This window comes from Eleutherodactylus coqui, chromosome 3 (assembly GCF_035609145.1).
Source record: "Eleutherodactylus coqui strain aEleCoq1 chromosome 3, aEleCoq1.hap1, whole genome shotgun sequence".
Lineage (NCBI taxonomy): Eukaryota > Metazoa > Chordata > Amphibia > Anura > Eleutherodactylidae > Eleutherodactylus > Eleutherodactylus coqui.
In genome coordinates this window covers 139,887,365-140,383,039 of record NC_089839.1, presented here as the reverse complement: position 1 = coordinate 140,383,039, position 495,675 = coordinate 139,887,365, and the positions used below count along the sequence as shown (strand labels likewise).

The window sequence follows — 495,675 nt, the reverse complement described above, 5'->3', positions numbered from 1 at the left end:
TTTGCGCTAGAATTGAATAATCGAGTTGGGACCCATTAGCTTTTTCTATTTATGACACAATCAGTGCTTGTGCCAAATTTCAAGTTTCTATGACATTGGGAAGTGAGAGAATTAGATTACGTACGTAAAATTTGGAAGCTAATTCTTTTGCGCTTAAAATTGAATAATCGAGTTGGGACCCATTAGCTTTTCCTATTTATGACATAGTCAATGCTTGTGCCAAATTTCATGTTTCTATGACATCGGGAAGTGAGACATTTAGATTCCGTACATAAAATTTGGACGCAAGTTCTTTTGCGCTAGAATTGAATAATCGAGTTAGGACCCCTTTACTTTTCCTATTTTGGAGATAATCTATGCTTGTGCCAAATTTTAAGTTTCTACGACATCTGGAAGTTGGAGAATTAGTAGCGAGTCAGTCAGTGAGTGAGTCAGTGAGGGCTTTCGTCTTTATATATATATAGATAGATGCATTTTTGTGTGTATATATGTGCGTATATGTATATGCACACATATGTATACATATATATATGGAGAGCTTTTTGGATGAAAGTAGTGAGTTTAAATTTAATTTTGTTTTTGCCCGGCAACCAGTGCACTGAGCGGCACAGGGGAGAGGAGTCCGAGTAGCTGCCGGACAGGAAGATGAGCCTGGCTGCCGCATTCAGGATGGATTGGAGGGGGTAGAGTCTGGAGCAGGGAAGGCCCAACGGCAGCGGGTTGCAATAATCGAGGTGAGAGTGGATGAGGGCAACAGTGACCTTTTTTAGTGTGTCCACAGTGAGGAAAGGACGGATTCTTGCAATGTTCTTCAGGTGCAGCTAACATGTTCGGGCCACAGATTGGATGTGGGGGGTAAAGGAGGGATCAGAGTCGAATATGACCCCAAGGCAGCGGGCGTGCTATCTGGGAGTTATGGTGACATCTTTGCATCTTTTCTCCAAAACATCACCGACTGTCTGCTGTCTCTAACAAAATGTCCTCTCTCTACCTAAAACTGAACCTCTCAAAAACTGATCTACTGGTGTCTCCACCCTCTACAAACCAACCTCATCCTGACGTCTCCATCTCAGTGTGTGGCACCACCATAACTCCCAGACAGCATGCCCACTGTGTTGGGGTGATGCTCGACTCTGATCTCTCCTTTACCCCCCCCCCCCCCCACATCCTATCTCTGGCCTAAACATGCCACCTGCACCTCAAGAATCCACCATTTTCTCACTGTGGACATGCTAAAAATGCCAGTGGTCAATTACTACTGGGGCTACTATGGGGGTCAATATTACTACTGGAGCCACTTTGAGGGGGGGGGGGGGACACTGTTTCTACTGGGGCCACAATTACTACTGGTACTACTCTGGCAGTCACTGTTACTACTGGGGCCACTATAAGGGAGTCACTATTACCAGTGGGTCCACTAAGGGGGTCACTCACTATTGAGACCACAATGGGGGACCTTATCACTACTGGGGTCACTATGTGGGCCTCTCTTATTATTGGAGCCACTCTGATTACTGTGGTCACTTACTACAGGGGCCACTATTGAAATCACTCTTATTATTGGAGCCACTCTGATTATTGTAGTCACTTACTACTGAGGTCACTATGGATGTCACTATTACTACTGCAGTCACCATGGGGGTCACTATTACTATACTGTCTTACAATTACAATAAGCCCTTTCAAAGGCACCCATAAGGCTGATGTGAAATCTGTAAAGTACGTAAGGAAGCTGATATGGACTGCAGGGATAGAGTATTCCTATAAGGCTAAGAAGGGGCTGCAAACTCCAGCCTGGGGGTAAATTTCAATAAAATGGGGCATTACATTTAATGGTAAAAAGTGAGGCTTGTGGGAGTGGTGGCACATAATGCAGAGTGACATCAGTACATGCAGTCTGAGAAGAATCTAATGCCCCTTTATATGTATTCATATTTTATTGCTCAGTTTCTCTGAAGTAACCACAACTTCATAAAATTTTCCATGTGAACAAAAAGGTAAACACCCGCAGATTTTAATGGACTTAGAAAGAGGGTAGGAAGGATCCAATCCCTGGATGTCCTTATTGACAAAAATGTCCAAGAAGTTTAGGAAATACTAAAATGGAGATTCGCAAAGCACAATCGTTAACAGCGCCTAGAAGAAAGAATAATAGGAAGCATACAAAGAGACCATAACAGATTAACACAGAACTTACATACATGCTAAAAAGATATATGTGAAAAATTTGGCTATCAAATGGAAAGGTGTGGGGGGGGGGGGGGGGATATCTATACAAGAATATAAACCAGTCTGCAGAAACTGAAGGGCAAGTGTCAGAAAAGCTAATAATGAACTGAAGCAATGAGAATAAGTCCCTGAATCAGCGATCTTTCAAAAGTAAGTTAGCATAATATGCAATATTGTTACACTCAATAACAGCCACCAGGCCCTCTTGAACTATTTTATAGAGTTCCTCTAGATATAGGAATTGCCCCCTTGTTACAGTCACAGTTATTGGTATACATACATGATGGGAGAGATCTCTGTACTGACCCTTGATATATTATAAATAGTTATTAGAGCGCCCCTTTGTTGCAGTCACAGTCCTGGGTATAAATAGATGATGAGAGAGATCTCTATACCAACCCCTGATATATCTATGTATAGTTATTAGAGCGCCACCTAGTTACAGTCCTGGGTATAATAGATGCTGGGAGAGATCTCTGTACTGTAGATAGATAGATAGATAGATAGATAGATAGATAGATAGATAGACAGTTATTAGAGTGCCCCCTTGTTACAGTCCTGGGTATAATAGATGATCGGGGAGATCTCTGTATTGTCCCATGATATATTGTATAGTTATTATGCCTTTTTAATAAAATTAAATTATCCCAATTTTCATAACCTCTCTGGGTATTGTAGTCCATCTATTCCGGTTATTACTTTAGTTGCCCACCTTTGTACCCGCTCAAGCTTTGATATGTCCTTCTTGAGTCCCAGAACCCAAAATTGTCCACAATATTCCATGTGTGGTCTGACCAGTGACTTGTGAAGATGAAGAATAATGTTCTGATCATGTGCCCCTAGACCTCTTTTGATGAATCCCATGATCTTATTTGCCTTGACAGCAGTTGCCTGACACTGGTGGCTCCATGTATCTTCCCTACCCATGTGCATAACATTACATTTATCAGTGTAAGGCCTTTCACCCACTAGCGTTATTTTTTAACGCTGTGATATCGCTGCGTTTTTTTCAATGGGACTTTCTAATGTTAAAAACCAAATCGCACAAAAATCGCAAGTTTGTGCTTTTGTGATTTTTGTGTGATGCGATTTTAACATTAGAAAGTCTAATTAAAAAAAAAAAAAGGAAGCGATATTGCAGCATTAAAAAAGAACACTAGTGGGCAGAAGCCCTTAAATATCATTTGCCACTATTCTGCCCCCAACTTATCTGGATCCATGGTCTATTTTATGTTATAATTTCTCTGTTTTAGAAATGTCTTGTACAGTATTCTTTATTGCATTTTTTCAATTCAATTTTTATTATTTTACATTTTTAGCTAAATTTAAGACTTGTGATGCCCTTTGGCAGCTTCTGGTGCCTTTGGGATGCCTCCACCCTCTCGTCAAGATTGGATGGACATGCCGAGGGATTCTGGGCTGTTGCGCACTCTCAAGGCACTGGACAGCAAGCGCATCCGTGTTAAGAAGCTGCCGCCCTCAGGTCCTGATATTTCAATCATAAGCAGTACTTCTCGGTAGTGCTGTTGGCTCTTGCTGACAGTAACTATCAACTTATAATTGTGGATATCGGGGCCTACATTTTCAGGACTTCCACAATGGGTCAGCGACTTATGGTGGACCACTTGTTCCTGCCGGACCATCTTCTTGGCTCTTCAGGTCTACCTGCCCCATTCATCATTGCATAAAACCATTTGGCAAAATTAATACACGTTTCATATATTTATAAAATTTTGCTAATTATTAACTAATACCTCATTATCTCTTTGCGCACCACCCAAAATCTGTCCTAAAAAGAAAATCAAAAATATGTTGGACACTTGTGACTGAGCTGTTAACAGCTGTCAGGCACAGCAGTCCAATACTGCCGCCCTACTGTTTGCATGTGCACTACTGCTTTCAAACATTGTGGGAAACTAAATGGGAGCACACTGTATGAAAGCAACATGATAGCAGCATCAGCTATGTGCTGACATATCTATGTATATTGTCAGTAAACATACAGTGGCTTATAACAAGGCTAATGTATGATAACTGCTACAAAAGTTTACATTTTGACAATAGCTAAACTGTATACATGCCCCTGCTTATCATGCTATCTTTTTTCCTTAGGGTGCTCTCCGTAAGGAGAAAAGATAGTGTTCCTGACTCCCGTCCGAGGACTCTCACTAGCAAAGCCAGACTCCTTCTGTACACTGATAAAAGGGCAAACACCTTGAAACAGCCGTCTGTGTATGGATTCTGTCTTGGTTTTCAATCCCCAGTCATTGTGACAAAGCGAGTATAAAGAGTCTAATATTAACTTGCAGAAAAGTTGCCTTCCACTAGGTGGCACTGCAGAGGCATTGTACCATTTCCCTTATTTGCATATTACCCAGAGGAGCATGAATGGCCTCCTCATGCACTTCTTCTAGGTGCTTTCCCTAAGGCTAAAAGATTCCTGACTCCCATCACAGGCCTCTTGCTAGCCAAGCCAGAAACCTACTGCAAACTGATGAGAGGCAAACACCCTGAAACAGTTGTCTGCATATGGATTCTGGCTTGGCATTCAATTCACAGTCATTGTTACAAGGCTTGTATAAAGAGTCTAACATTGACTTGCAGAAATGCTGCCTTCCAATAGGTGGCGTTGCAGGAGGCATTGTTTCATCTCCCTTATTTGCCTTTTTGCCATGTCACATGAATAAAGTATTACAACACAGCTTGCTGAACTAAAATATTGTTATCAATCATAATCAAATTAAACATTAATTTCATCTTTTTTCATTAAAAAGTGCACAAAAAGGAAACCAAGGTAACAGAAAAAATTACCTTTACAGGTCCCTCAAGTAATGTTTAGTTGCTCTAGCCTTTGGCTTCTGTTTATTATACTAGGGCCAGGCTGGATGGGGTCACTATAGAAGGGGCTATCGTGAGGGGTCATAATAGCAGTCATGCCTATGAAACTGACTATAGGCTCTATCTGATGAAGGCTGAGACCCATGGCCAGTTTCATAGGGCATGTACCGATCATTCTGATATTTGAGAGGTGGCGGAGACGCAGGAAAACTTTCAGCTGCAGCTTGTAGATGCCTTCTATAACTTCTTTGCAATTCAGGCTAAAAAACTTTCAACGGGTGGTAGACAGGTCTCAAACAGCGTCGCAATTGCTGCCTGCATAGTGTGGACTTTGTGACATGGTAACTCCAGGAAACAATGGATCAAAATGCGGTAGTACACATCTGCCCAGTCCTTCTTTCTCCTGAATTGCAAGTAGGCTATGACATTTTGGTCTACTTGCAATCCAGGATTGGGAGTTGCAGCTGGCTCTCGCCGCCTTGCCGCAGCAAAGTGTGGCAATTTGCGCAGAAGTAGATGGCTGCACACGATCCTCCATAAGTTCCTGGGCCACAGGAGTGATGTTGCGCAGGGAGAGTGTGCCTGTATGGGCGGTTTCCTCGCCTTCCTCAATATACTCATTTGGGAAGTTATCAGATGACTTAATAGAAGAAAAAACAGACTGTAATCAAACAAGTTTTTAGGTTTGGGGTCACGTGAAATGCAAATCTCGCGGAATGTCTGCAGCGGAAAACATTCCCCATAGAGAGAAGAAAGTCCGCAGCGGAAATGCCGCCAAAATTGACGTGTTGTGGATTTGAATTCTGCGCCACATTTCAGTTCCACTCAGCTTTTTGCAAATCTCATACACTTTGCGGCTTAGTCTCAGTTTTAAAAATACATGCAGAATTTGCATGCAGAGGGGCCACACGGAAATTCCGCAGCATTTCCTCCCCATCTCATCCTAGCCTTAGAGTGTTTGCTGTATTAGCAAAGTCCTACTTAGGTGACAGATATAATTCTCTAAAGTTATTAAACACAGGTAAATATCAGTTTGCTCTTCATGGAGGTGGCTGTAAAGTGCAATTGGTCTTTGCAATTTGCCACAGATTGTAGGCCATTTACAAGTTTCTGTAGTAATTTATAGGACACATGAAGGTCCATGATGGCCCAACCTACTTTATCTTGTTCCACACAGTTTTCATTATTTTTCCACAGCAAAAGGCAAACTATACCAATGCAACATTTCAAAAGTGATACAATATATAACTATTGGCCAAATGTCACCCTTTTCTTAGCCAAATTATGGCACATAATAATCAATGAAGTAGAGTTTCCAAATGACAATCAAAACCCAGAAAAAAAATGCAAATATGCAAAACACTTATGGGGCCGTATCTACCACCCTTCTGAAAAAGTGCAGGAGTTGGTTGCATTTGTAGGGCCTTTTAGAGAAGCGCGCGGCGCCACTCCTTGATTGGGAGCCAACTTTGCGCCAGTACTGGTCCCTCGCTGTCCGCCAACTGGCCTTGACATCAGTCACTATATTACTCAGTAGATACAATAACATAAAAAAGGAAAGTTCTCTACGACCAAAAAACAAAAATCCGTGCAGGCAGTAAGAACACTGTAAGCAGTGCTATTTAAAAAAAATGCTTTACAGTCGATACAGCAGTTTAGCACAAGGCCAGCCCCAAGTAATCTGTATACAGGGGCATTGAACATGTGTTCGTTTAAATTTAATTGCACACAACTCCTAGAAGCACAGTGAAAAAATAAAGCTGACTTCAACAGAAAGTGTCATATAGAGTGACAGATTAGGCATCTAAAACAATTTTTTGCATTGCAATGTCCTTGCTCGGAGTCATAACTTGCTAAAGATGTTCAGAGACAAACATGGCAAAAGAAATAAAAGAAAAAAATACTCTCAGAATTGCTTGCGCTGCTGTAGAGAAGAAGTGTCTCACCTATCCTCTAAAACAGCCTGTGCCACATGCTCTATTTTTGTGCACAATTTGTGCAGCAAAGGTCCCATGGAAGGAGCACAAATGCACACTCAATGCGCATGCAAATGTGCAATACGCTGGGAAAAAAGGAACACATCTGGACCTCATTAGGCTAAATAACCTTATAAAGAACGGTGTGGGGGTAGTAGCGGGGTGCCGCACGGATATGAACAGGCCCTGTGTGCGCAAAAAAGTACAGTGCAATATGCTGATACGTGTGCAAAGTTACCTCACTTGCTGTGCAAATGCGTTGTGCTGAATCGTGCACAGTTGCGCATACGCTCTTGTGAGGGAGCCCTTACATTCTCGCCCAGACCAAGCATTCTCATTTTATATACCAACCTTTTGTGCAGCACAGTATCAAACACTTAGGAAAAGTCTAAATACACAAGATCCAATGACTCTCCCCACTCCAGTCTAGAACTTGCCTCCTCGTAGAAGCTAATCAGATGGGTCAGGAACGATCTCTGACAAACCCACACTGATACGGAGTTATACAACTATTTTCCTTAAGGTTCGACCTTTTATGTGGCATAGTATCAAACGCTTTGAGATATACAAGATCTAATGACTCTTCTTGGTCCATTCTACAACAGTGACCCCTCATAAGCCCATGCTGATATGGAGTTAAACACTATTTTCATTGAGGCAAGGTTAGTATTTTAGAAACCCTTCAAACATTAGAAACCCACAATAGAAGTTAAACTTACCGGCCTGTAGTTTCCAGGGTCACTTTTTCATCCCTTTTTGTATATCGGCACCAGAATTCCTGAGGGCCAATCCAGTGGAACAGACACTGTCACTATAGAGTCCTTAAATATAAGAGACAATGGTCTATCTATAACATTACTTAGTTCCCTAAGAATATGGGGGTGTATGCCATCCGGATCCAGCGATTTTTAGATTTAAATTTTTTCAAATCTGTAAAACTGCTAGACAAGTGCACATAGTTTGAACTGACTCTTGGTGGGGATTACACATGCAGTTTTCGTGGCAACTTTTTGAGCCACACACAGAAGTTCAGGCTTTATTCCCATTTGCTCTGGAGGCTCAGTTCAGAGCATTCAGCACATATCTGGCATGAAGTCCCGGACCAAATTGTGCAGAATGTTGCATCATTTCATGCAGGAAAATTCCAGCCAGTCAATCGAGTCTGTCTGGCACCGCTCTTGGCCGACATGTGCTGTATCTGGCAGCTGAGGTATTTTCGTTGTTTGTCTCAGAAGAGTGAGCCGAACAATGGAAATACAAGCGCAGGTGTGAAAGCATGCTTACATTAAAAAAGTATCAGTCTTTTCTTCATACTTTTTGGATTTAATTCTGGTTTTGACTAGAAAAACCTACAACAGAAACTGCATATGTGATTCCAGTCTGATAGGTTTTTTATTCCTCTTGAGTTTTCGGAAAGGGATTCATAATTGTCAGCAGAACGAAGAGACAAAGACTTGTTTATGTGCTTTACTATTAGTCAATGGCTCACCTACAGCTGTCTGTCAGGCAGATTCCTTCCACCACCCTTCCCATATAATGTCTGGTCAGGCTTAATCCATGCAAGATTGACTGGAACAGCTGATTCGGGGAAGGGCGGGTGAACAGCACTTCTTCCCCCTTTGTCGCCCCAAAGGCCAGAGCAGCTGTCAAGAGGTGGAGGCAGGTGTCTCAAGTTAGTAGGGAGCATAGTTCAGAAAGTAGTGATTGTATGAGGTGAAAGCTGTACAGATCTCCCACTGCAAATAGCAGAGCTTCAGTGCTCCTCCACCTCCTCTTCTCCTCCTCCTTCCCTCCCTCTTTGTCCCTTCCAGGCATACGCATGGCCAAAGGGGTTTCTCTAATCAAGCCACCTGTCTCCCTTACCTCCCCCACCCCCCATGCTACCCCCCTCCTCTCCAGCCCAGCTGTCCCATGCATAGGCACATTCAGACTAACCTCATTCTCCTCTCTCTCCAGTTTTTCCTAGCAGGCATTGCACTACTAGTGACATTTCAGGTGACTTCTTTCTTGCTTTTACCCATATGTCCCCAGCCTTTAGCTTTTTCCTATTGCTTTGTAGCATCCCTTTCTGCTAACTCGCTATCCTGTCTATCCGCAAAAGTGGACTCCACACCAAGAGTTGTTGCTCACAGAGTGGGCTCTGACAGAAGCATGTTTGGCGTCTACTGTATGGAATATCCCTATCCAGTTGTGCAGGTAAGACTTCTCTATTAGACTTCACATGCTTATATAGAATGGAATAATAGCCATTTTAATTTTCAGGAGGCAGTTAATTACTAAAAAAAACTGATTTGTATTTTAGCTTTTTAGTACTTCTAAATCTGACTATTTTCGACCCATGGCAGCTTATATAGTGTGTTTGTAACATTCTCTCTTGGCTATTATAAAGTATTCATGTTGTTTTTGTCATTTAAGAATGCAATAATCGTGCTTGTATAACTTTACATACACCTACGGTGTTTGTTTATAACTTGTATATAACTACAATGATTAATCTTGACTCTGAAGGTGTTTTTAAGGATTAGTACCGTCCCAGCACCTACTCAGCACAGGTACTGCCGCATCATCAGTTTTATCAAGTGATTTCCTTCTACTTTGAAGAATTAGATTGTAGACTTTTATGCAGAGTTCATTCTTCAGATAATGTTTAAAAAACATCTACATTACAATTATTTGAGTGTGTTTTATATTAATAGAACAAATATTGATTGATTGTACCTTCTGCGAGATGTCAGTGACAGATCTAATGGTAACTCAACCCCACAGAATGTCTTGGGGAATGGGATACAGTGCAGTATAGCTATGTTTTTAGCAGACTGACCTTGAAAACTGTTGCCGTCTGTAAGGAAGAGCACTTAGGCCCCCCGTCCGGCTTATACAGATATCACACTCATAAACATGCAATTTTTTAATTTTTTTTTGTCATTGCGATGTGTTTTGCGAGAAAAACGTATCACATCACATGCAACTTTCATGCACATGAAAATCACATGCTTCAATAGCAAAAGTAGAAATAACACACCACAGGCATTTACATGTTAGTCAATTTTTTGGGAGGGGAAATTGCTGAAAGTTAGGGCATACTGCGTTTTTTTTGTTTTTTTTAAAGCCATTGAAAACGATAGGTTCTCTTCACGTGCAATTTCTGTGTATCTCATAACGCACAGAAATTTCTCATGAAACTTGCCCGTGCAAATACTCCCTTAAAGGTTCAACCTTCAGTTCTATTTCTTTCTACATAATTGAAAATAATAGCAATCAGTATGAAATCCATATTTAGCAAATACATGCACACTTTCTCCAATATAACACTTTTGTGGGAATTGTGGGGGGAAAAAGGAGTTGCTTTCAAATTGTAGGCACTGCTTTACAAAGGATCTACCTAGCGTAGCTCTATGCTTTATTCTGGGAAACGTGGAATTCTTCAATAGCTGTATCACATTTCTCTTGTAAGTTCATATACCACTTGTGATATGCAAGTATTAGTATATGTGTCCCGTTGTGTATCGTCCCTTCATGCTAAAGGGTAGCTGAATCATTCAGCACCAGACCACATTTTGCTGTTATCGTATCCTTTAGATCAAGGGCAGAAACAAAGTGCCCCTCTCCGAAGGTGAGCGGAGCCGGGAGGTGGAAGGCATGAGCCCCTCCGGGCCAGGTATGCAGCGCATGTTTAGGGTGGCCTGGGCCACTCCTAAAACTCAAACTGCTAGAAGGGGTTACATTCATGATTGCACTCGCTCACTAGCTACATTCTGTCGCTCTGCATCTTAGGCCCAATGCACATGGCCGGATTTGCATTGCAGAACCTGGAGCAGGCATCCACCTCCGAATTCTGCAGCAAATACCGGCCATAGCATGCACTGTAAAAGCAGGTTTCCATGCCCATGAGCGGAAACTAATTGCAATTTTCTGCTCGCGGGGAGAGAATAGCAGCATGCTCTATTTTGAGCCAGAATCTGTGCGGACGGCTTCCACTGAAATCAATGGAAGCTGTCAGGCTAGCGGCCCTTCCGCAACCATCATTGCACAAAGGCCATGGGATCTGTGTCATCGCCTAGTGACGACTCGGTCACATTTGTACTGCACATGTGCAACGGCCGGCACATCAGCCAGGCACCGAGCTAGATTACTCTGCGGGATTCCACATGCGGAATCCGACCCAGTCGTGTGCATGCGCCCTTAGTGTTATGTTGCATAGCAGAGCTTCTTTACTCTTCCACCCACCCGGCTCTGGCACTCACTGTACTGCAAGCACTGGAGCTGGGTGGGGGAAGAAGTGAATAAGCTCTACTATGCAACATCACACAGAGCTTCAGAGGACAGTCAATGTGTCAATGAGTGCATTCATGAATTTAACCCCTTCCAGCTGCCAGACTATTAGGAGCAGGCCAGACTTCCCTATGGAGGCTCTATACAAAAGGGACACAAAGGGGTTCTTTTACTATTTGGGCCTACAGAGGAGGGCAATATTTTTGGTGGGGCGACAGAGGTGCTTCTATTACTTGGGGGGGGGGGGTCTTATTACTGCGTGGGACAACAGAAGGATTTTTATTACTGCGTGGGGCCATAAAGGGGATTTTATTACTAAGTAGGGGTCCCACTTATTGAAACAACCCTAATTCAAAAAAGTTGGGATGCTGTGTAAAATGTAAATGAATGTAAAGAAAATTACTGGACACAGTATTCCAGATGAGGTCTGACCGAGGAAGAGTAGAGGGGGATAATTGCCTCACATGGTCTAGACTCCACGCTTCACTTAATACATCTTCTCTGGGCCAACCCTCATTTAAAATGGAAAACTGTTCTGTGGTCAGATGAATAAAAATTTGAATTTTGTTTTTGATAAACGACGGATGCTGTGTTCTGCGGACTCGAGGGCAGGGAACATCCTACTTGTTATCAGTGCACAGATCAAAAGCCTACATGGCTGATGATATAACATAGTATGTAAGGCTGAGAAAAGACATCTGTCTATCCAGCGGAGCATATTACCCCCCAATGTTGATCCAGAGGAAGGCAAAAAAAAAACAACAATGCGGTAGAAGCCAATTTTCCACATTTAAGGGAAAAACATTCCTTCCCAACTCCCGAATTATCCCCAGATCACTGACCCTCCTGAAGTAATTAGTGATTATAACATATAATATTGTAACACTCATTCAGACCCCACTTCTACTCTTTTTATGGTGAATCATTAGTACCTATGGCATTAGCAGCTTACACATGCTGAAAGGCACCATGAATTCATATAGAGGTTGCACAACAACATATGCTCCATCCAGACAACATCTCTTTCAGGGAAGAACTTGCAATTCAGCAAGACAATGCGTAACCACATACTACATCCATCACAACAGCATGGCTTCCAGTAGAAGTGTCTGGGAGCTGAACCGCTTGCAGTCTGGACCTCTCACCAATAGCAAACATTTGGTGCATTAGGAAATAAAAAATCCAGCAAAGATGACCGGGGACTGTCAAGCAGCTGGAATCCTACATCAGACAAGATTGGGACAACATTCCTCTCCCAAACATCCGGCAATTGGCTCCTCATTTACCGGACATTTTACAGACTGTTGTACAAAGAGGGGATGCTTCAAAACGGTAGACATGGCCCTGGCCCAACGTTTTTGACGTGTTCCTGCCATCAAATTCTAAATGAGTTAAAGGGGTTGTCCCGCGGCAGCAAGTGGGGTTAAACACTTCTGTATGGTCATATTAATGCACTTTGTAATATACATCGTGCATTAAATATTGGCCATACAGAAGTTATATACTTACCCCCTCCCGGTGCTGGCATCCCCGTCTTCGCATAGCTCCGCCTCCGTCACGTGGTGCCGATCAGCCAATGAGGTGGCTGTAATAGGCAGTGGAGCGCAGACTGGAGAAGAACATCCACGGTGCACCATGGGAGAAGACCCGCGGTGCACCGTGGGAGAAGACCAGCGGCGCCATCTTTGAAAGAAGAATCTTCAAAGCTGCAGAACAGGGATCCAGGTAAGCGAAGTTTGTTTTTTTAATAACAAATGGATGCAGTTTTACTGTCTACTAAGGTGGGGTCTGTGTAAAAAAAAAATTTTAGGTTTCGGCGCAGGACAACCCCTTAAAGTTTTAAAATGAAATGGAAAATGTCTCACTTTCACCTTCTGATACGTTTTATGTTCTATAATAAATACAGTATGGTTAGATGAGATTTCCAAATCATTACATTTTTCTAATTTACATCTTACAAAGTATCCGAACTTGATTGGAATTTTGGTTGTAAGTGGGACCACAACAGGGACATTATTGCTATGGGGGGGGTACTGAAATGTGATTAGGGGTTGCAGCAGGAGCCTCAGTGGTAGTCTGCTTATACCTAACTTGCTTACAAGGCAACAAAGGCCTAACATTATGTCTACCCTAGCATGAAACATAAATCTATATCTTAAATAATGTAAAATGAACTAACAGGAATACAAGTAATGTAAAAGCTCAAGGTTTCTGTGAGTTCAAGCGTCCAACAAATTTCATAAAGAATGGTTAGATTCTGTAATGTATTTATATGTGAGGTTAGTATGATAGTTTCTGTAACTAGTAGTATAAGCGTACGCCTCTAGTCTGCAGCACAAGAATCGCCCAATTAGAATATACTACAATTCTCAGCTATCCCTGCAGCCCCTCCGATGTGGTACACCACAAACCATGGCGTCCTCAGTGAAAAGGCTGTCACTTTCAACTATTAAATAGACATAGGGAGGTACCCATGGTGTATGCACAGCCAATCCAAAGTAGAGGTCAGAACTCAATGAAGTGCTCCACAAATAGTAATGATTAGAGTCCTTGATGGATGGATTCATGTACCTATTCAAGTGCTACTACAGGGACGCCAATTATTACCGAGGGTTCTCTTGTAATGCATAGGTCAGTGTGCCAATCGCAGCCCTTCAGAAGAGAGCATCAGATATAACTGGTTATTCGCATCACAGAGCTTTTACTGCGAACGCCCATAGCAAACAAGTGCTTGCAGCTAGATAGTTGAGATAGCTTCCCCCATTTGGGGAGCAGGCTCATTGTTTCAAATATCAGACTTATAAAAATATAATTTAACTATCAATTTGATTTAAATTGTTGGCACCGAATTAACACTTAGAAGTGGCATTCTATAAACCAGGTACATATATTCAACCCAGTAAGTTTAAAGATGTTGAAATGTTGTACTCATAATACATATCCTACATTTGGGATTCTTACATACTGAAAATATAGGGGTTGTTGCACTATTAAACCTAGTTCCCATAGTTTATAATATAGATATAGATAAATACTACCACCAGGGATGATATGGTCATCCATTCGTCTCTATGGGTGCAATGGATGGAGTCTAGCAGTAACTATATATACCCTATTATTCATGATGATGGGTACATAGATGTATATCATTACTATCACTCTAAAAGGGTGTAGTTATAAGAAGGCTGACTATAAAAAGCCTTTGTTAAGGCGAATCAGACTTTTGAAGTCTATAAAACCACCTGGCCTCCTCCTGTAGAAGGTGTCTATCCAAGTTGCATCTACATGGTCCCAATTTTAATTGGCATAATCCCCAGAATCTGAGGCAATTGCCATTACCACCATGGTAATCTCTGTCATGTCTTGCTACTGATTTGTCATTATTTGTTCGCATAGGACTGAGACATTTGGATATACAGGTGACTATTACTAAGTGGGACCAAAGAGGGGATCACTATAATTAACCCCTTCATGACATGGCCTATTTTGGCGTTGAGGACCAAGCGATTTTTTGGTATTTTTCCATCTCCATTTTTCAAAAGCCATAACTTTTTTATTTTTCCGTGGACGCGGCCGTATAAGGGCTTGTTTTTTGCGTGGCGAACTGTAGTTTTTATCGATGCCAATTTTGGGTACATAGACTATATTGTAAAATTTTTTTTTTTTTTTTAATGATAGCAGAGAGAGAAAACGCATCAATTCTGCCATAGATTTTTTTATTATTTTTTTACACCGTTAATCATGCAGCATAAATGAGACTTTCCATTTTTTCTGCAGACCGGTACGGTTACAACGATAACAAAATTCTAACATTTTTTTTAGGTTTTCCCACTTTTCTGCAATAAAAACCCTTTTTTTTGGAAATCTTTTTTCTATTCTAAATTGCTGCATTCAAAGTCACGTAACTTTTTTATTTTTTGATGTACAGAGCTCTATGAGGGCTTATTTTTTGCGAGACGAGCTGTAGATTTTATTGGTACCATTTTGGCGTACATACGACTTTTTTGATCACTTTTATTGCGTTTTTAGCGAGGCAAAATGCTAAAAATGAGCATTTTGCCTCAGTTTTTTAGCTTTTTTTTTAGCGTTTTTTTCGGTGCACAGTCAAAAGCATGTGCAACTTATTGTACGCATCGTTACGGACGCGACAATACCAAATATGTGGGGTTTTATTTTTTTTTTACCTTTTTTTATGCTAATCTGAGAAAAAGCATAACAAATGGGTTTTTTACTCTTTTTTTTTTACATTTTTTTAAATTCATTTTTTAAATCTTTCTTTTTTTTACACTGTTTGTGTCCCTCTGAGGGACTTTAATCACTGCCCTGATGATCGCTGGTATAAGGCATGGCAGAGCTACTGCTCTCCCATGCCTTATCGCTCATACAGCGATCTCAGGCATAGGCAATACAGGACGCCAGTGTCTGGCGTCCTGTTGCCATGGTGACAGGCCGGGCCCTCGCGATGACATTGCGAGTTCCGGCCGGAGACACAGAGGGAGCCACGCTCCCGCTGTGAACTCTTTCCCTGCCGCGATCTACTTAGATCGCGGCAGGGAAGGGGTTAGCAGTGGCGGGCGCATCTCTGATGTCCCCCCGCTGCTGCAGCGAGACGCCGGCTGTGCCTGACAGCCGGCTCCCGCTGCGGGATAGCGCTGGATCACATATGATCCAGCGCTATCTCCAGGACGTAAGTTTACGCCCTGTTGCGGGAAGTACCCCGCTCCCAGGACGTAAACTTACGCCCTGCAGCAGGAATGGGTTAAGTGGGACCACAGCAGGGACATTATTACAATGTGGAGAGGGGGTTACTAAAAGTTGATTAGGGATTGCAACAGAAGGATGAGGAGACGCGCAGAGGCAAGTTATGGCTGTTAGAACTCTCAATTGCGGTCTTATGCCCAGACAGAAGAGAACTGATACAGGAGGTTTACAGGTTCTGTATGGTATCCTGCGGTATATATCGATCCTTATTTGCTGTAACTGAGCCTCTAGATCAGTGAAACTCATAGGCTGTAGAAGTTGGTGTCCCAGATGGTCCCATTCATGTTCTGTTGGTGATAAATCTGGTGACTGGGCAGCCATGGAAGTGTGACAATGTTGTGGGGACATTCCTGTGACCTCCTTGTGTGTGTGGCCGAGCATTATCCTGCTGCCTCTTGGAAGCTGCCATGAGAAGAACACATGTGGCTGCAGGATGTCCTGAAATATTGCTGAGCTTCCAAATAATTTCACATATAATAAAAGTATCTACTAAAACTTGTCAGGCCCTCTTTATATATACAATTTCTGTGGTCAATTGATAGTGTAGCCACCATCAAGCCACAATATATGGCATCACTAGCTTTTCAAGATCAATTCCATTATCAAATACTTAAATTGCCTTCACACAATTCAGTTTTACATATAGAATTGCAATCTATTGTCTAGTACCGTGTTTCCCCCCAAAATAAGACCCTGTTTTATATAAATTTTTGCCCCAAAAGACACACAGGGTCTTTTTTTCGGGGGGTGTCTTATACTCACCTAGCAGGCGCTGCTTGGGTCCCTCCTGCTCTGCTATGGCAGGCTTCTGTGTAGTCCTCAATGCTGACAGCGCATCTCTTGCTGGTGACGATGCTTGAAAACCCTGCCTCCATCAAGCGATTGCTCTGATTGGCTGAGGCATTGTTCCTGAACCAATCAAAGCTGGCGCTCGATGAACCAATCACAGCCATTCAATTATGTCATTCAATGTGCTGCAGCTATGCCTTTTTTTCGGGGTAGGGCTTAGATTTCCAGCCCCCCCCCCCCCCATTTTATTCCCCAAAATCAGGGTAGGGCTTATTATTGGGGTAGGTTCTATTTTCGGGGAAAGCCCTGACTGACTCACTCACTCGCCACTAATTCTCTAACTCCCGATGTCGTACAAATGTGAAATTAGGCACAACCATTTTTTAGGTCCTAAATAGGAAAAGTAAAGCAGTTGCAGCTTGATTATTCAAAGCTAATTGCAAAATTAAGTGACCCCCTCCCCCAATGTACGAGTAATGTAACTAATAACACATATCTGTACCACAGAAACATGAAATTTGACACGACCATTGTTATTTTTATATTAAATATTTTTTATTTGGATTTTCATCACTTTTCTTATTTAAGAAAAACAGAAATAAACACAACAAAAGTGTTTCAACATCCCCCATCCCTTGAGTCTCTCTTGTGTATCCAATATATAGATCCTCCAGCATCCTGAGTAAACAGCGGGAAAATTAGTCCATGAAATTTTCCATCCTTTCAGATTATCTCTTTAACTTTGTCCCTTTTGACAACAGTCTGTTGTGCTTTCAATGAGCTCAACCCACAGTTCAGTGAATGCTGTACTTTACCCATCACCCCGACACGTACTACAGCTTTATATCACAATACAATGTAGAACTACAATAGCAAATGTTATAAACAGTCAACTACATACATTTAGATACATGCTTTATGATTATTTCATGAGTCACTTCTTTGCTCTCTCTTGTGAGTAGGCTATACCCTACATATCGTTTCGCTTGCACACTCAGTTTACCTAATATGCAAGTTCAGTTGTGCCAAGCCAAATGCATCCAACCATTTGGACCATATCTTAACGCCCATTTAGACACAACAATTATCACTCAAAATGCGCTCAAAAGCCATCTTTTGAGTGATAATCTTTGTCTAAACATGCGGCCATTGCGCATTTTTCGTGCACTATTCGCTCATTGCTAACTTTTAGCAAGCTAAAAATCAGCGATGAGACTTATCAGTACCATGCGCTGAGTTCTCAGCGGGACACCACTGATAGTATTGTTTCAGCCAGTATCCCGCTCCGAGAACACAGCAGAAGTATGCCGAAAACAGAGCTTCTGCTGTCTTCTGCATACCCCGCTCGGAGTGCTCAGCTGTATACCAATGGTGTGCTCTCAATTTTCTTGCGATATACAAGAGTTTCGCTACCACTAGTTGTTCATAATCCTCCACTGGTATATCACTTATACATCCTAGGATACATACTAATGATGTAAACTCCAGATTTATTGTATATACAGTGTTAATCAGAGAGTAGACCTCACTCCAGTATCAATTAAATTTCAGACAACGCTGCACCATATTTATCCCGCTACTTGAGTTTTACAGTGAACACATAAAGGGCTATTCCTTACCCCTATATCATGCAAAAAGGCTGTATGTATCAAATATATTTGTGACAGTCTATGTAATTCGCTTAGGGACAACTTAGGGGTCATCTGCAAGATTTCATCCCAATGTGAGTCCTCTCTGTGGAACAATATCAGCCTCCCATTTATTCTTAATCGAGGATTAATTCTGTAGGTTTAAATATCCTTGTATATAATTGTATAACTGCAATATCTTCCCTGCTGTGGTAGATGCCGTACCTATAACATCAGCCAATATAAAATTTGTAGTCTTCATTTCCCTAGAGCTCCCCTCTGCCTGGTATGTGTGTCTCAACTGCAAGTACCTATAAAACTGTGTGCGGTAAATCAGAATCACTTTGTAGTTGATTGCATGTCTTTATCACTTCCCCTGACAGTATCTGAGAGATACGTTTAATACCCCTATTCTTCCAATATTCAAAATCTTTCAGCTTGTTTAATTTTGTCAGCCTGGAGGTGTCCCAGATAAAGGTATATTGCGTACAACCTTCAATACCTGCAATACTTCTAGCTTTTCACCAAATCTTATGCATGAGGGACAGTGTGGGAGACTGTTGGGCATTACACTTAAACCTCTGCATCTGCAATGCCTCAAATAAATGCATTTTGTCAAAGTATTCCTTTAATATTGAAGGCTGGCATCCTGTGTTTCTTTCATCTCCCACCCTCTAAAATGTTGCATCAGGAGGATAAGTGTGTTATTGGGTTAGGCAGAGCCAATCCATCCTTCTGCTTTAAGGCTCATTTACACACGATTATTGCTCAAAATTCGCTCAAATGATGTCTTTTGAGCGATAATCGTTGCTTGTAAATGCTACCATCGTTTGCTTTTCTGCTGAGCGATGATTTTTAGTTCAGCATAAAAACCATTGTTCGGCCGGCCAGCTGATAGCAGGGATCGCATGCTGTGATTCTCCAAGGCAGCGCTGATAACATTGTTTAAGCTGCTGTCCCACTGGAGAACAATGGAGCTCTATGCAGATAACAGGCCACCTGCTGTTATCTGCATACAGCAATGGGAGGCTCTTTTGCGTGCAAATGAAGCTACTAAGCTACTAATGGACACTAGTGCCTATTAGTAGTTTATGCAAAATGATCACTCAAAACTGTCATTTCAAGCTGTCTTTTGAACGAATTTTGAGCGATCATCTTTCTGTGTAAATGGGGCTTTAGAGTTGCAAAGTGTTTCTAATTTAATGCGTGCACTTTTTTCCACACAAGACCATTCTTTAGGTCGTAAATAAGAAAAGTAAAGGGGTCACAACTTGATTAGTCAATTGTAAGCGCAAAAGTAAGTGCACCCCTATGTAATGTACCTAATCTAATTCTCTAACTTCCCGGTGTCATACAGACATGAAATTTGGCACGGCCATTCTTTAGGTCCTAATTAGGAAATGCAAAGAAGTCACAACTTGATTATCCAAAGCTAAGTGCAAAAGTAAGTGTGTATTGTAACTAATAACACACATCTGTACTGCACAAACATGATATTTGACACGACCATTCTTTCGATCGTAAATAGAAAAAGTAAAGGGGTCCTAACTTGATTATTTAATCCTAAGTGCAAAAGTCAGTGACCCCTTATGTTATGTACCAAATCTAATTTTCTAACTTCCCGGTGTCAAACAAACTTGAAATTTGGTACAACCGTTCTTTAGGTTGTAAATAGGAAAAGTAAAGAGGTCACAACTTGATTATTTAATTCTAAGTGCAAAAGTAAGTGACCCCCCCCTCCTCTCCCTATGTTATGTACCTAATCTAATTCTCTAACTTCCTGGTGTCATACAAACTTGAAATTTGAGACAACCATTCTTTAGGTTGTAAATAGAAAAAGTAATGGGGCCACAACTTGATAGGTTGCAACTTAATCATTCAATTCTAAGCGTGAAAGTAAGTGACCCCTATGTAATGTAACTAATAATACACATCTGTACTGCACAAACGTGAAATTTGCCATGACCATCCTTTATGTCCTAAATAGGAAAAGTAAAGGGATTGCAACTTCAATTCTAAGCGTGAAAAAATTTGCGAAAATAAGTGATTAATAAGAGTTCTCTTAGAAACCATATAGCCTAGGGAAATGATTTGTATACTGAGGAGAATCTACTTCACCTCTATGTGTATATACTGAGGAGAATTTACCTCACCTCTATGTGTATATACTGAGGAGAATCTACCTCACCTCTATGTGTATATACTGAGGAGAATCTACCTCACCTCTATGTGTATATACTGAGGAGAATCTACCTCACCTCTGTATGTTTATACTGAGAAGAATCTACCTCACCTCTATGTGTATATACTGAGGAGAATCTACCTCACCTCTATGCGTATATACTGAGGAAAACCTAACTCACCCCTATGGGTATATACTGAGGAGAATCTACCTCACCCCTTTGGGTATATACTTAGGAGAATCTACCTCACCCCTATGAGTATATACTTAGGAGAATCTACCTCACCCCTATGAGTATATACTTAGGAGAATCTATCTCACCCCTATGCGTATATACTGAGGAGAATCTACCTCACCTCTATGTGTATATACTGAGGAGAACCTACTTCACCTCTATGTGTATATACTGAGGAGAATCTAACTGACCTCTGTGTATATACTGAAAGGCTGTAAAGCACATTTGGAAGCGGCCATGGACTGCATGGATGGAGCATGCCTTTAAGGCTAAGAATAGCTGCAACCTCCTGTTTGGGGGTAAATTTGAATAAAAAGGGGTGTTACATTTAAGGGTAAAACATGAGGAGAGTGGAAGGGGTGGCATATTCTGCAGAGGGGCAGCACTACATGCAGTCGGAGGAGAATCTAACGCTCCTCTGTGTATACATATTTTATTCCTCTGTTCCTCTGAAGTAACCACAACTTCATAAAATTTTCCGTGCAAACAGGTAAACACCTGTACCAAATTACCTCAGATAAAGCCGGATATATCAGCTAGTTAATAATATAGGGTGATTCAAATCAGGGCTAACCTGAATATCTTCTAAACAAAAAGAGATAAAAGTAGAAAACTTTGTAGAGCACTTACTGTGGATATAAAAAGTCTACACACCTCTGTTGAAATGCCAGGTTTTTGACATGTTAAAAAACCCGACAAAGATGAATCATTTCAGAATTATTTCCACCATTGCAGATGCAATTACATTAAAAAATCAAACTGAAATCTTTTAGGGTGGAAAAAAAAAAAACTAAAATAATGCGGTTGCATAAAAATATTTATGCACTAAAACTAATATTTTGAAGTACTCATCATGTTAAAAAGTGAAATTCCTCTTCATCTTCAACTTTTTAGCAGAGACCAGAAGGTTTTGTGCCAAAATAGACTGATATTTAGAACTATTTATAATTCCCTTCCCCTTGACTAAAGCCCCAGTTCCAGCAACAGAACAGCCCCCCACATAATGCTGTTTACACCATCTTTACCACCGGTCTGGTGGTCTTTTGGTTATGCGCAATGTTGACTTTGCATGAAACATACCTTCTGGAATTCTGACTACCAAGTTCCCCCTCAGTCTCATCAGATATAACTAGTTCTCCACAGACTTTTGGCAGACGTGATGGAGGTTTTGGTAAAACATGGCCGGGCTTGGATTTTCCTCTTTGTTACAAAAAGGCTTCCATCTTGTCCCCCTCCCCCACAGCCGAGACATATGAAGAACTCTGGAGATGGTTGTCACATGCATTACACAACCAGTACTTTCCAGAAACTCCTGCAGCTCCTTTAACTCCTTAACGCTACAGGACGTACAGTTATATCCTGCAGGTTCGGAGTGTGTATGGTGGGTGATCGGAGGTCAAACCAGCTCCATACAATTTGGGTGCCACTTGTTTCTTACAGCTAACACATGCCCGCAACAGCTCCGATTAGTCGCGATGTTATTAATTAAGAAAAAATGTAATAAAAGTTACAAAAAAAAAAACCTTTCGCAAAAATACTTATTTGGTATTGCTGCGTGTGTAAAATTCCAATCTATCAAAGTAACGTATTTTTCTGATCTATCAAAGTAATGCATTACTTATCCCGCATGGTGAACATCGTCAGAAAAAATAAAATAAGCAACCCCACAATTGTGCTTTTTTGGTCAACCCGTCTAAAAATAAAATGGAATAAAAAACGATCAAAAAGTCGTATGTACTCCAAAATGGTGCCAATCGAAACTACAGGATGTCTTGCAAAAAATTAGCTCTCACGCAACTATGTTGACGGGGGAAAAAATTATAGCTGTCAGAAGATGACAGCAGAATATAATTTTAAAAAAATTAAATATCTTTGAAAAAAAAAAAGAGTACAACAAAAAAAACCCTATATTAATTTGGCATTGTAGTAATTGTATTGACCCAAACAAAAAAGTTATCAGGTTATTTCTGCTGCATTGTGTACGTCATAGAGACAAGACGTACCCAAAGATGGAAAACTCCTTTTTTTTCCATTTCACTCCATTTTTTAAATGTTTTTCATTACATTATATGGTACATTATATAGTACCATTAAAAAATACAACTCGTCCCTCATTTTAAAAAAAAGGGCGCGCCCTTATGGGGTTAATGTTGCTGTCGACCTCTTGGCCACCTCCTGGAACAACCTGCTTTCTGGTCTCTTCATCAATTTTTGAGGGACATCCAGTTCTTGGTAATGTCACTGTTGTGCCATATTTAATCTACTTGATGACTGTTTTCACTATGTTCCATGGTACATGTAATGCCTTGGAGAGGTTTTGGCCCCCTTCTCCTTTCTGATACCTGTCAAGAATCAGACCCCTGTGATGTGTTGTAAGATCTTTATGGACCATGGCATTTGCTGAAAGACGCAAGTAAGAAAATATCAGGAGAATCCCACTAGAACAGCTGGACTTTATATGGGGTAAATTAGAATTGCTGTAAATAATGGCAGTGGAGTTCTGACTACATTTAACATGAAATTAAATGTGATTGGCTAATTCTGAACACAATGACATCCCCAAATAACGGGGGTATTCACACTTATGCAGCCACCTTAAAATATTTCAATTTGTTTTTCAATGGTGGAAATAAAAAAATCCAACAAAGATGAATCAAAATTTTAAAAAACCATGGCATTTTAACAGGGATGTGTAGACTTTTTATATCCGCTGTAGCTATGTGGCAGAAAAGTTTTTGGCGCTATGGTGGTGCCTGCTTGTTATCTTGGTGGCAGCCATCTTGGAAGGAAGACTCTTCAATGAAAAGGGGATCATGGGATACATGATTTAAAGGTGGAATTTCATCAGAAATTGATAGGTGCAGAAATGTGTTTCAATACCTACAACCAATTTTGAGTTATGGATGATGTCATGTTGAGTATTAATAAAGTTATGTTTAATTATATGATACAGAAAACATTAAAAACATGTCTTGTCAGGCACCAGAAGATGCCTTTAACAATCCAGGACAGAACTGAGATCATCCTGAAGGTTGATAACAGAAATTCACGTGACGTAGATGAGGCTTTCAATCGAGAACACTTAGGAATACAGCCAGTGAGTGTACAAAATGTAAAAAAAAACACATTCAGAAGTTCAGGGAACTCTCCAGTATCAGTGGTTTTGCTTATTAACCTCCCACTTAACAAAAACGTTTGCCTCATCACTAAAGATAGAACTTGTTCATCTTGTTCACACTTTTTTAATACCCACTGAAAAAATTCCAAGCATCTGTCAGTCATCTTCACACAACTTCTGTTACAGCTGCAGTTTGTATGCTACCACTTGTGTGTCTTGAGGATCCTTACAACAGCTGGTTAACTCATACAATGCTCCAATGCTAGTCTCCCGGTGCTTCTCAGTGGACTCTTTGTGAAAACAGGTAGCACAGCTGTTGACACCATTGGAAACACTACTTGTCCCACCAGTTGGCCACCTCACGTGAACCACTCCTTCTGAACATCAGAATGACCTCAATTATGTCTTGGATTCCTAACTACATCTTCACTCGTTGGTATCTAGCGCTGAAATACAGGGCGCATGCACCAATGCTAGGTACATGGGTTAGGTTGACAAAGTGGCACCAGCCTGGATCCATTTCTGAGTTGAGGCTGGTGTGCCTTTGCAGTGTTGTGACCAAAACACTGTGAAAATATTCCCTCTCTGAGGAGGGGCCACGGGACCCTTATGTTCTGGCTTGGGATTTTGCTTGTGAAAACTTGTAACTAGATGGTCAGCATTAACATCAGCAGCAGGGACCCAAGTCCTCTCTTCAGGACCATACCTTTGCCAATGTGACAAATGATAGAATGAATTCCTGACTTAATGTAAATCAACTATTTAACAGACCTCAAAATGAAGGTTGTCGTCCACCATAATCTAAGTAAAAGGAGGTTCCCCGTGAACTACACTCTCATAATATTTAATTAGAGATTTATGAAAGGCATCATAGATCTTAAATGAATTGGAAATCTCCAAGGAAGGATTAATGACCTTTCTTTATCTTATACAGACCAATGAAACATGGACTCAATTTGAAAGATGGTAATTTATGCTTAATATTTTTGGTGGACATCCAAACTAATTCCCCAACTTGGAAAATAGAACCGTCAAAACAATTTCTATCTGCCATACTTTTGTAGCACAGCACTGACCATCTAAGATTTTTCTGTACTTCTTCCCAAACTCTCAAAATACGGGATGAAAACGCATTAATCCAGAAATTCTGACACAAAATTGGAGAATGAACCAAAAAATGAATATCTGTAATTGCAAAAAAAAACTCCTATACCAGTTGATTCCAGGGACCTATTGTTCAGGGCAAACTACTAAACCAAATACCATGACCAGTCTTCCTGACTGCTCGAATCAAAACACTGCGAATACTGTTCAAGACTGGTTACAACTTTCAGTCTGCCCATTGGTCTCAGGATGATATGCCGAGGAAAAAGACAGCTGGTTTCCTAAACAACTGCACCATGAATGCTAGAATTTTGACACAAACTGAACCCTTCAGTCAGAGACAATGTTAGAATGTAATCTGACAATATGAGTAATGAACAATTTAGCCAAGGTTTTAGCATTGGGAAGACTGGGCAGAGCAGTTAAATGACACTTTTTGCTAAATCTATCCACTACCACCCAAACAATAGTATTCCCTTTGTAAGTAAGTAAATCAATGATAAAGTCCATGGGAAAGTGGGTCTATGTTTTCTCAGGTAAAGGTAACTTTAACAATTTCCCAGATGGAAAATTCTTAGGAGATTTGGCTCTAGTGCTAACATCATAGACAATAACAGAACTGTAAATATCATGTCTCATGGTGGGCCACCAGAAGGCTCTTGCTATCAGTGTCCATGTGTTGTTAATCCCCAGATGTCCTGCCAGAACAGAATTGTGCATTTTGGATAAATGCAGGAGGACAAAGAGCTTCCCATTCAGGGAGACCCAACAGAGCCAGATCGTTATGAGCCTGCTCCTCTAGATTCAACAAAAGGGTTCGCACAACTCCTTTGGGAGAAAGGGGCGCAAGTGGTTCATTAGAAATAATAGGAACAAAACTGCTAGACAAGGTGTTGGCTTTGATGTTTTTTGCTATTGTGGTGAAATATAAAAACAAAATCAAAGTGGGGAAAAAATAAAGACCAAGCAGCCTGTCTAGGATTAAATTTCTTAGCACATTCCAGATACACCAAATTTTTTGTGATTTGTAAACAGCCACCTTGTGTTAGACCTCCTCCAAAAAGTGATACCATTCTTCAAACACCCATTTAATTGCTGTCCCCAATATTATAATTGTGTTTTGCAGAGAATTTTCTTAAAAAGAAGGTACAAAGTACCCTTGATAAAACCGTTCTAACTCCTATCTTCGACATTTCTACCTCCACCACAGGTGGCTTAGAAGTATCTGGTTTTGTTAGTATTGGAGCAGATGAAAAACATTTTAGGTGAGTTTAAAGAGCAAAAGACATACCAGTTTTGTTCGAGCTCTGTAGTATCGGAAGCGATCTTTCTACATCTGATTGTGATACCTCGGACACTGAATGTAGTAATAATAAGGGAGTACATTTGTATTCTTCTAATGCATGCTATAGAGGTAAATGAGGTAACAGACACTGTAGGGGTAAAAGATGGGAGGGTCCACAGACAAATACATCAAATATAAGGTGAGATCAGCCCATTGCTTTGTCAGGTGAGTGGCGCAATCTTCTTCATCTTCTTTGGTTCCTTCAAAGGATACCAACACTTACCATCTCAGAGACCGTGAAAAAGGACAGAAAACGTAAATTCTATTGTTAATTTACCAGTTATTAATCTGTACTCTAGGTCTCTTAATGCTTCTTAGATGTCTGTATTGAGAAAGGTCTTTCATTTATGCCAAACACTAGATTCGATAGTTTTATATGGATCAAGGATTTGAACCTTTTTTGTCAGCGGTTGAAAAGGCACAAGTTCTTAAAAATAATAGATCAGAAAAAATTAATGGAATATAATATCTTTATGGAAGATATGAATAATATAAGAACTGTTATGGGCTTGCTTGTAGAAAATGAATGCCCACTTGCACAAAGCCTGTTCACAGACTTAAAATTGAACAGTACGAGGATGCCTCTGATCTTTGTTTTAACCAGTATAGATATCTTTTTAGGGATTATGACTAAGGAGATCGAAGGATTATCCTTAAGTATGGATTGTAATGATAGATCTAACCTATCAAGGGCTTAAAAGCATGCCTTGATAGATTTAGAGAGATGATTCTGTAGTGGCCCAGTACATGCTTTCCTGCCCCCCTCCATAAATGTCATACATGTAATATAATGTCTTGATGCACTGTGCTAAAATGTCTTGTCATTCTGTTGTGTTTTGCACAGCTGCAGCGTTTGTTGGGTTAATGTCTGCAAACTATGAGCTAACTGTCTGCAAAAGTAACAATTTGTGTCTTGTCACGTGATATGAGTGAGGCTATAAATGTGAGTGATTGAGAGCTGGAAAAGAGTTCCATCTTGAGTACTATCTTAAGTCACATCTGGAGGCACAACACAGAGGCGCATGGGGGCACCTTCAGTCCTCATGTGTTGAAGATGGAAGAAAAGGAGAGGTTTCTCATGTGTGAGAATCTACATGAATTGTAAGTGAGCCCCAGAGAGAGAGAGTGAGGACAAGAGCAGTTGTGAGCAAGTGCGCTTCGAGGCCCAGTGCAGAGGTACTCAATTGTTTGCTTTACACACCCGCATGTTCTGAAGTCTGGGACCGCCTGGTGGAGGTACTCTACAGTCATTGTTAACAGTCAAGCGTCGGGAAGTCTGAATCCCACTGAGTGGATGTATGCGTCTTTATTTGGTCACACACAGGTTGATCTGAAGTCTGGGTCACCGTGTGGAGGTATTATTGTCAAATTTATTGAATTTGTCTGCACTATCTCTTTTTCAAAGTGTGCCTTGTATTGCTGAAGTTTTCCAGTAAAGTTATTTCCAGGCCCTGACCGTTCCTGGGGACCTGAGGTACTTAAACTGTCTGTGGCTAGTTTATTTTTTCCTGGCGATGGTCATCCTGTTTATTGGGGTTTCTGGAAGAGGCCCAGTGCTGCCCTGGCTTTGGCTATGTGTGTCCCTCTGGGAGAGAGCGTGGTAAGTGCCGCCGTGTAAAGCCAGCATTTTGTCCTCCCAGTTCCTCGGCGTATGTCATGTGTCCGGGGTTACCTTACGGCACGCTGCAATTCTATTATTATAAAATCATCTGATAAGGGTGGGAACATTGTCCTAATCGATCATGATGCCTATCATAGTAACCTAGTAGTAACATAGTATGTTAGGCTGAAAGAAGACAACGTCCATCTAGTTCAGCCTGTTTCCACCCCACCCCCCTTGTTGATTCCAGAGAAAGGCAAAAAAAAAACAATAAGGGAGAAACCAATTTAGCCCATTTGGGGGACAAAATTCCTTCCCGACCCTATAATGGCAGTCAGAATAATCCCTGGATCAACGTTTGAAAGTACCTACCTGACTCCAAGACTCGAATCAACAACCCCGCTAGTTATTTAATGTCTATATCCTGCAATATCATAGCACTCTAAAAAGATGTCTAGTCCCCTCTTAAACTCCTCTCTCGATTTCGCCATCACGACGTCCTCAGGCAGAGAATTCCATAGTCTCACTACTCTTACAGTAAAGAACCCCCTTCTGTGTTGGTGATGAAACCCTCTTTCCTCTAGACATAGAGGATGCCCTCTTGTTACTGTCGTAGTCCTGGGTATAGACAGATCATGGGAGAGAGCCTTGTATTGTCCCCTAATGTATTTATACATAGTTATTTGGTCGCCCATTAAACATCTTTTTTCAGGGTGAATAATCCCAATTTTGATATCCTGTCTTGCCCTTCTCTAAACCCCCTCAAGCACTGCAATGTCTTTCCTGAGCACCGTTGTCCAGAACTGTATACAATATTCCATGTGAGGCCTGACAAGTGCCTTACATAGTGTAAGAATAATGTTCTTGTCCCCCACCCTATACCTCTTTTAACCCCTTAGTGACAGCCCCATAGCGTTTTTACGTTTTAGCAAAGTGGGCATTAATCCTAGAGGACGTAAAAACATGCATTCTCTGAGGATTAAAGGCCCGTGGGCTGTGGATGTGGCGACTCCATGCTGTCATGTTACCGGAGGTAGTCGGCACCATGGAGCTGTCAGAAGCCGGCAGCTGAGATTACTCACCCCGGTCCTAAGCAATACCCTACAGTGATCTGGTCCTCCAGGACCTGACGCCGGTCTTCTGCACATGCGCGCGCCAGGCGTCATTACATCCGATGCATGCGCAGAATGCATGGAGCCCTGGGAAATTTGAAATCTACTGGCTCCCAGCACATGAAGGTAGCTGGGAGGCAGGAGATGTCACCAGAGACCTTGCTGAGCAGTCCCCGGGCCTATGATCGGTTATCCAATGGATAACAGCGATCACGGAAAAGTTTTTAAAAACGTTTTAAAAAGTTAGTTTCAGCTGCCCTCATGGATCAGATCCATGGGGGCAGCTGAAAATACTCACCCCAGTCCTCCATGATGTCCCCCGGTGATCAGGACCTACTGTAGGCTCTCTTTGCTGTGGTCTTCGCGGGGATCAAGGAATCCCCTGCCATAGTTCTCACAGCTGTGGCCGAAGTCCGGGATGTACTCCCTATATTTTGAATGGTGCTGGCGCTGCTGCCGCCAGCCCCTTTGAAAGCAATGAGCTATATCGCAGAGTTTCCTCTGTGCCGCGAGGCACTCTCTCTGACATTGCTAGAAAAAAATATCGCCAGTGGGTATGCACCCTTAGGCCTGTCTCATACGACCGCATAGGAATTACGGATTCCGCATGCATCTGATCCGCAGTAATACGCGGATCAATCAATTGCATTGGATTACACAATTCCACTCACATTAGCGGGTTAGAATTACGTAATCCACTTGCAGAAAACAGATTGCAGTATGCTCTATTTTACCTCGGATATCCGCAACATAGAGCCCATTGTGTTCCATAGTCGCGGATATACCCGCAGCCCATATGCAACTACATTGTGTACTGCCTGTGGGTACCCTTATCATCGCTAAGCGACGGTGCGGGAAATACAAACAAAAAAAGCTGTGCTGCGCATGACCCCCTGTGTGAGTACGCAGTTATGCATAGTACATTACGTGGCAAGCGGATTCCACATACGGCCGTGTGAAACCCGGCATTACTCGGATCGCTACCTGTAATACGCCATTTACTAAAAAGCCCCGGGAATGCTGCCTTCCTGCAGTTCCAGGTACAGCTTGTTGAGCACCTTCTGTGTGAAACCGCCACACCTCAGCAAGTGTACGAAGGCTGACAGAACACCATTTTTCACACCCTATCCATGCCACTGAGGTCAGGAAATGCCCCCAAAAAAGCATGGGAGGAAGAGGGATACCTGGTTTTAGTGCCCCATGTGCCCATTCCAAACGGGCCTCCATAATTACCCCTGTCTTCGGACATTATTGCATTATTACTTTTATCTAAGATTTGGGGAATGCCAAAAAGGGGAGGGAGGGGAGGAAGGGATTATTTTTAGGGAGTCAATTTTTTTTCCGCAGAAGTTAGCAACGGGGGCCTGGAATTTATTCAGTTGTGCCCTGAAATCCAACGGGTGTTCCCTCTATTATGGGCCTAGCCATGTGTCCTGTAAGTAGATTAGGGCCACAATGGGTATGTTTCTGAACACGGAACAAACAGGGGAGTCCATTTTGTGGTGCAAGTCTTCATTCCTATGTATGCTGTACAAAAAAAGCTGTTTTTAAAATAACACAATGATGAATTGATGAATTCGTTAAGGGGTCTAGTTTTCGAAATAGGGTAATTTATGAGGGTTCTCCATTGTTTTGGCCACTCAAGGGCTCCACAAGTGTGCAATGGGGCCTGAAACAACTTCAAGCAAAATGTCTGTTCTGAAAGCCATCAGCTGCTCCTCTCGGTTTGGGCATACAGACATAATATTAGGGCCACAATGGGTATGACTCTGAACACAGGACAGACAAGGGTATCCATTTTGGGGTGTAAATCCTCTTTTTCATGTGCACTATTGAGGAAAAACATGGCTATAAAATGATGTATTTGCAAAAATATGGAATTTTATTTTTTCTCCTCTAAATTGCATTAATTCCTGGAAAAAAACTGTGGGGTAAAAATACTCCTGACATCCCTCAATGAATATATTAAGAGGTGTCGTTTTTAAAATGGGGTCATTTGTGGGGGTATCTATCATTCTGACAGCCTTTGCAATCTTGACTTGGTGTAGGAAAACAAAGTGTTCCTCAAAATGTTAATAATTAATGTTAAATTTGTACGTCTCTTAAAAAAACGAAAGTTTTTCAAATGTGCATCCAGAATAAAGTAAACAGATGGATATATTTATCTTATCAAAAATGTGTACAGTAGGTTTGCACATATTTGAGATATTGCAATTGAAAGAGTGAAAAGATGATAATTTTTTCAAAATTTTCCCAATTTTGGCGCTTAGAATTTATGTATATATTTTTTTTAAATTGGTCTATGTTTACCACCTAAATGAAGTACAATATGTGACAAAAAACCAATGTCAGAATCACTTGGATATGCAAAACATTTACGGAGTTATTCTATGTTAAAGTGTCACATATCAGATTTCCAAAATTTTGCCTGGTTACTAAGGCGCAAACAGGCTTTGTCACTAAGGGGTTAATGTACCACAAGACCTTATTTGCTTTTGCAGCCGCTGACTGGCATTGTTTGCTCCAGTTATATCTATAGTCAACTAGTACCAACAGGTCTTTTTCCATATCACTTTTTCCTAGCAGTACCCCATTTAGTGTATATTGTGACATTCATTTCTCCTGCCCATGTACATAACCTTACATTTATCAATATTGAACTTCATTTGCCATTTTCTGCCCAAACTCCCAGATTATCTAGGTCCATTTGTAGCCGTACATTGTCCTCCTTTGTATTAATTATCTTGTATAATTTCATATAGTCTGCAAATATCAAAATTCTACCCTTGGCACCCCACTAGCAACGGTGGCCCAATCAGAGATCGAACCATTTATTACCACCCTCTGCTTTCTATCTTCGAGCTAGTTATTTACCCAGCTACACGCATTTTCGCATAAACCGAGCTTTCATATTTTATATAACAACCTATTATGTAGCACGGTGTCAAATGATTTAGAAAAATACAGATATACGAGATCAATAAACTCTCCCAGGTCCAGCTTAGAACTTACTTCATTGTAGAAGTTGATCAAATTGGTCTGACATGATCGACCCCTCATGAACCCATGCTGATGAGGGGTTATACCGTTGTTTTCCTTGAGGTATTCTAGAATGGCGTTTCTCAGAAACCCCATAAATACTTTTCCAATTATTGAAGTGAGATTTACCAGCCTGTAGTTACCAGGCGCTCTTTTTTAGATCCTTTTTGTATATTGGAACCACATTGGCAATACGCCAATCCAGTGGTACAACCCCGGTCTCAATAGAGTCCCTAAATATAAGAAATAGAGGTCTATCTTAGTTCCCTTAGAACTCTTGGGTGTATACCATCTGGGCCTGGTGATTTGTCGACTTTAATCTTCTTTAGCCAGCTCTGCACTACCTCCTGCATTAGGCACGTGATATTCAGCAGGGGGTTCATTTTTCATGATTCTGTCCGGTTTGTTAGGTAATAATAAGTCCAGAGTGGTCATCCCTCTAGTTGGCTCCCACACAAGTTGGGTAAGGTAGTTATCTTTAATTGTTCTCAAGAACTTATCACCCTTGGGAGATATGCAGGTTTCATCTTCCTATATTATATCAGAATAATTAAAGTCTCCCATAATAATTGTTTCATTGCGGTTTGACACCTTTTCTATTTGACTTAATAATAAGTGTTCAGTTTCTTCTGTATTTTTTTTTGGTGGCCTATAGAGAACCCCTATCAGGATTTTGTTATTTTTCCCTTCTTGTATTTCTACACAAAGAGATTCCACGTGTTCACCTCCTTCACCTATATCTTCTCGTATCCTCGGCATTAAGTCTCTTTTGAAGAGATTGTAGCCCTGTAAATTCACCTCCCAATCGCACTTATCAAGCCATGTTTCCGTTATTCCTATTATGTCATACTTTTCTTCAGATATTCTCACTTCAAGCTCACCCACTTTAATGATAAGACTTCTTGTAGACGTATTGTGTAAGAGGTAAATTGTATTACACATAATGGGAATATATACGTAGACCACATTTAACGAGAGTTTAACCTTGCATGCACGTGACAGCATGGACTTATTGGATAAACTGGATGTTGTCGTCTTGAGTGATAGTGTTTTGTTTGCCAGCATTGACATAGAATACAGCTTTATTCCACACTTGGCAGGCCTGAGAGCTGTTAAATATTTTTTGAGAACAAGGGGAACACCGATTTACAGACATAATGACGTTGTCTTGACATTATTAACCATAGCATTACATCATACTGCAATCGGGCAGGCAGTCTATGAAGCCATGCCATGAGTATGATAGGCATTCTGCCAGGACAGCCCCGGGACCCTGGAACATCGTTCGTGGGATTTAAATGCTGCTGTCAGAGTTGACAGTGGCATTTAAAGGGTTAACAGCTCCGATCAGCCACGTGGCTTATCAAAGCTGTTGCCGCCGGGTGTCAGCTGTAGGAAACAGCAGGCGACTGCGTTGTATGATGGGAGATCGCTGTGCTACAGAATAAATTGGCGCTATACAAATAACAAGATTTTATTTTATTTTATTGCAGTAGCTGTAAGGCCTACAGCTTTTTACGAATCACTAAAACAATTAACATCTCTACTGCAGGTCAAACCTTTTTTTATTCAAGACTTCTGGAATTGTTGGAGTAATGGTTTAATCTATCTTTGTCAATGCACTTGCCCCTCCATCATATTGGCAAAACTACCCATTAGGAGAAGGATATGTGTACATATGGGAGACCTCAATAATTCCAGGAATAAACCTGTCGTGACATATTCACATGGATTTACAGATTGCACATGGCAATAAGGAGACAATATCCTTTGGTTATTTCCTATAGTAGATCTGATGTTTATTTTCTTCTTTACTTCCTGCTGTTCCTATAGAAATTTAATTTTCCACTATTCTCCATTGGCAGGTAATTCTGCATTGGTAAATCATTGTGATTGTACTTTTTGTTATTGGTCACCTGGTTTTGTCATGTTTTGCTGGACTTTTTATCCTATATTTGTGAATATTTTATAAAAAAGGGTGGTAGTCAACATTTATTATATAATGCACATATCTGCACATTTAATAGCACTAATATTGAGCATTGTTATCAGGTTAAGTAGTGGCCTGTTTACAGATGATCTATACATACGTGACCACGTCAGCACCGTACTAGTTGATCCTCATATGCAATCTGTTCATTTTTGGGTGTATCAGAGCTTCATAGGAGGTTGGAGCACGGGGCCGCCCTTTTCAAGTGATTACTCCCTAAGATATACATAGATACAGGATTATCAAATGTAGGGATTTACAGGGCGAGCCTAGTAAAGTTATCCGTTCTATACGACCTCCTACCTCAGATTCTTACTAATATTTTTTGGGGGTATACAGCTTCATGGTGACTTTTTTTTTACCTTTTATGAGGTATTAATAAAGGTTATGTTTTAATTATTTTCTATTCCTTGATCCTCTTTCTGTGATAGTTATATTGGTTTGGATCTTCTTGACTTGTACTCAGTGATATGTGTGTCATCAGAAATAATAGGAATAAAACTCCTAAACAAGGTATCAGCTTTGATGTTTTTGCTACTGATATGGTACATAACAGCAAGATCAAAGTGGGAGAAAAATAATGTCCAACGGGTTTGTCTAGGATTGAGTCTCTTAGCAGATTCCAGATATACCACATTTTTGTGATCTGTAAGAACAGTCACCTCGTGTTGCGCCCCTCCAACAAGTGATGCCGTCCTTCAAACATCCATTTAATAGCTAGAAGCTCTCTGTCCACAATATCATAATTCTGTTTGGCTGGGAATAATCTTCGAAAAGAAGGCACAAAACGTAACTTAGTGAAATTGTAAGTACCCTGAGATAAAACAGCTCCAACGCCTATCTAAGACGTGTCTACCTCCAACACAGACTGCTTAGAAGTACTGGAGCAGAAGAAAAGCATTTTTCAGGATTTTAACCCCTTCCCGCTCCAGGACGTACATTTACATCCTGGAGCGTCGGGGTATGTATGCAGAGAGGTCACGGGGCGACCTCTCTGCATACAGCGCAGGTGTCAGCTGTTTACTACAGCTGACACCCTCGAGCAATAGCCACGATCGTCCGTTCGGCCGATCGCCGCTATTAACCCCTTAAATGCCGCTGTTAATTCTGACAGCGGCATTTAAAGCCCCTGAACGCTGTTCGGGGGTCCCATACGCACCCCCCCCCCCTGGCGGTGAGATCGGGGGAGCCGTGCAGGTATCATGGCTGCCGGGGGCCTTCTGAAAGGCCCCAGGGCTGCCTTGTAAAACTGCCTATCAAGCCATCCCTGTGGGGTGGCTTAATAGGCTGCCTGTGAGAATGCAGTATGACGTAATGCTATAGCATTACGTCATACTGCATGAGCGATCAAAGTATCACATATTGTAGTCCCCCAGGGGGACTTAAAAGTAAAGTGAAAAAAAAAGCAATAAAGCTCTTAATTGTAAAAAAAAAAAAGTAATAAAAGTTTAAATCACCCCCCTTTTGCCATATCTATAATTAAAAAGTCTAAATAATAAAATAAAAATACATATTTGGTATCGCCACGTCCATAAAAGTCAGATCTATCAAATAGCACATTACTTACCCCACATGGTGAACATCGTCCGAAAAAAGAAAAAAAAATGCCAGAAATGCACTTTTTCGGTCACCCTGTCTCCCAAAAAAAACGCAATAAAAGCGATCAAAAAGTTGTACATATTCCGAACATTCCGCAAAAAATGAGCCATCGCTGAACTACTTCGAAGGAAAAATAAAAAAGTTATTGCGCGCACAAGATGACCGCAGAAAATAATTGAAAAAAATTAAATGTCTTTGAAAAAAAAAAAGAGTAGTATAGTAGAAAAAAAAACTATACAAGTTTGGTATCATAGCAATCGTACCAACCCATAGAATAAATTTATCATGTCATTATTGGTGCAGTTTGAAACAAGACGCACTGAAAGATGGCGGAATGTTGTTTTTATTTTTCATTTTACTCCACTTTTTTTTTAAGTTTTTCAGTAAATTATATGGAACATTAAATAGCACCATTGAAAAATGCAACTCGTCCCGCAAAAAACAAGCCCTCATACAGCGACGTCGATGGATAAATAAAGGAGTTATGATTTTGTAAGGGGGGAGGAAAAAACGAAAATGGAAAAAAAAAGGCTGCGTCATGAAGCGGTTAAAAGCCTTTACAACTTCTGGAAAAGTCCTTTCCAGGTCTGGTCAGTTAAAGGGAACTTGTCACATCCCAACTGCAACATAAACTGTTATGGTGATGTATTCTTGGGTGATGTACTTTTTATACTCGCCTACTCCCAGTGCTACTACATTCTAGCACTGTCACCCGTTGAAGTTGGTACGTGGCACAAAAATCTAATTCATTTCCACATAGACTTGCATAAGAGAGTGTAAGCACAGAACTCTGAAAAGAGTCAGATTTTCATGCCACACCCCGACTTCACCGAATGACAGCATTGGATCGCCAGAGTGGGTGAGTATAAAAAAATAGATCACTTGGCTCCCTGTCATGTCCCCTAAGAATACCATAACTTTGTTTATGGTGCTGTAGGAATGCCACAGATTTCCTTCAACGGTTTTACTATCTCTGAAAATCCTCATATGAACTTTTTGTAATAGTTGGTGAATTCTAAAAATCTTTGAAAAGTTTTTTCCTGACTGCATCCAATCAAGAATGGCGCGAACTTTAGCTGGTTCCCTTTTGAAACCGAATAGAGTTATGACTGGGCAAGAAAAGAGATCTTCTGGAAAGCGAAAAGACATTTCTTTCTCTCAGCAAACAAGTTATTTTCCCAAAGTGCTTGCAAAGCCTGTTGGATATGAGAAACATGAGAGGTGAAATCTGAGGGGGGTATGAGGATATCCTCCAGATATACCAGCATAAAACATCCAATAAACTCTCGAAGTACCTCATTGTTAAAAGCCTGAAACACTGCAGGCGAATTAGTCAAACTGAAAGGCATTACCAGATTTTCAAAATAACCCTCTGGGGTATTAAATGCTGTTTTCCACTCATCCCCCTTCCCTGATTCGTATCAGATTATACTCCCCACACAAATCTAATTTAGAGAAACAGCTAGCTCCAGTCAGCTGGTTAAAAAGGTCAGGGATCAGTGGCAACAGATAAGGATTATGTTTAGTGATCTTATTAAGTTCTCTAAAACCAAGGCAAGGCCGCGATCCCCATCTTTTTTCTTCCCAAAAAAGAATCCGCAACTAAATGTGAATAGGAAGGAAATATGCCACTTTTTTGAGACTATTGGAAATATATACATTCAAGGCCTGTCTCTTAGGTCCAGGCAAGTTGTACATGTGACTTTTACGTACTTTGCATTGGGAATAAGATCAGTGACACAAACACCTGGCCTACGCCGGAATTTAATAATATTTCAGCAGCGAGAATTAGCCATGAAGATGACATCCAAACAGTTTGTGGGCCCAAAAGGGGTCCCTCTAACCTCCAGGCCAGTTAGTTTTCTGAGTGAATATTACGCACAGGACAATTCTGTACAAAAAGGTCCGTCCTGCCACAGTAAAAATGACGACCCTTTGTCAGACGTCTCACCCTGCACTTTTTTTTTCCTTTTTTAGATAACGCAACCAACTGCATAGGCTCATCAGAGGCTGACCCTACCGTAAGGCCCATTTAGACACAACCAAAGTGAGCATGCGAGACTAGTGAGTGTGTGTGGCTGTCATATCTGTACTGTGTCATTTAGTGTGACTGCGGATTAGAGACTTTAGATTCAGGGACTTTGGAAGAGTCACTTGTATTTAATTACTGTTTGTTTGAATTTTTGCATGTACTACTTTCATCTGTGCGGTCCCCATTTAGAATGTGGTCCATGACTGAATGTCATCCAGTGTACATCTTGTGCCATGAACAGCCGATCGTGGGTGTATACTGCTGTATGAGATGTGAGCATGGTGAACATTTGGAAACCCAGCTCCTGGATCTTAAAAAGGAGCTTGTAACACTGTGACCCATTGACAATATGGAAAGGAGTTTGCTGAGCAGGCACTCGCTGGGGTAGATGTCGGGGTGGATGGTAGTTTGGGAGAGCAGGATGATCAGTCAGCTGGCTGAGGTCTTTTTCCACATCCCTTTTCCCTAGCAGTACCCTATTTAGTGTAGATCAGTGACATCTGTTTCTCCTGCCCATGTGCATAACTTTACATTTAGCATTGTTGAACTTCATATGTAATTTTTCTACCCAAGCTCCCAGTTTATCTACGGTCCGTGTGTAGCCACACATTGTTTTCCGTTGTATTAATTATGTTGAATAATTTCAGATCGTGTTTCAAATATTGATATTTTACTGTGCAGTCCCTCTATCAGGTCATTGTAAAATATATTGAACAGAATGGGACCTAACGTAATACTGAACCCTGTGGCACCCCGCTAGCAGCGTTAGCCCAAGCAGAGTACACACCATTATTACGATTCTCTGCTTTCTATGTCTGAGCCAGTTCTTTACCCAGATACACATGTTTTCACCCAGACCGAGCTGTCTCATTTTATATATCAACCTATTATGCGGCACGATGTCAAATGCTTTAGAAAAATCCAGATATACGAGATCAATAGACTCTCCCAGGTCCAGCCTAGAACTAACTTCATTGTAGAAGCTGATCAAATTGATCTGACGTGATCGATTCCTCATGAACCCGTGCTGATGAGGAGTTATTCCATTGTTCTCCTTGAGGTATTCCAGGATGGCATCTCCCAGAAACCCCTAGAATATTTTTCCAATTATTGAAGTGAGAATTACCGGCCTGTAGTCACCAGGCTCTCTTCTTGACCCCTTTTGTATATTGGAACAACATTGGCAATGTGCCAATCCAGAGGTACAACACCGGTCTAAATAGAGTCCCTAAATTTAAGAAATAGCGATCCATCTATGACGTCACTTGGTTCCCATAGAACCCTTGGATGTATTCCATCTGGGCCAAGTGATGTGTTAGTCTTTTTTAGCCAGCTCTGCACTTTCTCCTGCGTTAGGTAGGTGATATTTAGTGGGGGGGGGGGGGTTCATTTTATCCTCTTGCATTTCGTGTGACATTGTGTGATTGTGCAGTAAAATAACTATATTTGCAGATGACGCAAAACTGTGTAAAGAAATTAACACAAAAGAGGAGAGAATATGGTTGTACAAGGATCTGGATAAGTTGGGGACTTGGGCAGAAAAGTGGCAAATGAGGCTTAACACTGATAAATGTAAATTCATGCACATGGGCAGGGAAATACATGTCACCATCACACACTAAATGGGAAACCCCTGGAGAACACTGACATGGAAAAGGACTTGGGTTTTTTATCACTATAAACTTAACTGGAGCAACCAGTATCAGGTAGCTGCTGCCAAGGCAAATAGTATGATGGAGTGCATCATAAGGGGTCTAGGGGCATATGATCATTGTTCAGACCACACATGGAATATTGTGTACAGTTTTAGGCACCGGTACTCAAGAAGGACATATCAGAGCTCTATTTATACCCAGAACTGTAACTGTAACAAGGGGGCGCCCTCTGTCTAGAGGAAAGAAGGTTTCTACACTGACATAGAAGGGGGTTCTTACTACTGTAAGTGCAGTGAGACTATAGAACTCTCTGCCTGAGTAAGTGGTGATGGTGAATAATGTAATATAGAGTAATTGGGGTCTGGACGCCTTCCTTGAGCGTTACCATATTACATGTTATATCACTGATCAATCAGAAGGGTCGTTGATCCAGGGATTATTCCGATTGACTGAATAGGGAAAATTGGCTTCTACCTCATTAGGTCTTTTTTTCCTTACTCTGGATCGACATTGGGGGGTAATAGGCTGAACGGGATGGATATATGTATTTTTTTCTGACTTATGTCAATGTGGCAAGAGATGGCGAGCATTTACATGTAAATTTTGAAGTACTGGCAGAATCAAATCTTCCCTCGAGACAGCTGACTTGTGGGACTCAGAAGAGTATGGAGCTATTAATTGTGGTGGGAAGGTCTATTGGGGGTTGAGGTGGATGGAGAAAGATAAAGTTCTTCATGTTGAGATTTAGGCCCCCTGCATATGGGCGGAAATTCTGCATCGGGATTTCTCACAGAATTTCCGCCCGTGCCCGCTGCCATAGGATTTCATTAGATAACGCAATCTTAGGCAGAAGGCCGCGATTTGTCTGCGTGAAAACACACGCGGAAAACAAATCGCGGCATGTTCTATTTCTGTCAGTGGTGACAGACCGGCTGCTCTCTGTGCATGCACCGGCTGGCCGGCAGCTGGCGCATAGCGGAAAATGAAGACCCCGGGAGCAGGTAAGCCACAGGGCTGTGCAGGGGCACAGGACCGCATCCCACTGCAAGAATTCTCGCAGCGGGATCTGACCTGGCCATCTGCAGGCGGCCTTAGAAAGCAGAAAGAGAAGGAGGATGTAGCTGATTGACAGTCTTAAAGGGGTTGTCCCGCGAAAGCAAGTGGGTCTATACACTTCCGTATGGCCATATTAATGCACTTTGTAATGTACATTGTGCATTAATTATGAGCCATACAGAAGTTATAAGAAATTTTTCACTTACCTGCTCCGTTGCTAGCGTCCTCGTTTCCATGGAGCCGCCTAATTTTCAGCGTCTAAGCTCCAAATTAGACGCGCTTGCGCAGTCCGGGTCTTCTTCTTTTCTCAATGGGGCTCCGTGTAGCTCCGTGTAGCTCCGCCCCGTCACATGCCGATTCCAGCCAATCAGGAGGCTGGAATCGGCAATGGACCGCACAGAAGCAGTGCGGTCCACCGAGGGAGAAGATCCCGGCGGCCATCTTCAACCGGTAAGTAAGAAGTCACCGGAGCCCGGGGATTCAGGTAAGCGCTGTGCGTTTTTTTAAGTCCCTGCATCGGGGTTGTCTCGCGCCGAACGGGGGGGGGGGGGGGGGGTGAAAAAAAACAAACCCGTTTCGGCGCGGGACAACCCCTTTAAGACGCTGGATAACAGGGAGGTAATATCTGGGTTTAGAGAGGTAGATTTGAGCATCATTAGCATAAAGGTGGTATTGGAGGCTATGGGATCCTATAAACTGTCTTAAGCCAAAGGTGTAAATAAATAAGATAATAGAATAGGAATACCAACTCACCAGCTATTATTGTGACTTTTTATTTATTTTTTCAATTCTGGTACACAGATCTTTAACTGAATAGTGAATATCAAAAACAAGCAAGCGTTTCAGCTCTTCATGATAATAAAACATGCTAAATTTATTGTAGAAATATTAAAATCTGCAGAAAGATCACAGAGATCCCATCACTAACACTGACTTCATGCTATATCTAAAGATGCTTCATAGCAGCAGAAATTAGATGGATTCACGGTGGATTTTTATGGGAGTGTCAGGGACTCCCCAGCTTTCTTTCAGAACTTTATGAATGATGTATTCAGAGATTTTCTGGCCCAATTTGTAGTAATTTACTTTGATGATTTTTTTTTTGTCTCGCTTTGACCCTGGGAGAATCTGGTCACCTTAAGTTTCCAAAATAGGGTCACTTAAGGTGGTCTATTTTTATTCATCCCAGAGTCTTTGGAATTGCCGGAGAGAGCTTTGTAAACCACCAATTAGACCTGAAATGCACATTTTGGTCTTGCAGGCAGGGGTCTCTCTCTGTCACCTGAAAGCTGCTATTCAGTTACCATTGCAGCCTTGATGGGCTTAAAAAGATATCTGTAAATGTATGAAGTTTTGCAGTATATAGTAAATGCAAACATACAAGTGCTAGTTCATGTTCCCTAATGGAACGAAAAAAATAAGAATAGTTTTTTCTTAAATATTAATACTTTAAAAAAAAGTTTTTTTAACTTTTTAAAAGTGGCTGCATTAAAAAAAGTAAAAATATATTTAAAAAATTGGTATTGCCACTTAATATATTCAAATATTGCATTATATATGCTGTATGTTAACCGCTGCTAGAGAAATAAATACACAGTACCAGAATTGCACTTTTTTGTCACCTCATGTCCAAGTAAAAAGGTTAAGAAAATAGTGATTGAAAAGTTGACTGTACCCCAGTATGATACTAATAAAAACTATAGGTTGCCTCACACACACCACTACATTAATAGAAAAATAAAAATGTTAATTGAGTTAAAAGATGGCAGGAAAAAGTAATTTTTTTTTTTAAGAAAAAGGGCCAGCAGTGAGGGGGCCAGCAGCCTCTACAAGGGGCTAGCAGCCGCTACAAGGGGCCAGCAGTGAGGGGGCCAACAATGAGGGGGCTAGCAATCGCTACAAGGGGCCAGCAGTGAGGGGGCAAAGAATCACAACAAAGGGACCAGCAGTGATCATTTTCTTGCTCCAGAAGGTGCTGTCTCCACTCCCTCCATCCCCACCTTGATACAGACTGTTGGAGGTGTGAAAGTATAATGTATGTATTTATATATGCGTATGTGTATTTATGTATGTCTGTACAGTGTACAGTATATGTGTAGTGTGTCTGTCCACAATAGCAGATTGTTATGTAGGCAGTTTGGGCAGCTACCAAGGGTCCAAGGCTCCTGGGGGCTTATGGCTTCCCAAATCACTAGATTCCAGTGGTTTCAAATAAATGGCTGGCTGGTCTCACAGGTGACATGGGAGTCATGTGTTCTTCCGAGGGGAGTCTACAGCGTCAAATCAGCTGCTAGGTGCTGCCCAGGTAATGGTCCTTCCCCTCTCTGAGCACCACCCAGAGTCGGCCTTCCCTCTAGATTTGGGCCGCGGTGGTGAAAAAATATATATTGCAGTGTGCAACAGTATATAACAGGGGGCTTGTGGGCCTCCTTAGCTAAGGAACCTGGTCATAATTATGGGATTAACATAAAGGAAAAAAGGAAATGCATTCAAAAGCAAAAGAAATTTAAAAAAGGCAAGTAATGAGCAAAGCCTTAGCACCACAGTATAGAAAGTAAACTTTCATAAAATTTGCTACTGAACATAAAATGTAACAGATTTATGAAACTGTTCAAAATGGAAACTGTTTTCGTTGCCCATAGCAACCAATCCCAGTGCGGATGTCATTTCTCATGTTGCTCTGACAAAATTAAAGGAACATTGTGACTAGTTGCTACGGGCAATAAAGTGTATATTTATCATTGCATTCCCAGCATGCTCAGAGTTTGGCAAACATAGAAACAAGGTCTGGAGAGAGTCAGAACACAGCCAGCCCGAGAGGGAGGGATAGTGCCGACAGCAGTCACTGCCCAGTGCTACAATCCTGCTTTCTTTGCTTTTCACACTCTGAGCGTGCTCGGAATGCAATGATAAACATGGATAGTATCTTTTAGGCAGTGTCATAAATGTACCCAAATGTATTTCAAGAAAGTATGTAAATTGCAAATGGAGGAATTAGGTTTTATTTATGCATAAATATCAATTAAAATAAAACAAAGCTTAAAATGTAGTATTTAGATCACTTAATACAGCACCTCTGATGTAGAGGGAACAACATGTTGTCCTTGAAAATACAGATTTGGGTCTTCTTTTTGCTTCCATTCTGTTGGATTTCCATTTTCCTTTTACATTAATCCATTAAGGACCAGGCACTGTAAATTTACGGTGGCTGGTCCTGGGCTTAAAGCACCCCGAATAGTAAAATTACGGTGGTGCTTTAAGCCCCCTGGCTCTGCAATCAATCAGAGCCAGGATCGGGTTATCAGCTGTTAGCGACAGCTGATAACCTGGAGCAGAAGGCAGGAGGGGTATTTAACCTTTTCTGCTTTCTGCTTCCCCGATACACAGTGCTGGGAAAGTGAAAGTGAAAATGCACTTTCACTACGGGAGCCGGAGGGGGGGGGGGGGGGCTGGGGTGTCATTTGACCTCCCGGGATTCCCTGCTACTGCAGAGCTGGAGGGTCAAACTAGACCCTGGCAGCTCTGCAAGTGACTAATGTCACTGCAGGGGTTGCTTTCCCTTGTAACTAGGGCTCCTATGGATGGGGAAAGTGTCAAAGAAAAAAAAAATGTTAATGTCCCCCAGCGGTCTTATATGACGTCATGGGGGATATAGATAGTAAAAAACACAATTACATAAGTAAGTAAAATAAAATTCCAGAATAAAACAATACATACATAAGAAAGAAAGAAAATAACCCAAAACCGACAACAACCAAAAACGTTGCTATAAGCACCCTGTAAACTAAAACCATATATATTATATACCAAAACGTCCGAAACAAATAGAGAAACCCATTCCCATACTTTTATTTTAGTGTAAATATAAAAATAATTTTTAAAAAAACTATAAATGTTCAAAAAATCTTTTTTTTTAGCTTTTTACCCCCAATAAAACTAAAAAAAACTGAAAAAAGTCAGTGAAAAAGATATTAAAAAAATAGCCCTATTTGTCATGGGAAAAAAAATGCAGCAAAAATAATTTTGATAGCTAAAAGAAAAAAATAGAGCAGTAAAACCGCCACATGGGTAAAATCCCTAAAAAGTGTCTGGTCCTTGGGGTACAAAACAACCTAGTCCTTTAAGGGGAAAACAGAATGGAAGAAAACTGAATCCTTTCTGTTTTCTTTTTGTTTTGAAACCCCATTGAAATTTTTCATTTTACTTCAGTTTTTCTCCTCCAAAAACGGAACAGAGAGACGCAAACCCTGAACTGACCCCAAGATCGGTCTCACGCGACCGGATAAACAAGTGTCTAATAAAACCACTGGAAAGAAGTGGATCCAAACAGTTTTATATAAATTTCTGTTTGGCTAACGAATATCCTGAAATTGCACTGATATATGAATTCACAGGAATGAAGGCAAACTGGGGTGAAATTTCGAAAATTGTCATTTTTAGGCGGATAGTTTTTAGAAGTGTACTGGGGACCAACATGTAGAATGAAAATGAACAAAAGATTCAGATATTCATGTTTTATTGACTGAAAAATACAAAAAATAAACTTTATTGTTCCTTGTACTGGAGCAGACATGCAGTTTAAAGCATTTTATTTCAAACATAGAAGGTCTTAGCAAAGAAGCAAGCTTTGTTACCCTGGTTCTGAAGTTTTTAGCAATATCCCATACAGTATCTACCTCTTGTGTGCAACATGACTCAAACAAATGAAGGGACACCTTGTGAAATTTGGGGAGTCCCTATTATTTGGATAATTTCCAGGCACCATTTTTTTCGTTTGCAAAGGCCAAAACATAAGAAGCCACCAAAATGACTTGTGACTGTAGTGGCAGGTTTACTTAAAGGGGTTGTCTCGCGAAATCAAGTGGGGTTATACACTTCTGTATGGCCATATTAATGCACTTTGTAATATACATTGTGCATTAAATATGAGCCATACAGAAGTTATTCACTTACCTTCCCTGCGCTGGCGTCCCCGTCTCCATGGGGGCGGAGCCAGAACGCCGCTCGTGCCAGACTGAGCCGAAGGCAGAAGACCCTTCTGTGCAAGCGCGTCTAATCGGGCGATAAGACGCTGAAGTTAGACGGAGCCATGGAGACGGGGACGCCAGCGCCGGAGGGGGTAAGTATATAACTTCTGTATGGCTCATATTTAATGCACGATGTATATTACAAAGTGCATTAATATGGCCATACAGAAGTGCTTAACCCCACTTGCTTCCGCGGGACAACCCCTTTAACTAAAGGACCAAATGTGGCAACCATGGAAAACATCAAGCATATTCAGCAGGAAACGTTTATTCTCTGCATTTAACCCCTTCAAGACCAAGTCTGTTTATGCCTTAATGACCAGGCCAAATTGTAGAAATCTGGCATATGTCACTTTAACAGGCAACAAGGTTTTACATGTACAGGTCATCCCGATGTAGATTTTTTTTTGGTCAGATATTGTACTTTATTTAGGTGGTAAAAGCAGACTGATACAATTTGTGTTTCTTTATTAAAAATGCCAAGATTGAGGACAATTTTAGTAAATTGTGTTTTTGTTTTTTTTCAGCTGCAGTATTTCAAATATATACATACATACTGTACTACTTTTTTAACACAAATGGTGTGGATTTTAACACAGATTTTGCTGTGGCTCCACACCAAAATCTGCTGTCCAAAAAATGCTACGGTTTTTGGTGCGGATCCACTATATGTGAACATATGCTTATAAAATTAAAGGGGTTGTCTCGCGGCAACAAGTGGGGTTAAGCACTTCTGTATGGCCATATTAATGCACTTTGTAATATACATCGTGCATTAAATATTGGCCATACAGAAGTTATTTACTTACCTACAGGGGGTCTCCCCCCCCACCTGTGTTGGCGTCCCCGTCTCCCTGGCGCCGACCGAATCCTTCTCCTGGCTCGATTAGACGCGCTTGCGCAGTCTGTCTATGCGCAGACGACCTGTGCGGCGCGAGCACGCTGGAGCGGCCCCTTCAACGGGACAGAAGAGGCAGACTGCGCAAGTGCGTCTAATCGAGCCAGGAGAAGGATTTGGTCGGCGCCAGGGAGACGGGGACGCCAGCACGGGGGGGGGGGGGGGGGACCCCGACCCCCTGTAGGTAAGTAAATAACTTCTGTATGGCCAATATTTAATGCACGATGTATATTACAAAGTGCATGTATATGGCCATGCAGAAGTGTTTAACTTTACTTTTTATTTTGCGGGACAACCCCTTTAATCTTTTTCTTTATTAACTATTTAAAAATGAATGTTGCACTATACAATCATGTAACTAAATAATATAGGTGACTGTAATGGAAGGGGGTTCATTTCGGGTTAACCCTTTCCAGTCCTGTCTTGGACCTCGTCCGACCCTTAGATTTCCTTGCATAGCTCCGCTGTCCGACAAGATCCGGCACATATATGCAGTGTGCCAGGCAGCACTCCACTGTATGAGGCTCTCCGGCACAACTACATACTGTTAGCAGTCTCTGCGCTGTTAGGTTGGCGCGGTGCTAGAATACATTCTCAGCAGTTTATTTTCTTAGTGCTATAAAATCTCACACTGCTGATTCAAAATTTTAAGAGGGAAAAATGGAGAGAGTTAGTGCTGAGGATATTCAAAGGTGTGTTATGGAGAAGAATGATGGTGAAGGGGATTTCAGCGATGAAGGTGATCCTAAAGAGGATGTTACTGTACGCAGTGAAAATACTTCCAGTGATGCTGAAAGTAGTGCTGAAAAAACGTGGCGATAATTTGCTACCTGTTATAGGTAGCTTGAAGGAATATTGTGATGGTAATCTTATACAGTTTCCATACACAGTGACACAACAGGCCTTCACCCTTCCACAAAGCGTTCGCTCAAAAACAGAGAGAGAATATTTCTAGCTGTTTTTCGACAATTAACTTTTTGGTGAAATTATGGCTGCAACAAATCTTGATGCAGTCAAAAAAATCCAAAAGGTGACTCCATTACCAGAATATTCAATGTGGCGCTCCTGAAAGGATGTTATGCCAGAAGAAATGAAGGCATTCTTTGGTGTCATAATGAAACCTCTATTAGTGGACTATTTTACTGACGAATGGCTAGACTAAACCCCACTCTTCAAAGATGTTTTCTCCTGCCTTTGTTTTCTACAAATATTTTGGATGCTGTGTTTAGTTTCTCCTGACTGACACTGGGCAAGATAGGGGGCAAGGTGAAGAATGTCTGTTATTACATCTACAAGAAATGCAAAGAACTGTATGTTCCTGGAAAAAATGTGGCTACAGATGGGAGCATAGTAGGCTTCAACGGAAGGGTTCACATCCAATGCTACAACCCAAAGAAGCCTACAAGGTAGGACCTATGAATTTTTTGCCTGTATGATTCAGAAAATGGATATATATTAGAGATGAGCGAGCATACTCGCTAAGGACAATTACTCGATCGAGCATTGTCCTTAGCGAGTACCTGCCTGCTTGGAAAAAAAGGTTCGGCTGCCGGCGCGGGTGAGAGGTGAGTTGCGGGGGGGAGAGGGAGAGAGAGAAAGATCTCCCCTCCGTTCCTCCCCGCTCTACCCCGCCGCTCCCCGCCCGCCGCCGAACCTTTCCTTCCGAGCAGGCAGGTACTCACTAAAGGCAATGCTCGATTGAGTAATTGCCCTTAGCGAGTATGCTCGCTCATCTGTAATATATATTTCCTATTATGACAAGATCACCACAGAAAGACTTATTCCAACCTGATTTTCCATTTACATCTCTGAGTGTGGTTCATTTGGCACAAGGCTTGCAAAACCAACAAGTGGTACAGGCCATCACATCTTCACAGACAGGTTCTACACAAGCCCTCAATGTGCTTGTGAATTGCATGACATGAAACTGCATATTACAGGAATAATTATGGCTTCTAGGAAGGATTGTCCCAGTGAACTGAAAAGGGAAAAGAAATCTACAGGAATTTCAAGTATGAATGCGACAAGAAAATGATGTGCCTTTCCTTCCAGGACAAGAGGATAATGGCAATGCTGAGTACATTCTGTAACCCACAAACACAGTTGGTCACTGGTTATTGGAAGAAACAGCCAGTTCAAATTCAAAACCCCACCATTATTTTCGACTACACAAAGTGTGTGGAAGGTGTGGACAGATCAGTACTGTGTATGCGACAGTTTTACCAGAAGATCCTAGAAATGATGGGAAAAAAATTATACTGGCTAATGGAAGTTACCCTTGTGTATAGCTACATCCTTACTCCACAGATAAGGACAGGGGCCAAAATATGCTGACCCACCTTTTGTACCAAAAAAACTCTCATTACTCAGCTTGTGGGCAATGTGAGGAACACAAATATGAGAAAGAAGGGAAGACCATCAACTTCGGATGCAAAAAAAATCCATAAAGATTTGTATGGTTTGTAGCAGAAGGAAGGAGAGAAACCAGTTTCTACTGTGAGACATGCAGTAGGAAGCCTGGACTTCATCCTGGAGAGTGCGTCAAAAGGTACCACACACTCAATAATTCTAAACCACAATAAATGGAAACTCTTTTATTTTTCAAAAAATAGTTAAGAAAAACATCATTTAAGTTCATTTTTATGTATTATGGCCTGGAAATCCTACTGACAGTTTGTTATTATAGATACTTGCTAACAAGGAAGGAAAAAAAATACACGGACTCTTAAGCCTTATTTACATGACCGTATATACGCAGCTATTGTAGATACGTCCAAAAATCGTGACCATCTGAAGCATTGAATTCCAATGTATTCATTGAGATAAGCGTTTTTTAGGCTTGTAAAAAATTGTGTCGGGAAAAATAGGATATCGACAACAGAAAACAGCAACCGATTTTATATGGTGTATGAAAAGATAGGTATTGCCCTAACTTTTGAAGAGGTATGCTGGAGGCTCCCATAGACTTCTAAAAGAAAAATGTCAAATGTCACTACCCAACCTCGGACATACCCAAAACCTTTAGGATTGTCAGCAGAATTCTGGTAAGTTGCCACCTCAGTACCAGCAATTCAATGATGCCTGCAGCAAGAAAAGATCCGAACTACTCCCTCATCGGCCATATGATTGTCCAATAGAATTGTCTGGAACAACCATTCCTTTTGGGTGAAATTACAGTCAGACTGAAAGGACCAACCAGACTCTTGAACAATACCTCTGCTGTTTCATTTCCTACCTCTAGGATGATTGGATGGACTACTTGTCAACAGCAGAATTTCCCTGTAATAACTCTAAACATCGTCCAACTCTGGTCTACATCTGGTGCTCATTACTGACCTTCCGGTGAATACTATCACTCCTACGGTTGCTCACAGGCTAACTATGTTACTGGAAACCCAGGAGAAGCTAAAAGAGATGTCACGTGAAGCTCAGGAATGTTATAAAGGGGCATTGAATAGACATTGCAAAGCTGCCCCTACCTTCCTGGTCGGTGATCAGGTTTCACTATCAACCAGAAACCTGAGGATGCATTTGCCCTCTCCCAAATTGGGCTAAAAGTTTATGGGGCCTTTATGGTTGCTGCGAAGGTTGGTCAGATTGCTTTCCGCTTGGAACTCTCTGAAGATACATGCTGTGTTTCATGTGGTGCTGCGAAAACCATTAGTTGATAACACCCTTCCAGGAAGAAGCCAGCCACCTCCTCCACCAGTGAGGGTCCAAAGGAAAGAACGGTTTGTAGTGGAAACAAATTTTAGACTCAGAATGCACAGAGGTAAACTGTAATATCTTGTATAGTGAAAGGGGTATGGGCTGGAAGAAAATTCTTAGGAGTCAGACCAGAATGTTCATGCTCCAAGGCTCACGGGGAAGTTCCACGGGAGGTGTCCAGGAAAACTCCAGTTTGGGAACCAAAAAAGACTTTGTGAAACTTCTGCTTTTATTACATTTTGTGCTCAAACACCGGATAACATCGGATGTTATCCTGTGTTTGAGCACAATATGTAATAAAGCAGAAGTTACACAACAAGTCTTTTTTGGTTCCTGAACTGAATTTTTTTCGTCCAGATAGCCACCTTGACCGGATGGCTAAGGATAAAAGACTTGTGATTATTTCTGCAAAAAAAGAATAAGGGAACAGAAGATCAACATTGAAGGTGGGACTCTATATATACTTGGTCCAGGAAAACTCTCTGGGATGTCCGGAGGCAATTCTAGAAGGAGGGGGCTACTGCTGAGGTATTCAAGCACTCTGGATAGCTCCTCTGTTGAATCCTGTCCTTGTTCCCTGCTATGTTCTACAGTTGTGATTAGAACCTGAACATTTCCTGTGTTTCTGTGTCCCCAGTCCTAGAGACTCCTCAGATGCTGCCTCCTGGGATGGAAGATGAACAAGGCCATATCCTCTAACATGAAGCGACTGAGATTGGTCACTGTTCCACTTTCAGGCTCATCTTCATAATCATCATATTCTGGTATATTCAGACAACTTACCCACTGTTTTATCTGTCAAAAAGCAGGAAGACACCAAAAGCTGTCGGACAGCCAGTAACTGCAAAGTACTGATGCGATAGGCAGAAAAATATGTACTGGGAAACTCGTCCATTCATGCTAGGGGAGTCCAAAATATCAAGCAGACTCTTGCAGCCACAAGAGCCTGTATGTTAGAGAGTGGGGCCTCAATTTACACAGATAGTGAGAAGAATGCAGAAGCCAATACAAGATGCCGTGGTTATATAGGAGAATGCCAAAGTCAAACCTCTACCACACTCAGCAGCTCAAGTATGGTTCTCTCTAGCATGGATGCTATCTAGGGCAACTATTGAAAATTTCCACCCACAATAGATCTGTTTTCCCTGAGGGGGATTCTACATCCACATCCTCACACACTGCATCTCACAGCCTGAAAGCTGAATGCACAAATCTGAGAGAATTTGGTTCCCCTAATAAATCACTATGTTGGCTGAAGGTAGACCTTCTACAATCAAAGTGTGCAACAGAGTGTGGGGTCACTTCGGAACAGCTTTTCTCCGGAATCTCTTACCGCTATCTTGCAAGTCTGACAAAATGGCTTGAAAAAAAAAAACCTTGAAGCTGTATACACTCAAAGTGCAATTTACAGCCATCAAAGTGTAGTTACAGGGGAAGGTATCTAACCATCATATGGTTGGAACTTTAAGAGCTCTGAAAAACAGTTCCTGCCTTTCAGAGGAGGGGTCCATTCTGTAAGAAATGTCACCACTATGGCTAAACTTAGTGTTGCGAAGATTCGACCTTTAAGTGTAGTGATTTCTCCCTCTCTTATCTTAAGTAACATCTCTAAAGAAATGCCCATCGGAAGTGTTACCTCTTAGGCCTCATGTCCACGGGGAAAATCAGGCCCGCCGTGGATTCTCCATGCAGAATCCCGCAGCGGGTCCCTCCTTTCCCGCGGACAGGAGGATAAAAAGAAGATTAAACTTACCTGTCCGGATGCTGCGGATCTTCCCTCCGTCGCGGCCGGATCTTCTTTCTTCGGCCCGGTGGATGTGCTCGGCATGCCGGCAGCGTCCCGTGCGTTTGCGCCGGGTACTCCATTTTTTTTTCTAACTCCTGCTCTCCCGCGCCGGAGAGCAGAAATTCGGGTATGGGTGTTCCGCGGATCCAGACGGCTTCCATAGGCTTCAATAGAAGCTTGCGGGAGCCGTCCCCACGGGAGACTCGCACTAAAAATGGAGCATGCTGCGGATGTTTTCCCGCAGACGCAATGCGCGCCTCGGGGGAAAATGACATCCGCAGGTATTTAACTACCTGCGGGTGTCCAATGCATCCCTATGGGTCGTGGATCACGCAGCAGGAAAAACGCTGCGGATTTTAAATCACATTTTAGCCATGGACATGAGGCCTTAAGAGCTCTCTTATTTGTTATTAGGGCGAGCTTCTGAATATGAGGCCACAAATATGAAGATTTTAAACATGACCTTACTTCGTTGGCTCCTGTTTCCCTGGGCGCTACAGGTAAAGTTTGCCAAAAGTCTCCAACTAAGAGAACCGTAAAACTCCCCATTAAGCCATCATTTGCCTTTATATCTTTCAGCGTTCTACTGAGCGCTTCAACTCTACCTATATGAGCCATTGTGCATTTATCACATACTATTAGCTTAGTCTCTTTCAGCACCTGCACCATATTACTCTGCTTTGATATGTTGCATAGAGATGTCTCTACATGCATCAGATTTAAGGGTAGCTTAAAAGCAGAATGAGCTGTCTTACCTCTGTTCAGTAATATGTCAGCAATGCCAAAAGAGGCGACAGCCAAGGCTAGCCCACGATCTTTCCATATTCTGGCTAGTAGTAGATGTAGGACAAATGTTTTGCCAATACCTCCAAGAGCAAGCAGGAAAAATATTTGACCAGTGCCATTCTCAATACCTTCTTAGATCTGGTTGTAAACTTGAGACTGTTCTTCAGTTAACAAACTTTCGTTATTAGACACTACTTGTGCCAAGAAAATTGTGTTGGAACTGATCTCTCTAAGGTAATCTCTCTTTTGCTAGACTGTATCACATCTTGTACGTTGGGGTAAGCCTTAGTGTTCTAACTAGAGATGAGCGAGCACCAAAATGCTCAAGTGCTCGTTACTCGAGTCAAACTTTCAGTGATGCTCGAGAGTTCGTTTCGAGTAATGAACCCCATTGAAGTCAATGGGCGACTCGAGCATTTTTGTATATTGCCGATGCTCGCTAAGGTTTTCATTTGTGAAAACCGGGGAAATTCAAGAAAGTGATGGGAACGACACAGAAACGGATAGGGCAGGCGAGGGGCTACATGTTGGGCTGCATCTCAAGTTCCCAGGTCCCACTATTAAGCCACAATAGCGGCAAGAGCGTTCCCCCCCCCCCCCCCGCACTGTCAGCATAAAGATCGTTCTCCTCTGCCACAGCTGTGGCAGAGAAGAACGATGTTAGCCCATTGAATTCAATGGAGCCGGCAATACAGCCGGCTCCATTGAAAGCAATGCGCTGCGGGCGATCGCGGGATGAATTTTCGGGAAGGGCTTAAATATATAAGCCCTTCCCTGCAATTCATCCAGAAATGTGTAAAAATAAAAAAAATATACTCACCTTGTCCCGGCAGAACAATGTTAGCCCATTGAATTCAATGGAGCCGGCAATACACCGGGCCGAAGACCAATCAGATTGGTCCCTACGCTGAGCCAATGAGAGGCAGCAGTCACTCACCCATTCATGAATTCATGAATGGGTGTGTGAGTGAGATCTGCCTCTGATTGGTCAGGCTGTGACCAATTAGAGGCAGCTCATTCAGCAGTGCTGAATACTACTCACAGCTGTTCAGAGTTCAGGAGGACTGCCGCCGGCCACGCTCAACTCCGTCTGCCGGGGCCAGGTGAGTATATATATTTTTTTTATTTTTACACATTTCTGGATGAATTGCAGGGAAGGGCTTATATATTTAAGCTCTTCCCGACAATTCATCCCGCGATCGCCGGCAGCCCATTGCTTTCAATGGAGCCGGCTGTATTGCCGGCTCCATTGAATTGAATGGGCTAACATCGTTCTGCCGGGACAAGGTGAGTATATATTTTTTTTATTTTTACACATTTCTGGATGAATTGCAGGGAAGGGCTTATATATTTAAGCCCTTCCCGACAATTCATCCCGCGATCGCCCGCAATTCATCCGTCTGTATTGCATTGAATTCAATGGTCAGTGCTCGTTTAATCGAGACGAGCACCGCGTGGTGCTCGTCTCGAGTAACGAGCATCTCGAGCACCCTAATACTCGAACGAGCATCAAGCTCGGACGAGTATGCTTGCTCATCTCTAGTTCTAACTATTGTCCTCCCAAAGTCAACAGTGCCTCTTCAGTAAAAATCAGGCGTTTATTATAGATTTAATTAATAATGTAGTGAACATTTATGATGCTTTATGTCCTCCGACATACTATCCTTGGATTTTCCCCAAAGACCTAAAGCGTCTGATAATTGACAAAATATCAACAATACTGAGAAAGGTTCCTGCAGTTCGAATGAAGAATCGCAAAGAGAAGCTTCTTCCATAGTAGCATTCCAGTGCTTGTCATCCTCTAGTAAGCCTAGAGTCTTACAGACTGATTGATATGTCTGGTAAACAATACCATTAACAGTCTTCAAATTCAAGAATGACGTTGAACCTCTAATTTCGTGAAGTAGAAGACAAAGATAATGGCACTCAACTTTATTAGGGTGGATGGTGTACATTCTACCCAAACCTTGGTCTCTTTTTACTTCTGCCCAACTATCGACGTAATTTCCATATTTTCTCCTCTCAAATCTGTTACTATTCCACACATTAGTGGGAAGGAACTTCCACATTAGGGCTTCTGCCCATGAGTGGATATTTGCTGCAGAATCCGTGGCGGGCGCCTGCACTGCGGATCTGCAGCACATAGCACGCTATGGGAAAAATCGATTCTTCCTGCACAATTGCGGCTTGCGCAAGCATAGGAAAAAAATGCAGCATGCTCCATTTTTGTGTGGAATCGGCACTGACTGCTTCTGCTAAAGTCAATGAAAGCCTTCGGAAATGTGATTGCGAAAAGGCCTCATATTCCACGTCATCGTTGGGCAATGACACAGGAAAAGCAGGAGTTTAAGAAAAAAAATCTGTACTGCGCATGTCCGACGACTCGCCGTGCGGACCATCCGCAGTACAAAAGAAAAAGAAAGCAAGAAGGTACGCGTGGACGTTGCTGCTGGCAGAGACTGATTCTGCTGCAGAATTCCGCTTGCGGAGTCCGGCTATGCAGTGTGCAGAAGGCCTAAAGAAGAGTTTTTGCTAAGTCATCTGTTTTTCATAAGTCATAAAATGCTAAGTGTAGTTTTCTGAGGGCTGTTAACCTTCTATAACAAAGTATTGTTGTCATTTGTATTAAAATTGATATGCTGGTCGTGTATCTAATACACAGCAAGGTGACTGGGTCTGTTCCACTGGATTGGCGCATAGCCAATGTGGTATCGATATTCAAGTAGGCGTCAAAAAGTGAACCTGGAAACTACGGGCCGGTAAGTCTAACTTCTATTGTGGGTAAAATGTTTGAAGGGTTTCTAAGAGATGCTATCCTGGAGGACCTCAAAGAAAATAGCTGTATAACTCCATATTAGCACGTGTTTATGAGAGATCGCTCCTGTCAAACCAACCTGATCAGCTACTACAAAGAGGTAAGTTTTAGACTGGATTGGGGAGAGTCATTGGACCTTGTGTATCTGGGCTTTTCCTAAGCGTTAACATAAAAGGTTGGTATATAAAATGAGAATGCTAGGTCTGGGTGAGAATGTGTGTAAGTGGGTAAGGGGTCAGTGATAGGAAGCAGAGGGTGGTTATAAATGGTACATACTCTGATTGGGTCACTGTTACTAGTGGGGTACCACAGGGGAAAGTATTGGAGAGGTCACTGTTACTAGTGGGGTACCACAGGGGGATGTATTGGAGAGGTCACTGTTACTAGTGGAGTACCACAGGGGTCAGTATTAGAGGGGTCACCGTTACTAGTGAAGTACCACAGGGGTTGGTTCTGGGCCCTATTAATTTTTAATATATTTATTAATGACCTAGTAGAAGGACTGTGCAAATATCAATATTCGCAGATGATACAAAACTATGCAAAGAAATCAACACAAGAGAAGATGCAAGGCAGTTGCAAGAGGATCTGGATAAATTGGGGGCAGAAAAGTGGCAAATGAGGTTTAACACTGATAAATGTAGGGTTCTGCACATGGGCAGGGAAATACATGTCACCATTACACAATAAATGGGAAACCACTGGGTACTCTAATAAATATGTATAGATATATCAGGGGTCAGTACAGAGATCTCTCCCATCATCTATTTATGCCCAGGACTGTAACAAAGGGGCACTCTAGTAACTATGTATACATATATTAGGGGACAATACAGAGATCTCTCCCATCATCTATTTATGCCCAGGACTGTAACAAGGGGCGCTGTAATAACGGTGTATAAATATATCAGGGGACAATACAGAGATCTCTCTTGTCATCTATTTATACCCAGGACTGTAACAAGGGGGCACTCTAATAACTATGTATAGATATATCAGGGGTCCGTAGAGATCTCTCCCATCATCTATTATACCCAGGACTGTAACAAGGGGACATTCTAATAACTATTGTGAGCAAGCGGAGTTCACTTGCCTGCGGATCGCCTACCTTTTAGACCAGAATGGCAACCACATGTGCAGGAACGCTCATAAGATGTGAATTCTCTTTATCTGGTGCCCGCCAGCCTTTATTCAGCATCACAGCATATCACAAACAGTCCATATATCATTCTTTAGTACCCCACCTGGGTGTGATTTTAGGGTTGTCATCCCTGTCAAACTCAAGGCCTTATCTGGACCTCACTGGACCCCAGCATGTAGCCTTCACAGCTCTGCTAAGCTGTCACTTTCCCCTTTGCTTCTGGTAGGAACTGACTTTTATGTAACTAATTCCTGCTACACCCATCAGGTGTTAACCCTCTCTTTTCCTTTTTCAGGTATCAGACTGCCTATTTAGCACCCTCTATAGGCCATTCTGATACTGCCTTACTACGCTATGTATAGATATATCAGAGGTCAGTACAGAGATCTCTCCCATCATCTAGTTATACCCAGGACTGTGACTGTAACAATGGGGCACTCTCTGCGTCTAAATCAGTGTTTCCCAACTCCAGTCCTCATGGAGCCCCAACAGGTCATGTTTTCAGGATCTCCTTTAGTAAGAAAACCTGTGGCAATGTCCGAGGCACTGACGATAATTACATCATCTGTGCAACACTGAAGAAATCCTGAAAACATGACCTGTCGATATAAAAGGGGATCTTTACTGTAAGAGCAGTGAGACTATAGAACTCTCTCCTACAAGAAAGGCCTGTATGCATTTCTTGAACGATACAATATTATATGTTCTAATCATTAATAACTTCAAAAGGGTCAGTGATCCGGGGACTATTCCAACTGCTATATTGGAGTCGGGAAGGGATTTTTTTCCCTAAAATTGAGAAAAATTGTCTTCTACCTCATTGTTTTTTTTCTCTTGCCTTCCTCTGCATCAACATTGGGTGGCAATAGGCTGAACTGGATGGACATATGTCTTATTTTGAATGAATTCATTGACTGAATGGCTGAGCACTGTGACCAACCACAGGCAGCGCTCAGCTGTCATTCAATGAATGACTAAGCCATGCCTGTGATTGGCTGAGCGCTCAGCCAATCAGACCCAGCACTTTCTGGAGGCAGGGATTTTTATATCCCCGGCCAGTAGAAAGTGCTTCAGAGCAGTGTCTGGGACCAAGCGAAAAGATGCACCGGAAGGTGGTGTGTGTGTGTGTGTGTGTGTGTATACACATATATAATATAATATATATGTATATATATATGTGTGTATGTATGTGTATATATGTATATATATATATACATACACATGTGTGTGTATATATATAATTTTTTTATTTATTTTTTATAGCAGTTAGGGATGATTTTCAGGGAAGGGCTTATATTTCAAGCCATTCCGCTGAAAATCACTGCGGGGTTGCCTGCATCTCATTGCTTTCAATGGGGCGGCTGCAGTAGCGCTGGCCCCATTGAAAGCAATGGACACGGAGCTTCGGTCACGTGCATTTTACACATGCGTGGAGCAGGGTTTTTTTGCGCGCGTAGGTGCGCAAAAAACACTTGTCTGAGCTCTATAGGTGCGAGCTGCGCATAATAACATTGTGTGAACAGACTATTTTGCGCAAATGTAAAAGAAAGCACGGAGCTTCGGTCACGTGCATTTTGCACATGCGTGCAGAGCATTTTTTTTTTGGCGCGCAAAATAACACTGTTGTCTGACTGAGGCCAAAGGAGCAACTTTATCACACTGGGTAATATCAACAGAATAACCATCCTCACCATAACAGAAAAGTAGAGGATGCTGTAAGACATCGTACAAACGGTGCAATTCACAGAGAACCTGTTATCATTGCTTTGTAACACAATAACGGCTGTCCAGCTATGACCAGAGCCACTTCACTTGCTGTAGGTGCATTAAAGCTTCCTTTATGAGCATTGGCTGGTTTTCTATCGGCATAATAACAACTGCAAACTTCTCACAATTGTCAGGTATTCTCTCTAGAGTCGTTTTTAAGTCCTTTATGTACGGGTTCTTATTGTGCAGCATTGCTTGCAACTGTTTAACCAAATTGTGTTTCACACCAGGCAAATTGCTGCTTCTCAAGCTTGCTTCTCGTTCATCTTTACCAATGAAATAAATCTGTAGAAATTGAGGTTTTTGTTGGGGCAAAGGCAGCAGACTACCAGCTTAGTAGGTTTTCTGCCCACTTTCAAAGTGCAAGGGCAGGTGTACATTTTCTACAATTTGCTTGGCTCTTGTCATGTGAAAGCAACTATTGTAGTTTCTAATACAGTCTAAAAAAAGGCGTGTGCTCCAGATGAAGACCCATAATTAAGCTATAGAGCAGTTCAGACAAAGGCTCAAAAGTCGGAATTTGCACCTTACCACCACTGCAACCCATACCAGGAGCTCCTTCTTTCCACTTGGCGGCATTACAATATATACATTTATGAGTCATAGTTACCAGAGCATCAATCATAATCCATGTCAGAATCTTACAACATTCCGAACAAAGCTTTTACCTTCCATGGAAGTGATTGCCTTTCTGATCCTCCTATTGGATTATTTCTGTCATATCTATTAACAGCTGCACTGTGAATTTGGGGGTTATTCAGCAAACATTTAACTGGTGACGTTCTATGGATCTCGGGTTTATTTTCTTGGTATTTAACTGCTGCAGTTATATGAACCTCGAGGTTATTCTGCTGATAATTAGCTGCAGCAGCTCTATGAATCTTGGGCATATATTCTTGGTAATTAGCTGCTCCAGCTCTATGAACCTCAGGGTTAGGCCTTTTTCACAGGAGCGTATGTCGGCCGCCGTTTTCACGGCCGGCCCATATACGGTACCATCTGAGCTGTCTTTTCCCTTCCCCTTACCGACTCTCTGCCTCTCTTCTCCCCTCTGGCTGTTTGCACTGAAAGGGGGCGGAGCTCTTAGCAAGGGGAGTGGGTAGGACGGGGCAGGAGCTAGCTAAACTCCCTTACACCTCCCTTCTACAGCAGCTCCCATGGGAGTCTATGGGAGTTGTCGCCGTATTCCGTCTGAAAGATAGTTCCTGAACTATCTCTTCTGGACAGTGTAATAAAGCCCAACCGGAATGTGCACCGTATGTCCTATCTTTGCCGGCCACTTTTATGCTGCGGGAATACGCCCATTAGAACTGATGCATTGTAAACCAATGCATCAGATGGGCAGCATATATCGTCCGGCTGTGATATACAATCGTGTGACTGAAGTCTTATTGTGTTGAAAACACTGTGCAACAAATTTCCATAACCGAAAGTAATTGATATTTTTCTGTAGAATTAAAACGTGATGATTACACTGGTAAAACCGAATAATATCTAGCACATCTCTTTTTCAAGCTATTTAACCCCTTAGCAACCCAGCTTTTTTTCGTTTAAAAAAATTGTCACTCCTTTATTTATCCATCGATCTAACTGCATGAGGGCTTGTTTTTTGTGGGATGAGTTGCATTTTTCAATGGTTCTATTTAATGTACCATATAATGTACTGAAAAACTTTTCTGTTCAAAAGTATTTTATTCCGTATTTTCATAATAAAAACATACATTTGTCAAAAGTGTGTACAATTAAAACAACATAAATTAGTGCCGAAAAATGTAAGTAAAAGTATTTTCACAACAAGAATTCGGGTATGTTTTCATTTTTCCCCCTTAGAATGTACTGAAAAACTTTTTTAAAGTTCTAAGTGGTGTAAAATGAAAAAAAAATGACATTCTGCCATCTTTCGGTGCTTCTTGTTTCTACGGCGCACAAACTGCAAGAAAAATGACATAACTTTATTCCATGGGTCGGTACGGTTACTATGATGCCAAACTTATGTATTTTTTTCTGCTGTACTACTTTTTAAAAATTATTTTCTGCCGCCGCCTTCTGCGTGCAATAACCTTTTAATTTTTCCATCAAGATAGTTGTGCAAGGGCTCAATCATTGCAGGACATCCTGTAGTTTGCGTTAGTACCATTTTGGAATACATACAACTTTTTGATTGCTTTTTTTTTGCATTTTTTCTTGGAGACAGGATGTCCAAAAAAGCACATTTCTGTCGTTTAAATTTTTTTTTTTTTGGACAACGTTCACCGCACAGAGTAAATAATGCATTACTTTGATAGCTTGGACTTCTACGGACGCAGCGATACCAAACATGTATTTTTGTTTTATGATTTTGATTCTTTTATTTAGTCTAACCAATGACCTGTAAAAACACAGTTCATTAATTACAACTTACTGGTGGATGATCCGCAGCATTTACGCCACGTGGAAACATACCCTATATGTTACATAAATCTACCCTTATAGTGTTCAGTCTGCGCAACTATTTTGCAATCACTGTTACACACTGCGCGCTATCACTTTTGTTCTCTTTATTAAGCAAGGTTAATGGCGAGCCTACAGGATTAACTGTATAGGCATATTTCCAAAAAATAGAATACAACGGTAATTGGATTACATTATTCCCCATAATTGGAAAACCTTGCATGGCAGAAAAAAAACGGATATTATATTTGAATTCAGCACACTAAAGTTAGTATGAGCCGCCTATCTGCTTATCAGTTACAAAAATTGTGTTGCGCAGTGTAATTAGCTGCAGCAACTCTATGAACCTTGGGTTAATTTTCTTGATGTTTAGCTGCTCCAGCTCTATGACCCTCTGTCTTCTTTCAAATGAGCGGATATCGGCCGGCTGTTTTCACGGCCAGCTGATATACACTATGTTGGGGGCGAAAAAACTTGTGAATGGGCGCACAAATTAAACCCTTGTGTGCCCATTCATATGGCCTGGTGAGACCGGCGCAAATGTGCTGACCTCACCAGGCCATTTCCCCTACCCTTACACGTGCAGGCTCACCTCACTTCCTCTCCGTTCATTCTGTGCAATGGGAGTGGGCGGAGACGGAGCTAAGCGCTGGTCCACCCCACCTCCTTTCATTGATGGCTATGGACAAGGTGAGGGGAAGAGAGTGGGTGGTTAGCTCCACCCATGTCCCGCCCCTTGTCTATAGCCATCAATGGGAGGAGGCGGAGGGGAAACTGTGCTTAGCTCTGCCCCCTCCCATTGCACAGAACGAATGGGGAGGAAGAGAGGGGAGCCTGCAAGGGGGGGGAGGAGAATAGAGGGAGGGAATTTAGTAGCCACACTGCTAAATTCCCTCCCGCCTACGGCCGTTGCCATGGGCTCCCATAGGAGCCCATGCAGCGGCCGACATATTTCGGCCTAAAACATAGTTCCAGGACTATGTTTTGGGTCCGACGTAAAAACGCCCCGCGCTATATTGGCCTGGCGGGGCGTTTTTATGTCCCACAAATATGCCCATGTGATCTGATGCATTGGAATCCAATACATCAGATCAACGGCCAGCCGATGTGCGCTCATGTGAAAGAAGCTTCTGGGTCACTCTTTTGATAATTAGCTGCAGCAGCTCTATGAATCTGGGGTTTATTTTCTTAGTATTTAGCTGCAGCAGCTCTATAAATCTGGGGTTTATTTTCTTAGTATTTAGCTGCTGCAGCTCTATAATCCTGTGGATTCGTTTGTTGGTAAGCTGCAGCACGGTGAACTTCCCTGTTTCTTTTTGTGCACTCAGTAGCGGCTTCGTTCATCTGTCTTCTTCTGAACGTATCAGTAAATCCAGCTCAGCATTTTTTAGCAGTTTTCCTAGAATTAGAAGTACTTTCAAGCTGAGAAATGGGGAGTGTGTTCGGCAGCTTCATAAGGCAGGTAAATCTAAAAAATGTCCGTTTTACTTCTTCACAAGATCATTCAGTCTATTTACAGGATACCCTTCAACACCGAACTTTCCATACAACTCTCCATTGTGATAGACTTCAAACTCTGACCTAAATATTTGCCCGGCTGCTATTCATTCGCACAAACCACTATAAGTGTGAGATCCGACATATCAGCAGAATAGTCGCAGGACTGTTATAATTATTCCCATCACTATTCTGAGATAAAATGGCGGAATCAGCCCAGTGATTCACCACGAGCTCCACTATCTCCTCACGCACCTCTCTGGCCAGGATTTGAGTATTGTACAAAGTATAGGATATTGCAATAGACAGGCAAGCACCATCACCAATAATAGGTACGGCGGTATGAGGCACCATTGTGCCGTTTATGTTTAAAACTTCAACAACCATTGTAGATGAAATATGTGAAAGCTGTCTAAAATAAAATCTGGTAGTGAAGGTGCAACGCTCTAAGGGCGGCTTCAGACAACCGTATATAGACCAGTTTTTCACGCCCAACCGATATACGGTGTCCCTCTCTGCAGGGGGAAGAGGCTGGAAGAGTCGGGAGCAGTACACTGACTCCTGCCCCTCGCCACTATTTACAATGGGAGGGGCGGGAAGGGGGTGGAGCTAAGTTCCCAACTTAGCTCCGCCCCTGTCCCACCCCCTCTCATTGCAAATAGAGACAGGGCGTGAAAACCCGGCCGATATACGGTCATCTAAAAAGGCCCTAAGCTAGTTGAAAGCTAAAGGTCCAAGATGTGATGGTGGAAGCACTTCTTTTTTTATGTAAAAACATAGAGAACCAGCAAGTTAATACGCTGAAGCACCTCTTTCCTTCCTGTCTCCCTGTCACATACAGCGTTTATTCCAGAAGAACTGACGAAGGGGTTCGGCCCCAGAAATGCGTTTTCACTTGCTGGTTTATCTTTGTTACTCACTAAAATAAAATCTCTTTGTTGCCCGTAACAACCAATCACAGCACAGCTTTTATTTTGCATCAGCAGTATGAGAAATTAAAGCTGCCTTGTGATTGGTTGCTATACAACTGAGGTAAAATGAAAGCTGTGCTGTGATTGGTTGCTATGGGCAGCAAAAACAGCTTTTCTTTTAGGCAGCTTTCATAATAGTGTGGTGCCGGCCTACTCCTTCATGCCCACCCTGTATTATCAGTCACACAAACGTAGGGAAATAGGATTTTGTTTGTTACTCCACTACAGTCTTCTCCTCATTCTGAAATGGCTGATAACAGGGAGCAATAGATACCATTTAACAGAGGAGATATTGGAACTTGTGGTGAATCACTGGGCTGATTCCAGCATTTTATCTCCTGATAGTGATTGGAATAAATATAACAGTCCTGCTGACTATACTGCTGATTTGTCGGACCTCACACTTAGGGCTTATTTAGACGACCGTATATCGGCTCGGTTTTCACGCCGAGCCGATATACGGTGTCTTTGTCTGCAGGGGGGGAGGATGGAAGAGCCAGGAGCAGGAACTGAGCTCCCGCCCCCTCTCCACCCCTTACCACTATTTGCAATAGGAGGGGGCAAGACAGGGGCGGAGCTAAGTATTTGTCGCTTAGCTCCGCCCCTCCCCTACCATTGCAAATAGTGGCAAGGGGCGGGAGCTCAGTTCCTGCTCCTGGCTCTTCCATCCCCCCCCCCCCCCCCTGCAGACAAGGACACTGTATATCAGCTCAGCGTGAAAACCCAGCCGCTATACGGTCGTCTAAATAAGCCCTAATAGTGGTTGTGCGAATTAGTAGCAGCCGGGCAAAGAGTTAGGTCAGAGTTTTCAACCATCGGGAAAATGTGTGTTTAATTATTTGTTCAATAGATTACTTTTGCCAAGTTTCAAGTTCCTAGGTCGTTAGATCTTGTTCTCCCATACAAACTTTGACCCCTTTTCACCCGCTTGGGAGTTTTTTAAATTCAACCCCTTTCTTAGTGGATCTCTATATTCTACTAAGAAGCAACTGCCCGTATTTCATGTTTCTACCCCCAGTAGTTGCGGCAGGCCACCCTCTGCACATGGTGTCAGGCGCGGATGAGGAGTGTCTGACTTGTCACAGGCAGCAGTATATTAGGGCCGGTCATTTCACCGTGTATGAAGAGCACTACGTACGAGGTGAATGGAGTCAATGAAAGTACATGGATTTTCATTGATCCATTCACAAATATTCATTGTGTGTCATATGTGTGGAGAAAAGAACGCAGCATGTTCTATTTTGCATGTATTACATGTGATAGAGCCCATTGTTCTCTGTGGGCGTGTAATCAATGCTGTACATACACAATTACATTGTGTATGGGTGGTGTTTATAAGCGCCATTGTGATGTGACAGAGGGGGAAATTTAAACAAAAACAGAAACCAGAAGACTGCACAGGACAGCGTGCGTGAGATACTGACTGTGTGAGATATGCTGTCAGCCGCTGTACAACATCGCTGCCATAGGCTGGCTCACTGCAGACTCCAAAGCAGTAAAACGCTGCGTGACTCACGCAGCATTTACCGCATACAGTGATGTAAGCCCCCCGTGGTGTGGATTCATCTGCTGAATAGGCCCTGGTGGGCCAGTCTCAGCCTGGAAGGCTGATGGAAGGTAATTATTTTTGACAATTCCTGCTGTCCAGGCCTGAAAATATCCCAGGACCCTGTATCCACCGCTGCCCGCAGCCACCGCTACGCCTTTTGAAAAAAATATACGTGGTGAAGTTGGGATTGGCATTGCCAAGTGCTGCGCTTGGGATTGGATATTTTGTGTTCCCCTCCCGCAGCCACAGCACCTGCATCATTAGGACCCACTATGATGCTGCAGCCAATCACAGACCTCAGTATTTGAGCTTTGAGGTCTGTGATTGGCTACAGCAGCCTGTGACATCCTATAAAGAGGCTGACTGCAGCTTGGCAGCTCAGACTCAGTGCGGAGAGTGGAGCTGGTGGTGAGGCGAGCGTATGGCCTGCTATTATTTTTAAACATGATGAACAAGACATTAAAAAGCATAATATTTTGGACAACCCTTTAAAAACTAAATCTGACAGCGCTGCGTTGCGCGGTGTGAACGGCTCTGAGGTGCGTTTTGTGGCTGATGCTTTGCTGGGTTTCTAGCTCTCTAGCATTTTGGGCTGTCTACAGGAGGACTTGTCTGTCTCTCTTCGCCCCGGTGATGGTAGACCGTACAGCCCGGCTCCCATACTTTCCTTAGCTTCCATACAAATGTATCTGTTTTTGCCATGTGTAATGGGAGATGTATCCGTTCAGGAGAGGAAGGGGGAGGGGAGAGGAAGAGCCAGGAGAGAGCTGGGAGCAGGTCGGGGAGGGGGAGGGAGGAGTGCTGATAAATTGCCCCTGGTGTCAGAAGGAGGAGCCTGATCCAGAGAGAGAAAGGGAGCGAAGAAAGCTGGGAAGGAAGGAAGGAAGGAGTCGGGCGCAAGGACAGCGAGCATTTGTTCTGGATCACCGCGATCTCCCCCCGCAGCGAGGCGCTCCGACCCCCCGACCCGGCGCTGCAGCTGCCGCTCCTCTCTGCTGGTTTATGGAGAAGAATAAGATGGTCTCGCAGGTACGCCGCAGTCCGTGCCCATATTGGGGCATTCGCTATCGATCAGCCCCCTCCCTCCCTTCTCCCGTTCTTTTGTTTCTGGCCGTAATTGATCCCATGTGCGGCGGCGGCCGAGCGCTCCGGCTCCCCCATCTTGTCTTTGTGCGTTAGTCCGTCTTTAACGATGCGCAGAACTGCGCGCTCGGGATCTGCGGCGCCATGGAGCGGCGGTGCCGTGAAGCCTGTGTTCTCCCTGCTGAGTGATGGACTTGTGGGGAATGCTGGATGATGATGATGGAGTGATTTGCTGCAGGTCTCACCGGGGGCCGGGGCATTCCCTGGGTGTTGGGGTGGCAGGGGGCATTCCCCGGGTCTTGCGGAGTATTGAGGCAGCAGGGGGCATTCCCCGAGTATTGAAGGGACAGGGGGCATTCCCTGGGTATTGCGGATTATTGGGGTTGCAGGGGGGCATTCCCCGAGTATTACAGATTATTGGGGCGGCAGTGGGCATTCCCCGGGTATTGTGAATTATTGGATGGCAGGGGGCATTCCCCGGGTATTACGGATCATTGGGGTGGCAGGGGGCATTCCCTGGGTATTGCGGATTATTGGGGTGGCAGGGGGCATTCCCCGGGTATGGCGCAGTCCCGGTGTGTCCTGCTGGCTTGTGATGTCCACCCTGGGAGTTGCTGCAGTGTGAAGGTTACGGTGGAGCGCCGGCTGTAGTGTTCTGCTCGGCACGTTTGTGGGTGGGGGCGCCCAGGATTCCCCTATTACTCGGCGGCTGCTGCAGAGGGGAGGGGGGGTTATGTACTGAAGCCTCTCCAGGTTCGCGCTGACGTCTCGCAGTGTTGGTGCAGTCAGTTCGGGCTACGTGACCTCATACACACGGCCGCTTCTGCGGTTAGGCCGCCCGTGTGCGGCATCTGACGCAGCGGGCGAGGGTTGTGACTGCGGTACCGATGGGCCGCAGGTACTGGCCGCCGCGGCTGTGATTCCCGCAGCGCCGGCCCGACTCTCGCCTTTTATGGGTTTGCTGGCTGTGCGCCGCCTGCCGCTGCCCGCACTACGGAGTACCCGAGCCGTTACTACTGTGTGGGCGGGCGGCGACGGGAAGCAGGACCGGCCGGTGGCCCGCGAGCCGCTCTGCTCGGCCGCCTGAGGACGGGCTGGGGCGTCCGTAGAGACTCTCTGCTCACACAATGAGTCTGCAGCTCCCCCGTCCATCAAACGTTTCCTCTGGGGGGTAAGGCCCATTTCCACTTAACGATTGTTGCCCAAAATTCGTTCGCAAGTCGTCGCTGGCGCTTCAGCCGGCATAAAAGCATCGCTGGCCGTCTGTCAGTGGAAACGCTCCCCGCTCACATAGGTGACGTCTGTCCGTGGAAACGCTGTGCGCCAGCGCCGACTACCTTAAAGGTGACATCGGCGCTCATGCAGTCGTTTACCTGTCGGCCCGTGTAAAAGGGCCATTAGTTCTCGTTCGGCCCTCGCAGACCGCGCCATTGTGCAAATAAAGATTATTTTTGGGTGGAAAGGTAACAAATGGCAACCAGACGAACGTCCGATTTACAGGCGCCGTACAACTAGCTGAATAGAAAGCGGGGAGGAGGTGGGCCGGCCGTGGACAGGCTGGTGGGCCGGCCGTGGGGAGGAGGGTGGGCCAGTCGCGGTGGAGGGATGGCTTGGCGGTGGGTTTAATCTTTTATTCGAACAGCCACAATTGTTCAGTGTAGACGCTCGCCTTGCGAAGAATATCCGCTGGCGGTCATCGCTGCTCGTGTGCGCGTTCCAACTTCTTGTGTAAAATAGAATATAGGGTTCCTTCACTCTCGTGGCGTTTTTACCCAAGTTGCGCTGCCGTACGTTTGAGCGCCTGTAATAGGTGTGTTGCGCACTAGCGTGGGTCATGTGGTATAAGACGCACGTGACACACAACAAATGTACTTCCGTGTGATTGGCCCGTGAGCGCGACAACAGCTGCTCGTTTTTTAATGGTATGTTTGTGTTTTGGGGTAGTTTGTGTTTAAGGGCCTGTTCGCATCTGCTGTATTTACGCCTGCGTGCGTTCTGTTTTGATGTTGCACTTGTAAACCCGCCATTTTTCTTTGATTGTGATGCGTTTTGCAAGAAAAAATCTATTGCCGTATACGCGATTCTAATGTGAAATACATCCCGTGTTCCAGTAGTTAAAATGGCGCAATGCATTTTTTTTTCCAACGTGAAAATGGAACAAATAGCCGTCTACCGCACTTTCTTCGGTATAAAGAGGAAACTCAAATGGAACGGAAGCGAACGGACAGCAATTTTTATTTTATTTTTTGGTTGATGTGCTAGCTGGCGTACTGTGCACATGCGCAGTGTGGAGAATGCCGCACCGACGGTGACGCAGATCCACGGCGGTTTCGAAGTTGACATTTGACTGCAGGGGAAGCTGTCCGTGTGAGTCTCGCACAAACTTAGAGCATGCTGCAATTCTTGCGCGAGTGGAAATCGCAAGTGATTTCCGCTCGTGTGCGTGCAAGAATCACTTCACATTGCATACTATGGACGGACATTGCTGCGGAATCCGCCCATGTGCATTGGGCCTAAAATTGAATGGAGACGGAATTGAGACCAAATGCTTGAACTCGATTGTGACTGGGCCCTAAACTTGTATGAAAGGGAAGCGGTCATCCCCTTTAAGCAAGTTATGGGGCTGAGGAGTCCAGGCGTGTCTTTGGCGTGTGTCCACACCTGCGTTCCATCTTCTCATCTGTTCTGTTAGTTCAGTTTCTCTGATCCAAAAACTGATCATTTTGTATTTTTCCAGTTGACTTCAGTGGGCTCTAAAAAGGCAACTTGTTCCAGTTGCCTCAGGTTTCCCTCCAACAGAAGTAGTGCTGCAGACTGCTGCGCTACTTGTTGAAAGCTTTCCTTTTTTTTTTTTTCTGAACACATTGTAATCAATAGGGAGGGAAAAGGGAATCCTTTGTTCAATTTTGGATCAAAGTCAAAACGGAATGGGCAGCCTGACCGCAGGTGTGAACAAGCCCTTCTACTTGCCTCACTTGGTCCGGTGCTCTGTCCGTAAATTGGGCTACTCTCCACCGTCGGCATGCTCGCTATTTTCTATGGGTGTACACTGCTCCTGCATATATGCGTCAGATACAGTCTTAGCGCCAGTTTCAAGGCCGACGGCGAGGAAATAAGGAGTCTGGTAAGGGTGAAACTGTCGCGTCCCCACAGCTTTTTCATTTTGGTTTTCATGCTAGCCCGCTGCCACAATCTAGAGGTAGGTGCCCCCCTCTGAAGTCCCAGCGGTGCATGAAAATCTGACCACCTCCAGTCTAAAGTCTGATTTGGTATTGGTGCACTATGTCCCCACTGGAAGTATGGGTGGAGACATGGGTTGGGTGACCACAGTGACAGGGGAACACCTAGGTTACGCCCCAGTAGCATGTTAGATGTCCCCGCTGCAGCGTGACAGCTGTAACCTGCTCCTATGTTACGCCCCAGTAGCATCGTACATGTCCCGGCTGCAGTGAAGGGCTGTACTGACAGCTGAAACCTGCTCCATATGTCCTTGCTCTGGTGCTGTGCGGCAATGGTGAGGATGGGACTGTCAGTTGGAAGCTGCCCTGGCAATGTGCTGGGCGGCTATGCCGAGGAGCGTACTTGCGCTGGCTGCATATTGCCAGCACTGGAGAGGAGTGGACTGCCAGCTGGAAGGTGCTGTGCTGGTGGCAGCGGACGGCTGATAGGGGGAGATGGCAGTGGAGCCTGACAGCATTGGAGGGCTGCGGAGCACAGTGACAGCTGGGCCACCTGATCGGGGGGGAACTGGAGCGGACATGCCAGTCTGGCCGCCAGATGTCTGAGTTTGTCAGGGGAATGGGCGGTGAGATGTGTGCAGGCAATCTGCATACTGACGGGGGACGAGAGCGGACATGTTTGGCTCCCAGATGTGTCAACTTGTCAGGGGGATGGCAGGTGAGACCTGTGCAGCCAATCCACACATCTGGAAGCGTGACCTGTCACTAAGCCCAGCCAACCCATGTCTCCACCCTTACATCCTGTGGAGACATAATGTACCAATCTGCTTTTCATGCACCGTTGGAGCGGATGAGTATAAAAAGTACATCACCCGTCTCCGTCACCGTCACGTCCCTTAAGGGCATCATAACTTAGTTTCTGGGTCTGTGGGGATATGACGCAGCTGTCCTTCAAGCCCAAAACCTTACTTTATGGTGCTTATAGGTGATGCCGGGTGCTTGGTAAGACAGGGGTCCCACAGCATTTAGACACAACCTTATGTTGGTGGGCAGCTGCTATAGCTCTACAACTGCGGCCCTGCTGACTCCAAACGTCTGTTCCCCTGTAAAAGATTGTCAGATCAAAGAGCTGTGACTGTCACGTGGGTGGTCCCTACTGCTGTTGGTCATTGGTGGCAGCGCTCTGCATGACACATGGATCCTGAAACCATGAGCCCATATGAGTGGATAGGAGGGAACTGCCACTGCTTGGGGCAGCCCCGTTGAATGAGGACATGATGGATCCTGTCTGAGTGAACATTGGGAAACCGCATTTAGTCTGCCTGTGGGATTACATGTGTACGTGAGATAACGTGTCAGTGTTCACATATATTCCATATACGGTATCCTTGAGATGCTGCAATGTTCTAACGGAATAAAGTACAAAAACAACTCCTGTTTACGAAATTGTCTTATTTAGTGGCATTACCAACTATCCGCTGGGCTAAACAGAGAAGAAAGCAAATGCACTATAGCAACTGTGTTCCCGTGGCTGTGCCAGCACTAGCAGTAGGCACAGCCCACACTTGCCAAGATTGGTGTCTAGCCAGAGGCGTAACTTGAAGCTCCTGGGCCCTGATGCAAAGCTTGTAACAGGGCACCAAACTATAATGCTTTACTTATAGTACTGGGCTCCCTATATGGAGGAGAGAGGCCTTATGGGCCCTCTAAGGCTCCTCGGCCCGGGTGCAACCGCATCCCCTGCATCCTCTATAGTTACGCCCCTGTGTCTAGCGCCACTTGAAACGACTCACTCTAAAATGATTAAAGTGCATGCTTTTTTAATTTGGTGTTTTGCACAATCATTAAAGATGGTTTTGGTTTCTGTTTACAATTTGATGTCAAATTTTTTAAGTAAATTTGTCAAGCATTAGGACCTGACTCTTTTTGCACTGTTTATCCCCAAAACTGGTATAAACTGCTCAGTAAACATGGGCATTGAGTCCCAGTACAGATGTGGCTTGCTGCCCATTTCTCTAGTAGGAAGTGAACATGTGGGTGCTTGCATGTGTCCTGGATATCAGGTAGAGGAATGCGATATTAGTGCAGTACTGGGCCGCGCTCACACACGTCTGTAAAAACGCCGCGTAATCAATAGTGTATAACGCACCCCATCACTGCAATGAGTGATGAGGTCTCTAAGACGCACTAAAATAGTACTAACAGCCATAGAAAATCACGAAACCCTATTAAAATCAGTAGAGGCATCTTGTAGCGTTTAGCTTAAAAATGGGGAATAAAAGATGTCCGGGTTACCGAGCGGCGGATCGGGGCGATCGCCTCCTGATAGCCTATCCTGACCACAGATCATCAATGGTATATTTGGCTGGAAAACCCCTTTTAATGAATGCATGCTTCACCAAGAGTAACGCAATCACTGCTCGTCTTGCTGTCACTTGTCTGCAGAAAGCTTGTTTTCCCCTATATGGTCACATTTAGTAGTCGTTTTGCTGTGTGGTTATTTGTTAAAGGAGCTGTCCAAGGTTAGAGAACGTGGATGCTTTCTTCTAAACACAGCGCCATTTTTGTTCATCAGGTTGTCCATAGGGCAGCTTGGCTCCATTGAAGTGAATGGGAGCTGAACTGCAATACCAGATACGACCCACAGACGGGGGTAGCACTCTCTTGAAGTAGCCAGGTCTTTCTAACACTGGACAACCCCTTTAAATTGAAAGGCTCAGGGAATCCCTTTAATGTGCGTCGCATCAGCAATTACCAGCTTCTGCAGTCTGGATGGCTCCTGGAACCATCTGCACAGACGCCCCTGTGAGTCTTTATTCTGAGACTTTGTGGCATTTCAGAACAAATATACTTTGGCGCTGAGTCAAGGGGGTGGGCTTAGCTGAACATCTGATGCGGAGTGGTGGCTGCTCCCCCGATACATAAGCTGGAAAAAGAGCCTTCGGCCTTCCCGCTGCTGTAAGAGGACTGCTGGACTCAAAGTCAGACTTCAAAGTGTATTCAGATTGCTGCAGCGTTTCATAATAAAACACGGTGGCAACGGGCATCCCTGTCTCGTAGCCTTGCTAGCCGTGTTGGTTGGACAGTATGAATTATCATTCAGTCACTGGTATTTTCACTCAACTATCTTTCATATTCCTATTATCCAGCGAGAATCTGAGCAATTGGCCGTGTAAAAGGACCCCCAGTGCAGTGTAGCAGGTTACTGCTTGTGAGGGGTGGTTGCACAACGCTGAAGACACATTGAGCACTGTGGGTCCTCTGACTTTTCAGCCTACTTTAACCCTTTTTTTTTTTTTTCATTTTTGGGCATTTTGTACCTTCATCATCCAGGACAACTTTCACACTTGACATTTACAGATAAATCATTAGTTGCAAAATAAAAATATTACACCCATAGCCATATATTTTCTGAAAGTAGACCCCTTGTACACTTCAAATCTGCCACTTAGCACTTTATACAGGGGCGCCTTTTATGCTATTTGGCATCAAAGTGTCATTTTCCTTAAATGTTTTTTTGGTGACTAAGTGGGAAAGTAGATGGACAACTTTTATAGGATGTATTGTGGCAGGTTCATATACAAATTGGCCTAGGTTAAATGCAGATGGCTTCATAAAATTACCCGAACTGGAAAGACGAAAACCTGGGCTGAAGCTGGAAACTTCTGTAACCTATAAAGTACATGAACTATACACCCTAAACCCTGTATATCTCTTGACAACGGACATGCAGTTTCAGTTGTCTTGATGGGCTGTTATGTCCACTTACATGTAACATATTTACAATCTTCTATTTTTTTGCCTAAAAGATACATTTGCACATAAAACTCTTATCAACTTACTGATAGAAGACCAAAATCAATAGTCTATTAAAGCCAAATAACAGTGTCAGCAGCACCAGAAAAACCCAAATGCAACAGCCAGATAAGAGTCCAAACCGCACTCCCACAGAAGTCCACGTAATGTAGAATAAAATCCTGGCAGCATGTAGAGGTGCTATATAAAATGTACTCTTTATTCTCGCATCACACAGACGGCAACGTTTCGGCCGTGAGGTCTTTCTCAAACTTGAGGAAGGCCTCATGGCTGAAACGTTGCTGGCTCCGTGTGATGGGGAATAAAGTGTACATTTTATATATACCTCTACATGCTGCCAGGATTTTATTCTACATTAGTCTATTAAAGCCAAGGTTCTTGAACACAAGATCACAAAACCTTACCTGCAACCTAGCCTGAGACATAGCAATTTAAAGCAAAAATGTCTCGTATGTCCTTCTCTAATCACTTGGCAATGCCGGAGATACGTCCTGGGCAGGAAAAGGGTTATATTGGTATTGTGTCTCATATGACTAGGATATACTATTACTTTTTATGATTTTTTGGGACTGCACCCTGGGACACCCACTAACTGAATGTAGTTGTTTCAGTCGTGGAGGGCTAAAGTTAAGCTCCACTATAACCGTGTTCCCCAACTCCAGTCCTCACGGACCCCCCCAGCAAAGCAGGTCATGTTTTCAGGATTTCCTTAGTATTGCCCAAGGTATGTAAGTATTGTTGGTGCCTCAGACATTGCCATAGGTGTTCTTACTATAGGATATCCTGAAAACATGACCTGTGGGTGGTCCCTGAGAACTGGAGCTATGGAAACACTGCGCTAGAAGTCGCCCCCTATCCAGAGAAGGGAATAACAATCTGGTGACTGGTGTTTCCAAACGTCCCCAGTGAATGCACTAGTGGTCACTGATGTTCACTATTGCTCCGTGTTTGAGAGGGGCTGCTGCAGAGTGCTGAACGCTTAAACTTGCTAATTTACATGTGTGAGCACAGGGGTCAGTTCAGGGTTTGTGTCTCTGCTCAGTGTTTTTTTTTTTTTTTTTTTTAAACCATTTTATATTATATCATTTTCTCTCCAAAAATAGATCCGTTTTTTCAACTTGATTTCAATAGGGTTTCAAAAAAAGTTTGCTTCCGTTCCATTAGGTTTCAGTTTTGTTTAGTTTTTTTTACAGGAAAATAGTGCAGTCTGCCACATTTTGTCATCTAAAAAAAACCAACCTGATGGAATGGAAGCAAACTGGAGCCTTTCCATTTTTTTTTTTTTTTTTTTTTTTTTTTGGTAAAGGGGTTGCTTAACCAAGTTGGACCCTTTTGCATTTTATGGTGTAAGGGTCGTCTCGCACGTTTCTGACAGACTTCTGTTTTGGTTCTAAAACAAGTGGACTGAGAAGAAATAAGAAATATAAAGGATTTTTATATCACTTGATGGGGTGCGAATGACCGTTTGTTATACGGCCCGCTGGTCACCTGCTAAATGGGCAAACGCATCTTGCAGGCAGACGACAATACTCTATGGGGATCTCCTAATAGTCTGAGCCTGTATGACGGCCACACAGATGTGAACCGGTGCAAGGGCTCTTCGGCCGCTTTCGCACAAGCGTTTCACTGCATTTACTACATATTTTGGGCAGTAACAACGCAGGCACAACACGCTGATGTCAGTATTCTCCCCTCCGGGTGACATAGTCAGCAGTGTTAGGCCTCATGTCCACGGGGAAAATCAGATCCGCTGCAGATTCTACATGTAGAATCTGCAGCGGGTCCCTCCTGCCCCGCGGACATGAGCGCCGAAAATAAGAATTTAAAAGTATTTACCATCCGGCGCGGGCGGAGAAGATCAGCTGTTCCTCACGGCCGGATCTTCATTTTCGGCCGGCGGAGGAATTCCTGACGCCGGCGGCACGTCGCCGGCACGTCGCCGACGTGCCGCGCGCATGCGCCGGGCACATCCGCCGAGCCGAAGCAAGGAAGATGCGGCCGTGAGGAACAGCTGATCTTCTCCGCCCGCGCCGGATGGTAAATACTTTAAATTCCTATTTTAGGTCTCCCGCGGATCCGGACGGCTTCCATAGGCTTCAATAGAAGCCCGCGGGAGCCGTCCCCGCGGGAGACCCGCACGAAAATGGAGCATGGTCCGGATTTTTCCATGCTCCATTTTTTTTTTAAATCCCTTTTATTGACGATCCGCGGGTATTTATCTACCCGCGGGTGGTCAATGCATCCCTATGGGATGCGGATCCGCACGCGGGAGATCCGCTGCGGATCCTAAATCATATTTTGCCCGTGGACATGAGCCCTTAGGCCTCATGTCCACGGCTAAAATCAGGCCCATTGCGGATATGTAACACGGATTTCTCCTGCGGATGCAGTGCGGATCAGCTAAAAATTGTATTTTATTGCATGCAAATGCGTTTTTTTTTCACACACGTATGTATGCGGATGCAATTTTTATGCTGGAGGTGTTTTGCCCACTTTACCCCACCTCCTAGTACTTTCCCCACCTCCCAGCCTTGAAATCCGCAGTGGATCTCCCGCACCAATTTAATTCACATTTAAGATCCGCAGCGGATCTCCCGCACCCATAGAGATCAATGGGGGCCATCTGGAGCGTGGTCCACATTTAAATAGAGCATGTCGCGGTTTGTTTTTTTTTCGCACCTGAAATTTTAAAATACCTATCGCGGCTATTTACCCGCGGGTGGCCAATGCATTCCTATAGGAAATTTTACATGCGGATCACGCGCACGGGTCATTTGCTGCGGATTTTAAACTTTATTTTCCCTGTGGACATGAGGCCTTAGTTTCTTAAAGAGTGTCACACGTTTTTAACGCTCTCCATTCATTTCAATGGGTGATGCAGGATGCCATAATCTCGCTGCGACGCTGTAAATAGAACCGTGTTTGTTTTAGCATTATAAACTGAGAAGCCCCATTGAAATGAATGGAGGCCTGGTGCAGTATTTTTCGGGGCTCTTCGTTTAGTTGGTGTCTTGGAGAGATCAACCGTTGCTATTTATCTGCACACCGGCATTTGACTTGTCTGTACTGTTTGTTGCCAGCTTCCGTTGGGAGAAACTGCTCTTTGCTACTTTGCGATGTCCAGAAGTATCAACCATTCAACCACCGGTGGACACTTCTTGTTATAAACTCCCCCCACAGTAAGAGGGAATGATGTACAAACACATAGCTGGTTATGATGGGGATCTTGTAGGAGAGGCTCCAGTCACATCTATGAAAACTAGGGAAATGGTGTAGAATGAACAGTTTGGTAGTCCTGTAGGAAAAAGTATGCAAATTGCTTTCTTCCTTCTAGAGCAAGTCTCTAGTGCTGCATAGGTACCTACCATGTCAGTCAATGGCCTGCTAATGCTCTAGCTATTGTTCCCACCATTCATGGTCTATTGATGTAAGATTTGACTGACTGCTATGGCGGGCGCTCTAATTAACATATTCCAAATGTAAGAGCCAAAACAGGGGCGAGTACGAACGAGAAGTTGTCAATGGGGCTGCAAAGCTATGAGGACATGACTGGCCATCCTTTTTAAAAGGGAACATGTTGCTGCTTGTGCTGCAGGGCGCGAAGTATAGTGCCCTCCGGGTAACGGGCACTTGCACTGATCTGTTTAGTGGCTTGCAGGGCTCTACTGGAGTCCAAGCTCATGATGTCCTTCCATGTAAAGATGCTTTTACACCAAATGATTGACTGCTGGCAGTTCGCTCATCGTTGGCGCAATCACTCGCTAAATCGTTCAGTTCCCATTCGCTGTATAAGCTAATACCGATCATCCAGTCATTCTCATTCAAACCTTGTGATTGGCCAACAATTTTCATGCTTGCATGAAATGGATCAATAAATGAGTCCTTGTTTGCTCGCTGGCTGTTTACACTGAGCGATAATCGCTTATACTATTTTTTTAGCTTTAATTGTTGTGTGTTAATATCCTTGGGTGCTGCGGTCTCCATCGGTGTCTCTGGCGGCTGCTGAGTAGTATTGGCACTGCACATCCGTCCAGAAGGATTGGAGGAGGATGGGGGTGATGCTGAGAACACTCAGTGCATCAGACTCGTTAAGAATGGGGAAGGAATAGATAATGCAGAGGAAGCTCACGTGCTGCCGAGGTTCAAGGTGATCCTGTAATCCACACTTGTCAGCCGGGCGGCTTCTGCTATATTACACTGCAGCGATGCACCGCATTTATATTGCTAGCTAATTTTAAAAAATCCTAAATTTTGTTTAACCTTTTACTGGTTCTGCTTGTGACGTGCTTAAAATCTAAATGAAATAAATTGTTCTACAGCCCGGAGGTGACCGTGTGAGAGCTGTACCCATCACCCTTGCACTATACTCATAAGTCATGTCCTCACAGCACCATAAATTAAGTTGGCCTGCATTGAAATGAACGATTATTTATTTTAAAGACCATCATTACATCTAAATACAGCATGAGGGGATCCACTATTTACTATCTACTCCTCCCTGCAAAATGACCCCCACCCCCACAGGTCACAAAGCACATCTAGAACGGTCAGTGGGTACCTGCTGTCCATTGTGTGAATGGCCCATGAAGCTGCTGTAGAGCATATCTCTAAATGCGGTTAAAAGCAGATCAGGAAAGATGGCTGCAGCTATAGTCTTGTACAGACAAGATAGCCGGCCCCCATAGTCATGCACAAACAGAAACCTTCCACCTGGCTTTAATAAATGAAGAAAAACATATAGTATGGTATAAGCTATGCAGCAGCACATCCCCTAAACTCTCTCGACAAGTGCAGCAGGAATGGCCATTCCCAGCTTTGCAGGAACTCCTCCTGCACTAGAACTTCAGGGAGGAGAGGCCAAGGTCCTCCCAGACCTCCTGGGTAGGAATGTGGTTTTGGCATTCTGCACAGTGCTAGGCTGTGAGCAGGAGAGCATGATGGTTTTCATTTTTTGGACTATCCAGCTATCTTGCATAACAAGTGTACACGTTTATATGTAATGTGCATGATTGTTTCCTCTTATTCCATCATGGAGCAGGATAATAGAATGGCAGATTATGCTGTGAGAACCTAGAGGGATCTGGCGGGCTTCTGTCTGCCCTCCAGCACTTTTTGCATACAAAATAGTTCAGCATGCTGCTACATTGTGGCGGTGAGTCCAAAGGGAGCCCAACGCTCAATGGAGAGTAATGGCGTCTGATCACTGATGGTTTTTCTAATGCTTATGTGGTTTTTGCAGGCATAAAACTCTTGAAAATTGCAGCTATTTGGCACTAATGTGCATGGGATTACTTGCTATCAATGTGAGATTAAATTAGTAACCTCGTGTGTGTCACATTAAAGGGAACTTGTTGGCCGTTCTCCCACAACCTCTAAAGAACTACATAGAAGAATTATAGATGCAGGATTTTACGTATACGCTTGTGTGAACCGGCGCTTACTATGAAAGCATATGTAAAATCTGCATTGTATGCGAATGCCTGCGGTCTGGTGGGCAGGACCAGACAGTCTTCTGGCCACAATTTTTGGCCAAAATACACTCTTCCTATATTCACTTAGGGCTTTCATGAGTATTTTGACCCCACAGTCTTTTTTTCAGGAGTTAATGCAATTTAGAGGAGGAAAAATAAAGTTTTATATTTTTGCAAATATGTCATTTTAAAGACAGGATTTTTTTTTATAGAGCACATGAAAATGAGGATTTAGGCTCCAAAATGGAAACCTTTGTGTTCAGAAACATACCAATTATAGCCCTAATCTTATGTCTCTATGAAAAACGGAGCCTTAAAGTAGAGGAGCAGCCGGTGGCTTTCAGAACAGACATTTTGCTTGAAGGTGATTTAGGCCCGATGGCGCACTTGTAGAGCCCTTGAATGGCCAAAACGACAGAGAACCTCTACAGATGGCCCAATTTTGAAAACGAGACCCCTTAATGAATTCATCTAGGGGTATACTGTATATGTTGACCTCCGTTTTTGAATAAATCTCAACAAAGTAGAAGGGAAAAAATACTATTTAATTTTTTTGGCAATTATGTCATTTTAAACAGTTTGTTTGTACAGAATACTTAACCATGAAAAACTTGCACCTCAAAATGGCTCCCCCTGTTTGTCCCGTGGTCAGAAACATACCCATTGTGGCTCTGGAGGGAGTAATCTTTGGATTTCAGGGCGCAACTGAACAAAATTCCAGGCCCACGGGCAGAAAAAAAATTGACTCCCTGGGACTTCTTGTAAATTGGGTATTACAGGGAGCGGTCTGAATAACGCCGGGTTCACATGGCCGTATGTGGAATCAGCTTGTGGAGGCCTGCTGTGGATCTCAGCTGTGAGCCCGGGCCGTAGCTCTGCGCATAACTGCGTACTCTCACAGCATTCATGCGCAGTACAAATTTTTTTTATTTTTTTTAAATTTCCTGCACCGTCAGCCTGTACACAATGGAAATACATATGGGCTGTGGCTATATCTGCGACCATAGATCTAATCCGTATGGGGAGAGTAAACTTTCTTTTTTTTTTTTTTAAACTTTTATGTGATCTGTTATCCATTGGATTACGGCAATTGCGTGACAGTTTAGTGTAAATGCGTGCAAGTGGTAGACTGTCACTAGGTTCATGCTGCTTCCAACTTATCGTACAGTGTAAGAGGGCCCTACATTGTAAATCTGCGATTGTGAAGAAAAAAGCATCACTATATACGATTTTCACACATGATGATCGAATAGTTAAAATAGAAAAAAACGCACTGCACTTGCATGAAAATCAGGTTGGCATGTGACCGACGCCATTTTTGTTCTCCATTGGAAATGGGTGATAGAAAAACCGCAGCATGCCCTAATTTTGCGTGGTTTTGTCAGTTGCACCATCACTGTGACAGAATCACTTGTGCATTACCCCATTAAAAGGCAATTCTTTTCATGTGTGCTTTCCATGCATCTCGCACACGTGAAAACCTCCCATGTAAATGCAGCCTGTGAATCTGATTTTTTTTTCTTTCTATGCTGGTTGTAAGTGAGCGACAAACAAGAAGTAAACTTTGGCTTTGCATTTAGGTGTAAAGATTATCACGCATTTTCCTTTTAAAAAATTTTGCATGATCGTCCCATACAAAGGGCCCTTGAGGGCTTGTTCACACTTGCTTATATCTCAGTTCTGGACTTCCGATTTCCATTTTTGAAGCAGAGCAATTGAAGTAAAGCTGATCAGTTTTTTGCAAACCTATTGAAATCAATAGGGAAACAATGGATTTACTGTGCGCTATTTGTTCCAGTAAAAAAAAACTGAAGCAAATGAAAGTCCTCTTTTTTTTGTTTGTTTTTAAACCCATTGAAATCAATTGGGGAAAAACTGGTCTATTTTTTTTAAGTAATTGAAGTAAAACTGAAAAATCTGAACAGCGAAATTGAAATCCAGAACTGAGATAAGTGTGAACAAGCTGTAAGCCACCAACACATAGCTGCAGCGCTTGTATTGTGGACACCTTGTTGAACTTGCGGGGTCTTCTGCCAACAAATGTACACTGATGGCCTCCTTGAAGGCACCAGGGTGCGGCTGAAGGCCTAAGTAATGGAGCCACTCTTTGGAATGTGCCAATCCCCTCAATAGCCCCCCCTTCCCCTGACATCTTGTGCATGTGACTTCACTCTTCTTTCTCTTCACGGTGCACCAAGGTAAACCCTACAAGGCTTCGTATATGCGTAGCGCCTGCGTCGGGCCATGCGAGTGTATGACCAGACTGGAGAAGTAGAGGGAGAGCGAAGGAGCTTGTGTAGAATTACATTGCTGCTAGAACTGATGATGATGATGGTGGGGGGAAACCTCAATTAAGGGGGATGGGCATGTTCTAAGGAATGACTTGGTGACTAGGGCGGTCTTCAGACTTGTGGTCTGGTGACTCCAAAGATGTCAATGAAGGTAAACTTTCTGACCAATTCAGCTGACTTTTATAATGCATGCTGCAAGTGCCTGAGTGACATGCGGGAGGCTTAGTATGCCGAAACTAGACAGGTTCCTTCTAGACTATTGTGCATGGTAAGAGTCGTAGACTCGGTTACCCCGCTGGACCTCTTCATGCATCTTCATTGGGCCCTGCACCTAAATAAAAGGTCTAGTCTTTGAATTTGTGACTATAGAGGCTGCAGAAGTGAGATGTTTTGGGAAGATACTGAGAAGTTGGCGGCGTTCTTGGCAGATGGAGAAGAAAAGTTATGAGAACATTTCCACCCGTTGTAGTCACTGGATTTATAAAGACTGTCACCTCTGCAACATGTCTGTTACAATCCTTGTATAAGGGTTTGTTCGCATCACCATTAGGGGATTCAGGTTTACTGCTCAGTTAAACCACTTCCCCCCCCCCCCCCCCCAATTCACTATAATGGGGGTCTGTTCTATTTCCAGCGGGCAATCTGACATTTTTCTGGGAATATATAGTATGACATACCGCTGCTTGGAGTGCAAATCTGGCCTGTCTTCTACAAGAAATCAGGGACTGAGGCTCTGAACGGACCCTTGGGGCTGGCTCACACGAGCGTAATTTTACCATACATTACGTGGTGAATGGCGTCTACGAAAGTACATTAATTTTCATTGACCCACTCGCACTAGCTGTTTTTAATTGCATAAAAAAACAACTGCAGCATGTGCTATGTTACTGCGTATTTCGCACGTACGGCCCTATTCTCTATAGGTTGTGTATTAAATGCCGTACATATGCAATACATTATGTGCAGCATTTAATATGTAATGCTAAAACGGCAGGGAATAACAAAAACCAAAGACTAGTCAAACTGCGCATGATGGCATACGTGAGAGACTGCCCTACGCCATGATAGCCGGCCCATAGCGGTAAAATGCTTATAGTTGTGTGAGCCCTTCCTTACCTGTGAGATACTTCTGGCTCCTCTGTACTTGGAACAAACACCTTTTGGCTCGTTCATTCCTTATTCGCTAATGTGAAAAACTGAACAATAAGTTAACAATTTATTTTTATACGAAAAGTGAATTATTCTCATTTGTCATTCAGGTCTCTCGCGTTTAGACCGAATGGTTATCGTTCACTTGTTTTCTCTAAAAGCCCCCCGACTGGTGTAGCGCTGTAGGAATGGCGCAATGCACCAGATGATTTCCTTGTGAATACAAGTATTTACTGGAGTCTCAGGAAACGGATCCTTTGTATTGCGCCGGCGTCTGTTCCGTGCGGTCTGCGTGTAACTGGGGGTATCTGTATCCCGCATGATTGTTGTGTAAAGCAGAACTAGCTGCAGCGCACCACGGAGGGGTCATAGTGTACATTGGCTGGTGGGATTTGCTGTCCGCAGAGTGTCGTGATTAAGCTTCTGGACGGAATAATCCCATCATGTCGTTTATGGGATCTGGTTTAAGCTTTAGTTTTGCAGTCTAATCGCAGATGAGATGGATTATCAGGATGATCTGCTTGTGTTGGATTTTGTGGGCTATAGTACTAAGGAGCGCTGCCTGCTCTTACAGAGGGCTGCCTGCTCTTACAGAGGGCTGCCTGCTCAGTGTTTCCTGCCCCACAAATACAAACTTTTCAGGCAATAAAAAACTTTCCCAAACCTACCTTGGATACCACTTTGTATATTAAAACCTTTAACCTTTATCCATCATTGTAATGTGATGAACCTCCATTAAAGGTTTTCAGAGTTTAGAAAAAAAACCTGATTTATACAAATTCCATAAATGGGGTCTAAGAAGTAAGGAATAATCGCCCATGTCAAATAAAAGTCCAGTTTTTACAATGAGCTGTTGGTAAAGGGGGAAACCAGTAAGACCATATCGTCCACATGGTGGCCACCATCTTGGATTCAAATTCTGTTTTTCTAATGGCAAGGTAAAATATTAATGTCTGAAATAGAAAAATAAGACGTTTTACGATCAATGTACATATTCTAATTTTGTAAGGAAAATAATTGCAATAGGCAGCACAGAGCCCTGCAACTAATATCACTTTATCTGCCTGTGTGCAGGAGGCCTTGCAGCTTATGGAAACCTTTTTTTTTCCACTTTTGGCTGCACTTTCTACAAACGTTTTGCATGTCCTAGAGACAAGTTAAAGGTATCTATCAGTGGCAGTCCTGCTGAGGAGACCCCTGCTGATTGCTAGAAGGAGGGGGCTGCAGTGCTTTCTATAGACCTCTATACAGGCCGTCTTCTGCTACTGAGGCTGTCAAAGCTGCAAAGACAGTCGAGGATGCAAAGTGTGCAGATGAACGCTGCAGCCCCCTTGTTCTAGCAATGAGCGGGACCCTCACTGATCAATACTTGTCAAGTTTAAAATTTAGATAGACCTCTGACCCCTGGGGTATAATGTCAAGGCTCTTTCCATAAACTCCTATTCATGAATGCTCAGAGCCGCCCCCAACTATTGGACGTCTCCAATTTTTCAGTAAAAAAATCTTTTTCTGTAATTGCCATTTTGAATAAGCAAATGGGGTCATGGCACAGTTTTTTATTTTTTTTTTATCCATTGGGTGGAAGGCCTCTAACAGGCTTTTTTTATAGCGTTTAGTGGGCGTTTTTAATGCCAGCTAAACTCTGCTCTAAACCTCCATTTCTCAGACGTGCGTTTTAGCGCAGTATTTATAATCCACAGTAAAATGAACGCTGTATGTTCTGTTGGGCGTTGCATTGCCCATTGAAATAAATGGGGCGCATTAAAGACTTTTTACACGCCATTATTAATGCTGCTTACTATACCACCGGGGGGGGGGGGGGGGATGGTGACGTCAGCGCGTGCTTTGCCCGTAAAGCAGTAAAAACGCAGGCAAGCTCTTGTGTGAGCGGCCTAAGACTCTATTTGGGAGTTTGTCTTAAAAATGTTTAACAGGTGATGCCCCAAAGGTGGAGACTGGCTTCCATATACGCAAACGTTCTGAGAGACGCTACATTCGCCTTTGTAGTTCTGACTGTTAATGACTTTTAGATGGCCTTCATTACAGCTTGTGGCTACTTCCATACAGGCGAGTGTAATATCTGGCCATGAAACCTGACATTGCGCTCATGGACGTGCGATGTCCCTGCGGATGTGAGGCGTTTTTGTGTCAAACGCCTCTTATCACTCCAGTACAGTTGCAATGCTCTAACGTGACTGAAATGTGTTTTCCGTCCAAACCGAAAACAATGGGAGAGGCTTTTCAAGGGAGCACCTAAAGATAAGAAATCACAATATATCCCCCACCCCCACTGCGATGCTGGAAAAAACGGCTCAAGTTTGACGCCAATAAAAAGAATAAGGTTCATATTTGTGCGTCTCGCATCGCACAAATCTCACGTAATTTTCACGGCCGCATGAAAGCGGCCTTAGGTTATGTTTACATGTGGCAGAAACTCTGCAGCAAAATCTGTAGCATTTCTGCAAAAGATATCAATATCCACACCATCCGCCACTTCTGCGCAATCTGACCAGTGGCACTGCGCTCACAGGAGACCGCAGGGTCCTGGTAAAGGAAGCGCTGAGAGCAGACTTTGGGGGTTAGTGTGGTAGCTTCTTAAATCTGCACTGATGGTACCCCAATAGTTGTTAGCTTGCTGTGTGGTATTTTTTTTTTGTGTGTGGTTTCAATAAGATTAGTTTTTGTAACCATTGTAAGTAAACTCATTTTCTTTTTAGCTTTTACAAAATGTCGTTAATTCGTAAAATGATAAAATGTACAAATTTTATTCCGAGATTGCCCCTTCATTGAAGTCATCACTGGCCTCCACTGCTGGTGGGACTAACAGCACAACCCTTATCTGGGCTATAAATGCCTTAAAAGGATTGTCTGACTGTGGCTGAGGGGTCTGGATGACGGGTAAAACCTCTTGTGAGAAGCCCTTTTAAGATGCGGCGACCCCCCATGTTTACCGTTTTGGATAACTTGACATTTTTGTATTTAATTAATCAATGTTTACACTTATTAGCCGTAACATTAAAACCAATGATAGGTGACGCGCGTAACATTGATTCTTGATGTAATCGAGTTGGATACATTGGGCAGCAAGTAAACCGTTGGTGTGGAAGCATGAAAAAATGGTGATCCTTTTTTAAAGGATCTGCAAACTGGCATCTCTTGTGGGATGTTTCCAGTGTGTGTTGGGTGGTGTCCACCAAAGACCAACTAGAGAACTGGTGAGTGAAGCTTGATGTCTGGGGACAGAAGGCTAGGCATCTAGTCTGATGCCATGGTTGTAGTTGCTGAAGAACAACCTGTCTGAACACAAGCCCTACAGTGGGACCCTTGCATCTACCGTGGCGCAATGAAAGAAGGAAGCCTGGTCTAAATCACTGTCATTTACATGGACGTTTTGACCAAATAACCCCTTCCAATTATAGATCAATAGTAGTGCTTTCTTTCAGCAAGATAACTTGTGGGGAATAAGACCTTCAGGAGCATAAGCATGTAAGGGGTTCAAATTCTTCAGGTCTTGTTCCCATCAAGCATCTTTGGGATGTGCAATTAATACCCGACTGATTCACAGAAGCTCCGGCCAACAACATTAGGCCAGTCTCACAGGCGTTTGAAAAAGCAGTTCCAAATGCTGTAAAATGCTGCGTTTTTACAAACGCACCTCAGCATTGCAATGGGTGATGATGTGTGTTAAAAAGCACTGCAACACACTAAAATAGAATTTAGACAGTGCTAAAATACTCAGCTGAGAAGCCCTATTGAAATCAATGGAGGCTCAGTACAGCGGTTTTAGCAAGTGCTTCAAAAGCCCGCTAAAATGCTGTTATAAACTCCTGTGAGTGCGGCCTTAAGGCGTAACTAACTTTTCAGACAACATCAGCTTAACTAATAGGCTGTGTCTCAACGTTAATCTTGCAATATACTTTCATTAGTTTTTTTTTTTTTTACCACCTCTGCAATCCACTGATGGTTTAGGCATTTCCCTAGCAACTGGGACAATTCTTCTCTTTGCTCTGGCGGAGGGCCTGCCTTCACAGGCTCAGCTACTTTGCACTTGCACAGCTCTCCGACCTGCAGTCAGTGTGTACACAATCTCTGCCTCTCCTAACCTGCTATGTGCACTGCACTTTGTAGGCATTATCTCCAATTTGCTGTGGCTAAACTGGCACGTTTCTTACTGGATTGATCTTCGCTCATTTACTAGGTTTTATGTGCTCTGCATGGTTACAGTAGAATTTGTCTGAAAAGTTAGTATGCTTTAAAGGATCCGCTAACTTATTGGTGCCAGATGACACAGGATACCTTTAGAAGTCATGTGAAGCTCATGCCTTGACAGATCAGAGTGTTTTGGTAGCACAAGGGGACCTAAGCCGTTCTAGGCAGATGGTTCTAATATGACTGACCGTGTATGCTTGCCTTCAACCAGTTTTCCTCCAGATCTTTTGTATGTTAGTGCATATACTTAAGCATATTCATAAATATCCGCCAATTGCAAATGTCTGCTTTCGAATTGGATTTTACGCTGTGCTCTTAAATGTGAACTGTGGACACTGAGATCGCCTTTCTAGCTTTGTTTAATTCCCTTCGTTCTGAAATATTGATGTGCCTGCTAAAGGATTTATGAAGGAAAGGGAGGGCGGTTATAGTTTCAGTTTGTCATGTGCAATACGAGAATAAAAACTAGTTTCCAAGTAGCCATGTGGCTAGTATCTTATCTAATACTTTATTCAGGGCATTGTACAAGTGAAGATGGGTTTACGTACATAATATGAAGCAAAGTATGATAAATAAAACTAAATAAATTATCTACTTGGGAGAGAGCGCCCCTTGAAGGCTTACAGTTGACACTGCAAGGGTAGAAGTTGCGGGTTTTCAGGGTACTTAGGAGGAGGGGTTGTAACCTTTTTATTCGAAGAACTTATTTTGAACGCCTATTAAATGTGCCCTAATCATGTTATGCACTATGAAATGTGTGGACCCCAATAGACAGCTCAAAAATAAGGGAACAGCTGAGCATCACTGTAGAACCCTGAGGGCTTTTTAATAAGATCTGGTTGCACCATTAGTCCTGCTCATCCCAAGATGGCACATCCATACATGCGATCCTAAGGTGCTTTGAGGAGTCTCAAAAGCATGGTGCAGGATGAGCAGATAACAGGACATGGGCCATAGAAGGGCATAAATCTAGTATCCTGCATGGTATCTGCTCCTTTGTGCAAGGAGAGATTGCAAGAACCCTCCAAATTGATCTCCAGTGGGCTACTGGTTAGCATGTTTCTGACAACTGTCAATCCATGAGGCCCCAATGTCCTGGAGAGACCTGTGCTCACAGCCCAGCACTATGGAGATTGATTGACATTCGCCAGGGAACACCAGAATTGGCAGCTCTGCAATTGGTGCCCTCTTCTGACAAATGAGCAGTCTCTCTGAGCACACTTGACAGACGGGAGTCTGAAACAGTAGCATGACTGGTTTGGTGTCGTTGGTCTGTGGAGGCATAATCTTGGAGGGTCACAGAAGCCTCCATGATGGTCAACGGTACCCTGACAGCTTGGCTCTGAGGGTCTCTTCCCAGTCCTTTTTTTTTTTTTTGTCTTACACTCACAGGGTTGTGGGGAATTCCCATGTAAAATTCCGTTTCATACCAGCGCAAGTTGGGATAAATCAAAATAGATTTGTTACACACACTTCAAACACTTACCACATCACCATACTTGTCTTACCTGCCAGTTTCATCAATTATGTATTTTGTCAGTTATGAGGTCAAAAATTTCTCAAACTACAAAACTCTTTCCTGAAACTGTTAAGAAACCTTTTATACAGGCCATAAGAATATTCGGCTTTCTTTCTGAAGTGGCTCATTTCCAAATGTAACTTGAAATTTTTGTTCCAGTTTTACTGGAAAACATGTTAAATCTACATCTTACAAAGATGCCTTGCAGATCTTAATTCACCACAGAAACATCTGGTGGTATGATCAAATTAGAGTTTTCTGTTACCTTCAAAAAATTGGGCCCCCTGTATTTCTTGAACCCATGACCTGATGTATCTGAAAATTGAGTTTCCACACTCCCATGTATTCTAGTAACTAACAAACGAGCAAACCTTCATAAAAATCTGAGATGGCCAAGAATTACCACATGGGTAACTTTTGTCCTGGAATGACTCCATCTGAATACAACAACTTTTTGGTTGGTTCGTATTCAGTCTGTAAAAAACTATGGACAGCACAGAGATGGGAGAAACTCCTGTGTGAGCCTTCGGACACAAGGAGCTATGTCGCTACAAGTCTGCAAACTTCAGTACAATCTATAATAGCTGAGCCTCTAGTCTTCGTAAAATTACTAACTGCGTTAACGGAAGGCCACAATGTGGTGCTACAGCTGCCTACAACTACTTGGTATAATAGTTAGCAGAACTACTTAGAAATTCTACTGCTTAACAACTTTAACTTTGATCTCTTCACAGGGTAACCAGGAGCCAACAGCCACTCCTGAGACAATGGTTCAACCTTTTGCTGCTATTCCCTTCCCGCCACCACCGCAGAATGGTCTGTCCACAGAATACGGCAGTCAGCATGCACAAGAGTATGCCGCGTCTTCTACTGACCATGGACTTCCACTTTATGGAGGGGGGCAAGGTCATGCAGAGCATAATGCCCCCGCTACAAGCACGGCGAATACATCCAGTACGGTGCGTGTTCTGTTCCACTCTATTGCACAACTTTATACGCTACTAACTCCATTCTTGCTACGTAGTTTTCCCTACCGCTTTATTACCGTTAATTTCTTTGTGCTTTTGTCATTTATTTACCAATTTATCCACCCTACCCCACCTGTTCCCGCCACAATTTTAATCTTCCTTTCTCATGTGTTGTGTAAAGTGGCTGTCAGATGTTGCAGAAGAAATCCTTCGTCCTTTGCCGCACAGTGACAGCTTTTTTTCTGTGACCGTTCTAAAGTGTGCAGTAACTCCCAACACTTACATCTAGTCTGTCTCCTGCATTGGACATTGTGCCACTGACTGGGCGAGAGCTGGTGCATGCAATGTGCATTATCTAGCCCTGGAGCCTGGTGGACAGTGGCACGCTCTCTCCTAGGGCAGTGACCAGTCTAGTCAGTGAGACTCTTCCCTATATACTTGGAGATGCACTTTAACACGTTTGAAGACACAGTTGCTTCATGGAGGTTTGGAGTTTGTATGAAGGGGCATCGGGAGTTAATACAGCTCCATACAGTGAGGGTGACAGCTGTTAACCCTTAAAGAGGTGAGGAAAAAACAAACGGGGGAAGAAGGGGCTGTGTCCTTGAGGGGTAAAACAGTGTTTCACATGAAATTCCGAAATCATTGAACACTATATATCTCAACCTATGCTGCCATTAAATAGTTTAGCATATGGCAGTTTGGCATTAAAGTGGTTTCCTAGCTCTTAGAGGGGTCCTGTATCTAAAATATATATATACTTTCCTATTCTTTGCATTCTGCTTCCTGCACTAGTGATGTAGCGCTCACTGTCTGTCTAGCAGGGAATGCCGAATCTACGGCAGCCTGCTTTTGCTTGTAGACCCGGGTTATTTCTGCAGCTGCGCATGCGCGGTGTCTATATAAACACTAGCGGCAAGACACTGCACATGCGCCTGCACGATAAAGCAGGCTGCCGAGGATTTGGCATTCACTGCCCTGCGGGAAGCAAACTGTAGCGATTGGATGCTACATAAGAGGAAGAAGAGGATCTGGCCAGCTTGCGGTGAGGTGACCTGGGGGACTGGAGAAGCCAGGAGAAGATCGGGTAAGAAGACTGGGGAGGAATAGGTTTCTTTTTTTGGCAGAACCCCTTTAAACTGATTGCATATTGGGGTATGCTATCCCTTTCTGATTGGTGGGTCTCTGCAGTCGAAAGTCATATGCTAGAAAGTGACAGCATGTTAATTTTGATATGGCATAACTTTGAGATGGGGCAATCCCTTGAAACTTCTATATTTTCAATTTTTATTCAGTTCTAGTAAATATTAAATTGGAATGGTCAGTGCTAAAGAGAAACTTGGATAGCTCTCCCTTTGGCAGACTAGCGATGTCCATGGTAACCTTGAAGCGCTAATGTTGCTACCATCGATTTGTTGAACAACCATTTGAGATCGCCACCCATCTGCATAGTAGTGTGTCTAGAGCGATTATATTTAAAAAAAGAAAAGAACTATAATCTTGGACAGTTATGAAGAATCTCCTAATATTTTTGGTTATGCTCTGCTCTGCATTTCCCCCACCGGCAGACTCGGACCTCTGCTTTTGATGTGGTGTTTGCAGGTTGTGGCATCACGTACATAATCGTAGAGCTCAGCGATCAAGCGCTGGGCTCTGACTGTCTACAGCAGGCTGTGATGTCCCATACAAAGGCTGCTGCAGCTTATCGCTGAGCACTGCTTGGCTGCAGCAGCCTGTGACTGTGTTGCTAAATGTAGCTTAGCTCTTGGTTTGTCTTTCTTTTTCTTTTCATGCTAGCAGACAGATGGAGCTCAGTCAGAAGCGCAGCAGCCACAAACGCAAAGCAATGACAACACCGAGACAAAACCAACCCCAAAAAGACTTCATGTCTCCAACATACCGTTTCGTTTTCGAGACCCTGATCTACGTCAAATGTTTGGGGTAAGTAATCGGTATAATACTGCTACTAAAGTGATTAGAGAGCTTTGCATTAGTCAAATACTTCTAAACCTTGTACTTTAACCCCTTAAGGACTAGGCAGTTTTTTTTTTTTAACCTAAAGGACCAGACACTTTTTAGGGTTTTTACCCAAGTGGTGGTTTTACTGCCCTATTTTTTACTCCTTCAGGTACCAAAATTAATTTTGCTTCACCCCCCCCCCCCCCTTCAGCCCCCCAAGTCATATAGGCCTATATTTTTACATCTTTCTTCACTGACTTTTTTTTTGCTTTTATTGGGGGTAAATGTTTTTTTTTAATTAGTACATTTACGCTAGAATAAAGCAAGGGAATGGGTTTCTCATTTTGCTTTGGCCGTTTTAATATATACCATCTATAGTTTTGAATTACAGGGCGCATGCAGCGACTGGTTTGGTTTCACACTTTTCCACTGTAGTTGGGGCATCCATGGGAGCTGCAGTTACAGGCAAAAACTTCCACCAGTAGTGACAATAGTCACTGGCAGAGCTGATCAGGGTCTGCTAGGACCCTGGAGCTCTGCTGTAACAGGGGGACCAGACTGTCACATGCTCACTGGCTGACGTAGTGGAAGTAACACTTTCACTTCTCCCTTCTCCTTCGGGTTCTCAGCTGAGGACCCGACCTGACCTGCTTTAATCCTGCGCAGAATTAAAGCCCAGAATGGAGCGCCATAAATTTACAGTGCTTGGTCCTTGGGGGGTAAAATTGTGATGTTTTAAAGGTGAAAAACTTATTTAATCCTGTTTTGTTTTCTGCAGCAATTTGGCAAAATTCTTGATGTAGAAATAATTTTTAACGAAAGAGGCTCAAAGGTAAGTTAAAACGAATTTCAGTTGTTTCAACTTGAATAGATCAGATGCTAAATTTATTGTGTTGTAAATATTCTCAGATACTCCAAATATTTATTTATCTTTTTCCTCCTTTCATGTGTTTGCATCTAAGCCCTCTTGCTACTAAACCACCATTTAAAAATACAAAAACCAGTAGTTTAGATTTTGCTGTGTATAAAAACCACAGAGTAACACAAATAATAAAGCAGAGCAAGCTATTCCCCACTACCCAAACTTAACATTTCTGGGTGTTTTTTCCTTTTACATCCTACTTTCCCTTCACCAGATTCAGTTCTTTATGTAAACTGGGACAGGATGCAGGCAAAGTGATAGAAAAAATACTGAACATTATGTAGGTTACATCTGGTTAAACAATTGTAACCTAATCTATTTCTTTCCACATCTGGTTCAGTTTAACACATTTCGCATTCATAATGCTATTCCCGTTTTCCTGTTGGAATTGTGTCAGGAGTACAAATGTAATACGTGGCAGTATAATCTGTTCCATGTTCTGAGACTGAAACGTAGAAAGCTAAAATATGAATGTTCCTTGTGCACACAGTTACAATCGAAAATCTTCAACCCCCATTGCAAACTAGGATGTTTTGCCAAATTTACAAACTTTCAGCTGTTTGCAAAAAATCAAAACAAGAAGAATTTTTAATTAGCTCAAAACTAATGACAAATGGTTTCTCTAAATTCAACACTGACACTTAATGACTACTGCAGTTTTACAATTCAACCCCCAGAATAGGATCCCTCAGAGGACGTATTTGCAAAATCGGGTGGTGTCTCAAGCAGACTTGATGAAACTAATCAAGGCCTTCATTAGTTGTATCAGGCATGCTTGAGATGAAACACATTAAATACCTGGACAGGCTAGTGCTTTAACTGAGACACTTGACTGCATGTTGGCCATATTTCTAAGTCAAGAGTGGTCCAAAAAGTTAAAACCACTTTCTGGTTTCAGAACAAAGCTTTTCTGGACCTGGGCGTGCATATTTATTTACTCTTCAGCTCAGTACTAGCAACCAGTCGGGTTGAATCAGAAAACCCAAACAACCAATCAGGTTGCTGGAATTGCTCCATAGTACTGAGCTGAAGAGTAAAAGGCTAATATCTGTAGTTCTTCTCTGCCTTCTCTCCAATCTGTTAATTTCAGTCCTTTGTCCATTCATGATAGCTGCAGTAATTTTCTAACTACCTAACGTGCACTACTGATTAGTCAGTGCTAATCACTTGAGCAACTCTGGCCAATAAGAGCATGTATGGTGCATTGGTGATCTAAAACTACTAATGCTGCGTGGATGATTAAGTAACTTGAAGTTTGCGTTGGCTGTCTTGGACAGCCTGTGAAAGCTACGGATCAGAGTGATGAAGAACTATGGGAAATATACCCCCTTCGGTTCCAGGATAGATTTGTCTTAAATCAGTGTCTCTCTAAGAGAACATATCATTGCCTTGCATCAGCAAGGAAGGAGATGCAGAAAGCTAACACAAGCACTGAATGTTCCTAGAAATACAATGGGAAGCCTAGTTCACAAGTTCAAATTTAAGGGAACCGTGGCAACACTACCTGTATATAGCAGAAAGAGGAAGCTGTTACCGGCTGTCACCAGATTCTTGAGGAGGCAGGTGGCCAAAAACCCCTAAGTGACTCTGCTACATCAAATCTTGCTGCAGGTCTTTTCAGAGGTTTCCATTTGTACTGTAAAATGCACACTAAATGCTGAAGATCTTCATGTCTGAATTAAAAACACCTACTGACCCAGAATGCTCAAACATGCTGAAAAAAGATACAAAGAAGCTGCAGAATTTGGGGGGTTTTGTGGTTTTATGGCACAATGAAATAAAACAAACTTTTTGAGCCCATAGGATCAATTGTATGACTGGAGAAAGAGGAATAAGGCCTATGTAGGAAAGACCTCTCCTACAGTGAAGCATGGTGATAGGTCAGTGATGCTCTGGGGTTGCTTTGCTTCCCCTGGCAATAAATGCCTCTTATCCTCTTCCAATCAGGTATTGGTAAATCCTAAATAAAGATTGGATGTCGTTAGACCCTCTAAAAAAAAAACCAAAAAACCCCTGAAAGATTCTGGAGTAACTGTCAGTTGGCTGACTTGAACTCCAAACCCAAGAATAGTGGTGAACTGAAGCAATTGCCCAAACTAGTGTCTGGCTATACAGCATGTTTACAGCAGGTCATAATAAAATGGTGCTCTAGTAAGGATCCATGCCACGAAGGGGACGAGCAATTCTAAAACAGCGGTCATTAAAAGTTTTTTTTTTTTTTTTCTTTTTCTTTTTTTGTTCAATTTAGCCGTGTTAAGCTACTTAGTTTTGCAAACTGCTGAAAGTTAATTTGACAAGTCCTAATTTTGGAATTGGGGTGGAATAATTTTGATTTCAATTGAAAACTAGAATGGTGGAGCTGGAAGGGACCTCCAGAGTCATCTGGCCCAACCCCCTGCTCTGGGGGCTAGCTTTTTGCTCATATAATAGCTGAGATTACTAATTACTGGGTGCACATTGCTTCTCTCAGTTGGCATAAGATAATGGGCATTAAGACACCTTCCAGAAAATAAGTTAAAATGTTCTTGAGTGGTTTTAATCTGCAGTTTTTAATAAAGAACGCCATCCTCACTAGACCTGACAGATTAGATGTTTTATGTCTAGATTATCCTAAATCTTGCACATTAATCCCACACGTTTTACTCGAAGCAGTAAAGTTTAACCTTTTCTCTAAACTACAAACTTATCTTTGCTTTAAAGCCTTGCCATTTCTTTGTAAATTGCTGCTAATCATGCTTTTGTCCTTAGTAGGAAGCCTATACATAATTTACATTTCTGATTTAGATATCTATAGGGTACAGATGTAGCTAAATGTAATGTATTTTAATGCAACAAAAGCCATTGTAAAGCAAATGAAGCTATAAAACTGGCAGTTAGAATGCATTAAAGGTCAAGTTAAACTTTGCTACATCTGTATGTGTGCATCTTCTGCATATACATGTTTAGATGCTGTGCTCACACCTAACAGCTAGTAACTGCCATGCATTCCTCTGCTGACCAGTTACTTGGAGTTCAGCAGTCAACCCAGAAAATTGCACTGTGTAGAATTGAGAGGTTTGTTTATTTGTAACCGTGAATTGCAGATTCAGCTAAACAGTTTCAAAAGATATCGCAAGCAAGCTGCCTGGTCTGTGGTGTGCGTGGTTTTATTTTTCCGTCTACGGATTGAGCCATCTCCTCGCTGCATTTTTGGCCTTCATTTAAAGTTTGCGCTGGAAAAAAACCACCCGACTTCTGTCTAATGCACAGGTCATGAGCTGTTCAATAGCATTTTTTTATGTCTTAAGGAATACTGAGATGCTATTATGGCCTATGGGAGATGGATGCCAATTCCAGGTGTCGGTCACCCATAGGTTGTAATTTTATCCAGATAATGCATGAGAAGCCACTGAAAAGCTCCTAATGTGTGCTTATGGATCCTACTATGTGTAGTTGCCCCCCCCTCCATCTGCTATATACTAACACTTACTGGCCAGGAGGAGGATGCCCTATTTTCTCATCAGCCTGAGTGATGGACCCCTATAGACACATTTGGTCTACCTTGGGACCCTCCTGGTGTACATGCTAAACAAAAAGTGCAAGCTGCTCACGGTGCTTTATTTTTTTTTTTAATTTATTTTAACATGTCTCAAAACTCTATGCCAGATCAGTAAATATGCTAATTGATGACTACATGTGTTCTTTTATAGTAATCGTCTGTACAGGTAATTATGTCTTCCATTATTGGATGCCTACAGCCAACTTCTTGACTCATTTACAATTTGTTAACCTTACAGGTTGTTAATATTTTTATATATTTTTTTTAAGTGAAATCGCTGATATTTGCATTACTAGGCTTGTTTCTAATAATAGCTACTTCAGTTACTTTTATACACCCCTCCCCTGTCCAAGTGAAGTTTTGTTTGCGAAATCTTTTGAAATGGATATAAGTGATTTTGTACAATTTTGTGCTTGTGTTTTTTGTTTTTTTTTTGCTTTTTTTTTTTTTTATAACATTTTGTATTCTGAACAGTCCTTAGGAAGCGGAAAATCCTTCTCGGTTATAAATTAACATTTACAGTTTCATGGTAAATTTTTACTTTTTCAGACAGGGCAAATATATGCCTCTTCCAATCTTTTTCTTTCTACCCTTTTTCTGATTTATATTTTGTACCTTTTTTTTCTTTTATTGGCCTTAAAAGTCTGATTCACAATCATGTTTTTAGCTGACTTGGCAATGACAATGGTGTTTTGGTTATAAACCAACAAGTAATACTGCAATGATATAACATGCATCCCACGAGTTCAAGTACAATTCCCGATAACTAATTTCAAAACTATGCCATATATACTTTTTACTGCATGTAATGGGGATGCAGAGAAACTACCAGTTAATTTTTTAGTGCATTACCGGTGTTCGTAATTTTTTTTTTTTTACACATTGTTGTTCCATGTGTTATGGTTAAACCTTTAAGAGCAAGTGACATTACTTATTAATTGCGTGTCTCTTACAACTTGCTTATCGCACATAGTGTTATGCAGATAAGCCTTAACTTACCAAAGGCTCATTTTACAGCACTGCCTAGAGTGACTGTGCTTGTGCATTGGGCAGACCTGGTTCTCTGGAAACTCTTCATACATTAACTTGTACTTATAAGGAAAGGGAAAAAAGGGTCTTGGGTTTTGTTTTTTTGTTTTTTTGAATTTAGTAAAAACAGTTTAAAATTTTTGGGCATTAATTTTGTTTCTGAAGACTTGTAACCAATGTTTCCAGAAACTGGTTGAATTCAATGGGTTTATCTGTATGTCTAGTTGCCATCTTATCATTTGCATGATAAGTGTACCTAAAAGCCTGTTGAGAATACTCCGAAATTCTGTTGGATGAGGTTTTTGAAGAGGAGGCAGAGTGCTTAAACTAGTTCATTAATGAAGGGGGTACAACATTGCTCTATTTCCTGTTCAGTTTCCCTTCCCCTCACCCCCCCCCCCTTCCTTTCATATATGAGAGTTTGACAAGAAAATTTAAAGAGAAAAAGCTATAGAGGATTGAGCAGAAAATTACTAGAGTACCTAATATTACACATAATAGCAAAGTAGGTATTTAAAATAAATGAATAATTAAAACCTCGTTTGTTGTTTTCTCAAACAAGATCCAGCAATGGAGGCCATCTTGCCAGATGCCCCTAAATTCATATTCAGAAAGGCTAAAGCGATAGGTAACTGTGGCCACTACTATCAAATTGTACCACTTGGTAATTAGTTTTTCTGCTCCTCTTCACTGGATTTGTAACATGTGGCAGATTTTCTAGTTGCACATGTAGAATGAGAAAGCATATACAACTAGTGACCAACCTAACAAAATATCACCACTAATTACCTGCCGATCTAAGGGACTTATGTATTGTATTCTCTGTAGCTGTGGCAATTGTGCGCTGCGCTACAAGGCTGCAATATGAAACTAAGTCAACATTTCCCAATTTGTTTTGGGAGGGGGGGGGGCATCCCTTCTCAAAGCATTTTGTGGTAGGTCGTTAAGGTGTAAAGGCCCATTTAAACGGGACGAGTGTTGGGCATGGTTTGCCAGACATTCGTGCCGTATAATTGGGTCTTTACATTCTTTGGATTAATAGTGAACCCTGAGGGTTGGAGGAAAGGAGATTATAATAATGTCTAAGGCAGAAACCAGATCATTATATCATTTAGATAACTTAGCCCCTTGAGGTTTTAAGGGGGTTGCCCAGTTGGTGGACAACACTTCTGCAATAGCTCCAACTGCCCTAAAAATAACAGAGCGGTACTTGGTCATCCTCTGCTGCGAGGATCTGACTATGTTGCCATGCCATCCTTCCATTGATTGTTGCAGAAGATATCAGCAGAAGTCAACTTAGTGCTGCAGCCAATCAGAGGCTGCAGTGTCTGTTTTGAACCCCTGGCAGCATAGCGCCCAAGATGTGAACACTGATGTCTGGAGAGCAGGCGGTGACGCTGCAGCCTCTGATTTACTGCAGGGGTCAGGTGACCTCCACTAATGTTGTCTTCCACAACAATCTCAAGGGGTGTGATAACCTCACAGGAGGGGTAAGTAGTAATCTGCTTCTTTTAAGGCAATTGAAGCTATAACAGAAATGTTGTCCAGTAACCAGACAACCAGTTTAAATTTAACGTTTTGCCTCTTGCCTATAAGTCTTTGTCTTTGCCTATACGTTATTAACCCCTTCCCGCTACAGGATGTAAATGTACATCCTGGCAGAGATGTGCTTGCCGCAACAGGACATACATTTACGGCCTGGGGATAGTGCGAGATCATAAGAGATCCCGCTTTATCTGGCAGCAGCCGGCTGTCACTGATAGCCGGGCTCCCGCTGCAACAGCGGGGGTGCATCAAAGCAAGCGACTCCTCCCCCATTGGTAACCCCTTCCCTGCTGTGATGTCATCTGACTCTCGCGATGAAAACGCAGAGCCCGACGTGTTGCCATGGCAACAGGATGCCAGATACAGGCGTCCTGCATTGCTATTGCCTATGATCACTGTAACAAGCAATAAGGCATTGCAGGACAGCACTATCATAGTAATCATTTGTGCTTTGTCTCATATTGGCATAAACCTTTTTTAAATAAAAATCCCACATATTTGGTATTATCATTTCCTTAACGATGTGTACAATAAATTGAACACTCTTTTTATCCTGCATGGCAAAAAAGGGTAAAAAAAAAATAAATGCCCCTAAAAAAACATGCAAAATGCTTATTTTTTTCATTTTGTCTCACAATTAAAGTAATCAATAAAGCCGTATGTACCCCAAAATGGGACCAATAAAAACTACAGCTTAACTCTCAAAAAATAAGCCCTCACAGAGCTCTTTCCATGGAAAAATAAAGTTCTAGAGCTTGGAATGCAATGATAAAGAAAAAATAATAATTTCCAAAAAAAGGGGGGTTTTATTGCGGAAAAGTGGAAAAACCTAAAATCTACTGCAGAATTGATGCATTCTCTTCCTGCTTTCATAAAAAAATCAAAAGTATTACAATATAGTCTGTGTACCCAAAAAATGGCACCAATAAAAGCTACAGTTTACCACGCAAAAAACAAGCCCTTATATGGCCGCGTCGACGGAAAAATAGTTATAACTTTTGAAAAATGGAGATGAAAAGCTGCCAAAAATCGTTGCGTCCTTATGCCCAAAATAGGCCATGTCCATAAGGGGTTAAAAAATAAAAAATAAATTCAATTGCTGCCAGACTATATGGATTTCGATGTGACCCTGGTATTTTACCGTGGTGCTGGCAACTCGAGCTACTTAAAGAGTAGAATGGTGGTTGTTTTTTTAGAGACAAGGTAGTTTTGTATAGTTGGTATGAAAAATGTATAGATGGATTTGCAATTAAGTCCAAGTGACTCGTTAGTATAAATACCTACGTGCGTTGTATACATGAGAGCCTATAAAAGGAGCTACAAACCGGCACTGGACCATCTCACTGATGGAAAAGACATTTCCAAAACATGTCAATAGACTGACCCATTGAGGGGATCACACCTGGAGTGCAACATTGCACAGAAGCTTCCCACTGTTTGACACTAGGGGGCGCTAGTAACCAGAGACACCTATCAACCTGGACTTCAAGCTTTATTCAACTTGACCGGAGTAACGGGACTTTGGAATAGGAGCACTCGGGATGTTGAATATCGTACACACCTGCATCACCAACACAGCGCCAATGCCAGGAGCGATCGCCAGCAACAGTGGAGGTTGGAAGCAACTAGGTATTTTTTATACTGAAACGCTTAACAGCATTGTCTGTCAGGGAATACTCGCAGCAGCACTCGTATCTACTAGATCTGTACAGGGATTCACGTATTAACGGTCTGGACTAACTGTCTAGTGGATGAATATAGTGAAGCCGCTCTTGGCTTTGGCTACTGCTGGCTGCGATGTACAAGCTGGGATTCTTGTCTCACCATGTGAAGGAAATACCTCATGTAATGTAAGTGTGAAAAGTTTGTATCGAGGTTTAAAAGGACGGGTCGGCTATTGTGAATATTTTTATTTTTATTTTTCTAGTAAAACACTTGTATTTTCCAAAAACACCCAAAAATTGTGGAACATTTTTTTGTTAGTAGTCTGCTTCATGCGATTCCTCACAAATGAATTAACTGGTGGTGTGACCCTGTCGGTTTGAGCCAGTCAAACAGAATCGATTGCAGCGTTTAACCCCTAGAATCCTCCAGTCAGTTTTCCAGGGTCCCAAATGGTCGCCACTCGCCACCCCACCTCCTGCAATGAGACAAGGTACCCTTCAGTTACCATTGCATGCCTGGGACCTTCTGCAGGCACCCATGACTGCCATGCTTGTGGAGTGGCTTGATGCACTTGCAATCTTATGAAAGGCAGTCTTAAGTCTCCTGTAAGGACCAAAATAAGTGAGATGTTTTAAAAATGATAGATAAAAGAGCAAAAAAGAGTTATCTGTTCGTCCATAAGTCCAATCTATCAAAGTAGCGCCTTTATCCTGCATGGTGAATGTTGTCAGGAGGGAAAAAACACAATTCTGGCCTTTTTTTGTAATAGTCTCATACATACTCCCAAATGCTACCACTAGACACTACAGAACGTCCCACAAACAGTTATGGTAGCAGAATTTTTTTTTTTAAAGGTTTTCAATTTAGTACAGCAAAAAACTATATCAATTTAGAATTGTACTAACCCATATATAATACAGCACAGTGTGTGCTGTAAAAACAAGACCGCCACCCCCAAAAATGGAAGAAAAAATAATAATTTTTTTAACTTAAAAGTTCTTTAGTACAGTATATTTAGTGCACTAAATAGTATTGAAAAATTACAACCCTCCCTTCAAAAAGCAAGGGTGGTTGGGGTATTAAGGTCTGGACTGTCTTCACAAATTGAAAACCTAAGTCATTTTCAACCATTTGATTTACTAGTTTACTTTGGGTTATCGTCCTGTAGCATCTCCAGTTCCCTTTACATTCTCCTTTTAGTGTTGCTGTCGGTAAAGGTCCTTTCACACAGGACAGCGATTGGTGTAATCGTTTGAAAAGGCTAATTCAAACAATAGTTCAGTGTGTGCAAATAAGGAAGATGAAACCATACCTCTGCAGCGCCATCTATTGGTGACACTGCAGAGGTATTGTTCCATCTTCCTTACTTGCATAATACCCAGAGTAGCATGCATGGCCTTATAAGCCTCCTAGGTGCTCTTCTCCAGGATAAACAATACTCAACATTACTCAAAAGCAATAACGGTCTGCTGGCCAAGGGTCTGTTTAGCCCTGCACACATCAGTTCATACAGGCAGATATCATTGGATCGCTCAGATGAGAACTGAGCAAGCTATTTAAACTGAACGCTTGGTGAACAAGCCAGCTGTTTTTAGGCCCGTCTAAAATAAACGAAAATTGAACGATCGGTCCTCTTGCTGGCTGTGGTTACACTGAGTAATTACCGTTTATTTTTGCTCGTTTTAATGACTTTTTTAATGATCGTTCCGCGTGAAAGGGCCTTAACATTGTACCAAACTTGTTTCATTGTTCCCTGAATGATCACCAGGCGCCCTAGCACCCCAAACTAGAGCGCTCCCTCCACTGGGCTGCATAGTTGGGATGTGTTTTGGTGTGCAATGTGTGTGTGTGTTTTTTTTTTTGTTTTTTTTTAATTTTTAATTTTGCGCATTTGTTCTAAAAGTTGTAATTTTTGTCTCCTCTGTCTGTAGACCATTGTCCCAGCAGCTTAGTGGAGCATCCCGATGGTCTGGTGAACGTCAGGCAGGCTGCACTTTATTTTTCTTAGTAACTTTCCTTGTATTCCACGAATGACATTTTTCGTTTTTGTAATTGTGCACACAAGATTTTTACTATTTTGAGATTTTTGTTGTCTGCTGCAAGTATTTTGCCTTTAGGTTTTCTTTAACAAGCATCCTTGGAGCGACCTTATAAGAATGTACTCCTAGGGAGAGTAGGGACAGGCTCCAGCACAATACGGTCTCCTTTGGACAATTTCCTGTATTCCACCACCAGGGGGCGTATAGATGTTCAGATTTCTTATGCCTACTCTCACGCTTGGTATTTTGTTCACACGGATTTCACTCATTGACAGGGTAAATTCCACATGCGGATCCTTCCAAAAGCCACAGCAGTTGATTTTTAAAGGCAGATTTCGCAGTGGCTTAGTACCCTTATGGCTCACTGTCTCAGCTGTATGCATAACACGGCGTTGCGTATTAAACGCCACATATGCAGTGTATTGTGTATGTATAGCATGCAGTACACAACCCATAAATAATAGAGCTGTATGCGTGTAACACACAGTAAAATACACAAGCATTTTTTCCTGCATGTATTATACGCAATGTGTATATATGCAAATGTGACTGGATCAGTGAGAATCAATACACTTTAATTGACTCCGTTCACAACTGATTACACGTGCGGACAGAATACTCTGCGTATTTATGTTTGTGTGCATGAGCCCTTAGGCTGAGTTCATGCTAGTGGGGTTTTTCTTTAGTGGATCTTCTTACAAACCATGTAAAATGTAAGTGAAATGGATGAAGGCTGCGTTCAATTTTTCCCCTATTATTGACATTGACTGCAATGTAAAAATCTATTTTTGGTTCCGTTTTTTTTTCCCCGACTGGAATGAGGACCGCCGCAGTCTTGTTCCTGTGTGAGGAAGACAACTATGAATGGAGATGGAAAGCCGAGAAACTGAAGGTTGTCTATGTCTATGGGCAGAAAGACGTATGCTTTCAGTTTCTGATGTTCACCATGGAAAGCAAAAAGCGTGGCTGTGGCATGGTCTTTACTCTGTTGCTATGGACTTTGTTCTTTATCCTTAAGAATAATGTTGGCAAGCTGTCTTCTGCCCTCCTGAGGAAGGTTTCCAACTCCTGGTCCTCAGCGTATAACCGGCTCACGCTGCCTGCACCTTGCATTACTAGGAGCGACAAATACCCAGCAGCAACGTGCGGACGTTGTATGTTGTCCACTGGCTCCAGTCTTCAGTCTCGGGGTCAGAGTAAGAAATCGTTAAAACAAGTTGATAAAGGTCTTCCCTCCATTGGCCTTTCAGGGGACTTTCAATGAAGAGGTACAACTGAACCATTCTTTGTATGTAACGACTTGTAAACTTTTGTGTCTTCATAAACGGAGTGAGGCATTATGGTTTTGTCATTGGCTCTTTACACTCAGTGATTAGCGTTCTGCTTTCACTTGATCCAATATATATATATATATATATATATATATATATATATATATATATATATATATATATATATAATATATATAAATTTTTTTTTACAATATTGTGCTTAAATGTGAAAAGTTTGTTCTAGATCTGTAGCTTGAATAAGGACACTATTACACGGCACCACCAGTGAGCGTGTGATGGCGCCCTGACATAGGCGCAGAAATCCTGTTGGTTCACTTAATTTTCTTGCAACTGTGAAAAAGGTGATCCATTTAAATGGCTTCCAGACCTTCACATTGACACTATACATGTTATGACTATATATCACGGCACAAGCTCTTATATATGTAGCTGCAGTGTGACCACAGGAAGAAATTGCTTTTTTGTGCGCTTTAAAAGCAAACAAACAAAAAACAAACTGCAGCGCTGGCTCTATTTCAGAAGAAGCGCTTGGTAAAGGTGATGTGTTACTGTATTTCTTGTTTGTTTGTTTGCCTATTCACCAATATTATTGCCTTAAATATTTGAGTGAAACTACATCCTGTTCAGCTATGTGGAATCAGATTTAAAAATGGCCACTTTTTTTCCCCCCTTTTTTTCCTTTCCCCTTCTGTTTTCCCTGGAGGTATATTCACTGTCACTGCCCCCTCACATTGCATGTGTCTGAAGAGCATCAACATGACAGATTAGCGCTGTGTTTTCTGGTCTTTCACCGTTGCCAAGTTTTAAAACAAGTTTTGATGTTCTGTGTTAAGTTTTTTGTTTTTGTTATTTTTTTTAATTCTGGCTCTTTGGCGGCTGATGTTTTCTTATGCCCCTTACTCCTTTTCACCTCTCCTGTTCCTTCTTTTCTTCCCCCTTCCCTTCTCTAATGATTTGCATGTATGTCTCCCCTTTGCACGCAGGGTTTTGGTTTTGTAACTTTTGAAACTAGCGCGGATGCTGACCGGGCCCGGGAGAAATTGCACAGCACGGTGATTGAGGGGCGAAAAATCGAGGTGCATGTCTTTACCTGAACCTGAAAGATTGCTCAATGCCAGCCGCTGCACCCCATTCTATCCTTCCCTTCTTACACTTGTCTGTCTTGCAGTTCTTGTCCCTGATTATCGTTAATTGCTTGGCTCCTGTTTAGCTTGTGTATAAGCTTGTGTAACTTCCTAATTTGTACACTCTGCTTTCATCCATTCTGTTTTCCAAAACTCCTCCATAAAAATACTTCCTTACTTTAAATGGTCTGCTACCTTGTATCGTTACACCAATACTGTCTTTATACTAGTTACAGGACAAATAGATTTAGTATATCCTGCTGTTTTAATTTGAATATGACCTTCCCTCTCCCCATATGAATGACCTTGAATGTGGTTTATCACGGAGCACCAGATCTGCTGTAAATTCCGCAGCTCAGTCAGCGCCATCTTGTTTGATCACACAGTCAAGAATAGAGACTGGTTGTCATACGTTATTTTCAGAGTCTGCAGTATGTTTCTGAGAAAGTCGCACTGCATACGGATGGTGTACGTATTCAGTTGTCATGCCTGTTCCAGGCTGTGAGAATAAGCCCCAAGTATAAACTGGTCTTTGCTCTTCTTTTTCTTTTTTTTGTATTTCCCTTCATTTTGGAATTATTTAGAGCGGTAGCTTAAAGGGGTTTCCTGCTGCCCATGATAAAACGTTTTCACCCATCCTGGCCCTCCAATCTCCATTACTGCACCTCCGTTCTCCCTGCCAAAACTGTTTTACAGGCTGTAGTCAGCACCTGAGGTCTGATGGACTGCAGCAGCCTGTGGCGTACTGTTCACAAGCAGCTGAGTCACTCGGCAGGGTGAACAGATGTGGCGTTGGAGTTTCAGAGACCTGGCACAAGTATAGGTGGTTCAGTGCTGCCAGAGACTGACTACTGATCCTCAAAGGATACAAAATAAACAAGGATCGGCCAGTGTGATCAGGCAGTCGTTCATATATGGATGGCCTGTTTACTGTGAATGGAAGTGGACGGCTTGAGCAATTCCCTGGACCTCCATTCACGGAGCGTTCATCAGAGATTGGACAGCTGTCAGGCACAACTGATCTACGTAACAGCAACAACTTAAGGGAAAATGTTCTCTTACCTTTTAAAAAAAAATAAAAAATTAAATGTCTATATATCTCCAGCTGACAAGTGTAGGCACGGCAGTTGGATGCCTCTTTTTGATGTATTTGAGGGATTGGTTAAAGTATACAGTTGCATTTTGTATCTTGGTCTGAAAAGAAAAATGTGGGGTAAACTTAGCTGAATATCACTTGGCCTTCTCCACTTCTGTATTTCCTTAATTGCTCTTTTTTTTTTTTTTCTCTATAAGGGGCTTTTCCAAGAAGTATATCCATCAGGCCTTGTTCACACGGGTGACACTGCATCGCCGCGAGAAAATCGCAGCGATATAGCATCGCTGGTCCGTGCGACATCATTGCATCTTCTTGCAGCAATACCGCAATTTTGTAGCCTCACGTGCGAGGATTTTCGGGGGAGGCTTGAAATATAAACCTTGCCCTGAAAATAAGCAGTAGCTGAAGAGGGGGGGAAAAAAAACCATACATCACCTTAGACAGCCCGGCCGCATCTTCTCCCTGGGTCCCGGCACTAATCTTCTTCTGTTCTGGCCATTCGACGAGTGTTGGCTGTGATTGGCTAAGCGTCAGCCTATCACAGCCTGCCCTTCCAGAAGGCAGGCATTTTTCAATCCCCAGGCAAGAACAGAAGATGATCATCAGTGCCGGGATCCGGGGAGAAGACGAGACCGGGCTGTCAGCGCGTCTAAGGTAATGTATGTGTATTTTATATCTTTTCCCTGCAGCTAGGGCTTAGTTAAGGCTTTGACAGTAGGATTTCCTACTGTCAAAGTTGCACCACACGAAAACCACGTTTTTGTGCTACGCAACAGAGGAAGGCTCTATAGGGAAACAATAAATAGGGCATGAGGTTTTGCTTTCTATAGCCCTTATCTGTAGTACTTCTGTTCCTCCTCTGTTTGGAGAGGACACAGTAAGTTCCACAGACCCAATGTATGACACCTGATTGGGTATCCCCTACCCCTAATTACCTGTAGTACTTCTGCACCTCCTGTTTCTAGAAGTCCTTCCTATAGATTTACTTTGAATCCACTCCTGGTTTTGCTTCAGAACTGCCAGGTTGAAGTATTTTTATTAAAATAAGAATCTGCTGTGCTTGCAAACTGTCAAGCAAGGTCCCCTTCTGAAGATCACGCAGACACTTGGATCTGACTGTCCTCTCAGTGCTGCACATGCTCAGACTATCGGAGAGCGTGCACTCTGCATAGACAGTGTCGGAGCGGTCTTCGGAGGGGGACACTGCTAGATCCAGGGAGCGGGAAAGTATAAAAGAGGATGCAGGGAAAAGTAAAATTCACTATTCTGTTATTAAAAACATAGACAGATGGTTGGCAGACCCCCGGCTCCATAGAAAACGTGTTTTGGACTGTTCAGTCCTTAGTTATGGCATAATATGAAACGAGGAACTAATCAAATATTGGGCAGTTAAAATGACCATTTGCTCCTTGCAGGTTTGAATGATAAAGTAGGATGCAGTATCATATAAATGTATGCAAACTGCTTCTGTAGTATAAGGCAGGGAGACCGTCTTACGAAGTTTTGTTTTTATCAGGATAGCAGATTGTACTTTTCCCTGGATCCTCCTGTTCTCAGCCAGTGCTTTATCCAGCATCCATGGATTTTAGAGAGATTTAGGCCTCATGTCCATGAGGAAATTCGGGCCCGCACGGAGTCCCCATGCAGAATCCTGCAGCGGGTCCCTCCTGCCCTGCAGGCATGAGACCAGAAAATCAGATATACGTACCTGTCCGGACGCTGCGGATCTGCCCACCGTCGCGACTGGATCTTTCTTTTACCCGGCACTATGCACATAATTTTTTTGCTTTTGAACTCCTGCTTTCCCACAGTCCCCGTGGCACAGCACAAATACAGCTGTAAGTGTGCCATGGGACTGGACAGCTTCAATGGAAGCCATGGGAGCCCCGCACAAAATGGAGCATGCTGCGGTTCCTTTCCCGCACGTGTGATCCGTGTGCCAGGGAAAATTGACATCCACAGGTATTTAATTACCTGCGGGTGTCTAATGATTCCCTATGGGCGTGGATCACACGTACAGGACACCGGTGCGGATTTAATAATTCTCTTTTGCCCGTGGACATTGGCCCTTAGGTATTTTTATGAAAGCAAAAACCTCACCCGGCTTCCCATTGTGTCCCCTAAAGCAGAAGCAGCTTCGTCCCCACTGCACCATAAAACTAAGGGTGCCTTCACACTTGGCATATCTGCTGCACGCTTTCTGCAGCTTAAACCCTGCAGCAAATCTACAGTGGCCAAATTTCTACCTGACTGTAGCGGATCTGCTGCAGGTTTTCATGTTTGTTATTGGGGGGTTGGGTTAAGAGTTAGTTTCCTGCAGCTTTTGGTAGTATTTCCAATTAAAATAAATCAATTATGCAATTTCTTAAAGGGGTATTCCCTTTTCATCAAATATTTGTACGTTATTCAACTTTCAGATAAGCTTTCTGTATTCTTAATTAGTTTTCAAAACCTTTGCTTGCTCTTATTCACTAGGAACCTTCATGGTTTCCATTATAACATTAATACAGTTACAAGGGTATATTTTCATGTGTGTTCTGCCCTGTATTCAGGGTGCGGTATCCAAATACAGCGGCCAAAATTGTCGGTAAGATTAAGTTAGACATCATAAAGTAGAGTGTACAGTATTGTAACCATTTTGTTACAGCATATTGACAATTAAAACCGTGGACCTCATTTATTAGATGGACACGGTAAATGACTTTACCAGGAGATACGTGCAATTAAATAATGGTATAAATAAAAGTGGATTCTGACCAATTACTGCTGAGTGATTCCAAGGGAGAACACTGGCGCACAGAAAATAGATAAGTGACTTGTGCAAATATCACATCCAACCTCGCTTCTGAATGCTTTGTTATGAGCATTATATAGAGCCTCGTGTGGTGCAGAGTGTAAGCTCTCGCCTACGACCTGAAGGTTGCACGTTCAATCCCCGCTTGATTCAGGTAGCCGGCTCAAGGTTGACTCAGCCTTCCATCCTTTCAAGGTCGGTAAAATGGCAACCCGGCTTGGTGGGGGGTAATAAATAATAATTACCTGAAAGCGCTGCGGAATAAGGTGGCGCTATACAAATACCAAGGTTTATTTATTATATAAGCCCACCAGATGGCAGATGCAGAACTGTTGCCCTGCTCAGGATTTGCTGTTAATGTACATTTAGAAAATAAATTTGATTGCAATTATAGCTACACGTCTATTGTCAAGCGAGTTAAAATCTGAGCAAACCTTTGGAATCTGCACCCAAAATGCTGTAAGAAACCACATTTTGTCCAGCAAAATAACCCCCTTTTTGGTAAGCAATTTACCAGTTCAGTTATTAAAGATTTGAGCTATGCAGATATTACATGACTCTACAAACACAATGCTAGAATCCTAGGGGATCAAAATTACTGCAAACAGCAAGCAGAGTTTTTGAAAACTACAGAACGGATACAGAGCTTGGAATGGTTTCGTGAGACCTTCTCTATAAGCAAAAAAATTACATTTTATTTTCTGCAACAAATTTACTGGAACAAATAGAAAACGTGGATATTGCTTTAATCTCCTAGTAAGGTTAAACTGGTTTTTCATAGGATATGCCATAAATGTCTGATAGCTGCGGGTTCCACCTCTGGGTTTTGCACTTCTCTCAAACAAGCTTCCTCCACCCAGCTCACATCGGCTTCCTGCGGTGGTTGGGATTACAGAAACGGGTTGTTCAGGCTTTCCATAAAAGTGAAGTTGTATGAACAATGTAGCGCAGCAAGCTACACTATTTCCATAACTTCTCTTTTGTGTGTGTTATGGAAAGTGCTTAGAACAGCCAATCTGGATGTTTCTGTAACCCTGGTGCCTAAATGCAGGCCACTTTTCTTATCTCAGTCCTGATTGACTGAGGTGGGAATACCGCTAAACAGCTGATGGCTAAGAACTAGGCCTAGGGTGATCGTCTGACTTTGCCAGGAGATGCAGTGGCCACTCGCGAAAATGTACTATTAGAGTATGGCAGAAGCTCCACCAAAATAGGAGTTTTAACTGCGGTGCTGGCTCATAGAGGGGAGTCCCAAATGGGGAACCCCATTCTGACATTTGTAAGCCTTTTATTAGGACATATGAGCAGGGGTTGTACTCCTCGCAGCCCCTCGTAACTTTCTCAAGAACGTGTTGTAAAGAGATCTGATCACCCCATACCTTTCCACTTGTCTTTGTCCCCGCTTTGTATGTCGTCATACTGTTATATTCAAGAGTGCTTTTTTTTAATCTGCATGCTACTATAAATGTCGCCTTTTGCCTTGACTCTTATGCCGATTTTTATAAGGTGTGAGGGCTTGTGTGTGAACTTCATCTGAGAGTGTGGACATGTTAATAACGTACTGTTAAATGTGACATTGACTCCCCACCCACTCATCTCGCATTTCCTTACCGGACTGATGGATGTCTGCTCTACACATCAACACTTTTTTAAGATTTCAGCAGTCACAAGCTTAGAGATTGTCACCATCTTTTTGCACCCCTCTCAGAGCAGCATCATAGTGACAGGCAGCTGATTATAGTGATGTCTGCTGCCTGGATCTGTGCAGGAGTTTGGGAGAAATCTTTGCATTTTAGTAGTAGCAGCAGCCAGACCAGCAGGACTACAGGAAGTCCTCGATATTCATGAGCTGCAGCTAGTACCTACTGCACCCTTAACCCCTTAGTGACCAAGCCTGTTTGCGCCTTAATGACCAGGCCAAATTTTGCAAATCTGACATGTGTCACTTTAACATGGAAAAACACCAGAAAGGTTTTGCATATCCAAGCGATTCTGACATTGTTTTTTCGCCACATGTTGTGCTTCATTTAGGCGGAAAAAATAGACCGATAGAAATTGTGTTTATTTATTAAAAGCGCCAAAATTGGGAAAATTTTGAAAAAATCGTCATTTTTTCACATTTCCAACTGCAATATCTTAAATATGTGCAAACATAATATAGAAATTTTTGCTAAGATTTATATTTCCACCCGTTTACTTTATTTTGGGCGCACATTGGAAAAACTTTCGTTTTTTTTTAACTATTTAGGAGACGTACAAATTTAACATTACTTTTTAGCATTTTGAGGAACACTTTGTTTTCCTATACCAAGCCGAGATTGGAAAGGCTCATGAGTGTCAGAATAATAGATACCCCCCCAAATGACCTCATTTTAAAAACTACACCCCTTAATGTATTCACTGAGAGGTGTCATGAGTATTTTGACCCCACAGTTTTTTTTCAGGAATTAATTCAATTTAGAGGAGAAAAAGTAAAATTTCATATTTTTGCAAATCTGTCATTTTAAAGACATATTTTTTTCCTATAGTTTACATGAAAATCAGGATTTACACCCCAAAATGGATACCCCTATTTCTCCCGTGTTCAGAAATATACCCATTGTGGCCCTATTGTTATATCTGAGTCCACAACGGGGCCCAAAATGAAAGGAGTAGTCAGTGTCTTTCAAAACAGAAATTTTGCTTGAAGTCCTTTTAGGCCCCATAGCACACATGTAGAGTTCTTGAGCGCCCAAAACCATAGAAAACCCCCACAAATGACCCCATTTTGAAAACTAGACCCCTTAAGGAATTTATCTAGGGGTGTACTGCATATTTTGACCCCACAGTTTTTGCATGAATTCAAATCAAGCAAAAGGAAAAAATTGTGATTTTCGTTTTTTCGGCAATTCTGTCATTTTAAAAACAGCTTTTTTTGTACAGCACACATATGAAGGAAGACTTGCACCCAAAAATGGATACCCCTGTTTGTCCCGTGTTCAGAGACATACCCATTGTGGCCCTAATCTTATGTCTGGATACACAACGGAGCCCAAAATGAAAGGAGCGACCGGTGGCTTTCGGAACACAAATTTTGCTTGAAGTCCTTTTAGGCCCCATTGCCCACTTGTAGAGTTCTTGAGCGCCCAAAACCATAGAGAACCCCCACAAATGACCCCATTTTGAAAACTAGACTCCTTAACGAATTTATCTAGGGGTGTACTGCGCATTTTGACCCCACAGTTTTTGAATAAATTCAAGCAAAGCAAAAGGAAAAAATTTGGATTTTTGTTTTTTTGGCAATTTTGTCATTTTAAAAACAGCTTTTTTTGTACAGCACACATATGAAGGAAGACTTACACCCCAAAATGGATACCCCTGTTTGTGCTGTTTTCAGAAATATACCCATTGTGGCCCTAATCTTATGTCCGCATGCACAACGGGGCCCAAAATAAAAGGAGTAATCGGTGGCTTTCAGAACATAGATTTTGCTTGAAGTCCTTTTAGGCCCCATTGCCCACTTGTAGAGTTCTTGAGCGCCCAAAACCATATAGAACCCCCACAAATGACCCCATTTTGAAAACTAGACCCCTTAACGAATTTATCTAGGGATGTACTGCATATTTTGACCCCACAGTTTTTGAATAAATTCAAGCAAAGCAAAAGGAAAAAAATAGGATTTTCATTTTTTGGGCTATTGTGTCAATTTAAAAACAGTTTTTTTTGTACAGCACACATATAAATGAAGGCTTTCACCCCAAAATGGATACCCCTGTTTGTCCCGTGTTCAGAAACATACCCATTGTGGCCCTAATAGACTTACAGGACCCATGGCTAGGCCTACAATAAAAAAGGAATACCCGTTGGATTTCAGGGTACCACTGAATAAATTTCAGGCCCCATTGCCCACTTATCGAGCCATTGAGCGGCCAAAACTATAAAGAACCCCCTCAAATGACCCCATTTTGAAAACTAGACCCCTTAACGAATTCATCTAGGGGTGTACTGCGTATTTTGACCCCACAGTATTTGAATGAATCTAAGCAAAGCAGAAGGAAAAAGTTACGATTTTCAATTTTTTTGGCAATTTTTTCAATTTAAAAACAGTTTTTTTGTACAGTGTACATAGGAATGAAGACGTTCACCCCAAAATGGATACCCCCGTTTGTCCCGAGTTCAGAAACATACCCATTGTGGCCCTAATCTACTTACAGGACGCATGGCAAGGCCTATAAAGGACGGAACACCCGTTGGATTTTAGGGCACAACTGAATACATTCCAGGCCCCATTGCTTATTTGTACAGAATAAAGATTGACTCCCTAAAAATTCCCCCCCTCCCCCTCCACGCCCTTTTTGGCGTTCGCAAATCTTAGATAAAAGTAAAAATGTGAACTGTGTAGTATTTCCGAAGACAGGGGTAATTACGGAGGCTGGTTGGAATGGGCCCATGGGGCAATAAAACCGGGTATCCCCCCCCCCCCCTCTCATGCTTTTTGGGGGTATTTCATGACCTCAGTGGCGGGTATGGGGTGTAAAAAGTGGCGTTCCGTGAGTCTCCGTAAGCTTGATGAGGTGCGGCGGTCTCACACAGAAGGCGCTCAACAAGGTGCTCCTGGAACTGCAGGAAAGCGAGCGTTCCCGGGGCTTCTTGTAAAATACGTATCACAGGTAGCTGTCTGAATAACGCCGGGCTCACGCGGGTGCAGGCGGAATCCGCTTGCGGAGGCCCACAGCGGATCCCATCTGTGAGCCCGGCTGTGACCCTGCGTACGGCTGCGTAATGTACTGCGCATAACTGCCTACTCACACAGGCGGTCATGCACAGTACACCTTTGTTTGTATTTCCCGCACCGTCGCTTAGCGATGACACGGGTACCCGCAGCCCGTATACAAGGTAGTTGCGTATGGGCAGCGGGTATATCCGCGACCATGGAGCACAATGGGCTCTATGTTGCCGATTCCGCAGTAAAATAGAACCTGCTGCGTTCTCTTTTCTGCGAGTGGATTACGCAATTCTGACCCGCTAATGTGAGCGGAATTGTGTAATCCAGTGCGATTGATCTGCGTATTACCACGGATCAGACGCATGCGGAATCCGTCATTCCTATCCGGTCATGTGAGACCGGCCTAAGGTAGATCGCTACCTTTTTATCACGTGACCGGGGACCGCTCAACGAGGCCACCCGTCACTGCTCCAGACTCTCGGTGACTGTTGGTCGCTGGGAGCAAGGAGATTTTAAGTTTCCTGGGCTCCCTGACTCTTGCGCATGTGTCCGGCTTTTTGCCGGCAATCGCATGTGCAGAATCCTGGAAGGTCCACGGAGGAAGATCGCGTCGGGATTCAAATACGCAGGCCTCCGGTAAAAAGATTCATCTCCTCTCACCGATCGCATCAGTGAGGGGAGATGAAACTTCAAATTTTTTTTTTTACTTTTACGTGATCGCCATTATTGGATAATGGCGAACACGTGACCAGGAACCGCTCACCGCGGACCCCCATTAAATCTCCATGCTCTTGGCTACGTTTTGTAGCCAGGAGCAGGGAGAATTTAAATTATCCTGGCAATCCACAGCTTTTGCGCATGCGCCCGCCATTTTGGCGACGGGCGCGTGTGCAGAAGCTGTGGTAAGGTCCGCGGATAAATCTGGGGGCCTTAGGTACGTACTTTCATCCTCCCTCACGGATATGATCCATGAGGGGAGATGAAACATACGCTTTTTAAACGTTTAAAAACTTTTTTTTACTTTTTTTTTTTTTACTTTTTTACACTTTTTTTTCACTTTACATGATCACTGTCATCCATTGGATGACAGTGATCATGTCCCTGGTATAATCTCTCTGCTCCTAGCTACACATGGCAGCCAGAAGCAGAGGGATTTTAAATTCCCCGGGGCTCGAGCCCGTCTGTGCACGCGCCCGATGTCAATCATCGGGCGCGCATGCGCAGACGGGGATTCGGGTCCCGGGACATCGGGACACCGCTGAGGACTGGGGGTGAGTATTTTCACCTCCCCTCATGGATCCGATCCATGAGGGGAGGTGAAACTGACTTTTTTAAAACTTTTTTTTAACTTTTTCGCGATCGCCGCTAACCATTGGATAACGGCGATCGCGGTACCGGGGACCGCTCACCGCAGTCCCCGCTGACATCTCCTGCCTCCCGGCTACCTACAGGAGCCGGGAGCCAGGAGATTTTAAATCTCCCGCGCCGCCGGGCCTTCTGCGCATGCGGCTGACGTAATGCCGCCTGGCGCGCATGCGCAGAAGACCGGCTTCGGGCCCCGGAGCGGCAGGAGAGCGGGGAGCAGCGTGCAGGACCTGGGTGAGTAATTTCAGCTGCTCCGATGGATCCGATCCATCAGAGCAGCTGAATCTTTAACTTTTATGTACTTTTATTTACTTTTTTTGCGATCGGCGCTATACATTGCATAGCGCCGATCGCAATGCCGGGGGGGGCTCCGAACAGCCCGGGATGACAGCTCCATGCTGTCAGCTACCTGCGGACACCGACAGCATGGAGCTGTCACGTCCACAGCCCGAGGGGCACTATTCTCTGCAGGAAGCATGTTTTTACGTCCTCAGAGAATAGAGCCCACTTCGGGAGGACGTAAAAACACTATGGGCTGGTCGTTAAGGGGTTAAGTCACTAACTTCTGTCTGCCTATTCGGTGCACAGAGAAACTGCTGTCAATCATTGGCTGGAGGGTGTAGTGGGTGTGGCCAGCCTGCAGCTCATGAATATGCAGTATGCTGTGTGGCTGCTACTAATGCAAGTATCTCCTAAAATACTGCAAATGTACATACTGTACAGTGGACACTTCCCAGTAATGGGTGTGACACACTGCCTTCTGCCACTCAGAGCTGCAAAGACCTGGTGACATATTCCCATTAAATCAAGTTTACACTGTCAATAGTGGAAGTAGTTTGCACACTAAAAATAGTGATGGAGCTTTAAATTTAGCCTTCAAATACAATAAAATATTAAGTTACATATTTTATCAGCATCCAATGTGAACTGCAAAAAAAACGTAATCTTCAGGTAAGAAAATTGTACTATGAGTCAAATATTCATGCCTTTTGTGCTGCTTTATATCCCCTTATAAAATCTCTGTGTAATAGTTGGCGTCCTGTTCTGAGTACAGTCTATGCAGTGGAGGTGGTGCCGCTGTCAATGGACTACTGGGACAACGGTCTGCCAATAGCTGGAGTTAGACCTGATACAGGCCTGATTGGGATAGCTGGCACAATATAACAGCGTTCTTCCCACTAACTGGGACTGATATGAAAGCCTGTTATGTTGTATAATGTCCAAAAAAAGTCTCCAAGTAGGGTTCAAGCTGTGCAAGATTGAAACTAAAAGGGATACTACAATTTATATAGAAAAACCTATTCCCCCTCAGTCGTGTCTTAAAAGCGTAGCTAACGCTTCAGATGACTTCAGAATAAGCTGTGGCGTGTACATGAGCAATAACACAATCTGTCCATTATGACTTGTTCGCATTTATTCCCATTTCCCCTTTGCAGGCTGTATCTGATTTTTCAGTTCTCTCAGAATTGGTGAGAGGAGCCTCCTGTTATTTCTTTTATTGACTTTGTACAAAGAACTGCAGATTCTGCTTCTTAAGGCTACATTCACACAGACAAGCGCGATATCTGGCCGAGATGCTTCCCATGCCAATGCAAGGTGGTTATCATTTTTTTTTTTCCCCGAAATTCAAAAGCACCTTGTCTTATGTGGAAAAGCAATTCCACGCAAACTATTCTGGATTCCGCAGCCAATACCGCTCGTAGCATGCTATGGAAAAGGGATTTATTAATGCCCACGAGCAGAAACCAATTGGTTTCCACTCGCAGATGTAAAAATCGCAGCATGCTCCATCTTTGACTTCAATGGAAGCCATCCACGCAGAATAGAAGCAAAGGAAGCCGCCCTCCTGCAATTGATATTGCAGAAAGATCGCAGATTCCACGTTATCGCTAGGCGGTGACACGGAAAAAGCAGGAGTGTTAATAAATAAGTAAATATATATATATATATATATATATATATATATATATATATATATAGCTGTACTGCACATGTCCGATCGCCAGCCGTGCGGACCATCCAAAGTACAGATTGAAGAAAAAAAAAAAAAGCAGGTATGTGCTGACGCCACTGCTGCCAGGGCCGGATTCCGCATGCAGAATCCAACCCATCCGTGTGCATGAGGCCTAAAGCTAAAAATCATAACATTGGTTGTCTGAGTGATGTGAAGACTTCATTTGGGTCCCTGATGGTATAAAATAAGCAGCTGATACACTCCTGTACCTACTCATTGTCTGCTGTGGACTCTGGTCTCCCTGCTGATATCCTCTTTTCAGGCTGCAGTCAGCCTGACCCATTTACAATCAACCATCACTGAGCACAGTCATTGGCTGCAGCAGCATGTTTACAGGATGTCACAGGCAGCTTGTATGTAAACAGTGAAGACTGGAGCCAGTGGAGGGGGATGAGCATCAGCTGACTTGTTTTATAGCATGGGGGTCCAGTAAGAGGCCTTTACATAACTCAGACAACCCCTTTAATGTATGATCATTAAATAGAAATACCATAGATGTGCAATATTGAGGTATAATTTTTAGTATTGGTGTCAAATGGACATAACTTGAACCAGAAAAATGTTGCACATTTACCTAAAATGAAAAGTAGAAGTGCCCTTTATTGTGGGAATGTATGTATTAGTGTGGTCCTGCCCTCCAGTTCCCAGCTCAGAGGTGACCATGCAAGTTTGATTCTTGATGCAGCTCCTTTGTGAATGTATTGCTATCCTGAACAGGCACTGTCATTTCAATAGCATAGGTGGAGATGAAAAACTTTGTAATATGTAAGGACTCTTTTACACGAGACCTTGTCAGATGCAGATGCCCAACAGGTTGTCCCAGCAATAACCTTCCTGTGCTCTTAGGCAGCAATGAGCATTGCTCAGTGAGTGTAGGTGTAGCTCCTTGCAGCCCACCCTCCTCCATTCACGGTAAGCAGGCAGTTCATAAGTGATCGATTGCCTGTTTACATGGGCTGATCCGCCCAGTTTTCTGCGTGCAAAAACTGAACGTCGAACGAAAATTTGTTCACTTCTCCTTAGTCATTCAGTCGGGGTTGCATTTACACGGAGCGATAATTAGTTTAGATTTTCACATCCAGCAGGAACAATTTATTGTCCTGTGTGAAAGGGCCATAAGAAGAATGCCTCCTCCACTTATGAGCCATTTCTTCCACACTGATCATTCACTCTGAAATGCTGCTAAAATCCATCTTAAGAAGGATCAGCTCACTGAAGGATCTGGTTAAGTGCTGCCCATATAAGTCTGGAGGGGAGGAGGAAGCGGCTGTGTGGTGAGTGAGCAAGGCGAAGAGCAACACACATGTTGCTGCTGAAGGCTCCGGTTTTGACTCTCCACAGTCCTGGATTCACCTCTCCACTTCTCAGTACTGCTGTACATTTCCTCCATGCTGCTGCTTCTTGGGGTGTAGTAGAGCAGGATCTCCTCTTTGTGGGGGGCATCTCCGCCTACTAACTTGGAAAACTCACACCGTTGGAACATAGAGAGGGGTAAACTGGTGAGAAATTCCATATGTCAATTAGCCAGAAATGGCGTTGCTCCTCATGTACTTGCACAACAGCTTCTTCTGAAGTCGCCTGAAATGACAGGTACCCTTTAAAGATCCTGCCTGTTCTCTAGAACAGTGTTCCATTTTGTTCCTAAAGTACCTCCAACAGGTCATGTTTTCAGAATTGTATTAGTGTTTCACAGATGATGTAACTTTCAGTACCTCAGAAATTGCTACAGTAGTTCTTTATAGGATTCATTAAAATGATGACCTGTTGATGGTACTTGAGGATTGGAATTGAGAATACGTTTCTAGAAGAGCTGGACAGCACATTGCACATTCCCTGCACTGCATATGTCCAATAACCTTGGAGTCAGACTGCTCCATCAAATCTGATAGTTCTCAAGTGGGTCCATGACACCAAGAATGCCCATTTGGTAAGGATTTATCAATACCTTCAGTAGTTAGTTTAAATTAATGGCAACAGTAAAATTTGTCATTACACCCTAGGCATGTCATTAAAGAGGATCTATTGGATGAAATGGGATCCCCCTTTGAGAAAAAATCAGTAGCTCCTTGACAACTATATTCCCAAATGCATGCAATTTAATGTAAAAATAAAACCTTCATAACAGCCACATGCCCAGACTGCAAATGACCAACTGCCCACAGGAGTTGGATCTGAACTTCCTGTTCAGGTGTTCCCAGCATTCCCTGTCAAATAAAACCCCTCCGTACATATGGCACCATCCAGTCTCGTGAGTTCTGCTCACCACAGCACAGTGGCCCTGGGAATAAGCTGATTAGAGGGGATCTGCTCAGGATCCCTTCCAATCGATGACCTTGAAAAGTCCTGGAATACACCTCTATTTTAATTGCATAGATTCGTTAATTTATCTCATGAGAACCTTATGTTGGGTGATGGGTCCTCAAGCCTATAGGATATATAGGGTTGCCAACCATCCATAAATTCCTAGACTGTTCATAATTAATTACAATCTGTACAAGTTCCACCAGCTTAAAAAAAACAAACAATTTCTGAATGGACACTGGAAAATAATTCCCTACAATGAACATTTTACAATTCGCAGTTATTATAGTTTTACAATGTGAAAAAAAACAAACATTTGGAGGTCTAGGATTTTTGAGATGTGTTATCTCAAAAAATTGATTTTCACCCTCCTTTTTAAAGTATCCAAATTTTATATACTGGATAACTGTTGTGTTCAATTACATACCAAATGCTAAATCTCCAGCTCTATACTGGACTAGCCCCCAGCCACCACCCCACATCATGTTTGTGGTTTGTAACTACAGAGTTAACTGCCAATGTTGATCCATATAGAAGTCCCAACTAAGCTCCCCCCCCCCCTTTTTCTTTTTGTCTGTCCAAAAAGAAATCTTGGTTTTTTTTGCTTATAACCAATCAAGTCGTATATGAGATGGTTTTAGGCCGCCTGCACACGAGCGGAAATCCCTCCGCGGGATTTCCTGCAGGATTTCCGCCGCTGAAAGTTTGCATAGGAGTGCATTAAAATACGCACTCCCATGCAGACGGCCGTGGTTTGGCCGCGCGAAATCTCGCGCGGCAAACAAACCGCGGCATGTCCTAATTTTCTGCGGGGCACGCACTCACCCGGCCGTCGGCTCCGGTCTGCGCATGCGCCGGCTGCGCGGCAGCCGGCACATGAAAGAGCCGGGGCCGCCAGGCGCGGGTGAGTACGCGCTCGTCCCTGCAGGCTCTCGGGTCGGATCGCGCGGCGAGAATTCTCGCTGCCGGATCCGACCCGCTCGTCTGCAGGCGGCCATAAAGAGGCACTCTGGGCTTCCCCCCCCCCCCCCCCAAGAACCCGCCACTGTATCTCTGACCTCTGTGAATACTACAGTACTGTAACTATTCCCCTCCAGAGTGTTCTGCTCTTTTCTTTTGACCTCTGTCACATACCCAGTACGCTGACAGCTGTCCTGCAGATCTATGATAACTGTCATAAGGCAAAACTTTATTGCCAATAGCAACCAATCACAAGCAGCTTTCATTTTCCAAAGCAGAATACAAAATCTAGATATATAATATATTAGTTAGGTTGGTTATTAAACGCCATTTGAGTTGGACCTTATATCTTTCATATATATAAATGGTTTAGTTTACTGTAACACATTCTAGCCCATTATCCAAGCAGGTACAACTTTTCCACTAGTTTTTGAAGACTTGCCATTAAATCACTCTTCTGGTAGGTTACGAGCACACAGTAATCCTTTTGATTTGTATGCATATATAACACTGGTTGACAAGATGTTTAGATATCTGTATCCAGGGAAACTAGATACAAAGTAAAACTGCTTTCAATGTTAAAACTGAATAATGGCATTGATCGTTCTGGAATATAGCCATTTCTAACAAGTATTACCTTTAGCAAGAAAGGATGTCCAAGTATCTTAATAAAAAGAATATATACAAATGACACTTTGACTCATTTGTTTTAAGGCAAGTTAAGGTTGCAAGCCCCAAGGTAGAATCACATTGTGCACACTCGTATTGCCTAGACATACACACATTCTAGAAGTATTTCCTATCTAAATGTACACACACTATCCGACTTACTGATTGTTTGCATGTGTGGTGACTATAAACTAAATGTACCCCTGCATTGCCAGTGCATGCTGTTGCGGGTTGAATGGCTTTCTGCATGAAAGTGTTTTGCATGTCAAATATTAAATTATGGTTATCCTAACTATCTCTTTCCCTTTCCACTTATGGAATTTGTACTAGGTCAACAATGCAACTGCTCGTGTGATGACCAATAAAAAAACTGTGACTCCTTATGGAAATGGTGAGATTTTCCAGTTTTCTAAGATCTAAAGAATGTCATATGCCACCCTACACATATGGAAGCTGCGCTATAATGGTATACAGCATTTCTAATACTGAGGAGGTAAAATGAAAGCTGTTACTGGTCGCTTTGGGCAACAAAGGCAGATTTTCTTTTTAGCCAGCTTTCATGAGTGTGGTGCCAGGATCAGAGGTGGGCTACTTTTCTGTGACCCACCCTGTATGATGTGTGCACTTACAGGGTTATTACAAATGATCTTCCTGATTTGAAACACTGATAACTGCCATTTATTGACACTCAGATGCAGAAATCTGATATCAATGGAAACAAACTGTTATGTTGCACAACATCAAAAATGGTTTTCACATCAGAGACTTCCAGTGGCAGACCCCTGTCAGATGGAGCCTGTAGTCAAGTTCCTGCCATACACTTAGCGTATGACTATTGACTGATGGCCTCTATGATGGGTACTTGCAGATTGTGCATGGTGAGTGGCAAGGGTGACATGTAGACTTCCTCAGAGGGAAAAATCACAAGGCGCACAGTCCGGGGAATGTGGAGACCATGGAAGGGGTTTACTATTGCCGTTACCTGCATGGCCTATCCATCCGTTTTGGTAGTCACTGATTTGAGCTGACTTCTGACTTGTCCTGCTGGAAGATAAAACCTGGGGTTTCCCATTCTCACTGCAGCAGATGTCAGATCTGTAGCGTCCAGGTACAAAATACCTGTGCTTGTTTTCCTCCTAGAAAAGGGGCGGTAAACTTTCCTACAGGTTATAGTGCAGAATACATTCACCTTGGGGGTGTCACACATACACGTCACGTAGGTAGGTGGGTTCTCCCTTCCCCAGAGCCTGAAGTTAAGTCTAACTGTGCTTGAAAGTTGGAAGGTGTCTTCATCACTAAAGACTCCATGAAACCATCAGTTTCCATTAGAATTTGCACACTTGCAAAGCGTCTCCTCACTTAGTCTAGTTTCACAACCGGTAACCATCTCTAGGGATAACGCCGTAAATGTTTGCACAGAGTCTTCCACACAGTTGGTTACAAAGCAATCTAACCATTTAGTCATGTCTGACTCTTGGTGACTCTGTAGGCAAACATTTTCCATGCTGCCCTGTCAAGCAGTCAGCTACAGGATTTCCCAATTCTCTGCTTGCTCTGAAGTGGAATTTCTGAGCATTTTGGAGCACGCCTGCAGGTTTCACACACTTAGTCTTTCTGCTGTCAAGTAACCAGTTTCACTTCACTCCTTTTAATTTTTTTTAAAATTGGAGTACCAGTTGCAAATTGTGCGCCTGCTGGGTGGATCTTAACAAAATGTTGAAAATGACGTTGCATACTTAGAGTAGATGTGAAAATAAAGGACACCACTCTCTTGTCCTCATTTGTAGCCATTTTGCACCTAGTGAGGGCTGTGGTAGAGTAAAACTTCTTTAGCAAAACTAATAAGATTGCCCTTGTTGCCCATAACAACTAGTCAGATGCTGCTTTCACTTTACCTCAACCGCTTGAGAAAGGAAAGCTGTGCTGATTGTCCTTGTTGCCCACAGACCGTTTTGCTAAATGAAAATTTTTGAGTTTATTTCCATTGATGTCAAATTGATATAGCCGTGTCATTTAAATGGGAGTTATGAGCGGTTCAAATCGCGAGGAAAACTTGTAAATTAAGAATAATAAAACCTTTCAAAATGTTGCATAATTCTGAGAATCTGGATCTAGTACGAGATGATTCCTCATGGATTGTCTGCTACAATGTTACGACAACTATGTAGCCAGTAAACTATGCTGCTCAAGCAGGAAGACTCTACCTGTTGGTTTTTAGACTCTCTTCACATTATAGTAGCCAGACCAAAAAAAAACTCTAATGGAGAGATATCCATCCTGGTAGCTCTTCTCTGAACTTGCTCCAGTTTGTCGATTATTTTTTTTAAATTGGGGTGCCCAGAACTGGACACAGTATTCCAGATGAGGTCTGGCCAAGGAAGAGTAGAGGGGGATAATTACCTCTGTGATCTAGACTCTATTCTTCTCTGAATACATCTCAGAATTGTGTTTTTCTTTTTGGCTGCTGCATCACACTGCTGTCGCATGTTCTGTGATCTATCAGTATACCCAAGTGTTTTTCACATGTGCTGCTGCTTAGCCCAATTCCTCCCATTCTGTATGTGCTTATATTTATTTTTCTTGCCCAGATGTAGGAATTTGCATTTCTTCTTGTTAAATACCATTCTATTATTCGCCGCCCACTGTTCCAATAGAGACGTAACCTTGCATTTCTGGCAGGTGAAGTTTGGCTTTTCCTCTGGTAGATCAGCTCGCCATATGGCTCCCCTTCCTTTTCATGTTGATGTCCACTTCTAAACGTCTAAGTCAAGAATTAACTTGGTACTATCTTATAGGTTATATAAGTGTAAAACTTCGCACCCCATGCAGTACACGGTTTGGCGATGTTATCCGAGCAGTTATGCTTGGCTAAACCCAGCAATCGTCCCACTCAAAGCGACTGTCCACTCTTCCCAGAATGCACTGTGAATAAGCAAATTCCTTGGAGCTCCAATCGTTTGTCTGAACAAGAGTTATTACACACTTAACCCAGAGGATAGGGGATAAGTCTTTAGTGAGGACAACCTCTTTAAATTCATGCTGTTTTTCACTGCATGGGGTTTAATAAACCCTATTAATGTGCACTGAACTGTCATTGACATTTGTGCAACTTAAAAGACAAATGGTCTAGGACTTAAGGCCCATTTACACTGGACGAATGTCTGGCAAATAATGCCCGACACTCGTCCCTGAATGTACTGGCTACCGTGCTGGAGGAATGTGTACCATGCTACACAGGAGCGAGTACCGCTGGCTTGCTCATAGAGCGGCCAGCAGGGGGCCTGGCCAGCTGGAGGAGATTTCTGTCCTCACTCTCCCCCGCCCCTCTCCATTCACTTTAGCAGCAGCCGTTCAGAACTGAACAGCTGCAGTTTACACCGAAAAATCATAGTTCAGAATATAAATGATGATCATGCAATATAAACAGCAGCTATCCAGTACTGAACGGCTGCTGCTAAAAGAATGGAGTGGGGCGGTGAGAGAAATCTCCTCCAGCCGTCCTGGGCCGCTTCTGGCCACTCTGAGCGAGACCGCTTTTTAACAGTACTGGAACAAGTATATGTGGGGGCGAGTGTCGGGCATCATTTGCCCGATGGGCGTCCAGTGAAAATGGGCCTTTAGTGTGGCATACTTTCAGACATCCAAAAAAAAAACCTGAAAAGTCATTGATCTTATTTTATTTTTTTTTCTAGGTTGGAAGCTGAGTCCTGTAGTCGGGGCAGTGTACGGGCCTGAACTATATGCTGGTAAATCTCCACTACTTCTATTGACATGAAGTACAAAACTTGTATAAAATGTGTGACATTTAAAGTTTTAAGACCGTGTAAAACTAAATATGATATCTTCTGGTCCTTCAAAGATATTTATATGGACTGTTTGCTTTAGGCTGGATACACACTGGTATAGGACGTGCCATGAGTTTTTGTAAACCCTGTCGGTCTGTATGAAAACGCATCTGTGTGTCTATTATGAGATTTTCTTGACCTTTTTTATTGGGGTCTGTAAGACAAAACCTAATTGGGTAGAAAAACACAGTACCGATAGTAGCTACCGTGTTTCCCCTGAAAATGCGACACTGTCTTATATTTTTTTGCCAAAAGAGGCACAGTGTCTTATATTTGGGGGGTGTCTTACCTTGCAGACGGCGTTTCGGTCCCTTGTCTCCGTTGCTGCTGCAGGCTTCCGTGTCCTCCGGCACACTGACAGAGCAGTTCTTCCTGGTAGTGGGGCTTGAATACCCTGCCTCCCGCAAGCTAATCCTCTGATTGCTTAATTGAGCGCCACGTCAGCCAATGAGAGCCTGCGCTCGATTAAGCAATGACCGCCATTCATTGAATGACATTGAATGGCTGTGATTGGTTAATCGAGCGTCGGCTTTCATTGGCTGGCGCCGCGCTTGATTAACCAATCAGAGCATTAGCTTGCTGGAAGCTGGGTATTCAAGCCCCACTATCAGGAAGAACCGCTTTGTTGGTGTGCCGGAGGACATGGAAGCCTGCAGCAGCGCCGCAGTCCAGCGCGAGGGACCTGAATTCCGCCTCTTAGGTAAGGATTTCTTTTTTTTTTTTTTTTTTTTAATATGTAGTGCAGCGGGACTTATTTTCAGGGGAGGGCTTCTCTGGGAAACACTGTATATTGTCATTTTTATTCTGTATATTTGCCAACTGCAAATACAAAACTTAACTGAATGATTTGTACCTATGGAAGTGCAGTGTAGTAGCAAATTTCTGTCATGGGGTTTCTTTTGAAGGCGTAGGGTTTCAGGTTTTTTTTTTGGATGGAGGTTTGTGGCACTTGCTTAATAGACTGTACGATATTGTATATTCAATCACACAATTGCATGCAATCACTAGTTCACCGGCAGAAGAAGAAAAAATTTACAAAGTTGCAGCTGGAAAGATTATAAAAACACCATATAATTACTTTAAGGCTATAAAAAACAACATTGTCAACTTTGTACATGTGTAGTAACCATTAATACCAGACTTAACACACTACGTTGGGTTATGGTTTGTTAAAAATGTCCTAAGCGCATAGCTGGCTTTTTCCATATCAGGGCTAAAACAAATGACAGGGTAGGGGGCTCACAACATCCCTGTATTGGGTGCACCGTGTGATGTCTGGGTTCTGCATGCTGGCAGCTGCAGGGCTGTATGGACTATTCTGTGAGGAGCGCAGTGGGGGATATGGAGCATTACATAGTAACATTACATGCAAGGCTGAAAGACATATATACGTCCATTGAGTTCAGCCTATTGTCCTATAATGATCTGGAACAGGGTTGTCACACTCAAATACACAGTGGGCCAAAATTAAAAACTTGGACATAGTCACAGGCCAACCTTGATATTTATTGAGAAAATTGTACAGTTGAAGTTTTTCCTTCTCAACCGATAGAATGATGAACCTTTTCATATGGAAACAAATGTAATTTTGGCTTAAACATTGATCCTGGAACAGGCTAACAATAATTTCCTTCATTGAAAATTCAACCATTCAAGTCCATGCTTTGGAGTAGCAAGGAAAAGTGCAGTAAGAGCATTTATTCAAGCTCAGTTTGCTACACTCTGATCTACTCTGCACATTGGTCATAGCCAGAACCTGGCATCTCTTCCTGGATGCTAGTTCATCAGTGTCTGGGGTCAAGCTCTGAGCAGAGGACATCCCCAGGATTGAGTGAAGGAGTTCATCAGTGAGACTCCCATGTGATTTATCTTCATCAAGGAGAATAGTTGCTTACACAGCTATGTGCTGCCGAACATGGAGAGCATTTGAGCAGCTTGGGTACAGCTGGCGGATTGTGTCAGGGATGCAACGTGGAAACTCTGCAACGTCATGCTTTGAACTCCAGTGTAGCGACACGCTGAAGCTAATTGGCTCCATTTGGAGGTCAGTTGGGGGCGCTTTCCAAATTACTAAGCAGTTGAAACCTGCATTTCTGGGCATCAGTCGGCAAATCTCCAGTTAAACGCTTCACTAAATGCTTCAATTGATGCTTAATTAGCAATAGTGCTCTCATACCAGACCATCCTTTTTGGAGCACCTTCCAGGGATTTGCAATAAGCTGCATTCTGGTTGGAGGAGATGTTGATAGGCAGTTTGAACATGAAGTGGTCAGGTACAGCTCTGGGTTAAGGTTCGCTTCAGTAATTTCTGCTGAGTTGAGTTCATTGGTTTGGTCAGTTTTGTTTGCAGCCAAACTACGAAATGTGCGTGTAGAAAGCACGCTTTTGAAAGTCCGTTGTGTACATGTAGCCTTTGCATGGCCTGAAATGCTGATCTTTTGTTATTGGGTACATTCATTTTTGCACTTATATGAATGCCATAGCTAACCAAATCCTGCCAATCTTGCAGTCAATGATTCCCTTGTGAGCCAGTTAGGGTTGCCCGTGATTTATCCTGAATAGGTCAAGTTTAGCATATGTTCGTCCATAGCACCCTGTGTGCCTCTACCAGAATTCCTCCATGAGTAACGATGATGGTATTACCATTTGTCCTATATTGGCAGCTTTCTTGTACTCCTTGAAGTGCGTCATGTAAATGTCGTTTTCTTCTCTGCTTTCCTTGGTTATGGATGAAGGAGCCTTTCCTCTGTGATTTCTATGTTTGGTGTTGACCAACGATCATGTGAACTCCTTCGGCCGTGGCTGCTTTGTATCAATGCTGATGAAGCTGGCCTGAAGCTTTCCTATCTGCTGTATAATCTTAGTTCCAGGAAATAGAACAGATTCTGTTTCCAGAGCAGACTTGGATGGAAAGCGTAATTCTTTTGCTCATGTAGCATGATTTGAAGAGGGTAAATATCTTTGAGACTCTGCCAGTACTGCAACTTGCAGCCGCCTGTGAGTCAAGATGTGATCTAAAATACATTCGTAAAAATTAGTATTTGGTGTTCTCTAGCATGCTACTGATTAAATGGTAGACCTGTTCTCTAACTTTACATGTCGCCATGTACACAGATTTGACCACTTGGTATTGTTTTGAAAAGCTTTATTGTAGCTGTGGACAGGCCTCAATATTTCTTTAGATAGCTGCTGCTGTTCAATCACCATTGATATGAGGGGTTCTGGAGGAGATGGTAAAGTGGATCTTGGACTTAGTTTACAACACAGACCACAGAATTCATCTTTAACCCCTTAGGGACCGTCCTATAGTGTTTTTATGTCCTGCAGCTGCAGGACATATATGGAGAGAGGTTGCAGCGCAGCCGATTGGGGCTGTTAACCCTTTAAATGCTGCTGTCCATTCAGATAGCTGCATTTAAATCCCCCTGAACCGATCTACGGCGATAAGATTGCGGGGAGCCTTGTGGGTGTCATGGCAGCTGGGGGCAGCCTTGACAGTATACCTATCAAGCCATTCCCGTGGGGTGGCTTGATAGACTGCCAGTCAGATTATAGTATGATGTAATGCTATGGCATTACATCATACTGCAGGAGCGATCAAAGCATCGCATGTTGTGGTCACCTAGGAGGACTAAAAGGACACATAAAAATAAGAACCATAAAGTTTTACTAATTAAAAAAAAGTAGTAAAAGTGAAGAAAAAAACCCTTTTGCCATATTTACCATAAAAGAATCTAAATGATAAAACAAAAATACATATTTGGTATCGCTGTGTCCGTAAAAGTGTGAGCTATCAAAGCAATGCATTATTTACTCCGCACAGTGAACTTCGTCCGAAAAAAAAAAAAAAAAATCATAAATAAAGAATGCTTGCGCTCACGGGAACACAGAAACAGTGACTAAATTGATTAAATATATAATCAATTTATTTTAATACACAATATACTGAGCTACGCGTTTCTGCGACTATTCTGTCGCCTTTTTCATGCTCAAGTGACACAAGTTAATACAGACTATTTATACATGATTTTAAAAGGAATGGCTTACCAGCCCATGTGCAATAGACGGTGCACGCTGTTCTCTGAATGAATTGGGCAGAGATTCCGCTACCTGGGAGGGTCAGGTTGACGTGATTACCTCACTCTTTGACTCGCTACATGCGTGTCAATTTTTTTCTTAAATGAAACTTTATCTTTACTTGTCAACAGTTTCGACAGTAATTGCCTTTCACGATCTATTTGCTAGCGGGATACTACCCGACATAGCAGTTTATATCTTCATATCATTATATAGTTTATATATTACCACGATCTAGTTAGAATACATTGATTATATATTTAATCAATTTAGTCACTGTTTCTGTGTTCCCGTGAGCACAAGCATTGTTTTTCCTTTTTATTTTGTCATTGATTGTATAACGAGCCCCCATAATTTTGGGTGGGTACTCGTATATTTGCTGTGCGGCTCGCCACGGATAAGGGACTCAGCTCTATATTTCTACACGCGATCCAGGATCATGGTGCCGGTGAGACTTGGGCATTAGTCTAGCCTCACCTGAGCACCCGGTGAGTGTTTCTTTTCATTTCACCACAACTGATTGCTGCTAATTTTTATTCTTGCCGCTCTCCTCTCACTTAATTCCCCATAAAGAATGATGGAAAAGTGCTTTTTTTTTTTTGGTCACCCTGTGTCCAAGAAAAGAAAAATTAAATAAAAAGCGATCAAAAAGTCCTATTTATTCAACAGTACCAATGGAAACTACAGGATGTACCTCACAAAATAAGCCCTCACAAAACTATGTCGACAGAAAAATAAAGTTATTGTGCACAGAAGGTAAAGACAAAATTAAAAAAAAACTAAAATAAAAAAATACAAGTAGCACAGCAAATAAAACGACTAAGTTTTGTATCGTAGTAATCATACTAACCCATAGAATAAAGTTATGTAATTTTTGTTTCAGTTTGTGCGCCGTAGAAACAATACACACCAAAAGACGACGGAATGGTTTTTTTTGTTTGTTTTTTTTGTGTTTTTTTTTTTACAACGTGATACGCATAAATGGAGGGAATGAAAGTCAATGGACTTTCATTCTTCCATGCACACCAGTGTGTGGACATAGTGGTTTACATACGGAAAAGAAAAATAAATCGCAGCATGCATTATTTCTCTTCGTATGGTACGGGGCACTTTTATGGGCTCCATATCATAACGCAGTATTTCAATATATCCCTGCTCTGAACAGAAATTTATTGAAGGGAGGAAAAAAAAAATCACACTGCGCATGTCCGTGACGTTGGATTCCCGGACATGCGAAGTACATACCCGTCCCATATGTGGTCTCTGCCGGCAGAGCGAGAGAGCGGTGTATGTGTAAAATGCTGCAGGAGCCCTGTGCTGTTTTACGCATACGCCTGTAGACCTAAACACATACTCGCTCACTATCCTTGAAACGCTTCAGTAATCTCTCTTCTTACACATTATGGAAACTTGTTTTACCAAATAATACTGCATTGTTAATTTTTACTTTAAACATTTTTGGCATTTCCTGGAGTGTTCACTGTCAACATTCTTACAATTATCACGTAGCCTTTTTTAGCATAGCCCTTCCTTGGGATCACAGAAGTAGCACCTTCTCTCCAGTGTAAAAAATTGGTGAGATTCTATTGGTATGAGGAGCAACAACGTTTTCTATAGACAGAGTAATGTTGTACCGCAGCCCCTTTTTTGACCACCTACTAATTTTCCAGAACCAAAACGTCAGCTAGATCAGCAAGGAAGACTTATCTTCTGATTTTCCTTTTAGTCAATTTCCAGTCAGGATTTTCCCCCCAAAAAGAACTGCATACAACGTATCTCCAGCTGCGTCAATGTGAGTGGCCATCTCCTTGCTCTTGTTACACGTGTAGGTGCACCATCTGATCAGGAGTATCGACACCTCTTTTTGTGTTTCTGTAATGAAGAATTCTTTCTGGTTTGCAAGAGTCTGCCACAGTAACATCTTAGGTGAGGTGCATTATGGCAAGAAGCTCAACACTCCTTCCTGCTTTATGCACATAGGACACTAAGGAGTGGTCTCTCATGAAACTGAAAAGGACTTTACTGCCCTGTTAGCTAGCAAGAAATTCCTTTAGTTATGAAAGTCTTGTTTTGACACACTGTGCCAACCAGTGGTCAACAAGTTCTATGGATGTAAAGAAAATGGCGATGGTAATGTTTCGATGGGTGCTGAAGTACCCTATTGCCAGTTCATTCACCTCCTTGACTACAGTATTTGCTCATCTCATGTTGCTTTCTTTCCCCAAGTAGGGCAAACCTTTCAGTGGGTAAATGTAGCTGGAGTCACATATCCAGATCTTTATTCCATATTTTGCTGGCTTAGAACTCCTGTATTGGCGAAAGCAACAGCAACCTCTGAATTGGACTAATTGCACATCAGTAGTCAGATTCACACCTGGAAGGTAATACTTTAGAAGATTGTGTTTTATCTGGTCTCACATTTCACGAGATGCAAATTTGGCTGTAGCCGTTTGAAGACTTCTTGGTGACTTGTCATCAATTCGCAAAAAAAAAAATCAATGGGTGTTCAAATCCTCCCTCTACTCATTGTAGCACAGAAAGTTGGTGGACCGTATTTCTTTCTCAGAACACAACTGTTTGATTGGACTGCAGATCACTGTAGGTCACTTGAAAAGCAATTTCTCAAAGCTCAAATTTCTACTGAACCACATTTTTGCCACTTTAATGATGAATTTATTTCTTTATAAATTTTCTCTGCTTCCAAATTGGTGTCCTCCACAATCTTTACAATAATATCACTTGTGATGTACAAATTAAAAGCGGGCACTGGATTCGCCACTGTATTCAAAGGTGGCAGCTTTACCACGTTATTTGTGACTTGATATTGTGTCTTCTCATTTTGTATGGTGCTGGTGGTTTTCTTCTCCACTGAAAGCCATCTTTCCCTTCATAGCAGGAATTCTCAGTAGCCAGCGGTGCAGCGCTGTTATCTTCCAAATCATTAGCCATATTTTCAGCACTTTGCACAACTTGGATTTCACTCGCAACACTTGTGTGATCCTCTTCACTGTCATTTGTCTCGGGTTCGACTTAATTGAACTGTATGTCACTGTCGTCGTCTGCAAGCTAACAAGTTATTTCTATGTAACTCGTTTTTTTTCCTGACATGCCGAAACACCAGGAGCAAGCGAAAAATTATGAACACTCCACTCACTCATGCTCCGACTGCTACTGGCTGGTAACAGGTGTTCGACATAGCTCTCACAATTGTGGTGGCTTTATAATCCGGAGTGCATTGCCCTCTGACACACAAAATGAAACGTATCCCGGCAATGTAAGGAGCTGTAAGACCTGCTCACATGTACTAACCACGGACAGGATACGGATCCCCAACACACAGCAGGACTATAAGATCCCTGGGACATTCACATGTTCCACGTCTGATGTTGTGTACCTGATCCTGTGCAGTAAATGTCCAGTGGGGACCTTTTATGTTGGAGAAAAAGGACAAAAACTGAAAGCGAGGATGAGGTCTCACCACCACACAATTAAAGAGAGAAAGACAGAATTACCTGTGGCTGAGCACTTTTCTAGTCACGGACACAACATGGAACACATGAAAGTCACCATATTAAAATGCAATTTCAAATCACAAAGCCATAGCAGAATTTGGGAGTACAAATTCATAACAACTTTTGGTACTTTCAACAGAGGCCTAAATTCTTCAAGAGGATTCATGCGTGACTAGAAAGTATGAGAAATCTATAGGAGAGATAACGCTCTGGCCTGGTGACCCCCCCCCCCCCCTCCTCCCCCTAGCACTAAGCTAGGGACCATAAAACCTTCACATCTTTATCAGTGGACTATTAAAGTATTTATTTCTCTATTCATCCTCTTCTGGTATGCATTTTTTAAGTACAAATTAATTGCATATTGTTGTATGTATTTATATATGTAAAATATATAGTGTGTGTGTGTGTGTGTGTGTGTGTGTGTGTGTGTGATTTCATTATGCCTGAGGAAAGACACTGTAGGTTCGAAAGATCGCTATAACGTATTTTTATTTGCCATTAAAAGGTATCATATCTATAAGATTTCTTTGTTCTCAGCAAGAGAAACCATCACATTTTAACATAACGGGCATAGACTCTCCTCTGTATGCTCCTGCTGTGTTCTGCACCACCGTTTTGTCTTCAACTGCTTGGTTTATTTTCGGGCTGCAATTTACAGGACTTTATTGGCTGCAGCCCCTGTCATCTCCCGTACACAGGCTTGGGCAGTCCTGTAAAAGTGACGTCAGAGGGGAGACTCGAAGCACAGAGAGGGCAGTATATGCAAATAGGTGCAAATAGAAAAACGTCCTTTATTCCTCCAAGATGACAGAAGACTGCAATGTTTCAACTCCTAGGAGTCTCTTTCAAGCATATCCATAAGAACAATTAACATACATTTATAGTAAAAGAAACAACTCACAAAATAAGTAGCAACTAAGTCACTCCCTTCGTGACCATACCATTCCACAGGCGTGCTTATGTCATGTTGGATAATGGTGTAATCCTGCAGGTGATCGATAACTTCAGTCTGGTAACCATTCCCAGGTCCATGAGGTTCCAATAAACAATTTGCCCAGGTGTTTGGGCAACTCCTCATGGAAGCACCCTCATGCCCGAGATCCCGTGTGAAATCACTCGGGGTATCCTGGCTGTGTGCTAGGGCAGGGCATAGCGTGCATGCACGCGTGAGATCCACTATGAAACCATGCGAGCACCTAGCTGGATAACCGTTGCGCATGCGTAAATACTCTTAACCCCCAAATGTTAGCGGTCTACCATAAAGGTAAATGTGGGGATTTCTCCCAAAAGTGACTTCACTGCAGCCCCAGTCAATCCCCGCCATAATGCTAGTCCCATCCCGTCAAGGAGAATCTAGCCCCACCGGGGTGCATCGTTCATGCGCAGAACCTATAACTCCAAGACACAGCACGCAAGCACAAGAACCAGTACCTGATCCAAAATAAAACTATATTTTATATCCAGATCCCACCGTAATCGCTCATGTATCATCTATGACACTTTTCATAGGGAACTATACGTTTCTTACCTGTATAGCCCATGGCACAGGCAGTGTTCACGTCTGGAGATCTCGGTGTGAGCGCCTCAATCCTGCCCCCACTGCTGGTGTGATGGTCTGGAGGGTTCATTGCATAAGATTGTCCCTCGTACCACTACTAGGGGACTATGATGTGCTGGACATACTGCAGCCACATGTGTTCCTCTCATGGTGGCTTCCAAGAGGCAGCAGGATAATGCTTGGCTGCACACAAGGGTATCGCTGGACTCCTCTGCTCTCCTGACATGTCTATTTTTAGTAATCATTTGTATTTTCTGTCCCATTAATTCTGGAGCATCTTTTGTTACCACTTTGCACTGTCGTAACGTAACATATATATTTTGTAAGGCGAAAAGATGTGTTCAGTCTGTCCTACAATGTTGATCCAGAGTAAGACCACCCCCCAGATGAGCTAGAGGCCAGTTTTTCCTTATTTTAGGGGGAAAAAACTTGTCAACTGTATTTCTTGCAATCTCAGTAAAGCCCTGTTTTAACCCTTTCCAATCCACTGTCTGACATCTGAAGACATTCTGATCGAAGGCTGTACAGCTCCGAAGTCGGAAGACGTCCGGCAGGGTGTTCTTACTGTATATTACTGGTTGCTCTGTTGTCGGAGGGCCTCTCCAGCATATCACATACCGGAGTACTGGCTCTAGCCAGCAGATGGCGCCATTGTATAATGGCAGAAAGAGAGCCCCCTGGGAAACCCTGAATCTAAAATTGGATTGCAAAGGGTTAACCCTTCTGAAGTAAGCTGGCAACCATAACATGTAATATTGTTTCACTCAGACATTCTGGCCCCCGCTTTTAAGTTGTTTTAGTAAATTCGAGAGTTGAGATTGGATTATCTTGCCCCAGTATCAGAATGTGCAACCTCATCTCTTGGGACCTTTTTGCAGAGACTATTAATGAACTAGTGAATAAATGTCATTGTTGGATCGTGCTCTCTGTTTATACAGGCAGATACATTGTTGGCTTGTTCAAATGATAAATCGTTTAGAATTGTTCTGTTTTTGACATTCCCTGTATAAGTGACTGAGAAGGACTGAACAAGCGCTTTTTAAACCAAATAAGTGAATGAACCACTGATTTTTATGGCTGCATAAAATGATGAGCAAAAAGCAAATGCTTGTCATTTGGCTCACGTTTAGACTAAACAATGTGTCATTTGCTTTCACTCATTTGAACAATTTTATTTTTTAAGATAATGGTTCTGTCTAAAAACGCCCTATAGGCCTTATGCACATGGCTGTGAGGGGCTCCGCAATTGGAATACCGCAGTGGATTCCGTCACGGCAGCGCGCCCACCCCCAAAAGACCCCATACTTACCTCCGGGTCCACTGCGCGAAGTCCCGCATGATGGACCGTCACGCATGCGCAGTACAGTGCCAGCGGTGTCACATGACCCCCAGGAGCGTCATATGACAGGGCTGGCGGTGGTCAGGGCGCGTATTCACAATGTACTTCCACTGTGCTACGGCGAAAGTATAGCGTTACGGGTGGCTTCCATTGACTACAATGGAAGCCTTCCGCACGTATACCCGCGGCAAATAGGACATGCCGCGGGTAATTTCACGCTGTGGAATTCCGCAGCGTGTACATTAAGCTATTAGGTTCAATAGAACCGAATAGCTGTGGTGAAACGCCACGGATTTCCACCGCATTTAACGCGGCTGAAATCCAGCCGTGTGCATTAAGCCTTAGGGAGAGAATGTGACATTGTGCCATGTGCAGACCTCAAAACTTTTTCTTATGTCACTAAATACACAGGTTTTCGTTTGATTACAGTGCTACAGACAAGCATTGCACATTAATACTGTAAAAGGGCAATTCACTATCTATGTAGAGGAAGTACCAGAACCAAGCTTACTAGATAGATATGGTACCTAGACAAGGCTTACTGCTTCAATACAGCTCCAGGTCCAAGCTTACTGTGTGGATACAGTTTAAAAACTCATATAAATGTGGTTTTTGACATTTAAAGTTGTGCACATAAGCTCAGATTTGAAAATGTCAGCATTGTGCTATGATAGAAAGCTAATTCTTCACAGGATAGGGCATCGATTCCAGATCTACGGGGTCCAACTGCCGGGACACCAATTGAGCCCGATGACAAGGCTCCGACACATTCTGCAGTGAGGGCAGTCACAGATGCACACCTGCTTTGTGCACAGAATGGGGGATAACGTTTATGATTGTTGGTGGTCTAACTACCAGGAACCCCACTGATCGTGGGAATGGGCGTCTGATCTGTTCCCAAGCGAATGGAGGGGAGATGGATGACTGTTGAAAGTGTTTTTGGTTTTTTTTTATCGGACTTTTTGAATAGGTTTAGTAAAAAGTGTGAAATACATAGGATTTATTTCCTTAAACTTAGACGGTGACATGTAAAATGAAGAAAAATTGCCCAAAATTCTAAAATGTTTAACTTAAAAAAATGATTTATGAAATAGGTCATTTTCTAATTGCACATTACTTTTAATGGTGTTGAATCATACTAATATATATATATTTTTTTCTTTTAATCCTTTAAGCTGCACCTGGACTACAAGCTGATGTCTCTTTAGCAACTGAGGCAGGTGTCCCCCTCCCTGGACCTCGAGGGGTTAACACATACATTCCATTGATCAGTAAGTAGACCTGGAATTGGCCCTTCTCTAACTTCTAACCCAAAATGGTTGGCCATTACTCTTGATACGCGTTTTGGATTGGAAAAGAGGAGACACAGCTGACTTTATTATACAAACTTTTTAGTACACTTAAGACCTGGACATGTAACTGTTCATAAAGAGTTAATTTAGTAGGGCACAGAGTGGGTTTCAGAGGCATATGCATTGTGAATATGGTGGGCACAAGAATTTCTTCATTCTCTACTATGCAACTGTTAAATTCACCTGCTAAAACAAGGCATAAAGAGGCAAGCAAACCCTTAAATGAACCCTGGTGACATATTATGAATTGTAGAGGGAATTGATCATCTTAGAATTTCCATTAAAGGAGATGTCCCGCGCCGAAACGGGTTTTTTTTTTTTTTAAACCCCCCCCCCGTTCGGCGCGAGACAACCCCGATGCAGGGGTTAAAAAAACCACCCGCACAGCGCTTACCTGAATCCCGGCGCTCCGGTGACTTCTCTACTCACCGCTGAAGATGGCCTCTTCCTCCGTGGACCGCAGCTCTTCTGTGCGGTCCACTGCCGATTCCAGCCTCCTGATTGGCTGGAATCGGCACGTGACGGGGCGGAGCTACACGGAGCTACACGGAGCCCCATAGAGAACAGCAGAAGACCCGGACTGCGCAAGCGCGGCTAATTTGGCCATCGGAGGCCAAAAATTAGTCGGCACCATGGAGACCAGGACGCTAGCAACGGAGCAGGTAAGTAAAAAACTTTTTATAACTTCTGTATGGCTCATAATTAATGCACAATGTATATTACAAAGTGCATTATTATGGCCATACAGAAGTGTATAGACCCACTTGCTGCCGCGGGACATCTCCTTTAAGGATCATGTACCCTAACATACATATAGCACATGGCAACTTTTGTCCTACTCATTGGACTAGTCTTGTCAAAGTGAGTACCTCTCTAGTTAATAGGGTGTACTGTCCCTAATGGGACCTGCCTGGGCAGTTTAATGTGGGGGTGCCAATATATAAAGTTCTTGTTTCAAGAATGTCCCTGCATGACCGGAGCAGAGTTTACGCATGTTGTCCATTACTCTATTCACTTCAATAGGAGCGCCAGAGATGGCAGAGCGTTTGTATATGGCAGTTTCTGGCACTCCCATTGAAATGAATGAAGCGGCAGAATGCATATGCAGCCCTTCACATAGGGAGCTTTGTGGCCTCTGTTCTGATCAGCAGGGGTCCTGGCAGTTGAAACTCTACTGATCATAGTTATCACCATCCTGTAGGAAGGGGGATAACGTTATAACTTGTCATAACCTCTAAGTGAAAATGCACGAAAGGGGTTGGTAAGTGTATATGGCTGTGAGGGGGGAAGTGGGGAGTTTTAGAGTGCTGTATCAGAAAATGAGAGCAACTACTATAAGGAATTAGGTACCCATTTTAGATTAAATCATAACTATGGATTTATTCCCCTTTAACTATCCCAAATAGTGTAAAGTATTTACTGTACATAAATGGCTTTTTATCACTAAACCTCCAGGTAACACCCCCCCCCCCCCCATAATTACCCTAAACAACTAAGTTCAATTATAAGAACATAATTTTTATGGCCTATCCTCAGGCTAGGTCATCAGTATTGGAATGGGGGAATCTAAAACCCCTGCTGATTGGCTGTTTGCTGGAGCTAGCACAGCTTCATTCACGTGAAGGGGCGGAGCTTGCAGTATTCTACCACAGCCTGTATACTGTGTACAGAGCTGTGTTGACCCTGGCACACTGCTTTTTAGTAAAGAGGGGGTGCTTTGCATTGGACTTTCAGTGATTTGATATGGATTTCTCCTGAATATAGGTAATCCATATTATAGTCTCTTAAAACCCCTCTTAAAATCTTCGCACCTTTACCCCCACCAAATATTTGTGAAAAACTATAATAATTTTTATTTGTAGAGCGCCAACTTATTCCGCAGCATTTAAATTGTTACATAGAACTTGGAATATCCCACAATTTGTGCATCCTTTTTATTTCAAAATACAATAGATTCCTCCACAAAGCTGCTTGAAAATAGTCAGATTAAAAAGTATTTAAGAAAAAAAATCCACAACGTTAAAGAAATGACCTGATTGCTTGCACCAGTCTGGTCTGAACATCTAAATTGTAAGATTCCCACCATGGCACAGGGTCAGGGCTGAAAGCCTTCGCTACAGCCAGGTCTACTAGAGGATATCAGTCTGCCAGAAGGAGGAGACCAAGCCAGGAGGAAGAGTCATCCAGTTACACATACCTCTGGATTTAAAGGGCGGTAATCAGAAAGCCCGTGTACGGAGTACTGAGAGGGGTGGAGGTAACAGGATGAGAAATAGAGACCGGTGATTACTGACTGAAGTCCTTATGGCATTCCTCTGCCTAGGTAGAGAAGAAAACCTCTGTTTGCAGTTCAATGGATGAAGTGGATAGCCAGGAGTTTGCATCAGTTCTTGTCTTAATAGCAGAGGAGAGGCGGAAGGAGAATCTGATCCATGCTGTGGAGCAGAATAATCACGCAGTGTGATAGGGCCAGGCTTTTATAGCAAGTACAATCAAGACAGGAGGCAGGAACTAAGTAACTGAGATCAGCAAATACGGCTGAGAGGCATGCATGGAACTGTCCACAGGCTGGATAGCGCAGCAGTGAGAGCCACTGGCTGGAGTACAAGAGCCCCTGGATTCGAGTCCTGACACTTATCTAGAATCAGTTGGTCACTCAGGTAACTGCTATGTTAACAGCTTTTTTTTACTCATCAGCCTCCTGAGTCTCAGAAGCTCATGAGATGGAGCACTTCCGTGCTTATGTGCGTTGCAGTCAATATCTGCTGCTGAGAAGTGGAAAAGCTGGGTTAGCTGAACTGCTGTGACTTGCATTATAGGCATAAAGTATAGCACACGACTTTTCAGGGGACTGACTGCTGTAATCAAGCTTTTCCACTGCTCGAGTCAGTGCAGCCTCAATGCACAGTGGGAGAGCTGGGGTAACTTTTTACTTCTACATTGTGGCATTCCATTTTTCTGTTTCATCATGGAAGCAGAAAACCTGAATACCAGCCAGGAACAGATCAGTGATATTACAGACATGAATGGCGTCCACCGGACTCTGTTGACTATAGTGGGGTTTGTCTGGTTTTGTGATGCCTCCTGGCATTTTACCAGACTGCATGTAGATTTTTTTTTTCTGCCAGAGGCTTCTAATGCAGCCGTGAACATTCTCCCTGTGACCTGTAAGGCTATGTTGTCGGCCATTCCAGATCCTTTAGTCTTGGGACGATCTAGGAGGGCCAAACGTATCCCAGGTTCCCACAGGGAAAGAGGTCACAAGCAAGAGTTGCTGTAGAGGTCACTAAAAGCCTAACTTTTTTGGGGGGGGGGGGGGGGGGGTATATGTAATATTTTAGAAGGATGGGGAATTATGACTAGAGAATTACTTGCTCTAGTGGACCTGGTTGTAGGCATTTTTCCGCAGTCTCCCTACTGGATCCGCCCTGGTTACAAAAGCTGCTGCCTGCGCACTTTCCCTCGAGTAAGTGAGAAGCAGATTGTACAAGTAAAAGTGCTTGAACACAACTAGTGTGGTGAGACTTAGAACTGCAAAATCTCATGACCATTTTCCTCCCTGATAGTGTGTTTGGGGGACAATCTCTAATCAAGTGTAAGCTACATTAACCTCTTCCTGCCAGCTGTATAGCTATATATGCCTTTGACAGCTGACACCCACCTGCAACTCTGACAGTAGCGTTTAAATGTCCTGACTGACCCCGTTGCATCAAGATGTTATGGCAGCCTGGGACCTACTGAAAGTCCCTAGGGCTTCCATGATTATTTGCCTAAGATAAGTCTTTAATAGACAGCCTGTTAAAACAAAACTTTTTCCAGTTGTTGCATCAAAAGATTTTAAAAAAATGGAATGTAAAAATTTTATCACTGCAGCCATAAAGTGATACTCTTGGAAAGAAAAATATGCAATGTCAGAATTTAATAAAAAGCTATCAAAAAGTCATATGTGCCCCAAATCTACCAATAAATACAGGTCAGGTTGTAAAAAAGAGCTCTCACACAGCCCTATTGACTGTAAAAACTTATGGTGATCAGAAGATGGTGACAGAAAGCAATTTAAAAAAAAAAAGGATTTTGTTTTTTTTTAATAAACTTGGTATCTCTATTTGTACCGACCCACAGAATAAAGAACATGCCATTTTACTACACCATGAACATGTTAGGGCTCACTCACAACATATTTTCACTGCGTGCTACGCGGCAAAAACGCATATGGCATGCACATTCTCTGCAGATTTTATACACCTACAGACTAGAATGGTGTGAATTGTGCACCAAAATAGGACATGCTGCATTTTCTTCACGGGTGGAAATCAAGAAAGAAAAGTAGGGCTGAATGTCTTAAATGTAAATCTATGGGCCTCTAGCACTATGTATTACGTCTGCATAATATGATCGTGTGAGTGAGCCCTTAAAAACAGCCCACGCCCTCAAACAATGATGTCATTTTACACTACTTTAAAAGTCCAGGTACTCTTAACAAATTTCCATTTAGAGCACTCTTCCTTCATTTGCTGTTTACGACTCCTTCTGGCAGCTGAAGACCGCCCCATGTAGCGCTATAAGGGCCGTCTTCAGCTGCCGAAATAGGCTAAAAATGTCCAACTGAGCAGGAGTGCTCTAGAGTGAAAATGCGCAGGTACTTCTCTTTTTTAAGTTTTCCAATACATTATATGGTGCTTTAAATGGAAACCATTGACAAATGCAGCTCGTCTTGTAAGAAACGAGCCCTCAAGAGAAGAGGGTAGATATGTCACCAGAAAAATAGTTTATTTCTTTTGAAAGGGGAAATGCCAGAACTGCAGCATGTGACCTGGACATAGGAGCACCATAATCCTTGGTCACTAAAGGGTTAATGTAGCAGTTGGGAGTTGATAACTATTTAATAATCTGCTACCGTACATAAGGAGAATGCAGGAGTGACCGCTTCCTCTGATATAACAAGGTTACTTTGGTTTCATTTGTCTCATCTTTGTGTTCCTTTTTCTCTATCCTTCATTCTTCTTTTCTTCTGCAGTTCCTGGTTTTCCCTACCCTACGGCGGCGGCAGCCACCACGGCAGCAGCCTTTAGAGGGGCACACTTAAGGGGACGTGGGAGGACTGTTTATGGGGCTGTGCGAGCAGTACCACCTACTGCCATCCCAACCTACCCTGGGTAAGTGGAAGGCTTAAATTTCAGAGGGATAACTGAGGAAGAAAGAACCATAAGATGGACTAGGAATATAGCGTAGATGCCAGACAGCTTTGGGTAGTAGTGCTGTCCTTGTCATGGATAGAGCAATGTTTAGAGGGAATCTGTCAGCGACCATAAACTAAGCTGTGGTACTTATAGTTTAGGTGAAGGGGAGCGGTCTCTCATACTCGCCCAGTTCTCCATTCCTGTGGTATTCCCCCGGTGAAGTCGGCACACTTGCAGAAGGTTGATTCTTTTCAGGAGGCTGTGCACCTCCCATTCATCTCTATGAGAGGCGCACGCAGCATCACCTAAATAAGCACCGTAACTTAGTTTTTGGTGGTTGTAGTTGATGACTGGTTCTGTGTAAAGAAATGGCTTCAATAAATCTTTACTATTTTAGATTAAAGTGCAGAAGACTTATTTTAGAGATTTTTCACATACAATGTGATTATGTGATAGAGCAAAAGTACAACCGTAAAGAATCCTCACACCTTACTTAGTATACGGAAGGCTGCTGTCAGATGGAAGCGAGGAGAGTTTGCGGACAGAATATTTACAGATGATACAAGTGATGAATGGCCCTAAGATTAGTGTATATCTAGATGGAAGGGCAGGACCGGGTTGTGGGGGCGGGGAGGAGGCTCTATATAAAGCTTGTCAATAACTGCACTTCTGTTTGTGTGACCAGTCATAGCTGACACGCATGAATTGTGGCCTCATACATAATAACTGGGTGAGCAAATTTGAATGATGTATGAATAACCGTAGTCATAGACCTTCATTCACAGCATCTTTCTCAAAGAAAAAAAAGTTAAGTGATGTTAAAGCTTTTTAGAAATGAACTTTTTGCATGATTTTACACATTACAAATACTGCATTGATTTAAAGGGGTTAGCCACTCTATACTGAATATAACGAATTGTCCTGCATGATGATTAAGTGAAGGTTCTGACACTGTCCTTATTGAATATTAGCACCATTCTTCTGCACTCGTGAAGCTATGCCATGGCTATATGTGACCCTTCCAGTAGTCTCGTCCACTGGGATGGAGGAGGCTGAGTGATGTGGGCGGCTTCACACGTGCAGGCATTTGGTAAAGGTCGTGTCTGTGACATCGCAACCTCCATGCCAAGGCAATTATATGCATTAGAGTAATGCACCCATTCTATACGTCTAACAAGTTTGCTGTGAACGGTTTTCCGATTTATTTAGTTTGTTTTGTAGGACAAGAACTATCCACAGGATAGGTGATAAGTATCTGGTGAGAGTCTGACCACTGGGAAGCCCCACAATAAAGAAAAAGGGGGCAATGGAATGAATAGACCAGTGGTCACACGTGTGCATTACTGTTCCATTCATTCCCAGGGTACTACAGGAGGCGGCAGAGTACTTGGGGACCTGCATTCTCATGATCGATGGAGCCCCAAGGGGGTGGACCCTTACCAATCAGATACACTTAAAATGAATTCTAAGATACTTGGACGATTCCCGGTTATCAGTAGGGTTTGTCTCATGAGGACAACACTTGTCCATGAACTCTAGAAGGCTTCTTTCAGGTCTTTTTTTTCCATTTGATTTTTGTTTTTTAGTTTTTTTTTTTTCCTTCATGTATTTTAATTTAACCTCGTAGGGATCAGCCTGTTTTGCACCTTTTTAAAGGTGTGTTTCAGAGACTGGATGAAATGTTCAAAATTTATCTAACGTTTCTGCTTATTGCCATTATTTCAAAAGCCCATCTAAATCGTCAAACTGATCACCAGTACTTATTTGGTTCTTAATTTGAAAAATTAAAATTTACGGTGTTTTAAACATTTTTGATTCATAATTTGTATAATCTCGAATTACATGGTGGCTTTAGCACAATTTATGTTGGTGTGCTGATTTTTTTCTTTATATACCGTATATTCCGGCGTATAAGACGACCCCCCAACTGTCACCTTATACGCCGGGAATAGAGTGGAGCAAAAAAAAAATAAAAATATGTACTCGCCTCCCCCGGCGTTCGCTCCCTCCTGGTCCCCGGCAGAGCATTGCTTTCTGGACGCAGGGCCGTCAGCCAATCACAGCCATTCAATGACATCATTGAATGGCTGCAATTGGCTAAAACACATGTGCCTTCAGCCAATCACAGTCATTCAATGATGTCATTGAATGGCTGTGATTGGCTGACAGCGTGTGTTAGCCAATCACAGTATTAGCTTTCTGAAGGCGGGGATTTCAAGCCCTGTGTCCAGAAAGCAATGCTCTGCCGGGGACCAGGAGGGAGCGACAGCCTGCAGCAGCGCCGCAGAACGCCGGGGGAGGTGAGTAATGATTTTTTATTTTTTTTTTGTATTACCGGCATAAGACGACCCCCGACTTCAGAGCAGATTTTTCGGGGTTCAAAAGTCGTCTTATACGCCGGTATATACAGTACATATTCTTATTTTTGTAATTTATTTTTCCCTACTTATGAAATCTAAGTTTTTCATGTCTTCATAGACTTCTGGGAAACATCTGCATTTTGTATTTATTTTAATAATTTTTTCAATTTCACACTTTTTAAGTGTAACTGTAGCATCTATAGGAGCCTCTGTTACAGAAGAAAACATTCCCCTAGTGTGAGATTGGTTGCCGGCAGTCATGTGATCGCTGGGTCGCATGCAGGAAATGGCGCTGCCGCTTCCTGTATTCTCTACATAGCGCTACGGTGTCCTATAAATGAAGGCAGAGTCCATTAAAGTCCGCTTGTACCTTCTCTTTTGCGTTGTCGGCTGTGTCTAACAACTGAGAACCCGTCCTGCTCCAACTAGATTGCAGGAACTTTAATCTCGTGCCGTATATTTACTATTGGCCAAGATTTAACTCTTAGATCAAGCACCGTATGTTTACGGCGCTTGGTCGTTAACGCTCTGCAATCTAGCGGGAGCAGATCGGGTTGCATTTTTTTTTTTAAATTGGCACAATGTTGCTGTATATGCAATTTTAATAATTTTTTACTTTTTTTTTTTTTGTTAGTGGTTTAAAAACAAATTCCACTTTTTGGAGGGTTTTATTTTCACAGTGTTCTGTGACATGATAAATGTATTCTCTCGGTCAATACAAATCCGATTCCGTCTTAGTAAAAATATAAACTATATAAATTTTGTTTACTTGTGCACAATAAAAACATTCTAATAAATTTAGTATTTTGTGACATTCCAAGATTTATTTTCCTGCTGATGGAGCCATGGCAGCCCATCAACCCCCCCCCCCCCCCCCCCACACACCTCCCAGTTGTCCTTGGGGTTACTGATGGCAGTTAAACTGCAGTGTAATCAAAGGAAGTGATCAAATGATTGTGTAGTTAAGTCCCATAGTTTACCCCAAAATGGTGTCAATGAAAAAAACCCTCATAAAAGGTACATTGATGGAAAAATGTTACAACTTTTATAAAAGTATTGTGCACAAATAAAATAAAAACTGCAACTCTGAAGCATATACAGTACAATACATATAGATGAGGCTTTCAAAGCCGCACGTACACATGCCACATAAAAACCAGAGCATGCTGCAGGTTTTCACATCGGCAGCATGCTCACACAGACGTGCACATCTGGATTTTGCTGTCGATTTGTCTCGTATTTGTGGTAGATTATGGTCTGGGCATGTATATTTTTCAATTTAGTGCTGTTGGAAAATAAACTTTGCCTTTCAAAAACACAGCTTTTTTATGTCAAGGGCTTATTTTTTTGCAGGCAGAGATGAAAAACCAAATATTGCTGAACAGCAAGTGACAAAATAGGTTGTATAGTTATGGGCTTAACTGGCTTCATCTGGTAAAAGCCCAAATACTGCTTTTAGGTTTCCTTCTTTTTTTTGCCCCTAAAATATGTAAGAGCCCACTTTTTTATAAACTGGTACATGCATTTTCTTAGAGGCGTATTTTCTTGGACACTCTTCTTTTTTCTATTTTTTTTTTCTTCCTGTAGAAAAGTTAATTGGAAAATGTCAGAAAAAGTGCAATAAACCATAAAACCACCAAGAATTGAAGGAAGGAAATGCGATAGTCCAGCACACTGTAGTGCATTTATAATGCTATATTGCATCCAGACATTGGCTGTAGGTCTGCATCTTTTTAAAGTCGTTAAAGTGTTTTTTTTCGTAATTATAAAAATAAGATGGAGTCAGCTGACTCAGTTTTTTAAAAATATTACTTAAATTGTCATTTTATATTAAAAAGTATGCAGAATATTTGGAAACTGTCCTCATGTACCTGTGCTTATTTTTCTAGAACACTAAACGTCTAAGATAGAACATGATTGAAAAGGCACCTTGTACCCAAAGTGGTATTAAAAAACAAGTCTACTCATCCTTCAAAAAACAAGTCCTCCCACAGCTCTGTATTTGAGCAAAAAATCAGTTGCTGAATTTAGTGATGCTAGAAAAGAATTTCTATGAAAAAGGGGGGGGGGGGGGAAATGCTATCTCTGCAATTGTACTAACCTGCAGAATAAACTATTTATACTGCACGATGAGCGGCGTATAGAAAAAGCACAAAAGAGTGGCAGATTTTGACAGCAATCAAACGTTTGTCTACACTGAAATGTTTTAGTGCCAATGAATGTCAGCCTCTCCCACAGAAAACAAGCCCTTGCACAGAGTTGAAGATTAAAAAACCTATGGGTACGGAAATATGGCAATGAAAAATTGAGCAAAAATAGTAAAAAAAAAAATTAAATATATAAAAAAAATAAAAAATAAAAATATATATATATATATCTAAATTTGGCATCGCCGGATTTGACTTAACCAGCAGAATAAAGTGAAATGCATGGTGAATGCCAAAGCAATGAAATCAGTACAACAATGACCTCATTACTTTTTTTCCACTCCATTCCTCCCCCAAAAAATTAAATTAAAAAGGAAAACCGTTATATACTCTGTCGGTTTAATGTGGGGGCACACGTAAAATGTGCATACATCTAATAGCCCAAACAAAACTTGTACATTTGGGGGCAACAGAAGTAAAGGGTGTAGTTTCTGAAATGGGAATACTCTGGGGGGAGCAGAGGGTTCCGTTGTCCTGAATATCTCAATGGCTCCGCAAATTTTATAAGCCTTTTGATGTCTAAAATAAATGTATGGGTACGAAATGATGCCAACATAGTTTGCATTTACTGAATGTCCACTATCTTGTGAGACAGGGGTATCTGTTTACAAAACATATAGGCCAAAATTAAGCACAAATAAACTACATGTTCGGAATGATTTTTCCTATTCAAGTAATTTTTCAAAATGTGTTTTTTTTGTTGTTTTTTTTGTTTCTTTTTCTAATACGTTTTTACCACAGATGTCAGATTTAAAAAATGGCTTTGCATTGGTTGCACAAATCTATCTGGTAGTATTTAAAAGCTTTGTGCGGCTTCAGCCCCTACGGCCATGGAGAATCAGAATCACAAATTCAATAGAAGGGAAACACCACAGACTTGGGTTTAGATGCACTTTTAAAAATGGATTACACTTTATTAGTTTAATCACGATTCCAAAGACCTACAGGTTGTAGCAAATTTTCAGACTATTGTCCTTCAAGCTACACTATGTTGACAAAAGTATTGGGATGACCACCAATCCAATTCAGTCAGGGGAAGGGGAGATGTGTGATCATGAAGTATAAAGAAGAGTATCACACAGGCATATCACAGTAAAAAAAAATAAAAAATCAGAATGCCCAAAGTGTACAGTTGAGAGACTTCCAATAGACTATAGTGGTGAGATGTCACCTGAGCAATCAATTAGTATAGGACATCTTAGTGCTTTTGGACCTTCCAAAGTCCACTGTTCACAATGTTGTTCGAAAATGGAAAATGTCTGTGTGCAGGGCAGCCCCGTTTGGGGAGACCATGTAAACTGACAAAACCTGGGCAGCAAAGCCTTGTACCATCTGTTAAGGCTCGCTCAGGTCTCACAGGCCGTTGGAATATCCATTAGCACCAGACTAATCCGTAGGGAACTGCATGTGAAGCTTTACCATGGTCAAGCGGCTACACACAAGCCAAACATTGCGTCAGTGAATGTTGGTCTTGGACTGGAAATGAGTGGAAGCTAGTGTTGTGAACAGCTTACTCAGTACACCATCTTCTGATTTGTATGACTGCATCATCCCAGAAGTTTAAAGGAGTATCTATTATGATGTGGTGTTTGCTGGGAAGGACTAGGGCCATTGATTTATAGTGAACACCAATTGGTACAGACACATTCTGGACAATGTAGCATTACCTACCCTGTGGCAATACCTTGTTACAGCTACTTGTCTCTACCAGCATGACAGAGCTCCATGTCATACAGCACGCAATACTGAGGCTTGGTTTGAGGAGAAGAATGTCTACCTTCATTGGCTGGCCCAAAGTCCAAGTTTCAATCCCATCAAGCATCTTTGAGAAGAACTAGAACGCCATATCTGTGCACATCTAACATGCTCATCTCCCACATCAACATCTAAAGCTATATTCGAGGAATGGAGGCAAATCCTTCCACACATCTATCAGGATTTTGTTGAAAACATGCCAAGGAGGCTTACTGCAGTTATTGGGACAAAAGGCAGCCCAACACTGTATTGAAAAATGTGAATAAAATCAAATTTCATCACTATCTGTGTCCCAATACTTTTGTCAATATAGTGTACATAGCAAAGGATATAACTGCAAATGGTTGCGTATACCAAGTCCAAAGGTAATTCCAGGAGACTTTGTGGAAAAGTGACCCAACATGCATGACATACTAGGCTCAGGAAAAACCCATGAAGGATAATAAACAGCTTGGTCAGCAGGGAAGCTGCTACTCTGATGAAGGACTTGTCCACTTGAAAAGAGGGTACATCAGTTCTAGCAGTTCCTCAATCAGGTTTACGGACTCAACATATATCTCAGTATATCAAGATTTATTAACTGAGAATAAAACCTTCAATCCATTCAGCACAAGACTATGCCTCTTTGCCAGGAGAGTAATTGACATCACTGTCTAACTTTCTTCTCCTGACACTGCAGAAGTGACACATTGTTACCTTAAGATGGCCACTATCCTTTTTTGTCAAATATCATTTTTATTTTGAGATTTTGTAAACCTTTTCCCATTACAATTTAAAAAAAAAAGAATACAGAAATGAAGTATATTTTGGAACAGGACAATTCTTATTTTCAACTACTATCCTTTTTTAACCCTTTCCAATCCAATTTGTATCCTGGTTTTCCTAGGGGGCTTACTCTCTTTTTTTGCTGTTATAAAACAGAGCTATCTGCTGGCTAAAGCCAGTACTGCATGAGGTGTCACGTTGGATAGGCTCCTACAGCAGAGAGGCTGGCAATATACAGTAAGAGAACCCTGACAGATGTCTTCCAACATCGGAGCTGGACAGCCCTTAATCATAATGTCTTAAGATGTCAGACAGTGGAGTGGAAAGGGTTAAAGACCTTTTTTATATACATAAAAACAAACTAAGTATGAAAACTTAAGGCATTTGAGGCTATTTGAACTTTTCTTAATATCCATTACAAAAGGTCAATATGTGATATGGTCAGATGACCAGTATTAGCAGAAATTTGTACAAAGGATCAGTTTGAAAATCAGCTAGATGTGATAGCAAGAAGGGGCAGCAAGAAAGGCTAATGTTAGAAGAAAAAAAACATCTGGAGAAAAAGAAGAGATGGGGAAAGTGGAGATTAACATGAATTTGGATGCTGTTATGGGGCAGCCATACAGACTGCTTGATCCTGTGTTTTTATATATAGTTGTAACCTTTTCATTGCAAGGTTCATGACTCGCAAAGTCTCTTAAATGGAAAAACACAATGGCCTTTCGTATAGTGTCAGTAATGTTTTCATTTTTGCATGAAAGATGTAACAATACAAAATGCAGAAGTATTTAAAGGATTATAATCCTTTCTGGGCTAAAGATATATGGACCCCCTTCTGTGTGTTGTCCAACAGTTATAGGGTTTTACCTTTTTTGTTTTTAGATGGTTTACATTTTTTAGCATATGCATCAATTATGTACAGTTACTTACAAATCTGACAACTTTTAAGCAGTCATGTTATTTTCACAGGTAATAATACAAAAAAGCTAGAGCCTTTCTTATAGGATCATGGCATTATTCTGGTCATATCTTGATGACTCTGCTGTGACCTCCACAGGTAACAGAGCATGCCTAGAGCGCATACACCTACGGAAATCTAGGAGTCCACTTTAGAATACAGCATTAATAGAACGTGGCTGTTGTAAAGCATATTCTTGAACGGCCCAGTTAGGATGGCTGCCCAATATTGCATCACAGTAACTTAGGAAAAAAAAGAATTCTAAATAAAAAATTAGAAAAAAGGTTACTCTACTTGGTTAAAACAAGTGTGTCATCTATTTCATGCTGACCCACCCATGGGCTCAAAAATGCATCCTCCTGTCTTTTAAAGATCATTTTACTCTGAAAAAGATTTGCACACTTTTGGTTGGGCTAAAAACACTAGATATTTATATTCAACTACAGAATTTTAACTAATATCTACATGCATATCATTTGGGTTTGTGGAGCTTTTGAAGTTTTGTGGAAACGTGCTTCTAGAATTATGCAAAATAACCCTTTCCAATCCATTGTCTGACGTCTTAAGACATTATGATTTAAGGCTGTACCACTCCGATGTTGGAAGATGCCCGTCGGGGTTCTCTTACTGTATATTGCCAGCCTCTCTGTCGGAGCCTATCCAACGTGTCACCTCATGCAGTACTGGCTTTAGCCAGCAGACAGTGCCGTTGTATAACGGCAGAAAAAGAGTAATTCCCCTAGGAAAACCAGGATACAAATTGGATTGGAAAGGGTTAAAGCCAGAAAAACTTGTGCGTTTTAAAATTACAACAAGGTGCGACGGTGGCCCAAGGCTAATTTTTACATGAGTGCAATATGGGCAAAGAAATGGACCTATGATGCCTTTTGGGAGATCAGACCTGTGCATGGGTCAGGATCAGAAATGTACCCTTGTGTTTTGATTGGCCTAAGAAAACTCTCCATTTTAAATTTTAACTTTTTCGTTTTGTGGGGTCTTTTTTCAATATTTTAGATAACTTGCGCAGAGAGTACACTTGAGAACACCGTATAGGACATCTGACATTTTACCAGCAATGTACCACAAAATCATGATTTAAAAGCACTAAAATGTATTCAAGTTTTAAAAAAAAAAAGCCAGTATGTATGTAAAAGCCAGGGACTATAGAATTTGTCTTATTCTACAATGTACGCTATGGTGCATCAAAGGTGTTGTTGCATAATACTTTCACCATAGAGTCTTTCTGTGGACATTATTTTGTGTAAACTTATGCAAAAAGGTCAACTTTTTTGATAGGATTATTTTCTATGTATCGACAAGGTCAATTTAAATGATTCCTTTCTATTTTCAACCCTTAATGTACTAAAAGTTGTATGTTTTTTGTGGGAGGTTTAGTTTACATCAGATGCTGTTGATTGTGGTCAGGGTGGGGAGAAAAGGGTTATTCATACATCTTTTGCCTGCTTATGATTTATATGGCATGGTGCATGCAGCTGCTGTTAATAACCGGAATGTGTTTTGTTTTTGTTTTTTTGTTTTTTTATCATTATATCCCACCCCCTTTCCTGGTGTGATTCTATAGTGTGCTATATCAGGATGGATTTTATGGCACTGAATTATATGTAAGTATGCAACGAAGAATTTAAAAATACCAAATACATTTTTAAAAACCCTAAGATATTTTGATATCAATCAATTATAATTCCACCCTGCTTCCCACTTCCCCTTCCCTCTTTGCCCATGCAAGCCAGCCTTAATTTCCATTCATATCACTTTTTTCCATTCTTATTTTGAATTGTGTCTTTAAACCTTTTTAGTGCAGTAATTCATGGTCTTATTTAATCATGTTTTTTCTTTCCCTTTGTAACATCGGTGGAGTGTTGTCTGGGAATGCAGGCATGCTGTTTTTTAAACACTGCTCTGGCTGTTGGAATGGTAGACTTTGAGAAAAAGTTGGTGATGTTGTGGTGGCAGTGAATACATTCTAGTCAAGGCGTTTAATGCATGCAATTGTGATGGTCGCCTCCCCGCTACAGTCAGATGCTCTGGCCCCAACATAACAAGAGTCTCAATCGTCAAAGTGCTGGTTACCTATTTCATTCTGGGTTAGTTAAGAAATTTAGTTTAGGACTGGAGGTGGAGAGGGGAAAGAATATATGTATGTGTGTATATATACATATATATATGTATGTATATGTTTCTATTCATATGTGTGTGTATATATGTATTCTAAAACTTATGTAATTCTATTACACTCCCTCCTGCAACTGTAACTTTCCCTTTTTGTGCTTTCATACTTTTTCTATTTCTCTTGCTTTTGTGTGTTGCTCCCCCCTTTTTATATACTTTTGGTCCTCTCCATTTCTGCCTCCATTCCTAGCCTTCCAAATACCCCTGAGTTTAGATTTGTCCTCTTGGTGGGTAAAGAGGGATACAAGTGTTGAATAAGCAATTTTAACATGCTTTTTTACTATTTGATACTACAGGCTGGCTTGCTCCTTCCCAATGACTGGGAGTGTGTGGGCCACTGAGTGAATGGGGAAGAGGGCTGGGTTTCACGTTCAACCACTTTCTTTCCACAGGAGTCTTATGTTCATCATTCTTATCATGTTATATTTTAGCTCTTTTGTTTGTCAGGGTTTCAATATTGTTTTTGTTCTATTATAGACTAGTCTTACAGGAACCAATCTTAAACCCTAAACTACCTCAGGTAGGCGCCCTCCCACATGGCCTTCCTCCCCCCTTTTTGCCAACCAATCAGAGTGCAGATTGCTGTGAGCCAAGATTTAAATTACTAACCTATAATTAATGCCTTGTTGGAGAAGGGAACAGAGCCTTTGAAATCTTAAGCAGAACAAAGGTATGATTAGACCATCATTTGTAAAATGTATAAGTGAAATCAATTTTACATGTTCAATTCAAAGAGACCTCTAGAAGCATGATCCGTTTGTCCAAACCTTTACATAGCCATTTATAGTATTTGCAAATGAGTCCTGCTACAAAATGCAATGGGCTCATAATGTATGGCTGGCACATTGCATTTCTTGTTTGTTCAAGCAACACTGCTGAGTTGAAAGCTTACTTGCTGGTTTGCAGTGATACGATATGAGAGTTTTGCTTTTCATACCTGACCAGTCTTTGGGCATTTGTCGCCTGTTTCTTGGTTTTTCAGACATCACTGCAGTAGTTGGATGCTTGCATGTCTTTTTTTCATTATGGTTGGATTTGATGTATGATATTTAATCAACACTCCACTTTTTGGACAAAATTCTGTCCTAGGATAAAAGGGAAGGGTTTATATTACCTGCAGTTCTTCTTTACTGTCCCTCCGATCCGCTGGGCCCTCTTTTGGACTGTCCAATCTTGAGACTAATCCCCACAATGCACTGGTAGTGTTAGAATACTGATGCACTATACCTGCTCTATAACTGGCCAGAGCTGATCATGGTATTAGCTCTAGCCAATCGGTGCAGTCCACAGTGTGCATTAGGTAGTTAAAAATTGCAGTCATCTTGGATGGCTGAAAACCGCACGAAACTGGCGTATCGGAGGGGTGGCAGAGTACTGCAGGTGATAACCCCTTCCCTCAGTTTCAGAGGGAGCGCATTATTGGGATTGTAGAAGCTGGATGGTCGTATTGACTAATTGTCCCCCACCTGGGTTGTTCTGACCAGACTGTTAGGAGGTGTTGGGACCAGTGGATGTATGAGGGTACTGAAGGCGATCTGGCTCATGACGCCCTTGTCAGGCCACCAGTAGAGAGGAACGTCTGGCAAGTACCAGCAGCTCCAACTATTTAGTTGTCCGCCATCCAGAGACAGGTGGTGCCATCATTGCATTCTCCGTGTCTGTGTGAACCATTTCTAGGTGCTTGGCTAAGGGACATTTGGTCTCGCGGCCCCCATTTCGTGTAGGCCTTTGACCTCCACCATATCTCCTCCGTTTGCAGCAGTGGTTTCATGAACGCTAAAACTGGACTGATACGGAGTGGAACCGGGTTGACTTCAGTGGCTAATCCAGGTTTAGTTTGGGGACAAACAGCTGTGTTCCTGTCTACCTTTGCTGTGGCACAGCAATGTGCCCCCACTGCTGATGTGAACTGGGGGGTCATCACATATGACAATTGGTCACCCCTAGTTGTGGTATGAGGGACAATGGCAGCCCAGCGATATGTTCAGGACATCCTGCAGCCACATGTGTTCCTCTCATGGCAGCTTCCAAGAGGCAGCAGGATAATGCTCAGCCACACATGCCAGCCCGGGTCACAAAAGTAGAGACTGCCCAACAGGGTCCTAGAGCCTCTTTTAAAGTGTTTAATTTTTTTGCAGAAAACTGATCGTTTTGCTCCACTACATGCAGTTATCTTCGCTGTAGTTTTTCCAGCTTGCTGTGGGCAAAGCAGCATAACTGTTAATTGATCTTTGTTAGCTGTGTTACTAGGTGTTTGTGTGTTTGCATGGTCACAATATATATGTGTTGTGATTTTTTTTTTTTTTAAACCATTGGCCCAAGTGAAAAATTGCTTGTGTACATGAACCCATTCAAATGAATGTGTTCCTTTCTCGAACAAGTTCTGTCCATATTGCATTGGACTGAAGTCGCATGAGTCTCTCGCCTGTAAGTACAGCTTCATGCTGCTTTGCCTACAACATAAAGATATAGCAGAATAGACTAATAAAACCTCAGTAGAGGGATGTGGCCTAAACTGCGCCAAAGTTAGTTGTAATTTTTGGCATAAACTAAGCCAACTGTTTGGTCTAAACTTTGCTTATGTTATTTTATACTCCCCAAATAAACTGGAAACAAATGAAAACCTTATCAAATGGACACAAAGAGGTGTACGCTTCACAACAGAAGTGAATGGATCTTTTGTTTCCGCTCGGGGATTCCGTCACAGCAGCTGCCACGGAGCCCACTAAGTGGAGTTGCACTGCTTGTATAACAACACTGTGTGAATGCTCTCTAAATTTGCAGTCTCTCTAAATTTCCAGTTTCTCTAGCTTTTAGACACTATTAAAAGAAATCTATAAATAAGCCCCACTGACTGCAGATTTGATAGCTGTATGAGTGCTGGGAATCTGAGCCTGTGAAGACATGTGAGCCCCATACATTTGTATAGGCTGTGTATGATACGCTGACTAGATGCAACACATTGTGTATGGACAGCATTTTCATACGGATCCCTGCCCTGAAACAGACCAGGGAATTTAAAAAAAAATAAAAATTCACTGCACATGTGCATGTGATATGTGGGCATGTGCACTGCCATACACTGTCTCTGCCAGCAGAGTGTATGGGTAAAATGCTGCAGGGAGACCCGCAGCGGTTTACGTGAATCCTGTCATTGGAAAGTCTGTGCCACCCTACCCCCAAGTATTGTCTGTGCTACACTCCATGTAATATCACACAGACTCTAAAATACTAAGCGGAAAGCCTAGAAGCAATGGGATGAAACAAAGGGAGAAGACACAGATTAGATATTAGATAGTGAGGGTGATCAATGAGTGGAACAGGTTGCTACGGGAGGTGGTGAGTTCTCCTTCAATGGAAGTCTTCAGAGGCTGGACAGACATCTGTCTGGGATGATTTGGTAATTCTATATTGAGCAGGACCCTTCTAACTCTACCATTCTAGGATTCTATAGACCCGAAGACTTTGAAGGTCCCTTCCAACTGTACAAGTCAGAATTCTATCTATTTGACTTAAAAACTGAACATATAAATTTAAGTAAATCTGAGCTGGTCAGAACTGAGATTACATCATGACCGTCTGGCAGTTTGATGGAAAGAAATAACTAATCAAGAGAACACTAGCTTATCGGCCTCTTAAATATTAATAATAACTAGAGATGAGCGAGCACACTCGTTAAGGCGATTTACTTGAGAGATCATCGCCTTTTTCGAGTACCTGCTGGCTCGTCCCTGAAGATTCAGGGGGGCTGTGGAGGGGATAGGGAGGGAGAGAGAGATCTCTCTCTCTCCACCCCGCTCCCCTCTGCCGCCCCCCGCAGCCCCTCCGAATCTTTAGGGACGAGCCAGCAGGTACTCGAAAAAGGCGATGATCTCTCGAGTAAACCTTAACGAGTATGCTCGCTCATCTCTAGTAATAACTACTGCATTGGCTTTTTTTATCGGGGAAGGAGCATTTATGCTTTCTGGAATAAATTATTTGACGTTAGTATAACCGAGCAACTCCCTGCTGTATCACTATCCATTACCAGGCCACATTAAAAAAAAATAAAAAATAGAAGACAACAATCTTCTGTTTTTTAGATAATTATTACAGACAAAATGCATAAATCAACGTAATCAACCCAAGATAACCAACCAACACAAAGGGGGAGGTCCTTGGAGCACCAAATATTTTTCACCGCACCACGTAAAATGAAGCATATAACCATTGCCTTGAGGTGCTTCCAACCTCCTCGGAGACCCACTTGCCTTTTACCCAAGACTAGACACACCATCATCTTTGCAGGGATTACCCTACTGTCATAGAAAAGAGGTGACAGACCCAATCCAACCATGGCTAACATAGTCCCAATCCCACCTCCTCCAACAGCTCCTTCCTCGATCTTCATGTGACCATCCCCACAGATTTATCCAAAGATTGGGAGGCTGGGACTTGCTTCTTTTCTGGTTGCGATCTCCTCATGACTGATATCACCTACAGTTCTTAGTCTTTGCATACTTTTTGGCTCCACCCCTTCGCAATTACTCTTTTTTTTTCTGACTTCAACCTTACATTCCACTTCCCTGTTAACCCTATCAACCCTGTCATGCCCTAGACCACGCAGAGATGGGGAAAGGGAGTGACTTGTTGATAGTTTGGCTCATTTCAGTAACCAAGAGTGGGAAGAGGCTCCATACCATGCGACTGATGTCTGAGGCTGAGCTGGAAGTGGAGGTGCTGGCACTGCTGGATTCGCAGTGGATAACCACTTAAGGCCCAAACTAGACTACATCTTTAAGGATTTATCATGAAAGTAAACCGCTTTGAACAATGAGCATTTTTAAACATGGTAGATTGCCCACTGAAATCAATGGAGAGCATTTTTAACGCTGTCAAAAACACAGTAGAATGCGGTGTTTAGCATTTTACTGCATTTTTGAATGCAGCCGTTTATGCCACTGGGAGGGAAAATTGAAGTGGGGAGATCATTGGCTTGCTTTACTAAAAGTGCAGAAGCAACGTAGGCAAACACCCACTCTGAACGCTGTACAAAGTAGCTCTGCCTTGGCAAAAATGCAACAATTTTGCTATTGCCTATGTGAGTGGCCTAAAACACTTGCATATATACACTCCTAATTGTTGTCTTTGAGAAATATCTCAATGTATAAAATGGGATTGTTTATAATACCAATCACTTTATTAGCTATAGGGGTGGCAGGGGTCACAGACTGAACCCCTAGACTGGGGGGCCCAGAGGCACCCTAGCAACTATAGTACTAAGGACTAGAGGAACACTACTGCCAATTCTCTGCAGCTAGGTCCTGTACCGCAACATCTGCCGCCTGCATCTGTGCTCACATCACATACTCCTAGTCTCATCTCGGGCTTATGAATGCCTGACTCTTTCCTCTTGGTCTTGCAGGAGCAGCCACGGAAGGAGCTCTCGGCAGTGCAAGATAGGGAAATGGAGTATGTGATATGACAGGAGTTGTGGTCTGGAGGCCACCCCTTATTGTTGGGGCATTACGGGCTTGACTCGGAGGCACTATAATTGTGTGGAGAACAGGGAGCACAGAAGAGCTGCTATGAAGGCGGTGGTCAGTGGGCACTGAAAGGGTACATAGCCGCAGGGTTACAATTTCCCCTAAGCTAGGAGTGGCCCACCTCCCTATGCTATGATTGATGCCACAACCACTTGAGCCTCCCAGTGGTGCTTACATGATCACCCTGTGGCATCAGAGCCTGTCAGTCGACTTCTCCCCTGTGCTCTGTACAGTACCATCCTGATTGGCGGTCAACCACTTATTAAAGTGGAGATTAGCAGGTACTAATTAACTTGCTAAAGTATATAGATGGCCCGTGAGAACATATGCTGCAAAGTTATTGCATGCAAAATCATCTGAAGACAAGGTGGCATCCTGTCTAGGGAAGGAAAAACAAAGGTTCAGCCTCCAGAGGGGACAAGCATTCTTTAACATAACAGCTATAAATCTGTAGAATAGACTTTCAAGACCTGGTCATAGGAGGTGTATAGCAATTTTTTTTTTCTTCTATGTGGCTGTCTTCAGCTGCCGGAAGCAGCCAAAAACCGATGAAGATAGCCGATGGGGCATAGCATTTGGATGAGCGCTGCAGCCCCCTCATTCTAGCGATCAGTACTTTTGACATGTCTCTGACTTGTCAAAAGTTAGCGAAACACATTTTTTTTGTCTTCTAAAGAGTGGCTAAACTTTCAACTATCACCATATTACAAGACCCATAATGTTTGACAATTTTTTTCGTTGCTAGGCCAACATTAAGGCTTATTTTTTTTACATAACAGTTAGCTTTTATTGGTAGCATTCTTGTGTACAGAATTTTTTAATATAGCACATACATATTGCATAAAAAAAAATCATGTCTCAGTGAATAAATTACTACCCACAAAGATAGGTCATCCCTCCGGATCATTCTCCATACAGCCAAGAGCTGTGTGAGGAGGCGTTAATAATCTTAGAAACATGTTGTGATCAAAAGCACTCCAGATTTTAATGTAACAAGAAACCTAATTTTATAGTCTTATCAGTAAACTTGTGTTTGCGCAAATTTTAAATTAGCGTAGTGGTCAAGAGGTCAGAAATAAACCGCCATTAGTTAATAAGAACTTTCAAATAAATGACACCTGGTTTTTCCAAAATAATTTTGTGAACCTACGTCTTCATTTATATCCATGAAAACATCAGATATATTTTTCTGAGAGTAGTGCCATGTAAAGTTAGTTAGTGAGGCTACCTATATACAGGCGAGCGTGATATCGACTGGGAAACTGGGCCCGATATCCTGCTTATCAACCTGCATTTTACCCACGGATGTGAGGAGATTATCAGGGAAAATTTGCTTTGCATTCCTGCTGGGAAATTCCGATACTCTAACACAAGTTCCACGTGTGAGCGTGGATTGGAAATGTTTCCTATTGATTTCAATGGGAAATCTCGCATCACACGGCATTTGAGAGCAATGCAATGTAGTTAAGGTCCCATTAAAATTAATGGACAACGTGTTCTGAGGAATGCAAAAAAATAGAACATGCCACGCTGTGAAGGCAATACATCACTCATGTGTGCGACTCCATTCAACAGAATGGAGTTCATATTCGCGCGCATCTGTGGGTATCACAACGTACACAACTCATGCGAGATTCTCGGCCGTGTGAAACCGGCCTGAAATACACATTAGTATTCCTGTCTTTTCACTTGCTTAGCAAAATTATGTATTCTAAGTGCCGTTTTCACAGGGTTTTTTTAGCTGTGTTCTTATCAATGGCTGGGATCTTCATCAATTTGTGTATTAATTAAAAATGGATCATGTCAGTCCAACAAAGCATCTAACAGCTGCTCATTAGCAGCTTCTGGGAATTTCAGAAGCCTGGGGTCCTCAAGGTTACTCAGTTCTTCACCAGTAGTCTTAAAATACAATATTTCAAGAATACAGCATTTGATCAGAATGACCGTTACAGAATAAAAGTATTGCTAAAATTGTCTTTAGGCATTTTCTTTACAATTATTTTAACATTTGTACTTATTAGATACTACAACATTTATATATCATTTTTTTTGTTTTTATTGATTGCTTTTTTTGGTGGGGAGGGGGGGGGGTTAAAACTTAAGAAGTCTATTTATTATGGCAACATAAACAATAACAAGGGTAACAATCTTCGCACTGTTGTCTTAGTCACAGTACACCCATGCTTTAAATGATGTAAATCTTAGTTGTCGGGTATGAAAGCTTATGTGATTTGGCAGCCACTCACTCACAGGGGCCTAACACCACAACATGACAGCAGCTCTGCTCTGGCTTTCATCACCCAAACTTAATGTATGTGTGGAAATTTTCACTTCTCCAGACAATCCCATACAGCTGTCTCTGCTCACTAGCACCACCACATGCCTGTTCTTCAGCCCCCTGCAGGCTTTTCTGTGTACTGCCTAGCCACATACACCCCACCCTTGATAAAGGCCATAGGCCTTATCACAGGGCCTAACCCTCCAGGGTCAAAGCTCTATGCTCGGGGATCACTGTGTCATCGTTTTGCAACCACGGCCACACTCTACCTTCCATTGCAGTCGACCACTACACTTTTCTTGCACATTCTCAGCTACCTGCAGAATATTTTCTTCCATGCGTAAATCATTCCCAGTAGGAACTTATATGTTCCTCACTTATCACTGCACTGGCTTTTCCATCATCTTACCTCTCAGTTGCAACAGTAACTTTCTCAGGTTCCTCCTTGGAGACTTCAGATTGTACATCACTCCTCTGTTCAACCTCTGCTGGAGCTGGTTGTGCAGTCTGCACTTCAGTAGCAGCAGGTGCAGCTCTTCCAGTCTGTGTAACATCTAACACACAGACACATTCCTTCATTTTGACAATATCTTTATCTCAGACAGGAACATCATTTTCTGTTGATTTGACCTCATTTGACCCTGGCCCGCTTTCTTCAGCCTGTACCTTAACTGATCTAAAGGTTTTTGCTTCAACTTGCAAATCCGCCCACACCCGAGCAGGTTTTTCAGTGAGCGCCATCTCTCTTCGGCAAATCTTCAGCTGCTCCCGAACCTCATGCAGTTTATGAATAGGTTCTTCTTTACTATTGTTTACAGAGGCAATTTCTTCCTTCAAGACTTTACCTGTAGCTCTCAGGCTACCTTCTAAGCATAACTTGGCATACTTTGTTGCTTGCAACTTATTTTTAAGATCCTCAAAGATGTCTTCATTTGTTCTATTGGCTGTTGAAACACACTCTTGGACTTTTTTATCAGTGCTCTCTTTTCACCATCCTTCTTGGTGCTAATAAAGTTTTGCATTTCCGTGCGCAAATGCTTGTTTAACCATTGTACTTCAGCCTTTTTTTAAGGGCCTCTTCCAGAGTGCATAACAAGGAGAGCACTTTGATTTCTTTTTTTCACACACCTCTGCTTCACTATGGCCACGTTCGTCGACATCTTTAGTGGACATGGTTTTCTCCTCAACAAGCAACACAAAATTCTTTTGTTTATTGTCTAAGTTGGATACAATCTGACATTAAAGCAAATTAGTGTGGATCTTGGTCTCCAACTCCTTTTGAAAATATTTTTTTAAACTTCTATAGTTTATCATAAGCAGCTGCTTTTTCTTCATACCGAAGATTTGTAGTTTCTATTTCAACATGCAGTCTGTTCACCTTCTCAGACAGCTCTGCTGTAATGTCACCTTCAGTGATTTTTAAAAAAAAAATTTTATTTGTAGCTCTTGCAGTTGAGTCTCTGCCCTTTTTCTCTTGTGATCAGAATCACTCTGGTCTTGCAGAAGTACCTTTTCAGCTCATTGTTCAACTCATTATGGTCACTTTCTAAAGCCTTTTTAGTATGCTCTTGCTGTGTGGACAGTTCCTCCATAACTTGAGCATATTTCTGTCTAAGCTCCTAGACTTTAGCTTCCTAGCACTTTGAGTTGAAGAAAAGCTTAAGTGAGAAACCTAGTCAACTCTAACTCTTTGGTCTCTCATTTGCATTCTGGGATCTTGCATCCTTTTGTGGGCCTTTTGAAAGATATCCTTTTATATTTTTTTCTCATTTCTTCCAAGTCTTGCTTGCACTGAGCGTTTTACTCTTTCAGTAACAACCTGTGATCATTTTCACCTATAGCTAATCTTCTGAGGTGCTCATTCTCCTTCTTTAACATGACCTCAGCTTCTGTCTTCAACTGTGCAACTTCATTGAGAGCAGCCACCATATCATTCTTGATCCTTCCTGTTTCTTATTCTGCCAGTAGTCTTTTATTATCTGCATTCCCTGCAGCCATCTGGTTGTTACTAGCAACTATCTTGGCTTCACAGGAAACTACACTGGAAATACCACCCTCTAGTTTGCCTGAACACTTTTTGTACAACATGCAGTCTTTTCATTATGTCTACAATCTACCACTAGGGGCATACTTGAGCTAATTTCCACTTGGGCTGAGTTTTCTGTATCAGCCTCTTCACACTCTGCAATTCACCTGTACAGATTTGTGGAATATTTTCACTAGTTGTAGACACTTCATACACAGAACCAGACATTTCATAACCCTTGTCACATGTGGATTCTGTGCCGATACCGTTTGAACAGTTTATTGATCAGAATATGTTGCAGAAAATATTTTCTGGCGTGTTTTCATTAACTGCTAATGCACATAGTGCAGCTTCCAACATTAAAATTATCTTGTTTTCTTTTTGTGCCATTTCCATCATACACTTTTGCAACATCAGTCTTTTTAAGTCCATATTGCACAGAACCAACAGTCTCTAGAATGGCTTCACCACTTCGTGGACTCTTCTCATGTAGACAGCGAGACACCAGCTGCAATCCATTCATGGACTTTTCCTGGTCTCCCGAAGACTTGGCGACCAGGTGCACACTGATTGGCCCCTATGCATTTCCAGCAACAGTCTCTCTGCTTGCTGGCGACAGCCACCTGCTGTCATCATCGGTCACCTGCAGCAACTGTGACAGTGGGTTGTATACAACTGGCAACAGCATTCTGTTAAACAAGACAAATTACAGATACAATATCGAGCACAACAAAACACGACAATCTACATTATCACATCTCATGTATGACCTAAAACTCTACATTTCCACATAAGTAAAACTCGCCTTTTAAATATTACACATGCATTTTCCAATGATATACACTTGGAGTTTAGTCAAGACAAGTGTAGAAGACTACACATAGAAAAGTGAATTCTAAAGAAGAAAGACTTAACGCTTCCGAATGGAGACTTTGAATTTACAGAAGATGGCAGGATCTAGAAGTATTCAGGATTTCAGCAGACCAAACTTACAGAACATGCACAAATAAAACTACAATTATGTAACGTATACAACAACAGATTAAGTTCCATTCTAAGAACACATCTGAATGCCAAACACCCAATCGGAGCTACACCTACATCCCGGTGCGCATTATTCCACTGGAGTTTTCTGGACACGCACAACTAGAAAATCTCCAAAGAAAAACACACAAACTAACAAAACCAAAGCGGCACCATCCAAGGTCTGCGATAGAGGTTAATGCTTCCTCATAAAGTGGGTGGACGAGGCTTGTCCACATAATAAACTTGCACTACAGACAAATAAAGACACTGCGAGAGTTTTTTTTTTTTTTACAGAAAACAAGAAATCACAGCTACATAAAGCAGTAACTCCAGCAGACAAACCATCACTAAACTTGCATCCCTATAATCTAGACATTGCACAACACTGACCCTATTAAGAAATCATGGGCCAAGGAGGAGCTCCATGGTGGACTCGGCTTTGACCAATTGCTGGCTCAGGGTTACGTCTTTGGAGAAACAGAGGGGTTCATGATTGCCATACAGGATCAGATCATAAAAACAAAAAACTACAGAAAACACATCCTAAAAGGCACCACACTTACTGATGACATATGCGGAAAATGCCACATGGTATCAAAAACCCTACAACACATCATCTCCAGCTGCTCTTGGCACAGACAGATACACAACCCTTATCAAATAGCCAATCTAATTCACCAAGAGCTCGTAGGTGAGCACAAACTATCAGACACTCATATTCCATCCTACAAATACACCCCACAGACAGTCCTAGAAAATGACACACAAATTATACTACAACAGAGCCATTATCACAGACCGAACAATCCACCACAACAGAGTAGACCTCACACTCCATGACAAACATAACACAACCTCATCCATTCAGAGGAATCCATCCCAAACACTCCCACCATGCACAATACACCGAAAAAACCAATAAATACACTAAACTGACGCAGGGGGAGAGACACATGTGGAGAATGGATAGGCTACTTATTGTGCCGGTCATTTTCTCCACCACTGGGCTTGTATCACATAAACTACACACAAGTCTAGAGACTTTACATCTAAACAAAAACATATTCATGTTGCTGCAAAAAGCAGCTGGACTAAATACACATCACAATGTCAGGAAGTTTTTAGACCTGATTCCACAGATTTAGTTTTTGCATTGCTTTGGTCGCTCTGCCTTGAGACTTTAACCCCTTCCTGCTCCAGAATGTACATTTACATCCTGGAGCGTTGGGGTATGTATGAAGAGAGGTCGCGGGGCGACCTCTCTTACACCGCAGGCGTCAGCAGTTTATTACAGCTGACACCCGCGGGCAATAGCCTCGATTGTCCGATCGCAGCTATTAACCCTTTATATGCTGCTGTCAGTTCTGACAGCGGCATTTTAATCCCCCGAACGTCCCGGACGCCCCCATCCTCGCGGTGAGATCGGGGAGCCGTGCAGGTGTCATGGCTGCTGGGGGCCTTCTGAAAGGCCCCAGGGCTGCCTTGAGAGACTGCCTATCAAGCCATCCCCGTGGGGTAGCTTGATAGGCTGCCTGTGAAATTGCAGTATGACCTAATGCAATAGCATTACGTTATACTGCAGGAGCGATCAAAGCATCGCATATTGTAGTCCCCCAGGGGGACTTGAATGTAAAGTAAAAAAAAAAAAGATCAATAAAGTTTTTTTAGTTGTAAAAAAAAAAAGGAATAAAAGTTTAAATCGCCCGCCTTTTGCCATATCTACAATTAAAAAATCTAAATAATAAAATAAAACTACATATCTGGTATCGCCACGTCCGTAAAAGACTGCGCCAGGATGGCTGTAGCATCAGTTGATTTCTTACAAGAATACTACTACTACACTAGCTGCCCTGTAAATTTACTTAGCAATACGTGTGAGCGCTGTCTGACTGACAGTGACACCGATTAAGTGAAGTGATCAGAGGCCACATACTTCAAGTACCATTTAAGGGACTAAAAAGTGTTAAACTTTACATTTTTGTTTTATGTTTAAAAAAAAAATATGGAAAAATAAAAAAATTAGGTATTGCCACATTTGGAATAACCAATACTTGAAAATTTCATTCTTTGTCCCGCATGGTTAACGGCATAAAAAAAAATCTATTTTAAAACTATGCCAGAACTGCTATTCATTCATCTGCCTCCCAAAAACGGAATAAAAAGTGATCAGAAGTTCCACTGGTCCCCTAAAATGGTACCAATGGAAACTATAACTCATCCCACTAAAAAGACCCCATGCAGCACCGTTGGCAGATAAATAAAAATGTTACAGGTCTTGAATTCAGCAATGCAATTTTTTTTTTGTGTTGTTCTGGAAACATATTATTGCATACATAAAAGAACTATACATCATCTATCCACAGAATCATAGTAGTCCACAGAATGGAGGTAACGTCATCTATGCTGTATAATGACCGCTGGAAAAAAAAAACACTGGCGGAATTAGTTTTTTCCATCCCTATATATACACATATGTATGCTATGTGTGAGATTTTCATTTTTGGCAAAATTGCCAAGCCCCTCACAGACTAAACTGGGTTATCCTCCCGGATCATTTTACATTCTGCCAAGCGTTGTAGGGGAAGGTGTAGTTAATCTCACATAGAGACATGTTGGGTGATCAAAAGCACTCCAGTTTTATTGTAACAAAGGGCATAATTTATAGTCTTCCTATGCAGTAACATAAGAAATAGTCATATTCTTACCCCCCTCCCTGTCCTGTTGTGTTCCACCTGGTTTTTGGGACGTCATAGGAGCTGCAGCCAATAACAGAGTTCATCAATGGATCACCCATGAAAACTAAGCCCAAAAGACAATGGTGCAATTGTAGGGTTTTGGGTTTTTTTGCATTTCCCCACTTAAAAAGTATAAGTTTTTCAATACATAACACTGCCATGACAAAAAGTTTTGGGATAGCAGTATGTAAATAGATTATGAAGTGGTGGCACTTCAGCTGAATACCCAAACCTGTATAAGTTGTTAGGTGTTGCTTTGGTAGTGAGGTTGAACACTGGCCAGCGTACTCATGGTAAGGTGACATGAATTCAAGTTTAACTGAGGCATAGTAGTGGGTGCTGAATTTCAGAAATGTAAAGAAGTATTCATCATCAAAAGTTGATCGTCTAGGGATCCCCGGCGATCAGGCGATCAGCCGATCTCAGCGCAACACACTCACTGCTAGGGCCAGATGCTGACAGCTCAGTCTGTATTGGTGTTGGAACCAGAAGTCCCATGGAAGATGTAGCTCCCGTTCATTTCTGACCTCTGCCGATCAACTATTGATGACCTATCTCTTGAGGATAGATCATCAATACTGCAAGGGTGAACATTCATTGGTCTACAGTGTCATGTGTTTACCAGAAAAACGTCATAGAAGGCATTGCCATTTACAGTGGACAGCAGTGACTGCCCACCCAGGTGCTTAATGATGACCAGCAGCGTCTCACTAGAATGGTCTGTGTGAACAGACATGCAATTCTGGCAGAAATCGTATCCACATTCCATGCAGGAGGTCCCACACGCTTATCCCGCAGATCAGTGCAGCATTCTTTAGCTTCCATGGGATATGGAAGCAGATGACCCACCGGAATGCCTCTGTTAACACCGCAACAATGGACACCGTGCCTCACCTGGTTGCTGACTGAATCCTAAAGGACTGGCAATATGTGTCATGGTCCAGTAAGTCAGTATTTGTTATGGACGGATGGTGGGGTTCTCCACCGATCTTGAGAATGGGACTCCCATGTCCCATTTTCCTGTAACTGTGGGGGGTTGCTTCTTCCCCTGCAGTGATGTCCCTGTGAATGGAGCACCGCCGGAGTGTGCACAGTAAGCGCTCCATTAATTTCAATTGGAGTGACAAATACCTGATCAGCTGCTGCTCTCAGGTATCTCGGCAGTCCCATTGAAATAAATGTAGCGCCAACCACGAATGCTTGGCCAGCGCTCCATCCAGAGTAATGGCACTAGTGGGAAAGAAGCAGCAGTGACACAGGAAAACTGCACATGGGCGTCCTGTTTTCGAGATCAGCAGGGGTTTCAGTGGTGAGCCCTCTCACTATCAGCAAGTTATCCTCTATCCTTTGGATAGGGCTTAACTTGTTTTTCCAGCAAAACCCCTTTTAAGAAACTGGTCGGTAATTGGCAGCACAGGGCAGGTTGAGATTTTTTTCTACTAGTGGGTATATGACAGCATGTTGAAAAGAGGAGTGAAAATCCCAGACGAGAGATCTTAAATATTGTAGTGGGTGACTAGTGATGGCTTGGAAGAGAGACTGCAGGGGTTGCGAGGGGTCCAGAATAGTAAATGCAGTTAGAATGAGAAAAAAGGAGGCTGGAGACCACCACTTATATGACTGTATTAACTGTTGAGGGAGAACTAGAGGAGGCAGGGAAGGGTATCAAAGCCACTCCAGGATTGGGAAATATTTTTGCCAGATGTTTTAAGTTTAATTTTGGAAATTAGTTGCCAGGTCTTCAGTGCCGAGATCTGCCATAGGTGGCTGCCGTTTAGAGCTAAGGAAGGAGTCAAAGGTTTACTCCATAGTGAGGAAATAAAAGCGGTGAAGAGACCCAGTTAGATATTTGTATTGCTGCAAGGAGCAAGACTTAGTTCAAATTACGCTTTAAAGAGAGTAAGACACTATAAAAGGTTTAACAATAAGAATTTATTAAAACCAAATGATAATTGAGCATAGTGGTGAATAATTGTCCTACGTTTGTAAACTATCGGATCTAATATACAAAGGATAATATCTATATACAAATGATAATAGCTATGTACAAAACATAAAGGTTGCAGATGTTACATCAGAAAGTATAAAGATAGCAAGTTACATTATTACCTAAAAGATTACAGATCACATATTACCATCATCAGAGGTTCCCTCACTTCTAGGGGTTCAGCAGATGACATACTCATCTACTACTCAAAGCTTCTCATCCTTCCATCAAAAATTCCAAGAGCTTCTCCTCCTAGATTCCAACAGCTACTACTTCTTCGTCCCTCTCCTGTCCTTTATACTAGTATAACTTGCTGATTCATAGGCCATATTCTCCAAGCTTTGCAAACCAAGATGTTATCAGTCTGAGACCCCCCACCATCTGAAGGAGCCAGTTTCATTGATCAAAGGTTCAGAATCAACAACTCAATTCCCTAGACAATGATGATGGTATCACAGGATTAACAAGACTCAACAGATTCCTGGCCATACAATGTATATGGACAGAGCTCAAACAAACCTATACAAATGGAATTGTAGTAAAAGCAGGTAGCATTGTTCTGTATAAGTAAGACCAATATACATATGTTAGACCTCTATCTTATACAAAGAACTAACAAGTCACATACACATTTCACAGTTACATCAAAGCTTCCTACACCAAACAGGTTTGAAGTCCACATGAATGTTCATAGCTATTCGTATGTAAGATACAAAATGGGGAATGAAAGACAAAATGGAGGATGAAGGACAAAATGGAGGGCTACAAATAGCCAATTATATTTGCACCACAATCCACCCTTTGGCTATTTGTAGCCATCATACAACTATTTCATAATATGATTAAGATACATAAAATTAGCATACAATTTAGGGTTGGAATATGTACTTTGACATATCAGGGTTTGATCTTCAAGTTCTATTAATCAACTTCTGAAATATATTACATAAACAACCAAATACCTGTTCCCTATATATATCCATTTGCTATCAACATAAAACCAATCTTGTCAAATCTGGGCTCGAGAAAATAACGAAAAACAAAAAATTCAAAAACCGTTAGATGTTGAATACAAATGTCTCTTCCTGTAAAATAGTTTCTTCTTCTCTTGATCTTCTTTAGATCCTAAACCTATAGGATCTCCGATGCAGGGAAGCAGGGGGATTATTGTGCCCTCACTGCTTTCCCTGGTTAGCCAAAGAACAGACCCTAAGTAGGAATCTGTCCCGCCCATTACATTGGTATCAAACAATCTTCTCCATTCTCCATATCCAGAAGTATCCACAGCCGACTATAGAGCCCCTTTATTCCAATGTAGCAGATACCTCTGTACAGCATTTTGTTGCCCAAGGTCTTCAGGGAGGAGCGGTGATGCTTCACCCTCCTTTGACGTCATCTGCTGGCGGTTATTATGCAGAGTATGAGGATCACCCCAGTGGCAATTTAGCAGCAGTCAGACACACTTGTCAGTTCTTCAGGCTCAGTTGGATAGTCTCAGCGTATGGACAGATGCAGCAGGTACTTGGAGAAGATGAAATTTCAAATCACACTTAGAAAGTCCCAATGTCCTGGTGGAAATAACTCAGTTCATAAATTTTCTCAGTCCCAAATAAACTTGATCCAAAATAATTCAGTCCATGGCAAATCAAACAAAACAAAAACAAAATCACAATCTGGGGTCTTGTGTGCTTTTCTTCACCCCTTCATAAAAATAGATGAAACAAAAATCTGTAGTTCAAATTTATCCATCCAACAATCTCTGCCCAGAGAGACTTGATAAGTTTTCTGCTGTAGCAAATGAATATTTTTAATCTATCTTCAGTAAAGCACAAATAACTTCTGTAAACTGTATACATAAAACTAATCAATTAATTATTACTATTTAAACAAATAATAATATCAAACATTGCAAGTCAATCAGGTTTACAATACAATAATCTTAGATTGATCAATATCATCATCAGCACAGTTACTTATTTTTCACGTTATCAAACACTGCAAACCAAGTTAAGCAAATTTTATAACGCAATATTCCTAGATTTGTCATGATCCTCTTCATTGGTAGTTACATATTTACCACATCCCATTCCTAGATTTGTCACAACACACTTTTTCACAAGTACATTATTATGCAATATATTCACATAATTTTACTAGTTTCCCACATAACAAAACCCAAATAGATATTGTATTAGTCCAACTCATGTAAATGAATTTGTACATAGTAATATCCCATCACACAATCATCAATTATGTGTATCTCACATTCACACTATCCCTGCCTTCAATCCATTCATTCAATATGCAGAGAAGTCTCCTACCTAAATACAAGGAACCATACATTTGCATACCTTTGTATTACACTCTGCATTTTCTCAGAAACCTGTTACCAGGATCCACAAACATTGAACATATACAAACAATTAACATGTAGACAGACCACAGACAAACATTAGACATTGAACAAGGGGGTCTTCCTGCATCTAATATGCAGAATAAAAACATTGTCAGTTTTTCCAACACATATGAGTTCTTCTGAACTCCATATGCAGTGGAGCTCCCAAAAATAAACAAAAAACCTTCTTTGAATTTAGGCCTTTTCTTTTTTTTTTTTACAAAAGCAAAAACTAGCACCATCTATTGTAAGGCGATATCAGATGTCAATGAATGACCAAGGTTATCCCTAGAAACAAACAAATGGGTTGTTAGCATCCCATCCCTCAAACAAACAGTCTTGAAGTCTACCCTGTAAAACAAAACATATTAGAAAAAGGAAAAACATTTATTTTTCAAAGCCAAAGATCTCAGCCAGTACATCCTTGCCGAAATATCTCTCATCACCTGTTATCTTGAAGAAAAGGAAAAATAAAAGTACAGTGAGACAAAAAGCACATTAAACAAAAGATTATAATCATTATAATCCCACATTGGAGCATTTGGGGTTCTATCAGGTATGTTTTTCCCCAATTCTCCCCCGGGGTCATATAATCCCCTTTTCTTATACAGTTTCCACATCTCATCTGTATGGATCCCATCTATTTTCTCCCATGGGACCCCAGCTTTCAATAAAGCTATGAACATATCTCTCCTGTTTACTCCACTTTGATTCACCTTAGTTCTTCTAGTACAATTTGGATTTTGATCTTGTTGTGATCCGTCCTCATTAAGGACTGGACCAAAGTCTCCCAAATCTCCCAACTGCCTTACCGCTTCCAGAACCTCAGCCACCGGATGACCAGTCTGATTTATCAGTACAGGCATGATTACTTCTTTATATGCTGGGGGAGCGGTTTTGATCATCTTATTCCTAACACATGTAGTCAACACTCTTCTCATCAGATCATTTTGCTCATTCATCGCAATTGCATGTTTCATCATTTCTTCCTTAATTCTCTGCATACAATCAGATAAAGTATACCAAGGCTTCTCTGTATGCGGCCAATCAGAATCAGTAGGGTATTTAGATCTTATAGCTGTCGCCACCACATCTAGTAGAGTGGATCGGCCCTGCTGGACTTGTAAAGTCCTGAATGCTTCAGCTACCACTGGGTCAGTTGACAAGTTAACAAATTTGGGTGCATCTTTACCATCTACACTTACACCATCTGCTCCTCCATCAAACAATCTCACTATCCAGGTTATTAATGGTTCATATGGTTTCTGTGCAAATCTTTCATGAATGTCACTTAATTCCTGCTGTGAAAACTCCACTTCATCTCTCTTCACTGGTCCTTTTGGAGTGCTCACTGTTCTGCACTTCATGACGGGATTTGCTTTTACAGGAGGTGGATCAATTTTTCTACACTCATTAAAATGTCCAACTTCCTCAGCAGAATCTGAGAAATGCTCAGATTCATCTGAGGAAGAGTCCCAGATATCTCCATCCCACTTATTAGGGTCCCAATCAACTCCCGCTTTAGCCACTACAGTATGAACCTTTTTCTTATTTACTCTCCCTCTGCGTTTGCGGTATTTGTATTGGGCGACCCTGACAACTGCCTTTTCTGCTACTGTACTGTACTGATCTGCTTTATCCATAAGCAAGCTGTTCTGACATTGGGCCATCACCAGAGAGCTACGCACATCACACATCTCCTTTTCCAGTTGCTGCACTTCCTGTAACGCACTCTGATATTTATTGTGCATCTTCCGATATGCACTCAGCAATATCCATCCTCTCCGACACACAGAAGCAAATTCTTTGCCTTTTTCTACCTTTACTTTCTGCAAACATCTCACAACATCCACGGGCTCTCCACCCTCCAACACATCATCCCAGGGCTCACATAATCCACCACACTGCGACCACTCAGCGGCCAATACACTATAGGGTGCTTTATTCCACCCTGGGATAACTGACAATTCATCAGACACTTCTTTGTTCTTAGCTACCGACATTTTTGTACTATTGCGGATTTTCTTAAACACTGACATTTTCACACTATGCCAGATTATCACAAGAAATTCTTCAACTATCAGTTTATCAAAATTTTCCTTTAAAACAAACTAGTATATTACTCTCTGCGTAATCCTGTTCACAGCGCCATTTATGTATTGCTGCAAGGAGCAAGACTTAGTTCAAATTACGCTTTAAAGAGAGTAAGACACTATAAAAGGTTTAACAATAAGAATTTATTAAAACCAAATGATAATTGAGCATAGTGGTGAATAATTGTCCTACGTTTGTAAACTATCGGATCTAATATACAAAGGATAATATCTATATACAAATGATAATAGCTATGTACAAAACATAAAGGTTGCAGATGTTACATCAGAAAGTATAAAGATAGCAAGTTACATTATTACCTAAAAGATTACAGATCACATATTACCATCATCAGAGGTTCCCTCACTTCTAGGGGTTCAGCAGATGACATACTCATCTACTACTCAAAGCTTCTCATCCTTCCATCAAAAATTCCAAGAGCTTCTCCTCCTAGATTCCAACAGCTACTACTTCTTCGTCCCTCTCCTGTCCTTTATACTAGTATAACTTGCTGATTCATAGGCCATATTCTCCAAGCTTTGCAAACCAAGATGTTATCAGTCTGAGACCCCCCACCATCTGAAGGAGCCAGTTTCATTGATCAAAGGTTCAGAATCAACAACTCAATTCCCTAGACAATGATGATGGTATCACAGGATTAACAAGACTCAACAGATTCCTGGCCATACAATGTATATGGACAGAGCTCAAACAAACCTATACAAATGGAATTGTAGTAAAAGCAGGTAGCATTGTTCTGTATAAGTAAGACCAATATACATATGTTAGACCTCTATCTTATACAAAGAACTAACAAGTCACATACACATTTCACAGTTACATCAAAGCTTCCTACACCAAACAGGTTTGAAGTCCACATGAATGTTCATAGCTATTCGTATGTAAGATACAAAATGGGGAATGAAAGACAAAATGGAGGATGAAGGACAAAATGGAGGGCTACAAATAGCCAATTATATTTGCACCACAATATTGCCTGTAGACATCAGTTTAGAAGCTGACACAGCTGACTGTCTTGGGTTCGGTTCACACTAGCGTTTGGATTCGCTGTTTGGCTCCAGAATGTGAGCAGAAATATTCATGCTGGATCTGTGCCAAAAGCTCAGGTCCGAATCTTCAGTGCAAGTGTGAACATGGTCTTGTCAGTCACTAGTCAGAGGATAAAACGCATCTTTTGTAATGGGCTCCCTTTGAACATTAGTTTGAGAGTTGACCGGTTTTACATGTAGATAGTTTGGACAGTAGATCTCTTGGGTTTCTTTTGAAGCTTTGTGTTGCCCTATCTGCTATTAAGTTGTTGTTTGGCATATATTCTTTATATTCCTCTGTCCAGAATAAACCCGCATTTGGATATAGTATAATCATATAAAACTACTAGCTATAGCTATGTGTGCATAAGTGGATGTTTCTTAGATTTATATTTAAAGAGATTATCAAGCTTTTAAAATTGACTCCGAAGTTGTGGTCAAAGATGCTCACATGAGGGAGGAGCACTGGCCAGTCAAAATAGCATGTAGGCATGCATTGCACCATGGTGAACGGAGTCAATGAAAGTCAATCTGCTTTCATTGATCCATGCAGAATGCTCTTATTCTCTGCTTATCCAAATGTAAAGGGCTCATGCTGCATGGTACGCATAGAAATAAGCACTGTACATATGCAATACAGTTTTCATACGCATACCTAATCTCAAAACAGAGCAGGGAATTAAAAAAAAAAAGTCACACTGCGCATGTCTATATGTGTGACACGCCAGCATGCGCAGTGCACCCACAGTCATAGCTAGTCTCTGATGGGGCGACCTGCAGCATTTTACTGACCCGTTCTGTTTACAAGAACCCTAACAGCTCATGTCCATGAACAAATGAGTGAAACTGAATGACAGTCTTTCCCTTTTTGTTCGTCCGTTTTTATGCAGGCATAAAAACCATTGTTGGCTCGTTTACTTACTGTTAGGTTTAAACAGCGCTCATGTGAAAAACTGAGTCCGAACGATTCAATGATGCGTCTACCTGTCTAAACAGGTCTCACGAGAGCAAACGAGCCAGTGGTGATGTTACTCGCCCGTTCAAACAAGAATCTGCCCATCCAAAAGGACCCTTAGGCTACTTATGGCTACTAATGTAAGGGGTAGTCAGGGAAGAGTTTCAGCCATCTTTTTCCAGGATTGGAGGGTCGCTTTAAAAACTGATGGTCTGCTGTTGGGATAGGTGTCCAGCACTGCTGCAACCCATTCAATGTTTACATCTGAGCATGAACCTGCTCATACTCCGAACGCAGTATTTCTAGCATTGAAGAGACTACAAGGAACACTATAAATACTACTTTTGGAATACGAACAGGCTCATGTTCAGTGAAGAGGTTGTCCCGAAACAGCTGATCGGTGGGGATTGAAGTGGAAGACGCCCATCAATCAGGTATTGATGGCCTATTCTCAGGATAGACCATCAATTTTTAATGGCAGGGTAACTTCTTCCTATTGTGCTACTGTATCTTCCCACTTATGTTTGATGTGAAACATTGCTCCATGTATAAATTAGATAGAACAGCGCAATTAAAGGCGTTGTCTAGTTACTGGACAACATTCCTTCTATACAACCAACTCCACTAAAATAAGAAAATCAGTTGTACTTGCCCTGTAGCGCTGCCACCGTCCTGTATTTGTAGAAGATGTCATTGGGTATCATGTGACTGATGCAGCCAATCATAGGCCGCAGTATCACTTTTCTAAAGCCCTGGCTTAATGACGCCCAGGTTGTGAGCACTAATGCCAGGAGAACAGGCAGTGATTCTGTCGCGGTCACGTGATATCCATTGACCTCCTCTTCAATAAAAAACAGGACACCAGTAGAGCTACAGCATTGGATCAGAGCCGCGAAAGAAGGGTAAGTACAGCTGGTTTTAGTTTAGCACAGTTGGTGTTATAGTGGGAAGATTAGCCAGTTAACACCTTTAAATGTATTTATTGACCTAAACATGCAGATAAACCTAAGGCCTCATGTCCACGGGATAATTGTTATTTAAAATCTGCAGTGTTTCTCCCGCATGCGGATCCGCGCCCCATGGGGATGCATTGGACACCCGCAGGTAGTTAAATACCTGCGGATGTCATTTTCCCTTCAGGCGCAGATTGCGTGTGCGGGGGAAAAAACGCGACATGCTCCATTTTTGTGCGGGTCTCCCGCAGGCTTCTATTGAAGCCTATGGAAGCCGTCCGGATCCGCGGAACACCCGTACCTAAATTAAAACTTACCTGTCTGGATGCTGTGGATCTTCCCTACGTCGCGGCCGGATCTTCTTTCTTCGGCCGGGCGGATGTGCCCGGCGCATGCGCGTGGCACACTGCCAGCTTGCCAGGCCGAAGAAAGATCCGGCCGCAACGGAGGGAAGATCCGCAGCGTCCGGACAGGTGAGTTGAATCTTATTTTCAGCCTCATGTCCCCGGGAAAGGAGGGACCCGCTGCGGGATTCTGCATGGAGAATCCGCGGCAGGCCTGATTTTCCCCGTGGGCAATGAGGACTAAGGGTTTTACTTCTAGAACAGAAATACTAATCCAATAATGGTCGGTTTGTGCTTATCTTTTTCTGTTTTGAAAAGTCATTGTAAGCATGAATGGAAGTTATCATAGATGTTTTTCAGTGATGATGGAGTGATTCTTAGTGTAAGACCCTAAAAGAACAAAATGGATTGACCGTATTCTGGGTTTTGGCTTTCAAAAGGACCTTTCTTTTTTTTTTTTTTCAATTTTGATCTTAAATTGTGGTCTGCTACCCCCTCTAGTTCCTTCTCCAGTTTGGCTTAATTACTAACTATCTGTGATGTAGGTAACATTGAAATAGTTCAACACTGAAATATTAACCTCACATTGACATCCTAATTCCCTCATCTTAAAGGGGTTGTCCCATGAAAAATATTTGTTTATTTTTGTTTTTTACACTTCTTTAAAATAGTTTATATCCCCAGATATTTCAGAAATATTTGAAGAGAAAGAGTAGGTGGCGCTATTCTGTGTCCACCTCAGCAATTGTTCCAGGGTGGTCACATATGCTCAGTCTTCTTTCTCGATTCCACTGGGTATTTGGAGGGATCCCTTTCGTGTGAGAAGCTGCTTCTGAAGAGGAATATTCACTGCTGGCCAAAGAGATGATGAGCAAGTTATTAGAGAGTGAGAGGAGTTACTACAGTGAAGCAAGACTGAGTTAGGTGTGACTGCCTTTGAACATTTACTGGGGTGGACCACACACATAGGCTCTTCAATGGAAACAGGTGGTGCTATTCTAGCATTAGTCCTGGAAAATCTGGAAATATAAACACTTGGTCCTTGTGTGGTACCAGTGTCAAAGTGCAGCACTGCAGTAAATATGGCTAGGGTCAAATAGACCCCATGATACCACATGAGGGTTGAGTATACAGGGTGATTGAAAAGCCATGGCCACCCGAAATATCCTCTAAACGAAAAGAGATGCAAATAGGAAACTTTTGTAGACCACTTAGATTGGTGGGGAAAACCTTTTGTCACTATGGTGGCAGCTATCTTGGATTCAACCCAAGAAATGAGATACGTGATTTAAGGGTAGCATTTCATCAGAAATTGATAGCTGCACTCACTTTTTTAATATCTGCAACAATTAATAAAGTTGTGCTGAACTATGTGGTATACTAAACACTAATCATATGTATTTTCAGGTAGCAGGAGATGCCATTAACAATCTAGGACATAATCAAGATCATTGTGATGGTCGATAACAGATGTTCACGCAAGGTGGCTGGGGCTTTCAATCAAAAACACCCACGAAAATAGGCAGTGAGTGTACGAACTGTCAGAAAGCTAATTCAGAAGTCCAGGACAGGTAGTGTCCTGAGGCTTCTTATCAATGTTGACGCACACAATTCTCCAATGCCAGTCTTCTGGTGCTTTTCTGTGGACTCTTTCGAAACGCTGCTACCACAGCTGTCAACACCTGGGGATTGGATGTCCTGGACACTATCCATTTATCCATAAAAACAAATTGGTTTCCTAACAGTTCATGCACTCATTGGGTGTCTTCAAAGTTGTTCTTGATTGAAAATCTCAATTGCCTCATGCGACTATCAGGGTGTTCTTGATTATGTCCTAGATTGTTAAAGGCATCTTCTGGTACCTAAAAATACATGTAATTAGCACATACCACATAATTAAACATAACTTTATTAATAATCAACATGACATCATCAATAACTCAAAAATAGATGGTCATTTTTTTCAATATTTGCAACCATCAATTTGTGATGAAATTCTACTCTTAAATCAAGTTTTCCATGATCCCTTTTCCATTTAAATTTCTTGGGCTGAATCCAAGATGGCCACCAAGAGGATGACTAATGGGCACAACTATAGTGCCAAAAGATCTTCCCGGTGACCCCAGACTTTTGATTCACCCTGTACAAAAATATTAACATTCTTTATAATTAAATCCAACCCAGAATGTTGGTTAGCAGGTTTTTTTTCTTTTGTGAGATAACCCCTTTAAAGGGGACCCATCAGTTCTCCTGACTTGTATATTTTACTAAACACTACTTTTCCCCATGAAATAATTCAGGAGCGTCTACACTGTGTTGTTCCTCTTATTTATACATAATTAACTGAGTTTTCCATTCCCTCTGTGAAAGATAAATATTCCTGTACAGTTAGCACTGATTGGACAGTGTCAGACTGTAGGAACACAGCTTTAGCTGGTAACACCCAGTTGTCAATTTTTTTTTTTTTAACTTGGAGACATGGCCATTTTTAGATTTCTTTTTTTAATCCCTTTTTTACTTTGCACTTTCAAAAGATCACAATGTTTTTATTTTTCCATTGACATTGCCGTGTACTTTTATGGGGAAGATTCAGTAAAACTTGTATTTCATTCATTAAACCTTTGCGCATCCTGAGCTAAACAGTCCAATGGGCAGAGCTATCAGTGATTGACAATGATCTCTGTGTGTACAGTTGTTCATAGAGAACTGCCAATCACTGATAGGACAACTCCGCTAAGAATGAGGTAATGGTAATTTCCCTTGTATAAAAAAAGACAAAAATAATACAGAGGTGTGATACCTTTTATTGCCTAACCAGAAAAACCATATATGCAAACTTTTGAGGCTGTTCAATGCCTCTTTCTCGGGCTTGTTTGATTATAACTGAGTAATCCTTTAGACTCAACACGGACATCATGGGCAACACAGATTTATTTTAAAAACTGGTCTGATGACAAATTGGAGGAAGAGCCCAGCATCACAATGCTATATTGGTCCTAGGACTATCTTCTCATTTGGGAAAGACCTATACCTGCAGTGTAGGGGCAACGTCATGTGGAGCCAAATGTCACCACACTGTCACACTATCCTAACTTTTTCATGGCCAAACTAGAGGAAGAATTCTTGTCTACTTGTTGGGTTAAGCTCTAGCATACGTCTACATCTGATCTACTAATAATCTGGCGATGCTCTGAAGATGAGCTGCAGACTTTCCACAAGAACAACATGTTCCATTCAGCCATCAGACTGGTTCTTACCAACTCACAGTCTTGGATACATTTCCTAGTCATGACCATATACTTATAAAATACCATACAAACCTACTGGCTGTCCAGCATATCTAAGTGTGAACAGTTTTCATCAACTACACTTAAAAAGGTCCATAAATTACAAAATGGAGAAAAAAGGATGAACTGCACTCCCAAGGAATGAATAGCATGGATCACACGTAGTGTAGTGAGGTGGCTGCAGAAAACAGAGGATGTCCCCTCCACCCCACAACCACAATCACCTTGTATTAAAAATCTCAATGAGGAGGAAGGAGTCTCTGTTCATGTACAACATCTGGGTCCGGAGAGAACCAGTCACAGGCCCGATACCAAGGTCCGGGGGATAAGCATAGGTAAGGAAAGAAAAAAGATGGAATTGCGCTTAAGGAGTGACCTCCAATTAAAAATACCGATTTATATGTGTAGAATTAAGTAAACCTTTCACACCACCCTGGTGAAGTTAGAGACCAGGCTTTTCCCACAACCCCAGTATCCATGAACCTGATACATTAGCCCGATGAGCCAGGTGTCAACACTGCTGGTGGACATATCTCATCAATGGCGAGTTTGCCAAAGGATAAAATGAGTACAGCTTTGCAACGCATTTTGGAGGGAACACCTCAGGAAACCCCTGCCTTTATCAAGCAGTAACGAGAGAGTGCTGTGTATAATGAAGGTACATTATATACACTCTTCTACCTCATTGCTTGATAAAGAGGGAGTTTTCTTGATGTGTTACAGGGCTGTAATCACTTTACCCAATGGCAAGAACTTCCATTGACGAGACCTTCATTACCAGCGTGTACACCTGTTCTCATGGGTATAGAGGTTGTGGTGACTTTGGTCTCTCGCACCACCGTGGTGAAGTAACAGGAAGAGTTACTTTATCCCATACATATCTTCCGTATTACCAATTGGCGGTCTCTCCCTCTGTGCGATCAGTCCTTTTTTTTTTTTTCTTTCCTTCCATAACAAAGTATATAATCTACAGTCAAGCTGTGCAATACATCCGGATCTGCTCAGAAAGTGAAGACTAACATCTGTCATCTCTGAGGAACACTTTCCTACAGTATCGCCCACTGGGTATAGATGAACACATCCACAGATTTTAGGGTATGTTCACACGTAGCAGAAATGAGGACGCAGCAATTCCAATAGCCGGGGCGTAGCTACTGGTGTATGGCCCTAGGGGCCAAGGTTCAGTTTGGGCTACCCCCTCCCCCATGCGCTCCATATTATCACCATTGGCTGTTTTTAATATACTATACTGTAACTAAATAATAGCACTGTGCTGGCACTACATAACATCACATGATGATTGGATAATACCGTATCATGAATACATACCACCACAGTGGTGCCAGATAACATCACCATGGTATGGGTGAATAACTGTGTAGCTTTAGAGCTGTCTCACATGGGCATATGGTAATGGTGTATTACATGCACAAGTAATACACTGTTCCAATATCCCATAGGTGGCCATATTGCTGCTCACACAAATTGCATAAATTTATGCGCGCAGGAAAAATCGCAGCATGTTCTATCTTGGCACATGTTATGTGCGCATACATGCCAAGATAGTATATGGTGATGCACGGCATGCATTGATTTCAATAGGTTCATTCAGATTTCCATATTTTACACACGCATTTCAGTTGCGACAAAAAAAAAAATGCCATGCTCTCTTTTTCTGTGTATTTGCACACCAAAGGTCCCCATAGAGATCAATAGGGGGTTGTGCAAATGCTCCGCAATAGGCAAGGAGGTGCGCGAAACACTGCATAATTCTGATGGAAAAAGGAACACATCTGCAACTCATTATGATTAATTAGCCATTTCACACACCTTTACACATACTGTATATGCATGCAGGGACACAATTTTACATGTATATTTACACAAGGGTCCTCTGACTCAAATCTATGCATGCATAGGGACATTTTTGCATTTCTATTCACAATGCTAACAAATATGTCTACATACCAGATAGAAATATATACGGTATATACTTACCCTGCATCCATGGTGGTCACTCTGGCAGGCTCTTGGCAGCTTCAATTATAATAATAATATAATAATCTTTATTTGTATAGCGCCAACTTATTCCATAAAAACTAGCCCTTTTTGTGGACCCTCCTGGAGACTCAGGCCCTGATGTATTTCCAGTTCTACTGCCTGTGGACAGAGAGACGGGCATTGGAAGAGTTCAGCACAAGCCTCAGGCTCTCCTCCTGCGAGTTGCTCCTAGCGTCCTCCCCTGCCCCCTCTCCTTTCATTTTAAACCATTCACTCTGTGGGTGTCTTCCCTCCTCCAAGCACAGTTGGCAGTGAGAGATCTGCACTCATCTATCTGTCTGCTCTACTTGGACAGAACAAGAGGAGTGCAGAGATAGTGACAATCGCAGGGAACCTGATTATGGCGCAGTGTTATTGTGATTAGGGGGGCCTGCGGGCCCCCCTGGCATAGGATCCGTGATGCAAGTACAACTCCTGCGACCACTATAGCTATGCCACTGGCCAGTAGTTTGGATGAGGATTTTTAGGAAATCTCATCTACAGGCTGTGACAAAAATCTACATTACAAGTTGACCGGCGGTGCCAGTTTTAAGTTGACTGTTTATGCTGCTGATTTTCAATGCAGATTTCACCTATTCAAATCTGTGTCAAAATTCACATGTTGCATCTGAATTTTAATGCAATTCTTCACCAAAATCTGCTCCTTGTGAATGTAGCCTTAGGAATAATATGCTCAACAAATTGCCATGCAGTAGCATTGTTTAAGCTTCCTATATGGAAGTTGACTTACAGTGCAGATTTTTAAATTCACTGCATGTATTTGTCATGGATTTTCCCCATTGACTTCATTGGTGAAGTCCATATTAACAACAAAACGTATTGCTGCTTGATTTGTTGCGCATATTTTTGTGGATTTTTGCAGACTTCTGAAACAAATCCATCACAAACTCCGAAAATACCTTAATGGTAACATGTTATGTTGCACTTGACCTTCCAACCCCCAATATATTCCACATCAACAGTTTAATACAATATTGGCTGTGTCTAATGGGGTTCAAATTAAGACAACCAATGTACATAAAATCAGAAAATCCCCTCATTGGATCAGATTTTTTGTAAAGTGGCCTTTTTAAGAGGTTTAGCAATAATTGGAAATCAATAAAATTTTGAGCTTTCTTCATTAATGCATCTGATATAGCCTCCACCCCTCTGAGGTTTGGGCGTTCCTCTGGATCCAGACTGAACTGGATTGACTTGTCTTTTCCCAGTCTTATAGACTGTTACTAGATTGTTACTAAGGAAGGAAAGAACTTAAAGACTAAATCTGTGAGGAAAAAAAAAAAAAAATTCCTTCTTGTGTGAAAGAAGTACTTTGATTCTCCTACCCAAACTAATTACGATCTTTGATGCATCCATCACCAGAAGCGCACACATTCATTCCTTGGACTTGTTGGTACATAAGGGTCTGAAAGCGCTAACACAACCTAATTCCATTTTCTTAAAACAAAAATGTAAAGGGTTATATTTTTAGAACTGTGCTAAACCTTCCTTATATATTGTAATAAGTAAACAAAAAAAACAAAAACAACTGATGTTTTAATTAATGTTCCATAATGTTACATTCTGTGACAAATTCCCACTAGTGGCCATGTGTATCCTATATAGAAATATACCCTGAACATGTGTGACCTGCACTCCACATTGTACTTTTCATAACTATTCAGTTTCTACTCATGTAATTTCAATTTCTACCCATGTATTGTGTAGGATAACATAAGATGATTGATAGATATAAAACTATTTTTTTTTACAAATCTTCAAATGTGCATGAAAACATGTCTGTAGTATTCCCGCCTGACTCACAAGCTAGATTTCTCTAAATTGGATGCTCAGCATTTTATTTCCCCCTCTCCCCTTCTGCCTGCTGAAATGCTTACATGATATTGTACGTAACACTGTCTTGTAATGGATATTTTAATTTTCTCAAATTTTGTTTCCGAACTCGGTAATCGCACTAACCCCTCTCTATTTTGTAAACAGGGTGGATATACAGCCTACAGGTACACTCAACCAGCTACTGCTGCCACAGCAGCCACCGCCGCTGCCGCCGCTGCTGCAGCCTACAGCGATGGGTATGACATGGTTTATTTTTTGTTCCAACTGTTCTAAAAAAAAAACATTATTACTGACTATACTAGTATTCAGATATTGTCTATTAAGGATTGGTTAGAAAATATTCCGCACAACGTCTACCAAAACTTAGTAGAAGCGCTGCATCCGGTGTATATGGCCTTGAGAATGAGCCGGTTACACCAACTGCAATGCAAGCACCGTCCAGTGTCCCCTGCCGCAGAGTTATTCCACTCTGAGACTGTTATTACAGTTTATAGCTCGACTACAGACAGTGTGGTTCTGTTATTTTTATTTTTCTCAGGGTGGGGTGTCCACTACATATTATATTATTTATACAGTGTTTGCATTATTATTGGGATTGCCATCCTACATAAGCTACTGCAACACCAGTTCCAGAGATTGACTTTACAACAAGTACCTAGACATTAAAAAACAGCCTGAAGATGCTACAATAAAGGGTTGTTCGCCTCTTATAGTCTTTGCTGCTCTTGTAATATGTTCTCCACAGATTCCAGACCAAAGTAAATGAAACAACCGTAAATGAGGGGTTTCCTGCCGGGGGTCATGGTTCTGTCGTGTAGGTTAAGAGTGAAGCAGGCAATGCAATTAACGCGGCATTTGGCATACGTATGGACTTTACACCATACGTGTGCATTCTGGGATACATACAGGATCTAACATTAGATGATCATGAAAAACTAGCGGTAGCCAGACTATTGTATATAGCCAGAAAAACAATAGCCCAGCGCTGGTTGGACGAAGAACCACCCACGCTGGGAGAATTCAAAAATAAGGTCAACCAAATTTTACCGTGGGAAAGGAGTATTTACACTAAGCGTAAGACCAGTCAAAAATATCAGGACATATGGCTGAGATGGATACACGCCCAGAGCAGTAATGTTGGATCAAATACATAGGGAGTGGTGAGCCGTGTGGGGAGGCACCAGTAAACTGGGGATTTACTAAGACATAACAACGTATGTAATGGATATATATAAAGTTTATTGGGAAATGTAGAACAAATTACAGACTCGATATACAATAAAATAAAGTGGTAAGGAGTAATAGGGAAAAGTTAAGAAAGGAGGGATTGGAGAGAGAGAGACCGGGCAACGGGCAAAAGAAATATGACCCCCCCTCGAATGCAACAAAAAATCTAACCCTGAATCAATAAAAGAAAACAGCAAGAAGATAAGCAACACGAAGACCAAAGAAGAAAACAAATATACGTTACAAGAACTGTTATTATTGTTTACAACACAACACTGTGTTCATTCAGAGACAGTTTACCCAAAGAACAGAACGTTGAGAGAGAGATCTTAGGGGGGATGGGGGAGGGAGGGGGGTGAGGGGAAGGGGGTGGGTGAGAGGGGGAGGGGGAGGGAGGGAGGGGAAACCAAAGATTTGTTAAAAAAAATGTTTTAAAATATGCAAAAGGTGAAAAAGTTTAATAAAAAATACTTTAATTAAAAAAAGAGTGAAGCAGGCATCATGTTATGTAGCAGGAGGAGCTGAACAGATGGGATATGTAGTTTTATGGGGGAAGATTCAGTAGAACCTGTAATTTATTCATTTACAACAACAATCTGTATATGACTGTACATACAGGGGTAGCTGTCAGTCACTGATGGCTCCGCCCATTGGACCACTCAGCTCAGAATGTGCAAGGGTTTCAATGAATAAAAACTATACTATACTTTATACTAAATCTTTCCCCATTAAACTAGATCCATCTGCTCGTCTCTCTGCAGTTTGGAAAGCGCTCAAGCTGACAGATTAATTTTAAAACAGAACTGTGATCCCTTAATCCTTAGGATTGGTGGGAGTCCTAAAGGGTGGACCAACCACATCGTAAAGTGACGACCTATCCCAGTGATATGCCACGACTTTATAAGATGGGAAGAACCCTTTACCTTCTATGAGACAATGTTGTGGGCATGCTTTTTTCATATGAAATGGTCACATTTGTAGGGAAGTAGATGTGCTGAGCTTCCTCTAGCAACAATCCACATTTAGCATTGAAGTTGAAGAAACTCCGGCACCAGGCTTCAATTAAAGTTAAAAGGAGCTTTATTACAATCCAATTAAACAGAATTCGATACAGCAACCAGCGATATGGTCATGTATTTTGGCATGTAGCCCATATCTGGCAGGGCCAGTTCCAACAATCGTGGTATTCCCATGTTGACACAGCATTTTTCTGACGTGTGGAGGGTAGTGCAAGCTCATTAGGGGTGGCAATCACAGGAGGAAATTTTTTAAGAGAATCTTATTGGACCTTCTTCTTAAATAACAGACAGTCAAAAAGGTTAAATCAATGACTGCATTTGATTTACTTATATTGGATGGATTCATGGTTTTCATGCTGGTGTGAAGCGTTTTTCTATTAAAAACTCCTCCCATCACTTCAATAAAGTAGTGATCCTCCGTTTCGGCTTTCAAACGCATCGGAAGATCGGCAAGTGTTTCTCATTAGTTTGCAATGGGAAACCTTGCATAACACGCTGCAAGATGGGTTTTACTGTTCCATTGAAAGCATGGGCAATGTGTTCCGAGGAACGCAAAAACATAGGACGTGCATGGTTTACGTATATGACGAATAGGGTTCATATTGGCACAAGATTTATGCATCTCGCAACACACAAATCTCACACGAGTTTCTTGGCCGTGTGAAACAGGCCTAAGCCTACACACCAAATCCCTAAACTATTTGGCTGGTTGCTCTGTTGGATTCTGTTTTTGGATTAGAATAAAGCGCCTTTTTAACGTGGCTACGCCTGGTGCTGGACATTCTACAACATGAATGCTATTTAGTAGCGGAGTCCGCACAGGTATGTAGCGGGACACGGGGAGCTGCATATCTGCTTCTATACCAAAAGTTGGCAACTGTATTGTCATGTGTTAGCTTCCTTTAACTTTATATTAGAAGTTTTAAATGTTCATAGTAATCCTGCCCGCTGATGAAGAAATGACTGCTACTACTAAGCTAAGAAGTGACCGTATCTGCCTACCGGGAGTGGGTGGCCACTGTGAAATCTAATCCATTAATTTTCTCTACAACAAAATTAAAACAAGGAGTTACTTTCTGGCGGCAGATTGTCCTTAAATGGAATGTATCGCCTCTATTTTTTACTAATTAATACCAGATACTCAAATGCTTTTAAATCTGTTTTTATTTTATAAAGGCAGATTTGATTTTCATTCTGTACATGATTATGGCGTCAGCCATCCTGTCTGAGCTGCTAATAACAGGATTTAGAAAGATGGTGTACAGCAAGCAGCTTCATGTGCCATAGAGACCTGTAGACTGAAACGTCATTGACTTTGAGAGAGTTTTCTAGGCTTCCTCTCCAATCTCTGAAGAGGTCATTATGTGGGGAGATGCTGGATCCTGTTATCTCTCTCTCCAATATTATGATAGAGGTAATAACTAGAGATGAGCGAGCATACTCGATAAGGCAAACTACTCGAGTGAGTAGTGCCTTATTCGAGTACCTGCCCACTCGTCTCTAAAGATACCGGTAGCGGCGGGGGGCAGGGTGCGGCGGGGGAGGAAGGGAGGGGAGATCTCTCTCTCCCCCCACTCCCCCCTGCTCACCGCCGCAACTCACCTCTCACCCGCGCCGGCAGCCGAATTTTTAGAGACGAGCGGGCAGGTACTCGAATAATTCACTACTCGCTCGAGTAGTTTGCCTTATCGAGTATGCTCGCTCATCTCTAGTAATAACCATTAGACTTGTTATAAAAAAATAAAAATTACAAGATTTCAGGGTTTTCAAAAAATATACATAGTGATTAGAGCTGAGCGAGTATACTCGCTAAAGGCAATTGCTCGAGCGAGCCTTGCCTTTAGCGAGTACCTGCCCGCTCGAGACTGAAGGTTCGGGTGGCGGCGCGGGGGAGCGGTGAGTAGCGGCTGTCAGCAGGAGGGAGCGGCTGGGAGAGAGGGAGAGAAAGATCTCCCCTCCGTTCCTCCCCGCAGCTCCCTGCCCGCCGCCGGCACCCAAACCTTCAGTCTCGAGCGGGCAGGTACTCGCTAAAGGCAAGGCTCGCTCGAGCAATTGCCTTTAGCGAGTATACTCGCTCAGCTCTAATCACTATGTATATTTTTTTTTCTCTCCCAGCCGCTCCCTCCTGCTGACAGCCGCTACTCACCGCTCCCCCGCGCCGCCACCCGAACCTTCAGTCTCGAGTGGGCAGGTACTCGCTAAAGGCAATGCTTGCTCGAGCAACTGCCTTTAGCGAGTATACTCGCTCATCTCTAATAGTGATATGAAAATTTTTTGAAAATCACCAATAATTCATAAAATCATTTAACATAAAAACTTGATTTCAAGGAAGCCTATCATGCAAATATGCCCTGTAAGCCGCAGCTAACAGTAGGAAGATACTATGGCGACATGCAGCATCCTACCGATGTTTTCATTTACTGTGCGCACTATGTAAATAAGCTGCAATCTGTCCAATGGGCAGGCTTGCAGGTCGTTAATATTGGTCTTGGCTGTCTATTGCTCGGTCCTTCACAGTCCTCTCCTTGGTTAATGATTGATGGGCTCTACCTTGTAATGAGACACCATCGTCTAAATTTAACTGCAGTTTTTATTTTAAAACTCTGTACCCCCCCCCCCCCCAATATTTCTTTAATTGGACCTATTAAAAATAAGTAAAAAGTCTACATATAGCCCTACATCTTCACCAAATTTTCAGAGAAAGTCAGGAAGACTTGTTGGTGCCCACATTCCCTGTGTTCATCCTGGCATGCTGTGGTGCAGTCTTGGAACAGTATTAAAGCAGTGGACAGTGCAGTTTTAGTCTGGACATGGGATCTTGTGAAAACATTCTGAGACTGTCTGGAGTGGCATGACATGGCAAACTTAATATTAGTTTTGCTGCGCAGTGATTGCTTTTAAAAAAAAAGCCAGAATAGCTTTTTTTCCCCTCACTTGTATTTGGGCATCTCGTCTCTTAAAAAAATGAATGCAAAGTCGTATTTATTCCCAAATATTACCATTAAAATCTGCAGCTTGCTCTCCAAAAATTAAAGCAACCCTCCAGTCGTGGACAAAAAAGATGGCAATACTCCTTTTTATACCTGTGTATTAGTATGCATTGGTAGTCTGGGACTACATATACTGCTGATATGGGCAGCATCGGCCAATCAAAGCGGTGTATACCATCTTAGACTAATTCTCACTCTGTACTAGTATGCATCATCAGGTAGTCGGAGAAGCATTCGCACAGCCCAATAGACGGAATATTATAATTATGGTTTTCAGATTATAGCAACAGAAAGCAATCTTGTTTTAAATTAGCAAAGCATAAACTTTATAAATCTGGTATTGTCATTATCCTACTGCCCCATAGAATAAAGTCAGCTTGTCATTTTTGCAACTTTGTTAAAATGAAACACGTGCCCTGCAAAAAAATGAAAACCATGTCTATAGGCGCTCCTCCTCGGGCACTAATGATTGTGATGCCAAACTTTTTTCCAATTAAAATACTCTCTATTAATGGAAACACAAATATAAATTACAAAGCTATTCTTTTTTTTTTATCCCGGATTGGGGTGTCTCAGGCATACAGAGTCCAAATAAAGTAAACATTTATAAACCCCTACCAAAGCCCACCCCTACCAAATTAGGGTGGAGGTACAACAGACTTTTCAGCTCATAAGCAACATATTTGTCTCCTGCCAAGAAAAAATATATATATTACATTTGAAATGTATTTATTGTTGTACTGTTCCATGGGGGTCATCTATTTATTTGGATATAATGTTGTATGCTAGATAATATGTATTTTTTATGTTTTAATTTATATACAATTTTCATGACTAATAGTCAAGGGTTGATGAACTTTTGATGTGGTTGCCTATATATAGGCTGATTAGTCTCTGTTGGATCTAACCCCCCTCCCCTGTTTGGTAGGGGTGGCGTTTGCTTTTTGTGTTTTATAAATGTTTAGTTAATTTGTGCTCTGTATGCCTGAGACACCCCAATCCGGGTTAAAAAGAATAGCTTTGTAATTTATATTTGTGTCTCCATTAATAGAGTATACTTTCATTGGAAACAAGTCTGTGTACTTATAGATTATTTTTCACTTTGCTACAATACACTGCCTGGATTGAGCCCTAGGCTCTAGTGGACCTAGAAGGGCTTGCAACCCCGGATTGGGTTGTGCTGATGTGTGTTCCATCAGTTGTTTTTTGGATTTACTACACCAGATTTGTGCCCCTCTTGTCTTCCCTTCTCATTGTTTCTTCTTTCCCTAATGCTCCACATTTGTGGGTTTTTGTTAATTTCACCCCACTTTAAAAAATTGTCAAAGTTTTTTGGTACGTTGAAGAAAAAAATTCTGTCTCTGGAAGGCAGAGGAAAAAATGAAAGATGTGGAGTTGGTAAAGGAGCTAGATGGTTACACATACTGTACAAACTTTAGTTTATTTAGTTTATGTACATTTCCATGTTTTCTTACATTCATAAACTTTTTCTAAAATATCTAAAGTGGATGTCTGTCTTCATCACACAATGCTCTATAATGACAAAATTAAATTAGGTTTGTAGGAATGTATACAAATAAAAACTGCGGAGTCGTCTGATCTTCAGGATTTTTTGTAACGCTCTGGACCTCATTATTAAAAGCAGGCTTCATCTTGCTGCTCTTATTCCATTGGGAGGCTTTCCCTGTTCCTTAAGTCTACCCTGCAAGAAGGGGAATAAAGTGTGTAACCGCTCTCCCAGGCTTCCATTAGCCAGTGTAGATCAGCACACATGCTTAAAAAGGGAAAGATGGGTAATCTATGGCGTGCAATGCAAATCTGCTTTCTCAAAGATCCCCTGAACAGGCCCTTCTCCTTCCTTCTGCATTAATCCCAACAAAGATGACCATACTACCAAAGAATATTTAACCTCTTATTTAGAGACCCGTTATCGTAAACTTAGATCCCTTTTCACAATGAACTACAGAAAGCATCACAGGACTTAACGACTGAGATTTCAGCTATTGTAGCACATACTGACATAATAGAAAACAAACCTGATGACTTGAGTGAAGCACATTATGACCTTAGACTGAAGTTGATATCTTGAGATCTTCACAAGAAGCTAAGTACCTTTACTTTGTGGACCTAGATAATTGCTCATGAAGAAATAACCACAGGCTGAATTTTCGGAGGACTTCACCACCTACACAATGCAATGTTTAAACTTCTTACTTCCATCTCATAACCTGGATAAATGTATCATGCATTACATTCATCTAGCCCTGAGACCAAAATCCCCACCCAGAGAGAGACCAAGAGATGTCTTCATTATACACAGTGATGGTGAATACTTTGGTTTAAAAAATACAAAAGTTGCTACAATCCTAAAATATCAGGGAAACAAAAAAATTAGATCCATTTATGTTGTTAGCCATTTAGTCCTTCACGACCCTCAGCGACCCTAAGGTCTCCTGCCCACAGGCGACATTTCATTGCGTTATTCGCGGCTATAATCCACATGCGGATAACGCATAAAACGCTTTCCATAGGATAACTATGGAAAGCGCAGCCCAATGTACATGAGTGTAAATCCGCTGCAATTTTCCGCTAGCGTCATGCTGTGATTTTCCGTGATGAACCTATCATAATAATAGGTTCATCGCGGAAAATTGCGGTGACTTTAGTGTTCCACCGCAGCATGGCGTAGCAGCCGAAAGGCGAGCTCCCTCCATGTTTTTCGGTTTTGCACTGCTTCTTTCAGTTGTGTGATACCCATGCCAGTATCAGCCATCGTGTCCTTTGGTGGCCAGGTCGTCTTTTGCCACTGATCTGTCCATGCATTATAGATTTATTTAGTGACTCTGCTCGCATTACATGGCCAAAATCCGTAAGTCTGAGTCCGGCCATCTTGTCCTACAGTGATAAATCGTGTCTTGTACGATTCAGCCCTTCTCAGAACAAATATTACCACTATACAGTAATTAAATATTCTCTACATTCTGTTACTGAATAAAACCCACTATAGAAAGACCAATATTAGCAATATCACTATACAAAGCCCAAATACTGCCACACCATGACAACTACTACATAGTGACTAATTCTTTCATACTGTTACTGAGTAAGAAAACACTGTAGAAAGATTATTACACCATGCAATGTCCATATAGCAGTATAGACCAGCTCTACACGGTTTCTCTACAGATTGTATAACTTATTACCGTGCCGTTAGATCCAGTGATCATGGGTGACGTCCATTCTCTCTATTCTATCCAGCACAGAGCACCACGATGACTACTTCCAACTTTGACTTGTTTCTGCACATTTGTAATATCTATGGCTCCACAAAAACTCTTACCAGCCTACACAAACTCTTCATCCTGCTACTACCCCTAATTCTGTGTCTATTGCTGTCCTCCAATTACTGTACCAACTGTGTCGCACGATACCTCAAAATACTGTACCTCAGAATTAAGTGTCCTAGCTATAATTACCCCCAAATTGTCAGACATTCGTGTCCCACACAGTAATTGTGACGGTTAGTTCTCCAAAAAGTAGTAGTGCCACTTTCTACTCCTACACGATAATAATGCCCCTTTTGTACCACCACACACTGGTGTAACTATAGGGGATGCGGTTGCACCCAGGCCCAGGAGCCTTAGGGGGTCCATAAGGCCTCTCTTCTCTATATAGGGAGCCCAGTACTATGAATAAAGCATTATAGTTGGGGGGGCCCCATTACAGATTTTGCATTAGGGCCCAGGATCTTCAAGTTACGCCTCTGCATTAAGGGAAGTTGGCGGGGGCCCCAAAAGAAACTTTTGCAACCAAGCCCATGAGCCTTTCGCTATGCCCCTGCCATCAAATAGTAATACCTGCGGTAGTCCGCCTTAAAAGTAGTAATGCCCACTGTGTACCTTTTTTGAAGGTGGCAATTCCCCGTTTGGAGTGCCCCCTTATAAAATGCCCCACTTAAAAGCCCCTAAAGATTCTCCTTATATATGATTCCATTTGAGAACAGCCTTATATACTAAAAATGCCCAGTTAAGTGTCTAATATATTTACCAGTGGTAGAGCAGGGAGTTGTACGCGGGCACCCGAATCGCACAGAATACTTTCTCCTAATTCCTGACCAGCGGAGCGTCTCCTTGTTTCATGCTCTGTCACTGATGATTTAGTGATGTCCTCGTGTCGCAACAGATCTGTGCTGACTGGGCACACTGTTTCCAAAACTCCCATAGATGCAAATGGCAATTAAGAAAATGACATCGAGAAGCCTGCTTTGCTGTTTCCAATCTCTTGACCACCTCTTGAGAGAGTGCTCCTATCAGACCATAATTGTATATCCTGTGAATATGCCATAAAACGGAGATGGGGCCCTTTTATTGCGCTGAATACTTTCTGAATGCACACAGTGCATGTATATTTATGTATAGTTGTGTATATGATTGCTCAAAAATGTAACAGAATATTGTAAAGGGATTTAGAGATGAGTTTTATTTTAAAATAAGTGCTCCACATATCTAAAACTGTTAAAAGATCCTATGCTCTTGTGGCACGCCCGCAGATCAAGCATCGCAGCTCCGTTCTCCCCTGTGACGCTGTTCTTACAGCCTGCCGTCAGCCTCTGTATGTGATGTTACAGACTGCTGCAGCTAATCACATCTTAGGGTGGCTTCACACGAGCGTGTGAAGAATACGTGCACACAAAAACATGCGTCTAATATAACCAATGCATTCCCTATGGTGTGTTCACATGTCGGTGTTTTACAGACGTGCGCCTGTAAAGATAGGACATGCGTGCACCGTAGGGAATGCACGCAATGCTTTCAATGGAGCTGCAGCTGCTTCCGGCAGCTCCATTGAAGGCAATGGTCTGCCGGCACCCCTTAATTGTTTTTCAGGGAAGAGATTTAAATATAAGCCCTATATATATATATATATATAATTTACCTGTCTGCCGCTGCCGTGTCCCCCGCGGAGATGAAGAACACATCTGCCACATGCAGGAGATGTTTTCTTCATCCTCGCAGGGAATAAAGAATCCCCTGCTGCACCTGTTACAGATGTGACAAATGCAGCAAAGAAATTCTTCATCCCCGAGGGGAATAAAGAATTCCCTACCGCATCTGTCACAGATGATAGCTGCGGTAGAGGATCCAGCTTGCCAGCACCCCATAATTGTTTTTCAGGGGAGGGCTTTAAATATAAGCTCTTCCCTGAAAAACAAGACAAACTGGTGTAAACATTTTTTAAAAAAAACACTCACCTTCCTTCAGCTGCCGGTGCTCAGCCGTGTCCTCTCTGCATTGTCCCCAGCTTTGCAATGCAGTTCTTTGAGCAGGCGGGGAATTAAAATCCCCTCCTGCTGAAAGAGGTGCTTCTGATTGGCTGAGGCGCTCAGCCAATCACAGTCAGCTTTCGCTGAATCAATGACAGGCGAGAGCTGCCTGTGATTGGCTGAGCGCCTCAGCCAATCAGAAGCAGCTCTTTCAGCAGGCGAGGATTTTAATTCCCCACATGCTCAAACAACTGCATTGCAGAGAGGACGCGGCTGTGCCCCAGCAGCTGAAGGAATGTGAGTATGTGTTTTTTTTTTTTTCTGTTTTCTTTTTTTTTTTTTTTTTTTACACACTAGTTTGCCTTGTTTTTCAGAGAAGGGCTTATATTTAAAGCCCTTCCCTGAAAAACAATTATGGGGTGCCAGCAGACTATTGCCGTCACAGGAGCCGCCGGCAGCAGCCGCGGCTCTATTGAAGGCAATGCGCACCTGCATACACGTGTGTTTTTGCGCGTACAGGCGTGCACACATATGTATGCACAAACACACGCTCGTGTGAAGCCACCCTATGTGCTTGAATGCTGAAGTCTTATTGGCTGTATCAGTTTATACCAAGAACAGAGCTGCAGTGGGGGACAAGCGGAGAGCCAGAGGGCTGAGTATAGAATTTTTTATGATTTTTACACGTGGGGAGCACAAATTTAAAAAAATATATAACTTGAACAGTTCCTTTTTAAATGACGCATAGATCTTGTTGAGCAACGGAAATTATGTAACTTGTTGAGAATAAAACAATGTCAACTGTGGCTGCAAACCAAAGTTATTAACCAATTGAGAGTTGGATATCAAATCACCTAGGATTAATTTACATGAATTTCATTATGGCGACTCTTAATCTGACTCAGTAGTGTTTATGGCCCCCACAAGCCTGTAGACACTCCCGACAATTTCTGGACACATTGTTGATGGTGTCCTGAGGAGTTGCCTCACAGACTTGAATTGGGACATTAGTGAGCTCTTGGACAGTTTATAGCGCTACTTGGTGATGGTGCGCTAATACAGAATGTCCTAGAGATTCTCGTGAGGGCCAGTCAGTGTCATCAATGCTTTTGTCATTCAGGAACTGCTTACATGCTCTCACCACATGAGACCAGGCATTGTCCTGGACTATGAGAAGTCCACTGCACTTGTGTAGGATCTGTAAGGTCTCGGGAGGATTTTATTCCGGTGACTATCACGTGGAGGTTTCTGCAATCCTCCAAGAATATGCCTCGCCATACGATTACTGGCCCACTACCAATTTGCTCACGCTGGATGTTGATTCCGCCACATAATGTTCACCATGGTGTCTCCAGATTTTCACATCTGCTACATGTGCTCATGTATGGACCACAGACAGGATACAGAAGCCCAACACACAGCAGGACTATAAAATCCTGGGGACATTCACATGTTCCATGTCCAATGTTGTGTACCTGATCCCATGCAGTAAATGTCCTGTTGGTGCCATTTATGTTTGGGAGACAGGACAAAAACTAAAAGCCAGGATGAGATTGCATTGCCACACAATGAAAGAGAGAAAAACAGAATTACCTGTGGCAAAGCATTTTTCCAGTCATAGACACAACATATGAAAGTTATTCTACTTAAAGGGAATTTCAAATCCCTAGAATCCAGGAATACAAATTTATAACCAGCTTTGATACTATCAAAGACGAAATGAATCTCGGAGTGGGGTTTTTGCATCAGTGGAGAATATGAAAAATCTAGAATAGAGGTAACACACTGGCCTGTTGACCCTCTAACATAAATTTAGAGACCATAAAAATTTCACATCCCTTGTCACTGAACTAATTAAGTATTGACTGTTTTGCTCTTTCTGGTATTTATCAAAGTGCAAATTAATCACATCATGTCTGTGCCCTCATGTGATTTTATATGTATGTGTGTATGTAAAATATATACATATACGCGTCTTCAGATCTGTTCCATTAAGCATGAGGGCTTACTCACACAAGCGTCTATCGGACGCCGTTTTCACGACTGGACAATATATGCTACCATCTGATGCACTGGATTCCAATGCATCAGATCACACAGATGTATTCCCACGGTGTAAAAGCACCCGGCCAGCCAATATAGCCGGGATGCTTTTATGTAGGGCAGGAAAGAGTCCTGGAACTATTTTCTGCCTAGAATATGTCGGCCGTTGAATAGACTCCTATGGGAGCCAATGACAGCGGACGGAGAAGGGAGGTGGGAGGCAGTTGAGTAGCGTGACTGTTAAACTCCCTCCCCCTTCTCTCCTCCCCTCCGGCTGTTTGCAATGGGAGAGGGTGAGACAAAGGCGGAGTTGAGCCCTGCCGCTCCAATTGCTGGCTGCGGACAAGGGGCAGGCCCGTGAGCTTAGCTCCACCCCACCTCCTTCCCATTGCAAACAGCCGGAGGGGAGGAGAGAGCAGGTAAGCCGACGAGGGGGAGGGAACGGGCAGACAGCTTAACGGAGTTAAGCTGTCTCCCCCTGCCCACTGGCATTGCGGCCTCACCGTATATGCGCAGTGCCTGGACCGTCTAAACGGGTGCACAAATGTTAGATTTGTGCACCCGTTCACGCGTTTTTACGGCGCTGGTGAACGCACGTAAAAACTCCTACGGCTGTATGAAAGGCCTAAGGAAGAACCCGGAATAGGTTTGAAAGTTCGCTATAACATCATGTATTTTTGTTAGCCATTAAAAGGTATCGTATCTACAAGATTACTTGGTTCCTCTTACTAAGAACAATCAAATTATCCAATTTTTAATTATTTAATACTCTTCATATGGAGATACTTTGAGCCAAGTTCCATAAATTTTCAGCAACTCTGTGTGGGTGTAATACTTTCACTTTCCATACATTTTGGACTGTATAGCCAGTGAGGATATTTTATTTGTTTGACTTTCTTCTTAATACTAAAACTATTGCAACTTTGGATTACAGCTGTGAGCTACAAAACTTACTGCATATAAAGGTTGCAGCTACTCACATTGTATTGTTTTCCTATACAGATACGGGCGGGTATATACAGCTGACCCATATCATGCCCTGGCCCCTGCTACCAGTTATGGAGTGGGAGCTGTGGTAAGTAAAACATCTTAAGCAATCTAATAAAAAAACTAAAACTATAATAGTATTTACAGTATCATTTGTAATCTCATATTGACTATGACATAGCTTGTTCAGATGTGGTGAGCTTGAAGCCTTTTTTGTATTTGCCTGTGCATTTGGAGACTTGTGTTTGACATTGAAAGCGATCATAGTTGGTGTAGCATTCTAAAGTTGGCCATACACTTTCAATAGCAGTCGACTCATGTTTCTTCCGATCTTGGCATCCATACCAGTTTTGAGAATAAAGGCCCTTTTACATAGGCCACTGATCCTGAACAAACGTTTGTACACTCGATCACTGCCCAATGTAAACAGGGCTGAGATCAATCAGCAAACAAGCACTAGTGCAGTGATATGGCAGGTGAGTTCTAAACCCCCTAGCCTACACTAGTTGTATATGGTGTTTGAAGCAGCATCTCTTAGAAATACATTGGAAACACAGCAAACTGCTCTTCCTCGCTTGTAAGAGCTTACAGGAAGAAACTCCTCACAATTAAAGGTGTTGTGCCAAGTTATAAAGTTAGCCCATATCCACAGGAAAGGGTGTAACTTGAATTGGTGCAGGGTCCAATCTTTGGTTTCAATGGGAGTGGTGGGGGGGGTTCTCGAGCACTTGCAATCAGCAATTTCAGCATTCTCATTGAAATGAATGGAGTGGCAGTGCACATGTGCAACCTCTGTTCCATTCATGTGGGGACCTCCTCCCAGCAGTTGGACCCCTAGCAATCAAAATGCAGTGTAATAAGATTCTGCCCCCAATGCAAATCCAAAGGAATATTAAGAATTGGAGGCTGCATTACGAGAACCATATCAGAGGAAGGAAGGCAGCAAGATGGCAGAAAACTCATATATAGGAAATCAACTAAACTGGCTGTATATAGATTATTCATGAGAGCCTCCACATTATTCTTCAAAGAGGATGTCCAAGTTGAAGATCTCAAGGCAACCCCTTCCCCGTGCAGTAAAACAACAAATAGATTTATTCACCTCTCTCCTGCTCCTGTCTCTGGTTACAGCTGTAGCACCACCTGGTTTGCACTTAGCTCTGTTATTACTTATCATGAAGACTAATAGAAAAGGTGTCAAACCCAAATGAAGTAATTATTATGGGGGACTTAATTGTCTGGATATAATATCGGAAAATGAAAACTACAAAACTCCCAAGGGCGATAAGTTCTTGAGAACAATTAAAGATAACTACCTTACTCAACTTGTGCAGGAACCAACTAGAGGGCGGGCCATTCTGGACTTATTAACCAACAGACTGGACAGAATCATGGTTGAGGGACACTTAGGAAATAGTGGCCAGAATATAAATAAATGGGGTTTTCCATGGAAAGACTATTGATGACCTATCCTCAGGATAGGTCATAAACAGTTAATTGGCCGGGGTCTGACGCTCGGGACCTCTGGCGATCAGCTGCGCGAACGCATGCTGTCAGCGCCGCAGTAATAGTGGCCGACGCTTGTAAGTGCAGGCACGGCTCTCATTTAAATCAATAGGAGCAGTGCCTGCAGTTACAAGTGCCGGCCACTACATGGGAAATTGGCACGGAGGCTTCCACTCTAACCTCTGTGTTGTTGCAGCGCACAGCTGATCAGTCAGGGTCCCGAACAGCGGACCCCGGCCGATCAACTATTGATAACCTATCCTGAGGATAGGTCATTAATAGTATTTCCACGGAAAACCCCTTTAATTTCCAGTTGTCATTCAATAGTAAGCCTTATCAGGGAGCGACAAAAAAAATAAACTTTAGCAAAGCAAAATTTGATCAGCTCAGAATTACTCCCTGTAACATTAAATGGGGCAATGTCCTCAAAAATAACGATAGTCAACAAATAGGAAAAGTTCAAAAACATCCTAATTACCTCATGTGAGCAGTTCATACCCTACAAAAATAAAAGAACTATGAATAAAAGGAAGGCAATGTGGCTCAACAAGACTGTAAGGGGGGCGATAAGTGAAAAAAAGGAAGCTTTTAAATTACTAAAACAAGAAGGCAGCGAAGAAGTGCTTAAAACATGCAGGGAAAAAACCTAAATATGTAAGGAAAAGATCAAAACTGCCAAGGAGGAGGCAGAGATTGCCAAAGAGGGCAAAAATAACCCTAAACTATTTTTCAATTATATAAACTGTAAAATGATTTGCACTAAAAGTACTGGCCCTTTAACAAATAATGCAGGAGAAACCATTGAAGATGATGTGGGGGAAGGCAAACTATGCATACTATGTTATTACCGTATGTATTGGACGTAGCCCCTTGATAAAGCATGCAGGACGCCAGCTGTAAACTGAGACCAGAGTCGAGCCTCAAACACAGTCATGGCACACAGCGGGAATGGGGAGAGGTGAGTATATCACTTTTTGCTGTTTTACTGCATAGCAAAGGGGTTTTCTCGAGATCTTACAACTCTGACAGCCCCTTTCAAGAATAAAAAAATGACTACATATACTAAATGGGATATTTTTAAATGCATTTTACATTTTATTTTGAGAGCTACATACCTTTATGGGGATAAATGGATAAGGCTGTGTTCATATCTGTGGCAAGGGATCTGTTTGGAGCCTCTGCGCAGATTCAGCATGGAGTCCTGGACGAATCAAGGGAGTCCATTTATCGCTGTCTGGGACACAGCACTTCCAGTGAAGTGTGAAGTTAGCTTAGAAACAAGAGAAAACTGTTAAACTACTAAAGCAGGAAGACGCTAAAGAAACACTAAAAAGGTTATATAGACAAAATTAAGGAAGCAAAGCGTAAAACGAAGCCTAATATTTTCAAGTCAAGGCTTCGGGAAAGAACAATCAAAGTCCACTTTTCTGCGGTTTTAAACAAGCAGAACATGCCATTTTGTGGATTAATGTTGTAATGTGTTGGTGAAGGCAGATAGATGAAAAAATGATCAGCTCCATTCCAGAGCCGTGCAAAGGAATGCGGCTGCTGGAGGAATGCGCGAGGTCCAAGTCATATGACTGCAGAAGCCAATGAGAGTGCTGCTTCGTTATTAAACTTGTCATTGCTCAGCGCCATGACTCCTATGTGATTTAGTGCGTAGCTGAGTTGTGAAACTTTCAAATTAAAGTTATCCATTTTCAGTAAAAGTGCGAATGAACAAAAACCAATCATTTTTTCTCTGAACCCTTTAAGTGTTTAAACTATAAAATGGTGAGCCAACCTTAAGATTTTATTTCAATAAAAACCGTTGAAACATAAAATGGTGAAAAACGAATGAACTGTCAAAGGGGCATATGTAAAAATGCTTCTTTTTTGTGTGCATTTGCTTGCATTTTTATTGCGTGTTTTTGCTCGGTAACAACGCAGACAAGCTGATGATGACGCAACTTCTTTTCCCCTCTTCGGGAAATTACTGCATATTTTTTACGTTTTTTTACACCTTATTCATTTTAATGGGCAATTTAGTGCATGAAATACCCACTAAAATGTTGAAAATAGGACATGCGTGTGATTTTGCATGCGAACAATGTGCGGTGCAAAAACGCTAGTGTGAGATGCCCCCATTGAAATATATGGAGGTTTAGATCTGCATATTTCGCTCGTGCAAAAAACTGCTTGTGTGAGAGTGGCCTTAGGCAGGGTAGAGGAGGATAATTACGTCACGCGATCTAGACTTTGTGCTTCTCTTAGGGGTTTTGACATTAAAAAAAAAAAATTTTACTCCCCTTGCCTGGCTAGGACCAATCGCCAGGCATGTCCCCTCCAGCCGGCATCTTCTTCTGTGGCTTGTAGAAGCAGAGCAGGAGTGGTCAAAATGACCGCTTCCTGCTCTGCTCCGTCCGTCAGTCACATCCGAGGTGAACGGACGGGCCGCCCACAGCAAGCACGTCACAAGCAGTGCTTGCTGTGGGCGGCCTGTCCGTCCTCGCTGAACTCCCGAGATCCTGCGCGTGCGCAGTGGAGACGTGGCCCGTCCTGACTCCTGTCAGAGGGCACCTCTCAACTGCGCATGCGCGCGATCCCGGAGCAGCGCGGCTCGTGGAGGAAGAAGAGGAAGAGCAGCGCCTGCCGGGAGATGACACCCCCCCCCCCCCCCCCCCCCCCGATGTCAACAACAACAGGAGACAAGGTAAGTATGTTTTTATGCTTTAACAGCCATTAAATCGTGGGTTCCCTGTGTCCATTAGGCAGACCAGGGAACAATGGCTGCTAAAGCATAAAAACCTTATTCGTGTCAGAACCCCTTTAATGCTCCCAGGATGTAGAGGAACAAACTGCATTAAATGTCTCAACCCAGGAAGAGCTGCAAAACCACCTTAATCCACATTACCTGGTCCAGATAGCTAGCGCCGCTACATTGTAAATGAATTGCGTACAGGGATATAAGTAAATATTACAGGTAATCTATTCTATAATGGCCGGGTCTGTTCCATAGGCACCTGGCAAATGTGATGCTAATGTCCATAAAGGGGTCAAAAGTGAGCCTAAAAACTATAGGCTTGTAAGTTCAACCACTAGTATATTTGAAATTTTTGTAAGAGCTACTACCCTGGAATATATTAACCTCTTCCTGACCACATCACACAAATTGCAGGCCAGTAGGATGGTCCTTGTGCCTGCATACTGTATGTGAAGCTCTCCTCGTCATTGGGTTGTCACACTAAGAGCCCAGCCCGGTAGTGTTACAAGGAACTGGAATCCGTTCCCTGAGTCCTGAACACAGCACTAATATGCAGCGCTGCCGTCCTAAATGTGGAAGAACTGCTTTCAAACTTGGGTGGTTGCTATGGAATCCTGTGAAATCAGAAACTTGAGGACCTGATGGGTCCCATCTGTAAGTCCGGTAACTGTAGTGGAATGGGCTTTTACGATTTGTCCGTGATCTTTTCCAATAAAGTTACCCCAGCTGCAAGCCTCTGTATGATGATTGGCTTTAAAATTTGTGTACAATACTGTGAAAAAGTATTGAAGTCTGCTCCAATTAGGCTGGTTTCACATCTGCATTGGAGATTCCGCTTTCCTGCTCAGTTCGGGGAGCAGGAAAGGAGAATCCCGCAGCCCAACAGCTCCTTCTCTGGACAAAACCAAACAGCGCTGGGCAGAGCCATTGACTATAATGGGATCCGACCAAATTTCCTCTCAGCTGGTTGGCTTTTGGATGGAATAAAAAGCACTGCATACAGGGGTATTTTCAACCGGCTGGAGGTTCCAACGTAAATCAGAAACCGGACTTGCTTCTATTTTTGCTATTTTCAAATTGGTCAAAAAATCTTAATAGAACAAAGACAACATGAGAAAACCTAACATGCAGTTTTTAAATCCTAATTCCATTTATTTAAGATAAATATTTATTCAAAACCTATATCGCCCATGTGAAAAGGTAATTGGCCCACTAATCCTAATGACTCTGCAACTATTGACAGTAACCGCTGTCATCAGTAAGTTTCCATAACTTCCTATGAGTCTTCTACATCGCGGTTAAGGATTTTTTGTAACACAGCTACATTGTAGGGTTTTGAAGCATAAACCGCTTACTGTATATACTCGAGTATAAGCCTAGATTTTGTGCTGAAAAATCCCCCCTCGGCTTATACTCGAGTCAGGCAAGCCTTAAAAAAAAAACCTCCATACTCGCCTCCCAGCCGGCGTCTGTGTCTCCAGCAGCGGTGCGGCAGGCTGCTTGAATTCTCTCCGCTGTCATCCCCCAAAGTCAGTACTGTGTAAGTAAGAGCTGTGATTGGATCGAGCATCAGCCAATCACAGCCGGTGCTCAATTATTAACAGCTAATCAAGCTGCTTTAGAATTCTCCCCGCTGTCATCTCCCTGCTCGACTTTCAAATCCCCCTGCCACCAGTGCTGTGTAAGTAAGCACTGTGATTGGATCGAGCGCCAGCTGTGATTGGCTGGCGCTCAATCCAATCACAGTGCTTACTTACACAGCACTGACAGAGCCAAGCAGGGAGCACGGCGGGGGATGACAGTGGGGAGAATTCAAGCAGCTTGTCGCACAGACAGACACCAGCTGGGAGGTGAGTATGGAGGGTTTTTTTACCTAGTGGCTTATACTCGGGTCGGCTAATACTCGAGTATATACAGTATTTATCCCACCGGCAGTTTAGGAGGAGCTCTGTTTGTTCTGCAGGAAAAGGACATTACAGTTTTGGACAAACAGAGCTCATTCTATTTTAAACTGTTGTAGCTTTGGTTCTATCATACTTTTGGTGTGACTCTAAGGCCTCATGTCCACGGGGAAAATCAGATCCGCTGCAGATTCTACATGTAGAATCTGCAGCGGGTCCCTCCTGCCCCGCGGACATGAGCGCTGAAAATAGAAATTTAAAAGCATTTACCTATCCGTAGCGGGCGGCGAAGGTCAGCTGTTCCTCACGGCCGGATCTTCATTTTCGGCCGGCGGATGAATTCCTGACGCCGGCGGCACGTCGCCGGCACGTCGTCGACGTGCCGCGCGCATGCGCCGGGCACATCCGCCGAGCCGAAGCAAGGGAGATGCGGCCGTGAGGAAGAGCAGAGCTTCGCGGCCCGCTGCGGGTGAGTAAATGCTTTTAATTCCTATTTTAGGTCTCCCGCGGATCCGGACGGCTTCCATAGGCTTCAATAGAAGCCCGCGGGAGCCGTCCCCGCGGGAGACCCGCATGAAAATGGAGCATGGTCCAGATTTTTTCATGCTCCATTTTTTTTTAAATGCCTTTTATTGACGATCCGCGGGTATTTATCTACCCGCGGGTGGTCAATGCATCCCTATGGGGTGCGGATCCGCGCGCGGGAGATCCGCTGCGGATTTTAAATCACATTTTGCCCGTGGACATGAGCCCTAAGGCCTTTTTTTCATGTTTACCCCCCCTCCCATTAATCAGAAATTATATTTGCCCTCTGTCACATACAGCTTTTAACTCCACAGAAGCTGTAGTCATTGCTACAATGGCATCTAAAACATTTTACAGTAAAAAAAAAAATTAAAACTTTTTACCTTACACAAGGCTTTAAATGTTGAAAAAAACAAAAAAACTACACATAATTGATATCGGCACATCCATAAGATGTATGAATTTACCAGGCTGCATAAATATTATATTTTATATTAGTGTGTAGAAAAACAAATAGATCATCTTGCTTCCCCGAAACAACAAATAAAAAACATTTTAAAAGGCGTGTGTATATATACCTCAAAATGGTAGCAATAAAAACTGCAAGTTGTCCCACAAAAAACAGACCTGATACCCAAAATGCTCTGGCCCTGGAATATGGTGCTACACAAATATTTTGAAACTTTTTTTTTTTAATACTGTACAAAAGTGGTAAATTAAACCTCTCTAAACTTTGTTTTGTCATAACTGTGATGGCCTGTGGAATAATGGTAACCTAAAAATTGCATATCGTGAATGCCACAAAAAAAGTGTGAAAAAATGGAGAAATCCCCCCCCCCCCCTGTTGCACACAGCAAAAAATTAGTAAGTTTAATATAATATATGTATTGGCATTGATGCCCATAAAAACTAGAACCTGCAAAATACAAGGTGTCCTATAGCTGCACTGACAAAAAATAAACTTGTAGCTGCTGGAACACAAAAAGGATACAATTTACTAGCTCTTAAGGCTAAAATTATGTCATTAAGGGGTTAAATATCCACCTAAGGTGTTCTGCGTCAAATATATTCACACGAGACATAAATTCAAAATCTACGAGGAAAAAGTGACATTTTAGGGAGTGTTTTTCCAATTTTAAAGTAGCTCTTGGGGGTTAAGCATCTCAATGGGATTCAATTCAGGACTTTAAAATCCATTTCCATGTAAATAATTCAGGGTAGGTCATCAGGAGTTGATTGGCCAGGCCAGCCGCTAGGGATCCCGGTTGATCAGCTAATGGGGTGCTGGCTTACAACGACGACATACACTGGGGCCTGGAGGGGAAGCCACTGATCCGACCCCTGTGTAGAGGTCTGTGTTTATAGTTGCCATGCTCATTGAAATCAGTAGGAACTGTAACTGCAATTACAAGCGCCAGCCACTACACAGGGGTTGACGCAATAGCTTCTGCTCAGACCCTTCTGTATACCGACCGATCAACTATTAATGACCTGTCATGAGGATAGAACATCAATAGTATTTTAGTGGAAAACCCCTTTAACTAGGCCACTCTAAAATCTTAGAGCAGTATTCTGGGACTTTTACTGTTGACGACCTATCCTCAGGTTGGGTCATCGATAGTTGATTAATGGCAGTCCACCACTTGGGATCCCCACTGATCAGCTGATTGTCTGCTCTGTTGTCAGTGCAGCGGGCTGGGCATTGTCATCGTAATAGCTGGCTTCACTCCCATTGAAATCAATCCTCTCCCATAAATGCCATTTTCGCCTAGTTTCTTTCTTGTAGAATCATATACATTGACCGTAACTGATGTGAGGCCTGCAGTTCTTTAGATGTGTTTGTTTGGGTTCTTTTGTGATCTACTGGATGAGTCATTGATGTGCTCCTGGTGCTATTTTGGCAGGTTTGCCACTCCTGGGAAGGTTCACCACCATTCCAAGTTTTCTCTATTTGTGGATAACTGCTTTTTTTTTCCTCTTCAAGGGGACTTGACGATGCCATTGTTCGATTGCTCGATAGTATACTGCATTACTTATGTAGTGCATTATACTATGCCTATGGCATTAGTCATAGTTGCATGGCAGCTATGGAGGCCTTTGTCCAGGACTCTAGAAGGGTGCCAATGGGTTATTGCTGCATAAGGGGGTCACACCTGATACTGAAGCAAAGGCTCACATGGGCTCATATACGTTTGCCACTTAGACAGTTCTTGCCCTGTGGCTGAGAACAATGCGGCAGAAATGTCTGTCTTACTGTGTATTGTGGCTGTATTAATGGGCTTCATCTGTCATAGCTGTGGAACCACAGCAATCCACAACTTAACCATCAAGACCTCAACCTGGAGGAAATGTCCACAGGCGGATTGGCATGGCTGACTTAGAACGGGGGAGAGAACGATCTAACAATAGTAAGGACCTGCTGAGAGATGGAATATAGAAAATGAGAAGGGTGCGGACCTTACATGCCAACACAATATTGATGTGACAGTTGTATAGCCATTTTATTTAAAGAGTACCCGCACTTTCACCTTCGGAGCGTTTGTGCTCTGTGGGCTGTTTTCAGCTCCTTCCGGCCACTATATGAAATCCAGCTGCACTGCCATGATGCAACCAGTGGGCTCATACTCTGCCCGCCCTGGCTGTATCCGTTGCTGCTTGGCCCTGCCCCTGCAGTTCCGCTGGTATACACATCTCGTGAGCTCTATCATTGGCTGCAACGCACGTGACGTCCTGTAAGCCAGCTGGGGAAGCCTATAAATGTGACATCAGAGGGGAGACACAGCAGCACGGGACACAGTGGGAGAGGGGAGTGTAAGCCTTCTCGTTGTTTTATGGCAACAGAACTAGATTTCATGTAAATTTATAATTCTCTGCATTGGGGAGTCGGGACAACTGTATTAAAGGAGTTTTCCAAGTACTCCTCTCCCTGTTCACGCAGGAAGTTGTACCACCAATCAGTGAGCAGCATTCTTATCAACGATTGTCAGCTGATTGTTGCCCCTTCCCCATGGTCAATGACTGGGCAAACATCTGTGTCCAGAATTGGACATTTCTTCAGATATGCAATAGAAAAGCACAGTTTACCACACTGCTGTGCCTTTCAGCGTTCCAACTAGAAGCTCTAACGTTAATGTATAGTAAACGTACCGCGTACAACGGACATCTACCTGCTCCCCTGTCGTGATCTTAGTGGCTTTCAGGAGTCATCAGCTGGATCTTGTGTTTTCTGAGCGGGTGAGGGAGGGATGCCAGGAATCTGCGGCTTTCTCTGTACAGGGAGAATAGAACGCATTGATTTCAATGCACCTAGTTACAGTCCTGGGTATAACCTGATTGGAGAGATCTCTGTACTGACCCCTGATCTATCCATACAAAGTTATTAGAGCCCCCTCTTGTTACAGCCACAGCCCTGGGTATAAATAGATGATGGGAGAGATCTCTGTACTGACCCCCAATATATTATGCATAGTTATTAGAGTGCCCCCTTGTTACAGTCCTGGATATAAATAGATGATGGGAGAGATCTCTGTACTGAGCCCTGATATATCTATGCATAGTTATTAGAGCCCCCTCTTGTTACAGTCCTGGATATAAATAGATGATGGGAGAGATCTCTGTACTGAGCCCTGATATATTTGTACATAGTTATTAGGTCACCCCACAGCCGTCCTTTTTTCTCTTTAAACTAAATCCCAATTTTGATAACCACTCTGGGTGTTGTAGTCCGCCCATTCCATTTATTATCTTCGTTTCCACCTTTGAACCCGCCGACGCTCTGATATGTCCGCCTTGAGTACTGGTGCCCAAAATTGTCCACAATATTCCATATGTGGTCTGACCAGTGACTTGTAAAGAAGAACAATGTTCTTGTCATGTGTCCCTAGACCTCTTTAGATGCATGCTCTGATCCTATTGCCTCAATAGCAGCTGCCTGACACTGGTTGCTCCTGTTAAGTTTACAGTTAACTAAAATTCCCTAGTCCTTTTCCTTGTCAGTGTTTTCAGTGGTTTCCCATTTAGTGTGTAATGGTGACATGCATTTCCCTACCAATATGCAGAACCTTATATTTATCGGTTTTATACCTTTTATACCTCATTTGTCACTTTTCTGCCCAGCCCCCCAACTTGCCCTCTCTTGTGTTTATTAGTTTACAAAGTTTTGTATCATTTGCAAAAATTGATATTTTACTCTGCAATCCTTTTACCAGGTCATTAATAAATATATTAAAAAGAATAAGGCCCTATACTGCTCCCTGTGGTACTCCATTAGTAGCGATGACCCAATAGGGGTATGTACCATTTATAATCACCCTCTGATTTCTATCACTGAGCCAGTTACTCACCTACTTACACACATTCCCACTCAGACCAATCATTCTCATTTTATATGCCAACCTTTTATGCAGCACAGTATCAAACACTTTGGAAAAGTCCAGATACACAAGATCCAATGACTCTCCCCGATCCAGTCTAGAACTTATCTCCTTGTGGAAGCTGCTCAGATTGGTTTCACAGGAGCGATCTCTCATAAACGCATGCTGATATGGAGGTATACAGCTATTTTCTTTAAAGTTCTTCAGGACAGCATCTCTTAGAAACCCTTCAAATATTTTACCCACAATAGAAGTAAGACTTACCGGCCTGTAATTTCCAGGGTCACTTTCTGACCTTTTTTGACTATTGGCACCACGTTGGCTATGCCCCAGTTCAGTGGAACAGACCCCATCGCTATTGTGTCCTTAAATCTAAAAAACAATGGTCTGTCTATCACATTACTTAATTCTCCTAGAACCCGGGTATGTATACGATTGGGATCCGATTTGTGCACTTCTTCCTGGGTTAGACTGGTGACATTTAATGGAGAGTTTACATTATCACTCTGCATCTCATCTGACATTTCATTTTCCTTTGTGAATACCCTGGAGAAAAAAACTATTTAATAGATTTGCTTTTCCTCACCCCCCTCTACAATTCCTCCTACATTGTTTATTAAAGGGCCAGCACATTCAGTATTAATCTTTTTACTATTTATATAATTTAAGAACAGTCTCCACCTTTGCTGCTTTTTACATAATTATTTGTTTTACTTATATAGGCTTTTAGTGCTTCTTCGCTTCCTTCTTGTTTTAGTAGTTTATGTGCTTTAGATTTTATTTATTGCCCCCTTTACATCTTTATTAAGCCACATTAGTTTTCTCCTATCACTGTCTTTTATTCCTGTAAGTTATGAACCGCTCACATGAAGTAATTAGGATGTTTTTAAACATTTCCTATTTATAGTCAATGAGGTCCATTCGGCTTTTATCATGCGGTAGAAGTTTTCCTGGACGAAAGCGCGGCATGCTCTGCAATTTTGTCTGGGATTTCATGCTAAATTTGTGGAAGAGGCTGCAAACGAGCCTGCAAGGCATATGTGAACCCAGCCTTAGTTCTTGCATGGTAGTAGTATCCTGTACCTGTGTGGTAATATTTAATGGAAGTATGTTGGCGTTTATATTTAATAATTATGCCTCCAATAATTTTTACTGTAGTATAGCTGATACAGATTTAAATTATTTTATTAATCATTGATCATCTTCATTAACATTGGGCTATTGGTACAATCCCCCCAAAATGAACTCCTCATGACCATAATTGGCCAATTAAAATGGACACATAATGGGCAATATTAAATCCTGAGTACTTAGGGCAGCACAAGCTGAAATACAGTCCTGCAATGTCAACTCAATGAGATCACCATCTTTCCTGTAAACCTGAGGAAAAGGGGAAGTTGCTGCTGTCGGCATGTGTCCATGCAGTCTCCTGCATCAGGTGCCTTGGTTTGTGTTTGGAATGAAATAACTCCATTACCCGGGGCGACAACTGGATATGAGATGTTTTGAATGTAAGTCATTTGCCACATACACACAATCCTACTGTTGGCAGTACTGTTTGATTTTAATGAGGGGTGTAAATGAATATTGCAGTAAGTGTAATAAGCTCACTTTCCTGCTGTGTTCTCTTGCTGGCACGTATGAATCCTCCCATGTATCAGATTGGTCACAGAATCGTGACATCAGAAAGGTTCTTCACACCAGAAGCTTTGATCTCTATTACTGTGCGCTGTGGTACTCAGGAGGACCTGCAGGATGGGGACCTTCAGTGTGTGACAGTCACAATAAAGTTACAATAAATACAGGGTGAGCCATAGAAAAATAGCCCACATCTGACAATGCTGCTACAGGAAGAATGAGCAAATGGATTGTTTTTCCAAAGCTTTATTGATTTACATGCTTGTTAGAACACATGCTGAAAGTAGTCCCATTTCACTCTTATGCAGATCTAGGCAAATCGCAACATGTTGGCTGATACTGCCTGTAGCTCTTCAACGGTGATGCTGTGAAGAGTGTTTGTGACGTTTTATGAGGGTATGCGGATTATCGGTGTGCACACTATGTTTTAAATTTCCCCACAGATAAAAATTGCATGTGGACAAGTCCAGGGAAAATGGTGAACATAATCCCTTGCTCACAGTTCGCTTTTTTATAAATGGTTCATGAACCCATGCCAATGAGTCATGGAAGTTGTGGCATGTTGTCCTATCATCTCGGAAAAATCAGTACATTTTTCTGGTGATAGTTGGTCGTAAAACTGTTCATAAAAGTACAGAAAATTGGGCCCTCTATTGGTGTTCCTGACGCTGCCCACTAGATGCCGATTTTCTGGCTGTGCAGTGCATTTTGGGAGGCAGGTGGGGATTTTCTCTAGATCCTACCTTATTCTCTGAATTCATGTAACCTGGTAAATGAAAACACACTTACTCCATCATAAAGTACAGCAATGATTCCAAAATTTCTCGAGCAATCGTAGTCAGCACCCACTTGAATAATTTACTTGTTTAGCTTTGAGGTCTTACATGTTTGGTAGAATTTCAGGTTCAGAGATTTCAGCACTCACCGATGGGTCATTCATGATGCATCAACTTAGTGGGACAGGTTCCAAGTAGATTTTTGAGGGTTATTTCTAGAGATGAGCGAGCGTAAACTACTCTAGCGAGTAGTGCCTTAGGCTGCCTGCAGACGGGCGGTTCGGATTCTCGCCGCGGGACCCGACCCGAGCACCTGCAGGGACCAGTGCGTACTCGCCCGCCGGCTCCGGCTATTTGATGTGCCGGCTTGCCGGGCAGCCGGCGCATGCGCAGACCGGAGCCGGCGGTGGGTGAGTGACATTTCTGCGAGCCCCGCACACAAATAGAGCATGCAGCGATTTGTTTGCCGCGCGATACTTCGTGCAGCCAAATCGCGACCGTCTGCATAGGATTGCGTTTGTTAACACAATCCTATACAGGCTTCCAGCGGCGGAATTTCCGCTCGTGTCAGGGGGCCTTATGCAAGTATCTGCCCGCTTGTCTCAAAAGATTCGGGTGCCAGCGGGGAGGAACGGGGGGGAAGATCTCATTCTCTCCCCCGCTTCCCCCTGCTCACTCCCGCAACTAGAGTAGTTTGCCTTAGCGAGTACACTCGCTCATCTCTAGTTATTTCCAATCCGCTGCTGAATGTCATGGGCAACTTCGGATGTCCAGACTGAGGGAGGCCTCGGTTCCTTTATGATTGCGACAGACCTGGTTTGGTGACTTTTCTGAACCAGGCTTTGAATTCAATGTTTAGCAGGTTCTTTTGTACATGGATACTTGTTAGTGAAGACCTCTTACATTTCCTTATTTGATCCACTTCGCACATTAGCCTTCCACAAGAAATATTCTCTGCTGCCAGAAGAACGCCATCTTTTCTGATGGGACTTGCACAGGACTAAATAGCAGGGTAACATTAAGCCGGAGCACTGCTGATGAGGGGACACAAGTAGTCTGCCTCCGATCTTGGCACCACACTATGAAGGAGGCAGACTACTTTTTCATGGTCAGACTGTATAATCTTAATTGTTGGGTGCTTTCACACACTGCTGATTTGCTACAGATTGTCATGGGTGTTGGTGCAAATCTGCAGCAGACTTCACCCTTTCAATTTTAAATAAATAAAATTAAAAGGGTGAAATATGCAAGAAAATCTGCAGCAAATCGGCAACATGTGAACGTATTGTTAGGCTACCTACACGTGGGCGAGCGTGATATCGGACCAAGATACTGCTCAATATCACACTCTCCAGCATTTGTTTTCACTGTGATGTGAGGCGTTTTTATGTTAAAAACACATCTCATCACTTCAGTAAAGTTGCGATCAGGATTGGCAAGTGTTTCCGAGTGTTTTCAATAGGAAACCTCGCATCGCACGCCATGTGATGTGTTTTATTGTCTCACTGAAAACAATGGACGATGCGTTCCAAGGAATGTGAAAAAAAAGGACATGAAGCTCATGTACATGACTCCGTTTAAAAGAATGGGGCTAATATTCGCACATCTTGCAACGCACAAAGTTCACACGATTTTCTCGGCCGTGTGAAAACAGTCTTAGTTTATGCAGTATAAAGCACAGAGCTCGGTGATTACAGATTTGGCAAACGGCGTGCTCCTCAGGACCCATAACCTTCCATCTAAGTGTGGCGAGTACACTGGTTAAGTGAACATGCCTTTCCTTACTTGCCTGTCTACTTGACTATTAAGCTGCTTTCACACGGGCTACAAAATCGCACAATTTTGTAGCGAAGCAACAGTGCTACAAAATGCATGCATGTGAAGCCCATGCTTCCAATGGGTTCTTTCACATTGGCGATGTTTTGTCTGATGCTATGTGGCTAGAAAAAACAAAACAAAACGCGACTTGCAATGTTTTTTAGCCCATGTTTGCCTATGGAGCCCCCTTGTTTATCACATCACATCGCATGTACTTGAGATTTTCGTGCTGTGCGATACATTTTTAACAGTAAAAGCTCCTATTAACTTTTTCATGATAAAATCGCATGTAGCAGCAATACAGCATTTTTCCCAAGAGAAAAGTATCGCTGACGGTACAAAATCACGTGTACAAAACTGCGGTATCGCAATGATTTTGTATCCGCAATATCTTTGTCGCCCGTGTTAAAAGAGGCCTCAGTGTAATCCATAAAAGTGCTAACAATTTGACAATTGGAGACACTCTTTGCAGCACTGAGTTAGTTTGGTGGTTGCAGGTAAGAGTTAGCAGTCCTATTGCAGGGTGCTTTACTTACTGGTTATAATCTCTGTTGACTTCGCAGAGCATTCGCAGGCCGCTGGCATTGTGTATATAATGCATTAGTTTGATAGATCGTACTTTAACGGACGTTCTAACATTAAATATGCTTTATCTTTTTTTTAATATTGAAAAAGGGTGTGTTTTAAAACTTATTTTCTAAAATAAAGCTTTTTTTTAAACTTTTGACATATTTTTAGGCCCCATAAAGGACTTGAACATGCGAGCGTTTGATCAGTTGTATAGTATAATGTCCGTTATCACAGACAGCCACCGCTTGCCTTGTGTGGAGTAGGATTATCTCTCTTCAATATAAGCCCCATGCACCCAAGATGTACGAGCCTGTACATCCTGTAGTGTTAATGGGTTAAACTAGTAATTGGATGCTGGACTAGTATCCACATAAGCATTTATTGGGGCCCTTTCACGCGGGACGGAATTAGTGTGCGCGCACATTTCTGAGTCCTAGTGTTATCCCTATGAACCTCATACCTGTTAAAATCCGTGAATCTTTACTTCAAAACCGCAAGATTCATTTCTGCTATGGAAAAGCTTTTTGCTGCAGAACTAAGGACGTCTTGCGGAATTGATTTTGCGGATTTCTAACGTACGGGAGATAGATGTTACTTGCGGAATTCTGAGTAAAATAACGCAAGAGGTTCTACAGAATGTATTCCGCAGATTCAACAAAATCCACACTAATCGACCGAATTCTCATCTGCGCTGCGTTCTACGGATAATTCCATGCCATGTGAAAGATCCCTTAAATTGAGTAAACTAAGTAAACAGTTGTCCTAGTATATAGCATTTTCCGTGTTGTTTCCTCACACTTTAATGGCTCTCCTTGGGTAAACTGCTGCTTGAGTGCGGATGTTACCGCTAAGGTCCACAGTGCTCATGCAGAGCAATTACAATGATGGCCTTCACCGCTGGATCGCAAGCTTCTCGCTCAGCGCTTCCCCATCTATGTGTAACACAGCGGGGAGTGTTTACACAGAACGACAAGCTGCGATCCAGCGCTAAAAACCGGTGAACGAATATTGAGCAATTTCTGTGACTTTACACTGCACGGTTATTGCTCAAATTTTGAGCAATGCTCGTCCCATGTAAGTGGCCCATTAGCCTGCAAATAGATAAGTGGTCTTGTTACTGTAATCTGCAGCTCAGTGCCAGTTATACAAACTAAACCATGCAGTTTTATGGTGTGTGTAAAAGAGAAATCTGCAAGCAAAAAAGGTGGTATTTTTTAAAAATCTCTAGATTAATTAACATTAATTTGAATTTTAATTGTTAAAAAAAAAAAAGGTTCTCTGGGACTTGTGGATAGATTTTGTTTGGGCACACAATAAGCTGAAATGTTCCAATGCATACCATGCCTCAATCTACTTGTCAAGGGGGTTTTCCTGGGACTAAACTGAGGACTGATCGGCTCATGCAAGTGTCGTAGCCACTTCTCATGGCACATGGAATGGGAGCTGCTGAGTCCCATTAAAGTGAATGAGAATCAGCTGCAATATAAGACACAACTGCTCTAAAATGGACAGTGCTGTGCCTGGTACCAACTGACGGGACAGCAGCACTTACCCTAACGGCACTGTCCATTGAGTCAGCTGATTGGTGGGGATTCTGAGCAGTGAACCTCTGTCCACGAACAACTGATGACCTTTCCTGAAGATGAGTCGTCAATAGTGTAGCCCTAGAAAACCCCATTTAAGGATGAGAATAGAATGTAAATACCCAGTATAGCTACAGTGTGGCAGTTACTCCACAGACTTTCTGCATATGTCTAAACAGTGTGGATTGCAGCATCGCGTGATCAAAGTAAATGTGAATCATAAAACAAAAATTCAGTACGTTGTGGTGAAACGAGCAACTTATGAGTCACTAAGAATCCCATTTGACATGAGCTTCCAGAGTTGCAGTGCTCCCGCCCTAGAACTTTTACTGTCATGGTGGGAAATGCAATTTACAGACTGAGCAGTTGTAACACATGTTAACGTCTGGTGGGAGATGAGAATGCTGTAACGCCAGGACTACATCTTAATCACTCAACTTTATAAGATGATTTTGAATAGTATTCATTTCTTCTGGCCACATTACCGAAAATAAGAAAAAAATAACCTTCTGGAATCAAAATGACTTATTTTTTTTAGCTAAATGTGTATAATATGCGACAGCGAAAATGACTGACTGTAAATCATCTTATCAGTTGAGGAATAGAAGTTCTTAAAGCTCACTTCCCAATTCTATTATCTTAGTAAAATGTTTTTTTCCCCTCACTGTACCTCTTCTTGAATTCTAGATTACTGCAGTTACTGGAGGATGGAATATTTAGGACACAAATAATTTGTAATGCTTTATGACCTTTCTTTACCTATTCCCTCTGCTTTTCTGGCTCCACCTCCTCATTTCCTTACACTTGGTGGTAACTTGGCATGTTAGACCCACCCTTTTCCTCCCACATTGTCAGCCCCCAGCTAGTGAATTGGCTGCTTCCTCTAGGTTTATTGAAATTGCCATATACTCATTGCATGGGAAATGTTAAACAGCTTAGCAAGCACGCCATGACTGCTATTTTGCAGAAGACTTAAAAATAGATGAACTTTTCATTGAGACTGTTACAAGTTGATTGCATCTAGTGTGGGGCTGAATTAGTAAGCACTGTATGGAAGTAACTTATTCCTATCATCTTTTGGCACCCATGCGTCTTCATTGTGTGACTTGGTTACTCATTGTTGTACTGTAATCTGTACATGTAAATGTGAAAAACTAGTATAAACAATGAGGCCCATTTTTTTTTCTTTTTCAAATACTGACATACATGACATGTTCCGCTTTGGCATTCTCATGTGATCATTGGTACAAAATGTTCACTTGGATAATAAGTTTAAATTTGTGTCCTGCATATGTGGTGTAAAGCAAATCTTTTGAAATGGAAAGTGTTTCAGGAAATATATTTTTAGTTGCTGTGATTTGTCTGGCCAAACTGTTTTCTAACTCTCAACAATGCTTACATTTTCTAGCGTTCAAGCACTGAGATGGGGCTCGTTCATATAACGTAGTATCATACTGTGTAAGGCTGAAAAAAGATACACGTCCATCCAGTTCAGCCTATTACCCCTCAGTGTTGATCCAGAGGAAGGCAATACCCCAATGAGATATAAGCCAATTTTACCCACTTAGGGGAAAAAATTTCTTCCTGACTCCAAGCTGGCAATTAGAATAATCCCCGGATTACCGACCCTTCTGAAGTTATTAATAATCATACTAAGTGAAAGAAAGTTCCCACCTCACTTGCCATCCTCAGTTCTCAGTTGTTCAGGTGCAGCTATACTCGCAAAACTCTTTAACCGCCCAGTCCCAGCGGCAATCTTCACGAAGAACAGTCGGGAGCATGAGGTTATCTTGTGAAAGTATTCTGCTCCAAGTAACCAAGGTTCTGTGTGAACAGAAACGCGTACTCCGGCTCCGATGTATAACCTGTAAGCACGCACTATAAATAAAAGCGGAATACTTTCACAAGATAATCTCATGCTCCCGGCTGTTTGTTCTTTATTCATGATCATAACATAATATTGTATTGCTCAAGAAACACGTCCAGCCCCCTCTTGTACTCAGGCAGAGAGTTCCATAGTCCCACTGCTCTTACAGTAAAGAACCCCCTTCTATGTCAGTGTAAAAACCTTCTTTCCTCAAGATGTAGAGAGTGCCCTCTTGTTAGTCACAGTCCTGGGTATAAATAGATAATGGGAGAGATCTCTGTATTGTCCCCTGATATATCTATACATAGTTATTAGAGCACCCCCTTGTTACAGTCCTGGGTATAATAGATGATGGAAGAGATCTCTGTATTGTCCACTGATATATCTATACATGGTTATTAGAGCGCCCCCTTGTTACAGTCCTTGGTATAAATAGATGATGGGAGAGATCTCTGTATTGTCCCCTGATATATCTATACGTGGTTATTAGAGCGCCCCCTTGTTATAGTCCTGGGTATAAATAGATAGATGATGGGCGAGATCTTTGCATTGTCCCCTGATATATTTATTCATAGTTATTAGGTCGTCCCTCAGACGTCTTTTTTTCGAAACTAATCCTAATTTTGATTAACTCTCTTCTCTGGGTATTGTAGTCATCCATTCCATTTATTACTTTAATTGCCATCTTTGTTCTCGCTTAAGCTCTGATATGTCCTTCTTGAGTATCGGTGCCCAAAACTGTACACAATATTCCATGTGTGGTCTGACCAGTGACTTGTAGAAAGGAAGAACAATGTTCTTGTCATGTGCCTCTAGACCTCTTTGAATGCCCCCATGATTCTATGTGCTTTGGCAGCAGCTGCCTGACAGTGGTTGCTCCAGTTAAGCATTCAGGAGTTCCGTTTTCCCGCTTTATTCGAGGAGCAGGAAAACTGCAACCCCTGACCAAATTGTTTCATCTTATGAGTGAACCAAACGACACTGAAGAGCTGCCAATTGACTATAATCAGGTCCGTTCGATTTCTAGGCAGTAGTTTGGAATTTTACCAGAATTTACAGTAACGCCTATGCTAGTTGATTCTTTGTCTACTTAAATATCTTGTTTTGGTAGGAAATTAATAAGTTCCATCTCACTGTATCTGAAGTATGAAAGAGTAATGGAAGCTGAGCTGTTACTTAGTAACATAGAATGTAAGGCCAAAAAAGACAAATGCCCATCCAGTTCAATGTTGATCCAGAGGAAGGCAAAAAAAAAACGAGGTAGAAACCAGTATTGTGTCATTTAAAAAAGGCTTCCAGGCCTGTCTTAGACTCTTTTATTGTGTTCACCATCACCACGTCCTCAGCAGTGAGACTATGTAACTCTCTGCTTAACGGCAAAGAACCCCCTCCTATGTCAGTGTAGATGCGGAGAACCCTCCCTTGTTACAGCCCTGGGTATAATAGAAGATGGGAGAGATCTCTATACTGTCCCTGATTATATTTTTACATAGTTATTAGAGCACCCCCTTGTTACAGCCCTGGGTATAAATAGATGAGGAGAGATACCTATATTGTCCCCTAATATATTATACAAAGTTATTCGAGCACCCCCTTGTTACAGCCCTGGGTATAAATAGATTATGAGAGAGATATCTATATTGTCCCCTTATATAGTTATACATAGTTATTGGGTCGCCCCTCAGCCGTATCTTTTTTCTCTAAGCTAAATAACCCCAATTGTGATAACCTCTCTGGGTATTGTAGTCCGCCCGTTCCGTTTATTGCTTTAGTTGCCCCCCTTTTCCTCACTCAAGCTCTGATATGTCCTTCTTGTGTACTGGTGTCCAAAACTGTCCACAATATTCCGTGTGTGACCTGACCAGTGACTTGTAAAGAGGAAGAACAATGTTCTCATCATGTGCCCCTCTTTTGATGGGGGGAGGGGTCACCTCACCTCCAGCTGGCTGATTCTTCTGCTTCCAGTGATGTTACGTACATTTACAGGCAGTCTCCTCTCTGCCTGCCAATGTACGTTGCATTACTAAATCAGTCTGGCAGGGAGTGCAGAGCTATTGCAGTTACTGTTTATGCCCGCTGTCTCTGCATTAGATCAGTATTCCTTCCTAGCCAGTGAACACTACAGCAAAGGGACATGACCTTCACTGACCTGCAGGAAGGCGAAAGTGAGGAATGCCAGCTTCATAACAAGGAAAGGAGGATCCGGATGGCTTGCAGTGAGGTGTGACCCGGGGGACTGGAAAAGATCAGCAAGGAGAAGATGTGGTAAGGAGACTGCCTGGGAAGGAATAGGTGAGTATATAGATTTTTTTTTTTTTTTTAATGACAAAACCCCTTTAATGTTTTAATATGATTCTCATTTACCCAATTCTATTTGTATTTCTCCTTCCATTAGACGCGTTTGCGCTGTGCGGTCTTCTGCTCTGTTCAATGGGGCCGCTCCGGCGTGCTCACGCCGGAGAGCTGGTCTGCGCATGCGCAGAAGACCTCGGTGGCGCGAGCACGCCGGAGCGGCCCCATTCAACAGAACAGAAGACCGCATAGCGCAAGCGCGTCTAATGGAAGGAGAAGGCAGCGTTAGTCGGCGCCATGGAGACGAGGACGCCAGCACCTGAGGGGATAAGTGTATAACTTCTGTATGGCTCATATTTAATGCACGATGTATATTACAAAGTGCATTAATATGGCCATACAGAAGTGTATAACCCCACTTGCTGCCGCGAGACAACCCCTTTAAGTGAATGGAAGTCAGACAGCAGTACCAGTGCCACTGTGCAATGTATGAGGCTGTCTGAAAACAGCTAGAAATGGGACAACCCCTTTAAGAAAAGCTCAGTTCCTTTTTATACCAGGCACAATTGCTATGAAAATTACAGCGCTGTCTGGTTTGCAGTGAATGGTGGCTGCGCTCACACGAGCGCCATGACAATTTCAAACAGCTGATCAAGTGAACCCCACCAATCTGATATTGAGGATAGGCACTCGATATTTTAGTCCTGGAGAATCCATTTTACTTGCTTGCATCTGCAATATGAGAGGAAGCCTGATGGAATATCTACATGGAAATTATGTTCAGCTTGGTGGGATTGTGCCTTTTCTGAAAGAAATGGAACATTTCCAACTTGTCAGATCTGCTGGTTTTGTTGATGAGATGGTACTGCACATATTCTGGAGACTTCATCGGGCATGATTGATGGCAGATGTTAGAGACCAAGTAGTCCAATGAAGAGTATTTCTATTTATTTTAAGAGACACACATTTTTTTTCAAGTTTTCATTTTTTTCATCCCTACTTTTCAAGAGCCATAACTTTTTTTTTTTTATCTGTCGACAGCCAAATGAGGGCTTTTTCGTGTTTTTGCTTGTTTGTTTTTGTTTTTTTGTTTGTCAATCATGTTTTATTGAATTTTTAATTGTTCTACAAAGGAGAAGGACAAGATAACAAGCAATCAACAGAGATCTGGATATGTAATAACTCCGTTCTCATGACCGATTCCAATACAACTAACATAATAATCTCTGTAAACATCATTAATTGTAACAACAGAATTGCGTTCGGTAGTGTTTGTTTTATAGAATGAATTGTAGATGAGTTGTACTTAATGCACTATAGTGTACATATTGAAAAATTTTAACAGTGTTAAGGCCGGCTTCATGCGGGCAAGAAAATCGTGCAAGATTTGTGCGTTGCGAGACGCACAAATATGGACCCCATTCTTTTGAATAGGGTCGTACACATGAGCGATGATTTACCATTGCACCCAATGCTATGCAGGAAACAAATCGCGGTATGTTCTATCTAGCTGCGTGCTCTCACATTGCAGTGCCCATTGTTTTTAATGGGGCGGCAGCAGCAGCATCACAAGGTCTCCCATTGAAAACAATGAGAGAAACTCTGTGATCCTCCACTGCGGCTGTCAGCCATGGCAGGGGATTCCCTTCTTCCCCAAAGTGATGTGAGGCTATATTGACATGGAAACGCCTCACATCCTTGGGGAATTCACATACTGGGGAATGCGATATGGGGCGGGATTCACGGCCCCATATCGTTTCGCCAGTCTGATGTTAGACTTATTGTGGTGAAATGGAAAAAAAAACCCCACAATTCCGCCATAGTTATTTATTTTCTTTTTTTAGTTTTGTTTTTAATTGCGTTCACCGTGTGGTAAAAATGGCATTCATGTTATTCTGTGGGTCAGTACCATTACATTGATGGAGGTTTGTCTTAATGGGGCAAACTGCAGTTTTTCTTGATGCCATTTTGGGTAAGTACCGCCATCAACAGGAGGCAACACTTCTTGGGGTCCGGTTGAATGAGCGAGTGATGTCACCACTAGATCGTTTGCTCTTGTGCAGCCTAATAAGATAGGCAAATGCATCAAGGGTTCATTCAAAAATGAATCGTTCAGTCTTTTCCATTCGCTGTATAAGCCAATGAGAGGGACTGAACGATTGTTTTTAAACCAAACGATAAGTGAAGGAAGCAATGATGGTTTTTATCCCTGCATAAAATGGATGACAAACCATTCTTGGTCGTCGTTCAGTTGTTGGCTCATGTTTAGACCCAACAATCTATCATGCATTTCCTCTTGATTTTTTTAATGTAATCTTTTTATCTAAAAGTACAGATAGGACAAATGTTACGTTGATTGTGATAGCATAGCACGGCTCAGAAAGTTATCTTAACCCATTAAAAAGCTGTGGTTCACATATCATAACACAACAATGCCCATTGTTAAGTAATTCATACTGTAAATAAACCATCCTGATAGCGCGGCACGCCATAATAAAACATTGCATGGAGAACCAAACTAAAAGTAATCCATCTGTATTTTAAAATTCTCTTATTATGGTTATATCAGGGGACAAGCTAGAAATCTATTTCTACCTAGGACTGTAACAAGGGGGCGCTCTGATAACCATGTATAGATATATCAGGGGGCACTACAGGGATATCTCCAATCATGTATTTATTCTCAGGACTGTAACAAGGGGGCGCTCTGATAACCATGTATAGATATATCAGGGGGCAATACAGAGATTTCTCCCATTATTTATTTATACCCAGGACTGTAACAAGGGGGCGCTCTAATAACCATGTATAGATATATCAGGGGGCAATACAGAGATAACTCCAATTATCTATTTATTCTCAGGACTGTAACAAGGGGGCGCGCTAATAACCATGTATAGATATATCAGGGGTCAGTACAGAGATCTCTCCCATCATTTATTTATACCCAGGACTGTGACTGTAACAAGGGGGCATCATCTACGTCTAGAGGAAAGAAGGTTTCTACACCATAAAGCTGGTTCTTTTCCTCAGGCAGAGAGTTCCATAGTCTCACTGCTCTTACTGTAGTGGTGTTGACAAATTCGATAAGCGTACAAGAAGGGCCTGGATGTCTTTCGTGAGTGATACAATATTATATGTTATAATCATTAATAATTTCAGAAGGATCGGTGATCCGGGGAATATTGCGATTACCAGATTGGAGCCGGGGAGGAATTTTTTTCCTTTAAATGGGGAAAATTGGCTTTTACTTCTTTGTGGTTTTTGCATTCCTTTGGATTAACATTGGGTGGTAATAGACATATGTCCATCCTGTTCAGCATTTTTTTGGACTTACATATAATGTTACCATGTAACATGCTGGCTGGATATTGGTTTTACTGCTCCCTTGATGGAGAAAGCTGCGGTTGTATCTGTCCTATATTGAAAAATTATTATACGTATCGGAACACTCAAACTGGTTTATAGGATAAGTCTTTGTTCACATTTGCACCAGAGAATCCATTCAGAGCCTCTGGTGCTGTATGGAACCCAGAACAAAATGGCAAAGCATTGAGGGCTATTTTAGCTGGGAAACCGTTGTGCGGCATGCCGGAAGCCCAACAGACCCCGGTCTAGTCAGTGAAGTCTATCGGGCAATCTTTTTTCGGCACATCTATTCCACTCAAATATCTCATTATCATGCACAGTGAATGCTATAAAACTATATATGCACAGTGCCAGGCATGAAACAAGGTGATTTAAAAAAAGTGTGATCAAAATAGTACTAATACCACACAGTAAGAAATGTATTTTTCTTTGTTTTGATTCACTGTATTCTGAGCTTCAAAATGTTTAAAGTAGTGAAACAAAAAAATACAAATGTGGTTTTGCTACATTCTTAATCTATGAAGATAACCTGTCATTTTTATGGCATGGCGAACATGGTAAAAGCAACTCATCCACAGTCGCTTGGTTTCAGCTCACTTAAAAACTATTAACTGTCAGCCCGTATAAACAGGCAATCGTTCATCTATCAACGACTGTCTGTTTTCTCTGAATGGAGGCGGGCGTCTGGAAGAGATCTTTTTCATGATTGATACTGGTCTACAGCTAAAAAGCTTCCGAAACAAAAGTAGCCAAATATTAATAATTCGAGGGTGCTGAACAAAAATCTGACAATTAAAATTACAATTTGGCTCTAGTTTTCAAAATTTCAAAAAGGTGTTCTCTATCTACAGATAATTTAGTTTACTTCATTTTATAAATATTTTATGATATATGTTGTAACTATTATAACACATATGTTATAACCATTATGCAACAACTCTTCGTTAGTGGCTAAAAAGAAAGAAGTGCTCCATGACATTTGGTGTTCCCATGGTCTGGAGGAGCCTACGGACCATGTAAATAACTGCTATTTTTGCTTGGTACCTTCAATAAGTAAAGGTTACTTGGAATAAGAAAAAATGGATGATAAATTATCCCGATATTGAATCTGCACGTCGACCTGTTCCCCATAGTGAAGATATTCCAATTCCTCACCCATCAGAATCAAATTCACTTGACACCGCAGAAGAAAAAAATGCAGTTGAAGTTCATGATGGTGCAGAGCCATCAACATCTAGAGATCCAAATTTCATACCGGCAACTGAATGAGTGAAAACCTCATATAATAACTCAGACTGAACCTAATGACCTGGTACATGACCTCCAACTGCCAAAAAATAAATCTGAGCTGATCAGATTTAGGTTACATGAATGGAATCTCCTGGAAGATGTTTTAATGAGTGTGTTTTTGATTTTTGTCACCAACATTTACATCAATTCTTCAAAATAGATGCCAATCTTGTCTCTGTAATGATGTAAATGGGCTTATGACCGCCGTTAATGTTAGCCACAAACCAAATGAATGGAGACTCTTCATAGACTTTTCCAAGACGGGTCTGAAAGTAGTTTTGTTACATATTGGCAATGCATTACCCTTTGTTCCTATAGGAGATGGAAAACAGATGAAAGAATGCTATGAAAACATAAAGCACTTTCTTGTACAAATCAACTATGAAGAACACAAATGGCAGGTCTGTGGCGATTTGAAAATTGTAGCTATAGTGCTTGGACTTCCTCAGCTAGGTTATACAAAGTACTGTTGCTTTCTTTGTGAGTGGGACAGCAGAGACAGTGTCCATTCTCTCCTTTTGAAATGTGCTACTCTAAGGACGTCACTGGAACCTGCATCAAAGAACATTGTATGATACAATTGTGGTCAACGAGGGGTGAACTTACAACCAGCTTTACATGTAAGATTAGGATTCCTAAAGTATTTCGTCAAGGCCATGGACCGTAATGGCATATCACTATCTTATTCATTATAAGTGATGCCAAAATTAAATAGGGGATATTGGTGGGTCCACAGATCTCCAGGTGCTTCAAGGAAACACATTTCGATGGCGTACTATGTGGTTATGAAAAAGAAACTTTGAATTCTTTCAGGATGGTAGGAAAGAATTTTCTTGGAAACCACAAAGCTGAGAATTACAAAGAACTGCTGGACAATATGCTGTTATGTCATGAAAAAATTAGCTGCAATATGTCTTTAAAAATACATTTTTTACATTCCCATATTGATATTTTTCCTGATAACTGTGGTTCTGTAAGCAATGAGCAAGACGAACGCTTCCATCAACACATCTCTGGTATGGAGAGAAATGGAGTCCGTCAATGCTAAACAGACTGCTGTTGGAATATGACGTATGAAACACCTGTAGACTCATACAAGAGGGCAGTAGAGAAACGGCGTACATGCAACTAATGTCCAGTTTTCATTGTGCAATTGCGTCTTTTAACAGCTACATTGTGTTTTTCATAATTGGAGGAATATCTTGACGTTCCGGTGCTGCAAGTAGCCTGTATTACATCATATGTTTGCACTTTTATTTTAATAATAGTTAATATATCTCGCAAACCTGAGCTAATCCAAGGTTTTCATTGTCATTTTCCAATTCTGCACGTCAAAATGATAAAAAATTGGCATAATTCCTTTCTGAAGGAAACAAAACATTAACATTTGTTGACCAGTGTCATAAGTGGTGTACCTTGAGGTACAGTGTTGGGTCCACTATTTAAATTGGTGATATAGAAGATCAGATATTAATTACAATGTTCTATTTGTGTCAATGATACAAAGCTGTGTATTGATAATGCAGTCAATGGAAGATTACGGACATTTCTGTCCAATCCCTGGACATGCCAGGAATTGGAACCCCAGGAAGATAATTTGCTTATTCCCTGTACATTCTGGGAAGAGTGAAGAGTCGCTGTGAGTGGGACGATTTCTGAGCTGCAATGTATACTATACGTTCACAGACCTACCAGATGAAAAGCCAAACTTCACCTACCAGAAATGCAAGATTGTGTCTTTACAGGAAAAGCTGAAAAAGTCTTCAGGGGAGAATAGCTACATTGAAACTCCTAAAGGAAGATAAGTATTTCCTTGACAAGAGTAGAAGTAACTCTTCAGAATTTTGAAGGAAAATCAGAATTTCAGTGTACCTGCAGAAGCAGAAGAATGTAAGCATGTGACCCAAAGAAACAAGAGTAATGTGAGTCAGCCAGCACCCATACTGCTCAGGATCCGGTACCAGGCTCGCACACAGGAGAACAATGAAGAGTTACATCAAGAAATTACTTTGGCCACAAAGAACAGTCTAGTAAGCACTCAGAATGCTCTTGGATGGAAAAAAAAAACTTGTTGAGAAGAAGAAAAAGAGAGTGACGGTTGTACTGGATTCCCTATTGAGAGGAACAGAGGCTGCTGTCTGCAGACCTGACATAGCCTCGCGAGAGATGTGCTGTCTTCAAGGTGCACAAATCAAAGATGTGTCTGATTAGGCTATGAAGACTCTTCAGTCCTACAGACTACTACTACCCATCCCTACTAATACATGTAGGGAGAAATGACACTGCAAAAAAGGACCTTGCAACTGTCTGCAGAGACTTTGATGACCTCTGCATGAAAATGAAGAAACTGGAAGCACAGGTGGTCTTCTCATCCATCCTCCCAGTGGATGGCCATGGAATAAAAAGATGGAACAGGATTCTAGAGGTGAACAACTGGCTACGTCAATGGTGCCGTCAGCAAAGATTTGTATTTCTAGACCATGGAGTGAATTACCTATATGATGGACTCCTGGCTAGAGATGGGTTGCACCTTACAAAGACAGATAAGCATGTATTGGGCAGGCACCTTACTACTCTTATCAGACGAGCTTTAAACTAGAATAATATGGGAAGGGAAAGTCCAGGCAAAAATATACAGCTAATTTAATACAATTGAGAACCTTGTTATTAGAAGAACAAAGACAAAAAATTCTGAAGGAAAGTAGAGGAGCAAGAGACAACGATCACAAACTAAAATGTTTCTACAGAAATGTACAGAGCATGGGAAACAAACATCGAGAATTGGAGCTCCTAACACAGAGCGAGAAATATGATGTCATAGGCATCACGGAAACTTGGTGGGAGGATACACATGATTGGAATACAAGGCTAGAAGGACACCACTTATTTATAAGAAACAGACCTAATAAAAGGGGAGGAGGTGTTGTGTTGTATATTAGGAAAGCATTCAAGGTCCACAGAGATTCAAGCTTCAGAGCATGGTAGTTCTGTAGAAACTGTTTGCGTAAGAATACAAGGAGAAAACAGAACACTGTTGTAGGCATTTACTGTAGAAGATATGGATGAACTCTTTCTATATCAGATGTCCTCAAAAAGCACAACATAGTTACAATCTCCCATGATCACTATCCAGACATTTGAATGCCCTTCTCCCAAAACTCAGTGGGAGAACACCACCATGAGGCCCTCCCTAGTCAACCTACAAAAGCAGGCATAATGGATTTATCGTTCTTTTATACGATATGAGACCTTAATTACTGTGAGTTGTTTTTATTTTTATTTTTTTCAAAGAAAGCAGTTTTTTCTATACCGGAAACAACTTTAAAAATGTACAAAAAAGACCCTAAAAATGAAAGCTTGTTTAAAACAAACAAACATGAACTTAATGCTATTGTTTTATTTTTGTGCTAGAAAAAATTGACAAAAAACTGAGTAAAGACTTATATTTTTTTACGTAACTAGTTCCTGCTAAAGAACCCTTCAGCAGTTTTTATGCTAAAGATCTACTATTGCTGGGAACACTGATAAATGTATAAATTTTACCAGCATCCAGATAAATAGCACAACGCAAGATCTGGGTCAGGGAGTCAATAAACAACCCAATTAGCTGCAGAGGCATGATTAGATGACCAATTGCTCATATTCTCTTCACCCCCCTCCCCACCTTATTTGTAACATGTTCGCTGATTCATAAGGAAGATGATCACATGAACAAAATTCGATGTTACAAACCACATTCCCCCCACGAGGTCATCTGAACACAGACAGGGACGGAGATTGTTGCTCCTTTAAATGGCATTTACACCGGCTGATTCAACAGTATATGGATTTATGATGCTGTGACTTCAGTCAGCTCGGGGCTCTAGTCTGTACGAGAGGAGGCTGAAAAGTTCTCAGCTCAACCCCCCCCCCCTCCCTTCCTGAAATGTATTCAACATTTTGTTGTTTCTTCAAAGTGTATTTTTTATAGGTTTACTTGCCAATTTTCGGGATAGTAGCACTAATTTGTTTTACATCGCTAAAAAGCATGGCATAGAAAAATCTGAAATTCTCCAGCATTGAACTGCGAGGCATCATGAAGTTCTTGTTTTGTGCAGAATAAAACGCCAAAGAAAATTCATGAGTACAAGACGAAAACATTGGGTGACCAGTGCCCATTGTACTCATCTGTGAAGAAATGGTGTGCCAACTTTCAACGGGTGATTTTTTTAAAACATTTTTTTCCGCCCAAGATACTGAAAGGTCTGGGAGACCCATCAGTGTCAACAACTGAAAGGAGTTGAATGTTTTATGGTATGCTTTTCAAAGATGAGCTCATGTCCACTTGCATATGCATAAAACACTCCGTATCAAAGCCTGAGTATTCCTTGCGTATTTCCCTGCTTCTGAGTGGGTATGCGGGTTTTTTTGCGCAGATATGGCTGTGTATATAACCGCAATTCCATACGCACATGAGAAAAAAAACTAAGGCTTGGAAAGAAGCATATACAGTAATTAGCATTTTGCTAGGCAACAAAGCACTTCACATGCAAGGCTTACGCAATGGGTTGCATAAGCTCTGCATATGCACAAGCATCCCTAGATTTCAACGGGGGCTGTATACGCGTGTTAGATAGAGTATGCCGCAATTTTATTTTACGCGTGTATCAACACGGTGTCCACATGCTTATTTCTTTCCTTCTTGGTTGGGCTGGGAACTTTGCAGCCCCCCCTTGTAATACAAGTTCCAAAATATCCTTGTAATACGCTCATCTGCAAGTGACCTTTAGGGTTACGGTGTCTAGACACAGCTATGGCTTGCACACATTTTACTGCTAATTAGCCATAAGCATAAAATTAGTTTAAGGGAAAAGGTTAAGTGTTTTCTATCAACAGTTCAAAATATGGTATATCTGCATTTCCCATACTTGTAAAACACCAACGGATATATTGGCCATATGTAAATAAAGACAGTTGGTAAAGTAATAAATAAGTAGAACGATAAGTAATTAAAATGAAGAAATTATGCAAAAGGAGAGCGGTCCCAGCCTGTATATATTTACAATGCTTCAGTGAACTTCTCTTGAACTAGACTGGAATATTAATTTTCTGACCGCTGGCGTAGATTTTTCATTCGTTAGACTCACACTTTTTTTTAATACCATGATACTCTTACAAGAGTGTTGGTACCTGCTGCTGCTCACAATTTACCGTTAATTGCTGGGCTGCATCAGGATTTGCATCTTCAGCTCGGTAAAGTGTGAGTCTTTTTTTGCAGTTGCCAACAATTTTGTGACTGTACTTTTTTAATTTTTTTTTATATAGCGGTTATTATCTTAATTTTTAAAAGGCATGTAACATTAGAACATGACCTATCATGTAAATAAAATTTCTATGCTGAACATGCGTAAGATTTTTTTAAAATTTTTTAAATTCATGTCCCTTAATCAACATGGTGTTCCCAAGAATTGAAGTTATCCCAAGTGCTCGGCTCTCTCCAGCAGTAGCATTGAAATGAATGGAGTGGCAGTGTGCATGTGTGACCACTGCTTTATTCATTAGGGGAACATTGATTACATAGTTCTCATCTATCCTGTAGATGGGGGATAACTTCCTTTCTCAGCACGACCTCTTTCACTAAATGTTTTTTTTATATGCTTTTATTGTTTGAACGCGCGAGTGATGTAACCGCTAGCTTGTTCGCTCGTACGTTCTGTTTAGACAGGCAGATACATAGTTGGCTCATTTAAACAGGAAACCTGTTCAGAATTGTTACGTCTTTCACATTCGCTGTGTAAATGAATGACCAGAAATTAACGACTGCTGTTTAAACTACAATTACTTTAATGCCTGCATAAAATAAACAAAGTGATTATCGTTCATCGTTGACTGGTATTTAGACTGAACGATGATTGTTCATTTTCCCTCATTTGAGCATTTTTTAAAATAATTGTTGTGTCTCAAAAAGCACCTGAAGGCCACTGAGTCACTTCTTGCTCTGTAGAGATCACTTTTCAGTAGTCCTCCCGTTATCAACACTGGGAGGTTTACAATGAAAGCTTTTATACAGTACTGTACAATCAGAAAATTCGAACAGATTAACAAAATCCAAATCTGTATCATCAGGTTTTAATTGGTAGAAAGAAAAGTTGGGTGAGTCTAGAAAGGTAAAAACAGCCTAGTCGAAAATGAAATCCCAAGCAACGTGGTTAAAACCTCTAAATGCCCCTCCAGTAACACAAGCTCATTCTTCTTGTCCAAATAGTACATTTATATTTATTATATGCATCAGTAAGTGTGGCCGACCTTGGATGAGTGACATAAGAGGTAAAAAAAAAAAGCACAACCCTTTTTTGCGCATTTTCCCCTTTTTTGTATAAAAAAATAATTAAAAAAACACCTATTTGGTATCATTAGTAACACCCTGTACAATAAGTTGAACACAGTATTTATCCTGCACAGCAAAAACTGTTTAAAAAATTTAATAAATGGAAAAAAACCTAAAAATGAGGCAAAATGCTTAGGCCTCATATCCACGGGTCTGCATGGTTTCCCCGTGCAGAATCCTGTAGCGGATTCCACTGGGCCCGCAGACCTGAGGCCAAGAAATACATTATACTCACCTGTCTGGACACTGCAGGGCTCTCCTACGTGCAGGCCGGATCTTCTTTCTTCAGCATGGTGTATGTGCTCGGGATGACGGACGCATTCCGTGCGCAAGCGCGGTACTGTTTTTTTTTTGTTTGTTTGTTTTTTTTATATATATTTTTTTTGCATATTTTAATTCCATTGGTGTGGTGATATTTCCAACAAACCTGCTTGGCGCCACAGTATTTGCTATGGTTTTTCCCCTTCTACCTACAAAACTACAAGCTTTTTTCAATATCTCTGCTAATGCATCATTCTTGTATAATATAGGGTAATTTTTTCGTACCATCGATATTGCCTCCTTGTAATTAGCACTAGACTTCGTTAAAACAGTGACCGTTCGCTTTCGGTCACTATTCTTATTCCTTCTCGTCTGTCTTTTTATCTTCAGCAAATTCCATCTATTACTTCTTGGTACTAATTCTGAGATATGATCAAGGGTCCACTTGGGCCACCCCCTTTCCTGTAAACTCCTTCTCATAGCAACCTCCTATGTTTTAAAAGTAGTATTTTTAATACAGGCCTGTTTAATTCTGACCATTTTCCCTACCCTTATACCCTTATTGTGTGCTTCGTGTGTGAACTACTAGCCTGCAGAATGGAGATTCCAGATAACTGCTTGCGAAGCGGAGACATGGAAACCCTTTCCTGAACCATATTCCCCTCCAACTTAATGTCCAAGATATATATATATATATATATATATATATATATATATATATATATATATATATATATATATATATAATATGCGCTGTGGGGCGGGGGGTTGCAGAGGGGAGTGGGGGGTAACAGGGGGAGCCCTCTCTCTCTCCCTCTCCCCCCCCCCCCCCACTCCCCGCTGCAACCCCCCGCTCACCCACAGCGCACCCGAGTACTTTTCACCCGAGTAGTGAAATACTCGAAAATCGCGGTGCTCGATTGCGAAATCGCCCTTACCGAGTACGTTCGCTCATCTCTAGTCTTGACCGTTTAATAACGTCAGAGCCAAATCTCGAAGTTGTCTTGCCAAGCACCACAATTAAACCTCTTTGCCCACCTGCCTTTTTAAATCCATGAGTGCCCTTTAGTTGTTTAGGGGTTAAGTTTGTATGACTCACTCACATGCATCATAAAGCTTAATACCTTTTTCCATTATTGATTAGAATTGATCCAAAACTTCAACCCGGCGCTTATGGGATAAAAGGAAGGATGGGAGTTGTGAACTTCATATTATGCACTGTATGTAGAGCTCCTATCCGAATGTATCAAATGAATGAGTGCTCTTTCTTCATGGAGCTTTGAACCAGAGAATTCATTTCTGACTTCATGTTGTACAGGGAGATCTCGGTCTTCATCCTCAATATCCATATTGAAAAAAAGCCTCCGTAGAGTAAATGACCATACACATCTGCTTAAATCCAAGAGTGTGCCAAGTAAACTGAAGCTTTGGTTGGGTACAAAGTTCCACCGCTAGTTTAGAACTTTTTCTATTGAGAAACCATAGGAGGAGATATTTATTACACCTCCACTAAAACCATAGGAGGAAATATTTATTACACCTCCACTAAAATCATAGGAGGAGATATTTAATACACCTCCACTAAAACCATAGGAGGAAATATTTATTACACCTCCACTAAAACCATGGGAGGAGATATTTAGTACACCTCCACTAATTACTATGTTAACGTCACATGTATATAAAGCCCGCACTGATATATTCTTTCATTTTCTCTTGATGCGCATCGGGTTTCCTACCACATTTTTTTGGTTTTATTATTTGTAATGGTTACTGCATTATTTTTGTTTGAGTGGGCACATCATTTTCTGTGGTGTAACTGTTGCACCCTCCTACTCCGACACAACAGACCTATCATAATCCGTGGAACTGAAGTTGATATGGCTTTGATTTTTGCCATGGTGAATTCAGTATTTTTAAAATTGACTGACTTTCAATCAGATTAATTTCTTTTCCCAAACATATATTTTTCCCGTTTGTGAAATTATTGCAGTCTCTCTTTAGAATTACGAGTTCTTTACTTTCACTATTTGATCTTCCAGTTTAGCTAAGTTGACATGTATTTTTTTATCCATACCATTAAACATTGTCAGAGTGTTATATTTCTGTAATTGATCTCGAATATCCTTAATCTGGATTTTGGTTTCTATCATACTGCACAATTGGCTTCATTAGTTGGAGCCAGCAGTCAGAAGATCCTCTTACACGGCTGTAGGCATTTTTACGTGCGCCCACCGGTAACGTAAAAACTCATGAACGTGCATACAAATCTAACGTTTGTGCGCTTGTTTAGACAGCACAGTGCACTTGTTTAGACAGCACAGCCCTGGCGCAGATACGCCGAGACCGCAATGCCGTTGGGCGTGGGGAGACAGCTTTGCTGTCTCCCCCTTCCCTCCCCCTCGCCAGCTCACCTCCTCTCTCCTCCCCTCCAGCTGTTTGCAATTGGAGGGGCAGAATGAGGGCGGAGCTAAGCTCCCGCCCCTTGTCCGAAGCCAGAAGTGGAATGGGGCAGATTAGAGCTTAGCTCCGCCCCCGTACCGCCACCTCCCATTGCAAACAGCCAAAGGGAAGGGGTTTAGCAGTCACGCTGCTAAACTCTCACCCACCTTCCTTTTCCGGCCACTGTTATTGGCTCCCAAAGGAGCCCATACAGTGGCTGATGTATTCCGGCTGGAAAGATAGTTCTAGGACTATCTTTCCGGACCGGCGCTATATCGGCCCGGCCAGATGCCTTTACCCCACGGGAATACGGTCATGTGATCTGATGCATTGGAATCCAATCCAATGAAAACGGCGGCCGATATGTGCTCATGTGAAAGAGTCCTGAGGGTTAAATTCCACTCCTCCTGGAATTTTTCTGAGAACAGAAAGGTGGGAATCTTCTTTATCCACAAACCTCTCGTTATCATCTTGATACGCATTTTCAATGTTGTGACAATGTGCATAACTCTTGGGAAATTATTCAGTTTATGCAGGAGATCTCTGCAAGTCTGATCATCATTATATTCTGATTGTAGATTGAATACTTCAATAGTGATGAGCGAGCATTGCCCTTAGCGAGTACCTGCCCGCTCGAGAGAAAAGGTTCGGGTGTCGGCGGCGGGCAGGGAGCTGCGGGGGAGAGCGGGGAGGAACGGAGGGGAGATCCCTCTCTCCCCCCTGCTTCCCCCCTGCTGACTGCCGCAACTCACCGCTCCCCCGCGCCAGCACCCGAACCTTTTCTCTCGAACGGACAGGTACTCGCTAAGGGTAATGCTCGCTCATCACTATACTTCAACCAATTTTATCACTGCTGATGGTCCAGGGATGTATCGGTCATTTTCTTGTCCTTACACCTCTGAATAGTCCAAGAGAATTAGAAAACTTTGCATAACTGAACATGACAGCTTTTATATGACTGAACGTAGCAAATAATACTCCTAATGTATAATCAACAATTTCACTTACAAATAACCCACTCCTCAAGTGGAGCTTTAAGTAGAATAAAAAAAAACTAACTTGTCTCGCAGTGCAAATGTGTATATACAGCAGCATGACCTCAGTCCAAATTTTTCCATGCAAACGCCCAAAGTATTGTCAGCTTACCCGTCTATAATCCAGTCCAATAAGCAGAGTTAGGGAGGATACAAAACTCCTTGATGGATATAAGGCAACAACGATCCAATAAACACATCTTCCAGCACTTCTTTAAAATTATGTAATTTTATTGATAACATGGTTACAAAAAACATGATTGGAAAAAGCCTGTGCTCGCGTTACAGACACGTTTCTAGCCTATACCCACACTTAATCGTGGCAGTTTCTGAAGATCATTCTAAAACCTTTAAAAAGCCCAATTTCCATTAATAAGCCATTCCCATGCAGCCATGATATCCGCTAATAAACCACTCCTATATTGCCCACATGACTATAGAATTCTGTATGCTGACAAATACATTCAATATAGATATAAGTGCCATAGCAGCGTGGCTATCCCATTGATTTCATTGGGAGTGAAGTCGATGCACGCACTTCCTCCCCCCTGTACAATAATTCACTTGACAGTGGGCTGAACAATCAGCTAGTGGACGAGGGTCCTGAGCAACAGACCCCCGTCCAACTACTGATTACTAGGTCATCAGTGAAAAAGAAGGCAAACAACCCCGTGAAGGGCTGTGTAAAGCTGGTCTGTATCTCACCCTCTTAGTTTCTCCACAAAAAAAAAAGTTATGTAAATATTGGGGTGGAAAAACCTTTCTGTTAAACAATGCTTTACTATGTAGTAATAAAGTAAAAATAATTGGTATTGCAGCCTCTCACACCGTGTAATAGAACGTATTATTTATCCCACATGGTGAACACCGTAAGAGAAGGGCAAAACTGTAGGTCACCTTACCTCCAAAAAGTGGAAGTAGAAGTGATCAAAAAGTCATTGCGCTTGCACAAAAAATATCAAACCCTTCAACAATAAAGTCATTTGGAGCCTTAAAGGGTTGTCTCGCGAAAGCAAGTGGGGTTAAGCACTTCTGTATGGCCATATTAATGCACTTTGTAATATACATCGTGCATTAAATATGAGCCATACAGAAGTTATTCACTTACCTGCTCCGTTGCTGGCGTCCCCGTTGCCATGGCTCCGTCTAACTTCGGTGTCTTCTTGCTTTTTTAGACGCGCTTGCGCAGATCTGTCTTCTCCATTCGGCTCGGCATCACCGGCATTTTGGCTCCGCCCCCTTGTACGCATCCTCGCGAAGCTCCGCCCCCGTCACATGTGCCGACTCCAGCCAATCAGAGGCTGGAATCGGCACATGTGACGGGGGCGGAGCTTCGCGATGACGCGTACAAGGGGGCGGAGCCAAAATGCCGGTGGAGCCAAGCCGAATGGAGAAGACAGATCTGCGCAAGCGCGTCTAAAAAAGCAAGAAGACACCGAAGTTAGACGGAGCCATGGCAACGGGGACGCCAGCAACGGAGCAGGTAAGTGAATAACTTCTGTATGGCTCATATTTAATGCACGATGTATATTACAAAGTGCATTAATATGGCCATACAGAAGTGCTTAACCCCACTTGCTTTCGCGAGACAACCCCTTTAAGGATATGGCAACACAAAAAGCAAATCTATAGAATATTGGTATCTTCATGATACTACTGACCCACTGAATAAAGCCATATGATGGAAGGCACAGAATTTAAAATGTAAACTGCAATGGTGGAAGTAGAAACTTACCACGGCGTTGGCATTACAAATCACACTTCACCCTGCATAAAACAATGTTAAGACTTTGGGAATGCAACAATGAATAGACAAAAAGAAAACTTGTCCTTAAGGCACATAAGGGCTGTATTCCTAATGGGTTAAAAGAGCTGCCAAATTTTTTTTGCAAATTATGTCTAACCTAAAAATATAATTTAAACAATAGAGGATTTTCTGTTGAGGCATGGTTTTGATTCTGCTGAAAACAGACTCTTCCACACCATCCTGCAGGCTCTTTAGTCCATTCAAGCCACTACCTTTGATTTACTTCAACAGTAGATGCATATTCCTGGGCTGGCAACATTTAAAGCGGTTGTTCGACTTTCAATTTTGTTTAAACAGTTGGCTTTGCCATAAAAGCATGGCAAAAGAATCAACATTCTTATCTCCCCTGGGTAATTGCTCAGCTTCTGCATCCCTCCTGATCTATACTGACAGCGGCAGCCAATCGTAGGCCACAGCGTCACCGCCCGTTCCCTTGCTGCAGCGGTCACCTGACTTCCACTGTCCATACAGACCAGGAGGGCTGCAGGAGCTGTTTTGTGGTTGGGGGCAGAAGAGAGGTGAGTATTGCTTCCTTTGTTGTTTTATGGCACGGGCAGCTGACAACCCCGTTAAGTTGTGCTCTGAACTATTTTCCCATTACAATTACTGAAATTGATTTTACTCCAGTTTATACTTCCTAGTCCGATTTCAGGTCTATGTATGAAGGGAAGTTTTATGAAACAAATTGTTTAAAAACTCTATTCTGGGCTGGAATAGACACTTGTTTTTATTTACCTATTGTTTTCTGACCACAGAGCCCACGTTGGAGAGCTCAAACTGAACAAGACACGGTGGACTTGGTGTAGTTTAAACACAGTTATGTGATCCTCTAGAACAGCTTATTGGAGTGCGCACATGCGGGGAGCGCAGTGATCTTGTAATGAGGAGAGGGGGACACGAGACCCCTGTTCTCAGAATCTCTAGGTTTCTCAGTGCTGAGACTCCCACCAGTTAGGGTTTTATCACCTATCAGTTGGATAGGTGATAAGGAGTTCTACCAAGAACAACTTTCAACTTTTTTTTCTTTCTTGGGAACTTTAAATAAACTGTACATACTTCCCCATTGTAACTGAATTTGTCAAAACCGTCCACCAAGTCCAAAAGTTTGCTCTGCCATTTGTAGCCCAACATGATCGAGATGGAAACACTGCTGATTATAATGTGGACGAGCTGATGGAAATGGCTGAGCTACGCTATGTCTGTAACTCCCTTAGAAGTCAGTGATAGATACACAAACAGCGTAGCATGGCTCTGAAATTACGTAAATTGCTGTGATATGCTGGCTGCGTTACTTCCATTCACTTCTATGGGAGTTACGGAAACAGCAAAGACACCACGTTCGGAGTGGCCGGGGGTGATGGGTGCACTATGGGTGTTGATTACAGAGGTAATTTTGGATGAATTGCATGCTCACACGTCAAGGTCCTGAAAAGGAGATAAAACATTGCCTCCTGTAAGCAGTATAAAAAACCTGTACATCTTTAAGTTTTATATATATATGTGTGAAAAAATGACTTCTTATGGGCTTCTATGACTTCATGGAGCTTATTTAGATGTGATAGGTTGCCTTTAAGCTTTGTTTTCATCTGCGTAAGCGTGCATTTACACGGGCGAGTGCAATATCAGGCCATGACACTCAGACCAATATCGCACCTGCAATTTTTCTTCTGCGCGAGTGCGATGCGTTTGTGAGGAAAGCACATCGCTGCACTTGTGATTTTCACACACATGAAAGTCGCCCATTATTCCCTATCAAAGCAAAAAGGAATCGCATCGCACTTACATGAAACTTGCATGTACATGCGAGCGTGATGCAATTTTCTTTTTTTTTTTGGCTCCCATGGGGAAGAGTGGGCAGTTCTTAAACAATTGTCCAAAAATAGGACATGCTGCAATTTTTCTCTTGCACTGCTTCTTTTATCGCTGCGAGAGAAAAATTGCGCATGTCAATAGGCCCATTTAAAATAATGGGTTATTATCCTGTGCGATTTCTTTGCATCTTTCTGTGCATCTTGCAACGCACAGAAACCGCCGGTGTAAATGCACCCTAATGAATTGAAAATCATTCTCATCACTGTCATTTCCTCGGCTCTAAATGTTAATTATCAGTAAATGTTGCTTTCTTTTATTTAGGCTGGCATTCCTTCTGATATGTATGCATGACAAACTGCAGCCTTGTCAGTATCTACTGCATTTCTTGCTTTCTTTGTTATGCCCACTGTAGACTAACGGTTTGTTCTTCCCTTCCAGGCGAGTTTATACAGAGGCGGTTACAGCCGATTTGCTCCGTACTGAAGTGACGTAAGCCTATTGTTAATTCAACCTGGACAAAACTGCCCTTCTCCCCATTTGCCTGTTCCCCTTCCCTCTATTGTCAAAGTTTGCGAGGCCCGGCTTTTGCAATACTTAAAGAGAAACTTCTCTAGGAATTTTCTGGCAATGCAAGATGGATGGATACAACCGTATATATACAAATCAAACAAAAAGGACATTTTTTTTATACCTCAGCTTTCTTTCAAACTGCAATTTTTATTTCTGCATTTGCTTTTTGTTTAAGGGGTGTGTTCATTTTGTTCCAAAGATATTTTTTTTTTCAACTGTGGTAAAAGTGTATATATATATATAATATTTACATAAATGTGCTGTGAGCTTTTATTACTACTATTATTTCTATGCCTGGAAGAAGAAGAAAATAGGACAACAAAAAAATGATGATGCAAAGTTAATAGACGATGGAGGAAAGTTTATCATTTCTTAATTACAAGCTCCTTTAAGTAAATTCCTCTGGAGTGAAGGACGGATAAACCGAGTATTCTCTGAGGTGTTTTTAAAAACAAAAAAAATGACTAAAAGTAAACATTTACAAAAGTCCAAAGTTTAGAAATCCTGAATTGGCATATTTTTATTAACTGAATTGCTTTGAGGTTTCATGTGTTTCCCAACTGTTTAATTTCTTAGCTGATGGCATTTATTTAATACCTTGTGTAGGAGACTTGCTTTTTGCAGGAGAAGCACATAGATTATTGGATGTGAATGCAGTAGAATATTGGGAAATATTTATTATGATTGTTTGTTTTTGTTTTTTTTTTCAAACCAAAACTGTATATGCACGATCAAACATTAAGCATTAGCCATCCATGGTACCTGGTTTAACTACGACTCCACCTGAAGCATATTTTGTCATTTGTCTGTTTTTAGGCTTGTAGTTCTTGCATATACAGAACAGTGATTATGATAGGGAGAATCATTTTATGTACTAGTTTCCATGCTTCTGTTTGACTTTTGTGCTGGTCACATGATCCGTCCTAAAGAAACTACCCAACATTTAAATGGCAGCTCACACATTTTTAAGACGTGTATGTTCTTTCACAATTGCCCAATATCCTTTTTAGCGTTCACAATAGGAAATTTACCGTTGCTTGGGTAAATGCCAGAGGGGGGTGCGGTGTCTTTTTTTTTATTTTTTTTTTTTTACCATGGAGCTGTAATGTCCTTAACTTTTTAGTATTGACATTCTAAGTCCTTGAAATTTAAGGGAGGAATAGATCAAATATATCCCTTTTAAAGGGAAATAAGGAATACTACTAAAGGGGTTTTCCTGTTGTTCCTCTGGACAATTTTGCAGCTATTCATTTATCAGTCAGGTAAAAATTTAAACTTTCCACGGAAGTGGATTGTTCTTGTCTTCCTATAAGTGATAAAAATTGTGATGTAAATTGTAATTTGCTACTTTGGGGTAATTATATGGTACCACATTGTAGTCCTTCTGCTGTGCACTGCATACTATATACGTTATCAGTAGCGTTTGGGTCATGGCTGCAGTGACAAGGTGTCTTTTTTTTTGCTTTCTTTTTTCCCAACTGCATGTGATTTTATACCGTAGATATCACGTAATTAGGATACCTGTGTATTTTCTTATCCTCTTCAGGACTGTTCCACTTGTTGTCACCACCATAGACCTTTTTTTTTATTTTTTATCAATAATTGTCCCACAATACAGGCTTTTAATAGTAGGTTACTGAAACTGGTATGAACGCAATAGAACTACAAGAGATAATGTCTCAGAAATATGGGGAGCTCTATGCAAAGCATTAAAAGTATTATGTAAAATTTTTTTCTCCCCACCTCCCCCTGACAATTGCACACTGTACAGTACATTGGCTGTAATGGGGTGAAATTTGCACAAATACATTTTACTTTTCTGATCATCTTCTAAATGTCACGCGTTATATGTATATTCTACATTATGCTAGTTGTGCCAACTGGTTTTTAATGTTTTTGTTTTTTTTAACTGCATACTCATTTTAGATCATACATTTAAATAGAATACACATTGAAGTTATAGCCGAGGATAAAAACAGTGTTTAAGGGGTTTTCTGGGACTTTACTATGGATGACCTATTCTCAGGATAGGTATTAGTAGTTGATCAGTAGGGGTCCACCACTTGGGATCCCTGCTGATCAGCTGATATCGGGCTAGCTGCCATTGCAGACAGAGACAGAAGCAGACAACTCTGACTGTAGTGTGGCGGTCCTGGTTGGTAATGCGGGCACAGCTTTCATTGAATTGCGTGGCAGCTGCTCTTGCAACCAACCTGAGCTGCTGCGTTGTCTGCTTCTGGCTCTGTCCACAATGACAGCGGGCCTGGTGAACAGCTGTGATGGCTGGGGATTCTGAGCACAGGACCCCGCCAATCAACTATTGATGACTTATCCTAAGGATAGGCCATTATTAGTAAAGTCCCAGACAGACCATTTAACCCTCGTTGTTCAGCTTTGTTCATTGCAGTCCTGCACTTTGAAACTGGTACCACACGAGGATTAAGAGGAGTGTAAAACATGAGTAGAAATTCAGGTATGATTGTTAGTGACTTGGGGTTACTATACATCAACCCATTAAAAAGACAAAAGGAACCAATAGATTTGTATAGTTAGAACCATAGCCGCTGTTGCTCTCATTCATGCAGTAGCATAGGCATTGAAAATGTGTGGTGCTTTGCTTTAGGTGTAACCCTCTGCAAGTACATGTCTGCTACATAGCCACTCCATTTGTGTATATTTCTACAATGTTTTTGGCACACCTTTCAAATGAATGTTTCAATCCCCATTCAAGCAGAACTGTTTTTTCACTACCTTACCTAATTTGCTTTTATTGCATTGATGCATATAACGTGAACAGCTTTTGGCCATTGTTAGAAAAATACAGTGCAGTTAGTCCAGTGTAATCTTATGTATCATAATGTAAATAAATCTCACCTCCAATGAGTAATTTATTAACTGTTGCTACATTAATTCACATCAGTCACTTACGTTGAATAAGTAATGGCAGATTATTTCCCGTTGATCTTTTGCATTACTTCCTTAAAGGGGATTTCAGACTTTAAAAAACATGACAAGAGTGCAGAAAAAGAATTGACTCACCTTTCCAATGTCTCAGCACTCCAGTGCCACCAGGCTCGTTCTAGAAGCTGCTGCTGCAGCAGTCACCTGCCATTCCCGATAATGGAGGCCAGTGATTGGCTGTAGCAGGCATGTGGACAATAACACCTGACCGCTGCAGCAGCTTCCACGACTGGATTAGTGGAGCTGCAGCACCTGGACACTTGGAAGGTGGGTACTCTTTTGTTTATTAAACACTCTTTTCTGCCTTCTAGCCATCCATTCTGCTGTTTTGCTGAAATGGGCATTCCCAGAAGGAAAACTCTAGCAGTCCACAGCTCTCCTCCAATTAGAAATTCCTGCAGGGTCAAGCCTGCCATTCGTTCCCTGGTTTCTATCAGGCTGGGTGTATATACAGTAACAGATTTCATAGCCCGAGCGCTGCAGTACATAAGGATACATCATTTTCTGTGAGACTCTTATAAAGTGTCACGACTTTATTTCAATAAAGCAGTCACACTTCTAGATCGTCAGCAAGAGGCATGACTGGCACTGCCCACATGTATCCCCAATCTTTAGAAGCAAGAGATCTTGTAAGTCTTGGTCTGGTTTATGTTCTAGAGGATTAGGTTAGCTATTCTTTAAGGGGTTATCATTGTAGAGGAGAAGACATGATTAGGTTCCTGCTGTTTGGTCTGGGTATCTTATGCTTGGGAGTGCAACACTGCACAGTTAATCTGTGGTTGTATGACTGAAGCATCTGTAGAAGTACATTTTTGAATGCTTTCACTTGTGCTCTTTGGATGCATTTTTTAGGCATTTTAAAGCTTGGACTACGAGTTTAATCCTCTCCTAGCTCTGGCTTAAAAATTCATCAAAACAGCACATGAAAAGAAAACTAGACTTTTTTCTGTATACTTTCCTTCTCCACAAATCACACAAGTGTATCATAAGCGGAAATCCGATAAGCATTTGGTGTATTTGAAGGGTGGTTAGTATATATTTACTTCTTAAGGTTGTGCTAATTGGGCAAACTGTAATGTAAACTTGTTCTGGTAGCTCCTGCTGTCCCCATTGTAGAACAGAGGAAACCTGTCAGAAGTCAGCAGTTGGTGTGTTCACAAACACAAAATAGTAGGGGGTGCTGCCTTTCTCCAAACTACGAAGAGATCCAAATCCTTCCAAGATCCAGTTCATTTCAATGTCTACACCTTTTTACGGTGCTCCTTTTACTATGTAAAAAAAAATCACAAATTTTGGTATTGCAGTGTTCATAATGACCCAAAGAAAAAAGTTTAACCTGCACTGTGCATGCCGTGAAAATAGCCAATTTTGTATATCTCTTCTCACAAAAAAACAATAGAAGGCAATCAAATAATGATATGGATCTTCAAATGGTACCAATGAAAAGGACAATTTGTCCTGCCAAAAAAAACCTCAAACTTCACCGTTGACCAAGAAAGAGGGGTGTTTAAAAAAGAAAAAAAAAATGTATATAAATTTTGTGATAATGACCGAATCATATCAACCCGCAAAATTAATTTGACATGTTTGTACTGCATAGTGAACACACTAAAAAAGAAAGACAAAGATCATGCCAGAATTGGAGATTTTGTTAAGATTGCCCCTAGAAAAATACGGATTATAAAGTAATCAAAATGTTATATGTTCCCAGAAATGAGATAAATGAAGACTAGAGCTCATCCCACAAGAAACAATCCCTCAAAGAGCTCTTTTCGATGGAGGAATAAAAATGTTATGGCTCTTGGAATGCAGCGACACATCTTTAAAAAGTGTTTTTCCAGGTCATCCCTCATCACCTCTAAAGAGACAGAGCGGTTAGAAGGCCTCTACAACCCCCAGCCTCCTGTTTTTCCTATTGTCATAGGCAAGGAAGCAGAGAGTCTGTCTCTATCACCAGGTACTACATGGAAGGGGTGCGGTTTGGATCAGAGGTTCATTGACCTCCATTCCTGTTTCTAGACTGGGCCAGCACCTGTCAAACAGGGGTCCCATAGCCCACAATGAACTGGTCTCTGGGTCTTACCAGTTGCAGCAGCACGTCAGTTGGTAATCCAGTCCCTAACAGCATTGAGAGCCCTCCACACATGCACGGTTGTTGGTGTCATTCTGGATATAGTAGCAGGTCTGTATGTTTGCAGAATGGTGGAAAGACACAGCAGTGAGTAGCCACACCCAGGAAGCTGTCACTGCTTAGGACAGGAAGTCAGGTCATGTCCTCACCATAGGCACTGCCATTTTGGGGATTAGATTTCAATGCACATAGGAACAGCAGCAACACAACTACAGCCCAAATTGGTGCTGCCCTGCCTATCTAAACAGGTAGGAGGTATATATTATACTATGTCTTGCTCATTCATTTCAGAACCTTAATACTGCTTCTGCTCCTCACGTAAGTGTTCCCTAAACTATGTGGTGTTGGTCTAAAAACTTGAAAGGCTTGATACATGTATAACACTGATACAAGGACTGACATTGGCTAGCAGGGTCATTGCCTTCTAATAAGTGGTGCTGTAGAGGCATATTTACAGCTGCTTTTTAAAATTTCCCACGGGAGCATACAGTTTATAAGTCTGCTCACACTTTCTGGGTGTTCTTCCCAAATAGAACCTTTTATCTTTCCAGCCTGTCATAGGCCTCTCACATAGCCAAGCCAGTGACCTATTGCATATTGATGAGAAATACTATTTCTTCCGAGGATACAGATTGCTTGTTAACAGCGTTCAGAGAAACCATGAATATTGGATATGTCCAAAAATCTTGTTAATTTAAGAATGTACTATTCGGTGGCCTCTGTATGAGTAGGAAATGAGTGTTTTCTTTAAATGTTAATCTTAAAGAACTCATTCAGGCATAGTGGGAAGAAGCAGGAAAGAAACTTTACATTTTGAGAAAATTTTAAGTCTTTAATCCCAAAGACCCTAAATTATTGGAAGACATTCCGAAGATTGACATCCAGTGGCAAAAATCTTCAAGAAAACATCTATTTCCTTTTGATGATCCTTCAAAGTTAAAGGATCCTATGGCTTGCAAAGATTTCTAGACCTTTTTATGGCGGCTTTTTCATTTATTATAAACACAAATATTGCCACTTCCATAGCAAGATCTATCTGTAGATGAAACAATTCGAGTAAAGGAACCCCACGTTAAGACCTTTTTAGAGTCTCAAAACAGTGAATCTAAATCAAAATGTCAATAGGGCTTATAGCTAACCTATCAACTTGCAGAGCTTCACAGCAAAAAATAGGGCCTTAACCAACTGGAGAAAACAAGCATTCTGCTCAACTCTTGGACAGGTGATACCCTTTCCAAAAATAAACTATGCTCCACTCCTTTGCCGGAGAATACCTGTTTGGTACAGTACTAGAAAAGATTCTAGAGAAAGCTTCAGATAAGTAGTTGTTTCTGGAAGAAATATCTCAAAAAATACTTAAGTACTTCAAATAGTCAAAGAAGGGTGCAAAATAGAATTCAAATCTAATTTTAAATTACCAGTTAATGCATTACTGAGCTATTACAATGGGAAGCCAGAACTATTCCCGGGTCATTTCCAGAAGTTATTTATGGTGAGAAAACAAAATGGTACATGCTATACCATAATAAATACGAGGCATCTCAACATGTGGGTAACTTACAGAAAATTCAAAATGGAGGCCATCCGATTTACAATTCCACTGATGAAAAAAATGCGGCAGTGAGTACCTGAAGGAGGCATATCACATACTAATTCATGCAAAATATCAAGATATCCCAGGTTTGCAATTTTATAGGATTATTAAGTTTGCTATCTGTTTCTATGCCTCCCATTCATTATTATGGCCCTCGTGGAGAAATGAATTCTCATTATACTATATCTGGATGATCTGCTTTTAATATCAGAATCTCCAAAGACACTACAGGCACAGCTAAATGATATTCTAAATCTTTTAGAGCAGTTTTCAAAGAAGAAAAGTTTTATATTCAATGGAGAGGTCATAAGCATCTTAGGGCTGATAACCTCCAGCATACTGTCCATTCGATGATGCTAATTTCATTCCTATCCTCTCCAAATCCCTAACTGTGAGGATATTCATTCCTTTCAGGGTAAAAGAGCCCTACGTTGGTGGCGAATTCTTTTCAAATTCCAGTTCCTTGAAATATGTTTCCCCATGTTCTCATAATGACAGATGGAAGTCTTCTAAGTAGGGTTGCCCAAGTTGAGGACCTAAGTCCCCAGGAGTCTTGGTCCCAGAAAGACCAGAACGAGTCTTCCAATTACAGAGAATTGAAAGCAATATGGGAAACCTTGACTGGGCTCACTCCAGACTACAGGGTGGCCAACTGAAAGTTGTCAGTCAACATTACAGCCATATCGTTACTCCAACACCAATGAGCTACAAAATACCCACTGCTTCAGGCCCTAACCTTTAAAATATTCCATTGGGCAGAAAGATCAGTTCTTTCTATTTCTGTGGTACATATATAAAGGGAGGGAATCAAACCACAAACTTCCTGCGTCACAAAAAATGTAGCTTAGGGTAATCATGCTTAAACCAGAAAGTGCTCCTCCAACTTTGTCACAAATTGGGACCTCTCCAGGTAGAGTTATTTGCCACAAGACCAAACCTTAAACTGAAACATTTCTTCTCTATAAACCACAAGGACAATTCGGTGGTGAAGGCCATCTCCCACCCATAAGAAATGACCCTGGCCTATGCATTTCCACCATTTCTGTTAAGCTCCTTAGTCCTAAAGAAAATTCTGGAATCAGTTATTTTAGTGGTCCCATTTTGGCCAAAGTGCAGTTGCTTCTCTTTCCTAAAGCACTTAGGACTAGATGATTCTAAAAAGGAAAGGTTTATCAGATAAGGTAATTTCTACCTTGCAACAAAGCTGCAATCTTGTCGCCAATGCAACCTATTCCAAAATATGGAAAGAGTTATGTTCCTGGATTAAAGAAAGGGTCTTCTCTGAAGCAGATATACCAACAATATTAGTGTCTTCACTCAGGACATAATAAGGGTTCGAATATCCACTCTTAGTAGTTAAGACTGTCCTTTGATTGAAAATTGATGGTGGATCAAACGGTTCATGGCAGCAACCCTTTAAATTAGGCCATTTCCTCCATAGGATCTGACCATAGTTCTGAATGGTCTAAGTGTAGATTAATTTGAACCATCAACAGAAGCAAGTATTAGGATAATCTCTCAAGTCAATATTCTTAGTGGCTATAACAACAGTCAGAAGATTTTAGAAGATCAAATCATTTCTGAAGCTGGATCCGGCATTTCTGCCTGAAGTCCCCTCACCCCCCTTCCATCTTAGTCATTAGATTCTTTCCTCTTTTTCTACAATTTCAATGAGCATATATATCACACGCTAGATATCATAAGGGCCATTCTTGTCTAACTAATATACCTTCTCCTGAAGAAAGGTCCCAAACCTGTTAAGTTTACAGGTTAAAATAAGAAAAAAAGAACACTCTTGCAAGATGGGTAAGATCTTCTATTCAAGAGGCATACAAATTGAAAAGTCTTCAATCTTTATTACAATGCAAAGCCTGTTTAACAAGAGCTATATCATCATCTTGGGCAGGAAAGAATTACTGGCGCAAAATTCAACATCATTATAGACTAAATATAATGGCCAATCAGAAAAATATATGTTAAAACGTGCATCCCCGAGGGTTTTTGAGAAAGCACTGGAGGGTGCATGTGGGCGGGGCCTTTTAACCTTTCAGCACATCCTGTCCATTCAGAGGTCAAAGAGATAACCTCCTGCATGTGCTGTCATGATAGACTCCTAGAAATGCAATTACGGTAAGACTAATTCTTACTTTTAGTGTACAAAAATTGCCAAAGAAAAACCTGTATGAACTTGGTATCGCCTGAATCGTGCTGACCCAGAGATTAATGTTATCGCATTATTCTGCATGCTGAACGCTGTGAAAATTAAATTTTAAAAAAGTTGGCATTTCTCCCTTCCCATCCTCCCCCAGCATTATAGTAAGTACAATAAAGCAAACATTTATACACCACATTGATCCATATACAATTAATGAGTTCAAAGTCTGCTTAAAAATTCATTGCTCCAAAAATATATCTAAAAAAGACAAAAACATATTTTTTCAATTCCCCGCAAAATGCATATGTATGAGAAAATGTGAGGATATCCAATTTAAACAGTTTTTATTTTCCTTAAATGAAGTCCTACGTTTTAGTTATCTGTTCCTATTACTGTAGCCCCACATGTCCTAAGTTACCATAACCTGCAAGGCAGTATTAGGTACTGGTTTATATATTGGTATATATTTATGAATGAACTTTGAACACATTCATTGAATCTGGATCTATGGTTGTGTATAAATGTGTGCTTTATTATGTTTGCTAGACCTGATGAGGGAGGCTGTGCATTGTCAATAAAATACATTTTCTTTTAATAACCTGAAATGATTCTGAGCTTTCCGTAGTTTGGAGCAAGGCAGCGCCCCCTAGTGATAGTGTGTTATGGTAAACAAATTACCTACTGTATTTCCACTGGTTTCGTATGTTCCACCTGAGGGACAACAGTAGTTGACCAAATAGGATTTTACAAGCTTACATTAGAATTGTGTCAGATTATAACAAATATCAGGTTTCACCTTCTGGTATGCTTTTATTGTTTGATAGCTTTTTGCAGTTTGGAGAAAGGCGGCACCCTCCAGTAATACTGGTGAAGTTATGACTTTGGCTTCAGCAACTGCATCAAAATGACACTCTCGTACACTTGCATGCCCATTCATTTAAATGGAAGACGCACAGAAATTTTGTCTATTTAAAACTGCTGACAGATTCCCTTTCCATACTAACAGCACGATGTAGAGTCAGGGGAGAGGAGAATATACTTACATTTCTGGATGATGGTGTCATCACAGGGCTGTGATGTCAACTTTTAATCCTCTGCATGCTGCTCTGGGGCGTGGACCACTCAATCACTCTGCTCTGTGACCAATCAGCCGTTTCACAGAAGGCAGCTGCAGCTGTCAATAATAGCTCTGCAGCAGTCAATAAACAGAGAGCAGAGCACTGAAGCTATAGGTCCCGCCTCCTTAGTGCTCCAGTGGTGCATGGAGGATCAACCCCTTCCTGACATCCAACATACATGTACAGTGGATATCTGATGCCATTATACAGAGAAGGCTCCTCTATACACTGCAGCTGTCGGCTGCCCTAGAAAGCTAAAAGACCCAGAGGATGGGGGCTCCCTGTGTTACTTGAACAGCTCACCTGCAACAAGATTGTAGACAACTGTTCATTTGTCATGGCAGATTTGGGCCTTGTGAAGGCCCCCAGCGCTGCCACGTAGTTCTGCCTATTAGGCCATAACTATGGCATGGCTTTAAAAGATAAAGATTGATCAAATATATGTACAATATAATGTAGTACTTCAGAATTGCAGTATATTCTATTTCTGCAGGCAAACGATTGAAACTAATTTTTTTTAATTATTGGTACATTTAAAAACTTATTTAAAAAAATATTTTTTCAGTCATCACATTAAAAAATTTAAAAGAAAAAAAAAAAAGGACGTGATATCGCTGCATCCATAAGTCCCATTTATTAAAGAATTACAGATATTTAAAAATCACAAAAAGAATGCCAGGATTGCATTTTTTGGTCACCCAGTCGCCCAGAAAAAAAATGTATTATGTATCCCAAAGTGGTACTAATAATTCCAGGTCACTCCCAAAAAACGAGTCCCCAGACAGTTGCATCTGCAAAAAACTAAAATAGTTATGGGGTCCTAAGATGTAAAACGAAAGCTTTTTTTTTTTTTTTTTTAGCGCTTTTTTTGTACTACGACATAAACTATATGAATTTGGTATTACCATAATCATATTGACCCACTGAAGAAGAAAAAGTGATTTTTACCGCAGCATCAATGGAGGAAAAAAACTCACTAAAACGGTGAAATTGCAAGTTTTTTGTTTTCCATTTAACCCCACTTAGAAGATTTTATAAGCATTCTCAAGTACATTTTATGGTACATTAAATGGTACCACTGAAAACTAACCCCGCAAAGACAAAGCAGCCTTGTAGCTGTATTGCTGGAAAACTAAAGTTCAGATTTTTTTTTTTTTTAAGTGGGGGTAGAAAAATGAAAGTTAGAAAAAAAGTAGGGGTTAAAATAGATTTTCACACTCCTGGTGCTGATGGAAGCATCCAGAAAGTTCAGTATATTCTCTTCCTGACTGTCAGTAGTTTTGTAGACGCACTGACAATTTTGTAAACGTGTCACAGAATCTTGTTGGAAATTCCACATGCCAATTGTGTCTATTCACAGAGCTAAATCCATATGTGGACGCGCTGCAGAAATATGTGGCTAAGGGCTCCTTTACACGGATGTATTTGCATGCGTTTAAGTACACGCAAAAATTTTGTGTGCAATACACAGAAAAGAGAGCCCATTGATTTTAATAGATTTATTCACATCTCCTTTTTTTGCACGCGCATTTCTCACGCAGCCAAACAAATAGAACGTGCTCTGTTTTGTGTGCAACTTAGGTCTAATGCCCATCGAGGGATCTCATGGCGGAAATCCGTAGCGTTATTCCGCAACTATTAGGTTCTACTGAACCTAACAGCTTTCTGCCTTCTAATACTCACGCTACGGAATTCTACCACGAATTTCCACAGTGTAAAAGAAATCGCGGCATGTTCTATCTTCAGCGGAAATACGTGTGGACGGCTTCCATTTTAGTCAATGGAAGCTGTCTGTCCTGCGATACTTCTGCTGTGAAAACAGCGTAAGTATCGCGGGAATACGCATTACTGCCGGCGCGTCATGCGCTGCACTGCGCATGCTCACTGGACGGGACTCTAGCGGCCGATCTGGAGAGGCGAGTATGGTGTGGTTGGGGAGAACGCCGTGTCGGACTCCGCTGAGATATTCTGCTGGCGGAGTCCAACATGGCCGTGTGCATGAGGCCTTAGGGGCCCACAGAACTCTATAAGCAAGGGATGTACAAAATACAGTGCAAAACCACAGAGAAAACCGTTTGGACCGCATTAGGTTAAATTGCCCTTTAAATCTGGGCAGGAAAATCATGAAAAATTAAGAAAAAAATAAAAATCTGTCACTATGTACATTTAAGAAAAATCGCTCGCTCTGTTTTCTCTCTGGCCCCTAAGCAAAAATAATAGCCTAAGGCAAATTCACACGGACGAGCACAATATTCCGCACCCACCAACTTGCGATTTCGCAGCGGATGCAAGATGTTTTTGTAACTAAACCACCTGACATCACTTCAGGGAAGTATCAAGGATTGCAAAGTTTCTCCATTGTTTTCAGTGGGGAAACCTTGCATCGCCGACGCCCCCCTTGAAAACAATGGGGGATGCAATATGAGAGCACACTTCAAGATGGGGCAAATCGCTCATGTGCATGACCCTATTTAAAAGGATGGGGTTCATATTCGTGCAAGATTTGTGTGTCTTGCAATGCTCGAATCTCGCGCAATTTTTTCACCCCTGTGAAGCTGGCTTGACGCTTGTGTTTTGTAGAGAGAACTTTTCCATAGTCATCACATTATTACAATGAAAGGTAATGCTTCTGCATGGCTAACACAGGATCCACCAGTGGCAGTAAGAGATAGTCACAGCTCACCTCCTCCACTCCCTACACAATGACTTCACATGTCACAGAGCATCCCTGGAGCACTCTGCCATGGAAGTCAGTGAGTCATCTCCTGCTATTGCTCTCTGTAGTCCATGAGGCTTCTGTACAAAAGAGGAAGTGTCAGAAGGGGCTAGAGTGAAAACTGCAAGATATTAGGGTTTTCTTAAAACAAGAGACATGGGGAAATTGAAAAAGAAAAAAATCTGGAAGTTTAAACAGCAAAACCTAAAGTGAACCCCCCTTCCCCAGTCCTGGACAAACAAAGCTGGCCAAACCTTTCTCTGACTACCTGATGCACACTGCCCATCGGTAGTCTAAGACTGCACACTGTGGTTACTGGCCATTGCTGCTCACATGGACAGTATTGACCAATCAAAACAGTGTGTAGTGTCTTAGACTCATGATGCATGCTAATGCATAGTGTACAGCAGGTAGAGAAGCGGTGCAGCCATCCTTGTTTGTCCAGGACTGAAGGGTCACTTAAAAGGGAAAGTGTCATCAAGTAACCTATTGTTTAAATATATAAAGTGGGTTCCTACTCTAAAATTTAGTTCAGGAACACGCATCAATCAATTAGGCTGGGCTCAGATGGCCATAATTCGCTGTGTGCCGCCCATAAGAAACATGCGTGTGGCAAGCAGCAAGTATGCAATGACATTGCATACTTGCTGCGTGCCAGCATTCACCCTGCATTATCTTGGCGTGTATGTGCATGTAATACATGCCAAAATATGCTGCGATTTTTCTTGTGTTTTTTTTTTTTTGCACAATTCGCATGAGCAGCAAGATGACAGCCTATGGGAGATTGGTACAGCGTGTTACCCATGCAAACCCTGGATGCATAATACACTGTGACCATATGCTCATGTGAGCCCACACTGCAACGTGCTGTGAAAGACGAGCAGCCTTGCTACACATTTGAACAGATTTAAAAGCTCACCTCTTATTTTAGACTTGGGGCTCACTCACATGTGTATGCCGCCTGCTTTTTACGCGCACATAATGTGAGGTGCTAAAAGCCCATTGCTTTCTATTGGGCCACTCGGACCTGCTTATGCGGGTTAAAAAACAAAAACGCAGCATATTCTATTTTGGTGAGTATTACACAGCGTTATAGACTATGGGGATTTAACACACGCAACAAATATGTATGTACATGCGTATTTGCTGTGTACTGTGTATTTTACGCAGGACATGTACACCCATATGAGTTAACCCCAAGGATGTTTTCATATTGGACTTTTCTTTTGTCTCAATTATAATAGCTAAACAAAATAACCGCAAACTAATATTCGGTATCTGCACCCATCTAGTCACTAGAACGGTCTGCACAGAACTAGAGATGAGCAAGTGTACTCGGTAAGGGCAGATACTCGAGCGAGTATCGTCCTTAGCGAGCACCTGCCTGCTCGCCCGCAAAGATTCGGGTGCCGGCGGGGGAGAGATCTCTCCGCCCCCCCCCCCCCCCCCCCGCTCATTCGCGCAACACAGCGCTCACCCCCACCGGCACCCGAATCTTTGCAGGCGAGCAGGCAGGTAGGTACTCGGTAAGGATGATACCCGCTCAAGTATCTGTCCTTACCAAGTATGCTCGCTCATCACTACACAGAGCTAAACCACTGCCACTTCACAAGGAACCTGTTTTTATGATAAAACCATAACCTTCATTCAATTAAAAGTTCAAAGTTAAATAAAAAAGAACCCTATCATGGCTTTATTACATTACTACCCAAGTGGGATACCCGTCCTGACGAGAACAATCCTCCCTGAAACACCCTAAACTTGTAGTAGTTAAAGATAAGTAATAGTCGTTAATCCAGGAGAGATGAACAGAGAAAAAATGAAGGTTTATGCGGTACACAATTTGCCAGTGATGACTGATCTAGAACAATCAATTAGCCATGTATCCCTTTTATAACCAGGTGGTGTAGTTCTGCGATAATAAATAATTTCTGGTTTCTTCTATATCTGGTTAAAAAAGGGATATATGGTTAACTGATTACTTATTCTAGACTAACAATCACACCAGCACTGTGTACTGCATAAGTTTTTCCTCTGTTCCTTTTGGATAAACCACTATTACTTCTCTTTCACTACAATTAATGTAGGGTTTTTCAGGAAGAAGTTTGAGAGTAGGGTCGCTTTTGTCATGGTGGGTGCTCTGCTAGGTAGTATTGCATTAGAACAATAGGGTTCTTTCTCTATTTTGCTTTGTCCTTTTAATTGAAATTAATAAAGGTTATGTTTTTTATCTTAAAGTGTTCTTTTTGGGGTGTTTTTGAGTCCATTACAACAATGCAGTAAAAAGTCTTATGTAAATGCACCCAAATCCTTAGTGTATTCACACAGAGCACATTGCAGTTTTTGATTGGATTTTTCTCCTGCTGGTTTTAAGAAAACGCCTGGGCCAATTGGATGGAGTGCTGGTACCAAAGCAGAAAAAAATACCTGGCACAATTTAGCAGAGGTCTGTACAGAAAACGTTGAGGTGGTGGGGTTTATTTATTTCTTTAAGATTCACAGTTCTCTTTATTTAATTTTTGTACACCATAAATACCACATGACTCGCATACAGTACGGTACTCTTGGACAACCTCTTTAACCTATAAAATTTGACTCCCTCCTCCTGATTTTGATGTCATTTTGATCTGTTTGTTGTTGTTTTCTTTTTTTAATTTTCTTAAATGGCAAAGGTCAAACTGCCATTGCTTTTATTGTCTTATTTTATTGTCTACTCCTGAAAGAGAAATTCACAATTATATTTTAAGGGAAACTGTAATTACAATGTTTGCCATAAACTTTTAACTGTATATTTCATGTAGTACAATATTGCATTAAACAAATTTATTTATCCATTTTTAAACTTTACTGATCCTTCCTTCTTTGGTCTAGCATTTTATCAGATTTCTGTGGTCTATTAATGTCTGAAGATATTGGATCATTCAATGCATGTCCTACCTGATTTTAGTGGTGATGGCATAAATCTTTGGATGCATCAGACTGCAGCAGAAAGCCGACTTACTGTGGAGCAAATATTTTATGGGAAACCGTAGTGATCGAGGGAAAAAGAAATAGTTGCTCACATTTTCCCCCAAAAAACTCCTTGTATCAGGATTGTCTCCCTACTGCAATTACAAACATGCTTATATATGTGATTTTTGGGGTACAGGTTTACGCAAAGATCTTCAAATAACCGGTGCAAACATCTGACTTAGTATCTGTCCTATAATGCTAGCCATACATACAGTATTGTGCTACAGGATGTGTTTGACTGTAGCATTTTCTAGTCAGTATTAGACTAATTACAAGAAACCTTTCCTGAGGCATTATAATGACCTCATATAAGTTATAGGAAAATTAAGGGAAATGTAATAATGGTCATCAAGAGGACCATGCAGACATCTTTTCAGTAGAGAGGTAATAGCAGATTTGATCTAGATATTGTCTGCATGTTGCCTAATTGGTCAACAATTACATTGCAAACAGCTTGCCAGGATCCGATGTATGGATATATATGTATGTTTGGTTTTGGTGAAACACTCAAAATGACAACTGTTGGTGGCACACCAGCCAGATCACCTTTCTCTACATTCTGTAAGCTGCAGACATCACTGGACTGCCTCAGCATGACTTCTGGTGCATTATTTGAATTTACAACATGGAGTATACTCCGACATCTGCATTTTGATAATCAAATTAGAAGCAACATGAAGTTGTTTTGTTTCTTTTTTCAGTTAACTGATAGTTCATGTTAATGTCAAAGGGCTGGAAAGTGTGAGTTTTAAAACTATACAATGTACACAAGTGCAATTTTTGTTATACACAAAACTGAAAATTATACAAAATGTTTTTGTTTAAAGGGACACTATCATAAAGATATGTTTTGTTTTTCTGTAAGTTATGATGTTTTGTAAGAACTGTTCTAAAATAAATGTAAAGTTAACAATTGCTTGTATTTATTTGCTATAAAATTACATTGTCTGCAGATTCAGAGTCTCAATTAGAGCTTTTGGTCAACAATTCATTTTGCTGCTTATATATTCTTACAGCTTTTGTTTAAACTCCTACAGTGAGTGATACTGTCTTCATCCATTCATTGTATTCTGTATTAACTACTGCTCTTCGTTTTGGTCCTGAAGATGCATATGACTAAAGTGATTTGCAAATTAGATCAAATTTAAATGATCTAATCCTTTGTCATGTTTTCCAGAGTTCTTTTTAAATGACCTCTTAAAGGAGATGTCTCCAACCCTTTACACCTTGTGAGCCACATGTAACTTTAAGTGTTGGTCGGAAGCCCCATTCAACTTTTTAGGCTGGGGTTATCCAATGACGTGTGACATATTTGCTACCAAAGATCACACTATGGCCCTGCAACATTTCATCCTAATGTAATCATATGTGGTCACAGTTGTAGCACAACTGTCTTTACTTACATTAGCATGTGATGTATCAGAGCCATAGTGCATTGTTTGTTGCACTGAATGTTGCTGTGTAGCCATAGCCTAAATATGGAGAAACAAAATATTCTGAAATTGTGAACGTTTGCCAGTAACTATTTCAGTGTGAAATTTGACACTTATTTTGGCACTGTTTGGTGGTTCTTATGTCTGGTTTCATGTCAATTGCCAGTGAATGTGATTATAACTCAAGACCCCTATGGTGAGTGACACATGACGAGCCAGCTGATGGGGGCTACTGATCTACAGTATGTTTTGCAAAACCGCTGCAACGCGGTCTAGCTGCTGAATAATTTACAAAACAACGCTTGTAATAAAAGCTGTAGCTTTTACTTTTGTTTAAAAAAAAAAACAAAAGTAAAAAAATTATTAAAAAAATAACACTTGTCTCTCTTTACATTGTAATAAAAACAAAAATAAAATCACACATGTGGTATCCATGCATCGTAATGACCCAGAGAAGGAAGTTAATACGTTATTTAACCCCTTAATGACATGGCCCCTTTTTTTTTTGCCCCCCCCATTTCTTTTTTTCCTCCCCCCTGTTTAAAAAAATCACAACTTGTCCCGCAAAAAACAAGCCCTTATATGGCCATGTCAATGGAAAAATGAAAACGTTATGGCTCTTGAGACGTAACTGCAAAATTAGTTGAAATTCAATGATTAGACCATTTTAGAAAACCTGCCCTGGTGAGTCTGACAGGGTGGTAGGAAACCCGCCACTCAAGGGGTTAAAGGGTATTGCAGTGTAATGGTATATTGCTCACCTTATTATGTTGCACGATGTGAGGCACAGCTCTCATTGTCACATGTAACACTCATAAGAGTTTTGCTGCCGCCCCAGGGACCAATCTTACTCGATAGGCTTGGTGGTGTGATGAGAATAAACAAATAGAAAAAGGCTGAGGTCCACTGGAACTGGTGTTTCCAAGGGTTTAGATAAAAAGCAGTAGTGAATTTGAACTTGCATACTAACTTTCTTGATCATAGTTAGATACAGCCTACAATGTGTTTTATGCTTGCATCGGGCACCTCATCATGGTAGTATGCCTGCAGCTCCTCTCTGGTTTAAATAGGGGAGATCTGCCAGAATCACACCTGTCAAAATGCACATGCGATGGAGAGGTGGAGAAGAGACAGTCACATGTTGACTCAACCTCACCACCTGTCAAGTCAGACTGCCTGAATGTACACTGCGAGAAGAGCCACATGGTAACTCAATCCCACCTTGTTCCAAGAAAGTAATAGGCACACAAACCCAACATTAAACTTTACATCCTCTTAAAGTTTGTTTTATCAGGAGTATTGGAATACATACCTGGCATGTAACTGATGCCCGTTCATTATAGTACAGTAAGGCCTCCCTCACACAGGCGTTTGCAAAAATGCTATGTTTTTCAACGCTGCGTTTACAGCGGTTTCAGCAGCATTGGCATGCGTTATGCCAAGATTTTGGCTGTGTTTTCAGCACAGCTGAAAACGCAGCCAAGGGAAGCTGAAATAAAAAAAAAAATACTCCCCTAGAAGTCGCCATCCCGATCCCTCTCGCTCCTCTCCGACATTCCTGCAAACTTCCATTGACTTGTCGGTGCCGACAGAGCATCTCTTGCTGGTAACAGGGATTGAAAATCCTGCCTCCAGCAAGAGATTGCTCTGATTGGCTGAGCCACTTGTTTTATTGTTTTAAGTAAAGTGGGTGGTCCTGTCAGTAATTGACAGTTATATTTGTATGACTGTGCATCCAGATAACTGTCAATCACTGATAAGATTGCCCACTGGACTCCAAAGCGTAGAAAAAGCAGGGATTTAAAAGGGCATCTACATTATAGGTCACAAACTTGATGGGACGGGGTGTCCATGGAGCTGCTTTTTATACTCAGCGGGTGCCCTGTTCCAGCTCTGTACCCCTGAGGAAAGCGCACACGCACACAGCTCAACTCTTTACAGAAGGCTGTGTGTACGCACACTCTCCCATAGAGATGAATGAGAGAGCGTGCGCACACAGCCTTGTGAAAAGAGTGGGGCTGTGTACACATGCTGATTTCTTGCTGCCACGATGCTGGAATAGGGCACCCTTTGAGCCCCATATGAGTTTGAGGCTCAAAAGGAAAGACAGCTGCCCTTTGAATGATAAACGCATTTTAGACTAAATCTTTTCTACAAACTGTGAGGGTTATGAACATGAAAACTTATATATGTATACATTTCATCCATCTGTGATATACATTTCCGGAAGCTTTAGGCCTGAATTGTATATATTAAATGCTTGTACATTTAGGTTAGTACTTAATTACATTAAGTAGAAGTGTAATCTTAAATGTCCATCATGTCTCCAAGAGCTTGTTTATCTCGTTACACTGATCAAAAGGTTGTATGGAATGCTTTGTTCTTGACTGCTGTCTAGGTAGGGCATGTGATTAAAATGTAGATTGTGATGATAATCAGGGTACCAGACACGATGTCTACATACAAACAAATAAAGCATTGTTTATAGAGAAGACACAATTATTTACCAGTAAAACAGGTCGACCTCTGTAACACTAGCCTACTGATACGCCTACTATTTTCTGTATAAGAAATGACAATGTACACAATAAACTCAGATTGCTTTAAGACACGACCGTGATGCCTGTGTCTATTGCTTTCTCACGGTGGCCGCCATAACCACCTCTGATTTGGAGCCCCACAGCATATTAACGTAACATGGATTTATCCCTAACATTAATTGGCGCCCGAACGCGGGGCTTGATGGAACAAGAGGACCACCTACACCTCGAACCCCCCCGGACCCAGATGGGATAAGGAGCCACTCGGAACCACGGATTGACAAAAACTGCGCAGTAAGGTAAGGTTTTATCTTGCCACAATCTATCCGTGCTTCCTGGCTGCTCCTTTCCTGTCCGAGGGGTAAGAAGTGCATGCCTCTTATAAAATCTTCAAGCTTTTAAGAATCCATATGGTGGGCTGAATATGCTGTGCGGGTGTTTAACTGTTATTGTCTTTATTTGTTACTTTGCATGGTCAGTGTACAGAATATGAAACCCTCTTGCCGATCTCTGGAAGGCATGGTATAAATTGTACCAGGGAAGCCTAAAATTTTCAGGGGATAAAATCCCTGATGGGAGCCTCTTATAGGTATAAGAGAAGAAGTTGAGACGGGGGGAAATAAGCAGGGTTGGGAAGTACCGACACTTTTAGACAAGTGAGGAAGTACTGACACTTAAAAAGTAGTAACTGACATGCAAATGTTTTTGTCTTTATGTGTGTGTATAAATGGAAGGACCTGTATGAGAGTTAGACTGTGTTATATGGTGTATACTGTCCGGTAATCAGAAACGAAATGAAGCAAAAATGACCAAACGCTGAGCCAGACCACAGGGGGTGGAGCTAGGTGATGTAAGGAGATGGGAGGGAAGAACAATAGGAACAGGTCTTGCTCCACCCTCCACACAGTCCAGCCTAGGTGAAAAGTGTGTCTCCATTTTAAGTGGATGTTGGTGTATATATATGTATATTGTGGTAATGTATAGAGTGAAGGTCACTCTTAGACTCCATGTTAAGTCTCTCACTTGAACAAATGGAGTGACCAAAGGAGGGGCATCTAATTTTATTCCTGAGACTAGTTGTGTGAGATAATAGCCCAGGATTACCACACTATATATGTATATACAGATTCGTGGAATATGTGGAATTCAAAAATATTGAGTTGTGTTAATTTGAATATTATTGAATTTAGATATTAATATGAGATAATTGTGTACTTGAAACACCTGATAAGTACTTTAGTCAAATTAATAACAAAAGTTCTATTTAAAGTGTAATTCATTTTCAATTAACAACAGTATTTTATTTGAAGAGTGTACAAAGAAACTGGGAAATATCAACATTTGCAGATGTTATGAAACTGTATAAAGTAATTAACACAAGAGAACAGTATACGGTAGCACATGGATTTGGATAGGCTGGGGGGCAGAAAAGTGGCAAATGAGCTTTAACACTAATACATGTAAGGTTATACACATGGGAAGGGAAAATATGTCATTGTATGGAAAACCATTGGGTAAAATTGATATGGAAAAAGATTTTATTAAACCATAAATTTAACTGGAGCATCCAGTGTCAGGCAGCTGCTGCCAAGGCAAGTAGAATCATGGAGTACATTAAAAGATGTATAGGTGCATATGACGAGAAGATTATTGTTCTTTACAAATCACTGGTGAGACCACACATAGAATATTGTGTACAGTTTGGGATATTGACACCCTGAGGTAATTCAAAGGTGGGCAACTAAAGTCATAAATTGAAAGGGTAAATTGTAAGGAAAGGAAGCAGCCCTACGGTATACCTGGCTAAATAAACAATTACCAAAGAAATTGCCAAAGGCAAGAAATAGCCTGATGGTTGTACCCTCCCAAACACAGAACAATAAAAATGTATACTTTATTAACATATGTGCACTCAAAGAAAGACAGAGACACTTTATCCCTTGAGTGGTGGGTTTCTTTCTTTCTTTCCGTCGTACCCACCAGGGCAGGTTTTTGAAATGGGTCAATCATTTAATTTCAGCTAATTTTGCAGTCTCGTTCCAAGAGCCATAACTTTTGCATTCCTCCATTGACACGGCCATGTGAGGGCTTGTTTTTTGCAGGACAAGTTGTACTTTTAATGGCATCATTTTTGGGTATATATAATGTATTGCATAACTTTCGTAAAATAATTTGTAGGGAGATTGGGGGGGAAAAAAAAGGATTCTGCCATTTGTTTTTTGGATTTCATTTTTATGCAGAATAAATAATGTGATGATAATATTCTCTGAGTCACACGATTCCGGTGATACCAAGTTTATACAGTTTTTTTATGTTTTGCTATTTTTGGCCATTTAAAACATTTTTTTTTCTTAAAGGTTTGCTTTTGTGTCGCCACATTCCAAGAGCCACATTAATTTTATTTTTCCATTGTCCGCTCTAGAAGGCCTTGTTGTTTACGGGATGAACTCTAGTCTTCATTTATCTAATTTTTAGGAACATGTAAAATTTTGATTGCTTTTTATTCCATTTTTTCTAGGGGCAAGATTAACAAAATCTGTAATTCTGGCATGTAAACAGTGATCTGGGACCATCTTCCTCTCTATCTCTCTTATTGCTCTCCTCCAAGTCCCTAGTTTAAACACTCCTCGAACCTTCTAGCCATCTTTTGCCCCTACACAGCTACACCTCTCCATAGAGATGCAGCCCATTCCTACAGTAGAGCGCCAGGAAGACAACACACTTTTTGACGATCCCTGTCTTTGTGGCAGATTGCCCTGTCTGTCCCCCTAATTGAGTCTCCCACTACCAGGACTTGTCTAGCCTGGAGCAGACATCCCTCTGGATGTCATAGGCCCAGAGTTGTGCTGCTGCAGTGCTAATCCTGTAATGGCATCCCTCTCATCTTCCAATTTTGCAAACTTGTTGGGGTGTGCCAGTTCACCACTAGCTCCCTGGATTTCTTCCCTCTACCCCTCCTCCTTAACTGGTACCCAGCTAGCTGCCTGCTTATTCTACTCTCCCATACTACCATCCACCTGCTCTCCATCTATTTATGAATAGATTCCAAATCATCAGTTAGTTTGAAACAACACAAACCTTCAAATTCCTTACATCCTTGATTGAATGCTATCAATTGTAGCTCCTTTCTGCAGAGTAGCTTCCTGAGTACCTTGTACATCCAACAGTAATAAGTCAAGAGCCTGTAAGGTGGCGTTAACAGCTTTTGCCATATCACATACTATACCATTTATTAACCGTCCATTAGTTGTTGCTAGTCCCCAGACCCCCATTATTGATGCTCCTAGAGCTATTACCTCAGTATTACTCAACAGTGTGGGAGGTCTCTCACAGGTTTTTGTTCTAAATTGTAGTCCACTGTTTAATGCATGAAATTACCTACTGGCATATGTGACTCTTGGGCAGCTGTAAGATTATCTAGCACTAATGAATATCCGTTAGTAACAACAATGAATTAAGCTGCAATTGCACTAGTTTGCTTAGCCAGCCCTAAGGCTGCATTCCCACGAACGTATATCGGCTCGGTTTTCACGCCGAGCCGATATACGTTGTCCTCATGTGCAGGGGGGGGGGGGGAGGATGGAAGAGCCAGGAGCAGGCACTAAGCTCCCACCCCCTCTCTGCCTCCTCTCTGCCCTTCTGCACTATTTACGATGGGAAGAGGCGGGACAGGGATGGGGCTAATTCTCGGAACTTAGCCCCACCCCTGTCCCACCTCCTTTCATTGCAAATAGTGCAGAGGGGCGGAGAGGGGGCGGGAGCTCAGTTCCTGCTCCTGGCTCTTCCATCCTCCTCCCCCTCCTGCACACGAGGACCACGTAAATCGGCTCAGCGTGAAAACCGAGCTGATATACGTTCGTCTGAATGCAGCCCCATACTGTGAAACTTTGATCATCTAGACAATCTGTAGCTTCCCCTAACTAATCCATCATTTGTGGGATGAATTGGCAAATAAATCATCCTGTTTGAGCATTGCTCATTGACATTACATGGGGCTTATCATTTGGCCTCGCCCAATTACCTGTAGCTCTCTTGAAGAGTGTGTGTGCAGGGCTTACCGTTTATGACAGACCATTATGTAGTAACAAAGATGGAATAGATCTAGGGTGCCTACGTTTTGGCCCAATTTTCTACCGTGTTATATTGTTGAACCTTGAAACCTACTTTTCTTTGTGTAATTTAAACAGTGTAAGGATTTACCTAGTATGTGCGTAACTCCCACATATTGTACTCATTTACTATGTAATCCATTGCAATCCCCATAGAGGGTGTGATTCGAAAACAGAGTTGACCAATTATCTGTGACTTTCACACATGCACATTTTTTCCAGGAGGGGTAGCAAGCTATAGTCACACTTTTCCTTGGCAAATGAGATGGCATAATGATCCCCAGGAAGAGCCAACCAGGTGTCACCAGGTCATGCTCCAACCATTATTCAGGGCAGTTGTGCTCTGTTATTTTTGTAACAACATAGGGGTACCAAGAAATTTATTAAACCATAACCTGATCTCCACAGTCAGGAGTACAGTCACAAAGGGCATAGAGAAGGACAATGTAGGGGCATGAGTATACATTTAACAATTATTCAGTTTGCTGCTTAATCAAATGCTACAAGTACTTCATGATGTTAAATAAAACTTATTGTCCCAATCAACTTTCAATGTATTATGCAAGCCCCAAACCCTTGGTACCATGACCATAACTAGACTAATATGCATGGTTCTAGCAGGTATTTTGTTCTTATTCATTTTGGACGGAGACTCGTTTACAATGGCTGACATGGACCCAATTGCCTTTTCCTTCCACTTTGACTGAAGTGGCAATCATCAACCGGATCTGGTGTGGTCCTTTTGAAGACAACCCAGTCACCTGAAAGCAAAATTATGTGACTCCTCATTTGATTATGGATCTGGAATCAAGGAATACACGTTTATAAGTGAATGTTAACTCCTGTCATAAAGCACTTGTGTCGAAAGTGAGGTCCTCATGCTGGAAATGAAGACGGTATAGGCCTATTATGGGGGCCCTACCAAACAAAACTTCATAGGAGCTCAACTCAGTCTTCCTTTTAGGCACAGTTCTGACTGAATAGAGGGCTAATAAAAATGTATAAATCTATTATTTTCTATGACTTCTGGTACACCATATATACAAATTCAACAATTTCTTGGCATTGACATTTTTATTTATTTTATTTTACAAGCCATGCCTCTTGTTAAGGTGAGAAAAGGTCTATGTAAACCAACATAAACTCCAAAACACCTACTTTGGTAGCTGTGTGCAGTCAATCTGCAATTGCTAAAACAGTCTTCCTTGAAGCAACAGCGAGAAGGTACTTTGACCAATTGGTCTGGGTCATGAATGGTGCATACCATGCATCCCTGTACAAACCAGGTCATAGCAGTCTTAAATCCTGAGGCAATCCAAGCAGAAGACACTATACAACACATTACCTCCTAGGATTGATGGGTTGGCCAATGACTTAGGTGTGTCATCATGGAGTAGAGCATGTGGGGGAGGGGGTACAGCACACATCAGTGTTCTGTTCACTCCTGTTTTGCCACTCTTCCTTTTCTCCCTTTGAGGCCTGTTCCTGCAATTTAAGGTTAACAGCTGTTAGCTCAGTCAAGGGAAGTCAGGCTGCTGCATTTATTCTCCAGTTCTTTAGAGTCTCGAGAGTTATTTCTCAGTGTGAGCCTGGACCTTGATGACCACTACCTGTTTGGAAAGTGCTAAAGCCGTATACAACAAAAAAACTGCTTCTGCGTTCTGAATTGGTTTACCCAATGTTCCAAGAAAATTTCTACTTTGCCACATCGGTACAAAATCTAGTGTGATTCTGAAAGCGTACTTTGAGTCAGTGTAGATACTAACAGTCTTACCTTAGTCAGTGCCATCAACTCCAGCCTCCTAAGCAGAGATCCCAGGAAGAGAGTGTTTTTTTTAATTTATTTATTTATTTTTTTACAATTACCAATGTTGGTTATCACTGCATAACCTGTTCTGCTTATCCATCTTCATTATATCTGAATCTAAAAAAAACCCTCAAAATCTGCATTAGGAGTTGGTTTATATTTAACATGCTCAAATCCAACAGTTTCCTACATCACAAGGGCAATGCAATCATGTTGACATGTTGTTCTGTGGGCTCTGGTATTTGAAATGCAGAGTACTTTCAGGCTGCTCAGTGGTTACTATGTCCATTTTTCCCCCTTTGAATCCATCAAACGTGATGTAGCAGGATTCAACATGGTTTCTTTTATGGCCCTGGCCTGTAGTAAGGCAATAATTGTTAGTTCAATGTCTGCCTCTTATGCGGGACTCAAGGGACACCGAGGCATGCAAGGTAGTACAGCCCCTTCTTTCATCTTGACCAAGATAGGTGGGGCCTGAAGCTTCCCAATATCTGTCTTACTATTCACTCATAGCATCTGTAGAATCTGAGCCAGCTGGGCTATAGCTGCAAGGGGCATGGACTTGTTAGCTTTTTCCAAGAAGACAAAAGCTTTTAACAAGCAATTAACTGTTAAGCCACCTCAGAGCCGAGGGTAACAGTACCATCTGATGAGAAGTGGATAGTGACTTGCAAGGCTTGTTACACATCCACTCCAAGCAAATTTACAGGTGCAGTATTGCTGACTAGGAATTTTATGCATGGGGAGACAATTTTGCACCTGAACAAATAGTAGTTAACTGCTGGTTCATCAAGGGCCTAATAACCCTAATACTGTTTGGTGTATATTCAATTTCTGCTTGTGTCACTGTAAGTATGTCTGCCCCCAACAGGTTGACTGGGCAGGTCTCTGAAACCATAAAGCTAATCCCATTGCAAATGTGATACCCTTTAAGTTAATTTTTCTTCTCAATTTGATTCTGTTAGCAATGCACATATCAAGTTTGTTAAGTACACACTTATCTCATTTTAGCATCATACTCCAATAGTATTCAAATAAGTAGAACCCAATATTTTGAATATACCATGTACTTGTGCTGTACAAATCAAGAACGTATACACCCACTTCTTTTTTTTTTTCTTTCTTTGCTAGACTGGTCTGTATTGAGGAGGGGCAAAACCGTTACATACTCTTTTTCCCTTCTTCATTTTCCTTACATAATCTAGCCTCACCCCTTGTAGTCTGGCTTTCAGTTAGAGCATATCTTTAACACTTCAGATCAAGTTCTCTGACAGTAGACATAGCATATATAACTCATACACGTGTCCTTCACACTCCTATACTCACAAATTCTCATATCTAACATTTTTCAAGTCTGTGTACATAAACATCCTTTCAATTCAACTTCCTTGCATACTTCTGCACATACTTGCTCAGACACTTGAATTCACTTAATTTCATTTTTTTTCACCATGATTTGCTATCCAATGTCCACGTTTCACTTTCTCAAACCACTATGTAACATGCTTATTTCTCCATCTGATTCATTGTGTATAATTCTATGCAGCAGTAACACATTTTTACACAGTTATCTGAAGCTGACAGCTCCTCCCTTCAGAATTCACGTTTTGGGTTTTTTAAGAGAAGCAAAAAACTGTTAACGCTCTCTAATCAAGACTATAGGGAAGCTTCCCCCTCTAACAAACTGCAAATCCACACTACTCAAACAGCGAGAACATTTATTCTTTCATATTCAGAAACTGGAATTGGCCAAATGGCAGATAGTGAACACAGCACGGGTAATAAAGGTCTTACTCACAACAGATTGACATGTGTTGTCATCAGCATCAGATAACCAATAGTGGACAAAAAACACATGTACAATTTCTAATTGCACAACTGTCCAAGCATCCTTCTGGATTCATATCAGCTCTTTTTAACATTGCTTGACATTCTTGCACTGCTTCTTTACCTTTTCTCCCCTCAACCAGCTGCTTAGCAGTCTTTTGGGCACCATCCTTGCAGCCATTTCCTTGGAGTTTCCCATTGTAACTTACATTAGTCTTATCTCACAATCTTTGACACAGGTCCAAAATTCTGTCTGGTCACAATTGGAAAGCCCTGTATTGTGCCGTCACACTTCTCAACACTACACCCTTGGTAGTATTCCACACTATACCTTTGACAGTGTACTTATTCCAGGAAATGAGCAGTTTAGTGTCCTTTTCTCAAACTGACAATAACTCTCCAAGTTACCCATATCACAAAAACCACAAACAGTAACTTTTTAGTTATCAGCAATGCTAACTCTGTTCCAATCTCATTTCTTAACAGTTAGAACATTATCCAATTATTTGTTATCTACGGGGGTTACTATTTCTCCTAGGCAATAGATGAGCACTCCTCCAAAAGACCTATACTATTTTTTTTTCTTTCTTTCAATTACCCAATGCCGTGGCTTGATCTGGTAAGAGCAATCAGGTCTGACATATAGGTTAATCTGCCAGAAGGTATGCTGCCTTTCTCTCCAGTTTGCATTAAAGTCACTTATGAGTACAAGCTGTGAACAGTAGCTATGGAATATCATTTCCTATTTGTGCGCCAAATTTGTTAGTGCAATACCTATACTCCAGCTATATTTTCTAGTGACCAAATTCAAAGAGTTAATGTTCAAGCTCGAGTAAGCTTACAAATCACACAAAGCATTGAATGTAACTAGAAGTTGTCTCCCTTTATTAGTGTGGCATCTCAATTTATAGTGTTAAGTAAAATAGGACATATTCTTTGGAAACTGGTGCTGATATCATCAAAGTTAGCAGCCTGGATTTCTTGTACCACTTCGGCAAGCCTAAGATGTTATGTCTGGAATGCTGAATTTACAGAAAATCACAAGGTTTATGACATAACAGACTTGAAGCATATAAGATGAATTCGATTTACAAAATGGATACATATTTATTGCTCTTACAACTGCAAACATGGCATAAGATGTACAGTCGATGGCATTGTCAATCATGGAACACATTCTAAAGGGATCGTACAAATAGATTAGCTAAAAAAAATATATATATGCAAAAATTTCCAATAAGCAGTAATATATAATAAATGACTCTTCCAAGTCACTGACTGCAAATTCACTAATACCAAGTCACACATGTACGACACAATACACTTAGAAGACAGTATAGTCAGAAGACAGCCACGCAAACTCATTCAGCTCGCACGTTCATTTAGATTGTGGTTCATGTACTCTTATCTTCAGCGCTTCTGTTCCTCCTCTGTTTGGAATGGACACGAGGTTCCACAGATACAATTTACTAGACCCTGATTGAGTTAAAGTTTTTTCTAATACCTAATCTGTGTCTGTCTCCTCTCTTTCCATTTCATCCCATTGCTTTTAGTTTTTCATTGTGTAAATGAGAATAGGGCTGATGTTTCTGCACTGTAACAGCCCGTCAGATATTTGTAGACCGCTATTAAGTCTCCTCTCAGCTTTCTATCTTGTAAACTAAACATTTCCGAATCCTTTAACCATTCTTCATAAGACATAGTTTGCAGACCGCTCACCCTCTGAGTATCTCTTTTCTTTACTTGTTCCAGTTTGTCAATGTCTTATTATATATATGTTATGCACAGTTGAGATATCTACTATTGTCAAATTCCCTAATATCTATCATAGTACATCTTCTGACTCAATGTCTAAAGGAGTTTCAATCTTTGTGTCAAATGCTATACCTTGGGAACATTTTGGAGAATCACGGAGATGGAGTACACAGATGCCTTGTTGTTTAAGGGGAGTTGGCCAATTCATTAACTACCTTAGATGCAGTCTATCTCCCCAACTCTGGTCAAGTTTCCTTTGGACCCAATATTGGACATTAATATCTGTTGAGCCTCAAGTGGATTTATCTCAAGGTCATACCAGTCTTCCCAGGTTAATACATCATAGATAGAGATGAGCGAGCACCCAAATGCTCGGGTCCTCGTTATTCAAATCGAGCGTTTCGTAAAATTTGAGAGCTCTACTCTAGTAACGAACCCCCTTGACTACAACGGGAGACTCGAACATTTTTGTATGTGGGCCACCAGGTCCCAACCTATTTTTTTTTTATTGGGCTCTCTCTCTTTCCCCTGCCAGTCAAAAAATTTGCCGTTGACATGCACGCTGCAGCGGGGAGGGGCCAAAAACTGGTGCGGGTCGTACATGGCGTGATGCTCGTTCGAGTAACGAGCACCATCAAGTATTCTAATACTTGAATGAGCATCAAGCTCGGCAGAGTACGTTCGCTCAACTCTAATCATAGATGTATCGAATTTTACATGAACATCAATTGGCAGACATTTGGAGGATACTTAATCTCATGGTTAGAGACTATACATTAAAAACTATACATTTTTCTTAACACCCCATAACCTGTACTGCAGGATAAATTACTTATTTTTGAACTGCTCACCGCTATCCTAGCTTTCAAATACTTCTATAGACAATATCTCACTCTCAGACCATGCTCTTATCGCTTTAGGCATTAAATTACCAATGGCTTATCCTTTCAGAGGCCATTGGCATCTGAATGAATCATTTTTATTAGATCCTCAAGTGATAACTGAGCTCTCTAGAGACCTTAATAAATATTTTGATCTCAATATAACCTTCAGAAGTTACCACCTTTTCACTGCATTGTTTTCTCATATTCCTCCTCTAGAGCAAAAACATTGATCATTGTTAGATAGAAATATTGGGGCAGCCCTAACTCAAGAGACTCAAGGTATGTTATCTTTGCCTCACAAAGCAAAAGTCTCTTTGGTGAACTGTAACAGGAACTCGTGGATCGAAATGAGCAACTGGCAACACTGAGATCCATTGGCATCATGGAAAGGAGTTTGCTGCTCACTGAGCAGGCATTCGCTGGGGTAGAGGCGGATGCGGATGGTAGTACTGAAGAGCAGGGGGAGCGGGCAGCTAGCTAGGTAACAGAAGGCGTAAAGGGAAGAGAACCAGGGAGGCTAGTCCTGAACTGGCACAACCCAACAAGTTTGCAAAGTTGGCAGATAAGGGGGATGCCATTACAGAGCCAGTACCGCTGAAGTACGACATGCCCTCTGAACGCCAGGGATATGTCTGCTCCAATGAGAAGGAGAGGGGGAGTGCAGGGCAGGCTACACAAGTCCTAGTGGTGGGGAACTCAATTATAAGGGGAATAGATAGGGCAATCTGCCACAAACACCGGGATCATCGAACGGTCTGTTGTCTTCCTGGCACTCGAGTTCGACACATCGTGGCTCAGGTTGACAGATTACTGGGAGGGGATGGTGAGGATTTAGCAGTCATGGTGCACATCGGCACCAATGAACAAATTAGAGGTCAATGGAGGGCCCTCAAAAACAATTTCAGGGATATAAGATCCAAACTTACGGCAAGGACCTCCAAGGTAGTTTTCTCGGAAATACTGCCTGCACCACGTGACACACTAGAAAGGCAGCTGGATCTTACAAAGGTAAACCAGTGGCTCCGGAGTTGGTGTAAGAAGGAGGAATTTGGGTTCCTGGAGAACTGGGCTGACTTTGCTGTCGGCTACAGGCTCTACCATAGGGACAGGCTGCATCTTAATGGGGAAGGTGCAGCTGTACTGAGGGAGAAGATGACTAGAAGGCTGGAGGAGTGTTTAAACTAGGGACTGGGGGGAAGGGAAAAAAGAGAAACAAGTGTAGACAGAGACCTGGGACCAAGTAATGGGAATGGGGGTCGACTAGGGAGTGGGGTTAGTACAGTTAGAACTGACAGAATAGCTAATAGTACCATTAGTAGCAAAATGAATATAAAGATCAACAAAAAACATATAAATTGTATGGCAAAAATGCAAGAAGTCTGATCTGTAAAGTGGTTGAGCTTGAAGCAAGAATGACTGATGAAAATTACGACCGTGGCAATAACGGAAACATGGCATGATGATAAGTGTGATTGGGTGGTGAATTTACAGGGTTACAATTTCTTCAGACAAGACCTTGAGGAACAGAAAGGAGGAGGGGTTTGTCTGTATGTTAAATCCTACCTAATGCCAAGGCTATGAGAAGATATAGGTGCAGGAAATAAAATCGTGGAATCTCTGTGGGTAGAAATACAGGGAGAAAAAAATAACAGAATCCTGTTAGGGGTTTTCTATAGGCCACCAAAAGCAACAGAAGAAACAGAAATCTTATTATTAAGGCAAATAGAAGAGGTGCCAAACTGCAATGAAGTAATTATTATGGGGGACTTTAATTATCCGGATATAATATGGGAAGATGAAACCTGAAAATCTCACAAGGGTGATAAGTTCTTGAGAACAATTTAAGACAACTACCTTTCCCAACTTGTGCAGGAGCCGACTAGAGGGAGGGCCACTCTAGACTTATTATTAACAAACAAACCGGACCGAATCTTGGGGGTCCAGGTTGAGGGACACTTGGGAAATAGTGAGCACAATATAATTAATTTCCAGCTATTATTCAATAAGAAGCCCAACCAGGGTACGACAAAAAAACCCTAAACTTGAGTAAAGCAAAATTTGATCAGCTTAGAACTACTATTGGTAACATTAACCCTTTCCAATCCAATTATTTTTTTCTCATTCATTCTCCCCAGCTCCAAATAAATTGGAGCTGGTGAGAATAGATGAGAAGAAATACATTGCCCTGCACCCTCCTGAACTGACAGAGTTCAGGAGGGTGCAGGTGCTCACTGCACCGTGGGGGTGGGGGTGGGGCTGCTTACCTGTCCGGCGTCTTCTGCATTTCCCCTCTGCCTCCTGGATCGGCGATCATGTGACCGCTGGGGTCAGATGGCACCGAGCGGTCACATGATCGCCGAGCCGGGAGACAGAAGGGAGAATGCGGAAGACGCCGGACAGGTAAGCAGGCCCCCCCCCCCCCGCGGTGCAGGCTCCCGGCTCGGCGTTCATGTGACCGCTGGGGGTCAGGTGACACCGGCGGTCACATGATCGCCAGCGGAATCTCCTGCATTACATAGCGCTAATTGAGCGCTATGTAATGTGTAAAGGAGAAGGCAGAAAGGGTTAAAAACCCTTTCTGCCTTCTCCTTGGGGGTCCTCAATGAGGACCAGTGCAGGAGTGTATCTGCACCAGATGTGTCTGATGATCGAGTGCAGATGCACTCCTGCACTGCAGTGTCGGGCCTGCCCCGACATCGGAGCTGTGGAGGGAAATTATGATGTCGGGGCAGGCCCGACATTGGATTGGAAAGGGTTAATCCTCAAAAATAAAAACACAGAAGACAAATGGGAAAAGTTTAAAAACCTCCCAATTACCTCATGTGAGCAGTTCATACCCTTTAAAAATAAAAGAACTATAAGTAGAAGGAAACCAATGTGGCTCGACAATACTGTAAGGGGGGGGCAATAAATAAATTAAAAAAAATGTGTTTAAACTACTAAAAGAAGAAGGCATCCAAGAAGCGTTAAACTCATACAGGGAAAAAAACAAAATATGTAAAGAAAAGATTTGCTAAGGAGAAGGCAGAAAGATTGATTGCCAAAGACAGCAAAAATAACCCTAAACTATTCTTCAACTATATAAACAGTAAAAAGATTTGCACTGAAAGTACTGGCCCTTTAACAAATAATGGAGAAACCATAGAAGAGGATGGGGGGAAGGCAAATCTATTAAATAGTTTCCTTTCAAGTGTATTCACAAATGAAAAAGGAAATGTTATACGAAATGCAGGGGAATAAAACGAACACCCCACTAAATATTGCATGCCTAGCACAGGAGGAAGTTCAAAACTGGTAAAAAGGATTAAAATTGATAAATCGCCGGGCCCATATGGAATACACCCAAGTGTTCTAAGGGAACTAAGTGACGTGATAGCTAGACCGCTATTTCTTATATTTATGGACACTATAGAGACCGGGGTTGTACCACTGGATTGGTGCATTGCCAATGTGGTTTCAATATACAAAAAGGGGTCAAGAAGGGAGCCTGGTAACTACAGGCCGGTAAGTCTCACTTCAATAATTGGAAAAATATTTGAGGGGTTTATGAGAGATGCCATCCTAGAATACCTCAAGGAAAACAACAGTATAACACCTCATCAGCATGGGTTCATGAGGGGTCGATCATGTCAGAACAATTTGATCAGCTTCTACGATGAAGTAAGTTCTAGGCTGGACCTGGGAGAGTCTATTGATTTCATATATCTGGATTTCTCTAAAGCATTTGACACCGTGCCACATAATAGGTTGATATATAAAATAAGACTGCTCGCTCTGGGCAAAAACATGTGTATCTGCGTAAAGAACTTGCTCAGAGATAGAAAGCAGAGGGTGGTCATAAATGGATCGTACTCTGACTGGGCCACTGTTGCTAGTGGGGTGCCACAGGGTTCAGTATTAGCCCCCGTTCTGTTCAGTATATTTATCAATGACCTGATAGAGGGACTGCACAGTAAAATATCAATATTTGCAAATGATACAAAATTATACAAGACAATTATTACAATGGAGGACAATGTGCGGCTACAAAAGGACCTTGATAAACTGAAGGCTTGGGTAGAAAAAATGGCAAATAAAGTTTAATGTTGATAAATGTAAGGTTATACACATGGTCAGGAGAAACGGATGTCACCAATATACACTAAATGGGGTACTGCTAGGAAAAAGTGAGATGGAAAAAGACCTGGGGGTACTAGTGGACTGTAGATTTAACTGGTTCAATCAATGCCAGTCAGCTGCTGCAAAAGCAAATAAAGTCTTGGGGTGCAATAAAAGAGGCATGGGGCCAGGGACGAGAACATTATTCTTCCTCTATATAAGGCACTTGTCAGGCCTCACATGGAATACTGTGTACAGTTCTGGACACCAGTGCTCAGGAAAGATGTTGCAGCGCTTGAGGGGGTTCAAAGAAGGGCGACTAAGTTAATAAATGGAATGAGAGGACTAGAATACCCAGAGAGGCTATCAAAGTTGGGATTATTTACCCTGGAAAAAAGACGGTTAAGGGGCGATCAAATAACTATGTATAAATACATTAGGGGACAATACAAGGATCTCTCCCAGGACTGTGATAGTAACAAGAGGGCATCCGCTATGTCTAAAAAAAAGCAGGTTTCATCACCAACATAGAAGGGAGTTCTTTAGTGTAAGAGCAGTTAGACTATGGAACTCTCTGCCTGAGGACATGGTGATGGCAAACTCCATAGAGGAGTTTAAGAGGGGACTAGATGTCTTTCTGGAGCGCTATGATATTACAGGATATAGACATTAGGTGACCAGCAGGGTTGTTGATCTCAAATGTTGATCCAGGAATTACTCTGGTTGCCATTATGGAGTCAGGAAGGTTGCCTTCCTCTGGACCAACAAGGAAGGGGTTGAAACAGGCTGAACTAGATGGACATTGTCTTCATTCAGCCTAACATACTATGTTAGGTGAGAAATTTTTTTGTAAATTTGGAAATTATATGTGAGATCTCAGACCAGAAACCTGCCAATACTAGGCACTCGGAGAATATATGTAATAAGGTTCCTTGTTCCGACAGCACAGTGGAGACATGGATGGTATCAGTTTTTGTTATTGGGAAGGCACCCTGTACAAGTGAGAGAGGATTTTGAATCTTCTTTCTTGAATCCTACTAGAGATAGAAGATGTATGTGTATATTTTGTCTTTTTGCTCCATCGTGAGTGGCATTGACAAATCTTCTTCTAACTTCTGAATGTAGTTGGGGTTAGGAGTATCGGGATGGAAGATCAGGATATTGTAGATGCGTGAGAGGTTGTGTTGGGAAGGATCTTCTTCACTACAGAGATGTTCAAAAGGCGTTTTAAGTCCGTAAAAATCCTGAGAGGTTAGGCAAGGATGTAAAAAAGGGTCTAAGTTGGATAATGTGCCAAAATGACAGTGAGACTGGTTCCATTTTCCCAGCCAATGTGTCATTGGGAAGCCATCGTTCCTCCTGGAGAAAGTGGTGTGCTCTGAATCTATTGTTAGAAAACGATTGGCGAAATACCTTGCTTTCCAGGGCAGGTGGAAAGGACAGTTTGCCTAAAATAAGGAAACATAGGGGAAGGTGTGGGAGAGACACCTGGCTTGGGGAAGACATGTGTAATGACCTTCAGTGTTGGGCCAATTATAGGGAAGCTTATAGCCTTGGCAGGGGTATCTTCGTGAAGCCAGGGTAAAGTTGCTAAAAGCACTAGTTATGATGCTTGTTCTAAAGAGACCCATTGTTTTGAGTTCTTCATGTCTATGCCAATCAATTATACATTGTAATTGGGAAGCTTTGTGGAAGGCTATAAAATCCAGTAGGCCAAGGCCACTTTTCAATTTAGGCCTGGTAAGTATGTTGCGAGCAGTGCCCAGATAATTTTGTTGAGAAGTGAAAGTAAGTGTCTGAAACATTGTCTGGGGATATGAATTGGTAATGCTTGGAAGGTGTATAAGATTCTAGGAAAAATGTTCATCTTGAAGACCAAACATCTACCAAACCATGAGAAAAGGCCCTTAGTCCAAGTGTTTATCTCTGATCTGAGATTGCTCAGAAGGTTTGGATAGTTGGCTGAGCAGAGGTCAGAAATGCCTGCCATGAGATAGATGCCTTAGTATTTAATATTGTTCCTAGCCCAGAGGAAAGAGAATGAGTCCCTTAATTCAGCTACCAGTGTTTGATGTAGGGATATGTTTAAAGTGGCAAATTTTTTGATAGTTGATTTTGTAGTTGGAGAATGAGGCATACTGGCAAAGTTCACATAATAAGTTTGGGAGTGAGATACGCGAGTTGGAGATGAAAGATAGATAATCTGCGTAAGTAGCTATTTTGTGAATGGACACCCCCATTTGAACTCCTTTCAGTGTGAGGACAGGTTCTCCTTGTGAAATGGGGGTCTGCATAGTTTGGATTGCTTCTTGGGAGAAATAGAGAAATTTTGGAGATAGGAATGCATTATTGTTCAGCGAGATGTTTGATCATGGTTTGAAAGGGGGATAGGCAAGTTATAAAGGGACTGATAGTATTCTCTAAGTGCCAAGTGGGTGTGACCCATTGTTGAGGAAATGTGGGGAATAAATTACCTAGTCCTCTCTTTCTGTAGGGCTTGAGCCAAGATACGACTGGGTTTGTTGTCAAATTCATTAAAGTGTCTACTGCACTTATTTTGAGATTCTTTGGCTCGTGCTAAGCAATGTGACTGTATTTGTCCCCCTAGCTAAGCCAAATCGGCTCCTTTCTCTCCATCCAGGGTAGATTTATGGGTAGCATCTAGAACTGAATACACTCTTAAGAGCCTCTTGAGTTGAGAGCTACATTTTTTTTTTATGCGAGAGCCAATACATTAGGTCATGAGTGAGAGCTTAGGACAGCATTCTGCTGACTTAACAATCTATGCCACATGAGGCCCTATAATGCTAACTTCACACTGGCCATTGACTATAACAGAGTCCGTCTGCTTTCCGCCCAGCTGCTCAGTTTGTAGATAGAGGAAAAAGTACTGCAGGCAGTGCTTTTTCTTCTGGTATTTTAAGCCAGATATGTGATAGAATCTCTGGCTGGTGGTTCCAATGCAGATGTAAAACCGGCCTTGCACCAGCATTTTGGATATCACTGTATACAGGTGATGTATATACATCTCCCTGTATATAATGAGACAGGCCATGCTGGTTTAACCTGGGGATCTCCTGCATATAATTGCACACTTCATACTCAATTAAAAAAGGCATCAATAACCTGCATATATTGTTTAAATCCACGTGCAATTTTTGGATGTGATTTTAATTGTGGTTCAAAAATACAACAAAAAACATAAACCCAGCCTAAGGCCGGCTTCACAGGTCGATAAAATTGCATGAGATTTCTGGGTTTTGAGATGCTCAAACACAAACCCCATTCTGTTGAATAGGGTCATACACCTGAGCAATGTTTTCCTGCATGGCACCACAATGTTATGCAGGAAACAAATCGCAGCATGCTCAATCTGGCTGTGTGATCTTGCAGCGCCTGCCCCATGGAAGAAACTCCAGCTGTGACAGCCGCGCCAGAGGATCCCTGCATCCCCAAAGTGATGCAAGGCCATTTTACCATGAAAATACCTTGCATTCCTTGGTATTTCATATGGTGGGAGAGCGATTTCGGGCTGTGATTCATGGACCCATATCGCACCCATCAGTGTGAAGTTAACCTAAGGGGCTACAAACAAATTTTCATGTGCTGCAGGAAATAAGTCATGTTTAGAAAGCTTTCCCCAAGGGTCTAGATCATGTATGTAAATTTGTTTTGCAGCTGTATGCAGTGTGGTTTTGGTATGCATGGGAAAAGGGGAGAGGAGGCCCAGCTGAACTTTTTCACCTGGGCCCCTGAGCCTTTAGTTATGCCCCTGCATGTGTGTGTATACATTTGCATGTGCATATGCGTGTGTGTACGCATGTATATGTGTGTGTATACATACGTGTGTCTGCGTGTGTCTGTGTGTGTGCGCGCATGTGCATATACATGTGTGTACGCATGTATATGTGTGTGTATACATGTGTGTGCATGTGCATATGCGTGTGTATATGTAAGTATGCATGTGTGTGCGCATGTGTGCCTCTTTCATATGTGTGTGCAAGTGCAGATGTGTTTGTATCTCTCTCCACTCTCTTTCCCTCTCTCACCCTCCCCAACACTTGAATCTCTCTAAGGGCTTCTTCACACTGGCTAGGGCAATATCGAGCTGTGATTCACGGCCCAATATCACCCTCGGCTATCCATGTGAAAGCCATGGATGCAAGGCATTTTCATCTGAAAGACAGCCTTGCATCACTGCGGGAACTCCATTCATTCCTGCTGCGGCTGTCATAGCCATAGCAGACAATTACAGAGTTCTCCCATTGCTTTCAGCAGCGCCAGCCCAATTGAAAACAATGGGCGATATCACTGAAGAGCTATATGTTGTGAGACTATGAACGTTGCTTAGCAACGGTCCAATCCTCCTAACAGCGCTGCTCGTGATACTCCACCTATACTTAACATTCAAACTTTGAGGTGGCCTGAGAGGTCACTCAACATCTCCAACTAAGATTTTAGGATTTTACGGCGGTGGTGAGGGTCTGACAAATCGAATGTTACAATATCTGTAATCTTTGATGGTACTCACTAGACCTCTCTTTCTCATCGCACTGTAAAACTCTTCTTTCTTCCTCTTGATGGTGTTGGGTATGAGTCTTAGTGGGGTACTCAAAGAAAAATGATACAATAATAAGTAATCAGGCAGTATATAAAGGAAATCAGGTAGTGTATAAAGGTAATATAGGTATTTGACTTATCTGCAGAATATACTGGGGTTTATTTATCAATAACTGCATACTTTGGGTAGATTAAGTATATTGGCCAATATGCTGTGGGATACCATAAGGAACCTGAATGCCTCCATGCCCACCTGTCTCACATCTTGTATCCAAGCTAGAGGTGGCCTAACAGGTTATTAGAGCCTCCATGCCTGCCTGTATCACATCTTGCATCCATCTAGAGGTGGTACAACAGGGTACTATAGTCTCCATACCTGTATCACATCTTGTATCCAAGCTGAATGCGGCCCAGCAGGGTACTAGAGCCTCCATGCCTGACTGTATCACATCTTGCATCCAAGCTGGAGGCGGTACAACAGGGTACTAGAACCACCATGCCTGACTGTATCACATCTTGCATCCAAGCTAGAAGCAGCCCAGCAGGGTACTAGAGCCTTCATGCCTGACCATTTCACATTTTCATCCAAGCTGGAGGTTGTACAACAGAGTACTCAAACCACAATGCCTGACCGTATCACATCTTGTATCCAAGCTAGAGGCAGTACAACAGGGTACAAGAGCCTCCATGCGCACCTGTATCACATCTTGTATCCAAGCTAGAGGTGGTACAACAGGATACAAGAACCACCATGCCTGACCGCATCCAAGCAAGGCAGTTTTCCAAAATAAATGATCCTTTTGCTCTGATATTGCAGTCACTTCCTCATATCAACACTACAATGATACAGAGATAGTTTCATTCGATTCCAACAGTTTCTCCTTGATATTTGACAATAAGGTCACTCTTACACACACTGCTTTTAACCACGATTAGCATGGTATCCTGAGCGCCACGCTAATGGTGGTACAATGCTCTAATTGATTTTTATGGGGCTTCTCAGACCCGTCACAATGATTGGGTGCGTTAAATAGCCCTTTCAAACACTTTGACAAAAACGCACATAGACATAACTAAAAGAAAAAGAAGCCAAGAATCCACCATCTTGATAAACAGCAGGACAGACTCAATCACCATTAGACCCTGGTAGAATGCAGAGAGCCAGATTGCATTATGAGCAAGCTAAATGTTCAGTGCCGACTACTATACAGCCACCCAGCCCAGATTGGGAGAGGGGTGACTGCTAACAAACATAGTCTGCACATGTGAACTGATACCAAGGATGTCAGCCGTAGGTAAGTGTGACACACCACCATCAGTTCACATGTGCAGACTATGCCATGAACAATTCGAAGGAGAGACCGACAAACCTACCAGGTGCGACAAGCCAACCCTCACAGAAGCCAGCAGTAGGCATCACCTCCACCCCCGCCATGCTAGATAGATCCATCCCACCGGCTTACATTGCCCCAAGAAGCCCAGGACCCAGTGAGTATACACACAAGACCACACAACTAGAACAGGAAGGAGAAAAAAAAAAGACACGCGATAAGGACTGTTTAAACTCTCTGGGACTTTTTGGTACCACCGCTCTATGCCTGTTAACTATCTGCCAAGACACGAGCGAGTGGGAAATGTCATTGTTTTTGCTATACCTGAGGGAGAGGACACAAACACATTAGAATAGAATTTCTTGTACAGTGACATAATCATCTAGAATGCTGTAGTATATTATTGATTTATGCTGTCAACACAGTAAACGAGATTTATGTGCCACCGCCCTGTGTAGAGGTAGATTGCTTAGTATCTGCTACGATACGGGCGAGTGGGTAGTGAAATTGATTTTGATACACTTGCCGGGCGAAAGCAGCTCCCCACATGTTAGGGGGAAAAAAAAGTGAGTCAAATGCATCAGAATAGGATTTCCCATAGAATTGGACAATTAACTAGAATGCTATATGGTTGAATTGATCTTTCCTGTAAACACAGTAGTCGAAAACATAAACTATAGGGACACACCTGGAAGCAGCCATGTGGGCATCCAACCCCCCCCCAAACCCTCACATGCCCACTCCGCACCCCCCCCTCACAAACCCACAACATACATATCATGTCATGGAACGTTAAGGGCCTTGGCTCTCCCCACAAGAGGAACATGTTACTGCACCATCTCAAAAAGTTCTGACCTGACCTAGTTTTTCTACAAGAGACACATATGTTAGAGAAAGAATTCTATTGCCTGAAAAAAATCATGGGTCGGCACAGTAGTCGGATCACCAGCAGTGAATGGGAAAGCAGTGGTCATTATCCTATTTAACAAATCCTTCCAGGGCACCCTGATTATGGACAACAACGATAAGGTGGGCAGATGATCCCACGTGCTCCAAGAGCATGAGGGAACCAAGTACAGCATATACAACATTTATGCCCCAAACTGAGAAAATAGACTCTTCTTAAAACTAATAGAACTACTTCACAATGATCCTGTGGACCAAAAAGTGGTCGGTGGGGACATGAACACGGTAATGACAGTGCTAGAAGATCAAAGGGGAACATCACTAGTACGCAACATAGACAGAATTCTGAAACCTCTCACACAAATAGCTGGCCTAAGTGATACATGGAGATACTTATATCCTGAAAGCAGGGTCACGTATTTACTACATACTAATATCGCAATGTATGGTACACAAAAGTGCAGAAAGCAGAAATACTAGACATGGTAAGCTTCGACCACTCACCAGTAATGATAAAACTACATTCTGGGAAACAGTGAAAGCTGTCATACAAGGTAACCTAATGGGATACATGTCCAATCTACACAAAAAACAATCACACACTATGATGAAGCAAGTCTCAAACTATGCAAAACATACACAACGTTCCTGCGGACACAGATACTGGTAACTTAAGACAAAGAAAAATGGTGTGTCGCTACAGCAGACTTTGAACTCTGGCTAGATAGGAAAGAGAGATTGCACCAAAAGTACCTGAAAGTTGAGCTATACAAACTTGGCAATAAAGCATGCCAGATTTTAGGAAGACTAGCGAAAGGACAGCATGCCAACACAAACATAACATCCATGAGAGACGAAAACAGGCAAACACAAAAGCACCCAAGAAACAAAATACTCTAGAAATATTTAGCAACACGACACAAGCCCCAGACAAACAATGCGGAACGCGGGAAAGAATTTCCAAAGAAGGTTTTGATGTCCATTCTAAGTCAAACACAACTTGCATCACTAAATGAAGAAATAACAGAGTAGGTCAAACAGGCAATAACACAATTATCCAATGGCAAAACACCAGACTCACATGGATGTCTGGTGATAATTTTGCAAGTCCCTCAAGACCAGGATATCCCCCACACTAATAAATCTCTTCAACCAAATACTGCAAACTGGAAAGCAGTCTGACTAAGCCAACCCAGCACACGTAAAAATAATCCCAAACCTTATCCCACTTTTATGCCATGCTAAACAACACACTATCAGACCACAAGCTACTTTGCATGCTACAGTGGGAAACTGATTTTAACACAACCTTATCATTAGCCCGTTGGCACCATTGTTGTGAAACCCTCAGCAAGAATAGCTGGCAAATATCATTAACCGAGACCTCCCTAAAGGTACTACACAGAGCATACCTAGTACCTGAAAGACTACACAACATATACCCAGATATCTCACAATTAAGCTTTAGAGGATGCAATGACATGGGCTCTCATAAACACATATGGTGGTCATGCCCAAAAGCCCAGGATTTCTGGAAAAGAGTCTCTCATCTCATAGCTTCGGTAACAGGGACAGATATTGGACTAGACCCATTCATCCTATTACTGGGAAATAAACCCACAGGAATGCGCAACCCTCCATTTAAGTTACTCCAACATATAACTATGGCAGCTCGCATACTAATAGCACAACAATGGAGAAAACCTACACTACCCTTCGAAGCCTGCATAACACGAATAAATAAGATTTTTGTAAACGAAAAGCTTGTTGCCATCCGGCAAGACACAACCCCCCAATTTGAGAAGATATGGAATCCCTGGATAACGCACATCAACATCCCTAATCTATACAACCACATGAGGACATAAGTGGAAGATCCTGCTTGTTCCATCTAGTTATATTCACTAATTTAAAAATATCCACAATGAAGGTGGCAAAGACATCTAAAAAATAATGATTCTCTCAGTCATGACCAGAGCTGGAGGACATCGAGATCCGTTTTACCCCCTCACCCCCCTATCATTCTAATAAAAACATGTGAGACTCATAACACCATGATGTAACCCTATCTATGCAAATTGAATAAATATTTTAGTTCTGTTAATTGTTATCTATAGTATATAAGTTAAAAACAGGCCAATGACTCTGTACTTCATTGTCAAGACTTTACCTCCCTGCGTGGGGAAATTGTGGCAGAGTGTTGCCACCCTTAAGATTTTATTTCAATAAAAACCGTTGAAACATAAAACTAATCCCAAAACCAAACAAAGACAGGGAACTCCCAGAATCATACTGCCCAATAACACTCATCAACAGGATACCAAGCTATTATCTAAAATCATGGCTGACTGACTCAGCAAATACATGACTTCGCTGGTAGACCCGCCATGGGTAGGGTTTGTGAAAGGTCGCTTTGGCTGAACTTAGTGCTAAATAAAATAAACATTGAAGGAACCTTTAGAACTTACATTGACAGTACATACCACAATCCCAAAGCCAGAATACACACGCCAGGCTATTTGTCAGCCCCATTTGAACTTTACAAAGGCACAAGACAAGGCTGCCCGCTATCATCCCTACTATTCAACCTGGCATTAGAACCACTAGTCAAAAGACGACATTCTACTGTTTCTAGATCAATCAGAGATGCACCTGAAACTGCTATTACAAATTATAGCCGAATACAGGGTATTCTCGGGCTATAAAATAAACCCCGTGAAAATTGAAATACTAGAAATAGTCTCACCCTGTCCTACTACGCTATGTACGTCACTCCATTGGCTGACCACCATAGCAAACCCCACTCATCACATATTTAGGCATCAAAATAGGAAAAATGCCAGGCTCTATCTACACACTAAACTACCCACTGCTATTTGATAAAAATACTAAAACATAAAAATTAAGAGCTTCTCAAAACTATTATATCCAATGCAAACGATCCCCCTACTGCTCAAACACCGAGATGTGAGCTGCCAAAACTCAGAATTCACTAAAATTATCTGGGTAGGCAGAAAACCCTGCATCCTGCTCAAAAAGCTAATGCTAGACAAAGGGGAGGGAGAAATAATCTTACCAAATATACGAAGCTACAACATAGCTTGCCTAACCTGCCACATAGTAGACTGGATTAAGAAGACTGGTGCGTACTCTTGCAAAGAAATTGAATCCAGCTGCACCCTGGGAACTATTGGCTTGCCTGCATACAGCCTATGCTAACCTCCCAACAGACATACAGCAAGAAATGACTCTACCCACAAAGAGCAGAGGAGAAAGAGGTACAGCAAGAAATATCTCTACCCACAAATAACAGAGCAGAGGAGAAAGAGGTACAGTCAGAAATAACTCTACCCACGAAAAACTGTGTAGCAAGCACACAGAGTCTTCTTGAATGCAGAAAAAGAAGTGCTGTTGTGAAAAAGAAGAGGGGAATGATGGTTGTGGGGGATTCCCTATTGAGAGGAACAAAGGCCACTGTCTGCAGACCTGACACCTCACAAAAGCTGTGCTGTCTTCCAGGTGCACAAATCAAAGATGTGTCTGATGTTAAGCTATCCACAGCCCTTCAGAACACCACCCATTCCTACTAATACATGTAGGGACAAATGACACTGCAAATAAGGACCTTGCAACTATCTGCAGAGACTTTGAAGAGCTCGGAAAGGTGAAGGAACTAGGAGCACAGGTAGTCTTCTCATGCTCCCAGTGGATGGCCATGGAATAAGACGTTGGAACAGGATTCTAGAGGTGAACAACTACAGCTAATTAATACCTCGCTATTAGAAGTGGAAAGAAAGAAAAAAGACAAAAAATTCAGAAGATAAGTAGAGGAGCAAGAGACACCGATCACAAACTAAAATGTTTCTACACAAATGCACAGAGCATTGGAAACAAGGGGAATTGGAGCTCCTAACACAGGAAGAGAAATATGATGTCATAGGCATCATGGAAACTTGGTGAAATGATACACATGATTGGAATAAAAGCCTTGAAGGATACAACTTATTTATAAGACACAGACCTAAAAAAGGGAGGAGGTGTTGCATTGTATGTTAGGAAAACATTCATCTCCATAGAGATTCAAGCTTCAGAGCATGGTAGTTCTGTAGAAACTGTTTGGGAAGAATACAAGTAGAGAACAACAGAAAGGACACTATTGTAGGCATTTGCTATGGGCCACATCAGATGGCCAAACACTCAAAAAAGCATGACATAGTGAATATGGGGATTTTACCTATCCAGACATTTGTTGGGAATCTCTCTCAGGTAAAAGTAATGGACCCAACAAATTCTTATCCGCTCTTGCTGACAACTTTATCTTCCAAAAGGTCGAAGAGAAATCAAGGGGATCTGCTATCTTGGACCTAATTCTTACCAACAGGGAGAAAATGGTTGAGGAAGTAAGGATGGCAGGGACCGTAGAAGGCAGTAGTCATTCTATCCTTGAATTTTGGATAAAAAGGGGAGGAAGACCTGAGAAGATTCAGACCTCAAAGTTAGATTTCAGAAAGGCAGATTTTAATGAACTGATCCAATGGCTGGATGTTCTTAAGGCCAGAAATGTCCAAGAAGGTTGGGAAATGTTGCGAAATGAGATTCTCAAAGCGCAATCGTTAACAATCCCCTAAAAAAGGAAGAATGGGAAGCATTTAAAGAAACCAGGATGGATGAACAAAGAACTTGCACACATGTTAAAACCCCCCCAAAATATGTTTATCAAATGGAAAGAGGGAGGGAATATCTAAAGAAGAATATAATGCAGTCTGCAGAAACTGTAGGGCAAGTGTCAGAAAAGCTAAAGCTAACAATGAATTGAGGCTTGCAACAGAGGCCAAAAGCAATAAAAAATATTTTGGAGGTATGTCAAAAGCAGAAGAAAAGTCAAAGATGCTATTCAATGCTTACAAAATGAGAATGGTGAATTGGTTAAGAATGATTTTGAGGAGGTCGAACTTTTAAATTCCTATTTTGCATTATGTTTTCTCTCAGAAAGAAGATGGGACATCAACTGATCTTCCCTGTGCTATTGGGGGAATAAAAGAATGCAGGCTATCTATAAGCAGAGAGATGGTGAGGGAACACTTAGCTAACTTAAATGAATTCAAGTCTCATGGTCCAGATGAATTACATCCTAGGATACTAAAGGAAGCAGCAGAGGTAATTGCTGAGCCACTCGCCATAATCTTTGAAAATTCCTTGAGAACAGGAGAACTCCTAGAAGATTGGAAAAGTGCAAATATTTTCCCTATCCTCAAAAAAGGGAAAGTGGATCCAGGAAACCACGGTGTTACGGTATCCTACCCACTGGTATGCCAGCCTGGATTTCCCTAGAACTTACCCGCAGCCCCCTGTCCCTGTCTACTTGCCTACACTCCTGGCTAACCCCAGGCGGGGAACTGGGCGGCGGTCCTTACTTTCACTAGGGACCGAGAGGGGACACTGGCGTACCAAGATGTAACAAGGTAGAATACCGACAGGATGGGCAGATGATACAACCAACAGAAAAATACAAGCAGACCAAGGCAGATGGGAGTACCTAGCAGATATGACAGAACAAGCTGACAACGTTGGAGACAGAGGCAGGATGCTAACACGCTGATGGAAACCAAATAACTGGCAGTGAATGCAGGTCACTGTCAACCTTAAAAACACAAGTCTCCACCCAGGGGCGGAAGGAGGGAGACACTTACTCCCACACCACCAATTTAAAAGGTGCTAATGCACGGGGCTGACTACAGGTGCGCGCGTGCACGGCGCCGCCCAGACCCGCGAGTGCGCGCACTGTGCTGCGCACCAACAGCACCACGCCAACCAGCCACCCATGCCCCCGGCAGCCGGACAACAAGCTGGGGGGACGCGCCCCGCAGCCGCCGCACAGTAACACACAGGCCTGTGAGCCTGACTTGTATACCAGGAAAGATCTTTGAACAAATTATTAAACAGCATGTATGCGAGTACTTGGATAAAAATGGACTAATTAGCCAGAGCCAGCATGGGTTTGTAACAAACAAGTTACACAACGCAAATCTAATTTCCTTCTATGACAGAATCACCAACTGGGTTGATCAGGAAAATGCGGTGGATATAGTATATCTTGACTTCAGTAAAGTATTTGATAAAGTATTTCATACCATTGAAAAAATGACCAAATATGGGGTTGACAAGGCAACTGTTAGGTGGATTCACAACTGTCTGAGTGATCGTACTCAAAGGATGGTCATAAATGGCTGCACATCCAAGTGGAAGAATGTATCAAGTGGGGTACTATAAGGCTCTGTCTTAGGCCTAGTATTGTTCAACATTTTTATAAATGAGGAGGAGGGAATTGATTAAAAATTGATCAAATTTGCCGACGACACAAAGCTAGGTGGGATAGCTAACACTAGGGAAGAGAGAGAGAGTATTCAAAAAGATCTAGAAAAGCTTGAACAGTGGCCAGCGACTAACAAAATGGTATTTAACAAGGAGAAATGCAAAGTCCTACACCTGGGCAAGAAAAATGAAAAAAGCACACGGAATGGGAGCAATTGCGCTAAGCAGCAGCACATGTGAAATGACATGGGTATACTAATAGATCATAGACTGAACGTAAGTCAAGAATATGATGCAGCAGCCAAATAGGCAAACACAATTCTGGGATGTATTAAGAGAGGCATTGAGTCTAGATCATGTGAGGTAATTATTCCCCTCTACTCTTCCCCTCTAAGTTTAAAAAAGACATCGACAAACTGGAGCATGTTCAGAGAAGAGTTACCAAGATGGTGAGCGGTCTGCAAATCATGTCCTATGAGGAACGGTTAAAGGATCTTGGAATGTTTAGCTTGCAAAAAAGAAGGCTGAGAGGAGACTTATTCCTCCTGCCTGCCAAACATACAATCCTAAAATACTGGCTCTCAGAGATGCTCCCCGAGGTAGCAGAAGTGGTGGCCCAACTCACTCGCATAATAACAATGGAAAGAATGGAAGAAAAGAGGCACAAGGATAGGGGTGCACAAAAACTTCAAAAAATGAAAAGGACTTCTCACCTGCCACTTTTCAGAAGTGAAAATATCCGAAATAAGAACCCTCTTTAGATATATGGAATGGTACCTAATGGAAACGAACATTGGGCAGGCTAGTGGTGAGCGGAGAGCAAGCAGGGGGCAGGAACCCTAATCATAAGGCAAAAAAACGGCCTCTGGTCTGTTTCTTGTAACAAACGTATCCACTTCACTTACCCTCTCCCTAATCCTCCCACATCCCTCCTTCCCATTGGGATGAAGGCCATTATGAATCAAGACTGTTCGGAAACTACTTCATGAGAAAGAGGACTAGAAGCTACTGCTGTGACCACCAAACAAAAACAGAATGTACAAACCAAGGACTATTGCCTTCCCTTCAGAATACTGTAAAGGGAACTGCCAGATAGCACCATCTGCCCTTAAACCATTGCAAGACCCCATGGACGGTCAACAGGACTTTAAGAAGTTACTGGTTCAATACCAGATGTTTAGGGATTTCTGCAGCAAGAAGAAAGCTGACCAGCTGTCACCTCATTGAACTTCTCCTGCTCCTGCCCTGGCTGACTCTCACTACACAAGCAAACAGGATCTCATTATTAACCCTTTTTGGGACCCACCAATTGCTAGTATATTTTAAACACCAGCAGCCTAATGAAGGGGTTATCCCCGAAACGCGTTTTCATAAGCTGATCATGTACTTTATTAAATAAAAGGAGAACTTTTCCACACCTTTGGTCACTTCCTACTTGCTTTAACCTGGAGTGTTGCGCCTTCTCCACTGCCAGTTTTTAGTCCTATTCTCTCACTCTGTTTCAAGAATGGACTTTGGAGGCAAGAACACCAACTATACCTTCCCAGGGCTGGTCAATTTGAAGTCCTCAAACTGGTCCATGATTCCAAGCTGGCCGGTCACCTTGGGGACCCAAAGACCCTGGAACTCCTGCTTCATTCCTTCTGGTTGCCCAACTGCAGGAAGGATGTGATATATCTTTATATATATGAGATATGTCACCTCTTGCGAGGTATGTGCCCGGAATAAGACAACACGAGCTCACTCGCTTTTTACAACCTCTGCCAATCCCATCCAGGCAATGGGGATCTATATCAATGGACTTTATAGTGGACCTGCCCCCCTCAAAAGGAATGACTACCATCTTGGTTGTTGTGGACTGAGTTCGTCCTCATAAAAAAGATTCCCACTGTGGAGTTGATGATCTGGGAGGTTTTCAGACTGCATGGAAAACCAGATGATATAGTTTCGGACGAGGGGGTTCAATTCACATTTAAGTTCTGGAAGAGTTTTTGCACGGCTCTGGGCATCACTATTAATTTGTCTTCTGCTTTCGACCCCCAGGCCAACAGTCAGACAAAGAGGGAACAAACCAGACTTTGGAACAATATCTCCGATGTTTTATCTCTCACCTTCAGGACGACTGGGTAGAATATCTATCTACAGCAGAGTTCACAGAGTTCCGAGCATAGTTCTATCGTCCAGAGCCCAACAACGGGATGCAACCTGTTTTCATTCCTGGCCTTCCTGCCAACACTTCTGTCATGAGTGTTGGCACTAACATTCTGAGTAAAACTGCCAGTACTCGGGTAGTGGCAGGGATACAGGCGAGATGAAAAGGCACCTAGACTCACAGGGGACTTCCATCGAAGGTGCTTGGGAAATGTTTGAAGGCCATCCTGGAAGAGGGGGTTACAGTCAGGAGTCAAACTGGATACCTCCTGTATTCCAAGCAGTAGTCCTTCTTAAGCTGCTGATTAACATTCTTTGGTCAGCTTTGAACTTGCCACTCTAGCAACACAAAGCAGCAGCTCTACTAACTGAGCTATCACACTTTGTGATTTTCTCTATGTGGAGGCGAAAAACATCATACCAAAAGAAACACTAAGGAAGGTCAAAAAAGCCAGACAGAGGTTGCCCTTTGTCACAGTAGAAGCTGCTACTCGAGATGCTGGTTGCTCTTGATCACATTTGAAGTTGCACATTCCAGCTGCTGGTTGACTTCCCTTGGCCAGCCTTGAATCTGCAACTCCAGCACGACCTCCACCCACTGAATGTTTTGGATTTCTCCTTGTGGAGGTAAAGAACATCATATCATGAGAAACAGTCAAAAAAGACAGACAGAGGTTGCCCTTGTTCATTGTTGAAGCTGCCACTGCAGCTGCTGGTTGCCCTCCATTGGTCAGCCTTGAACCTGGAACTCCAGCAACAGCAAACGCAACAGCTCTACCAACTGAGCTATCACAATTTTTGGTTTCTCCTTGGGGTGGAGAAGAACATTATACCACAAGAAACACTAATGAAAAAGTCAAAAAAGCAGAGGTTGCTATTGGTCACAGCTGAAGCTGCAACTCCAGTCGCTGATTGTTCTGGGTCATTGTTGAAGCTGTTACTCCAGCTGCTGCTTGCACTCCTTCAGTCAGTTTTGAACCCACAATTCCAGCACAGCAACAGCTCTACCAACTGAGCTATCACAATTTTCAGATTTCTTTTTATGGATGAGAAGAACATCATACCACAAAAAAAAAGCTAAGGATAGGTCAAAAAAGCACAAAGGTTGCCCCTGGTCACAGTTGAACCTGCCATACCAGTTGTCTTTGGTCACAGTTGAAGTTGTCACACCAGCTGTTGCTTACCCTCCTTTGGGCAGCTTTGAACCTGCAACTCCAGCACTGGAAAGTAGCAGCTCTACCAACTGTGCTATTACATTTCTTGCTTTTTATTCTCTGGAGGTGAAAATTATCATATCACAAGAAACGCAAAGGAAAGGTTTAAAAAAGCCAGACAGAGCTTGCCCTTGGTCACAGTTGAAGCTGCCACTCTAGCTGCCCTTGCTCACAGTTGAAGCTGTCACTCAATCTGCTGCTTGCACTCCTTCGGTCAGCCTAGAACCTGCAGCTCTGACACTGCAAAATAGCAGCTCCACTAACTGAGCGATCACACTTTTTGGCTTTCTTTCTGTGGAGGGGAAGAACATCATACTATCAGAAACACTTGGGAAAGGTTAAAAAACCCAGATTGAGAATATCCTTGGTCACAGTTGAAGCTGCCATTTCAGTTGAAACTGTCACTCCAGCTGCTGCTTGCACTCCTTTGGTCAGCTTTAGGACCTGCAATTCCAGCAGCACAAAGCAGCAGCTCTACTAACTGAGCTATCACACTTTTTGATTATCTTCCTGTGGAGCGGAAAAACATCATATCAAAAGAAGCATTAAGGAAAGCTCCAAAAGGGTGAGACAGCGGTTACCTCAGTTCTTGGCTGTCCTTGGTCAAAGAGGAAGCTGCCACCCCAGCAGCTTGTTACTCTTCCTTAGTTCAGCCTAGAAGCTGCAGCTACAGCAACCCATAGCAGCATACCAATTGAGCTTTCACACTTTTTAGTTGTCTCTCTATGGAGGAGAAGAACATCATACCACAAGAAATACTAAGGAAAGGTCAAAAAAGCAGACCAAGATTGCCCTTGGCCACAGCAGAAGCTGCCACTCCAATTGCTGATTGCCCTGTCACTGTTGAATCTGCGACACCAGCTTTGCTAGTTACCCTCTCTTGGCCAGCCTTGAAACTGCAACTCTAGCACCACAAATCAGCAGCTTTACCAATTGAGCTAACACACTTTTGGGTTTTCTCTGTGTGGAGAGGAAGGACATCATACCACAAGAAATGCTAAAGAAAGGTCAAAAAAGTCAAACAGAGGTTGCCCTTGGTCACAGGTACACCTGCCCTTCCAGTTGCCCATAGAGCTGCGGGTTCAAGGCTGACCAGGGGGAACTGGCACCTGGAGTTGCAGCTTCAACTATGTCTAAGGGCAACCAGCACCTAGAGCTGCAGCTTCAAATGTGAGCAAGGGTAACCAGCACCTGAAGTTGAATCTTTAACAGTGACAAAGGGCAACTGGCTTTTTGATCCTTCCTTAGCATTTCTTATGGTATGATTTTCTTCCTCTCTATAGGATTAAAAGTAAAAAGATTGGTAGCTCTGTTGCTAAAACTGCTACTTTGCCATTATGTAGTTGTAGGTTCACAGCTGACCAAGGGAAACCAGCGCCTGGAGTTGACTCTTCAATTGTGACAAGCCAAAATATCATACGCAGACAGCTGCTTTAGAAATTCTGCCCTTTATCAGTGTGCAGTAGGTCACTGCTTTCCTACTGAGAGGCCTGTACATGTGAGTCAGGAAGGGTATCGTTTCTTCCTAAGGAGAGCACCTAAAATGTGAGTGAGGAAGCTTATAAGACCATCCATGTTCCTCTGGGCAATATGCAAATAGGGAGAATGAAACCATACCTCTGCAACACCAACTATTGGAAGGCAGCAATCAATACAAGGCAGAGAAAAAAAATGGGTTGCTCACCTCCACTGCATCCAGGTGGTGTCAGTTTTGTGGAGGTATGTATTCACAGAGCTCTGGCTTTACCGCTCAGTCCCAGAGGTATAACAGGCAGGAAAAAATAAAGGTTGAAATTGGCTTCTCATGAAAAAGAACATGCTTTATTAATGCTTAGTGCCAACAAACATCAGAGCAAAGGATGCGTTTCAACCCAGTGTGGGTCTTGGTCACCTGCAAGTCAATGTCAAGACAAACCTTATAGGAATGACTGGGAATTTAAAAACCAAGCTAGAATAGCATACGCAGACAGCAGCTTCAAGATTTTGCCATTCATCATTGTGCAGTAGGTATCAGCTTGGTTAGTAAGAGCACTATAGACGTGAATCAAAAAGATTATGGTTTCTCTTAAACGAGAGCACTTATAAGGCCATCCATTCTCTCACTGGGAAATATGCAAATAGAGAAGATGGAACAAGACCTCCGCTGCTTCCTTTAGTGTCCTAGGATGTAATTCATCTGGACCATGAAACTTGAATTTATTTAAGTTAGCTAAGTGTTTCCTCACCATCTCTTTGTTTATAGATGGCCTAAATTATTTGATTATTTTAATAGCACAGGGAAGATCAGCTGATGTTACTTTCTGAGAGAAAACCGATACAAAATAGGAATTTAAAAGTTTGTCCTTCTCAACATCATTCTTAACCAATTTACCATTTTCATCCTGTAAACATCCAATAGCATATTTGGCTTTTCTTTTGCTTTTGACATACCCCTAAAATCTTTTTTTATTGCTTTTAGCCTCTGTTGCAAGCCTCAATTTATTACTAGCTTTTCTGCCACTTGAAGAATATAATGCAGTCTGCAGAAACTGCAGGGCTTTTGATATTCCTCCTTCTATCCGTTTAAAGGGGTTGTCTCGAGGCAACAGTGATTTTTTTTTGCCCAGTCCCCCTTCTTAAGCATACATTACTATGCACCAGTGTAAATGGCTTTTAAAGCAGGTTTCTACTCACAGTTCTTGTGTTTCATCAACTTATAAAACGTTTCCCAAAGATGGCCGCCGGTTCTTTTCCCAAGGATGCACTGCGGTTTTCTCCCATGGTGCACCGCGGGTCTTCTCCTATGGTGCACCATGGGCTCTGTGCGTTCCATTGCTGATTCCAGCCTCCTGATTGGCTGGAATCGGCACATGTGACTTTGGCGGAGCTACGCGATGATGCATAGAAGGGGGCGGAGCCAAAACGCCGCTCGTGCCCGGACGAACCAGAAGAAGAAGACCCTTCTGCGCAAGCGCGTCTAAAAAAGCAAGCAGACAGCGAAATTAGACGGAGCCATGGAGACGAGGACGCTAGCAACAGAGCAGGTAAGTGAATAACTTCTGTATGGCTCATATTTAATGCACGATGTATATTACAAAGTGCATTAATATGGCCATACAGAAGTGTATACCCCACTTGCTTTCGCGAGACAACCCCTTTAATAAACATCTTTTTTTTTTTAGCATGTGTGTAAGTTCTGCGTTCATCCATCCTGGTCTCTTTAGATGCTTCCCATTCTTCTTTCATTTAGGGATTGTTAACAATTGTGCTTTAAGAATTTCATTTTGCAATATTTCCCAACCTTCTTGGACATTTCAGTCCATAAGAACATCCAGCCATTGGTATCTTTCTGACTCTATTAAAATCTGCCTTTCTCCCCCCCTCCCCCCCATTTTGCTTCCTACCCCCTGTTTGTATTCTTCAGAAGCCAAGTTCTACAGAATTGTTTTTTTTTTAAATTTTATTTTCTATTTAGACATAAGTACAAGTATATGCATACTCAAATGTAGGCCTCATGTTGTATACAAATGTCTTTGAATATTATCGAACGATTTTTGATCTAATACTACGCAAATCTAGAGGACCTATCGTCTTCTCTTGTTTAAAGTGTTTAAATATGTAACGGCTTCTACTGTTTACCCTGTACATGTCTTATCAAAGAAAACCAATAAAGAACAAATTGATTAAAAAATCTGCCTTTCTGAAATCCAACCTTGAGGTCTGAGTCTTCTCAGCTCTTCCTCCCCTTGTTATCCAAAATTAAAGGATAGCATGATCACTGCCTCCTAATCCAGCCACCCATAGTTCCTCAATCATTTTCTTCCTGTTAGTAATGTCAAGGACTGGGGTCCGGGTACGGGGGTCCCTAGGAAAACTGCATGCAACCCCTGTCCCTACCTACTTGCCCCCCCTGGGCTAACCCCTAGGGCGACGGTCCTTATACTCCTCTAGGGATGCGGGGCAGATATAGTCTGGTAACTCAAAACCCTCCACAGCAGACGTATCCAAATTCACTGGCCTAATGTAATTGGTACACTGGGAACCCCACTTGACCAACTCCAGCGTGTCCCAATCAATAGCAAGATTGTGCTCCCTCAACAAAGGGAGCCCTAAGACTATGTCCACTGACAAGTCCTTCATGATGAGGAAGGTGCAGGACTCCATATGCAAAGCTCCTACAGAAAGCTTTAACTCCGGGGTAACAAGATCGACGAGACCAGCCCGCAATGGCGTGGAGTCTACCCCGGAGACCTGAATCAGAGGATCTATGCATAGCAACGAACCAGAGATCTGACCCACAAAATCAAAATTCCCAGCAGCCCCGAAATCAACAAAGGCTTGCCCTGCATGAGAGAAAGAATGGAACTCTAAAGTGCAAAAACATCTTACACACCACTGGGAGTACCTTAGTTCCTAGACAGTTCTCCCAACAACTGACTAGGAGAGGAAGTTTTCCTGTCGAGGCTTCCTCCCACAGTTAGCGACCCGATGACCAGATTCTCCACAGTACAAACAGAGGTTTTTCTTTAGACGGTACCCCCTTTGCTGCTGAGGTGAAATAGTTCAGCGGGGAGCGGTGAAGCAGTCTGATCCTCAGACGAGGTGGCCGGTCAGACCGGACTCGTCCTAGCCAATTGCCTGGCACTTAGTAGACGAGCAGCTCGAATGGCTAGCAACATAGCTTGCTCCAGAGTTCTTGGCTCAGGATGCGCAACCAGCAGATCCTTTATGCCTTCGGACAGACCGGTCAAGAACAAATCTTTAAGGGCAATATCATTCCACCCCGACTCCATGCAGTGTTGTCTGAACTGGAAGCAATAGTCCTCCGCTAACCTCCGACCCTCGAGTAAGGATAACGGTTTTGAGACAGCATACGCAGCCTGGTCGGGTTCGTCATAGATCTGACCCAGAGCTGAAAAAAAACAACCAACGACTGTCGAGTGGGGGAGTCAGAAGGTAGGGAGAAAGCCCAACTTTGAGGGTCTCCTCTCAGGCGGGAAATCACGATTCCCACCTGGTACTTGGTGCCTGATAAGTGGGGTTGCAGGTCAAAATACAGTCTACAGCCTTCTTGAAAGGCAAAAAACTGTCTTCTTTCACCAGAGAACAAGTCAGGCAATGTAGCCCGAGGCTCAGAAACAGTCACTGGAACCGCGGGCGCTTGAGCCTGGGGTGTAGACCAAGCCTGTTCCTGTTGCTGCAGGCGGGTGGTTAAATCAAGAACTGGGGTCCGGGTATGGGAAATCCCTAGGAAAACTGCCCCGTTCCCTATCTACTTGACCCCCTTGGCTAACCCCCAGGGTGATAACTGGGCGACGGTCTCTATACTCCTCTAGGGATGCGGGACAGGAGTCAGGTTACAAACAAACACTGAGACAAACAACATAAAGGCTGGTCAAATCCAGATCAGCAACAGGAGGGTACACAGTACAAGGGGTAAGGCAAAGGCAAGGCCAAGGTACACACAGTAGTCAATCAGGAAGTCAGTCAAAAACAAGGAACGTGAGTGCTGCAGAAGAACAAACAAACACTGGCAAAGACAGGAGGTAACAGAGGTGTTTTAAATCCTGCCAGAACTGCCGCCCAGAAGCTGATTGAGGCGGAGAGTCCTGACAGCCACAGGAACCAATCACTGGGTACCAGGAGAACCAGCCCCCTGGCAGCAGCCTAACCAACAGCCCAGCCACCCGGGTGTCATGGCAATGGGAAGCGGTGGGGGGGCGGCACCTGCCGCGCCCCTAGCAACCCGGCGGCGTCCAGGATACCTGCGGCCAGGGGAGGTCACAAAGACCGGACTCCTTCTGTCTTGCACCCTGGGTGCCAGGACCGGCGGTGAGGGCACGGAGACCCCGAGAGCCACCGGTCCTGACAGGTAAGAATTAGGTCCAAGATAGCAAATCCCCTTGTTTCATCTTTTACATTTTGAAAAATACATTTGTCAGCAAGAGTGGAATAAAAATTTGCTGGACCCATTAATTTTGCCTGAGAGCTCGTTCACATGAGCGCTGTGAGCTCGCAGTATAGCCGCTTGCAAAGATCTTTATACTGTACTAAAGATCACGTGAATGGGTTAATTCCAGCTACTTGAAATAGCCCGTTCACACAATCTGAGGTGCGTGCTTTCCAGCTCCCATAGGAGTCTATGGAAAGCATGCAGGTCAGGTCCTATCTTTGCACGCACCACGGAGCTTAGATGTTGCATTGCAGTCGCATGTCCTATCTTTGTTAGGTGCACAAATTTAGCGCGTCTAATATTCTTTCATGTGAACACTTTTATAGGAAACCACTGGTTCCTATAGAAGCGCTTTCTGTACGTGCCTACACTGCACGCCCACAGCGCTTGTCTGAACGAGCCCTGAGAGAGATTCCCAACAAATGCCTAGATAGGTAAAATCTCCCATAATCACTATGTCGTACTTTTTTGAGAGCTTCGCCATCTGATGTAGAAAGAGTTCATCCATAACCTCTGCTTGTCCAGGCGACCTATAGTAAATGCCTACAATAGTGTCCTTTCTGTTGTTCTCGCCTTGTATTCTTACCCAAACAATTTCTACAGAACTACCATGCTCTGAAGCTTGAATCTCTGTGTAGATGAATGTTTTCCTAACATACAACACAATACCTCCTCCCGAGGTCTTCAAAGTCTCTGCAGATAGTTGCAAGGTCCATTTTTGCAGTGTCATTTACCCTACAAGTATTAGTAGGAATAGGTAGTAGTCTGGAGGACTGAAGAGTCTTGATAGCCTATTAGACACATCTGTGATTTGTGCACATGGAAGACAGCACACCTCTCGTGAGGTTATGTCAGGTCTGCAGACAGTGGTCTCTGTTCCTCTCAGCAGGGAATCCCCCACAACCATCACTCTCCTTTTCTTCTTCACAACACCACCTGCTTTTCTCCATCCAAGAGGATTCTGGGTGTTTACTAGACTGTTCTTTGTGGGCAAAGTCATTTCTTGCTGTATCTCTTCATTCTTCTTGTACGTGAGAGACTGGTACCGGTTCCTGAGCAGTATGGGAGCTGACTGACTTCTGATCTTCCTGCTTCTTTGGGTCACATGCTTCCTTTTTCTTTTCTTTTGCAGGTACATTGAAAAGTTTATTTTCATTCAACATTTTGAAGACTTACTTCTTGACACATCCGCTGCCAGTGAGCAGTAACTGTGTAACAGAAATTAACACCAGGGAACTGTTAACACCACAAATCCTGAAAGCAAATAGTTAATGGGAAAGAGAAAAATAAAATAGAAGGGAACTCTCCCTAAGGGAATCCACCATGTGGATGTCAGGTCAGGAAGGATATTGTATCTCCTTAAGGAGAGTAACTCACTGAGGCAGAGGAATCAACAATTGCAAAACTATTTCACTGGGTTGACCCTTAAAAATTAACTTTTATTATGATGCTTAAAAACTAGGAGCCTCCAAGAAGAAAAAGACATACACACATGAGAGATGTTGGGGGAACTCATAGAGTACTCAAACTCGTTTTCATCAATAAGCGGTTATACAGTTACTAATGTAGCACTCCAAACCGTTTGGAGTATCGGTGGGATGTTAGAACTGTCTCATTGAGAAAACTAGACTAACATAATACCAATAGATATAGGTACGTTTTAGTTCGATGCGTTTCCGTCATATTAATGGCTCATCAGGTACCATGGATCTAATAGAACCATCCCCAAAATGGGGTTTAGGATCCCTCAAAGATGTATGAGGGAGGAAACCAAAAAATTAGTACCAATATACTTTCAAAACAAAATCAAAAATATGTGCACAAGTGATATTATTTTTCCGACCACAGGTAGTGATACCCCAATAGGTCGTCAACTACGCCTAATCCCTGTTCCTTAAGTGCTGGTATAGATTGCGAGCAGGTTACATAATACAATAGTCATCAAGCTGCTGACGTGATAAGCTCACACCGCCTCTCCAGATAGAGAATAGCGAGAGGAACAAATGGAAGCCTGCCGCAGTAATGCGACCGAAATGGGGTCACAAAATACTGCCACAATAGTCCTCAATGCTATATTGATGATGAGGCATAACAATTAGGTGCCTGGCAGGTACAGGTTAAGATACAGCTATGCTTAGTCGTGGCAAATCCCACAATTACAAGCCTGCCTAGTTCTGGCCCAACTCCCCCCCCACCTTAATTAAAAAATCTAAATCATAAAATAAAATACATATTTGGTATCGGCGCATGCGTAAATGTCCGATCTATCAAAGTAGCACATTATTTACCCCGCATGGTGAATGTTGTCCAAAAAAAATAATAAAGAACGCCAGAAATGCACTTTTTCAGTCACTCTGTCTCCCAGAAAAAGCGCAATAAAAAGCTATCAAAAAGTCGTATATGTATTCCGAATTAGGATTAACGGAAACTACAGGACATCACGCAAAAAATGAGCCCTCGCTCAACTACGTCAACGGGAAAATAAAAAAGTTATTGCGCGCACAATATGACGGCAGAAAATAGTTGAAAAAAATTAAATGTCTTTGAAAAAAAAAAAAAAAAGAGTAGTATAGTAAAAAAAAAAACAAACTATACAAGTTTGGTATAGTGACCCAGAGAATAAAGTTATCATGTTTTTGTTGCAGTTTGTGCGCCATAGAAACAAGACACACCGAAAGATGGCAGAATGTCGTTTTTTTTCATTTTACTCCACTTAGAAGTTTTTAAATGTTTTTCTGTACATTATATGGTACATTAAATAGCACTAGTGAAAACTACAACTCATCCCGCAAAAAACAAGCCCTCATACAGCGACGTCAATGGATAAATAAAGCAGTTATGATTTTTTTTAAAAGGGGGAGGAAAAAACGAAAATCAGGAAAAAAAGTGGCCCCGTCATTAAGCAGTTAATAGAGAAGCTATTGCAGTATGATGATTGCTACTATGTGGAATTGATCCATGCTTGATCCAAGTTACAGCTAAATGGTAAAATAGGAAAAGTAATGCAAATGTAATATGGTTAAATAAACACTAGATGGGGCTATTTTACACATTTACATAATTTTAGTACTTCATGTATGAGTCATAATGTGGCAGAGATCTGTCATTTATCCTTAAAGTGGTTGTCCAGTTACTGGACAACATCCCTTCAATAGCGCTCACTGTAGTAAAATAGCAGTACTTACCCCTCCTCTGCCTTCGGGATCCAGGGCTGCAGCAGAGGTTACAGGATCACCATTCATCTCTCCTTGTGTCATGGCTCCCCAGATGTGAGCATGGAAGCCAGGAGAGCCAACAGTGATGCTTCAGCCTCTGATTGCTTATGTCAGCGGGATCATGACGGAGTTGCAGCGCTGGATGTTGACGACAGGGGAGAGGTAAGTACTGCTCAGTTTATGCTACTACGGTGAGCGCTACTGAAGGTATGCTGTCCGGTAACCTGGCAACTCTTTAAAATATTGGTGTATTCAAACTGTACGGAATATTTTTATATGGCCAGCATAAATTTCCATGTTGGCAAGAGTCGGGCTCAGCTGTCTTCTGACAGCCAGGCTCCTGCTCTAAAAGCCAGGCCCGGACAGACCCCTGGTCTGAATCATTTAACCCCTTGCATGCTGCAATCAGTAGCAATAGCAAGGTGCTGATGGTTTCCCATGGCAGCTGTGGGCTTTATAAAGGACTTGTACAGCAGAGCACGCGCACAGGACTCTGAAAAACATTGTATTTTCGTCCGGTGCACAAACTTCAGCGGCAGGCACCCGTGAACCAGGAAGCAGGTGGGTATAAAAAATATATCAACCATCTGTCTCCTGCCCTAGCAGAACCATAAGTTAATTTATGGTGCTTTAGGCAGCTGACAAGCTCCCTTTATGTACACCTTAACGCTTCCACAGGAATTAGCCCCTTAGTGACCTAACCTGTTTGTACCTTAATGACCAAGCCAAATTTTGGAAACTTAAAGTTTCACTTTAACATAGAATAACTTACATATCCAAGTGATTTTAATATTGTTTTTTCACCACATGTTGTACTTCATTTAGGTGGTAAAAATAGACTGATAGAATTTGTGTATATTTATTAATAGCGTCAAAATTGGAAACAATTTTTAAAAAATGATATTTTTTTCACATTTTCAATTACAATATCTCAAATATGTGCAAACATACTGTACAGATTTTTAAATAAGATATATATTTCCATCTGTTTACTTTATTCTGGACGCACATTTGAAAAACTTTAGTTTTTTTTAACCATTTAGGAGAAATTTAACATTGATTATCAACATTTTGAGGAACATTTTGTTTTCCTACACCAAGCCAAGATTGGAAACGCTCATAGGTATCAGCATGATAGATACCCCCACAAATGACCCCATTTTAAGAACTACACCGCTTAATATATTCACTGAGGGGTGTTATATAAATATGAATGAAGACTTGCCCCCCAAATGGATACCCCTGTCTGTCCTGTGTTCAAAAACATACCCATTTTGGCCTTAATATTAAGTCTCTATATACAACAGGGCCAAAACCGAAAGGAGCAGCCGGTGGCTTTCAGAACAGACATTTTGCTTGAAGGTGTTTTAGGCCCCACTGCACACTTGTAGAGCCATTGAGTGGCCAAAACGATGGAGAACCCCCCCACAAATGACCCCATTTTGAAAACTAGACCCCTTAATGCATTCATCTAGGGTAGTACTGCATATTTTTACCACACAGTTTTTGAATGAATCTAAGCAAAGCAAAAGGGAAAAAATTATGATTTTATTTTTTTCTGGCAATTGTGTCAATTTAAAACATTTTTGTTTTTGTACAGGACACATATGAATGAAGACTTGCACCCCAAAATGGATACCCCTGTTTGTCCTGTGTTAAGAAACATACTCATTGTAGCCCTAATCTACTTACCGGACCCATGGCTAGGCCTATAATGGAGGGAACACCCATTGGATTTCAGGGTATAACTGAATAAATTCCAGGCCCCATTGCACACTTGCGCAGAAAAAAACAAAACAAAACATTGGCTCCCTAAAAATAATTCCCTCCCCATCTTTTTGGAGTTCTGTAAATATTAGATAAAAGTAATAATGTAATCTGTGGTATGTCTGAAGACAGGGGTAATTAGGGAGGCCTGGTTGGGATGGGCACATGGGGCCCTCCTCCTCAGGGTGACTTCACACTGGCGATGAAATCGCACGATTTCCCAGCACTGCGATACTGCGAGAAATCGCAAAATAATGAAGCTAATGGCTTCCATTAAATGTGCGATGTTTTAACGCTTGCGATGCAGCGTGAAAACAAAATCGCAGCATGTCCTATCTTTTTGCGATCTCACCCATTGTTTTCAATAGGGCCGGCGGCAGCAGCGCCAGACCCATTGAAAGCAATGGGCGATGATCGCGATCATCTGCCACAGCTATGACAGCAGTGGCAGGGGATTCCTTCATCCCGCGGGGAGTCCCCTCATCACTGAACACTGTGAGATCACTGTCACAGGGTTCATTAATGAGGGGACTCCCTCTGGCCAAGAATATGACTGAGTGCTGCCTCTGATTGGTCACAGCGCTCAGCCAATCAGAGGCAGCACTTTTAGGAGGCGGGGATTTTTCAATCCCCAGCCAGAAGAGATGCTGAAGAAGAAAGCCAGGGAACTGCAAAAAGCCACGCCAGAGATGACAGCGCTTCTAAGGTGATGTATTATTATTAATTTTTTTCTGCAGCTAAGGATTATTTTTGCGGTAGGGGTTATATTTCAAGCACCCCTTACCCCAAAAATCCTTGCCACGGGGAGTCCTCTCATCAGTGAACACTATGACAGTGCTCTCACAGTGTTCAGTGATGAGGGAACTCTCCGCGGGAATGAAGGAATCCCCTGCCACTGATGTCACACCAGTGGCAGAGGATTGCGATCTTCTCCCATTGATTTCATTGGGGCTGGTGATGCTGCTGCCGGCCCAATTGCAAATCAATGTGAGAAGATCGCTATCTCCTGCCGCGGCTGTGACAGCCACGGCAGGAGATTCCTTCATCCCAGCTGTGATGCGAGAACGTTTCCTGGTGAAAACGTTGTGCATCCAAGGCTTTTCAGAAGGATTGCAAGAGCGATATGCCGTGAATCACGGCTCTATGATAGCGTTAATCATGCAGCATAAATGACACAATACATTTTTTCTGCGGGTCAGTATGATTACAACAATACCAAAAGTCTTATTTTTGTTGGAAATTGTCTTCTTTTTCTAAATCGCTGCATTCAAAGTCATATAACTTTTTTATTTTTTCATTGACGAAGCTCTGTGACAGCTTGTTTTTTTGCAAGAGGAGCCGTAGTTTTTATGGGTACCATTTTGGAGTACATATGGCTTTTTGGATCACTTATATTGCGTTTTTTGAGAGGCAAAATGAAAAAGAAATAAGCATTTTGCCTCAGTGTTTTCAGGGTTTTTTTTAACGCTTTTTGCCATGCAGGATACAATACCAAATATGTGGGATTTAATTTTTTTTTTTTAATACTAATAGGTGGAAAAACAAAAAAAGAAGGTTATTATTTTTATCTTTTTTTTAAACTCTTTATAACCTTGTAGTGTACTTGAACCATAACAGCTATGATCGCTATGATAAAGCATTGCAGGACAGAAGACCCGCAATGCCTTATTGCTTGTAATAGCAATCATAGGCAATGGTAAAGCAGGATGGCTGCATCTGGTGTCCTGTTGCCATGGCAACCCGTTGGCCCTCCGCGATCTACATAGATTGCGACATGTAAGGGGTTAACAGCGGGGATCACTGTCCTTATGCACCTGCCCTGTTGCAGGGGGTGGTGCGGGATCTCTTCTGATCTCACGCTATCCACAGGGCGTAAGTGTGCGTCCTGTTGCGTTAAGTACCCCGCAGCCAGGATGTACACTTACGCCCTGTGGCATTAAGGGGTTAATGTTTCTAGATTTTTTATGGTGTCATAGTTTAAGTATAATGAACGAAGGTTTTTTTTTTAGGTGCTTACTGAAACTTTTAAATGCTTAACGTCGTTGTCTAGTTGTTAACTATTAATGGCCTGTCCTCAGGGTAGGTAATTAATAGAGATGAGCGAGCATACTCGTCCGAGTTTGATGGTCGTTCGAGTATTAGGGTGCTCGAGATTCTCGTTACTCGAGACGAGCACCACGCGGTGCTCGTCTCGATTAAACGAGCACTGACCATTGAATTCAATGGAGCCGGCAGTACAGCCGGCTCCATTGAAAGCAATGGACTGCCGGCGTACGCAGGATGAATTTTCGGGAAGGGCTTAAAAATATAAGCCCTTACCTGAAATTCATCCAGAAATGTGTAAAAAGTAAAAAAAAAATATACTCACCTTGTCCCGGCAGAACGATGTTAGCCCATTGAATTCAATGGAGCCGGCAATACAGCCGGCTCCATTGAAAGCAATGGGCTGCCGGCGAGCGCGGGATGAATTTTTCGGAAGGGCTTATATTTTAAAGCCCTTCCCGAAAATTCATCCCGCGCTCGCCGGCAGCCCATTGCTTTCAATGGAGCCAGCTGTATTGCTGGCTCCATTGAATTCAATGGGCTAACATCGTTCTTCTCTGTTACAGCTGTTACAGCTATGGCAGAGGAGAACGATCGTTATGCTGACAGTGCTTAATAGTGAGACCTCGGAGCCCGAAATGCAGCCCTGCATGTTGCTCCTCGCCTGCCCTATCCATTTCTGTGTTTTTTACATGACTTTGGTGATTTGCTAAGATTTTCACAAATGAAAACCTTAGCGGAGCACCAGTCATATACAAAAATGCTCGAGTCACTCATTGACTTCAATGGGGTTCGTTACTCAAAACGAACTCTCGAGCATCACTGAAAGTTCGACTCGAGTAACGAGCACTCGAGCATTTTGGTGCTCGCTTATCTCTAGTAATTAATAATAGATCTCAGTGCACTGTCCAAACCGACCACTGATTGGTAGGGGTCCTGTGTGACAGACCCCCGACAATCTACTACCGATGGCCTATCCTGAGGATAAGCCATTGTTTACAACTCAACAACCCCTTTAATGCATTGAAGAACTGAAATGGTGAGTTTGCCCTTTAACCTGCAGAAAAATGAATGAATATTTGAATGCATTTAAACATGAATGTCATGCTCAGATGAATCGGTTGGGCTGCCAGACGAAGGTTCTTGTTCAGAACTGAAATGCATAGCTGCTTGTTCTGCCCCAGAGTAAAAAGCATCAAGCATTAGCTGGAGTGCGCGACACGTTCTAAGCTTCCAGACCCAATCTGAGAGGAATAATCATCTGCCAGCCGGGAAGTAATAGAGGCAGCCGGTGACAGCCACTGGCTTACTGCTACACGCACTACTATGGCTGTGGAAAGAGATCGCTATTGCCTGCCGAGGATTTCCACATCAAGTCTCTTCTCTTAAGCCTCATGTCCACGGGGAAAATCAGGCCCGCCGCGGATTCTCCATGCAGAATCCCGCAGCGGGTCCCTCCTTTCCAGCGGACATGAGGCCTAAAAAGAAGAATTACTTACCTGTCCAGACGCTGCAGATCTGCCCTCTGTCGCGGACGGATCTTCTTTCTTCGGCCTGGCGGATGTGCTCAGCACGCCAGCAGCGTGCCGCGCGCATGTGCCGTGCGCTCTATTTTTTTTTTTTAACTCCTGCTCTCCTGTGCCAGAGAGCAGGAATTCAGCTGCGGGTGTGCCGCGGATCCGGACAACTTCCATAGGCTTCAATAGAAGCCTGCGGGAGCCCCGCACTAAAATGGAGCAAGCCGCGGGTGTTTTCCCGCACACGCAATCCGCGCCTCAGGGAAAAATGACATCCGCAGGTATTTAACTACCTGTGGGTATCCAATGCATCCCTATGGAGCGCGGATCACGCGTGCGGGAGAAACGCAGCGGATTTAAAATGTTATTTTGCCGTGGACATGAGGCCTGAATCTTTTCTATAGCTGTCAGGCATGAAACAGAGAAGCACAAACGTATCAGCTTCTTACAGAATGACCATCCTTGCGGCTCCTACGGAGATTCCCATCCAACCTTTCAAGGCTTGGGAATAAGAAAGAAACCTAGTAAGAAAGAAGCAGTGATAAGAAGAGAAAAAGAAGGCTCTCTGTAGAGAATTTAAGGGGTTCACAAAAAGTGGGGTGTTCCAAGTAGTGAAATTCCAAGTATAGTGGATGGATTGTCAGCCGAGGCATTCACTCATCTGACTCAGATGCCACCATGTAGGATATGAAAGGGTAAACTCCCAGGTTCAGATAAGCGTTAGGTGACACAGTGAGACATTGTACAAAGTACAGACATTTGTTCGCAGGACTCTAAGCCACCACAGGAATGTCCCGAGCCGCGGTGCCAGGGGGCATTTAATTCTGAAAGCCATGTTCCTGGTAGACTACCCCTACGGTAGGTCCATACTCTCCATATCTCTACTACTATAGTGTTAGCAGCAGGAATACATTTTCTTCATAGCAGTAGTTGAAGGTGATAGAGAGGCACATCTATAGCAGTCCTTGGAAAACTTCCTCAGCGACCGAGACGGACACTCGGGCCACTACACTTCCAAACTGGACTGTAGAGGATCAGAGCATTGAAGGAGACCTTACCAACTTTCATATATTGAGAATGAGCCCCACACTCACCAATCCATTGCATGAATAGAGGGTTTTGCATTGCTTTACCTTTGCCCGATTGTGATCAATGCTACTAATAATGACCAGAGATAAGTGTTTATGTCCGGTACATATTCTGAACTACAGGAATCTGTCTCCAACGATCGTTCTGCCACCAGACTGGTGATCACCTGGTTTTGGCTGTCACATCATATTGAGAGTTGTAGCTTTGAGATACAGTTACAGGTTGGAGGATTTCTGCTATAGACACAATGATCATCATTTCTAAAGGCCCCAACATGCCTGTTTTACTGTATCAGTGCTGAAGAACAGCATTTGTCTGCCGGAACAACCCTGAGGCGGTGGCACTTCCCTTTCTTGGCATGAGCAGTGGTGCCAATAAAGATGGTGGTACGGTGCAGCGCCACACAGACTGCTGTCTTGTTTCACCATCATTCATGCTTGATAAAAAAGTATTTTTGCCCAAAACATTGCCTATTCGCATGTCCGGAGCCACCATTAAACTATTCACACAAGTGCTGTGCGCCGACCTTATTGGATGCCGTTAAAGGGAACCCGTCACCAGGTCCAAAGACCACATGAAGCTGGACAGGTATGACCGGCGCTCCCATGTAGGCTTGAGGGCACATGGACATGTAAAAAGGTGCACTTGGGTGTAATTCAGATTGGACAGTTCATGGACATCCCGCCATGTGCAGGACGCCGCTCATTAACGTGTAAAACGTGTGAGTACATGTGATTTTTGGTCCAAAAATCAAACAGAAAACATCGATGTGCACATACCCTTTTTTTGAAACACTGCGGTATTTCAGGGCAACCATAGTCGGAACTGAACTCCGGACCATAAAGGCCGGCTGCGCTGCCTTTCTTCTGCCTACATGCTGCGGGCGGGGAGCCATGCAACCGTTTCCGTGACGCAGAGCGCAGTTCGCTGTCAAAATTCAAAGTATGTTTACTTTGTAACTGCATAGCGTTGCAGAAAGATACAGGGGGCGCTGTGCATACCCAGCGGGCAGCTGACATACAGGTGGGTGTCTGCCTAGAGTGTCGGTGCCCCCAGGAAGTACAAGTGACGAGGGCATGTACCGCAGGGGCATCTTACATGGCAGCGCCTGGCGACAGGTCTTCCTTTAACCAACTTTCTGGATTTCTTAGCAAGGATTCCCGATGAACAAGCGTCTTATCAGCGCCATATGTCCCAAATGCGGGAGAACGCTGTCGATTGCAGCGGTTCTAATAGATTTGGTGGTTACAGCTGTGACAAGCCCCTGATGTCCGCAGCTGTATGTCTGCCATCCATGCCTACTGAAGATGGCACAGGGCGCCAGTCTGTAGGGCTAGAAACCGCCACCCTCTTAACAGGCAGAAAATGTATATATTCTGTAACTGGAGGCGCAGCCAAAGCAAACGTGCAGAAATCGAGGCTGCGACCGCTTCTCGCCGGCTTGTCTGCGCAGTTGCTGAGAGGCCATAAACAGTCCAACTGCTTTTAGCTACACTCAATAGGAAAACTTGGCAAGTTGTGGCTGCGGACACACTGCAAGGACAAAGGTATGCTACAAGTAGACTAATGCCATGATATTACCACATTACTTCTCTACACGTAGGCAGCCATTAGAAACTATTTACATCGCGCCTAGTTTAACCGGAACTACATTGATGAATGTCAGCAGCAGCTTCAGCCGCTACTATGATACTGCGCATGCGTCTTAGCTCTTGGTCGGATAGGACAGGGCATTCCAATACGACAGTGTCGTAAAGAACTGTAACGGCGCAGGCGTGGATTCCACAGGCCCAGCATCCCGACGCCCCGCCTTCTCTCGCAACACGCATGCGCGGACTGTGTTGTCAGGGGTGACGTGTCCCGGTGACAGCCTGGCAGGAAGTGGCGGAGCGCGGATCAGGGAGCCGTAGAGATGCTCAAGAAGTTCGACAAGAAGGACGAGGAGTCCGGTGAGTGGGCGGGGGCCGGTGTACGGGTCGGTCAGCTGCGGGCCCTGTACACGGGGTGGAGCGGATACACCGCAGCTCTCGCCGACCTCTGGGCTGACAACTCCCAGCATGTAATGTGCCGCCCTGTCCGTGCATGCTGGGAGTTGTAGTGCCCCTGGCTTCTATCTACAGAGATTACTGTAAACACCTGGTGGACGAGGGCACTTTATAACGTGCCTCCAGGTTGTGCGCGGTCTGTGCTGTACGCAGCGCTCCTGGACGGTGCGGATCCACGTATGGATCGCCCTCCATCCTCTGATGTCAGCAGCTCCGCCTCCTCCACAGCCGACCAATCCGCACATAACTTTCCAGTTGCTTGTGAACGGATTTGTGCTGACTCCACGTGTGGCGGCCGCGGCGGGTCACGGATGGGCGCAGGTTTCAGTGCATAATTCTTGCTGAAATCTGTGGCAAATCCAACATGCCTGGCGCGGCGACACAGAACCCGGCAGGTGGGGCGCATCCGTTTATTGTGGGGTCTCATGCTGACATCATTAGTGCAAGACAAAAGGAGTGCGTCACCGCAGGCAACGCCCCCTCTTTTGGGGTAATGAGGCTCCCGGCCCGCGGCTTCCCGGTTCCCTGCCCCCTGGCCTGCGGCGTCCTTGTCCCCGCCCTCTGGCCCGCGGTCCGCACTCCTGATTTTTTTCACATAATGTGGCAGATTACGGGCATAAAATAAATAAGTGAAGTAGCCTATTTTGGCGTGTGTTACATACATAATACGCCCACTATGTTTGTTTACATCTGCATCCAAGTTCTTGATCCAATGAGCCTTATTGACTGACTGGGTCTGTAATATAGGTGCGTTGTAATGCCTATACTACACCGCAGTACCCAGCACTGTCGGAGGTGTATGTAGTGACATTCAGCTCTGTTGAACCACAAGTTGTATTGGTGACTTTAGGCCCATTTAGATACAACGATTATCGCTCAAAAGCCGTCTTTTGAGTGATAATCGTTGTGTGTAACTGCACTGACATCGTGCAGTTTTCGTTATCTTATTGCTCATGACGACGATGAGCCTCATCAGGTATTCACAGCGGGATACAGCTGATACTATTGTTTCAGCTGTATCCCGCTCCCTGATGACAGGCGGGGGATGAAGAACAGAGCGGTCCAGCTGTGTTCTCCATACCCCGAACAGAGCGCTCAGCTGTATAACAGCCAGGCGCTCCGTGCAGAAAACAGCTGGATGCAGAAGACAAGCGTGACACCCCGCTTGTCTTCTGCATCCTCCGCACCGAGCGCTCGGCTGTATGACAGCCGGGCGGTCCCAGTGGGGAACAGCTGAATGCAGAAAACAAGTAGGGACACCCCGCTTGTCTTCTGCATCCTCCCCTGGCAGCGCAAAGTGATCACTCATCTTGAGCTGTAAATGACACAACGATGATCGCTCAAAAGTCGCTTGAGTGACATCTTTCGAGTGATTATCGTTGTCTAAATGGGCGTTTTTTGAAAGTTTCTAAAGATGATTTTTAGGGTCCTTTTAATTATAGCTGCCTTCTAGCTCATGGGCATAAGATGGGCACTTGGCTACCACAGAGCGTTTGGGAATGTTTGGGGATGGATGGTTGGAGGTGTCATTGCTCATTCCCATTCACTTTCATTGCTCTCAGCAGTTGCTCACACAGAGAGATTACTACCGACAACGATGACTTCTCGTCTCGGTCATTGGGGGATGCAGCTTGCAGACTGGGGGGTATAGCTGCTGCCACTAGGAGGCGGACACTAAGCAGAAAGTGTTAGCTCCTCCCACTTGGCAACCAGCTGTAGTTTAGTGTCCATAGGAGGCAGACAAGGTTTCTTCTTGATCTTCAAGCACCATCTGTATTTGGGGAATAATGGGGAGGCAGAACTCGCCCTGTTACCCCACCAAGGCAGGCGAACTGAACAGATCTAACTGGTATTGTTGTATCTTGATGCCACTGGAAGCTAGGGGTTTGACAGGGATTCTATGGGGGGTGGAGGAAGAGGGGAAGGCAGCTTGTGGGCCGCCAGGAAAGCCACTTCACGGTGCTGTGGCCTCCCTGCTGCCGACCCCGCTCTGCGCTTAAACACTGAGGGGGGTGCTGCCTTCTGGGGTGCTGTCAGGGAAGCCCCTGCAGCGGGGGCCGCTGTCTGCATTGAAAAGAAATGGAGCTGTAGGCTAACCTTACTGGGCTGTCAGGACCTACAGCCGAGCCAGCTCTGCAGCCAATCAGGTACAGTCAATTTTGTCTCTACCAGTACTTCCTGGTGGCGTCAAGATACAATAATACTGCTAACCCTTCTCTTATCCAAAGAAGAGGAGGCATGTTTGAGCATTAACTGGAATGTGTTTCCCCCCTCCTTTCACTGGTTCACTCCCTTCCTCACTAAAGGCAAGCGAACGCCAGGGGAACACTGCAGGAACAGTGGAGCATCCTGCCCGGTCAGAGGGATAAGTATCTTACCACTCAAGATAAGTATGGTTACTCACCCTCTGTCCTCTTGTCCGTTGTCCCCATGGACAAGTGTGGGGGTTGCCTTCTCTGCTGTGGGGATTTGCATAGCTGGCTGCTGAGGGGTTTCTTTCCTGGCTCCCCTCCTGACCTCTGAGGTCCTCAGTCCTTTTTAACGCTCTACTTGGTGGGGGTCCAGCAGACCTGGCCATGCCTCAGATGCATGTTCGGGAGGTCGTCTCTTAAAGCCATTCAATTCCACTTCAATAGATCCCGCAGTACTCCATATAGATGCACATCTAGTGCAGAGGTCGGTAAACAAATGCCAAGCCACTTATGGGACCACGGACCTCCCGTCCCCAGACGTACTCTACCAATTCCAATCAAGCGGCAGCATCAATGGTGTATCAGAAATACAAAAGGTTTATTGCTCCATAAAAAATGGCAACGTTTCGACTAAGAAAGTCTTTTTCAAGTCTTTTTCTGGCTTACAAAAGACTTTCTTAGTCGAAACGTTGCCAATTTTTATGGAGCAATAACCTTTTGTATTTCTGATACACCATTGGTCTCTTACAGCTATGTCATAGAATTCAGTAGAACACGATCGCTTCCTTTGCTCCACGACTCCAAGGTCTCCTCCAGAGCTGTGTTTACAGGGTTCTATTCCAACCTGGTCATGGTGCCCCAGAGGGATGGGCCCGCCAGACCTGTTCTGGATCTAAAGAACCTATATTAGTAAGTACAGGCAAGGCATTTCCACATTACTCTGGACACCTTGTCCTGTTTCGGGTGAGCATCATCTACCCCAAGTCCTTCCTCTTTACCTTGCAGTGTCCAAATTATCTGGGCCTCTCCTACACGGCTCAGGCCCACATACAGATGCCACCGACTGCTTCGCCTCATGAGGCAGATACACTTTTTGCCCCCCCAAAACAATGTCCCTCAATTCCATTCCTGCTTGGCTACTCCTACGGCTGGCATACAACTGATTAGCTTGGTGCCTGTAAGGGGAGAGAGCTAACACTTTCTGCTTAGTGTCTGCCTCCTAGTGGCAGGAGCTATACCCACATCTTCAAGCTGCGTCCCACAATGAACGAGACGAGAAAGGAATTTTACAGTAAGATCAAAATGTTTTTTTTCTGGCTGCACAGCAGATGCAATCATCCGAGGAACAAGAGTTTGCTCGTTCGTCAGCTGACTGAGTGCCGCTTCACATGGCCTAGTGGTTGGGCAATGGGCATTTTTACAAATACCATTGCCCAGTTATTGGGCAAAGTAAAAGGCCCTTAAGGTGGTGTTCATGCATTTCAAAAATCACATGTAAGATGTAAGCTTTTTTGTTGTTGTTTTTTTTCCGCTTGTATTGCTAAAATTCACAAGCGGTTTCTAAAAAAATGCATTGAATTTTTAACAGTATGTTTTTTTTTTAAATTTTTTGATAAATATAAAAAAAATTATTTTTTTTATTGTGGCTCAAAAGCGCAATAAAAAATTCCGGGTGTGAACTAAACCTAAGTTTACAGTTCTATCAAGACCTGTCTTTGCCGTGCAGATTCCCAGCAGTAAGCCATAGACAGAGCTGTGTTGTGGGATTTTTCCAGTCCACTTGAGTGATTATTTCTGGTTCTGTGATTTCAGGTGGCGGCTCCAATCCTTTCCAGCACTTGGAGAAAAGTGCAGTTCTCCAGGAGGTGAGTTGTAGATCTCAATCGCACATCAGGTCTGGATGCTGCTGAAACATTTCTAGGAAACTGAATAAAGGGGCTGTCCAACAGAAAGAACTTCCCACCTATCCATAGGTGTCTGATTGGTGGCGGTCCGACTGTTAGGATCGAGGAGAGCCGAGTGCTTGTTGGAAGTCTCATGGAGAAGAATACAGTGACGGAGTGAATGCTTGACCACCTAGTTCATATGGGGACACACGGAACCCCCACCTTGTGATCGGTGGGGGGCTCGGTAGTCCCACCGATCAGGCACCTATTAACGATCCTATGGATTAACAAGTTGTTTTTGTGGGACAACCCCTTTCACCCACGCATGTATAACTATGGAAGGGAATCCAATCACAATCGCTGGGAAACGTGGAGCGTTCATGATACATATGATGGCAGATTTTAGCCCCAGACGAAAGCACTGATCCAGTATCCTGACATGAAGTGTTGTGAATTTCTGATGTACTTTACAATTACCAATTTCAAGATCTCTGCTTCCTCACAGTGAATGCAAACTTCGTTTACAATCCAGAGAATTGCTTCCCATCCTGATCACACCGTTCATAGCTAATCACCAGAGACGGAACCGGATCAGTTTTCAGCCTCTGGATGTAACCAAGCAAGTTTTCACTCATTAAGAGCAAGCAAAGATATGAAAAGTGCAGAGATATTGGAAACCCTAAGGGCTTGTTCACATCAGTGTTGGAGGTTCCGTTTGGAACCTCCATAGCTAATTTCCACTAGAAAACAGGACAAAATAGTGCAACAAACTGCGCTGGTTCATCCTGTAAAGTCTGTAGGACTGCTGGCTGGAAATCGATCAGACCCATTATAGTCAAAGTGATCCATTCAGATCCTTTTGGCCGTGAGGTGCCATTTTCTTGCTCCCCAAATGGAGCAGGAAAATGGAACTCCTGAATGCCGAATGAGCCCCAAGTCTACTGCAAAAGTTGCAGACATCTTCAATACACCATTAATGCATTTTATTCACAAAATTGTCACAGTGCTTAATGTTTTTAATTCTAGGCTCGTTTGTTTAATGAGACTCCAATCAACCCCCGAAAATGTGCTCATATTTTAACCAAGATCCTGTACCTTATAAACCAGGTATGTGCACAATACTGTAGTAGTATTTCTGTACTGATAAAAGCCGTGACACATGTTGGAGACTTAACGTGCATTTACACACACAGATGATCACTCAAAATTCGTCAGAAACTGACAGTTCTGAGCGCTCATTTTGCATTAGTCCATTAGTAGCTAACTAACGCCATTTGTCTGTATTTGGAGAACAGCCGGTGCTCTGTTCTCTAAATACATCACTATTCTCTCTCCAGCGGGACAACAGCTGTTAAAGGATAGTATCAGCGCTGCCCGTGGAGAACAACAGATTTCTTGTAGACCTAAAATCGTCGATGGCCGAAAAGTGCATCTTAAGTGCACGATGCGCACACATTTACACGCAACGATTATCGCTCAAAAGATGGCTTTTTTAGCGAAATTTGAGCAATAATCGTTGTGTGTGTAAAAGGGCCTTTACATAACTTTTTTGTCTGTTTAGCTATAAATAATCTATGCACTGGGTGAAATAAATCAAAAACGGCAGCAAGTAAAAGTGGTGAAGCTGCTGAGGGCTGGAATCTGGTTACTCTCTTTGCTTTTTTAAGCTGCAATCATGTCCTCTACATACAGTAGGTACATTGGTTTCTCCTCTATCTTTGCAGGGGGAGCACATGGGAGCCACAGAAGCAACAGAAGCTTTCTTTGCTATGACCAAATTGTTCCAGTCAAATGATGTGAGTGATTTCTACAACTTGCATATTCTTAGTATGCAGGTCCTGTCCAAAGTATAGAGTACAGTGTCGGTAGTGCCAGTGGGTTGTCTTCCATGCATCCTAGAATTTGCAAAAAATAATTTTGTCATTTACTGCTATTAAACTATATGCAGAATAATTTTCAAGTTTTCAAGATCTTTGCTTTCTATCAGTGAATCCAAAAGCTAAAAATGTTGATCATGTCCAACCAATGCTGGGTGATTAATTGAAGCTATTCGATTAATTAGCATTTGCTAAAGAGCAATCATCAGCGTTGCAGAATCGATATTCATGCTGATCCCTGTGGGTGGGCTAATATCAGGCCGAGGGTAGGTGGGGTGTGCAAGACACAGGGCAGTAAACCAGTGTACAGGACGCTGATGAGCCGGTGCAGAAATGAAGCATAGCGCCTAGATTGGCTGAGCCTCTGCTAATCAGTGCTATGCTTGTGCAGTATACAAGCTTGGCATTGATTGGTTGAGGGTTGGGCAGTCAGTGCTATGCTTCATTCCTGCATTGTCTTTCAGCTCATCAGCATCCTTTACGGAACAGCAGAGGACTTAGGCCTCATGTCCACGGGGAAAACCAGGCCCGCTACGGATTCTACATGTAGAATCTGCAGCGGGTCCCTCCTGCCCCGCGGACATGAGCTCTTAAAATAGGAATTTAAAAGAATTAACTTACCCGCAGCGGACCGGGAAGGTCATCTCTTCCTCACGGCCGGATCTTCTTTTGCGGCCGGCGGATGAACTCGTGCCGCGCGCATGCGCCGGGCACATCCGCCGAGCCGAAGCAAGAAAGATCCGGCCGTGAGGAAGAGAAGACCCTCCCGGCCCGCTGTGGGTGAGTTAATTTTTTTTATTTCCTATTTTAGGTCTCCCGCGGATCCGGACGGCTTCCATAGGCTTCAATAGAAGCCCGCGGGAGCCGTCCCCGCGGGAGACCCACAGGAAAATGGAGCATGGTCCAGATTTTTTCAGGCTCCATTTTTAAAAAAATCCCTTTTATTGACCATCCGCGGGTATTTATCTACCCGCGGGTGGTCAATGCATCCCTATGGGGTGCGGATCCGCGTGCGGGAGAAGAGTTAAAATCCGCTGCGGATTTTAATTCTTCTTTTGCCTGTGGACATGAGGCCTTAATGTCTGGGTGGCTGAGGCTTGGGAAGGAGGTTCATGGGAAAGGGGGTGTTGGGGGACAGACAGTATACTGGGAATGTGGTGACTCAGGGGGTAGAGGAGAAGTACATTTTTTTTTTCCTGGCAAATACAATGAATTTGGGTTCACATAATTGATGGGATTCACATAAGATGTGAACAGAGCCTGAGGGTTAGCAGCATTTACGTTGCAGAAATATTTCAGACTGTCCCATTCATCCAAATGATACTTACAGAAATCTATGTGCTTGCCATCAGAGCAATCCCCGTATTTAAGTTGGACATCAGCTGCCTCTGGATATTAAAATGATTGTTCCATTTGCTGACAGCAAGCTGAGAACTTGAAAATAATTAGGTAATGAAACACGAAGGATGTTAGAAAGTTGCAGAATTTTATACTTTTCCTTATACAATGGTAGTCACCATTGAGCCATGATCAGCAGCCTAGAAAATGGGTACCTGCAGACCCCAGCTTTCTCAATCCTCAAGAGAGGCCATTGTTGCAGTATCTGTACCAACGTGTGTGTCTATAAATATATGTACCTTGTGTATATCCCTTCCCTCTCCCAGCCCACACTGCGCAGGATGTGCTACCTCACTATAAAGGAGATGGCAAGTATCTCTGAGGATGTGATCATTGTCACCAGCAGGTGAGTTCAGGCTTCTAATCTCCTTAAATTACACATACGCATTTTAATATAATCTGGTGGAGATTATTGGTTGATGTGTTTGCAGTTTAACCAAAGACATGACCGGGAAAGATGACAGCTACAGAGGACCGGCAGTGAGAGCCTTGTGTAAAATTACAGATGTAAGTCAGTTTACTGTCAGTGGGATTATCTTCTTTTTCAGCAGAGAAGCGGAAGAGCAATATCCCGTTGTAATGCTGTGTCTGTATCTCTTCAGAGCACCATGCTACAGGCCATTGAACGCTACATGAAACAGGCCATCGTGGATAAAGTGCCCAGTGTATCCAGCTCTGCTCTCATCTCTTCTCTGGTATATTCTTTTAAGTCCTACTAGATACAGTTTTTCCTGGGAGTAGATGATGGCACAGGCATGTGCAGATTATTTATGAAGCCTATATGTGTTCATTATCTGCATACACTGTTTGTTTTTAAAGGGGCTTGTCTCATACTTTCCCACTTGACTGATGATGAGCCTATTTCGGTGAAATAAAGCCTTACAATGCCATTAATAGGATGTCTGTGATGCATGGATGAATCGGTTTCCTCCAAAGCAGTGGTTTCCAGCTGTTTCAAAACACGGGCTGTTAGGGCATGCTGGGAGTTGTAGTTTTGCAACAGGTTGGCCACCACTGCTCCAGAGGAACAGCCTCATCCTTCCACTCTGTTTAATAGGATATCCAAATATGGGACCCTTATATGATATAGTACGTAGGGGCTGTTTAAAGCATCCATCCTCTTTGCAGCTCGTTTACATGTTGCAGTAGATCTTTGTGGTTGATGTGTAAGGGAGCATTTTTAGGTTTAGCAAAGTCAAACAGATTAAAGAGGCCCTAACGTCTTCAGTAAGCAGGGCCAGCTGAATAGCTTAGTAGCTGCGGCCCCACTGACTGTATAACATCTTTTCCTTCATTCCTACTACCCCTCCATACCAAGTCTGTTTAGATTTTGCTCCCAGTAGTATGAAACTGTCAAGTGGGCCGTCTCTTCTGCTCACGGTAATTGGATGACATCAGGTTTAATTGACAGCAAGTGAAGCATGCCTACTTTACAGATTCAAAGTGCTGGGAGTCAACTCTAATGGGACTGAGAATGGAGAGGGGGAAGTAGAGAGAAAAGACTCATGATAGCAGGGCCGCAGTCGCAAAGCTGTGCCACCGGCTTTGCTGATCTGAGGACATAAATGGTCCTCTTTAAATAAATAGGTCTGTATAATAATTGTTTATAACTGTTTAACCCCCTCAGCACCTGCTGAAGACCAGTTTTGATGTGGTGAAGCGTTGGGTCAATGAAGCACAAGAAGCTGCCTCCAGTGATAACATCATGGTGCAGGTGAGCTTTGTATGAATGCATTTATGATCCCAGAGATCGTGTGATTTGACATATTAATCACCTATCCTATTACTCCTCCAGTACCACGCTCTTGGATTGCTGTATCATGTTCGTAAGAACGATCGTCTCTCCGTCAACAAGATGCTGAGTAAGTTCATGCGTCATGGCCTAAAGTCTCCATTCGCCTATTGTATGATGATTCGTGTGGCCAGCAAACTCCTGGAGGAGGAAGATGGAAAGTAAGAAAATTAGTAATTTGGTGATATTTAGATATTCTATGTAAGGATGGAGAATAACTTTATGCTCTTTTTCAGCCGGGATAGTCCACTGTTTGATTTTATTGAGAGCTGTCTCAGAAACAAGCATGAAATGGTTGTTTATGAAGCTGCTTCTGCCATTGTTAACTTGCCTTCCTGCACTGCCAAAGAGCTGGCACCCGCCGTGTCTGGTGAGTAGGTTGCGTAGTATTTCAATTCTGCTGTGAGCCCAGGGGAACGCGATTTGTTTCCCCACCTCCATGCCTTATTAATTGGATGCTTAGAGATCCTTTATACCTAGTCCACGATACAAACTTCCTTGATTTAATTCTGTTATAATTTTTTTGCTCAGTGTTGCAGCTGTTTTGCAGCTCTCCAAAAGCCGCCCTCCGTTACGCTGCAGTCAGAACCCTCAACAAGGTACCGTGCTCTGAGACATCTTCATTGCATCCTAATATAGAACTGTATTCACTGTATATAAGTATATCTGGATTATTGCAGGTGGCCATGAAACACCCATCTGCTGTAACTGCCTGCAACCTGGACTTGGAGAATCTGGTGACAGACTCCAACCGCAGTATAGCCACGTTGGCAATCACCACACTCCTGAAGACTGGCAGCGAGAGCAGCATTGACCGACTCATGAAACAGATCTCCTCTTTCATGTCTGAAATCTCTGATGAGTTCAAGGTTTGAGTCACATCCTCTGTTACTTATGGAAGCATCAATCTTTACATTTAGTATATCTGATGCTCATTAATAAATAGGATAACAGTTTGGGGAATCATTTCCTTTAGATTTAACCTTTTAAAGGGGGTGGTCTGAAAAAATGAAGTTAACCCCAACACACAGGATAGGAGATACCCATCTGATCGTAGGGTTCCACTTTCATTGGGGCTGATGGACATGATGGTCACATATTCAAGTTCTCAGCTGTTTGATTCATGCAGAGGTTTTTAAGTCCCCTGGTCTCATGATCAATGGATGTCCCAGCAGTCAGCCCCCTACTGGACCAATAGTTATCACCTGTCCTATGATTAGGGGATAACTTCTTAACATTGGACAACTCATTTAATCCCGCTTAACTGATTACCCCAAGCTCTGCTCCTTTAACAAAAAGGAACATTACAGTATTGGACAAACAAAGCTATTCTCCTTCAAACGACTGTAGCTCTGGTTCTGTTGTAGCTACAGTTAAGGTTTTGGTCTAATTTTAAAGCCAAGTAGCTGTGATAGAACTGAAGCTACAGCCATTTGAAGGGAGAACTGGAATACTGAATGTACAGCTGTCGCATTAAACTGTGAACAGAGGAAAGAGGTGGTGGGTGCAGAAAGGGACAAGCAGGCAGCAAAGAATCATCTGTGGTTCTCCTGTCTCACGGAAGAGGTTACACAGACTTTTGATCATGTTATAACCCCTTGTCAATCAGACACTATATTTGCTCTGTTACATATGGAGAACTTATTTATTTTTCATTAATCATTTTCTCATCTAATCACTCCTCTATGCTGTTTAACCCAACAGATGCCATAGTGGGGAAACAATTTACTGGTTCCTAAGGCTAAAATTAGTTACGTCACGAAGGGGTTAAATATGAACTTGAGGTGACTGAGTTGTGTGCCAAATATATTTACATGCCATATTTGGAGTCGGGAATGAATTTTTCCCCCTAAAATGAGGAAAATTAGCTTCTACGACAGTTTTTTTTTTTTGCCTTCCTCTGTGACAGTTAAGGGGTTAATGATGCAGAAAGTTTAGGTACCTGCGAAGACCTTTTTTTTTTTTGGAAGAAATTTGAAGATCTGTCTCAGCCCCTGCTCTGCCACGTTCATTTATGTGTTGGGTAATGCAGTGAAGAGGCCAAAGTGTCGGTTCCAGCAAGTCCCTAGCCCCTTCTTTCTGCTGATTTGTGGGTTTCGGCTGTTTCCAGTTATACACGGATAGCCTAGCCGAAGAATAGATCAGAAATGTTATATCCTGGAAAACCCATTCTAGGCCAAAAATAACTCCAGTTTATATCTGAATGATGCGTGTTAGTAGCTAAATTCTTAGCCAACTTCATAGGTTTGCATATTGTCTTCTAGGTGGTGGTTGTACAGGCGATAAGTGCTCTATGTCACAAATATCCTCGGAAGCATGCTGTTATGATGAACTTCCTATTCACCATGCTTAGGGAAGAGGTAAGGTCACATTGTGTTGTGTCCCTATATCGTTCTTCACTATGAAGTATACTGATGGAAACCCATTGTCAGTATTTATTTTGGAATATTCAATTCACATGTTAATTAGATTCCTTTTGGACATTGGGGGGCAATAGGCTGAACTGGATGGACATATGTCTTTTTTCAACCTTATATACTATGTTACAGGGTGGCTTTGAGTACAAGAGAGCCATAGTGGACTGTATCATCAGTATCATTGAAGAAAATCCAGAGAGCAAAGAGACTGGACTGTCTCATCTGTGCGAGTTCATAGAGGACTGTGAGTTCACTGTTCTGGCCACCCGCATCCTGCACCTCCTAGGACAGGAAGGACCTAGAACCTCAAGCCCTTCTAAGTACATCCGCTTCATTTACAACAGAGTTATACTGGAGAACGAGGAGGTCCGAGCAGGTGGGCGTTACAGGATCTCGTTGTTGTGGAAATCTTGACTTTCATTCTTATTCTGCTATTGATAACGATTTTTCTGCCTTTTCTCTGTAGGTGCTGTCAGTGCTTTGGCTAAATTTGGCGCTCAAAATGAAGACATGTTGCCTAGTGTATTGGTTTTGTTGAGAAGGTAGGTGTGTTTATATGTTGCCCTGTGTTACAATTAATTTCTCATTTTTTTACTATAAACCTGTCACCTAAAAAGTGGTTAGAAAATGAGATTAGAAGAAAATGGTTTGCTTTTTGTTCCCAGAAACTGTGCCACTGTGCTCTGGTTTTGTTCTTCAGTGGGGCAAAACTGCAGTGCCAGACACAACCAATGGACAGGAGCGGTTTTAAATTTTAAAGGGAACGCGTCAGCATGCACAACCCCTATCAAAATGCCGGGCTCACAGCAAACAGTTGATCGCTTCTGTCACCCTCAGCAAAAGCTGGTTTTGCTGATGAAAACTGCAGCCAGCCACATATAAATGTCTGCCGTGTAATACAAGCATGGCACAGGCACTGCCAGAACGAGAGATGCTTCTACAAAGTAGTTCTCTGTTATGGGTAATAGAAGGGGGTCCTAAACTATATACATTGTTCTCTTTACATACTCTAGCGGGGCATAAGAACGGGTTGCTTTCTTGGCACAATCTCTTCTGGGACAAAGATATTGCTAATCTGTCCTCAGGTTAGGCCATCACTATCATATTGGTGGGGGTCCACTGCTTGGAAACCCCACCAATTAGCTGTTCTAAGAGGCTGCCTCTTGGGCATGAGACATCATGTTCACTAGTCACATGGCCTGATAGTTCAGTCATATTCAAGTGAATGTGATGGAGATATCCTACCAGGCACAGCCACTATACAATCTGTAGGGCCATAGAGCTCTATAGAGTGCCGCAGCCACTTCAAATGGCCAATTGTCGGGGGTCCTGATTAGCTGACCCCTATTAATTGGATATTGATGGTTTATCCTTTTATTTATTTATATATAATTTATTTATATTTTGTGGCAAGGAGGTCCACTCGTCTGCGGATCACCGACCTCTGTTAAGAGAATGGCCATCGCATATAGAAACACTCCAGACACTTGTCGCGTTCTTTTAAATCTGGCGCTTGCCAGTTTTATTGCACAACATGGCATACAATACAGCATATCACAGTCTATATATCAGGGTTCACAACCCCCAGGGTCACTATCACCAATCCCACCCGGGGCGTCTGGAGAGCGTCGTCCTCCGTCTGACATGTGACTGTCTTTGATGGATCCGCCCAGGATCTCACTGGTCCCAACTGGACCTCTGGCTGGCAGCCAGCATTCAGCTCCTCTCAGCTATAACTTTCTATGAGTCTGGCAGGATCTGCTCCTTTTATCCAGTTCCTGCCACACCGCCTCAGGTGTTAACCCTTTCTGCAGTCCAGAATGCCTGTTTGTAGCCCTCTACAGGCGATTCTGTTCACTGCACTACATCTGTCTATCTATTCCAACAAATACAGTACACAACAACCATGAGAAACTCTGGAGTAATTTGTATTGTATAAGCATATCCCTAGCACTGATTACAGAAACCAGAAAGGAATCGGTAATTTCCTCCCACTGATAATTTTTGAAAATCCGGAAGGTCCATCCTCCATTTATTGAGGGCCTTATCAAAGAACTTCAGAATGTAACACATTATAAACATGGGTTATGGGTTTGGCGAGGTCCTCGGTTCTAAGGAGCTCCTCTTACCTGGAGGTGGCCTCAGGAGAAGTAAATTGTGCATTGACAGCATGCTGTAGCTGCAAATATCGGGGGGGGGGGGGGGGGGAAGCTGTATTGGGCACATTGAAAGAGGATTATAGGAACACAAAGGTGGAAAAAGCAGCTGAGTCCTTACAAGTTTGCTCCAAATACCTCAATCCTGCAACCGACCAAAACTTACGCTCCAGAAGTGCAACCAAGTGGGCAGGTAGTGCTGGAGTAATGAACATCCTCACATCCCAGCAGGGCATTGGTAACCATTCATTCATGGGCTACTACCCTCACAGGTAGAAGATTACACATGGATGTAGGCTTGTAGCGATAAAATTGGCTAGGCTTTCATATGATTGCAGGAGAGCACCATATAATGCCATCGCTGAACGGCTGAAATCACTGCCCAGCCACCAGTTGGCATAAACCAACGGAGCTGATAGAAATTAAAATCACATATTAGGTGCTGCTGGACCCCCAAATTCTCTAGGCGCCAGCAGGGTAGATAAGCTAAAACGCAGCAGCCTTTCCTGACGATAAATGGACTGAAGGATGCCATCAACTTGACGAAAGATTTCTAGAGGCAGATAAATAGAGCAAGCATGAAACAAATGTAGGTATTTCAGTAAAACATTTTAACCTCTTAAGGACCAGACACTATTTAGGGATTTTACCCATGTGGTGGTTTTACTGCCATATTTTTTTTTTCCTTTTTGTTATCCAAATTATTATTGCTGTTTTTTTTTTTTTCCGTGACATATAGGGCTATTTTTTTTTTTTTTAAATATCTTTTTCAATGACTTTTTTTTCCTTTTAGTTTTATTGGGGGTAAGAAGCTAAAAAAATGATTTCTTTTTAACGTTTATGGTAATTTTTTAAAATGAGTATATTTAAACTAAAATAAACTATGGAAGCAGGTTCCTTACTTTGTTTCAGACGTTTTGATATATACTATGTATGGTTTTGGATTACAGGGCGCCTATAGCAATGTTTTTGGGTGGTGTCGGTTTTGGGTTATTTTCTTTCTTATGTTATATTGTTGTTTTATTCTGGAATTTTGTTTTACTCATGTATGTAATTATGGTTTTTACTATCTATGTTCCCCATGACGTCATGTAAGACCTGGGGGACATTCATGTGTTTTGTTTTTTTTTCTTTGATTTGATATTTTTCCACTGTAACTTGGGCATCCAGAGGAGCCTCAGCTACAGTGGAAAAATGTCAAATAAAAACCCATTCTGCCTTCTCCTCCGGGTTATCAGCTGTCACTAACAGCTGATAACCCATCCAGCCTCTGATTGATTGCAGGCAGAGGCAGGAGGCTTAAAGCGCCACCGTAATTTTACATACGGCTAAGCTTTAAGCCCATAAATTTACAGTGCCTGGTCCTAAACGGGTTAAGTATATTCATTCTCCTCAACAAGGACAAAGCAAGGGAGGACCACGCCTTTAACGTAAGGACTATGTACATGGGACAATTATTTAGCAAAATTCATTCGAAGAAATTTGCATGACAATACTCAGTGTGTTACATAAATGTGAAGTGCTGAGCGAGAAGCCATCAGGATCCCACCAAGGATGTGCCTACCTAAACACTTTGCACGAGCACAAAAAACTAGTGGTGACTTTGGCTCCCATGCAGTCATTTAGCCGACCGGTGTCCCATCTAAATGGGACATTAGTCTCCGTGGCCATTATCAAGTGATCCAAATTCTGCCAAGTCTCTAGAGATCAGAAGTCCCAGATATTCGAATTGGTTGGCACATTGTAACCCAACTGGCAGAGGGAGAGTGGCATCATCACCATCCTCTAGGATAACCCTGGATTGACAAATGGCCACTGAAGGCAGTTTTATTGCTAGGGCAAAAAGCAGGTGTGATAAGGGGCACCCGGATCCAGTGTTGCAGCTCCACTGTGGTCCCAGCATTTGTTTTGACAGCAGCCATCAGAGGAAGTCAGGTGACCAATGCAGTGACATGAAGAATCTGGTCGTCCCATCATTTACTAGTTGGAGCTTAGCAGGGCATAGCGTTGCCCCTTTTCTCTAGGCATAGAACGGGCATCATTGAAGCTGGCACGCTACTTTCTTATCGCTACTGAGAAATCTGGGTAGAAGAAAACTTTGTTATTGTTAAACATAATGCCCCCTTTATCTCGCACAGCTCTTAGAATCACATTCCTGTCTTGGAAGTGCAACAGAAGGGCCAATAGAGGTATAGGTACAGAGTTTGGGGGGACCTGGACTACCAGAACTCTGTGGCCTTTCAATATCAAAGAAGGGGAAGAATTGGAAAGAGGTGCAGTCTCAACTTGTGGATTATCTGAGAGGTGTTGCAGAAAAATAAGCATCTTTGAGGAGGGAAAGCAGGAGACCTTATTGATGTTGTGAACATAAAATGTTTGGAAGAATGGTTGTAAGTGTTTTAGTATGGTGTGATGTTGACCGACTGTGGACACGCATTCGCTTGCGATTATCAGCTCTACGTTGTTGAGCCGAGGATTCGGCTTGAGCTGTTCACCGTCCACGGTTTGGTCTTCCACGTTTTGGGGACATAATAACAGTTAAACTGGTAAGCACTATTCTTTATATGCACTTGATATGAATGTCGCTTAGTAACGCTTGACTCTCCCTAGCGGCAATGTCGGCTAAAGCACAACAGCGCCACTAGACTTAATATAGCAACTTTGACCTTGCCTGACAGGTCACTCAATATATCAATCTCAAATTTTATGATTGTACGTCGGTGGGGAGGATGTCACAGATCTAATGACACCAAAATCATCCACCAAAGGCCACACAAAGGCGTCAAAGTGTGGTGCAAGAAAAGCCCGTAGGCTCTTCTGTATTAGGTACACCTAGAGGAGCCCTAAATTGCCAGAGTTTAGGTTGGAGGGGTTTTCACTATGGGAGAAGAGAGGGGAGATCTTTTTGGCCCAGGTACATTTTGGGGGTCTTTATTATTGTTGTGAACAATTTTAGAAGCTCCTCAGTGTTCTATTTTCCAGTTCCTGCAGTTAAGACACATTTGCTGCTTGGGGCGGTCAGTATCTACTGATGGTCCAACACCCATTTAGTGAATGTTTTGGGGAGTTTTGCAGCTACGAAGGGTGTAATATCTTATTTATATAGACTGGTGCATTCTTACTATTTACAGCAACTCCTACTAAAGTTAAAAGTACAACGGGCCGCAGTGTTGTGTATGGTTCCAATATCTCTACCTGAAAGAATTACAATTGTGACTAAATAATAATGGTCATTATCGATCCCTCTTCACTAATCAGAAAATATAGGCTGGATCGTTACATAGTAATCAGGGGTTGGTGTCATCAACAATCACCTTTTTGTTTGTGTTGGTTTGTCCATGGATGGGTGCTTACATCCCTGTTTTTAGATATTTATTAATAAAAATGTGTTTTTGGCATCTAGTCAGTGAATTAGAAATATTTAAAAATGATCTGATTTAAAAAAAAGGAAAAGGGGACCAATGGCATTGTCCAGCAGATTCTTTTACCAATTTCCAAGGAGGAATACAAGATCTTCTCCCTCCTATTAGGAAGACCCACACTACGGATGTTACACCTGATGCGATTCGCAGTCATCTGGACTGCCATCTGTCTTTGTCGCAGAGCATCGTCAACCTCTGATATATACCACTCCGTCGCAGTGGTTCTGTCACACAGTTTCTGGAGCTCTTGTTTGAGATCGGCTTTAGCCACTAGCATGGGTTGAAATGAACAGATTCTATTTTCTGCATATTGCGCGCGCAAAAATATCTGTGTGAGTCCGGCCTTAAGGCCCTTTTACAGGCAAAGATAATCGCTGAAATGGCAGATCGACTGAACGAACTGCCGACATTTTTGCATAAAATAACACATGCAGTTAATGCACTTTCCTCCAGGAGTTGTTTGCTCAGCTGGGCGTGTGTTTAGGCGATTGTTCTTGCATAAACGCTATGCCTGAGCAAACCTCTGGCCAATACATTCCATTGTTCTCTTGGGGCTGAGTGGACGTTGTACTCATTGAATATGCAAAGCAAAACAAAGCCATCTGTTAGCCGCTGAAAAAACGGAACAAACTACACGAAGTACTAGTGGCCAAACAATGGTTTTCATGCCAGCCTAAAAACCTTGGCTAACGATAAGTGAATGAATATTGCATGACTACCCACGTTTACATCTGACAATTATTGTGTGTTTACGTCCGTTTTTGAATGCATTTTGAGCAATAATCGTTGCGTGTAAAAGGACCGTAACCCCTTAGTGACGGAGCTTTTTTGCTTTTTTCCATTTTCGTTTTTTCCTCCTTCGTTTTAAAAAAATCGTAGCTCCTTTATTTATCCATCTACGGCGCTGCATAAGGGCTTGTTTTTTGCGGGATTAGTTGTATTTTTCAATGCTACTATTTATTGTACCATATAATGTCCTGCAAAAAACTTGTAAAAAAATTCTAAGCGGAGAGAAATGGGAAAAAAAAAAACAACATTCCACCATCTTTCGGTGCGTCCTGTTTCTACAGCGCACACACTGCAACAAAAATGACCCAATAACTTTATTCTATGGGTCAGTACAATTACTACGATACCTAACTTATATAGTTTGGTTTTTTTGCTGTACTACTTTTTTTTTTTTTAAGATATTTAATTTTAAAAAATTATTTTCTATGTCCATTTTCTGCGCACAGTAACTTTTTTTTATTTTTCTGTCAACATAGTTATGCGAGGGCTTATTTTGTGTGGTACGTCCTGTCGTTTCCATTGGTACCATTTTTGCATACAATTGACTTGACTTTGATCGCTTTTTATTACATTTTTTTGGGGGGGAGATAGGGTGACTAAAAAAGTGCATTTCGGGCGTTCTTTATTTTTTTTTTCGGACCACGTTCACCATGCGTGGTAAATAATACATTACTTTGATAGATCTGACTTTTACGAATGCAGTGATACCAAACACGTATTTTTGCTTTATTATTTTAATTTTTTTATTGCAAATATGGCAAAAGGTTTTTTTTTTTTAACTTTTATAACTTTTTTTTTTTTAAGAATAATTACTAAAACTTTATTGATCTTATTTTTACACTTTCTTTTAATCCTCTGAGAGGACTACAACCAGCGATGCTTTGATTGCTCCCATACTGTTTTTTTCACAGGCAGTCTATCAAGCCACCCCACGGGGATGGCTTGATAGGCAGTCGGCTAAGGCAGCCCTGGGGCCTTTCAGAAGGCCCCCAGCTGCCGTGACACCTGCACGGATCCCCCAATCTCACCGCAGGGGGGCTGTACGGGACCCCCGAACATCGTTGGGGGGATTTAATTGCCGCTGTCAGAATGGACAACGGCATTTAAAGGGTTAATAGCCGCAATCGGACTAACGGCCGATTGTGGCTATTGTCCGCAGGTGTCAGCTGTAATAAACCGCTGACACCCGCGCTGTATGGAGGGAGATAGCGGCGCTATCTCCCTCCATGCATGTCCTGCAACAGTAGGATGTAAAAACACTATAGGGCCGTCACAAAGGGGTTAAGCCTCAGAAAACCACTTTAGCATATAAGGTAAGAACTGTCTGTTGTAGTCACTGATCTTCTGCGTTCCCTTGCAGATGTGTGATGGATGACGACAATGAAGTGAGGGACCGTGCCACCTTCTATCTGAATATTTTGGAGCAAAGACAAAAGGCCCTGAATTCTTCATACATCCTTAATGGTGTGTCCGATGACTTCCTGTAATTGTATCCAAATTATTGGCAGATCTAGAAGTGACTAATTCTTTTGTTAACACAGGCTTAACAGTGTCCATCCCGGGATTGGAGCGCGCATTGCATCAGTACACGCTGGAGCCTTCGGAGAAGCCCTTTGATCTCAAGTCTGTCCCATTAGCCACAGCACCCGTCTCGGAACAGAGAGCAGGTCTGTCAGCCGATTATTATTGGACCATCCATAACACTGTTATTATTGTGATATTCTTCCCAAACTGCTGCTAAGGATGGACCACATAAATCTCCCATTGAAGGCAGTCTTAAAGATTAGGAAAACAAAGGGTCTGCTTTTTTTTTTTTTCCACTAGAAACAGTGCCATCCTTAGGCTACATCTGGAATTGCAGCTGGGAAACAGGCTGCAATACTGGACACGGACCGTTATATATATTGTGTTAATGGCGATGGTGCGCTTCCATTTTACAAAAAATATAATCGTAAAAAAACAAACTTAACAGCAACTATGCAATATTGATTATATATTTTGGGACCTAAACCTGTGCAGTGATTTATGTGAACTTATTATGTTTAAGCACTGACCAGTACTGTCTCTTGTTTATTAGAAAATGTGCCAGCTGCAGCAGTAAGGCAACCCGAAAAAGTGGTATCCACTAGGCAGGACATATTCCAAGGTAGGTTAACTCCTCATATGTAATGTATTGTATGATGGCTTTTCTGTGGGGTCAGAAACGTCACCTTTTTTGTTTTTTAATGTATAAATAACATGACTTTTTTTATTCTTTGGGTTGCTACAATTATGCAATACCTAATTTATGGGGGGCTTCTATAGGCCAGTCAATCACAGAAGTGCTGGTGGGGAGTCTGTGTTGGGATCAGCGTTCTCTTCATTCCCAGCCATTAGAATGTGATGTTTAATACGGCTGGCACCTACTAGTGATTCCATGGGCATGGTAGCTCCTGTGCTCATGCCATTACTGTAGCATAAAATTACATCTGTATATGGGAATTATATACTTCCAGTGAAGCCATAGTTCGCCACAGGGCAGGAAGAGGTTAAACCTATAACTTGCACTAAATTGCCACCAGAAAACGAGCACTGGAGCGAATATGTAGTTGTGGTACACTTAGTGTTTTAGAGCTCTCTTAGGCTGGATTCACACGAACGTATATCGGCTCGGTTTTCACGCCGAGCCAATATACGTCGTCAATATACGTCGGGGGGGGGGGGGGGAGGAATGGAAGAGCCGGGAGCAGGAACTGAGCTCCCGCCCCGTCTCTGCCTCCTCTCCGCCCCTCTGCACTATTTGCAATGAGCGGGGGGTGAGGCTAAGTGACATGAATTAGCCCCGCCCATGTCCCGCCTCTCCCCATTGCAAATAGTGCAGAGGGGCGGAGGGGGCGGGAGCTCAGTTCCTGCTCCTGGCTCTTCCACCCCCCCCCCTCCTGCAGATGAGAACGACGTATATCGGTTCGGTGTGAAAACCGAGCCGATATACGTTCATGTGAATCCAGCCTTAGGCTGGCTTCACATGGGCATAAGTATAATTGCACGATGGGTGTTGCATTTTTGTGCATGTGTAGTTTTTTTTTAAATATATTTTTTGTGCATCAATGCTTCCATTGATTTCTATAGGCAATAAAGTTTAATATGTGCTATTTTTGTGCACAATGCGCACAAAAATAGAACGTGTTGCATATTTTTTGTTTGTGTGAACTAAGTGCGCGCAAAATCCACAATATTAAATCACAAACATGTTTGGTTTTTCCAAAAAAATAGCGACATGTTCTATTTTTATGCATGTGTAATGTGCAGCTCAAATACACCCCTTGTGAATAATCCCTTATAAAGAGTTGTGCACCTTAGACTAGAAAATCAATAAAAGCTTTCAGCTTCTGAATGTTTCCATTCACTGACAGTAAGTGCTCTTAAAATCATGAAGAATTGAAATGCACTGATATTTATTGACAGCTGCATTATATTAGTATGTTCTCATCTTCTTATATGGAATCCTTTTTAACTATTCTTCAGAGCAACTCGCTGCTGTCCCGGAATTTAAAACCCTTGGTCCTCTGTTCAAGTCTTCTCCAGAAGCCATCGCCCTCACGGAGTCGGAGACTGAGTATGTGGTCCGCTGCACTAAGCACACCTTTGTTAATCACATAGTATTCCAGGTGAGACGGCCTTGTTACTGCAATCACTTGGTGGCTGGTTAGGGCCGATGTCATTTACTGATGTCTGTTTCTCTTTCGCAGTTTGATTGCACAAATACCCTGAACGATCAGATCCTGGAGAACGTCACTGTACAGATGGAGCCCATCGAGGGGTATGAAGTTATCTGCTCCGTAGCCGTCAAGTCTCTGTCCTACAACCAGCCGGGAACCTGCTACACTCTGGTCTCCATACCCGAGGATGATCTCTCTGCATGTAAGGACTGCTTAAGGCACATCATATCCTGTCCTATGTCTTCTGAGGCAACAAGTAGATTATTACAGTAGCAAACACCTTGGTAATATAGCAAACCTATCATTCCAGATAGAGAAGGTGAAATGAAAATCCTACTTGTCCTTGTGTCCTTGCTGTTGTGAAAAGGTTCCACTTCTTAGTTCCTATTTGCTTCTTTTCTTGTAGATTCTTGTACATTTAGCTGCATGCTGAAGTTTACTGTTAAGGACTGCGATCCTAACACTGGTGAAACTGACGAGGAGGGTTACGACGATGAGTATGTGGTAAGTAGATGTATTTAAATGGTTCCCCAAGTGCTGGAGATGCAGTGGGAGCAGAGGCACAATGGCTCACATCTGGTGGGAATGCCGCCCAGTGGCTGACCTCTGGAGGGAGGTGACAACCCTGTATAATTTTGTCTGCCATGCAGACGTGACGATGACACCTAGACTAGCTCTGCTCTTGCTGTTCCCGTGCGCTACGAGAGTAGCCAAATCAAGTCTCCTAAAACACTTTATAATTGCAGTGAGAAGGCTTATCCCAAGGTTTTGGCGCTCCACAACCGTCCCTACTAGGGGCATGTGGGTGGAGGAACTCCACACCCTCATGAGATTTGACGAACTTGGAGCGGACGAGCCCAAACTATGGGAAGCATATCGCAAGACATGGCAGCCATGAGTGGCATTTAGGAGCACAGACGACCTCAAACGGTGGATAGACCAAGGCTCACTCGATTGAGCTTCCCCTTAAAGAGTACGGTTAACATCCTATACTGCCTCACCCGTCTCCAACCACCTAGCCAGCACCCCTGTTTGTGTTTTAGTTTAAGTAAAATTGAATTAGCTAGGAAAGGAACAGTTTCTACGAGAGTTCAACTTGGGTTCGAGATGGGTCGCTCAATCTCAAGCATCAGACTAAGACCAAGAGGAGAGACCGAGTGAGGGAATGCTACAGTAAACACGCACCCCACACAATAACAGACGCTCCCACAAGAGGCAGTCACATTCCTCTTCAAATCTCCTCCTCTCCCCTCTTTTTCTACTCTTGGTAGAAGTAGTTGTTTATAGTGCTGTTAAATAGATAACTACCTTTAAAGTTATTCCTTTTTCTTATCCGTGTGAATTGACCATAATCTGATGTCAAACAACGACAGTTTTGCATTTAATAAAATTTATTTGAACCATAAATGGTTCCCCAACTATTGATTGCTGGGTCTTAAAGGGGGCCTGTCAGGTCCCTAATAATGCCAGGTATAGTATTGTGACAGAGGCCTATATCAGTGCTGTTGCTTATACTGAGCACTTAAGAAGCTTATGAAAACCTAGAATTTTTTTTTTTTTTTGTACTCGCCGTAAAATCTCTTTCTCATTTCATTCATTGGGGAACACAGCTTGACCATGGGTATATAGCAACTGCTGATTGGAGGCGGACATAGAGTAGATCCTTACATTAGCTATATATCACCTGCAGGCACTCAGCTAATTAGTTTTGTACGTAAGCAGTAGGAGCACCCCTGGAGGGGCTGTTATAGTATGGCCGTGCATAAACCAAGTTAGAAAGGCGCCAGTGTGACAACAAAGGGCTACCCCCAACCAGGGAAAAGAACCACTAGATCTAACTTATGCAGGGCCTGTTCTTCTGGATGAACTGCATCGGGGAGAAAAGATGGTAGAACAATATCCTTATTGAGGTGGAAGTCGGAGACCACCTTCGGCAAAAAAGATGAGTTGGGGCGTAATACCGCTTTGTCCTGGTGTCCCTTTAATGAACTAAGGCTCAAGCCGAGGTCCAGTCCCTCCTGTAAAAATGACAGCAGGTGAGGTAAAGAAAAATTAAAGGGGTGCAGGCTATGGCCTTTGCACCAATGAAAATAACTCCTCCAAACGCGGTAATAGATGTGGGAGAATGAGGGCTTTCTAGCCTTTATCATTGTGTGAATTACCGGCTCGGCTAAGCCACGCTGTTTTAGAACCGTGGTCTCAACCGCCAAACCGTCAAATAAAGGCTAGGTAAATTGGGATGGAAAAGGGGGCCCCTGCAAGAGTAGGTCGACTTGAGGTGGCAAGCGCAAAGGTGCATTGTCTAGCAGCTGGGTGAGATCTGAATACCACACTGCCAGGGCAAATCTGGAGCCACCAGAATAACTGCGCGACCCCCCCCTCCCTTAAATCTTTTTGCGAAGATGCAGAATCAGGGAAAAGAGAGAAAAAAGATGTAAGGGAACCGAAAGTCCCTCCATGAAATCACGAGGACATCTACTGCCCTAGACGGAGGGTTTCGAGAGCTGGTCACGGAATCTGGTAGCTTGCGATTGAACCTGGATGCCATTAGGTCGACGTTCGGGCTGCCCCACTACTGACATATTACCTGGAAAACTTCTGCGTGTAGTTCCCATTCACCTGGGTCGACCATCTTCCAGCTGAGGAAGTCGGCCACCCAATTGTCCACCCCGGGAATGTGAACTGCTGAGAGAGCCAATAGGTGAACCCAGTTGAGGATCTTGGCCACTTCTGCCATTTCCTCTGCGCTACAGGTTCCTCCTTGGTGGTTTATGTATGCCATCGCTATAGCGTTGTCCGATTGGATCCGCACAGGCCGACCTGCCAACTGAGGAGCAAAGTAGTGGAGGTAATGGAGAATACCCTGTAGTTCCAGAATGTTTATGGGTAGCGATGATTCCTATGCGGCCAGGCTGAACCATTGTAATGGCCGTGCATGGAATTGGCCGAAGGGCACTGCCTTGGATGCGGTGACCAGCAGGCTGAGCATGCTCATACAATGTTGTAGATTTATGGTACTGATTGTCATCGGGTATTTGGGGAATGGTCCTGAGGATGACACAACTTTGAGACCTGGATCCTCCCCGTGTCATCAACATGCAGGGTGTAGCCGGTACGCACCAGAAGTGCAACATCGCATCACACGTAAGTGAAGACAGTACCATGAGGTGCCTGGGACTCGTGTCAGCCGGCGTTCCTCTGGAGAAGATAAATCCAGGTTCTGCTTGCTTCCAACAGGGCCCTTCTATCCACTCCCCATGATCCCAAGGGTGGGGGAGTGGCTGCTCCCCAGCAGCACCCCCATGGCTGGCGGCTCAACGTACTGGCACCCCAGACATGCCACCTTGTCTTCGAAGGCAGGGCAAATAACTGTCAGGATTCAGCTGCCTGTTCGCCCTCCTTGTGTGGGGGTAGAGTGGAGAGTAGTACTACTCCGTCGACCTTTTTACTGAGCGGCCCAGGAGGACGGCTGTCCGCTTGTCCATCTCCTACAGACACCAAGTTTAAAACTAATTAGCTGAGTGCCTGCAGGGGGTATATAGCTAGTGAGAGGAGCCAACTCTTCTTTTTTTTTTCTACTTGGTGTCTGCCTCCAATTGGCAGCTGCTATATACCCATGGTCTAGTTGTGTCCCCAATGACAGAAACGAGAAATCTACATTTGCAACTAGCTGCAGAGATTAGTCCGCTGTTGCTCATTACATTTTCACATATTCACCCCTCCTCACCTCTCCTTCTGCACAGTAATATAGAGATACCTGTCAATCAGTGGAAGGAGGGGTAAGTCGTGAATTTCTGAATATTTAATGAGCCGCACTGGCTAGCTGGAAATGTAAGTTATTAAAAACTCCTGAAGTGATCAGTATAACTGACGGTTGAAACCAGCGTCTGCCACATACTGCAGTGCTACATCCTAGTTACTAGTAGGAACCTGACGGGTTTCCTTTTGAAGCCTTCTTTTGGGTTATGTAGGGTGCACATGCTGTGTTGACAGATGGGGGGAGCACTATTCAATGGGAACAGTTAACTACTAGTCTATATGACAGATAAGCATCAGTCTCACCGTTGCAGGACTTAGCCAGTTTTTGTGGCTGTGGGTGCAGAAGACTTCTGCCCCTTCCCCATTTAGATCATTATTGGTAATTGTAGCTATGACTCTTTGTTATATGGTGTTTAATGTTTGTGGTGGTTTAAAGTAACTTTACTTTTTTGCAGCTGGAAGACATTGAGGTGTCTGTCGTGGATCACATACAGAAAGTTCTGAAGCCAAACTTCGGAGCAGCCTGGGATGAGGTGGGAGATGAATTTGAAAAAGAAGAGACTTTCAATTTATCCACCATCAAAACTTTAGAAGGTAAAACCTCCCGTGCGGCTGATATGTCAGACGTCTGTAGGCTACTTACATGATATATAGTATTGTGTATTTATGGATTGCTTCAGCTCTCCATCAACATTCACCGATTGATCAAGTGTGAAATCGATGAAATGTAATTTATTTGGATTTATATTTTATCCACAGATGCAGTTGGAAATGTAATAAAATTCCTGGGAATGCAGCCATGTGAGAGGTCGGATAAAGTGCCAGAGAACAAAAATGCACACATACTGTACTTGGCAGGTAAATGATCTTCCAATTTGGGTCCAAACGTCTAAAGGCCCATTTAGACACAACGAATATCGCTCAAAAGACATATTTTGAGCGATAATTGTTGGCATTTACAGCGCAAGATGATCGTTCAAGATGAGCGATCACCTTGCGATCACCCACTTGTCTTCTGCATCCAGCTGTTCCCTGCTCCGAGCGCCCGGCTGTTATACAGCCGAGCGCTCGGAGTGGAGGATGCAAAAGACAAGCGGTTGTCTTCTGCATCTAGCTGTCTTCTGCACAGAGTGCCCAGCTGTTATACAGCTGAGCACTCTGTGCCAGGTATGGAAAACGCAGCTGGATCGCTCTGTTCTTCATACCCAGCCTGTCATCGGGAAGCGGGATACAGCTGAAACAATAGCATCATCTGTATCCCGCTGTCAATCTCTGATAAGACTGAAATAATCATGCTGAAAGACGACGATGAGCAACAGGATAACGAAAACTGCACAATGTCAGTGCAGTTACACACAACGATTATCGCTTAAAAGACTGCTTTAGAGCGGTAATCGTTGTGTCTAAATGGGCCTTTAGTGTATTTAACCGCATGTTGAAGAATGGGGCAAAAATATGAGTTTGCATTAAGCCAGAGACTTTGAGACCAAAGATTAAAGAAAAATGTAGAATTGTGATTTCTGCTCTGAAGTATAATACAGGATCAGTAATGTGTATATACACAGTGACTCCACCAGCAGAATAGGGAGTGCAGCTCTGGAGTATAATGTATATAAACTGTCAACTGACTAACATTGCATAGTCCTCTTACTGGGATTTTTTTTTTCTGCTTCATGTTCAGGTGTGTTTCGGGGTGGCCATGACATCTTGGTACGTGCCAAGCTGGTTCTGACAGACACTGTGACTATGCAGGTTACAGCTCGGAGCAAGGAGGAGTATCCAGTCGATGCCATCATGGCATCAGTGGGCTAAGAGTTGCAGCCTTTTTACACTGCAGAACGAAAAGGAGTTGCATTGTACAGTACATTAACCCTTCACAGCCAGAGGGTGCCTTGAACATATGGGAACACTACGGCATAGTATATTTGCATTCACCTGGTTTTACAGTGCTTAGACCATCGACTGGGGCTTTGCAGTTTACTAGTGATTTACCAATAAATATAACTCACTCACACAAGTGTATTTAGGCTGTTTTATGTGCATGTTTTTGTGCTAACAGCCCATTGGTTTACACTGCACCATTCGGACTATATGATGCGTGTGAAAAGGGTAAAGCATGTCCAATTTTGCTGCATATAACGCACCATTCTAGTCTTAAGGGTGCATTGAATCCGCAGTGTAAATACGCTTGTGTGAGCGACTCCTTAGGAAGCGCGTCTTTTAATAGAGTAGTTGGTAAAAACAAATTACTGTCTGGGAATCCTGTAATTATTGGCTCTACTTTTGTAATGAAAGAACATGTGCTGACTTTTTCCTTGCTGATAAACTGAATCCTCTCTAGGCATTTGATTTCCCTCTATAGTTGTCTGGCTCAATTGGGATTTTATGAATAAGCCCCCCCCCCCCCTCCTTCCTTATGTGCAAGACCTAGTTTCAATAAATGTAGCCCTAGCCTCACGTTGTGCTGCTTGCACCGTTTGACTGACTGCTGATTCTGGACATCCAAATGCCAAACATGGGCTATAAAATTAGCATAAAACTCATTTAAAGCGGTATTAATGAGCTTTCTATAAACTAGCACTCTACAGGTAGTAGGATGATTCTTCTACATGTAGGGTGTAACTAGTCATTGTTTCAGTAAAGGCACCAATATTAAGGAATGGCCTGGAAAATATAGATTGCATTCGTATATCTGTAATGCTTACATTCCTTAAAGTGGTATTCCATCTGTAAATATCCTAAAGGGAGTGGGGGGTGCTTAGGGGTCTGTGAACATGAACCCTAAATGGTTTCAAAAATAGAGGTGATTGGTAAAGGATCCAACATTTTTGATGTGAGAGACAACCATAAATAACCCAGAGCAGAACTCGCTAAGCAGCCTAGATGCAGCTTGCATACTGCAGTGCAAATGTGAGGGGGAGATCCCAGAGGAAGACTCGGATCATTATACGTGAATTCAGCATCAGATTTGTGGTTAGGATGTACCTTCTTTAGAACCATCTTTAAAGCATCCGTGACAAGCGGTGAAGAATTCTTTGTATAGCCAAGTAGAAGCGTCATCCCTCCGCTGAGTTGCTCTTTGTCTCCCTTGTGTCGGCCGTGTGTTTTGAGGAATATGTTTGGTACGTTTCATTTGCAAATGTCAGAAGTGTCGGGCGCCTCCTAGGAATCTATAAGCTGGCGCTCCAGAGAGTATCTGCTCGTCTCTTCTGTATACTCAGACTTTTTGCTTTTTTTGTATGCAAACTAAGAGCCTATTGTAAAACACCACAATAAAACAATGAATCTAATTCTGCTGCCAATGTCAGTCCAAACTTTGTATCATGGGCATGATAGTGCAGGTCTGCAGGCTTCTGGCATGTAGTAGACCTGGCTGTAGGGTTTATTCACCTTTCCATCACCATGTCAACAAGGGGGTTTACAGCGATGTAAAACAGTTCTAGTACATTGGTAAGATACCAGTGATGTCTGATTATGGAGGTTTGACTGCTGGGATCTTCACCAATTCAACGAAGGGGGCGCAAGAACCGATAAAGGTAGGTGGCTTTTTGTCACTGGTAACTTTCCATTGAGCCACCTGAGTAAGGCTCCTATTCAACGGGCATGGAAGAATGAATGAGAATGTCTAAAAGTGGGAAACTCCTTTAAAAAGGATCTCCAGGATTCCTCTTTTTAAATAACCCCTTAGTGACCAAGCCTGTTTGTCCCTTAATGACCAAGCCTGTTTGTCCCTTAATGACCAGGCAAAGTTTTGGAAATCTGATATGTCACTTAACATAGAATAACTCCGTAAAGGTTTTGCATATCCAAGTGATTCTGACATTGTTTTTTGCCACATATTGTGCTTCATTTAGGTGGTAAAAAATAGACCAATAAAGTGTGTATTTATTCCAAGCGCCAAAATTGTAGAAGACTTTCTAAAACTTGTCATTTTTTTTTCATATATTTCAACTGCAATATGGCAAATATGTGCAAACATACTGTACAATGCCCCCGTTGTAGCCCCAATCTGCTTACTGCCCTTTCGCAGAATAGACTTATTAAAACGAACTATTTATTGATATATATTAAAAATACGCACACATAGGGCACAAGCTCTGTGGAGCGCTCACAAACAGACAACACTCAAACTATCAAGAGAACAAGGTCTCTCAAAGATGTTCCATGGACCCAATAACTCAAGCCAGGACACTCATTTATGGTCTCGGATTGATAGACTCCCAACAGGTAGACGATCCCCCGCACATCGCCGGCCAGGTGTTACCTGGGGCCGCAGCAGAGAGCACGCACCGCTTCATCCACACGAGGACAGGAGCAGCGCAGCCAGCATCTGACAGGCTGAGGACGGGAGAACGCACTTCAGCGCAGGACGATCCCCCGTACCCCGCTGACCAGCTCTTACCGGGGCTGCTGCAGAGAGTGCTCACTGCGTCAAACACGAGGAGGACAGGAGCAGCACAGCCAGCCCAAGCAACGGAGCGAGAAGAGAGACCGCACTGGTGATGCCAGGATGGAGAGCCAATCAGCAACAGGGGGCATCACCTGGCTGTCAAACAGCCTTGCCCTTGTAGACAAGATACACCAGTACAGACGGGTTGTCCGCGTCCTTTCTTCTACTGTGGTATCTGCGTGCAGTCGAGACCGTGTAAACCTTTGTGTCGTGCCACTTGGCGGTAAGCATTGGGTCACTTGGAAGCACGTACGATGCCCCCTTGCCGGTATATCCTGTAGTGCTCTCATACACCTTATATAATTGGACGCCATACTGGGCAAGTTTAGATGGGATAAACTGCCGAAAGAGCTGCCCATTTTGGGGTGCAAATCCTCATTTTCATGTGCACTAAAGGAAAAAAAACTGTCTTTAAAATGATAAATTTGCAAAAATAGGACATTTAATTTTTTTTCATCTATATTGCATTAACTCCTGAAAAGAAACTGTGGGGTCAAAGTGAACGCTAAAGGATAGAACATGCCGCGATTTTGCATGGAGTTCATATTTACTGGGCCCCGATGAGTTGCTATGGACCTGAAGACTTGGATATAGCCTCTGGGCTGCTGTCCACGGTGGCCTGTAAGGCTCAGTCTCTGACTGACCGACCCCATAGGTATTCTAATGCATTATTATACAGATGGATAGTAGCGTAATAAAAGAATGATATAAAGATGGTGATAATAAAGTCCTCTGGTGGGACAAAAATTAATTTATTTATTTTTTTTAACTGTCATAAAGAACCTCCGTCACTATTCTCCCAATTACTATATATTTATATTCTCACGTGGTATCGTTGTGTTTGTAGTGCCCACAGAAGGAGGTAAGTATGTTTAACCCGCAGAGTACACGTCCTGAAAAATGACATTTGCTATAAGTGTCATCATAGCAGCTGGCAGAATTAATAGAAAAAAAAGTAACACTTAGTAGTTCTATCTGTTCCCAAAAGTTGGATAATAGAAGACAAGTTCATCCCGCAGAAGACATGACCCACAGCCCCCGGCGCTGGGACTGCAGCGGCACAAAAGAAGAAAAAAAAAAGTTCTTGTGTACAAAAATAGAAAACATCAAAAAAATGGTGTAAACTTGGTGTCGCCGGAATCGTAGCGACTCGGTGCATAAGGTTATCACATGATTTATTCTGCACACTGAATTGCATAAGAATGAAATCCAAACAACGGAGGGCAGAATTCCTTTTTCTCCCTAATTCCATTTTTAAAAAAGTAATAAAAGTTCTACAATACATTATATGGACCCAAGAATGACGCCATTAGAAAATACCACTTGTCCCACAAAAAAGCCTTGCACAGCTCTCCGTGGAAGAACATATGGCTCCCGGAATGTGATGATGAGGATAACTGAAGAATTGGTTGGTCACTAAGGGGTTAAGGGATGTAAGGAATCTTGGGATGCCGCAGTGTCACCCACGGTTGAATCAGCCAACCCAAACAACCAATCAGGCTGCTGGAATTGTGAATCAGAACCAATCAGGTTGCTGGAATTGCTGAATACGGCTGAGCTGTTACAGAAATTGTAAATATGCGCCCCCCGTACGGGTCAGGTTGCCCCGTGCCAAGCCATGGACCTGAGGCGCCGCCGCCGGGCACACGAATCACGTGGTGAAGACGGCGGAGGGTCTTGAGCTAAAGGAACACTGGCGGCGCTACCGGAGGTGGCAGAGAGATGGCGCTAGCAGCGCATTCCCGAGGAGGTAGCTGCTCAAACCCTCCATTGCCTGTAATGACCTGCGGCGACATGTGGCGGCAGCACTGAGGCGCTCGGTAACGTCTTGTGAACGCCGCTGGATGAGCCTGTGCGATCAACAAACCCCTCCGCCACCCCCCATACATATATACTAGAACCCCGACCAACGGCTGGCAGCACGACCTGACAAAGGTTGTAGTACTGCTGCCGAACTACAAGTCCCAGCACTTTGTCCACGATAGAGTCAGGGCAGCCGACCGCGTCTGGGAGCCGCGTAAGACTGCCGTTCTCTAGCCCCACCCTGGTCACGTGACAGGCGATCAGCTGACCTCTTGTTTCCCGCCCGGTCGGCAGGCGCTGCGTGACCGTCCTGTGGTACTTACGGTGCAGGTAAGTGGGTAGAGGTATATTACGTCTGCAAGCTGACAGAGGCATGCTGGCAGTTGTAGTTTCACAACAGCTTGCATTCATTTACCGTCTGACTACAACTGCCAGCATGCAGCTAGTGTACCAGTGTCCAGCAAGTTGGGCTGGGAGTAGTAGTTCTGCAGCGGTTAGCAGCCGGCCGCCCCCTGCGCAGCTTACTGAACCCAGAGGTACTTTAGAGAGAGTCGTTCCTGTGCTGAGCGATACCATCACTGACGATAAGCGGTGCCAAATGCCCAAACCCCGTGTGTGGCATTGTTGGTTGCCGTGAGCCCCTATGTGCCCTACGACCCGCTGTGTGCCACCACTATAAGCCGCGTTCACACCTGTTACTGGTGGGGCTTTTAATTGTGACCTCCCACTTTAAAAAAAACGCGCGCTCGTTTCTTTTTAATGTGATTTCTAATCGCCTAGGACCGCGAGGTGCGAACACAGCCACAATCAGGGGGACGCAGGAAGGCTGGCCGGGGTTGGCATACCGGTCCGCCCGGGGTGAGCCGCCCCGTCTGGAGGGCACAGCTCTGTGGTTTTATATGCTGAAATCCCTAACTCTCCCCCCGGGTCTCTGCGGCTCCTGTGGGTTTCACATCCATCCCAGGAGGTTTAATGTGTAACTGAAAGTAACCGTTTCCTGTGCGGCGGCGGCGCTCGTACCTGATGGCTTCAGAATAGTCCTCATGTGACTCGGCGACTGCCTCCGATGAGGTATTACCCCGCTTCTCTCCGGCTCCTGTAGAGGTAATTACCTCAATGTCTGTCTGTCTTCGCACGTCCTTGCAGACCTAGAGCTTCTCACTGCTGATTGGTAGGTGGTATCCACACCAGAGAGAGCTTTGTTACAGTGTATCGGTGCAGGGAACCTGGAGCCCAGACTGTTTATACCACGGAGGATTGCCTGCAGCGGGGTCCATTTACACGCAGACGATTTCTCAAAATTCGTCAGAAGCTGACTGTTTTGAGCGATCATTTTGCATAGGTATTAATGGGTTAATCAGCCCTTTCCGAGCCAACTAGTTTCATTTGCCTGTGCTTAGAGAACAGTGGGTGGTCTGTTCTGTAAATACATCGCTATTGTTTTCCAGCAGGACAGCAGCTGAAAGAATGTTATCAGCGCTGCCCGTGGAGAATCCAGCGTGCGGTCCCTCTTATGAGGGACAACGGATTTTAAGCCGAGCTGAACTCAGCAATGGACGAAAAGTGCACGATGGGCGCACATTTACACACGATTCTCACTCACAAGGTGGCTTTTGAGAGAAATCTGAGCAATAATCGTGTGTAAAAGGGCCTTAACAAACCCTCAGACGGAGCAGCTTTTTGGCTATAAACGCAAATGTTCCATTCACGAAGGCCACTCACACACGGCATTAGTTAAACACCGCAATTTTGATCACAGTTTTTTTCCGTGACTTTTACCGCCATTTTCGAATGCAGGTTACTGCTTTCAACAGCGTTGAAATGGGGCGCATTAAAAAGTGCAAAAATGTTCCAAATTTGAGCAGGCAGCGCTTGAAAATCGCTTCATTAGAAAATGCCGTGTTCGAGCGCAGGTCCGTGAGGCCCCTCATTGGATAAGGGATGGCTATGAAACATTGCACTAACCCTTCTAAGCCACTAAAAGACAACGGAGGGGGCAGTTTGCCACTAGCTGGGCATCAGGAATCAAGTCTCAAATTTTTGTCCTCCTCGTGAAAAAAAACCCCGCATTTCATGAAGCGTCGGGCAGTTTTTCTTTAAGTTGGTAGGGCTGGTAAATTTACTAAAACTACGCTGGAAGCAGAAGTAAATTCTAGCACAAATCTAGCTGGTAGCTGCCGAAGATTTGACTACCTCCAGCACAGAGGCCAACCCTAAGGCTAACTTCACACTGGCAAGTCCAATGTGGAGCCATTAATACCGCCCCCATATCGCGCTCCCCACCATGTGAAATCCCCAAGGATGCAAGGCGTTTTTATGTCAAAACAGCCTCCCATCACTTCAGGGCTGTAGGGATCCTCCAGAGGATTGTGGGGTTTCTCCCATTATTTCAATGGGAGACCTTGTATCGTGTGCACCTGGTGCCATGCTACTGCCGACCTCATTGAGAACAATGGGCGCTGCGATGTGAGTGCACGCCCAAAGATACAACATGCTGCGATTTGTTTCATGGTGTCATGCCGGAAAACATCACTCATGTGTATGACCCCCCGCCCATTCAAAAGAATAGGGTTCATATTTGTGCATCACGTGATTTTCTTACCCGTGTAGAGGCACATGGCAGAGCCACATCCTGCATATGGAGTCGGGCCCTGGCAGCGGCGGTATCTGCACGTACCTGTCTTTCTTGTATTGCGGATGATTCGCACGGCTCGCCATCAGACATGCACAGTACAGATTTTTTTTTAATCTGCTTTTCCCGTGTCATCGCCCAGCGATGACACGGAATTTGTGACCTTTCTGCATTGTCAATTGCGGAAGGGCCGCGAGTGAAGGGCCATTCACGCAAAATCTGCTCAAAAATAGAGCATGCCGCGATTTTTTTTTTTCCCTCCACAAGCAAAAACTCCAAATGGTTTCCACACGTGTGCAGGAAGAATCACATTTCTATAGCATTTATGGCGGTATTTGCTGCATAACCGAGAGCCGTACGCCCGCTCTAGATTCCACAATGCAAATCCGCCCTTGTGCAGGTAGGATAGCCCTAAGTTTTTAAGAGGCCGGTGCATCTGAAGGGCTTTTTTCACGGTCCAACGGTCAAACAAAACCTTTCATAGGCACTTTTGTTTGCTCAATCACTGCGGCATGTGAAATTGCGCCGATCAGCAAACGTTCTTTCACTGACTGATAGCATCTTTTAGAGCACCAGAAAAAAGTCATTGTTTGCCGCACGTCTCCATGTGTGAATGGCGGATGTGCTTCCTCCAGCGATGAAACTGTATAGGGGACGAACAATTGTACTTGTAAGTGAGTGCTGATCAGTGCTTGTTGTCGGGGTCATATCCACAAGTGTAAAAAGACCCTAACTCCTCCATCACGCCACTCTTGGAGATCGTCCCTCATGTTCTCTCCTTGCTGTCGCCCGTTCACACAAGGAGATGTGCAGCCAAGAAGAGTCATTTTTCTGGCTACACAAAAGATGTGATCAGCCGATGAATGAGCCTTTGTATATCCAGGGTAGTGATTGGATGAACGAGTGTCCTAACGAACGCTCCTTTGCGATCCTAGCCTGTGTAAAGAGGCATTTAAGGCCATGGCAGTATATGTATCAGTGCCGGTATCTCTGTGATGCAGATCCAAGAGGAGATGTGTGGACGCACGGCTTGCACTCTGGCTCCAGAGGACATCAGTAAATCTTGTGAATACAAAGACAAACAGGGGCAAAGAAAGTGTCCTCAATGGAGAGACGGCGACTGTGATAAATACCAGCCATCCTACAACAACAGCCCGCGGTCCAACAACCCCGTCCTACTGTCCATGAAGCATTTTCAGAAGGTAATGTGAATGTATGAGGGGGAAATGTCAGCAAAGTCCTTGCTAGGATATTCCATCAATGTCCAACCCTAATCTCACCAATGTGCAGAATGGGTCACAGCTTCTACTGATTGTCTCTTGACGCCTGGAATGTCTGAAGGGCTGTCGCACTACAGAGGGATCAGCCCTATTCTCACAAGGAAAGGCTAGAAGCAATGGGATGAAAGTGAAAGGGAGGAGACACAGATTAGATATTAGACAGTGAGGGGGATCGATGAGTGGAACAGGTTGCCACGGGAGGTGGTGAGTTATCCTTCAATGGAAGTCTTCAGTGGCTGGACAGACATCTGTCTGGGGTGATTTAGTGAACCCTGCACTGAGCAGGGGGTTGGACCCGATGACCCTGGAGGTCCCATCCAACTCTACCATTCTAGGATTCTTCCTAGAAGAATGAATTTCAAAGAAAAAACTCTGCATGTTGTCTTGATTACGAATATCCCCCTTTTTGTGTATACAGCTCCTGTGAAGGACCTATGTAACTCCATGGTTACAAACAAGCTTTAGTAGACTGATCTTGCAGACAAACAAGGACTGAGAGAGAGTTTGTTGGTTTCTATATGACACTGCCAGGAGGGACATGACTGCAGCTTCATAGCACAATTACTAGATGACTAGTCGTAGTTTTCCAATTTAAGCTTATTGCTTGGGTAGCGAACCTTTCTGCATGTTTCTTTGTGTATTCCTTGTGCGAGGCGTCCTTGTTCACAGTCATAGGATGAAATCTTTCCCGATGGATGTTGGAGATGTGATGAGCGCTGATCATAACACATTTTCATCCTCTGGGTGTAAACAATAAAAGTTCTCATTTGATCTGAAGAATTTGCAGCAGCCGTACAAAAAAAACCTTTAAGGAATTTCTTATCTCTTAATCAGAATGCTGACTGCTCGGAGCGAGTTCTTGCTGCCATGCGCTGGGGACTGATCCCCTCCTGGTTCACTGGAACACACCCATCGAAGATGCAATATAACACCAGCAACTGCCGCAGTGACACCATGAGTGAGAAGGCGCTGTACAAGGCAAGTGAGGAACACTGTTAATGGGGTTGTGTCATCCAGAGTGCAGCTCTGGCCGTGTCCCTAAAGTGTGGCCGGTGCGTATTCACTTCAGTGGGCGATCTCCGACTGACAATGGGACCAACTCGGCTGTCTCTAGTGGTCCCATTGAGGTGACTGGAGCGGAGGTACGTATGTGCGTCCTCCGCTGCCCCGCTGTGGTTGCATCTAGGTATAGCCGGTTGTGAGAAAACCTCGAATTCCTAAAACAACCCAGTGTTGCTATTTTTTTGTCTCCACTGATTTGGAGGGTGTTGTGTGCAGTTTCTTATAAAGATTGCACCTCTTTCTTTCTGCAGGGGCCATTTTTCAAAAACCAGAGATGTGTGGTTCTCGCAGATGGATTCTATGAATGGAGAAGACAGGGTGCGGAGAAGCAGCCATATTTTATTTACTTCCCGCAGGTGAAATCAGAAGAGGTACATCTAGGATGAAGAAAACCAATATTACCTGTATTATGAAATGCATGCTTTCTGTATCAAGTTCTCACTGTTTTCATTATATCTGCTTGCTGCCACTTAGTAGAAACCTTTATTAGTTACTTGCAGGGAATACAATGTTTGCTGGTCATGTGATGGACATGGACACCCTAAGTGTATCAGAGCTGTATGTTCCCACCCAGCGTATATGCAGTGTATCTTCAGCTATGGACATATATAGCATATTACAGTGCAAGGCAGATGAGATTTCATGGCTCAAAAGTATTTATTGAGGGAATTTTAAATGTTGGCAACAAACCTGCCGTGTAAACCCCACGGGGGGAAAGAGAGAGAAATTGGTCAACATTGATATGACAGGTAATCGTTGAATCTATAAAGGCAAAGGAGAAATTAAGAACATATACAAATCCAAAAAAATAAATAGAAAAAGGAGGGTAGACAAGGGGAAACTCAACAATTAAGTACTTTGTATGGCATGTTGGAGAATGTCAGATTGTTGGGAATCTTCAGTTTTAGGCTTTGGGTTTGAATGACCGCTAGGGTAGCCCATAGAGATATGGCAAAAAATAGAATGGCAGCTATACAGCAAGACACCTTCGCAACTTCTTACATTTGCTATTAGTAATGTTAGGGTAACGTTTTATCTTTCAATTCCAACTGCAAGATGGTGCTCAAAACTGATGTATATTATGAGAAATGGCGCTAAGATTTCCAATTACACAGGCTACAGCATTAATAGTAACAATTTGCTTTTGCCAAACAACCACTATACTTTAAAACATTAAGTATTGGCAATGGCCTTTGTGCTGTTCCCACCAAAGATACCTCCAAATATATGATTTCCCTAGATCTCCCTTCTTTGGCATGTTCATGCCATACTGAATGGAAAAAGTATATATATCCTACAGGACATGACATAAAAAGTGAATATGCATAATAAGAGATGTTCCTGAAAATAAGACAATTTTTGTTGAAAGTCTGAAAATTCATGGTTTTTGAGCACAAGCTATTGTAGACATAAGAACCTGAGACTCTACCTCAAATACAAGCTTGATAACAAAGAAAAAAATGAGAGGGTGTCTTGCTGTGTAGTTGAAAGTTGAGTTTTTTTTGGGGGGCTCCCTAATGACCGTGGGGTTGTTATGCAGAGGAAAGGGATGTCATCCATTATCTGGGGGCTCTGCAGCGGATCTTGTATTTTGAGTTTAAAGCTGATGAGAATTTAAAGTACATTTTCTACAAATACCGTGTGTTGCGTGAAATTACTGCAACTACACATGCAATACATGCAGATTTGGCCACAGATTTGTCAGGGATTTTCCCCTGTAGACAATGTCCCATGTGGAGGCCCATATTGTTACTGTTAGCTGTATCCCTCACATGACCACCGCTGGTTTCTATTCACTGCAAGTAAACCAAGTAGAGCTGATGTCAACACATACATGACAAAGCCAGCAAGAATCCGTGTCTGGTTGACGTTTAGTTTTCTTTCTCTTCAGTCTGAAGCCAGGAAGGACGATTCTTACGTAGGGGGTCGGCGGCTGCTCACCATGGCGGGGCTGTTTGACTGTTGGGAACCACCTGAAGGAGAAGACACGCTTTACTCCTACACTGTCATTACCGTGGACGCCTCCAAGAGCATCAACTGGATTCATGACCGGTAAGTACTCAGAAAACACTGCCCGTTTCCATTCCTCCCACTGATCTTCATGTGGAGGTGGCTCTACACATGCAGGCCTCGTTCAACAGTCACCCTTTCATTCTTCATTGGAGGGGGGATCTTTTTCCTGGTTCCAACCAACAATACACTTTTGGGGGTATTTCCTTGGCATCCTCTGTGGTGCTCGTCTTTAGGGCACTTGTAGGCTTCCTGCGCTAGTGAAAGGGATGACCTCAGGAGTTTCTATATCTATTCCTTTTCCGCTGGTGGTAGTTTTGTTGTTGACTCAGAGGCGGTGAAGCGTAGTCTGCCTCTTCCTGTACATACAGGGCCTTTGTCTTGCACCGTTGCTGCCATTTCCCTTTTCTGTACTGACACTTTTGTTTCACATATGTTCATTTCTTTATTCTATTTTTAGTTGTATTTTTTGGCGTATGAATTTCAAAGGTAGCCGTTAGGGACCGGAGTCGATGTAGATCAAGCTTCTCAAAGTAGTTGGAGGAAATGAGACCCATCAACTTTCACCCTCTGAGTGTCATTCAAAGCCTTTTAGATGAATCACTGCTTTTAATATGTGACTCGTCTGCAGTGGGAGGCCTGAGATTTGGTACATACAGATGTGTCCTACCCATCCATATTTAAAGCTACCCTCTGTGCCTGGAGAAACAAAGATGGCCACACCAGCTCTTCTCTGACTACCTGATGCTCGCTGTGTATTGGTATACATTAGTATAAGACACTACACCTGCTGTGATTAGTTGGTGCCAGCCAATAAGAGCAGCTTGTAGGGTTTTAGACTGCCAGTACATATTATGCACAGTGTGCCTCAGGCAGTCAGAGAAGCCATGCCACCATCTTTGTTCTTCCAGCATCGGGGGGTCGCTTTAAGGAGAGAGCATTTAGCAGGAGCAATGGTGCCCTCTAATTTAGCTTGCCTTCTGTCACTAAGGCTGAAACCGTGACCCGATTATGCCCATTTGACACAAGATCACAGGTTATTTACAATTATAACTCATTAATACTTGCATATTACGGATCCATATTCATTTCAGTGGAAGAACATTGAGGCAAACTTACTATTGACAATTCAACAGTTTTTTTGCTCAAATTACGCCACATTTGTGTCTTTAGGTGCTTTTGAACATTTTTACAACTTGTCTAACACAGAGGTGTGGCTTTGATAGTGGAGGGGCCTAGATCTGTCACTGTGCACCAAAAATTGTGCCAAATTTTGGCTCAATTTTTGTTGTCAACCAAGCCACCTAATAGGTGGTATAAAGTTAGACGGGACAGCCTAAAGTCTCGCTAATTTTATCATTCAGCAGAGTCCCTGTAATAAGTCTGGCCCATTAAAAAACTGTCCAGTCTTAGTTTGAATGAAGGTGGATGAAGTGGGAAGTGGAGTAAATCCAAAGATTGGACCCTCGTGGGTTAGTCCAGGAAAAAGGCCCTAATCGTGAGAAAGAAACTATTAGCGGAGGTATTCAACTGCGTGACTGTAGTGAGACTGGGAAGCGAGTGAAGCAATAATGCCTCGGCGGAAACCTCCAAGGACAAGTCAGAAAGGGTCTGAACCCAACTTCTCTTTTATGTTATTAATTAAAAACCAGCAATAAAATGTGTTTCGGGGTGAGCCCCTTCATGAGTCATGCTTGGGTGGGTACAAGTGATGTGGGTAAGGAAGTTGTCTGTACCCGATGAATTCTAATGGATCCGTATGGGTACTGTTTATATCACCTGGAAGTGAATGATGTAAATGTAAGAGTGCAAGCTGACATGTTTGCATTGTTCACATGTGCATATTTTTTTTCCAAATCGTCCACATTTTTGTAACATTAAAAAAACAGCAAAGAATAGTTAATCCTATAACCAAAAGAATGAACAAATTAGGAGTAAAACAGCCAAGTAGGAACATAATACCAGCCAACATGAATACAATCCAGTAAGTGTCCAAATCACTTTAGGTCTATGGCTGCACAGCAACATCTGTCTGTGATGTGTTACGCAGCCAAAGGTAGCTTTGTAGCCACGCGACCTCGTATGGTCAGTGGGGTCGCAGTGAGAGTTGCATATTGCCACAACTCGCAGGTCTCAAAAACAAAAGTCCACAGAAGTTGGATTTTTGATGTCTTGCGGGTTGCGGTAATCGGCCATCTATGGTTGCACAACACCTGTCGTTGCCTATAGTTGCTGTGTAGCACTGGCCTGAAGCTCATGGAAACTTTGCATGAGCGGTAACCTGACAGTTCTGCGGCTATTTGAAGCCTTCTCTGTCCTTTCTTGATTAACAGGATGCCGGCTATACTGGACGGTGATGAAGAGATTCGAAAATGGCTGGATTTCGGCGAGGTCCCTGCAAAGGAAGCCCTTAAGGTTATTCGCCCCATCGAAAGCATCACTTGTCACCCTGTGTCCACTGTAGTGAACAACGCTCGAAACAACACCCCAGAATGCGTCGCTCCAATCATTCTACAGAAGAAGGCGAGTCTGCAAAATACATATTAAAGAGTTGTATGATATTAGAAAAACACGGCTGCCTTCTTGAAACAGTATGCCTGGGAATATGAGTGAGCTGCAATACCAGGCAAGGCCTATGGATAAGAGTGGTGCTGTTTGGGGAACATCTATGCTTTTCTTATCTTATACAACTGATGCCACGTCTTATTACTTAGCAGGTCTTCAAATATCAATTTTGAAATACATTTTAATTTAGCTGAGCTCATCAAGGCTATCTGTGTGTCTATGACCTTTTGTAGGTCAGGGCTTCATGATGGCTTTGAGGACACTTTTTACATACTTTTTCACATACCCACAATATCATAATTGCCAAAAATCCTTTTAGCGACTTTTACTATAATGAGTAGTAGTAGAAGTATTATAATTCTGTAAATTATTATAGGAGCCGGCTCTGAGTGCAAGCAGTAAGAAGATGTTGGCATGGCTACAAAACAAGTCTCCAAAGAAAGAACCATCAGAAGAAGTGAAACCAGTGAAGCTTTCTCAGGTAGCGTTGTCACACAAGAAAACTAGTGCGGAGTTAATGCACCAGTGGCTCAAGAAAGAAGGGGAGCCATCACCTAAGAAACCAAGAAGATGATGCTCCTCCTCTGCAGGCAGCGGCACGCCTGGGCTTTATCTTCACATCATTGACTTGTTCATCGTTTTATACACTTTGTTGCTTCAGTTGGTTTCAATATTCTTCCAGTAAGTGAGTTCAAGAGATTGTCCGTCAGTATGAAGATTCCTTCAGCAGCACATATCCATCAACTTCAAGGATCTGTGAAGTCTTGTTCAAGGTGGCAGTGTTATAAGAGACTGTAAACTGTGCCTGCATCCAGCTGAAGCGAACATGGTTCCCTTTATACAATGGGCATTGCTGTGGTGGTCCTCAGGCTGATTGGTGAAGAGTAGCCCCCTCAAAGCCATCATGTCCTTTTCAGTTGAATGCATGCACCGTATACTGCCTCTGCGATTCTGGCTTGCAGTTTGTGCATTCCTATGACTAATAGGTAAAGGGTGTAATATCTCCATCTGTCTGATATAGTTGCAGATTATTATATAATAAGCAGTTGATGCTTATTATATGCTGGTGGCTCCTTGTACTCTCCAGCTGACGGTTATGAAGCTAACATCTTGAAACTTGGCTTCTGATAAGTTTGTTGTTTTTTTTTTCTTTCCTGGTTTGTGTAAAATTAAAATAAAGAGAATTAGGTTGGCTTCACATGGGCACAAGCGTATTTCTGCGTGCATTTGCACTGCTTATTTGCGCAGTGGTTGTTGCGCTTTTGCATGCGTGTGTGTTTTACTGTTTTGTTTTTTTGTTTTTTGTTTTTTTAATGCATGCGTGCTCTGCATATTTTGCTGTGCAAAATTATACGCAAGCATGCTTCTATTGATTCCAATTGGAAATTAGGCTTAACCCTTTCCAATCTATTTTGTATTCTGGTTTTCCTAGGGGGCTTACTCTTTTTCTGCTGTTATACAAAGGCGCTATATGCTGGCTAAAGCCAGTACTGTATGAGGCGACACGCTGCATAGGCTCCGACAGGAGAGAGGCTGGCAATATACAGTAAGAGAACCCCCGATGGATGTCTTCTAACATCGGAGCTGTACAGCCTTAAATCCTAATGTCTTCAGAGGTCAGACAGTGGATTGGAAAGGGTTAATATGTGCTGTTTTTATGCACAAAAATAGGACATGCATATTTCTTTGCACAGAAAAAATTTGCGTGCAAAATACAGTCATGTCAACGAACCCATTGAAATCAATGGCAAGGCGACTGGAGCATTAGGAACATAATTTGTGTATTCCCAGTGCATTCTGAAGAGTCGCTGTGAGTGGGACAATTTCTGGGTTTTACCGGGTCTAGGTGCACGGAGGACATCTATTGGTCAAGAATTCTCATAATCCTATTAGTAGTGGACATCAAATGACAACATGGAAGGGCTGAGTAGTCATACGGTGAGCTGTAGTGTATGCTATATGTTTACAGAGGAAAAGCCAAACGTCACCTGCCAGAAATACAAGCTTGTGTCCCTACTGGAGGAAAAGGTGCAAAGTCTTGAGGAGAGAATAGCTACATTGTAACTCATTATGAAGACGAGGATTTCCTTGATAGAGCAGAAGTAAAGGCCCATTTATATGCAACGATTATTGCTCAATTGTCGTTAAAACAATGGCATATGAGCCATAATCGTTGCGTGTAAATGCTACTATTGTGTACTTGTCGGTTGAATAATTGTTTTTAAGCTGACCTAAAAATCATCATTCAGACCACAGGCTGTCCTCTCCACAGGAGCTAGAGATAACATTGTATTCTCTTAGCAGCACCTGCCAGAATAATAGAGCTATTTGCAGAGCTCAGACCACCTGCTGAGTTCTGCAAGCAGCTCCTGGAGGCTCATTTGCACGCAAATGAAGCTGACAAAGTATTATGGGGCATTAGTGCCCATTAGTAATTTTATGCAAGACGATCGCTAAAACGTTCAATCCTTTGAAAGATTATCTTTGCCTTAAAAGCCCATTTACACTGGAGGAAGGTCGGGCAAACTATGCCTGACACTCGTCCCTCTGTGTACCCGCTCCAGTGCTGCTGCACAGGGGCGATTTATCGCTGGAGATTTTTCTCCTCACTCTCCACTGCCCCTCTCCATTCACTTTAGCAGCATCCATTCAGTACTGGTGGAGAGGAGTGGGGAAGCAAGGACAGAAATCTCTGGCCGCTCTGTGAGCTAGCTAGCGATACTCGCTCCTGTGCAGCAGCACAAGAGCGAGTACACACATGAACGGGGTCATGAACTTAGCTCCGCCTCCGTCTGCCTCCTCCCATTGCAAATAGTGGCGAGGGGCAGAGAGGAGGCGGGAGCTCAGTGCACTGCTCGCGGCTCTTCCAGCTTCCTCCCCCAGCAGAGAGGGACGACGTATCGGCTGGGCGTGAAAACCTGGCCGATATACGATCGTCTGAATGCACCCTAAGGCTGGATTCAGACGACCGTATATTGGCTCGGTTTTCAGGCCGAGCCGATATACTGTGTCCTCATCTGCAGGGGGGGAGGATGAAAGAGCCAGGAGCAGGAACTGAGCTCCCGCCCCATCTCCGCCCCTCTGCACTATTTGCAATGAAAGGAGGCGGGACAGAGCCCCCATTCCACCGCTCCTCATTGCAAATAGTGCAGAGGGGTGGAGAGGAGGCAGAGAGGGAGCTCAGTGCACTGCTCCTGGCTCTTCCAGCTCCCCCCCTGCAGAGAGAGACAATGTATATCGGCTGGGCGTGAAAACCCAGACGATATACGTTCGTCTGAATCCAGCCTAAGGCTGCATTCAGACGAACTTATATCGTCCTCATGTGCAGGAGGGGGGGAAGATGGAAGAGCCAGGAGCAGGAACTGAGCTCCCGCCCCCTCTCTGCCTCTTCTCCACCGCTCTGCACTATTTGCAATGGGGAGAGGCGGGGGCTAATTTTCAGAACTTAGCCCCGCCCCTGGCCTGCCTCTCCCCATTGCAATTAGTGCAGAGGGGCGGAGAGGAGGCAGAGAGGGGGCGGGAGCTCAGTTCCTGCTTCTTCCCCCCCCTTCCCTTCAGAGAGAGACAACGTATATCGGCTCGGCGTGAAAACCGAGCCGAGATACGTTCGTGGGAATGCACCCTAAGTCTGGTATCGTAGTTATTGTACTGACCGATAGAATAAAGCTATCTGGTCATTTTTGTTGCAGTGTGTACGCCATAGAAACAAGACGAACAGAAAGATGGGAGAATTTTGTTTTTTCCATTTCACTCAACTTTGGGTGCCTGCACACGAGCAGAATTTCAAGCGCGTGATTTTAGGCACATAATCCGCCCCAGACCGCAGCCAATATACTCCTATGAGGATCCGCAGTTGTCCCCAGACGGACGGATGTGTATCGCGTTTTTTCACGCGAGTGAAAAAATCTGCGACCTGTTCTAATTTTGGTCGGATCATGCGCGTGAAGCCTCCAATACAAGTGAATGGGTGCGTTTTTTCACGTAGTACATCCGGAGTGCAGCTGCGGATGGAGTCACTGGTTGCTATGACTACAGGAAGTAGGCATGGTAGGAGGCGTCCCAGCACACAGCACAGAGCTTCACAGGCACATTTCAACTGCAGATCTGTCCTTTCAGTCCCCTCATCTACCAGAGAGCAGCCAGCAGACACCAGCCAGGGTGCACCCAGTACCTCCTTTTTTTCCTGGGGGGCTCTTCCTCCTCCATTACCGCAGTACGTCCGAAAAAAGTTACATGGATCAACCATGCCCACAAAGACATCTGCTCACCGGGTGAAAGCATGTTGCCAGAATAATTTAACGGTGCTCACACAAGCAAGAGGGACAAAACAGAATCTGGGTGTTGGTTTTTAAGCTGTTTTCCAGGGAATGGGCAGTTCTCTAGGGGTTGGGTTTACAATAAGGGTGTCTTCCGGATTTTTCTGCGCGTTTTTTTCCGCAACACATCCGCGTATATCCGCGCGTGATTTTTCACGCATCCGCACCTATCCGCAAGCACATTTAGGTACCATACGCGCGTGAAAATCCGCGAGTGGAATCCGGAACGCTCGTGTGCAGGCGGCCTTAGAGTTTTTTAGATGTTTTTCAGTACATTATATGGTATATTAAATAGTACAAGTTAAAAATTCAACTCGTCCCAAAAAAAACAAGCCCTCAGACAGCGATAGATAAATAAATAAGAGTTATGATTTTATAAAAGGGGAGGAAAAAACGAAACGGAAAAAAATAAAAGGGGCCGAGTCCTTAAGGGGTTAATGCTATGGCTGATCAGCCTGCAATCCACGTGGGACGTTTTATAATTAGTGAGGAATGGCAGAATTTGTGCCCAGGTCTCTGATAACTGATTCAATATTTATATCTGTGGTTTGCAATCACTAATTGTTGCTAATGATTCTCCTAGGGTCTCCTCTCTCCTTGGAGGACACTTGGATTAACCCTTCCGTCAGCTCTCGGTTGGACAAGCCGATACTACATAGGGGGCGTGTTTATGTAAATCAAGGATGACGATGTGTCCAGTGAGAAGGAGGGAGCGCTGTAATCCTAGCCAATCAGAGTCAGGAGCGGGTTTAGGAAAGGCCGTTGTGGGCGGGGCGCCATGTCAGTGCAGCGCTGACTGTGGCGGAGGGCGCATCGTATAGTAGGGGATCAGACGAACAGGGACGGCCGTGAGCGCCACACAATACGGTACGACCTACTGGCCTTGTGCGCGGCGCCTCCCTGCTGCTGACGCTAAAGTTGGTCTCTCCCCCCGCAGGTCTGAGCCATGTCGGGACGAGGGAAATCCGGCGGCAAAGCCCGGGCCAAGGCCAAGTCCCGCTCCTCCAGGGCCGGGCTGCAGTTCCCGGTAGGCCGCGTTCACCGGCTGCTCCGGAAGGGGAACTACGCTGAGCGAGTCGGTGCCGGAGCTCCAGTCTACCTGGCCGCCGTGCTGGAGTACCTGTCGGCCGAGATCCTTGAGCTGGCCGGCAATGCCGCCCGGGACAACAAGAAGACCCGCATCATCCCGCGGCACCTGCAGCTGGCCATCCGCAACGACGAGGAGCTCAACAAGCTGCTGGGAGGGGTGACCATCGCGCAGGGGGGCGTCCTGCCCAACATCCAGGCCGTGCTGCTGCCCAAGAAGACCCAGACCTCCAAGAAATAAGAGCAGCGGGGCCGGGGGGCTTCTGGTGGCCCGAGGAGGGGGGGCTTCTGGTGGCTCGGGGAGGGGGGCAAACTCCGTTACAGCATCCAGAGTGTTTGGATTGGAAGAAGTAGAGGGGTGCAGAGGCTCCCCAGTAGGTAAAGTTCATATTCGCCTCCAGTGAAGCTTTTAAAACTTTTTTTCCCTAGTTTGATTGGTCGCTGCTCATTTTCACCTTTCAGAATCCGGCTACGATTACCCCAGCAGGTAACGATACAACATGCACCATGTTGTAGACCCTGAATATTGGGCTATCCCCTTCACCCCTGTAATAGGCCGCCTGCACACGGGCGGAAATCCCGCAGCGGGATTTCCGCCACTGAAAGCCTGCATAGGAGGGCATTACAATACGCACTCCTATGCAGACGGCCGCGGTTTGGCCGTGCGAAATCTTGCGCAGCAAACAAACCACGGCATGTCCTATTTTTGTGCGGGGCACGCAGAGCCTCGCACAGAAACGTCACTCACCCGGGCTCCGGTCTGCGCATCGCTGGCTGCCGGGTGCGGGTGAGTACGCGCTCGTCTCTGCAGGCGCTCGGGTCGGGTCCCGCGGCAAGAATTCTCGCCGCCGGATCCGACCCGCTACCCGCTCATCTGCAGGCGGCCTTAGTGGTCTACTCTGTCCACAAGTTAATACTCGATGCAAATTTCCCTCCTAATCCTGTGTTACTACATAAGTCATAAAAATGAATTCCAGTTCTTGGTGTGCTGCTAGGGGGGTGAGCCCCCCCTCCCCTCCATATCATGAAGGGTTAATACCATAGTTTTGACTTTGCAGAGTTTTAGACTGTTTTCTCTTTTGTTGTGGTCGGTCAGTCGTCGTGTTTTTAGGGGTTGTGATGTCTTGTAATGTTTCTCCTGTTTAGGGTTCTTCCCCCGATGAACAAGTCTGTAGTTGGCCACAGACATCGCCACTTCTTAAAGAAAAAACAAATCTGTACTTTTCGATTTCTCACCAGTCTTCTTACCACATCTTCTCTGGGCTCCTCCAGTCCTCCGGGTCAGGCCACCTCCAGCCGGCCACATCCTCTTCTTCCTGTGACATTACATACATTCTCTGCATTCTCCTTCCGGCAGGTCAGTGTGCCCGGTCACTAGTGACGTAACGTTCACTGCCTAGCAGGGAATGCCAAATCCTATGCCAGGCTATTGCTGAGACTGTGCATGCTCACCATCTCGCCGTGAGTCTCCATATACTATTGTAGCGAGACAGCGCGCAGTCTCAGCGATAGCCTGGCATAGGATTCGGCATTCCCTGCTAGGCAGTGAACACTACGTCACTAGTGACAGGGCACACTGACCTGCCGGAAGGAGAATGCAGAGAATGAACGTAATGTCACAGGAAGAAGAGGATCTGGCCGGCTTGTGGTGAGATGACCCTGGGACTCTGGAGAAGAAAGGAGATGTGATAAGTAGACTACCTAGGAAGGAATAGAAAGAGATATATCTATTTTTTTTTCTTTTTATGACAACCCCTTTAACACTTTCTGTGCTGTCATATCAGCATTTACATTTAAACGCGGGGGGTCATTATTATCCCCACTAGCCCTTTCATCAGGTTGGTTATAGCAGTGATGCTGCATCAGAGGCACATATTGGGAAATGTGAAATGTGAATATTGTTTTTCCTGCGACGCCACTTTATTTGCACTGAGACAGTTATTGAAACACTGACATATAGATAAACTGTAGACATGTTGCATATATAACCACCCCCCACCCCAAACTTGAGAACCGCACTGTATGGAGTGAAGACAAGTGTTGTATAAACCATTTGTTGAGCTGTCCTTGGACTATACTGCATCAACATCCCCCTTAGACATTATCAAGTTCCAGTTCTCTCCTTCGAACACTTTGGTCTCGCCGTGCCCGTGGGCGGTATGTGTCTGGTCTGTGTTGTAGACTCTATCTCTACCGGGCCAGTTGAGTGACATTTTATAGCTCCATGTCTTGCCTTGTATTGATCCTGTGTTTTGTTTCCCAGAGTGGCGTTTCCTGCTGGTTCAGTGTCTGCATTTTGTTGGCACTGGTGATTTGCATTCTGGGAAATGTAGTCTTTACAGCAGACGCTGTAGTCCTCTGTAGGAATTGCCTGCTAGTGCTACAGGAGCTCGGCGAGGTTGTTGGGGTGCCATCCACATTAGATAGAAGATGGTTGAACCACTATCGGACAAGCTTTTGTATGGCAATCGCTTCACAGCCGCGGCCTTGTACACTGTTTTTACCATAATCGCTGTTAAAGTTGCTTAAACTGTTCAGACTCCAGACGAGCTGAACGATCCTTTTGAGAACATTCAAAGATCTTGAGTCCAGCCTTCAGACAAATGTTACACATGGCCATCTTGTTTCCGGACACTGTGAGGCTATCATCAGTCTTCTAAAACAATCACTGTTCGTTTTGGTTGAAAGTCTATTTTCATCAGCATCTGTCTAATGTGTATGGGCACCTTTAGCTTTATAATTAGCATCCAACAGAATTATGATTGCAGCTCTAGAGTAGAACGGAGTTGGTACAAGAGCTTGAAATACTGCAAATGGTATTTCTATATTAAAGCTTGTCCTGTAGATGGTAACATTAGTGGCACTCTGATCATCTGATTTGGTGATCGTGTCACAGAAGGGCGATGCGCCACTGCTACCAGGAAACGCTGGGTTTTACCACAGTAGTGGTATATTTTAATGCTGCTTGTAGGGGAATTAACCGGAACCCAAGTGGCCGACATGTCAAGAGTTCAGCTGCCACCACCTAACTTTGGTTGCTGTCAGTTGACGTTCTTATTTTCTGACTCCTATATGAGTTGTAGTCCAACAGTTGCAGGCCAAAAGTTGTCGTCAACGCGTAGAAGACCCCTGGTCTACAGCAACGTGTCCCCCCTGGATCAGTATGTCTGCCAGTGTTAGAATGTTTCAGTAGGCACCTTAAATGCGTAGATTAATGTCTATTTGCTGCACTTTGATGAATCTTTGCACTTTATAATGCAAATTGACCCAAAATGAAGACCTGTCGTGTTAAAAACCTAAATCTTTCTATCCCCTTCATTACACCCTGTAATCGTCTATTAATGGGGTAACTATTGTCCATCTGAAAGGGGCTTTCCTGAATGTTACACCAGTAGCACTGCCCTTGTAGATTAATGGACCTGTCTTTGACCTGCTGACGTTTTTAGCCATCTTTATGGACTCGGTGACGTGGCTGGCCTATCGGGAACCACCATGGCTGGTCACATGTCCAGTTCTTTAATAGGATTTAACTTTTCTGGGAAAGGCTTCACTCTTTTTTCATTATTTAAAAGGTTGTCCAAGATTCAAAACTAACTTTTATTCCACCCTTTATGTGACCCTGAACAAATATGCTGTGTACACGTCGTAGCAATAATGGCCCGTTTCCTGATTGGAACAATCGTCATGTGATCCTGCTTTGAGATTTAACCCAGTTCCGCTGAGGTCATATACACGAAACCCCCATGAGCCTTTGCGGCTCAGTGGATGGGTACATTGGCAACCGCCAGTACTGGGAGGCCTGCCCTCTCATGTGTACTGCGCGTGTGCCAGACTTCTACAGTCCACTGAAGCTGCTGTAGTGGCTGAGTACTTGTTCACTGAACTGCAAAGGCTTATGGGGGTCGGCGTACACGTCTGCAGAAATGGCTTGAATTTCACAGTGGGATGCCGTGACGATGGACCACATTAAAAAACGGGACATTCTTGCTTCAGTGAGTGTTAATTTGTTGAGCTTAACATAGTATGTTTGGGGTCTCAAACAAAGTCGGATGTTCAGCTGTTTGATGTGATGGGGGTCATATAGGCTGCTAGGAATCGCCTCATCCTCAAGTCTGGGCTCACACAAGGTCATGAAGTCCCAGCCACCACATCACACCAGCCTTATGTGGTCTTTAGGGGTGCAGTACCTTTTGGGTATTGCTCCTAATTTATCACCAGCTCCTTTATGCTTCTAGCACCTGGCCCATCGAGGCGAATCACCAGCAACTTCCTGCCATCCAACCCAGAGCCCTGTGACTATTCTGTGTGCCCTACATAAAGCATAGCTGCGTCTTCTGGTTCCTGCGGGGTCTTGGAAGGGCCCGACAACTTGGTCGACCATGAGGATGGTGATAGAAGTGAATCTGACTTCGGTTTAGTTTCCTGTCTGTTGAGTCCTTTCTAGAAGCACTTTATTTACTAGTGTGCAATATTGTTTCTTTATATATCGGACAATGTCTTTTTCTATTTAATGTGTCAATAAATGACTTCCCTGATTTTAAACGGAAACATATTGAGTCAGCGCTTAATGAATAAGATGGTTGTCCCAGCACTAATGGTGCCCCCCCCCCCCCCATGGTTACCCCAGTAGTAATAGTGACACGCCACCTACCCACCCCAACTCCACTTTCCCTTCAGCTTAGGACAGTCTGCCGGTGGACGCAGTTGTGGTTTGTCTTCAGGGGGAGCAGGCGGACAACGATGAAGCCGCAGCGAGGCAGTGACTGGACTGCGCATGTGCGATGGAGCAGATGCATGTTCCCGAGAATCCGAGAAGCACTACTGCGGCTGCGCGACAAGGGGTTAAATACTGTAAGTTTTGCCAGTGGCATCTATATGGTTAACAGCTGTGGTCAGAATGAGGCCTCATTCACATGGATGATTTTCTGCAGCAAAGTTCCATGCTTTAAAAAAATCGCAACTAATAGAAATAATGCTTTCCTATGGAAATGTTCAGATGGATGATTTTAAGTCGCGCCAAAAAATTGCACCTAAACCGATAGGACATTTGCGACAGAAATTCCCTGCTGCGTGAAAAGATATCTCTTGGCCTGTTTTTTGGCAAAAAATCACAGAAGCCTCTATAGACTCCTATGGGATCTGGAAAAGAAGACAGGTGCTTGTATTTAAGACATTAAAAATCTTTAGGAGAATTTCTACCGTCCGAAGCAATACCGAACAGCAGTCCATGGCAGCGGCCGGAGGTGGGAGGGAGTTTAGCAGCGTGGCTGCTAAGCTCCCTCCGCTAAACGCCCCCTGTGCAGGCTCACCTCTGCTCTCCTCCCCACTGACTCTTTGCAATGGGAGAGGGTGGGATGGGGGCAGAGCTAAGTGCTGTCCCACCCCACCCCCTCCCAGTGCTGGCTGTGGACAAGGGGCGGGATGTAGGCGGAGCTGAGCCCCTGCCCTTTGTACATAGCTATTATTGGGAGGAGGCAGGGCGGATCCATGCTTGGCTCTACCACCTTCCTAGTGCAAAGAACGAGCGGGGAGGAGACGAGAGGTAAGTCTGCGATAGGGAAGGAAGGGAAATGGGAGACGGCCTGGTGAGCTCGGCGCATATGCGCTAGACCCCAGGCCGTCCGCTACATTGGGAGAGAAAAATCTGGTGAATTGGCGCACAAATCAAACGTTTGTGCGCCAATTCACCAGATTTTTCTCTCCCAATGTAGCGTATATCGGCCGGCCGTGAAAATGGCGACCGATATGCGCTCGTGGGAATAAAGCCTTAAATTGCTAAAGAGCACCTTCATGAAATAGATGGAATACTCTGCAGCTGTGGACCTATTGGCTCTTTGTGTGATTTTTGCTCTCCTTTTTTTCCCCCTCTCTACTTGCCTTCCTTTATCTGGACGGCATCTTCAGGGATCTTTCACACTGGACAGAATTGTCTGCAGGACAAAAACGCTATCTTTTCTGCTTGGGGTAATATGCAAATAAGGGAGATGGAATAAATCCTCCACAGTGCCACCTATAGGAAAGGCAGCATTCCTTCAAGCCAAAGTCAGACTTTTTATACAAGCCTTGTTACAATGACCGAGAATTACAAGCAAAGCCAGACTCCATGTACATACAGCTGTTTCAGGGTTTTTGCCCTTCATCAGTGTACAGTAGAAGTCTGGCTTTGCTAGTGAGAGGCCTGGGACGGGGGGGGGGTCAAAAACGCTATCTTTTCTCCTTAGGGAGAGCAACTATAAACTAAGTAAGGAGACTCAAATGGCCATGCACGCTCCTCTGGGTAATATGCAAATAAGGGAGATGGAATAAATCCTCCACAGTGCCACCTATTGGAAGGACTCCTACTGTACACTGATGAAGGGCAAAAACCCTGAAACAGCTGTATGTACATGGAGTCTGGCTTTGCTTGTAATTCCTGGTCATTGTAACAAGGCTTGTATAAAAAGTCTGACTTTGGCTTGAAGGAATGCTGCCTTCCAATAGGTGGCACTGTGAAGGATTTATTCCATCTCCCTTATTTGTCCGCAGGACACAATGCAGATACAGACTTTGTCAATTAGTGCAGATTTTGTTGTGTTTTTAACTGTGGAACTTATTGGGCTTTTGTCTATAGCCTTTAATTGCGGAATCACATCTCACAGAATTTAATCTTGCAGTTTTTAATTAGACGCACAGATTTTAACAGCTGTGGAAGTCAAGCCCAAGGTGCAGAACATTGTGGCGCAGAAATGTCTGTGCAGACTAATTCCGTCCCATGTAAAAGATACCTCATAGTTCTGGCTCCCCGTACGCTCAAATGTATAAAGAAGGCAGTTCCTATTGTTCACTCTGTGATTGACATGAGACTGTCAATCAGGTCTCAAATCATCAATTCAGAGGGAAGGGTAGGGACCACCCACTTGACACATTGACTATGCCAGGGGGAGGGGGCATGGGTTTGAAAAAACATAGGCATACAGTCAGTGGGATTGCATCTGCAGAGAAGTGCGACCGGCCTCATTGCTTCATGTCGTCTTCTGTGTTATGTGATCCTATAACATTGATGTCTATCCCTAGGATCAGCCCTCACTATTAAGTCAATGGGAATCAGACCGTCAGCAGCCCCGCCAATTAGCTAGATTTAGGGGCCATGACGCTTTGTCAAAGGCAGGATCGCCTTTATCGTTCACCAGACACAGTTCTATAATTTTAGCGGCCACTAGGCCTGATATTGCAGTTTCCTGCAGTCTCATTCCATGTAACTGGGACTGAGCTACAGGATCAGGCACCGCTACTCCTAAATACAGAGCTGCAGTGCTGTTGCCCCTTCATACAGCTGATCCCCACCAATCTAATATTGATAGTCCACACTAAAGCCAGGACAGTCACATTGTGCATTCTATACTGCTGCCCAATTGGTTTTTGCAATCGCAATAATGGGGGGGGGGGGGGGGGGGAACGCTTGGGATGACACCCTTAGGGCATATTCAGACCATCATATATCGGCCAGGAATTCACGCTTGGCCTATATACGGTGTCCATCGCTGCAGGGGAAAGAGGCTGGAAAAGCTGGGAGCAGTGTACTGAGCTCCTGCCCCCTCTCCGCCCCTCAGCACTATTTGCAATGAGAGGGGGCAGAGCTAAGTTCTGAGACTTAGCTCTGCCCCCATCCCCTCCCATTGCAAATAGTGCTGAGGGGCGGGGGGGAGCTCAGAGCACTGCTCCCGAATCTTCCAGCCTCCTCCACCTGCAGAGAGAGACACCGTATATTGGACGGGCAAGAAAACCCACCCGCTATACGGTCGTCTGAACAAGCACTTAGGCTGGTTTCATATGGGATGGATTGGCTGCAGAATTTCCATGTGGATTGTCCGCGCGCGACTCCTAATCCCAGGATTAGCTGGCAAAGTGAACTAGATTTTGTAAAAATCTCGTCCACACGCTGTGGCACGGAAAGGTAAGATACAGCATGCCAATTTTTTTTCTTGTTTTCAGCAGTGGCCTCTCTCTGGAGAGAGATGGCCGCAGCGGAAATGCTTCAAAATCTGCAGCTGCGGTTTTCCAGCGGAATTCTCGCAGATTTTTGGTGCAGCCAATCCGCAAGAGTTCCACTGGAAATCCGTCCTGTGTGAACCCAGCCTTAAATTTTCCCCACGTCCTGTATCTGTGTGCAGTAATTTGGGAAAAACTTGGATCTGATTACCGTAGTAGCAGCCACTCAGAGCTGCAGCTAGTTCCCTGTCCCTCTGATTGCCAGCTATCTCCCTATACACTGTAATCAGCAGACACCTGGCACTTATCAGCTGGGGTGGGTAAGGCTACCTGCAGCTCATGAATATTGAGGACTAGGCCTCAGTGTAGGGCTGGATTCACATGGGTGTATATCAGCCGGGTTTTCATGCCTGGCCGATATACAGGGCCCCTCTGATGCATTAGTTTACAATGCATACTGATACATTGGGCATACACATGGGCGTATTTCCGCAGCGTAAAAGCGCCTGGACAGCCAAGATAGTGCATTTTGGCCAGGTGCTTTTATGCTGCTGGCTTCATAGGCTCCTATGGGAGCCTATAACAGCTGCTGGAGAAGGGAGGGAGTTTAACAGCATGACTGCTAAACTCCCACCCCCTTCCCTGCTTCTCTCCACACCCTCCCATTGCTGGCTGTGACCAGGGGAGGTGGTAGCTTAGCACGCTAGCTCCCGCCCTGCTTCCTCCCCTTACAGAGAGACGGTGAGGGGAGAGGGCTTTTTGAAAAGGGAGGTGGGAGGGAGTTTAGCAGAGGCTCTGCTAAACTCCCTCTCCCCTCTCTGGCTGTTGGGAAAGGGAGGGGGTGGGATGGGAGATTAGCACATTAGCTCCTGCCCCATCCTCTCACTTTGCCCACAGCTGGTAAGGGGTATAAACAGTTTCTCCCCCCCCCCCCCCTCCCGCCAAACAAATCCAGCACTGATGTGGAGTGACCTGATAGAACCACAAGTACAAATAAACCCTTCATCAAGTCAGAGAAATGGTAGCTAACCTGTAGTAAGACTACAACTCCTGCACTACCGTGAAAGCCAGATGCTGAAAAACAAGGCAGGCTGGGAGTTGTAGTCTCACAAGTTGCACATAATCAACCTGCAATGAACATGAACCAATAAAGTTTTCATTAAACATTTTATTAAGAAAAAAATCCAGAATTCTACAAATAAAAAAAAAAATATATAAAAAAAAATAGCATGCAGCTACAAATAATGGGAGAGCTCGGCCATAAGATGTAATGTAGGTTACCTAAACTACAACAAGAAGTACATGGCAGCAAATGTAACCCTTCTACTTTCTAAGGGGATTGCAGAGCAGCTCCTCTCTAGGAACCACTGAAGCTCCAGGTAACAGGAAAGGAGCAACAAAGTAACAAGTCCAGGAAAAAGAAACAAGCAGGGGAGGGGCTATGTACACAGTCCTCAGCCTCTGGCAGTCTATGCCTTCTTGGCTCGCAGTCCCCTTGGCTTAGTTGCCTTCTTCACCTTTTTGGGAGACCTGCTGGTGGTGACTTTCTTGTTGCTCTTCTTTGGGCTCTTGGTGCTCTTTTTGGGTGCAGGCTTTGCTTTCTTGGGGCTTTTCTTAGGGGCAGCTTTCTTGGCCGCAGGCTTGGGGGATGCTCTCTTGGGCACTGCCAGCCCCTCCAGCTTCTTCTTGTTGAGGCGGAAGGAGCCGTTGGCCCCGACCCCCTTGACCTGCAGGAGGGTGTCGTTCTGCACCAGCGCCTTCACCGAGTACTTCAGGTAGGTGCGTCCGTTCTGCTGGTCGAACCAGGACACCTTCTTGGCTTCTCCATAGATCTTGGCCAGGGAGGAGCCGTTCCTCTCGGCCAGCTTGCGGATGGTGTCCACCACCAGTTGGCTGTAGCGGCCCGGCTGGTTCTTCTTCTTCTTGCTGCCGGCTGCTTTGGCTTTCTTGTTAGGAGTGGCGGGGGCAACTTCTTGCTGAGCCATTGCGATCTGTGTGGCCGGATGCTGCGATAGTCACGACAAGACTGCTCCACATCCCCGGCTCCTCCTAGTCTTATACGTAGAGAGCGGACCACGTTGAGAACAACAACAGCTCCCAGCGCCACTTTCCTGCAACTTGTGTTTCTTCCCGCTCAATTCTGCGCCTTTTTCTGCAAACCGGTAACTTGCAAGACCGGGACCCCCGAGGCATCTCCAACACGGGACCCCCCTCTAACGATGCATGCAAAAACCGGCAGCTATTTCGCCTTTATTAACCCCGAAATCAGCGAATTAACCAGTGCATCCCCTGCCTGCCGTAACCCTAGCGGTGGGGAGGCATGCTATTTGCGGGCAGTTTTAGCTGCCTAGACGGGGGCGATCCGGGGCGATCACTTGGGGGATGGAAAGAGGGGGTTTCAAGGGACAGATCCATAATTATTCGGGGGATCTAGGTGCTGCCGTGCCAGAGTTAGAGGGGGTTTAAATTGGTGCAAGTAACACAGAGCGCCCCTCACGTGATCCTGCAGCTGGAGGGGGATCCTGGGGTTGGCACTAGAGATTAGATGTGGCACCTCGTATGTGGAGGGTAACCTGGCACACACTGACCTTGTCTGGGATGGTTGCAAGTATCTAGAGGGAAATGCCAAACCTCGTGCACCTAACAGTAATTGGCCATAAATACTATATACAGATGTAGCAGAGCCGAACTGTGTCACTTAGCTTAAAGTCGTAGATTTGTCTGCAATCCTATGTAAAAGCTCAAAGTGTTTTGTGATATTACCATGAGTTGTGGCAAATGACAGACTCAGCTCTGCTACCTCTGTAACCCTTTTCCTGCTGTGACATGTTTTCAGTGGAGTTTATAGTTTAGTACTTTCTTTTGGATATTGGACTGACTGACTCAGTGTGATAGATTTCCAAGCATCCTATGTTACCCCACAGATAATACCTTGTGACATCAACATGAGATATGGCAAATGACAAACTCAACTCTGCTACACTGCTACTTGCTTTTTTTCCAGATTTACATGAGTTGTGTGTAGTTTGTTTCTGTTAGGCGTCATGCACACAGCACGCGGGTGACCATGCGTACCTGTATGTGCAGGCGGTGGTGTCCGCGCGGACCTCTCTTCTTCCAGCTTCATTGTACTGTGGATGGTCCGCACGGCACGCTGTAGGACATGCGCAGTACAGATTTTATTTTGTAAACCCCTGCTTTTCCCACGGAATCTGCGGCCCGTCCACAATGTAAATTGTGGATATGCCTGGGGTCGGGCTGCGTCACAATGTCATCCCTATGGGGCTTGAATTCCGCACCTGCTAAAATTCGCGAGTCTTTACTTCAAAACCGCAAGATTAAATTCTGCATCACAAACACTTTCTGCGGCGGTATTACAGACGGCTTGCGGAATCCTTGATGTAATTCCTTTATTGAAGTCTGCGGAACAAAATGCAAGAAATTTGCAAGATGTTCTGCAGAATGCATTTCGCAGTTAAAAACGCAACAAAATCCGCAGTAATTGAGAAAATCCAAATCTGTGTTGCGGACAATTTCCGTCCCGTGTGAAAGGTACCTTAGGCCGGCAATTAGCACTATTATGCGAGCGTTAACAATGCTTGTGTAAGGCTACCTACACCAGGCGAGCGCTATATTGCACTTGCTAGCATGCGATTTACCCGCGGATGCAAGGCAAAAACGTCTCCCATCACTCCTGTTATGTTGCGATCCTCCGGCTCGGCTTTCAGCCGCATTGCAGGATCGGCAAGTGTTCTCTCTTGATTTCATGTGCGCATTGCAGGCCATGCAATATGTTTTACTGTCCCGTTGAAAACAATAACGGTTGTGATCCGAGGAACGTGAAAAGATAGGAGATGCCACGATTTTATATGACTCCATTCAGAACGATGGGTTTCGTATCTCGCAACGCACAAATCTCACACAGGTTTGTCGGCAGTGTGAAACTGGCCATAAGGTGCTATTACATGAGCACTAGCGGCTACCACTAGTACTCTTATGTTGCCAATGTCTAGACTGCACCTGCAAGCGCCGCTGCAGCATAGTAGTTAGCACTGTTACACGCTGTTAACACTCATGTAATAGCCCAGCAATGAGTTCTAACGGCTGCCTCTAGCGCCCATGTAATAGCAGCCTGAGGACTTCTCCAGACGACTGTGTTTGCACTTGTTTTTGTACGCTTAAAAAAAATAAATAAATAAATATATATACGCGAAGTGCGCAGAGAATGGAACCCATTGATGCCAATTGGTCGGTTCCCATTAACGTTTTTTGTGCACGAATCAAAAGTAGCACCTGCTCTATCTTTCTGCGTTTTGTGCAGCAAAGTCTACCATAGAAGTCTATGGGACATGTGCAAATACACGCAGAAAAGTGCAATACACTATGCGGTTCCATGAAAAACAGAACACACCCGGACCTCATTAGGCTAAATAGCCTTTTAAATCAAGGCAGGGGTGTTTTGTGCATGCAGGTAAACATGCCCTGCGTGCACAATAAGTACAGTACTATGCGCGACCACGCACACACACACAAAGCTACCTCATTCACTGCGCAAATGTGTTGCTCTGAGACGTGCGCAGTTGTGCATACAAATGTGGGAAGAAGCCCTAGAGCAGTATTACAGAAGCGCTCTTAATGCAATATCACTAATTACTGGGTTGGTGCAGCCCGACAGTTATCAGAAAAATGTATGTTAGAGCACTTGTAATAGATGAATGGCTGCTGTCTTCGAAAATCAGCAGCACACTTGTCTGTAAGTTGTATGACAGTAAATGATACTGAGGACGGGTGCCATGCTGTTCTTGCCAGAATGCAGCCATGTTTTCCTAATGCTGTACAGCCCCTTTATTGTAGAAGGTTTACCTCCAGACTTGTGATATCACAAGGGGAATTTGACAAATTACTAATTCTGCTATGTAGCTTTCTGAGGGAACTTTTACATGAACGCCATTAACGGATGTATAATAGCGCTAATTGCTGGGTTGCACCTGCCATTAAAGTGCAACCCAACAAAAATGTGTGTGTTAGTGGCAACCGCTAACATGTATCAGCGCTCTCATGTTTGTAATGAAGGTGGCATCTATTAAAATCAATTCACATTGACTAATTTTAAGGCCTCATGTTCCCGGGCGGGTCAGATTCCACGCGCGAGAGCCTGCAGCGGAATCTGACCCTGCATACCTGTATGGGCAGGCGTCAGCGTGGACCTTTGTACTTCTGGGTGTTCTGTACTGGGGATGGTCCGCACGGCTCACCATTGGACATGCGCTATACAGATTTTTTAAAATCTTTTGCTTTCCCACGTAATGCGCGGATTGGACAACTTCAATGGAAGCCGTCCGTGCGGGATCCGCACTGAAATGGAGCATGCTGCGATTTACTTTCCCAACCAAAAGGTCCGCAAATCAAATCTGCATGCTTTATTTTATTTGCAGACTCCTATGTTTCCATATGGGCGGCTTGATTTGCGCATCTCCTGCCTGTGGACATTGGGCCTAAGTGATGATGTGTAATTCTTTAATATTACCACGGAAGGGAGCTGCATTCCTAGTTGTGCCTTCACACCTATATTATATAGTGCTGAAGCAGGATGGGTCCTCCAGGAGAAAGGACCCGGTACTGACTGCTGGTACTGGTGTATGTTGACGCCACCGGAAGCTAGGGGTGTGACAGCTGTCACCAGGAGTGAACGCCCCTGTCACACCCCTATGTTACGATTGTCTGTCAAGATACAGCAGTCAGGGGCAGTGATTGGGTGGTGCTGCACGGGAAGGGCATACAGCGGGTCCGTGAAGCGCACAGAGCACCAGAAAGAGGCTATCTCCAGTGATCTGCACTGCTCCTACGCTGAATGGACTCACCAGCCCGGGTCGCAGAGCTGCGCTGACACTCTGCTTCTCCATTGTCGGCTGATGCGCTGCTACCTCCCTCGCTGTGACTGCCGCCATGCACAGCAGCAGGACTGCTAACACCACCAGGAGGAGCTGCTGAACCAGCGGCATGCTGGTAAGCTGGGAGACTGGGGGCGGGGAGAGCCAAAGGGTATTAGTGTATCTTGACACTACTGGAAGCTAGGGGTTTGACAGGAGTAACGCCCCTGTCAGACCCCTAGCTGCCGATTGGGTCAAGATCTGAAGGTCCTACAAGGTGCACTTAGCTGGCTGTTCCCTGGTCATGGGTCGGGTCCATGCTCTCACTGAGAAGTGCTCCCTGTGCTGCACCACAAATAGCTGCCTGTCTCCCGGCTTGCTGCATTATGGCTTACTTGAGTGCTGCACTATGTTCTCGGTGCTGCCGAGCGCCTTATAGTACAGTAATATGCTGGCAGAGGGTGGGGGAGAGGGAAGAGGACCGCCGCCGCCGCCAAAGTCGCTTCACCTCACTGTCCACTGCCTGAGGCTGACCCCGCTGTTCGGTTTAAGACAGAGGGTGGTAGCACAGGCAAGGAAGGGCCTTTCAGAAGTGCAAATGCACGGCTGGAGCGGGGTACCTGCTGGCAGTTGCTCTCAGTGAGTATACCCGGGTGGTGTGGCCTCTGTGCTGCTGCGCCGTCAGGGAAGCGGCTTCACACTGCAGTATGTTCTGCACGGGCGCCGGGGAAATCACTTTCAGCTGCGGCTGCCTGCCTGCAGCAGGGAAACGTGTCTGCTTTCCCCAACAATCCTTAGTGGGCAGCCAGGACCTAAATCCCATCCACGTAACCAGCCAATCACGTTCAGGGGGCGTCGCCCCCCTGTCAAACTTGACTCCACTAGTAGTTCCTGGTGGCGTCAAGATAAACTAATACCAACCAAAGCAGGGCCGGCAGCAATCACAACTGTGGCGTGCACGGAGCTGGGACACTGCCGCTGGCACAGCAGCTGCAGCATGAATCCGCCAGGGATAATCGCAGTAGGAGGTGGGAGACTGCAGCCAGGGAGAGGCACAGCAGGCCCGGCATCATATACTCACACTAGGGACGCCAGCATTGACACGAGACGTCTGGCCACATAATGCCGACCCCTTCTCCTGAGCAGCCAATCAGGTTGTGGGCATTGTTTCTACTGGTGTCTCTTGTCTCCATCCATTATTTCGGTGGCGTCAAGATACACCAGTACCCTGACTGCTTCCTGCGCTGCTGTGATAGCTCACTTACTGTATATCTCATGAGTGTTTCTTCCATTGGACGCTCCTACCTCATATTATTGGTCTTCAACCTGTTCAGAAGTACTTTTTGGATGAAAGGCTTTGGCTCTCTTAGCATGTTTTCATTTTTTCTTCCTGTTTGCGAAGAGCTATTGCTATTTTTTTCCATTAACATAACCGTACGAGGTGCGTTCAAAAAGTATCCAACCTTAATTTTTTGTGCGTAAACAGATGTCGCTAGGGAGGCAGGGTTTAGTACCTTGGTGCAGAAGCTGTCAGTCGCTGGCAGGCAGCCGATGAGTGAGGAAGTGTGAGTGTCGTCTGATTTTCTTTTTTGACAAAATGACAGAAAATCTTGAACAACGCTAGTGATTCAAAAGGCCTTCAGGCACGAAGCAATGGGTACCACACTGATAAAAGGAGTGGTACAACCGCTTCAAAGATGGGCGCACATTAGTGGGGAGTTAAGCTCCCTACTCTACCAGCAGCTCCATGTGATTTCTGACTTTTCCCCTAAGCTGAAAATGCCCCTGAAAGGAATCAAATTTAAATCCAGAGAAGACATCATGCAGAATGCGACAGACCTGCTACGCGCCATCTCAAAATAGGCGTTTCAGTACTGCTTCCGACAGTGGCAGAAGCGTTGGGAGAAGTGTGTGGCTGCCCAAGGGCTACTTTGAAGGAGATTATTGTATCTAAATAGAAATATTTTTTAGGAATAAAAGTTTGAATACTTTTAGGAGCCCATGCAGCGGCCGACGTATTCCCGGCCCAAAAGATAGTTCCCTGCGCTATTTTGGCTTGGCCAGGCGTTTTTACGTCTCAGAAATACGCCCATGTGATCTGATGCATTGGAATCCAAGGCATCAAATCACAGCTGCCTGTAACACTGGATGCGTCCCAGCTGAGCGCAGGATGAGCCCTCCGTCCCGGGCACAGGCTGTAACTGTGGTGCTGGCTGGAGGCAAAGTGGCCGCCGCCAACTGTGACACTGGAGTGCCCCGCGGCTGTGTCCCATTGCTGCTCTGCTGCTGCACACAGCAGCGGCCGCCTGTGAGACTGTGTCCCCCTCGTTGCTGTGGCCTCCGTGCTGGCAGGCAATATGTGAAAGTTAGATTGAGGGAAAGAGGGCCCGCCTTCTGTGCCTGCGCTAGGAAAGAGCCTCCAGGCCGATGTATGCTTCTCATAGTAACCCCTTATCTTTTCCATTTCTGCTTTGTGGGCTGCCAGGACCTGCAGCCCACGCTGCTGTGCAGCCAATCGGGTACAGGGGTCTCACCCCCTTGTCAATCTTGACTCCACCAGGACTTCCTGGTGGTGTCAAGATAGAATAATAGTGGAGACTTGTTTATAAATCCCTTAGTACCTAATTAGAAACTTCTCAGTTAGGCCTCTTTCACACGAGCATATATCGGCCTGCCGTTTTCACGGTCGACCGATATACGCTGTGATCTGATGCATTGGATTCAAATGCATCAGATCACATGGCCATATTTCCGCGACGTAAAAGTGCCCGGCCGGCCAATATAGCGCCGGTCATTTTTACACCAGAATACATCGGCCGCAGCATGGGCTCCTACGGGAGCCAATGACAGTGGCCGGAGAAGGGAGGTAGGAGGGCGTTTAGTAGACTCTCTTCTCTCCTCCCCTCCGGCTGATTGCAATGGGAGGAGGCAGGACAGGGGTGGAGCTAAGCACCACCCCATCCCACCTCCCCCCATTGCTGGCTGCAGACAAGGGCGGGCCGGGAGTGGAGCTAAGCAATTAGTTAGCAACGTCTCTTGCTGCGCTGGAGAATGCTTTTCTATTATGTTCCCTCCCGCCTCGTTGTGCCACTGACCCCACAGCCGCTCTCCCTAGACTGTGCCGTAGCAGGGACGGGAGAAGAAGGCAGAGCGCCGAGGGCAGTTACACTCCGCTGCTCTCCCTTGTCCCCTTCGTGGCACCTGCGCTGTCAGTCTCCTCAGTGCCATAACATATTGCAGGCATTTTGTGACGCCGGGGAGGAGACTGACAGCGGGTGACCAACTTCGCAGGAGCAGGGACAGGAGTGGGCAGAGTGACGGGGGCAGTGACTGTGGGGGAAAGCAGCGAAGGGGGATTACAGCGCCGATGCTGGCAGGAAAGGTCCTCGGGAGAAGTATTATTTTGGACCTACAAGCCTGCAGCAGTGCCAGCTTGAGGAGTTGCCGCTCGGGGATATTGACAATGGGGGAATGCAATGTATGGGAAAGAGAAGGAGGGGGGGTTGAAATTACACTGCTGAAGCTGGAAGGAAAGAAGGTCCCCGGAGGAATTATGACAGTGGAGCAAGGAGCACAGACCAGCAGATACTCTGGCCCAGCCAATGAAGTTGTGGGTGTTGTTTGTGGCCGTGCAACTTGTCTCCACCCATTCTTCTGGTGGAGACAAGATACAACAGTACCCTCACTTAGTATAGAGCAGGTCCTTCATTTGGAACACCCCATCTGTAAGCCAGAGAGAAGAGCAGCTCATCCATGCATCATAAGGACAGTCCACGGGTTTCAACATGCGTGGTATAATTCTTTCTCCCGTGGTGGTGCTGTGTTGAGTTGGGTCCCCCAGCTGTCAGCTGGGATCTGTTGGGGACCTAGAGCAAAGCTGGTATAGTTCAAAAACCAGAGTCAAATGTTCTGGACACTGTATTTAAATGTACCTCAAAGCTCAATGTGGATGGGTGGGCTTCTTCTAGCTCCGTGCTGAGCGGCGTGATACATTTTGATATTCTTTCACACTGCATGTCCACGGTTTCTCTCCAGAGGCTTTGTGACAAAAACTTTGAACATTTAATGGACGGTTAGTGGCAACTGTCACAAATACGCTGCTATTGCAAAAACACAAAAGGCATACATTACACAGCATCTATTTTTACCCCCACTTCCACAACCAGGTGACGGGGAACTACATGAAAAAAAGTGGCTGTGATTGGTGCATAGAGTGCTGGCTCTGATTGGCTCTCATGCTCTCCCGTTACCAGCAAGAGATGTTTTGTTGGTGCTGAAAATTGCAAGAAAACCTGCAGGAATACCAGAGAGCAGCGGGAGGGACCTGTACGGCGCCTGCTAGGCGGGTCTTATTCCATGTCTCCTATAGAATGCCCCAGCGTTGGCGTGACAAATAAGGAGGCTGGCTTAATTACTGAAATGATCTGGACAGTCTCCTGCAATGACATCACCGACCCTAGGAAAGGGTTGACCCATTAGCAGAACCAGGCTAGAAGTGGGGTTGCTGGCACCACTGGACCCTCGTAAGTAGATTTCTCCAGCGAACCCCTAGAAGTGCTTGGAAAGAACGGATTCTGTAGGTTCTCATCTTGCTGCAGCTTTTAGAAGTGTTGCACATTTTCGCTCGCTTTGGCCTCGTCAAAACGAGCGTGGTTTTAGTGCAGTATAGGTGCATGAAAATGTTGCGCCTATACTGCGCTAAAAATTGCGTGAATGGGCAGGGCTTCTGGATTTCCCGAAAGCAGGGAAAGGGAGAGCGGGGCTATGGGTGATTAACCCATAGCACCGCGCTGTCTCTCCCTGCTATGGGGGATTAACCCATAGCCCCGCTCTCTCTCTCCATACTCTAGGGATCCCCCCATAGCAAAGAGAGAGAGGCATGGCTAGAGGACAGATCCCTCTAGCCCTGCCCTCTTCTTCCATGCTCTCTTGGGAAAGCCCTCTAATCCTGCCTCCCTCTATAAGGAAATCCCTTGGGAGAGAGTCCCTTACTGCCCCCCACGGCTGGGGGGGGGGGGGGGGGGGGGGGGGGGGGGGGTTGGGGTTGGGGGGATTCCTAGATGCTTACAGCAGGACACTTAAAACATGCTGCCCAGTAGCACACTTTACATGTCCCGCTGTAAATTCCTGTTAGTCCCTGTGGAGATTAAGGGTACCCACAGGGAGCCCCCTCATCCCCACGGGGACTAACAGGAGTTTACAGCGGACCATTTAAAATGTGCTTCTGGGCAGCGCGTTTTAAATGTCCTGCTGTAAGCAGCTGGGAATTCCTTCCATCGGCAGAAATCCTCCTAATGAGATTTGTAATCTCATTTTCTTCCGAAGGAGTTTCCATAAACACCAGTTCCCAAAGGAGTCTGAAAACTCCTGCACATCACGTACCAAAGATAGGTCAGGTCCTATCTTTTCTTGCACGGCGGACCTTAGATGCGAGCTTTGCAGTTGCATGTCCTATCTTTGATTGGTGCAAGCATTTTGCGCGTCTAAAATTCCCTCATGTGAATGCTTCTATAGGAAACCATTGGTTCTTATAGAAGCGCTCTTTTCATGTGCCTCTAATACGCAAAAACAGCACTAGTGTGAACGAGGCCTAACTTTGAGCTGAGCCCTGGACAGACTTTTGGGAAAGTAATAAGTGAAAGGAGTTATACAAGGTTACAAAACAATGTGCTTCCCCTGAAAGAGCGCCACTACTGCTCACGGGTTGTGTCTGGTATTGCACTTTTAAATTGAGTTCATTTGCACTCCAATACCAAACACAACCCGTGGACAAAAGTGGCGCCTGTGTGAGAGGCTTTACTGTGGATTTTGAGGCAGAATTGACAGCAGGATTCTGCTATTTTCAATTATGCATCAAAATTTTGGTGCTGAATATTCCAGAGAGCACATTCTGTCCTGCATGAAAGGTCCCAAAGACTGTCTGGTCTAAGGCCGGCTGCACACGGGCGAATTTGCATTGCAGAATCTAGATCGGGCATCTGCCTCTGGATTCCGCAGCAAATACTTGCCATAACATGCTATGGAAAAGTGTTTTTTCCTGCCCACAAGTGGAAATCAATTGCGATTTTCTGCTCATAGTGGGGGGTGGGGGGAGAAAAAAAAAATACAGCACGCTCTATTTTAGGCGGATTCCATGTGGACGGCTTTCATAGAAGTCATTGGAACTTTCCGACCTGTGGCTCTTCCGCAATCATCATTGTGGAAAGGTTGCAGGATCCACGTCATCGCGTAACGAGGACGTAGCATAATCTGTACCGCGCATGTGTTCCGGACGGCACATCCTCAGTACAGAATAAGAATCCAGACAGATACGCAGGGGTCACCGGCTGGATTCTGCTGCAGGATCCTACATGTGGAATCCAACCGGTCGTGTGCAGGCGGCCTTTGTTTGTATTAACTTTTAGGACTTATTCAGACGTCCGTATATCGGCCGGGTTCTCACGCCTGACTGATATACACTGTGCCTCTCTGCAGTGGGAGGAAGAGGGACAGGAGCAGTGCATTGAGCTCCCGCCCCCTCGCCACTATTTGCAATGGCAGGGGGTGGAATTTAACTCCGCCCCCATCCCTCCCATTGCAAATAGTGGCAAGGGCCAGAGAGGGGGCAGGAGCTCAGTGCACTGCTCACGGCCTGCCTCCTCCCCCTGCAAAGAGGCACAGTGTATATCGGACGGGCGTGAAAACCCGGCCGATATACAGACGTCTGAATAAGCCCTAAGACAGTATTAAAGCAAATAAGCCCAGATATATACGAAAAGGAACCACATGGTACCTCCCAGCCAATCAGATAAAGGCTCATTAGCTAAGAGTGCGATAGAACCCACATAAACATCTCTTTAACACAAGTTGGGAGGATATTACTGCAGAGATCTGTTGCTGTATACCAGGCTCACTAGAAGGCCACACAGATTGCAGTGTACCCTGGAACACAACGCAGTCTCGTTGCCACGACCCAAAGACTGCAAGAAATCAAGTTTATTTGTGACAATCTATAGGAACCTGTCCATAATACAGTGGTGTGAGCTGGAGCCCCAGCCAGAGGGAGAGCACAGCAGCCATACCTCCAGTCATCACACTGAAGGGAAACTGTCAGCAGGTGTTAGCAGTACAATAGAGGCTTGAAGATCTCCCGCTGCATGTAAATGCCGCTGAGTGGTCTGGTTCCACTGACTATTTGACTTGGCAGGACTGTTACACTTAGGGCAGCCAGCCTGCCCACCAGAGCACTTAGCTGCATTTACATGTGGTGGGCGATCTTCAAGCCTCCATTAAGTATTCTATCAGTGTGGATACAAAAGTGTTGTGGGAAAGACCAACTCACAATTGTAGAGGGGAACGAGGGAATTACCAACGCCTGCTGACAGTTTCCCTCTAAGACCTATTTCACACAAGTGTATCTCATACATTCAGGGCTATAGAGCGATGGCCATACTACATTAATCCACCCAGAATGCACTGGTGGAGCTGGCTGCCTGCTCTTTTACACCCCCCCCCCATGTATCCTATAGAATGCTCCTTGTTTGTGCAGTTTTATTACCTTCAAAATAAATCACAAGCAACATTGTTTTCCATTCAGCAAAAAAAAAAAAAAACACAAAAAAGCTGTAAAAAATGTGCAAAATAAAGACAAAACTGTACAGCAGGAATCACCGAGATGCCAGCGAGAACCAGCAGGAATCCCGGAGCCAGATCGATGTTCTGTAAACCCGCCTCCTTCCCTGTAAAGCAAGAGCTGTCACTGAGCCACCACCCTCACAACGCCATCACTATGGTGACTGCTGCTCCTCAGCCAATCAGAATGCAGTTTGTTTCAAAGTTCCGAGAAGGGCAGGCGATACATTGTATCAGAGGGGAGGGGGGTCATGGCATAAACAAAACAATATAAAGCGATCCGATTTTTCCGCGCAGAACCTGCTGGCAGCCATCACGCCTTCTTGGACTTGGGAAGCTTGGGCACACTGGGCTTAGCAGCCTTCTTCACCTTCTTGCGCCCCCCGCCGGCTGCCTTCTTCCTGCCGCTTTTAGGGGTTGCCTTGGGGGAGCTGGTCTTCTGGGGCTTCTCCGGTTTGGCTTTCGGCTTTGCTTTCTTGTGGCTCCTCTTGGGGGCGCTCTTCTTGGCCGCAGGGGGCGCCTTCTTTTCTGGGGCGCCCTCCAGCTTCTTCTTGTTGAGGCGGAAGGAGCCGTTGGCCCCGACCCCCTTGACCTGCAGGAGGGTGTCGTTCTGCACCAGCGCCTTCACCGAGTACTTCAGGTAGGTGCGGCCGTTCTGCTGGTCGAACCAGGACACCTTCTTGGCTTCTCCATAGATCTTGGCCAGGGAGGAGCCGTTCCTCTCGGCCAGCTTGCGGATGGTGTCCACCACCAGTTGGCTGTAGCGGCCCGGCTGGTTCTTCTTCTTCTTGCCCCTCTTAGAGGCCCCCGCCGCGGCCCCCTTCTTGCTGCGGGAGCTCCGTTGCTCCGTGGGGGGCTCCTCGTCGTCGTCATCTTCCTCCTCCTCTTCCTCCTCTTCGGTGGTCGGTACGTTCTCCTCCAGCTCCAGGGACATGATGCCGCCGCTGCTCTCCGATGTGCTCTGCTGCAGAGAAGCCGGCGCCGCCGCTCTTGTACTGACGAAGCGGACCACGTTGAGAACAACGGCAGGATCAGCCTCTCTCTGCAGTCACTTGTGTTTCTTCTGTCACCTTTGCTGCCCTGAAGCCCCCAATGTAAAGCCCTCCGCGGCGCCGGCGACCTCCGTTCCCTGCAGTGCAGGCGCTTATCTCCCCAACCCCATACAGCTCTGTGCAGGAGACCCCCGGAGACCACCCAGAGGCAGCAAATTAACCGTGCTCCCCGTGTGTGTCATCCCGCCAGGGATGGGGGGCTGGTGGTTGCCACTCTATATTTCCCTCACGCCATGGTTTTTGGACGCTCGAAACCAAGGGTGCAAAGATAACCCCCCACGGATGGCGCCTGCTGCCACCGCGGGGGTTTCGTTACTGTGGGACATTTAAATTGCAATGTTTAATTTCTTGTAACTAACACAGTTTGCGCCATCTAGCGGTGACTTCAAGGAAGCGCACATCATCAAACAGAAGTCTAAATTTAACAAGATGACACGCCTCGACGATAGGCACTGTGCCCAATTATTACCCTATAACCTCTGCATGTAGCTGGGGGGGGGGGGGGGGGGGGCGGTGACTAGATCTTATCCATTTGGGTAAAAAAAAAAAAAAAAAAAATTGGAATGCAGAAGTTGTTACCTGTCATATTCTGAATGGTTGCAGGGATGGCTGCTAAACTCTTTTAGGGTCAAACACTGCATGTCTTGCATGTGGAACTCGTTCAGCGTGTGTTCCACCCCTGTAAATTGGGTGAAATCCGTGTCAATCTTCAGCATTTACACTACATGTAACATGCGCCTAAAAGGAACCTGACGCAACCTAACGTCAGAATTATCTAAGTTATGGTGTATATAGGACAAGGAATATGGAGTCTGGCAGTGTACTTTATACTTATCTGGCTCCCTGTTCCTGCGACCCCTGGAAGTTGGCCCTTGGTTGAGAACAGTGTGTGTGCACTCACAGAGCGAGCGCTAACTTCCATTGTATAAATAGATTGCCCCTGATATGTGTCAATGCTTCATGATGTCGCACATCTGCCTTGATAGATGAAATCTATCATACATTGCATCTGACAAATGCAACTCTGAAGTGCTGACATGAGGGCAATCACTGGGTCACCTTTTATGCCCCTAACTCCTCTCTTTGCTGATGACTATTCATATTTCTCAATAGAACTTTCTAGCACCATCTTCTATTGAAAGGTATTATTGTATCTTGTCACCACCGGAAGTTAGGGGTTTGCCAGGGCTTGGATGGAGGAATTCCCGTCACACCCCTAGCTCCCAATTGGTTGAATGCAGTAAGGTCCGAGCAGCATGTAGATTGATTTTTCTTTCCCCCCTGCTGGAGGGTTAGGAATAAGTTTTTCTATTAGGCTTACATTATTAGCTGTAAAAGCTGAAGCCTTTACAGCTGTAAATGTAAGCCTAATAGGAAAACTATTCCCTAACCCTCCAGCAGGGGAATAAAATCAATCTACACACTGCAGCTGTCACTGTGCACTCACTCATGGGATCAGTAGTCCCTCTGCCTCAGCCGCCACCGCTCCCGGTCTTACAGCACTCTTCTTGCCGTGTCAGAACAGTGCTTGGGGGGAATACAGAGGCCACCACTGCCAGCCTCGGCTGTCTCCTCCGGCACCTGTGCCTCTGCCGCCACTCCCAGGGTGCCTGCTGTCTTCCTGGCACTTGGGGGAATAAACAGGCCGCCGCTCCCAGCCTCACTGGTCTCCTCTGGTGGTTGTGCCTCAGCCGCCACTTCCAGGGTCGCCGCTGTCCTCCAGCCATGTCAGTACGGCACTTGGGGGATTAAACACATCCCCAGCCAATCAGAAGCTGGGGGTGTTACAACTTTTTTTTGACAGTTGGTACCTTGTCACCACCCCTAACTTCTGGTGGTGACAAGGTACAATAATACCCCATTGAAGTCCAGTAGATGTGCTCACTCCTACAGCCATGTGCCATCTTAGATGCCATGACTTCTAGCACATGCCTATAAATCTCCCTAAGAACAACCCATATGGTGAAATGCAATGTTGTTGCCCGAATGTAGACTAGCTGCTATGATGCACATAGAAAAACCAGTAGATTTTACTCACTAACGTTCTATAGTGTACACAAACATAACAGCATCAAGGAGGAGACTATTCAGCAATACTGAGCAGTGCTGATGTGATTCCAGTAGTTTTAACACAGTAAACATCATTAGCCTCAGCAGCATCTATGTGTCTCGCTTCTCCATACATTTCCTTAGGGCACAAAGTGACAATGCTCCTACACAAACAATTCCAGTTATTCATCTTATTTCTGATATTACAGACTCGAAAACAGACTCTGATCGCAAGTTAGGAGGTAGTGACCCCTAGTGGCACACTTTACAATCTTTTTAAATTTTTTTAGCACAAAAGATTTTCAGTAAAGAAAGTGATTTGCACTTTTGCTAGTTATCACATTGATACAACTTATGTTACTATGATAGCCAAAGTACAGTGGCTATATAAGGGTAATGCTGTGTGGTAGGCCATGTGGATCTTAGTATTGTGCTGACATTACAGTTTGGTAGAGTACATAATGTAGAAGGGGAACCACTGTTGGCCGCTACATAGTCTTCGTTACAGAAAAGAATAGATTGAGCATCGTTATTAGCATCACTAAATCAAAACCACAGAATTGAGCGATGGTGTAATCTCAATGCCATGTAGTCAGAGCACAATGGCTGAGTTTTAGGGCTCCTACCCATGGCCGCAGCGTCTGCACCACAGATACGCAGGAAAAAGTGGCCATAGCATGCTATTGGAAATCGATTATTCCTCCGCACTTGCGGAAACCAATTGCGACCTCTGCAAGCAGAGGAAAATTTGCAGCATACTCCATTTTTCCGCACGGACGGCTTCCATTGAAGTCGATGCAAGCCATCCAATCCACTGCCTTTCTGCAATGACACTGCAGAAACGTCACCGCATCATCGGGAAAACCAGTAGTGCACATGTCCAATGGTTTGCCGTGTGGACCATCCACAGCACAGATGAAAACTAAGTACCAGATATGGGGGGGGGGGTTCAATAGAATTGTCTGCCTCTCCCAGGATCACTGCTTTGGTTCACTCAATCCTGGAGGCATTCCCTGGCAATCCTTTATGTGAACACATTAAAAAAAAAACAACACAAACACCAATTTTTACAAATATGTAGGACGCATCATGTCAGATTCAGGGCAAGAAGAAATATTATATACATACACAAACCCACCTACAGAGCACTCCAGCAGATTACTTAGGCAAGTGTCAACATAGCAGCCTGAAGAGATTAGGCAGTGCAAAACCAGCACAATATCAGACATCAGGTTCTGTATGCCTATGTGTAAAGCAGCTACTGAAAGGCCTTACCACAGTTCGGGGCCACCTTACACTTATTGAGGCCATGGGTGTCACAGTAGGGAAACTACTACTATTTGGTGTGGCAGCAGGATGAAGTGTGCACAGAAGCAAGTCATGGCTTGAATAAATCTCAGTAGTAGCCTGCACCCAGATTAAAGTGGTCCAGAATTGGTTTTCTTCTAAAAGAAAAGACATATGTAACCACTGGAGGTAACAGCACTGTAATCACTATCACTGTGTAAAGACAATGTTGCACTACCTTAAATTACTTCAGAAGGGTCGGTGATCCAGGGATTATTCCGATTGCTGGAGTCAGGAAGGAATTTGTTTTCCCTTAAAGGGGAAAATTGGCTTCTACCTCATTTTGTTTTTCTTAAACCCCATTTTTATTTCCAACATATAAAAAAAAAAAAACTCCGCCGTTGAAAGTGAGACATTTTTCCATTTCAATTAAAAAAAAAAAAAAAAATTTACATTTAGAAATTGATGCCAGCAACACATCTCCCTTTTACCCTGGCCCAACTTTTGAGAAGTGGTACCATTGAAAAACTGCTGGAGGGTCAATTTTCTACTAGGTCACATAATTGTATAAAGAGCATGTTAGAGAGGCAGAGTCACTTAGAAGCAAAAATGAAACCTTTTTTCTGAATTGGCTTACCCAATGTAAAATTGTGAAGACTTCAAATATCCCAGCAGCTACAATAAACCTTAAAAAAAAGACAATCTAGAGAAATGTGCACAAGGACGGTGGTCCGTATTGGATGCCTGAGATCTACGGGCTCGCAGGCGACACTGCATAAAAATCAGGCATGATTTTGTAATGCAAATCACTGCATGGACTAAGGAGTACTTCCAAAATTCATTGTCTGAACACAGAGGTGCAATCCACAAATGCAACTTAGAGCTGTAACATCTAAAGAAGCAGATATAGATATATATATATCTATCTCTCAATACTAGAGATGAGCGAGCATACTCGTTAAAGGGCAGATACTCGAGCGAGTATCGTCCTTTTAGAGTACCTGTCTGCTCGTCAGAAAAGATTCGGGTGCCGGCGGGGGTGAGCGGTGGGTTGTGGGAGTGAGCAGGGGCGAGGAAGATCTCTCCCACCCCCCCACCACCCCCGTCAGCACCCGAATCTTTTCTGACGAGCAGGCAGGTACTTGAACAGGACGATACTCGCTCAAGTATCTGCCCTTAACGAGTATGCTCGCTCATCTCTAATCAAAACACAATTCAGATATTCCAGCGTCTTCTCAGGGCCAAAGCTCATTTACAATGGACTGGGGCAAAAATGGAACACTGTTCTGTGATCAGATGAAGCAAAGAAATCCTTTTTTTGAAGCCATTGACCGTGTCCTGCGGACTCAAGAGGCGTGGAACCAACCAGCTTGTTAGCTTACAGTTCTGCATCTCTGATGGCATGGTGGGGTAAGAGGGTGTATTAGGCCTCCCTCACACAGGGCGTCTTATACAGCGTTTAGCGCTGCCTTTTCAGCCCAGCCCTAAACGCTGTACAACACTCCCATTCATTTCAATGGGGCTGCTCACACAGGGCTGAAAACGCAGCGCGTTGCAACGCTGCGCTTTGACAGCGATGCATGTTCTATTTTGGGCGTTTTCAGCCCTGCGTCGCCCATTGAAATGAATGGGCAGCGGTTTTAGCACTGCTAAAAACCTGGCAACACTTGGTGCCGCGTTTTTGGCAGCGTTAACCGCTCGCCGATTTTTGGGGTGAGGGCTTGTAATAGAAGCCCTACCCCGAAAAGCAGTCCCAGATAGTTATAGGAAAAAAAGAAAGTAAATACTCACCTATCCGCTGCAGTCCGGGTCCCTGCCGCTGGTCCCTGCCGCTGGTCCCTGCCGCTGGTCCCTGCCGCTGGTCCCTGCCGCTGGTCCCTGCCGCTGGTCCCTGCCGCTGGTCCCTGCCGCTGGTCCGGGCTTCCCAGGTTTGAGAACCCCGCCTCCGGCAATAGAGTGCTGTGATTGGTTATCGGCACGCTCGATGCCCAATCACAGCCCTTCATTGACTGTCTCAGCCAATCAGCACCGGCAAGCTCTGATTGGCTGAGACAGTCAATGAAGGGCTGTGATTGGGCATCGAGCAAGCACCGACAACCAATCACAGCACTCTATTGCCGGAGCCGGGGTTCTCAAACCTGGCCTCCGGCAATAGACTTGGGAGTGCCGAGAAAGCCCGGATCAGCGGCAGAGACCAGCGGCCGCGACCCGGACTGCAGCGGCTAGGTGAGTATTACTTTTTTTTCTTCTTCTTTTCAGCATTCTTGGCTGCGTTTTCAGTATAAAGTATGGCAGCGCTGCTGAAACGGGGCGGAATCTGCAGTAACGCAATGTTGAAAAACGCTGCGTTTCTGCAGACGCCGTGTGAGGGAGGCCTTAAGGCCGTTCAGGATGTGTAAGCAGCCCATGCCATAGGCACCATCAACGCTGAGCAGTATATAGAGGTTGTAGAACAACATCTACTCCATCCAAATGTCTTTCATCGAAAAATTTGTAAGTTTCTGCAAGACCCTGCTTAACCCCAAACCGTATCCATCACAATAGCATGGCTTCCAGTAGAAGGGTCCAGGGTGCTGCACCGGCCACCTGCAGTCCGGACCTTCCAGTAATAGGAAACATTTGGCGCATTATGAAATGAAAAACCTGGTAAAAACCCAGGGTTGTTGAGAAGCTAGAATCTTACAGACAAGAATGGGAAAACATTCCTCCCCCAAAACTCCAGTAAATTTGTCTCAATTCCAAGAAGAGGGGATGCTACACAATGGTAGGCACAGCCCTGGCACAACTTGTGAGATGTGTTGCTGCCAATTTCTAATTGAGTGACAAGTGAAATAGAAAATATAGTCTCCTTCCCCCTCTATGTGTTCCATATTCTGCTGAGAATGAAATCTGGTTAGATGAGATCTACAGAGTATTACATTCTTTACATTTTACAGTGTCCCAACTTTTTTGGAATTGGGGGTGTGGGTTGTACATCTAATATATAAATTTTCATGGGAACCGGGTGAGAAGCAATTATGTAATCTTTTTAAAAGATCTTCAGCATGCCAGAAGACCAATTTTTCTACTTTTGAATACATACAGTAGCAGAACCAAGCTCAGTACACAAGTACAGCAACAGAACCAGGAACTATATTTCACCTCTATATGGCCAGTTTGAGAAGTGTATACCAAGAACACATTTTACAGTCGTGTTCCAGTTTTAACCTGAACTCCATTCATAGATCCCGATCATGCTGTAAGCACGGTAAGATTAGAAGCAGGAGCATACAAAGGACTCATGCTACTCACGTTACGAGGGGATCCCCATTAGCAAAACTCTGCCTCCCTCCCCAGGAAAAAAAAGTAAAAAAATTCTATCAAAACAACTTTTATAAACTTGGCAGGCTTAGACAGCGATTCACCTTGTTTACATCTTTAAAAAAAAAAAAAAAAATCTGCTAAATCTGTGCACAGTGCACATAGGAACATTAATGGGCTATCATCAGCCCATTAATGCAAAATAATTTATTCTTGCTACTGAGGTGAAACATATCCAAAGGCTACTGGCAGGAAAAGGGTTTCTGTGGCTTAGATTGAGACTAGAGTAGAGCCCAAAATAGAAATAAAATTTATAAAAACGGACGATTAGGCAATATACAGAGGGATCACAACACAATCTTTTCTTGTTAAGTTTATTGGCATCATTTTCATCTTTACAGAAGAACCCAGCCTACACAATAGGATGTAGACTGCATGGAAGAGAGAAGAAATAGAAAAAAATAGAAAATAAAAGTAACCAAAAAAAAAAAAAAATAGAAATGCTAAATGGGAGCAAGCTACAAAAACTCAGAAAAACAGACATTAGGTTGACTAAACTGCTAAGGAGGTTTTAATGAGAGCCAGAATCGCAGCATGAAGGGGGGGGGGGGGTGAAAGGGCTCCTAATACTATGTGTTACCACCTGTCGGTTGAGTGGATAAAAACAATTTGGGGAAATCTACTCTCCAAATCTAAGCATAGTAAGTGTCCCCCTGCAGACATAAGTTTATATAAAAAGGAGAAACAAAACAAAAGAAGGTGGTGGGGGAGAGAATCAGATGACATAATACCTATACTTAACCATACAATAAAGTCCAATATTCACATCATTGTTACAGACCTAACTGCAGTCACGGAGCTATAGACCACTGGGGTAGTGAAATGAATGAGTAGCAGTCTGTTTAAACTGTACCCATTTAATACATTGGAGGCAACCTTTTTTGTAAGAGACAGGCTCAACATTCAGCCATTAGCTGCATGCCTGGTTCCTCAGGGGCGGGTCACTAGCTCCCACTGAAATGGATTGGCTAAATATTGATGTAGCTTCCCCTCCACTGTAGGAGGGATGAGAGGCTTGCTCCTACAAAGCCATAAACTGCGTCAGAGAAAGCACACAAATTATAAGGAGTCCTTATTTTCTTACATGTTTTCAATACTTAAATCAAAAAAAAAAAGAAAAATATACTTAAACTAATTTATACATTTAATTGGTTGCATATATTAACATGTACTATAAGTTTCTGACTTTTCTGCTCTAAGAAAGCATGACATAATTGGATTCTGTAAAAAGTTCCGATTTGTTAAAAGTAATAAGCAATTAACAGATACGATACAAAACTCAAAGACCTTATGGAAACTGGATGCAGAGCTTGCAGAGAATGACAGGATATGCAGCCTTCCTGATGAGAGCTTTCAATTGGACACAGAACAATTAAAAGGGTTTTATTTAATTTTGTCATATGTTAATTATACACACAAAAAAAGTAAAAAAAAAAAAAATCCCATCTCTCCACAAGACAAATTAAGTTATGTTCAAACAAAACAGTATATGTATCTCACAATAACCGCTTGGCGCCTCCAAAGAGGCCTGCAACTCTGCTTGTTGCAGGCCGCTTGGCAAGGCAAAGGTTAAGCCAACATGGGCACGCAAGTCCACAGGGAGGGGAGGGGGATTACTGTGTTCTGCTTATAATACAGGTGTCTGTTTATCCGTTTGGACCGGTGCCTTGGAGCTGGAGAGGGTGCAGGCGATTAATATTTATCCTTTACACTCTGGGCAGGAAGGAGGGAGGGTCTCGTGTTCGAAGGCCTAAGTGTGATATCTGTTAGTGAAGGACTCCGGGTTCACCTTCTCCCTCTCAGCAGCTGCAGCTCTCCGCAGAGGCCTTTGCTCGATCGTTCTTGTCTAATTTAATTGGCTCTGGGAATTCATTGTAGAGCTCGACCTCCGTTTCCTGGAGAAGTAAGAATCGACATGTCAGCAGTCCTTCTCAGTGCAGACAGAATAAAGTGATAACATTTTGGCTGCCTGCAGTTGCCACTAGAGGGAGCTTCTTGCAGTCAGTTATACATTTAAGGCAAATTATGTAGCAAGCGCCAGTTAGTGGCTGCAAGCAAGCATAGTTAAAAGGTGTTATTGCAGGAATTCTGTTCATACTAGAAGTCCTGAAGTACAGTCAATGGTTTTATAGCAAATTTAAAATTTCTAGCATTTGGGGGGGAAAAAATGAAAGGGTATATACATTTTTATTTTGCTTGTGTCGTACCCCCTTTCCCTTACCCTCCCCATTGCTGTCAGAGGCAGCCTGAATCTGTCTCCTTTACCCTGTGGCAGCTGGCACTATAGTCCCTTTCCATGTCCCCTGTAGAAGCTGGCTTCTAAGCTCTACAGCCATGAAAGTAGAACACCCTCACAGCTCATTTACTGAGAAAATAAAAACAGTCTGGGTCGTGGAACGAGGTGATGCAAACATGTTTTTTGTTTGTTTCTGCAAAAAAAAGTAATGCTATAGAAATTTGGCATTGCCATAGCTACTGACTTGTGGAATAAAAACAGGTACAAGACTGTAAAATAAATAAAAAAAAAATAGTGTTTTCCCATCCCCATGCCCCTTAGGCTGCCTGTCCACGGGTGTTGCGGTATCAGAAGCCGGCAGACAGATCTCCTGTCAGCCTGACAGATAGGCCGGCCGCGAGCGGAGAAATCGCAGTGATTCTTCGCTTATAGACAGGGATTATCGCCGCGGGGAACGTAATTTAAACTCAGGACAGGCAGCCTTAATAAAAGGGTTCAACAGTACATTATATGTTCCCCAAAGTGGTGCCATTAGAAATTTTAACTCTTGCAGCAAAAAAAAAAAAAAATCCCGCTCAACTAGGTTGACAAAAATAAATAGTGACAATAAGAGACAAATATTGTCTGGTTAAGGTGCAAAAATGGCCGTTACTGAGGGATTAACCAATCATTATCAAAACATCTGTCAACAGATCTACGGAGCAATAAGTCCTAGAACAGCCAGCAGGACAGGCGAACGCTCGTTCACATCTGCACTAAGGCTTCCCTTTTCCTACTTCGTTATGGGAATAGGAAAACACAGATCCATCTTATGGCAGAACCGAAAGGCACTTGATTATAATGGGGCCCATTTGGTTTCTGCCTGGCATTTTATAAGACAATAGTACTGCATGCATTGCCAATTTGTCCTGTATTGTAACAGCACTCAGCCACACCAATGTGAACAGGCCCAAATATATAGAGTTCAGGGATATTACCCTCAGCCTAAATATGGTAAATCACTGACCACATGTAACAAAGTAAGGCGTCTCCCTTTAACCTGTGGACTGTCATGTGATTGACAACATGCCTGGTCCTTCTACATTGAGCTGCACTGATAATACGGAGAATATTGCAGCGCTGCTGTTTAAGATGCCAGCTGGCAGAGGACTGTGCAATAAGGGTGCCATCTCCTGCAGCACCAGCTGGGATACTACACTGCTGGACCGACGCCTGAGGTTCAGGTCCCCCCCCCCCCCCCACCATGCCGCTGAGGGGGGAGCAACCACTCGAGTGTCATTTAGCTCATTAGGAGTTACTAGAAGCTTTGGACTTCCCCTTCCATATTTTCAAGATTTTGCGTAGTGGGGGGGGGGGGGGGGGGGGGGGCAGCAAGTAAATATTTCACTGGTTGGAGCTCACGTTGCCCCTTTATAGTGTTAAATTATGAAATTCGGGTTGTCAGCAGCCACTGGAGAGCGCTCAAATTAGTATACTGCTCCCATGTAGTATATATAAATCTGACCAACAAGCCCCCTAAGATGTGGCCGCAGGCAGAAAGGTTTCCAGGACTACAATATTGACGACCAGTCCTCTGGTCATAAATATCCAAATTGGTGGTGGTCCACCACTCGGGACCCCTGCCAGTCAGCTGTTTGAAGAGGCAGGGTGCTAACGCAAAAACTGCCACCTTTGCCGTGAGCCAGGCACAGCAACATACATGTCCTCAATATCCAATCACTGGGGGTCTGCCACTTGGGACCTCCGCTGATAAGGCGTCTGCGGAAGCCGCCTTACTTTGGTGAGCACTGTTGACACTTCACTGCATACCAGGCTCGGCACCATACATGTAGTAGCTGCCGGTATAACAAACCCAAAATAAAATGTTAGACAGGACTGCAGAAATATACCATGAAAAAATAAAAAAATAAAAAAATTGAGAACTACAAATATAAAAACAGAACATAAAAGTGCAGCATTAATACAAGGTCACACATAAGACGTTCCCAAAGAAAATCACACTTCTATAAACCTACAATAGGTGCAACCAATCTTAATGGCATGCATAAAGTGTTACCATGTAACCAAGGATTTGGAAATCCCTGTGCCCCGATGCACACGTTTCACCCTTAGCTTTTCCCCTGAACGAAAGGATCTCTAATACAAGATCCTACATGGCGGCGGCCTGTAAGGAAGAGCGGAGGCTTTATTGGCTTACCTGTTTCAGTGCGTTCCGTGCAATGGTCTGAAAAGCCTGCTCCACGTTTATTGCCTCCTTAGCACTGGTTTCAAAGTAAGGGATGTTGTTTTTGCTATGACACCACACTTGTGCTCGCTTTGTGGTGACCTGTGGAAATGAGGGAAATGGAGAAGTAATGGGGGAGTTACCACAATTTAAGTGGAGAACCCCTTTATTATAGGCAGAAGCCGCACGTTACAGACGCCACGTCAATACAGTAAAACAAGGAGGATCTCTTACTTGTCTGTTTTCAAGGTCTATCTTGTTTCCAAGGACAACAAATGGGAAGTTTTCGGGATCCCGAGGACTGGCCTGGATAAGGAACTCATCTCTCCAACTGTCCAGAGTCTTAAAAGTGTTGGGAGCCGTGACATCAAAGACAAGCACGCAGCAGTCGGCCCCTCGGTAGAAGGCCACGCCTAGGGACTGGAACCGCTCCTGTCCAGCCGTGTCCCAGATCTACAAGAGGAAATCACAAGTCATAGACAAAGGAGGGGATGCTTGTACCATTGTCACCAGCCAAATACAACTCTTCTCCCAAAAGGGAAGGCCACTTTATGGCTGGGTTCATATACAAGCTCAGCCAGATGCCAGGATACCTCAATACTGTAGTGAGTGATCGCAGCGCCAGACTTAGTCACACATGAATTTTTAGGCTTGGGTTCCTAAGTACTAACCCAATAGCCTGCTATAGTCACCGAGATCTAGGCCGCTGTTTGTGGAGCTGCTCTCGTTAGAAAGCTGCTTTGTTGCTCCAAGATTTTTTACGACTCCAATACCTCAGTGAAAACTGCAGAGCCATGGATACTCTCTGCTCGGTCATTCACGTGACTCGTCATTTCCTTAGTTCCCATAGAGACCAGCACAATACTAGATGAGAATGCACAGAAGTCGCTTGCAAAGAATTTTTAGGCTTTAGAAAAAAAAAAAAAACACCACACATCACAAAGCTGCTGGATGGCGTGCAGATGACAAGTGGCACAGAGCGTGTGTCATGGGCTCAGCAATACAAAAACGCTTTACATCCGCGGCAAAATTGCATGTTGGCGAGTGTGATACTGGTGTGCGAGTCACCGCCCGATACCGCACTCGCCCATGTGAAGCTAGCTTTAGAACATTTTTTGGCAGATTAGTATACACCTTCAAGTTTTGAGGAAAGGAAATAGAGTCCTACCTGCATTGTGACCAACCGGTCATCCACCATCACCTCCTTGGTCAGGAAGTCTGCCCCGATTGTAGCCTTGTACTGATTAGTGAATTTCTTATTAACATACTGGTTCATGAGTGAAGTCTTGCCAACCCTAGAAGTATTAGACAGCCATTAACACTAGACACAGTTTGCCTACAGTAATGCTGATCCTCCTTACCACATTATCTCCTCACTAAACTTCTCCAGCCCCTTCCTCCTTGTTTGCTCACAGCAAGCCGCCTTATGAGCAGGCATTCCTCACATTCTCCTTCCTGCAGATCAGTGAAGGTCACTGGCTAGGAAGGAATGTCGATCTATTGCAGAGACAGCGGGCATGAGCAGTCACTGAAGTAACTCGGCGCTCCCTGCCAGACTGATTTAGTGACATAACGTACATTGCCGGGCAGAGAGGAGACTTCCTGTGAGTGTACATAACACAATGTAACAGGAAGCTGGAGGTGGGGTGATCCCCCACGGACTGCAGGAGACAGAAGATCAGGAAGGAGAAGATATGGCAAGTAGACTGACAGCAGAGAAATAAGTATAGAATGTATTTTTTTTAAATTTTTTTTTATGACAGATCCCCTTTAAAAAACAAATTACTAAACCATGCTAAGATTAAAAATCTGTAGTTTTCACCCCATAAAAAAAGCAGCAAATTACTGAATGCGTAAAAATGAAATAACTACTTCTGCAAACCACTTCTGCAAGCCCCTTCCTGTAGTCCCCGTAAACTACTGCAGGGATTATGAAGGACATTAAAGGCATCCGTTACCAAGAAACCAATATCCGAGCTGCCACCACGTTGTTAAAAGGCATCTCTATAATGTGACAAAATCCCGCTTTATATCCAGCACGCCCAATATGCTTATGCACCACTTCTGCAACAGCTGGGATAAAAGTTTCCTAGTGATAGGGCCCCTTTAAAGCTAACAGTAGAAGGGGCTGCTCTTCCACTCACCCAGAATCTCCCAGGATGATGACCTTGAGAAGGACTTTCTTCCTGGAAGTCATCTTTCAATAAACAGAACTAGAGAAGGAAAGAAAGAAGGGCGATTACTCAAGAGTAACACGAGGAGACCTTGCAACACACAATAGGACTGAGGAGCTTCTCTATTGGAAGCAGTGTAAAAATTAGCACAGTCAATGTTCGTATGGCTCGAGACCCTCCCCAAAGGTTTAACCCTACTCATCATAGAATAGCAGAGTTGGAAGGGACCTCCGGGGTCATTGGGTCCAACACCCTGCCAAAAGTAAGATCACTAAATCATCCCAGACAGATATCTGTCCAGCCTCTGAAGACTTCCATTGAAGAACTCGCCACCTCCTGTGGTAACCTGTTCCACTAATTGATGACCCTCACTGTCTAATATCTAATTTGTGTCTCCCTCCTTTCAGATTCATCCCATTGCTTCTCGTCTTTCCTTGTGCAGATGAGAATAGGGCTGATCCCTCTGCACTGTGACAGCCCTTCACATATTTGTAGACAGCTATTAAGTCTCCCCTCAGCCTTCTCTTCTGCAAGCTAAGCATTCCCAGATGCTTTAGCCGTTCCTCATAGGACATGATTTGCAGACTGCTCACCATCCTGGTAGCTCTTTTTCTGAACTTGCTCCAGTTTGTCTATGTCTTTTTAAAATTGGGCTGCCCAGAACTGGACACAGTATTCCAGATGAGGTCTGACCAAGGAAGATTAGAGGGGGGTAATTACCTGACAATCTAGACCAGTGGATTTCCTCAAATTTCCTGGAATAGGCAAGTATAGTTTCTTTCCTTAATGACAAACTCCTTTACGCGTACCAGCCACACGAGAAGAGGGGTATGTTAATCTTCTGGCAGCAGTGATTGGTCCACTGAGGTGACCACTGCAAGGGCCACATACGACAAGGGCAAGTTTGGTAAGGAGAGGAAGCTGACAAGCCACAAGCAGCAACAAAAAGCAGTACAAGGTATTTCAGCAGGGCGGTACTGATCCAGCAGAGAGCAGCGACCGGTTTGATCAGGTTATGACTATAGGGAGGACAAGGGAGAACAGTCTCCAGCAGCACCAAGTATTTCAGCAGGTGTGTGCCATGGAAACTGGGTGCAAAATTAGGTTGTAAAAACCAGTAGATCCATAGATGGGATGGGTTGTAGCGATCCCAACAATGAGGGGAGAGGTGATCAGGACCAGTGGGGGGCCCCCCCACTAGTCACACTTATCTGCCCTGCGGGTAGGTGATGAAAGTGGTTGTACCAAACGCTACTTTAATGATCCAGACTGCAGTGCTGCAGGACTGTCAGAGCGCCGTGCGTAGGCGAGTGTTGGCAATGCAGAAATGTACATCAACGTTTGTAGCCGATTTCATGAGCCACGACCCCATCCGCTGCTCCATAGACAACCGCACAGGAAGGACTTCCGAAATAATCGCTAATGTCAAAAGCATTTAGTGCTGGGATGGATTATCTGCTCCACCTGCATTAGAGGAAGGTACTGCCCGCACCCTACAATCAAACACTTCACCAGCTCGCTGTGGCAACAATGGGTGAGGCAGGAGAGCCACGGTGCAAGTACGCATGACCGCTGCTCTATGCAGCCTTGGTGCAAAAGGTTGGCCATAAGCAGCCCATAATGCCATGATCACACCACTGGAATAACAAACGCGTGGCGTTCACTGAAGTCCATGCCCGGCACGTATTTCTGCTGCAGATTTGCACTGGTACAGACAGATTCGCACGCAGATTTAGTCCAGGCCAGTGTCCAGAAGTACAGTCCTAAGGACACTGCGGGACGGTTGCTGAGACATTCGATTCATCACAGACCCTGCGAACAAAACCTCGAGTCCCACAACACACATCTATGGCTGCCAAACTCAGCAGAGGTGCAACAACATCAACACATGGGCTGCAGAGTACGAGCCACAAGATGGCTGCACGAAACCAGCGACCAGGATGTTGGCGTGTTACACGGGATGCCCATTGTCTCAATAGTGGCTCGAAAGAGAACATAAGCGATCGTTTGTGTAAACACTGATGAGCGAAGATTCACCAACCTGGAAGTAGTCGCTGTCCGATCAGGTATTGTATGGTCAGCTTTCAGCGAGTAGCCAACAATTTCACAGGGGGCGCGCTTCAGCGATCGCAAAGGTGAACAATCGCTATGTAAAAGCGCACAAAACAGCCGTTCATATGCCAACAACTCGCCATAACGATTTACAGCAACTATTTGAATGCTAGTCGTACCATGTAAAGCCACCGTAACCTGCAGAACTCCAGCAGGGGTGGAACTACAACTATCAGCATGCCCCAGCAGTGAGAGCATGGCACTTTACGGTTAATAGCCTTTTAACAAATCTGCAATCCAATAACTACAAACTATCGCGTTCTTGAAATCAGACACTCAACACTTCCTGGAAGTACCCGTACAGATATATATTGGGCAAGAGCATCGGCAAACAAGAACAACTTGTGACCGGTCAGTGGTGACTGCGTTCAGCCTAAGATGGACTTGTACAGTAACATAATGACTCTCCTGCGACCCCCTAATGGCACATCACTTTAAGGCTACTGTCACACTGCATTTTTTATGATACATTTGAGGTCCCGGAAAGCTGCCAGCGCTTACAAAAGGCGCATAAGTTGTTTGGCCCCATTCCATCCGGACCCATCACTACCACAGATACTATAATGGCGTATGGGCAACAGCGTCACAGTGCGACATCCATTCACAAGTACGTCCGGAGCTCCTCATGGCACACTGAATACCATTACAACCTATGGCGATAGAGGTGTTAGATGCCATCGTAGACTGTGGCGACATCCGTTTAGTGGATACTTATGACTGGTTATAAAAGGTCGCCCACGGACGACGGCGGCCATTGCTACGCATCCATCACAGCCCTAATAAAGGAAGCCAGTGGCAGAAGAGTCGTCTGTCTGTCAGCGACTAGTAAAGGCGGATACATTTCCTACAGCTGTCCAAAAACATTTTCGCGCCTGCTTGGAGCAGGCAGGGATTTGTGACAAAACTTGCATTAACATTAAAGGAGAGACAATGGCGCCAGCGGCTGCCACGGTCCTGTCAGTCAACTACAGCAACTTTGCAGCTTTTTGTGGATCTTGCCAGTTTGCTCAAGTTTTGTGCCAGTTGTGACTTATTCGGGTTTCCATTACACCAAAAACTGGTATAAAGTGAATCAACGCAGGTCGATACATCTAGCCTGGAGTCTCCACTGCTGAGAGCTTCTCTCCAGGACGCCGTTAACCCCGCGCAGACTGCAGAATTCACCCCCTCATTAGAAGGTGGAGTCCAACGGGTATCCGATGACTTCCGTGCCGCATGTCAGTTTCCGCGGACGCCGCGTGCGGACGAGGTCTCACCCACTTTGCTGTTACAGTAAGTGCTGCAGAGGTCTGAAGTCCAGGACTCCAGGCAGCGACCTACAGTAAGACACTTACCTGTCAGCCGTGTGACCAGCGTTTCTCAGGTACGGAGCTCAGCAGTCCTGCCTTAATGATGACCTGACCTTATACCGAGCCGCAGCAGGTTAAAGCACCTGATGTATGAAGCAGAGCTCAACTACGCAGTCACCTGTCCAGCCCGACAATAAAACATGACAGAGGAATGCGGTCCGACAACGGCAGACATCCGGCCCAACCAAGTCACCGCAGACACCAACACGTGCCGCTGACTCACGAGAACCGGGTGATACATAACGGGAAACAACTTGCCTGGCGCAGAAGACAGAATATATTAAAGGAAAAGCTCATTCTTCCAGAAACAGACGGCCGGTCGTGATAAAAGGTGGAACTACATTGTAACCTCTGGTCCACGAAATGCGTTAGTGACCATCCAATCTCTGGATCAGAGGGGGCGCCGCTGTCCCCCTGCTTCCAGGTCTCATTTACACAAGATGGCTGACACAATCTTTAACGCACCCTGTACTGCTCCGATTGGCCGGCGCTCATCACATGACCAACTACAGCAGGTATGGTGTATCAGGGAGTCTAAGTACCAATGTACTGTGTGAATCAGCGGCCATCATGAACAACCGAAAACGGCCAGAACCGGAAGTTAGGAGAGACAAGGGAATATAACTGCCCCTCCAATCCATTGACAGATTGTTCCCAGGACTAGAGGATCGCCAGCAGGCGCCGCTGTCAGGCCTACTGCAGGCAAATGTGGATGAGCCCAAGTCCAAAAGGCATGGAACGAGGCGATGGGTGGCGATTGTAGCCCCATTATACTCTAATACCGACTGCTATTGGTAACAGCTGACACCCCTGCCCCCCCCCCCCCCCCCCCCACTGCTTTGAACAAGTACTTCTAGCAGGAAGCTACGAGTCCCTAATGCCCCAAGTGTTCAGGCCTCAAGCTCAGTCCAGGAAATGCCATTAATATACTACATGGCACAAGACCACAGATGAAGCGGAGGCTGTGAACTGGTCATAACACCTCTATTGTATTCCAGGACGAGATTAACAGAGCCATATTTTATAAACCCAATAAGGAGTCTCTAAAGAGACCTGGAGAGCTCAATGCCTGGCAGCTTCCTATAAAGCCCAACGATATAGTGTAATCCTACACAGAAGGGGTCTTCTAGTAATGTAATACCCACTTATGAAGGACCCATCATGACCACCAACTTCAAGGGATATTTGCATCTCAGAGTTTGATATGCAAGATGAGAATCTGCAGTATCCACTCAGCAATTGCAAAAACCGCAGAGCGCTTCAGCGTAACACCGTTTCCACAGCTCCCATTCACTTCAATAAGAGCTATGCAGACAGTAGCATGGGAAGCGTTTAAAGAAACCAGCATGGATGAACACAGAACTTGCACACGTTAAAAAAAAAGAAAAATATGTTTATCAAATGGAAAGAGGGGGGGGGGGGGGGATATATAAAGAAGAATATAATGTGGTCTGCAGAAAATATAGGGCAAGTGTCAGAAAAGCTAAAGCTAATAATGAAGTGAGGCTTGTAACAGAGGCCAAAAGCAATAAAAAAAATGTTTGGGAGGTATGTCAAAAGCAAAAGAAAAGTCAAAGATGCTATTGGATGCTTACAAGATGAAAATGGTGAATTGGTTAAGAATGATGTTGAGGTCGAACTTTTAAATTCCTATTTTGTATCTGTTTTCTCCCAGAAAGTAGATGGAACATCAACTGATCTTCCCTTTGCTATTAGGGGAATAAATTAATGCAGGATACCTATAAGCAGAGAGATGGTGAGGGAACACTTAGCTAACTTAAATGAATTCAATCTCATGGTACAGATGAATTACATCCTAGGATACTAAAGGAAGCAGCAGAGGTAATTGCTGAGCCACTCGCCATAATCTTTGAAAATTCCTGGAGAACAGGAGAAGTCCCAGAAGATAGGGAAAACATTTGCCCTTTTCCAATCTTCAAGAAAGGGAAGAAGGTGGATCCAGAAAACTACAGGCTTGCGAGCCTGACTTCTATACCAGGAAAGATCTTTGAACAAATTATTAAACAGCATGTATGCAAGTACTTGGATAAAAAGGGAGTAATTAACCAGAGCCAGCATGGGTTTATAGCAAACAAGTGATGCCAGACAAATCTAATTTCCTTCTATGACTGAATCACTGACTGGGTTAATCAGGGAAATGAGGTGGATATAGTATATCTTAACTTTGGTAAAGTATTTGACAAAGTATCTCATACCATACTTATTGTAAAAAGTGACCAAATATGGGATTGACAAGGTAACTGTAGGTGGATTGACTGAGTGATCATACTCCAAGAGTGCTCATAAATGGCTGCACATCCAAATGGAAGAATGCATCAAGTGGGGTACCACAAGACTCTGTCCTAGGCCCAGTGGTGTTCAATATTTTTATAAGTGATCTGGAGGAGGGAATTAATGGGAAACTGATCAAATTTGCCAACACCACAAAGCTAGGAGGGATAGCTAACACTGGGGGAAGAGAGAAGGTATTCAAAAAGATCTAGAAAAGCTTGATCAGTGGGAGGCAACTAACAGAATGGTATTTAACAAGGAGAAATGCAAAGTCCTACATCTGGGCAAGAAAAATAAAAAAAAGCACATACATAATGGGAGGAATTGGGCTAAGCAGCAGCACATGTGAAAAAGACTTGGGTATACTAATAGATCATAGACTGAACATGAGTCAACAATGTGATGCAGCAGCCAAAAAGGCAGACACAATTCTGGGATTATTAAGAAAAGCATAGAGTCTAGATCACGTGAGGCAATTATGCCCCTCTACTCTTCCTTAGTCAGAATACTGTGTCCAGTTCCAGCCACCCCACTTGGAACTTGCTCCAGTTTTGTCTTGTCTTTTTTTAAAGGAGTTACCAAGATGGTGAGCGGTCTGCAAATCATGTCCTATGAGGAACGGTTAAAGGTTCTGGGAAGGTTTAGCTTGCAAAAAAGAAGGCTGAGAGGAGACTTAATAGCTGTCTACAAATATCTGAAGGGCTGTCACACTGCAGAGGGATCAGCCCTATTCTCATTTGCACAAGGAAAGACTAGAAGCAATGGGGTGAAACTGAAAGGGAGGAGACACATTAGATATTAGAAAAAAAAAAAAAACAACAAAAAAAAACACTTACAGTGAGGGTGATCAATCAGTGGAATAGGTTACTACAGAAGGTGGAGAGTTCTCCTTCAATGGAAGTGTTTAAACAAAGGCTGCCCAAATATCTGTCTGGGATGATTTAGTGAATCCTGCACTGAGCATGGGGTTGGACCAAATGACCCAGGAGGTCCCTTCCAACTCTACCATTCTATGAGTAGTCGCCAAGCGGGTGGCTGGTAACTAGAGCAGCGGATTACTATCTTGGTCCTGAAAAGCAGAGATAGGAACATCCCTTTAATGCGATGGGAAGGCACCATATTCACCATTGCGAGGGCTAGAGCGCACAATTTCTGTGCAGCCGTTGAGCAATTCAGGAATATATGAAGGGAAGCGGAGGACGTGCGACGGGGAGCTGGGCTTCCAAGGCTTTTTTTTTTTTGAATACTCCTATTAAAGAGACAGTCTAGCGAAGAACAGGGAGGGCATTTATATTGTAATATGACCATTATGGAAGACAAGAAGAATACACCAAACTATTACAATATTCAAAATACCTACCGCCCCATATCATAGGCAATTGCCAAGTCAGCTGGATCTGTAACTAAGGGCATTCCAGCAACGGCAATGCAATGACCTAACCGATTTGTACTTTGTGTATAGTTATGAAAACCAAATCTAAATAACAAAGATTGCTTACAAAATGTAAGCTGAACGTGTAAAAGAGGGGTTCCTAACCACTTAGTGAGCACCCATACATGTTCTCACATCCTGGGTGCCTGGGCTTTAATCCCCAGGGGTCTGAGTGTGACAGCTTCCTGGTATCGGGTGCTGAAGGTAGCCAATAACCTGGAACTGTCATGGCAGGGGGATGGGGGAAAAGGGCACGGTGTGCATCCCAAGTCATGCAATTGTCGTTATCCAATTATGACGGCACGTCATAAGTAGAAGGAAAAAAAGTTAGTTTCATCTCCCCTCACAGATCTGATGCATGAAGGGAGCAAAAAACTAAACCTCCGGCCTCAGTGATGTCCTGTGGTATTCTGGTCCTGCAAGGACCTGGCGCAGTCTTCTGCGCATGCGTGCCAAAGATAAAATGTCGAGCACATGCATATTTGTAAAAATATGAAATTTTATTTCTTCTCCTCTAAATTGATTTAACTCCTGAAAAGAAAAAAGTGTGTAGTGTATTTTTTTTTTTTTTTTAAATGGTCATTTGTGAGGGTAGCTATTATTCTGACACCTATGAGCCTTTGCAATCTTGGCTTGGTGTTGGGAAAAAAATGTTTTATTTTGTACGTCTCCTAAATGGTTAAAAAAGAAAAAAAAAACACTAAAGTTTTTCCAATGCGCTTCCAGAATAAAGTAAACAGATGGAAATATACATCTTAAAACAATTTTTTCCTAATTTTGGCGCTTTCAATAAATACATAAATTCTAATTTGTCTACTTTTACCACCTAAATGAAGTACAATATGTGACAAAAAAAAATAATGTCAGACTCACTTGAATATGCAAAACCTTTACAGAGTTCAGGCCCATTCACACCAGCTGATTATCATTTAAGCGATAATCAGTGGTCTAAATGTGCACCCATCCTGTGAGAGCGGAGTGCTGATAGCATTGTTTCCCCATCATTGGGGAGAACAAGGGATCTGATCACAGACAATAGCCCTCGGTTATTCATTTGATTGAAGGCTTCATTTGCACACTTAATTGGTAATTGAGTAGCTGAGTTAATAGTTTATGCAAAATGATCGCTCAAAGCTGTTACAAACTGTCCTTTGAGCGATCGGATCGGCTGTGTAAACCGGCCTTTATTCTGATAAAGTGACAAATCAGATTTCCAGAGTTTGGCCTGGTCATTAAAGTGCAAACAGGCTTAGTCACGAAGGGGTTTAACATCAGTACTAGCAAGGGATCCCTCCTCATGAGGCTGCCAGCTCTGAGGACACAGCCGAACAAGGTGCCATGAAGAGGCTGACGGTGGCCGCTCTGTCCGCTCACACAGGCTATGAGAGCAGGGCAGATCTCACACTATATGGAGACTAGAGAGCAAGTTCTTCGTGGACAGTCACTTACAAGTCACTCAGGGAACGCAGCTCCTCCAGGTCCATCTATAAACTGTGGTGCAATAGGGCTGTTGGTGCGGCTTCATCACTATACACACAAGGGCCGTCTACAGGCTTCCCAATATACTTTAGCTTCCAGCTTATAATCTTCAAGAGATGCATCGACCGTCAGTGACTAAGACTACAGCTTAGGCTCTTCAGCTTTGTGGAGGCGCTGACCCAGTATAAGATGCTGGAACCCCTTTACAGTCAATGGAGTTAGTTTGGCACCATTATGAGCCTGATCATTAATCCAGGGAATTCCATGTTCCTGTTCCCATAACAGAGCAGGAAGAAGAACTTAGCCTTTTATTTATGGGCTGAAAAAGCAGTACGTAGCTAGCGCTGCTCTCTAGTTGCATCCAGTGTAGGCAATGCTCTGTGAGCTAAGACCGGCAGCAGCTGCACAAATATCTCCTAGCTTGCAACAATGTATGGGTCTGGAGTCCAGGATGTTTAGCTCACAGAGCGTTCCTTGTAGTGCCTGCATATGTCCAGGGTGGTGTCTGTATTACAGATCTGGAATGAAGTCCTGGAAACATTTTAGCATTTGCCGTTTCATCTGGGAAAGTTTCTCCCCATGTGCCAGAAGGCAAACAGACCCCCTTATAGTCAGTTCAGCTCTGAGGACAAAGCCAAGACAGAAGCCAACAGCAGCAGAGCGACTCTAGCCATAGCAGCTTGTAAGCAGACAGACCATTCGGGTTCTGCATATGCAGCATCCAACACCTTCACGCAAGTATTTGGCTCAGAGCTGGTGGAAACCCAACCATAACAGGGTGAAAGTGGGGTAAAACAAAGCATACTCGCCTTATAGGCCTCCCACACAGCCATTGCCCGCACCCCATGGCATCGCCAGCCTTGGGGTCATGTGAGGCTCCCTTATTTTAGCATTTTCTGCTCCTATCCACCCCTGTGAAAGGGACCTCATAAGTGGACGGGGACAAGTGCCGGCTGGCTCTCGCTTACTTTCATTTTCCTGTAGCAATGACCATTTCTTCGGCTCATCCACTTTATAGTATTGGCGGCAGCATATTCCTTGCTTACGAGAGGGTGCACCAACAATTCTATGCCCACAAAAAAAGATGCCAACAACAAACGAGCATTTATCCCCAGCCATAAGGAGTGCGTTTATAGTGTTATCGCCTGACGTCTGAGCGACACATCTCTGTTCGTCCAAAGACGTTACTGCTCAGGTTGCAGTCTTGGGGTAAATCAGAGCGGTAAGACTACCAGCAATCAACCTAAACACTTTATTATGGGTCATATGGAATACAAGCACCCAGAAGGTGTTACTTCGTTTTGAAAGCCTATCTATTCGAGCAGCTACAAAGAACGGCTTTGGAGGACCCGAGAGCCCTACATTTAATTTAAATAAAATTGTAATGCTCAATTTCCCCTGCGGGGGAGCTGCAGGTAAATTCAAACACTTTCCCCAGATAAGGTTCCCAGCGGCAGGACACACTGATGAGCTAGAGCTTTCTAAAAAGACGACACTGTGGGGAACATTAAGTGCGTTACATTCTCCTCCAGCGCTGGCCTCACCACTTTAAATGTACCAGATTTATCCTACAACTGTGCTGGGGATGGAGGGGGTTCAATCAGAGGAGCACATACTGGGGCTGCAGATTAATGTGCTCCCTGCATCTGGAAGGACTGGTGGACAGAACCAGGTTGGCATGCATTATGAAGACCTGCCATACCCCAAATGCTGGAAACATGACTTGTGTCGTGTGCTGAACAGAAACCAGAACAAAGCCACTAATATGAAAAAAAAAAAGCACCGCTATAAATCATGTGACGGCTCTTGAAGGGTTAATGCCAGCTTCAGCCTCCAAAACCCCAAGACTTAATTATTGTATGGAGGATCATGTGGTTAATCAGCTGCCTGAGTCACAAGGGAGGGACCGCACATGGGAACAAAGAAGCTGAATGATTTGGCATGAAAAAGCCCACAAGGAAACCCGGCCGTGAAAACAACACTGCAGGTTAGAAATGAAGATGTCTCTACAATTAGATGCCAGCCGGGTCACAGACTAGCGCTGCCAGCGGATCCCCTCCCAGCCGCTCAGGTCCATCTGCTGCACTTGAGATCTTGATTTACGACCTGCTGCAAATATAGACTCCACTGCCCACCATCCTATAAACAGACAGTAAGCCATAGATAAAGGCAGCACAGATACAACAGGACCAGATGTGCGTCTACACTGACCCATCACTGAACATCTGGCAGGTGACATCTTGTGACCAGTGACGCAGTACAGCCGTTTCACAACCTGCTCTCAGCTAATGTGCTGACCTCCCATCTGAGCAGAAGGCCACATTAGGCAGCCATGGGTCAACGTGGTGACTGACCACAAGCAGCCTATTTTTGCCTGGAGGTGTGGTGCCAGCATTCCTGAAGTCGGTGCGCGCGTTGTCCCCTTTCTGAACTGCGGTATCAAAAATGTACCAAGATTGTTGAACCAAGGACAGAAAGTCAAATAGCAAAGGAGGGAATAATTGTGCCCACTCCAAGGAGGAATCAATATGCGACAATACACTGGTACAATGAACCCATCAGTTGTGGAAGACCCATCTACATTACAAACCTCCACACCGCAGGTCCAAGTAGGCCTTCAAAGAGGAGCAGAAGCCATGTTCCCCACCAGTGTCAGAGGGGCAGGGAGAATGACGGAGACCCAGGCCCACAACACCTCAGTCATAAGAGACGCAGCTAAAAGAATAAATGCCCCTGCGCTGCTCCATACTACGTAGAGGAGACTTGAAGGCTCAATATCCAGGTATCACATTCCCCATCTATATGTTCTGTTTTCTATCTTACATTTCAAATTAAATTGAGAATAAAGTATTAGAAGCCATCTTCATCATCTTGTGGTGACATTTCTGATCCGTTTACCTGGATCTTGAGGAGACTTGGGAGCCTTAAGGTCACAGCAGCTGGCCACGTGTGGTTGATCCTAGAGAAGAGCATCAGGTGGCACATCTAGTATGTCAGCAACGTACAGCAATGGGGAAGTGACGCAGATTTCCATGTTTACCTTGTGGCGTATCTTATGTTGACTGGGGTTCAATAGCCAAAGACCAACAAGGATGCCACTGATGGGTATTAGTGTATCTCAACACCAGGAAGAACTGGTGGAGACAAAATTGACAGAGGGATGACACCCTCTGTAGCTGATTGGCTGCAGAGCTCAATGGGCTGCAGATCCTGGCAGCCCACTAAGCTCATTCAGCAGCTGGAGTGATTTGTGACAAGGACGATGGGTTAGGGTGTGGGGTAAGTGTAACAGTTAGCCTTACTGTTATAATATACCCCTCACCCTAACCCTCCATCCCTGCTAAAAAAAATGCCGGACGCTGCTTTACCTATGGCTCAGCATTGACAGTCAGTCAGTCAGTCCATCTTCCCCCCCACCCCCTTTCTTGCCTCCCTCCTGGCACGGTCAACTCCCGCAGCTGCTGCCCACGTGGCCGAACCAGCCGGAAGCGCTGTGAGTGGCGTCCCTGCTGCTGTGCCGCGCTCCCGCTCACCCAGTAGTCTACAGCTGCGGCTCCCGCTCCTGCAGCACTTGAAAAGATGGCAGCCACTTCAGCTGCTCCACCACCAGAAGCAGGCGGCAGCGGTTTCACTGGTGTCCCCGCAGAAGTCCACTACACTTCCTGTTCGGCTCCCCCTGCGGCCAAAGCAGGCGGGAGCGCTGTCACTGCCGCCCCGGGTCCCACTCCTCCTGCAGCATGGGTCCAGCTTCGGCTCCCTCGCAAAGGTCACCAACTCTTAGCTCCTTCCAGGACCTTAGCTTCTTGGCCCAATCGGGAGCTAGGTGTGCAACAGGAGCATTCCTCCTGTCAAACCCCTAGCTTCCGGTGGCATCAAGGTACACTAATACCCCCCTGATGACTCCATGTCATCACCGTGAGCACCTCACATGAGCCCAGGAAAGAAGTGAATGGACCTTGGACACATGGCAGGTGATCTGGAGTGATTAGTCCCATTTTGTGCTGAACTATATGGACATTTGGGTACACATCTGACAAACAGCATAAGGCTGTATTCCATGGGTGCACCATCGTGGTTCTGCAGTCTGGTGGTGCCATCACCATCTGAGGAGAGTTTTGCTGGCATGGTTTAGGACTGTTGGTCATCATACTATAATCCTTGAATGGTGAGCGCTATAGGGACCTGTCAGCTGACCATCGGCACCCATATCTTCAGGAAGTCTTCCCTGACCACAGTGCCATCTTTCAACAGGACAACACTAGGTTCAGCTCGGGTCACCAGAAAGTGGTTGGAGGAACACAACAATGAATTCTTCAAAATGCCAGCCTCCCAGAATGTAACCCCAGAAAACATGTTTGGGATATGCTGGAAAGGGCTGTGAGATCTACTCCCCTTTGCACTTAAAAAAAGCACCAACTGGCAGAGCTGCTGTCTCAGGCGAGCCGAGTGTGGAGGATGTTCACCACCATGTGGAATCTGTTCCCCAACACTCAAGAGCAGCGATTGCCCAAAAAGGTGGACCAACCCATTACACAGGGATCGTTCAGTACAGTTTTGCCAAGAGGGTATAGGACTCCGTTCTCCCTGCTCTTCACAAGAGGAAGACAGTTGCGATATGCCAAGCCAAGATTCTGGGACCTCTGACCATCAGCACAAAGACAGCTGAACGGGAAGAGCGGCAGGACCCAACATCGCTATTTGGTTAAGTTGTTGTGCCCACATTTAGGGCAGAATTAGCCCCTTGATTAGGTGGGCCGCCAACTGGCATCTTGACTAGTGCTTTTACCCATACATTACTTCCTTACAGTGCGCCACTTCTTGCTTCATTCAGGTCACATTTCTGTAATGTCCCATTATACAATCAGTATTATATATAAGTAGTGAAGATATACATCGCAGTCATAGAAATAGTGCATTCTGGGAGGGCTTCACCCTTAAGAAACTTTACCTACTTCCTGGACAGACAGCATCTTCCCCAGAAGGCACATGTGGTATAAACACAGCCTATAGATACCATTGTGTAATGCTTCATTTCCCCTGTAGGGCTGCTGTAGGGGAATTGAACACTTGATTCTGGGTTCCCCCTGTTGATTGCTGCAAGCCATGCTGTGCCCAGTGTATCAGCTGGAGACTCTTCTAGCAGAGAGGGAGCGTCCAAAGTGCACAACTCAACGGTGACCAGAAAAAGGGAAGTGTGGAAGAGGAAGGATGAGGGAACACAAGCGGTAACGGCTGCTGATGTACTGAGGACTCCATCACTCCCCCTCCCACCACACTAACACCACATGACAGGGGCAGTAAGTGATCCCGTAATACAATCAGGAGTGAGGCTCGGGAACAAGGAACATGCGGACAAGGAGACGGAGGTGCTAATGGGAGCGGGGGGCGCTGCATCATGTGACTGGCGACAGCTACAGCCAGAGGCCAAGCAAAGTGATCTGACAATTTCTGGAGTCCATTTGATCGGCTGGTATAACCTGCAAGGTAATTGGACACCTTCAGAGCGAGGCGATGGTCATCGGAGGGCTCCGCTATGGCGCATGTGACATAAGGTACAACTGCACTGAAGGGATTTCTACACAACAGAAGAATTTAGGTCACTGGTAGTGCAAGAATGATAAACCAAGACATTGTGCCACAGGACGCCCCCTACAGGAAGGTCACGTCTACATGTTACTGGCTTCTATGGAGGGCATCATCTGGTAGCGTTCAAAATCTAATGCAACAGGGCAATAACGGCGGCATCCTACAGAAGAAGGTGCAGGAATCCCCGTCCCGCCTCAGCCAGGTGTACGCCAAAGATAACCCTCCTCACGTGGCCAACAGCCAGAGAGCAGCACAAGGACAACCCTGGACTAAAGGTGGAACTGAAACCAAACAATGCAGTCATAGCAAGGAGCTACTCCATCCCTGTGGTATAAGGGGGGCTCACACACACTTGGGATTGCGTTTTTTTGTTAACGCGATTGTCAATGGGACTTTCTAATGTTAAAAACGCAACGCACCAAAATCACAGTTGCATGCATTGTATTTTTTACAATAGTAAGCCCCATTGACAATCGCGTTAACAAAAAAAGGCAATCACAAGTGTGTGGGAGCCCTTATAGTAGTTCTAGTCTTGCACATAGGGGGCGGTATTCTAACAATTCTCTTCTTGTACACGAGGGGGGGGGGGCAGTATTCTAGCAAGTCTATTCTTGTACACGAGGGGGGGGGGGGGCAGTATTCTAGCAATTCTATTCTTGTACACGAGGGGGGGGGGCAGTATTCTAGCAATTCTATTCTTGTACACGAGGGGGGGCAGTATTATAGCAGTTCTATTTCTGTACACTGAGGGGGGGGGGGCAGTATTATAGTAGCTCTACCCTTGTATATTTGGCGGGGGGGGGGGGGGGAGGAAGGGCAGTATTATAGTAGTTCTACCCTTGTATATTTGGCGGGGGGGGGGGGGGGCAGTATTATAGTAGTTCTACCCTTGTATATTTGGCGGGGGGGGCACTATTATAGTAGTTCTATCCTTGTATATTTGGGGGAGGGGCAGTATTATAGTAGTTCTATCCTTGTATATTTGGGGGGGGGGGCAGTATTATAGTAGTTCTATCCTTGTATATTTGGGGGGGGGGGGCAGTATTATAGTGGTTCTATCCTTGTATATTTGGGTGGGGCAGTATTATAGTAGTTCTATCCTTGTATATTGGGGGGGGGGCAGTATTATAGTAGTTCTACCCTTGTATATTGGGGGGCAGTATTATAGTATCTCTACCCTTGTATATTGGGGGGCAGTATTATACTAGTTCTATCCTTGTATATTTTGGGGGGGGGCAGTATTATAGTAGTTCTATCCTTGTATATTTGGGAGGGGGCAGTATTATAGTAGTTCTATCCTTGTATATTTGGGGGGGCAGTATTATAGTAGTTCTATCCTTGTATATTTGGGGGGGCAGTATTATAGTAGTTCTATCCTTGTATATTTGGGGGGGCAGTATTATAGTAGTTCTACCCTTGTATATTTGGCGGGGGGGGGGCAGTATTATAGTAGTTCTACCCTTGTATATTTGGCGGGGGGGGGGGGGGGGCAGTATTATAGTAGTTCTACCCTTGTATATTTGGCGGGGGGGGGCAGTATTATAGTAGTTCTACCCTTGTATATTGGGGGGGGCAGTATTATAGTAGCTCTATCCTTGTATATTTGGGGGGGCAGTATTATAGTAGTTCTATCCTTGTATATTTGGGGGGGGCAGTATTATAGTAGTTCTATCCTTGTATATTTGGGGGGGCAGAATTATAGTAGTTCTATCCTTGTATATTTGGGGGGGCAGAATTATAGTAGTTCTATCCTTGTATATTTGGGGGGGCAGAATTATAGTAGTTCTATCCTTGTATATTTGGGGGGGGCAGTATTATAGTAGTTCTATCCTTGTATATTTGGGGGGGGGGGCAGTATTATAGTAGTTCTATCCTTGTATATTTGGGGGGGGGGCAGTATTATAGTAGTTCTATCCTTGTATATTTGGGGGGGCAGTATTATAGTAGTTCTATTCTTGTATATTGGGGGGGCAGTATTATAGTAGTTCTATCCTTGTATATTTGGGGGGGGCAGTATTATAGTAGTTCTATCCTTGTATATTTGGGGGGGCAGTATTATAGTAGTTCTATCCTTGTATATTTGGGAGGGGGCAGTATTATAGTAGTTCTATCCTTGTATATTTGGGGGGGTAGTATTGTAGTTCTATTCTTGTACACTTGGGGGGGGCAGTATTCTAGTTCTACCCTTGTATATTGGGTGGGCGGCAGTATTATAGTGGTTATATTCTTGTATATTGGGGGGGGGGCAGTATTATACTAGCTATATTCTTGTATATTGGGGGGGCAGTATTATAGTAGAGCTATCCTTGTATATTGGGGGGGCAGTATTATACTAGCTATATTCTTGTATATTGGGGGGGCAGTATTATACTAGCTATATTCTTGTATATTGGGGGGGGGGCGCAGTATTATACTAGCTATATTCTTGTATATTGGGGGGGGCGCAGTATTATACTAGCTATATTCTTGTATATTGGGGGGGGGCGCAGTATTATACTAGCTATATTCTTGTATATTGGGGGGGGGCGCAGTATTATACTAGCTATATTCTTGTATATTGGGGGGGGGGGCGCAGTATTATACTAGCTATATTCTTGTATATTGGGGGGGGGGGCGCAGTATTATACTAGCTATATTCTTGTATATTGGGGGGGGGGGCGCAGTATTATACTAGCCATTTCCCTGTATATTGGGGGGGGGGGCGCAGTATTATACTAGCCATTTCCCTGTATATTGGGGGGGGGGGGGGGGGCGCAGTATTATACTAGCCATTTCCCTGTATATTGGGGGGGGGGGGCGCAGTATTATACTAGCTATATTCCTGTATATTGGGGGGCACAGTATTATACTAGCTATATTCCTGTATATTGGGGGGGGGGGGGCGCAGTATTATACTAGCTATATTCCTGTATATTGGGGGGGGGGGGCGCAGTATTATACTAGCTATATTCCTGTATATTGGGGGGGGGCGCAGTATTATACTAGCTATATTCCTGTATATTGGGGGGGGGGGGGGGGCGCAGTATTATACTAGCTATATTCCTGTATATTGGGGGGGGGCAGTATTATACTAGCTATATTCCTGTATATTGGGGGGGGGCAGTATTATACTAGCTATATTCCTGTATATTGGGGGGGGGGGGCAGTATTATACTAGCTATATTCCTGTATATTGGGGGGGGGGGGCAGTATTATACTAGCTATATTCCTGTATATTGGGGGGGGGGGGCAGTATTATACTAGCTATGTTCCTGTATATTGGGGGGGGGCAGTATTATACTAGCTATGTTCCTGTATATTGGGGGGGGGGGCAGTATTATACTAGCTATATTCCTGTATATTGGGGGGGGGGGCAGTATTATACTAGCTATATTCCTGTATATTGGGGGGGGGGCAGTATTATACTAGCTATATTCCTGTATATTGGGGGGGGGGGGGCAGTATTATACTAGCTATATTCTTGTATATTGGGGGGGGGGGGCGACAGTATAAGACCCGCTGTATGTGGCTGACAACCGCTGACCAGTAATGAGCTCTGAACTATAGTCACTTCCCATCCCCCACTGCACTGCCCAGTAGGGGGCGGTGAGGAGCACCAGAAGCTCCTCCCTGCGGGGGTCCGTGGGGTGTTGTCGGGGGTCCCGGCTTGTGGCGGTCTCAGGCCAGTGACACAGGGCGGGGAGTTCAGATGGCAGCGGGATGACGTTAGACATTACACCGGGGTCTCCCCGCATCTCTCAGGCCTCCCCAGGGGGTCTCACACAGGATGAGGCCTCCGACCGCCGCCATGTCTGCGGACCCTCTCCCGCCAGCGCCGCCCCTCTTACCGACGGTGAGTAGATGCCGGGTGGTGGGTGCTCGTGCGCCGGCCGCTCCTGTTCTCCGCCGGGCCGCTGCTATTGCTGCTCTTTGCTTCCTCCCTGCCAGCCCTTCTCTTCCCAGCGGAAGTGACAAGCGGTCATGGGGCTGCTGATGTCACCACCTCCTCCCTCACGTTCATTGGTGGATTTTCAGAAGAAGGCGGGGCAATATTGTTAGATCACGTGACATGCTGTGTCACTTTCCTTCGGCCATATTACTTGAGGCGTGGTGTCGGCTGCTGGACCAGAAGACAGCGGTAGATGGCGCTGTGTATCCAGCAGGAATAACACGTGATAGGGGAGGCCTGGACGCTCTGTAGGCCGAACCACATGAACTGGGATGGCCGCAGCGGTCATGCAGCCGTCTAGTTGTACGGTCGTGCCGTCATAATACGGATGTTAATCAGTGAACGTACCGACCCAACAGCGTCTGACATGCGCTGGACCGCCTGCCGCCTCCTTTAGACGGCTCTCAGTAGGAGGCCCTGAGAGCTGTGCTGGTTGGCCACATTCACACAGTGCCTGTTTTCTTAGACGAGTGTTATGGATTTTTCAAAACGTCTGTAGTAGAAATTCACAGTTGAAACTGATTTGCAGCGGATCCGCCCGTGGACTCACTGTGCCGCCATGTAACTGCTCCAATGCTGTGTATCTGCTGCGCCGCCATGTATCTGCTCTTCCGCCTGTGAACTCACAGTGCCACCATGTAACGTGCCTAGGCCGTATATCTGCTGCACCGCCATGTAACCGCTCTTATGCCGTGTATCTGATGCGCCACTATGTTCTATTCCTCTACATGTTGACTTGCTGCGCCACCATGTAACTGCTGCGACGCCCCCCACACCCAATCTGTGGCCCGAACATGCCAGCTGCACCTCAGGACACTTTGCAAGAGACCGCTTTTTCCTCAATGTGGACACGCTAAAAACGCTTACTGTCGCCCTCATCCACTCCCGGCTCGATTATTGCAACTCGTTGCTGATCGGCCTCCCCTGCACCAGACTCTACCCTCTCCAGTCCATCCTGAATGCGGCAGCCAGGCTCATCTTCCTGTCCAGCCGCTACTCGGACGCCTCTGCCCTGTGCCGGTCACTGCACTGGCTGCCCGTTAAATACAGAATTCAATTTAAACTCGCTACCTTCATCCACAAAGCCCTCCACAGTGCAGCGCGCCCCTATATTGCTTCCCTCATCACAATCCATCACCCAGCCCGGGCTCTCCGCTCTGCTAATGAAACCAGATTGAGCGCCCCTTTAATTCGAACCTCTCATTCCCACCTCCAAGACTTCTCCAGAGCAGCACCGGTCCTCTGGAACGCACTACCAAAGGCTACCCGAGCAATCCAGGACTCGCAGAACTTCAGGCGTGCTCTAAAAACGCACCTCTTCAGGAGGCATACCGCATTCCCTAAACAAACCACTCTTTACTCCCTGATAACATGCTCCCTGACCTACTGACTGCAACCCCTGCCAGCCACCAACAACCGCCCCCTGCAGTCACACTGATTCAGCCACTATACAGCTTATGTCTGACCATTGTCTGTGTGTATAGCATCCCTCTCCACCTCGCCATACAGTGCACATCTCCAGCCCCTTTACCTTCTGTATCATCCCATTATTTGTAGTGTGCAAGCTCGTTGGAGCAGGACCCGCACCCCTATTGTTTCCATTATCTGATTACTTCATGTAACCGTGGTTTTTGTACTTTTGTCTTTCTGTATTCTGTTTTTGTAAGCGCTGCAGAATATGTTTGGCGCTATATAAATAAAGATTATTATGTTATCTACTCCTCGCTGCGCTGCCATGTAACTGCTCCTATGCCGTGTATCTACTCCGCCCGTGGACTCTGTGCTGCTATGTAACTACTCCGCTCATGGACTCACTGCGCTGCCGTGTAACTGCTCCTCCACCTGTTGACTCGCTGTGCCACCATGTAACTGCTCCTCTTTCTGTGGACTTGCGCCACCATGTAACTGCTCTTCTGTCTGTGGACTCGCGCCACCGTGTAACTGCTCCTCTGTCTGTGGACTCGTGCCACCGCGTAACCACTTCTCAGCCCGTGGACTCGCTGCGCCGCCATGTAACCAGTTCTCAGCCCATGGACTTGCTGTGCCGCCATGTAAACACTCCTCCGTCGGTGAACCCGCTGCGCCACTGTGTGAGTGCTCAGCCATGTTACTACTTCACCCGTGGACCCACTGTACCACCATGTAACTGCTCCTCTGTCCGTGGACTTGCTGCACTACCATGTAACTACTGCGCAACCATGAAACTGCTTCTCTGCCCGTGGACTCGCTGTGCTGCAATGTAACTACTGCGCCGCCGTGTAACTACTCCAACGATGGACTCGCGCCACCATGTAACTACTCCACCCGTGGATTAGCTGCTCCGCTCGTAGACTCGCTGTGCCACCGTTCATTTGCTCCTGCACCATGTATCTACTCCGCAGGGATCCTGGCACAGTTTACTCTAGCTCGTGGCTAGCCTACATTTCCTGCTTTGATGCACAAAGGCTCCAAGATGTGCCAAATATATTATTGTAGCGTGAAGGTGTGTGTGGGTGGGGTGGGGAGCTGAACAATAATGAGTGTCTGCAGGCAGCAGTGGAGCATGGTAAGCGGTACAATAATGGGTGTCTGCAGGCAGCAGTGGAGCATGGTTGAGATTAGTACAATAATGAGTGTCTGCAGGCAGCAATGAAGTATAGTGGAGAGCGGTACAATAATGAGTGTCTGCAGGCAGCAATGAAGCATGGTGAGCGGTACAATAATTGGTGTCTGCACAAAGCAGTGGAGCATGGTGAGCGGTACAATAATTGGTGTCTGCAGGCAGCAGTGGAGCATGGTGAAGAGCAGTACAATAATGGGTGTCTGCAGGCTGCAGTGGAGCATGCTGGAGATTAGTACAATAATGAGTCTGCAGGCAGCAATGAAGCATGGTGAAGAGCGGTACTATAATGAGTGTCTGCAGGCAGCAGTGGAGCATGGTGGAGAGCGGCACAATAATAGGTGTCTGCAGACATCAGTAAGGCATGGTGGAGAGCAGTACAATATTGAGTGCCTGCAGGCAGCAATGAAGCATCGTGGAGAGTGGTACAATAATGAGTGTCTGCAGGCAGCAGTGGAGCATGGTGGAGAGCGGTACAATAATAGGTGTCTGCAGACAGCAGTAAAGCATGGTGGAGAGCGGTACAATATTGAGTGTCTGCAGGCAGCAATGAAGCTTGGTGGAGAGAGGTACAATAATGGGTGTCTGCAGGCAGCAGTGGAGCATGGTGGAGAGCAGCATAATTACGATGCTTTAACACGGGCGCGAAAATCTGGTGATTTTCTCGTGCTGCGAGAGTGCGTGAAGACGCATGATTATGAAACAAATGAATTTGAATGGGTTCATTCTCAATTGTGATGTTTTCATTCTTGCGATGCTGTGAGAAAAAAATCGAAGCATGTCCATTCTTTCTGCTGTATTGTCCTTTGTCTTCAATGGGGCTGGAGGCAGCAGCATCGGACTCACTGGAAGCAATGGGAGAAGATCCGAATCCCCTGCTGCAGCAGGCGATTCCTTCACCCAGGAGTTTAACCATGCTTTCAATGGGGCTGGCGGAACATCACGATCCTCTACTGCGGGGCGACCCCCCTTCATACAGCGCGGGCGCCGGTTGTTCATTACAGCCACCACCTGCCGGCGATCGTTAAAACGTTCAGGGGTCTCGTACGGCCCCCTGTGAAGAGATCACATGAAGCCGTGTGGATGTCATGGCAGCCAGGGGCCTTCTGAGAGGCCACAGGGCTGTCTTGGCAGAATGCCTATCAAGCCATCCCCGTGGGAGGATAGAATGCCTGCCCTATCGCATTATATCATACTGCTGAAGCGATCAAAGCATATCGAGTTGTTGTCCCCTATGGGGACTAAAAAAGGAATAAAAATCAGAACAATAAAGTTTTACTAATTATTGAATAAAAAGTAATAAAAGTAAAAAAAAAACTTTTTGCCATATTTACAATCCAAATGATAAAACAAAAATACATATTTGGTATCGCAGCGTCCGTAAGTCTGATCTATCACAGTAACACATTATTTACTCCACACAATGAATGTCGGGGGGAAAAAAAGCCAGAAATGCGTGCTTTTTTGGGCAGCCTGTTGGTCACTGTCTGAGCTGGCATCCTGTCTTGGAGCCCTCGCACAACTATGTTGACGGAAAAATTAAAAAGTTATTGCATGCAGAAGATGGCAGAAAATAATAATAATAAAAAAAATGTCTTTGAAAAAAATACAAGTAGTACAGCAAAAGAAACCCTGTATGTTTGGTATCGTAGTAATCGTACTGACCCATAGAATAAAGTTAGCATGTCATTTTTGTTGCAGTTTGTGTATTATTTCTTTATTTTACTCTAATTAGAATTTTTAAAAAGTTTTTCAGTACATTATAAGGTACATTAAATAGTACCATAGAAAAATACAACTTGTCCTGCAAAAAACAAGCCCTCATACAGCGACGTCGATGGATAAATAAAGGAGTTACGATTTTTTTTTTTTAAGGGGGTAGGGCGGAGGAAAAAAGGGGCCGCGTCATTAAGGGGTTAATGGCGTCCTCAATGCTCAGAAATACAGGCAGTTACTTATCCTTCATGTAATACCATCAGGGAGTCGTCTGGTTGGCTCCAAATGTATTCTGCAGCAGGATAACAACCCCCAACATCTAGCCAATGTCATTAATGGGATTCTGTCACCTGCTTCATGAAGTTTGACTCGAAGCTGAGCTTGGAGTCATGAAGCAGGCCCTGTCAGCTTCTCCACGCCCACATCATGCCGACTAACAGCTCTCTCCTCTTTCCCCTTTGTCTATAGGGAGAAAGCTGTCATTCTGCATGCTGCAGGTGGGGAGAGGCTGGCGCAGCTCTCCTCCATGACTCAGTTCAAAGAATCTAAATAATAAAACAAAAATACGTGTTTGGTATCGCTGCCTACGTAAAAGTCCGATCTGTCAAGGTAATGCATTATTTACCCCGCACGGTGAAAATCGTTAGAAAAAAAAACATACTGCTAGAATTGCGCTTTTTTTGCTCACCCCGTCTCCAAGAAAACTGAAATAAAAAGCGATCAAAAAGTTCTATGTACTCCAGAATGGCACCAACGGAAACTACAGGATGTCTCGCACAAAATGAGACAGTGCACAACTATGTCGACAAAAAAAAAGTTATAGCGGTCAGAAGATGGCGGCAGAATTTAATTTACAAAAATTAAATATCTTTGAAAAAAAATAAAAGTAGTACAGCAAAAACAACCTATAGAAATTGGGTATCGTAGTAATCGTACTGATTACTACGATACCGATACTTAGATTAAAGTTATCAGGTCATTTTTGTTGCAGTTTGTACGCCATAGAAACAAGACGCACCCAAAGATGGCGGAATTTCGTTTTTTTTTTCATTTAACTCCACTAAGAATTTTTTTTAACGTTTTTAGGTACATTATATGGTACATTAAATAGCTCCATTGAAAAAAAAATTTGTCCTGCAAAAAACAGCCCACAGACAGCGACGTTGGGATTATTACATGAAGACAGAAGGATTGGAAGGAGCCGACATCAACAGAAGATCTGTGCTTAGTACAAGACGTCTGGAACAACCTCCTGCCGAGTTCCTTCAAAAACTGTGTGCAAGTCTACCTAGAAGAACTGATGAAGATGAAGGGCATCACACCAAATATTGATGGGTTTACTATTCCTCTTTTGTTCAGTCACGTTGTGTTTTGTTAATTGACAAAAAAAAATCAAATAAACCTTCTATTTCTAGAAGCATCCTTAGGGCTTTTACCCACTAGCGTTTTTTTTTAACGCTGTGATATCGCAGTGTTTTTTTTTTCAATGGAACTTTCTAATGTTAAAATCGCAGGTTTGTGCTTTTGAGATTTTTGTGCGATGCGATTTTAACATTAGAAAGTCCCATAAAAAAAAGCGCAGCGATATCACAGCGTTAAAAAAAACGCTAGTGGGTAAAAGCCCTTAGGCTGGGTTCACACGGGGCGGATTTGTTACGGTTTTGCTGCGTTTTTTCTGTTGCGGTTTTGCCGCAGAAAACCTTTGAAGCAGTTTGGCCGCAGAAGCAGTTCATTTTTGTATTGCGGAAAAATCCGCAAGCGTTTTTTTCTGCAGCGCTTTTTTACTTTTGCAGCGGATTTTGCTGCGTCCATAGAAGTCTATGGACAAAAAAGCGCTGCGTAAAAGACAAAAGAATGGACATGCTGCGTCTTGAAAAACCGCACCGCAGCTGCATTTCCACACTGCGGCAGTGCGGAAAAAATCCGTCCTGCGAGAACAGCTTTTTGCCCAAACACATTTGTACTGCATTGCACTGCAAACGCAGCGGTTTTGCCGCAATGCAGTTATGCAACGGCAATCCGCGGCAAAACCGCAGCAAATCCGCCCTGTGTGAACCCAGGGTTACTTGGTGGCATTTTTCCTCACTTGCCTAAAGCCTTTGCGCAGCACTGGATTCAGTGCGGTATTTATGCACTGAGCTTGTTTCTGAGCCTGTTTTGTTGTGAGCTTGGATATGGTACTGATGTACGATGTTGCATCTGACGAGGACGCCCAGAGTAAGGCCTCATGTCCACGGGGAAAATCAGGCCCGCTACGGATTCTCCATGGAGAATCTGCAGCGGGTCCCTCCTGCCCCGCGGACATGAGGGCTGAAAATAAGAATAAATCAGAATAAACTTACCTCCCGCACGCTCCGGATACTTCCTTCGCTGCGGCGTCATCTTCTCTGCGTCGCGGACGGATCTTCTTTCTTCGGCCCGGCGGATGTGCAGGATGACGTCGGTGACGTGCCCCGTGCATGCGCCGTCCCGAAGCAAAATGATCCGGCCGTGACTGAGAGAAGATGGCGCCGCGGCGAAGAGAAGAACCGGAGCGGGTGAGTAAAATCTGATTTTTGTCAGATTTGTCAGGGAGACCCGCATGAAAATGGAGCATGGTCCGGATTTTTTCATGCTCCATTTTAAAAAAAATCACTTTTATTGACCATCCGCAGGTATTTATCTACCCCGCAGGTGGTCAATGCATCCCTATGGGGTGCGGATCCGCGGGCAGGAGAAGAGTTAAAATCTGCTGCGGATTTTAATTCTTATTTTGCCCGTGGACATGAGCCCTAAGTAGGAAGCGAACATAGATTTATGTGCGTCGACACAATTTAGTCATTGGTGAACCAGGTTCACAAATCTCTGAGTTATTACATCACGGACATAGCACTATATATAGAGTAGGCAGGCTTACTAAAAGTGAACACTTATTGGTTCATCTTACACAAAGACCCGGAAATAGGTTTCTGCTTTTACTTAACTACTCTGACTTTAGCAAGTTTAGGAATGGGAGGGGTAGAGAGTGTTTTTGTACAACGTTTAGGGCTGCGTTTTCAGCCCTGCGCTAAATGCTGTACAACACTCCCATTCATTTCAATGGGGCTGCTCACACAGGGCTGAGAACGCAGGGTTTTCTATTCTTGGCTGTTTTCAGCTCTGTGTCTCCCATTGAAATGAATGGGCTGCGTTTTCAGCACTGCTGAAAACATGGCACAACTTTATACTGCGTCTTTATAGCGTTAAACGCAGGTTGCTATGCCAGCAAGTCTAAAAAAAAGTTTCGAGCTTCGTTGGCTACGTTTTCAGCTGGGCTGAAAACGCAGCCAAAATGCTGTCAAAACACATGTTAACGCTGCTGAAAACGCAGCGTTGAAAAATACAAAGTCATTGCAAACCCCTGTGTGAGGGAGGCCTAAGGCCCCCTGCACATTGGCAGAAATTCCACAGCGAGATTTCCTGCAAAATTTTCGCCCGTGGCCGCTGCCATAGGATTGCATTAGAAAATGCAATCCTAGGCAGACGTGCTTTGTGAAATCACACGCGGAAAACAAATCGTGGCATGTCCTACTTCTGGCAGTGGTGATGGGCCAGGTCCTCTCTGCACCAGCCGGCGCATAGCAGAGAATGAAGACTCCGGGAGTCGGTGAGCCGCAGGGCTGTGCAGGGGCACGGGACCGCATCCCGCTGCAAGAATTCTCGCAGCAGGTTCCAACCCGGCCGTCTGTAGGCGGCCTAAAGGGAGGGAGGTTAGTGGGTGAATTCCAGGTTCCTGGTATCTGATTACACAGTGTATCTTAGCTACAACTAGTATCACACAGGAAAACATTAGATACGTAGAGAAAAAGACTGCATGTACAGACAACTACGTTAATACCAAGGAAAATTAAGAAAATGTAAAGTTAGTATACAGTAGCTACGTATCATTTGGTAAATACATATGTAGTAACCAGATCCATATATAATATGCTTCAGTTTTTGGGCTGATAACAGAGAAACAATAGCTTATAAGGCCTGGTACCACAGTACTGTATGTATGATCTTGAAGATCATCATCACTTACTTTGTGGCCTGTCCCCATGAGGCCTCACAAGCTATATTTTGCCTATTGGTATGTGGGAGGAAACCCAAACAAACATGGGGAGAACATAGAAACTTCATGCAGATGTTGCCCTTGGTCATATTTGACCCAGTGTTACAAGGCAACAGTGCCAACCACTGAGCCATCATGCTGTTAAGAGGGCATCTACCTCTTAATATATTTAGCACTTCTTAATATTTTTGGCACATCTTACTCCTGCAAGGTTCATATTACATATTAAGACCAATGTATGAAACATTGGTCTTGATATGTTTCCCTATGGTTCTTAGCTTGGTGTCAGGTGATATGATTCTGATCCTGGCAAAAAGTTTTAGTGATACTGTTTTGAATCTGGTGCCCAATACTGGTGAGCTGGTGATCTTTCTAGACTGGTGTCCAATGTCTACGGTCTGTGATGTGGTTCTTACGCATGCGTAATCCGGCCCTGGCAGCAGCAGCATCCGCGCATAGCTGCTTTCATTTTCTTCTTTCTATTCTGCGGAAGGTCCACACGGTTCGCTGTCTGACAAGCGCAGTACAGTTTTTTCTTTTAAACTCCTGCTTTTCCCACGGAATCCGCGGCCCATCCGCAATATCAATTGTAGACTGGCCACGGGCCAGACGGCTTCCATTGACTTCAATGGAAGCCGTCCGTGCGGAATCTGCAAGAAAACCGAGCATGGCATGATTTTTCATCTGTATGAAGAAGCACTTTTGCATTACATGCTATGGGTGGTATTTGCTGCGGAATCTGGAGGCGGTCGCTCGCTCTGGATTCCGCAATTCAAATCCGCCTGTGTGCATTCACCCTTAGGCTAACTTCACACAGGCGAATGCGATATCGGGCCATGATTCACAGCCCGATATTACACTAATCAACATGCGATTTTTCTGCAGATGTGAGACGTTTTTATATCAAAACCACCTCACATCACTTCGGGGAAGTAGCAATCAGCCATGGCGGAGGATCGCGGAGTGTCTCCCATTGTTTTCAGTGGGGAAACCTTGCATCACACTCGTGTGCACCTAGCATATGGTGCGATGCTGCTGCCGGCCCTATTGAAAACAATAGGCACTGCAATGCGAAAGCATGCGCAAAGATAGGGGGCATGGTACAATTTTTATTATTTTCCCGCATCGCTCATGTGTTTTTTTCCCCCACATTGCTCAAGAATGGGGTTCATATTCGAGTGAGATTTGTGCATCTTGAAACGCACAAATCTCGCCCATGTGAAGTCGGCCTTATACCAAGATCTAGTGATGGAGTTCTCAGCCGGGGACCAGTTGCAATTAAAATTTGGCACTAGGATCAGAATTGTATAACAGCTGCTAATGATATTGCTGAACCTGGCACTACATTTCGGTATAACATACCTGGGATTGGTAGCTCATAAACCTGAAGCTGACAACATGTATAGGGCCACATACCAGGAGCTCTTGTGTATCATCAGAGGCGGAGGCCGCTCTTACAGATACGCCAATTTTTACAGCATTTAGCGAGCTGTTTCATGCTTTAAAACGTCTCAATTGTTTTCAATGGGGCTTCTCAGATGAGCGTTCGAGTTCAGCGTTTCCAACGTCGCTATTTTCGAGTGCTGTCTGTTCTATTTTCTGTGTTTATACATTTTCAAACGCAAAGTATCTCTGCCCTAGTAAAAATGCAGCATTTACACTATTGCTGTGTGAGCAGCCTTAACCCCTTAGTGACCACACTTTTTTGCTTTTTTCCATTTTTGTTTTTTCCTTCCCCATTAAAAAAATTATAACTCCTTTATTTATCCATTGACGTAGCTGTATGAGGGCTTGTTTTTTTGCGGGATGAGTTGTATTTTTCACTGGTACTATTTAATGTACCATACAATGTACTGAAAAACTTTTAAAAAATTCTAAGTGGAGAGAAATGGAAAAAAAATGACATTCCGCCATCTTTCAGTGCGTCTTGTTTCTATGGCGCACAAACTGCAATAAAAATGACCTGATAACTTTATTCTATAGATCAGTACAATTACTACGATGCCAAACTTGTATAGTTTTATTTTTGTTGTACTACTTATATATTTTGAAAGATATTTAATTTTTTAAAGTTATTTTCTGTCTCCATCTTCTGCACACAATAACTTTTCTATTTTTCGGTCGATATAGTTGTGTTAGGGCTCATTTTATGCGGCACGTCCTGTTGTTTCCGTTTGTACCATGGTGGAATACATAGGACTTTTTGATCGCTTTTGATTACATTTTTTTCTTGGCAACAGGGTGACCAAAAAAAGCGCGTTTCTGGCAGTGTTTATTTTTTTTTCAGACGACGTTCACCGTGCGCGGTAAATAATGCATTACTTTGCTAGATCGGACTTTTATGGACGCAGTGATACCAAATATGTATTTTGTTTTATTGTTTAGATTTTTTATTGTAAATATGGCAAAAGGGTTTTCTTTTGAACTTTGATTACTTTTTTTTAAAAATAATTAATAAAACTTTATTCTTCTTATTTTCACTTTTTCTTTTAGTCCTGCTGGGGGACCACAACTAGCGATGCTTAGATCGCTTATGCAGTATGATGTAATGCCATAGCATTACCTCATACTGCATTCTAATGGCTTGATAGGAATTCTGCCATGACAGTCCTGGTGCCTTTCAGAAGGACCCTGGCTGTCATGACACCCACACGGCTCCCCCGATCTCACTGCGGGTGTGGGGGGGGGGGGGGGGTCGTACGGGGGATTTAAATGCCGCTGTCAGATTTGAATGGGGGACGTCTGTGGACAGCCATTGTCAAGGCTCTCCAGAGATGTTCCATTGGGTTCAGGGCTCTGGCTGGGCCACTCCAGGACATTCACAGAGTTGTCCCTACTCCTGTGCTGTCTTGGCTGTGTGCTCAGGGTCCTTCTGCCCAGTCTAAGCTCTCTTGCACTCTGCCTCAGGTTGTCATTATCTCTGTACTTTGCTCCATTCAGCTTTCCATCCACCCTGGTCTCCCCTTCCCCCAGAATGATGCTGCCACCTCCAGACTTTACTGCGTTAGCACAAGTATTGCTAATTGGTATGCTTTCAGGTATTCAAATTTAGTAATTTCGTGCTCGAGCATCAAGGAAGCTTACATATCACACTCACATTGGATGTGATTAAAAGACATCTAATTTAATATTTTAAAAAAAGTATAATGCAAAGACATTTGAAATGAGGTTAAAATATGCCTCACTTGTAAGAATTCTACTTTATTCTAATTAATTTATTATCATTGGTTATGAAAGTTCATTAAAACAGTGACGTCTTAGTTAGAGGCAGGACTTCTCTCCAGCCAATTGGAATGAAGTCTCAATGGCTGGAGAGAAGTAGCCTTGAAGACAGTCTTGCATTCTTATAACAGGACAGTAATATGAGCTAAAGACAGTAGATAGCTGCAAGAAGAGCAGATTACAAAACATAAAATGGAGGACAGGAAAATTAATACTTTCTATCACAAATCTCCCGTTTCGGCACTGTTTTCTCATGATTTCCATTCTCATTCCATGAACTTGAGCTAACCAGTAAGGCCTCTTTCCCACGAGCATATATCAGCCATCCGTTTTCACGACCGGCTGATTTATGCTGTCATCTGATGCATTGGATTCCAATGCATCAGATCACATGGCCGTATTCCTCAGACATAAAAGCGCCCGGCCGGCCAATATAGCGCTGGGCATTTTTTACGTCAGGCCCAAAAATAATCTTTTTTTTTTTTTTTTTAAACTGTGAAAAAGTAGCAAAAAAGAAATAAACGATCACAATTTGGCATTGCCATAATCGTTCTGGCCTGTAGAATTACTTTAATATATTATTTATACTGCTCAGAGAATGCAGTGAAAAATAAAAATAAAAAACATTCCAGAATTACAGATTTTGTTAATTTTGCCCCTAGAAAAAATGGAATAAAAAGCAATCAAACTTTTACATGTTCTTAAAAATTGGATAAATGAAGACTAGAGTTCATCCCGCAAAAAACAAGTTCTCTAGAGCTCTGGCAATGGAGAAAAAAAATTAATACGGCTCTTGGAATGTGGCAGCACAAAAGCAAACCTTTAAGAAAAAAAAATGTTTTAAATGTACAAAAATAGCAAAACATAAAAAAAAATGGATAAACTTGGCATTGCCGGAAAAGTACAACTTGTCCCGCAAAAAACAAGCCCTCGTATGGCCGTGTCAATGTAAAAATGACAAAGTTATGGCTCTTGAATGCGATTGGAAAATTAGTTGAAATTAAATTAAAAACCTGACCTGGTGGGTCTGACAGGGTAGTAAGAAATCCGCCACTCAAGGGGTTAAAAGGTATCATATCTACAAGATTACTTGGTTTCTCTTGCTGAGAACAATCACACTAGGTGGTCTGTGAAACGTGTAAATTCATCCCCTGATCCTTCCCAAATAAAAATAAGGTCGTCAATATACCGTTTGTAAAAATGATTTTGTTAGACTCTAGGTGCTCCACAAAGATAACATTTCATTCAAGATTCCCCACATATAGATTCACGAAGCTCGGCACAAATCGGGGTTCATGGCGGTCCCTTTTATCTCTTGGTATAGTTGAGAAATGAATGTGAAGAAATTATTCTTAAGTATAAATGATATGCTCTCAGTGATAAATTCCTTCTCTCTTTGTGGGATTGAGGGGTCCTCAGCAACGACGGAAATAATAGTGGAAACACCTCGATTATAGGGGATATTGGAATAAAGCGCAGAGACATCAAGGGTGGCCCATACGTAAGTTGGTTTCCATTGTATTGGGGATACCGTATATACCGGCGTATAAGACGACTTTTGAACCCCGAAAAATCTGCTCTGCAGTCGGGGGTCGTCTTATGCGCCGGTAATACAAAAAAAAAAAAAGTGTAAAAAAAAAAAATTCATTACTCACCTCCCCCGGTGTTCTGTCGCGCTCCGGCAGGATGTCGCTCGCTCCGGCAGGCTGTCGCTCGCTCCGGCAGGCTGTCGCTCGCTCCTCGTCCCCGGCGCAGCATAGCTTTCTGAATGCGGGGCTTGAAATCCCCGCTTCCAGAAAGCTAATACACACGCCGGCAGCCATGACAGCATTGAATGGCTGTGATTGGCTGAAGGCGCACGTGTTAGCAATCACACCCATTCAATGATGTCATTGAATAGTGTGATTGGCTGAAGCCACGTGTGCTTTAGCCAATCACAGCCATTCAATGATGTCATGGCTGCCGGCGTGTGTATTAGCTTTCTGGAAGCGGGGATTTCAAGCCCCGCATTCAGAAAGCTATGCTGCGCCGGGGACGAGGAGCGAGCGACAGCCTGCTGGAGCGAGCGACATCCTGCCGGAGCGCGACAGAACGCCATGGGAGGTGAGTAATGAATTTTTTTTTTTTTCTCCACTGTATACCGGCGTATAAGGTGACAGTTGGGGGGTCGTCTTATACGCCCCGTCGCCTTATACGCCGGTATATACGGTAGTTACATAGTAACATAGTATGTTAGGCTGAAAGAAGACAATGTCCATGTAGTTCAGCCTGTTTCTACCCAACGCTTGTTGATCCAGAGGGAGGCAAAAAAAAACCCAATGAGGCAGAAGCCTATAGACCATTTGGGGAAAAAATTGCCTGGATCAATGTTTGAAAGTTCCTACCTAACTACAAGACCCAGATCAACAACCCCGTGGGTTATTTAATAAATGAATAGACATCCATCAGCATCCTGTCATCAAATAAAAGCAAAGATGTGTAGTAAAAACAGGCAAACACTGGTGCTCGGCGGAATTCCCTCAGTGTAAGGGAATCCATCGGCACCTAGTGTCCAGGATTAACTATCATCCTCTTTTGGTCCCAAATCTAACCGTCTGGAGAGGCGTCCCGGGCAATGAAGCCCACTGGATAACCGGGGCTTGATACGTAGCAATTCAGATAGAGAATTTCCCCGCGCTCCGTGCCTCGGGAGAGATTTGAAAAAGACCTGGTAGTCCGGAGGTTATATTAACCAAATTTAATACGCAGCCACATTTAATACACCTTTCTCAAGCATAAAATACATCCATGACATTCAAAAACACATGTATATGTATATACTAGCTGATATACCCGGCTTCGCCCGAGTTAATTTGGTACTGGTGTTTATCTGGTGTTCACACGGAAAATCTTCTGAAGCCGTGGTTACTTTAGAGATACCGGAAAAACATATGTTCACCATTTTGCATAGTTCTCTGCGTTACCCAGGAAACATCACGGGGAGGTAACCATGCGACATTTCCTTTATATAAAATGACATCAGGAAGTAAGAGAATTAGATCCCATACGTAAAATTTGGACGCTAATTCTTTTGCACTTAGAATTGAATAATCGAGTTGGGACCCATTAACTTTCCCTATGTATGACATAATCAATGCCCGTGCCAAATTTCACATTTCTATGACACCGGAAAGTGAGAAAATTACACTTCGTATGTAAAATGTGGATGCTAATTCTTTTGCGCTTAGAAGTGAACAATCGAGGTGGGACCCATTACCTTTTCCTATTTATGACATAATCAATGCTTGTGCCAAATTTCACGTTTCTATGACACCGGAAAATGAGAAAATTACATTCCGTACGTAAAATTTGGATGCTAATTCTTTTGCTCATAGAATTCAATAATCGAGTTGGGACCCATAAACTTTTCCTGTTTATGACATATTCAATGCCTGTGCCAAATTTCACGTTTCTATGACATCGGGAAGTGAAAAAATTACATTCCGTACGTAAAATTTGGACGCTAAATCTTTTTGCGCATAGAATTGAATAATCGAGTTGGGACCCATTAGCTTTTCCTATTTATGAGATAATCAATGCCCGTGCCAAATTTTAAGTTTCTATGTGAGAAAATTACATTCCGTACGTAAAATTTGGACGCTAATTCTTTTGCGCATAGAATTGAATAATCTATTTGGAACCCATTAGCTTTTTCTATTTATGACATATTCAATGCCCGTGCCAAATTTCACGTTTCTATGACATTGGGAAGTGAGAGAATTAGATTACGTACGTAAAATTTCGACGCTAATTCTTTTGCGCTAGAATTGAATAATCGAGTTGGTACTCAATTACTTTTCCTATTTTAGAGATAATCTATGCTTGTGCCAAAATTCATGTTTCTACGACATTGGGAAGTTGGAGAACTTTTGGCGAGTCAGTCAGTCAGTCAGTCAGTGAGGGCTGTCCCCTAAGGTATTTATACATAGTTATTAGGTCGCATTTTAACTGTCTTTTTTCCAGGGTGAATTATCCCCATTTTGATAGCCTTTCTGGGTATTCCAGTCCTCCCATTACATTTATTAATTTAGTTGTCCTTCTTTGAACCCCCTCAAGCACTGTAACTTCTTTCCTGAGCACCGATGTCCAGAACTGTACACAATATTCCATATGAGGCCTGACAAGTGCCTTATATACTGGAAGAATAAGGTTCTTGTCCCTCGCCCCTATACCTCTTTTAATGCACCCCAAGACTTTATTTGTTTTGCAGCAGCTGACTGGCATTGATTGTTCCAGTTAAAGGGGTTGTCCCGCGGCAGCAAGTGGGTCTATACACTTCTGTATGGCCATATTAATGCACTTTGTAATGTACAATGTGCATTAATTATGAGCCATACAGAAGTTATCAAAAGTTATTCACTTACCTGTTCCGTTGCTGGCGTCCTCGTCTCCATGGTTGCCGTCTAATTTTCGCCGTCTAATGGCCAAATTAGACGCGCTTGCGCAGTTCGGGTCTTCTGCTGTCTTCAATGGGGCCGCTCGTGCAGAATGCCGGCTCCGTGTAGCTCCGCCCCGTCACGTGCCGATTCCAGCCAATCAGGAGGCTGGAATCGGCAATGGACCGCACAGAAGCCCTGCGGTCCACAGAGAGAGAGGATTCGGGTAAGTACTACCCGGTTTGTTTTTTTAACCCCTGCATCGGGGTTGTCTCGCGCCGAACGGGGGGGGGGGGGGTTAAAAAAAAACAAAAAAAAAACGTTTCGGCGCGGGACAACCCCTTTAAGTCTACAGTCAACTAGTATCCCCCGGTCTTTTTCTATCTCACTTTTCCCTAGCAGTACATCATTTAGTGCATATTGTTGACATCTGTTTCTCCTGCCCATGTGCATAACCTCACATTTATCAATATTGAACTCATTTGCCATTTTTCTACCAAAGCCCTCAGCTTATCTAGGTCCATTTGCAGCCGCATATTGTCCTCCTGTTAGGTCTGGCAGATGCCGGCGTCGTCCTGCTTTCTGAGTCTGCTTCTGTTTGCTCCAGCATCCGCAGGGTTATTGTGTCTGGCTTCTCCATCCAGCTGGAAGTGATTTGTAATTATCCCCCTATTTAACCTCCCCAGACCTTTCCCAGGGTGCTTGGTGTTGTTGTGTATTTTCTTGCATGACTGCATGTGAGCTGCTGCTGCAGCTATCCTGTCTGCATCCAGTTCCTTGTGTGTGCTTTTACTGGATGGTATTCTGTTTCTGTGTGAATCCAGCTTTCCGCGTGTCATGCTGCTGGCCCCTGCAGCTTGTTTGCTGTCTATTCCCTGTGTCTGTCACCTCTGTACAGGACTGTGTCCTGCTCTTACCTGACATTCACTCCTCACTCCTCCATATTTTCTCTGTGCAACTGACTCTGGGTTCCTGTCCTCACCAGGTAGGTAGGGAAAGCTAGGAGTCAGGGATAGGAAAGGCGACCTGGACCTCTTGACCTTTAGGGGTATCTCCAGGTAAGGGACATTTAGCCCATCTTAGTTCAGGGTAAGATCCATCCTTGTTCTTTGTACCGAGTTCCAGCTTTTGCGCAGTTTCCATCTCGGAGTCAGCTTTCCAACCTCATGGGTGCTTTCACTCAGCAGGACGACACAGTGGATCCACAAGGACAGTGTAACAGGACACCAAGCCATGGACCCCTCTGATTCTCACCACGGGGTACTGCTAGAGTTGTTTTGGGAGCTTACAGTACAGCAACGAAGATAGGGACATACCGCAAGTGCCCAGTTCGATGGTATCTTGGCTGTCATGATGGCATCGAAGCCCTCTACCAGTACGGCAGTGGCTGTGCCGGTTCCATTAGCAGGCGCCACTTCTGGTCTCAGACCCCGGTTGGCAGCTCTGCCTCGCTATGAGGGAGACCCCGGACTCTGCAGAGGTTTTGAACCAGTGCACTTTACATTTTGAACTCCTGCCACACCTCTTTGTGTCTGATTGTGCCAAAGTAATGTTCATTAGGTCACAATTTGCAGGTCAGGCACTAGCATTGATCAACCCCCTTTGAGAGCGCAACGACTCGCTAGTTGACAATCTTGGTCTGTTCATTGAGACTTTTTGCCAAGTCTTTGATGAGCCAGGTCGTTCAGCCTCAACCGTGTCTGCGCTACTACGACTTCATCACATTGATCTTATGGTGGATCAGTACACCATCCAGTTTCACATGCTGGCCTTAGAATTAGGGTTGAATAATGAAGTCCTAGTGTTCGCCTTCTGGGAGGGGCTTACCAAACATACAAAGAACGAGTTGGCAGGGCGTGAGGTTCTGGCCACATTGGATGTCCTGATCACACTAGCTACTAGGATAGACTTGCGGTTTCAGGAGAGGTCCAGGGAGATTATGCAGGAGAGAAGGCTCTTCCGGGCGAACCCTAGAGCTTGGAGACTGCGATCCTCCCCACAGACCAGGAAACTGTGCCACCTAGGACTCGTTGGAGAGGCAGTCTTGGATGAGGATGCCTCCAATCCCTGGTTAAATCTGCCAGTAAACCTGATTCTGTTGGGTGTCCCAGTTCCTGTGGTGGCCTTTCTTCACTCTGGTGCCGCTGGTAACGTTCCGCAACAAAGCTTTGTTGACAGATATCGGATTCCTATTTGGCGTCTCAAGAGCCCTCTGGCGGTCATGATGGTCGATGATAGTTCTCTGTCCGAGGCTAACTAGTGGACCACGAAGCCCTTAGAACTAAGAGTTGGAGCTCTTCATTCCGAAATAATTTCTTTCTTCGTACTTCCTGGAGCTAATAGTCCGCTACTTCTGAGTTTATCCAGACTCCGGGATCATAATCCTTCTCTGAACTGGAGAATGGGCGAGGTGCTCAAGTGGGGAGGGACCTGTCATACTAGGTGCCTGTTTCTTGTTTATCTGGTGCACATTGCTCACCTATCCTCAAATCCCCAGGGCATTCCAGAGATGTACAAATACATTGCAGATGTTTTCGACAAGAGAGAGGCTGAATGCTTGCCCCTGCATTGTTCATACGTTTGTCCTATCAAACTTATGCCAGGAACCGTACCACCTCGCGGCAGAGTTTTCCCCTTGTCTCTTCCAGAGACTTAGGCCACGGCCAAATATGTAAGGGTCAACCTGGAGAGATAATTTATTTGTAAATCTTCTTCTCCAGCAGGGGCGGGCTTCTTCTTTGTGAACGAAGGATGGATCTCTGAGACCATGCATAGACAACCGAGGGCTTAATGCTATCATAGTTAAAAACAAGTATCCATTGCCAATTATCTCTAAACTATTCGATCGTTTATGGGAGGCTTGGGTTTTTACCAAGCTCATCCTACATGGCGCCTATAACCTCATCTGCATCCGTGAAGGCGATGAGTAGAAGACAGTTTTTAACCCCATTCATGACATGGCCTATTTTGAGCTTAAAGGGGTTGTCCCGCGGCAGCAAGTGGGTCTATACACTTCTGTATGGCCATATTAATGCACTTTGTAATGTACATTGTGCATTAATTATGAGCCATACAGAAGTTATAAAAAGTTTTTTACTTACCTGCTCCGTTGCTAGCGTCCTCGTTCCCATGGAGCCGACTAATTTTCGCCCTCCGATGGCCAAATTAGCCGCGCTTGCGCAGTCCGGGTCTTCTGCAGTCTTCTATGGAGCCGCTCGTGCAGAATGCAGGCTCCGTGTAGCTCCGCCCCGTCACGTGCCGATTCCAGCCAATCAGGAGGCTGGAATCGGCAATGGACCGCACAGAAGAGCTGCGGTCCACGGAGACAGAGGATCCCGGCGGCCATCTTCAGCGGTAAGTATTGAAGTCACCGGAGCGCGGGGATTAAGGTAAGCGCTCCGGTAAGCTTTCTTTACCTCCCTGCATCGGGGTTGTCTCGCGCCGACCGGGGGGGGGGGGTTTGAAAAAAAAACAAACCCGTTTCGGCGCGGGACAACCCCTTTAAGGACGCAACAATTTTTGGCGGATTTTCTTCTCCGTTTATCAAAAGTCATAACTTTTTTATTTTTCTGTCGACGCGGCCGTATGAGGGCTTGTTTTTTGCGTGGCGAACTGTAGTTTTTATCGGTGCCACTTTTCGGTACATAGACTATATTGTAAAACTTTTTTTTTTTTTTTAATGATAGCAGGGAGAGAAAACGCATCAATTCTGCCATAGATTTTTTTATTTTTTTTTTACAGCGTTAATCATGCAGCATAAATGAGACATTCCATTTTTTCTGCGGGTCGGTACGGTTACAACGATACCAAAATTCTTACATTTTTTTTAGGTTTTCCCAATTTTCTGCAATAAAAACCCTTTTTCTTGGAAATCTTTTTTTTTTTTCTAAATCGCTGCATTCAAAGTCCTGTAACTTTTTTATTTTTTGATGTACGGCACTCTATGAGGGCTTATTTTTTGCAAGACAAGCTGTAGATTTTATTGGTACCATTTTGGGGTACATATGGCTTTTTTGATCACTTTTATTGCGTTTTTAGTGAGGCAAAATGCTAAGAATTAGCATTTTGCCTCAGTTTTTTAAGTGTTTTTTTTAGCGTTTTTTTCCGTGCACAGTCAAAAGCATGTGCAACTTATTGTACGCGTCGTTACGGACACGACAATACCAAATATGTGGGATTTTATTTATTTTTTTACCTTTTTTATGCTAATCTGAGAAAAAGCATTCAAAAATGTTTTTTTTTACTCTTTTTTTTACATTTTTTTAATTCATTTTTTTAATCTTTGTTTTTTTTACACTATTTGAGTCCCTCTGAGGGACTTTAATCACTGCCCTGATGATCGCTGTTATAAGGCATGGCAGAGCTACTGCTCTCCCATGCCTTATCGCTTATACAGCGATCCTAGGTATAGGCAATACAGGACGCCAGTGTCTGGCGTACTGTTGCCATGGTGACAGGCCGGGCTCTCGCGATGACATCGTGAGTTCCGGCCGGAGACACAGAGGGAGCCGCGCTCCCTCTGTGAACTCTTTCCCTGCAACGATCTACTTAGATCGCGGCAGGGAAGGGGTTAACAGCGGGGGCGCAACTCCGATGCCCCCCCCGCTGTAGCAGCGGGACGCCGCCTGTGACTGACAGCCGGCTCCGGCTGCAGGATAGCATGAGATCATATGTGATCCCGTGCTATCTCCAGGACGTAAGTTTACGCCCTGTTGCGGGAAGTACCAGGCTGCCAGGACGTAAACTTACGCCCTGCAGCGGGAAGGGGTTAATACCCATGACAAGCATTATGAATACCTTGTAACACCATTCAGTTTAGTTAATGCTCCAGCCATGTTTCATGATTTTGTCAATGACCTTTTTGGTACCTTCTCCATCTATGTGTGGTCATGTACCTGGACAACATTCAGATTTTTCCCCCAGACATTCACACTCACCGGAGACAGGTCCATATGGTTCTCCAATGTCGGAGAGAGAACTGTCTTTTCGCCAAGTTAGAGAAGTTCCACTTTTGAACAGTCTTGCTTAATTTCGTTGGGTACATAGTCTCAAAGCAAAGTTTAGAGATGGATCCATAAAAAGTTTCTGTGGTTTTGAATTGGCCTCGTCCTTCTGGTATTCAAGCTACTTGGCTATTTTTGGGGGTTTGCCAATTTTTATAGGCAATTCATACTGCATTTCTCCTCCCTAATGGCGCCCATATCCACCCTCATGCGAAAGGGAGCAGATGCTAAGCACTGGCCCCCAGAAGCTGAATCTGCCTCCCAGGCCCCTTAAGGAGGCATTTTCACCAGCCTTGGTTTTACATTGACCAGAGGAGGGATGCGTCGATGCGTCCTCATCTGGTTCAAGGGTGGTCTTACTTCAAAAAGCCACGTCTGGTAAAAATCAAGAGCTGTTGGCCATCAAAATGTCTTTGGAGTTCTTGTGGTATTTGTTAGAAGGAGCCTCTCACCCACTTATTATTTATACAGATCATAAAAACCTGACATACTTGCAGACCGCTCAACGGCTCAACCCTCTGCAGGCTCGGTGGTCCTTGTTTTTTGCATGGATTTCATCACGGATCTACCATCCTCCAGCGAGGGTACTATCATATGGGTAGTGCTGGACTGCTTCTCCAAAATGGCTCATTTTGTGCCTTTGCCTGGTCTACCTTCCAGTGGTCAGCTGGCTGAGAGGTTTATTGAATACATCTTTCGTCTCCATGGCTTTCCTAAACATATTGTTTCAGACAAAGAAGTAGAATTTACGTCTAAATTCTGCAGATCTCTCTTTGCAGGTTGATAAGCATATCATTGGAAGTCTCCTCATTCTATCACCTGCAATCCAATGGACAGGTGGAGCAGGTGAACCACAATCTGTCTGGGTACCTCCACCACTTCACCAATGCCCATTATAATGATTGACTCTGTCTTCTTCCATGTGCAGAGTTCTCTTACAACTAGAATGTTAGTGATTCCACTAAGACCTCCCCCTTCCTCATTGACTATGCCCATAAACCCGGGATTTCCTTGCCCATCTCTACCATTCCTGCAATTCCTATGGCAGCATCCTCAGTAGAGAATTTTGCTAGAATATGGCAAGAGACCAAGATGAATCTTGAAAAATTGGTGGCGGCCATGAAGAGGTTTGCCAATCGCAAGCGAACGCTGCTTTCCAACTTTGCACCTGGTGATAAAGTTTGGCTATCCTTAAAGAATATTAGGCTGAGGGCACCGTCTTACAAATTGGCTTCACGGTTTTTGGGCCCGTTTGAGGTACTAGAGAGAATTCCATATGCTACAGGTTGAGACTCCCTCCCTCCCTACCAGGTTGAGACTCCCTCCCTCCCTACGTATTCCTAGCTCATTTCATGTCTCCCTGCTTAAGCCCCTGGTACTTAATAGATTTTCCAAAAAACCCAGACCGGTGTCGTTCCAGATTGATGCTGAGAACACCTTTGAGGTTAAGACTATTCTCAATGTCAAAAGGGTTAGGAATAAAACCTAGTTTTTGGCAGATTAGAGGAACTATGGACTTGAGGAGAGGTCATGGGAGCACTCTAAAAATATCAACGCCCCATAGCTTATTCGGGAATTTTTTCAGAATATTAGGTCTGGCAGATGCAGGCGTCGTCCTGCTTTCTAAGTCTGCTTCTATTTGTTCCAGCATCTGCAGGGTTACTGTATCTGGCTTCTCCATCCAGCTGGAAGTGATTTGCAATTATCCTCCTATTTATCCTCCCCAGATGTTTCCCAGGGTTCTTAGTGTTGTTGTGTATTTTCTTTCATGACTGCATGTTAGCTGCTGCTGCAGCTATCTTGTTTGCATCCAGTTCCTTGTGTGTGCTTATGCTGGATGGTATTTTGTCTCTGTGTAATTTCAGCTTTCTGTGTGTTCTGCTGCTGGTCCCTGAAGCTTGTTTGCTGTCTATTCCCTGCGTCTGTCACCTCTGTAGAGGACCGTGTCCTGCTTTACCTGACATTCACTCCTCACTCCTCCATATCTGCTCGGCTCAGTGCAACTGACTCTGGGTTCCTATCCTCACCAGGTAGATACGGTAAGCTATGAGTTAGGGATAGGAAAGGCAGCCTGGACCTCTCCAGCTTCCAGGGTATCTCCAGGTAACAAACATTTAGCCCATATTAGTTCAGGGTCAGGTCTGCCCTCGTCCTTTGTACCAAGTTCTCCGTCTCAGAGTCAGCTGTCCATCCTGACAGGTGGTTTCACTCAGCAGGATGACACAGAGGATCCACAACCACAATGTAACACCTCCTTTGTATTAATTATCTTGTATAATTTTGTATCGTCTGCAAATATTGATATTTTGCTGTGCAGTCCCTCTATCAGGTCGTTGATAAATATATTGAACATAATGGGGCAAAATACTGAACCCTGTGGCACCCCACTAGCAACGGTGGTCCAATCAGAGTATGAACCATTTATTACCACCCTCTGGTTTCTATCTCTGAGCCAATTCTTTACCCAGCTACACACATTTTCACCTAGACCGAGCCGTTTCATTTTGTATATCAACCTATTATGCGGCACTGTGTCAAATGCTTTAGAAAAATCCAGATATACAAGATCAATAGACTCTTCCAGGTCCAGCCTAAAACTTACTTCACTGTAGAAGCTGATCAAATTGGTCTGACATGATTGATCCCTCATGAACACATTCCTTAAGGTATTCTAGGATGGCATCTCTCTGAAACCCTGTGAGTATTTTTCCAATTATTGAAATGAGACTCACCAGCCTGTAGTTACCAGGCTCTCTTCTTGACCCATTTTTGCATATTGAAAAATCACCGCTGCAGTGGACCAGTGTATTATTTAACTTTTGTCACAGACTGAAATCCGAGTTTTATTTTTTTTTTTTTATATAAAACTTAACCTTTAATAAATTATATACTAAAAAAATCCTAATCAGGAAAGAAGCTTTCATAAAAGAACTGTTAATCAAGTATGCAAATAGTGTGTCTTCTTATTCTCTGTATACCTCATTGGTCATCTTCACCAGCATTTTATTCAAGATAATCTGTTGTGAAGTATGCACAGACCATTTTGTAGAGCTCTGGTTTAGTTTAACACCAGTTTTTGTGAATGAGTGCGCACCCGATAGTGTTTTATGCGCTCACTCGCCCTGGTTACTAGATATACAGATCAAGTAAATGAAGTATCTATAACCCCTTAAAAAATTATTAAATTAGTCACAAAGAGACGAATAATCTCTTTTTTGGTTCTTTTCTCCCATAGATGCTGTGCTCAACGCGTTTCCTCGCTTGCGGGATTCGTCAGGAGCAAATGTAACTAAATGCATAGAACCACACGATATAGTCACGATCTACGACTCTTCATTCAAAAGTGCCTTAATCCCAAACGTTCTTCAGTTACCAATAGGATTAATTGAACGGAGTGCGTAAGATCAAGAAAAATGACTAGCGTCTGCATACTCAATTACAAAACATAGATTATGAGTTTGTAACGCTACGCAACCGAGACGTCATCCATCAAAAACGTCTTTTTTGGTTGCAATTATACTGCACATATGCTAGTATCTATTTCTAGAACACAAGGTAAGCTACCAGAAGTCTGCCTAGAGTACTATTAAGAGGTATGACAACAATCTGTCTTAGATGCCTGGCAATTTTTCAGTCAAGCTAATCTAAAATAGTCCCTAGATTTCTAAGGTTGCAAAACCCCAATTTGTCAAGGTACTAGTATTTAACCTCAAGCCCCTTTCTATGCTCAGGCTCTGGTGCTTGAGCTTAAATACCAGTACCTTGACATACCTCTTAATAGTACTCTAGGCAGACTTCTGGTAGCTTACCTAGTGTTCTAGAAATAGACACTAGCATATGTGCAGTATAATTGCAACCAAAAAAGACGTTTTTGATGGATGACGCCTCGGTTGCGTAGCGTTACAAACTCATAATCTACGTTTTGTAATTGAGTATGCAGACGCTAGTCATTTTTCTTGATCTTAAGCACTCCGTTCAATTAATCCTATTGGTAACTGAAGAACTTTTGGGATTAAGGCACTTTTGAATGAAGAGTCGTAGATCGTGACTATATCGTGTGGTTCTATGCATTTAGTTACATTTGCTCCTGACGAATCCCTCAAGCGAGGAAACGCGTTGAGCACAGCATATATGGGAGAAAAGAACCAAAAAAGAGATTATTCGTCTCTTTGTGACTAATTTAATAATTTTTTAAGGGGTTATAGATACTTCATTTACTTGATCTGTATATCTAGTAACCAGGGCGAGTGAGCGCATAAAACACTATCGGGTGCGCACTCATTCACAAAAACTGGTGTTAAACTAAACCAGAGCTCTACAAAATGGTCTGTGCATACTTCACAACAGATTGTCTTGAATAAAATGCTGGTGAAGATGACCAATGAGGTATACAGAGAATAAGAAGACGCACTATTTGCATACTTGATTAACAGTTCTTTTATGAAAGCTTCTTTCCTGATTAGGATTTTTTTAGTATAGAATTTATTAAAGGTTAAGTTTTATATAAAAAAAATAAATAAAACTCGGATTTCAGTCTGTGACAAAAATTTTTGCATATTGGAACCAATCCAGTGGTACAACACCGGTCTCAATAGTGTCTGTTACGTCCATGCGGTGCACTAAAGTGCCACACCTCAGCACGGACACAAGATAGTGTCCTAATAAAACCGCAACAACTCTCATCATGTTGCATAGACCAATTACACCTCTCCAGGTAAAGATGGAAGGACAGCTGTCCTTACTAATCAGGGAAAGTGGGGAACCCCTGCCTAAAAGCAGGATGATTGTCCCAATAAGGACAGCCCCACTGTCTTCATCTGGGACCTGCCTATCCCAAATTAGAAACCTCTAACATCGAGACTTTGTAAGTACTTGTTCTCTATATATGTACTGATGTGATAAATGTATTTTTAAGATTGAAAAATTCCTATCAAAGGCTGAAACACATTGCCTTCCTTGTCTTTGTGCTCCTATTGAATAATTCGTATTACTGGAGCACCTCTGGGTCTGGAGATTACTTCTCTCAACCGCTGTGACACGCTGGATGGAGAACTCACACAGGGGTCCCCCCCAAACCAGTAAGTGATGTTTCCATATCACATAGGCATCTATACGTGACATCTTATATAGAGATGTCTTTCTAACTGTGAGCTGTTTCCATTTTATCCATTGAGAATAAGCCTTTTTTTTCCTTTTCTTCTTTGATTAGGAACCTGGACACAGGACATGATACTGTTCACAAATACTGAACACAGAACACAACAGTACACACCTCATGTCTGGCCACCTGCACAGACATACAGAATACGTCGCTGTTCACACCAACACACAGGGTTATGCATACCACATAGAACAGGAATCCCACCCAGAAATCACATGCATACAGATAGCAAACTATAGCCAGTCCAAGTGTCCTCACACCAAGGGGATAGAGAGTCAGACCCTTAAGGCATAAAAAAATTTTTAATTATGCAACTCCTCCAAACCACGCATGCGTACAGGATTTATCTAGAAAGACCCTGAAACCAAGGCAAAGATGGCAAATAGGAAAGAGTAACAAATTATGCACCTCTAAGCAGGACCACTGTGCCTTACACAACCGGCCTCAGTCACAGATGTCTGCAAAAAGAGTGCTGCAGACCAGAGGGGATTGGCTGGAGAAACCCCACATCCAGCCAGCTCAATTAACCCTCCCCTGTGAAGCTGTGCTCATGGAAACCTGTAGAACCACAGGTCCCGGACACACAACCTAACAGTGTCCCTAAATATAAGAAATATTTATAATAAAAGTCCATTTATTATGTCACTTAGTATTTTTTCCTTTAGAACCCTTGGGTGTATTCCATCTGTACCTTTGTTGATTTTAATACTTTTTAACGGGCTCTGCACTTCCTCCTACGTTAGGCAGGTAATATTTAGCGGAGTGTTCGTTTAATCCTCCTGTATCTTGTGTGACATTTCTTTTTCCTTCGTGAATACACTTGAAAAAAATCTAATATATTTGCCTTCCCTCCATCATCTTCTATGATTTCTCCTGCATTATTTGTTAAAGGGCCAGTGCTCTCAGAGCAAATCCTTTTACTGTTTATATACCGTATATTCCGGCGTATAAGGCGACGGGGCGTATAAGACGACCCCCCAACTGTCACCTTATACGCCGGGAACACAGTGGAGCAAGAAAATTAAAAATCATTACTCACCTCCTCCGGCGTTCTGTGGCGCCGCTGCAGGCTGTCGCTCCCTCCTGGTCCCCGGCAGAGCATTGCTTTCTCTAATACTGTGCTTGGCTAACACACGCTGTCAGCCAATCACAGCCATTCAATGACATCATTGAATGGCTGTGATTGGCTAAAACACACGTGCCTTCAGCCACAGTATTAGCTTTCTGGAGGCGGTGATTTCAAGCCCTGCATCCAGAAAGCAATGCTCTGCCGGGGACCAGGAGGGAGCGACAGGCTGCAGCAGTGCCGCAGAACGCCGGGGGAGGTGAGTAACGATTTTTTTTTGACACTTTCCTTTTTTTTTGTATTACCGGCGTATAAGATGACCCCCGACTTCAGAGCAGATTTTTCGGGGTTCAAAAGTCGTCTTATACGCCGGTATATACGGTAATTGAAAAATAGTTTAGGGTTATTTTTGCTCTCTTTGGCAGTCAGTCTCTCTGCCTCCTCCTTGTCAGTTTTGATCTTTTCCTTACATAATTTGTTTTTTTTCTCCCTTTGTTTTTAGCGCTTCTTCACTGCCTTCTTGTTTTAATAGTTTAAATACTTTCTTTTTTTCACCTATTGCCCCCCCACCTTACAGTCTTATCAAGCCACATTGGTTTCCTTCTATTTGTAGTTCTTTTATTTTTATAGGGTATGAGCTGCTCACATGAGGTAATTTGGATGTTTTAAAACTTCTCCCATTTGTCACCTGTATTGTTATTTTTGAGAACAGTATCGCAATTAATGTTGCCAAGAGTAATTCTGAGCTGATCAAATTTTGCTTTACTAAAGTTTAGGTTTTTTTTTCGCTCACTCATAGGGCTTCCTATAGAATGACAGCTGGAAATTAATTATATTGTGGTCACTATTTCCCAAGTGTCCCTCAACCTGCACTCCTGTGATTCTGTCTGGTTTGTTAGTTAATAATAAGTCCAGAGTGGCCCTCCCTCTAGTTGGCTCTCGCACAAGATGGGTAAGGTAGTTATCTTTAATTGCTCTCAAAAACCTATTGCCCTTATTAGATCTACAGATTTCGTCTTCCCATATTATATCCAGATTAAAGTCTCCCATATGAATTACTTCATTGCAGTTTGACACCGTTTCTATTTGTCTTAATAATAAGTTTTCATTGTATTCTGTTATTTTTGTCAGCATATAGAAACTCCTATCAGGATTTTGTTACTCTTCCCTCCCTATATTTCTACCCACAGAGATTCCACGTGTTTATCTCCTACACCTATATCTTCTCGTAGCCTCTGCATTAAGTAGGATGTAACATACAGACATACCCCTTCCCCTTTCTTGTTCCCATAGTCTCTTCTGAAGAGATTGTAACCCTGCCAATTCACCACCCAATCGCACTTATCATCAAGCCATGTTTCCATTATTCCTACTATATCGAAATTTTCATCAGACATTCTCGCTTCGAGCTCACCCACTTTACTGATCAGAATTTTTGCATTTGTTGCCATATAATTTATACGGTTCTTGTTATTCTTTATATTCATTGCACTACTTATGGTCATATTAGCTGTTCTGTCAGTTCTAAGAGTAATAACCTCACCCCCGACTTGCCCCCCATTTCCATTATTTGGTCCAAGTAGCTCTAAAAGTGCCTGAGTGTCTTTGAGATGGGACCTCAGACTTCTTATATATCTTTAAAGCAGGATGTCAATGTATTGCGAGAGGTTCGAGGTCATAGGGTTCATACCAGAACTTATGGGTCTACCCCGGGGGGTTGATGGCATATTTGTGGATCTTTGGCAAATGGTAAAAAATAGGGGTCCAAGGATAATTAATAATGAGAAAATCCCTGTTTTTTTTGTTAAGGATATTGCTATTGAATGTTGTCTGGATGAGATCAACAAAAGTATTTTGAATTGATACAATAGGGTCTAAGAATAAGAGACTATAATAGTCTGTGTCAAGCTATATCCGCCTTGCTTCTTGGATATAGGTGGATCTGTTCTGCAAAACTATTCCACCTCCATTGTCAGTATTGCGGAAAACAAGATCGGAGTTGTCTATGAGGGAGTCCAGGGCCAGGGATTCGTCGCTACATAGGTTGTTTCTAAAAGTACATGTGTTGTTGATGTTTCCAAATTCTGTTGTTACCAAAGAGTAAAAGGTGTCAATGAAATTGCACCTATGATGGATAGGGTAAAACTTGGATTTTGGTTTAAGATTGGGATGCACAGGTTTTGGTCAGGCCAATATGGTGGGAGATGTGTGAAGAAGATGGTTAGGAGGGTTTTCATTTCAGGATATCTGAAGAATCGAGAAATGTCTAACTTATTTTCCTTATAAATGTATTTATGTCAACAAAAAGACCGAACTAATTAAATTTGGTGCTTGGGCAGAATGAAAGACCCTTGTTGAAGAGATGCTTTTCTGCAGAAGAGTGTGATGGGATAAATAAAAAATTTTTTGGGTGTTGACTTTTTTGGGGAAGATTTGTTCGACTTTCCTGCGGCTTCTTTTGCCTTCTTGCTTTTTTTCTTACCTAAATCCTCCAACTTTCCTTTCTGACTTAAGGGTTGAAATAATTCATGATTTTCATTGTTTTTGGGCTCTGTCGGATATGGTAGATGGGTACTGGAGTGATGAAGGCAGGTGAGTCTGAAAAAAAGAATGTAAGTGGTAAGGTGATGGATGGGCTATTAGGGCGCAGTTCCACTCTTTTGGTCCACAACAGGTTAGGATCAGACCTGGCGGTATTATGTATCATGACCAATGAATCCTCTAACATTGTGGAAGAAATAGAGGCAGTAGATGTATCCATACTGGGATCTATAGTCCTTGCTGATGGCGTGCATGTACCATCACCAGAATTCATAACTTTTGGAAATGTCGTGGGTGGGAGTGAAAGTGAAGAAAGAGCCTTGACCTTTTCAATAAGATGGTCAAGCAGTTCTTCGCTAGCTGCAGGGAGAGACAGAGTCATTGTCACTATTTGAGGATTAGATGGATTACTTGGCTGCACCCATGTACTCTGTGCTTTGGATGAATTTTGTGATTTTCGAGTGTGTGGGTATGTTAGGTAGCATGGTGTTGGTTCCTAATTTGTATTTGGATCATTGCCCTTGGACCTCTGGAAGAGCTCCCAGGGAAGTATAGGGCCTTGGGGGCTTAGGATCTACATGTTTGACATTAAGGCCCATGACTTTACAAAATAATCACACCCAAAAATGGAGTCCATAGTCACCACACTCAGGAAACAAGTCACAAAACTTCAGGAATTTTGTGCCTCCTACCATGAGAAGGTTGTTGCTATGCAATGGGAGATCGAGGGTCTACAGAGACAGCTCTTGGAGATGTGCAACATCTGCCAGATGTCTGCATACCACTGCCAGCGAAATTTGCAGGTGACCGTCGCCAAGATCAGGTGTAAAGCAATGCTGGATTTATTTTCAAATGTAGCCCACATTGTTTACCAGTGACCGGAAAAAGGTATTTTTTATCATTAACCTCCTCACTGATGAGGCGCTTGCCTGGGCCTCGCCATATGTCGAGACCAACAGTAATCTCTTTGACAACCTCAATGTGTTCACAGCTGCTATGGGACAAATTTGTGATGATCCAAACTGCTGTGCCACAGCTGGAGGGAGATTGCATAGGCTAGAACAAGGGCGACATTCTGTTGCAGAAAATACGGCAGAATTTCATCGCTGGGCCAATGATACCACATGGAGTTCTGCTGCACAACAGAGCCAATTTCGCTGGGGATAATCTGAGTGGGTAAAAGACGAACTTGCCAGAGTGGAGACTTCCGATAACCTGGAGGACTTCATCCAGTTATGCATCCGGAGATTGACTAGAGACTTTCCGAGTGGCGATGGGAGAGATTGCAGGTTTCAGACATCACCACCCCATACTCTTTTAGTCAACCCACATTTAGTCCCCACCCAAGGACTGAAGCCGCCTCCGAACCCATGCAGGTGGACATCATCCGTGGACCTCTATCTCTCTATCACAGAAAAAGAAAGGCGCCAGACTGAAAATCTGTGCCTTTACTGTGAGAGTTCGGGACATTATGCCTTAAACTGTCCAAGCAAGCCCCAAAAGGAATCTCGCCTTGGCCCAAGCCAAGCCAATGGCCAATCAAGCCATCATGAAACAAGAGGATACCACCCAACACACCTTTGTACCAGTAATTCAGGACGGTGTAGAAACCCTTCCCCCACTCCATCATTTTGTCCTCCCAAATAAGATTCTAACAGGCGATGAGAAGACACAGTGCTCAGCGATGTTGGACTTGAGAGTGGGGGGAAACTCATGACAAAGACATTAGAACCAGACTGAGGACGGTGTTACGGCACTCTGACCCCCCGAGCGCCTGGTGGGGTGCCCTGAACTTACCGCACCCCACTGTCCCTGCCTACTTGCCTCGACCCTGGCTAACCCCAGGCGGACAACTGGACGGCGGTCCCTACCCTGGCTAGGGACCTGGCGACTGCACAAGATGGAACTAACTAACGGGGGACAGAGTACCGACAAGGAAAGGCAGATGGAGTGACCAAACAGGAAATACTAATCTCCAGGCCAGCTGGAAAAGGAGGCTGACCAGCAACTAGGGTGCTGACAGAGGAAACTGCAGACAAGACTGACTAGTAGCCGACAGAACCAATAACTGGCAGTGAGCTCAGGTCACTGCCAGCCTTATGACTACAAAACTCCGCCCAGGGGCGGGGAGTGGGAGGAGCCAACTCCCCCACTCACGGTACAAGAGAGAGAAGTGCGGCCGGCGCCCACTCCACTGCATGCCGGCCGCTCCACGTCGCCGGGGAAGCCCTGACGTCAGAGCTCCAGAACGCCGGAGCCGAAGCCGGGGCAGCGCGCGCTGACCGCGGGACCCTGCGCCGCACTGCACGGTAACAGCTCCAGGATGCCGGAGCCAAGGCTGGGACGGCGCGCGCCGACCGCGGGACCCTGCGCCGCCCTGCATGGTAACAGACGGGTCACCTTTGTCTTCAAGCCCCGTCACACAGGAGACAATTGAATTGGAGCTACACATGAACCCTGACCACCACGAGACATTCAGCTTCCAGCTCAACTCATCCCCCAAGTTTCCAGTGATTCTCGGGATCCCCTGGTTTTCTACCTATAATCCCTTTATCAACTGGGAAATCAGGACAATTGCCTTCCCCTCAGAATACTGTAGGGAAAACTGCCAGATGGCACCATCCACCCCTAAACCAGTACAGGACCTTGAGGATGAGCAACAGGACTTAAGAGAAATTACCAGTACACTACCAGATGTTGAAGAATGTTTGCAGTAAGAAGAAGGCTGACCAGCTGCATCCTCACCAGCGGTATGACTGTCCAATTGAACTGCTCCCGGGATCTTCCATTCCATTTGGGCTTATCTTCAAACTCATCGAACCTGAGTTAGGGGCCTTTTGGGAACAACTGGATGAGAATCTAAGGAAGGGTTTCATCTGGCCTTCTTTCTCTCTGGCAGGAGCACCCATTTTTTTTGTGAAAAAGAAAGATTCGACTCTTCAGCTATGCATCAACTACCGGGAGCTAAACAAGATCACAATTAAGAATCGCTACCCTCTCCCATTAATCCCAGAACTGCTGGTGAGACTTTGAGTAGCCAAGGTATTTATGAAACTGGATTTCAGAGGAGCATACAATCTGGTGCGGATCCGGCCTGTTCCGTCTTTGCAATGCTCGCGCTAACTTCCAGTAATTTATCAACAATGTGTTTTGAGACCTGTTGGATCAGTTCCTGGTGGCATATCTCGACGACATCCTCATATTCTCTGACAATTTAGAGAAACATCGCGGACAAGTTCGGGTAGTCTTGGAACGACTCCAAAAGAATAACCTCTACATCGAGTTAGAAAAATATGAGTTTGAACAGACCCAAATACAATTCTTGGGATACATTGTCTCCCCAGAGGGCTTAAGTATGGATCCCAGCAAGATTAAAGCTGTCCTGGATTGACCCATTCCTAAAAATCTGAAGAAAGTACAGCGTCTGATTGGTTTTGTGAATTTCTACAGGAAGTTTAATCAAGGACTTCTCAAAAGTCATCTCTCCCATCACCTCCCTCACAAAGAAAGCACACGTTTTTCTGGTCCCCAGAGGCACAAACCGCTTTTAGAAAACTAAAGACTCTATTTACCTCAGTACTAATACTGATCCAGCCAAGCCCAGAGTTGCCTTTTGTCGTGGAGGTGGACGCCTCCAACTCTGCAGTGGGAGCTATTTTGTCACAGCAAATGGGAGATGAGATGCAAATACACCCTTGTGCAATTCTATCCTACACGTTATCCCCCGCTGAGAAAAACTACGATGTAGGGAACAAGGAACTTCTGGCGATCAAAGTGGCTTTCACCAAGTGGAGATACCTCTTGGAAGGAGCCCATCATCCAGTGACAGTTCTTATTGACCATAAAAATTTAGAGTTCCTCCGCACTGCCAAGAGGTTATCTGCGAGACAAGTACGATGAGGTTGTTCTTCTCCAGGTTTAATTTCATTGTGTCCTACCACCCCGGAGCCCGAAATGGCAAGGCAGATGCATTGTCCAGAGTCTGAAGAGAGGGCAAATGCAGACGGCACAATTCTGTCCCCCCCAAATTTTGGGGGCATCTTACACTCTGAAGACCTCCTGAGAAAGCTTAAGGCAGGATACGAAAGGGACCCGCTCTTGAGTTGTCCTTCTAAGGATGTGTAGTTTTCCTTTACAGAAAGGCTTTGGAGGCGAGAACACCAACTGAATGCTCCCGAAGCTGCTCGACTAAAAGACCTTAAACTCGTCCACGACTCCAAGCTGGCTGGTCACCTGGGGTGACACAAAGACTTCAGAGCTTGTACTTTGTTCTTTATGGTGACATGACTGCAGGAGGGATGTGAAAAAGTATGTCATCTCTTGCAAGGTATGTTCTCGGAACTAGACATCACAAGCTCGCCCTCTAGAGGTGCTACAGCCTCTTCCAGTCCCATCCAGACCCTGTGGATCTATATCCAATAATTTTATAGTAGATCTGCTCCGTTCAAAAGGGATGACTGCTGTCCTTGTGGTCGTGGATCGACTTACGTAAATGGCCCACTTCATTCCTGTAGAAAAGATTCCCACCGCCGAGCACACCGCAGAGTTAATGATCCAGGAAGTTTTCTGATTACACAAAATTCTGTATGAAATGGTCTCTGACAGAGGGATCCAGTTTACCTCAAGGTTCTGGAAACATTTCCGCACGGCTCTGGGTATTACCGTAAATCTCTCCTCTGGCTTTCATCCGCAGTCTAATGGCAAGACGCAAAGAACAAATCAGACTCTAGAGCAATAGCTCAGCTGCTTTATCTCCCATCTACAGGATGACTGGATGGATTATTTGTCAACAGCAGAGTTCACCTATAAAAATGCTCAACACAGTACTACCACCCAGAGCCCAGTCTATTCCAACTACGGTACACATCCCATCTTTATTCCTGGCCTCCCTATCAACACTCCAGTCCCAACGGATACCAATAGACTTACGGCATTAACAGAAACGCAGGAGCAATTAAAAGGAACCTTACAGAAAGCCCAGAATACCTACAAGAAGGCATCCTACCCTCCAGGTTGGACAAAAGGTGTGGTTAACCTCCAAGAACCTGAAGGCAAATGTACCCTTTCCCAAACTTGGGCAAAGATTCTTGGGACCTTTCTTAATTGCAGCAAGGGTTAGCCAGGTGGCATTCTGGCTGAAGCTCCCGGGCAATCTAAGAATTCAACCTGTCTTTCATGTTTCCTTACTTAAACCTTTTTATGAGAATACTTTTGTGGGAAGACATCAACCACCTTTCCCTCCTGTAAAAGATCAGGGCCAGGACGAGTTCATGGTAGAGAAGATTCTGGACTCCAGACAGGTAAAATACAGTACCTTGTTAAGTGGCAAGGGTATGGGCCAGAGAACATCTGAGAGCCAGAGAAGAATGCACATGCTCAGAGGCTCACAGGGAAGCTGGCAACTAGGATGTCAGGAGCCATCCTGTCAGGGCTACTGTCAGGGCTCAAACCCACCACCTCTTGCACGCTAGTCGAGAGCTTTCTCCGCTAGGCTATCAGGACTTGGACGGCTCCATTGCTGAAACCTAGCCTTGTTCTGTATTTCCCAGTTACCTAGTTCCTGCCTCCTGATCCTGATCCCACCTTTGTTCCCGATTGCACTTCCTTTATAAGCCTAGCCCCACCACTCCTTCAAAGCATGATTATTGAGCTCCCAAACAGTAATCAGCTCCACTGCTAACTCATCCTCCTAATTGCAACTGAGACCACCTGCTAACAACCTGGCTTCCACTTGACTACAATTCCTGCCTCATCCTTTGTACTGCAACAGAGACCACCTGCTAACGACCTGACTTCCATTTGACTACTCTCTAGTCTGGCTTGGCTACTACTATCATGGCCTCCAATCCAGCGCCAGTAAGACTTTACAGGCTTATTGAGGAGAAACAATGTCTGCTAAAGAGGCAAGACAACGGCTGAATAAGCAGGTGCGCACGGAAATACAATATTGGATTAGCACTAAGGCAGATGATGAAAAGAGAGCTCTGGTACAAGAACAGCTCAAAACCGTGTTCTAACAATCAGTGGAAGGAATGGAGACCCTGTTGGAGAATCTTAAGAAAGAGACTAAAACGTTAAATTGGATGCACACTCTGGAAGTGATGTTTCAAAAGTCTGCTAAGAATTGCAAAGGTGCAACTCTGCAGATCAAATAGTTGTGTTGCTGGAAGTAAGGTTCAGTGGCTAGAGGTAAATAAAAATAAATCTTGTTATTCGTTTAGTGTCAACATATTCCACAGCGCTTTCAAGTAATTTATTTGGAATGTGAAATTTGGCACAAGCATTCTTTAGGTCCTAAATAGGAAAAGTAAAGAGGTCACAATTGGATTCTACATTTGTAAATGCAAAAATAAGGGACCCCCCTATGTTATGTAACTTCTCGATGTCGTACAAGCGTGAAATTTGACACAAGCATTCTTTAGGTCCTACATAAGAAAAGTTAAGGGGTCAAAACTAGATTATTCAATGCCAAGTGCAAAAGTAAGGGGACTTGGGATTTATCGGAGAAATGGAGGAAACACATTGCTTTTCAAAGCAGTGTCAGGGCTTAATGGTTGGAAATCCAGGGGTTGCTTGCACAGGTCTGGTAGAACAGTACAAGCGGGTAAAGGATTTTCATACTAAACCCATTAATAATACAATTCCCAAGTTTTTTTTTAATTTCTGGAACACTTGTGAGGGTCTAAAGTCTGGAATAGACAGAGGTGGGATGTAATAAATTGTCCAGCACACAGGTGTGTCTGCTGGACATTTAATTCAATGACTTTATCTCTAAAAAATGAATAAAATTGAAAAGGGGTAAAATTAGCGACATCCATATTTATACTCGAAGTCGCTGCAAATTGGGGTGTTTCGGGGGGGGGGGGGGGAATATGAATCTGCAGAATCCCACATTGCGGGAGGCATCGCAGTACTCGGCCCTGACGACTCAACAATGCTTCATCCACCATAGGGCAGCAGTAGAACCAGAGTCGTCACTGTCAAAATGTATTTCTTCCGCAGTTTCGGTATCGCCACCAGAAATGCTGGAACAAAGCCCTGCTCTGCGGTATACCTTTTACGCACCATTTTAGAACGTTTTTTTCAGGGGACATCATCAAAGGCCTCAGGTAAGACATTTAAACTCCCTCCATGATCGGATTAGTGAGAGAAGATGAAACTAACTTTTTTTTTCACTTTTATGTGATCGCCGTTATCTATTGGATTGTGGAGATGTAGCAAGTGACTGAAGATACTGCATGAAGGAAGGTAACAGATGACCCCAGGATGGCAAGTGGGTACAAAAGAGACATGGGGTCACCACACAGCCATAAAGGCAGTGGCGTAGGAAGGGGGGGTGGGGGTCGCAAGTTCGGACTGCCCGGGGTGCTATCACTGAGGGGGTGGGCGGTGACAGCTCAGCTGTGGTCCTGGCGTGCAACACCAAGGCAGTGCAGTGCTGCAGGGAGCGGTAGCGGGTGGAGGAGCTACTACTAGAGCTGCGTGCTATAGAACTGCTGCAGAAGAACTGGAATCTGCCGGCAGCCCTGTGTGCGCTCTACCCGGGGCCATACAGTCCGGGCTACCAGAAGCGCCTCACAGAGCCTGCACTGTCACCCTAATGCCGGCCACTACTACATTACTCTCAGTATGGGTGATGCAACCTCCCGCACAGCCGTTGGGGGGGTCCTAGCAGAGCAGCAGTGACCACCGCCGACTCATCCACCCAGACACTGTCTAAGCTGCCATGAAAACTACAGCTGAAGGGGGCTCAGGGCTGGGGCAAGCCCCCCGGAGAGCAGCTTGTGTTCCCTCACCATGTGAAGTAACATAGTATGTTAGGCTGAATGAAGACAATGTCCATCTAGTTCAGCCTATTTCCACCCTCTAGTTGATCCAGAGGAAGGCAAAAAACCCCAAGAGGCAGAAGCCAATTAGCCCATTTGGGGGAAAATTCCTTCCCGACTCCAAGGGACCTGTTCCAGGTGTGAGAGGCTTGTCACATGGGAGACATTACTGATGTACTGCTAATGATGACCATAGGAGGAGCCACAGCATTATCCACCGAGTGACCAGCTGGACAAGTGACCCCAGCAAACTGACTTCCAGTTGAGTGCTATTAGTTCTGTACAGTTGGTTTCACTTTGCCATAGCGCGTCTTATAGCAAAACCATACTTATTTTTTTGCTTCCACTTTGTAAGTCACTTCGCACCTGCGTTCGGGCTCCATTAGGATTTTTAATCTCACTGCTCCGTTTTTGAAGCAGAGAAGCGGAATTAAAGGGGTTGTCCCGCGAAAGCAAGTGGGGTTCAGCACTTCTGTATGGCCATATTAATGCACTTTGTAATGTACATCGTGCATTAATTATGAGCCATACAGAAGTTATTCACTTACCTGTTCCGTTGCTGGCGTCCTCGTCTCCATGGTGCCGTCTAATTTCAGCGTCTAATCGCCCGATTAGACGCGCTTGCGCAGTCCGGTCTTCTCCCTTCTGAATGGGGCCGCTCGTGCCGGAGAGCTGCTCCTCATAGCTCCGCCCCGTCACGTGTGCCGATTGCAGCCAATCAGGAGGCTGGAATCGGCAATGGAACGCACAGAGCCCACGGTGCACCATGGGAGAAGACCTGCGGTCCACCGTGGGTGAAGATCCCAGCGGCCATCTTCGCAAGGTAAGTAAGAAGTCACCAGAGCGCGGGGATTCGGGTAAGTACTATCCGTTTTGTTTTTTTTAAACCCCTGCATCGGGTTTGTCTCGCGCCGAACGGGGGGCTATTGAAAAAAAAACAAAAAACGTTTCGCTTTAATGACCAAGCCAAATTTTGGAAATCTGATGTGTCAAATTGACATAGAATAACTCCGTTAAGGTTTTGCATATCCTAGTGATTCTGACATTGTTTTTTTCGCCACATTTTGTACTTCATTTAGATAGTAAAAAAATAGACCGATAGAATTTGTGTATATTTATTAAAAGTGCCAAAATTGGGAACATTTTGAAAAAAATTAACATTTTTTTCACATTTTCAATTACAATATCTCAAATGTATGCAAACATAATGTACAAATTTTTGATAAGATATATATTTCCATCTGTTCACTTTATTCTGGATGCACATTTGCAAAACTTTAGGGTTTTTTAATTATTTAGGAGACATACAAATTTAACATTAATTATTAACATTTTGAGGAATATTTTGTTTTCTGCACCAAGCCAAGATTGCAAAGACTCATAGGTGTCAGAATGATAGATACCCCCACAAATGACCCCATTTTAAAAACTACACCACTTAGTGTATTCACTGAGGGGGTCATGAGTATTTTGACACCATAGTTTCTTTTCAGGAGTTAATGCAATTTAGAGGAGAAAAAATAAAAGGTCGTATTTTTGCAAATACGTCATTTTAAAGGCAGTTTTTTTTTCTATAGTGCACATGAAAATGAGGATTTGCACCCCAAAATGGATATGCCTCTTTGTCCTGTGTTCAAAAACATACCCATTGTGGCCGTAATATTATGTCTGTATGCACAACGTGGCCCAAACCGAAAGGAACAGCCGGTGGCTTTCAGAACGGACATTTTGCTTGAAGGCGTTTTAGGCCCCATAGCACACTTGTAGAGCTCTTGAGCGGCTAAAACAATGAGAGAACCCCCACATATGTCCCCATTTTGAAAACTAGACCCCTTAACGAATTCATCTAGGAGCGTACTGCGTATTGTGACCCCAAGTTAGTGAATGAATCTAAGCAAAGCAGAAGGAAAAAATTATGACTTTCATTTTTTTGGCAATTGTGTCAATTTAAAAACTGTTTTTCTTGTACAGCACACATATAAATGAAGACTTGCACCCCAAAATTGATACCCCTGTTTGTCCCGTGTTCAGAAACATACACATTGTGGCACTAATAATATGTCTGTATGCACAACAGGGCCCAAACCAGTGACCTCAGCGGCACGGATAGGGTGTAAAAAGTGCTGTTCTGTGAGCCTTTGTACGCTTGCCGAGGTCCGGCGGTCTCACACAGAAGGCCCTCAACAAGCTGCTCCTGGAACTGCAGGAAAGCGAGCGTTCCTGGGGCTTCTTGTAAATTACGTATTACAGGTAGCGGTCTAAATATTGCTGGGCTCACACGGCCGTATGTGGAATCTGCTTGTGGAGGCCCGCAGCAGATCCCAGCTGTGATCCCGGCCGTGGCCCTGCGTACGGCTGCGTAATGTACTGCGCATAACTGCGTACTCACACAGGCGGTCATGTGCAGTATAGTTTTGTTTGTATTTCCCACGCTGTCGCTTAGCGATGATGCGGGTACCCACAGCCCGTACATAATGTAGTTGTGTATGGGCTGCGGGTATATCCACCACCATGGAGCACAATGGGCCTTGTGTTGCAGATATCAGTGGTAAAATAGTACATGCTGCGTTGTTTTCTGCGAGTGGTTTATGTAATTCCGACCCGCTAGTGTGAGCGGAATTGTGTAATCCAATGCAATTGATTGATTACCGCATGCAGAATCCGCAATTTCTATCCGCTCATGTGAGACCGGCCTATGGTAGATCGCTTCCCTGTTTATCACGTGACTGGGGACCGCTCACTGAGGCCACCAGTCACTGTTCCAGGCTCTCGGCGACCATTGGCTGTGGGGGAGCAAGGAGATTGTAAATTTCTCAGTCTCTCCCCGCCTCCTGCACATGTGCCTGGCATTTTGCGGGCAGGTGCAATGCGCAGAAGCTGAGGAAGATCCGTTGAGGAGGATCATGTCGGGGGTTCAAATGCAGAGGCCTCTGGTAAGAAGTGTCATCTCTCACTGATCGCATCGCTGAGGGGAGATGAAATTACAACTTTTTTTGAAACTTTTACGTGATCCATTGGATAACGGCGATCGCGTGACCAGGAACCACATACCGCGGCACCCCGTGACATCTCTAGGCTCTCCTTCGGTAGCGAGGCGGAGGGAGATTTTAAATTTCCTGGGTAATCTCTGACTTTTGTGCATGCGTCCTCCATTTTGCTGACGGGCGCATGTGCCCAAGCTGGGAAAGGTCCGCGGATACGGATCCTGTTGGGGAATAAATCCGGGGAATTTAAGCATGTAATTTAATTTCCTCTCACAGCTACGATCCATAAGGGGAGATGAAACTTTAACTTCACATGACCCGGTACCGCTTACAGCAGTCACCGGTGACATCTACCTGCACTCGGCTATCTCTGACAGCCAGGTGCAGGGGGATTTTAAATTTGACGGGCTCTCCAGCCTTCTGTGCATGCGCACCACATTAGCGCATGCGTGGAAGCCCAAGGCATGTCCAGACCGCCGCGGGACATCACGGAGGACGGGGGTATTTTCAGCTGCCCTCGTGGATCCAAACCATGAGAGCAGCTGAAGCATTAACCGTATTTTTCGCTTTATAAGACGCACTATTTGCCCCTCCAAAGCGGGGGGGGAAAGTTGCTGCATCTTATAGAGCGAATGTGCCAAAAAATTTGTTCCGATCGCCATTTTTAGCGCGATCACGAATTTAACGTGCGAACGCGATTTAGTTAGCGCGATTGCATGTTAAACTCGCGATCACACGAACAAATGTGCGACCAGTCTCCTCCCCACAGCCGCCCATACATACCTGTGATTGGTCGTGAGCGCCGGCGGGTACTACTGCTGCTCCCCGCCTCCACCAAACGGCTTCCTTCCTCCTGCTTCATAGACGCGCCGCTGTGATATGGAGCGCCAGTTTTTCAGATCTCTGCTACTCCCTCTGCTCCGTCACCCGGCACTAACCCTGCGCTGTCCCTGGGCGAGTTCAAAATTTTTTCCCATTTTCCCGCTCTAAAACAGGGGTGCGTCCTATAGACCGGTGCGTCTAAAAGAACGAAAAATACAGTACTTTTTAAAAACTTTTCCGTGATCACCAGTATGCATTGGATACTGGCAATTAAGGGCCCGGAGACCACTCACCGCGGTCCCTGCTGACATCTCCAGCCTCCCGGCTACCTTCAGTACCCGGCAGCCAGATTTTAAATGTCCCATGCCAATCTGGTCTTCTGCACATGCATCGCCATTTTCTCTTTGGCATGCATGCGCAAAAGATGGTGGAGGGCCTGTCCCGGACCAGATCAACGCGGGACATTATGGAGAATGTGGGTAAGTAGTTTTAGCCCCCCTCATGGATGCGATCCGTGAGGGGAGCTGAAGATCTAACCTTCTTGTAGCTTTTTATTTACTTTTATATGATCGGCGTTATCCAGTGGATAGTGCCAATCGCATGACTTGGGGGGGCTTCCTGCGGCCCCTCATGACAGCTACAGATTGTTGGCTACCTCCTGTAACCGACAAACTGGAGCTGTCACGTCTAGTGCCAGTAGGGCTTTAATCCCCAGGGGGAGCGTGATTTTACATCCCTGGGGATTATAGCCCACTTAGGCAGGACGAAAAAACACTATAGGGTGGTCACTAAGGGGTTGAAACCACATTGAAATCAATGGAGAAACACAAAAATGGATCCGTTTATTTCTATTGTAATTCTGTTTCTCTGATGAAAAACAGAACAGAGATAGAAAGCCGAAGTGCAGGTGTGAAGGTTAATTACTTTAGGGTTTCACCTGTAAAAACTGCTAGCCAATAACTAGATCCTAAGGGCTTGTCCACACGGGCCTAAGTGCATTCTGGCCACATAGATACACTGTGTATTCACACAGCCAAAAACCGTTTACGCCTGTTGTGTTGGTTGTGTGTGTAAATATGCAGGTTTCCTGTGTATTTTGCTCATTACCATTCATTTCAGCTGACTTCTGCGTTGTGTAATACGCACCACGATAGGATATGCTGCAGATTTTTTCACATGATCGCGTGAAAAAAAAAAGTGCTCCTCTGAACAACCCTACTGAAATCCATGCGCTCCATTCACTGCGTATTACACACGCAAAAACTGCACGGAATACGCGGTGCAAATAGCCTCCTGTAAACCAGTCCTGAAAGTGGTGTCATTTAAAGCCATGCAGTTCTTAGCCCCACCACAGAGGGCAGGAGGCAGCTTATAACCATCATTGGCGCTATCACCGCGCCCCGTGTATTACACACAGTAGATTTGTTGGAAACATTTGGCTGAATGCCCACAGCCAAAATCTCATAGTGGAATCAGACCCTGCGCGCAGCCAGACCCATACTGGCCTGTTCAGATCTGTCACGTCGGCCATTGACATTTTTGAATCGCCGCAGATCGAACCGCTTCCATTGACTGCAATGGAAGCCATCCGTGTGATTTCCGGCACCAAATAGAGCATGCTGTGACTCTTGCTCCGCGAGCGGAAGAATCACTTAACATTGCATGCTATGAACGGGCATTGCTGCGGAATACGCAGCGGGCGTCTGGCTGTGAATTCCGCAACAAGAACCCATCCGTGGGCATTGGGCCTTTCTGTGAATGTCTTCTTTGTGTGAATGGGGCTGTCAGATATCCAAGCTCATGCATAGTAATGGCGCCGTTCATAGCAACCTGATAGCCTTTATGCGCAACACTTCAGGCGTCCCTCCAGCCACCCGGGCGGGCACCTCCTGTGGTCGACTATGGTTTAGTCTGACATATATATTGTCCGCCCCGGGCACCACAGCATGGAGGAAGCAGGGTTAGGCCATTGAGTTGATGGCAGGAGCTCAGAGCACACTGCTGGCTGTCGGCCATTAGCGGTGACCATCGCGGCTGTTCTTCCGGGTTCCCCGGTCTCTCCTCCTGTCCGCCACACTGACAGCTCAGCGCTCCCTCGTAGCTACAGACGCTCCAGCTCTCGCGGGACTGAGCTGGCCGATGCATTGCCTGTCCTAAATAACCGGGTAGATCGCGGGCAGCCGGCTCTAGGTCGGACTGTTAACCGCGTTTTATTTAAACCGATTATGCTGAATAATACATATAATGTAGGGAGCAGCTACACGCAGAACAGACAGCACGGCGCGCTGCATCCAGTCAGGCATTATCTCGGTCACCCTCCCGTTGCTAGGCAGCGGCGGGGGCCTCGTCGGCCATCTTCTTCCCGCTCGGCGGATGAATGAGTCGTCAGCGCAGTGTCGCTTGGTAGTCGCCTGCATCCGCGTCCATCCTGCGCTCCCCGGTCATGGAGCAGCCTGCCATCCGCGCCCTCCTCCTCCTGGTGGCCCTGAGCGCTGCCTGCGGGGCCCACGAGCTTCTGAATGAGGACGTGCGGCGCACTGTGGAGCTCAGCAGCCATCTAGCCAAAGTGACGGCCGAGGTGAAGCTGAGCAACCCGGGGCCGGCGGCGGCTGCCAGCTTCGTGGTGGCCCTGGAGCCGGAGCTGTGCGGACACCTGGCCTTCCTGGGGGTCAGTATGATGTGCGGGGCTGGTGGTGCATGCAGCTGTGTGACTGCAGCCGGGTGATTACTGCTCGTCAGTCCAGGACTGCCTTGGCTCTACTAGATCTGTGCAGCAGGGCTGAGTGTGTCGGATGTGCAGAGAGGCCCCCATGGCTTCCTGTAGGACGGTGACACGTCAGCGCCTGCAGCCATCAGCTATGGCCGGGGTTTAACCCTTTACAAGCGCCGTCCGCTGTTGTAGTTGAGAGTCTGCAATGACTGCGCACCCGCCGGCCGCTCTCACCTGGGTTCAGTTACCGCGATTTCCAGTGGCGGTTTTTAATGCATCCCATCCTTGTGATGAGGAGCGTTATGTACAATCGCAGGAAAAAAAAGACGGCGCTCAAATCGTGGCGTGAGAAGCGCGTCCGAGCGCAGGTCTGCAAGGCCCCATTGAAATCAATGGCATCGTTGTACCGTGACTAGCGCAGTACAGACACCAGCGAGCAGGGAACATAAAGCTTTCATCACAGACTCCCTGCCACAGCAGCACCATGTCTGGCTGTACAGGAGGAGGCATCCGGCAAGGACCGCGCAGAGAAACCGGATTTGGTTTTTAAAAACTTCTGATTTGATTTTTTTTTAAAGCAGTCATCACAGGCTGGATCAGGAAGGGGGGACTTATTTGTATAGCGCCAATTTATTCCGCAGCGTTTCGGGTAACTTATTTTTTACCACCGCTAAGCTCATTTTACCGACCTCGGAAGCCAGCTACCTGCAACCTTAAGGTCATGAGCAAGAGCTTAGGACTGCATACTGCTGCCTTAGCACTCTGCGCCACACAAGGATCCTACACTGAGAGGTGACACCTAGAGAAATATAACACAGGATCCACCATTCATAATAGGTGATGCCACAGCTCCCCTCCTCCCCTCCCTGCACACTGACCACTAAGCCTGATAATAGTCTGACACTTCCTGTTCTGTAGAGAACTTCTCAGCAGTCATTTCATTACCATCACAGGCAGGATTACACTGACAGGTGACAACTGCATATAGATAACACAGGTAACACCATTCACAATAGTCACAGCTCACCTCCTCCCCTACAGAGCTAATGCAGCATACTAACAATGAGTCAAGTTGGTGAGTCCTGCCTGCCCTGAGCTCCCCTGTAAATGCTCTTTAGTGCAGATCAGACAGGACCCCCCCCCCCCCCCCCCCCCAGTTATGTAAAGAGACCAGAATCAAAAATCTGCAACTGAAAAGTAAAAATGCTCTTGGACAATGGAAAATGTTTCACTATTTGGTTTTGATTTAATTATAAAGCTTCTCCCAGTCGTCGTGTCTTAAAGAACAAGCAAAAACAACTGAAATTAGTTGTGCTCCATCTGTAAAGGTCCCACTTATTACACATCACGCTGTCAATCCTGCATGACTGAGGCTAACGTACACACAGGCGGGCGCCAATCACGGCCTGATATTGCGCTTGACAACGTGTTGGTTTGTTCCTCCCCCGTAGATGGCGGGTGTTTTTATCTCAAAACCGCCTTGCATCACTTTGGGGAAGTCGCGATCCTCCCCTGCGGCTGCCAATAGCAGAGTTTCTCCAATTGATTTCAATGTGGAGACCTCGTATCACACTCCTGGCACACGGTGCGATGCTGCCGCCGCCGGCCCATTGAGAACAATGGGAGATAGAACATGAAAGGGCGGAGCTTCCTGCATGGTCGTCCACTTGGGTCATCAGGGGCCGATCCGTGCTGCTCTCTTGATGGCATGTGGCTGGTTGTCGCCTCTTATCTGAGGAGTCGCAGTAATATATTCTGTATTACAGGTGAAAACTGAGGATGAAGAGGACGGCTACCTGGACGTACAGGAGACGAAAGTGAAAGGAAAGAGGTGAGCCGCCGGGACATCACTGCCTGCTACGACAAGGGGAGGGCGTCCTCTGAATAGCGCACTCGTGTGTCTGTGTGTACTGGCCCTTTAAGGAGTTTTCTAGCTTTATAGAACTATTATTAATAATGATTTAACTTGATTTGCGGTTTGGTTTTGGAGAGCTTCTCGCACACGTTGTAAATATTGCGCTGTTGACAGGCCCATGATACCGGTCACTGTCCTACATCCCAGGACCACCAGTGCCGTGGCCCCCTGGGACAGACGTGTTCTGTGTCTCACACCAACCTGTTCTTTATTCCATCAGCGGAAAGCAGTTCTTGGTGCAGCTTCCGTCTTCTCTGTCTCCCGGAGCCAAGACCAAGGTCTTCATAGAGACTGTCTTCACGCACGTCCTGCAGCCATACCCCACCCAGATCACGCAGGCCGAGAAGCAGTTTGTAACATTTGAAGGCAGCCATTACTTCTACTCGCCGTACCCAACCACCTCCCAAACTACACGCGTCAAGCTTGCTTCCCGGAACGTCGAGAGCTACACGAAGCTCGGCAATCCATCCCGATCTGATGACACCATCGAATACGGACCCTTCAAGGATATTCCTGCATGGAGCCATGTAAGTCTGTAGACGCATTATCGTATTATGAAGATTAACCCTGCGCAGTAACTTCTGCTGGTTACTGGCGGAACGCAGCACCAGGCTCACACGAATGGGTCGGATTCCGGCTGGTGACCCTGCGGGCGTCATTAAACTGTATTGCGGAGGCTCGCGGGCGGTCATTCACAATACAGCTTGTTTGTCTGTATTTCCTGCACTGCTGCTTCGCGATGACACTGGTGCACGCAGCCCGTACGCAATATTAATTGTGTATGGGCTGCAGGTCGGATGCCTCCATTGACTTCAGTTAAGGCCGTCTGTGTGGATTCTGTGGTGGAATAGAGCATGTTGTGACTCTTCTTCCGCTCATGGAATTCCCAATTCGTTTCCGCGAGTGTAATGTAAAAATTGAAAGCACATGCCTTTCATTGCCTGCGTCTTGCTGCAGAAAGTGCGCGGACGCTGATCGCGGAGTCTGCAATACAAATACGATCATGTGAGACCGGCCTAAAAGCTAGTGTTCCTTATCTGGCATGTTGGGCACATGGGCTGCAGCATCCCGCTACTTGCTCCACAGCGGTGGCTAAAGCTCTTCTTGGGTCCAGTCTTCTGTCCGATGCTTATTGATCCAAAGACCTGATGATTTAACCCTTTGCTTTTTTTTCCAGGATGTCTTGAAGGTTCACTACGAGAACAACAGTCCCTTCCTGACAATCACCCGCATGATCCGCGTCATCGAAGTCTCCCATTGGGGCAACATTGCTGTAGAAGAGACTGTTGACTTAAAGCACACTGGAGCATATTTAAAGGGGCCCTTCTCCAGATATGACTACCAGAGGCAGCCAGACAGCGGCATCTCCTCTGTTAAATCCTTTAAGGTATGGTTGGGGGAATAGGAGGGGTTCTTTTTGCTTTTGGGATTTGTACAGCGGATTTGTCATGTTAAAAAAAAAAAAAAAAAAAAAAAAAAAAAAAAAAACTTGACTAAGATGGATCATCTCAGATATTTTCCCCTTCCATGTGACCCGCTATCTGTACAATTCCATTGGAGAACAAACTGAAGTCTTTTTTTTTAGGTTCGAAAAATACAAATACCAAAACTAAAATAATGTTGTTGTATAAATATTCACACCCTAAAACTAACGCCTAGTTGATGTACCCTGTGATTTTGACAGCATTCAGTCTTTTTGGCTCGGTGTGTATCAGCATGGCACATTTTGGCAATCTTTTTCCACTCTTCCTTTGTCAGATTGCAAGGGCATCTCGTGTGTAGCTCCCCCTTCTGGCCACCCACAGCTCTTCAATGGCATGCAGGCCTGGGATCTGCTTTGGGTTATTGTACTGAAAGGTGAAAATTCCTCCTCCATCTTCAGCTTTTCAGGAGAGTCCTGGAAGTTTTGTGCCAACACGTGCTAATATTTGGAACTGTTCATAATTCCCTCCCCTTGACTAAAGTCCCAGTTCCAGGAGCCGAACAGCCACCCACATGATGCTGCTTCCACCATCTTCGCTGGTGGTCTTCTTCTGGTGATGGCAGTGTTTGCTTTACACCAAACATACCTTCTGGAATTCTGACTACCAACGTCCCCCTTGGTCTCATCAGACATAACTCGTCCTCCACAGACTAATGGCAGCTGGGATGGAGGTTTTGGTAAAACGTGGCCAAGTTTGGATGTTCTCGTATAGGGAAGACCTCCATCTTGCCCTGCTCCCCCACAGCCCAGACAAATGAACAATACAGATACTCCCCGACTTGCGAACGGGTTCCGTTCCGGGAGCCCGTTCGCAAGTCCGTTTTGTTCGCAAGTCGAACAAGTAGTAGTATGGAGCGGGATCGCGGGTGGATCCCGCTCCATACAACGTCGGGTGCCGGCTGTTCTTACAGCGGACACCCGGCGGCAGCAGTTCCGACGAGCCGCGCCGCTTGTCGGAACTGTTAACACTTTAAATACCGCTCTGACAGCGGTATTTAAAGTGTTAACAGTTCTGGCGAGCGGCGCGGCTCGTCAGAACTGCTGCCGCCGGGTGCCCGCTGTAAGAAACAGCCTGCACCCGGCGTTCAGGGGGCCCGTATAGCGTCCCACGATGAGATCGCGGGACGCTGTGTGGTTGCTAGGCAGCCGGGGACCTCCTGAAAGGCCCCAGGGCTGTCTATGCAGAGTGCCCATCAAGCGCACGGCTTGCTAGGCGCTCTGCATAGACAGCCCTAGGGCCTTTCAGAAGGCCCCCGGCTGCCCAGCAACCGCGATGTGACCGGACAGGCTTCTATCAGGCTTGATAGAAGCCTGTCCGGTCCCTGCACAGTGTGATGTAATGCCATAGCATTACATCATACTGTGCAAAACAGATAGTTCGTATCTAGCGAAATTCGCAAGTCGAATGTTCGCAAGTCGGGGACTATCTGTACAGGAGATGGTTGTCACATGACTACACAACCAGTACTTGCCAGAAACTCCTGCCGCTCCTTTTATGTTGCTGTCGGCCTCTTGGACCAATGCTCTTCTGCTCTTCATCAGTTTCTGAGCCACGTCCAGTTTTTGGTAATGTCACTGTTGTGCCACATTTAATCCCCTTCTCCTGACTGACACCTTCCAACATTCAGATCCCTTTGATGTGCTGTAAGCTCTTTATGGACCAACTAAGAAAATGTCAGAAAAATCCTCCTAGAAGAGCCAAACTTTATATGGGGGAACCCAGAAACCATGTAAAAATAGTAGTCAGTACTCTGCTGCCATTAATCAGGAGTTTAACTGGAATTTGGCTAAGTTTGAAAACCACATCCACAAGTATAAGGGGGTGTGAACACTTAAATAGCAATGTGATAGTTTTTTTTTTTTTTTTTTTTTTAAACCCTAAAAGATGTCAGTTTGTTTTCCATGGGATTGTACAGATAACGGGGAAAATCATCTGAAATGATTCATCTTTGTAGCCTTTCTAACGCTGTGAGTTTCCTAGCGCTGTCTGCTCTATTTGCATGCATTTTAACACACCTCATCAACCACCACAATGATGGGGTGCATTAAACGCTGTAGACTGTGTTCGAAAACTCGGCACAAAATTGCTGTAAAGCGCTGTGGTTTCAAACGTGGCGTTTGATGAACGCATGAGTGAGAGCGACCTTAGTATTAATTTGAGCATCAAAGATTTGCAGAACAGTAAACTATCACATAAAACTGCCAAATCGGTTTGTCTTCCTCTGATTAGACCATTCTACCAGCCGCTGCCCAGGATGTGTACTACAGGGATGAAATTGGGAACATCTCCACCAGCCACCTGCTGGTTCTGGATGACTCTGTGGAAATGGAGATCCGACCCAGGTTTCCTCTTTTTGGAGGGTGGAAAACTCATTATCTGATTGGTTATAACTTGCCAAGTTATGAGTACCTCTACAACCTGGGTGAGTGTCAGACCGCCTGATCACAGCTCTGTCCCATCCCCTATGAATGCCATGTTTACTAATCTAATGGGGACTGTAGTGACTGCAGTAAGTGTATAGGTAACCTGCTGCTGCCGCTCAGTGTTTTTGCCTTGTACAGGAATAGATGTGGAGTTTTCCTCTGGCTATCCGGTGCTTTATCTCGCTGTCTCCGCTCACAGGTGACCAGTACGCTCTGAAGATGAGGTTCATTGATCATGTATTTGATGAGCAGGTCGTGGATTCCCTGACTGTTAAAATAGTCCTTCCTGAAGGAGCAAAGTAAGTGACCAGTAGATGGCGTTTTCATTGGCGTGTGTAGTCTTTTTGTGCATCCAGTTATGTTCTTATATGGCATTTTTCCCGTCAGCGTCTTTAGGCCACTTCCTAAATGGGGTCATATACATGAGCGATTTTTCTCTGTCCACGCATCGCGGTGTGGGGGGAAAAAAGATCACAGCATGCCCTATCTTCGGGGACTCCATTGGAACACCTCGTCCATTGTTTTCAATAGGGCCGGCAAAAACACGGTGTGCGAGGTTTCCCATTGAAAACACTTGGCAATCCTTTGGCGCGGCTACTTCCCTAAAGTAATGCGAGGCATTTTTGTGCTTTTCGCACTCTCCCATGTGAAATTAGCCTTATAGGACTTGAAAACAAATGTGATACTCAAAGATCGCAGCCCAAAAACGCATTTTGCATTTCAGAATCGCTGGGTATGAGGAAGGCCTGGGGGATTGGGGGGGGGGGGGGGTACTTAGACTGCCATTATATACAGCAGGACAAGTTTAAAGTGCCCTGGAGTGAAATGTGCCCAGTTTATTGAGGCTTATGTCTATGTGCCACAGAAGGAAATCTACACCAACTGGCATGGATTTATGCTATAATTTACATCAGTTTCTAAACTTTTTTTTTTTTTTTTTTTTCTTAAAGGCCAGAGCTGTGGAAAACTTAAGTTACACAAATGTGTTGCGCACTGAAATGTGTGCTAGTCTAAATCAAGACATTGACAGTCGCATAAACCTCAGTAATGTTGGGTGCCTTGCCTGTCTGCTCCTTTGCCTATTTTTACATGGCTAGTGTTATGCTGGTGCTATAGTGTGGGAATAGTGACCCTTTTGTGGCTCCTCCATAGAGGTCAACAAAGTCAGTGTAAGTCTGTATTCACATGGCTGTGTGCAAGAAATCAGATACAAAATGCAGTGGGAAGCAGAAAGACGCCCATCCAGTTCTCACAGACCACACAGAATGGCATAAATATGCTATACACTGCGATACTGAAGCATTCTAGTATATTGTATAAGCAATCAAATGATCACAAGTTCAAGTCCCCTATGGAAACAGAAAAAGTAAAGTTTTTTTTTTTGTTTTTTTTTTTTTTGTAAACAAAGGATGCTAATTATTTTTAAAAGAGAACTTTTCCTGTATTTTATAATAGAATAAAAAAAAAAAAATCAAACAAGTTTTGGTATCGCCGCATCCCATCTAACAAAACAATATTTATTCCACACTGTGAGCATCCTCAGACAAAACAAATATATACTGGCAGAATATTGGGGTTTTTTTTGGATTCGGTTCATTTCAAGAAAAAAATGAAGTGATCAAAAAGTCATATGCATTCTATAATTTTCCCAATAAAAACCAAAACGTGTCCTAGGAAGAAAATGGCCCTCATGGCAGTCAAAAAAATGTCATCTGTACATATTTGGGCGTAATAGTTGGCCTTAAAATGTGCCAGTTTATCACAGTAGCTTTGCTGAATAATAAATCTGTCAAATTTTAAGACTGTCTTGTTTTTTTGTTTAGACCAGCTATTAGTTAGCATTGTCAAATTGAGCCAAAATGTCAGTGCAATTTGTGGCGGCATTTAAGCCACATTACCTTTTTGGACAAACTGTCCGAAAGTGTCCCTTGTTTTCAATGGGACAGTAAAATACATTGCACGTTGTGCGATGTCAGGTTTCCCATGGAAAACACTTGCCGATCTTATAGTGTGGCTGAAAGTTGCGCTGGAGGACAATACTTCATAGAAGTGATGGAAGCTGTTTTTACCCGAAAAACGCCTTGCATTGCCATGAAAATGCACATTGGCAAGTGCGATATACAGGGCCGAGTTTCTTGGCCCAATGTTGCGCTCCCCCCATGCGTAAGTAACCTAACTTGAGCAACATTTCACAAGTTCTGAACTTGCCAAATTATTTCCAGAAATATCCACGTGGAAAACCCTTACCACCTAAACCGGGACCCTGATGAGCTACACTACACCTATCTAGATACCTTTGGCCGGCCAGTCATTGTTGCTCACAAGAACAACCTAGTGGAGCAACACATCCAGGACGTTGTGGTTCACTACACGTTCAACAAGATCTTGATGCTCCAAGAGCCTTTGCTAGTGGTGGGAGCCTTCTACATCCTCTTCTTCGCGGTCATCATCTACGTCCGCCTTGACTTCTCGATCACCAAGGTTGGTCTCTCTGCTCTGTAATATGAAGAACATTTGTATCCAGGAAATCTGGGTGACAGCCCGTATGGGAGGTGTTATCATGGACATTGAGGTCGCCCAGCTTTCCTAGAAAGAGACAGTTATTTGACCCTAAGAATTGTAGAGACTCTAGTTAATGCACCCTGCAGGATAATCTCTGTACACTTTGTCATGACAGGACCCAGCGGCTGAAGCCAGGATGAAGGTCGCTTGCATCACAGAGCAGATCCTCACTCTGGTAAACAAGAGACTCGGCCTTTACCGTCACTTTGATGAAGCTGTGAACAAATATAAGCAGTCCCGGGACATCTCCACGCTAAACAGTGGCAAAAAAGCCCTGGAGACTGAGCACAAGAACCTAACCAATGAGATTACATCATTGCAGTCCAAGCTAAAGGCTGAAGGCTCTGATCTGTGTGATAAGGTGAGTCCATGATCTAATCCATGAAACCACTTTCTCTAAGGCCGGCTGCAAACGGACAAGCCAGATTCCACATGCAGGATCCCACAGCGGAATCCACTTGTGACCCCAGTCGGCGACGCTGCATACCTGCATTATCTGTAATGCGGATGACTGCGGAGGCTTGCAGGTTGTCATGTGCAGTACAGATAGAGAAAAGAAAGCAATACAAATATTACATATATAATATAAATTATATATTTCCCATGCCATTACTAGGCGATGATGCGGATACCTGCGGCCTATATCCAATGTAAATTGTGTATGGGCTGCGGGTCGGATGGCTAATGTGAGTTCAATTGAGGATGTCTGTACAGACTCCACAACAAAGTAGATCCACCTGCCAATTCCTGCCTTTCTTTTCCCTCCCCTTGGTGAATATGCAATTTGTTGCCGTGAGTGTGAATGGAAAAAGTGAATGTATGTACCTTTTCAATGCGTGCGATTTGCTGTGGATCTTCCGCGTAGATGGCAATTGCGGATACCACAATAGGAATCCGTTTGTGTAAAGCCGGCCTAAATAGGTTGGACAGGATTGAAACTAAATGGCTGCTTCCAGAACCAGAACCATCCTGGACTATAGGTTATGTTTACAGCAAATGGGATAGAGCGGACATATCGCATGCAAGCTATGCATAACGGACAACTGCTTTACATGAGTCTGCACAGAGCAATTTATGGCCAGTAAAAACCTGTTAATAATTGTGATGGTCACAGTCCATTTAAAAGGTTCAAGAACAATCCCATTGGAAGGAGCGCTGATTCGCATGGCATTTCGATCAGTAGAGGTTTGCCTGTATGGAAATGAGAGCACTGATGCAGTCATTTGTCCCTTTACAGCCATCACTGGTTAGTTGCACATCCTTATGTACACAAGGTGGAGATAGCCAGCTTTTTTTTTATTTATTTTTTAAATGCACCCATAAACAAGCCGATCACCTGAAAAATCAGAGATTGATCACATTCAAATGGGCTGATAATCAGGCAATGACCTGTTTGTGCCCTGGTAAAAGGCCCTTAATTCATGCTATTATGACTTTTGGATTTGCATGTGACTGGGGTGGTGGAAGCTCAGAGAGTAAATGTTGGTAGTGGGAGAAGAATATTTCAATGGCAAGGACTTGTTTACTCACTTGATACAGGCGGTGTCCTGGTCATGGACTGAGGTCTAGGTTACTGGAATAGGGTCTATTAGGCAGCACAGATTATTTCAGGATTTTAGTAAATTTTTCAGCCCTGGACTAAATTTCATATAAACGCTTTTCATTATGTTGGCCCTATATAAATCCTATTGGTTTGTGACTACTCCCAGGTTGCAGAGATCCAGAAGCTGGACAGTCAAGTGAAGGAGATTGTGGTGAAGTCCTCCTCTGAAGCAGAGCGCCTGGTCGCCGGAAAGTTGAAGAAAGACAGTTACATTGAAAGCGAAAAGCAACATGCTAATAAACGACAGGAGCTGGTCAACAAAATCGACAACATTCTCGATGCATTGTAACTTCACACGTTAAGATGAGGACTGGACAAATCTCAGGAGCCAGATTGCAACAGTGCCTGAAAGCATACCAGTCCTTGCGCCTTCCTGCAGCCTTGTCAGTCTAGCTCCTGAGTGTCAGCATTTTGTCCTCTCCTGCTTAAGAATTGTCAAGCTTGTGAGATTAAGGCACAACTGTGTGCATCGTGCATACCGAGCCACCACCGTGCTCTTATCCAGAGCACTTCTTGTCTGATTTCCGTGTCCCCTGAGAGTCTTATACCGCCAAACTGTGCGTTTCACTGCCGCTGTACCAGCTTTCTTTTGGCTGCTGAAGCTGCTATTTTGTAGGGAGTGACAACGGAATTCCAGCTTTTAATGTTTTCTAGCAGTTTGTGCCTAAAGATTCTCTTGGGATTAGAATAATTTTTCTTTGGTTGGGAAGGGTAATAACGGGGATGTGGTGAAGATGATACATATTGTCCTTTTGTAATTCATAAACCTTTTTGGTTTAGTCTTTAAGAATTTTTTGTTTTTGTTTTTCCTTCCAAATTCACCCACCACTGTTTTTTGTGCCGCCGGTAAGGCGTCTCGAGTCCCCAGGATTGATCGATGACCTCTTTGTTTCGTCTGTTTTTTTACATGCAGTGGCCCAGTGAGCGGCACATTTTCATACAGAGTTTCTGCCAAGTTTTTACACTTAATGGTTGTCAGAAAAACTGTAATTTGTTTTTCTGTTTGTTTGACCAAAAGATAATAAAGGGATTGTGGATTCACAGGCCTCAGGTGTGATGTTCTGCAGACGGCCATCATTACTGAAATAGAAAATGCTACTGGGAAATTCTAAAAGCACAAAAAGCTACGAAAAGAAGTAACAAGTAACACGGGAAACCTCTGAAGCTAATATAGCAATGAGTGATTCAAAAAGAACGGTGCAGAATCTCTTCCTATGTGAACAGACATCCGAATGACATGAGTAAAAGGTTTAATGCACCTTACAAATGTCCAGTTGTGCCCAGACTCCTGCCGGCGTATCCTCGAATAACCTCTGCAGCCGGGACTCCTTGGTTTACATTGTCTAATTTTGCCAACATCTGAAAAGTGCGTTAAATATTTGAAGATTTCTTCAGTTTTCATGTCAGCCTGGCTACTGTCTGTCCCCTCATGTATGACTAAGGCACAATTCACATCAGCATTTTCCATTCTGGGACCAGTAAAGGGATCTGTTGCATCTCATGTGGGAGGGGGAGGGGGGGGGGGGAATCTTCCATTCACTTCAGTTTGCATCATTTCCATCATGGCTCTGTACTCTGGCAATAGTGCAGTCTACAGCTCGCCATGACGGCATGGTCACTTCTGTGTTCACCATTGCATCCATTTACTTTACACAGAAGGCTTTCCGTTTTGTTTATGGCACCTGGTTTTCTCAGCTACACTCCTGCTGACAGCATAATCAATGGGTACCTCGCAAACATGGGGGTGGCTTGGTTTTCAATTCCCAATCATTGTTCTAAAGACCTGTCTAAAGGTTGAGGTATTGATTTGAAGGAATGCTGCCATCTAATAGGTGTTGCTGCAAATGTATTGTTCCATCTCCCCTATTTGCATATTACCCAGAGGAGCATGGATGGCCTTATAAGTCTCCTCACTCACCTCCTGGTGCTTTCCTAAAGAAGTGATGTTGCCCCTTCCAACCCACGTCACAGGCCTCTCAGCCGGCAAGCCAGAATCCTACTGCACCCCCCCCCCCCAGAAACAGCTGTCAGTGTATGGATTCTGGCTTGATTTTTCAATTCACAATCATTGTTACATTCTATAAATGGTCGGACATTAATTTGCAGGAATGTTGCCATCCAATAGGTGGCGCTGTAGAGGTATTGTTCTATCTTCCTTATTGGCATACACTTCCTTTAATAACACACATTACAGTTTAGTTTATACACACTTTTAATTTATCGCTGAAAGGGTGCAGATTTACTATATATGCCATTAACTATTTGCGGCTCCCTTGTAGTTCTTCTGCTTTCTGCCACTAGTGTGCCACCAGAAGCCGTTCAATGGCTGGTGAGATCAGACCTTACGGTCCATATACCACAGCTTCAGTGGTTTCAGAAAGTTCTATATAGCCCCATGTTCCTAGCAGGCGTAGCCCAGGAGCTGGTGTTAGGAATTACTGGGGGAAAAAGGTAAGAAAAGCTCATGTGAACACATAGTAACATAGCATGTAAGGCCGAAAATAGAACCATGTCCATCCAGTTCAGCTTCTTACCCCCAATGTTGAGCCAGAGGAAGGCAAAAACCCCAATGAGGTAGAAGCCAATTTTCCCCATTTAAGGAAAATAAATTCCTTCCTGACTTCAATCTGGCAATCATTATTATCCCTGGATCATCAACACTTCTCATGCAATCAGTGATATAACATGTAATATTGTGATATAATATGTAATATCACTCAAAGACATCTAGGCTCCTCTTGAACTCTTAAAAAATTCACCATTATTACGTCCTCAGGAGAGAGGTCCATAGTCTCACTGCTCTTACACTAAAGAACGCCCTTCTATGTCGATGCAAAGGATTTGAGGCTGCAGTTTCCTGCATTGCTCTAGTACATGACCATGGCAAATAACATGCAAGAAGGCACCCACTGAAGACTATTCAGGGCATTTCTGTTTTTAACCTGACCGCAGAAATACAGCACGGAATTAAAGCCTCTGCTCCTGCAACCAAGCAGGAGCAGGTCGGGTTCTCAGCTGTTAACCCAGAAGAGAAGGGAGAAGCAGTTTTTAACCATTTCTCCTTTGCCCTTCCTGTTCAATGAGCGCTATGTACTAAAAAGTTGGAGTGTTTCTTCCACTACGTGAGCCGGCAGTCACGTGACTGCCGAGATCCCCTGGCACAGCGCAGACCCTGATCAGCTCTGTTAGTGACTTGTCACTACAGGGGGATGTTTTCCCCTGTAACTGGGTCTCCTATCGATGCCCCAATTACAGTGGAAAAATGTCAAATTAAAAAAACAAAAACGTGAATGTCCCCCAGAGGTCTTATATGACGTCATGAGAGACATAGATGGTAAAAAAAATAGTTGCATAAATAAGTAAAAAAAATTGCAGAATAAAATTTAAAAATGTACATAAAAAAAGAAAATGACCCAACGCCAACCAAAACTGTTGCTGTATGCGCCCTGTAATCCGAAGCCATACATATATATCAAAATGAGCAACTGATTCCCATTCTTTATTTTAGCGTAAATATTCTAATTTTAAAAAAACTAGAAATGTTAAAAAAATATTTTTTTTTAGCTTTTTACCCCCAGTAAAACAAAAAAAATGAAAAAAAAGTCAGGGTAATTTTTTAAAATATCTTTTTCACTGTGTCACGGGAAGAAAATGCAGCAAAAATAATTTTGGTAGCTGAAGAAATAAAATGGAACAATAAAACCACCACAGGGGTAACATCCCTAAAAAGTGTCTGGTCCTTAACCCCTTAGTGACCAAGCCTGTTTGCGCCTTAATGACCACGCCAAATTTTGCAAATCTGACGTGTCATTTTAACATGGAAAAACACCAGAAAGGTTTTGCATATCCAAGCGATTCTGACATTGTTTTTTCGCCTCATGTTGTACTTCATTTAGGCGGAAAAAAAAGACCGATAAAATTTGTGTTTATTTATTAAAAGCGCCAACATTGGGAAAATTTTGAAAAAATCGTCATTTTTTCACATTTCCAACTGCAATATCTCAAATATATGCAAACATAATATAGAAATTTTTGCTAAGATATATATTTCCATCCGTTTACTTTATTTTGGGCGCACATTGGAAAAACTTTCGGTTTTTTTAACCATTTAGGAGACGTACAAATGTAACATTACTTTTCAGCATTTTGAGGAACACTTTGTTTTCCTACACCAAGCCAAGATTGGAAAGGCTCATAGGAGTCAAAATGATAGATACCCCCACAAATGACCCCATTTTAAAAACTACACCCCTTAACGTATTCACTGAGGGGTGTCATTAGTATTTTAACCCCACAGTTTTTTTTTCAGGAGTTAATGCAATTTAGAAGAGAAAAAACTAAAATTTCATATTTTTGCAAATATGTCATTTTAAAGACAAGACTTTTTTCTATAATACACAGGAAAATTAGAATTTGCACCCCAGAATGGATACTCCTGTTTGTCCCGTGCTCAGAAACATACCCATTGTGGCCCTAGTATTACGTCTGTATACACAATGGGGCCCAAAATGAAAGGAGCAAGGGGTGGCTTTCAGAACAGAAATTTTGCTTGAAGGAGATTTAGGCCCTATTGGACATTTGTAGAGCCATTGAGTGACCAAAACGATGGAGAACCCCCACAAGTGACCCCATTTTGAAAACTAGACCCCTTAACGAATTTATCTAGGGATACAATGACTTTTTTGACTTCACAGTTTTTGAATGAATCTAAGCCAAGCAGAAGGAAAAAAATTACGATTTTCATTTTTTTGGTAATTCTGTCATTTTAAAAGCAGTTTTTTTTGTACAGCACATATATGAATTAAGACTTTCACTCCAAAATGGATACCTCCGTTTGTCCTGTGCTCAAAAACATACCCATGGTGGCCCTATTATTACATCTGTATGCACAATGGGGCCCAAAATGAAAGGAGCAACCGGTGGCTTTCGGAACAGAAATTTTGCTTGAAGGAGATTTAGTCCCCATTGCCCACTTGTAGAGCCCTTGAGTGACCAAAACGATGGAGAACCCCCACAAGTGACCCCATTTTGAAAAGTAGACCCCTTAACGAATTTATCTAGGGGTACGATGACTTTTTTGACCTCACAGTTTTTGAATGAATCTAAGCCAAGCAGAAGGAAAAAAATATGATTTTCATTTTTTTGGCAATTTTGTCAATTTAAAAACAGGTTTTTTTTGTACAGTGTTCATAGGAATGAAGAGGTTCACCCCAAAATGGATACCCCTGTTTGTCCCGTGTTCAGAAACATACGCATTGTGGCCCTAATCTACTTACAGGACACATGGCTAGGCCCATAATGGAGGGAATGCCCGCTGGATTTCAGGGCAGAACTGAATAAATTCCAGGCCCTATTGCCCACTTATACGGAACAAAAATTGACTTCCTAAAAATAATCCCCCCCGCCATTCCCATTTTTTGGCATTCCCTAAATATTAGATAAAAGTAATAATATAAACTGCGTTTTATGTCCGAAGACGGGTAATTATGGAGGCTGGTTTGGATGGGCACATGGGGCAAGAAAACCGGGTATTCCCCCCCCCCCCCCCACCTTCTCACCTTTTTGGGGGTATTTCGTGACCTCAGCGGCAGTGATGGGGTGTAAAAAGTGGCGCTCTGTGAGGCTTTTTAATCTTGCTGCGGTGCGGAGGTCTCACACAGAAGGCGCTCAACAAGCTGCTCCTGGAACTGCATGAAGGTGAGCGTTCCTGGGGCTTCTTGTAAATTACGGATTGCAGGTAGCGATCCAAATAACGCCAGGCTCTCACGGCCGTATGCAGAATCCGCTTACGAAGGCCCGCAGCAGATTCCAGCTGTGACCCTGCGTACGGCCACGTAATGTACTGCGCATAACTGCCTACTCACACAGGCGGTCATGCACAGTACACTGTTTTTTGTTTATATTTCCCGCGCCATCGCTTAGAGATGACCCGAGTACCCGCAGCCCGTTCACAATGTATTTGCATATGGGCTGTGGGTATATCCGCGGTCATAGAGCACAATGGGCTCTAGGTCGCTGATATCCGCGGTAAAATATAGCATGCCGTGTTGTTTCTGCGAGTGGATTACTTAATTCCGACCTGCTAATTGGGGGTAATTGTGTAATTGTGTAATCCAATGCATGTGATTGATCCGTGGATTACCGCTGATCAAGCGCATGCAGAACCCGTAATTCCTCTCTGGTCATGCATGACCGGCCTAATGTTATATCGCTAATTTATCACGTGACCGGGGACCGCTCAACGAGGCCACCGGTCACTGCTCCAAGCACTCAGTGACTGTTGGTCGCTGGAAGCAAGGAGATTTAAAATTTCCTGGGCTCCCTGGCTCCTGCGAATGTGTCCGGTGTTTTGCCAGCGGTCGCATGCGCAGATTCCGGGAAAGTTCACGGAAGAAGATCGCGTTGGGGTGCAAATACGGAGGCCTCCGTTAAAAAGTTATATCTCCTCTCCCCGCGGTCCCCGCAGACATCTCCTGCCTCCCGGCTACCTACAGGAGTCGGGAGCCAGGAGATTTTAAACTTCCCGGGCTGCCAGGGTAACGGGAATGCCGCCTGACGCGCATGCGCAGAAGACCGGCTTCGCGGCCCGGAGAGCGGGGAGCAGTGCGGCAGACCCGGGTGAGTAATTTCAGCTGCCCTGATGGATCCGCTCCATCAGGGCAGCTGAATCTTGAACTTTTTTTGACTTTTATGCGATCAGAGCTATCGATTGGATAGCGCCGATCGCATTGCCGGGGGGGGAGGGGGTCCCCGCAGCCCGGGATGACAGCTCCATGCTGTCGGCTACCTGCGGACACCGACAGCATGGAGCTGTCACGTCCAGTGCCCGAGGGGCTTTATTCTCTGCAGGACACATGTTTTTACGTCTTCAGAGAATAAAGCCCACTTCGGGAGGACGTAAAAACACTATGGGCTGGTCGTTAAGGGGTTAAGGGGTCAAGTATGTACATTTTACCATTCTATCCATCCTGACCACACACATGGAGGTTGCCCTCTTGACCTTGTTGGGACAAGAAGAGGAGAGTTTAAAAGGCCGCCTCCCACCACCTTTCTCCAGTGTTCTTCCTGTCCCAAACGGATACAGAGGAGAGTACTCCATGGAGTGCTGGAGGGAGGAAAGAAGAGATCACTTACCCAGCGATGAATCTGGATTCTGTATCCGATCAGCGAGCGGTGGCGGTCTGTGTATCGTTGGCCCATCTTCATATGCCGCGGCATTGCTGCGTATGGGCCTGGCGGTGGGTTTGAATCTCCTGGAGCTTACCCTGCGGGATTACAGCTCAGGATTCACCTCCGAATGCTATGGACAGCATGTAAGGTGACAGGGGAAACCCACAAACTGAGTAATCCACTTGGACAAAAATGCCCAGCTACAGGCTGTGTTGTCTGGTATAATTACTTCTGTTATTGCAGAAAGAAGTGTCAAAACCAAAGCCTGATAAAAGGATCCAGAGATGCGCATTGTGTTCTAAAAAATTAGATGACAATGTGAACAAACTTATTTGTACTGACTATATATCAAAAATAGTCCGAGAGGAGAAGAAATGCTTAATGGATGGTCTCCGATAAATGGTCAGGGAGGAGGTCCAAGCATTCAAAATAGAACCTGGTTCCCAGCCAGGCCCCTCTAAGCCAGCAAAATGGGCCCGAACTCAGGGTTATGTATCCTCCACCTCTGAGCTATCTGAATTAGAATACTGAGGGAGAACTTTCTGAGTTAACCCCCATAATTATAGATGACGATAAAAATATTATTTTTCTAATCAAAAGCCTGAAGACTGAAGAATACTAACAGTTTGTAATACTATGATGGTGGTGGACGTCCAGCAGCCACGTTCGGTTCAGGACGAGATGTTGGGGGGGGTCTTAGGTCTTGTAGAAAAGTTTTTTCCGTGAACAAGACTCTAAAACCCCTTGTGACAGATGATTCGGAAAATGCTGAAAGAAGGCTGGATGTTTCTTGTGAATTTAAAGACATACTCCTGTTTGCACCTGAAGATACAAAACTTTGGCGTGAGGTGCCCAAGGTTGGCATCAAGGTGGCCAAGTTAATTAAAAAGACCTCCCTGCCCTTTGAAGATGCGTCTCAACTGAAAGACCGCACGGATAAGAAAGGAACTATTTAGGCTTCATAGCCTTTTAAAACATGGGACAGGTGTGTCCTGCCCCCATGTGAAATGTCCATGTCAGCGCAAAAACACATGTTCATAGCGCCAATACGTTGCACTGACGCATGCGTTTTTGCACATATGCCTGTGGGTAGCCGCCATTAGACTATATATTTCGGGAAATGTTGAGTAAATATCACAGAGTATACCCATGGTGAGGTGCGAGCGGAGCTCTGGTAGTATAGTCTTGATGGTGCAGTTTTATTTGGGGGGCTGCTCTGGCTATCTTCTTGTACCGCTAGCAGCATATTCCTGAAGTTGATTCTTGAAGGTCGGCTTGCTTGTCGCACCGTGGAGCTGCTTCAGTTGTCCTTATGTCATAGTACCAGCAGTGGTAGCGGAGGTGTCTTCATAGTTGTCCTGTCATGCATTGAATTACTGGCAACTATAATCCAAAGCTTTTCTCCCAGGGGATGATTTATCAGGGCACATTTCTTACCATCAGAAATAAATAAGCCTGTCTTTCAGAGAAATCAGCAGAACAAATTGTTTGCAGCAATTGTAGATGTTACTGTAAAGAGAACATTATAATAATCCTTTACCAGAGGAGAAACTGTTTCCTGAGGTCAGAAGCATCAGTCTCCAGCAATTGTGGCTCCCGCCACTAGGTGGCTCCATCTACAAGCAGACCATTCATCTGCTACAACTTGTATCCTAGTGGGAACTGGCATTACTACTAGTACTGGGCTTAAAGGGGTCTTCCAGAACTGAACGATTGATGGCCCATTCTAAGGATAGGTCATCAATAGTTGATTAGTGGAGGCCCGCCACTTAGGATTTTTATCAATTAGCTGCTACGCGGCTCACTGTCTGTGCTGACAGCAGCCCGGCTTGGCAATGCATTAAATTCAGTAGGAGCTTTGCCTGTAATTACCAGCCCTGGGCACCAGAAAAAGAAATTGTGCCATTTATGAGCAGAAGTAGCTTCCTGGCACTGGTGTACTGCTAGGGGTTGCAATTGTGACCCAGCTCCTTAGTGAACGGGGGCCCCCGGACCCCCTGCCATATGCGTGCTTCACTTCCGCAACCCGCGGCCCGGCTGTGGGTGGCACTGAAAGATTGGAGGGCTGTTACCGGGGAGCCGGCAGCCAATTACAGGCTGCAGACTCCCCGGACGCGTGTTTCTCCCTTCCACTGAGAGACTGCAGTTGCGATTGGTTACAACTGCACTCTATCAGTGCACTGCCAGCCGTACACTGACAGGTTGGGGAGCGGAGGAGTACATTTTGTAAGTACTGTATGTACTCAAATATGTATAGCTGGTATAAGTTATACCAGCTGTACATATATGATTATATACAGATCTCTAGTACACACCAGCATGCTCCATATCACTATATACAGGGGGATATACATCTGTATACACTGATATGGACCATGCGGGTATAAGGGTCGTGAATCACGGCCCAATATTGCACTCACCAACGTGATTTCCCCGCTGATGCAAGGCGTTTTTATATCAAAACCATCTCGCATTACTTTGGGGAAATAGTGATAGGCTGACAGTGGAGATCCGTCTGCCGGCTCCTGCTCCCGGGCGGTGGCTCCCGGGCGGAGATCCGTCGCAGGATACCGCAACGCCCGTGGACAGGCAGTCTTACCTGGATATCTCCTGTATATAATTATATGTTCAGCTGGTGTAACTTATATATCCTGTATATAGTCATATTGATCATGCTGGTTTAACCTGGGCCACAGTATTCCAGCATAGTTGATATCACCATATACAGGATGTATAACTTATACCCGCTGTACATATATAATTATATACAGGAGATACTCAGGTTAGGGTGATGTCACATCTGAGTTACTTTTCTTATTTTTCCTTTTACCGGGACATGATGCTGCTAGAATAAAAGAAAAATAAGAAAAAGAATATAACCCAACTTGGAACCAATATAGGGGGAGCCTTTAAATGCGGAAAGAAGAAATGCCTGTGTTGCCAGCATATATCACATAAAAGAAAATTAATTAAAAGAAGCAATTATAATAAAACAAAGAATGAACTATGACACTGTGAACTTGTGATAAAAAATATATAGAAAGAACTAAAAATTATCTGAAAATACGGATATTTAAACACCAATGCAAAATCCCACACCGTTTCCTAGAATTTTTATACTGTTGACAGTAAAGGGTTAAAAGTTACACCCATAAAGTATATACAATCAAAATCTATTAAGGAACTTAGCAATAAAGAAATGTACTGGATCTTTCGATTAAAAACGTTACTTCCACATGGTCTTAATGAACAGCTGAAAAAAAATGAAAATTATTATTAATACAGATATTTATATACGGGTTTTATATGTATTAACATTCTTTTTATACATATTTTTTTAATATATATTTAAACGTTTAAATTTGGTTTAATACTGAATTAATTGTCTCTCTCTTTGTTCTATATAAGGTAATTAGTGCTTTATTTTAACAAGATGCATCTACTCTTGTATGTTCTGACTATTAATGAATGACAGCAACAATGAAAGTCTATGTTTATACTATTGTTATTATGAATAAGCTCTAGTGACGCCCCTTTCTCACTGAAAAAGGCCCGAAAATAAAATATAATCTTTATTAATTTAAAGGATAAAAAACCCCTCTAGATTCCGGGGGTAATTGAGACCCGAAACAGACACAAAGAGACAAACACACAAAAAACCTATGGGAATTTAAGCAATTGGCTTAGATACATCAATTCATACCGACCTCATTGGTTTTAGAGGTAGGTAATACTGTGAGGGCGTAAAATGAATTAGTGAAAGCGATGGCCGTTTCCTGTGAAAGGGGGCCAGAAAGGTAGTCACTAAATAATTAGCTTGTGGTTATTATCCACTGGTGGAAACGTGCGCGTTATGTTAAAGGGCCTCGTTCACACCAGGATATATTGCCACTCCACAGTATTAAGTAAGGGGTGCTGATACTCAGCAATCCATTACACAAAAAAATATTATTGTATTCATGTCCAATTGTGACAACAATGCCCTGTGTCCATATGTCACAATTGCTACAATTGCTATTCCGATAGGGGCAACGGTCCGTCAAGACCCTAAAATGTGATATAATCCCAACCTATGTTGGGTCTGACAGCGATCTAAATGTTTTAATAAAAAGCTGGACTAAAGTGGTGTTGACAATTCCTTATGCCAATTATATCAGAAGGAGTCAACAACGTTTATAGTATAAATAGTACACGACAGACATACACTTGATTCATGTGTGTGTCAAACGCTGTAGTCTAATAACGACTAAAGCCAACAGAAGTCGTCCGTAATCGTCGACGCGTTTCTGCAGCACGGGTAAAATAAATTTACCGCTGCTTCATCAGGACGAAATTGAGACAATTTATTAAATTATACTAGATTTGTTGTTGTTGATCAATCTGTGTAGTGTGCATCAAAACTGCACAGATCTGACTTTGTATGCTGATGCCTGATAGCTGATGCTCAATACACTTAAGACGCTGCTGCGAGGACTAGTTTAGTGTAGTATTGATGGACACACGGGCAAGCACATTATAATGCCGTCCGGGTAATAGCCGCTAAACTGGGTTCATATAGCTGAACAAATTCTGGCCTGCGACACTTATATTGAATGAGTGCGTTATTTGATAATTATATAACGAACTTTTTTCAAAGTGTCGGCTGGTTAATTGTATAGGAGTCTGATGATTGACTTCCAGACACAATAAAGAGCCAAAAAGAGTCAGTTTAGAATTGTGTTAGTAAACACCCAACCACAGCTAAACTACACAGATCTGATTTTGTATGCTGATGCCTGACAGCTGATGCTCAATACACCTAAGACGCTGCTGCAAGGACTAGTTTAGTGTAGTATTGATATACACACGGGCAAGCACATTATAATGCCGTCCGGGTAATAGCCGCTGAACTGAGTTGATATAGCTGAAAAAATTCTGGCCTGCGACACTTATATTGAATGAGTGCGTTATTGAATGATTATATAACGAACTTTTTTCAAAGTGTCGGCTGGTTAATTGTATAGGAGTCTGATGATTGACTTCCAGACACAGTAAAGAGCCAAAAAGAGTCAGTTTAGAATTGTGTTAGTAAACACCCAACCACGGCTAAACTACAGCGCGGTCCAAGGTAGTGACCGCTGGCTAAACTACACAACTAGCCCCTGTGAGACAGCACTTCAGTTTGACAGACCTGGTAACTGTCTGAAACTGGTCTGTTCTTATAGGGCTAGCTCCTCCTAGTGGGAGGGAGATACCCTGTGTTTCCAATTGGGCAAGAGACTCATGGGAGGTCCAGAATGACATGTCCATTATGGGGAGGAGGACGCATGGTTTGTTGCTAAGCAACACCTAGTTGATTCGTAAAAATATATATATATATACACGTCAGGCCGCTTGACGCGTCGCCACATGCCGTGTGCGTTGCTAGGCAGCCGAACGGCTTAGGGGTGAGGCCGCAGCGTGTGGAGTGATGACGCTGCGGCGCTAGCTCCGCCCCCTATGTACATCGCTACCAACGCTGCTCGTTGCTCAGCTACCGATCGGCCTACCAGCAGAGCTGCAGCGTCTGACGTGATGCCGTTGAGCGCAAGCTCCGCCCCCTCCGTGTGACGTGACTGTCACTTAGGGAATTCCCCAATACAGAGGCGTTCCAGTACAACACATTGTTCATTCATTATTGACAGAGGTAAGGTATGAGAAGGCGTGGCTAACAGGTCAAGAAAAAACTGACAGCCACCGTTTGTTAACTACTAAGGACAAACAAAACAATATGCATTATGATGCAGCTCAACACATTATTTGGATCCCCAGCATGAAGTGTTGTGGGACCTACTATATAGATATTATTTGGTATAATAAAGCACTGCAGTGGGATATAGATTGCGTAGAAATTATCGAAGACACTCTGCATACATTGTTTATTTATTGTTGTCGAATTACAGTTAGAAACAACCTTATTGGAAGGCATTAAAACCTTTCTTTTTTTTTTTTTTTTTTTTTTTTTTTTCCTTCTTTTTTACCACATGGCTACCTCAAAAAATGTCTGCCCATAAGTGTTATTGTTGAACATATGGTTATAAGAAAATGCTGGACCAGCATGAACATGCTTTATAGGTAGATCATGGAATTACGATAAATCAGCCCCTTGGGAAAGATCTATAGATTTAGGGTACCATATGATTGAATAGAAAATTGTCCAATTTACTAAGTCAAATGACGTAACTATCTCCTAGTGTGATGATAGTAGACAGGGACAAGAACGGTTCAGTATATTTTTGAAACAAGAAAGAAGAGGGATTAAAGCACCTGAGTAGTGGGGGTGCATCACAGATAACCCGAAGTCAGAATTCTTAAATAAACGGAACAAATGACAAATTTTCGTTAAGACCCTTGGGTGCCAAACAATCCAATTTGTCAATCCAAAAGGCCTCTTTTTGGAGGAGTCTTCGATTCATGTCGCCTTTTCGGCCGTTGTCCCGTACTATTTCAATGCCTCTGAATACAACCGATTCAAGGTGATCAGGATGGCATTCACGCATGTGAGTGGAAAGACTTGTGACTTCGTTTCTGTCTATATTTCCCAAGTGGGCCAGTGTACGTCTACGCAACTGTTGGATAGTCTTTCCCACATAGTCTTTTGGGCACGGACAGGTTGCCAGATACACCACATAGGATGATCGACAATTTATAAAGTCGCGGATAGAAAAAAGGGAGAAATAAGATGGAGGGGGTAAACCTCATACGTCTTATTGGTACCTACGACGACGAGGCTCCCAGGGTTAGAAAAATTATTTCCAAATACTGGGACATCTTACGTGAAGACCCTGACCTAGTCGATTCGTTACATCTGTACCCCGCGATCACCTATAGAAGGGGTAGGAGTCTTAAGGACCGCCTTATGCGGAGTCATTATACAAGACCATCCGCTCCCCCAACCTGGCTCACAACAAGCAAGATGGTGGGCTTTTTTCGGTGCCACGGTTGCAAGGCTTGCCCGGTAATGGAAAAAACAAAAACTTTTCAAAGCGCAAGTACTGGGCAGATTTTTTCTATCCGCGACTTTATAAATTGTCGATCATCCTATGTGGTGTATCTGGCAACCTGTCCGTGCCCAAAAGACTATGTGGGAAAGACTATCCAACAGTTGCGTAGACGTACACTGGCCCACTTGGGAAATATAGACAGAAACGAAGTCACAAGTCTTTCCACTCACATGCGTGAATGCCATCCTGATCACCTTGAATCGGTTGTATTCAGAGGCATTGAAATAGTACGGGACAACGGCCGAAAAGGCGACATGAATCGAAGACTCCTCCAAAAAGAGGCCTTTTGGATTGACAAATTGGATTGTTTGGCACCCAAGGGTCTTAACGAAAATTTGTCATTTGTTCCGTTTATTTAAGAATTCTGACTTCGGGTTATCTGTGATGCACCCCCACTACTCAGGTGCTTTAATCCCTCTTCTTTCTTGTTTCAAAAATATACTGAACCGTTCTTGTCCCTGTCTACTATCATCACACTAGGAGATAGTTACGTCATTTGACTTAGTAAATTGGACAATTTTCTATTCAATCATATGGTACCCTAAATCTATAGATCTTTCCCAAGGGGCTGATTTATCGTAATTCCATGATCTACCTATAAAGCATGTTCATGCTGGTCCAGCATTTTCTTATAACCATATGTTCAACAATAACACTTATGGGCAGACATTTTTTGAGGTAGCCATGTGGTAAAAAAAAAAAAAAAAAAAAAAAAAAAGAAAGGTTTTAATGCCTTCCAATAAGGTTGTTTCTAACTGTAATTCGACAACAATAAATAAACAATGTATGCAGAGTGTCTTCGATAATTTCTACGCAATCTATATCCCACTGCAGTGCTTTATTATACCAAATAATATCTATATAGTAGGTCCCACAACACTTCATGCTGGGGATCCAAATAATGTGTTGAGCTGCATCATAATGCATATTGTTTTGTTTGTCCTTAGTAGTTAACAAACGGTGGCTGTCAGTTTTTTCTGTGACCTGTTAGCCACGCCTTCTCATACCTTACCTCTGTCAATAATGAATGAACAATGTGTTGTACTGGAACGCCTCTGTATTGGGGAATTCCCTAAGTGACAGTCACGTCACACGGAGGGGGCGGAGCTTGCGCTCAACGGCATCACGTCAGACGCTGCAGCTCTGCTGGTAGGCCGATCGGTAGCTGAGCAACGAGCAGCGTTGGTAGCGATGTACATAGGGGGCGGAGCTAGCGCCGCAGCGTCATCACTCCACACGCTGCGGCCTCACCCCTAAGCCGTTCGGCTGCCTAGCAACGCACACGGCATGTGGCGACGCGTCAAGCGGCCTGACGTGTATATATATATATATTTTTACGAATCAACTAGGTGTTGCTTAGCAACAAACCATGCGTCCTCCTCCCCATAATGGACATGTCATTCTGGACCTCCCATGAGTCTCTTGCCCAATTGGAAACACAGGGTATCTCCCTCCCACTAGGAGGAGCTAGCCCTATAAGAACAGACCAGTTTCAGACAGTTACCAGGTCTGTCAAACTGAAGTGCTGTCTCACAGGGGCTAGTTGTGTAGTTTAGCCAGCGGTCACTACCTTGGACCGCGCTGTAGTTTAGCTGTGGTTGGGTGTTTACTAACACAATTCTAAACTGACTCTTTTTGGCTCTTTACTGTGTCTGGAAGTCAATCATCAGACTCCTATACAATTAACCAGCCAACACTTTGAAAATAGTTTGTTATATAATCATTCAATAACGCACTCATTCAATATAAGTGTCGCAGGCCAGAATTTTTTCAGCTATATCAACTCAGTTCAGCGGCTATTACCCGGACGGCATTATAATGTGCTTGCCCGTGTGTATATCAATACTACACTAAACTAGTCCTTGCAGCAGCGTCTTAAGTGTATTGAGCATCAGCTGTCAGGCATCAGCATACAAAATCAGATCTGTGCAGTTTAGCTGTGGTTGGGTGTTTACTAACACAATTCTAAACTGACTCTTTTTGGCTCTTTATTGTGTCTGGAAGTCAATCATCAGACTCCTATACAATTAACCAGCCGACACTTTGAAAAAAGTTCGTTATATAATTATCAAATAACGCACTCATTCAATATAAGTGTCGCAGGCCAGAATTTGTTCAGCTATATGAACCCAGTTTAGCGGCTATTACCCGGACGGCATTATAATGTGCTTGCCCGTGTGTCCATCAATACTACACTAAACTAGTCCTCGCAGCAGCGTCTTAAGTGTATTGAGCATCAGCTATCAGGCATCAGCATACAAAGTCAGATCTGTGCAGTTTTGATGCACACTACACAGATTGATCAACAACAACAAATCTAGTATAATTTAATAAATTGTCTCAATTTCGTCCTGATGAAGCAGCGGTAAATTTATTTTACCCGTGCTGCAGAAACGCGTCGACGATTACGGACGACTTCTGTTGGCTTTAGTCGTTATTAGACTACAGCGTTTGACACACACATGAATCAAGTGTATGTCTGTCGTGTACTATTTATACTATAAACGTTGTTGACTCCTTCTGATATAATTGGCATAAGGAATTGTCAACACCACTTTAGTCCAGCTTTTTATTAAAACATTTAGATCGCTGTCAGACCCAACATAGGTTGGGATTATATCACATTTTAGGGTCTTGACGGACCGTTGCCCCTATCGGAATAGCAATTGTAGCAATTGTGACATATGGACACAGGGCATTGTTGTCACAATTGGACATGAATACAATAATATTTTTTTGTGTAATGGATTGCTGAGTATCAGCACCCCTTACTTAATACTGTGGAGTGGCAATATATCCTGGTGTGAACGAGGCCCTTTAACATAACGCGCACGTTTCCACCAGTGGATAATAACCACAAGCTAATTATTTAGTGACTACCTTTCTGGCCCCCTTTCACAGGAAACGGCCATCGCTTTCACTAATTCATTTTACGCCCTCACAGTATTACCTACCTCTAAAACCAATGAGGTCGGTATGAATTGATGTATCTAAGCCAATTGCTTAAATTCCCATAGGTTTTTTGTGTGTTTGTCTCTTTGTGTCTGTTTCGGGTCTCAATTACCCCCGGAATCTAGAGGGGTTTTTTATCCTTTAAATTAATAAAGATTATATTTTATTTTCGGGCCTTTTTCAGTGAGAAATAGTCTAACAGCTTATAAGAGCCTTGGTTGTCGCAGTGAATTCTAGTGACGCCCCTGGTTGAAGGATAATGATGGAACGCATGTTTGCGTTCCTATGAACTTTAAATGTGGAATGCACGTTGCGCTCCATGGTACCATGTGACAGACGTGAACTCTTCTTTTGGCATACCCCTCCGCAGATGACGTCACATGCTAATTAGTTAGTGTCCATCGTGACCATCTAATGTGAGTGTTTCTTACTATAAATACCTGCATTGTTAAGTTTTATACCTTAGCTTAAAAAAGGCGTTTCATTACGCCAAAACGCGTTGCGTTGTATTCTTCCAGATCACTTCAACTTTGTCCCTTACCCGTGGAGCGTGGAGTACTTTTTTCTTCATGAACATGTATGTAAATTTGTTTTGCAGCTGTATGCTGCACTATTTAGGTACCGGTACAGATGAGGGAGGCCCTGAGCTGCACTCTTGCACCCGGGCCCCTGAGTCTTTAGTTATGCCCCTGGTTCCTGGTATAATTTAGTATTTTCCTTCCAATTCTAGTTATAACTGTACATGGGGAATGTACATAGAGGAGACAAGACCTCCTATTGGTGCAGATTAACACCACTGCACCCCTAATCACCAGGGCAGTAAGAAGCCATGCCCCCACCCACCCAAATCAGTTTTCCATGCCCTGGACACCCTTGTTTTCTAATTAGAATATCCCATCTTCCCTGGCATCCCCTCTCCTCCAGAGGCCCCATGGGCTGAGCTGTGGTAAGTACATCTTTGGCTACAGATCTTTTCTCCATAAGCCACTGCCTGGAATTTCAGCCTTCGTAGACCCATTAGACCACGGGGAAGATTCACGAAAAGTGTCTGTTGCTCACAACAACCCATTACAATACAGCTTTTATTTCCCCGCTGTAGTAAAAACTGCGCTCTGCTTGGTTGCTAATGGCAACAAGGTCACATTTTACGACTGCTGGGAAATAAGGAAAATGCACAATAATTCTGGAGGAAATTGTGAAGAAAGGATGTACAGGGCATGCACCAAATGTATCATGGGTTATTAATAAAGTGACTCTCCAGTCCCAAGACAAAATTCTGTCCAAAGCCCAACTAATCCATGTTCCTCTGATCCACCGGTTCTGGGTTCAGTTTTCAGCCATCCAGGATGGGCACCCCAATTTTGGAACTCCCTAGCAAACACTGCACTGCTCTCTGGTGAGCAGCTATAGGTAGTCTAATAATGCACTGTGAGGATTAGGTAGATTAAAGTTGTGACAACCATCTTGGTAGCTGAAAATGGACCCATAACCGGAAGATCAGTGGGGCATCGGTACAGAAGACCAATAGCTTGTAGTATAACTGCCCCCTCCGATCCCAGGAAAAAATTTGTCCCAAAACTGAACTGTCGCTTTAAATGCTTTTTGCTCCTTTGTTAAGTGATGGAAAATGTTATGGACGTGGCTAAGAGGACTTGTAAAATGTGCCGAATTTATTAATGATGTAACATGGTATGTTAGGCTGAAGGAAGACAATGTCCATCTAGTTCGGCCTATTGCCACCCTTCCCTTGTTGATCCAGAGGAACGCAAAAAAAAAACAATGCGGTAGTAGCCAATTTAGCCCATTTTGGGGGGAAAAAAATCCTTCCTGACTTTAGAATAATCCCTGTATATGCAATATTAACATTCTATGTGTGTTTTTGAACTTTTAAAATGACACATTTTGTGACATTATTAATACATTTCCACCCATCAAAATGAGAAAAAGAAACTACTAGATTCTATACTAGGCAACTGTGCTGGAGACCCTGCTGGGAGTTGTAGTTTCACAACAGCAGCAAAGCCACAGGTTGGATGGCAGCTGTCACCAATAGCAACCAATAACATTACTGCTTCCATTTATCCATTGCTTTGGTTGCTATGTCCATCTGCATTTCATACACTTGTACAAGTAAACTAAGCGCTGGGCAAAGTGCAACAAATATTTTAAAGAGGCACAAGGCTCTTCACGCATTTGGCACATGTACCAACATCTCCGCGCGCCAAATGGAAAGCTATATTAGCCATGATCTGGCGTAGGTTTTTGCTATAATGCACCGCAGTTTGTGCATTAGGGTAAATGTGACAACTTGCGCATGGTCATGCCCAGTTTTGGAAAAGTGGTAGAGACTGGCATAAAAAGACAAAAAGTTGCAAGTTATGGCGTACATTAGTTCATACATATGTCTCATAGTAAATTTTTGCCATGGATTCTGTGTGAAAATCCATGTCCGAGTCCACACTATTTTACTACTACATTAGATGCTATAAAAGTTCACACAAGTTTCTACATGCACGTGTTGTAGGAAAAAAGGAGTTGTCACGCCAATTCTTAATATGATTTCCGCATCAGATGGCTGCATGCGGATTTGCTGAATTCTGATGCTTGGTCTCGTCTTCTGCTGCTAATTCTAGTGTCTGATTTTTTCTGCCACGGATCTGACGCTATTAGTCGTGTAAATATGTGCTTAGTGTGGACTTCTGTCCAGGTGTGCTCCCATGTTATATCATATAATTCTGGCCATTTCTAGCTACACTTCAACAGCTTGTCTCAGCTGTAAATGTGGCGTTTTTCCTATATGTACACATTTCAGTATGAAGGACACAGCAAACAATTTATCTTCGCTCTCAGTGTTTAACCAGCAGAACCTCACACAATAAGCATCACAATGAAAAGTGGTGAACCATACAAGTCAAACACAGGTTTCCCAGCAGAGAGACAAACATTTTATGGTCAACCCAAGATGCCAGCGTTTATGGCAAAGTAATTACTTCCTGTATATAAAATCATTCTAGCATTCTTAAAGCTTTGTCTTCAACTCAGAAGGTACAACTCCTCATGCGGGAAGAGCTCAGACTCTAAGATTTAAGGCCCCTGGAGTGTATTTGCCTAAATCCATCGATAACGGCAGGGTCAGATGTGTATGGGGACAGCTCAGCTCTCAACAGATGATTTTGGGGAAAGAAGGAATGAGTACATTGAATCTCAAAGGCCGATCTTTTTGGTTCTCGGAAGTAAGCTGCTGCCAGAACTGTCTAGCTATGGCTTACCTCCATAAGCACTTGAATGTTTGCCAGAGCCATACATTCCTGCATAGTGGGGAGACAGGTGAAACGAATGAGGTAAGTGTTATAGCATATTCTTGTAAATAGGAAGCAGTATTCTAGTAGTTATAGTTACCATTCCATCCATCCTGATGGCACACATGAAGGTTGCCCTCAGACTCTGCTGGGACAGGAAGAGGAGAGTTTAAAAGGCCACCTCCGAACACCATTCTCCAGTGTTCTTCCTGTCCCTATGGACACAGAGGAGCTCCTTCATGGAGTGAAGGAGGAGGGTAGAATGGTTGCAGCATCACTTAACAATGCAACGCAGTCGCCAGAAAATCAAATGAAGTGTGTATCCTTCAACCACTTGTCCCAGCGAAGGTGGTCCTCAGATTGCTGAGCCCGTCATCATATGCACGGAATATCTGTGTATGGGCCCTGATGTGGCACTGCTCTGATGATGTCAGGCACACTCTCCAGCGGCGGGGGCACCTGCCAATTTTTTAAAGGCGGTGGCTTCAGCACTTTCAGCAGCCACTCCTGTGGGATTAAATGCTCACTTCATCTCGCAAACGCTATGGATAGCATGGAAGGCGACATGGGTAACCCATAAACCGTGAGTAGTCCACCAGGACAAAAGCTCATATACAGGCTGTCTATGTTGGTAATAATGGCTTCTCCAGTTATTGCAGGATAAATCTACAAAGCCTGATAAAAAAAGAGTAAAGAAATGTGCATTATGCTGCAAAAAACTAGATGACAATGCAAAGAAATTGATTTGCTCTGATTAATAGAGCAGACATAGTCAGGGAGGAGTAGATATCCCTAATGAATAATCTTCACCATATGGTCAGAGAGGAGGTTCAGGCCTTAAAAGCGGAACTGGTTTCATGGCCTCAGCCAGGTCCCTCTAGACCAACAAAAAGGTCCTGCACTCTGGGCTATATTTCCTTTACATCTTAAACATCGGATATGGAATTATTTGAGGGTGAGACTGATCACCGAAGAAGATAAAAAATGTTAATTCTCTACCAGTAACAATGAAGAACTGCTAAAAGATGTTTGAGAAACTATAGAAGTCTAGACATCCAACAGTTGTGGTTGGTCCAGGACTAAATGTTTACAGGCTTGAGGTCACGCCGCAAGATAGTGTTTCCAGTAAACCAAATGCTAAAGCACCTCGTAATGAATGAATGGGAGAATGCAGAAAAGAAGCTATCTACGAGTGATTTTAAGAATAAGCTTTTTTTCGCATCAGAGAATGCAAAGCTCTTGAGGGAAGTGCCCAAATTAGACATAATAGTGGCGGAAGTGATTAAGAAAACCTCTTTGCTGTTTGGGGATTCCTCCCATCTGAAAGACCCCATGGATGAAAAAGGCTGACCTTCTCCTCAATAAATCATGGGAAATTACATCCAGTCGTCTGGAAACAAATATAGCAGCCACCTCTGTGACATGCTCAATGTACCTGTGGCATTCGCAGGTAGACAATCATCTGAAGCACAGAACCCCCAGGGAAGAAATCATTAAATGCGTGCCACTGCTTAAAGTGGCCACTGGATTCTTGGCAGATGCCTTAGAATTTCTCAGCCAAAAACGCGGTATTAGGCGACTTCGCAAGGCGTGCCTACGGCTTAAGGCATGGAAAAGAGACAGTCTTCAAAAACAAATTATGATCCATTCCTTTTCAGGGAGAGTACTTATTTGGGCTAGAAATAGACAAGATTTTGGAGAAAGCTGGGGATAAGAGAAAAGAATACCCCATTCAACTATGTACCCAAGAGAAATCCTTTTTTTTGTAAGCAGGCGTACCAGTCTGGGGATCAGAAAGTCAAGGGCAAAATGGGCAGATGGTCCTACCCTAAAAGAAGTAAAGGTAATAACTCCCTCTTTACCTTAAGACAGCATGACTCCAGATAGAGATAGCGAGCCCATGGGGGTTAGGTTCTCCCAGTTTTCTGGGAAATGGAACCAAATAACTGGGAATGCCTGGGTGCTGCAGATAGTAGCTTTAGGATATAGGATAGAATTCTTATCCTTTTTCCCTAGAAGGTTTATAGTGACACCAGATCAGTCCCCCCTTCTACAGAAAAAGATTGGAACAGGTAGTTTAGGACCTAGTACAATTGGGAGCAGTTATCCCAGTTCTCCTAGAGGAACAGTTTTTTGGTTATTATTCCACTCTATTTTTAGTTACCAAACCTAACCGTTCCTTTCAAACAATATTTAATTTAAAGTCCCTTAATATGTACATTTATGATTTAAATTTAAGATGGAGACTATTAGATCTACAAACTCCCTGATCAGTCAAGGCAGGGTCATGTGCACAATCGACCTCAAAGACACATATTACCATATTCCAATCCATCCGACATATCAAAAATATTTTAGGTTTGCAGTTAAAATGGCATCAAAAACTGTTTTCCAAAGTAATGATAGATCCCATATGCTACCTCAGGGGAACAGGAATTAACATCATTCCTTATCTAGATGACTTTCTAATTATCCCAGATAGTTTGCATTCTATGGGGTCAACACTTTATCTCTTATCCGAGCTGGGTTGGTTAATTTTGAAAAATCCAGCCTAAACCTTCCCTGGTGTTCTCCTCGACTTATCAAAAGGCTTTTCTTTCCTACCTCAAGAAAAAAGGGAGGATGTTGTCCAATTTATTAGTAAATTTAGGAGGAAAGACTTTGTCTCTATAAGAGAAGCCACGAGAGTGCTAGGCCAGATGACCACTTGTCTAGGAAATCCTATTAGCATGGGATAGGAGTCAATCGTCATTAGACAAGAAACTTAAATTGTCCACCCAAGTGAAAAGATCTCTAGAATGGTGGCTGTCGCTCTGAATCATAAAAAAGGGGTTCAAAGGTCCCAATCCCCATTCATTTTGGTAACCACCGATGCAAAACAATCTGGTTCGAGGGCACAGCTGGCAGACAAAAAACTTCAGGGTTCCTGGCCTTTCCACGTCGGCTCTCAATCCTTGACCACTAGAGAACTTAGATCAGTATGGGAGAAGCTTATACAAACAGAAGAAATGGTAGATGGGAAAAGTGAAAAAAATTCCAAAAATATTATAACAGTGTCTTTTTTTTCACCACCCTGGTGGCATCGGACATCCACATCTCCAAGAGCTGTGGCAAAGAATATTCTCCTGGGCAGAGGACAAAGTTAAGTCCTTATCAGTCATTCTGGCTCCCAAAATGTCATAGACTTTCTTTGTAAACAAAAACTAGATCCAGTGGAAAGGCCTTTGAACACAGAAGTCTTCAACCAGTTAATGTCTTAGTGGGGTCAGCCCCGGATAGACTTCTTTGCCTCAAGGAGGAACTCAAAGTGCCACAGACTCCTCTCCCTAAAACCCAGCACACAATCGCCTGACACTGGACACACTCTCCCAAGAGTGGGGCATGGACTTGGCCTAGGCTTTTCCCCCCTCTCCCTCTAATCTCCAGAGCCCTACAAAAGATCAAAAACAGCCAGACCAGGGTAACTTTATTCCCCCTGTGTTGACAATAAGAACCTGGTTCCCACTGTTGTCATCATTGACAGTTCAGACCCGCATCCCGCTGTCTCTCGGGCAGGACCTTCTATCTCAAGGCACAGTTTTCTCTCAGGCGGTACACAGGAAGAAGTTGATGGTTTGGCTGCTGAAAGGCAGAGATTGAGAGACCAGGGACTGATGTCCAAGGTAATAACTACTCTCTTAGATAGCTAAAAGAGCTCTACCTGCTCTATATACTCTGGAGTATGGGGGAAATTCTGCAACTAGTGCAAATCAGATTGACCAGATTTGAGCAACCTGCACATCGCGAGAATCTTAGATTTTCTACAAAAAGACCTAGATAAGTGACTAAGTCCTAGAACCTTGAGGGTGCAGATCTCGGCCCTCACTTTCTCTCTTAGACACTCAACTAATAGAGCACAGATGGGTCCACAGATTTTGTAGAGGGGCAGATAGACTCCAACCCTTCTTCAAGAAATCGGTTCCCTCCTGGGACCTCAACCTAGTCTTAGACGGTCTCTGCCAAACTCCCCAAAAATCTTGACTATCAAAGGGTTTGTTTTTTTCTGTAGCAATGACAACCACCAAGCAGATTGGGGTGATACAGGCATTATCCTGTAGAGAACCCTATTTGAAAGTGCTCACCAACAGAATAGCCATGAGACTATATCCCTCCTTTTTACCTAAAGAGGTATCAGCATTCCACTTGGAACAGGAAATAATCCTGATTTACTTCTGCAAAGGCCATGAAAATGACAGAGAGACGCTTACACAATCTAGACGTCAGATGGGCAGTTTTATGGATCAAAATGTAAATCCAGGAGGCATATAAGGCCAGAGACTTGCCTCCCCTTGAGGGGATAGGAGCCCACTCCACAAGAGCTCTCACTTCCTCATAGTCCAAACGCAGCGAAGCCTCAAGAGAGCAAATTTGCAAAGCTGTAACATGGTCTAGAGTTGACACCTTTTCTAAACATTACAGCTTAGACCTACAATCTTGTAGGGAGCTGGTCTGTGGAGAGAAGGTACTCAAGGCCACGGCCCCGCGTGATAGTACCGTTATAATTTGCTATTGCGTCCATGTGTGCTGTCAGGATGGACGGAATGCTAAAACAAGGATTTATCTTGCCGTTAATTCCTTTTCCATGAGTCCATCATGACAGCACATACTTACCCACCCTTATGGATTACTATATAAAGTATACATGTGACATAACAATATGTTGTAGTTCCAGCAGTAATAAATGATCGGGCCAGATATCCATTGTGATAATTTGAAGAGATTGGAGAATAGTGATAGGAGGTGGACTTTTAAATTCTCTTCCTAACCCAGCAGGGTCAGAGGGCAACCTTCATGTGTGCTATCATGATGAATGGAAAAGGAATTAACGGTTACCGGTAGATTAATCCTTGTTTCTTGTACACAGGAGTCAGTATTATAGTAGTTATATTCTTGTACATAGGGGGGCAGTATTATAGTAGTTATATTCTTGTACATAGGAGCAGTATTATAGTAGTTATATTCTTGTACACGGGACAGTATTATAGTAGTTATATTCTTGTACATAGGAGGCAGTATTATATTAGTTATATTCTTGTACATAGGAGGCAGTATTATAGTAGTTATATTCTTGTACATAGGAGGCAGTAATATAGTAGTTATATTCGTGTACATAGGAGACAGTACTATAGTAGTTATATTCTTGTACATAGGGGGCAGTATTATAGTAGTTATATTCTTGTACATAGGGGGCAGTATTATAGTAGTTATATTCTTGTACATAGGAGGCAGCATTATAGTAGTCATATTCTTGTACATAGGAGGCAGTATTATAGTAGTTATATTCTTGTACATAGGGGGCAGTATTATAGCAGTCATATTCTTTTACATAGGGGGCAGTATTATGGTAGTTATATTCTTGTGCATAGGGGGCAGTATTATTGTAGTCATATTCTTGTACATAGGAGCAGTATTATAGTAGTTATATCCTTGTACATAGGAGGGCAGTATTGTAGTAGTTACATTCTTGTACATAGGGGGCAGTATTAAGGTAGTTATATTCTTGTACATAGGGGCAGTATTATAGTAGTTATATTCTTGTACATAGAGAGCAGCATTATAGTAGTTATATTCTTGTACATAGGGGCAGTATTTTTGGTTATTTTCTTGTAAATATAACTACAGTATTATAGTAGTCATATTCTTTTACATATGGGCAGTAGTATAGTAGCTATATTCTTGTACATAGGGGCAGTATAGTAGTAGTTATATTCTAGTACATTGGAGGCAATATTATAGTAGTTGTATTCTTGTACATAGGGGGCCATATTATAGTAGTTATATTCTTGTACATAAATGACAGTATTATAGTAGTTGTATTCTTGTACATAGGTGGCAGTATTATTGTAGTCATATTCTTGTACATAGGGGGCAGTATTATGGTAGTTATATTCTTGTGCATAGGGGGCAGTATTATTGTAGTTATATTCTTGTACATAGGGGACAGTATTATACTAGTTATATTATTGTACATAGTTTAGAATGGTCCTCTATCGCCTTCCCTCTTGGCAGATAGTGGTCTAAAGGTGCCTACTGATAGGTTAACTATCTTCTATATTTTTGCTGGATAAGGCAAATGTAAATGACAATTTTTCTATGATTACAAGGCCACCAACTGTGTGACAAGCATGGAGTCAGTATTACTTATTGGGGCCACAGAGAGGGTGTTATTATTAATTGGGGCCATGGGGGAGCACTATTCCTTAGTGGAACTATATAAGGGTCACTGTTACTAATTGCAATTAGAAAGGGGGTCACTATTACCAATTGGGGCCAAAGCAGTATCACATACTTATAAGGACCACAGCTTGACCACTATTACTTATAGAGAGAGCACAGTCGAGGACTATTACTATGGCGAGTACTCGCATAGCTCAATCCACACTGCAAGGGGAAAGCCGCCAGCGCTCTGCCCTCTACCCAAGTCAGTCAGTGCCTTTGTGCCAGACAGGTCAAACACCGCGATGGGAACTAAGTTTGCACCAACAGCATAGGGGGGGTCCTAGGAAGCCCAAGACATGAACCAAAAATTGATCTGAGCGGCCAAACATGGCAGACTTGCACCGCGCCCACGACATAGGCCTCGGCCCACAGCTTCAGCAATCCTAGGCAGGAAGCGGACTTTCATTGCACCAAGGACATAGGCCTCTGCACAAACCCTCAGCAATTGTGGGCCTACAGCGGACTCCTATGCTAGCGTAGCTGTGCATGTCTCATGAGCGCTGTATTGCTCCTGTAGTTTGTCCCAATGCAGTGCCCCGGATAGTAGAGCTAACGTCAGATTAAATACAGGTGGGCTTCGGCCCACACTGCATTCCCCAGTCAGACCGGGGTTTTTAATACATAGACACAGGCAGGTACAACTCACTAATGTGAAGTCCGTGTGGACCGACAGCATGGGTGGCTCCCTGGAACCCACCGGCGGTACATAAATATATCCCATTGCAGTGCCCAGCACAGCTGAGGTAACGTCAGGTTTAATGCAGGTGGGCTTCGGCCCACACTGCATGCCCCAGTCAGACTGGGGTTCTTTATAAGTAGACACATGCAGTTACAACTCCGTGTGGACCGACAGCATAGGTGGGTCCCAGGAAGCCACCGGCGATACATAAATATATCCCATTGCATTGCCCAGCACAGCTGAGGTTATGTCCGATTTAATGCAGGTGGGCTTCGGCCCACACTGCATGCCCCAGTCTGACCGGGGTTTTTAATACATAGACACTGGCAGGTACAAATCCCTAATGTGAAGTCCCTGTCGACCCACAGCGTGGGTGGCTCCCTGGAACCCACCGGCGGTACATAAATATATCCCATTGCAGTGCCCTGCTCAGCAGAGCTAACATCACATACAATACAGGTGTGCTTCGGCCCACACTGCATGCCCCAGTCAGACTGGTAATATGTACCTTAACAGTAACCGCGTTGGTGGGAATGTGGTGGCGACTGCGGACCTAGTAGCACGGTTTTATTTAGTTGGTTTTCGGAATGTGGCCAGGATTAAATGGGCCGTGGCGGGGGGATGGTGGGGGGGCTCTCTTGTTGTGTCGGTAAAGGCGAAATTCTTGGACTGCCACCAGACGGACCAATGCAAAGGTATTTGCCAAGAATGTTTTCATTGTTGGAGGAGGAGGGGGATGTTTTTGAGGCACTACGTGTCCTCTCCACGTGTCCATGGTTATATGCACCTTAACAGTAACAGCGTTGGTGGGAAATGGCCTCGCCACCATCATGTCTTTGGGAAGCCTCCGTTTCCACACCCCAGTGACATAGCATTGGCAGCGGTATAGGCAGAGCCCAGAATTAGTAACATTTCAGCGGTAGCATTAGGGACAGGCCCCAGTAACATATCACTAGCAGCATTCTAGGGGGAGCACAGTATTAGTTCCATTTCAGTAGTAGTAGCAGTCCAGACAGGCCCCAGTAACAATTCCGAAGCAGCAGTATAGGGGGAGCACAGTCTTAGTTCCATTTCAGTAATAGTAGCAGTCAAGACAGGCCCCAGTAACAATTCCGAAGCAGCAGTATAGGGGGAGCACAGTATTAGTTCCATTTCAGTAGTAGTAGCAGTCAAGACAGGCCACAGTAACAATTCCGAAGCAGCAGTATAGGGGGAGCACAGTATTAGTTTCATTTCAGTAGTAGTAGCAGTCAAGACAGGCCACAGTAACCTTCCCGTTGCAGCAGTTTAGGGAGATAACAGTCTCTTTCACATTTCAGTGGTTGCAGTATAGACAAGGCCCCAGTTACATTTATGTAGCAAAAGTGTAGGCCAACCCCACACACCTTGCTGTAGCATGAGTGCAGGTGAAGCCCATAAAAATTATTAGGATTACACCGTAGGCGAGGGCCCAAAAAAATTGGTGTACCAACAGTACTAATGTACCTCAGAAAAATTGCCCATGCCCAACCAAGAGGGCAGGTGAAACCCATTAATCGCTTTGGTTAATGTGGCTTAATTTGTAACTAGGCCTGGAGGCAGCCCAGTTAAAATACAAATTGGTTCAGGTGCATGTTTTAACGCTTTAATGAGAATTGAAACGTATAAACATTGTTTACAAAAGTCATATGACTGAGCCTTGTGGGCCTAAGAAAAATTGCCCGTTTGGCGTGATTACGTGAGGTTTCAGGAGGAGGAGCAGGAGGAGGAGGATGAATATAATACACAGATTGATGAAGCTAAAAGATCCCCGTTTTTTATGGTGATAGAGAACGATGCTTCCATCCGCGGGTGCAGCCTACATATTGTTTAGGTACCGCTGCTGTCCACTGGTGGAGAAGAGAAGTCTGGGGAAATCCAGGCTTTGTTCATCTTTATGAGTGTAAGCCTGTCGGCACTGTCAGTTGACAGGCGGCTACGCTTATCCGTGATGATTCCCCCAGCCGCACTAAACACCCTCTCTGACAAGACGCTAGCCGCAGGACAAGCAAGCACCTCCAGGGCATACAGCGCGAGTTCAGGCCACGTGTACAGCTTCGACACCCAGTAGTTGTAGGGAGCAGAGGCGTCACGGAGGACGGTCGTGCGATCGGCTACGTACTCTCTCACCATCCTTTTACAGTGCTCCCGCCGACTCAGCCTTGACTGGGGAGCGGTGACACAGTCTTGCTGGGGAGCCATAAAGCTGGCAAAGGCCTTGGAGAGTGTTCCCCTGCCTGCGCTGTACATGCTGCCTGATCTCCGCGCCTCCCCTGCTACCTGGCCCTCGGAACTGTGCCTTCTGCCACTAGCGCTGTCGGATGGGAATTTTACCATCAGTTTGTCCGCCAGGGTCCTGTGGTATAGCATCACTCTCGAACCCCTTTCCTCTTCGGGTATGAGAGTGGAAAGGCTCTCCTTATACCATGGGTCGAGCAGTGTGTACACCCAGCAATCCGTAGTGGCCAGAATGCGTGTAACGCGAGGGTCACGAGAAAGGCATCCTAACATGAAGTCAGCCATGTGTGCCAGGGTACCTGTACGCAACACATGGCTGTCCTCGCTTGGAAGATCACTTTCAGGATCCTCCTCCTCCTCAGGCCATACACGCTGAAAGGATGACAGGCAAGCAGCATGGGTACCCTCAGCAGTGGGCCAAGCTGTCTCTTCCCCCTCCTCATGCTCCTCCCCCTCCTCCTCCTCAACGCGCTGAGATATAGACATGAGGGTGCTCTGACTATCCAGCGACATACTGTCTTCCCCCGCCTCCGTTTCCGAGCGCAAAGCGTCTGCCTTTATGCTTTGCAGGGAACTTCTCAAGAGGCATAGCAGAGGAATGGTGACGCTAATGATTGCAGCATCGCCACTCACCATCTGGGTAGACTCCTCAAAGTTTCCAAGGACCTGGCAGATGTCTGCCAACCAGGCCCACTCTTCTGTAAAGAATTGAGGAGGCTGACTCCCATTACGCCGCCCATGTTGGAGTTGGTATTCCACTATAGCTCTACGCTGCTCATAGAGCCTGGCCAACATGTGGAGCGTAGAGTTCCACCGTGTGGGCACGTCGCACAGCATTCGGTGCACTGGCAGATTAAACCGATGTTGCAGGGTGCGCAGGGTGGCAGCGTCCGTGTTGGACTTGCGGAAATGTGCGCTGAGCCGGCGCACCTTTCCGAGCAGGTCTGACAAGCATGGGTAGCTTTTCAGAAAGCGCTGAACCACCAAATTAAAGACGTGGGCCAGGCATGGCACGTGCGTGAGGCTGCCGAGCTGAAGAGCCGCCACCAGGTTACGGCCGTTGTCACACACGACCATGCCCGGTTGGAGGCTCAGCGGCGAAAGCCAGCGGTCGGTCTGCTCTGTCAGACCCTGCAGCAGTTCGTGGGCCGTGTGCCTCTTCTCTCCTAAGCTGAGTAGTTTCAGCACGGCCTGCTGGCGCTTGCCCACCGCTGTGCTGCCACCCCGCGCGACACCGACTGGTGGCGACGTGCTGCTGCTGACACATCTTGATTGCGAGACAGAGGTTGCGTAGGAGGAGAAGGAGGGTGGTTTAGTGGAGGAAGCATACACCGCCGCAGATACCACCACCGAGCTGGGGCCCGCAATTCTGGGGGTGGGTAGGACATGAGCGGTCCCAGGCTCTGAGTCGGTCCCAGCCTCCACTAAATTCACCCAATGTGCCGTCAGGGAGATATAGTGGCCCTGCCCGCCTGTGCTTGTCCACGTGTCCGTTGTTAAGTGGACCTTGGCAGTAACCGCGTTGGTGAGGGCACGTACAATGTTGCGGGAGACGTGGTCGTGCAGGGCTGGGACGGCACATCGGGAAAAGTAGTGGCGACTGGGAACCGAGTAGCGTGGGGCCGCCGTCGCCATCATGTTTTTGAAAGCCTCTGTTTCCACAAGCCTATACGGCAGCATCTCCAGGCTGATCAATTTGGCTATGTGCACGTTTAACGTTTGAGCGTGCGGGTGCGTGGCGGCGCACTTGCGCTTGCGCTCAAACAGTTGCGCTAGCGACGGCTGGACGCTGCGCTGAGAGACATTGCTGGATAGGGCCGAGGACAGCGGAGGTGAGCGTGTGGGTTCAAGCCGGGAGACGGTCGTGCCTGTGTCCTGAGAGGGGGGTTGGATCTCAGTGGCAGGTTGGGGCACAGGGGGAGAGGCAGTGGTGCAAACCGGAGGCGCTGAACGGCCTTCGTCCCACCTTGTGGGGTGCTTGGCCATCATATGCCTGCGCATGCTGGTGGTGGTGAGGCTGGTGGTGGTGGCTCCCCGGCTGATCTTGGTGCGACAAACCTTGCACACCACAGTTTGTCGGTCGTCTGCACTCTCAGTGGAAAACTGCCACACCTTTGAGCACCTCGGCCTCTGCAGGGTGGCATGGCGCGAGGGGGCGGTTTGGGAAACAGTTGGTGGATTATTCGGTCTGGCCCTGCCTCTACCCCTGGCCACCGCACTGCCTCTTCCAACCTGCCCTGCTGCTGCACTTGCCTCCCCCTCTGAAGACCTGTCCTCAGTAGGCTTAGCAAACCAGGTGGTGTTACCATACAGCGCGGCGCGTCGCTCCGGCATCGGCTCCGGCGGCCTGGAGCCCTGTGTCGAGGTTATCCCAGCAGCTGTGGGCGGCGGCATGGGCGTGTCCGCCCGTAGGGTGCCGCCTGCCCTCCTCCGTGCTTCTTATACAGCAGTGGGCGGAGTTGCCTCCTCCCACTCTCCGCCCCTGGGCGGAACCTTGTGGTTAAAAGACTGGCAGTGAAGTGAGCTCATTGCCAGTTATTGGTTCTGCATGCACCTAGCCAGTCTGTCTGCGGTTCTCCTCAGTCAGTCCCTAGTTGTCGGTCAGCTCCCTCTGGTCCCCTGTTACTCAGTCTGTTTTTGTTGGTTCTGTTTGCCTCTAATCTAGTCTGGCCCAGTCAGCACTAGTTGCTATCCAGCACCCTGCCAGTTTGCCTGTGAGTTCCATCTCCAGCCTTGTCAGTTTTGTTGGTCTGATTCATCTGCCTCCTTTGTCGGCACTCTGTTTCCCCCATTAGGTAGTTTCCCGCTTGTCAGCCGCCAGGTCCCTAGCCAGGACAGGGACCGCCGTCCAGTTGTCCGCCTGGGGTTAGCCAGGGCCGAGGCAAGTAGGCAGGGACAGTGGGGTGCGGGAAGATCAGGGCACCCCACTTGGCGCTCGGGGGGGCAGAGTGCCGTAACATAATAACTGGCCCTTAAAATACTGTTTTTCTTTCATGGCGGCGATCAGCGCCCTCGCAAACCAGCTGCAAGACCTGGTGCCGGTGATCCGGGATTTGTCAGCTCGCATGGTGGCCCAGGAGCAGTGGGCGTTGTCGCAGGAGCAGAATGCCGTTACCAGTCCCGAACCCAAGTGCCCTCTTCCCGAGGTGTTCTCTGGGGAGAGGAACAAGTTTTTCGTTTTTCAACAGGCGTGTCGCCTGTTTTTTCGGATGCGTCCCCGCTCTTCCGGCTCGGAGGTCCAGAGGGTCGGGCTCATAATGTCCCTGCTGCGGGGCTCTGCCCAGACTTGGGCCTTTTCCATTCCCGAGGGTTCCCCCTCCCTGCATTCGGTGGACTCCTTTTTTCAGGAACTTGGCGGCATCTTCGATGAACCGGACAGAGTGGGGTTGGCGGTTTCTCGGTTGCTGGCGCTGCATCAGGGGTCGCTTTGTGTGGAGGATTATTGCTTCAGTTTCAGACGCTTTGCGGGTGATACTGCATGGAACGATAGCGCCCTGAAAGACGTTTTTATGCAAGGTCTCTCGGACGCGGTCAAAGAACTGTTGATCTCCCATCCCGTTCCCGGGTCCTTAAAGGAGGCTATGGAGTTAGCAGTGAAGGCAGATAGGAGGCTCAGGGCTGGGAAGCAAGATAGACCGACCCATAGAGTCAGGGAGGTCATTTGTCCTGTTCCCTCCCCGTCCGTACCAGTCTCTGTTCCCGAACCTATGGAACTGGACCTGCTGGACCCCGAGGAGCGACGCCAGATTCGGTTATTACATCATCTCTGTCTCTACTGCGGGAAAGCTGGACATCGGGTGATAACCTGCCCCCGGAGGCCTCAGCGTCCACAGTCTGAATCGGCAGAAAGACTTCCAGTCCTAGGCGATTGCAGGGAGGGTCGCCTAGGACCTCAGGTACGTCCTAGACTTCTGATACCCTGCCAGGTTAGATTCCGGAACTTCTCCCGCCTAGGGCAGGCGTTTATTGATTCCGGAGCAGCTGCTAACCTGATAAGCATGCGTCTCGTTGAGCCCCTGAGGGCTGAATTTGTGGCGCTAAAGACGCCAATTCGTTTTGCTAGCATTGATGCTACTCCTCTTGCTTCGGGCTTGGTACGATGGAGGACCCCAGTGTTACAACTCACGGTGGGGGGTCGCCATTCGGAAGGTCTATCGTTCCTGGTAACGGAGAAAATGTCGGTAGACATGATACTAGGGATGCCGTGGCTGGCGTTGCACAACCCCCAATTCGATTGGGCCACTGGGGAGCTAACCCAGTGGGGGCCGTCCTGCCATAGCCATCACGCTTCCCTTCCTCTCTGCCCAGTCGATACCGCACTCAGTCCCCGAGGTCTCACTTACCTTCAAACCCCGTCCACCTGCCCTGCTGCTGATGTCGCCACCGATGCCCTGCATAGGGGACGGAAGAAAGGGGTGGGGTCTCGTACGCAGTTGCGTTGTGAGGAGAGTCTGTCGGTATTTGAGCCGTACAGGGTGGGCCAGAAGGGGTACCGGTCCTCTGGAAATCGCAAAAGGAGGGGTCGCAGGGGGTTCCATAAGTCGTTGTCGGAACCTGTTGTCCCTTCGGTGATGCCCACCTCCGGTCCCTCGCCGCCCACCCTGGTCTGTGATGAAGTTGAATACGAGGCTCAGGAGATCCCGGATTCTCGCCGGGGTACAGGAACTTTACAATTTTTGGGGCCCCGGAAGAGTTTTTTGGAGTATGATAGCTCAGATGACAGTGATTTTAAAATTGGTGTTGCCTCATATTTTGAAGGCAGCGTCATTGGGAGCGAGGATGGGACAAAAGATAGTGGTGAACGTTCGGGCAGTGACTCGGAAGACGACCTGAAACACGACGATATGTCAACGGTCGGTCCTGAAGAAGATGTAGAAAGGAGAGCCCCTGAAGGAAATGGGGCAGCCACAGGCTACCGAAGTCATGGACCTGAGGATCAGCCCATGGTGACCGCTCGGGAGGGTCACATTCTCGGGTTGGTACAGCGTTTTCACAGCCGTTTTTTGGATAAGCCTGGTCGAGTTTCCGGGGGCCCGGAGGTCCCCCGTCAGAGGGGGGGTAATGTTACCATACAGCGCGGCGCGTCGCTCCGGCGTCGGCTCCGGCGGCCTGGAGCCCTGTGTCGAGGTTATCCCAGCAGCTGTGGGCGGCGGCATGGGCGTGTCCGCCCGTAGGGTGCCGCCTGCCCTCCTCCGTGCTTCTTATACAGCAGTGGGCGGAGTTGCCTCCTCCCACTCTCCGCCCCTGGGCGGAACCTTGTGGTTAAAAGACTGGCAGTGAAGTGAGCTCATTGCCAGTTATTGGTTCTGCATGCACCTAGCCAGTCTGTCTGCGGTTCTCCTCAGTCAGTCCCTAGTTGTCGGTCAGCTCCCTCTGGTCCCCTGTTACTCAGTCTGTTTTTGTTGGTTCTGTTTGCCTCTAATCTAGTCTGGCCCAGTCAGCACTAGTTGCTATCCAGCACCCTGCCAGTTTGCCTGTGAGTTCCATCTCCAGCCTTGTCAGTTTTGTTGGTCTGATTCATCTGCCTCCTTTGTCGGCACTCTGTTTCCCCCATTAGGTAGTTTCCCGCTTGTCAGCCGCCAGGTCCCTAGCCAGGGCAGGGACCGCCGTCCAGTTGTCCGCCTGGGGTTAGCCAGGGCCGAGGCAAGTAGGCAGGGACAGTGGGGTGCGGGAAGATCAGGGCACCCCACTTGGCGCTCGGGGGGGCAGAGTGCCGTAACAGGTGGGGTCAGTCACCTCATCGTCCAGCTGCTCTTCCTCCGAATCCTCTGTGCGCTCCTCCCTCGGACTTACTGCCCTTACTACTACCTCACTGATAGACAACTGTGTCTCATCGTCCTCCTCACCCACTGAAAGTTCTTAAGACAGTTGCCGGAAGTCCCCAGCCTCATCCCCCGGACCCCTGGAACTTTCCAAAGGTTGGCCATCGGTCACGATAAACTCCTCTGGTGGGAGAGGAACCATTGCTGCCCAATCTGGGCAGGGGCCAGAGAACAGTTCCTGGGAGTCTGCCTGCTCCTCAGAATGTGCCATTTTCATGGAGTGAGGAGGCTGGGAGGAAGGAGGAGCAGCAGCCAGAGGATTCAGAGTTGCAGTTGTGGACGGCGTAGAAGACTGGGTGGTCGATAGATTGCTGGATGCACTTTCTGCCATCCACGACAGGACCTGCTCACACTGCTCATTTTCTAATAAAGGTCTACCGCGTGGACCCATTAATTGTGAGATGAATCTGGGGACCCCTGAAACTTGCCTTTCTCCTAATCGTGCAGCAGTCGGCTGCGATACACCTGGACCAGGAGCTCGGCCTGTGCCCACACCCTGACTTGGGCCTCCGCGTCCTCGCCCCCGTCCACGTCCCTTAGGCCTACCCCTACCCCTCAGCAGGGTGTATTACGAGATTAGCAGAAACAGAACGCTATAATTAAATGTGCCGCTTATTGGCCTGTGGTTGGAGGCTGACTTCGCGTACGTAACGCACTGCAGAGGCAGGCAACAATTATGCGCAAGTCTGGGTATTAATTCAACAACTACTACCACCAGCAGAGACGCAGTAAACTGAAGGCAGTGATAGGCAGGCCAAATACAGTATTTTTTTGAAGTTTTTGGGAACAACCACACTGCCTGTGACATACACTGTATTTCGATTTCCCTGTTGGAGGCTGACTTCGCATACGTAACACACTGCAGAGGCAGGAAACAATTATGCGCAAGGCTGGGTATTAATTCAACAACTACTACCCCCAGCAGAGATGCAGTAAACTGAAGGCAGTGACAGGCAGGCCAACTATTGTATTTTTTTGAAGTTTTTGGGAACAACCACACTGCCTGTGATATACACTGTATTTCGATTTCCCTGTTGGAGGCTGACTTCGCATACGTAACGCACTGCAGAGGCAGGCAACAATTGTGCGCAAGGCTGGGTATTAATTCAACAACTACTACCCCCAGCAGAGATGCAGTAAACTGAAGGCAGTGACAGGCAGGCCAAATACAGTATTTTTTGGAACTTTTTGGGAAAAAGCCCACTGCCTATATAGCCACTATACCTCTTTCTCTGTACCACTGTCCCTGCCTCACCAGTACTGCCCCTATACTCAGTAAAATGTCTGCAGACTGAGGACGCTATGGTCTGCACGCCCGATATACAAAAAAAAAAAATTGTGCAACACTGCTAAAAGCAACCTCAACAGTACTGCATACAGTCAAATGTGGCCCTAAGAAGGACCGTTGGGGTTCTTGAAGACTAAAATAACACCTAACACTCTCCCTATAGCAGCAGCATCAGCAGCAGCACTTTCCCTGATCTCTGTCAGAATGCATCTGTGGCGAGCCGCGGGCGGGGCAGATTTTAATACTCGGGTGTCATCTGATCTCCCCAGCCACTCACTGCAGGGGGGTGGGATAGGGCTGGAACGTCACAGGAGGAAGTTGTAATGCCTTCCATGTCTTTCTATTGGCCAGAAAAGCGCACAAATTTCTCAGAGATGAAAGTGAAAGTAACTCGAACATCGCGTGGTGCTCGTCTCGAGTAACGAGCATCTTGAACACCCTAATACTCGAACGAGTATCAAGCTCGGAACGAGTACGCTCACTCATCTCTAATGTGAAATAGAAAAACAAATAAATGATGGAAAATCACAATAAAGCTGGCCACACATAGCCAGACCACTCCTGTCTGCAGCGGATAATAACCATATAATTTTGCTAGTAATTTTATGTGGCCATAGTTTGACTG

General features: G+C 43.7%; 8 protein-coding genes and 1 long non-coding RNA gene across 19 annotated transcripts; 6 read left to right on the top strand and 3 right to left on the bottom strand.

Moving 5' to 3' along the window:
* The first annotated feature begins 9,001 nt into the window (after window positions 1–9,001).
* On the top strand, window positions 9,002–251,998 carry RBFOX2 (RNA binding fox-1 homolog 2). Of its 9 annotated transcripts, none has more exons than XM_066596164.1 (13): window positions 9,005–9,239; window positions 88,387–88,611; window positions 90,418–90,561; window positions 91,358–91,411; window positions 103,593–103,685; window positions 119,968–120,028; window positions 123,330–123,383; window positions 135,144–135,239; window positions 140,338–140,476; window positions 151,213–151,255; window positions 181,431–181,522; window positions 194,831–194,903; window positions 235,228–251,998. In XM_066596164.1, the coding sequence occupies exons 1-13, from the start codon at window positions 9,195–9,197 to the stop codon at window positions 235,270–235,272; spliced, it is 1,164 nt and encodes a 387-aa protein (XP_066452261.1). In that variant the 5' UTR covers window positions 9,005–9,194; the 3' UTR covers window positions 235,273–251,998. The 9 variants fall into 9 exon arrangements, with proteins under 9 accessions (XP_066452270.1, XP_066452261.1, XP_066452268.1 ...); XM_066596165.1 differs by lacking the exon at window positions 151,213–151,255 and adding an exon at window positions 150,128–150,167 and having other exon boundaries at window positions 9,006–9,239; XM_066596167.1 differs by having other exon boundaries at window positions 9,008–9,239; window positions 90,421–90,561.
* Window positions 251,999–303,356: 51,358 nt separating this feature from the next.
* Window positions 303,357–332,257, top strand: COPG1 (COPI coat complex subunit gamma 1). The gene is made up of 24 exons (XM_066596163.1): window positions 303,357–303,485; window positions 307,586–307,638; window positions 308,686–308,766; window positions 309,384–309,455; window positions 311,201–311,280; window positions 311,366–311,441; window positions 311,537–311,629; window positions 312,562–312,648; window positions 312,730–312,887; window positions 312,963–313,096; window positions 313,258–313,325; window positions 313,407–313,595; window positions 314,991–315,086; window positions 315,276–315,519; window positions 315,610–315,685; window positions 322,871–322,974; window positions 323,052–323,177; window positions 323,588–323,656; window positions 325,015–325,157; window positions 325,239–325,410; window positions 325,615–325,712; window positions 329,423–329,561; window positions 329,727–329,825; window positions 330,649–332,257. The coding sequence occupies exons 1-24, from the start codon at window positions 303,449–303,451 to the stop codon at window positions 330,777–330,779; spliced, it is 2,625 nt and encodes an 874-aa protein (XP_066452260.1). The 5' UTR covers window positions 303,357–303,448; the 3' UTR covers window positions 330,780–332,257.
* A 3,026-nt stretch (window positions 332,258–335,283) lies between these two features.
* HMCES (5-hydroxymethylcytosine binding, ES cell specific) lies at window positions 335,284–345,972 on the top strand. 2 transcript variants are annotated; one of them, XM_066596162.1, is made up of 7 exons: window positions 335,284–335,550; window positions 338,854–339,054; window positions 339,967–340,110; window positions 340,446–340,565; window positions 342,086–342,246; window positions 344,538–344,727; window positions 345,146–345,972. In XM_066596162.1, exons 2-7 carry the CDS (start codon window positions 338,866–338,868, stop codon window positions 345,341–345,343), a joined length of 1,002 nt encoding a protein of 333 aa, XP_066452259.1. In that variant the 5' UTR covers window positions 335,284–335,550; window positions 338,854–338,865; the 3' UTR covers window positions 345,344–345,972. The 2 variants fall into 2 exon arrangements, with proteins under 2 accessions (XP_066452259.1, XP_066452258.1); XM_066596161.1 differs by lacking the exon at window positions 335,284–335,550 and having other exon boundaries at window positions 338,058–339,054.
* Window positions 345,973–349,833: 3,861 nt separating this feature from the next.
* LOC136621005 (histone H2A type 2-B-like) lies at window positions 349,834–350,425 on the top strand. Its single transcript, XM_066596174.1, has 2 exons — window positions 349,834–349,952; window positions 350,023–350,425. The coding sequence occupies exon 2, from the start codon at window positions 350,032–350,034 to the stop codon at window positions 350,410–350,412; it is 381 nt and encodes a 126-aa protein (XP_066452271.1). The 5' UTR covers window positions 349,834–349,952; window positions 350,023–350,031; the 3' UTR covers window positions 350,413–350,425.
* Window positions 350,426–350,478: 53 nt separating this feature from the next.
* Window positions 350,479–354,719, top strand: LOC136621006 (uncharacterized). The gene is made up of 2 exons (XR_010791205.1): window positions 350,479–350,549; window positions 354,407–354,719. It is a non-coding gene; the product is annotated as an uncharacterized lncRNA (long non-coding RNA).
* A 4,568-nt stretch (window positions 354,720–359,287) lies between these two features.
* Window positions 359,288–360,185, bottom strand: LOC136621000 (histone H1.10-like). Its single transcript, XM_066596160.1, has one exon. It carries the CDS (start codon window positions 360,122–360,124, stop codon window positions 359,609–359,611), a length of 516 nt encoding a protein of 171 aa, XP_066452257.1. The 5' UTR covers window positions 360,125–360,185; the 3' UTR covers window positions 359,288–359,608.
* Window positions 360,186–371,521: 11,336 nt separating this feature from the next.
* On the bottom strand, window positions 371,522–372,600 carry LOC136620999 (histone H1.10-like). Its single transcript, XM_066596159.1, has one exon. It carries the CDS (start codon window positions 372,552–372,554, stop codon window positions 371,934–371,936), a length of 621 nt encoding a protein of 206 aa, XP_066452256.1. The 5' UTR covers window positions 372,555–372,600; the 3' UTR covers window positions 371,522–371,933.
* Window positions 372,601–379,666: 7,066 nt separating this feature from the next.
* RAB7A (RAB7A, member RAS oncogene family) lies at window positions 379,667–404,233 on the bottom strand. Of its 2 annotated transcripts, none has more exons than XM_066596157.1 (6): window positions 404,080–404,233; window positions 385,973–386,041; window positions 384,997–385,123; window positions 384,063–384,281; window positions 383,802–383,930; window positions 379,667–381,263 (listed from the first exon to the last, which is right to left on the bottom strand). In XM_066596157.1, the coding sequence occupies exons 2-6, from the start codon at window positions 386,023–386,025 to the stop codon at window positions 381,168–381,170; spliced, it is 624 nt and encodes a 207-aa protein (XP_066452254.1). In that variant the 5' UTR covers window positions 386,026–386,041; window positions 404,080–404,233; the 3' UTR covers window positions 379,667–381,167. The 2 variants fall into 2 exon arrangements, with proteins under 2 accessions (XP_066452254.1, XP_066452255.1); XM_066596158.1 differs by lacking the exon at window positions 404,080–404,233 and adding an exon at window positions 389,449–389,521.
* Window positions 404,234–447,958: 43,725 nt separating this feature from the next.
* On the top strand, window positions 447,959–459,345 carry RPN1 (ribophorin I). The gene is made up of 9 exons (XM_066596156.1): window positions 447,959–448,275; window positions 450,084–450,148; window positions 450,453–450,759; window positions 451,410–451,619; window positions 453,946–454,138; window positions 454,339–454,438; window positions 456,362–456,620; window positions 456,817–457,062; window positions 458,411–459,345. The coding sequence occupies exons 1-9, from the start codon at window positions 448,051–448,053 to the stop codon at window positions 458,591–458,593; spliced, it is 1,788 nt and encodes a 595-aa protein (XP_066452253.1). The 5' UTR covers window positions 447,959–448,050; the 3' UTR covers window positions 458,594–459,345.
* The last annotated feature ends 36,330 nt before the right edge of the window (window positions 459,346–495,675 follow it).

Excerpts from the sequence above, each read along its gene's own strand:
- COPG1 (XM_066596163.1), top strand. The coding sequence starts at position 303,449 with ATGCTCAAGAAGTTCGACAAGAAGGACGAGGAGTCCG. Across the intron at positions 315,520-315,609 it reads GAACGAGGAGGTCCGAGCAG|GTGCTGTCAGTGCTTTGGCT; the intron begins GTGGGCGTTACA and ends TTTTCTCTGTAG. Across the intron at positions 315,686-322,870 it reads GTATTGGTTTTGTTGAGAAG|ATGTGTGATGGATGACGACA; the intron begins GTAGGTGTGTTT and ends GTTCCCTTGCAG.
- RPN1 (XM_066596156.1), top strand. The coding sequence starts at position 448,051 with ATGGAGCAGCCTGCCATCCGCGCCCTCCTCCTCCTGGTGGCCCTGAGC. Across the intron at positions 448,276-450,083 it reads GACACCTGGCCTTCCTGGGG|GTGAAAACTGAGGATGAAGA; the intron begins GTCAGTATGATG and ends TCTGTATTACAG. Across the intron at positions 456,621-456,816 it reads TTGACTTCTCGATCACCAAG|GACCCAGCGGCTGAAGCCAG; the intron begins GTTGGTCTCTCT and ends TTGTCATGACAG.
- HMCES (XM_066596161.1), top strand. The coding sequence starts at position 338,848 with ATGCAGATCCAAGAGGAGATGTGTGGACGCACGGCTTGCACTCTGGCT. Across the intron at positions 340,566-342,085 it reads CGCAGGTGAAATCAGAAGAG|TCTGAAGCCAGGAAGGACGA; the intron begins GTACATCTAGGA and ends CTTTCTCTTCAG. Across the intron at positions 344,728-345,145 it reads CAATCATTCTACAGAAGAAG|GAGCCGGCTCTGAGTGCAAG; the intron begins GCGAGTCTGCAA and ends AAATTATTATAG.
- LOC136621000 (XM_066596160.1), bottom strand. The coding sequence starts at position 360,124 with ATGGCTCAGCAAGAAGTTGCCCCCGCCACTCCTAACAAGAAAGCCAAA.
- RBFOX2 (XM_066596164.1), top strand. The coding sequence starts at position 9,195 with ATGTTTGGCGTCTACTGTATGGAATATCCCTATCCAGTTGTGCAG. Across the intron at positions 103,686-119,967 it reads TTGAGGGGCGAAAAATCGAG|GTCAACAATGCAACTGCTCG; the intron begins GTGCATGTCTTT and ends AATTTGTACTAG. Across the intron at positions 123,384-135,143 it reads CGGGCCTGAACTATATGCTG|CTGCACCTGGACTACAAGCT; the intron begins GTAAATCTCCAC and ends TAATCCTTTAAG.
- RAB7A (XM_066596157.1), bottom strand. The coding sequence starts at position 386,025 with ATGACTTCCAGGAAGAAAGTCCTTCTCAAGGTCATCATCCTGGGAGAT. Across the intron at positions 385,124-385,972 it reads ATCATCCTGGGAGATTCTGG|GGTTGGCAAGACTTCACTCA; the intron begins GTGAGTGGAAGA and ends TAATACTTCTAG. Across the intron at positions 384,282-384,996 it reads ACCGGTTGGTCACAATGCAG|ATCTGGGACACGGCTGGACA; the intron begins GTAGGACTCTAT and ends TTCCTCTTGTAG.
- LOC136620999 (XM_066596159.1), bottom strand. The coding sequence starts at position 372,554 with ATGTCCCTGGAGCTGGAGGAGAACGTACCGACCACCGAAGAGGAGGAA.
- LOC136621005 (XM_066596174.1), top strand. The coding sequence starts at position 350,032 with ATGTCGGGACGAGGGAAATCCGGCGGCAAAGCCCGGGCCAAGGCCAAG.